Genomic DNA, 561,425 nt, shown 5'->3' on the forward strand with positions numbered 1-561,425 from the left:
ACAAACACACCAAGAAACAAAACATCATGAGTAATTGGCAATGATGTCATTTACCTAAGCGCTCTTGGCCTATCATTTCCTCCCACAGGATAACTATTTTCTTGAAGTTTGGGATAATTTTACAAATTGTTTGGCTCTACTTGATTTTAAGCTTTATGAAAAATAGTATCATATTTAAAAAAAATTATAGAAGTATTATGGAGGAGGGCAGGGCAACCCAGTCCTGTATTCTTGCCTGGAGAATCCTACAGTCCACGGGGTGGCAAAGAGTCAGACAGGATTGAGCAACGAAGCACTCATCGAAGTATAGTTGATTTACAATGTTGTATTAAAACGGCATCATATTATAATCATAAGTCTCTGCCTTTTTTTTTCACTCAAAAAATACAGTGAGTCATTTTACCAGGTTAATTACGTGGGTATAATTCTTTCATTTTCACTGTTGTTTAATGTTTCCACTGTGAAGATATACACAATTAATTCATTCTTCTCTTACTGTACATTTAGTTTGTTCTTAGTACTTTGCTGCTATAAGCAGTGCTTGAACATGCCTCTCTTTTTTGTTTTTTAAAAAAAGACTTGACTGTGCCAAGTCTTAGTTGTAACATGTGGGCCTTCAGTTTTTGTTACAACATGTGGTATCTAGTTCCCTGACCAGGGATCAAACCCAGCCCCCTGCCTTAGGAGTGGGCCGTCTTAGCTACCGGACCACAAGGGAAGTCCCTTGTACATACCTCTTCAGGCACATGTTAAGAGTGCCTTTTGGGTGAAATTATTGAATATGAAGTATGCAAAATTTCATCATTATGAGGCATTGACAAATGGCTGCACCAATTTACATTCCCAGCATTGGTGCATAAGAATCCCCAACTGATCAACCACTCGTTCAACATTTGGAATTGTCAGAACTTAAAACTTTTGCCTTTCTAGTAGCTGTGCAACATTGAACATTAATTTGCATTTTCCTGAATCCTAATGAAATTGAGGATCTTCTCGTATGTTTACTTGCCACGTGTGTTTGCTTCTCTATAAAATGTCTGCTTTATACTTTTGCCCTCTTTTCTATTGGGTTGTTTGTCTCACACATATTTTTAAGCAAAATTTTAGTCATAGTATACATACTATCTTACACTTTTCCAAGTTATGAAATATTCTTTTACATTGTGATTTTAGTGGCTGTGCTATCTTCTATCTCATGGATATCTCATAATTTAATTAATTAAAGCCCTGTTCCTTTCCCCCTCTCCCCAATTCTTATTTTTAGAATTAACTCTGGTAAGATATCTTAATGCATAAATGTAATTACACATCCACTGAAAGTTTTCATAAAATTAGTTGCAAGAATGTGAATTTCTGGCTCAAAGAATGTCAATATTTTATAAGATTTTGACATTTATTTCCAAATCATCTTCTAGAAAAGTCATATAATTTACATTTCTTAAAAAAAGCTTTAACACTGAATATTAAATTTTAAATATTTTGCTAATATAAGTAGTAAATATTAGCAATAAAGATAACCACATTATCAATTATTATTAATTAATATTAATAATTAATATTAGAATATATTTACTATCCATTGTGTTTCTTCTTTTCCTGATATTAATTTTCTCCAGTTTACTGTTTGCATTAGACTAAAACTTATATCTAAGTAGTATGTTCAAAATGCCTTGGTTTACTTCTTGACATACAGTTGGGTTCATTTTTTTCAATTTGCATTTAGTTACAGGTTTTAATTTTTCTCTACTCTTATTGATTTACTTTTATTATTTGAATGTACATAATATTAACATGGGAGAAGGCAATGGCAACCCACTCCAGTACTCTTGCCTGGAAAATCCCATGGATGGAGGAGCCTGGGAAGCTGCAGTCCATGGGGTCGCTAGGAGTCAGACACGACTGAGCGAATTCACTTTCACTTTTCACTTTCCACTTTCATACATTGGAGAAGGAAATGGCAACCCACTCCAGTGTTCTTGCCTGGAGAATCCCAGGGACGGGGGAGCCTGGTGGGCTGCCATCTATGGGGTTGTACAGAGTCGGACACGACTGAAGTGACTTAGCAGCAGCAGCAGCAGCAGCAGCAATATTAACATAGCAATGAGAAGATGGCCATACACTATATTTGCTTTTGATCTTTGTTTTTATAACTTAATAATCTACCCTGGTAATTACTTTGTATCAATTCATAAAGGTACTCTTCATTGCTTCTCAGTAGCCAATTGTGTGTAAGTATCACAGTTTGCTCAACCCGTCTTCTGTGTTTGGGCATTTAGGTAGTTTCCAATATCCTGCAAATACCATTAATGGTGCAATGAAGAAGCTTCCATAGGTAAGAGTACCTATTATTTTGAAGATATCATTTTTAGAATAAATTCCTAGAAGTGGGAGTGCTAGTTTGAAAGGTAAATGTGCAAATGTTCCAGTAGATATTGCCGAATACCCCTCCACAGGGTTTGTACTATTTTTCATGCCCTCTGGTAATATTTGTTTCCCTGTAATTTCACCAACAGAGTGAGGCTGTGTATGTCTATCCAGTGGTCCCCACACCATTATTTAAAAATTCCTTTTCACTGCTGCCATTTAACTGGTTATCATATACTGGATTTTTATATTTTTGTTGGATTGATTTCTGTTCGCCATTCAGTTACAATGGTCTTAATATTCATATGGCAGAACCACGCTATTTGCATTTAGGAGGCTCTGTAGTATGTTTTAGTATTTGCTGGGACTAACCACCTATCATAGCTCCTCATTTTCAGTGTTTTACTAGCTATTCTTGAGTGTTTTTTTCCATACGATCTTTGGTATCAATTTGTCTAGCTGCATAAAAACTTGTGTACATTTTTTGCAGAAGCATGTTAAATTCATAAATTAGCATAAGGGGAACTGTCATCTTGATGATATGAGATATTTTAACTGAAACCAAGGGATGTCTTGTTTGAGTATACTTTTGGGTCTTTCAAGATTCCTTTTTATAAAAAAATTTTTATAAAATTAATAAATTATTTTTGAAGAACTCTTTTTTTTCAAATAACTAGATTTATTGAGACGTAATTCACTTTCAATCCATCTATTTAAAGTGTGCAGTTCAGTGGGTTTTAGTATATTCATGGAGTTGTATAACTATCACCACAATCAACTTTAGAGCATTTCCATCATTTCAAAAAGTAAACCCATACCCAATACCAGTCCTTTCCCAGTACCTCAACCCCTCCAGCCTCTGGCAATCACTAATCTCCTGTCTCTATGGGCTTGCCTATTCTGGACATTTCTTGTATTCAGTTCAGTTCAGTAGCTCAGTTGTGTCTGACTCTTTGCAACCCCATTTCATACATACAGCAGCATATAATACGTGGTCTTCGGTAACTGGCTTCTTTCACTGGGCATAATGTTTTCAAGGTTCATCCATGTTATACCACATACTCCATTAATTTTTTTTATTGTTGAATAATATGCCACTGTATGGATGGATTTACTGTATTTTGTTTATCCATGTGTCAGTTGATAGACTTTTGGGGTTGTTTTCACTTTTTGGCTATTGGGAATAAGACCCAATGTATATGTATGGGTCTTTGTGTGGGCATATATATTCAAGTCTCTTGGGTATATACCTAGAAGTAGAATTGCTGGGTTAGATGATAACTTTATGTTTAACATTTTCAGGAACTGCCAAGCTGTTTTCCAGAGCAATTGCACTGTTTACATTTCTACTTACAGTGCATCAAATTTCCAATTTCTCCACACCATCACCAAACTTGTTATTGTCTGTGATTTTGGAAATGGGGTGAAGCAGCATCTCACTGTGTCTTTGGTTTATATTACACTAATAGCTAATCATGTTGAACATATGTTTTGAAGACATCCTTCCCCATTTTTCAATTGGGTTATCTGTCTTATGGTTGTTGTATTGTTCCTACATTCTGGTTATAAGCTCCTTATCATATATATTATTTAGAAATATTTACTCCCATTCTGTAGACTGCCTTTGAACTTTTTTATGGCATCCTTTGACACACAGAAGGTTTTAATTTGGGGTATATATCTGTCTTTTCTTTTGTCATTTGTGTTTGTGGCATTGTATCTAAGAAGGGTTTGCCAAACCCACGATAATAAAGATTTATATTTACGTTATCTTCTGAGTGTTTTATAGTTTTAGTTTTTATATTTAGGTTGTTGAAGTCCTAAGCAGTACCATAGAATGTGATGGTAATTGGAGATAGTCTTTTAAAAGATGATTAAGTTAAAACTAGGTCGTTAGAGTGGACCCTATTTGTATATGACAGATGTCCTTAGAAGAACAGGAGATTAGAATCAGACAGTCACAGCGCAAAGGGAAGGCCATGTGTGGACACAGGGAGAAGATGGCCATCTACACGCCGAGGAGAGAGGCCTCAGAAGAAATCAACCCTGCTGACACCTTGATCTTGGACTTCTAGCCTCCAGAACTCTGAGGAAATAAGTTGCTGTTCTTTAGGTCAGTCTGTGGTACTTTATTATGGTAATTCTTGCAAAGTAATACGAAAACCGCACTTAGTCATTTTACATTATCTTCTTAAAGCACACAGATCTTGTGCTTTTTTGAGAGAGAGAAATAACTTTCTTTCTTTTCCACTAGTATAGGAGTGGCAGCCTGCAACCTAGGGACCATATCTAGTCTGTTGCCCATTTTGGTTAATCCAGTTTATTTGGGACATAGCTGCATCCACTTATTTGCATATTACTTATGGCTGCTTTGGTGCTACAATGGCAGGGTTGAATAGTTAAGCCTGCAACTCAAAATATTTACTATCTGGGGCTTTAGAAAAAAAATTTGCTGACCCCTGCTCTAGTAGCTACTTAGGATGGGCTTATGTGGACAGTTCTTGCATTAAAAAAAATTTTTTTATAGTCTTTGATACTTTAAAAACAGCATGGATGGATGGATATAAAATCCTTAGCTGGTATTGTCTTTCCTTAAGCTTTTAGGAAATAATGAAAATACTGCATCACTATAGCCTTGCTTTGCTGTTAAGAAGTCTGATGCCAAATATTTTGGTTACCAGACTCCCTAACAAACTACCTACCTAAAAGGAAGGCATAAAGAAAGAACCATTTTGATTATAATTTCACAACCTTTGGGGTCAGGAATTCAGGTAGGATTTGACTGGGTGAATATCAGCTGATGACTGGGCTCATACAGAGAATTCATGATGACCTCACTCATCTCAGAAGGATCAGGCAAGATCTCCCTCTCCGTGTAGTCTCAGAACCTCTCCTCAGGGAGTTAGATATTTTACACAGTGAGTCAAGTCATCAAGGGCAAGTGTTCCCAAAGACCTAGGTGGCCTGTTTAAGACTTCTTATCACCTAGGCTTGGAAGTCCCATAACATCACACATGCTGTGGGTCAAGCAATTCACTAGGCCAGCCTGGTTACAGAAAATGTAGTCATCTTTAATGTACTGAAGCCTTATTTTCTTACACTTTTAAATAATTTGCACTTTTTGTATGGAAGCCACGAAGATGATTATTGTTATTTGTTTGTCTATAGTTTTAAGAGAGGAAATGGCAACCCACTCCAGCCTGGAAAATCCCATGGACGGAGGAGCCTGGTAGGCTACAGTCCATGGGGTCACAAAGAGTCGGACAGGACTGAGCAACTTCACTTTCACTTCCTGATGGCTCAGTGGTGAAGATTCTGCCTGCCAATGCAGAAAACACAGATTCGACCCCTGATCGGGGAAGATTCCACATGCCATGGAGCAACTGTGTCTGTGCGACACAACTGTTGAGCTTGTGTTGTAGAGACGGCAAGCTGCGACTACGGCGCCATTGTGCCACAACTGCGGAAGCCCGTGCACCCTAGAGCCTGTGCTCCGCAACGAGAGAAGCCACCGCAAGGAGAAGCCCGTGCACCGGAACTGGAGAGTAGCTCCTGCTCACCGCAACTAGAGAAAAGCCCTCACAGCAACGGAGGCCCGGTACGGCCTCAAATAAATAGATGAATAAAATGAATAGCTTTAAGAGACTAGCTCTCAGGATTAATCATTCTGTGGTCATTTCCCCAAGTACGTGTGAGCCCTTTCATTTTGTAAGTTAAGTATTTTCTTATTTCCAGAATGTTTCTTATAGTTTTATCATATGTGGCACTTCAGTTACATATATGTTGGACATTCTTTGATTGTATTCAAAGAATATTCCAAAGAGACAGAGAAACAAACACAGAGGTATGGAGATAGGGAAAGTAGAAATGTTTCAGGGCTTCCGATGGGGTGTATGTAGGAAGTGACAAGAGACTGAGTGGAAAACAAAGACAAAGGCTAGATAAATGGAAGGTATTATGTGCCAGCCATGACACCACAAGCAGCAAATTAAAAAAAATTTTTTTTTCTGACATGCAGTATGGAAAATGGATCAGAAGGAACAAGACTGCAGGAGGAGACACGATAAAATACTACTGCATTAGTCTAGGTAAGAGGGGCTAAGAGGGACAGATTCTAGATTTATGCATGAGGAGAGTCAACAGAATTGTTGAGTGTGGTGGTGTATGTGTGTGCTCACTCTTTGCCACCCTTTGCATTGTGGCCTGCCCAGCTCCTCTGTCTGTGGGGTTTTTCAGGCAAGAATACTGAGTGGGTTGCCATTTGCCCCTCCAGGGGATCTTGCTGACCCAAGGATAGAACTGGGGTCTCCTGCATTGGAGGGGAATTCTTTACTGCTGAGCCACTGGGGAAGCTGAGTGTGGTGGTGTTGGGGATAAAGATTCAACGATGACTCCCAGGTTCTGGGCAACTGAGTGGACAGGAAGGCTAACAGTTTTATTTATTCATTTTTATTTTTTGACCACTCTGTGCAGCAAGTGGGATCTTGCTGTAAGGATCAAACCTGCAACCCTACTCCCTCCATCCCCACCACTGGATCACCAGGGAAGTCCTGACGCTAACAGTTTTTAGAAAAGTAGAGCTTGAGGTGTCTCTAGGACATTCAGGTAGAGATGTCTGGTAGACTTGTATGTGTGTAGAACTCAGGTGAGTGGTCCGAGCTAGTTAACACAGTTGGGAGCTGCTGATATATGTGGCAGATGAAGATAGAGTGGACGCAACAGCTCAGGGAGAATGCACTGTACGGGGTGTGATGAAAGCTGAGAACAGGACCTTGGAGACTGAGGAGTAGTCAGAGGGATTAGATGAGTCTTGTTGCAAAGGCCAGGGGGGTGTTAAAAAGAATGGAATGCCCTGTGTTACCAAATGCCACCAGGAGCTCTAGTAATAGAGGACTCAAAAATGGCCTGGGGCGTTGAGGATGAAGTCAGTGCTTACTGACTGAGAGCAGTGCAGTGATGTGGTGGGGACAGAAGCTACACACTATAGGTTGGGGAGTAAGAGGGAGCTGAGTTAGCAGAAATGAGTGTAAACTACTTTTAAGACTTTTGTCAAGGAAAAGACAGGGAAGGAATAGTAACTGGAGTATGATCTAGAGTCACAGAGGTTTCTAACTTTAGGACAAGAAAAATTTCAACATGAATAAATGGTGAAAGCAAAGGACATGTAGGTAAAAGAGGCTGGTAATTTTGAGAGTGAGGGTGATGATTGCATATGTTTGAAAGATTGCAATATGTTTCTGAGGATGTGAGAATTGATGAAATACAGAACTGAGATGGAGAGATGCTAATATGAATATATTTGAAGTGGTTTAATTTCCAGGATGGCTATCCACATACTGAAATTATTTTGGTTTCAATAAGTATAGCAAACACAGCAAGCAACATTTTTACAGATTTATTTTACATCATTTACACATCTTTCCTCCAAAGGACAGAATCAATGTTTTATCCTTTCACTGCCTCCCACACAGTTGATGCTTAGTGAGTAGTAAGTGAATAAACAAAGTGTCTCTTAACCCTGAGTATCTTAACATATTCTGAACATGGTTAAGACCCTGCCTGCAAGTGAAAACGTCTTCTAAGCATGCAAAACAGTCACAAAATTCATGAGTGATAGGTGATGCCAATTTTTTTTTGAGGAATGTTTACTCTCCTTAACAAAGTTGGTTACCAGCACTTCCTTCACCTTAGGGGTTTAAAAATAGGAAGATGAGAGCAGGAGGAAAATGATGCTCTAAAGGCAGGCAGGCAGACCACAGCAGAAGGCGGCACAATCTGCTTTACTATAAGGTGCCAAAAAGCAGTGAAAAACCAGACTCAAAGCACAGGGCTGTCTTAGCTTACAGATTTACATCCGCCACCAACATATCAAAAGTCCTTAAAGAACACTGCTGTTTTCAGCCTTAAATGATGTTGACAAGAATGATCCTATGGGCAGGGAGGTAGGAAGGGAGGTTCAAGAGGGAGGGAACATATGTATACCTATGGCTGATTCATGTTAATGTTTGGCAGAAACCAACACAATTCTGTAAAGCAATTATCTTTCAATTTAAAAAGTCCTTAAAAAAAAAAAAAAGCTTTGCTGTTCCCCGTGTGGCATCATCTCCTGTTTCACGTAGTTTGGAAAGGATTCTATCAAAAACGGATATTAAAACAAAAAGCTGATGCAGAGATGGTAAACCTCCGTTGCTCTGTTCCTTTGCGCAAGCTGTTTACCTAAACTTTGATGTCCCCCCCTTTTTTTCCTCCTAGGACTCCTCTCTTTTTCTTCCTTGCAGGCTGAACACAGATGCCACCTCTTCCAGGAACCTCTCCGCATCGTCCAAGCTGAAGTAATCTCTTCCTCCTCTGAGCTCCCACAGCATCTCATAGTGGCTCTGGCTTTGCATGGGTCACCAGACCTGGTTGTTTACACGGCTGCTTTTCCACTAAGTTATGCGCTCCTGGAGACCGGGGACCGTGACCGTGACGGTGTACCCACACAGCACCTGGTTCAGCGTTACGGAGCTAGGCACGGAGTCGGTGCTCAGTAAACAGTTTGCTGAGTTGAATTAATTTGGAAATACCACTCAGGGCAGTGTCTCCTGCCCAGGCGCGGATGATGAATGATTTATGGGGGTGGTTCTTCGCATTTTTTACCTTGTAGTCACGTCGGGCCGAACATCCAGGTGGCGGGGTACATACCTGTGGAGTTGAAACGCACCTCCGCCGCCCGCCGCCGGCTCCCAGGAAAAGCCCGCAGGGGGCAAGTTTCCCCCGCCCTCCCGGAACCGGGCCGCAGGGGGCGGGGTTCGAAGGGAACCCGGCCCGCCGGCCCGCCCCTCCTCGGCGCGGCGGAAGCCCCGCCCCCAGCCGCGCGCTCGCGCAGGCGGCGCGTGCCCGCCCCCAGCCCTGCGCCCTCGCGCCCTCGCGCCCTCGCGCCCTCGCACCGGGGGCGGGCTCGCTGCGCGTGCCAGGAGGGTAAGCGGCGCGAGCCGGGTTCCTGAGACCGTTCGCCGCGGGGGCGGCTCCGGGGCCTGAGCGGGCGCCGCCACCGCCACAGCCGCGGGGGCCGGGCCGGAGGAGGCGGAGGAGGTTGCAGTCGCCGGAGACCTTCTCGACGCCCCCAGATCCGGCCGGGAAGTGAGTACGGCGGGGGTTTGCGGCCGCTGCCCCAGGCTGCGGGAGAGGAGCGCGGTGCCGGAGCCTCGCGCCCGCAAGGAGCTGGAAGGCGCCCGCGCAGCGCCCGCACCCCGGGAGCCTGCGGAGGTTTGCAGGGCCGGGAGCGGCGGAGACGGCGCGCCGGGATCCGGGGCAGCTGCACCGCGCGCGCTGTGAACGGAGACCGCGCCGCGCTCCCGGCCCTGGAGGGGCGAGTGGAGAGGATGGAGCGGACTCCCGGGCCGGCGTTGCCGGCCTCTGAGCCGCGCGGGTCGGGTAGGGGGTTCCGGTGTTCCGATCGCGCTTTGGCCGGCGGACACGGAGCCGGGGTGCGGGCACAGGGTGATGCTGCCCGAGCCCGGCTTGGTGGAAGGAGGCTCTGCATTAGGTGTTGAAGGGGGCGAAGGAGGCAGGTCCTGGCAGAGGGCAGGTGAGGCAGGCAGGCCCTGGCAGAGGGAAGGGAATTTATTTCAGATCATCCCCAAACACTGTTTCCCGAGGCGCCTAACTGTGACCCTGTGCACCGAGGTCACCCTTTTAAGGAAAGTGTCCTGAGAGGAGGAAGGATGCAACTAACGAATGCTTGCTGTTAAATTCCTGTGCCAGGCCTTGGGATTAGGAAGACCTTCCAGCAGCCTCAGCCAACAGTTTGTTGGTTAACTACCTTGGGTAGAGAACCGTAGTCAGCACTGGGGTCACAATTGTGTAAAGCAGAACCATCATTTGCTACTTAGGTGCTGGCAGTTTGGTTGTAAAGGTTTGCGTAAGAAATACAAAGCAGCTTTGAATTTTGTCTCTTTGACTTTGTCTTCTTCCCAGTAGTATTGGGAAATTGGAGCCATAAAATTGCTTGGTTTGAGGATTAAAGCAAGGAGGGTCAAGGAAGCTTGTGGGAGGTATTTGGGAGAGCTTTATAGACACTTCTGTGTAACATTTAAAGAGAGAGAAGGAAAAAAGGAAATTGGAAAGAGGAAGTTCCCTTTCTTCCCAAGCAGCAGGCACTGAATACCTGCATACTGCATGAATGAATGGAGCAAGCAAGGTTTTGCTCTATTTTATGCGGAGCACTGTTGATCAATGTGATGTTAGGGATGCTGATGGACTTCCCTTGTCCCTCAAGTTTCCTCTCTCTCTCCTGCCCTGTAAGAGGTTCTTCGGTTTGGGCTAAGAGTTGTCGTATCTTGTGGCCGTGCTGCCACTTACACAACTTTATTCTGTGTTGACTGCCAGGAGCTTACTCCTGGGGTCATTGCTTCAAACCATCCCATCCTGGCCCTTCTCTCTTCTGTCGCTGGAGGAAGGGGAGAACGTCGGTCCAGAGAGCATGCTTTCATTTTTATCTTGGCTCTTGCATCTTAGATCTGTGGTCAGAGAATGTGACTCTGCTCTTCCATGAGGGCTGGAACTCTGCGTTTTTTCCTACCTTCATTGAATTTCTGGACTCTCAAGCTCCAGGCCGCTGTTTCAGTTGCCTGGGTTGCAGTGCCTGTTGGGTTACTTTGTCTGCCAAACTAAAACTTGACCTTTTATGAGTTCTGGGAGGATTTTTATCATACATCAGTGGAATTACCTTTGAAGGCGGTTGTGTAGTCAGAGTAGTGTTGGCAGGACTTTTGAGTGTCCACTATGAGTGAGAGAGAAAATTTCTACTTAGGAAGTCAGATTTAAAACCAATGGAATTGGTTTAAAGCACTTACTTTATATCTTTAAATCTCTTAGGACCTATGTTTCCTTGTATAAAAATAAACTATTAATTCAAATTTGGCCTTGTGTGGTAAGCCTTGAAGAACTAAGTCAATTTCTCTTTAGTTTAGGACGGTGCACTTAATTAAGAGTGCAACCATCAGGTGTCTACTAGTTCTTCTTTTGGGGTGGCTCAGTGCTGTACTTTAGGATGCCTTGTTCTCCGTTTTCTCAGTAATATTGTGTTTTATTTATTTATATACTTAGTTTACATTTAGAAGTAGAAGTGTTCGTCGCTCAGTCATGTCTGACTCTTTGCGACCCCATGGATTGTAGCCTGCCAGGCTCCTCTGTCCATGGAATTCTCCAGGCAAGATTACTGGAGTGGGTTGCCATTTATTTCTAAATCACCTTTATTGATGTTTGCACAGATGTCCTGTGCAGAGTTGGTGGAGTTTGAAAAATGTATATATGCATCTTCCTCAGCTTCTGATGGGGTTATGTCTGATAAACCCACTGTAAGTTGAAAGTACAGTAGGTTAAAAATGCATTTAATACACCCCGTCTGCCAAACATCATAGCTTAAGCTAGCCTATCTTAAACATGCTCAGAACACTTACATTAACCTGCAGTTGGGCAAAATCATCTAAAACACAATGCCTGTGTTATAATAAAGTGTTGAATGTTTCATGTAGTTTACTGAAACTGTACTGAAAGTGAAAAGCAGAGTGGTTTTAAGTGTCTCAGCTGTTTATCCTGCTGATCTTGGGGCTGACCAGGAGCCTGGTGTCACGAGTATCATACTGCATATTGCTAGCCAGGGAAAGGGTCAAAATTCAGATTTGAAGTAGTTTCAATGAATGCCTATTGCTTTTGCAGCATCATGAAGTCAAAAATCATAAGTCAAATGATCATAAGTTGGGGACTGTCTACTTTGTAACCACTATGCCAACAAAGATAAAGAAGTTTACATCACTCCAGAAACTCCCTCATGCTGGTTTGCAATACCCTCATTTCCTCTTACTTTATTTATTTCTAGTTACACAAGCATCAGGGCCGTGGCATTGGTGCAGGAAGTATACTGCTGGGTTTTAGGGGTTGCCATTCACACAGGAATCCCTGTGAGTGGCAGTTCCTGGGGTTTCGTTCTGCAGCCTGGAGCTGTGTCCTGTAGCTGTGCAAATGGCTCATGAATGCACACTTTCTCATAAAAGGCTCAAACAGAACATATAGAAGAAAACCCGCCTTGACCCACTCTTTCTCCACTGAAACTGCAGTTAGCAGTTTGTTGTGATCCTTCCAGACCTTTCCCTATGTATTATCATCTACATATAGGTAATAAAAATAGGCTTCCCCCCACACCCACATTAATGACATGATACTGTACACACTGGTCTGCAACATTCTAACAGAATGCCTGAGATCTTTCCATGGTGGAACACAAAGATCTACCTGATTCTTCTTGATTCCTACACAATCCCGTATGTAGTACCTATTGTACAATAGTTTATTTAATCCTCTGCTCATTAATGGCCATTACAGCTGTTTGCCATTTTACACATTATTGTAGTGAGTGAAAAGTAGAATTGCTGGGTCAGAGGAGTATATGCTTTAAATTAGTTGATGGAGATTTAACCATGTTGCCACGTGAAGCTCTGGTTCATTTATTTTTAAATGCTGAGTAGTCTTCTGTTGTAGACTTAAGTCACTGTTTATGTGTCCTTTGCTCGCTGTGGGACAGTTAGGTTACTTTGGATACTAATTCATAGGTGTATGTGTTCCCAGTCCGTCCTTCCAGTTGGAGGCATGTTAACAATGTCTTCCGTTGTTTACAAGTTTTACATTTTAATGTGTTTATGAAAAAATTTCCATTAAATAAAAAAAAAGTTTGTTTCCCTGTCTAGTTTAAGTAATTTTCTCTGCCCCAGGGTATGAATTAGATATATCTGTATTTTCTTCTAAAATTAAAAAAGAGGTTTTGCTTTCTGTGTGGTGTTCCTATATGGAATAATGGAGTGATATGATTTTTTTTTCAATTTGGATAACCACTTTTTCAACACTTTTTCTCATTTTTATCTTTTTAAATTATTTATTTAGCTGTGCCAGGTGTTAGTTGTGACACGTGCGATCTAGTTCCCTGACCAGGGATTGAACCCAGGCCCCTTGCGTTGGGAGTGCCGAGTCTTAGCCACGGGACCACCAGGGAAGTTCCTCTCATGTTTTTTTTTTTATTGTGGTAAAATATGCATAACATAAAATTTACTATTTTAATCATTGTTAATTGTACAGTTCTGTGGCCTTAAGTACATTTTTCATTGTTGTATAACCATCACTCTCCATTTGCAGAATGGATTTCCATTTCCATTTTTATCTTTCTCAACTGAAACTCTGTATCCATTAAGCACTAACTTCCCATCCTTTTCTCCCTCCAGCCCCTGGCAACCACCATTCTGCTTTTTGTCTCTGTGAACTTGACTACTAGAGGTAGAAATCATACAACATTTTTTACTATATTTGTGACAATATTTGTGACAACTGGTGGATAAATATGATACATTATTATTAACTTAAGTTCATTTTTATACTAGAGTTCTCTTTTGTGTTGTGCAGTTCTCTGCAGTTTGACAAATGCAAAATGTTATCACATGACATTTCATGAAATATCATTGTATCACACAGAATAATTTCACTGCCCCCAAATCCCCTGTATTCCACCCATTCATTCCTCCTTCCCTTCTTCTGAGCTCCTGCTAGCCACTGATCATTTTACTGTGCCTATAGTTTTCTCTTTTCCAGAATGTCACATAGTTTGGATCATATAGTATTGTAGCCTCTCAGACTGGTCTCTTTCACTTAGCATTATGCTTTTAAGTTTCCTCTGTGTGCCTGATAGCCTAGTCTTTCTTTTTATTGCTGAATAATAATTCATTGTATGAAAAGTACCACAGTTTTGTTTATCCATTCATCTGTTGAGGGACATGTTGGTTACTTCTAGCTTTTGGCAGTTATGAATAAAGCTTCTATAAATATTCATGTGCAGGTTTTTGTGTGGACATGGTTTTCAGCTTTCTTGAGTAAATGCCTAGAAGCAGGATTGCTGGATGGTCTGTTTAGCTTTGTAAGAAACTGCCTGTCTTCCAAAGTGGCTGTCCAGTTTTGCACTCCCAATAATTTAAAAAGCATATATCCTTGCACCCTAAATGTACTTAAAAAAATAAGTCTTTGTCAGACAGTTCTGTAAAATTAAACTTCATCTGGTATGGATTTATGGATTTATATTCTCATTGTTGCTTTTATGGGCTGTCTTTCTTAGCACTATATTTCTATATGTTTTGAAGTTTTTTTTTTTTTTTTTTAATTTTTAAACTTTACAATATTGTGTTAGTTTTGCCAAATATCGAAATGAATCTGCCACAGGTATACATGTGTTCCCCATCCTGAACCCTCCTCCTCCTCCCTCCCCATACTGTCCCTCTGGGACGTCCCAGTTGTTTTGAAGTTTTGCAGACTCAAAAAAAAAAAAAAAAAAAAGGAAGAGAACTGCTGATTTTGTTTCTCTTAGTTCTGTGGTCACCCTTCTCTGGTGATATTTCAAGTGCTTCCATTGATTGACTGGACTCTGGCCAAGAAATCAGATCTGGTAATGGTCAGAGTCCTGCTCTTTGAGGTAATTTGGGCTATTTTAGATCCACTCACAGTGTGTGTAAATGTCTTGGTTCAATTCCTGGTTGCGAGGTTGTGTTTTTATCTTCTCGCCTTTCTGGGTTCTGAAAGGTGAGAAGATAAACTATGGCCATATAAGCCATAGTTCTAGGCAGAGACCGACAGTGATATTTTTTAGCTTCCTTTGAGCTCTAGCCTCATCCTTGACTTTGAACAGTGAATCTGGCTCAAGTGTCCCCTGTTTCTGCAGCTCCTTGGCTCTGTGTCACTGTGGCTTTGCAACAAGTCTACACTTGTTCCAGACTCAAGAGTCCAGCAAACCTGTAGCTTTGGTCCGGCTCACAGTTTTGTGTATCTGTTCTGTTTCTGCTCCAGGTGGAGGCTTATCTTGTTTTTGAGCCTTTTTAGTAGCTGATATTAAAAAATATCTTTTACAGTGTATTTGGAGCAAAGGGGATACAGTCAAGTGTTTATTTACTGTGCTGCTTTGACTGGAAGGCTTAACTGATGAGGCGTCTTACTAAGCTTTATGCCACTTATCTTGTTTCTTGTGTTATTGCAATGCCTAGACCCTCCAGAGCAAAGGTTGAATAGGAAAAGTTGAATGCCCAATGATAACGGGCATTTTAGTCTTTTTCCTGAATGGAAATGCTTCCAGTGTTTCACTATTAGATATGATACTTACTAAACGTTTCTGGTAGATGTCTTTTGTCAATTTAAGGAAGTTTCCTTCTAGGTTTATATTTTTATTGGGTGTTGAGTTTTATTGAGGGCTTTTTTGGCATTTGTTGAAATTATCAGTTTTGTCTTGAGTATGTTAACGTAAGACAGACCTTTCTGAGTTGTAGATAACTGAGAGAAACAGATACATTGTATGATTTACTTGTTAATGTGTTTTTAACATTAAATGAACTTTTCAAGAAAATACATTTTGATCTTGAGTTTTTATGTATTAACAATATTGTTATTGTTTCTAAGTCCAACTCTTTTGCAACCCCATGGACTGTAGGCCACCAGGCTCCTCTGTTCATGGGATTTCCCAGGCAAGAATACTGGCATGGGTTGCCATTTCCTTTTCCAGGGGATCTTCTCAACCTAGGGATCAAGCGTGTATCTCCTGCATTGGCATTCTTTACCACTGAGCCACCTGGGAAGCCTATTAATAATATTATATATAAGCTATATTGTATGTTATATTGTAGCATTTCAGCAATAATTAGGTTTGGACTAAATATTCCTATAACTAAGTCTCACTATAATCAAATAGTGTACAGTAAAAAAAAAAATTTTTTTGTGTGGGGGTAACTTTTGGGACTTTCTTTTAGCCCCTAACCATTCCAGCTTCTTCCTGGTTTCTTTTTGTAGACTAAGTTTTTTTTTTTTTTTTTTTTTTTTTATCTCTGCTTGCTCTGTCTCTACTTGCTAGAGAGAGACTTTCTTCTGCAACTAATAACAACTACTGACATACAGGCTACTGTATGTCAAGAGGTTTTCAAGATAATGGCTACACTTTAAACTTTACAACTGTGGAAACATCTGCAATGTTTGAGTGGGGAAAAAGAGCTCAGAGAAGTTACAACTTGTTTAGGGCAGCACAGCTAATTAGTGATAGGGGTCATATTTGAACCAGGTCCGACTTTAAAGCCCATGTTCTTTCTACATGCTGTCTCTAAACCAGACTTGTATGTTCCAGTTTCAACTTGGGCTTTGTTTTTGACTTACCCAAATGATCCCTGAGCTTGGTGATATGACCACTTTGTGTCTCTAATGTGGTTGCCGTGAAAGACTCTTCGTTTAGCCAGATACTTTGTTGCTTTTTTACCAGTGTGATGTTTTACATGTTCTTGAGCAGCAGCTTATAGTGATTAAACCTTTTTAAACTGCGCAAACAAAAATAGGATAAATAGTATCATGGTTAAACATGTGGTCTCCTGAGTAAATTATTTTTGGACCTTGAGTTTATTTTCCTTTAACTTTTTAAATATTGTGAAATATTGGCCCTCAAAGAGGTATAGAGAATAAAAATAGTGAATACCTGTGTACACACCACTTAAGAAAATAGGCTTCTTTTGAAGTTGAACCTCCACTCCTTCCCAGTTGTATTTTCCTCCCCTTCTGAGGGAATCACTGTTCTGTGTTTGATGCTTTTCATTCCTGTACATGTTTTCATACTTTCATTATATATGTAAATAGCCCTAAAATGTATATTACTGTTTTGCAGTAAATATACAGTAAAAAAAAATATGCAGTAAAAAAACTCTCTATATTAACAGTATTAATTATATCTTTTTGTAGCTTTTTTTCTTGCAGTATTTTGAGACCCATCCCTATGGACTATATGTAGCTCTGAAAGTGAAAGTCGCTCAGTCCTGTGCAGCTCTTTGCAACCCCATAGACTGTGTCCATGGAATTCTCCAGGCCAGAATACTGGGTAGCCTTTCCCTTCTCCAGGGGATCTTCCCAACCCAGGAATTGAACCCAGGTCTCCCACATTGCAGACGAATTCTTTACCAGCTGAGCCACAAGGAAAGCCCAAGAATACTGGAGTAGGTAGCCTATCCCTTCTCCAGCAGATCGTCCTGACCCAGGAATCAAACTGGGGTCTCCTGCATTGCAGGTGGATTCTTTACCAGCTGAACCATCAGGGAAGCCCATATGTAGCTCTGGTGGATCCATTTTCTTGGCTGTACAGGATTCTGTTATTGGGCTATATCACAGTTTATTTTTATGTTTTCCTGTGGATTGAGAATTAATGTGCTCTGGTTTTTTTTCTTGCTGTTACAGAAAATGTTGTTTTGAATATTCTTGTCATGTCTGTGTGCACAGCACATGTCTTTTATAGTGTGTACTTGGAGCAACCCGCTGGTATGCGTGCCATGCGCATCTTCAACCTTTGTGGTAATTGCTAGATTCCACTCTGAAGTGGTTTCCCAATTAACATTCACACTAGTGATGTGTGACTTCTGGCCCTTCCCTGCCTTGTCAACCCTTAGTGTCTTAGACTTTATAATTTTGCAAATCTGCTGGATATACCATGCAATCTTATTTTTATATTTTTTATACTAATCTTACATGTTTTCCTGATTACTAGTGAGTGTGAACATTGCTCTGTTTTTTTAATTGGCTCTTAGTTTTCCTCCTCTGTGATTTGCTTGTTTTCGTTATTTACCTGTTCTTCTCTTGTGCTGATTGTCTTTTTCCATATTGGTTTCTAATTTTAAAATACATTTTTGATGCTAATATTTCACATAGATGGCTTCAAATTTCTTTTTCCAGTTTGTGGCTTTTCTTTAAAAAATTAAAAAATGTGTATTTGGCTGTGCTGGGTTTTAGTTTGGGCATGCAGACTCTTAGTTGCAGCATGTGGGACTTAGATCCCTGACTCAGGATCGAACCTGGGCCTCCTGCATTGGGAGCTCAGAGTTTTAGCGATTGGACCACTAGGGATGTCCCTCTTTTAAAACTTAAAAAGTACCGTTTGGTGCATTAAAGTTTTAGATTTATGGTTTTAATTTGTCGTTTATAAATCTTCCCTACAGACCATAGGCCGAAACATTATCCTAGTGTCTTCACATCCAGAAAGGTGGTATAGTCGACCAGTAGTTAGAGGTTCTGGGTTTCTATCTCTGTGTCTTTATTGTGAAGTACAAGTATGGCCTGGGACTAGACATTTTATTTATTTGGATGTGCAAAATATGAGACCTGGGTTAGGTTATTTCTCAGCCCTCACACTCTGATTCTCTGTTGCTTTGCTTGTGTTTTTTGTAGCTGATAATTAATCATTGCTACCAACATCTTTAATGTAATTAAAAATATGAGAACTTAGAAATGAAGTTAACATCCAGGATTTTGGCGTGAAGGCTGCATACTGCATTTGTGATAAAAAAGAAATACAAATAATTTGACTTAGGTTGGAACACATTTAACTGGTCTTCCTTTTTTCACTTAATTCCAAAGTCATTTGAAAAAGTAATTCTTATATATCTTTCTAAAAAACAACAACAAACAAACCCTTTTTAGGGTTTTAAACTATAGCTATAGAAATAACTAACAAGGATACTTTTTTTTGAAGTATGAATATGAATTTGACTGTGTGGATCACAGCAAACTGTGACATATTCTTAAAGAGATGGGAATACTGGACCACCTTCCCTGCCTCCTGAGAAATCTGTATGCAGGTCAAGAAGCAACAGTTAGTACTGGACATGGAACAACAGATTGGTTCCAAATCAGGAAAGTAGTATGTCAAAGCTGTATATTGTCACCCTGCTTTTTAACTTAAATGTAGAGTTCATCATGTGAAATGCTGGGCTGGATGAAGCACAGGCTGGAATCAGGATTGCCAGGAGAAATAGCAGTAACCTCAGACACGCAGATGACACCACCCTTATGGCAGAAAGCAAAGGAGAACTAAAGAGCCTCTTGATGAGGGTGAAAGAGGAGAGTGAAAAAGTTGGCTTAAAACTCAACATTCAAAAAACTAAGATCATGGCATCTGGTCCCATCACTTCATGGCAAATAGATGGGGAAGCAATGGAAACAGTGACAGACTTTATTTTTTAGGGGCTCCAAAATCACTGCAGATGGTGACTGCAGCCATGAAGTTAAAAGACGCTTACTCCTTGGAAGAAAAGCTATGATCGACCTAGTTAGCAAAGAGACATTACTTTGCCAGCAAAGGTCCATCTAGTCAAAGCTATGGTTTTTCCAGTAGTCATGCATGGATGTGAGAGTTGGACTATAAAAAAAGCTGAGTGCTGAAGAATTGATGCTTTTGAAGTGTGGTGTTGGAGAAGACTCTTGAGAGTCCTTTGGATTGCAAGGAAATCCAACCAGTCCATCCTAAAGGAAATCAGTCCTGAATATTCATTCAAGGACTGATGCTGAAGCGAAACTCCAATACTTTCGCCACCTGATGCGAAGAACTGATTCATTTGAAAAGACCCTGATGCTGGGAAAGATCGAGGGCAGGAGGAGAAGGGGATGACAGAGGATGAGATGGTTGGATGGCATCACCGACTTGATGGACTTGAGTTTGAGTAGGCTCTGGGAGTTGGTGATGAACAGGGAGGCCTGGCGTGCTGCAGTCCATGGGGTTGCAATGAGTCGGACACAACTGAGTGATTGAACTGAACTGATGAATGTGAAAACGAAAGCTTTGTATGACATTTCAAGAATGTACCCTTTATTGGTCATACGCTTTCAGTATTTCCTTACTAGGTAAGTAGTATCTTTGCTTAGAACTAAAATTTCCTATTTATGAACTAAGCAGCCTGTGGCAGATTTTAGGAAAAATTGTGAGGTTTGTGTTTAGCAGACTAAAGGTGTCTGTTTCTATTTTTTGTGCCTTACTTTTCTCCAATTTTCTTTTTTTTCCTGGCTATGTCACTCGGCTTTCAGGATCTCAGTTCCCCAACCAGTGATTGAACCCTGGGCCAGGGCAGTAAAAGCCCCGAATTCTAACCACTGGACCACTGGGGAACTCCCTTGTCCCTGTTTTATTATATTCTATTTTCTGATGGCTTGTGCACACTGCATTTCTACCTCTTTACCTCCTTTCAGTTTTGTTAAAACCTTTTCTGTATTCCACATTTAAAATTTGCAAATGATTATGACAAAGTATGTATTCTCCTTCCAACTCTATATTTTTATATTTTTAAATAAATCAGAACTCTCAGTTAAGAAAAAGGGGTCTTATCAGTAGAATTCTAGCCTAAAGGCATCATTCAAAAGGGTAGTTACATAACATCAATAACAATCATAATGATAGTAATAGCAGCTAACATTTATTAGGCTTTTATTTTGTGCCAGGCATTGTGCTAAATGCTTTGCATTATTTATTTTAACAGTTACTGTAGGGAATTCCTGGTTAAGACCCCATACTTTCACTGGAGGGTACCAGGGTTTGGTCAGGTTGGTTCAAGTGGTAGGGAATCTGCCTGCAATGCAGGAGCCTCAGGAGACACAGATTCAAGCCCTGGTTTGGAAGATCGCCTGAAGGAAGAAATGGCAACCCATTCTAGTATTCTTGCCTGGAAAATTTTATGGACAGAAGAGCCTGGTGGGCTACAGCCCCTGGGATCACAAAGAGTCAAACAGGACTGAGTGACTGAGCACATACACAAAGCTAACTAAGATCCCACAAGCCGCTCGGCAACACCAAAAACAAACAAACAAACAGTTACCGTAGCCCTGAGAAGTTATATTTGCTATTCAGAGCTCTTTGTAGTAATGGAGTGCAGTCATTGAATATTTTTTATTGAAACTTAGAGAACTTTTTCAGATTTGTAAAATCAAACAAACAAAAAACCCCAAACCAAAACAAATCAAAAAACTGAATCTCTAGGGCTTTACAAATGTTTACTTTCCTGGCTTTTTTGGTTTTTTAAATATATATAATCTGAAAAAGAAAAGTATTTGGGGAAGAACAGTTGAGAGTTTTCCTGAAATAAGCAAGGAAGTTAATTCTCTTTTAGGGAAATTTGATTAGTTCCGGTTAAGAACTTATTAGTGACAAGCTCAGCCATCTCTGACTTCTTAGTTGAAGGAGCATCCAGGGCAAAACTGACAGGAGTTTTGCTGGGAGACATTGAACTTGCACACGAAGTTTCCATACCTAGATGCTTTGAAGTAACTGAGAACTGGAAGTTAAAACAATCCATGGAAGTGAAAGATATTTAACACTTAGGTGCAGTATAGAGACTTTCTGGAAACCTTTCTGGAGCCTGCTTTCTTTAGTTTAGTCTTTACTTGGGAGCTTATTAACTTCTGCCTGTGCGCTTAGTGTAACACATTGCTTCCCTGGCCCAGACATTTTGTTGCACTGGCCTCCAGACCCTGTTTCACTGAGACCTAAGGCCTGCCCAGCCCCAGGGTTTGGGGACATGTGTTTTTTCCTCAGTCCTGGAGTCCTCATGTTTGCCCTGGAGGGGGCAATGTGACACAGTGGGAAGAGAACTAGAAAATTACTAGCTTTGCAGTGTTAGGCCAAGCTAACTAACCACTTAGGCTGTAAATTTCCTCTTCTGATTCTACCATTCACGTTCCTTATTTACTTCTCAGGCCCAGCACAGTCTCATCTTCTCACTGTTAGTTTTTTAAGAGTAATGTTCCCAAAGTAGGTGGTATGCAAACTGATCTTCTAGGCAGGGTATAACAAGAAAAAAAATGGGCAATCAATTTTACTGATATTTAAACTATAGGTTGACACCTAACTCCGTCTGTGTATCTGATAATATACATCAGGTGCGGAAAGTGAAGTAGCCAGGGGGAGGATCGTGGGGACACTACCACCTAGGGGGGCCGACAGTGTGAACCTCCGTATTTGTTTGCTAAAATCCTGTTTGGATGTGTTACAGTTACCCTCTGTCTGGTTTAGGAGTTTTTCAGAGTGTACAGTATTATCTCCTTTGCATGATATGAACCTTGCTGATTGAATAGACAAAGGGCTTAAAAAGATTCCTGCGAAGAATCTGCAGATTGAAGTTTCAGATTCAACTGAAGATTGAAGTACCAATGCAAGGACACATGAACAGCAGGAAGCAAGCAGAGCTGGTACTTCTATTTATATTATGAGCTTGTTTTCAGTCAGATGTAAAGTACAAAACAAATGATCGAAGCAGATGGAAGAGGAATTGGTGTAAAAAAAAATACAAAAACCCTTAAAATTACTAAAAATACTCTTTGGTATATAGGTTTATATGTACCACTGAGTATATTTGTGCTTTAAGGTATTTGCTTAATGGTAGTATGAGGCTAATCTGGTCAGTTGAGATATTTTTTAAAAAAGCATTCGGAATATGAAGACAAACTTACTAAGCTTTTATGAGGCACGACTATAGTCATATGCTAATTAATATCAAAATTTTATTAAGTTGATATATTTTTATAAATTTCTTTTGGAGTTTCTTACGTTAAACGACAGGACTTCCCTGGTGGTCCAGTGATTAAGAATCTACCTGCCACTGCAAGAGTTGTGGGTTCAATCCCTGGTCTGGGAAGATCCTACATGCCACAGAGCAGCTGTGTTGCAACTAGTAAGCCAGTGCTCTAGAGCCCAGGAGCCAAACTACTGAAGCCTGTGCGCCTAGAGCCTGTGCTCTGCAGCAAGAGAAGCCACCTCAAGGAGAAGCCCATGCATTGCAACTAGAGAGTAGCCCCTGCTTGCTGCGACTGGAGAAAGCCCGTGTGCAGCAATCAAGACCCAGTGTGGCCAAAATTAATTAATTACTATTTATAAAAAAGAGTGAGAGAAGCTACCCCATGTCCAAGGTCGGGGCGGCGGCCGAGAGGAGTTACCCCATGTCCAAGGTAATGGTATGGACCTAACAGAAGCAGAAGATATTAAAAAGAGGTGGCTTATGATCCAGCAATCCCACTGCTGGGCATACACACTGAGGAAACCAGAAGGGAAAGAGACACGTGTACCCCAATGTTCATCGCAGCACTGTTTATAATAGCCAGGACATGGAAGCAACCTAGATGTCCATCAGCAGATGAATGGATAAGAAAGCTGTGGTACATATACACAATGGAGTATTACTCAGCCATTAAAAAGAATACATTTGAATCAGTTCTAATGAGGTGGATGAAACTGGAGCCTATTATACAGAGTGAAGTAAGCCAGAAGGAAAAACACCAATACAGTATACTAACGCATATATATGGAATTTAGAAAGATGGTAACAATAACCCTGTGTACAAGACAGCAAAAGAGACACTGATGTATAGAAGTCTTATGGACTCTGTGGGAGAGGGAGAGGGTGGGAAGATTTGGGAGAATGGCACTGAAACATGTAAAATGTCATGTATGAAATGAGATGCCAGTCCAGGTTCAATGCACGATACTAGATGCTTGGGGCTAGTGCACTGGGATGACCCAGAGGGATGGTACGGGGAGGGAGGAGGGAGGAGGGTTCAGGATGGGGAGCACATGTATATCTGTGATGGATTCATTTTGATATTTGGCAAAACTAATACAATTATGTAAAGTTTAAAAATAAAATAAAAAAAAAAGAGGTGGCAAGAATATACAGAAGATCTTCACGACCCAGATAGTCACGATGGTGTGATCACTCACCTAGAGCCAGACAGCCTGGAATGTGAAGTCAAGTTGGTCTTAGGCAGCATTACTACGAACAAAGCTAGTGGAGGTGATGGAATTCCAGTTGAGCTCTTTCAAATCCTAAAAGATAATGCTGTGAAAGTGCTGCACTCAATATGTCAGCAAACTTGGAAAACTCAGCAGTGGCCACAGGACTGGAAAAGGTCAGTTTTCGTTTCAGTCCCAAAGAAAGGCAATGCCAAAGAATGCTCAAACTACCGCACAATTGCATTCATCTCACACGCTAGTAAAGTAATGCTCAAGATTCTCCAAGTTAGGCTTCAGCAATACGTGAACTGTGAACCTTCAGATGTTCAAGCTGGTTTTAGAAAAGGAAGAGGAACCAGAGATCAAATTGCCAACATCCGCTGGATCATGGAAAAAGCAAGAGAGTTCCAGAAAAACATCTACTACTGCTTAATTGACTATGCCAAAGCTTTTGACTGTGTGGATCACAATAAACTGTGGAAAATTCTTCAAGAGATGGGAATACCAGATCACCTGACCTGCCTCTTAAGAAACCTGTACTCAGGTCAGGAAGCAACATTTAGAACTGGACATGGAACAACAGACTGGTTCCAAATCAAGAAAGGAGTACATCAAGGGTATATATTGTCACTGTGCTTATTTAACTTATATGCAGAGTACATCATGAGAAACGCTGGGCTGGATGAAGCACAAGCTGGAATCAGGATTGCTGGGAGAAATATCAATAACCTCAGATATGCAGATGACACCACCCTTATGGCAGAAAGTGAAGAAGAACTAAAGGGCCTCTTGAAAGGGCCTCTTGAAAGAGGAGAGTGAAGAAGTTGGCTTAAAGCTCCACATTCAGAAAACCAAGATCATGGCATCCGGTCCCATCACTTCATGGGAAATAGATGGGGAAACAGTGTCAGACTTTATTTTTTTGGGCTCCAAAATCACTGCAGATGGTGATTGCAGCCATGAAATTAAAAGACACTTACTCCTTGGAAGGAAAGTTATGATCAGCCTAGATAGCATATTCAAAAGCAGAGACATTGCTTTGTCAACAAAGGTCCGTCTAGTCAAGGCTATGGTTTTTCCAGTAGTCATGTATGGATGTGAGAGTTGGGCTATAAAAAAAGCTGAGTGCTGAAGAATTGATGCTTTTGAACTGTGGTGTTGGAGAAGACTCTTGAGAGTCCCTTGGACTGCAAGGAGATCCAACCAGTCTATCCTAAAGGAGATCAGTCCTGGGTGTTCATTGGAAGGACTGATGCTGAAGCTGAAACTCCAATACTTTGGCCACCTGATGCAAAGAGCTGACTCATTTGAAAAGACCCTGGCCCGGTGCTGGGAAAGATTGAAGGCAGAAGGAGAAGGGGACGACAGAGGATGAGATGAGTCGGTTGAGTCCACCGACTCAATGGACATGAGTTTGGGTGAACTCTGGGAGTTGGTGATGGACAGGGAGGCCTGGCATGCTGTGGTTCATGGGGTCACAAAGAGTTGGACGTGTCTGAGTGACTGAGCTGAACTATAAAAAACAGTTGGACATGTCTGAGTGACTGAGCTGAACTATTAAAAAAAAAAAAATCCATGAATTTTTCTTCTTCCTGTTTTAGTAAAACTGACTGAAATAATACATAGACAAATGAACAATTCTAATTTGGTGACAAGCTGAAAATCCATCCTTTGTTAGCAAATAATGTTTAAATACTCATAGAAGAAATTGCTGAGGATTTGAAGTAATAAATATTATACCAAATTATGTAGTTTGTGAGTACTCCTGTTGGTTTGAATACAAGTTCGGAAGTTATGGTTTTTGGTAGAGTTCATTTTCATAACATATGGAGACCTGCCTTGTTAACCTTCCAAAGCACTAAGGGAAGGAACATATACCCTACTGACTTAAAATTTTATTTTGAAACAGAACTTGTAAAGCATAAAGAAAATACACTGTACCCAAATCAAAGCTAATAGAGTTGATATCCCCCCACAGTCAATGTTATTCTACTTCCATCTCCAGAGCAATTTAGTTTTTTTGAATTTCTGATGCATGTTTTATGTGCACTTGTAAAGAATTTGATTTTGTCATTATTGGATGGATTGTTTCACAAATGTCAATTAGGTCTAGTTGACTGATAGTGAAGTTTAGTCCTGCCGTATTCATCTTGGCTTTCTACTTGTATCCATCATAGAGGAGTGCTGAAATCTCCCAAGTGAAAGTGTGGATAAGTCTGTTTTTCCTTTTCAGTTCTTTCAGTTTTTGCTTAGTGTATTTTGAGGCACTGTGGTTAGATACGTAGACATTTTGGATTATTATGTCTTATTAATGAAGTCTATATGTTATAGGCCCAACAATACAATTTTATAGATGCTGTTTTACCTATATTGCATTAAAAAGCAGTTGCTTTTTAAATCAGACAAGAGAATAAAGGAAAAGAAATAATATAATTGTACTGTCTTTATTTATTTTTTTACATGATATTATACATGTTTCAATGCCATTCTCCCAAATTTCCCCACCCTCTCCCTCTCCCACAGAGTCCATAAGACTGATCTATACATCAGTGTTTCTTTTGCTGTCTCGTACACAGGGTTATTGTTACTATTTTTCTAAATTCCATATATACGCGTTAGTATACTGTATTGGTGTTTTTCTTTCTGGCTTACTTCACTCTGTATATTAGGTTCCAGTTTCATCCACCTCATTAGAACTGATTCAAATGTATTCTTTTTAATGGCTGGGTAATACTCCATTGTGTATATGTACCACAGCTTTCTTATCCATTCATCTGCTGATGGGCATCTAGGTTGCTTCCATGTCCTGGTTATTATAAACAGTGCTGTTTATAATAACAGTTATTATAAACAGAACATTGGGGTACACGTGTCTCTTTCCTTTCTGGTTTCCTCAGTGTGTGTGCCCAGCAGCGGAATTGCTGGATCATAAGGCAGTTCTATTTCCAGTTTTTTAAGGAATCTCCACACTGTTCTCCATAGTGGCTGTACTAGTTTGCATTCCCACCAACAGTGTAAGAGGGTTCCCTTTTCTCCACACCCTCTCCAGCATTTATTGCTTGTAGACTTTTGGATCGCAGCCATTCTGACTGGTGTGAAATGGTACCTCATAGTGGTTTTGATTTGCATTTCTCTGATAATGAGTGATGTTGAGCATCTTTTCATGTGTTTGTTAGCCATCTGTATGTCTTCTTTGGAGAAATGTCTATTTAGTTCTTGGCCCATTTTTTGATTGGGTCATTTATTTTTCTGGAGTTGAGCTGTAGGAGTTGCTTGTATATTTTTGAGATTAGTTGTTTGTCTGTTGCTTCATTTGCTATTATTTTCTCCCATTCTGAAGGCTGCCTTTTCACCTTGCTAATAGTTTCCTTTGTTGTGCAGAAGCTTTTAAGTTTAATTAGGTCCCATTTGTTTATTTTTGCTTTTATTTCCAATATTCTGGGAGGTGGGTCATAGAGGATCCTGCTGTGATGTATGTCGGAGAGTGTTTTGCCTATGTTCTCCTCTAGGAGTTTTATAGTTTCTGGTCTTACATTGAGATCTTTAATCCATTTTGAGTTTATTTTTGTGTATGGTGTTAGAAAGTGCTCTAGTTTCATTCTTTTATAAGTGGTTGACCAATTTTCCCAGCACCACTTGTTATGTACTGTCTTTAAAAATAAAACTTTTTTTTTTTTTTGGCCACACTTCTTGGCTTGTGGGCTCTTAGTTCCCCCATCAGGGATTAAAGCTATGCCCTTGGCAGCAGAAGCACAGAGTCCTAACCAATGGACTGCCAGGGAAGTCCCTAAACTTTATTTTTAAGAACAGTTTTAGCTTTACTGAAAAATTGAATAATAATAGAGAGTTCCTAATGCATCCTACACCCTGTTTCCTCTGTTATTAGCATCTTACACTAGTGTGGTTCATTTGTTGCAGTTAATGAACCAATGATGGTATGTTATTTATTATTAACTAAAATCCATACTTTATTCAGATTTCCTCAGTGTTTACTTAAAGGCCTTTTTCAGTTCCAGAATCCCATCTGGGATGCCGCATTACATTTAGTTGTCATGTCTGTTTAGACTTCTCTAGGGTTGTCAGTTTCTCAGACTTTGCTGGTCAAGTTTTTGATGAAACAAGACAATTTTGAGGAGTACTGGTCAGGTATTTTGTAGATTTCCCCTCAACTGAGATTTGCCTGATGTTTTTCTCATGATTAGAAGGGGCTTATAGGTTTTGGGTAGGAAGACCATAGAGATAAAATGCCATTTTCATCACATCATGTCAAGCGTATGTATTGTCCACATGGTTTATCACTGTTGACCTTGAACTTAATCACTTGGCTGAGGTAGTGTTTCTCAGAGGTCTCCACTGTCAAATTATTTCCCTCTTCTCCATCACCTCTTTGGAAGGAATCACTGTGTGCAATTCACATTTAAGGAAGGGAGAGTTATGTTCCGCCTTCTTCAGGGCAGAGTCTCTGTGTAGGTTATTTGGAACTTTTCTGCACAGAATATTGTTGATTCTTCATTTATTAATTTATCCACTTGTTTGTGTTAGTATCAACTTAAAGATACTATTAATACTTAATTAAATTTTGTTGCTGAATTTTTCCATTGTTGGCCATTGGGAGCTGTTACAGTTGCCCTCTGTGTCCCTTTGATATACTCCTATCATATGGTTTTTTCCTCCCAGAACTTCTTTCTCTACTATCAGTACAAGACAATCCATGCTCATCTTGTATATTTCCTGCCTCAGGCATTTCTCTGAGGAGCCCTGTTTCCTTTTACTGGAGAACGGTATTATAAACAAAAATTTGGACCCTAAAGGTGCTCCTTGCTTTGTGATACTGTTTCTAGGTCCTCTCAGTTGCCAGAGCGAGGACATGTATGTGCTCAGTGCTCAGTAGCGTCCGACTCTTTGCGGCCCTGTGGACTGTAGCCCACCAGGCTCCTTTGTCCATGGGCATTCTCCAGGCAAGAATACTGGAGTGGGTTGCCATGCCCTGCTTCAGGGGATCTTCCCAACTCGGGAATTGAACCCGAATCTTCTGTGTCTCCTGCATTACAGGCAGGTTCTTTACCTAATGAGCCATCAGGGAAGGAGATATATATGTGTGTACTAATGCATATACATAAACATACCTACAAACACTTTTATTTGTTACTGTATATCTATATATCTCCAGTGTTCTTGCCTGGAGAATCCCAGGGACAGGGGAGCCTGGTGGGCTGAGTTCACCATGCACTCACCGTGATGTATCCAATTGTGGTTCATTACATTACCACCTGGATCATTCTGGCTTCTCATCTTGCTTATCTGTAACCTCACACGTCACCATCTGCCATCTGTTTACTTAATTGTTCAATTATGCATACATGCATCACAGTATTAGAATTGTTAGCTCATAACCCTGGGAATGGGCTTCCCAGGTGGCGCTAGTGGTAAAGAACCTGCCTGCCAATGCAAGAGACATAAGAGACGTAGGTTTGATCCCTGGGTTGGGAAGGTCCTCCGGAGGAGAGCATGGCAACCCACTCCAGTATTCTTGCTTGGAGAATCCCCATGGACAGAGGAGCCTGGCAGGCTAGGTCCATAGGGTCACAAAGAGTTGAACACAACTGAAGCGAGTGAACACATAGGCATGTGTGCAACCTGTGGGAAACTAGAGGACAGTACTTACGTGTATTTTATATTGCTTTTAGTTTTACAGACTCCATTCACTTCTAGAGTTACTTAGGTCACTGTACTTTTCTCCCTGTTCAGTGAGGTTGGTTCATTTCTTTGTAATACAGTTAGATTGTTTTGTCATATTCTGCATTTCATCCAGGAATCCTCTGACCTCCTAAATGATTAAAAAAAATTTTTTTACATACATTAAATTTCACTCTGTGTTGTAAATTTCTTTTGGTTTTCACCAATGTGTAGCGTCATTGTCCGTTACATGTATACCATTACAGTATCATACAGAAGTTTTATCATCCTAAAAATTTTGCTGTGTTTTGCCTATTCATTCCTCTTCCTTTGTCCCAAATCTTTGGTAACCACTGATCATTTTATCATTTGTATAGTTTTTTTTTTTTTTTCCCTAGAAGATCTTATAATTGGAACCATATAATATGTAGCCTTTTCATATTGGCTTTTTTTCACTTTGCAATATATATTTAAGCTTCATGTCTTTTCTTGACTTGATAGTTTATTTATTATTGCTGAAAAATATCCCATTTATGAAGGCAGTAGTTGGTTTATCTATTTATTCCCCATTGAAGGGCATCTTGGTTCCTTTCAGTGTTCAGCAGTTGTGAATAAAACTGGTATGAACATTTGGGTACAGGTTTTGTGTGAATACACATTTTCCACTCAGTATTTATAGTATTTATTGGTTAAATACCTAGTGCAGTCGCTGAACTGGCTGGTAAGACTGTGATGAGTTTTGTAAGCGACTGTAAATTGTCTTCCAACCAGGCATTCCGACCAGCCGTGGATGCGAGTTCCTGTTGCTTTACATTCTTGTCAGTTTTTTGGATTTTAGCCATCCGTATAGGTATCTAAGGCTTCCCTGGTGGCTCAGATGGTAAAGAGTCAGCCTGCCATGTGGGAGACCCGGGTTCGAGTCCTAGGTTGGGAAGATTCCCTGGAGAATTCCATGGACAGAAGAGCCTGGTGAGCTACAGTTCATGGGGTTGCAAAGAGTCAGACATGACTGAGCTACTAATACACGCACACACACACACAATAGTGTTTAGTGGTATCTCATTGTTGTTTTACTTTGTAATTTCCTAATGACAGATGATGCTGAACATCTTTTCATATGCTTACCATCTGTATAACTTCTTTGATAAGATATCTGTTCACATCTTTTGATTATTTTTAAGTTGGGTTGTTTTCTTACTGTTGAATTTTAAGAGTTCTTTTCATAATTTGAATACAAGTTCTCCATCAGGTATATGTTTTGAAAATCTTTCACTCTGGCTCTTTTCATTCTGTTAACAGTATCTTTTGCAGAACAATTAATTTTAGTAAGATACAATTTTTCCTTTCATGGATAGTGCTTTTGGTGTTGTATCTAAAAACTCGTTCATTCAGTTTGGCCTTGGGCTTAGGTCATTAAATAACCTTTTCTAGGAATTTAACAGTTTCAACTCCTTTCAGATTGAAGAAACTTTGCTTATATCCTCACAGCTAGGCTCTAGTCTTCTCTCATTTTGTAGACTAAAGCTGTACTATGGTTCTTCTTTTGTTTTAAATTTTGCTTCAAAGATGTTTATTATTGCACTGTTCATAATAGTAGATAGTTGGAAATATTGTCAACAGTCAAGGTACAGATGAATGATTGTGATAAATTCCATTCTCTCATTCAAAATTATGGTTTGAAGAGTATTCATTGATGTGGAAAGGTGCTCAAATATATTGTTCAGGTTTTCCCCCAGCTTTATTGAGGCATAATTGACAAATAAAATTGTATATTTAAAGTGTACAACATAATTTGATAAATGTATACATTGTGCAGTGATTACCACAATGAAGTTAATTAGCTCCTTCTTTCTTGTGTGTGTATGGTGGTGCTTTGAGATATACACTCTTAGCAAATTTCAAACATGCAATAGAGCATTATCAACTGTAGTCACCAGCCTGTGCATTTGACCCCCAACTCATCTTTTAAGTGAAAGTTTGAATCCTTTGTATCTCCCCACTTTCCCAACTCCCCAGCCCCTTGGAACTACCAATCTACTCTGCTTCTATGACAAGTTTGACTCCTTATGGATTACACATATGAGTGAGATTGTATTTATTTTTCTCTGGCTTATTTCCCTTTGTGTTCTGATTTTTTTAATTGGGTGGAATGAAGTTCCTAAGTTGAGTGATTAGGATCCGCCGAAGAGCAGGCATGTGTGCATAAATGTATCTTGTGGATTTCTCTGCGTATTCACAGGATGAACTACAGGAAGAAGGGGTTGCAGAGTCCTGAGATCATGGCGTCATCGAATTTTATTTGTGCATTCATGTGGACAAAAATTTTGGCAGTTAAAATGGGAAAAAAGGGTGGCTATGAGCATGATTATGAGGAAGGAAATGGCAGTGTTTGAAATCAAGGTTAGTATGTGAAGTGGATGATAAGGAGGTGTTGGTTACTTCTAGATTATGAGGCTCAGAAAAGGCAAAGTGCCAGGAGTCCGAGTGGAAGGAAGAAGAGAGATGTGTTTATATTCACGCAAGTGTTTATCTTTAAAGTCGTATCAGGAAGAGAAGGACACATAATCGGGTTTGGTAGTCAGATTGGGGTTCCCTGGTGGCTCAGCAGTAAAGAATCTGTCTGCTAATGCAGAAGACGTGGGTTCAATCCCTCAGTTAGGAAAATCCGCTGGAGAAGGAAATGGCAACCCACTCCAGTATTCTTGCCTGGGAAATGCCATGGACAGAGGAGCATGACTGGCTGTAGTCCATGGGATTGTGAAAGAGTGGGACATGACTTAGAGACTGAACACAGCAACAAAGTGCTGATCTTTAAAGTTGTATCAGGAGGACAAGGACATATGATCAGGCTTGGTAGGAGGATTAGATCTTTGTCAGGCGTGGACTATTAAGATTGTAATTACAAAGATAGAGATATCAGTATCCATGGAGCTCTGGAATGGAATCACCTCAAGGCTGAGGAAAGTCATTTATAGTCATCTTAATTTTTGTGTACCCCATACATTTGGATTTTATGAAATCTGAACTATAAGATTGATTGAAATGGAAAATCTTTAATATTTTAGTTTGAGTTCCACAAAAAGCTGACTCTTAGACAAGGATTTGAGTGCAAGTATGAGTTTTTGTTTTGCATCTTATGCTTGCAGATACTTGTAGGGGACCAGGAAGTGAATAGGGAAGGGAAATTAGCAAATAAAGGCTTTGTTATCAAACAAGTTCCTACTGTGGGTAACTGAAGCTTATTCCCACCAGCGAGCTCCAGGAGCTCATATAACATGTCCTCAGGGTTATACCCCTGAAGGGGCTTCCCTGGTGGCTCAATTGGTAAAGAATCCTCGCGCAGTGTGGGAGACCTGGGTTCGATCCCTGGGTTGGGAAGATCCCCTGGAGGAGGGCATGGACCCACACCAATATTCTTGCCTGGAGAATCCCCATGAACAGAGGAACCTGGGGGGCTATAATCCATGGGATCACAAAGAGTTGGACACGACTGAGTGACTTTCACATGCACAAGGGGCAAGGTAGGTAGAGTGTGTGTATACCAACTACATCGAGCATTAAGACTGTTTCTGCTGCTGCTGCTGCTAAGTCGCTTCAGTGATGTCTGACTCTGTGCAACCCCATAGATGGCAGCCAACCAGGCTCTGCCATCCCTGGGATTCTCCAGGCAAGAACACTGGAGTGGGTTGCCATTGCCTTCTCCTGTTTCTAGGAAAGGGTAAATTTATAGTATTTTATAGTATTTCAGGCCTGTTATGCAGAGTAGGAAATAGACTTTAGAGGTCAGAGAAAGCCTGGTTTCTCTATTAAAACAAAAACAAAGAGAAATAAAGAAAAGCAGATCCTATCAGTCAGGATAGAAGGATTCAATAAAGGTCAGGAGATATGGAAAATGAGAGCACTCTATAAACTCTTTCCTTAATACCCTGCCATGCAATTCCCACATCTTCAGCTCATTTACTTTGGGCCATCAAAACCCCCACACCGACTTACATGAGCTAGTCTACAGCGTGTTAGGACTGGTGCCAGGTGTCCTTTATAGAACATTAAATCCTGGGTCACGGGCCAAGTGTTGCCATGTCAGCAGACTTTGTCTTATCTTACACTTGGCTCAGGTTGAACACTTGTCAATTCCAGGTATGTTCTTCCAGTTCTTGTTGGTGCATATCGTCAGGTCCACAGCTGTTTGGATGAATCCTCACTTTTCTATCCAAAGCAGGGCCAGCCCCTTCCAATTCTATTGATGTGAATGAGGCTGGACCCTGGTTATTAGCCTGGAAACAGGGAGGAATGTAGGGACAGATTTTGAGGTGGGTCAGCATCTTTTGAGGCATGCATCTGAGATGAGGCCTTTGCGTGGGCTTTAGGCTGAGGAAACAGCCTCTGAAGCAAGAGCAGGAGAGCCACTTCTGCCCCAGAGTGTTCAGGAGAATCTTGGCTGGACTGTGAATTCAATCTTCTATAAGTTGCCTACCTTTATAATTTGAGCCTGATTTTTAGCACCGTCTGCTCTCAAGTTGTGGGAGCTGAGGGTTCCTTAGAAAATGCTGCCATGGAGATCATCTGGCTGTCATAGCTTGCTCTGAGTTGGTTCTTGACTGATTTAAGTCTTGCTATTTTCTTTCTTCTGTGCATAAGTCCTTCTTAACAAAAGCTCAACCATTTAATTGTCTTTAAAATTCCTGGTGCTCCTGTCTCTCTCTCAAATGCGAAAGCTATTGCATAAGCCAGTCATCTTCTAAGTGTATCCCTTACCAGTTTCACCTCATCAAGAGTCTTAGTACTATCCATGCAGCAGCACACCAGGGGTTCTCCGCAAGCCACTTACTGCTAGCACTGGGATCCCTGTCATCTGCTTGGCGAGTGATCCACTTACAGACTTCATCTCAGAGGTCTGTTTTACAGGATCAAATCTGTCTTATTTTGGATTACCCTAGAACAAAATGCTCTGTAAGGACTCAAGTGCAATTTTTTTTTTAAATTATTTTTTAGATCCTAGAAAATACTGGTGAAAGAGTGGAGAAGTGAGACAGAGAAGAGAAAGTAGTTAATAAAGTATTTCATATCAGTTGCCATGGGTGAGCAAAGTTAATTCCAAAGGGGAGCTCAGGAAGTCAGTGGAACACATGGCCTCAGAGTTATTCCCTCTGATAGGTAAAGAAGCTGGATTATTTATATATTAACTTCCATCAGTGGGAGGACTGCTGTCCAAGGATGTTAATCCCCTGGTACTTCTGGACTGCACTGCAAGTGTCAAAGCCTTCAATGGCCAGAAAAAGCGTCAAATAAAGAAATGCAAATGCTGGCAACCGGAAGCTGATAAGTTATGCATCAGAGTAGTAGAATGGGTAATGGAATAAAGGCAGAATATCTGCAGGTCCATTGCACCTGCTAAGTTAACAAATAAGGTCAGTATTGGGGCTTCTATTGAATAACAAGCTTTTCTTCCATGTTGGCTGGTTTTGAGAGTTTTTCTAAAAATATATTCTTCTGGATACAGGTCTTGTGTCAGACCTGTGATTTGTAGATATTTTTCTCCCAGGGTGTAGCTTTTGTTTTCTTATTGGTTTCTTTCATAGAACAGAAGTATTTAATTTGGTCATGTCCAGTTTATTATTATTATTTTCTTTTGTGCTTTGTGCTTTTAGAGTGATGTATCAAACTTGTATGCAGGTCAGGAAGCAACAGTTAGAACTGGACATGGAACAACAGACTGGTTCCAAATAGGAAAAGGAGTTCGCCAAGGCTGTATATTGTCACCCTGTTTATTTAACTTATATGCAGAGTACATCATGAGAAACGCTGGACTGGAAGAAACACAAGCTGGAATCAAGATTGCCAGGAGAAATATCAATAACCTCAGATATGCAGATGACACCACCCTTATGGCAGAAAGTGAAGAGGAACTCAAAAGCCTCTTGATGAAAGTGAAAGTGGAGAGTGAAAAAGTTGGCTTCAAGCTCAACATTCAGAAAACGAAGATCATAGCATCCGGTCCCATCACTTCATGGGAAATAGATGGGGAAACAGTGGAAACAGTGTCAGACTTTATTTTTCTGGGCTCCAAAATCACTACAGGTGGTGACTGCAGCCATGAAATTAAAAGCCGCTTACTCCTTGGAAGGAAAGTTACGACCAACCTAGATAGCATATTCAAAAGCAGAGACATTACTTTGCCAACAAAGGTCCATCTAGTCAAGGCTATGGTTTTTCCTGTGTTCATGTATGGATGTGAGAGTTGGACTGTGAAGAAGGCTGAGCGCCGAAGAATTGATGCTTTTGAACTGTGGTGTTGGAGAAGACTCTTGAGAGTCCCTTGGACTGCAAGGAGATCTAACCAGTCCATTCTGAAGATCAGCCCTGGGATTTCTTTGGAAGGAATGATGCTAAAGCTGAAACTCCAGTACTTTGGCCACCTCATGTGAAGAGTTGATTCATTGGAAAAGACTCTGATGCTGGGAGGGATTGAGGGCAGGAGGAGAAGGGGACGACAGAGGATGAGATGGCTGGATGACACGAGTGACTCGATGGACGTGAGTCTGAGTGAACTCTGGGAGTTGGTGATGGACAGGGAGGCCTGGCGTGCTGCGATTCATGGGGTCGCAAAGAGTCGGACACGACTGAGCAACTGATCTGATCTGATCTGATCAGACCACGAAGATTTTCTCTCATGGTTTCTTCTTTTACACTTTTACATTTATGTCTGTCTTCCATTTTGAATTTTTTATTTATGGTGTGAGGTATAGGTCATTTTTTTGACATAAGCATAACCAGTTTTTCTGACACCAAGACTGTCCTTTCTTCATTGAATTTCTTTTGTATCTTAAAAAAAAAATCAAGTGGCCATATTTGTGTGCCTCTGTATCGAGACTCTGTTCTATTTCGTTGATCTGTGTACTTGTCCCTTTGTCAATATCATGCTGTCTTGATTACTGTAGTTTTTTAGTAATTCTTAAAATTGAATAGTACGTGCCTCCAACGTTATTCTTCCTTTCCAAAATTTCTTATCTGGTCTGTAGCTTTAGGCTCTCCATATAAAATTTAGAACTGTCTATATTTACAAGTAATTATGCTGGGATTTTGATTAGACCATCTGATTAGATGATACATCTTTCTTCAAATTTTTGACTCCTGTAGTTTTCCAGGGTAGCTGCTTTTATTGATACTGCCACTGCTTGGCTGGAGTGGGAGAAAATGAAGAAAAAGAAGAGAGAGGAAAAAAGTGCTGGGAGAACTTGAGAATGGGAAGTCTCTCCCATTCTCTCTGGATGGGCTTTAGACTTCTTTCTTCTCTTTAAGCTGTAGCTAGAGGATTTTTCCCAGATTCCTCTGTGCTAGGTTCAGGGGTTTGTGCTTGTTGAGTTCAAGCCAGGGGTTCAAGAGGGAAAAAAGGATAAACTCACCAGCTGTTTGGTGGTATTTTGGATTCTGTTGTATTCTTTCCCAGTCCACCTGGTGATATTTACTTTCACCAACCTCAAATAACTCCAGCACACATTCCGTGCAGGTGTATAATTTGATGGGAGAGTAAGGGCTTCCCAGGTGGCTCAGTGGTTAAAAAAAAAATCACCTGCCAATGCTGGAGATACGGGTTTGATCGCTGGGTCGGGAAGATCCTCTGGAGAAGGAAATGGCAACCTGCTCCAGTATTGTTGCCTGGGACATTCCACGGACAGAGGAGCCTGGCAGGCTACAGTCCATTGGATTGCAAAGAGTCGGACATGACTGAGCACAAATGCACAAGGTCAGTTTGTGCTGACTACCTTAGTAATTTCTAAAACTTCCTGGGGGAAGATTATTAGTAAAAGTATACTGACACAGCATTTTGGAGGGCAATTTGGCATTTCTTTGGAAGGACTGATGCTAAAGCTGAAACTCCAATACTTTGGCCACCTCATGCGAAGAGTTGACTCATTGGAAAAGACTCTGATGCTGGGAGGGATTGGGGGCAGGAGGAGAAGGGGACTACAGAGGATGAGATGGCTGGATGGCATCACCTACTCGATGGACAAGAGTTTGGGTGACCTCCGGGAGTTGGTGATGGACAGGGAGGCCTGGCGTGCTGCAATTCATGGGGTTGCAAAGAGTTGGACACGACCGAGCGAACAAACTGACTGACTGATCAAAATTTTAAATGTGTACAGCAATGAAGAATGAATCTTAGAGTAATTAATAAGGCAGTTGCCAAGGATAAACTTCTAATAATGGAAGTGAAACTCAAACCCTTGTGGAATGTGAGATGATTGTTGTCATTTTGACATGGGAACATGCTAACTGAACTGAGCCAGTCATTTGTAGTAATGCAATATTAATTACTGTTGCTTTAGGTTGGGTTGGCATACTTTTTCTTAAAGGACCAGATAGTAAAGATTTTAGACTTTGCGTGCCAGATGCTTTTTGTGGAAAACACTCAACTCAGCCTTTGTAGTATGAGAGCATCCATGCTAGTCACTTCAATCGTGTCCGACTGTGTGTGATCCCATAGACGGCAGCCCACCAGGCTCCCCCATCTCTGGGATTCTCCAGGCAAGAACACTGGAGTGGGTTGCCGTTTCCTTCTCCAGTGCAGGAAAGTGAAAAGTGAAAGTGAAGTCGCTCAGTCGTGTCCGACTCTTAGCGACCCCATGGACTTCAGCCTACCAGGCTCCTCCGTCCATGGGATTTTCCAGGCAAGAGTACTGGAGTGCGATGCCATTGCCTTCTCCGGAGAGCATCCATAGACAATAGATAAATGAATAGATGTGGCTGTGTTCCAGTAAAACTTTATTTGCAAAAACAGGTGACAGGTCAGATCTGGTCCAGGGTAGTATAGTTTCTCTAGTTTAATTGTCCCTGCTTTACATGACCTCTTGCTTCCGGTGCTACCGTATTCATACATGTAGATGCGGGCTCTAAAGTGGCATTGGCAGTACAACATGTTTTTATTAATTTTTTCAAGATTAATCTGGAAATAAAGACAAAATTAGAAAATTGTCCTGAAGAATTTAGGGATCTCCAGGAATTCTTAGATTCTACTTTGAGAAAAATTAATTTAAAGAACAAAGTAGAAGAAATTTAATAAGTTATATATTTTATAAAGGATATTATGATTCTGTATTTTAATTTGTGTTTAGCATTTAAACTTTGTAATACACGGTGAGAGACCAAGTTTTTGGATAGGAGGGAGGAGGTTTTTGAATGCCCTTTTTCTTTATAATTACAGGTTACTGGTCCCAACTCTTGCTTTTTCTCTAGGACTTAGATTTCATTAGATTTTTTTTTGCTGTTTCTGGTTGCTTTTTCTTCGGCTTACTTTGCTTCTGTTTAAAACTGTTTCCTCTTGGGAGCAAATTGTTAGGTAACCATCACTTACTATTTGGTAACATTACAGTGATTTAGGAAAGGGATAGTTTTAATGATCAAAATATTAAGTGCAGAATGTTAAGGAATATATTTACATTTTAAATTTTCTTTAGGCTAAACTTTCTACTAAACTACTAAACTTTCAGTAGGCACTTGCTTTAATGGATATGTAATTTGTGTAGTCATCATTTAATTTATGATTCTAACACATTTGAGAATGTTATGTAAATAACTCCATGATCTACAGTAGTTTAATGCGCTTATGGAATTATTTAGCATATGCTATTTGTAGATACTTTTTACTTCATAGAGTAAGGCAGAGTTTAGCTGAAATTGTCACAAATTTTACATCAGTAAGGTCCATGCAGTGGGCTATTGTGTTCTAGCCTTTTAAGCATAGAGATTTGAAATGTATTTAGAAACAACAGTTGTGAAAGAAGTTTAATGAAAGGGTTGCAATTTTGCTCTATTGCTTCTGCATTCTGTGTCTTTGAGCAAGTTAGTGTTCTTTTCTAGACATCTGTTTTCTAATCTATAAAATGGGATAATAATAATGCCAACACTCAGAATTGTTGGGAGAATTAAATGAGATAATGCATGGAAAGAGTTTTATTTTTAAACAAAGTGACTGGCATAGTGTAAGTCATGTGATTAAAAACTTATGTTTAGGAGTTCTTTGAATTTGTGCATGAATTCCTCTTTCAGTACTTTTTAATATAAAAATAAAAGATTTTATTTATATCTTTTATGTATAAGCTAATTATCTTAATGTTTTTATTATTATAGCCTTTCATTATAATTATTATCTAAATTATTTTTAATAACATGTTTATCTATGTAAAACAGTAGGAATATGGGGAAATTGTCTTGACTAATCCAGGACTCTGTAGAGAAAATAAAGTTAAAAATAAGACATGGCCCCATATTGTCAGCACAGGAAGCAAGTGTATGAGCTCATTTAAGTATTGACTTTATAATATTTAGAAGCTGTCAAATAAGGGGACAGTAGTTTGTCTTTTTCTGCCTCGGGCTTCCACTTTACTTTTATTGATATCCTTTTAATGTGTGCATAGACGGCTTGGTTTCCTGTACCTCTCCACAACAGACTGATAAGCACTTGATGGAATTGTCAAATTACACATTTGTTTACACATTTGTTTACTGTATCCTTCTTTGTCTCTAGGATGATTGAGGAAAGTGGGAACAAGCGGAAGACCATGGCAGAGAAGAGGCAGCTGTTCATAGAAATGCGTGAGTCTTCTGGAATCCTTGTTTGTATTAATATGTGGGAATGTCTTTTTTCCCCCTGATCAAATCACAGCTTTAATCAGAAGTTTTATGTTACAAATTTTAGAAGGAGAGGAATGGGAGTTAAAGAATCATGCAGTTGGAGGACACCAAGCCAGAGCATTACTTTAATTGAATTAACTTGAGTTGCTTTCTTAAGCAAGGTCATAAATAATGACAAATATGTTAACTAGAATATCTGTGCATTTAAAGCATGCCAGTCAATTTAGACCTCTTGTAATAACTCCATTGTTACCATGAGCTTGCAGGTGATGATAAATAATATGTTACATAAATTACCTTACTGTAGATAAAGACTCTAATGTAGAGAGAACTAACTGTTAGAACAACACTTAGAGCTGTAGGAAGAAGTAAAAGTAGGAATGTGTACTTTGGTATGTAACTTTACTATATACCCTTTAAAATCTTCTGTTAAAACATTCTTACATATTGTTATTTATTCTTATATATTCCTATATTCTTCAGCAAAGAGGTCACCTTTTCATTGAATTTTATTTACTGAGAATCTGTTATATTCCAGGCACCATTATAGGTGCTAGGGTTGTGTTAGTCGTGTCCCAGTTGTGTCTGACTCTTTGTGACCCCATGGACCATAGCCCACCAGGCTTCTCTGTCCATGGAATTCTCTAGGCAACATTACTGGAGTGGGTTGCCATTCCTTTCTTCAGGGGATCTTCCCCACCCAGGGATCGAACCAGCATCTCCTGCATTGCAGACAGACTCTTTACCATCTGAGCCATATAGGGGAGAACAAAACACAGTCCCTGACTTCACTCATACTGTTTTCATTTTAAAGGGAAACTGACAAAAATGGAAACCAAATAAATAATAATTCTTGATATTAAGAATTATCTGGCATGCACTCTCATGGGCATGTGAGAGAGCATGATCGGGGAGATATTTAAAGTAGAAATTGGGTATTCTTCAAAGAATTGGGTTGATTGCTTAGTGAACGTTATCACTGACATAAACTTCATATAAATTACCATTCTGTGTAACAAACTCAAGAATATGGATGGTCTGGGAGATGTTTGGTGGGTGTGGCTGCAAGAGTCACCTCTATTTCTCCACAGAAAGAATTGCATTGGTGGTGATGGTATCTGCTATGGGAAGCCCCACTCTTATTTCCAACTTCACCCCAAATCTCCAGCATCATTACCTTCTAAGGATGCAGAAACCACTGTTTGCCACCCTGATGACTTGGCCCTGTCATCCAGGTGTTGAGTTGACTTTAGTATGTCGATTTTGAATCTCATGATCTTTCTCTCTGCTCTTTCATTACTCTTAATGTTAGTTTATAGACTTCTACTGACGTATCTGTCAACACTCACACCAGAGTAGACCGTTCATTACAACTGATGGGCCTACATTGGCGTATTATAACAACCCAAAGCCTATGGTTTACATTCTGGTTCATTCTTGGTGGTGTACATTCTACAGAACTGTATAATTTTTAAAGAAAGGCCTTTTGACTCTTACTTTTGCAATACTTTTACCTCTTTTTCATTATCTACTGACTATACAGATACTATAGTTAAGAGTTGGGAGGATAGCAGACATTCTTGTCTCGTTTTTGACTTGAATGGGAGTGGATGTAATATTTCACTATTAAAATGATATTTGTTATAGGTTTTGTACCTTTTATCAGGTTAAGGAACTACCTTTCTGCTCTAATTTACCAAGTGTTATTACTGTTATTTTCTTTAAATCATGAATGAGTATTGAATTTTATCATTTGTCTCTGCTTCTCTTGAGAGGAATGTATTTCTCCTTTTTAAAAAATTGAGATATAGTGACATATATTTTTCCTTTACTCTGTTAACATACATAATTCTGGAGCCAACAGTCTTTTTCTTAAACAGTCAAAGAGTAAATATTCTAGGATTTGCAGGCGATATGATTTCTTTGTCATAGCTACCTTTATTATTGTGCCACTCAGTGGTATTCTTAAGCCTTTCTGTTTTTGGACAATAGCTTTAAATTTCCTATTTTAAACAGTGATGAAATTAGTTTGTTAATTCTTTGGGTGTTATTTTTTTTTTTTGACAGCACTGCATGTCATGTGGGATTTTAGTTCCCTGATCAGAGATTGAACCTGTGCCCCCTGCTTTGGGAGCATGAAGTCTCTTTACTTAATATTTTATCTTTTAGACTTGAACCCCATGAAAGTAAGAATCACATGTATTTATCATGATAGCCCCATCAACTCAATAAATATTTATTAAAGGAGAAATTATGTAGAAATTTGATAGTTTATACTTTTTATATGATATAAAATTCTAAGAAAAATGGTAAGTGATAGTTTCTCAACTCTGGTACCAAAATAAAAGCTTCCTAGTTGAGTCTACAATATACTTCCTGCCAGGCCTTCATATTCAGAGATTCTGATTTTATTTTTCCTTTTCCAGAATTTTGTCACTTTTATTGTTTTTTTCCAAGAAACTTTTGGCTTTATTGGTCCTCTCCCTGAATCTTTGTTTTCTACCTCATTATTTCATGTTATCACATGGTTTATTATTTTCTTCTTTCTACTTTAGGCAGTTCTATATTTTTATAGGTAGAGGTTTATTTTCAGACTTTTTTTTCTTTCTTATGTAAGCACTGAATACTTTTTCTTGACTTTCTATTTTTGTAGGTATGTCTTCTGATATATACTATTATTATTATTATTATATTTCTGTGTTTTCTAATTTCTCTTATGAATTATTTAGAAGTATCCTTTTAAACTAGTAAGTGGATGTTTTTAATTATAAGAATATTTAGCTTGATTTATGGGTCAGGGAATGAGGAACACTCTAGAATCTTTGTGTTTCTTGATATTTTATGTTATTTGTTTTTCTGAATATTCCCTGAATGCTTGAAAATAATATTATCTCAATCAAGCTTGTTATATTTTATTAAAGTCTTTTTTCCTTACTCATTTGACTGCTTGATCTTAATTACTGGAGGTGTTGAAAATCTCTGCATTGATCATGGATTTAAAGTTTTCCCCCTGTAGTACTGTCAGTGTTTTGAAGCTTTTGTTCTTAGATGCATATATATTAAAATGTTCTGTCTACCTAGAAAATTGAATCTTTTATTATTAAATAGGTACATTTTTTCTAGTAATGTTTCTTTGCTTTGAGGTCTGATTTGTTGTATATTAATATAGCTATACCAGCTTTCTTTTGGTTAGCATGCCTAGTACAGAATATTTATTTTTATTCTTTAAATTTTTTTGTTATGAATGCTGTTATGAATACTGATATGTTTCATTTTTTTTCCATTATATTTTGTGCTTCAATTTTGTTGTTTCTCTGTTGTGTTTTGTTTTTTCCCTCTTTCCTTGGCTTTTCTTAGATGAATTGAGCTTCCTTCCTTCCCATTCTACTTTTTTCCTCTACTTAATTGTGGGTTGTATGTTCTCTTTCTGTTCTTTTTGTGGTTACTCCAGAAATTTTAACATCAATTGAAATGAAGTCCAAATCCTATCAATATTTATAACTTTGTTCAAAGTAGTATAAGAATATTAGAATGCTTTAGAGTACCTCCTTTATGAAATAGACGCTACTTTTTGTGTTTTTTGAAGCCCACAAATTAAACTTTATTTTTATTCTGTATAATCCACTTTTGTTTTATGCAGCCTATTTGGTTACCACTTTCCTTGCTTGCCATTATTTAAAAAAAAAAATTAAATCTTGGTGGAATCAGCCATGTGTCTCTACCATTTCCCTTTGTGGGATTTTAAAACTTTTCCCCCTAGTTCACCAACTGTGAGAGTCACCCTTCAGTGATCTTGATTTTATTTGTACCTTCCTGTCTTCTGGGACCTCTGGCTTCATCTTCGGTCCCTAGGGTTTCTAATTGGACTGCCAAGAAAAAAATGAGGAAGTCATTCATGTTCATATTTGTTACTTATTCAGACTATTTTTTTAAAATATTTTTTTTCTTAATCAGAAGTATTTGTAAAAGTTTTTGGACAGCTCTGAAATGTTACTATACATTTATTAGATTTATAATCTCTCCTCTTCTTTCTCCTTCCATGCTTCTTGTCTCCCCAGTTAGATTCCTTTCTCAGCAAAGTACATTTATTTCCTCATGCCTCTCATTGGTCTACTGAGCACCTCCACCACATCTTATGGCTTCCTGGAACATCTTTGGAATGCTTGGCCCTATTTGAAGAGGGCTAAAAGCATCAACATGTTTACACAGGAAGAGGAGTTGACTGCTCCACTACTTTTATTATCTCCCTCCGTCAGCCTTTCTTTGCTAGTGTCTACAGTTGTATAACCTTTTGACTTGACTTTATATTTTTCGGAAAAGAACAGATCAGAGTCTTTTATACCAGGCATTCCAGAACTTCCTAATTTTCAGTAGTTTATTCATTCAGTAAGTATTTAGTTGTTGTTTAGTTGCTCAGTTGTATCCGACTCTTTGTGACCCCATGGACTGCAGCATGCCAGGCTTCCCCGTCCTTCACCATCTCCTGGAGACTGCTCAAACTCGTGTCTATCGAGTTGGTGATGCCATCCAACCATCTCATCCTCTGGTGTCCCCTTCTCCTCCTGCCTTCAATGTTTCCCAGAATCAGGGTCTTTTCCAGTGAGTTGGCGTTTTGCATCGGGTGCCCAGAGTACTGGAGCTTCAGCATCAGTCTTTCCAATGAATGTTAAGGATTGATTTCCTTTAGGATGGACTGGTTTGATCTCCTGACCAGCAGTCACGTGCCTTACTTTGGGGCATATCGTAATGAATAATACAATGGTAACATGGTCTCTGCCTTCTTGGATCTTGTTTTCCTGGAAAAGGGAACCAAGAATGATGGGGCAGTAGGAGCCATGTTGAGGGAAGCCAGTGGTGTCCAGGAAGAAATCTGGGAGGAAGCGATGTCCTGGCTGAGTCAGCCCCATATGTGGTGAAGGAAGGGCTGGGACATTATCGCCTATGGAGGCTCAGAGGTGAGAGGCCCTGGCTTGTTTGGGTAATTACATGTAGTCCAGACTAATTGGAGTAGAGTGTGAGATAAAATTTGAGAGGTGCACGAGGCAGACCTTTAAATTGAGTTAGATAATCCTGTGTTGCTCTAACCTAACATTTTATTTGTTAGGAATGAAGATTCCAGCTTCCTCCTGTGGGGATTTTGATGTAGGCTTCTGATACAGACAAATACAATAAAACCCTTCCATTTGACTCTTTGCTTTCCTTGGGATTTGATTATACTCCAGAACATCCATATCCATTTCTCATTAATAAGTAGAGCCATAATGTGCAAAGAAGGGTTAATCCTTTCTGTCCTTTCCCTATCTTTCTCCTCTGCCTCTTGGGTATCCAGTGTCGCATTTGTTTCCTGTCTGTCCAGGACTTTCACTGGGCTTTCTAATTGGGGCCAGAATTCTGCCTGGATATTTAGTTAAGACTCTCTGTACCATTTCTTGATGAACTTGAAACATTGTCTGATATCAGTATAATATTAAAATGACATTTTATTGTATTTCTTATAATGAAATATTCTTGAAATGAATAATAATGAAGAGTAATTCTTTCTAAGATTATGACATCTGGTCCCACCACTTCATGGCAAATAGATGGGGAAACAGTGGAAACAGTGACAGATTTTATTTTTTGGGGTTCCAAAATCACTGCAGACAGATGGTGACTGCAGCCATGAAATTAAAAGATGCTTGCTCCTTGGAAGAAAAGCTATGACTAACCTAAACAGCATATTAAAAATCAGAGACATTACTTTGCTAACAAAGGTCCATCTAGTCAAAGCTATGGTTTTCCAGTAGTTATGTATGGATATGTATATGAAAGTTGGACTATAAAGAAAGCTGAGCACTGAAGAATTGATGCTTTTGAACTGTGGTGTTGGAGAAGACTCTTGAGAGTCCCTTGGACAGCAGGGAGATCCAACCAGTCTATCCTAAAGGAAATCAGTCCTGAATATTCATTGGAAGGACTGATGCTAAAGCTGAAACTCCAATACTTTGGCCATCTGATGCGAAGAACTAACTCATTGGAAAAGACCTGATGCTGGGAAGGATTGAGGGCGGGAGGAGAAGGGGACCACAGAGGACTCAATCACTGGACGGCATCACTGACTTGATGGGACATGAGTTTGAGCAATCTCTGGGAGTTGGTGATGGACAGGGAATCTGGTATGCTGCAGTCCATGGGATCTCAAAGAGTCAGACATGACTGAGTAACTGAACTGAATCCTTTCTAGTTCAGAATTTCCAAAGTGATATTCTCATCATTTAAATTTCTTCACTCGGGTTTTTTCTATTTTGTATTTGCCAAGCTAACGTATTTTCTGATCAGGAATTTAATTCAGGAGACCCTGGTTTGACTCCTAGGTTGGGAAGATCCACTGGAGAAGGGATGGGCTACCCACTCCAGTATTCTTGGGCTTCCCTCGTGGCTCAGCTGGTAAAGAATCTGCCTGCAATGTGGGAGACCTGGGTTCAATCCCTGGGTTGGGAAGATCCCCTGGAGAAGGGAAAGGCTACCCACTCCAGTATTCTGGTCCGGACAAGTCCATGTATAGTCCATGGGGTCGCAAAGAGTTGGACATGACTGAGCAACTTTCACTTTCACTTTACATAGGGGAAGTATTAAAAAAGCGAAGGCTATACTTAGTGGATGTGGATTCTTGTTATATAGATCAGGAAAGATTGGACTGCTCCAGAAGAAGGGAAATACATGGGAGGCTAGAGTACTTGATTTGTTGAATATTAGTATAGTGAGATTTTAGTGAAGTTCTAAGGTTATTGATAGGTTCCCTTGTGCCTATTTCCAGTTGACCCAAATGTGCCCCCTCCTAACAAGTCAGGGACAACCATTGATATGCCTTCTGACATATGGAATAGCTAGCTATCTTTCAAAGAGCATGCAGGTGGTCTCCCCAGCACACATCTCACAGTACGGCCATCCAGATGGTCCCTTCACACCCCTGAGCCTTTGTACAGCTCTGGGACACCCCTCCCCACTTTGTCTTGGCAGACAAACCCACATTCTCCTTGGCACCTAGCCTGGGTACCTATTATATCCTCATAACTACCTTCTATTTATTCTCCATAAGCACCTACCATCAATTTAATGAAATAATAGTTAATGTCTATGAACCCCTTGTAATTGTTGAGTTGTGGCTCAGACAGTAAAGAATCTGCCTGCAATGCGGGAGACCTGGGTTTGATCCCTGGGTTGAGAAGATGCCCTGGAAATGGAAATGGCAACCCACTCCAGTGTTCTTACCTGGGAAATCCCTTTTGAAATTATTTTTGGATTTGGACTGCTGTTAAATTTTAAAGAAATGATAGTCTGGCCAGAAATTCTTAAAATTTCTGAATTCTGTAATAGCCCACTGCTATCTATGAAGTGAAGTGAAAGGGTTAGTTGCTCAGTCATGTCTGACTCTTTGGGATCCTGTGGACTGTAGCCCTCCAGGCTCCTCTGTCCATGGAATTCTCCAGGCAAGAATACTGGAGTGGGTAGCCATTCCCTTCTCCAGGGGATCTTCCCAACCCAGGGATTGAACCCAAGTCTCCTACATAGGACTTCCCTGGTGGCTCAGATGGTAAAGCGTCTGTCTACAATGCGGGAGACCTGGGTTCAATCCCTGGGTCAGGAAGATTCCCTGGAGAAGGAAATGGCAACCCACTCCAGTACTCTTGCCTAGAAAATCCCATGGATGGAGGAGCCTGGTGCAGGCTACCGCCCATGAGGTTGCAAAGAGTCGGACACGACTTCACTTTCACTTTCACTCCTACATTGCAGGCAGATTCTTTACCATCTGATCCCCCAGGGAAGCCCTACTACTATTTGTACATTTTCCCCTATTGCATTTAGAGTGATGTATTTTCTTAAGGATCAGACTGGCAAAGGAAAGCAGAGTGATACTTAACTCTTGACTGGTTCCTGAAACTTTAGCATAGTGATTTCTGGCAAACTGAAGCATTTGGAGTCTTCTGTTTTCTGAAACTATTTAGCTTTGGACTTGCATGGTATCTGCTTTATTTCATCTTTTGTGGTGACTAATCTGATTCTAACTGCACTAGAGAAAGAGTTTGAAGAGAGTGAGTTATACCAGATACACTGACTTTTTTTTTTTTTTTTTTACTGTAGTTACTTCTCCACTAGCAAACATGGCCTAATAAATGCCTTGCAAAAGTCTGATCAATTAGATTAATAATCTTTTGTTTGATCAGCTGGGGATGGAACTTCCCTTTCCTAGCTGTTAACATCCTTTTTCTCAGTGTTTCTCATAAAAACATATGTTTCAGTTCAGTTCAGTCTCTCAGTTGTGTCCTACTCTTTGTGACCCCATGAACCGCAGCACGCCAGGCCTCCCTGTCCATCACCAACTCCCAGAGTCCACCCAAACCCATGTCCATTGAGTTGGTGATGCCATCCAGCCATCTCATCCTCTGTTGTCCTCTTCTCCTCCTGCCCTCAATCTTTCCCAGTATCACGGTCTTTTCAAATGAGTCAGCTCTTCGCATCAGGTGGCCAAAGTATTGGAGTTTCAGTTTCAACATCAGTCCTTCCAATGAACAAACAGGACTGATCTCCTTTAGGATGGACTGGTTGGATCTCCTTGCAGTCTAAGGGACTCTCAAGAGTCTTCTCCAACACCACAGTTCAAAAGCATCAATTCTTCAGTGCTCAGCTTTCAACTCTCACATCCATTCATGTGAGAAAAACACTGGAAAAACCATAGCCTTGACTAGATGGACCTTTGTTGACAAAGTAATGTCTCTGCTTTTTAATATGCTGTCTAGGCTGGTCATAACTTTCCTTTCAAGGAGTAAGCGTCTTTTAATTTCATGGCTGTAATCACCATCTGCAACAATCTTGGAGCCCAGAAAAATAAAGTCAGCCACTGTTTCCACTGTTCCCCCATCTATTTGCCATGAAGTGATGGGACCAGATGCCATGATCTGTTTTCTGAATATTGAGCTTTAAGCCAACTGTTTCATTCTCCTGTATCACTTTCATCAAGAGGCTCTTTAGTTCTTCACTTTCTGCCATAAGGGTGGTGTCATCTGCATATCTGAGGTTATTGATATTTCTCCCAGCAATCCTGATTCCAGCTTGTGCTTCTTCCAGCCCAGCATTTCTCATGATGTACTCTGCATAGAAGTTAAATAAGCAGCGTGACAGTATACAGCCTTAGCTACAGTGATTTAATGATGGTTTATTTCTTAAATGCCCTTGGACATTTGTCAGCATTCTTTCTTAAAATCATTGGTTTGGTTTTGAATAATTAATGTTTAATGGTTCCAACTTAAAATATTTAGACTGAGATAGTAACATAGAAGGGCTTCCCTGGTAGCTCAGCTGGTAACAAATCTGCCTGTAATGCAGGAGACCCTGGTTTGATTCCTGGGTTGGGAAGGTCCCCTGGAGAAGGGATAGTCTACTCACTCCAGGATTCCTGGACTTCCCTGGTGGCTCAGATGGTAAAGAATCTGCCTGCAATGAGGGAGACATGGATTCGATCCCTGGGTCGGGAAGGCATGGCGACCCACCTCAGTATTCTTGCCTGGAGAATCCCCACGGACAGAGGAGCTTGGTGGAGTACAGTGCATAGCGTTGCAAAGAGTCGGACACAATGAGCGGTTAAGCACGGCACAACCACAGTAACATAGAAACTAAATGAGTGAAAGAGAATCAGACTGAATAACTTCAACATAGAAGTGTAAAACTTCAATATTCCCTAAATGGATCCATGACCTCACTGTGGTTCTCATGAAAAACTGGCTTCTTTACAGAAAGGGATTCAGCTGGTCCTAAAATTCATATGGAAATTCAAGGGACCCAGAATAGCCAAAATGATTTCAAAAGAGAAGAGCACATTTTGAAGACTCACACTTCTGAATTTGAGAACTATTGTACAAAAGCCATAATAATCCAGATTGTGTGGTACTGGCATAAGGATAGATATATCATCAATGGGATAGAATTGAAAGTTCAAAATTAAACCCATACACCTGTGGTCGCTTGATTTTTCACAAGGATTCCAAGACCATTTAATGAAGAAAGAATAGTCTTTTGAACCAATAGTGGTGGGACAAGTGGGTATCTATATGTGAAAGAATGAATTTGAACTGCTGCCTCGTGCCACATAATAAATTAACTAAAAATATGTCATGTGCTTAGTCGCTCTGTCGTGTCCGATTCTTTGCAAGGGTCCGCCGGGCTCCTCTGTCCATGGGGATTCTCCAGGCAAGAATAGTGGCGTGAGTCACCATGCCCTCCTCCAGGGGATCTTCCTGACCCAGGAATTGAACTGGGGTCTTGTGCATTGCAGGTGGATTCTTTACCATCTGAGCTACCAGGGAAGTCCAGGATCCTGGAGTGGGTAGCTTATCCCTCCTCCAGGGGACCTTCCTGACCTAGGAATTGAACCGGCATCTCCTGCCCTGCAGCCGGATTCTTTACCAGCTGAGCTACCAACAAAGCCCCGAAAATATGTCATAGACCTCAATATAAGAGCTAAAACTATAAAACGGTTAGAAAAAACTTAGGTATTAATATAAATCTTCATGAACTTAGATTAGGCAACGCCTTCTCAGGTTTGACGCCAAAAGCGCGAGTGAGTAAAGAATGAGTAGATACAGTGGATTAATCAAAGTTAAAAACTTCTGTACTCTAGTGGATATGACTAAGAAAGTGAAATGACTACTCGCAGAATGGGAGGAAAAATTTGCAAATCATATGTTTCATAAGGGACTCATATCTATAACATTTAAAGGACTCTTACAACTCAGTGATGAAAGACAGACAACCCAATTAAGAAATAAGCAGAGTGACTCATAAGGGGAAGAGGTTTCTTTTTGAAATAGTGAAAAATGTCTAAAAACTGTGGTGATGGTTGTACAACTAAATTGAATACTTTAAATGGGTGAATTCTATTTCAAAAAACCTGTTATATTAAAAAAACAGGACTGAATGGTGTATGTATGCTGCTGCTGCGTCGCTTCAGTCGTGTCCAACCCTGTGCGACCCCATAGACGGCAGCCCACCAGGCTCCCCCATCCCTGGGATTCTCCAGGCAAGAACACTCGAGTGGGTTGCCATTTCCTTCTCCAATGCATGAAAGTGGAAAGTGAAAGTGAAGCCGCTCAGTCGTGTCCGACTCTCAATGACCCCATGGACTTCAGCCTACCAGGCTCCTCCGTCCATGGGATTTTCCAGGCAAGAGTACTGGAGTGGGGGTGTATGTATAGAAGGATAGAAATTTTGTGAGAGCCAGGTGATGAAGGAAATAATTTTAATCGTGACATCAAGGTAAAGGTTGATTGAAATGAGATTAAAAGAAATCTTTGCTTCAATTTTTGGTCAATAAGTATATTCACCAAAAACCTGGAAAAATCCTTCTTTTTTTTTCCTATACTGTGGAATGAGCAGAAATGAGAGATGACTGTAAATATTGGTAGAAGAAGAAAATTTATGACAGTTCCCTTTCCCTCTGTTGAGTCAAAAGTTGCTGCCAGATCTTACAAAGGCAGTATGAATGGAAAAAAAAAAAAAAACAAAACCTCACATTGGAGGTCAGAGTTCCTTGAAGTGGGCTTAACGTTCAGGGAGACTTTTACAGCAAATTTTGAAATGCAAACAAAGTTTGATTCATAGCCTCATGTAATTTAGGCTTTGTTCTAGTTACTTTGGCTATATATCACTTATCCCCGAACAGTCATTTATTTTACATCTTTTTTGGGGTCTGAAAACAGAACGTCATCCAGTGCTGATGTCTTGACTTTGCTGCATGAACCTGAGGCCTCTGCTGGAGGCTCAGACTCAAGGCTGGGTCATTTGACTTGCTCACTCACGTGTTTGGCAGTTGCTGCTGACTTTGAGCTGATGGACTCGGTTCCTCTGCCTACCAGCATCTCTGTGTGGTCTCTCCACATCCAGCTACTTTGGGCTTCTTTACAGCAATGATGTCCAGCTTCCAAGCATCCTCAGAGAGTGAGAGCAGGGCCAAGCTGTCCCAGGTTTATCACCCACCTTCAGAAATCAGGCAGTGTTCCTCTGCCACACTCTCTTTGTAGAGGCAGTCACCATGACTTCACATGCAGGTGGAGGGAAATAATCTTTAGCTCTTGCTGGGGAGGGGCAGTGTACTAGAAGCACATAAAACAGTGGTCTGGAAATACTGGCATGGCCCTTTCTCGAAAAACCCAGTCTGCCTCAGACATGGAAGGGGACCTTAGAGATCAGCTGGTCCAGTTCCCTGATTTTTCAGATGGGGCCAGTGAGGCCAAGAAGAAGGGATGTAACACGGCCACGGTCATGGTCCAAGGTTGGTGGTCAGACTGGGGCTGAAATTGAGCTTTCCTGACTCTAGGCTGAGGTCTTTCCTACTCTACCACTGATTTTCACTTTGCAGAATATTTAATTCATTCACTCATATCATGAGTGGTCCTGCCCTAGAGTTTTCCTAGACTAGCAGACAGACTGATGTAGGCAAAACTGCTGACGTCGTGCTTGGCATGGAGTGGGCACACAGAAGTGTTTCTTAACCCTTCTTCTCCACCTTGTGTTTTAGCCAAAGAAGGCCTATTTGACATGTTATGTATAGCCTGTGCCAACACAATAGAATAGTCACTTCCCCAGTGTGTGGAAATTAAATGGTAAATCTAATTGAAGGTTTTTTATTTGCCCTTTTTCAGGTGCTCAGAATTTTGATGTCATACGACTATCAACTTACAGAACAGCTTGCAAATTACGATTTGTACAAAAACGATGCAACCGTAAGTCATTTCTACTCATTTCTATGATAGAGCTCTTGATAGTGTAAAGGTTTATACTGTGTTCTAGTCATATTGTAATGTTAATTAAGTTATTTTTTATCATAAGTGTTTATTAGAATGTAAGCTTCATAATGGAAAGAACTTCTTGATTTATTCTGGGTGTCCCTCAAAATATTTAAGAAACTCAGTACGGTAACCAGCTTTGAGATTACTTAATTCTTTAAATGGGAGAATTGATTTCTCCTTGTCACTGTTTTTAGTGAAAAGTTTTATATAAAATTAATGCAATTTATCAGTTTCTGGAGGGAATGAAAAGCTAATATTTTGATAAAGGTATAATAACAATGAACTTTGTAAATCAGCCTTTTCTATAAACAGTTGCTTCCACAGTTGCTACTTATGAAATAAATATATGTATGTGTATATGTATATACACAGGCATATAAAATCCTTAATTTGTGTTCAGAGAACTAATTTAGAATTATTGTACTTTTCTCATATATGTGTTTGTGTGTGTATTAAGGAAAAACTGTTTTGTGTAATCTAAAGATCATTAGCCTTAGAGTGGGAAAATCTGTTTTAGTCTAGGTTTTGTTTGCCATTTATTATAAGTCACTTTGTATCTAAATACTTCTACACTGCTTTAAGTCCTACTCAGAAATTCTAGCTTAAAATTCTCTTTGAAGAGTTTACCATGCCATCCTAGATTAAAGTCATGTTTCTTCTCTGGATTTCCCAGAGCATTGTTTTTCAAATTATGGGTTGTGACCTGTTAATGGTTCCTGAAACCGTTTTGGTGGACTGTAGCCAGAATTTAAAGCATGTAATGGAGAGAAAGAAGAAGGGCAAAAAGCTAGAATATAACTTATATAGTAAGGCATTTTGTGGAACATGTTTTTTATATATCTAGAAGTGTGTGTGTATGTGTGTTTTGATTAAAATACATTTTTGTGGGTTGTCAAAAAGTTTGAAAACCACTGTCCTAGGGCAACTACCAGTTTTATAATTCTTCCTATAATTCTTGAAACACATTAGTCTGTGTGTGGGCTGAGCCAGGCTAATGGCATTAGTAATATAAACAAAAGATGCATGGTTTTAGAAGTTCTATGTTGTCACATATGATTCTTCAATCCACCTGAAATTTTTCTGTGGGTGGAGAGTATAAGTAGGAATCAAATTTTTTCCATATGTATGTTCAGTTGACCTTACACTGTTTATTGAAGAGACCATCCGGTTTCTACATTACTAAAAAAATCTTTCTCTCATATTCATTAGGAGAAATGCACCAGAATGTTGATAGCTGTGTCCATATATGAGAGGATCTGCTTTTGGACTCTTGTGTTCTATTGGTCTATTTGTCTATCCTTGTACCAGTCATCATTGTTACAGCTTTATAGCATGTTCTGAATATCAGGTAGAACAAGTCGCCCTACTTTGTTCTATAGAGACATATTGCTTTTTACATTTATTTTCACACAAATTTTAGAATCCGTTAATTTATACTAAAAACATAATTTAATTATAAAATTAAAAATTTAATTTACATATGGTAAAATTCATCCTTTTAATATATAGCACTTGGGATTTTCTTGGGATTGCATTGAATCTGTAGATCAAGTTGGGGAGAATTGCTATATATCCAGTGTTGAGATTTTATTCTATAAACATGGTATATCCCTCCATTTATTTAGATTTTCATTTTCTGCTAGGTATAGGTATTTTGGTAGAGATGCTACACATCCTTTATTGGACTTATTCCTAAATTCTTGATGATGTGTAATTCTGTTATACGTTTTTAAAATTTCATTACCTGTAACTGGTATGTGGAAATGCAGTGACTTTCATATCTTGATTTGTATCTAGCAGTCATTCCAGACTCACATATTAATTTTAGTGATAAATGTATAGAGTTTTTATGATTTTTAATGTATATAATTTTGTCATTTGAATGAGTTACACTTCTTTATTTCCAATGTTTGTACTGATAATTACTGCATATTTATATGGTTTAGGATCTGAAATACAATAGGAAGGATGATAGTGGGCGTTTTTATCTCATTCTCAGTATTAGAGAAACGGCTTTCAACATTTTACTGTTAAGTAATATGTTTGCTGCAGTTTTTTGTAGATCTCCTTAATCAGATTAAGGAAGTTCCTAGTAGTATGGTTCTTCATTTCTAAAGATAAGGCTTATTTTAAAAGTTTTCTTTTGATAATGATATCTGACTTAATTTTGTTTTAACCAGAGGACAATGTTTATATGACTTTAATCCTTTAACATTTATTGAGATTAGCTTTATGACTCAGGGTAAGGTCAATATTTTTTTAAGGTCAATTTTTATGCGTATTCCTTTTATTCTTGAAAGTAAAGCATATTTTCTGATCATTGGGGCAGGACTTCATATGGTGTCAATTATGCCTACTTTATTGGTTGTAAACTTTGTCTATGACTGTACTTATCTTTTTATATGTTTATTCTGTCACTTGCTAAGAGGAGTATGTTACTGTCTCCCACAAAGCTTGTGACTTTGTCTTTTTGAAGTTCTGTTACATTTTGCATTGTGTATTTTTGAAGCAGCAAAGGGGAGGCAAAAAAGAAGTGAGTAGGACTAAGTGCTTATATACTGAGTTGAACAAAGAGTAGCAGTTGTGGAAAAATAAAATATCGAGAGACTAAAGACAAGAGTTGTTTTAGTGAAGTCAGTACAGATTTCTCTGACACTCAATTCACTGCCTCTGGTGATGAGGATGTTTCTTTCCTCCTGAAATAGGGAGGGCATTGTTCACATGGGACTTTTTATTTCTGCTTTGGGGAAGAAAGGGGGAGGTCAGAGTGTCCTTTTTGGCATCTGCTGTTTTTCAAGTGTCTTTAGCTCAAACTAATCCATAGGTCAAAGTGACATATTTTGGGGTGACATATTCTGCCATTCTCACTATTCTTTTTTAAAACTTACTTATTTATGGCAGTGTTGGGTCCTCATTGCTGCGTGGGCTTTCTCTAGTTGCAGAGAGTAGGGGCTACTCCCTCATTGCAGTGCAAGGGCTTCTCCTTGCGGTGGCTTCTCTTGGTGCGGAGCACGGGCCCTCGGGCGCGTGGGCTTCAGTAACTGTAGCATGTGGGTTCAGTAGTTGGGACTCCTGGGCTCTGGAGTGCACACTCAGAAGTTGTGGTGCACTGGTTTAGTTGCTCCACAGCATGTGGGATCCTCCAGGACCAAGGATCCCACCCGTGTCTCCCGCATTGGCACTGAGCCACCAGGGAAGCCCTACCCTTCACTCTTCTATTAAATATAAATAAATGTAAAGTTCTTATAGCTTTCTGATAAATTAAAACTGTGGAGTTGTTGACAACTTCTTTTCTTTGTGTTCTAGTCCATCTTGTTGATATCTGGAACATGATTGAAGCCTTCCGAGACAATGGCCTTAATACACTGGACCATAGCACTGAGATCAGTGTGTCCCGCCTCGAGACCGTCATCTCATCCATCTACTACCAGCTGAACAAGCGCCTTCCTTCCACTCACCAAATCAGTGTGGAGCAGTCCATCAGCCTCCTTCTCAACTTTATGATTGCTGCATATGACAGGCTAGTACCTTCCCTGCTTACTCCATCTTAAGAATATTTCTCTCCTAATCATTCTTCTTTCACACTGCCTTGCCAGGGCTTGTCAACTCAGAGTCACAGTTAATAGGGAAATGAATTAGTATAAGTCCCTTCTAAAGACTGGTTCAGTGCCAGAATGACTTACTGTCCTGTGGCATGTCACATAGTAACCTCTGTAACATTAGGGAGAGTCAGAACACTTGAGACACATTGTTTGGTAAAAGCATAGATACCTTAATATTGATGTTCTGTATCCAGTGAAATATAGCCAAGTTGTACATTTGATTATGAGGCTTTCTATCTGACATCCAGGCTAACTTTTCTTTATGATGAAATAACAATTGCCCTTGGCCTATAGTATCCTGCTTTCTCTTTATTTATGTTTAGGATTCTATTTTAATTTTTTTCCATGTAGAACATTGTGCTCTAAACCTTCAAACAATAGAAGAAAACTAAAGATACTCCAAAGTAAAACAGAAATGAGTTGTTATATTGGTATTTGTGGAGAATGAAGTTTGTATGATAAAGAATAAAAAAGAATCATAAATGATGGAAGCACTGAGGTTATTTTCTCGGAACTAAGGATTTAGTTGCTGATTCCTGCTATACTGTCAGCTATCTGGGTTGGATGGGTTCATTCTCTCTCCTTCATTTTTATCTCTGTAGAAAAGCAAGTTCAGGTATTTGTAGAATGCTGTTAGTTACACTTTATAATATTGAAGGTTCTGTGAATTAATGGTAAAGCCATTCAGATGTCAAGGCCAGGTCACACAGAGGCAGTCACCAAATTCACAACATTTTTAAAGATGTTATCACATTAGATATTCCATCCATTTAATCACAGTTTTTTAAAAAGAAATTTGAATTCTTAAAATATGAGTCCCAGAATTCTAGTGCCATTTTCTTAAAGCAGTTTAGATGAATGAATTCAGTAGCTTAGTTTTACACTGTCCAAGGAATGCTTCTTCTGATTCAAAAACCTTGGTAAAAACTGTTGTTCTGTGGTGAGTAAACAGTACCTTATCATGATACTGACTTGCTGAGGGCGTCAGTTCAGGGCCGTGCAACACAATGTAAGAGACAGTATTTTAAAGTCAGAAATAACGACCATCAGTCAGTCTGTCAGTTCAGTCGCTCAGTCGTGTCCGACTCTTTGTGACCCCATGAACCGCAGCACGCCAGGCCTCCCTGTCCATCACCAAGTCCCGGAGTCCACCCAAACCCGTGTCCATTGAGTCAGTGATGCCATCCAGCCATCTCATCCTCTGTCGTCCCCTTCTCCTCCTGCCCTCGATCTTTTCCAGCATCAGGGTCTTTTCCAATGAGTCAGCTCTTCCCATCAGGTAGCCAAAGTATTGGAATAAAAATCATCTGACAACTTAAAAATGACAAAGCGGAGATTATAAACTTTGATTCTATAATTATATCAGATAAGTTAACTACTATGACTAAAGATTAGAGGAGAAGGGAGAATGAAGATATAGCAGAGGGAGAATGGGAAGACCAAAGGGAAGGGCAGAAGGCACAGAGGCGTCATAGGACATGGTAGGGGAAAGCTGGACACGCACAGCAAGAGACAAAGGAAAGCAACGGACGGGAATCAGATGAAGACACATCAGTAGAGGGCACGCTGAAGAGAGCTAGGAAAGATGAATGAGTTACGAAGAGTGAGGAGTAATAGTACGACAGTGCTGACTTTGGTAATTCTCATGTCTGATGCATGGGCATGGGCGTCAGAGTAAATCATCAAAGCTTGACTAACCTTGAAATCTTTATATGATACGAGCTTACTGAGTTAGCACTCTGGAAACTTGAAATTGGCTTTCTTGTACCAAAACAAAAAGAAAAAATCTGGTTGTCAAAATCTTATTTTTGAAAATCAGGACATTTTGTTGTTGTGAGTGAAAGTCACTCAGTTGTGTCCAACTCTTTGCGACCCCATGGACTATACAGTTCATGGAATTCTCCAGACCAGAATACTGGAGTGGGTAGCCTTCCCCTTCCCCAGGGGATCTTCCCAACCCAGGGATCAAACCCAGGTCTCCTGCCTGGCAGGTGAATTCTTTACCAGCTGAGCCACAAGGGAAGCCCCAAATACTGGAGTGGGTACCCTTGTCCAGTGGATCTTCCTGATCCAGGAATCGAACCGGGGTCTCCTGCATTGCAGGCGGATTCTTTACCAACTGAGCTATTGGGGAATCCCCTTTTATTGTTAAATAGTTCAAAAAGGAGTAGTCTCTTTATATAAGGGCCACTGTGTTACTTAGGCTGGAGAGTTCCTTTGATATGTAGAATTCATGTTATTTTAATTGATCTTTTCAGGCTTTTTTGTTGCATAAGTTCTCAGTGTTAAAATTTGCATGTACCAATTACTTAGTTATTAAATTCCCTCACCTCCAAACTCATAGTGAAAGTTTTGGTCAGGTTATTTCTGATTATTATTATAATAGATTGTGAGACCTTAAAACAACCATATGGAGCAAACAGGATCTCAGACTTTCTCCCTTAAGTGTATACTTTCTTAGGAATTAATTTTTTGAAACTTAGAATTTAAAATACTTCACATTTGACAATTATGAACATTGTAGAATGCAAAGAATAACATTATAAACTTCTGTGGGTAGGACTTTAAGCTGTGAGGAGCTAGCCAGAACATTCTGTGAGCCTCAGTTTTTCCTCCGTCAGGCCCTTGGCACCACAGTTACAGTACTGTAGTTACATGGCCTGGTCCAAAGGTACAGAGGGTGGTGCTTTAACCAACATTGTTTTTCTCTTTGTAACACGGATATCCAAATGCCCAGCATGAGGGACAGGAAGCCTTCTCGACTCTTCTTCAGTTGAGCCGATTTAGAGTTTGTGGTTTATTAACCTTGTTTCTGTTTCCAGCCCCTGTAGTAGTTCCATGTCTTCAGCTGTAAGCAGTAAGAAGCTTACTCACATGGGCTTTTCTGGTAACCGGCGCACAGGCTCACATGGCAGAGGAGCCAGAGGCAGGCCAGCCCTGGATTGTGGTTGCCCCAGGGCCCTGGCTGCATTTCTTTATAGTGGTCTTGGCTTTGCCCACCTCTTCTATCACATTTATCCTTCTGCTTCAGAAAATGCCTGCTAGCAGCTACTAAATGTTTCCGGTCAAGCCTAGGTAGGCAGAGAGAGCCAGTTTTCTTTTAACACCAAGCAGAAGTACTGGAGTCTCCCTCCAGAAATGTGCATTTGGGCCATGTATGTGTGAGTGTTAGGTGTTTAGTTTTGTTCTATTGTTTTTAGCTGGAACAAAGGATTTATGCCTTTAGGACCAAGGGCAGTTAAATTCTCACCCTCAACCCATGTTGCCTCATCGTGGGGACAGTTGCACTGGATATAAAGGTACCGACTACAGTGTTCATTACTAAATTCCTTGCAGTGCATTGGAAACTTGTTGTTCCCCTTCTTGTTAAGTAGTCCTGCTCTGCATCCAGTCCTTAACCTGAAACTGAGAGTCATTATAACTCTTCCTTCCTCTGTCAGCCCAGCGTTCAGTCAGTTACCAAGTTCTTTGATTTCTGCCTCTTGAATAGCCATCAGGTCTATGAACTCCAGTAACGCTGAAGAAGCTGAACAGTTTTATGAAGACCTACAAGACCTTTTAGAACTAACAACCAAAAAAGATATCCTTTTCATTATAGCGGACTGGAATGCAAAAGTAGGAAGTCAAGAAACACCTGGAGTAACAGGCAAATTTGGCTTTGGAGTACAGAAAGAAGCAGGGCAAAGGCTAATAGAGTTTTGCTAAGAGAACGCACTGGTCATAGCAAACACCCATTTCCAACAACACAAGAGAAGACTCTACACATGGACATCACCAGATGGTCAACACTGATATCAGATTGATTATATTCTTTGCAGCCAAAGATGGAGAAGCTCTATACAGTCAGCAAAAACAAGACGGGGAGCTGACTGTGGCTCAGATCATGAACCTAAATTGAAGAAAGTGGGGAAAACCACTAGACCATTCAGGTATGACATAATCCCTTATGACTATACAGTGGAAGTGAGAAATAGATTTAAAGGACTAGATCTGGTAGACAGAGTGTTGGATGAACTATGGACGGAGGTTCGTGACATTGTATAGGAAACAGGGATCAAGACCATCCCCAAGAAAAAGAAATGCAAAAAAGCAAAATGGCTGTCTGAGGAGGCCTTACAAATAGCTATGAAAAGAAGACAAGTGAAAAGCAAAGGAGGAAAGGAAAGATATACCCATTTGAATGCAGAGTTACAAAGAATAGCAAGGAGAGATAAGAAAGCCTTCCTCAGCGATCAGTGCAAAGAAATAGAGGAAAACAACAGAATGGGAAAGACTAGAGATCTCTTCAAGAAAATTAGAAATACTAAGGGAACATTTCATGGAAAGATGGGCTCAATACAGGACAGAAATGGTATGGACCTAACAGAAGCAGAAGATATTGAGAAGAGGTGGCAAGAATACACAGAAGAACTGTACAAAAAAGATCTTCACGACCCAGATAATCACAGTGGTGTGATTACTCACACTAACTTAGAGGCAGACATCCTGGAATGCAAACTCAAGTGGGCCTTAGGAAGCATCACACGAACAAAGCTAGTGGAGGTGATGGTATTTCAAATCCTAAGAGATGATGCTGTGAAAATGCTGCACTCAATATGCCAGCAAATTTGGAAAACTCAGCAGTGGCCACAGGACTGGAAAAGGTCAGTTTTCATTCCAGTCCCAAAGAACGGCAATGCCAAAGAATGCTCATACTACCGCACAATTGCACTCATTTCACATGTTAGTAGAGTAATGCTCAAAATTCTCTAAGTCAGGCTTCAGCAATACGTGAACCATGAACTTCCAGATGTTCAAGCTGGTTTTAGAAAAGGCAGAGGAACCAGAGATCAAATTGCCAACATTCGCTGGATCATCAAAAAAGCAAGAGACTTCCAGAAAAACATCTATTTCTGCTTAATTGACTATGCCAAAGCCTTTGACTGTGTGGATCATAATGAACTGTGGAAAATTCTGAAAGAGATGGGAATACCAGACCACCTGACCTGCCTCTTGAGAAACCTGGATGCAGGTCAGGAAGCAACAGTTAGAATTGGACATGGAACAACAGACTGGTTCCAAATAGGGAAAGGAGTACATCAAGGGTGTATATTGTCACCGTGCTTATTTAACTTATATGCAGAGTACATCATGAGAAACACTGGGCTGGATGAAGCACAGGCTGGAATCAAGATTGCTGGGAGAAATACCAATAACCTCAGATATGCAGATGACACCACCCTTATGGGAGAAAGTGAAGAAGCACTAAAGAGCCTCTTGATGAGGGTGAAAGAGGAGAGTGAAAAAGTTGGCTTCAAGCCCCACATTCAGAAAACTAAGATCATGGCATCTGGTCCCATCACTTCATGGGAAATAGATGGGGAAACAGTGGAAACAGTGTCAGACTTTATTTTTTTGGGCTCCAAAATCACTGCAGATGGTGATTGCAGCCATGAAATTAAAAGATGCTTACTCCTTAGAGGAAAGTTATTATCAACCTAGACAGCATATTAAAAAGCAGCTATGTTACTTTGTCCACAAAGGTCCATCTAGTCAAGGCTATGGTTTTTCCAGTAGTCATGTACGGATGTGAGTTGAGCTATAAAGAAAGCTGAGCATAGAAGAATTGATGCTTTTGAACTGTGGTGTTGGAGAAGACTCTTAAGAGTCCCTAGGACTACAAGGAGATCCAACCAGTCCATCCTAAAGGAGATAAGTCCTGGGTGTTCATTGGAAAGACTGATGTTGAAGCTGAAACTTCAGTACTTTAGCCACCTGATGTGAAGAGCTGACTCATTTGAAAAGACCGTGATGCTGGGAAAGATTGAGGGAAGGAGGAGAAGGGGACGACAGAGGATGAGATGGCTGGATGGCATCACTGACTCAATGGACATGGGTTTGGGTGAACTCCGGGAGTTGGTGATGGATAAGGAGCCCCGGCATACTGTGGTTCGTGGGGTTGCAAAGAATCGGACATGACTGAGCGACTGAACTGAACTGAACTCCCCGTCCCCATTACTACATCCTAGACCTCTGGCATCATCTTTTGCCTGGACCACTGCTATAGCTCCTGATTTTTTACCCCCGTATACTCTTTTTGCCCTCATCATTGAAATAACAAACACCCACCAATCCACTGTCTAACCTAAGCACTTAAACATGAACATTGACAATTATTTACGTTTATCTCTTCTAACCCATCCCATTGACCTGTACCTAACTGAGGTGAACCCTGTCCTAATTTGTGTTATCATTTCCTTGTTTCTTAAAAAAACATTGTTTTCACATATATGGACATAAAGTATTACCTAAGTTGAAATATTTTTACAATTATAAAAAGAGTGCCATGCTGATGTACTATTGTATTATTTATTTTTCATCCACTAATACGTTTTAAAGATTCATTCATGTTGCGTTTATCTATAGTTCAGTTATTTTAACTAGCATAAAATGTTCTGTTGTATTTCTACACTACCATGGTGTTTTCTAGATATTTGCTCTAGGAAACAACACTGCTTGGAATATTCTTATACATGTTTCATGGTACATTGTCCAAATGTTTTGCTTGGTTCTAAACTGAGGCATAGTATTGCTGAGCTGTAGGGTATTTGAAAGTTCAGCTTTAAATGGAATTGATATTTATTTATTTTAAATATTTATTTATTCATTTATTTGGGCACACTGGGTCTTAGTTGTAGCATGTAAACTCTTAGTTGTGGCATGTGGGATCTAGTTTCCTGACCAAGGATCAGACCCCGGCCCCCTGCATTGGGAGCTTGGAGTCTCAGCCACTGGACCATCAGGGAACTGATTTTTAGAAAGTATCATATGATTCTTCCAAACTGTACTAGTAAATAGGAGATCCCTTTGATTCACATTTTGTAAGCCTTAGAGTGCTCAGACTTCTTAGTTTGTTAGTTTTGTTGTTTTTCACACTCCTACATTTTCAAGCTTCTATCAGAAATTATTTTATTTCTGCCTGAAGAATACCCTTTGGTATTTCCTTTCTGCAAGTCAGATTGTGACACATTGTATTAATTTTTGTTTGAAATTTCCATGTTCATACTTGAAGAATATTTTCATCTGGTATACGAGTTTTGGTTGACATTTTTTTCTTTCAACATTTTAAGAATATTGTTCTAATATTTTTGTAGCTTCTGTTATTTCTGATGAGAAATTGACAGTGAATGTAATTTTAGTTGCTTTGATGGTAATCTGTCAATTTCCTTTGCAACTCTTAAGGTTTTTTTTTCTTTTTCTTTTTTCTTTTGGTCTTCAGCAATATTACCATGATGCCAAATGAATCATTCTTATATTTCTTAAATACAATAAGCAGAGCTTTTTGGTAAGATCTGGGCTTTTAATCCAATATCTAGATTCCCTATGGTTCTTTTTATACTGTTTGCTGTTTCTGGTATTCATTCTTGTTATCTTATTTCCTTTTTGCCTTATTATTTTATATTATGTGAGAAACATATTCCAAAATTTTAAAATTTGTATTATGTATCAGAGATTATATTTTAAAACATTTTGCAGAAATACTTTGAGGCCTAGGAGAATGTTTTCCTACAGAGAGGGTTTCTGTTTGCTCTTGCCAGGTGCCTGGAGACCTCAGCAGTCCGGAGGCACCTGAGTTCAGTTTCCAGCCCAGCCTGTGTGAGGCCCTGTGTCACTTCTGCACACTAGCGGTCCAGGTGCAGCCTTTGGCTTTCAACCCAGAGTGATGGGAGGAGGAGCAGGCAGTTTCATCAGGATTCAGTCTTTCACGTGTCTCTTCCAGCTCCTTAATACTTTCAGAGTTACTACTCTGTGATTCAGCCTTTCTGAGCTCTCCTCTGAGATCAGAAAATTGCTTGCATGGAAAAAGTGGTTTCAGCCATCGCCCTCAGCTCTCTGGTCATCCAGCTCCTTTACATTAGGTGACTCAGTTATTAGTCCTCATTTGCATTCAGAAAGATTAAAAATTTTTTTTCCCCATCTTTTCTACTTTTACTCAGAGCAAGAGGTGATCAGAATAAACTGATCTGTCATTGCCAAATATTTCCTCCGTTTTTATTTATTTTTTTTGGAATATTGTCATATTTACTTCTTCTGTCTCCTATTGTTTCTCATCTATGCTTCAATTCTTTGACTTTCTCTACCTCCTTTTAGAAGAGTTTTATCAGTCTGCACTTCTCCTCATTAATTTGTTCTTTGTTTAGAGCTGTTTTACTGTTTGTCCCACTTATTATGTTATTTTTCAGTTAACTGTATTTTTCAAACCTAGTATGTCTGATTCATTCTTTATGTGATTTGTAGTTCTTATTTCATTATCATTAGTTTCAGGTATACAACATAATGATTCAATATTTGTATATTGTAAAATGATCACCACAATAGGTCTATGCTGTGCTATGCTAAGTCACTTCAGAGAGTTAACATCTATCCCCATACATAGTTACACAAATTTTTTTCTTCTGATGAAAACTTTTAAGATCTCTCTTAGAAGTTTTCAGATATCCAATACAATGTTTTAAACTGTGGTTACCCTGCTGTACGCTACCTCCCCATGACTTACGTATTTTATAACTGAAAGTTTGTATCTTTGACCCCGTGTCCCATTTTGCCCACCCTCCACCCCTTGCTTCTGGCAACCTCCAGCCTATTCTCTGTATCTCTCAACTGGAAATTTCTTTTTTTTTAATCAACAGATTACACATAAGAGTGAGATCATATGATATTTGTCTTTACCCATTTCACTTAGCATACTGCCCTCAACGTCCATCCATATTGCAAATGCAAGATCACCTTTTTTTATGACTAATATTTCATTGTGTATGTATGTATGTGTATATGTATGTCTTTGTATATATATTTATATACATACATATACACCGTATTTTCTTTATTCTGTTCATATACTGATTGACTCCTAGATTGCTTCCATGTCTTGGCTGTTGTAAATAATGGTTCAGTGAACAGATAGGTGCATATATCTTTTTGAGTTAGTGTTTTCATTTTCTTCCAATAAACTCCCAGAAGTAGAATTTCTGGATCGTGTGGTAGTTCTATGTCTACATTTTTGAGGAACTTCCATACTGTTTTCCATAGTGGCTGTACCTGTTCACATTCCCACCAGCAGCATACAAGAGTTTCATTTTCTCTGCATCCTCATCAGCACTTCTTATTTACTATTTTTGACAATAGCCATTCCAACAGATGAGACATGATATCCCATTATGATTTTTATTTGCATTTCCCTGAAAATATATTTTCATATGTCTCTTTAACATATTTATTAGGTTTATTTAAAAATTCCCAGTCCATTTGCTCTAATACTTATACTTTTGAAACTGATGTAAGTTGTCTTGTTGATTTTTTTTTTTTTTAAGATAGTTGTACCCTTGAATCCAAGGAATTGTCTTGGGTTGGATATTTGCAGTAGATGTGGGCAAATTGTGGACATGTAGGCTGGAGTGTCCACATGCATATATGGTTTTTCAAAGTATGGGGTGTGCTGGAGGTGGCAGGAAAAGGGGACCAGATTCTCCCAATGTGGGAGCATCAAGTGTCTGAATCCCAGATGGTGAATTTGACTTTCCAGGTCATTTTGAAGGTATATTAGTCATTGTACAGAGATATAGCATATTTTAATGAGTAATCTATTGGTTTGATTGATAGTTTTAGTATTTAGATATATGTTTATGGGCCTCTTTTTGTAATCATGCTGCTTTAGGGGGAGGCCTGGTACCAGCTATTGATTGAACCATAATGGTTTCTTTTCTTTTTTTTTTAAAGATTTTTTTAATATGGACCATTTTTGAAGTCTTTATTGAATTTGTTACAATATTGCTTCTATTTTATGTTTTGGGTGTTTTCTTTTTTTTTGATTATGAGGCACGTGGGATCTTAGCTTACTGACCAGTGATCAAACTCACAGTCCCTGCAGTAGAACGCGAAGTCTTAACCACTAGACTGCCAGGGAAGTTCAGAGTCATTGTGATTTCTGATAGATTATTTTCTAGAAGACTTACCTCATTTTGAACTGATGGTCTAAACTTTTATAGTTTAAACCTGATAGGAGATTCTTCTTGGATAATTATTGTATTCTATGTTTTCCTCTGTAAGAAGGAAAAATGTTTTATAATGACTTCCTAAGAAATTCCTTTACACTTTACCTATTGAACCTTATCTTCCCTCCTATTTTTTTAAATCAAGATTTGTTTTGTAAATGAGTCGGTGACCTTCACCAAAACGAGATATAGTGAAATTCCACCTTTAATGGAACAAACCTGTTAAAAAAATCATATATCTAATGAAACTAGGCTTGGATAAAATCTTCAAAGCATATCTACTAAACATATCAGTGAAAGGCCCAGGGTTATTGTTTACCATCTAACATAACTATAGAAAATACTCTTTTAAATTTGAGCAATCTGAAGATTCCTTTAGGCTAAAGACTTTGATACATCTAATTTATGATGAATTTTATAGGAAAAACATTTCTGTGTAGTTTGGAAATATGGCTGAAAATCATTTTAAAATCTTGTTTTAGCAGTTTAATTTGGATACATTAAAAGTCTCCAAAGTTTCCTTTTAATACTGGATGCAAGAAAATGAAGCAATATAAAATTTAAAAAAAGCAAAACCGAACTAGTTCACTTTAAATAAAAACAAATGTATTCCTTAAGTTCTGAATGTGCCTAGCATGTTTATGGAATGGACATTGCTGAAAAAGGATATTATTAGGTTATGGTCTTCCCCATTAGTGATTTTTAAACAAAGGTACAGTTTCCTGGGAGACACAAACATTTCATTTATTTATGTACAGTATTTACTGATACCTCTGCCTGTTCTTTGATGGATTCAGGATGACAGGGAAAAGCCAAGTAAAAATAAAGAATTAGTGCTGGATGGGAAGCTTTTTATGCCCTCGATAGTAGCCTATTTAGCTCCTAGAAAAGCTAAGGTTAGTTAATTCTTCTAATTCTTAGAAGATCTGACCATAGCTTTTTCAGGAAATTTCCAGGGGATGGTGAAGAACGAGCTGGGCTTTTGAATGTTTTATAAAGGTGAAATCCTAAGGGGAAACCTGTTGCAAAATGGAGAACAGTCGCTTTGGTGGCAGAGGAGGAGTGGAGCCCGTGTGTCCACACAGCACTCTCTGCCCTGTAGGATATTGCTGTGGATGGTATGCATTGTGTGATGTGATGGGTAGTGTGACCCCCGAAGCCAGTTCACTGAGCCCTAGTCTAAGTGCTTGGTGACAGAATTACTTTGAAGTTCATTTGTTTCTCTACCCATCACTTCCTTGCTCTTTAAATTTTAAAGCTTTTGTTGTCTCCCAAGAGAATACAAGTATTTGTGCAAATTTTCAGACAGTACTCTGATTTCAGGATATGCAGACCTGCAAAAGGCTTGACCATTAGCTAAAAAAAAAAATTCAGATAAAAAAATTGTGAGGGGAGAAGTTGTTATTTTGGTCTTTATTTTATTTTTTCCTTTTCATCTTTTTTTTTTTTTTTTTAAGAAAAGGCAAGAGGAATACTTTTTCCGAGGGTTGCTTTTTCCTTGCCTTTGTTTTTCCTCTGAAAGTAAGGAGAGCGGAAATAACAGAGGAACTTCTCCAGTCCATTCAAAACTCACCTCTAAAGTAATCTGATGAAGACACTATTTTCATCATGTAACCTCCCACCTTGGAAACACTCAAAGATTCATCTGGTTTTTCAATGAAGTTTGTACTCCTCAGGTCTGATGCCGTATGTGTGTGTGCTCAGCCGTTCAGTCATGTCTGACTCTTTGCGCCCCATGAACTATAGCCCACCAGGTTCCTCTGTCCATGGCACTTTCCAAGCAAGAATACTGGCATGGGTTGCCATTTCTTTCTCCAGGGGATCTTCCTGACCCAGGGATCGAACCCGCATCTCTTGTGTCTCCTGCATTGGCAGGCAGATTCCTTACCACTAGTGCCGCCTGGCAAGCCCTACACTATCAGTCCTTAATTCCGTACTCACACCAAGCTCTAATTAAGCTCCTTGAGGCACTATTCAGTTTTCTGATATGGCATTCTCATTTCTTCTCTCTATGCATTTTGGTTGGTCTTCTGCCCACCACCCCCTCCCCATCCCTGGTTTTTCCCACCCTATAGTCTTCCCTGTTATCAGCAATTCCATTTTCATCCCTATGAGGACTTGTCATGCTTGTCTAGATCATTATTTTGAGTTTCAACTGTATAATGCTGTCAACTGCTTTATAATTATACAAATACGATTAAAAGTCCTTGAGAGCAGAGATTCTACCTTTTATTTCTGCAATGCTGGATTCTTAATAAATATTTGTAGGATTGAAATGAAAATTAACAGGCATTCTGATTGTGATAAATTTGAATAATACTCTGTGTTGATTTTACTTGATTAAGCTCTTTGACATTTGCAAATAGATTCTTGATTTGCTGTTGATTATTGCATAATACATTCACAGTGAAGTTTTGTAAATGAAGATTAATTGGAAAAATATGAGTTTTTGAAAATCCAGGAGAAATGCTGTTATTACTCTTAGTTAGCTACGTGTGATAATTGGACGGGTAATAGTGTTTCTGAAGTAGAAGTCTATTTTTATGCAAGAATACTAATTTATGGTTGGCAGCATTTACAGTTGTTTGCCAAAGATGTAAAAACAGCTTGTTTTCTTAAGTAAAAAGTGCTCCCCATAGTCCTGTTCTTGAAAGTATTAATTTGAATAACAAACTCTTATTAGATAGTGCAAAGCTATCGACAACCATTCAACTTGGGTTAGTTTAAGTATCCAAAAATTTGAGACTTTACTAAACTGAAATGAGCAAATTCCCATGCAAAAGGCACAGGTGAGGAGTGCAGAGACTTCTCAAGGTACCTGCATGTTAAAACGTAAGTGTTTATTCAGTGACTCACTGTCTGCTTAGCTTGGCGCAGAGCTCATCGCGGTGTTGTCTCAGTGTCGGATAAGAACTCTTTTTAGAAGTCACGTGCATGGTTTATTGTCAGACTGTAAAAATGATTGGTCTGTGGAGCTGAATCATCCAGGGAAGTCTGAGAACGAGAGTCATCATGTTCCTTATTGGTGGGGGCTGTTCCCCAGAGGGATTCTCTGTGGGTGGGGTTAAAATAACACGTTTCCTCTCTCCTGTCATCCTTAACACATATTACCTGTTCCACCTTTCATTTTAGCATCTTTCTATAGGGGTTCATATTCAGTATGAATTGTGTTATACCTTAAGTATTGACCTATTAATCAACTTTCCAGCTAGGCCAGATATTAAATGAGTCACATTTTTTGGGTGATGAAACCAGGTTAAAAATCTTTCCAGATCTTGTCTGAAGAGAACTGATCCTAGTATGAACTTGGACTTGACTTTGGAAGTACTGAAAACGTGGATGTTGGTGAGGTTATATGCTAAGGGCAGGGGACTGTTCAGTTTTAAATGTAACTTGACTGGGGTGTATGGATTAAATTCAGATGTCTGGTGGGAAGGATCAAGAATGAGATTTTTCCAAGAAGAAGGAATCAGTCAGATAGAGGACAGAGTCGTAAGGGATTAGGCTGCTAAGTGAGTGTGACTTCTCTCCACTGTCTCTAATTGCAGAGGAAAAATGCAGAGCTCTAACCAAATATTGCACAAGTAAAAGCGACACCTTCCCTTTGCTGGGTTTGGGGGCAGTTACAGGAAGTTGTTAGGCTTAAAGTAGGCCAAGAGATTTCAATGCCAAGAAAAGCATTCAGAGCAAAGGAGTAAATGCTAAAGTTTGGCCACAAAGCAAATAGTTGAGAGCAGGGAGCTTTTTTTCTTTTTGAGAAAAGTAAAAATAACGTGATTTGAGGAAGAATTGTGAGACTACCCCTGCATTTGTTTTATTGGATAACTATTTCTTCATGCTTTTATGCTTAGATTTTTATATGTCTCTTTATTAAGTATTTATAAAGTATATTTAAATATATCATTTATTAACTTGCTTATAGTAATACTTCCTTTTGAAGAGTGAATAAATCTTTTGGTAGTTCAAACTGTGAACCTAAAGTTGTAAGTGATGGTAAGCATTATAAGTGGGGGAGATTCATAATTTGACCCCACCCCTACCATTCCCAGGATACACAGTTACGTGCTTATAAACAGGTTCTTAAACATAAAGGCTGTGAAAAGAAAATATACAAAAAGCAAAGGAGAACAGGAAAGATATACCCATTCGAATGCAGAGTTCTAAAGAATACAGCCTGCTTGATCTGAAGCGAGCTGTTGAGACCAGTAATAACCAGAGTGGAAAAGAATACAGGTCAGTTGAGAAGTATAGCTGCTATTCTGTATTTGAATACAAGACTTTCTGAATCCAGGACTATTATTTGCAACAGAGTTGAGTTAAAGAATATTTGAATAAGGGATGCAAATTATTGTGAAAATAAATATTTCTAAAGCATTTTGAAGATTAGGAAAAAGTGCTGTTTAAGTTCTGTTGCAATAATTTTTAGAAGTAAAAATGTCATAGACCCACTAAAACCTGTTTTATGGCATTTACTGATGAGTACTTTCTTCACTAAGAGTTGATTTTGACCCGGGTCTCTTTTCAGTATGCTGGGCTCTGCCACACTCTCCTGTCTGTCTGCATAGATGGCATTATTTTCGTTTTTGTGGCAAGGAATAGATATTATTTTGTCACTTTGAAGGAAGAACATGAGATTTGGAGCCAGAAAAAGTTGTACATAAACAATATGATTAATTCTCTTTCGTCTTTCATTATGTCCTTTGATTTATCATTGCCTGTGAAATACAAGCTGAAGTCTTTGTATTGCATCACAAGCTCTGTGTTGGTAGTTCTTAGCTTTCAGTTCAGTTCAGTTGTTCAGTCATGTCCAACTCTTTGTGAAACCATGGACTACAGCACACTAGGGCTCCCTGTCCATCAACAACTCCCGGAGCTTGCTCAAGTCATGCCCATCAGGTCAGTGATGCCATCCAACCATCTCATCCTCTGTCATCCCCTTCTCCTCCTGCTTTCAATCATTCCCAGCATCAGGGTCTTTTCAAATGAGGCAGCTCTTCGCATCAGATGGCCAAAGTATTGGAGTTTCAGCTTCAGCATCAGTCCCTCCAATGAACATCCAGGACTGATCTCCTTTAGGATGGACTGGTTGGATCTCCTCACAGTCCAAGGGACTCTCAAGAGTCTTCTCCAACACCACAGTTGAAAACCATCAATTCTTTGGTGCTCAGCTTTCTTTATAGTCCAACTCTCACATCCTTACATGACCACTGGAAAAACCGTAGCTTTGACTAGATGGACCTTTGTTGGGAATGTAATGTCTCTGCTTTTTAATATGCTGTCTAGGTTAGTCATAACTTTCCTTCCAAGGAGCAAGCGTCTTTAAATTTCATGGCTGCAGTCACCATCTGCAGTGATTTTGGAGCCCCCAAAATAAAGTCTCTCACTGTTTCCATTGTTTCCCCATCTATTTGCCATGAAGTGATGGGACCAGATGCCATGATCTTAGTTTTCTGAATGTTGAGTTTTAGTCAAATTTTTCACTCTCCTGTTTCACTTTCATCAAAAGGCTCTTTAGTTCTTTTTCACTTTCTGCTGTAAGTGTGGTGTCATCTGCACATCTGAGGTCATTGATATTTCTCCTGGCAATCTTGATTCCACAGTTCATGCTTCATCCAGTCCAACATTTATCATGGTGTACTCTGCATATAAGTTAAATAAGCACAGTGACAATATACAGCCATGACGTACTCCTTCCTAATTTGGAACGAGTCTGTTGTTCCATGTCCAGTTTTAACTGTTGCTTCCTGACACACAAACATACATTCTCAGGAGGCAGGTCAGGTGGTTGAGTGTTCCCATCTCTTTAAGAATTGTCCACAGTTTGTTGTGATCCACACAGTGAAAGGCTTTGGCATAGTCAATAAAGCAGAAGTAGATGTTTTTCTGGAACTCTCTTGCTTTTTCGATGATCCAGTGGATGTTGGCATTTTCATCTCTGGTCTCTGCCTTTTCTAAATCCAGCTTGAACATCTGGAAGTTCATGGTTCACATACTGTTGAAGCCTGGCTTGGGGAATTTTGAGCGTTACTTTGCTAGTGTATGAGGTGCGTGCAACTGTGTGGTAGTTTGAGCATTCTTTGGCATTGCCTTTCTTTGGGATTGGAATGAAAACTGACCTTTTCCAGTCCTGTGGCCACTGCTGAGTTTTCCAAATTTGCTGGCATATTGAGTTCAACACTTTCACAGCGTCATCTTTTAGGATTTGAAATAGCTCAACTGGAATTCCATCACCTCTACTAGCTTTGTTCGTAGTGATGCTTCCTAAGGCCCATTTGAGTTTGCATTCCAGAATGTCTGGCTGTAGGTTAGTGATCACACCATTGTGATTATCTGGGTCATGAAGCTCTTTTTTGTACAGTTCTTCTGTGTATTCTTGCCACCTCTTCTTAATATCTTCTGCTTCTGTTAGGTCCATACTGGTTGGATGCATATTAAAATAACATGAGAACCTTTTGAAAGTACCAAGAACACGGTGGGTTTTAGGCATCTGAATAGTATCTTTATTCTCATGCCTTATTGGGGTTTGTATAGGTTTAGATAAACTGTGGAAAGTTTTGAAAGAGATGGGAATACCAGACCACCTGACCTGCCTCTTGAGAAACTATATGCAGGTCAGGAAGCAACAGTTAGAACTGAACATGGAGCAACAGACTGGTTCCAAATAGGAAAAGGAGTACGTCAAGGCTGTATATTGTCACCCTGCTTATTTAACTTATATGCAGAGTACATCATGAGAAATGCTGGGCTGGAAGAAGCACAAGCTGGAATCAAGATTGTTGGGAGAAATATCAATAACCTCAGATATGCAGATGACACCACCCTTATGGCAGAAAGTGAAGAGGAACTCAAAAGCCTCTTGATGAAAGGGAAAGTGAAAAAGTTGGCTTAAAGCTCAACATTGAGAAAACGAAGATCATGGCAACTGGTCCCATCGCTTCATGGGAAATAGGTGGGGAAACAGTGGAAACAGTGTCAGACTTTATTTTGGGGGGCTCCAAAATCACTACAGATGGTGATTGCAGCCATGAAATTAAAAGATGCTTACTCCTTGGAAGGAAAGTTATGACCAACCTAGATAGCATATTGAAAAGCAGAAACATTACTTTGCCAACAAAGGTCCGTCTAGTCAAGGCTATGGTTTTTCCTGTGGTCATGTATGGATGTGAGAGTTGGACTGTGAAGAAAGCTGAGCACCGAAGAATTGATGCTTTTGAAGTGTGGTGATGGAGAAGACTCTTGAGAGTCCTTTGGACTGCAAGGCGATCCAACCAGTCCATTCTGAAGATCAGCCCTGGGTGTTCTTTTGAAGAAATGATGCTAAAGCTGAAACTCTAGTACTTTGCCACCTCATACGAAGAGTTGACTCATTGGAAAAGACTCTGATGCTGGGAGGGATTCGGGGCAGGAGGAGAAGGGGACGACAGAGGATGAGATGGCTGGATGGCATCACTAACTCGATGGACGTGAATCTGGGTGAACTCCGGGAGTTGGTGATGGACAGGGAGGCCTGGCATGCTGTGATTCATGGAGTTGCAAAGATTCAGACACGACTGAGCGACTGAACTGAACTGACTGAGAAAGCTAAGGAAATATGAAGAAGTAGCCTGTTGATTTTTAAAAAAATATCTCTATGGTGAATTTGGGATTACATTGAATCACAATAGTATTCTGATCCGTTTATGGAGAATTAACATTTTAAAATAAGCAATGAGTCTTTTGTTTCATGAATGTGGTGTAACTGTTTACATTTTCTTTTATTTCTTTCATCAGTATTTATAGTTTTCAGCATACAAATCTTGAACATGTATTTTTTAAACATTATCTGCATTTTCATATTTTCTTGCTATTTTATTTCCAGTTATCTTTTGCTAATTTATAGAAATTTGAATTTTCTATGTTGGCCTTGTATACTGCAATCTTGCTAAAAGTCCTTTATTATAGTATTTTGGTATGTTCTATACATTTTTTTGGCGGGTTCTTTGGGAGTTTTTACACAGAAGGTCATATTGTCTGGAGAAGATGCAGTTGTATTTTTGAACTTTCAATCTCTGTGCATTTATATTTTTTCTTGCTTTATTTCAGCACCTGGGTTCTCTAATGTGGTATTGCATTCTAACAGTGAAAGCAGTCATCCATGACTTGTCTTTGATCTGAGGGAAAAAACACTTAATCTTTCATCATTAAGTATGATGTTACTAGCAGTGTTTATTTTTTGAAGATGCCCACTGAGAAAGTGCTTTTTTCCGCCTGGTTTTCTGAGAGTATTTATCAGGAATGGATGTTGAATATTATTATCTGTACCTATTTGGATGATCATAGGGCTTTTCTCTTTACATTGATTGATTTTCAAATGTCAAACTAGTGTTACATCACGGGGATAAGGCCCCCTGGATTGTGATTTTTAATTCATTTTTATTTATTGCTGAATTAAATTTGCTCACATTTTGTTGAAAGTTTTGCATTTGTGGTCACAAGAGATACTGACTTGATATTTTCTTTTGTCATGATGTATTTAAGCATTTTTGTTATCAGAAGAATGCTGGCCTCATAAAAGAATTGGGATGTGTTCTGTCCTTTTTTACTCTCTGGAAGAGAGTAGAAATACAATTATTTCTTCTTTAAATGTTTAGAATTTGCCAGCTCTCTGAATAAAGAGCTTTATTTTTTTGAAGGCTTAAAAATACAGATTCGATTTCTATAATGGATATGGGTCTATTCAGGCCACTTATTTATTCTTGAGTAAGCTTTAATAGTTTGCGTTTTTCAAGGAGTGGCTTGTATTGTCCAGTTCATCTAAGTTGTTGAATTTATGGACATAAAGTTTTTGTAATATTTCCTTATTATTTCTGTAATAGCTAGAGAGTCTCTATTAATACCCCTTCTTTCATTTTTGATATTGGTAATGTGTGTGTTCTCTCTTTTTCTTAGTCAGTCTGGCTAGAGGTTTATCAGTGTTACTGGTTTATTCAGAGAACCACCTTTTGGTTTCATTGATTTTCTTTATTGGTTTTCAGTTTTCAATTTCACTGATTTTTGCTCTTACTCATTATTTTTTTTCCTTTTGCTTGTTTTGGGTTTAATTTGCTGTTCTTTTCCTAGTGTCATTTGTTGGAAGCTTAGTTTATTGGCTTAAGAACCTCCTCTTCTAGAACAAACATGTATTATTTATAAAGTGAAAAGTGCCCACTCTTTCATTGCTTTTCTTTGGCTGCTTGCTTTTGACCCTAGAAGCAACTGTAATTTTTCAGTATCCTTTCAGACAATTTATATGTATACAGGTAGATGAGAATATTGTTTCTACTCTCTCCTTTTTAACATAATTGCTAGATTTTGTTCTAGCAATTATTTTGTTCAAAGCCTTGCTTTGCTTTTTCACTTAGTAATCTATCTTGGATATAATTCTCTATCTTTCATATGTTTTTTCATTCTTTTATAGCCTAATAGCCAGTCTTCTATTAATAGACATTTGAAGATTGGACCAGAACCTTGGGGTTTTTACTATTTTTTACATTTTGTTATGGAAATTCTCATTATGGAAAATTTTATGCATTGCAGATTAAACGTTTTAAATGTTTTTTAGCCTGTATATTTCCTTTTCATCTTTCTCTCTCTTAAACCATTAGTTTTGTCCAATAATGGTAACCCTCACTTTCCCAGGATTCATTTTTTTAAAGTTTTTATTCAGAAATTGAAAACACCTATGGAAAAATAGCCAAAACAAAGTACAGTTTAATGAATTGGTCTAAAGCAAATATCCATATAAACACTACAGAGGCCAAGAAATAGGATGTTGTCAGCACCCTGGAAGAACCCCTTGTTTCTCCTTTCTGTGTTACAATTCCTCTCTCTCCCCAGAGGTAATCAGAATCCTGATTTCTGTGGAAATCTCTTCTGAGATTCATTTTTACTTTCCCTTATGGAATTTCCTGGGTATTCTTACATCATGCAATCTGTGTCTGCAAAAAATGTTTTGAGCACATGTACCTTAAAAATGTCATCAGCTGTGCAGTAAAGCTCGACTTTTCTGTGGGGAAGCGCTTGCTTTCCATCCTTGTTCTGCGGGCCATCAGGCTTGCTTACTCTAGCTTTGAGCTTCTGGAATGTTTTGTTTCAGTCATCTTTCTGAGCCCCTTCACGATGGAGGCTAGGTTCATCAGAGTTCTTAGTTGTAACCAGTAGGAATCATCTCTGGCTAATTCATTAAAAGAATATGGGTGAGCCCTCAGCTTTCTAAGGTTGGGAAAGTAGGCTTGAAGACCACACTGCCACGAACAGAGCTCAAATCATACCACATAAGTGGTCTCAGGAAGCACCTCTGCCACCAAGCTGGGCATGGATATTGCTGCTTGTGCTCCAGACACCACAGATGATGGACTGTGGGTGCCAATATGACAGCCCCTCTCTGCTCTCAGACGCTGCGTGTGACTGCTCCTCCTGTCGCCATCCTCGCTGGGTGGATTCTTGGGAGTTCTTTCTTCTGCAGGTTGTTTTCTATTTGACGTCTGGAGCAGATGCATCTTATTAGTGGAGCTTGTGTTATGTGCCCCTGTCTTAGTTTCAAAGAAAGATGGGAAAACATACTTTTGTTTTTTTCTTTCTTTCTTCGTACTTTGGTAGTGGGAAGTATGCATGTTGCATAAGGTAGGGTGTACGTTGATGTAGACTCAGCATTTGGATGGTCAGGAACCAAAAAGAGATGTCTACTCTAGAAGTTCTGTATCAGAAATCTATCACTTTTAAGCCAGTTTATGTTCTTTCTAGCCACTAATGTTGCTTGTATAATGCAATGAATGTTTGACATGGGAATGTTCCTTATTTCCAGATGATAATATTGCCAAGTACAGTGTAAGGCATGGACCACAATCTGTATTCTGATGAACTATATATTTAAAAAACCCGTCTGCCTACAATGTTGGAGACCCAGGTTCGATCCCTGGGTCCAGAATATTCCCTGGAGAAGGAAACGGCAACCCCCTCCAGAATTCTTGCCTGGAAAATCCCATGGATGGAGGAGCCTGGTAGGCTACGGTCCATGGGGTTGCAAAGAGTCAGACACGACTGAGCGACTTCACTTTCATTCTAATTTTAGCTGGTTTTAGAGAATTCCTGTTTTATCTTATTAGATGTAATAGTTAAAATCAGACGGTAACAAGCATTTGTGTCCTGGCAGTATTTTCACTGAGAATTTTCTGGCTTATCACAACCCTTTACCTTTTTTCCAGGTATGATCTTATTGTATACAAAAAATTTTGGAAAATAAGAGACAGTATATTAGAATTGGTAAATATGATAGGTGGACATATGATTTTCAAAACCAAGATGATACAGTTCTCATTATTGCAAAGGTATTTTACTCTAAGTTACTATGACACTTTGTAAGCACAAGCTTCATAAAATTAACACAAAAATGGGACTTCCCTGGTGGCCCAGTGGCTAAGACTACATCCCCCAGGGCAGGAAGCATAGGTTTTATCCCTGGTTGCAGAACTAAAATCCCACATGCTTTATGGTGTGGCCAAAAAAGAAGAAGATGCTGTTCTTAAGTAAACTTTAAAAAAAATTAATGCAAAAGCCCGTTATATTTGTCATTTTATATATATGACCTAAAAATCCAGATAGTGAAGTTTTCATCTTCTCTGAAACCAGGGCGTAATTGAATGGTTGAAGCAGTGGCCGCAGGGGTTGGGGCCTTGCTGATACTGTCCTGGTCGCGCAGGTGGTGTACAGCCTTATTTAGAGTAGATCACTCACGTTCTACATTTCATCTTTCTAGTTCCTGCAGAAGAGTTCATGTCACTCTCCCTTCTCCTTCACTTTTCTCACATTGGTGATAGGAGAAGACGAGACACAAACGTCTCAGATGAGCTTCTTAGAATAAATACGTGGTACAAATGTCTCAGATGAGCTTCTTAGAATAAATACGTGGTAACATAAAGGCTGTTCCAGAAAAACAAATAGAGATAAATGTACTGTATAAAATCTTTATAGCAATATGCATCCTGTTTCATTAGTACAGAGAAATAAATTGTTGTTATAATATCCTGATGGGAGGACACATTTTTGAATCACTGTTCAAACCAGGTGGGGCCTCAGGTTTGAATACTCGAACACTTCAGCTGTGGATTTAATAGATTAAGGTGGTGGGATATTCATTTCAGGTTCCGTCCATTTGGCTTTTGCCTACAAATCCAATAGAAGTTGTTTTACAGGGTGTTTCTGAACTCATTTCTAAATAAACTAGTTTGAACAATTTTCACATAGCATATGTGAAGCCTTAATTCTATAAAGGAAAAACAAGAATACAAGGTTTCTAAATGTGGTAATATTGTAGCATAAGTGCAGGAATCAATTTACTGGTTGCTTGATATTTAGTGATACATTTGATTGCTTTTGTGATTCCAGATAGCAATTATTTCTAATATAATTTATTTTGCAGTGAGGGCCGAGGAAAGTTGACGGTATTTTCAGTTAAAGCTATGTTAGCAACCATGTGTGGTGGAAAAATGCTGGACAAATTGAGATGTAAGTATTTTTATATTATTTGAAAGATTGTATTTTCAAATGAGGACTTTTAAATGAATGTTTTTAGAATTTTGGATGATTATCTATTGAACGTTTTTGTTTTTTCTTACTACCATATCATTTTCTTTGCAGCTACTGGCTCAGAATATTCAAATTATGCCACCTACTGGTCAGATTAAAAAGTTGGTTGAATTGATTTGTTAGGGTTTTTTTTTTTTTTTTTTTTTTAGTTTAAAGCAAGAAAACTGAAAAGGTTCAGAATAGTAACGTTCACATTTAAAAAATTCTTTTTGAAGCTGTATGCTTTAAAAATGTTTTCTATGTTATTAAAAATTATGCTTGAAGTTAATTATGTTGGTCAGTTTTGGTTAGAAAGTAAATTTCATTACTTTTACTAGGTTTGGTCAAGTTTAGCCCTTAATCACTCCATGCTTTATCAGGTGGTATTCCTTGTGATTAAACTGTTTTTTAGTACCTTAGAGTCAAGTGTAGTTATGTAGAAATTAATAGCCTGCTTATTCAGCTATCGTTCCTTTTTTTTCTTATTGTTTTCAATTTTGGCATTGTACTGTTCAGTGGATACTATTAGAAGGTGATAAAATGTAGTGGAAGAAGGTAAAATCCACAATTACTTAATTTTTCTGCTTGTCCCTTTCATTTATTCACTCTTTAGATGGTCCCTGACTGCCTCAGATACGCCAAGCATTGTGCTGGGTGCCTTACATGTATTTTCTTACTGAATCTTTAACATGCCTTTGAGCAGCACATGATACTTTCTCTTTCACAGCTGAGTTAACTGAGGGGGTGAAACTGGGATTTCAACTCAGGCTGTAGATTCAGAGCCTGCTGTGAGCTGCTTTGTTGTACTCCAGCCTGCTTGTCCTGTAAGGGGAGACACGTGTGATCCAGGCGCCCTAATACAAGTACCTAGTATTTGTATTTCTTATTTGTATTTCTTACCTGGAGTAAGAAACTGGCAGGTTTCAGGGAGGTGAGATTGAAGCTGTGGGTTTTCACAAAGTGTTGAGATACCTTGTGAATTGGTTTGTTGAAACTGGGTCATCTGTCCCGTAGCATTTCTCATGGACTAGATTTCGTGTGATGTTCCTCTATGGCCAGTGTTTTTTTGCTTTAATTGAAAGATACGGAGGCTTCATCTGATTCAAGTACAAGCTTTTTGGCAAGATCTCTTCATAGGTACATTTGTTTTCTGTGCTTTTTCTTACATGTTACCATGACATTAAAAGTTGGAAAGTTAGGTGGCTCATTAGATCTAGATTTAGATGCCTAAAGAAAGATCTTAGATAATATATTTGGTCAGTGTTATCTGGTTATCTCTTTTCAAAATCAGCTGCAATAAAACAAAGTTTTGGTGGAAAAAATTATAGTTTTATTTAAATACTCTTCTGAGTTTTTTTCACATGGTATCTCAAGGTATTACCCTTTGGAGCTGAAATTTCTTAGTATTTTCTAAATTCTAGTGTGGTTTTTCTTAGGAAGATAATACAATATGGATGAAATTATGTTTCATTGAAACACAGACAGAAAGAAAGTTGGGCTTTTTTCTGCCTTTTAACGACGATGATACCAGATAAAGAAGTACTGGAGAAGCTGGTTGAAAATATGAAATTGATTAACTGCACATTCTAGGTGATTCTGGATTCTTAGTATCTGTGATTAAATTTGCTACATTTATATGCAGATTTTATGCTAGGTACCAGCAGCTAGGTACTTGCCTGAAAAATCCCATGGACAGAGAGCCTGGCAGGCTACAGTCCAAAAGGTCGCAGAGTTCAACACAGCTGAGCAGCATAGCACAGCGGCACAAGAAGTTCAAAAGCCACATTAAAACGAAACAAAAGCAAAAACCCGCTGTCACCTGGATCCCTTCCATACTTCACAGAGAATTAGAATTTGCACTTTTTCACTAGTAGTTACAACAGAGGACTGCAATAATTTTAGTTCTCAATCAGTAATTTACATTTGGTAAAATTTTAGCCTATCTCCACTTTTTTGTTTTAATCACCCAGGGTGGAAACTGCTTTGTATAGTCTGTGCCTCCTGTTTTAAACAGAGCTTACTGATCATAATTTAAACACTTCTCATCTCTTAGGGTTGTCATTCTGTGATACATGTAGGGCTGATGGTGAAATCTTGGGTGGTTTGTTCCTTCTCGTGTTTTCAGACTGCTGTGCTTTTTCAGCTCTTGAATTTCTGGCTATCGGTGGTGGCAGTGTCTGTTTGTGTCCTTTATCGCTGGTAAACATGATGGTATTATCAGTGCTCCAGTCTCTACAAGTCTCTCTTTGCTTCTGGTCCACTTTTCATATGCTACCGATGGAGGAAACATAACCAGCCTTCTTTGTATTCTTTTGAAGTGCAAAAGAAGTGATTGCTCATATTGAGAGAAGCACTCACTTTCGTAGTATGATTGTCAGTTTTGACTGTTGTGAGAATCCATTTTTCTTTTGCTTTCTAGTCACAGCTATGTCCTACTTAGTTGAGGTGGCTGAATAATAGTGTAGCAGAAATTAGCTGTAAGACTGTATTGTAACATCAATTGATATTTGACCATTTATTCACTTTTTCTGCCTCCTTATTCCCTGTCTTTGTTCTTGGTTCCTGCAGCCTCCTCCCACTGACTGTACTTTTGCTGTTACCTCTGTTAATGTTCCCATTAAGTTAGATTTTTCTAATTTATGGAATATGCCTTAGCATTTCTACTTTTATTTTGATCTTTCTGCATTTTACCTGTTTTAGGATTTTTTTTTTTTCTTGAATTTTCTCCCCTCCCATTTTGGGCTTCCCTGGTGGCTCAGATGGTAAAGAATCTGCCTGCAATGCAGGAGACGCAGGTTGGATCCCTGTGTTGGGAAGATCCCCTGGAGAAGGGAATGGCTACTCACTCCAGTATTCTTGCCTGGAGAATTCCATGGACAGAGAGGAGCCTGGCAGGCTACATTCCACGGGGTCACAGAGAGTTGGTCATGACTGAACGATGAACACTTTTACTTTCCCTCCACTTTACTTGATCTGTTTTTGTTTGCTTGTTTGTTTTATTGTAAAGACAGCATTTAAAATGACTTAACCAATATTTGTGTTTTTAGTTTGAGACATTTCTTAATTAGACTTCTCAGGTCTCTCTTAAGTAAGTTTCTCTTCCCAGGTATCATTCATTTATAGATAAATGGTTAACTCTTATGGCCATTAGGGACTGTATCCAAGATTCAAAGGCAACTTGACAGGATTCTAAATACCAGTGATTTATAATCAAAGAATACAGACTTTAATTATCAGCATGATGAAGACTCAATAATGTCAGGAATCCTCAGAGAAGCAAAATTTACAGACTGTAAGGCCATTATTGATTAGACCGTACTTATCAATTAATTTAACTGTGTGATTTGCTTTATCTAATTCTGCTGTTTTCTAAGAAACTTAATCTCTTATTCAAACGCCATCTGTCTTGCACTAAAAGATAAGAACAGATGATTCATGCAATTTATTTTTAAGTCTTTGAGAAAACTGGTTGCCATCATTTTGAAGGGCAGTCTGACAGTGTATATCAGAAAAGCTGTAAGAATATTTGTATCCCCTAACTCAGCCTGCTTCCTGTTTATCATGAGGAATTAAAAATCCCAGGTTTTGTATATATTTGTTGCAGCATTTTTCATAATATTCGAAGACTTGAAACAGCTTTAATGACCAAAAGTGAGAGCTCAGTTACACTTTGGGATACTGACAGGATTGAATGTACTGCCTTTAAAATTATGCTTCAGATCAAAATGCATAAGTGTAATACAGTTTTAAACAAAAATTATGTGCATAAAAAAGAAATATCCCAAAATGATAACACCCTGTTAGGCATTTTCTCTGAGTTGTGGCATAGAATGGTTTTTTAATAATAATTTCTATTACTTATTGCTTTTGTGGGTTTTGGATAGACCACATTTTGAGTAGCCGGGGGAAAGATGACCTGAGGTGGTGTTTTTGCTTAGAACTGGCAGTTCTAACATTTCAGTTGATTTGCTTCCTGGGTGTTTCATTAACAAACTATAGGGAGTCAACCTTTGACGTTATAATTAAGCAGTTTCACCTGTTCAAAATTTAGCATCCTGTGCTATAGTCTTTAACCACCTGTCACCGCTTATTTATCATGGCTGGTACTCTTAATCATTCCTTCCCTTCATTAGCAGGAAGTGACTCTTTAATCCGAGTAATTTGTTCACATTCATATTTCTCATGTAACCAAAATGTTTTAAAACTGAAAACAAGAAATGACTGCCTCATCTGCATTTTATGAAAAAGAAGAAGATAAACCAAAAGCAAGGGAGGCCTGGAGAGTTGCCTAGGGTGGTTCCTGACTGAGTCAGTACTAGAAGCCCAAGGCGTGGCTCTATCCCATCCTCCTGCCTCACTTCGACTTAGTGAATGATGTAGGAATATTCATGAGTTTGAGAATAAAATATGCACTTGGATTTAGTTACATACAGATATTTATAAATATGCAGATGTGTATACATTTTGTGTGTGTGTGTGTGTGTGTGTGTGTGGTTTAGGTTGCTCAGTTGGTAGAAAGATGGCAAGAGAAGATGAGAGTCATTTGCCAGCAAAGCTAACATAGAAAAGAAAGTGGCTTTCTTTTCAATAGACTTGAGTCCTTTTGTAAACAGTACTGTCCCCTTGCAGAAGTGTATGGTTGGTCATGCAGGGCCAAGAAGGGAATGGTTAGATGCAATGAAGAAAGCCAGGGTCATTATCTCCAGGAAAAAAAAAAATCAATACATATGTGAGGATGGTAGAATAGTAGCATTATTTTGCCACTACACAAAGGACAGAGTATTTTTGAAAGTTTGTACCCGTGTGTGTGTAAGGGTTTGATTGTGGGTTCTTCACAAGGGAGAAAGCCTATATTTTTATCTGGAGACAACTAATGGGAAATCAGCATACCTTCTTTCAGAGGTGTATAAATAGAATTACTGGGGAATTAACCAGTGATCTGGGAAGCAGTTTTTTCCTTTAATGCCAGAAGGGTTTAGGGCTTTAATTAGAGGGCTAGCTGAATTCTGGGGATATTTTTTATTACATTTAATTAGCTCTTATTTATTTCTTTGCTAAGATATTTTTATAGGTATATAGTAAATCATATTTGCTGTTATAGATTCATTGTTATATTTCATTTTGTTACAGATATGAGATGCACTTGGATTCATTGTTATATTTATTTATGATTAAAAAAATATAGCAATTATTTTCACTGTTTTTCTTTACAGATATGAGAAGCCTAGCTTAAAAGAAAAGAAAAGGAAAAACTGTTTTAAACCGCTAACTCTAGAAATAATGACTTCTAAGTAATTACTTAACTGTACGTTCAGTTTTCGTCTAGCAGTATCTCTTAAAACCAACCACCCAAAGAACTTGTTTCTGCTTGTTCTCTTACTAGTGTAATATAAACCTACTAAGTTTCTTTTTTCATGGACTAAAAAGTTTTTTTTGTTTCTTTGTTTTTTATTTAACTACTGCTTTGTATATATTATATGACCTAGTAACTAAGTATAACTGAAAATAATACTTTTTTTTTGAGGGGAGAAGTTAGCCATTTCACTATCTAATCAGTACTGCTATGATTGAGTTAGGTATAAATTTGGTGGTATGGATGTATGCAGGTATGTTTTTATGATTCGAAGCTATGTACATATGTGTATGTAGGTACTTTATAGCTAAAGTCTCTGGTCTTCACTATTTCTACCATTAGTGACTACACATTAATAATTGCTAGTGTATCAGTTATGAATACATGGAGTGGCATCAGAAAACTTGACTAGGAGTGGCATTAAAACCATCGGGATTTGTTTTTCTCATGTAAAAATAAGTCCAAAGCCTGGCAAGTTCACGGTTGGTACCGTGGCTCAGGGTATCTCATCAGCATTTGGGTTCCTCCTGTTTTCCTGCTCTGCCATATGACTTGCCTTTTAGGATTGTGAAGCTGGAAACTTAAAATAATCCTAATTTTAGAAATTCCTTTATTCTCTAACCCAGTTTGCCATCAACTTCAGTTGCCTCCAATGTGATGTCTTGGAGTTGACTACCCCTCCCCCATCTGCCACTCACTTCCTTACTTTTGCATTGCTTACAAAGTTTACAAAGTTTTCTAGCTGATGTCTCCAATCTCACTCTTCCTCTTTTATTCTGCCAATCATTAACAGTCTGATTTCTTGAAACCTAACTTTTTAAATATTTCTTCCCTACTTTTAAACCAAATCCAAATTGTTTCCTCTTTGAGTTTTCATTCATAATGTGATTACTTTTCTTACTGAATCTTTATTTATCTTTCCTTCTCAATATAAATTATCACAGAACATTCTCTTCAGTGCACTGTTTCCTGTCTGCCATCACTAACAGACACACTATAAACTCCTGCCATGAAGATTTTTATCCTACTCTTTTTTTTTCTCAATTGAAATATGGTTGATTTACAATATTATATTAGTTTCAAGTGTGCAACAGAGTGATTCAGTAATTTTAGAGATTATGCTCCACTTAAAGTCATTATAAAATGTTGGCTATATTTCTTTGTTGTACAATATATCCTTGTAGCTTATTTATTTTATATGTATTAGGTTATACCTTTTCATCCCTTAATCCCCATTCTCCCCTTCCCTCTCCCCATTGACAGCCACTAGTTTATTCTCTGTTTCTGCTTTGTTATATTCATTCATTTGTTTTATTTATCTCTGTTCTTCTCTAGTTGTGTCCCAAAGCCCCTACTCCTCCTGTTTTTACTTCGTTTCAAATCCTGGTTTTCAAGGCCAACTTTCTAAATTTCTTTCTTTACAGCCCCTGCCTATGTATTTTTCTATCTATTCTACACTATATTTTGAAGAAGTGTAGTGTGGACCCACTCCAGTGTTCTTGCCTGGAGAATCCCAGGGATGGGGGAGCCTGGTGGGCTGCCATCTATGGGGTCACACAGAGTCGGACACGACTGAAGTGACTTAGCAGCAGCAGCATAGTGTAGTGGAATGTCTTTGGAATCGGTGTGAGTTTAAATCTTGATCTAGATGTAACTTTTTGACCTTAAGAAGTTTAACTTTTCTAAGCTAGTTTCCTTAGCTATGAAATTTAAACAATTATGTGCATACACATGTGTGCGTGCGCACACACACACACACACACACACACACTGTCTTTTTGTGACAGTAAAATGGGGTAATGTTTAGTAAAGTTTAGTGGTACTTAATATTAGTCCCTTAATATTAGGGATTGCAAAATCCCAGGATAATAGTGTTAAACAAAGTTGAAGTTTATTTTTCTCTTATATTAAGGAAGTCCAGGGGTATGTAGTCCAGGATTGATATGGTAACTTTGTGTTCATGTGACACCCAGGCTTTCTGTATCCTTTTCTATCATTCTGATATATGATTTCTACATAAAGTTTGAGATTACCATATCGTCCAGGGCTTCCCTGATGGCTGAGACAGTAAAGAATCTGCCCGCAATGCAGGAGACCCAGGTTGGATCCCTGGGTTGGGAAGATCCCCTGGAGTGGGGCATGGCAATCCACTCCAGTGTTCTTGCCTGGAGAATTCCCTGGACAGAGGAGCCTGGCGGGCTATAGTCCATGGGGTTGCAAAAAATGGACACTACTGAGTGACTGACACTTTCACTTTCACTTTTCATAGTCTACTTTTCATGGCTGCATTCCAGATAGCAAGAGGAGGAAGGAAAAAGGGATCTATTTCCAGTGCAGTCAACTTTCTTTAACCAGCCTTCCAGGAAATCTCTCACAACCTTTCTGCTTATAGTCTCCAAACACCTAGTCACATGACTGAAACGTATTAAAAGAAGGCTGCAAAGTGTGATCTCTTAGCTGGGTACATTGCTCCACAAATAAAATTAGTGTTCTATTACTGATGAAGGAGGTAAGAATATTGGGTGTCTGCAGGCACAGCTGAAGCAACTTAGCATGCCACACACACAAGCAGACTCAGCCATAGCAAATGGTGAGGTTAAACTAATATCATATGCCTCCTTTCTTTCTGTTCTATTTAAGTTAGCTTAGTGTTTCATTCTTCTTTGCTTCATATGTATCTTATTTTTCCCAGTTACTTTGGAAGTGTCTTAGGGATAAGGACCATGTATCATACTTCCCTGTTGTGTTTCAAAATACACAGCAGAATGCTTGGCACTTGGACCACTCAGTGAGAACTTAGTATGTATTTGTTAATTAATTGATTTTACTTTCCACTAGGACTGTGTTTCTTTTAGCCTCTTGTTGGATTTTCCCCTCCTAATGGGTATTTAATGCTATTCCCTCAACTGCAAACTAGCAGCTATCACGAAAGGAACGTGCCAGAGATTTTCCTTTGATAATTTTCTGTTTTCTGATGCCTTAATAGTTACCCTGTGGTGCTGATGATCTAAATTTTATCTTCCTTTGATTAACATATTTTAAATGTTTCTTTTTTTTTTACCTAGTGGTTTTCGATAAAATCCCCAGATTGAACCTAAAGAGTAATGTAAAAATGTACATTGTATGTATCTATTACATACATATTTCTAATATACCTTTTTATTATGAATATATAGACTATTATTTTTCAAAATACCATGGTTGAAAAGGCCTCAGGACATTTTTTTTCTCCGCATATTTAACTCACTGATTTGTTTGTAAGAAAGCTGAATAATTTGAAAAGAAAGCGTAGGTTATAGTTGTCAAGTTGTTTTGAGCTCCAGGTTCTTTTTCTTTTTCTCCTCAACTATGGGTGAGAAGAGGAGAATTACTAACCAGAGATAGGAAGCTCTCTCTAAGAAGATAAAGAAATAGTAATACTACTAGAAACCTCTTTCTCAGCTGCTTGGGTCAGACATTATGTAAAAACAGAATCTTATAGTATCAAAGGATCTTATGATAGAAAAGATAATGTGAGTTCTTTTTTATTCTACTTTGGAACTTATTAAATGGAATGTTTTAAATGAACATGCTACATAAGAATACATTACATCATTAGTATATGAATACACATGTATAATACAGTTTCTTTCATACCCTTCACCAATATTCAACTATATTCATACACTCAAATATGTATATGTCATATAAGTACATACATAAATGTAAGAGATAAAGATGTGCTGCTACAAATTCTTCTTGGAATAAGGAAGGTGAGGTGTAAATAGGTAAAATAAAAAGTGATATATTATCCAGTTATGTACGCTCAAAAAGAGTAGGTAGATGGATGTATGTGAATGGTTGTGTGATCTTTTGGTAGAGTATTCAATGATTGGGAAAGAGGAGCCTTCTTAGCAAAGTAACCACATAGTGTGAAAGAGATTGAGAGTACATGTTAACTAAAAGTCATAGTAACTTTATGATACTTTTTAACGATGTTTTTGGACGGATATACAAATGACATACAGCTGTTTATAAAAAGTTGGTGTTTCTTTATAGTTTGACTTTATTTGGTTTTATTCTCATAGATGTTTTCTCCCAGATGTCAGATTCCAATGGCTTAATGATATTTAGCAAGTTTGACCAGTTTCTGAAGGAAGTTCTGAAGCTCCCAACAGCTGTCTTTGAAGGGCCATCTTTTGGTTACACAGAGCACTCGGTCCGCACCTGTTTTCCACAGCAGGTAAGGACGGTTTAATAGAACGTAGGACTTGAAGAGCTCTCATCTGCCCCTCTACCTTTAGTCAAATTTTGCCAGATTGCTTCACTCTACGGATATAGGTCTTGAATATGGGAGGAAAAAGAGCTTTAAATCAGAGGTGGGGGTATAAAAAAGAGGGAGGATCAAAAGTTCACCTGAGAACTCTTTTTGGGAGAGGGGAGGGAAGTCTTTTCTGAAAAAAAATGATAGGATTTGAAATATCTCAAATTACTAAGAGTTTCCAGGAAAATATTTGAGATGAAGTATTTGTATTATTGCTACTAGACATGTATTACTCTCCCTAGTGAGTTATTAACTGTGAAATATAGGAATTTTGATATAAAACTCTATACAATTCAGATCATTGTTTCCTGAGCACCAGAGACAAGCAATGCTGTACAACTCTCAACTGTCAGCTCACAGTCTCTCAAGAGTATAATGCCATTTTCATATAAAAGAAAGATAGATTTGATTTCTTCTTTATTCGTGAGTGTCCTTGTGTGGTCTTGCTCCAGAGGTTAGTGTGAGTATATTCCTGAGATCTTAAGTGTGCCTCAAAGAACTCAGAGCAGGGTGGATACTTGCTGTAGCAGCCATTTTTTTTTTCCAGGTAGAGATGAGATAACAGAGCTTCATGCTACATTTAAAAAGTTCTAGAAAGCAGAGAACTTTTTGAAATCTATGTTAAAGCTTCCCAGATGGTGCTAGTGGTAAAGAACCCTCCTGACAATGCAGAAGACGTATGAGATGCCGGTTCAGTCCCTGGTTATGGTTCGATCCCTGGGTCGGGAAGATCCCCTGGAGAAGGGCATGGCAACTGACTCCAGTATTCTTGCCTGGAGAATTTCATGAACAGAGAAGTCTGGTGGGCTATAGTCCATAGGGTTGCACAGAGTCAGACATGGTTGAAGTGACTTAGCACACATGTTAAAATTAATGGGTAAAAGATACGGAAATAGGATACTGACATAGTTTGAAGGTGTCTCACCACAGAATATTTATTAATTATAAGGGAAACATAGTAACTTGGCAGTAGAGAAACCTGTCAGATACCACTTTAACCAAGTGATCAAATCCACGTCTCCAGCAGAGGGAGAGGATGACAATCCTGTTCCCTAGTAGGATGCCCTAAGAAGTAGCCAGTATGATTGCTGTGGTTCTCTTTAGAGAAAAGTACAACCAGAGTCTCATTGAGGAAACATTCAATAATGCCAAATGCAGGATTTCTGCAACATAACTGGCCCACACACTTTAAAAGGGCAATGTCATGAAAGACAAAAAAAGATTGAGGAGCTGTTCCAGATTTTAGGAGTCTAAAGAGACATGAAAACTGAAACACAACCATGATCCGGATTTTTGTTGTTGTAGTTGTTATAAAGGACGTCATTGGGACAATAGAGAAAATCTGAATTGAAGCTTGTAGACTAGATAATAGTATTCTGTCAATAACATTGATTTCCTGATTTTGATACTTGGATTTAATCAAGAGAATGTCCTGATTTTGCAGAAATAAAAAGCTATTTACTTTTAACTACATCTCTTCTGCAGTGTTAACATTTGAGGAGTCTGAGTTAATAGCAAATGGGAATTTTTAAACAATCTTCTTATAGGCTTTCCATAAATCTGAAATTATTTAGAAGTAAAAGGTTAAAATGGCTTCCCTGATAGCTCCATTGGTAAAGAATCCGCCTGCAATGCAGGATACCCCAGTTCAATTCCTGGGTCGGGAATATCTGCTGGAGAAGGGGAAGGCTACCCACTCCAGTATTCTTGGGCTTCCCTTGTGGCTCAGCTGGTAAAGAATCCACCTGCAATGTGGGAGGCCTGGGTTCAATCCCTGGGTTAGGAAGATCCCCTGGAGAAGGGAAAGGCTACCCACTTCAGTATTCTAGCCTACAGAATTCCATGGATTGTATAGTCCATGGGATCACAAAGAGTCGGACACAACTGAGCAACTTTCACTTTCACTTTCAAAAGATTAAAATATGGGATATTTAGCCAGGCCATAGAATAACATATATCCATACATATATTCACCAAAAATTATATTACAGAACTTCCTGGAAGTTCTGACTTTGTTTTCCTGGATATTGACTAAAGTTTGGCAAGAGTTGACTGGCATATGAATATGTGTGTGTGTGTTTCATAGGTATCCTAACTAAGCAACATTTATTGTCTGTGTTAGCAAGCCTCTCATTACCGTTATAATCTCGTGTGCATTATTACCATTTTCACTTATTTGAAGACCCTTTCCACGCCTAACGTCTCTCAAAATCTCTCGTATAGCCCATGGCATCTGACCATTGCTTTTGGCGGGTGGTGGTTATGATGGGTTGTCATTTCCTGCGCATATGTAATAACTTGATCATAGTTGTTGCTGTCGGAGGCACTTCAGCTGAGTTATGTCCGCCTTTTGGTACTGCATGTGCTGTCATTTCAGATGTCCTCAGGGAGAGTATACTCTGATTCAGTATTAAAAAGTTGTTGTAAACACAGAAGATGGTGGACATAACAGAAATAAATTTTGCATTAGTGACATAAATACTCATCATTGGAAAAACTACATATTTTCTTACAAAGCAACATCAGGTGCTTTACAGAAGATTTTCTTTCTTTCTTTTTTTTTAAAGGAAGATATCCACAAATAGATGAAGCTGTGTTTTTATCATTGAGATACGACCAAAATCATTTCTTGTCAGTTGAAGCAGTGCCACTGAACCTTGCAAAATTGCCAAATCCTTCTGAATAGATGAAAGGAATTTCAGTTCATCAGGAGGCTGGTGGGACCGATTCACATGTCATGAAGGATTATAGTTAATTAAGTCATTGAGTTAGTTTAATTGGCTGAGTGTTTTTCTTTCTTAGTGGCAGGAAAAAAAAAATAATGGTGCATCTTACAAATGATGGTGTCTTAGATTGGATGAAATACAGTGTATAACATGGATTTTGATATGAACAGGTCTCTGGTAATGAGGCCTATATCGCTGGCTGTCATTAGATTGAACAAAATTGCAGAGAGTTGAAACTGAGATTTTGCCCTAGTTGGGCCTGTGGAGGAGAATGTCTTGCTAAATTATTTCTTAGGTAGAAATGACGATGGCTCCAAGATTGTTTTCTTTTTTTAAGGTTAATTTTTAATGGAGTATAGTTGACTTATGTTTTCATTTTTTAAGAGATTTTTGTCAGTTAATAGTGCTTACTGTGAACATTGCTGTAGAAAAGGCCCTGCCCTCTGCTATTACTCATGAGCTGAGAACAGGGTCTGATGGTTCCCTGGCCAGTAGGCAGGGCTGGAGGTTGCTGGGTATGCAGTGTTGGGGGCTCTTGGCTCAGCTTCTCTGCGACACAGTCTACATGTACTCCCTCCTCTGGAGTCTGTGGTTCACTAGTCTTCAGGGTAAGCAGGAAAATTCTTTGCCAAGAAAGCTCTGAGAATCGTGGACTCCTAGTCACTTTACTTCCTGCCCTAATGGCAGCCTAAAAGATGAGGACATACCTGCTCAGATGCTGCTTCTGATTCATTATTCCTTTTAAGCATAAGCAAATCTGAGTTTAAGTCATCATTTTAAAAAACATCCCTGTTGATGTCCCTATTTTGCTTTAAACAAAAACAAACCTTGCAAACTCCTCACTGTCTACTGGATTGTCAGCCACACAGGCGGTGCTATCAGTCCACCCGCAGCCTGTCTTTTCTCCTTCACTCCGGATCTCTCCTACCCCTTTGCCTCAGGATGCCCTTAGATATTGCCCCAGTGCCCTTTACATTCCCACCAGCAATGGGTAAGGCCATCTTTTTCTTTGCAGCCTTGCCAACAGCACATATTCTTTCATTTAGGATTTTTTTGCCAGTCTGAGAGATGAGAAATGTTATCTTAGCATAGTTTTGATTTGCATTTCACTTGTTTTGCATAAGCGAAAGTGATGTTCTTCTCTTCTTTATGTTCTTAGCCCTCACTGAAATGCAGCAGCCTCTGACCTTTTCTGTCTCCTCCAACAAAGGCCTCATATTTCATATCACAGCTAAATATCTCCTGGTCTTTGATGCTCTGAATCTTTCAATGTAGGATTAATTGCTTCCTGTTCTGCAATCTCTGGCCAGTTATATGTAGCTCACTAATATCCTGAAGGGATGCACCTTGGTCTTCAAATTTACATCCTCATGACTAACAGTCTAGAAAATCATCAGTGCTTACTAGTTATTTGTTGGATTAATTGAGTAGTGGTTTTAAATCAAATATGGCATGAGAAAGTATCTGGGTTTGAATTCTAATCATAAGCTTAAAGCTCATGGATATACTTACTTGCAACCTAATTGTTTTCATTGATACTTTTATTCCATCATTATCTACAATGAGATAATCTTTACAATGAGGAAAATACAGAATTTCAGATTTTTTAAAGACTTTCCATTTTTTAAAAGCTGTAATAAATAAAAGTCGCTCTGACAAAAAGCACAGCAACTTTACATTGTTGTGTCATTGCAAAGTATCCTAATTTTCAAAGTCCAAAATAAATCTGTGATATGGACAAATTCAGAGTCTTTTAATAATTGAAGGCCGATCCATAACACTGGTCCCATAACCAGTTAATGTGTGCTTGCCCTTGTCAGACAAAATATTTTTATAACTCTACACAAAAGTTTGTATAAAAACATTTTAATCTGAAAGATTTTTAAAATGATATTTTTAAGGCTTTTAGCTAAATGCTGTACATTGTTTAACTGATGACCAAGTAAGTCATAGGACAATGGATAAAAATTATTTACCTATTGCCTATAAGAAAATAAGAGTTTTTAATAAAAATGATGACATTGGAAATTGCAATTATGATGATCTAATGCTACATTATTTTACTTGTTTTCTCATATTATTTTAGTGATACTGGATTTCCCAGTTTTAAGAGATAATTTGTCCCCTCTTTTAATGCAGGAAAGTTGTAGCTCAAAGTAGAGGGAGGGACTTGAGAATGGATGGCATCTAGACTAGTAATTGTCAGTATTGAGGATTAGAATAACAAAGGGCAGGGAGGTAGGTGACAAACTGAAACACCGGATTAAAAGAAAAATATGAAAGTACGTACGAAGATAAAAACAGCCTTAGTGTTTTATTGGGGAAGGCATAAATAAATCATGGTGTTTTTGCTCAGTGGATAAGGTAGCTGTTAAAATGATTAGAAAAGAAGACGTTGTAGCAAAACAATAAAGTATTTAATAAAACAACTTAAAAAACAGATCGTATATTTTTATCTACCCTGTGTACGTAACTCTATAGAAACATGCATTTGGAGGGACATACAGAAAAGTGAGAATTGTAATAGGAATGTGCATTATATGCAGTTTTATTACAGCTTTTATTATAAATATTGTGCTGTAAAAAATAAAGAGAAATGCAAAGCATGCATTCAAGAGCAAAACCAAAATAAAACAAAAAGGTAGAGAAAGAGGCAGTCTCTTTTTCACACAGTTATTTTCTGAGACATGAAATTTTAGAGCTAGGAGTTCTGTCCCATGAGTTCTCAAACTTTCTGGTATCAGGACCATTTTACACCCCAAAAAACATTTGAGAACCCCAGAGAGCTTTTGTCTATGTGGGTTATATCTATCACTATTTCCATGTTAGAAATTAAAATTGATAAATTAAAAATATTAAATCATTTAAAAAGAATAATGGCAGCCTATTATATATTAACACAAATAATATACTTTATGAAAAATATATTCCAAAACAAAAAAATTTAATGAGAAGAATGCCATTGTTTTATATTTTTGGCAAATTTCCTTAATACTTGGCTCAGTTGAAGGCAGCTGGATTCTCATATCTGCTTATCCATTCAATCTGTTGTGATATGTTGTTTTGGAGTAAGTATGGAAAAAATAATCTGGTCTCACACAGCTGTGTAGTTGGAAAAGGGAGGAACATTTTAAAAGCTTTTGCAGATAATTATGGATATGCCATGTTGGAACACTCCACCATACCCTCTTGAGAGAGTGAACTGGAAAAGGCAGATAATATCTTAGTGTTGTTATGGAAGTAGTTTTGGCCTCATGAACTCCCTAGAAATGATTTAGGAACCTCCCAGGGGGATCTCTGGCCATCCTTGGAGAACCACTGCTCTAGCCCTTGAGAGATAAGAAAACTGAAACCAGATTATTAGGTGATTTTCCCCCAAATCACGTAGTTTATGGAAGATAGAGTCCTGGGACATGGTTCTTCTGGCTTCACTCCTCATGCTTTCAGTGGACCTCCAATTATAGTATGATTTAGGACAACTTAGGACAAGAACCGACTCATTGGAAAAGACCCTGATTCTGGGAAGGATTGAGGGTGGAAGGAGAAGGGGACGACAGAGGATGAGATGGTTGGATGGCATCACCAACGCGATGGACATGAGTTTGAGTAGACTCTGGGAGTTGGTGATGGACAGGGAAGCCTGGTGTGCTGCAGTCCATGGGGTCACAAAGAGTTGGACAAGACTGAGTGACTGAACTGAATTGAACTGAGGACAGCTTTTGGAAACTGATCCTGAGTGTATTTATAAGGGAATTCTGAGATATCAGATATATCCATTCCTCTACCTATGGACTTTTAGGTTGCTTTCATGTCCTGCAATGAGCATTGGGGTACATGTAGCCTTTCAGACCATGTTTTCCTCTGGATATATACCCATGAGTGGGATTGCAGGGTCATATGGTAGCTCTATTTTTAGTTTTTTAAGGAACTTTTTCATCTTGAACATTTTTTAAAAACCTGTAAAACTCCATGATAGGTGAGCCAAGACTTTTTAGGGAAAGTAACATTAGGATTATAAGTGGGCTTGTAAAAATGTAATTTTTAACAAATATAAGAAGATACAGATAATATTAATTTAAACATTATCATGAATGATATGTTTAATATTTGTTAACTACCTCTGACTAGTTTAAAAAAACTCCCTAGCATCTTCTTTCTCAATTTGAAGTGGATGCTTTTAATTTTATTTTGGTTTATTGCAGTTATTTACATATCCACTATATTTTCCATGTCCGAACCTCCATTCAAATGTTGGGTGACTTACTGGTTTTATTTTTCTGTTGTTCACCCATTCCTCCCAATTTCCATTGAAATCTCAGAAACAGGAGTAACTTGGATGCCTGAGATGGAAAACACTTTGGAAAAATTTAGCCTATTTGAGTAGGCATTTCTCAAACCACACCATCAGTGCACAGCTGTGTATAAAGGGCCTTTGGGTGGTGACTTCCTACTGTTATCACCCTCAGCCCTCTTGCATATATGTGAGACCCTTTCCCTCTCTCCATTCACTGCTGGCCTGTACTCTGTCTTGGATCTGAGACTTTGCTTCAGATTTCTTCAGAAGTAGTCTTTTGAAGGATACCTGAGTTGTTCTGATTCGGTTAAGACTTTTACAAGTCATGTAAATGTGTTTTTCCTTTCTTGTCTCATCTGTAAAATGAAGATAGTAATGCCGATTTATCTTTTTTCATTTCGTATCTTTATTGAAATACAGTTGACTTACAATATTTATTCCAGGTGTGTGTGTGTTAGTCCCTCAGTCCTATCTGCCTCTTTGTGACCCAATGGGCTGTGTAGCCTGCCAGACTCCTCTGTCCATGGAATTCTTTAGGCAAGAATACTGGAGTGGGCTGCCATTCCCTGCTCCAAGCTTCAGGTGTACAGCACACTAATTCCATCCTAGCCTATTTGTCTTATACAGTTGTTTTAAGACTCAAATAAAATAATATAAGTAGAAATGCATTTGAATATAGAAATAGTATTTAGGGTAGTGTGTTACAATGTCTGTAGTAATGCAAAATATTATTTATTTTGCTATAAAATTTCCCATGTAATTCATTCCACCTTGGTTGTGAGAATCCTAAGTTAGCCTAACGTTAGAGTTCAGAGAAAAATAATTTTTTTTTTCTCTTCACAGAAAAAGATAATGCTAAATATGTTTTTAGACACAATGATGGCCGATCCTCCTCCCCAGTGCCTTGTCTGGCTACCTCTCATGCATAGGCTTGCCCACGTGGAGAATGGTAAGCAGAACTTTCATCATTCAGTCCCCTGTGCTGTAGGAAGTATGTGAACTGATAATATATGTAATGTCTTAGCTATTGTCACTGAAAATTGTAATTGATATTTGTTGGCACTCCATCATTTGAATTTGTAGTTTCAGCTTTCAAAAAAGAAAATTTATTTCTCAAAAATAAAAAAAGAGGAAAGGGGACATATTACATAGGATACCAATGTAGTAATATCAGGTCAGAAAACTTTGTGTTTCAAACTCTAGGCTTTTCTCCCCAAATTCCAGATGATTGTTTTCCGTTTGATCCCACCCGACTTAGCCGTGACTTCCTTTTTTTCCCCTGTAGTTTATAAAAAGCTTAGCTCCAAAAAATTGAATATATTAAATAGCCACCATTAAAATTATAATTATTTTGGAATAGTTTAAAGGAAAGTAGCTAAGATAGAATTTGCTACTTGGTTTCACCAGTACTCAGTTTTTTTCTTTACTACTGAATTACTCTCAGTATTCTCCCCAAGTGCATGCATGCTAAGTCACTTTAGTCATGTCCAATTCATGTGACCTCACGGACTATGTAGCCTGCCAGGCTCCACTGTCCATGGAATTCTCCAGGCAAGAATACTGGAGTGGGTTTCTTCCCGACCCAGGGATCAAACCTGTGTCTCTTGCATATCCCACTTTGGGAGGCGGGTTCTTTTGGAATTGAAATGGTATTTACCTCTGAGTAACTTCTTAGGTTTTTCTAGTATTGTTACCAGCTTAACTCCTTGATTAGGCTGTTTCAGTTCATTAAAGGAAAGGCCCTGTTTTCTCTGGACCTTCCCTTCTCTCATGGCTCTTGCCTGTCTCTCCTTATTCCACAGAAGAGAAAGAATGAAAGGTGACAGGCACTAAAAGTTAGAGTCCTCTTCTTCATTTTGTAAGAATGAGAGAACATAACCATACTCTCTTATATTCTCTGCCTCCTATTCATATCTTTTATTTTTTTTAATTTCTCAGCCTTTTGCCCAATTATGACTTTAGTTCACAAGTCCTTAGATGCAAGATTATTTTCCTAAAGTTCTGGAATTTCTTGAGTAGACTAAAACAGCTAAATTTTAAACAGGATTTTTGGAAAGAGCTTTGTGCTATTAAATTATAACAATATTGCTTCCTTGGGGGAGCAATACTTTTATAGTCCTAAATGTTTTAGTAGTTTCATATCCAGCTCATTTTCGTAAAATCGTTTTATGCCTAGTCTACCAAGTAGAGGGAATCTCATTTGTCAAGATGTATTATCATTATCCATGTGAACATTTTGTTGTGACTTTCTATGTAGTATTTATTGATTACATTCTTATGTGATTAACACTTTGATTACTCTTTAGAAATATCTTGGTGACAAAAATTTAAATTTCTTAGAGGAAGTTTCAGAGAAGGCAATGGCACCCCACTCCAGTACTCTTGCCTGGAAAATCCCATGGATGGAGGAGCGTGGTGGGCTGCAGTCCATGGGGTCGCTAAGAGTCGGACACGACTGAGCGACTTCACTTTCACTTTTCACTTTCATGCATTGGAGGAGGAAATGGCACCCACTCCAGGGTTCTTGCCTGGAGAATCCCAGGGACCGGGGAGCCTGGTGGGCTGCCGTCTCTGGGGTCGCACAGAGTCGGACACGACTGAATCGACTTAGCAGCTGCAGAGGAAGTTTATACTTTCAACTTCTCATTCCAGATTTTACTCTTTCTGTTATTCTTTAGTGATCCTGTTGCATTATTTTTTTCACCAAGTGCTCAGGTTTTGTCCTTGTTTGTTTTGAGTCTTGATTCTCTAGTTAACCTACATTTTTGGAAGCAAGACTAGAAGTCCTTATAATTGAGATAAGATTGCCTTTGTATCCATAGAGCCATAAAGAGCTATTCAAATGATGATTTGACTATTACACCCCTCTTTCCTTTGACTTTGACTTCTTGTGTTCAGAATTGAATTGGCAAAGGGAACAATGTTGCTTTCAACATTTAAAAGTATAAATAACAATCTGAAATACACAGTTGTGCATTTATTGCCCACTTTCCACTCAATGAATTGGACTTTCAGGCTCCAGTAACCCTTATAAATCCTAATTGCCAGCTGGCGGTTGTCCACCAGGTAAGATGCTGTGTGAGGTGGAGAAAAGAGTGGCAGGTCACTGAGTTTCCCTTCCTCCAAATCACTGACCCTTCATTGGTTAGATTAGAGTACTTTATTTTATGTCAGTACTTAGAGCTCTTACCTAAAACTAGTACTTTTTTTTTTTTAATTAAAAAAAATTTTTTTTTTAATTGAAGGATGATTGCTTTACAGAATTGTGTTGGTTTCTGCCAAACCTCAACATGAATCAGCCATAGGCATATATATGTCCCCTCCCTCTAGAGCCTCCCTCCCACCTCCCTCCCCATCCCTACCCCTCTAGGTTGTTACAGAGCCCAGGTTTGAGTTCTCAGAGTCATACAGCAAATTCCCATTGGCTATTAAAACTAGTATTTTGATGTGGCTTGCCTTACTTTTTTTTTTTTGTTTACCAGTTCCCATTTGCTCCCCAGTATGTAATACTATTTAATTCAGCAAACATTTCAAGACCATCAGTCCAAGGGACTGTGTGAAATACCACTCGCAGGTAATAGAGACACATAGCGTGTCGTCCTGGCCCTCTCAGATTTTATGTTAGTGAAGGAGACGTGTCCACAGCCAACAATAACATCTCTTTAAAAGAAATAGGATTGGAAGAGAAATTTGGAGTGAAGGTGTCTCTCCTTACTTATGCTGCTGCTACTGCTGCTAAGTCGCTTCAGTCGTGTCTGACTCTGTGCGGCCCCATAGACAGCAGCCCACCAGGCCCCGCTGTCCCTGGGATTCTCCAGGCAAGAACACTGGAGTGGGTTGCCATTTCCTCCTCCAATGCATGAAAGTGAAAAGTGAAAGTGAAGTCGCTCAGTCGTGTCCGACTCTTATTGACCCCATGGACTGCAGCCTACCAGGCTCCTCCGTCCATGGGATTTTCCAGGCAAGAGTACTGGAGTGGGGTGCCATTGCCTTCTCCATGTATGCAAACTTTGAGACATGAGTGATGTTTTAAAGACGGAAATTGATTGGTTTCTAAGGTGAATTGTAATCGATTCTCAATGGGACATTTTGGTATTGTCTTTTTATTTCAGTGAATGGCTGGTTCAGTTCAGTTCAGTCACTCAGCCGTGTCCAACTCTTTGCGACCCTATGAACCGCAGCACGCCAGGCCTCCCTGTCCATCACCAACTCCCGGAGTTTACCCAAACTCATGTCCATTGAGTCAGTGATGCTATCTAACCATCTCATCCTCTGTCGTCCCCTACTCCTCCTGCCCTCAATCTTTCCCAACATCAGGGTCTTTTCCAATGAGTCAGCTCTTCGCATCAGGTGGCCAAAGTATTGGAGTTTCAGCTTCAACATCAGTCCTTCCAATGAACACCCAGGACTGATTTCTTTTAGGATGGAATGGCTGGTTAGATGAACTAAATAGAAGACAGTTGCAATTCTTCAGTTCTAGCTGTGTTTTCACCTTGGCTTTTATGTTACATTTGGTCTTCCACTGCACTGACCTTCTTCTCCAAATGACAATGACTTCTCTCTCTCTCTGGCCCTCTCCTCCCGCCCTAAAGTCTTCCACCCTGTGGAGTGCTCCTATTGCCGCTGCGAGAGCATGATGGGTTTCCGGTACCGGTGCCAGCAGTGCCACAACTACCAACTCTGCCAAAACTGCTTTTGGCGAGGCCATGCCAGTGGCCCTCACAGCAACCAACACCAGATGAAGGAGCATTCCTCTTGGGTAACTGCTCTGTGTCTCAATCTGTATCCCCAGCGCTTATCTGTTTCATCGGTAACAGCACTAAGGGCTTCTTTCCTGATAGATGCCTATCAGATGAGGATGTGGCGTCATCAAATATTAACCCTGACTTTTATGATGGGGTTTGCAGATACGCTGTGCTTCATCACTTGATTTGACAAGCAGAGTTGTTGTTGTTTGTTTGTTTTTTAACATTTGGCAACTTTGTATTCACATTAAATAAAATATCACCAGCATCTTCCCTTGACAAGACATTTGCTTTCACAAAATGGAGCTTTGTTTTTACATCTGTGTTGTACGTATTAAAGATGTTCCAGAGTGTATTTTGTGCTTTTCTTGAGCATTTAGGGTTAATGCTGCAGTGCACATGCTTTTGATGAAATCTTTGTGCACATTCTAAATTATCTCATTAACATAAGTTCCTACAAGAAGCTAGCTGCGTTATGTGGAAGATTTAAATTTCTTTTTTGCAAGCAAATTTTATTCATGCTCATAGGATTTAAATGTTGCAAAGAAAGCTGCATAAGATGAAGTTAGATTTTTGCCTCTTGAAAATTGGGGAAATACTGTATTTTACAGTTGCCACATTGATGTCTACTTTCAAAAGTAGTCTTTTAAATAACAATATTTAGGTGGAGGTCAGTGTTTAACTTTTCTGTGTAGTGTTTATAAATCATGTAACAAGTTTAGCATCAGTCATTTTTTTTCTTCCCTCCTTCCAGTTTATTTCTAGAGTTTTAAAAAATGCCATATTTTTATTTCCTAACAGTTGCTATAGCCTTGTTTTAAAACTTTTTCCTCTAGTTCTTGTTTGTTGATTGGTTGGTTGGTTTGCTAAAAGGTAGAAAAATATTTAGGGTCATAATTGTGGACCTAGGTTCTTTAGCCTGGGCATCGTACTAAACTTTAAGTATTAGAAAGCTTCATTTATTAGGGGCTGGGAGCAGGTCTTTTTTCTTTTAGTTAACCTTCTTAAAAATCAACCAAGAAAAAAGCAAATAAGGGATTAGTTAAAAACCAAGAGCAAACTTTAATCAAGTGTGTACTTCATTTCCTACATCTTTGATAATGTGTTAGAGATCATTTTTTTATTAGATGGCTTTTCAGTTACAATTAAACCATAAAACTTTGTTAAACTGAACCTCCTATCCTGAGTCTTGTTGTATTGTAAATTCCAATTTATTTTTTTGGTTGAGGAGACATTATTTTAAATTTTTTAAAAAGGCAAAGGGGGAAAAAAAAAACCCAATAGTTTATTCTCTTTCATTGGCTAGAAAGAATTTATAGATTTTAAAATTGTTACTTTTTCTTCAGGTTTAAGTATCCCATGCTGTTAATTGACTTTTTAGTATTTTTTGGCTGTTTCTTGTTTAGAGTCTTACTCTTTACACTGAGATAGCTCTTTGCTATCTCAGAATGATTGGATTCTCTGAGTGTATCTACTGAAAATTCTCCTTCTAGATGTCAGGGCTAGGAGGATGAGGATCTTCTTTTTCACCTTGGTTTAAACTTGCTCATTTAGCTAATTTCTAACCCTTGTAGAAATGGGAATTTTACATTTACTTAAACATCAGTGACTGTTTGAATATTGCTTTATGATTTACAAAGCAGTTTTTCATACCCAGTTGATCTATAGCATACCTAAAGTACAGAAATCACATGTGAAGTTTTAAATTTCTGTTTGATCCTCACAACACTCTTGTGAAGTAAGTCTTATACCCATTTTTTAAAAATTTTAGTTTTGTTATTTTTTTTCTAGTTTATTCATTCATTTTTGTGGTGGTGACTTAAGATTTCAAGAAAATCAAGTGTTATCAGCATACATAATTTTGATGCTGGTGTCATAAATGTATCAGTTCTGAATTTTGATGAGTATGTGCGTTACGATGGTAAATGCATCCTGGGAGGATCTTTTGGCTGTGTGTGTGTGTGTGTGTGTGTGTGTGTGTGTGTGTGTGACTTGTTTTTAAGATTAGGGCTCTGTGTGCGATGTTCTTGTTCTTTGAGGAAGATATGGGTGAATTTTGAGGCTAATTGGGTAAAGAAGTTTCCACCTAAGAAAAAATATATAATCAGTTTAGTGGTAATTTTTTTGAAGTTTGTCCACTATATTTGTATTAATATTTTGAATGAATGTTTCTCTGTATGTTTATAACAGATGAATTTAGTGTGCATGAATTCCGTTGTAGATTTGATATGTATATTGTTGGTGCTTGGAATTTTTATTTTTCCAAAAGTTCTGTTTAATGTTTTATGTAAGTAACTATGCAGTATACTTCATTATTCTTTTAGTCATCAATCCATTCTTTTACCTTTATTATAGAAAAGAAGCCATATGGTACCATACCTGTGATTCATTCTGTCCGTTTATTATTTATTCAAAAGATATTTTTTGAGCATCTGCTATGTTCCAGGCAGTGTAAAAGGCTTATGAGATCTATCTATGAACAAACCAGACAAAGACTCCTACCCTCAGTTCAGTTCAGTTGCTCAGTCGTGTCCGACTTTTTGTGACCCCCCATAGACTACAGCATGCCAGGCTTTCCTGTCCATCACTGACTCCCAAAGCTTGCTCAAACTCGTCCATTGAGTCGGTGATGCCATCTGTCTCCCCCTTCTCCTCCTGCTTCAATCTTTCCCAGCATCAGGGTCTTTTCAAATGAGTCAGTTCTTTGCATTAGGTGGCCAAAGTATTAGAGTTTCAGCTTCAGCATCAATCCTTCCAATGAATATTCAGGACTGATTTCCTTTAGGATGGACTGGTTGGATCTCCTTGCAGTCCAGGGGACTCTCAAGAGTCTTCTCCAACACCACAGTTCAAAAGCATCAATTCTTCGGTGCTCAGCTTTCTTTATAGTCCAGCTCTCACATCCATACATGACTACTAGAAAAACCATAGCTTTGACTAGATGAACCTTTGTTGGCAAAGTCATGTCTCTGCTTTTTAATATGCTGTCTAGGTTGGTCATAACTTTTCTTCCAAGGAGCAAGCATCTTTTCATTTCATGGCTGCAATCACCATCTGCAGTGATTTTGGAGCCCCCCAAAATAGTCTGTCACTGTTTCCATTGTTTCCCTATCTATTTGCCATGAAGTGATGGGACCAGATGCCATGATCTTCGTTTTTTGACTGTTGGGTTTGAAGCCAGCTTTTTCACTCTCCCCTCCCTACCCTGATGGAGCTTAAATTTTAAGGGGTGTTAAAGACACCACTAGGGCTTGCCAACATCACTGTTTTCCTGTTCTTGCTGGGCACACATCTAGACTACATTTTTCAGCCCCTCTGTATCTAAAAGGACCATGTAAATAACTCTTACCAGGAGAATGTGATTAGAGTGATACATGTCTTTCCAGAACAAGGCAGTTGATAGCTGGATGCCTTTTCTATTTTCTTTATCAGCTTAATGGAGAGAATTTCTTTAGGATCCAGAGAGGGTGAAACTATAAAATTTCTTAAGGACCCAGAGAGGGTAAAACTATAAAGAGAATTTCTTTAGGACCCAGAGAGGGTGAAAATATAAAATGAAAGGAAACTGGGTCTTTGAACAATGGGTGAGAAGAATCCTGCCAGCCTGTGTGACTCTCGTGGGAGCAAGAAAGAAACCTTGTATTAAGCCACTGAGGTTTTAGTTTTTGCTACAGTGGTTGATACTAGAAGTGGAGTTCTGTTAAAGCAAAACCTTTAAATCTGTTTCACTGACTTAGCAGTCAGGTAGCACTCTGATGAGGACGCTGCCTTTGGGGATGGGAAGGACTTGCAGGTTCCGCAGAGGTGACCAGTTTGGTAAATTTGTCATCCATGGTAACTTGGGAAACCTACCTCATGCCAGGTTAACTCTTGGTCAAACATTGGAAAAGGTCACAGTGTGTGTTGACTTATTGTTAAGGAATTATGTGAAAGAGAGGAGTTAAGGAAAGAATTGGCTAGTTTTCAACCAAAAAAACGAAAGGGAATAGAGAAAGTTCTGAGAGTTGGGGCAGAGAAAGGAAAAGCAGACTGTTTTAGAGAGCAGGAGATAAGAGTTGAGAGAGGCTTCGAGCATCAAAGACCTAGTAAACATTCTCAGTTGAAAAAAAGTAACCCAGTCCTGTGGCCAAGCTCAGATGAAGGGTGAAAGTCCATCAGAACTGCTGCTCTCACCAGAATTATCTTGCTCCCACCTGCATAGCTTCTGATTTACTGGCTCCGGGATACACAGAACCTGGACACAGGCTGCTTTTGAAAGTTTCCCCAAGTGATTCTGTTTTGCAGCCAAAGTCGGAAACCGCTGACCTATTGTTTCATCTGGCCTCCAGGTGGCTGCTGTTAGTTGAAAGCAAGAGTCATGGAGGCAAACACATAAATCAGGATTGAGAATTATGTCTGGAAAAGAACTTTGTGTGTGGTTTCTGGCACATGGAACTGACTAGAAACAAATAGATCAAAGGCCTGCTAAGTTTTTGAGGGAATTATATTGGCAACGGAACCATGAGCCTGACTATTTGAGCTGTAAATGTAAAACTATTTAAGGACCCAGAACTTGCTCTGGAAAGAGGTGGGTTGTGAAGGTTTTACAGCCCCTTAGGAGGGCATGCCAGAGCCTACTTGAACCAAGGAGGATATTGGATGAAGAAGAACCTTCTGCTCTTACCCTGCTATTTATTGTATGTTGGGACTAGGGAGGGCGGGTGCAGATAACACGCTTGTTCAGTTCATAGGATGCAGCCTCAGGAACTGCACGTGGTCTTGATGAAGAAGAGTGTGCAAGAGTCAGAGGTCCTGCACTTGTAGTTAAATGCCCTGACTGAATGGGACTTTAGGTTTGCTTTTGGGTAGTGGGGGAGGTTTGAGTGTGTTCTCTGTGTAGCAGAAGAAAGATTAGAAGTACTTACCATTATCCATGCTTTCCTTTTCTTCCTGGATCAATTCAGTTTAGTCACTCAGTTGTGTCCGACTCTTTGCAACCCCATGCACTGCAGCACGCCAGGCCTCCCTGTCCATCACCAACTCCTGGAGTCCACCCAAATCCATGTCCATTGAGTTGGTGATGCCATCCAACCATCTCATCCTCTGTCGTCCCCTTCTCCTCCTGCCTTCAATCTTTCCCAGCATCAGGGTCTTTTCCAATGAGTCACTTCTTCACATCAGGTGGCCAAAGTATTGGAGTTTCAGCTTCAGCATCAGTCCTTCCAGTGAATATTCAGGACTGATTTCCTTTAGGATTGACTGACTGGGTCTCCTTGCAATCTAAAGGACTCTCCAAAAGTCTTCTCCAACACCACAGTTCAAAAGCATTAATTCTTCTGCGCTCAGCTTTTTTTATAGTCCAACTTTCACATCCATACATGAATAGACTACTGGAAAAACCATAGCTTTGGCTAGATGGACCTTTGTTGGCAAAGTGATGTCTCCTGGATATATAACTAGATTATATAACCCATCCTCCTTGTAGCCAGATGGGCTATGGGACTAGTTCTTACCAATGGAATTTGTTTGGAAGTGATCTATATTAGGGTCAAGGTTCAGTTCAGTTCAGTTGCTCATTCGTGTCCGACTCTTTGCGACCCCATGAACCCCAGCACGCCAGGCCTCCCTGTCCATCACCAACTCCCGGAATCCACCCAAACCCATGTCTATTGAGTCGGTGATACCACCCAACCATCTCATCCTCTGTCATCCCCTTCTCCTCCCACCTTCAATCTTTCCCAGCATCAGGGTCTTTTCAAACGAGTCAGCTCCTTGCATCAGGTGACCAAAGTATTGGAGTTGCAGCTTCAGCATCAGTCCTTCCAGTGAACACCCAGGACTGATCTTTAAGATGGACTGGTTGGATCTCCTTGCAATCCAAGGGACTCTCAAGAGTCTTCTCCAACACCACAGTTCAAAAGCATCAATTCTTCTGTGCTCAGCTTTCTTTATAGTCCAACTCTCACATCCATACATGACCACAGGGTCAAGGTAGTTAGCAGCAATTGTGTCTTCTCCAGTCTCTCTCTCTTTACCCTTCCCACTCCCTCTGTACATTTGCCCAAATGAAAGGATCTCTGTTAGTTCCCAGAGGCAGAGTCCTTAGATGAAAGGAAGCTGGGTGCCTGGATCAGAATCCGTCTGCCAGTTTACACTCTCACATGAGTAAGAAATCAGAAAAAAGAATGAAGGGTAGGAGTGGGGAGAGTCTTAGAGGCCTTGTTGACAAAATGAGATTTGAGCGGTCTTAGATGTTTGCCTGCAGACACCTGGGAAGAGCAGGAGTTTTCAGTGTCATGGCTGTAGAGCAAGACTGTGCCTGAATTCAGGGAACAACAACAAAAAAAAGAGTAGACAGAATGGACAGAGCAAGGGGAGGGTTGTAGGAGAGGAGGTCAAAGAGGTAGCAAGGGCCTTGGTGGCCATCATAAAGACTTCGACTTTTACTACAAGTGAAAGAAGAAATCTTTAGAGTTTTGAGTAGAAAAATAGCTTGCATTGATTTATATTTTTAAATGATCAGTCTGGATGCCATGTAAAAAGTGCACAGTGAAAGGAAAAGATAGAAGCAGGCCACTTTGGGGAGGTAATTGCAGTAATTAAACAAGACATGATAGGATATTAGCAATAGAGATAAAAAGAATTAGTAGCAGTAAAAAGAATTGAATTAAGATATATTTTATAAATCTGTCTCATGGGTTGAATGTGGCTTGTGAGAGGAAAGGAGTCCAAGGAAATGCTAAGATTTTGTCCTTAACAGTTATAAGGATGGAATTGCCATCAGCTGAGGCAATGGCAGCCCACTCCAGTACTTTTGCCTAGAAAATCCCATGGATGGAGGAGCCTGGTAGGCTGCAGTCCATGGGGTCGCTAAGAGTCGGACACAACTGAGCGACTTCACTTTCACTTTGCACTTTCCTGCATTGGAGAAGGAAATGGCAACCCACTCCAGTATTCTTGCCTGGAGAATCCCAGGGATGGGGGAGCCTGATGGGCTGCCGTCTATGGGGTCGCACAGAGTTGGACACGGAAGAAGTGACTTAGCAGCAGCAGCAGCAGAGATGGGGAAGGTTTGGGCTAAAGATCATTTAACAGTGATAAAAAAAAAACCCAAAAACCTACAACACTACATCTAGAATACTTTAAAAGAATCTTCCTCCAAATCTGAATCATTTAAATATGGCAATAAAAATTCTACTAATATGATGAGTAGTTAATTGAATAAAGTTTTCCTTTTAAAAGTATGATTTAATAGAAAATATGATAGTCTCTGTGACTGAGTTAACCATTTAAATCCTCATTCAGATCATAAGGCTGGGATGATTGACAGGAGCCATCTCTGTGGGCCTCTGAGTGTGGCTTCATGGTGTCGATACTGTGTTTTAAGAGAGAACATCCCTGCAGGAAGCAACTGGAGTACCAGCGTGCCTGGAGCTCTGGGGAAAGCCGCAAGGCCTTGTCTGACCTGGCTGTGAAGTTATATTATAATACTCCACCATATTCTGCTAGTCACAGTTGCTAAGGCTGGAGAGAAGGGACTTCATCTCTGATGATGGTGGGGTGGTGATAAAATTCATCACAGTGGAGCCTGGGTGGCAGGAGAGATCACTGCAGTTATGTTTGGAAAATACAGTCTGCCACCCAGAGGATAAAGCCTTACAGTCTGAACAAGGATTTCCATTCAGCCAAGGAGACTATCAAGTTTTTCTACTAAATTAATACAGTTTGGCGGCATTAAGTTTATTCATATTGTTGTGCAGCCATCACTGCCATCCATCTCTGGGACTTCTTCATCTTCCCAAACTGAAACTCTAAATCCTTTCCTGATATGCAAGGAGGATGGAGATAAACAAGCCTGCTCCCACTCCTTGCCTTCCCCTGCCCCGCCTTACATTCTGATCTCTGTGCATTCTGGTCTTCACTTTACCAGGAGAAATTTGACCAATTTCCATGTGGTCGTGACCAATTCCCATGTGCTCATCAGTTCACGGTAGGGAGTATGTGTTTGTGTACAAAGTATACTTATACCGCAGTACAGTTTCTTGGTAGAATGTCTTGGTAGAGGTAGTTATGTATGGATATGGAAATTTCACCTTTCTTCCCACCAGATGGCAGACTCCACCTCAGAACAAAGTTATCCTATACTTGAAAACCTATAAATGACAAAGTATTGGATTTAACAACCTCTATTACTATGATTGCTTTTTTTTTTTGAGTAAATGTTAATGGGCAACTCATATATGTCCAGTGTAGTTGTTTGGGCAGTGATGATATTAAACCATTTACTTGAAGCGGTCAGAGAAGCTTATGTTGTTATAGACTTGAAACAATTAAGACTATTGACTTTTGTCAGAAGCAGATTTCATTTTCATGTGGTCAGTATACCCCGCCTCCCATCTCTAAAATTCTAAAAGATAGTATGTCTTCATGGAGGAGGAGGTATGTTTCTTGGCCATGCCCCTGTTTAGTTCTAAATAGTTACATGTCATAGTTCAACAGCTACTTTGTACATAGTACAAAACTAGGCAGGAAGACTATTTTTTACTTTTTTTTTGATTTTTATTATTTATTTTTTTGGTTGTACCACTTGACGTGTGGGATCCTAGATCCCTGACCAGAGATCAGACCCATGCTCTTTGCAGCGGAAGAGTAGAGCCTTAATCACTGGCCCACAGGGGACATCCCAGGAGGAGTATTTTTTAAAGGCATAAAGCAGTATCCTCACTTATAGCAAGTTATAGAAAGAGGTGAGATACACAGGTGAAGAAAACTGGTACAAAATCTAGTCCCTTCGGCCAATGCCCCCTGCTTCTCAGAGAAACTGCTGAAACTTGCACACTGTGGCTTCACTCCGTGTTGACTGCAAGGAGAGCAAACCAGTCCATCCTAAAGGAAATCAACCCTGAATATTCATCGGAAGGACTGGTACTGAAGCTCCAATCCTTTGGCCACCTGATGCGAAGAGCCGACTCATTGGAAAAGACTCTGATGCTGGGGAAGATTGAGGACAAGAGGAGAAGTGGGTGACAGAGGATGAGATGGTTGGATGTCATCACGGACTCAATGGACATGAGTTTGAGGAAACTCAGGGAGATAGTGATGGACAGGGAGGCCTGGTGCGCTGCAGTCCATGGGGTCGCAAAGAGTTGGACATGACTTAGTGACTGAACAACAACAAAATGTTAAATAGTTGCCATTGAGCTGACAATTGCACTCCTAGGTGAAACTTGAGAATTCTCTTTTGAGAATTGGAGATACTCTGTCCACACAAAAGCTTGTACATGAATGTTCATAGAGACAGCATTCAAAATACCTAAAAAGTGGAAATAGACCCAAATGTCTGCCAACTGATGAACAGATAATCAAAATGTGTTATGGCAACATAGTGGAATATTACTAGGCAACAAAAAGTAATGAAGTGCTGATGCATGCTTTCAAGGGAAGAACCCTTGAAAATATGTAAGTGAAATCAGCCAAACATAAGATGGCACACAGGGTATGATTCCATTTATATGAAATGTCCATGATAGGCAAATGTGTAGAGACAAGGTAGGTTAGTGGAGTGGGGGAAAAGAGTACTGAGTTTCATTTAAGGGTGAAAAAAAGATCTAAAATGAGATATTAGTTTTGGTTAACAACTTTTTAATATAGTTTAAAAATCACTGAATTGTGACTTTAAAAAGGTGAGTTTTATGATATGTGAAGTATGTATCTCAATAAAGCTGTTAAAAATTGGTCAGGGAAAGTTTCTCTTAAGAAGTGACATTTGAGCTGAGATTGGAATGACTAACTTGAGGTTGGTGGTTATGAATTCAAAGTCAGACCAGTTGGTGTAGTTGTGTATTTTACTTCCGCCCCCTCCAGTGTGTGAGAAGCAGAGTAGGTAGAGTTGGTGTTTTAAAAAAAGAGTATGACAAAGGAAGAGAGCTGGTGAGAGAGGTTGGAGAGTATGCAAAGAAGTTACTGTAATAATGGGCAGTGGTGTGCAGGTTGGCTAAAGAGAGAAATGAGACCGTGAGGAAGATGAGGGACGGGGTGAAGGTGGTAGGTTCAATGACGTTTAGGTCCCACTGGTGTTGAAGTTTTGCTGGAGGCAGAACACTGGAAGGAGTGAGCTAGAAAGATAGAAGTTGGCGTGAGAGCAGGGTGCTTGACTCAAGGTTTTAGATAATATATGACAATTGGTAATACAGTGTTCTAGAACAAGACTTGAAACTGGTGGCTGATGCAGAGTGGAGGACAGGTTGTTGTAGGAGAGTTCAGGGAAGACCAGTGTATAGGTTTCTTAAAGTTGCTGTAACAAATTACCACAGACATGGTGGCTTAAAACAGAAATTTATTCTGTCACAATTCTGGACACCACGATCTTTTATTTTATTTTAAAGTTTATTTTATTGAAGTGTAGTGGATTTACAATGCTGTGTTAATTTCCACTGTACATCAAAGTGATTCAGTTTTTTATATATATATATATATATATATATATATATTTACACACACACACATACACATGTACATTCTTTTTCATGATCTTTTTCACTGTGGTTTATCAGTGAATAATTGACTGATATAGAATATCAGTCAATATAGAATATTGACTATAATTAGAGCTTCCCTGGTGACATATCATTAAAGAATCTGCCTGCCAATGCAGGAGATGTGTGTTCAATCCTTGGGTTGAGAAGGAAATGGCAGAATGGAGATGGAAATGGCCACCCGCTCCAATATTCTTGCCTGGGAAATCCCCTGTCCGTGGTGGGCTACAGTCCATGGGGTCACAAGAGTCAGAAACGACTTAGTGACTAAATGACAACAACAAATTGAATATAGTTCTCTATGCCATACAGTAGGACCTTGTTGTTTATCCCTTCTGTATGTAATAGTTTGCATCTACTAACCCCAAACTCACAGTCCATCCCTCCCTCACCTCCTCCTTGGCAACCATAAGTCTGTTCTCTGTCCATTGACACCACAATTTGAAATCAAGATGTGAGCAGGGCGACACTCCCTGTGGAGGCTCCAGGGAAGAATTCATTTGTGTTAGGGTTCTCCAGAGAAATAGAATCAATCGGGTTTACATTTATATAAGAAGTGATTTATTATAAGGAATTGGCTCATGCAACAATAGAAGCTGACAAGCCCCCAAATCTGTGGGAAGAGGCAGAAAGCCAAGAACCCAGGAGAGCCAAGGATGTAGTTCCAGCTTGGGTCTGAAGATGTGAGAACCAGAACTGATAATGTAGATCTGTGTCTGAAAGGCCTGCAGGCATGAGACCCAGGAAGAACAGATGTTTCCATTCAAGTCCAAAAGCCAGAAAACCAGTGTCCCAGTTCAAAAGAATTCTCTCTTACTTGAAGGAGGGTCAGACATTTTATTCTGTTCAGGTCTTCAACCGATTGGATGAGGCCCACCCACATTAGAGAAATCTGCTTTACTCAGTATACCAATCTGTGTGTTAATCTCATCCAAAAACACCCTTTATAGGAGCACTCAAAATACTGTTTGTTTGCATGTCTTGGCACACTGTAGCATAGATGAGCTGGCACACAGAATTAACCATCATGCCATTCTTTGTCTCTTCCACTTTTGTGGCTGTTGTCATTCCTTGACTTGTAGCTGCCTCACTCCTTGGTCACATGACTGCTTCCTCTTCTCTTTCTTCTCTGTTTGTCTATCTTATAAAGATACATGTAATTGCATTTAGGGCCCACCCAGATAATCCAGGACAAATACTTCCTTCCCAGATCTTTAACTCAGTTACCTATTTTCCGTAGAAGGTAATATTTGCTCTTCTGACATATAGGGTGCTTATTCTCAGGTTCCAGAGTTTAGGATTTGGGCATATCTTTTGAGGGGTTCACCATTCAATCAACCACAGTAGTGTTTGGAAAAGGTCAACTATGTGGATGTTGAAATGAGTAAGAATTGAACTCCACTAGAGAGGGATATTTAGGGTTTTGGTGACATGAAATTCATGTCATGATCACATGAAATTCAAAAGTAGGGTTTTAAGGGAAAGGGGAGAAAATCTGAGAATAGCTATCAGGTTCTAGGAGGACATCTCCCCCACACCCCCGCTGGAGATCCAGCTGTTTGAGGGATGTGAGAGAAAAAGCGGCTGCCACTTGAATAGCTGCAGAGGAAGCCAAGCCTTCAGGGAAAGCCAGGTTTCCTAGTAGAGCAAGAAGGTGAATGTAAGACTCAGAGGAGACGATCCTCAGACAGAGAAGGGGTTTTGCTGATGGTAGACTTGCAGACAAGTTGAAGGATTTGAGAGTGGAGGGTTAGTAGGAGATGGGGTCTTGTGAGGCTGTGCAGAACCTTACGAAATCAAAGTCCAAGTGGGAGACTCGAGTCTCTTATGAAACAGGTGTAACCTGTGATAAAAGTTGTACTGAAATTAGCCCATCTCCTAGGCAGATCATGGTGCTGCTGATGAGAGTATTGTTGGGAGAGGGTCTTGCCAGGAGCACATAGACCTCTGGGTTCCCATCTTTTTTTTTTTTTTTCTTATGCAGTTTAAAAGATTTTATTTATTTTTAATTGAGGGATAATTGTTTTACAGTATTGTGTTGGTTTCTGCCAAACATCAATATGATCAGTCATAGGTACATATTGGTCCCCTCCCTTTTGAACCTTCCTTCCCCCCATCTCCCTCCCCATTCTACCTCTGCCAGTTGTTACAGAGCCCCACTTTGAGTTTCCTGAGTCATACAGCAAATTCCCATTGGCTCTCTATTTTACATATGGTTATGCGTGTTGCCGTGTTACTGTCTCCATGCATCCCACCCTGTCCTTCCTCCCCGCCATTCATAAGTCTGTTCTCTGTGTCTGTGTCTCCATTGCTGCCCTGCAAATAATTTCATCAGTACCATCTTTCTAGATTCCGTATATGTGCATTAGTATACAATATTTGGTTTTCTCTTTCTGACTTACTTCACTCTGTATAATAGGCTCAGATTCATCCACCTCATTAGAACTGATTCAAATGCATTCCTTTTATGGCTGAGTAATATTCCACTGTGTATATGTACCACAGCTTCTTTATCCATTCATCTGTTGATGTACATTTAGATTGCTTCCATGTTCTAGCTATTGCAGATAGTGCTGCAGTGAACACTGGGGTGCATGTGTCTTTTTCAATTTTGGTTTCCTCAGGGTATATGCCTAGTAGTGGAATTGCTGGGTCACATGGCCCAGCAAAAGCAGTTCCGAGAGGCAGGTTTATAGCAATTCAATCCTACATCAAGAAACAGGAAAAACACTGAATAGACAACCTAACTTTACATCTCAGACAACTGGGAAAAGAAGAACAAAAAAACCCCAGAGTTCGCAGAAAGAAGGAAATTAAAAAGATCAGAGTGGAAATAAATGAAAAAGAAATGAAAGAAACAATAGTAAAAATGAATAAAACTGAAAGCTGGTTCTTTGAGAAGGTAAACAAAAGTGACAGACCTTTAGCCAGACTTGTCAAGTAAAAAAGAGAAGAATCAAAGCAACAAAATTAGAACTGAAGAAGGAGCGGTTACAACAGACGATGCAGAAATACAAAGGATCAGAAGAGACTGTTATGGGTTTCTGGCTTTATTCCCTTTCATGGTGGTGTGAAGACCTGGGGAAATGTGACCTGAAGTTCTCCTGATGGCAGCTACACTGGCTGCTTCATTGACCATGGGCTTCCTTCTGAAATTATGAATTTCTTGGGCCCTCCAAGAGGTAAAAGGAATAGGCTAGAGGTATCCTGACAGCATGTATCAGCAATTTCAGTGGGTTGAGTGGGATGTTTTACATATTGCTCTTCGTAGCATCTGAACGTTGCCCCAATCTACTCTGATATTTGGATGCACTGTGTATCCTTAAACCCACTTACAGCTGCAGAAGTGCTGAGTTTGAACGCAGAACACGAAATGGACCCACGTGTTTAGAAAGATGGATACTTATTCAAGAAAGTATTGGTGTGTAGTTTATGAAATAATAAGGGTTTTTTTCAACTAGCCTGATTATTTTTAGAACAGAAATGACAGGGAGGTTTTCCATTGCAAAGAAATGTATGACTTAACCGAAACCAAGCAGTTCTTCAAGTGAGCAGTTTCCTCTGGCAGTCATCTCACCCGCCGCCCTTTCTCCAGCGTTAGATCTCTCTTGATTCTTACAAGTGGCCACCAGAGCCGAACTGAAGAATGTGTATCCTGCTTCCATGTGTAGAGAGAATTAGAGGAATCTGTAGGACACAACAGTGTGAATTGTTGCTCTGTTTCTGCATTAACTCAGATCGACTTAGCAGCAGCAGCAGCATCAGTGATGATTGCCAGTGTGTCTAATACATTCTGAGATCTGTAGATACAGATTTATGGTAGAACTGTTTCTCTAAATACACTTAATACATGTGTATTGTATATTTATCACCTTTTATCTCTGCTTAATGACTACAAAATGTCCAATTATGAAACTTGGACTATCTACAATAAACTCATATTTTCATGGGTTGCACCATGAAAAGGAACCCATATTCTGTGCAGCATTCTCTCCTGAGCTGCTTTTCTTTTTTTTTTTAATTGAAGTATCGTTGATTTACAGTATTATATTTGTTTCAGTTGCACAACACAGTGATTCAGTGAGCTGTCTTTTCTTCTCTTGCTGCGACCTCTGAGTGTTTTCACATAGTTCGGGGTTTTAGATGACCCTCCGCACCCACCCTCCAGCACTTACAGATTTTTGCAGTTCTGAATTCCAGCCCAGGCTTCTGGTCCAGGTTAAGACTCCTGTATTCAGTGGTCCTATAGACATTTCTGTCTTGAAGTCTCACTAGCTTTTCTGTCAACACATGATCCTAATAATTTTTTCAGTCAATTTTCTTTTTTAAAAAATTTTACGTATTTATTTTTGGCTGTGCTGGGTTTTCGTTCCTGCCCGGGCTTTTCTCTAGTTGCGGTGAGCAGGGGCTGCTCTCTCGTTGCAATAGCTTCTCTTGTTGCAGAGCATGGGCCCTTGGGTGTGCGGGCTTCAGGAGTTGCTGCGTGTGGGCTCTAGAGCACAGGCTCAGTAGTTGTAGCACACGGGCTTAGTTGCTCTGCAGCATGTGGGATCTTCCCTGACCAGGGATCAAACTCTTGTCTCTTGTATTGGCAGGCAAATTCTCTACCACTGAGCCACGAGGGAAGCCACAATTTTCTTAGACTTCTAAGTAGCTAACTATATTGCCTATGGGAAACAGTAACGTAATCATTTCCCAATAGTTATACCTTTATTTTTTTAACCTTTGTTTTGGCAAGAATTTCTGGATCGGCACTTCCCAAAATTGCCTGAAAAAGAATCAGCTGGGCAACTTGTTTTAAATATACAGAGTACTATGTCTCTGCCCTTGGGAATTTTAACTTAGTAGGTCTGGGTTGAGGCAGAGGAATCGGTTTTATTTTTAAATAAATACCATAGGAATTTTTAAATCTTCAGATAATGTTGGGAAACACCGTTTCAGAGCTAATATTTTAATAGTGGTGATAGTCCTTGGTTCTCGGCTATGGAGCATCTGTATCACGTATGATGTTAATTGACTTCTGGTTCTGTTCCTGCCTTCACCTATGGCATTGTCTGTGACACCCGTTGGAGATATTGTGTGCCCAGGTGTCAGGGGGCTGTCTCAGTCAGGCAAAGAACTTTCTGCCCTGATAATCATTCCATAAGCATTTCTAGTACCTGTTCCGCTTCAGGTTGCAGAAAGTGCTGCCATACGAAGAAGCACACGGTGGGTCTTACTGGTTTTCTGACCTTCATGCCTTCTCTAACCTCCACCCTCCCTTTCCCAGGACTCCGGATGCCTATGAAACTTTTCCCATAGTACACTTGTGTGCTGCCCCTTTTTTGTCTTAGCTGACTAGACCTTTTGTTTGCCCAAACCTGAAGTATTGGTCATAGTTCTCCTTCCTCATCCTACCCAGACATGCAGTCTATTACTGCACGCGAGTCAGAGAGCTGTCGGTTCTGTGTATGCTAGAAGCAGCATCTAAATCAGACATGATTTATAGCACACTGGGGTTTTGTCTTTTGTTAATGGAGTAATGTTCTGAAAGCTTCTTTAGTTGTGTCTTTGGACTGGGACTTTCAGCTGTAGCTCACAGATAGCACTGTGACAGTGTTGAACTATTTCCAATTCTTATTCTACCATATTTTCTTACTTTTATATCTTTGAATCTGTTGTTCTAGCTACGTTTGTCTCCTCTCTTCCTCATCCTCCCCAATTTCCCTTGCCGACTTCTGTTCAGCCTCTGAGATTCCGCTCAGCCATTGCCTCTTTTCCTGAACCCCAAGTTGATTATGTGTCTTTTCTTGCTCTGCTGTGACACACTGAATAGAAGGCACTTATGCGATTGTAATTATCTGTTCACTTGTCTGTAGATTCTATTAGCTTGTAAGTCCTTAGTATGTTGCTAGCCTGCATACCCCAAGCGTTTGTTAAAGAACTTTATAAAGTTGGCATCTCCCACTTGTTCCAGTTTTTAAACTACTTTTGATCATGAGAATGTTCATTTTGTCTTCCTTGACTTGCAGAAAGTGTGAGAGATTGATAATGTCCAATTTTGGCAAGAATGTGGAGGAGAGGACTTGGTAGAAGTATGAACTGATGCAACATGTGAAAGATAAAATTTTAAATGCATATAACCTTTGACCCAGCAATTCTCCATATAGGAATTCTCCCACGAAGACCCTTGCACCAGGTATATCAGGGTTTAGGGATGAAGAGATGACCAAAATATCCAACAGTAGTGAAATGGTGAAATTTATTATGGTGTATATATGTGTATATGTGTGTGTGTGATTATATATATATATAATTATAGCTGTGGAATTCTGTGTAGCAGTCAAAATAACTGAGCTAGATCTGTATGTTCAGATATGCAAAGAGGTCCATAATATATATTCATCTTCATCCTTCCTCAGAAATATCCTCTGCTTTGAATTTAGTGCTTAACACTTCCATTCATATTTTTGTATTTTTATTATACATGTGTGTGACCATTAAAACATATAGCATTATTTCTCATTTTTTATTTTTTATTGAAGGATAATTGCTTTAGAGAATTTTGTTGTTTTCTGTCAAACCTGAACATGAATCAGCTATAGGTATACATATATCCCCTCCCTTTTGAACCTCCCTCCCATCTCCCTCCCCATCCCACCCCTCTAGATTGATACAGAGCCCCTGTTTGAGTTTCCTGAGTCATACAGCAAATTCCCATTGGCTATCTATTTTACATATGGTAATGTAAGTTTCCATGCTACTCTTCCCATACATCTCAGCCTCTCCTCCCCTCTCCCCATGTCCGTAAGTCTGTTCTCTATGCCTGTTTCTCCACTGCTGCCCTGTAAATAAATTCTCCAGTACCATTTTTCTAGATTCTGTATATTGACTTTGTCAGAATAGCATCATCCTGTAGCTTCTTTTGTTCACCTACATTGTTTATAAAATGATCTCCATACTGATATGGTTATTTCCAATGCCATATAAAATTCAGTTCTCTTAATATTACCACATTTAATTTATTCTCTTATTGCCTGACATTCAACTTGTTTCTACTTTTCCAAACAAAGCTGTAGTAGGTTTTCTGGTACACAGGTCATCTCATGCAGCCCAGAGAGTTTTTCTATGGTATAGTTTTAATAGTGGGATTCCTGAGTCCAGAAGAGTGTTATAACTTATTTATGCGTAACATAGCAATTGTTGGTACTTCAAGGGTACCCCTCCCAGCCCCAGGGTTGATGTGTATGGAACCATAAATACTATATTGGCTGTTGTGGTGCACATAGGAATGTCAGTCTGTTGATGTTGAATGCCAGCAAATCTGTATAATTTTTTTTTCCTGAAAAGGAAACTGTTTGCTACTCAAGCCAAGTTCTCCTTTTCATTACACAACTCCAACCTCAGCTCTTATTGAGCCAGTTGAAATAGCAGTGGTTCCTTTTTTATGGGTCAAGAGGTTATAATTTATCAGCATGTTTCAGAAGCCATATGTGAACTAATTACTTTTTATTCTACCTAGATATAGTCTCATAAGTGAGAAACAAGGGCAGGAAAGTATTGCTCCTCAGGATAGGAATAGCATTTAGGGTGTTCTTGCTTGGAAATAGTTGATATGGGCAGCTGAGAGGGGCTCAGAGCAAGTGACAGAGTGACTCTGGTAGTATAGCCTGGTGATACAGGTGTCTCAGGCAAATGTAGTGTACATAGGACCTGGGGTTGGACGGGCAGAGGTGCTTGGTGACCTCTTGGAGAATAGGGATCCTGTGTTCATAAGACTAGCTACAGAGCTTTTCCACGAGGTTGGCACCTTCTGTCCCTTCCTTCACTCTCACTGAAAACAAGTCCTGCTTCTCCCTTTCAAGTAAGCATGAGCACAGATAGGATAGATGGTCTCAACAAGGAGCCTTGACTACAAAGATGAGCACTTCATTAAAAATCACCAGAAACAGCTATGCAAAGGAGATCACAGAAGCGTTTATTTTGGACATAGAATTCATAGAACAAGTGGAACTAGATTTTAAAATTGTGTAGTTGAACTCTTGGAGAGATGTGAACAGTTTTTTAAAAATTAACTATTTTTGACTGTATTGGGTCTTTGTTGCTGGAGCAGGTTTTTTCTAGTTGTGGTGAGCAGGGGCTATTCCTCACTGTGGTACTTGGGCTTCTCAGAGTGGTGGCTTCTCTCGTTAAGGAGCGTGGGCTCTACATGTGTAGGCTTTAGTAGCTGTGGCATATGGTCTCTAGCTGCAGGCTGGAGGCTCTCAGGCTCAGTTGCTCTGTGACATGTCGGATCTTCCTAGACCAGGGATTGAACCTGTGTCCCCTGCCTCAACCACTGGGCCACCAGAGAAGTTCCAAGCTATTTTATCTACCAAAAATAACTAAGTTTTGATTCTGGAATTTAAAAGTTTGATTGTCAAAATAAGAAATTCATTAAGTGGGCTGATCATCAGTGCCTGTAATGTAAGAGAAGATTTGTGAGCTGGATACTAGAGCAGAAAATTGTTCTTAAATACATGGTGGAAGGACACAGTAATAGGAAAAAAAAAAAAAAAAAAGACATGGAAGATAGATTGAGGAGTGCCATCTAATAACAGTTCCAGAAGGAGGCTAAAGAGAATGCATAGAAGTTATATGTAAAGAAGTAAGAAACCCAATTTCAAGGTGGTGACCAAACACATTTTCCCACTTACCCTCTGTACCAAGCCCATAGAAATGATAAAAAATTAAGTTTAATAAATTATCTTTGAAGATTGAAAAGAAATGTTCCTGACCTGAAGCCATAAAACATTTTTAAGTGAAGGAGTGTATGTAAAGGAGAAGTTGCAGAAAGGAACTGCTTAACAGTGCCTGTTTGAGGTCATCACTACTACTGAGACCCTGAAGCTCTCTGCTGATTTTGTCAGAAAAGATTCAACATGAGGCCCCCAGCAAGGAGGCCACTATTGGCTAAGATGGCAAGTGAACAGTCCCATGGGAGATGTTTACATGGTCGTGAAAACCCAGAGGGAGCTTAGCACAGTGAAATATAAACAGCAGACCTACACCCTGTGGGTTAGAACAGTCAGAAAGAAACTTTAAAAATAGGTCAGTCTAATTTCCTTTGAGGACCAAGGATAGACTTTCATGCTTAATACAAGAAGTAGAAGTTATGAAACTATAAATAATAACGAAAATGAAGAATACAGTTGTTGAACAAACTCACTAGATGGGCTGCAGAGCAAACTGGATATAGCTAAAGAACAGATTATTGAACTGAAAGATCAGGGCAAGAAATTTTCCTGGAACCCAGCATCAAGAGATAAGTGTCTATAGACAGCATATATGTTTTTGTTTGTTTTTATATCCATTCAGCCAGTCAGTCTTTTAGTAGGAGAGTTTAATCCATTTATATTTAAAGTAATTATTGATATATATGTTCCTGTTGGGATTTTCTTAATTGTTTTTGGTTTGTTTTTATAGGTCTTTTCCTTTTCTTATGTTTCCAGCCTATAGAAGTCATTTTAGCATTTGTTGTAAAGCTCGTTTGGTGATGCTAAATTTTCTTAACTTTTCTTTGTTTGTGCAGTTTTTGATGTCTCCATCAATTTTGAGACTCTGCTGGGCAGAGTAATCTTGGCTGTAGATTTTTCCCCTTTCTTTACTTTGAATACATCCTGCCATTCCCTCTGGTCTGCAGAGTTTCTGTTGAAAGGTCTGCTGTTAACTGTATGGGGTTTCCCTTGTATGTTACTTGTTTTTCCTTTGCTGCTCTCAGTATTTTTTTCTTTGTGTTTAATTTTTGTCAGTTTGATTAATATGTGTCTCAGTGTGGTTCTCCTTGAGTTTATTCTGTATAGGACTCTCTGCATTTCTTGGACTTGATTGACTATTTCCTTTCCCATATTAGGGAAGTTTTCAACTATAATCTCTTCAAAAATTTTCTGATTCTCTTTTGCTTTTCCTGGGACCCCTATAATTCAAATGCTGGTGCATTTAATATTGTCCCAGAGGTCTCTGAGACTATCCTCAATTCTTTTCATTCTTTTTTCTTTATTCTGCTGTTTAGCAATTATTTCCACCATTGTATCTTCCAGTTCACGTATCTGTTCTTCTACCTCAGTTATTCTGCTACTGATTCCTTCTAGAGTATTTTAAATTTCAGTAATTGCATTATTTGGCATTGTTTGTTTATTTGTTATTTCTTCTAGGTCCTTCTTAAATATGTTAAAATGGTTCTTGCATTTTCTTCATTCTATTTTCAAGATTTTGGTCATCTTTATTATCATTACTCTAAATTCTTTTGAAGGTCATTTGCCTATTTCCTCTTCATTTATTTGGTCTTGTGGGTTTTTACCTTGTTCCTTCATGTATACAATATTTCTCTGTCTTTCCATTTTATCTTACTGTGTTTGAGGTCATCCTTCCCCAGGCTGTGGGGTCTTAGTCCCTTTTGTTCTTGGTCTCTGCCCTCTGTTGGTGATGTTAGTCCAGTGGTTTGTGTAGGCTTTGTGTGGGGAGGGACTTGTGCCTGCATTCTGGTGGGAGGAGGTGAGCTTTCCTCCCCGCTGATGGGCAGGATTGTGTGAGGTGGTAGGTATTAGGGTGTCTGTGGGAAACCTGTCATTGATGGTTGGGTTTGTGTTCTTGTCTTGCTTGTTGTTTGGGTGAGGCGTCCTGCACTGGGTGCTGCTGACCATTGGGTGATGTTGGGTCTTGGATGCAGGTAGAGGCCTTCGAGGGAGTTCTCACTAATTACTACTCTAGGATCAGGGGTTCTCTGGCAGTCTAGTGTCCTGGACTCAGTGCTTCCTCAGATTCTCAGGCCTGATCTACAATCAGGGAACCAAGATCCCACAAGCCATTTATCAAGGGGATAAAGAGGATTAAAACTAACAAATAAAAAACAAAAAACTAGGGAAAAAAAAAAGAACCCTAGACAAATGGCAAATGCAATAGCAGTTGAATAGTAACAAAAGCAAAGAAATACATACACACACACAAACAAAACCAAAACAGTCCAAAGAAGAGTACAGAGAGTGACCTGGTGAACAAAGGAAATAAAAAATAATACCAACCAATGAAAAACAACACTAACTGAAACATGAAACAGAAAACAAGACCAAAGCAGAGAGCCAGCTGAGGAATAAAGCAAAGAAAGAAAACACACCAACATGGTGGGGGAAAAAAAAGAAAAAAAACAGAAATGCAGAGTTAAATAGAAGTATTTTAAAAGATTTAGATATAGTAAAGAATAACTACGCCAAGAAAAGAACAATAAGAAAAACAAAACAAAAAAAGGAAAGGGGGAAAAAAAAAAACAAATCCCACAAAATTGCAAAAAGCCAATGTAGAGGTAGACATATATAGAGAAAATACTAATAAAAAGTGTGATTAAGAAAAAAGTTCTCAAAATCTTAAAGTGCATGCTCCTCAACAAGAGAAGCCATGCCACAACTACATAAAGACCACACGCAGCAACGAAGACTCAACACAACCAAAAATAAAGAAGGAAAGAAAATTTAAAAAGAAAATGTAAAGAATCCAGGGACTTCCCTGACAGTCCAGTGGTAAGACTCTGCACTTCCAATGCAAGGGGCCTGGAAGGACTGATGCTGAAGCTGAAACTCCAATACTTTGACACCTGATGCGAAGAACTGACTCATTTGAAAAGATCCTGATGCTGGGAAAGATTGAAGGTGGGAGGAGATGGGGACAACAGAGGATGAGATCATTGGATGGTATCACTGGCTCAGTGGACATGTGTTTAAGTAAACTCCAGGAGTTGGTGATGGACAAGAAGGTGTGGCGTGCTGCAGTCCATGGGGTCGCAAAGAGTCAGACACGACTGAGCAACTGAACTGAACTGAACTGAACTGGATTTCATCCCTAGTTGGGGAACTAAAAGTCCACATAGTGCATGAAGTGGGGGGAAAAGAAATCCAAATGATACTAATCACTGGTTTTAAGAAATAACAGCAGAATGTCTTCAAGTGGCTGAGGAAAATAAATTTGAAATTAAAATTGTATTCTCATCCAAACTGTCCTTCAACAGCATGGATGCTATAATAACGTTTTCAGAATTTAAGGACTTTGAAAGCCCTTTGCTAAAAGAACTATTTAAAGATGCATTGCAGAAAGAAAATAAATGAACAAAGAAGGGAGTAATGGGATTTAAGAGAAAAAAAAAAAAGCAGAGAAATCAGAAAAACAATGCTGAATGTAGATAAATATTGGTTGTAAGATATATGATGATTTTTAGTAAGTTGTGACTTAAATCAACAAAAATAGCAACTTGGAATTTGTGGTTAAGGAGAGCAAAGAGGGAATTAGAAGCTAACTATAGCCTTCCATCCCCAGTGAAAAATATGCATGCAGGATGAAAAATAATAACAAAACTGAAATGCAGAATTCAACTTGAAGAAAAGTCAGAGAAATTCTTGGCTATCAAAAATTAAATCCCAAATTGTGATATCCCCAGGATTTATTAGATTGGATAGTGAGGCTAGTGGTTGGGGTTATTAGTGCCTCTGAGGTACAGAAAATCTACCTGGGTCTACTCAAGGTGAGTAGAACTGGTGCTTTTGTAAAGTTTAAAATTTTAGAAGGGCTTCCTCCTTGTGAAAGAGGGGCTCAAATTACTCCTCTGGCCCAGAGAGAGTACAAGTAAGATTCCCCTACAAAAAACAGTCTCCACTAAAGGTGAGCTCATTTTCAAATATCGCAAACTCTGATCTACTGTGAAGGAGAATCAGCGAGGACAACATATCGTACCTTAAGTGTGCCAAGGACTTTAGAAAATTGTACATCTTAAAAATTAAGGAAAAAAGTTTACAAATAGTGACATTTGAAAAAGGAATAAGTCTATGACAAAGGAACAAACTGAACTTCTAGAAATAAAAAATAATAAGGTTAGACTCAGTGGAGGGGTTAAATAGCTTAGCAGCAGCAACAGCAAAAATTAGGAAATGGAAAATAAGTCTGAGCAAATTAACCAGGATAGAGAATACTGAACACAGATACTGGAAAATGGAAAATGTGAAAGTCCATTGAAGAATTTGAAGGATAGAGTGAAAGATCAACCTAGAATTCCATACCTAGCAAGTCTGTTTAAGAGCAAAGAAAGAATATATATTTTCAGAAAAGTTCTCAGTGGGTTTGCTACCAATAGACTGTTGCTAAGGGAACTAACAGAAGATGTGCTTTGGGGGAAATATAAATTGAACCAATAAGAAAGAAATGGTACACAGCAGAGTTAGTAAATGTGAGTAAATTTAAGTAAGCACTGTGTGTAAAATAATAATGACTAATAATTTTATTGGTCTGAAAATAAGATGCAGCTGAAGTACTAATCAATGCTATGAATATAGTTGAAGCATGGTTAGAATTAAAGGATTTTAAGTTACAAGATGAGAGTACAGATACTGACTAAGGTTGTGTAAAATGTTCATGTTAAATTGCTTAGAGGAGGTATCTGACTTCTCTGAGGAGGCTTATGTTTCTGCCTGAATCCCCACCAGTGGTGGCTCAGGATGATGTATTCAGAGTAATTTGAAGTGAACGGACAGGAATGGCCTCCAAGACATCAATCCTGAACTTTTTCATTAGGCTGAAGTGCTCCCAAGTGTCAGGGTCTGTAGTCAAGTACCCTGAGATGAAGACTGTGCTGTGCAAGAAATTAGCTTGAGGCTGGTTGAGAATATAGTCATCTGAGCTCAAAAAATTTCAGAATATCTTAGTGCCTGGTCCACAGTTATCTATGTCCTTGCAGCTGCCCTCAGTTGGAGGTGTCCCCACCTCTACTCAGCCAAGTGCCCCCTTCCCGGTCCCCAGCGTAGTACTTGCGTCCCCAGTCTGCTTCTGACTTTTTGCAAGGAAGTCCCACTGCCCCTGGGGACCTCTCTGATCCTTTGTATGTTCTCTAAGTTTACTTGGCTGTGTTGTACTGTGAAAATAGTAAGACAGGCCTATTTATATGAACTATAGTTTCTGTACCTATCATATTGAGACTGTTAATATCTAATTCATAAAACATAGGGAGGGTTAAATGAGCCTCTGAATGTGTGCAAAGCCCCTCTTAGATAACGTGACACTAAATTCTCAGTAAACATTACTTCGTTTCAGACAAAGGAAAAAAAGCAACCACCAGAAGAGTCTGCTCGAAAAGTATATAATTGCCCAAATAAGGAAAACAAAATGAGAAAGATAAAACCTAAAAAGTAATTAAGGACAAAAATAAAAGGAAGAAACTAAAATAATAACAAGCTATAGAAACAAATCCAAATATATTAGTAGTCTGTGAACTAACTAAAATTTTCAGATAAAAGGCAACGATTGTCAAGTGGATATTTTTTAAAAATTTGGCTGTATGCTATTTACAAGAAACAGCAAAAATATAAAAAATATATACACGAAGTTGAAAGTTAAGGATAAAAAAAGCAGAAAATTAACACTGCTGCTGCTGCTAAGTCACTTAAGTCGTGTCCGACTCTGTGCAACCCCATAGATGGCAGCCCACTAGGCTCCTCTGTCCCTGGGATTCTCCAGGCAAGAATACTGGAGTGGGTTGCCATTTCCTTCTCCAGAAAATTAGCACTGCTTATGTTATATATGAAAGTTGTTAAGAGAGTAAATGCTGTACATTCACATTACAATGAAAAAACATTTTCTTTTATTTTGTATCTATATGAGGTGATAAATGTTCACTAAACTTATTGTGATAATCAATTAATGATGTATGTAAGTCAAATCATTATGCTCTACATCTTAAACTTACACAGTGCTGTATGTCTATATATCTCAGTAAGAAAGAAGAAAAAGACACACCAAGCTAAGAACTCACCAAAAAAAATGGCGAAACTTTATTAACCTCAGAAAATAGATTTCAGGGCAAAATAGATCTCATAGATTTCATTTTATGAGAGATTAAAGTGATGTATTTTATGTTATGTATATTTTATTACAGTAAAAAAATCTTCACCAGAGGTAAAATTTACAAAAGATAAAAAGATGAAATCAACATCTATATATATACAACAGCATGAATATGCAACTACTAAACAACCTTGCTTTCTAAAACTGATTCAAGATAGAATAAAAACTGTAAATATTAGTATAATCATCAAATAATTTGAATTAGTAGCTTAAAATATTTATACAAAGGAAACAACCAGGCCTGAACAACTTTACCTAAGTTTCAACTTTCAAAGAAAAGAATTCAGTGTTACAAAAATTTCCCAAAGTCTAGAAAAAAAATAATGAGCATTCTGATTTCATTTTTAAGGCTAGAATTACCTTGGTACCAAAACGTTATGAGGACAAGAAAGGAAAATTACAGGCTATCCTAATGAACACAAATGAAAGCCTAAACAAAATATGAAACTTATCTCTTTAGTGTATCCAAGAGTCATGACCACTCTTGTTTTATTACAACATTTAAAGATAGGCTTCCCAGGTGGCTCAGTGGCAAAGAATCTGCCTGCCAAGAAAGAGATGGGGGTTCGATCCCTACGTTGGGAAGATCCCCTGGAGCAGGAAATGGCAGGAAATGGCAACTCACTACAGAGGAGACTGGCAGGCTACAGCCCATAGGATCTCAAAAGATATGACTGAGCGATTAAACAACAACAAGAGATAGATTATTATAATTTAATCATTTCATAGATTGATGGATTAAATCTGTATAATCAATAAATAGTTATTAAGATCCCATATTCATTAATAATTTAAACATTTACACACATTATACCTTAGTAATCTAGGGGTAGAAGAATTCCCTTAACCTAATATAGTATATTTATAAAAACATAGTATCCATTATATTGGAGAAGGCAATGGCACCCCACTCCAGTACTCTTGCCTGGAAAAATCCCATGGATGGAGGAGCGTGGTGGGCTGCAGTCCATGGGGTCGCTAAGAGTCGGACACGACTGATCGACTTCACTTTCAGTCTTCACTTTCATGCACTGGAGAAGGAAATGGCAACCCACTCCAGTGTTCTTGCCTGGAGAATCCCAGGGACGGGGGAGCCTGGTGGGCTGCGGTCTATGGGGTCGCACAGAGTCGGACACGACTGAAGCGACTTAGCAGCAGCAGCAGCATCCATTATATTTACTGATGAAATACCAAGAGTATTTGTTTTAAGATTGAAAACAAAACAAGGAAGCTTACTATCACTTCTATTCAACATTTTCTTGGAGGTCCTAAGCAGCATAGAAAACAAGGAAAACAGATAAAAGACATTTTAATTGAAAGGAAACAAGTTACTGTTATTTAATGGTGACTGTCAATACAGAAGGACTGAAAGAATCTCCAAATAAATCATTAGAATAGAACAGGGACAATAAAAGTGAAAATAGATAAATTAGACTACATCAAAATTAAAAACTCCTGTGTATCAGAGGACACATCAACATAGTGAAAAGGCAAACTGTAGAAAGGGAGGAGATATTTATATATGATATATTTGATAAGGGGCTCATATCCAGATTGTATTAAGAACTCCTGTAACTTAAGAACAAAAAATAAAGCAAACAACCCATTAAAAAATGGGTAAAGGAATTGAATAAATATTTCTCCAAAGATGATTTATAAATGACCAGTATACTTAACACTGTTTAACCGTATATTTAAAAATGGTCAAGACGGTAAATTTTATGTATGTTTTACCAAAATTTTTAAAAATAGAGCTAGATGTGCAAAATATGCAAAATAGATATGCAAAAATCTTTCTGTAACTGGAAATAAATAACAGATACATACATCCTTTGTGAGCAAAAATCTATAACTTTATTTGAAGAAATTTAAAAAGGCTTATGGGAGTTTGCTGGCAATCCAGTGATTAGGACTCTGTGTTCTCATTGCTGAGGGCCCAAGTTCAATCCCTGGTTGGGGAACTAAGATACCACAAGCGGTTCACAGAAAGGAATGTTCAGTATGTGAGGATGTCAGTTCTCCCCAGAAATGTCTATATATTCAATCGGTTTCCATCAGAATCCCAGCAGGGTTTCGTGTGTGTGTGTGTGTGTGTGTGTGTGTGTGTGTGTGTGATAAATGACTGATGGTAAAATTTAAGTGGAAGTGTGAAGGGTCAAGAAAAATGAAGACTCTCCTAATGAGGAAGGAAAGTTTGAGGCGCTGGTACTTCATGAAAAGAGAAGTGGAAGCGTAACTGCTAAATTATCTTGAGACTGGTATAAGTTCAGAAATAGAGTATCTGTCTTGTAGGAGAAGAATGGGTTGTTTATTAAATGATCCTGAGGCAATTGATTATCCATATTGGATTATTTCCTTATACATATAAAAAAATCAGTTCTAAGAAGATTCAAATCTAAAAATGAAAGATAATAACTATAAAATAATGAAGACAATCTGGCAGGATACCTTTATGACCTCAGGGAGGGGCATATTTCATAAAATACAAAAGGCACAAAATATGAAAGAAAGATTAATAAATTGGGGCTGCTGTATATTTTAAGATGACCAATCATCAAGAACAACAGAATGAAAAAGAAACCTTACATGAAAGTTGTTTGTAAGATATACCTTCTGTAAGGTTAAAATACAAAACATATAAAAAAAACTCTTAGAAATCAGTAAGAGAAAGACTCTTAGAAATCATTAAGAGAAAGACTCTTACAAATCAGTAAGTGAAACACTATTGCAGAGACAGGAACAAGCATTTCACAGAAGAACCACAGTGGCTCATAAACATGGGAAAAGATGCTCAGTCTTTCTAGTAAGAAGGAATTGCAAATTAAAACCACAATAACATTTATCACCTACCAGATTGGTGAATGTTAGAATGTCTAACTGTAACAAGGGTTGACATTAATGTAGAGAGAATCTCTTACACAGCTGATGAGAGAGGAAATTAGCGTAACCACTTTATAAAAGCAAGTTGGCAGTGCCAAGTAAAATTGAATGTGTATAACTTATGACCCAATAATTCTTTGGAATAACTCTTAGGAAATTCTTTCACATGGTCACCAGGAGACATGGACAAGAAAGTTTTACAGCAGCATTGTGACGGAGAGGGAAAAAAATGGAAAAACCCAAATGTTCATCAACACTGGAATGGCTATATAGATTATGATGTAATTGAGCAACGTATAATCAAACAGTTAAAAAAAAGAATGAATTACAGATCAATTGTAACATAATTTTGAGTAAAAGAAGTTGCATAAAAATATATATGTAAGCCTATATAGGTTTTTAAGCATGTATTAAATCATGCATTTTTTATAATACATAATTGCTGAAATAGTAAAATCAAGCAAACAGTACAGAATCCAGGATACTGATAACCAAGAAAGGAGCAGGTGTGGTGGGAATGGGCTGTCTTAGATGAGGGCTCACAGCCAGGCTCCCAAGTGATGGTAATGGTCTGTTTTCAGACTGTAAGATAGGGGGTAGATGGGTATTTCACATTTTAGAGCATACACAGCCATTTTATATGGTTTTGATGTATTTTAAAAAAATGTAACCGGTAATATTTTTAAGAGATGATGGGAAATGTTTTGAAATTAGGTAAAGTGGATTAAAGTATTGAAAATGCACGAAGATTGAAAATCATCACCTAAGAGTGTTTGGAGGAGATTTAATTTTCTAGGTTAAGGCCTCCCCCTGTATCAGTGTTAGGGTTCAACTGAGGGAAAAGGTATAAAAAACTGTCAGAACTTCCCGGGCCTGGAGCTTAAATGAAGTGTGGGGGTCACCAGTCCCTACACCTGGATTGCTTTTCTTCCTCCCTCACCCCCTGTACTTCTATAAATATTTAGTGACTGACTGCCAAGTCCTGGACATTGTACTAGGGGCCAAGTAGTCAGAAGAGGTAATGTCTCTGTCTTGGCAATTATAGTAATGGTAGTTTTCAAACTTTTTTTTTTTTTTTCCAGTTTTCAAACTTTTGCTCACAGGCTTTGTTAATCTTAGTTTCCTAATCAGACTCCACAGGGAAATCACTTCATGGCCATATTATAATTCACTCTTTAAGATATTCTTAAGGAAGTCGTTTATTTACCTTAATTTACAATTTAATTCAAAGTGTTGGCCTTCCCAGGTAGTGTAGTGGTAGAGAGCCCACCTGCCAATGCAGGAGTCACCTGAGACATGAGTTCGATCCCTGTGTCAGGAAGATCCCCTGGAGTAGGAAATGGCAACCTACTCCAGGATTCTTGCCTGGAGAATACTCATGGACAGAGGAGCCTGGCAGGCTGCAGTCCATGGGGTCGCAAAGAGGCGAACACGACTGAGCGACTGAGAACACACACCCACCATCTCCCGGAGTTTGCTCAAATTCACGTCCATTGAATTGGTGATGCCATCCAACCATATCATCCTCTGTCTCCCCCTTCTCCTCCTGCCCTCAATCTTTGCCAGCATCAGGGTCTTTTCTGATGAGTCGGCTCTTCACATCAGGTGACCAAAGTATCGGAGTTTCAGCTTCAGCATCAGTCTTTCCAATGAATATCCAGGGTTGATTTCCTTTAGGATTGACTGATTTGATCTCCATGCTGTCCAAGGGACTCTTAAAAGTCTTCTCCAGCACCACAGTTTGAAAGCATTTGGTGCTTAGCCTTCTTTATGGTCCAGCTCTCACATCCATACATGACTATTGGAAAAACCATAGCTTTGACTATACAGACCTTTGTTGACAGAGTGATATCTTTGCTTTTTAATATATACATATATATGTTTATTTCCAGTCTTTATCTCCTTCCCATACACATCAAGCATCTCTTGATGTACTCTGTTTGGAATTGGCTTTGCTGTATTGATTTAATCTTCTATCTATATTTTTGAAACTTGAACTGGTATCTAACCTTAAACCTTGACTTGGAGCAGTGTTTTTGAAAGTACAGCAAGCACGCTGCTAGAGAATATTAAGTGGTGGGAAGGGAAACATTTTTCATTTTAGCAGTCTTATTTTAATGTTTATTGTAAAATATGCACATGAAACCTGTGGTTTCATGGCTGTTATTACTCAGGATGCAACTAACATAGGCTATGTGATATCCCATCTCACATAGAGTGCATGAATTACTGGCCCAGGGGGTTCTCAGATGTAGCAAAAAAAAAATCACAGAATAAATCCATGGATTACAGGCATAGTGTTTAGTTGTAAAGGTGAGTTAAGATATCTCTGGTGTCCTCTGATGGTCCCCTACTCATATCATAACTCTAAAAAAAAATTAAGCTTCTGTGGTTTAGTCAGGAAAAAGCAATCTAGAAAATTCATCTAAGCAAACAATTTCAGATAACATCTTCTCTTGTAGGTCGGGTTCTGGAAATACACAGATAAATAAAATGTAGATCCTGTCCTTCAAAAGCACTAGCCTAACAGATAGGCAAGTGCAGTGTAGTACTGGAACAGTGCAACAGTGGAAATGTGTACTTGTCAAATGGGTAACTTGGAAGAGTGGGCGCCGACTTAGTGAGCGGTGAGGGAGGTCTTCAGAGAGAAAGGGATACTTGCAAACAAGCAGTCTTGAGAAATGAGCTGAAAATTTACAACGAAGTAGATTGGGAAAGGGAGATCTTAGAAAGACGCGGGCCAAGGTACAGATTAACTGAACAGCTTGTTCATGCTGATGTGGGGTGAAAGGTGAGGACAGAGAGTGGAGCCAGATATGAAAGTGCCTGTGTGGGAATAGGATGGCATGTCTTTATATCTTAGTCTATAAATGACTGTTAGCCTTCGAAAGGTTTCAAGCAGAAGACTGCATGATGTCTAGGGCAGTGTAACAGATGGAGCAGAGAAGGGGGAGTCAGGATACGTATAGCTACTCATTGGGCAGAGAGAGCAGTTGTGGGGAAGTTCAGAATTTCTGCTTTGTTTAACTTCATATAATTTTCAGGAAATTTGATTGCATATAGATATTTTTCCCCAGAATTTAATGTGTTCAAGGAGGCTCAAGGAGTCTGTTATAAACAAGGTATTAAGTAACTTTCCCTATATATTCTTAAAGGTAAATAGATTTTGGCTTATTTTATGTAAATAGATTTTGGCTTATTTTATGTTAAAATACCGGCTCCCAAGGTGACTCAGCAGAAAAGAATCAGGAAGATCCCCTGGAGGAGGGCATGGCAACCCACTCTAGTATTCTTGCCTGGAGAATCGCATGGACAGAGCCTGGCGGGCTACAGTCCATGGGGTTGCAAAGAGTCAGACACGACTGAAGCAACATAGCACACATGTATGCATGTTAAAATACATTCAGGCTGGGAATTCCTTGGTAGTCTATGGATCAGGACTCTTGCACTTTCACTGCCAAGGGCAGTTTGATCCTTGTTCAGGAAACTAAGATCCTGCAGGCTGTACAGTGTGGCTAAATAAATAAATAAAAATAATGCAAGCAGGATATTAAATTAAGTGGAGATGTGCTACTGATGAGACACAGCTGCAAACAAATTCTGTTTTCCAGTTAAAGTGGTACATATGGTAACACACTGCAGAGGCAGAAGAATTAAATATTTAAACTTTTTTTGCAACTAGTATCCTGCCAGGAAAATCTCAGACAACAGTATTATTTAAAAGGAATTGAGTGGACAATAAAGTAAGTATATAAAGAGCTTCCTTTAAATATGGGTTTCATATTCTACATACCTTAGTCGTGGCATACTGTTTACTCTTGTTCGTATTTACTATCACACTTGGGCCTGCTCGTCTTCGGATTTGCTGTGTATTGCTCTGCCTTCCCAAGAAATGTATTAGTATGCCAACTTACTTCTGTACCTTCGGCATGTCATGATTTAGAGTCACGGATCTGATGCTGATTGCACTCGCTTGTGTCTGTGTCCACGGCCAGCCCCTTAACACCAAGTGTTCTGTTTCACGTTCGTTTGGAGGATAGTCTCTTAATATCTCTGGGGATATGGGTTGGTCAGCTAATTTGCTAACATTCAAGGGTTATGAGCTCAGCATTCCCATAACCTTTTAGTATTTTAGTCCAGAAAAATTTCTGACTCTGACCAGGGAATTAACTAGAGCATCTTACCAGAATAATCCAGAAGCAATAAAAGAAGCAGTTCCCACAAAGGGCACATAGACATGTTCAAAAGGAACGTTAACACTAGCGGGGTAGTGTGACTGCATAGTGGGAATGCGGGAGGCAGAAACGAAGGGCCACAAACGGGCTTGGAACAGCTGTAGATTCCTTTCTGCAAGGCTCAGGAGTGTTCACCATAATGCAGATTAGCATGTATTTGAAAAGATATTTTCAACAGCTCTTGTCATTAAGTTAACATTCTTTTTCGTTCTTTTGAAAATTCAACTCCTATTTCCTTATTTTCTGCTTTGACACAGAAATCCCCTGCAAAGAAGCTGAGCCATGCAATTAGTAAATCCTTGGGGTGTGTACCCACCAGAGAACCCCCGCATCCTGTTTTTCCTGAGCAACCAGAGAAACCACTTGACCTTGCAAATATAGTGTAAGTATATACCTGGAGTCAGATGTGCATTATACTGAAATGGATACCTTACTGAATTCTTTTGGGTCAGAACTGGATCAGCTAACATGAATGTTTAACCTTGTGTTTTTTACTTTACTTTTGGGGATCTTAATACTTCAGGCTTTCAGCACCTTAAATCACCATAATATCTACATGGAAACCTAGCTCCTGAGCCCTGAAGCCTAAGTAATACAGGAGTCTCCATCAGAAAATTAACACATTACGTGTAATTATTATACTGGGTTTAACAAGGGTACCTTTGTTGTTTGTGTTCTTTTCAGCAGTAAGGATCTTTTCTCTACAACAATTAATGACCACTGAGATTTTAAAGTTAATTTAGACAACATGAAAATGAAAATCAACCTCATTTGTTCTTTTCCTATTGAGAGAAAATTGGAAAACACAGACTGTACAGGGACCAGTTTCATGGAAGACCATTTTTCCACGGGACGAGGTGGAGGGTGGAGTGGGCATGGTTTTGAAATGATTCATGTGCATTATATTTATTGTGAACTTTATTATTACTGCATTGTGATACATAATGGAATAATTACACAGCTCCCCAACATTCGGAGTCAGTGGGAGCCCTGATCTTACTTTCCTGCACTCAGATCCCTCACACGCACAGTTCACAGAGGGTTTGTGCTCCTATGAGAATCTAATACTGCTGCTGACCTGGCAGGAGGGAGCTCAGGATGTAAGGCAAGTGATGGGGAGAGGCTGTAAATACAGATGAAGCTTTGTTGGCTCACCTGCCACGCAGCCCGGTTCCTCACAGGCCACGGACCAGAACGAGTCCTAATGGATACCTCCATAGCGCTAAATAATGTATTCAGAGCACCATTTCTTGGCTTATCCCTTTTGGACATGTTGAATTCCTTCTGTGGTATAGAGGACCAACCTCATTTATAGCTCTGCACATCAACCCGTCCCAGCTTTTCATTATTCTATCACCATTTAAAAAATTATTTACCTCTGTAATCTTGAATGTAGTTCTTAAACTTCTATTTCTTATAACTTCTTTTGACTTCCCCTATGTAACTTCTGTCCCCTTCTCCCTTCTTTTGCCTCCTAACTTCTATCATCTCTGCCATTACTTTTAATTGTCAAAGCTGGTAATGGTTCTGTTCTCCTGTGATCATGACTGAGTCTTCTGAGATTTATTAAGGGCTCAGTCTAAAAGTTGAAAACCTAATAACAGCATTTTTAGTTAATTCCATTCGTGACCGAGTGGAGCTGTGTGCTGTCACCCTGGGTACCGTTGTGTTTAGTCCAATGTCAGGGTCCCTGTGCCATTGCTCTCGTTGGAGCTCAGTGGGATCCTCTTTCTTACCACGGATTGCTCAAAAGTGTGCCTGTTGGCTTTATAGCTGGACTGACTTTCTTGTACTGTTTTTGCAGTGGTTTTTCCTTCAGTGTTCCATTGTTTTCTTCTTCCTGGGGGAAAAAAATACACTTTTCTCCCACTGTGTTTCATAGTGGATTTTACCTATTGTGTGTAATCCATTGTTTGATTAAATTTCTTAGCCTTTTCTCTTTTAGGTTAGTGTTTTTTATTTGAATTAAAAAAAGAATCTTGCCTGCTCCAACACTGTAGTGATTTTTTTTCTCTGTTTTTAAGTTTTAAAGATGTCCCTTTTATATATATCTTTAATTCATCTGGAACAGATTTTTAGTGTGTAGTGTGATGTAGAATATCCAATTCTCTTTCTCTCTTTGCATTTGAATAACTTGTCTCAAGGCCATTTGTTGGATAATCTATCATTTCCCCACGTAACTACAAGGCCATCATTGTCATAAATGAAGTTTCCAAATACGTACGTCTGATTTCTGGGCTCTTTATTCTGTTCCTTTGGTCGAAATGTCTATCACTATGCCAATATCATGCTATCTTAATTACTGTAAGGGATTAAGTCATCTTCTTTTTTAGGGATGTCTTGTCTATTCTTTGCCCTTTGCTCTTTCATATAAATTTGAGAATCAGCTTATTGAGTCCCTCATAAAATTTTGATCAGAGATTTATTGACTCTAAAGATCAAATTTGGGAGAACAGACATCTTTACAATATTGTCTTCCCATTCCATGAATGCATTATGTCTTCCCACTTATTTGAATATTCTTTTGTGCCATTTAGTAAAGCTGTATAATTTTTCCTCAGAAGGTTTTGTATATGTTTAATTCTCGGGTACTTTGCATTTGTTGTTGCTGTTGCAAATGGTGCCTTTTTTTCCTACAGTTATTTTGAGATATAATTTAGATGCAATAAAATGCTCCCACTTTAAGTGTACAATTCAGTGGTTTTTGGCAAATGTGTACAGTCGTGCACATGGTATCTTTTTTGAATTATGTTTCTTAACAGTCTGTTGCTGGTATATGGCAACGTACATTGCTTTTGTATTTTAATCCACTAGAGAGTCATCTTGCATAACTTGCTTGTAATTCTAGCAATTTGTACTCAGATTCTTTTGGATTTTTCTATAAATAATTATATCACCTGCAAATAATGATTGCTTTTTTTCTTCCCTCTCATTCTTTATACTTTCAAATATAAACATACTTTTTTCTTTTCGTTTTATTGCGCTGGCTAGTTCCTCCAGTGCAATGTTGTATAGAAGTGGTTTGATAGGCATTCTTGCATTATTAGTAATACCAAAGCTAGTGCTTTCAGCATTCACTTTAGTATGTTCTTTGATGTAGGTTTTTTGTAGAGCTGTTTATCAGATAAAAGAGGTTCCCTTTTATTCCTATTTTGCTAAGAGTGCTTTCTTTTTGTCATGAATGATGTCAAATTTTATCAAAGACTTTCTGCATTAATATGATAGCCTGAGTTTCTTTATTCTATTAATATAGTGAATTACATTAATTTTTTTTTGAATTGCATGAATTTTTTGAAAGAACCCTACGTTCCTGGATTAAACATAAGTTGACCCTCCTTTTAATACTCTGCTAGATTTCACTTACTAATATTTTGTTTAGATTTTTTTTCTATGTTTATGAGTTAAGTTGTCCTGTTATTTCTCTTGATTTTTTTGGTTTTGTTTTTAGGATAAAATTTGGTCAGTTTGTTATCTTAGAAAGTCGAGGAGCATTCTCTTTTTTTATTTTTTTGGAAGAGCTTGTTTAAGATTGGAATTATTTGCTCCTGGTTTTTGGTAAAACTTACCAGTGAAGCTTTCTGGGCTTAAACCCTTCTTTGTGGAAAGATTTTTTAACTGTTAATTCCACTTTAAAAAGCAGTTATAAGACTATTTTCATTTTGTATTCCTTTACAAGTCATTTTGGAACATTTTATAGCTGTAGGGATTTGTCAATTCCATCTAAATTTTTAAAGTTATTGTCACAAAGCTTATAATATTTTATCAGTGATATTTGTGCTAATATCTTTTTCATCCCTACTCTCACATTTTTTTTTTTTCTTGAAAAATCTTGCCATAGGTTTGTCCAATCTGGTAGGCTTCCAGAAGACCACCTTTTGGTTTTTATTATTCTTTTGTTATATGTATTACATTTAATTTTTTCATTTATTTCTTATCTTTATTATTTCTTTTGTTAAAGCTTGTTTGGGTTTATTTTGCTTCTCTTTTCCTAACTTATTTTAAGATATGGTTCGCTTACTCCTGGGCTTCCCTGGTGGCTCAGATGGTAAAGAATCTGCCTGCAGTGCAGGAGACCCAGGTTCCATCCCTCTTTCAGGAAGATCCCCTGGAGACAGGAATGGCTACCCACTCCAGTTTTCTTGCCTGGAGAATTCCAAGGACAGAGAAGCCTGGTAGGCTACAGGTCATAGGGTCGTAATGAGTCGGATACGACTGAGTGACTAACACACTAGCTTACTCATTTCAAGTCCCCCCTCTCCCGCAATGTAAGCATTTAAGACTATACATTTCTCTGAACACTCCCTGAGTAATGTCCAAATTTTGTTATGTAATTTTTTATTATTTAGTTATAAATATTTTCTAAGTTGTTAGGATTTCTTCTTTGAGAAGTATAGTGAATGTCTTAATTTCCAAATATATGAGGGTTTTCTAGTTGCCTTTTTGTTATTAATTTCTAATTTAATTTCATTTTGGTCTGAAAAATCTTTATTATTCAGTTCTGTCAAATTGTTGAGACATGCTTATTTAGTATAAGATCAAATTTTTATTATGTTCCAAGTTATATGTATGTATATGTCCCCTCTTTCTCAGATTTCCCTCCCTGCAGGTCACTGCAGAGCTCAAATCATCCCATCCCCTGTGAATAGCAATTCTTGCTGCTTGCTGAAATTTAAATTTTCCATTCATTTAGCAGATTTATTGAGGACCTTCCAGGTACTATGCAAGGTGCAAGCGGTAGTCACACAGTACTTTCCTTATATACAAATCAGTTTGAATGACAGTGAGGAAACCAGTTTTATAACATGCAGTGTTTCTAGCTGGCTTCCTGAGGAAAGAGTTACAAGTATACATAACTCAAAAGATGAGAAAGCTGTGAGGGGTGGGCTGCTATACATTTAGAATTGTGATCAGGAAAAGGAAGAGGTTGCTGTTTTGCATGAAGGCAAGCCACTCCGGTATTCTTGCCTGGAGAATCCCATGGACGGAGGAGCCTGGGGGGCTACAATCCACGGGGTCGCAAAGAGTCAGACACAACTGAGCGACTTCACTCGAGAATGAGGGTAGCTCCTGCATTTAAAAGCTTAAAGTCAGTAAAATATTTATTTGGATAAGATCATGATTATTTTAATCGTTGTTTTACTGTATTAATTTAGAAGAGTCCTGTTTTGGACGAAGAATAAGATCATTGTCTTGCACTTCAGGAGTCTTTACACATTGTAGGTATTATTTTCAGTTAGATTGTTTATATTTGTTTTACTCCTAATCAGTCATCCTGGTTTGAATGAATGCTGCCTTCCAAGGGGGTTGAGAGTTGGGAATAGGATCTAAGGGACTGGATGACCAGTATACTCCAAGTAGATTCACACTTTATAGTTATTGCTTACATAGCATGCTTATTTGCTCATAATTTTTGAAAGAGAGGGGGCATGTTAGAATGCATGTATCTCTATTTCTCCTTCTCAGAGTAGAAAATAAAGTGTCTTACTGAAGTTTTAGTTTAATGGTCAAATTTTTTTCTGTATGTTTTCTGGCTTTCATTTTATATTTAAAATTAATGTTCTCACTTCAAAATTTTAAAAATACCTGTCAATAAATTTCTTATTTCTGTATTTTTTTCCTTCTTTGATGTTGCTGCCATGAGATATTTTGCTAGGAATTTAAGTTTATTTTTTTCAAAACAGAGAGCCATTTGTTCCACCCCTATTATTTTCCTGTTGATTCTGTTGCAATTTTAATTGTGCCTTCCTTTTGACAATTGATACTCACCTTGAAATCTCGGAGAAATAAAATTTGTATAAATCACACATTAGTCCTAATATATACAGTAATTCTCTAACAGGATGTCTTTCCCTTATGGCCTGTCTTCATCTTGTTGGTAGGTTAAGAAAGGGTTTTGTGAAGAGTAACATTTCCAGTGAAGCCTGAAAGATAAATAGAGATTAGGTACATGGAAGGCAAAGGGAGGAGCATTTCCAGCAGAGCGGGGGCAGGAGAACAGCAAGCAAGAGGAAGGCTACAGAGGCAGGCAAAGGCCCCCTGAGACTTGGGACGTTACCCCAGATTGAAGGGTTTTGTTTTTTCATGGACCAGCTGAGAGATGATGCTGGTTTGGATAGTCATGGTGGTAATGGAGATGCAGAAAAGTTTGTAAACATTAAAAAAAAAAACAGCTTAGGTTTTACCATTAAATGCCGAGAAATAAAATGAAAACTCCAGTGGAAATTTGGAACAGAAATTGAGATTAAGTTTATTTTAATGTTGATTGCATATGTTTCATTGTTGGCATAGGAGAGAGATTCTCAGATGATCACAAATTTGAGATTCAAGATTGGATATTTATTGAGCACCCAGTGTTCTGAGCTCTTTGTTCACCTCTTTCGTGTATTTTTCTTCATTTAACCCTCACAGCAGCCTTTGCACTGCATATGGCATTAACCTGTTACATATAAGTAAACAGAATCAAGGAGGTTGTGTGACCTGCCCGAGATCACACGACGGCAAAGTGCTGGAGTTGGGACCAAAGTCTGGGGCTCTCAAACTCCTTGCCTACTCTTCTTTCCTAGTTTTCTAACATGCTGACTCAGTAAGAAATTGTTACTGTAGAAACATGGTAATCCAACCAGTGTTTGAACCCCGTGGTTAGGTTTAGAATCAAGAAAGAACATTGAGTAGCTGTAACTTGGTTGCTTGGAAAATAGGAGGGAGGCAGTGTAATGAAGGAAAACTAGACTAAAACTCAAGAGACATCAATTTACTTTTCTGTAAAGTGGTGATAATACAACTCATCTTAATTATCTCAGGATATTGTTTAAGGATAATGTGTCTGAAAGTGCTTCTAAGAGGTTAGGATGCTGTAAATACTGTATTCTAAACTTTCAGAATAAAGTAGGTCCTGTCATAAAAATGTACATTCCACAAAGACTGGAGCAGTCTTCTTTGTTCTTCACTGAGTTCTCAGTGCCTAAAATAGTGCCTGGAACATGGTAGGTGTTTAAAATGCATTGAATTATTGAGTGACACTAAACATCTACGCCTTGCCCCTTATGTTTTTCCTTCAGTAAATAGCTTAGGTCACATACCTGCAGTTCCCAAGACTTCCACTAGATGTCAGGCTTATTTCCTCAGTGGGGCCATTGTATTTCTTTTCTGGCGAGTTGAGAATATTAAGTAAACAAGATTTTTCAAATAAATCTCAAACAATTTATTTATCATTAGCACGGTAGCAAGTTTTCTTCTAAGTCTTTGAGAGAAATTAGTTGTTTCTTTTGGTCAGAACATTTTTGTGAAACTTCTAGTCCTTGATGTCTCTGATAAACTTGGTGCTAGCCTAATTCAAGCAGTTGGCTGATGCTTAGCATCTAATTATCTAACCACATAATTCTTATATCTAATTTCTTTAATTAGTAGTTCATCACCATTACATTTGAGTTTGTGGTTATTTGTTTCTGAGAGAAAGCAAAACTTCTGATGTTGGCTTGGTACGTTTGTTCCTCTCAATTCCAGCAGGGAAGGGCAGGACTGGTGTCCCACTGGATAACCTGTGACTAATCTATTGTCTTAAACCAGCAGTCGGCAGACTACAGCCCACAGGCTAAATCTAGCCTGTCATCTGTTTTTGTACGGCCCATGTTTTTTTAAGAATTTTTAAAAAATATTTTTGAATGAATAGTTGAAGAGAAATAAAAAGAAGAATATTTTGTGAAAGTTATATGAAATTCAAATTTCAGAGTCCATAAATAAACTTTTATTGGGACACAGCCATGCTAATTCATTTTGTTGTTGTTGTTTAGTTGTTAAATCATGTCCAGCTCTTTTCAACCCCATGAACTGTATGTAGCCTGCCAGCCTGCTCTGCCCATATGTTTCCCAAGCAAGAATACTGGAGTGGGTTGCCATTTCCTTCTCCAAGGGATCCTCCTGACCCAGGGGTCGAACCCACGTCTCCTGCGCCTTCTGGATTGGCAGGCGGATTCTTTACCACTGAGCCACCAGGGAAGCCCACTGATTCATTTACGAATTGTCTATGGCTGCTTCCAGCCTACAGTGGCAAAATCGAGTCTCTGTGACTGAAATCGTATGACCCTCAAAGCCTAAAAATACCTTTTATCTGGCTCTGCACAGAAAAAATTGCCAACCGCTACTCTTAAAGAAGTTGATAAAAACTGCAAATTTAGGGCAGTTTGTGCTTCTCGTTTTTCCTTTTTTCTGCAGGCTCATTATATTCTTTGGTTTGATGGTCCAGGTTTCTTTTTCCCACCCAAGTGTAAAGGTTAATTTGGTAATGTCTTCTGTTAAAGCATTTGGATAGTTTGTTACCTAGAAACCAGTCAACCTTTTTACTGTTTCTTGCTATCTATATATATAAATATGTAGCATGTTTGAACAGCTAAACCAACCAGTTTTCTCCACACCCTTTATCAAAACAGAATTAACCTAGACAATTAAAAAAACTGCTAGATTTTAATTAAAATAACACTTTAATGTGGCTCTTAATTGTCCTATTTTAACCCCTCTTCTGTTTAATACTGACTTAATCTATATATATGAGCATTCAGTTCAGTTCAGTCCAGTCGCTCAGTCGTGTCCAACTCTTTGCAACCCCATGAATCACAGCACACCAGGCCTCCCTGTCCATCACCAACTCCCGGAGTTCACTCAGACTCACGTCCATCGAGTCGGTGATGCCATCCAGCCATCTCATCCTCTGTTGTCCCCTTCTCCTCCTGCCCCCAATCCCTCCCAGCATCAGAGTCTTTTCCAATGACTCAACTCTTCGCATGAGGTGGCCAAAGTATTGGAGTTTCAGCTTTAGCATCATTCCTTCCAAAGAAATCCCAGGGCTGATCTCCTTCAGAATGGACTGGTTGGATCTCCTTGCAGTCCAAGGGACTCTCAAGAGTCTTCTCCAACACCACAGTTCAAAAGCATCAGTTCGGCGCTCAGCCTTCTTCACAGTCCAACTCTCACATCCATACACGACCTTGATGTAATCAAGCCTGTCCCCTCTGTTGTTTTTCTATACATAGTTTATTCTTATATTGAATCTATACTTGTATTCATATACAGGTCATAGCTTATTTTTTTGTTGTCATTTTTTGTTTCTTTGAAGTTTAGACAATTATGCATCAAACATCTGGTGCTTTCAGTGTTTGCAAACTTTTTAGTATAATGTGAAAGTTCTGCCAGTTTTGTTCTTATTCATAATGACTTTAAGTAGATTAGTAGAAATTCACCAGACCAGGGATAATGTAAGACTATCTGTAACCCTATGAAAAAAACAAGTTTAACTTCTTATTTATGTTGTTTAGTTTTAAGCACATATTTCTGACACTTCTTTTACAATGATGGATGAATTTGGAATTGAAATGACTTATGTGACAGGAGTGCTTCTGGCTAACTGTCCTGTGCCGAACCAAATGCTTCAGTCTTTGCAACTTTTTTTATGAGCCAAATTTCGTTTTTTTCAATGAGAGTTATTAACTGCCTTTGCTATATTCCAAAATAAGTTATAGAATTTATGATATTGATAAGTGATCTGGATTGAAATCACTTCCTTCCACAAGTATTTGCTGAATGTGAATTATGAGTGGGGCTCTGTGCTTGGTGCTGGGGAGAGTCTTATTTGGAGAAACTGGCAAGAGGTTGCTTTATAGATTCTTAGGTGAATCTGATGTTCTGGTCACTTGAAAGGAATATCATCAGATCATTCTGGGTATCTTGGTCTCCTGAGGCTGAACCTATTTGGAAGGTTTTAATTTTGAGCTGTTTCCAACATGCAAGTCTTATACTTTGGCTCTTAGATCATTGTTCATCTGGTATTAATTCTATCTTGCATTTTGCTGTAATGATTTGGAAAAAAATCTAGGCATGGTGATGTAATCTGCTCATAAGTGGGCCATCAGACACCTAAAATTTCAGGTCTATCTAATTTGACCTTTTCAGAAAAGAAAAAGCTGGTTTTTATTCTATTTAGATAGCCTAGAATGTGAAGGCTCTTATGGTTCTCAGGTCACAGCTCATCTGACACTAATTCTGTCTTGCATTTTGCTGGGATGAATTTGAAAGCCACGCAGCTGAGGAACACCAGATTCTCAGCCCCTTGAGCTTCGCTCAGTTCTGGTTTTGGCGTTGTCTGTTTGGCTCCATTTCAGGCTAAACGTCCCAGAGTATCCTTCTCTTCTGGGCTTTGGGTCGCTGGCCCTGGAAGTGTCTCTCTCCAGAGAAGAAAGAGGGAGCACAGAGAGCACTGGTACCGAGGGTCACGTGTCATGTAAGATAGTCCCGGAAATAAGATAAAGTGTTTGCCTGAGCCTCAGTGTGTGTGTGTTTTGGGGATGGAAGGTCTTGCATATACTCACAAACCCACACATGTGAGTATATATATGTGTACTTCCTGTGTGTGTGTGATAGACAGGGATGGTCACATGAACAGCAAATGTGGTGATTGATTATGATGCAGTAAGGAGAAATAGCTTTATTTAATACAGCAATACTCAAGGTTTAATCCTACGAGAATAATCACTTATAAGTGGTTGGGACTTTGACCTGCTCAGTGTCACCCATCCCTTGGGATTTTTCTCACTCTGTTTACCACTGTACTGCCATAAAATCCTCTGTTTTTAAACTCTAACATTGCCCAAGCACAATCCATCAGTTTTCTTTTTCTCATTATGGTAAAATATAGGTAACATAAAATTTACCATCTTAACCGCTTTTCAATGCACAGCTCAGTAGTGTTAACTATATTTATATTATTGTGAAGCAGATCTCCAGAACTTTCTCAACTTGCAAATCTGAAACAACATATCCATTAAACATCAACTCCTCTTTTATCAAGAGCCTCTGAATTCTGTGAATTTGAGTACCTTAGATATCTGGATACCTCATAGAATTAGAATCATATTTGCCTTGGTGTGACTGTCTTATTTCACATAGCATGACGTCCTCATGGTTCATCCATGTTGTAACATGTGTCAGGATTTCCTTCCTTTTTAAGGCTGAATAATGTCCCATTGTGTGTAAATATCAAATTTTGTTTGTTCATTCCTTTGCCAACAGATATTTGGGTTTCTTCTACCTTTTGGCTGTTCTGATTAATGCTGTGAAGATGGGTGTATAAATATGTCTTTGAGACCCTGCTTTCAGTTCTTTGGGTTATATATCCAGAGGTGGGATTGCCAGATGATGTGGTAATTCTGTGTTTAATTTTTGAGGAACCTCTTCATACTATTTTCCACAGTAGTTGTACCATTTTACAATCCCATGAACAAAGTATGAGGGTTCCAATTTCTCCACATCCTTATCCATACTTCTTATTTTTTGGGTAGTTTTTTTTTTTTTTTAAAGTTAGCCTATGGATGGAGGAGCCTGGTAGGCTGCAGTCCATGGGGTCGCTAAGAGTCAGACACGACTGAGCGACTTCACTTTAACTTTTCACTTTCATGCATTGGAGAAGGCAATGGCAACCCACTACAGTGTTCTTGCCTGGAGAATCCCAGGGACGGGGGAGCCTGGTGGGTTGCCGTCTATGGAGTTGCACAGAGTTGGACACGACTGAAGCGACTTAGCAGCAGCAGCAGCAGCAGCAGCAGCAGCAATGGGTATGAGGTAATAGAATATTGTGGTTTTGAATTGTTTTTTTTTTTAACAATTTTATTGAGGTATAATTTACATGTCATGAAAGTCACCCACTGTGACAGTTAAATGATTTTCAGTAAATGGATATAGTTTTGCACCCATCACCACCATCCAGTTTTAGAACATTTTCATGATCTGAAAAAGTTTCCTTACACTTGTTTGTAGTCAATCCCAGCTGCCACCTGTAGCCCCAAGGTAGCCACTGATATACTTCCTGTTTATACAGTTTTGCCTTTTCTAGAAATTTTATATGAACAGAATCATATGTGATTTTCTGTCTCTTGTTTCTTTCACTTAACATAATATTTTTGAGGCTTATCAATATTGTAGCAAGTATCAGTGTGTATACATTTTCAGTATAAACTGAAATATTCCATTATATTATGAATGTACCATGTTCATTTATCCTTTCACCTGCTGATGGATGCTTGGCTCATTTACAGTTTTTGACTCTCATGAATAATCCTGCTCTGAACATCTGTGTCTTTGTGTGGACATGTTTTCATATGTCTCTTGGGTAGGTACCTAGGAGTAGAATTGCTGGGTCATACAGGGTAAGCATATGTTTAACATTTTAAGAAACTGCTGAACTGTTTTTGAAAGTGACTGTACCTGTTACAGTCCCACCAGCATATCTGAGAGCTCCAGTGTCTCCACAGTCTTACCAGTGCACTGGGTAGATTGTCAATCTTTTGAATTTATAGCCATCCTAGGCAGTGAGTTGTGGTACCTTATTGTGGTTTTAATTTGCATTTCCCCAATGACTAAAGATGTTGAACACCTTTTCATATACTAATAAACCGTTCATATATTTTCTTTCTATAATTATCTATTTATATCTTTCACCATTTAAAAAGATGATTTAAATAATCTTTTTTTAGGGTAGTTTTAGATTTACAGAAGTGTAGCTAAGATAGGACAAGTTCCCATATACCCTGGGCACAGTTCCTGTTAGCATTTTACAAATGAACCAATATTGATATTATTATTATTAATTGAATTCCATGCTTTATTGGGATTTCATTAGTCTTTTTTTTCCTAATGACCTTTTTCTGTTCCAGGTTTCCATCCAGGGTACCATTACATTTATTCCCCATGCCTCCTTAGGCTCCTCTGGTCTGTGACAGTTTCTCTCACTCATTTAATAACTGGTTGGTTGTTATCTTCTTAGGAGTTTCAGAGTTCCTTGGAGAAGGAAATGGCAACCCACTCCAGTACTCTTGCCAGGAAAATTCCATGGATGGAGGAGCCTGGGAGGCTACAGTCCATGGGATCGCAAAGAGTCGGACACGACTGAGCAACTTTACTGGCACTATGCTGCTGCTGCTGCTAAGTCGCTTCATTTGTGTCCGACTCTGTGCAGCCCCATAGATGGCAGCCCACCAGGCTCCCCCGTCCCTGGGATTCTCCAGGCAAGAATTCACTGTCCCCAGCAAATAAGTGTATCTTGAATTAAAATAAATAAATAAATAACCAGAGTTCCTTATATATACTGGACACAAGTTCTCTGTCAGATATATAATCTGCAGGTAATTTTTTCCAGTCTGTCTTATCTTTTCATTTCCTTAACAATCTTTAGAAAAGCAAACATTTTCATTTTAAGGGAAGCCACTTTATCAATTTTTTTCTTTATGGATTATTCTTCTGTCATATCTAAGAAACCTTTGCCTAACCCAGGAACACAATGATTTTCTCATATGTTTTCATCTAGAAGTTTTGTAGTTTCAGTTCAGTTCAGTTTAGTCACTCAGTCGTGTCCAACTCCTTGCGACCCCATGAATCGCAGCGCGCCAGGCCTCCCTGTCCATCACCAACTCCCAGAGTCCACTCAAACTCATGTCCATCGAGTCGGTGATGCCATCTCATCCTCTGTCGTCCCCTTCTCCTCCTGACCCCAATCCCTCCCAGCATCAGGGTCTTTTCCAATGAGTCAACTCTTCGAATGAGGTGCCAAAGTATTGGAGTTTCAGCTTTAGCATCAGTCCTTCCAGTGAACACCCAGGACTGATCTCCTTTAGGATGGACTGGTTGGATCTCCTTGAAGTCCAAGGGACTGTCAAGAGTCTTCTCCAACACCACAGTTCAAAAGCATCAGTTCTTTGGCGCTCAGCTTTCTTCACCGTCCAACTCTCACATCCATACATGACCACTGGAAAAACCATAGTCTTGACCAGACGGACCTTTGTTGGCAAAGTTATGTCTTTGCTTTTTAATATGCTACCTAGGTTGGTCATAACTTTCCTTCCAAGGAGTAAGCATCTTTTAATTTCATGGCTGCAGTCCCCATCTGCAGTGATTTTGGAGCCCCCAAAAATAAAGTCAGCCACTGTTTCCACTGTTTCCCCATCTATTTGCCATGAAGTGATGGGACCAGATGCCATGATCTTAGTTTTCTGAATGTTGAGCTTTAAGCCAACAACCCTACATTTCAGTCTTTAATCCATTTTTGTGTTAATTTTGAAATAATTTTTGTGTATGATTTAAGGTAAATCCCGTTTTTGCATGTGAACTTAATTATCATTTAATTAGGTAATTATATGAGTGCTATTTGTGGAAAGGCTGTCCTTTGCATCTTTGTCAAAATCAGTTCATTCTAAATTTAAGGATTTATTTCTAGACCCTCAGTTCTATTTCATTATATCTGTTTTTATGCCAGTACTACTTGATCTTGAATGCTATAACTTAATAGTGAGTTTTGATTTAGGATAGTGTAAATTGTCCTCTTTTTCAAAATTATTTTGGCAATTGTTCAGTTCAGTCGCTCAGTCATGTCCGACTCTTTGCGACCCTGTGAATCACAGCACACCAGGCCTCCCTGTCCATCACCAACTCCTGGCATCCACTCAAACTCAGGTCCATCGAGTCGGTGATTCCATCCAGCCATCTCATCCTCTGTCTTCCCGTTCTCCTCCTGCCCCCAATCCCTCCCAGCATCAGGGTCTTTTCCAGTGAGTCAACTCTTCGCATGAGGTGGCCAAAGTATTGGAGTTTCAGCTTTAGCATCAGTCCTTCCAGTGAACACACAGGACTGATCGCCTTTAGGATGTACTGGTTGGACCTCCTTGAAGTCCAAGGGGCTCTCAAGAGTCTTCTCCAACACTACAGTGCAAAAGCATCAATTCTTCGGCGCTCAGCTTTCTTCACAGTCCAACTCTCACATCGGTACATGACCGCTGGAAAAACCATAGCCTTGACTAGACGGACCTTTGTTGGCAAAATAATGTCTCTGCAATTGTAGATCCTTTTAAATTTCAGGGTACAACTGTCATTTTTAACCAAAAATCCTGCTGAGATTTTGTTAAGGAGTCCATTAAATCTGTAGATCAGTTTTCTTCTTCTGTTTCCCTTCTCCCCATACTTACCCCTCTTCTCCCTGGTCCTTTATTTGTTGGTTGGTAGGTTTTTTGGGGGTTTTTTTTGTTGTCTTCTGTGTTTGCTTTTGAGTGGCTAATCTTGTCTAGAACACACTCACTTTATATGTTTAACAAATCCTTAACGGTGCCCACAACCATAGGTATAGTCCCTTTGGTTCAATTCACTTTTACCTCCTGATTTAATGCTAATGTTAATGAAAAATCCTTTTGAGATTGTTTTTTTAGATATGAGTTTTTTGTGTAAATGTTTAGTGCAAATCACCTATTTCTGAAAGGGTGTTAGGTGTTTGTAAAGGAAATTCAGAACTCTAAGTATCTATGAATTGGTTTCTTATTATACCTGTTCTATAATGTGGGCTTCCCTTGTGGCTCAGCTGGTAAAGAATCCACCTGCAATGGAGGAGACCTGGGTTTGATCCCAGGGTTGGAAAGATCCCCTGGAGAAGGGAAAGGCTACGCACTCCTGTATTGTGGCCTGGAGAATCCCATAGACTATATGTGTATCGTCCATGGGGTCACAAAGAGTTGGACATGACTGAGTGGCTTTCACTTTCACTTTGCATAGTGTAACCCAGTTCTTGTTTGTTTGTCCTTGTCTCTTCAGTGACTCCCATGACACTTAAAAGCCAAAGTCTGTCCAGTGGTCTACAAGGTCCAATAAGCTCTGGCTCCTGGCAGCCTCCTTGACTTCATTTCCAACCACTTTCCCGTTGGGCTCTGTACTTTTTTCTTACTCTGGTTTTGTTGTTGCTTGAAAATGACACGTATGTTCCTCACATACTTTGCAGCTGCTGTTTTGTTTGCTCAGAATGCTCCTCGTCCTGATGTTCACATGTCTCATTCCTTTACTTCATTCAGATCTCTCCTCAAGTGTGAGCTCCTCAGAGAGACTCATCCCGACTGTCTCTACAATAGCACCGCCATCACTCTCTCCCGTTGCCTCGTTCTAGTTTCCTCGTGGCACGGTTATGTGATATTATACGTTTTGGTATCTGTTTATAATCTGTACTCCACTAGATGGTAAGCGCTTTGAAAACAAAAGCTTTATTTTGTTTCCTGCCGTATCTCCAGGGTATAGAATGGGCCTGGCAAATAGCAGACCTTAAATAGCTATTTGTGGAATGAACAAATGCATGTGTATATGCTCACAACTTCCTAATAGCAGTGATCTTCATGAAACATTCAGGCTATACAAGAAATTATATCAGTATGTGAGGATGAGGCAGGTCTTTTTCTTGTGTTTTTACAGAGCTAGAGCTAATAATATCAATATTTTGGGGTTGGAAGCCATGATCCTCCAATTCATTATGATTACTAAGAAATCCTTGAAAAGTAATCATTCTTATTAATACTGGGGAAATCTGCTTTTCTTTGAGATTCATCTCTCCCCTAGCTAAACCTGGAGTACACTTGTAAGCATAATTTCTTGCAGATTTTGAGCCTCAGAAGTTTATTTCCCTGAGTTGAATTTCTTAATAGAATGTATATACTGTGATCTGGTTGCAGTTTAGGATAATTTGAATGTTTCTTAGGTCCTTTATAGGTCTTGTCCACTTTTGACTACTGCCTGTGTTTAGCACCTATTAAATTAGCCCTTTACCATTCTCCTTAAACCTCAATTCTGTGTACAGAGTTGATAAATCAATCTTCTTGAATATGCCTTTGTCATATTACTTCCGTATTTTAAAATCTACAAAACTCCACTGCCTATAGATTTAAGGCGGCACTCCTCAAGCTGGAATTTAAGGCCCTGTGTAATCGGGACCCACCTTACTTTTGAATCTTATCTTCTACTGTGGAATTATGCAGGATAAAACCTCCACTTTGGCCAGGCCTCCTTCCCAAGCCACAAGGGAAGTAGGCCTCCTTCCTACTCTTTAAAACTTTTATCTCTTCCCGTATCTCTGAGCTGGCTGAGGATGTCCTAGCCCAGTAACCCCTTTTCCTGAATGCCCTTCTTGCCCCTTCCAAACTGTCCACACTTTGTATATCCATGGGCCAAACTTGAATTCTGCTCCATTCATGAAACCTTTGAACCACAGAGGCAGCTAACTCATGTGAATCTCTTTCCTTACTTAGATTCTTTTTCTTTTAACATGATATTTTATTGAGGTATAGTTGATTTACAATATTAGTTTCAGGTGTATGACATGGTAACGGTTTAGTCACTGAGTCGTGTCTGCCTCTTTGTGACCCTCTGGACGGTGGCCCACCAGGCTCCTCTGTCCATGGGATTTCCCAGGCAAGAATACTGGAGTGGGTTGCCATTTCCTTCTCCAGGCTTATTTAGGGTCTTTTAGCTCTTATTTTTTTGTGTGTGTGTAATTTTGTTTTGCTTTTTTGTTTTCTATCTTTTGGGCTGTCTTAGTTTCCCGACCAAGTGTTGAACCCGTGCATTGGAAGCACGGAGTCTTAACCACTGGACCTCCAGGAAATTTCCAGCTTTTGTCATTTTATTAGTCATTTGGGCACACAGTAAAGTGCTCTCTCCTATAAGGATTTCTTGAGTATGTATTGAACCTGGATTTCTTGAAGATCATAAACACCTCCTTTACACCATCAACTTCTTAAGGTCTAGGATTGTATACCCTTAGTACCCAGCATACTCCAGTGTTGGAGGGACTAACTCTACTGATATGTTGTGCTTCTGGAGTACAGGGCCCAGTTGTGAATTAAAATTAAATTAGGTTAAATTTGAGAAGTTTCTTGTCTCTCTCTGATTCAGGGTCACATTGTCAGACCTTACTTGTTTATCTGACATGACTTTGATATGATCTTACTGAAACTTTGGAAGGCAATTAAAGTTTACTCAGATTGTAAAAATCTGTAATTTTTTATTAGCTTTTGGAGAGAGGTTTTTATTTTACCACTTAAAATAATCTTAGAGATCAAGATAAGGTTAAAGTAAGACATGATCTCTTTGGTTAAAAGGACCTTTCTTTTAACCCTCATCAAAATGTCTACAAACAATAAATGCTGGAGAGGGTGTGGAGAAAAGGAACGTGCTTGCACTGTTGGTGGGAATGTAAATTGATACAGCCACTATGGAAGACAGTATGGCGATTCCTTAAAAAACTAGGAATAAAACCACCATATGACCCAGCAATCCCACTCCTAGGCATACACCTTGAGGAAACCAAAATTGAAAGAGAAACATGTATCCCATTGTTCATTGCAGCACTATTTACAATAGCTAGAACATAGAAGCAACCTAGATGTCCATCAACAGATGAATGGATAAAGAAGTTGTGGTACATATACACAATGGAATATTATTGAGCCATAAAAAGGAATGCATTTGAGTTAGTTCTAATGAGGTGGATGAGCCTAGAACCTATTATAGAGAGTGAAGTGAGTCAGAAAGAGAAAGACAAATACCATATTCTATACACATATATACGGAATCTAAAAAAATGGTACTGAAGAATTAATTTACGGGGCAGCAATGGAGAAACAGACATAGAGAATAGACTTACGGACATGGGGAGAGGGGAGGAGAGGGTGAGATGCATGGAAAGAGTAACATGGAAACTTACGTTACCATATGTAAAATAGATAGCCATCGGGAATTTGCTGTATGTCTCAGGGAACTCAAACAGGGCCTCTGTATCAACCTAGAGGGGTGGGATGGGGAGGGAGATGGGAGGGAGTTTCAAAAGGGAGGGGATATATGTATACCTATGGCTGATTCATATTCAAAGGGGGGGGAATATATGTATACCTATGGCTGAGTCACAGAGAAGGCAGTGGCAACCCACTCCAGTACTCTTGCCTGGAAAATCCCACGGACGGAGGAGCTTGGTGGGCTGTAGTCCATGGGGTCGCTAAGAGTCGGACACGACTGAGCAACTTCACTTTCACTCTTCACTTTCTTGCCTGGAGAATCCCAGGGATGGGGGAGCCTGGTGGGCTGCTGTCTATGGGGTCGCACAGAGTAGGACACAACTGAAGCGACTTAGCAGCAGCAGCAGCATGGCTGATTCATGTTGAGGTTTGACAGAGAACAGCAAAATTCTGTAAAGGAATTATCCTTCAATAAAAAATAAATAAACTTGAAAAAAAGAATGAGAGAAGTGACCTCATTACAGATGCTACATAATTAAAAAGATATCCATAATATTTCCTTCATCACTATATAAAGAAATTCAACAGCTTAGATGAAATGGAAAAATTTTCTGAGAGACAAAAACTACCAAATTTCATTCAACCTTCATAACCCTGTATCTTTTATAGAATTGATCATTAAGAAACCATCCTTCAAAGAAAACTCCAGGCCTATATCATTTCACTGGTGAATTATACCAAAGTTTTAAGAAGAAACACCAGCTCTACACAAATTCTTAGAAATGAAAAGGAGAGACTACTTCTCAACTCATTGAGATCATCGCTACCTGATTCTATAACTAGACAAAAATATTACAGGAAAAGGAAACCACAGTCTATATGTCATTATTACATATTTAAATCCTGAGCACAATTTTAATGAAGCAAATGCAACCATACATCATGATCAAGTGGAGTTTATCCTAGGACTACCAGCTGATTTAATCTTCAAATAGCAATCAATATAATTCAGATTAATATCATTTAAAATTATATAATCATTTCAGTAAATGAAGAAAAATCACTGGAGAAAATCCATCATTCATTCCTGATAAGAATTTTCTGAAAATGAGGAATAAAAGAAAACATCTTCACCATGAATGACTTCTAGGAAAGACCTACGATAGCATTGTCCTTAACGGCAAATGTCTGAATGCTTTGCTCATTTATATAAGAAATAAGACAGATGTGTCTACATTTACCACTTAAACATTGTACTCAATGTTCTTGCTTCCAGGACAGTACAGCAAAATATAAAGCAAGAAAAAGTAAAAAAGAAAAAAAAAAAGACGTTTCTTTTTTCGTCTCACTTATTTTTTCCCTTTTGGATAATTTAATGGGATCATTTTAAGGGTAAAATTGAATCCATTGTCTCCAAACCTGAATTTAAGAAAATATTCTGTTAATTTGTATTGAAGATACTTTGTCATTGGTTTTTCGCTTTTTTAGTAGAATTCTTTTTGGAATGTAAGTGACTTCTTTATTCTCTTTAGCCATTTCTTCCAAGCTGTCACCACCTCATGTTTAATTCTGTATAAGCCCAGCTGTTATTTTTCACTCATTTCCTGTGTCCAGTTTATTACAAGAAAAACATTCTTGTTAAGAGCTTCTCCATAGGTTATTTTGAAAATGAATATTTAGTGTCTTCATTTTGAGAAATTGATTGAACTACCATTGATGTTATCTGTCTTTAAATCTAGAACTGATATAACATGTAGGGATACAATTGTTGCTGGCACATTGGATGTGGGGTGTGAGAGGAAGAGAGGAGTCAATTTGGCCTGAATGGTTAGAGGGCTGGACATGGGGATACCTATAGGTGAACAAGTTTGAATAGAATGAGAGCTCCATTTGGACATGTTGAGGTTTCTGTGACACCAAATAGGGATGTCAAATTGGCAGTTTATCTAAATCTTGAGGACATTCATGAGTTTGTTGGTTGTTTTTTTGTTGTTGTTTTTTAATATCTTTTCCTTCCCTCCCTCCCTCCTTCCCACCCTCCCTTCTTTCCAATAGAGAAGAAAAAACATGTAAGGGTCAAACCCTGTTACTAGTTTCTTACTTCTTTAGATGATTCAGTTAATTGATTTTTAAAAAATTCTTTAAAAAACATCTCCAAGTACATGAGACTTTGGGGAATATATTTTGATGCTTTCTGATATTATTGAGTTTTGGTCAGAGGTAGTATCCTATATGATATTGATCCTCAGGGAGAGTTATTTCATGTAGACATCTGAACAATTTTTCTAAACATCCTCTGTGTGCTTAAAAAAGATTCTCAGGTTAGTACTGAGTGCAGTGCTCCCCCATATTCCCATTAGATCAAGCTTATTAATTATGTGTGTAGAAAAGATTAAATTTAATTTAAAAGTAAAAATGTACTAAGTGGTGATTATAGATGAAATGCCAGCTGGCTTAATATTATGGGAGAAGCTTGTGGTGCATTTTCCATTGAGAACATTAGACAGAGGAGTTATTTATAAACACTTGGGACAGAATGACCATGATGTATTCTGGAGTATTGTGTGATGACTCAGAGAACCTTTAGTGATGATGAAAACACTGATGTCAGAGATGTATTTAAAGAGTTTGGATTAAATTGAGTCATCAAAATGAAGCAAAGTTATATTTGTAATTTATTGTGATCTTAAAATGTTAAGAGTGGCAGTGGAAGAGGGCGAGAAATAGGAAAGTAGGAGAAGTGGCAGTAAGCTTTTGATATTTTTCTCTTTTAAAAACAGGAAAAGCAATCCCATATGTAAGGTGATCTTTTTCCAAGGAGGATCTCCAAAACTAGCTTAACATGCAAACCTTTAAATGGATCAAGTCAGATGTCTTGTTGCTCTGGGTGCCCTGCAGTAAGTTACAAGTGAAAAAGTACTGGTGGGTCCAACATCTTTGAAATGAAAAATACTCTCAACCCCTTATAACACATCATCAAAGTTACTTTCAGCTCCCTGTCTACAACAGCATCCTTTAGCTTCCTGTGACTACATTTATTCGTCATTTTCCCGAACATTTGTATGGGAATAGAGGAGAAAGGCTTCCCTGGTGGCTCAGATGGCAAAGCGTCTGTCTGCAATGCAGAAGACCCAGGTTCGATCCCTGGGTTGGGAAGATCCCCTGAAGAAGAAAATGGCAGCCCACTCTGGTACTTTTGCCTGGAAAATCCCATGGATGGAGGAGCCTGGTAGGCTACAGGCCATGGAGTCACAAAGAGTCGGACATGACTGAGCATGTCCGAAAGTCACTTTGACTTTCAGAGGAGAAACAGTGAGGACCTTGAGTGGAGAAACTGTAAGAGTACCATTATCAACTGTACTTCTCCTTTGGGGATTCCAGCAAACCATGCACACAGAGGTGTGGGATGTGAAGTGGAGCTCATGGTGTTGACAGAGACACCAGTTAGAAAGCTACCTAAGAAACCTTCATGGTCTGTTGTTTAATCCTTACACAGTGTTTAAACCTAGAAACTTTTTCAAAACCAGTAATATCAGATATTAATTAGGGATTTCTGTGTAATTGGAGAGAGTAACGGATAATTTATCCATATCTCTGAACCTTCAAACATAAAGCAAACTAATCTACTTTGAAAAAGGTTTATAGTAAGTTTGAAATCAGGAAATTTGTATCCTATTTGTTCATCCAAAAGTATGTTCTTTTGGAAGGTTATTTTGGCTATTCTTTCTTGTATTTCCGTATGAACCCTGTGCACACGCATGCACTCAGTTATGTTCAATTCTTTGCGACCCATGGACTGTAGCCCGCCAGGCACCTCTGTTCTTGCCTTTTCTCAGGCAAGAACACCGGAGCAAGTTGCCATTTCCTTCTGCGAGGGATCTTCTTGACCTAGAGATCAAACCTGCATCTCTTGCATCTTCTGCATTGGCAGGCGGGTTCTTTACCAGCTGAGCCACAACTTGTCCATTTCTACAAAAAAGAGAGGTGTGGTTTTGATTTGGGGAAAATTACTATCTTCACAGTGTTAAGTCTTCCAGCCTATGAACTTGGAATGTTTTTCCATCTTCTTTAATTTCTTTCAATGATGTTTTATAGTTTTCAGTCTATAGGTTTTGCATTTCTTTGATTAAATTTATTCCTGAGTATTTTATTCTTTTGCATGCTATTATTAGTGAAATTATTTTCTTGATTTCATTTTCAGATTGTTCACTGCTAGTATATAGAAATAGAATTGACTTTTTATATTGACTTTCCTTAGAGCTGGTTTGTTAGCTCTAATAATTGTTTTAGAGAGAGAGAGCTAATAAACCATCATATCAGCTAAGTCCCATCATCACTTCATGGCAAATAGATGGGGAAACAGTGGAAACAGTGGCTGACTTTATTTTTGGGGCTCCAAAATCACTGCAGATGGTGATTGCAGCCATGAAATTAAAAGATGCTTACACTTTAGAAGGAAGTTATGACCAACCTAGACAGCATATTAAAAAGCAGAGACATTACTTTGTCCACAAAGGTCTTTCTAATCAAGGCTATGGTTTTCCCAGTGGTCATGTATGGATGTGAGAGTAGGACTATAAAGAAAGCTGAGCACAGAAGAATTGATGCTTTTGAACTGTGGTGTTGGAGAAGACTCTTGAGAGTCCCTTGGACTGGAAGGAGATCCAACCAGTCCATCCTAAAGGAGATCAGTCCTGTGTGTTCATTGGAAGGACTGATGTTGAAGCTGAAACTCCAATACTTTGGCCACCTGATGTGAAGAGCCGACTCATTTGAAAAGACCCTGATGCTGGGAAAGATTGAGGGCAGGAGGAGAAGGGAAGGACAGAGGATGAGACTGTTGGATGACATCACCGACTCAGTGGACATGAGTTTGGGTAAACTCCAGGAGTTGGTCATGGACAGGGAGGCCTGGCGTGCTGCGGTTCATGGGGTCGCAAAGAGTTGGACACGACTGAGCGACTGAACTGAACTAAACTGAATAGTTTTTGGGGGGTGTAAATTCTTTAAGGTTTTCTATATATGAGATCATGTCATCTGCAAATAGAGATAGTTTTACTTCTTTTACAGTTCAGATCTTTTCATTTCTTTTTCTCTAGTTGTTGTGGCACACCTTCACTATTGAATGATAATTTGGGTTTAAAATCTAGCCGAGGAATGTTTTCCCTTCATCCTTTGAAGATATCATTCCTCTATTGTCTTGTAACCAGTTTTGATCTCAATCTGACTCTCCTTCCTTTTTATTGAAACTCTCATATTTCTCTAGTCACTTATACAGTTTTTTTAAAATAACATGGGTAATCTGACGTTCCACTCTAATTTGCCTGGATTAAAAACTTTTTTAAGAAGTTTATTTCTATTTGTTTTACTACGCAGAGAATTCTTACTCTCTAGAGGTTCATGTCTTTCTTTGAGTCTGAAAAATTCTCAGCCATTTTCTGTGTTAGAGATTGTTGCCTCTCCTCCATTCCCTCTGATCTCTCTGGAACTCAAGAGTACAGACTTTAAAACTGGATTTAGCTCTCATGTTTCTTTCTTCTTTTTTTTTTAGTGCATTTGTTTGTGGCTGCACTGGGTCTTCGCTGCTGTGCATGGCTTTCTCTAGTTGCAGTGAGCGGGGTCTACTCCCTAGTTGAGGTCTGTGGCTTCTCTTGTTGCGGGGCATGGACTCTAGGGCACCACGGGCTCAGTAGTTGTAGCACACAGGCTTAGTTGCCTCACAGCACGTGGAATCTTCCCAGACCAGGGATCAAACCCGTGTCTTGTACATTGGCAAGCAGATTCTTTACCACTGCACCACCAGGAAAGTTCAGCTCTCATCTTTCTTGACTTGAAAAAAAAAAAGGTACTGTCAGCCTTTAGCTGTATTCAGGCTTATGTTCAGCCTATCTGTGCATTTTTTTTAATCTCAGTAATTATGATTTTCATTTTTTAAAATGAGGATATTAAACGTACTCATTTTAAAGACCTTTTTGAGATGCTGTGTTTTGTCTGTTTTTTTGGGGGGTGCAGTGTGGGAGCAGGTTTTGATTGAGTTCTTCCAGCCTCCTCAGAGGTGGCCTGCAGTCCTGTGTGTGGCTGGTGGCAGTTTAGCACAGCCTTGCTCACCACAGTGGCTTCTTGTTTATTTTCTTCCTTGGGTGATGTGTCTTCATTTTTTTTTTTTAGATTTAAGGAAAATTTCCCTTTTTAAAAAAATTTTGATTCTAGCTATGCATGCATCAATTAACTTTTATATCTTTAAATCATTTTTCTTTGGTACGGAACGGTGAGCTCCCAAAATGTGCTCAGTCTACCAATTTGAACCAGAAATCCCTACACTACACCTTCAGCTGCTTTATAATTCACTGTCATAGCACTGTCTCCAAAGGTCTCTGTATGGCCTTTTCAGCAGAGACTTTGATACACATTTAATGAGTGGCGTGTGGTTCTTTATTCCCCTGGCAAACTCCCTAATGTATTAGGGCATTTAAAATTACCTTCAGATTCTCTTGGCCCAGAAATTAAATACCAAGGCTGATTTAACAGGCAGAGTTGATCTGATGCATTTAGTACATATGAGAAAGACTCCTGTTTTCCTATACCCAGGTAAATGCCTGAGAACATTATTTACTCATCATTACTCCTCCCACTCAAGAATTTTTACCATCCCAAATGGCCTGTTAGCTATCCTTCTTTGACTTCCTTAGCTGGACATCTTTTCCATTTGAATTCAGTTCAGGTGAGCCTTTCACCAATTTGTACTTCTGGATTTAGCTAACACATTGTTTCAAGTAGATTGGAATGAAAAATAGAATCATAAAATCATAAAAATAAGTTCATTATTGACAAATGTTGGTTGTTCACCCACTATGACCTCCCTGGTGGCTCAGACGGTAAAGCGTCTGCCTACAATGCAGGAGACCTAGGTTCAATCCCTGGATTGGGAAGATCTCCTGGAGAAGGAAATGGCAACCCACTCCACTACTCTTGCCTGGAAAATCCCATGGACGGAGGAGCCTGGTAGGCTACAGTCCATGGGGTCGCAAAGAGTCAGACACGACTGCACAACTTCACTTTCACTTTCTTTTTTTCATCCACTATGTGCCAGTCATATGTGAGGTGCGCAGTGTGAACAAAGAGATGGAATAAACCCTATGAGCCCAGCTCTCAGGAAGTTTACAGCCTCTTGAGTGAGGCCAGACAAAAAATGCTGAAGAGTAATTGCGAATCGCGACAGGGACTCTACAAGAAAAGAACAGGATACTATGAGTGAGTACAGAAGAGGCTTCTCTTTTAAATTTTGTAATCAGAAAAGGGGTTTTCAATTTTTTTAGAACAACATTGAAGGCTTCCCTGGTGGCTCAGCAGTAAAGAATCCACCTGCCAATGCATTAGACCCGGGTTTGACTCCTGATCTGGGAAGATCCCACATGCCACAGAGCCTGTGCTCTAGAGCCCAGGAGCCGCGCCTACTGAGCACATCTGCCGCAGCTACTGAAAGCTTTGCATGCTAGAGCCGGTGCTCCACGGCAAGAGAAGCCACTGCAATGAGAAGCCTTCACACCGCAACTAGAGAGCAGCCCCAGCTTCCCACAGCTAGAGGAAAGCCCTCGCAGGAGTGAAGACCCAACACAGCCCAAAATACATACATAAGTAAATTTCCTAAAATTATTCTTTAAAAAAGCAAAGTCACATGAAGAGAAAATTAAAAGGAAAAAAAAAATCAACATTGGGACATTTTGTTTATATGAACTCCCATGGAGAACAGAAGTGGACCCGCTGATGTTGAAATGAGTGAGTGAGTGGAAAGTCACTCAGTCATGTCTGACTTTTTGTGACCCCATGGACTGTATAGTCCATGGAATTCTCTAGGCCAGAATACTGGAGTGGTAGACTTTCCCTTCTCCAGGGGATCTTCCCAACCCAGGGATTGAACCTGGGTCTCCCAGATTGCAGGCAGATTCTTTACCAGCTGAACCACAAGGGAACCCAAAGAATCCTGGAGTGGGTAGCCTATCCCTTCTCCAGCGAATCTTCCCGATGCAGGAATTGAACTGGTGTCTCCAGCATTGCAGGCAGATTCTTTACCAGCTGAACCACAAGGGAACCCAAAGAATCCTGGAGTGGGTAGCCTATCCCTTCTCCAGCGAATCTTCCCGATGCAGGAATTGAACTGGTGTCTCCAGCATTGCAGGAGGATTCTTTACCAACTGAGGTGTCAGGGATGAGGTTGACACCTAATCCCCGTGCTCTCCTCATTGGTTTACTGAAGCACCTCATGGAATCCTTTGATGCCCAGGGAACACATGTGAAAACCACTGTTGTAGAACCAGCCTCCTTCATTTCACAGACTGATTAGCTGAGGCCCAAAGGGCTGCATAGTCCAGAGTCAGAGGGGTCACTTCATCTGCTTAGTACCAGAACTGGATGCTGAACCCGGTTCTCCCACATTTGTGTTCTTCCCACTGTCTGCTGCCTCTTCCCCTTTGTTGTGTTTTTATTATAAAACGAAGGCATTTCCGTCTCTGGTATTCTGTAATCCCTTTTCTCCCTCCAGAAATTAATTTTATCCATTGTTGTTCACACTGCCCTTCACTTTCTGTGCTCTCATGCCCCTTGTTTGTCCTCACAACTCACAGCTTTGAAAGGTGTTTTCCATTGCTGTTTTGTTTTTATTATATTTCTATGCCAAGCATTTGAACACTTGGATTTATTTTTTTCTTTAGAATTTTATTATTGATATCAAAACGTTGATGTCAACCGGCTCATGGTCTGATTTGTTGGGTTGCCTTTTCTGGCCTCTTCATTCATCTCAAATGATAGAGTTCTTTCCGAGGCACCTAGGTTGTTAGTCTGGCTTTCATTCTGACTTACTCTGTTTTTAGTGTAAATCCTTGAGTATCTTTTACAATTTTGTCTTACTTTTGTTTTACTGTGGCAGAAAAGTTCAGGCCCTGTGTTTGAATGAAGTAGCATATTTGTCCAGAACACCTAGGAAGTTTAGGGAAGTCATGAAAATGAAGATGGGTTAGGAGACTTAGGCTGTAGTGTCTGGGTAGTGAGTGTAGAGAGGAAGGTATTTGTCCTAACTTGGGAGACTAGTAGAGGCTTGATGATCTGTGGCCGAATGGTATGAGAGCTATGCTTGGGGAAGTAATTTTAACCATGAGAAATCCAATGAGCAACAGCTTAGAAGTTCTCTGGACACTGGTGAACTAATAGGAAAACCTTTACAGTATTTGAGTTACACTAACCAAATGCATGCTGAAAGGTGATAATACCAGTGGAGATGGAGACCAGGAACAGATAGATTTATGAGCTGTTGAGTAGATGAAGTAGAAAAAGAGGCCGCAGGATGACCGTGAGTGTCAGGGACATGCTCATCACGTGAGCGCCCTGCTGGAGGTGTGCCTGACAGCCCACTGCTCAGCCCTTCTCTTTCAGCTGCCCTCTGATGATACGCCCTTATGAAGTAAAGAGCTCTTTGGATCTCAGGGGTAGGTAGACACCATGGTTCTGCTTTTTTTTTTTCTCTTTCTGCTTATGTTTCCATGAACTCCTCTTCAACAAAACAAAACAAAATTAAGCCTTGCTAGTTCTTCCTACCTCCCAATTGCTACCTACCTAGATGGCTTGGCAGACACACTACTGCCAGCTGCTTTCTTATCAAGCAGTTGGCAATTAGGAGAGGCCTTAAGAAAAGAGGTAAGGGGGTGCTCCTTAATATCCCCATCAGAATGGAATCGTCGACTGCGTTAATTAGGTCACTGGTTTGCAGCAGAACTTGGATGCTGTTGCAGGGGAGTGTATTTCATGTTGAAGCATCTAAGGAGTGGTGCCTGCTCTTGCACTGCATCTGCCTTCCTGTAACAGGCTGCATTCAACTGCTTGATGGACTTGCTGACAGAGTGCAGACGTGTGCTCGCCTTCTAATGAATTGTTCTCTTGTACCTGCTTTTTCCCAAAATGCTCTGTGGGATAAACTACCTTGTAGATAAGATTCTTCGTCATGTGATTGTTCTGTTTCCTTAGAGACAACAGCAGTGCAATGCATTAGATGCCAGATCCATAGAGAAAGAAGAAGCGTTTGCTACAGAACGTAAAGGTTTGATAGCTTTTCCTTGCCTTTATGTTTTTGCTGCTTGAGCTGCTGGGCTGATGATGATTTTGTTTATTTTAGGCAGGATGCTAAAGCCTCTGGAACTTCCCAACCAGTTATTTTAAAGAAGGGAAACCCATTGTATCTTTTCTCACCTGGTTAATTGCAAAAATATAATTAAGAGTCAGCCTTTCTTCCATAATATGTATGTTTCCATTTTTAAAAACAGGTTTCAGTAATGAGCATATGAATGGGTCAGGAAATGAGATTGCATCATGCATTTCATTGACCTCTCTGTGAACAGTAACTTGTTAAAGTATTTAAGTTGTCTTCTTTTCTCATCTTTCTAGAAATACATGAGTTGACATCTAAAAAGTACAGCCAACTTCCTAAGTTTAGTGAACAAGGAGAATAAAGAAGGAAAGATTCAGAGATTCATTGTGGAAAGGTTTTTAAATAAAATAGTATTTTTCTGAGGCTTCTCTAGTGGCTCAGATGGTAAAGAATCTGCCTGCAATGCAGGAGACCTGGGTTCGATCCCTGGGTCAGGAAGATCCCCTGAAGAAGGGAATGGCAACCCACTCCAGTATTCTTGCCTGGAGAATTCCATATACAGAGGAGCCCAGTGGGCTACAGTCTCGATGATTTAATTATCTCATTTCTAAGACCTTTTGCCTACTTTTTCAGTATAAGCATATTAAGCTAAGCAATAGTTTGCTAATTATTGCTTCATTTTATAATTCTATCCTTTCCCAGAACTAGAACAAGATACTTGGCTTCCTCTGGGTATCTCTGAAGATACCTAGCATGCTGTCTAGTGGTGAAAATTCTGTATAAGAATGTGTTTGTGGTGAACCTTTCCTTCCTGAGAAATACTTCATTCTAAGTCTTATACCACAAATGGCTGTGTTGAGCTGCCAGAAATAGGAGGCATGTGTGTCTATTGCTAGGTCTTTTTGACATTAATGGATTAGTTGCAGTGTGTTTAGATTAGAAGTTGATTTTGGAAATTTTAAGTTTTTTCTTTTGGTTAATTAATTGTCAATAACCAATAAAGTAAAATGTTCTTCCCTAGAAGTCAGAGAAACCTCACTGTAAATATGTAACATAATATCTATACTATGCTTATAGTATCATATGGTTATTTTCTAATAGTTTTCCCAAAGGTAGTTCCATTGGCTTTTTTAACCTCTTTGCTTTGGCGGATAACCTTGGGACCTAGTGGAGTAAAGGAGACGGTTGGTCTGGTGTATGTATGCTCAGTCCAAGTGTCTGACTTTGTGAACCTTTGGACAGTAGCCCGCCAAGCTCCTCTGTCCATGGGATTTTTTTCAGGCAAGAATACCCAAAGGAAGCCAAGAATCTTGTTCTAGCTCTGCCATTTCCTCTTCCAGGGGATCTTCCCGACCCAGGGATTGAACCCACATCTCCTGTGTTGTAGGTGGATTCTTTACTGCTGAGCCATCAGAGAAGCCCAGTTGGTCTGGTACATAGGCATAAATAAAGACCAAAATATCACACCCTTTAAGGAGGTTAAAAATGATCTGCACTTGTCATAAACGTTGTCTCAAGGCAGGATGCTTTTAGAGAGAGTAACAGAGGGGATTTATTCTTCCCTGAGAACTCTAATCTGAAAAATTCATGTGGGCAGTAGAGAGATGCCCGGGTTAGGATGGTGAATCTGTGGATTTGATCTGGTTGGTGGCATTCAGTTCAGTCCAGTCGCTCAGTCGTGTCCAACTCTTTGCGGTGGCATTAGAACCAGGTAAAACTGGGTTCCAGGGCTGGTACTCTCATTTCATAGGTTTGTGACCTTAAGCATGTTAATTATCCTTGTTAACCTTTCTCTTTTTATTTTTAAAATAAGAATCCATCATGAATAGTAGCATGAATTCCAATAGTGTATCTGAGGACCTAGCTCACTGCTAATGCTCGTACTTAGTAAATGTTCATAGTGCATCACCCCTTCCCTCCCAACTCTCTGTGGCGTTCTGAAAGGAAATATATGCAAAATATACAGCAAATCTTGCAACTGTTAACTTCATGGTATTTTTTAAAAATAAGTGTATTCAATAACCTTTTCTGAATTATTAATTTTTTTGCTATTTTTTTGTCCGTGCCACACAGCTTCCAGGATCTTAGTTCCCCAAGCAGGAATTGAATTGCCCATCCTCAGCAGTGAGAGTGCAGAGTCCTAAACACTGGACTGACTGGACTGCCAGGGAATCCCCCTTTGTGGGATTTTTAATATTCTTTTGCTGTCCTGATCTGTGGTGAATTATTTAAAATAATTACATTGAAGTCTTGTTATGAATTATTTTACACATTTTTTATTGCGAATGATTATCAAATTAGATTTGACCTAAAAATTGTAATATGTTAAACTAAAATATAAATGTCTATTATTGTGAAGACTAGTATGAAGACTTTCCTGGTGGCTCAGAGGGTAAAGCGTCTGCCTGCAATGCAGGAGACCTGGGTTCAATCCGTGGGTCAGGAAGATCCCCTGGAGAAGGAAATGGCAACCACTCCAGTATTCTCGCCTGGAAAATCCCATGGACAAAGAAGCCTGGAAGACTACAGTCCATGGGATCACAAAGAGTTGGACACGACTGAGCGACTTCACTTAGCATGAAGACTAATTGGAATATAAACTTCTTGTGGGCAGGGACAGTGTTCACTTGCTTTTGTTTTTTTCTCAAAGCCCCTAATATTGCTATGGATTTTTGTTTGTGTACTGATGTGACCTTTGTTTATTTAAATGGAGTTTGTAGTAATCAGAAGGGCTTTATGGAGATACTAAAATTTCAGGAGCCATTTCTCTCATTAAAAAAGTGAGAAAGAGGACTTCCTTCGTGGTTCAGAGGCAAAGACACCACAGTCCGAATGCAGGGAGTCTGGGTTCAAACCCTACTCAGGGAGCTAGGTCCCACATGCCGCAACTGAGACCTGGCACAGCCAAATCAATTCATTACATTAAAAAAAATTTTTTTTTAAGTGTGATTTTGGCAAGTCTGTGAAGAAAGACATTCCAGGGTAGGTACCTAGAGAAAATTTGAAAGCGGGGGCTTAGAAGAAGCAAATAGACAACTTGCTTGAAAGATGTAGAGGGAAGTGTAATTTGATGGAGAAAAGAATGAAGTAGTTTACAGTGTGGATTTTGAATTTGTCTTAATGTATGGTGGAATCTGCTGTATAAACTTAAAGATGAGAAGAGTATGATTACAGTGAGTAAGAAAGATAATTTCAAAAACAACACAAGTGTCCAGGGTTGAGGGCAAAATAGCTGGCTACAAAAATTATAATAAGTGATTAAATGTACTGAACTAAAAATGGTTGAGTTCCTATGTAAAGCATTGTTGTGGGAGATAGCACAATAAAATGCAGTAACAGTAATGAACAGACCAAAAAATCTGGTAAAAAGTCCCCACATGCATGGTTGGCAGTTGACTGTCAAGGCAAAGGGAATTGCGGGACCTCTGCAATTAAAAATATTCTGGGAGGAACAGCAAGATAATGAGCAAATGCTTTTAAAAGTATAGTGCAGGGATAAGTATCTGTCTGGGTGACTTCCTAAAGAAGAGGTACACAGAGGGCCTACAGAAAATGACAAGTACCCAAGGTGTCACTCGTCCTTGCAGGCTTCAGACTTGGCTTTCTTCATGTACCGCTTCGCGTGTGCACATTAAGTCACTTCAGTCCTATCCAACTCTTTGCAACCCCATAGACTATAGCCCGCCAGGCTCCACTGTCCTTGGGATTCTCCAAGGACTGGAGTGGGTTGCCATGTCCTCCTCCAGGGGATCTTCCTGACCCAGAGATGAAGCTGCAGTCTCTTACATCTCCTGCATTGGCAGGTGGGTTCTTTACCAGTAATGCCACTTGGGAAACCCACATACCCCTTGACTCACTCACGATTTTTAAGTAGAAATTGTGCTTAAACAACAGTATTGTGTTTTCACATCCTTGATTAGAGAGTATTATCTGGAAATTGTTTACCCCTGAATCTCAGTCAACTTAGAAAATAAAAGCAAGTAATCACACTCAGTTTTGGTCTGAAGCCAGGTATTAGTTTTTTGGTTTTTTTTTTTAAGTCAGTAGTCTGGCTGATATAATAAGTAACTTCTTCACTAAATGCATTTATTTTGTTAGGCTGAGACAAAGATTCCAAAAGATCTTTGAAATTAAGGTTAGATTTGAAAGTCATTTTAATAAATTAGAGATGTTTTTGAAGGAAACCGTTCATATGAGCTTACCTAGTCTTCCTTGGAACAGCCTGCTGCTGCTGCTGCTAAGTCGCTTCAGTCGTGTCCGACCCTGTGCGACCCCATAGACGGCAGCCCACCAGGCTCCCCTGTCCCTGGGATTCTCAAAGCAAGAACACTGAAACAGCCTAGAGGTGGCTAAAACTGCAACCAAATAGTTTGAGAAGCATTTGTAATGTAGAGTTCTAAGGGGAAAGAATAAATCACCCAAAACCATACCCTAGGACTATTATCATTTTATCTTTCCTATAGAAGCGACTTAACAAGAGCTATGATCTAACATCATGCTATTGGTTTTATTTTATATATATATATTTACTTTTATTTATTTGATTCTTTGACTGCACTGGGTCTTAACAGCAACACGTGGCATCTTTGATCTTTGTTGCAGCACTTGAGATCTTTTTAGCTGGGTGTGCACCCCAGTTGCAGCGTGTAGGATCTAGTTCTCCAACCAGGGATTGAACTCGGGCCCCCTGCACGGAGCGCACAGAGTCTTAACCACTGGACCACAGGAAGTCCCCATGCAGTTGGTTTTAATTTGTAGACCAAACAGTTGTAAGTTTTTCTAAAACTGGAGCAAGGGTAGTAGAGCCACTGCACCGTAATGATCAAGAACACAGACCCAAGAGCCAGGCCGCCGTGGTTTAAGACCCTGCTTCTGCCGCCTGATTTGGCTGTGACCTCAGGTGCATTACTTCTCTCTGTGCCTTCCTGTCTCCATCCGTAAAATAAAAGTAATAATAGGATCTGCCTCCTTGGTGGTTGTGAGGTTTCTATGAGCGAATCCATGGGGAATGTTAGAACTGAATCTGGCATGTATGAAGCACTCAGTATTACTATTGTTATGAAAGGCATTCTCCACTGTGTTGATTCCATTACGAAATCACAGATGAAAGCGTGCTATAGCTACAAGCATACCTACCGAATATAACAGCTAAAAATGTCGTTATTCCATTCTCGGAGAAGAGTCTCACCGCAGCTAAATATAACAGAAAGGTTACTTCTTACACATTCTGCACACGACGTCATGCTGACTCATGATCAAATATTTCCTGAAAGCCTAATCTGTGTATCACAGTATGCCAGGTGCTTGTAATACAGTGATAAAAATCCATGTACATTTCCTGCAGTTTAGTAGAGGAGATAATGTAGACGGATCTAAAATGTTTTATTTCCTTTCTTTTTTGGGAATGTGGTGGTAGGAATCTTGGGGGGTTGTGGAAGTTTGGATCAGTTCAAACGGTTTAACAGGTCTTTTTTCTACTAACAGTCTCAAAGTTCTGTCTAGGTTTGTAAAAGACTTTCCTTTGCAGTTTGCTTTCTTAGTGATAACAGAAACAGTACAACCTCACTTTAGAAAAGTTGACTTTGGTATAGTAAGTTTTCTTTCTATTTTTTTTAATATATGTATTTAAAATATTAAGCATGTTTTTCTCTGAAAATCAGAAAAAAATTAAACTTGAAAAACTGGAGGAGGACAGGAAAGTATAAATAGGCAAGAAAAATAATGCCCATAATTCTACTTTCCTTAACATTTTGACGTATTTCCTACAAATATTTAGCTTTACACATCATATTACTTAGCTAAGACCAGGTGTATATATGTATAAATAATTTTATCTTATTTTATAGGATTATTGTAAAGATAAAATAATATTTTAAAGTCCTAACCACTGTCTAATAGATGCATATCAAACGTTCAATAATTGTTAGCTAGTATAATAGTTATGTTACCCTTCTTTTTACCTCTTACATGTTAAGCTATTTCTCTTTTAACTGGAAGGCTCTTCATAAGGATTATTTTTTAATGCTAGCATAATATACTATATTTATTGATATACCGTAGTTTACTTTTCCTTTCCCTCATTTTTGAATACTTTAGATTTCTTCCAGAATTATTCTGTTATAAATATTTTACTAAATATTTTTAAATGTAAAATTATCTTTACATTTCTGATTAATTCCTTGGAATATATTCCTAGAAAGGGAATTAGGAGTCAAAATGTTTGAACTTTTTAAAAGATCTTTGATGGGCATATTGTCAAATTACTTTATAGAACTTTTGCTTAATTTTGTACTTTTACTTTTGCCTGAAATAGTCAGTTAAGGGCCTTGTTATAAAATCCTCTCTAGCTTTAAGATTACCTTCAATTTTAAAAATATTGTTATTTTTTACAAGGGAAAATGGTCTGTGATGTTAGCAAATTTCTTTGCTTTTCGTAAAGTATTATATTGTTATTTGTGTTTCTTCTTTTTAATGGTGTGTTTTCACTTTGACCATTTGTCTGATTGAAGTCTTAATAGTTTTATCAGTTTGTATGAATCCCTTGTATGTTAAGGCTGTTAATTCTTGCTCTGTCACATTTATTGAAATAGTTCCCCAAATGACTTTTTCAGTTCAGTTCAGTCACTCAGTCGTGTCCGACTCTTTGCGACCCCATGAATTGCAGCACGCCAGGCCTCCCTATCCATCACCAACTCCCGGAGTCCACTCAGACTCATGTCCATCGAGTCAGTGATGCCATCCAGCCATCTCATCCTCTGTTGTCCCCTTCTCCTCCTGCGCCCAATCCCTCCCAGCATCAGAGTCTTTTCCAATGAGTCAACTCTTCACATGAGGTGGCCAAAGTACTGGAGTTTCAGCTTTAGTGTCATTCCTTCCAAAGAAATCCCAGGGCTGATCTCCTTCAGAATGGACTGGTTGGATCTCCTTGCAGTCCAAGGGACTCTCAAGAGTCTTCTCCAACACCACAGTTCAAAAGCATCAATTCTTCGGCGCTCAGCCTTCTTCACAGTGCAACTCTCACATCGATACATGGCCACAGGAAAAACCATAGCCTTGACTAGATGAACCTTTGTTGGCAAAGTAATGTCTCTGCTTTTGAATATGCTATCTAGGTTGGTCATAACTTTCCTTCCAAGGAGTAAGCGTCTTTTAATTTCATGGCTGCAGTCACCATCTGTAGTGATTTTGGAGCCCCAAAAAATAAAGTCTGACACTGTTTCCACTGTTTCCATGATCTTCGTTTTCTGAATGTTGAGCTTTAAGCCAACTTTTTCACTCTCCACTTTCACTTTCATCAAGAGGCTTTTTAGTTCCTCTTTACTTTCTGCCATAAGGGTGGTGTCATCATCTGCATATCTGAGGTTATTGATATTTCTCCCGGCAATCTTGATTCCAGCTTGTGTTTCTTCCAGTCCAGTGTTTCTCATGATGTACTCTGCATATAAGTTAAATAAACAGGGTGACCTTATACAGCCTTGATGTACTCCTTTTCCTATTTGGAACCAGTCTAGTCATTAGAATTCATCCGTCTTTTTCTTCCTAATTTTTCCATTGCTTTTAACTTAGAAAATCCTCTCTATCCATGGACCTGTATGTTTGCCTCTGATTTATGTAAACATTTATACTTAGTTCTTTAGTACACTGAAATTTTATTTATGAGGTGAAGTGATCTCAGTATTTCCCCATAGCATGTTGCAGTTTTTCTTACTTTTATTAAATACTTATTGCATTATATTGTAATTATTTTTTCTGTATTTTTATTCTTTGTAAGACTTAAGTTTTTGTCCTTTTAATTTTTATCCCCACAGTTGGCACAGTACCTACCACTTTGTAGAGACACAACAAATATTTGATAAAGAAAGAAATACACAGTTATATATAATTTGTCCTGGAAGATTTTAAAGGCACGATGAGCTATTCTTCATCTATTCCTGGCTTTAAAAATCTTACAAGAGATTCTATAGTAATTTTAATTTCAAGCTAGTCAACATTCCACAGTATCCACCAGAATGAACTGGAGTGGTCTGGTCATAGGAGAAGTAACATAAAAAACGGACTTATACAGTAAGTTAAATTTTTACTTTCTAGTAGGAGTTTTGTCTAACCAGTAACCAGAAGCTCTATACTTGTTATCCAAGCCCCCCTATTACTGGATATTTCCCCAAACTTATCCTGTTCCACCTAAAAGAATAAAATGTACCTTTATAATGATCAGAGTACTCAAATGAACAGCTACAGTTTAAATGATGATACTCAAATGTTTTCAAACTTGACATTTTCACATGGGTTCCATTCTCCTATTTCTGACTGCTTGTAAGATATCATTTACCTATACTTAACAATGCCACTTCAGATTCAACAACTTCACCACTGAAATCTACTCATCTTTAGCTTCCTGCTCATTCTCTCTACCCCACCAGTCCAATACCAAATCCTGTTTCCTACTCTTGTGATCCCTAGTTTGGATACCACTATCCACCCAGTAGTCAAGGTAAAAATCTCAGTTATTCCTTATTCACTGACCACATGCACTTAATCTGTCACCACATCTTATCTATATTACCTCCACAATGTTTTCTCTCTGTCTCTTCTCCATCTTAACTACCAGTGTCCACCCTTGTAATCACTGATCTGGACAGTTGCCATAACCTCTTCTTTGAGGTCCCAGCTTCCATTCCTTCACCTTTCAAACCTCTTCACATAACTGATTTTTTAATGGGGGTGTGCATTAGAAAGAATGCTCTTGCCCCTGAAGATTCAGATTCACCAAACTGAAGGTACAGCTTGAGTATCTCAGCACAAAAAGCTTCCCTGATGATTCCTGTGTTCACCCAGATTAAAACCAGTATTTTACAAGCTTCTGGAATTACCATTTCAAAACCTTACTATAGCCATGTCATCCTTGGCTTAAAAACTTTTAGTGCCTCCCCCACTGCCTACAGTATAAAGTCCAAACTTCTTAGCTTGTGATAGAACAGATATCATTGAACTCTGACCCTAATCTCCCTGTCAGATGCATCTTTGGCTACTCTCCTCCCAGAGCCTTTGAGTCTAGCCAAATAAATCAGAGACCCAAGTATGCCTTGTACTTTTGGAATTTTGTACCTTTTTCCCTACCATTTCCTCTGCCTTGGTTACCCATCTTTCTATATCTGGAAAACTCTCGCCTCAATGTAACTTTACCTGAAAACTGTTAACCCATTATTCTTCCAGACAGGGATAACAGCTCTTCATTGGTTGAATTCTCAACACTTGAGAATGCCTGAATTGCTGCTCCCAATAGTTTGCATTTGTGATGATGATGTGTGTGATGACACACACATACATACGTATACATATAGTTAGGTCATTAAGATAAAGATAGTCTTACTCATGTTATATGAGTAGGTACCCAGTAGGTATGCCCCTTTCCTTTTGATTAAGAATTAACAAATTATATTGGGAATGCCCTGGTGGTCCAGTGGTTAGGACTGCGTGCTTTTCACTGCCAAGGGCCTGAGTTCAATCCTTAATCAAGGAACTAAGATCCCACAAGCCTTGTCTCATGGCCAAAAATAATAATAATAATAGTACTTAACAAATTCTCAAAAACTATACATTAAGAAAAAAGAATTAAATTCTGAGTCTTCTTGTCATATCCACCTCTTCTGACTAGCAAATTACCTTTTATCTAGATCATTCATCTATTTCTATCTCCTCATCCAAAAAATTGGCCTGTCTTGTTAACAAAGCCGGAACCCCTGAAATCACAGTACTGATAGTTGATGGTCACTTGGATATCACAGAATTTGTTAGTGTCTAAAAATCCGTGCTGATATCTTCACCAAAGGAAGATATAGAACATCTGGTGGTCTTTGTTTCAAGGTATTCAGTAAGTTTTGAAGGAAAAGATCAACGCAACTGATCTGGTGAGTTGCGTCAATTCTCTTACTTTGTAAGTAAGTTTCTATAACCGGCACCATTAATGTCTAACACCTAAAAGAAGCATTCTTTTCAGTTTTGTCTTGCAAGGACTATGACAATTTTTTTCTTTGAAACTGGGAGTAATTTTTGATTTATTACATCTCGTGAGACCACATCTAAGCTGTTGGCTTTCTCAGTGGGTCTAGTGGCAGATTCTACAGTCAAGACCCCCTTTAAGTTTTCAGATGCCTCTTTGATCTTGGGTTACAAACACATACCTATTTCCCTAGCAAAACATGTTAGGAGTTCAGAAAGGGTATGAAATTTGTGGGCAGTTCTGATTAATTTACAACTTACAATCTAATCCGTACTGTCTGGTTTTGAATATTAGAGAAGCTTTGCTGTGTGTGCTGTAAGATAATAATCGATCATGGTATCTACCAAGAGATAAAGATAATTATTAAAAACTTCTGTGGTATCAGACCAAACAGAATGCTACAAATCATGAATTGTATCATGTGGATCCATGTTTGGGGAATTAAAACAAACTTGGTTTTTTTTCCTATTGTCATTTTTCCTCAAAGAATGTCAGAAAGGAAATTGAATGCAGTAGTATCTTCAATATTGAAATATACTGGGTAACTGCATAAGTTCTGAAAGCAACATGAACATGTCCTTATCTATATTGGGAATGGGTTGCCAATAATAGTGTATTAAAGAGGCAAAGCACATTGTGTTTGCAGGACCAGAATATTTCTGATGCCTTAAGAATGAAAAGCTATCATGCTGGAGTTGTTTCTGTCACAGGAATTGTCTCCTTATCCCCTTTGGACAATGGATTTAAAAGAATCGCAAGAATATAAGTTTAGGGTAAAATGAAGCTAATTTTCGTCTTCACTTTTATTAATAACCAGCCTAAAACAATGGATTATAACTGAACACAGCACTACCATTAATAGGCTTGAAATTTGGGGGCAAAACTGGATATCTGCCTGGAAAGTAGGTAGTGAGATAAATAATGTGGAATCGAACTGCAGCCTCAAAAGGCATATTGCAGTTCTGAATGTCTTACTTTGTCACGCAAAGGAAGAAATGTGTGACAATAAGCATAGTGTTGTGGCTTAAAAATCAAGAGACCTAAATCTGTGCCCTGCAAATTACTTTCCATCTTTGATCCTCTCCATTAAATGAGAAATCATTAAAAATATTTCCCTATCCAGAAGTGAAGTTGGTTTTTAAAAAAGAAGTGCAGAGGTAGACCCACCCATCTCTCAGTACTTTGGATCTACCTGAAACTTTTCCCTTGAGCCTGTGTTTGAATGTACTATGAAACCTGCAAAAATAATAAAGGCTCTGGTCCTTTAATACTCACTAGGATAGGGGCTTTCCTGGCAGTCTGATGGTTACGACTCCGCACTTCCAATGCAGGGGACGCAGGTTCCATACCTGGTCGAGGAACTGAGATCCCACATACAACATGGTGTGGCCAAAATATACGGGGTTTCCTAGAGTGCTAATGCTAAAGAACCTGCCTGCCAATGTAATGTAGGAGATGTAAGAGACACAGGTTCGATCCCTAAGTCGGGAAGATCCCCTGGAGAAGGAAATGGCAACCCACTCCAGTATTCTTGCCTGGAAAATTCCATAGACAGAGGAGCCTGGTGGGCTACAGTCCATAAGGTCGCAAAGAGTCAAACACGAATGAAGCTTCTTAACATGCATGCATGCATATATGTATTCACTAGGACTTGCTAAATATAACCTCTAAAAAACAATTTCATAATTAACTCAGCTATTAAGAGATAAGAAGGAGCCAGGAGGTCATTCTCAAACACCTAAATATGAGAGAAGGACTTCTCTGCCTCACAGTTCTGCTGTTGATGGACAAATTTCTCTGAAAAATACTTCTTTCAGTTTAGGAGAGGAAGTGAGTGATTTCCCAGGAGGAATATTTAGCAATAGTCATGTGGTTCCAAGTGTAAGACAGAAGCCCTTTGTAACTGAACTTTGTGGGTAAGGAGAGGGGCTGAAGAATGGCTGAAAGGCAGAATCACAGATTCTTTTTGGTAAGTTTGGAATCATTCATTCAAGACTCACAGGAGGAAGAAAGAAACCTTGAGTCCAGAAAACTGACCAATAAAGACAAGTTATCAAAAATGCTTACCTTCAATTTAAATTTGGATTACAGATATGGCCTCATTGTTAACGCTCTAGTAAAGGATTGATAAAAGAACTTAATATTTAACAATTTAATTGTTTCAGTAAATTGTATACAAACTAAATCTGAGGGAAGACCGTGAACTTTAACCAAATCTCAGGAAAAGCAGGCATGTTGCTGCTGTAACCTTTGTAATACACCACAGATGCCACCCACCTAGTGTTCCTGTAAACACCTGGAATGCAGAATTCAGATTCTTGTGTGCTAAAACTGTAAAACAAGAGCCACCAGAGTTACATCCCTGATGGCTCAGATGGTAAAGAATCTGCCTACAGTGGAGAAGACCCAGGGTTTGACCCCTGGGTCAGGAAGATCCCCTGGAGAAGGGAATGGCTACCCACTCTAGTATTCTTGCCTGGGAAATCCCATGGACAGAGAAACCTGGTGGGCTACAGTCCTTGGGGTCTCAAAGAGTCAGACACAACTGAGCAACTAACACTTTAACTTTCAGCCATGTGGGTACAATTTTCTGTTCCTATTGGGTGGCTCTAGGGTCCTTTGGCTTTGACCTTCTTGCTGAGTTTACTTAGGCTGAAAGTACTGATTTCAGGCCCCATTCCTCATGGATCCCTCTGTGCATATCAGGAGCGATATTAGTAGTTGGTCCTTTGCCCTTATCACTTTTCCATTTGTTTCCCCTCATTTCACTGGTAATTATTAATATAATGTCAATGTCTTTTCTTCCAGTCCTCCTCGCCCTCCGACGAACCTGAATGACACCATGGTGAGCCACATGTCCTCTGGGGCGCCCACGCCCACCAAGAGGTATGTCATGCTTGTGCCTCGGTCCCCGCTGGGAGTTGGCTTCTGACCTCTGCCCTGAGAAGCAGAGCATTCCACAGGGCAGAAAGGACTGGCTTTCCTTCTCTTCCTCTGACTGTCTTTTTATATTATTTTCTATGTTTTACCCTCCTGTTTTGTTCCCTACTAACTTATAAATATAGCAGCTGAAGGAGCCTGCTTTTGAGTGGTGCCTGAGGTGGATACTGTCCCTTTATGACAACCAGTGAACATGGTGTCAAAGCGGATTAGGCTTGTTTGAGATCTCTTTATTTTTTTAACATTAAACAATATTTGATGAGCATGAATTTCAACAGTTTTGCATTAGAGTTCTTGGAAAGTCAAAGATCATTTCTGCTTTCTGATTGGACTGCATAAATTGAGCTGATTCCTTATGTTCTCCTACATCATTCTGTATAGAATTTATAAGCATCTAAGTTGAAAAGCCTGAGTTTCTCTCTTAATTACACAAGGACTTTCCTTAGGGTCCTTCAAGGCACTAGAACAGTATACTCCTTTCTCCTCTTTATTTCATTACTCTTCTCCAAAATTCTCTTAGGCAGGACTTGAAAGAGCTGTATGAAATGGTTGACTTCCCATCTGATTTAAGCTGTTCCCTCACCAGAGCAATGCAGAAAATTTCTCAAGGGCACACCAATAAAGAATTCTTTCTAGGAGTCATCGCTCAAAAAAAAATACAAAAAAACTCAAAGATATTCCCACCTACTCCCCAAGTCCTTCCTGAAGAAGAGCGCTTTGTACTGTAAACCTGAAGAAAACTATGTGTACTGATCGCTTTGGATTAATTTAACCAAAGAAATGTCATCTATGTAATAATACTTTGACTTTATATATATAATACTTAAGATATTAATACTTAAGAGCAATTATGTTTGTTCACATTAGGTAAAACTCCGTGAGCAGCGTTTCCCAGCCTGGAGTGATGAGAAGCATCAGCTGGGTCACTTGCTAAACATACGCATTTCTGGGATCACACATTTCTCAGACCGAGTGGACCCTGAGATCCTGGGAAGCCACATGGTTAGCAAGTATTCCAGGTGATTCTTATCATCAAGCAATTTGGGAAATAGCCTTAGAAAGAAATGAAGGAGTAAACCATAGGAATCTGCCACCCTGCAGTAGAGGATTTAGGGACTTAACAAACCAGAGTGACTTGCTAATGCAGTGTTACCCACATGGACACTCAGCACCCTGACCAGATGACAGTGCTTGTGCAGCCTTGTTGGGACGCTCCAGCAGGACAGTAGCTACACTGCTTCTTTGGGGCAAAATTGAGTGGTATGAGCAGTCTCAACTCTGCACAGATTTCTGAGCCCTTTGACTTTGTGTTTGAATCCTGGCTCTCACCTGACCTTGCACAAGATTCTTATCTTGGTTGATTTATCTGTAGAATGAGGACAATAATAGTATCTACATTATGGGGTGTGTATGCGAGGATGTAAGCTACTGTCCTTGGTATTTAGGAAGTGAACTAATGAGAGAACAGGTGGGGAGGAGGGGCTGATTTACAGAGGATGTCCTTTCTCAGAGGAACAGGAGGCTTATGAAAGAATACACGGCAGTAGAAGCTCTCCCACCTGCCTCGATTTTACAGTCACCCTTGCTGGCCTTAGCTTTTTATGGTAAACACTCGTAACATTCAGAGCCAGACCCAGAATCTAAGTATCAACTCAGGAATGTTTCTGCTTCAGAACTCAGAAGACAAGGTAGATTATTGAAAGAAGTCAGCTTGTGGGTTTTATGTTTTGTTAGTCGCTCAGTCGTATCTGGCTCTTTGCAACCCCATGAACTGTAGCCCGCCAGGCTCCTCTGTCCGTGGAATTTTCCAGACAAGAATTCTGGAGTGGGTTGCCATTCCCTACTCCAGGGAATCTTCCCCACCCAGGGATCAAACCCAGGTCTCCTATATTACAGGCAGATCCTTTATGATCTTAGCTAGCAGGAAAGTCCAGGTTTTATGTTTTAGCAACACCATTTATAAGGACTTCACTTCACCTGAGTTCTCCTCACTTACTAGTTTTGTCATCTGACTCCCTGAGGGCCCTAAGTGTGTGGTGACCAAGGGCACTGTGCATTTAGGGACCCACAGCTGAATGCAGTTGCTAGAGTCTGTTGGAGGGAGTACATTTTTCTGGATGATACTTCATTGCTTGAGCAGGCTGAAAGAAGGGAGTTGGAGTAATAATCATCACAGCTCCTCTCTAGAAGGACTGCTACCCTTAAGCTTGATGTTGCTGCATAAAGCCCCAGCTCAATAGTCAGCGGCCAGCTGCCATTGTCAGTCACAAAATATCTACGATTTCTGAAAGTTGTTTCAGATGATACTGTATAACCTGGGTGAATATTTTAAAGTCAGCAGTTCAGCTAGCATCTCTTTCTGGGTAGGCTTCGTCAGTGCTAGCGGTGGTAGTCACAGACTCTCCAGGGGCTGACCAGCAGACCAAGCGAGGCCAAAGCCCTAAGAGACTGGAGCAAAGGCAGAGCTCTGTGACTTAGCATGAAGAGTAGTTGTTAGAGAGGCTGCGTGGGAACAAGATGCCCCTGTCCAGCAATATTGTCCTTAGAACTTTAGGAGATTTCATTTCTATTCAGAATGAAATGATGATATAACATCCAGACATTAATTGCATAACTCATAGATCTGGCTCTTCCTGGCCCCAGTTACTAACCCGTATAAATTTCAGATAGTACCCTATTTACTTCCTTGAGGACTCATCCGTGTTTGTTTTCTCCTCTGAATGTCGTCAGACCTGTGTCTCCAGAGTCTGAGAAAAGCCAGGAGCCTGACACGTCATCCCAGTCATAGATCCTTCCTCTGCCAGGGCAAAGAATCCTCGGGGGGCATAAGGCTACTCTCCAGAATGAGGTTTTCTTTAGAACTCAGCATAAGACGTAAGTCACTGAGTCAAATAAGAATACACACAGTATCAAAATCGCCCCAGGAAAAAATTAAGAGTTCCAATTTCTACCTTTCTGATAGGCCATGCATATAAAAATAGTCACAGCCCCAGTGGTGAAAAAATATTTGATTAGCTCAGGAAAAGATGGTCTCAAATGTAATGGTTACTTTTTACAGAAGAAAACCTTATAAAGGGCTGAGATGCTGACAATCATGTGAGAAACTGTAAATTATGTACCTGAAAGGTTCCCCTCTAGGGATTTGCCCTCCAAATATTCTTCTAATATTCTCATATTGACATGTTTATAGTTGAAAAGAAATTTCGTCTTTGTCTGAGACTGAGTAGTTTCTAGAAATGTGCTTCTGTTAAAGAATCAGAACAGTATACTTAAAAACAAACAAACTTCCAGAACTTTAAAACAGACTTAAATTGCCCCTCTGCTAGTTAATTTCCTCTGAGGCTTGCTTCTACCCGTCTATTTCCCCAAGGTTCAGAATGTGATTACATTATTACGGTCTGCACTATTGTACTATTTTAAGTCATACCTTATATTCAAACCAATATGAAAAATGATGCTGATATTTTTAATGTATTCTAAAGCTTTGCCTTTAATTATTTATACACATAAAAATGTTTACAATTCTGTGGGCACTTCATATAACTTTGACATCAACAAAAACCTCCAGGATGAAACTTTTGACTTTGTGCATTTGTTTGGTACAGTAGTTTTAACTCTTTTAACTTCAAGTATTAAAATCTAAAAAAGCACAAACCGAGTTAAGCCAGATGAAAACATTGTAAAAGTCTTGTGTACAACCTTGTACGGACTTCCCTGGTGGTCCGGGGATTGAGGGTCCATCTTCTAATGCAGGGGATGCAGATTTGACCTCTGATCGGGGAACTAAGATCCCACATGCCGTGGGGCATCTGAGCCTGCATACAGCAAACAGAGTAGCCCTCATACTGCAGCTGGAGAAGCCCCTGGAATGCGCTGCAACAAAGACCAGCACAGCCCAACAAAAAGAAGAAAGGGAAGAGCAGAAGCTGAACTGCCACCGAGACGTCCACCTTTGGCTTCTCCATCTCTTGGCTCCTCTCAGAGGGCAGTCTTCATTCCCTCCTCCTATAGAACAGCCACTGCTCAAGGTGCCAGTGGCTTCCAACTCACATCCTCAGCCTTGTCACTCGAGAGGTTGTGCCTTTCTTCTTTCAGATTAGGAGACTCCAGGAAAGGATTCTTGTTGTCCTGGATGGCATTACTGCCTATCCTCGTGTGTGTGTGTGTGTGTGAGAGAGAGGGAGCCAAACTCTCAGACCTGTATCAGGAGAATTGAGGGAGGAGCATTTCCCCTAAAGAAGGTTGTACTGTCAAGAGCAGCAGAGATCCTGTAAATAGAAAAATACCAGAGGTTGTTGGCAGAGTGCTGTTTTGCTGCCCAGCACAGAGAGGTGTGCAGAGGTGTGCACATGTGCACGCGCGCACACACACACACACACTTCCCTCCCCACGAGCTTTTCTTCCTGACACAGTGCAGCAATATGACTATGAGTGCACACTCACCTTTCCTGGAGGTCTTATCCACCTCCTGCAGACAGCATGGGGTCCCGGATATCTGGGTAACGTCCATTCATCAGGATCAGCTCTTTTGTGATTCATTAACCTAGTCTACCGTGACCGAATGAGAAGTTTTAAGAACGCTCACATCTTTACAACTCACAGCTACAACTGCAACTCACAAGTCTGTAACAGCAGATATCTGAAAATAGGATAATTGTAATTTAGAGAAGCGGGGGAGGGGGGGAGGGGGGAGGAAAGTCACAGGAAATAGGACATATTAAGCCATATCTGCCCATTTCCTCCTGAAACACCATGAAAATGACAGTCAAGAGATTTTTTTTTTTTTAGTAGAAGCCCACAACAACAGAGAAAAATGGGCGAGGAAACAATAGCAAGAACATTTTGGAAGCAGCAAAGCAGATGGCTGAATGGTAACTGATTTTTCCAGACTGGAGAGAACTAAAACCTAAGCCAACTGAGAAACCCAGAGGAAAGCCCACCCGGGAATGGGAAGGCTCTGTGGGGGGGAAATACAGAATGATGGCTCATAGTCTGTGTAAGAAGCACTTACAGCCTCAGAATGTCTACATAACTGGGCACCTGCCCCTGCCCTACCCTGCCAGAGCTGAGATTTATGCCTGTGGTTTCTGGAACAATACAACCCCCATAAAAACCCAACTTGTCCTGATCATCTCACCTTGGTGGGCTGAGGCTACTGGCTTCCAGACAACGTGTCTCTGTCTCTTGGAACATCATATTAAAGACTTCAGGAAAGCCCCACTGTGTCCTGTTACTCCTCTCAAAGTGCTTAGGGCTCCAGCCAGAGGGGCACAAGATCCAAGTCCTAGGATCCCAGAGATTACAGTTTAACCAGTGGCTTTGCTCTGTAGCCATGTAGCAAAGATTGACGTATTCCCTCCCTGGATGGAGAGTTTTGCTACCATTGACACTTCTTGACTCAGCTAGTTCCAATCAGCGTTACACCCCACTCCCAGTATTAGTTTCTATTTTAGTCATAATTCTTGGCTACAAATAATAGAAGGTCAGTTTGAATTGGCTTAGGGAAAACAAGAAGATTTTTTTGTTTTTGTAACCAGGCTGTGGGCAGAGCAGGGGGTAGTGGCTGGGCCCCTGGGCGGACAGAGCAAGGGGAACTCTAACTGCTGTAGGTGTTTCCCCCACCCATCACCTCCTCGCTCCTCTCTACTGCACATCTGCTCCTTCTTCCCTAATGTAACTATCATTCCACGCAGCAGGGAACAAAGCCAGGAGACCCATGTGTTCACATTTCGTAACCTCATTGCTCTAGGTGGATCCAGTTTGAAAACTTTCAATGGAAGTTACATTGGATCCATCTTGGGTCGTGTTACCCACCCCGGTGTTTTCTGTTCAGTGGCCCCACCTAGAATAACATGGTTGAATGGGTAGGGGTCAATTCACAAACAAGGGTGAGTCTACTTCCCTGGAGAAGGTGGGGCTGCTGAGGAGACATGTCACTATAAACTTCTTTCTCAGGTGGTTTCTGAAAGAAGTACACGTGAAAGCATATTACATCACACCTCCACGTGCATGGATTTCTTTCAGGAGACCTTTGTTCCCTTACCCCCTTAATTTTTCTCAAGGGTTAAATAATTCTTGCTATTCTGTTCAGTTTATGGAGATGATTGCGTGGGACATAACACCCCCTTTGAGTGGTGAACAGGTAAATACAAGAGCCACAGATCCTGAGTAAGTCACCAGTTGCAAGGGACCTTAAATAAGGGCAAGATTTTATCGGAGCCTTTTTACTTTAATCCATACTTCACAAGAAGGAGAAGCAGTTTTTAAAGGCCAGGAGGTGCCACAGTTTAAGTACTACTTCTGAGCTATAGAAACGTGACCAAGTTAAGAGGTGAGTTGTCCTATATGGGTTTTAAAATGGCTTTCTGACTGGGCGGCAAGATAAAGAGCTTATCTTGTTATCTACAGAAGGCAGTGGAGTGACAGAAGCCACAGAACGCTGCCTTTTCAGACTGAAAACAAAAGAGATGTGGGGAAACTGAGAAGAGAGACAAAATGAAATTGGTCAAGGCAGATACTGTGCATGTGTGGACTCGGGCCACTGATTCTCTCTTTCTGTGAAATGAGAAAAATAGAGTTTGGTGGAAAGCAAAAACTAATGAGGTTTTCAGCAGCGCCCTGAAACAGCTACCTTGTATGAATTCTTTGTGACAACCTCTCCAAGGCAACTCAGCAATTATTTTTTCTCCAATTTTTTTTTTTTTCCTTGAAAGACAGAAAAGCAGAGTAATTGAAAATTAACACATAATCTTATGGAACTGCAGAGTTGGCACATTTCCAGAGTCTGTCTGATGGCCTGGGCAGCCTGCCAGTTTTCAGTGGCTTCTGGGTTGGGATTAAATTCCATTTCCATTCAAGCATTTAAGGTAAACCCTTCAGCAGTTCTAACTCAGGTTAGTACAGATTAAAAGCTTGAGTATTTCCAACTCCATACTTCCAAACTTTGATATGAATAGTTTCCTCCTCTCGTTGGACTGAGGCTTGAGATCCAGAATGTGAGCAAGAATTGCATCCATGATGGACTGTCAGCAGAGCAGAGGGGAAGAAGGAGCAGGTCTGGGGGAGAAATCGTGAGTTGAGTGTCCCCACATTTCGATTGAGATGCTTGAGGGATCTTGGGCTTGAAGACGGGCTTGCTACATTTTGAATGTGGGGGTGCTGAGGAAGGGAGTGGTTGGTTTTCTTTCTGGTTTGAGCTAGGTACCTTTGGTCAAAACACAGAAGGAAGATTTTGGGAGGAAGTTAGCAAGGTTATGTGAGTTAGAGGAGCCTGGGGGACGTCAGGGAACCACACCATTGCATGAATTCTTGAGATCTGACAAATGGCCAGTAGAACATATACACAGTCAGTCTCTCTCTCTCTCACACACACACACATTTTTACATATGCTTTGGAGGCTGTTGCCTTGGATACCTCATGACTGTCCCTGCTGCTAAGAAGCTGACTAGGTGCAGCACATTGCTTTCTAATAAGATGCTATTAAGATGCTCCATGAGCTTGCACACACGACGGAAACTCCTATAGTGATGCTCAAATTCCTGTGCTGGTCTGGCTTAGACGGACTTGGTTTTTCATCCCCATCAAACTATTAAAATGTTTCAATTTCTTTTAATAAGCAGACACTTAAAACAAATCAGTGCTGTAGTATAAGGTCTTAACCTTTTTCCTGGATCTCATTAGGAAAACTCTAGTCTGCTCCCCACCAATCCAATCTCGTTTTTGCGACCAAAGGGATTTTTCTGAAGTACAGGTCTGAGTATGTTATGCTCCTGGATAAAAATCTTCAGTGGCTCTTCCCTTCTGCAGTGCTGTCCAAAAGCATGGAAATGTTCTGTGCTAACCCGTCTGGTAGCCATTAGTCATGTGTGGGTACTGTACACTTGAAATATGACTGATGCAACACAGTGAATTTTTAATTTTACTTAAATTAATTTGAATTTAAACAGCCACAGGTGGCTAGTGGCAGTGCAGTTCTGCAAGATGCAAGACACATTCTTCATTTCTGAGCTGACCCTCGCCATCCTCTGCAGCCATACCTATTCCATGGTTTCTACTTGGCATTTACTCTCAGAGTTACTTAATCACTCACAGTTCCCCAAGCAGGTCGGCGCATATGCTGCTCTGCCTTGGTGCCTCCCATCCTTTTTCCTGTTATTTCCTTCTCTTTGTCATCTAATTCTGCCTTCTCAACTTAGCTTCACCACCTCCAGGAAGCCTTCCCTAGTACCCTAAAGCTAGATGAAGTGTTCGTCTTCTATGATCTGTAGCATCTTGTACATATCATAGAATTGTTATTAGCCATTTGTTTCATGCTTTTCAAGACCCTTAGCTCCTTGAAGGCAAAAATCCACCAGGCTTGATCCAGAAACTTACTCCTTTTCTCAAATCTTGCTGCTGCTTGCCCCTTGATCAGCATTTCTGCTAGGAAAGGGGTTTTCTTCATCAGTTATTTCAAGCACGTAGCATCGTATAGCAATGCCTGCTTGTTTCACTGAGGGCTGAGAGATAAAGGACAGGGATTATACTGGAATATCCGGTTCTGATGCAGTACACTCCTGCTGGCCCCTCTTGGTTAGCTGTAACTTCCACTCTTTATCAGTGAGAAACCTGGCTCCCGTCAGTCACCATCCGTTTACATATTTGGTCGGTGGCTGATAGTGTGCATAGCAGTTTCAGAATTGCTGATTTATTTTTTAAACAGATGATTGTTAAGTCATATATTATACAACTCATCCATTTAACACATACCATTTAGTGGTTTTTAGTATATTCACAGAGTTGTAAAACCATTACCACGATAGATTTGAGAACATTTTCATCACCTCCCCAAACTGATTTGTTACTAAAAAAAATCTCTGCAGTGTGGAGACTCGACTGTAGAGAACTAGAGTGGAAGAAAAGAAAACAGTCACGAGGCTCTTGGAGTAGACCAAGTGGCCCTGGGGGAGGACTTCCAGACGAGAGTATGGCAGCAGTAGGCGTGGCAGGAGTGGCTGGTTTGGGGATCTGTTCTGAAAGTAGAGCCAGCAGGACCTGGTTAAGAGATTAGATGGGCAACAGGAGGAAAAGAGAAATCAAGAAGACTTCTCAGCTTTGGGGCTTGTTGACTGGGTGAATGAGAATGCCGTTTATTAAACCAGCCAGTTGCGGGGAGTGGCAGGTGAACAAGGAACGTGTGGAGAATTGAGCTGTATTTTGAACATGTTGGGCTTGAGATGCCTGTTAGGCAGGCAAGGGCAGATGCTGAACGGGCATCAAAGTTACATGATTCTGGAGCTCTGGGGAGAGGTCAGGGCTGGAGTACGAAGCTGAGAAGATTACAGGTAATGCCTTTTATGGAAGATTGTTCTAAGAACAAACAGAAGATCTGTAAAAGTCTCTGATGGGTCACAGTACTTTGTTGGTAGTAACTGCTATGTTATGGTATTTAATCCTCCCAACACTCTCTAAAGTAAATATTTCATGAGGTAGATTTTGTATTATTGTGATTTTACAAATGAGAAGACTAAGACATAGAGAGGTTAATGTCCAAGCTCACATGGCTAACAAGTGTCAGAGTTTGGATTAAACCCAGGACTGCCTGACTCCTGTGCCCGAGTTCTCGGTTGCTATGCTCTGCTGCCTTTTACTTAGTAAATAATTCTGCTACCAGGGGTGCACACTGGCTCTAGCATGCTTGCTTGTAGTGTCTCTGACCTTGTCCCACCCCTGCTTACCCTTCATCCCAGCCACCCACCCCCTCACCACCCCCACCCACCATCAGATCCCTTCCCCATGCTACCTTGCCCATGGGTGTGTTCTTAACCTGGGCCAAAGGCGCCCTCTCTTGCTAACACTGGAGATTCTTGCTAACACTATGAGACTGTCACCTAGGATCCCAAGCCTCTGTTGTTTTGGAGAGCCATTCTCGTACTGCAGTGTGCAGCTGGAGCCCTGGAAGCTTGTTTCAAATGCATATTCCCAGGCCTCGTTCCCAGGTAATTTGATTCAGTAGAAGCTTGAGGGTTCTAAAGGAAGAAGTCTGGGGAAATGTGTTTTTAGAAATGCTGCCTTTGACCCTGCAGTCCCATCAGGACCTTCTGTCCCCAACTATGCTCATTATTACCATTGGTTTAGAGCTGGGAGATGCCTTATGAGGGAAAGAACTCTCTTTAGGTACCTGGGGAGAAATGTATTCATCTCATGGTCACTTCTCTTTTTAACTTTGGTTCATTTTAATCACCCTTGTCTTTGCTGGTCTCCCTAATTGGGTAAAATTCTACTATTACTTCCTCTCATAGGAGAACAGTGTCCTTATCGTCATAACACTCATTACACTTGGAGTTTTCCTTATTTGTGTGATCATCTCTTTTCTACTTGACTATTGCTCTCTTGATGTTAACAGTCAAGGAGAAAAATCCACGTCTGGGTTTTGCTCATGTCCTCCTGTCCTGGCACAGTGCTGACTCTAGTCAGTGCTCCAAACATTGACTCACATGCCCAATCTCCATCAGAAGTGCCATTCAAACTATTGTGTACTCAGGCGTGCAAATCACCTACTTTTATGGATTGAATTAACTTTTGATAGCTTAGAAATAGAACAGTTATTTTCATTATTTTATTTGTTATAGGATTCCAAAATATTCCAAAGGATTGACTTTGTTTTAGAAAAACAGAGTTCTAAAGCAAAATCTGTTTGTAAGTTGGGATTGTATATATGTTGCATATACACATTGCAGCACATTCAATGCATGTATGCATAATCAAAAAAGAAAGGGTTTATCAAAAAGTAAATCTGAAAAACAGGTACATTTTTGAATGTGAGTAGAATGACATAACACCCATTGTTGTTCAGTTGCTAAGTCCTGTCTGACTCTTTGCAGCCCTATTGATTGCAGCACGCCAGGCTCCTCTGTTCTCCACTATCTCCTGGAGTTTGCTCAAATTCATGTCTATTGAGTCGGTGATGCCATCTCACCATCTCAAACTCTGTCGTTCCCTTCTCCTTCTGCCTTCAGTCTTTCCAAGCATCAGGGTCTTTTCCAATGAGTTGGCTCTTCATATCAAGTGGCCAAAGTATTGGAGCTTCAGCTTTAGCATCAGTCCTTCCAATAAATATTCAAGGTTGATTTCCTTTAGGATTGACTGTTTTGATCTCCTTGCAGTCCAAGAGACTCTCAAGAGTCTGCCCCAAACAAAATTGTCAAAAGATTCATGGGCATTTAAGTTCCTCATTTGCCATAAGCAGCTACTGTTAATGCTTTTCGTTTTGGCCTAGATCCCTAATCATCTGGCAAACAACACTCGTTCTGAATAGCAGTCTTCGTATCATCCTAAAATGGAGTTTAATGGACTGTTGCTTCTAGAGTAAACGTCTCCAGTTTCTGTTCTGCCATTTCCTTTGGAACACATCATGGTCAGATTTTCATGCCCGTTACTCTGCCAAAACTACTTTTGTCAAGGGGACCAGAGACTTCCCACATGCTAAATCCAGTGGTGAATTCTCAGGACTTCCGGGCTTGACCTGTCAGTGGCATTTGATGTAGATGATTGCTGCCTTGTACTTGAAACACTTTCTGTGCTTGCCTGTAGATACTATGCTTTCTGGCTTTTCTCCTATTCCTTCTCTGCCTCCTTTGCTGATTTTTCCATACCTCTTTGACCTATAAATGTTAGCATACCAGAGGGACCACTTCTCTTTTCTGTCTGTACTCAACTCACTGTAGGTGATCCCATCCATACTCATGACTTTCGATAAAATCTGCATACTAGTTACTGTAAAACTTCTTTTTCTGACTGAGACTTTTTCCTTGAACTTTCACCTTTTCCCTCACACATCTTCCTCCTAATCAATACCTTCACTTGGGTATTTAATATATATTTCATAACTAGCATGTTTTAAACTCAGTTCTATATCTTCTCCCACCAAATCTGCTTCTCCCATATTCTTCCCCATCTCTGTGAATGGCAGTCCCATTTTCTTAGTTGCTTGGTCAGAATCGTTAATTTTTCTCCCATCTAAACTGTCAGGTTATTAAATCTATCCAAAATCACTGTCAAAGTCTATCTAATATCTTGTTATTTATTATCACTTCTACAGCTACTATTTCCTAGCCACTCTTGTCTCTCATCTGGAATGTCAAGATGCCTTCTAATTGACTGCTTATTCCCCCTGCTCTCTGGCACTTTATCCTTCCTGTAGCAAATGATCCTATTAAAATACAAGTTACACCTCACTTCTGCTCAAAACTTTCCAGTAAATTCTAATTTCAGAGTAAAAGCTAAAGCTTTTGTCCTGGTATGCAGGATTATATAACCTACTTCTTAATCTGTCTGCCATAAAGACCCAGCTTTGTTTTGAATTCTAGTTTGAAGTGAACTGATACTTTACAAAGATATGATAAAAATAAGTTACTACAGAAAGAACCTCCACTCTGGTCATGGTGGACTAACTGGTATCAAATTAGCTCTCTCACTATAAACCACTGGAAAACTGGTCTGAATGTAAAAACAACAGTTTTCAGGAATTAGACAGTAAGTAGCGTAGGACTGATTCCTGAGATGGAAAACAAGTGAGATAGCCCCATGATTGCCCAGACTTTCTGCAGGAATGCATTTGCCAAACACCAGTGCAGGATATAAGCAGAGCAAGGTGGTCTTGCTGAGAATGAGAAAGTAGAGATTGGAGTCAGGGAGCAAAATTTGCTGAGCAAAACACCAGAGAGGAATACATGTGCAGAGAAAGAGCTCCATAAATCTGAAGAGAGATCCCTTGAGTCTTCAGCTAAAAACTAAGCTGTATTTGCATGTAATGAGATTTCACATGATCTGAGAGAGAACAACCCCTGGGGATTTGAAAGTGGAACAACTACCTGAGCTCACACTGTTGAGTTCTAACCAACATATATAGTTTGAGTTCTAACCAACCAGAGTAAAGAGACAAGATTGAATGCTTGAGGCACTCAGTAAAGACCCCAGAAGGACCACATCTTAGGAGTGGGTCAAATTAGCCCTAAATAAAGTTACTCTAGATCTGCACTAACGAAGCTTCAACACAAGCCTCAAAAGGATCAAGCTGTTCACAAGGAAATTGACTGCCATTCTTAAGAGGAAGACAACAAAATCCAGACATTCAGCAACATAATACTGCGCATTTGCACCATTCAGTGGAAAATTAGAAGACATAGGAAGAGGCAGGAAAGTATGACATGTAACCAGGAGACAATTAGTCAACATAACAGAGCCAGAAATAACCCATGTGATGCAGCTAACACACATGGACTTTGAAGCATCCATGATAAGTATCGAAAGTATAAACGAGGAACTTCCGTGGTTGTGCAGTGGTTAAGACTCCGTGCTCCCAGTGCAGGGTGCCAGGGTTCCATCCCTGGTCAAGGAACCAGATCCCACATGCCACAACTGAGAAAAAAAAAAAAGATCCTCCGTGCTGCGTCTAAAGGTCCCACATGCTATAGTGAAGAGTAAAGATCCTGAGTGCCAGAACTAAGACCTGGTGCAGCCAAGTAGTAAATATTTTTAAAATATATTTATAAAAGAAAATATCAACATAATGTGGAGAAAATGTGAGAAATAAAAAAGAACCTAGTATAAATGTGATTGGAATTTTTTGCATGTATAGTCTACTTCCATTAAAACCTTTAAAATAAAAAAATTAGAGCTTACAGGGTTGAAAGCGATTATACTGAAAAATTCAGTGAATGGACTTAACAGTAGGTCAGAAATTACAAAATGAAAGTTCACTGAACTTAAAGACAAAGCAATACAAACTATCTAAAATGAAGCAGAGAGAAAAACATTTGAAAAACAGAGCCTCAGTGACCTTTGGGACAATGTCAAACAGTGTAACAGAAGGGGAGGAAAATAATTATTCATGGAAATAATTTTTTCCAAATTTCTGAATAAATTTTTACATATTTAATGAAAACTACAAACACACAGATACAAGATGATCAACAAACTAAGCAGAATGAACACAGAAAAACATAGCAACACACATCACAATCAAATTGCAAAAAAAGAAAAAAAACGCAGTGATAAAGAGAAGACATTAAAAGCAGCTAGAGAAAAAAAGACATGTTACATATGGGAACAAGGGTAAAATTTTCCAATGAGTTCTCAATGAAAATAATGCAAGTTAGAAAATAGAATGATATCTGAAAGTGGTGAAAGAACTGAGTTTTATTCTAAAATATAGAAATTTCCTAGCTTTATCCACTGAAAAACCTAGAAGTGGTGACAACCCAAGAACAGTGAGCACTCTAGTAACCTGACTGTGGCTTCTGAATGCTCTTTCTCAGTAAAAGGGACCTGAGACCCTTGGAAGAAAGGTTGATTCTAAGTGTGGAGCAGGACATATACAAGATGAGACTGAGGCATCTTACTGTACAAACAGGGAAGCTAATAAGCTCTAGTGAAGCCTGCTTCCTGGGGTTCCCACTGGCCAAAGTTAGGACGATTTGAATACCATTGTAACGGATTGAAGCACATCAGATACACCAAAGTCTGTGAGTTTATAATGATATTAAGACAAACAAAAACCCTCCTAAGGCACTAGCTCATTTTTCTGTTGCTGTTAAATAAGAAATATTAACCATTGGTTTTACCTGTCCTGAATGAGCAGTATTTTACAGTAAGCAAATAGAAGAAATGAATAAACGTGCAAAAGATGATAAAACTAGAAAGTCAACCTTTTGTAACCCCTCATGAAATACTGTATCTAGGCAGGGATCATTTTAAATGCTAAAATTATTAGGTGAAAAGTTGATGGGCATGTTTGTAATAGAGAGATGTAACCAGTAGTATCTGAATCCACTGATTGGTATTTCCATTCCATTCCATTCCATTACGTACCTTCTGTTTGATTTATAAGTACATCATATTATATATGATGGAGTCTAGCCCTGTCTCAATAACAAAACAAAAGCAAAAACTTTAGTCCAGCATCTAGATCTGACCCACAGAGGCTAGAGAAACAAGTTTAATGATGCCTCCAAAATGTAGGATATGCAGCAAGGTAACCTGTTTTCTTCATAAGTAGATGATGGGGAAGAAACAGGGAAAAGGAAGAACTGTTACAGATTAAGAACAGAAACATATAATCAAATCCCAACATAAACAAAAACAAAAAACATATCAACCAAATGCAAAGTGTGGACCATGTTTAAATCTTGACTTTAACTGTAAAAGGATATTTTTTAGGAAATGGACTAAGATATTCAAGAATTTTTGTTAATTTTTTCAGATGTGATAATGGTGTCGAGGTTGTATAAATTTTTTCTCTGATGTACAGACTCAAGTATTTGCAGGCGAAATAATAAATTGGTGTTACTCTAGCCATGCCCTCCTGCACAAAATGTTGGAAAAAGGAAGAATAAATGAAATAAGTTGACGGTGTTGATCTTTGTTGAACTTTAGTGACGGGTCCATGAAGTGTGCGTGCTCAGTCACTTAGTTGAGTCCAACTCTGCAACCCTGTGGACTGTAGCCCGCCAGGCTCCCCCGTCCACGGATTTTCCAGGCAAGAATACTGGAGTGAGTTGCCATGTCAAATGGTAGTCATTAAATAACTTTTTCTACTTTGTGCATATTTTAATACTTCTCTAGTGAAAAGTTAAAAAAAAAGAGAAAATCATGTGCTTAAGGACTTTCCAAATATCTGTAAGAGAAAGCCTCACTCAGATTGTATGCAACATTGTCCATTAAATACAATTCTAACAAGTTTTATATAAGTATCAGTTATGGGAGAAAATAGAATGATGCTAAAGGCAGTATCCTTGTAGAAATAAAAAGGTTTAATTGGTAACATGAAGTAACTGAAAACTCTGACAGGTAGACAGAAGCCACAGGAGAATTAAGGGGCCACTCAGTGATTAAATGGACCCACTCTGCCTCAGTTTTCCTGCCAGAGGGCATTCCCTACAAGATGTATCCATCACAGAGCCCAGAACCTGGGCAAGCCTGGTGGGTAAGGCTCCTCGGTGGCCCCCACACTGGTTTCTCCTTCTCACGGGCTGTAGTAGCAGCCCGCCTACCAAAGCGGTTTTCAAAGGGGTTGCTTTTGTTGAAGGGATTAATGAGATGTATTCCCTATGGTCTAACACCATATTCCGTTATGCCTTGTGGTTTTTCATTGTTTTCCTTATCATGATTTTTTTTGTTCTATTTTTCTTTGACGTTTGCCCATTTTAATCCATGTTCTTTTCTCGCTCTGTTTGTGTTTGTGTCACGCTTGCTGTCTTTGCCTCCGTTGTTCCTAGGTTACAGTATAGCCAGGATATACCCAGTCACTTGGCTGACGAGCATGCGCTGATAGCCTCCTATGTGGCCCGTCTGCAGCACTGTGCACGGTCAGTGGGAGAGCAGCAGCAGGCGGGTGGCCAGGGGCTGATCGGAGGGAGGGAGAGCTCTGTTACCCGGGGCTGCCAGCTGGAAAATACTCTGCATGTGGGGTTTTTCTTGAGAAGCTACCAGCTATGTTTGGCAGGGTTTAAATAATTGCTAAAGCATTAGCTTCTAAAAGAGAAGGAGCCTTGCCAAGCCTGGGCACTTACCTAAACACAGAGTCAGAAATTCTTCCTTAAAGTGAAGTGCCCTTCCTTCCTTCCTTCAGACTACACTTAAAAGGGTGTAAACCTCAGAGATGTGCAGTCCCAAAGCCGTGTATTCACAGAGGTATTTGATACAACCTCTTCCTGTTTATTCTTGCCTAAATAATGGAATCTTTCAATCCATGTTCAAAGTCTAGGGTTGATCAGCACACCTTGTCTAACGTTGGAGGCTTTGACACCATCACCTTGTTACATCTTTATGTGTTGCATCATCATCCATTCCCCCAAAATCTTATCATTGTTGATGATTTAAACCAGTGATTTTCAACTGTGGTATTGAGTCATTGTCACCTGAGAGACTTTTACCAAACCATATATACCTCCTCATATTATAATAATTATAGGTATTATAATTAACTAGAAACTACTGTTGATATGGGAATATGTCTGATCCCTCAGAGGGTTATGGTGGAAAAACATCTGATAACCACTAACTCTAGCAAAGTTAACCCTTTAAAAGAGTTACTAGCAGACAAAATGCCATTGCATTCAGGTAGACCCAAAGTCACCTATCCATTCCATGCCCACCCCTGCCACCATTCTGCAAGGAGAATGGCAGGTAAAGTTTAAATGATCTAAAGCCATCCCTCCCCTTTATATAGCAGCAGAGAAGAGTCTCTGTGCCAAATAGCCTGAGATTCTTACTCTGAGAGAGAAAACTAATTTATAAACTTAAACACATGGGAGAGGCTAGAGACTTAAATTTTGATCATAGCTTTGCCCTTAACATGCCTTGGCTCCACAGGAAGCGCTTATTCCCTGTGATAGCAGAAAAATAAATTAATAGTCAATTTTAAAATATGTATAATTGAAAAGGACTGTTTTAAGTATTATACTTTACAGCACTTTGCGTAGTTTTCCCAGTATGACCAAATGGTGTTTATTACTTTCAAGCATTTACCTGTCTCTAAAGCATTAGATTATAGGGTTCTCCTATCTCCCAGCTATAATTAATAAGCTTATTCTGTGGAGGGGAAGGCCTACAAATTGTGCATTGTATCATAGAGAGATGATTTCTGAGCACTCTGTCCCAGTCCCTTGATCTCTGGGAAGAGACTTGTCTCACCCTGGCAGGACAACTTATTTAGTATCAGTAAGGGCAGTTGTCCAAGTGATTAAAAGTTTCCATGGTGAATACAGCAGCAGAATATTTGACAGACACTGCTACCTGATATTTCAGCCCAGGAAGATGTATGCTAGGTTTAGCTGAGACCCTCAAGTCTCATGGCTTAGAGATGAGGCTCCCTGAGTGAGAATTGATGGCCAGGAGCCCTGGAAGAACATGAGGATTGGGTGAGTACTGCATCTCTTCTTGATTCATAGTCGAAGGAACTGAGCTTTGTACAGAAATTTCCAGGCTAACTATTGATAATTCTGAATATTGAGATTTAAAATCAGCTGAAGTAGAAGAATAAGGAACCTTTTTAATTTCCTTTGTAGTTTTCATTGACCTTAAAACCTATCATCAACAGAAAGTTCTAGTTTCTGGCTGGAAAGCATGGCCAGTTAAAGCGACCATGTCTTCCACACTCAGGTAGGAATGACAGGTCAAATCAACCCTCCTAGGAGAGGGAATGTGATGGAGAAGGAGGACCTCTTTTGCAAAGAGGAACCTATTGTGTCACAGAGGACAGCCTCTGTAAGTCCCACTTCTTAGGCTGCTGTTCCCTCCATAACAGTATCTACTTGTTTGGGTAAATGTTTATTTTGTTGTTATTTAAAAGATAAACAGAGTCCTCTTGTTTCAGACAAACATAGGCATAAGTACTATAATTCAGCCCTGACCTTGGGGCCCTAACCCTAAAGTATTAAAGGCAACCATTGGTAGCATGTTGTTATTGCAAGATCATCTTTTGAGAAATGATTATATTAATATATGCTAGAGACTGACACTTGCACACCTAAAATTATATAGTGTTGAGAAGTGTCCTTGGCAGAAGACCATGACATTGACAGTGGCAGCACCTTAAAAAAAAAAATTCATCCTAGAGGAAAGACCAAGTGAAGCTTAGAGAGTTAGTCACAGAGATAGAAATACAGGATGGTAAAAAAAAAAAATCTAAGAAAAATATAGTTGACTTTGTATATGAAAAGTCCAGATCTCTATTGATTTACCTCCATCCTTCCCAGATTCTCTGCAGTAATTATAAAAAGGTCTTTAAATTTTTTTCATATTTCATATTTTGTCATACTGTTAAATTGCAATCAGGGGTTTGGAACTCCAGGAACCTGGAGCCAAAGTAGAAACAAGCCATGACAGTCATCTCTCGTCAGATAGTCATCATCATTATTGTTGTCTTAAAGCTTCTGTCAGAACTGAAACAAAGTAGAATTATATAGCCACAGTGCTGGTTAATCTAGAAGTGCCTTATATGGATAAGTAGCAGTTGACATCACACCCTAAATTAAAGATGTCAACCATAATCAGCAGAAGATTCTATATGAGCAGAACATATACACAGAACTAGCCTCCTGCTCAAGAATCCTTTTATCCAAGGTAGTGGAGAAGGCAATGGCAAGCCACTCCAGTACTCTTGCCTAGAAAATCCCATGGATGGCGGAGCCTGGTGGGCTACAGTCCATGGGGTCACCACGAGTCGGTCGCGACTGAGCGACTTCATTTTCACTTTTCACTTTAACGCAATGGAGAAGGAAATGGCAACCCACTCCAGTGTTCTTGCCTGGAGAATCCCAGGGATGGCAGAGCCTGGTGAGCTGCTGTCTATGGGGTCACACAGAGTCGGACACGACTGCAGCGACTTAGCAGCAGCAGCAGCAGCAGTGGCACTAAGGTAGTGGCGGAAAATGAGAGTGAAAGTCTCTCGGTCGTGTCCGACTCTTTGCGACCCTGTGGACTATACAGTCCATGGAATTCTCCAGGCCAGAATACTGGAATAGGTAGCCTTTCCCTTCTCCAGGGGATCTTTCCAACCCAGGGATCGAACCCAGGTTTCCTACATTACAGGCAGATTCTCTACCAGCTGAGCCACAAGGGAAGTCCCAAGAATACAGGCGTGGGTAGCCTACCTTAATGGAGTTTAAAATTTTTAGAATGCTGGAACTCTTGTTAAGAGTAACAGACTAAATTAATTCACTCAAGTTGGGGCTACAGTTATAGAACAAGCATGGTAAAAGAAGAGAAAGAACATTGGAGGGGAATGTTTGATACCATGGAATCTTCCCCCACTTTATCATATTGTGAGCCTGCCCTAGCTTAGGTTCCTCAGTTTTGCTCAGCCAATGTTAAGAGTACTTCCCCAGCCCTCTGTTTTTCGTGATGTTTTAGTTTTCTCTTGGTCTTTTTGAATTCAAGACCTATATCTAAATGTCATGAGGTTTTCTTAAAACAATCGATTGGAAATAGCTCCCTAGGCTTTATAGATGCCCTTTTTTCAGCCTTTGCATTCAAACAGAAGTGTCCCCTCTGAAGCTGTAGGAGCAACAGGGATATACTGCCCAAAAGAGATGTTATGCATGGCCTTGTCATTTCTCTAAATCCCTTTGGTCTCAGAAGACCATTAGTATCTATGATTCAGGTCCCCATTTCTTTTGTTACCATTCTTTTTCCATCTGTTCTTTCTGAGAGAGAAGCAAGAGTAGGGGTTGTTTAATAGATACCTGTTGAATTTTTATCTCCTTGGCAGTGTCCTGGACAGTCCTAGCCGACTGGACGAGGAGCACCGGCTTATAGCCCGCTATGCTGCCCGGCTGGCTGCAGAGGCAGGAAACATGGTAAGTAAATAGAGGATTACAGGAGAGTAGCAGAAATTTACATTATTTTAATATATAGATGGAAGGGGAATGGTAACCATGAAACTCTGGAGAGTAGATACCTCAGAGACAGGAGGCGGGAAACAGGTTTAAGGAAGGGATTGCAGTGGTCTTTAATTTTATCTATAATAACCACTTTTAAAAATCAATCAGTAAAAGAAAATCAAAGAACCAAAATTTGGTTCTTTAAAAAGATTGATAAAATTAATAAAGCCCCTAGAAATCCTGATCAAACAGAAAGGGAAAAGGATGTGGAAAAAAGAGAACCTTTATACACTGTTGGTGGGAATGTAAATTGGTGAAGACTGTGAAAAACAGTATGGAGGTTCCTTAAAAACTAAAAATAGAACTACCATGTGATCCAGCAATTCCACTCCTGGGTGTATATCTGGAAAATAACGAAAACACTAATTCAAAAAGATACATGTACCCCAGTGTTCATAGCAGCACTATCTACAATAGGCAAGGCATGAAAGCAAACCGAGTACCCATCAACAGATTATTGAATTAAGATGTGGTTCACACACACAAGCTGGAGTATTACTCAGCCATACAAAAGAATGAAATATTGCCATTTGCAGCAACATGGGCGGACCTAGAGAATATTATGCTTAGTGAAATGTCAGAGAAAAGCAGATTCTAGACAATATCACTTAAATGTGGAATCTAAAAAATAATACAATAAGTATATATGCAAAACAGAATCAGACTTGGGACTTCCCTGGTGATCCAATGGCTAAGACTCCATGCTCCCAGTGCAGAGGGCCTGGGTTCGATTCCCGGTCAGGGAACTAGATCTTCTGTGCTGCAGCTAAAGATCCCACATGCCCACCACTGACTTGGTGCAGCCCAATAAATAGATAGTTAAAAAACAAAATGGGGACAGACTCACAGACATAGAAAACAAACTTGTGGTTACCAAAGGGTAGGAGGGACAAGTTTTGGATATGGAATTAGCAAACTACTATACATAAAATAAATAAGCAACAAAGATTTACCATATAACACAAAGAATTATACCTATTATCTTGTAATAACCTTAATGGAATATAACCTGCAAAACCCTGAATCATTATACTATATACTTGAGACTAACACAATATTATAAATCAACAATACTTCAGTTTAAAAAATATATAAAAAGGGAAGAAAGAAAATGCAAATTACCAATATTAGGAGTGAAAGAAAGGACATCACTACAGAGCCTATAAACATTATAAGGATGGCAAGAATATTATGAATATCTTTGATATTATGAATAAACTTGATGACTAGGTGACAAATTTCTTGAAAGATACAAATTTACATAATTGACATAATAAATAGAAAATCTAAATAGTCATGCATCTGTTAAATTGAATTCATAGTTGACTTCAAAAACTCCAAGCCCAAATGTCTTAACTGTTGAATACTATCATATGTTTAAGGAAGAAATAATAACAATCTGGCACAAACTTTCAGAAAATAGAAAAAGAAGGAACACTTTCCAAGTCATTTTATCAGGTCACCATAACTTGAATCTAAAACAATACAAGGCCATTACAAGCCAAGTTCTGTCATATGCATAGATGCAAAAATCCTTAAGAAAATATTAGCAAATTGAATCCAGCAATAAATAGAAAGGATAATATTCCATGATCAAGTGAGATTTATCCTAGGAATGCAAATTTATTTAACACATGAAAATCAGCCAGTGTCATTCACCATATTAGTGATTTAAAGAAGAAAATTATAATACTTCAATAGATGCAGAAAAGGCATTTTAACAGTCAGCAAGACTATCTAAAATTCTTAGAGGGGTTACAGGAATCACAAACCATTGGGTCCAATATTGTCCTGGAGTTCTGGAGTGAGATTAGACTGGACAGGCAGGCCAAGATCTTACAGGACAGTACTCCACAGTGTATTGTATACTAATTTATGTTTACTGCTTCCTAGGGAAATAGTTATGAAAGCTGCCAATAGAGAGTTTTGCTTCATTTCTCTCTCAAAATGTAATTTATTCCTTTGGGTTTGTTTAGACTTCAAAATCTTTTCCTTGAGAATCTAATAAGTCATACATCTGACTCTAACATTCCAACTCTAAAGGTTAGGGAAATGGAACAGAATGGGGGGTAAAAGTCTTGGAAAAAGACTAGTTTTATTTGATTAGTCAAACCAGTCAGTCACAAATATTTATTATTTTAGAAATTAAAATTGACAAATAATTTTTTTGAGATGGAGTAGTGTTGTGGTTGGAGTTTTAAAATTAAATATACTTAATACCATTATACAGTCTTACTGACTTTAGTACTTTTTAAATTTTGTAAATAAAAGCTCCAAAGCCATTTGACCCTGAAAAGGAGATCCTAGTACTCCTTTACTGCAAACAAGATAAATCTGTTTACACCTGATAGTTTCTGATGCCAATTCTCTAATTCATGTGAAAATGATCCTTGTTAGAATGGTCTTGAGACTAAATTCTGATATGGCCCCTTTCATCTTCAGTTTATTTTCCTAAGTGTAGTTATCTTATAAATATTGGGTCTCTCAGGGTGGAGTCTTCTTAACTAGATTTCTATTAAACAGACGACTTCTAATCTGCTAATCTCTCACTGATACAAGTGCTTTGCATAAAGTGGGTGTAGTGCTCAAAAGAATTTATTTATAGCCTGCCAGATAGGCTTTGTATTGATTTTTTTTTTTTTCAAAACACTTCACAAAGAAAGACCATTAAATCACTTTAGCAGCCGGCATTACACCCTATGAAGTGCTCCAACATCAGACCCTCACATCTCCCCAGGTGGCAGACATGGCCACCGAAACCTCTTCCAAACAGAGACTGATCCCAAACCGAGAATTTGTAGATTGCTTAGATGAACCAAGAGAGCAAATTTGTTTTCCTGAAGCGCCTAGACTCCTTTTTAAAGCAGAAATACAATGTCTGGAAAATCTTAAAATTTCATCACAAACATCACTAGCATTTGATGTAGTCAGATGGTTTTTTGTTTATTTGTAAAGTTTCTTTATGAGAAAATTAAAAACTCACTATGGACAACTTGGAAGAAAAGTGAAAGGAAAAGGAAACCATTATCCATTGTCATGCTATCTAACATTTACACATTTTTGAGACTTTTTTTCCACAGAGCCCAGTCCCAGACTTCACAGCCTCATCATCATGTCAGCTGCTCCACCCATACACTATTCCAGATATATCCTATGGCTTCTTAGAATTAAAGATAATGGTATTTTCATGTGTGTTTGGCACACATGTGATGGCTTTAAACCCCTACAAAATCATCATTGTCAAACCTAGCTACATATTATAATCTTGTGTGCAGCACTTAAAAAATACAGAGATTCTTGGCCTGGCCTCAGATCACTGAATGCAGAATCAATGGGTTTAGCAGGGTCTATTGATTTTCATTTAAAAAGCAAAAAGAAAACTTTCAGTCTTTTGATTTACAGTTACCTTAGGAACCACTGCCCTAAAAAACATTACTGGATTTTTGAGAGAGGGAAATACTAATAATCCATAGCCCTCCATAGTCTAGGCAAGGCTGAAGTGATGGGAGGGCTGCCCTGGGATGCAGTGAAGTCTAACTGATATCAGGCATATCTCTGTAAAACTCATTCTGCCAAGTTCATCCAGACAGAAAACTTCCAGTCTCTTTTTAGGAGGCTCCAGAAGTGCATCCCAGCAGATGACAGTTTGCTGACTATGTTGGCTTTCCTTGGTTTAATGGTTTTTGTTGTTCAGTTGCTCAGTCGTGTTTGACTCTTTGCAACCCCATGGGCTGCAGCATGCCATCCTTCCCTATCCTTCTCTATCTCCAGGAGTTCGCTCAAACTCTTTGAGTTGGTGATGCCATCCAACCATCTCATCCTCTCCCACCCTCTTCTCCTTTTGCCTCCAGTCTTTCCCAGCATCAGGGTCTTTTCCAGTTTGCCCAGTTTTGCTCAGTGAGGTTTTGTTCCTTATCCTGTATTTTTCAACTGTGTCTCCATCTCATTAAAGATGATGGAGCTCTGTAAGATTACCTAAACCTGAGAGAATACTGGAGTGAGTAGCCATTCCCTTCTCCAGAGGATCTTCCCGACCCAGGGATCAAACCCAGGTCTCCCGCATTGCAGGCTGATTCTTTATGGTCTGAGCCACCAGGGAAGTCTAAGAGAATACTAGGGTAACAGGAAGGGATCTTTTCCCATAAATATTCTAATTTTACAGACAAGAGAATAAAGGTATATAGGAAAATAAAGTAGCTCAAAGTTTACATGGCGAGTAAGTAACTGACCCTAGGATTCCTAACATTGCACAAAGTAAATCTTCCAGTTGGTAGCCAAAGTACGGTTTGTTTGTTTGTAATAAACTTCATTACAGAACAGTTTCAGATTTATAGAAAATTTCTGAAGCTAGTTCAAAGAGTTTCCATATAACCCATGTTTCTTTTCCCATATTAGTAACATCTTACTTTAGTACAGCACGTTTGCTGCAACATGTTAGTATATGATTATTAACTAAAGTCCATGCCGCCTGCAGTGCAGGAGACCTGGGTTCTCTCCCTGGGCCGGGAAGATTTCCTGGAGAAGGAAATGGCAACCCACTTAGTATTCTTACCTGGGAAATCCCATGGACAGAGGAGCTTGGCAGGCTCCAGACACTGAGGTCGCAAAAGAATCAAACTTGAGTTAGCAACCAAACAACAACAATGTGCTTTATTCAGATTTTGTTAGTTTTTGCCTAATGTCTTTTTTCTTTTCTGGGGCTCCATCCAAGGTACCACATTTCATTTAGCTGTCATCTCTCCTTAGGCTCCTCTGATCTGACGCTTTCTCTGACTTTTCTTATTGTTTTTTGTTTGTTTTATTGGAACATAGTTGATTTGCCATATTGTATTAGTTTCAGGTATAGAGCAAAGTGATTCAACTATACTTATATGTGATATATAGGATTATTTTCCATTATAGCTTATTACTGACTTTCCTTGTTTTTGATGACCTGGACAATTTTGGGGAATGCCCTTTAACTGCGACTTGTCTATTTTTCTCATGATTAGACTGGGATTGTGGGTTTTGGGGACGGAGACGTAAGTGCCAGTTTCCTCACTTCACATCTTACTTGTATAGTATCCGCGTCACTTATCTCTGTTGATGTTAACCTTGATCACTTGGCTGAGGAAGCGTTTGTCAGGTTTCTCTGACATAAAGTTCCTCTTTTTTCCCCTTTCCACACTGTCCTCTTTGGAAGGAAGTCACTGTGGACAGGCCACACTTAAGGAACAGGGAGTTAGATTCCACCTCCTTAAGAGCAGAGTATGTACCTATGTTATTTGGAATTAATTCAGTGTTTCCCTGTTCAAAATCCTGCAGTGGCTTCATGCCACATGTGGAATGGGATGGAAACTCCACCCCCTGATGAAAAGGCCCTTTGTGATCTGGCTCTCCCAGTTTATCTCCCACCCTTGCTTCACGGCTAACTCCCCTCCATCGGTACTGACTGAACACACCCATCTGGAGCACTGTGGGCCTTCACCCTTCTCTCTGCCCAGCAAGCCCGAGCCACCAACCCCCACACCTTCAGCTGGCTGGCTTCCTCGGTTCACTGAGTCTTTTAAAACTACCTAATTTAAAAAGTCTTCTATTTTAGTTTATTCTGTTTCATCACCCTGTATTTCTTCATCAAATTTATCGCTACTGATGTCCTACGTATATATATTTCTTACCTTTCTTTCCCAGTGTAATGTAAGCTACATGAGGGTAGAAGCTGTATTCAGGCATCCCCAACCTACGAGCCATGGACCAGTACCTCCTGTCAGATCAGCAGTGGCATTAAAGTGTACAATAAATATAATGCACTTGAATCATCTTGAAACCATCCCCCCCGCCTCCCCATTCCATGGAAAAATTGTCTTCCATGTAATGGTTCCTTCCGCCCGAAAAAGTTGGGGACCACTGCCTTATTCACTAATGCATCCCTAGTTTCTGGAACAGTATCTAACACATAGTAAGTGCTCAGGAAATATTTGTTGAATAAATGAATGAAATATTTAATTTTTCAAAGAAACCATCTGTAGGTCTCTTCTGGCTAAAGTATTCCATGTTTTTTAAAACTAATTTTCCATCATTTTCTCTGGAGGCATTTTAGGAAGGGATACCTGGCTTCGTTTTGTTTTTTTAAGGAATACTGTGGTGTCTAAGATGGTCAATAAATAAAATCCCTACGTTTCTCTATGATTTAATGTACCTTGACTAGGTTTGATATTTGTCTGAATGAAATAAGCCATCATTCAACTCTCTCCACTGGGGACTCTCCCCGTTGTTACATCCAGGTGAAGGAGCTAGGGTGCAAGTTGCTCCAGGTGGGACAACTAAGGGTTTGAATCTTCTTCCACCTCTACTTTTTTGTGTGTGTTTTATAAATTTTTATTTATTTAGTTATTTTTGGCCATTCTGAGTTTTCGTTGCTGTGCATAGGCTCTCTCTAGTTGCAGAGATCAGAGGCTACTCTGCATTGTGGTGCACGGGCTTTGCGTTGCAGTGGCTTCTCTTGTTTTGCAGCACAGGCTCTAGGCACTCAGGCTTCAGTAGTTGTGGCACACAGGCTTAGTTGCCCCATGGCATGTCGGATCTTCCCAGACCAGGGATCGAACCAGTGTCCCCAGCAGTTAAGGCGGACTCTTGACCATTTCACCACCAGGGAAGCCCCCACCCCTACTTCTTTATGTTTGAGTAACAGTGCTTCTTGGTGCCAAAGAATATTGACTGGTTAGGAATCACTATTTTTTTAAGTTAATTTTTGTTGGCATATATATAGTTGCTTTACAATGTTGTGTTAGTTTCTACTGTACAGCAAAGTGAATCAGCCACACATATACATATCCCCTCCCTTGTGGACTTCATTCCCATTCAGGTCACCACACTGCATTAAGTAGAGCTCCCTGTGCTGTATGGTATGTTCTCATTAGGAATCACTGTTGATAATCATTCTTGATTTGTGCATTAACTTCCTCTCTGACAGATGCTTCAGCATTGCAGTCAGACACTCAAAACTAAAAAGATTCTTTAGAAATGTCCAGTGAAATACTTTGGGGGTTTTGATTGCTTGTCATTATATGAAACCAGTTCCTTTCAGAGTTCATTTCCTCATCCATAATTTTCCTTGGTCCCACTCTGATAAGGAACCATTCATCTTAACTCCAGTCTTCAGGATTTGTAAATCTATTATTCATAGCAGGTTTAGTCTCAGGCTTGCCATTTTTCTGAGGTTCAGCTCAGGCTCTCACAAGACTATGCATAGACAATAGAGAGAACTTGCTCAGTTGGCCACTGGTCCACTCTTCCTGTAGGAAGAAAGATCACTTTTTTCCTTTTTAAAAAAGAGAAGTATCTGGTAATTTGATTTTTAAAAAAAGCCTCCTATTCAGATTTGCTATGCTGTTTTACCTGTGTTTATTTAGGAAGTTTCACATGAAAAGAATTACTGATTGCATCTTTAATCCCTAGATAGGAAACAAGGTTTCTGCTTCATCATATATCATGTGTATACATGAAGTGTAACCATACCAGAGCCTTCATTAGAGCTTCCACTGTGGCTAATCAATAAAAGGGAAATGTCACCTAGTCATCCCATTTTCATATTTTGGGTTGATTGACTTACATATTCTTAAAGGAGGTAATCAGAGTCAAAAATGTCAGTGGATTTGAAAATCAACCGTAATGATTTCTCCAAAGATATTTAGATGGCCAGTAAGCTCGTGAAAGTATGCTGAACATATTACTCATTAGGAAAATAAAAATTGAATTCACAGTGTGTGTGTGTGCTCAGTAGCTAAGTTGTATCCAACTGTTTGTGACCCTATGGACTGTAGCCTGCCAGGCTCCTCTGTCCATGGAATTTTCCAGGCAAGAATACTGGTGTGGGTTGCCATTTCCTTCTCCAGGGGATATTCCAACCCAGGGATCAAACCTGTGTCTCCTGCATTGGCAGGTGGATTCTTTACCACTGAACCACGTAGGAAGCCCGAATTCACAAGGAGATAGATTTTATACTCTCTAGGATGACTATGGTCAAAAAAAATGGACAGTAACAACTGTTGGCAAGAAAGTAGAAAAATGGATCTCTCATATATTGCTAGTGAGAATATAAATTATTTGTATATCGTTAAAAGTGCAGCCATGTAGGAAACAGCCTTGGCAGTTCCTCAAAAGACAGTTACTATATAACCCTGTAGTTTCACTCTTATATACCCACCAAAATGAAAGCATGTCTCTATACAGAAACTTGTCCACAAATGCTCATAACAGCATTATTCAAAATAGCCCACTGAAATGGAAACAACCCCAAATGCCCATCAGTTGTTGAATGGATGGACAAAATACTAGCTATCCATATGGTGGAATATTATTCAACCATAAAAAGGAATAAAATACTGATACATGCTACGACATGGATGAACCCTGAAATCATTTGCTAAGTGAAAGAAGCTATACTTAAAAGATCACATATTGCATGAATCCATTTGTATGAACTGTCTAGAATAGGCAAACCCATAGATACAGAAAGTAGATTAGCAGTTGTCACGAGATAGTGGAGAGGGATGTGGGAAGTGACTGTGGGTTTCTTTTGGGGGTGGTAAACATGTCCTGAAAGTAGATGCTGGTGATGGGCTCACAGTCTTATGAATATAGTTTCAAACCACTGAAATGTAGACTTTAAAAGGGTAAGTTTTAAAGCATGTAAATTATATCCTCATTTTTAAAAAACCCACAGTTTAGATACTTCATGTTCACTCGGATGGTTAAAACCAAAAAGACAATGACAGGTATTGGCAAGGATATGAGGAAGTTGGAACCCTCCTTCACTGTTGCTGGGATTGTAAAATGGTTCAGCCACTTTGGGAAACAGTTTGACACTTTGTCAATATGTTAAATACAGAGTTACCATGTAACTTAGGAGTTCCACTCTTAGGTATTTAATCAAAGGGGATGAAAACACACATCAACACAAAGATTTGTAAGTGAGAGTTCAGAGCAGCTTCATTTGTAATAACCAAAAGCTGAAAACAGTGGAATACTATTCAGCAGTTAAAAAAAAAAAAAAAGGAAGGAACCCTGATTCATAGAGCAACGTGGATGAACCTCAGAAACATACTAAGTGGAAGCCAGAAACCAAAGAGTACATGTTGTATCATTCCATGTATATGTTTATAGAAAAGGCAAAACTGTAGACAGAAAGCAGATCAGTGTTTGCCTGCTGTTGGGGGTGGGAGTCGTAGTTTACTACAAACTGGCATGAGGGAACTTTCCGTGGTGATGAAAAATGTTCTAAGATTGGACTGTGGTGCTTGGTTTGCATACCTTTAAATATACTAAGACTCATTGAATTGTACACTTAAAATGGGTGGATTTTATGGTATGTGGATTATACCTCAAAAATCTGTTTAAAAAAAAAAAATCAGTCCATCTGGGGCTCTGGATATATTTGAATCAAAAACCAAAAACCTTTCTTCCTCACTCTAGACCCGTCCTCCCACTGACTTGAGCTTTAACTTTGATGCCAACAAACAACAAAGACAGCTTATTGCAGAACTGGAAAATAAAAACAGGTAAGAATGCAGAGAGAGGTCAAGCCAGTCTATAAGCCCAAGATTATCATGTAAGTATCTGATTCTTGTTTTCCTTGCAGTCTAGATGGGTTTTGACCACAAAGGAAGATTCCACCTCGGTTAAGATAGGCCAGCCCAAGTCTTGCCCTGGACGCTAATTTGTGCTTGAACTCTGCATGCAGTTCATTCTGGCCGTCCACAACCCTGCTCACATGCCCTCGGGGAAATTCTTTTCCCCACCCAGTGTTCCCCTCTCACCATTCCTTTCTCTGCTCTACTCCGGGAGCCTCTGCTCTGTCTCGCCATCTCGTCCTGGCCCGTGATGCTGCATGCGACTGTTTGGTCTCTCACAGAAAAGCCATTTACAGGCTTGGAGCCCAAACAACACAACATCACGCACTGAAAAGACAGGAACCAGGATGGGGAGGTTGGACAGAACAGAACAGGCATCGTGGAGGAAGGGGCCACCATCAGCTCTCGGGGTAGGGGTTGGGGGTCAGGAGAGGAAGCGAGACGGAGGAAGACTTGAGGGAAATATGCACTAGACCTGCGTTAAGAGGCTACAAGTTTCCCCCAGAGAGGAACTGAGTATTCTAGTTGTCATTTTTCTTCTGTGGAGATTTTTCGAGTTTTTGAGGAGAAGATTTATATGACTTTTTCTACCACAAAGGGTTGTTTCATTGAGGAACTATCAAGTGTGGGTATTTTAAGATGACGTCCATTTCACGTCTTGGTTGTTCAGAAGCACTCAGAACAAGATAGAGGCAGCACTAGTGGAATAAAAACTTGTAACAGGAAAGAGAGAGAAAGAGACTGCTGTGAAGCATCACATAGCCATCTCTTTCACCCACCCTGTCTATCTAGAGAGATCCTGCAGGAGATTCAGCGCCTCCGTCTGGAGCACGAGCAGGCGTCCCAGCCCACCCCGGAGAAAGCCCAGCAGAACCCCACGCTGCTGGCCGAGCTGCGGCTCCTGAGGTAAGTGAGCATCCTGCACCGCCATCCCCGTCATAACCTGCTCTGATAGGAGTTCATGTCTCAGGAAACCAAACTAGTGGGATAGGATCCGTTCATCCTTACATCTAGTCATGTTAAAACGAATAGATGAAGCATTCCACTCATTCTGTTACTGCTTCAGATGTTTGAGTTCCTTTATTAATCATTCTGCGATCTCCTGCCTTCATTCCAGAACTAGGTAAACACCAGCCTCCAGCTCCACCCCAAGCAGAGCAGTGTTTATACTTCTGTGATTGTTTTAAGAAGCCCAGTGTGCTGCACTCCATCTTCTTATCTTGAAACTAGTCTGACTTTAGAGACCCTTGGCAAGGAATAATGCTCTCCCCGTCCTTCGAGTATGTTCTCTAGCACTTCATAGATCAGGAGTTCGTGGCGGGAAATCCCCTGAGATGTGAAACCAAGTGGGAATCCCTTACACTGTGGCTGTGGTACCTTCCAGTTCAGTTCAGTCACTCAGTTGTGTCCAACTCTTTGCGACCCCATGGACTGCAGCATGCCAGGCTTCCCTGTCCATCACCAATTCCCGGAGCTTGCTCAGAGTCATGTCCATCAAGTCGGTGACGCCATCCAACCATCTCATCCTCTGTCGTCCCCTTCTCCTCCTGCCTTCAATCTTTCCCAGCAACAGAGAAAAGGGTACCTTCCACTTCAACATAAACTCTTTCAAGGAGTGAGAGACCAAGGATGTGGGATCAGGATGGGGGTAGAGAGCAGCTTCAGCTCACACTTGGTGCTGTTTTCAGGGGAATGAAGGCATCTTCCAGAAGAGTATGACATGAGCACGATCAAGCAGTGTTGTGTGTGTGTATTAGTCGCTCCATCGTGTCTGGCTATTTGCGACCCCATGGTCTGTCCATGGAATTCTCTAGGCAAGAGTACTGGAGTGGGTTGCCCTTCTCCTGGGGATCAACATTCATAGGGTCTTATTTCCTATCAGTCCTAGAAAGATGTGTGCACCTTCTTCCGTAAGTGAAGCCATTATGGAAACTAAATGAATGACTTGATTCTCACCAGACCTGTGGATTCCCAAACAGTGGATTCTTTCTTGCATAGGTTGTAACCTTTGGCATCCCACGGTCGATTTCTAATGTGCCATCACCTGGATTTCTACAGAGTTGAAAGTCTTTCCTTAGTTCTTCCTTTGATTTAGATCATTTGGCTTCCCAGCCATGATTTTGTCTCTTAAAGAATAGAGATGATTGTTTTTTTCTAATTATCCTTCTGTTTAGATTTATGTCATTAATAGATAAGTCATCAAGAATTTAAGCTGTGAAGAAGAAAATCTGTAGAGATACAGAGATTCCCATTCTCCAAAAAAGAAATTCAGTTGAGTTTCTGAATTTAGTCGGGCTGAGATCTTGGTGGCTCTGGGTCCGCTGTCGCACATTTGGGAAATCAACACAGTTGGTGTCGTATCAGGAAGGACGGGAAAACAGAAGCTGCTGACTCGGAGCACAGCTCCGATAAGATACAGCTAGCTGCTTTCTTTCTCCACCTCAGCTCAGACACAGGTGACTATCTTGTATCTAGAAAAGCAAAAAACTGTCATACTTTAGTTTCACTGTTGCTGGGACTGGGAGTGCTGAAAGGGCTTCTTTATGCTAGAGAGATCTGAAAAAATCGTAGACCTAGAAGAATAGACAAAGGGCAGAATCCAGCGATGTGACATCAGGCAGTAAGAAGCAGGAATTCAATCTAAGTCCAAGGAAGGTCTAAATTCTGAGAAATCAGAAAGTATTTAATCTCAAAAGCTGCTTCTGTATCACTGAAAAAAAGGGACAGTTTAATAAAGTGTGCTAGAGCAATTGCTCATGCATAAGGACACACATATTGGCTTTCTTTCTCACACTTATATACAAAAAACACCGGCAGATGGATGAAACGTGGAGACAAAAATGTTAAAACTTCTAGAAGAAAACGTAGAAGAGTTTCTTTAGAATTTTGGAATAGAAACTAATTTCTCAGAATTACTAGCCATGAAAGAAGTTGGTAAATTCATCTAGATTAATATTACAAACTTTTGTTTATCACACGACGCATAAAGGTCAAGATTCATTTGTAGGTTCTGACATCCTTCTGGTTTTGATCTATGTATATGAATACAGGAACTGCCAATACCCAGTTAGTATAATAAAACAAGATAGAGAATTTTATCCTTAGGGTTAGTGGTTATGAATCCTGACTGCCAAAATTGTCTTTTCCCCCTTTATTATTTTTAGTGGTATATTTGTTATTATAATAATATATGAGACAAATGAGTAAGATATGAAACATAACGCTAAAATGAACACCCAGAAACCCACACCCTACTTGAGAATTCACATATTGCTAAAGCCATGTCATCTGTGTAAGTGCCCCCATCTTGTCTCACTTCCTTCTGCCTTCCCCACCAGAGCTAACCTCTATCCAGAATTTGCTTTATCATTCCCTTGCTTTTTATTTTTTTATTTTTTTTTTTCCCTTGCTTTTTAAACAGTATTTTCAGATATGTCTGTATGTTCACACAATAGAGTGTCTAGTTTTGCTTTCTGTTTTTTGAGCTTTATTGAAATGAAATTAATATACAGTCTTCTGGGCCATTTTTCCTACTTAATATTGTTCTTTAGGATCCTTCCATGTAGTTGTAAGAATTAATAGCTGTAGTTCATTCATTTTTGCCATTTTTTATTGTAATTATTTGATGCTGCATAGCACAGAGAAAGAATACTGCATCCAGTCTTGGGGGTTCAGGGAAGAAAGACTTTCTAGAAAATTGAATGAGTCAACTCTTTATTGAGTTTATACCTGTACTGGAAATTTAGGGAGTATGAATACAAGAAGACAATGATTCTATCTTAAAAATTTATAATCTTGTTTTGGAAACAAAACATAAAATAATTTCTAATCAACTAAGTAATACTGTACAATGTTAATGATAAGTAGTGTGGATATTAGAAGAAATTTGGAAGCAATTTGTCCCCCAAAGGTGGTGGAATTTGGGCTGAACCATGAAAGGTAGGTATGGTTTGAATGAAGTGTGGGACAAAACATTTAAGATTAGATACAGAGTTGGGCTTCAGCAAGATTCCCCAATAAATATAACACATTTCAGAGAGAGGAAAGAATCTTGAAGCTAAGAATTTGTTTTCAGCCACCCAGTGAATTAATCTTTAGAGTGCCAGTGATGGGAGATAAAATTAGTTGGATAATTGAGACCAGATTCTGAGAGCCTTAAGTGATAGGTCATTGGAAATCCTTCGAGAGCTTCAAATAATGATTTCATTAAGTTCACGATGTTAATTGAGTCCACACTGGATGCATGATATTCTCTTAATCATTCAGTTTATGCAAAGATGAGTAAGGCTCATCCCCTGACCTCAAAGATTTTGCATCATGGTATGAATGACAGCAGTACAAGGTAAAATAAATTAAGTGCCCCAGAGAAGCACCGGTTGCTATAGTGATTAAATAAGCAGGATCCGATATCCACTGAAGTAATCAGGAATAGTTTCCTGAAAAGAGTGACGTTTAGGATGGACACTAAGGAATAAATAGTATTTGGAAGAGAGCAGGGGAGTACTGAGTTGTAAAGTGATGCCATCTGCTTAGGAAAAAGTGAACCATGGCTGGACGTCCAGACACAGAAGAGAAAGGGCAGTAAGGAAGTGAGGATAAAATGTAGGTAGAGTTTGTAGCAGTATTCTCTCTGATAGAAGTATAGTGTGAGCCATCTGTGTACTAAACTTTTTCTAACCATGTTGAAAAACTAAAAGGAAATAGGTGTCATTAAAACTTCTTTTATTTAACCTGCCTAATCTAAAATATTATCTTTTCAACATTTAATCAACATTAAAAATTATTGTGATATTTTACTTTAATTCACACTAAGTTTTTAAATCCAGTGTGTAAGTTACACTTACAGTACATCTCAGTTCAGACTAGTGGCCAATGGCTATGCAGGGCAGTCAGTGATGCTAGAAATTCTACTGTTCAGATTATTACATGAGATGATGAAAGGAGTACAGCTTTCCTTTGAGTAGCATTGTAAAGGCCACAGAATGCTTTCATGTCCATCATCTTACTTGATCTTCAAGATAGTGCTGCTGTAGGGACTTCCTGGTGGTCCAGTGATTAAGACTTCAGCTTCTAATGCAGGGAGTGTGGGTGCAATCCCTGGTTGGGGAGATCAGATCCCGCAAGCCTCACCACCCAAAAATTAAAACATAAAACAGCAGCAATATTGTAACAAATTCAATAAAAACTTTAAAAATGATCCACATAAAAAAAGCTTTTTAAAATTTTACTGTTAGTAATTTATTAGTTCCATTTTAGAGAAGAGAAAACTGAGACTCAGACAGGTTAAGTGACTTGTCTAAGGTTGCATAGTGAGTAAAATGGTGGGCCTCAATCTCTTGATTTATATTCCAGTGCTTTTTCCCAGTCATCATAGATGAAATTAGGATTAGTCAAGCTAGGAGACCATTGCATGTGTGAGATGAAGCATACTTGGATAAAGTCCGAGAAGCAGGAATAGAAAGATAGACACGTGATATTCAGGAATCATCTGAATTGGGTGCCTGATGAAATCTAGGAAATGAACGGGAAAGTATCAAAGAGGATCAAGTTTTTCAGCCATAAAAGCTTAGAAGAAAAAGTAGGAGAGATGGGGAAATTGAGAAAGAGAACCATTTAAGAAGGAAAGTCTTAAGTTTGGGTTTGGACAGGTCGACCTAGACTTGATGGCATGAAATCTGTCCTCAGGGAAACCAGGTTCTCTGAGACAGAGTCATCCTCAACTCTGTCACACTTTCTGAGCCTGATGGATGGTTCTGGGAGCACTAACAACTGAATCCCATCTTATCTGAGCAGTTTTCACATATTTTTCTCCACTGTTAATTTAAATTTGAACTAATTTGTATAAAGTATTTGACTTCCTGAAGAATTTTAAAAATGACTTTAATAATATTAACAATACTCTTTTGCTCTACAGCAATGTATACTTTCAAAGGCAGTTTTACATGCTATTCTCATAGCAGTAAAGTGGGCAAAACAGATATATCACCATTTTATATGTCCAGTATCAGAGCTTCATCTCTTCATTTCTCATGAACGTTTCCTTTCTGACAGGCAGAGGAAAGATGAACTGGAGCAGAGGATGTCAGCATTGCAGGAGAGCAGGAGGGAGCTGATGGTCCAGCTGGAAGGGCTGATGAAGCTACTGAAGGTAAGACCAGCGGCTGGGCTCCTCCTCCCACCTCAGTTCTTCTTGTCCATCTTCACCCCCAGCTCAGCTTCTGCCTTCCCTGTGATGTCAGAACAGGATGAGGCTAAAGGGTTAACTATTTAAAGCCCAATTACAAAAAATCAGTAACCAGAACCAGAATGATGTGCTTTTATGAATAAATAAGAATGTTTATAAATAAGATATTAGCTATATATAAATGAGTATTTCTCAATTATATAAAGTTTCTTTTAAGACAAAGCTTCAAATAGTGTACTTGCTTACTTACCAAATATTGTGTGCTATTTTAATAAGCTATTAAAATAGCTTATTAAGAGGCTAATATAGAGGCTGCTGCTACTGGTAAGTCATTTCAGTTATGTCCAACTCTGTGTGACCCCAGAGACCGCAGCCCACCAGGCTCCCCCGTCCCTGGGATTCTCCAGGCAAGAACACTGGCGTGGGTTGCCATTTCCTTCCCCAATGCATGAAAGTGAAAAGTGAAAGGGAAGTCACTCAGTCGTGTCCAACTCTTCGTGACCCCTTGGACTGCAGCCCACCAGGCTCCTCCAACCATGGGATTTTCCAGGCAAGAGTCCTGGAGTGGGGTGCCATTGCCTTCTACATGTTTGCTGCTGCTACTGGTAAGTCATTTCAGTTATGTCCAACTCTATGTGACCCCATGACGGCAGCCCACCAGGCTCCGCCGTCCCAGGGAGTCTCCAGGCAAGAACACTAGAGTGGGTTGCCATTTCCTTCTCCAATGCATGAAAGTGAAAAGTGAAAGTAAAATCGCTCAGTCGTGTCCGACCCTTTAGCGACCCCATGGACTGCAGCCTACCAGGCTCCTCCGTCCATGGGAGTCAAACCAACCTAATCAAACCAACTCTAATTGATAATTTTGCTCTATTAGGAGCAATAAAATAGCAGATAGCTCTAGGTTTGGTATATTGGGGCTTGACAAAATATAGAATAATTTCAGTCCTCACTACTTTTTATTGAAAAAGATATTACAGCACCCATACCCTAGAGCAAAGGCATGCTTGGCATTTAAATGTCCTCACCTGGACAGCTTGCCTGGCACTGAGTGGAAATATTTACCAGCCCTGTAGCAGCAATACCAGGATACATTTGTTTATGCTGTAAATTCCTACTGTGTTTCTGTCTATACTCTGAAACCATTGTATTTCATGGTATGTCACAGTTAGAAGCCAGAATGGAAATCCCAGTGTGTAGTACCTCAGAAGCCAGGCTAACGGGGTGGATTTAATCCTGTGATAAGGTGAAGTCATTAAAGGCTTTGAAAACAATACTTTAGGAAAATGTACACAGCAGGTCAGTAAGAGGAGAAACTAAAGGATAATAGGAGGCTAGTGAAATCATTGGCTTCCCTGGTGGCTCAGACGGTAAAGCATCTGTCTACAATGTGGGAGACCCAGGTTCAATCCCTGGGTTGGGAAGATCCCATCCCCTGGAGAAGGAAATGGCAATCCACTCTAGGACTATTGCCTGGAAAATCCCATGGACAGAGGACCCTGGTAGGCTACAGGCCATGGGGTCACAAAGTGAAATCATTCAGGCCTGGAGTGACAAGGGTCTGGACTTGGAGGGGAAATCCAGGAACAGGTCAGCTGAAAGACTTTTCTTCAACTTCATCATCAGCCTGTCCTTTAATGATAAAGCTCGTGGTATTAGCAGCTTGGGTAAATGGAGTGTTTGTGTTTTGAACTGACTTTTGGCTTGCTTGAGAATCATTTCTTTTAGTCTTGAGCTAAGTTTTTTCTAGCTTTGGTCCTGGGTATTAGGGTATTTGGAGACATGTTTCTACATTAACCCTGTTAGCAGGATTTCTCCTGAGAAATTGTCTAAATGGGTCTTGTTCAAAGAAAACCTTATGCCTACAACCTGGCCCAGATCCATCAAATAGCTGTCAAGTACCCAACTAAGCAACCCAGTCACCCACTCAAGAGAGCAGGGGCGAACTTAAACACATTGGGCCGGTGCAACATCTGGAGCTACACAGGGCTGTGAAAGCTCTACCGTTGTGGGGTTAGTCCACCCAAAGGACAGGAGATTATGGGGGATTTACCTCCCTTTCAGAAAAATGTTCTCAGATATTACCCAGAACATAAATGGGAAGGTACCCCAGGGTGATTTTTGTAAAAGGCAAAAATGTTTATGCAAACTGAAGGGAAGTCAGAATGCATTTCCCCTAAGTATCACAGAAAGCTTTCCCGTCAGCTGATGGGCCTTCGTGTTCCTCGGAGTTCCTGGCCCTGGTCCCGTGTACATTACCCTGACCTTGCTATGTACCCCTAAGCAGAGGGAGCTGATACCTGCAACTCTGTTCCCAAACCCTCCGTTTCTTTGTATTTCCAGCTGTTGTCTTTTAATTACAATTTCAGTAAAATAAGCAGGACCTCACTGCTCTGTTTTGTAGGATCCCCTCCCAGGTTCTTAAATGTCTTATCATTATCCATCTGACGGGCTGTGGTCATTCAAAAAGGGAGAAAGGATTTGAAAACATAAACCAGGAATGTCATCTTTTTTAATCCGTCGATTAAAATTCACAGTTGAAAATCTCAGACCTTGTGTGTCCAGCTTCCTAAAAGGGTTATAGCATAATCTTAATTTGTGTATTATATGCACTCCTAAAAGGTTATGCATAGGAATCATTGACTTCTATTAAAATCTCAAAGATGTTTTCCTACTATGAAAACCACATTTACCAACAAATAGTAAAAGTACCCTTCAGAATTCTAATTTTAGTTTCAAAGGACTGTCTTGCTTTCATTGATGTTCAGTCCGCCCGCATTTAGTGCCCTCATAAAACAGCTGTAGGTAGTTAGTCAGATGGACAGTTGAGCCATATGATCTGGGATACTCATGAATTAAAATATACCACACAGTAAGTTTCTATTTCACATGGAATTCTTTAATTTTATTGTTCCAGGGAAATACTATATCTGTGTCTGTTTATCTGAAAATTGATAATTTGAAGAAGTGTACATGTGAAGTGTCACCATTGTTTGTTAATTCATTCAGCAAAAATCGTAAATTTGGGGGAGGGGGGATAAGGCAGGGTAAAAACCATTTATTTAGCAGAAACGTATTGAGTTCCTAAGAGTCCTGTTCAGCTATGTGGTATATAATGGTGACTAAGACTCAGTCCCTGTCTCCAGGGAGTATCAGGCACCTCCTTATTGTTGTTTTTTTTCCAAATGACGTAATACAGACTGACACTCAAGTACCCATGTTTCAGAATGTATCTTTTCTTTATGTTTTTTCCCTCGATGAATGAGTCTATATGGAGAACCTCTACCTCAAACTTCCTATTTGATCCAGAAATAGTTGGATGTTGGTGTTTGTTTCTAAATCATGTTCCCAATATTTTTCTGCCCCTTTTTCCATTTTTCCAATATTGCTTTTGAAATACATTTACCAAATGAATTCTGTAGTTTAAAATTTTAACCTCATTTGCAAATGAGATTTGGAATATGAATTTTTAAAATATAGATGGCAATGACTACAATGGCTGTGGCATTCCTCTGGCCACTGAGCCAGATATCCCCCACATGGATGGGTCTCCCATATTTTCAGGTAACTGGAGCAATCCTAGATTTGTACTTTATAATTAAGGCATTGTTACTCCCCTTTAAATCAACTTGGCTCCTATGCCTGACTTGTCATCAGTCAATCTTTACGGACCCCAACTAATTGATAACAAGAAGGTTCTAAGACTTTATATCTGACCTGTTTATTATGTTGACAGAGCCTTTATCTGATTAACTTTGGTGAATTTGGATTAAACAGCATCCTAAGTAACACTTAACCAAAGTCTCTGCCAATCCCAATGCACATGGGGGCTCTCTGAGTCCTAGAAACACTGCCCTGTCTACTCAGCCCATCCTAACCTGGCATACATCTACTGCAAATTATCACGATCTTATGTCGTTAGATAAATTTTATAGAGCAGAGTCACAAATGTGCAAACATGAAACTTTGCTTTCTGAACTTCCCTATTTTGTTGAGCCACAGTGATGTTGTCTTCAATACCCAGCCTGGAGAAAGCAGTGAGAATAAGGTATCTTAGAAGCAGTTCTAAGACATTATATACTGGTCTTTTGATCTCAGATGCAATTCCAACTTGTCAGGATTGCTCTGTCCCTCCCCTGCAAATTTCCATTTCAACATTTAATGCCAGCAGTAAAGACATTTTGAATTGTTTAATAACTCTTCTGTGGCTGTTTGCCTTGCCGGATGAATGGGAGAAAAGTGTGCTGCCTCACAGGGAAGCCTGACTAGGCAGGAAGGACGTTACCCAACTGTAAAACTCTAACCCCTTCTAACTGGAGCCATGCATACCAGATGCAAAAGCTGGAAGATGCTAACTTCTTCAGGTGAACTCAGCTAACACTCAGGCCCCTCTTTGCCTGGGTGCTTGTGGTTCTAGGTTTGGCCAGGCATCTAGCAGCTGGGGCTTTGATAACGAAGAATATCTTCCGGTGCTGAACTGGAGTTTCCTCAAGAGATTGTTGGTGCTCATATAATTTCCAGTGCATGTCTCTCCCTTGCAGGAATAAAATGACTCTCTCTAGATTCTTACTGTTCCTCTCCCTTTTATAATTCCTTGTCTTTACTGAAATCATTCTCACCATTGCTCCCAGATCTGCAGACTGAGAATCACTTATCTATTCCCAAGACTTCCTACACACATATTTAGTAAAGACAGTCTGCACGGATGGATCCAATTTAAATGGAACTATTGCAACAGCTTTTAGATTTGTGTATTTGAGCAAAGAGCAGAGGTGTCATGACCACAGTTACCCATCATGAGGCACAGAAAAAGGAAGCAAAGAGACCCATTAAAAGAGTAACTTAGAAGCACAAGACTGAAGAGAGAGGAACTCAGAAGTGTTTATCTCCTCCTCGCTGTGCTTCGTTCTTCAGTGTCTACAGCGGCCTTCTGAGAGCTAAGGGTTAGGAAAGGCCTTCTCTGAGTACCATCACTGTAAGGCTCTAAGAGACAGAGACCATACCTTACCTTCATGTTTCTAGTACTTCATGCATAGGGAGGAGTAAACGAACCTGTGTTGGAGTAATGAGACAGCCAGGTCAAGAACTCTCTTTGAAAAGCCTCTTAGCACCTTGAAGCAGTTTCCAGTTTAGAGGGGGAAGGGAAGGGGATGCATGTGCATCCTTGAGAAGGACCACAAAGTGACCAAAAGCTCCACACGTGGAAGAGAGGAGACCAAATAAAAGAGTCTGTGGTCAGATGGAATCTCTAGTGTCTGGGAAGTTCTTAAGAGCACTAGTTCTCAAACTAGCAGGATTCAGAATCCGCTGAAGGGCTCATGAAACAGTGCTGCCCTCGCCCCCAAGGATTTTGATTCTATTGGTCTAGGGGGATACGGGGCAAAGCACGCATCTCTGACAAGTTTCCAGGTGATGCCGCTGCTGCTTGGTCTGTATTCTGCACTTTGAGAACCACTGGCATAGAGATGTGTATCTAAACACATGTGAATATTGTGAATGGTGAAACAGAATGATCATTGAGCTTTTGAGTCATGGTTGAGCTGCTTCTTTCAGTTCACCTCAAATAGTGATGTAACCCTGGGCAAGTCAGGTCTTTTTTGTGTATAAAAGGGGAAGTTGGACTAGAGGCTTTATGTGGTTCTTTCCTTCTAACTCTAGAAGTTAGCATTTAAAGAACTGGATGTGGCATAAACTTGCCATTTGCACTGTCCACCTGATGACGCTCTGATGGTGGTCAGGCTCTTGGGTCTCTGAACCCAGGGGTCTGACCTGGTTTGCCCTGTTCTGTCACTTTTTTCCAGATGTTGGTGGTGATGGGCATTAATTTCTCTCCTTTTTTCCCTCTACTGTTTTTTTCATCTTCACCACCTCTAGGAGGAAGAGCAAAAACAGGCAGTAAGTGAACTTCAGAATTCTCCACCTCTTGCTTCCTTTGCATGTTCTTCTTTTTCTCATGTAACTGTTGCATACTTTCTCCTCTCCTCCCTGCATCCAGATCATTTCTGCAGTTGGTCTTGTGTACAGCCCTCATCAGTTCTCTCCCTGGTGTTGTCAAATGGCCTGAAAGCCCTCGTCATGTTTACCTAATAGTGCATGTTCTTATTTGAAACCAGAGCTTGTTGAATTTGTCTTCAGAGTACACATCTATTGTGTTTATTTAAATATGCATGATTAGCCAGGCTATAATTGCACTTACGTTCTCTGCCGCTTCATGATTAGGGTGACTTTAATTGCTTGAAAAAACTTTCAGGATGGTGGGGGTGACCTCGGGGCTGAATACTATGTTGTGAATGACTGTGCATGAAGATGTGCATCAAAGTTCCTTTGATAACTTTAGATGTTCTTTAGTCTTAAATAGTCTTCTCGGTGTTCCAGCTCCAGCAGCCTTCTTAACAAAGTTACCAATGAAAGCTAAGTGGTTGATCATGCTGTAAGTGATTTCCTGTTCAGAACTACTCCAGCGGGATCTCTGGTTTTTCTGAGCTGCTTGGTGTTTAGGGAAGGTTTATGTTTGTTTTTATTTTTCCTGATAGCCACTAACCCACATTGGAATCAACCGAGGGTATATCAACAATGGTAACACCATATGTTTATATAATATAGTCAGGTTTTCAAAGCATACATTTTTTTATACAAGCTAAACCTGATTTTTAATTTAACCTCAAGGCTTTTTTTTTTAAGTGAAATATGTCATTCAGTGTACTCATTTCTTATTCAAATATCCTCATTTCTTATTCAAAAAGCAAATTTATCCATGTTTTAAATTAAGAATATGAATATAAAACATTATATTTACTATTATTTCCAGTTAAGAGAGCAATGGAATCATAGGGAAAGGATGGAAGAGGTGAGTAATGAGGGGAGGAGGCAAGAAAAGAGAAAAGGAGACTGTCAAAAAGAGGGAAAGAAGACAAAGATGAAGTCAGAGTAGGCAACAAGCCCATACATCTCAATAGCTTTAAAGTAACAAAATCTTGTTTTTGTCTTTGCTTTATTTGTTTTGTGTTTTCCTCACTTACACATCATGCATTACTTTCATCCTATGGCACCTTTGTATCACTGGGAACATTCACATGGGCAAAGCAGTAAATGATCAGGATGGAAGGTCAAGCCCAGCCCTTAAATGCTTTTCCCAAGAAGTGACACATATCACTTCCACTCTGTTCCATTGGTCAAAGCAAGACATATGACCACACTTAATTTCAGGGAAGTATGATCCTACAATAACAAACAATAGAATGGGAAAGATTAGAGATCTCTTTAAGAAAATTAGAGATACCAAGGGAACAGTTCATGCAAAGATGGGCACAATAAATGACAGAAATGATATGGACCTAATAGAAACTGAAGATATTAAGAAGAGGTGGCAAGAATACATAAAAGAACTACACAAAAAAGATCTTCATGACCCAGATAATCATGATGGTGTGATCACTCACCTATAGCCAGACATCCTGGAATGCGAAGTCAAGGCTTTAGGAAGCATCTATGAACAAAGCTAGTGGAGGTGATGGAATTCCAGTTGAGTAATTTCAAATCCTAAAAGATGATGCTGTGTAAGTGCTGCACTCAATATGCCAGCAAATTTGGAAAACTCAGCAGTGGCCACAGGAATGGAAAAGATCGGTTTTCATTCCAATCCCTAAGAAAGGCAATGCCAAAGAATGCTCCAACTACCGCACAGTTGCACTCATCTCACACACTAGCAAAGTAATGCTCAAAATTCTCCAAGCCAGGCTTCAACAGTACGTGAACTATGAACTTCCAGATGTTCAAGCTGGATTTAGAAAAGGCAGAGGAACCAGAGATCAAATTGCCAACATCCGCTGGATCATCGAAAAAGCAAGAGAGTTCCAGAAAAACATCTACTTCTGCTTTATTGACTATGCCAAAGCCTTTGCTTGTGTGGATCAAAACAAACTGGAAAATCCTTAAAGAGTTTGCAATACCAGACCACCTGACCTGCCTCCTGAGAAATCTGTATGCATGTGAGGAAGCAATAGTTAGAACTGGACATTGAACAACAGACTGGTTTCAAATCAGGAAGGGAGTACATCAAGGCTGTATATTGTCACCCTGCTTATTTAACTTCTATGCAGAGTACATCATGAGAAATGCTGGGCTGGATGAAGCACAAGCTGGAATCAAGATTGCTGGGAGAAATATCAGTAACCTCAGATATGCAGATGACACCACCCTTATGGCAGAAAATGAAGAACTAAAGAGCCTCTTGATGAAAGTGAAAGAAGAGAGTGAAAAAGTTGGCTTAATACTCAACATTCAAATAATGGCATCCAGTCCCATCACTTCATGGCAAATAGATGGGGAAACAATGGAAACAGTGAGAGATGTTTTTTTTCTTGGTCTCCAAAATCAGTGCAGATGGTGACTGCAGCCATGAAATTTAAAGATGCTCCTTGGAAGGAAAGTTATGACCAACCTAGACAGCGTATTAAAAAGCAGAGACATTACATTGCCAACAAAGGTCCATTTAGTCAAAGCAATGGTTTTCCCAGTAGTCATGTATGGATGTGAGAGTTGGACTATAAAGAAAGCTGAGCGCCGAAGAATTGATGCTTTTGAACTGTGGCGTTGGAGAAGACTCTTAGGAGTCCCTTGGACAGCAAGGAGATCCAACCAGTCCATCCTAAAGGAAATCAATCCTGAATATTCATCAAAAGGACTGATGCTGAAGCTGAAACTCCAATATTTTGGCCACCTGATGGGAAGAGCTGACTCATTGAAAAAGACCCTGATGTTGGAAAAGACTGAAGACAAGAGGAGAAGGGGATGACAGAGGATGAGATGTTTGGATGGCATCACCAACTCAACGGACATGAGTTTGAGTAAACTCTGGGAGTTGGTGATGGACAGGGAGGCCTGGCATACTGCAGTCCATGGCATCTCAAAGAGTCAGACACAACTGAGTAACTGAATTGAACTGAACCGATGATCCTCCAGTTTGTTTAGAAGAATTAGAAAAGCAGGTGCTGGTAATGCCCAGGGATGTGCTTTATAGCTGAAACTGTTTGCTGGGAACTTCTTCCAACCGTCCACCCAGACTAGCATCTCCTGAGCCCACTCTGAATGTGCCAGCAAAGTATGTGATCAAGAACACCCCATAACTTACTGAGAACACCATTCAGAGGAGGACAAACATGGTGGATATTTATTTTAATGGCAGCAGTAAGGGCTTCCAAGAGACACTTCATTTTTAAAAAATTTTATGGATTACTGTGTAGTCCAAGAATCAGAAATGATCACTTCTGGCATATTACTTCTCAGGTCAATTTAAAGCTGACCTTGAGCCGACAGGGGATTAAATAACAACGTGTTCATTCCAGTGACCTTTGATCGTGTGTGAGATCATACTCTCCTTGAGACTGGCAAAATGAGAAGCTAGACCCAGATCTCTGGAGCCTGCCGTGAACAAGCCACTTGTGTACGTGTGTTGGGAGTTCTTGGTCGCTGAGGTCCTGAGCTCACAGTGTAGTCCTCACTGTCCCAGGGGACTGTCCAGAGCATGAATTGGTACAAATTGTTTTTCCCTCATCCTTCTCCACTGTGATGTGAGATAAGACATCCTGCTTTGTGCATACAGGTAGAAATTTCCTCTGTCTGCATCACAGGTTTAAACTGGACCCACCTAAGACTTAGCTACTGCTGCGGCTAAGTCGCTTCAGTCGTGTCCGACTCTGTGCAACCCCATAGACAGCAGCCTACCAGGCTCCTCCATCCATGGGATTTTCCAGGCAGGGGTACTGGAGTGGGTTGCCATTGCCTTCTCAGTGAGGTACAAATTTGAATGGACTGGCTTTTCCTAGTTCACCAATATTTGTAACATGTACAGCTGGGAAGACCATACAGCTTTAGAACTCAGGCATCTGCTTTAATCTGTATCATTATTGATCAAAGCACCAAAAGGTATTTACCACAGAACTAAGTCGTCAACCTTTCTTCCTCCCAGGTTCAGACTGGTAGAGCTTAATTTCTTGTCTATCAAAATGCATTACCCTGTATGGGTTGTAAAATAATTATAAGATTTTTTAAATGAAGAATTTACTAGACATCCTTCCCCACACTGGCTCTGTAAATCCATTATAGAGAACTCTTTATACTATTTACCTTCTTCCCTTTCAGGGATTATTTTAGTTTTTGGGGAATTTGAGGGAAATGGATGATAACTGACCTTAACTGTGATTTGGGGGCTGTGGTTCTACCTTCAGCGTCCTCCACTTTTCCAGTACTTTTGTGACATTAGTACCTCAGCTGATAATTCTTCTGTCTTTCCTCTCCCCCTTCCTTCCTCCTCCCCCTTCTTTTTTCTCAGATCTTAGGTTTGTAATTAAGGGTAGAACTGCCTGGCTGTTTTAGATAAGACTTCACTGAGTGACTGTTCGACCCATGATATACCCTACAGTTTAACAGACCCAGGAATTAGATTATATCAGTTGAGTCAGGGTTAATCAGGCCGATGATAATCGTCAGACCATAATTAAAGGGCCTTGTCTGCCTTTTTCACTACTGCATCCCCTAGCCACTAGCCCAGCGCCTGCCCCATGGCAGATACTCAATAAATAGTTGCTGAATGAAAGCTTGTATTAACCAAATGTATAAGATATTGACTTAAAAACTGTGTAAATTTATAGGTTTTTTTGTAAGGGACATAACTGGTTCAAGAACCTAAGCAGTAATTTTGCTCAAGGTACTTCCGTATAATAGGTAGATCTATCCAAGGGACTAAATGATGGTTCACAAATGTCCTTTATAAAAAGAATCAGAAAAACAATTTTCAGCATTACCAAAAGAATAGGAAGAACAAGCCAATACATTAGTATTTTTATTAACTCTCTTACTATTTCTCTCTAAAGAACAGATAGATTATGTGGAGTAAGAGCATCCTCTCTTTTTTAAGCACAAATAATCTTTAAAATTCAGGATACCTGTAGTTGTTTGTATCCATTGAAAATACTTTGAGCATTGCTTAGTAAGAACCCAGTGCCCATAACCAGAAGTGTGGTACAGAGGGGTACACTAAAGTAGTAGCAGACTGGTGAAAACCCTGCTTTGATAGTGGCCTTGAACTGTGGACTACTCCCTCAAGGTCAAACAGTCTCCCAGTCATACTCTGGAGGGATTTCAGTGTACAGATTTATTCTAGGGACACCTTAAGGGTCCATTTTTCTCAGCATTCCATAAAATTTCACTGCTGCATTGCTAATGCCAGATAAAATGAGCTATCCAAGGCAACAGTTCACTTTACTCATGTAGCGTGTATTCCTTTAAACATTTCTCCAGCTCCTTCTATTAGAAGATCATTACTTTTTATATACAGATCAGCATCAGAGTTAAAGACTGTAGACAGTAATGCATAAGGATAGGGGACAAGGGTGACCTTGATCCCAATTCGAAGAGTAGTGATCAGGAGAGTTATATAGGTGGTAATCTGAAAATTATGGAATTAGAGGATCTTGGGGATTTCACTAAGAGAACATGCCTCTACTTCAGACAGTTGGGATATCAATTGGATCTTGCCCCAGGCCCTTTCTGATTTCCAGAACCAGACAACCACCCCCACATAACTAAACCAGAGAAAGCATGGTGTGGGCTAGCTCTCAGAAGCCCCCTTCTCTGACCATGGCTTCACCAAATACAGCCATGGTTGACCTGTGATTCTGCCAGGACAAACCTCATGAATGTTAACTTTGTAAGTTTAAGAGAAAGTACTTACCAAAAAAAGGCTAAACAGCAACAAATAAAACCCTCCTCATTGTCCATTAAAGAGATTATTGGTGAACCCCTTGATGTGTTCGTGGGTCGGTTTCCCTCTTGGTTCACTTCATCTTTGAACGCAGTTTCACTGAAAAGTCATTCACATGCCTCTTAAAAAATTTGCTGGAATTCCTTGGCCCCACTATATTCTGCAACAGAAGCCCGAGTCTTCTGCTTCCTGACAGGCAAAGGATTGCCATTTATTTATTTAATCTTCAAGCAATGTCTTATTACATATGTTCATTTGAGCAGTGGGTGAGCTTGGCCTTTTGGAGGATCAAAAGAGAAATCCTACGCAAATACCACCCTCAAATAGTATGAACATTATTTCAGGGTTGGCATGATGCCCTATATTCAGAAACACAAGCCAGGTCAGTGATAACCAGAGCCTTAGGCACCATTGCTGCCCTCCCTTCCAAGTTGGCCAGCTGCACTAATGGATTTTGGTAAACAAAGACCAAGGTGCTGAACTCTGACCATGCCCCGAACCCTTAGCCTGGTTCCCAGTCCCACTCTTTGTACATCTTCCCATAGATGGCCTCATGAAAGTCTTCAAACATGGTCACATTCACCAGTCTTGGCTCCTGTACTTACTTTAGGCACCTGGTAGCTTGTTGGGGTTTTTTGTTTGTTTTCTCCAAAAGAAAATGTCATAGCAATATTGAAAAATAGGTACTTACATTTCATTTCCCCCAAACTCCTTAAACAGAGAGAGCTTATAGCCTGAAAATATTAGGGTAATAGCTTTGGCTCTTTGCAGCACCCCCAATATTTTTCATCACTGGCATCAATCACAAGCTGAAAGGTTGCCTTACCTACTTGGTTTATTTTCCTCCTATACTATATTTATATCTTTTGTTCTCATGATCAGAATGCATACAATATATGAAAAATATATACCAGAGCCTCTGGAAAAGGTTTCTACACACCAAGCTGGAGAAGTTCACCCTCCAGTAGCCTAGGACATAATATCTACCCCCCAGAATACTACAGTCTGGGTCTCATCAACAGAAAAGAAGGTAACTTCTAGGTTTTGAGCCCAAGAGCCTGGGAAACTGACTTAGAAAAAATTGAACCGGGAAGATGATGTGAGATACAGGAAAGGGACTTGGATCTGATGGTGTACATACCGAGCTGCAAAAAGTAGGCAGACAGTCAAGCTTTTCGTTTGGTCTATTAGAGATACTTGGGGTTACGCTGCTGGAAATTTAGTGGAGAAACAGGGCTAGCAACATAAAATTAGAGTTTAACCCATAAACACAGCAAAATCCATTGTAGACAAAAAGAATAAAGAGGAGGTAGGATTGTGGGTTCTCATGAAAAACCAGAAAGTTTCAAGGAGAAAATTAATAAGGCAATTAAGACAAGGATTTGACAATAAGGTAGCAACCTTGTAAAGGAAAATTTCAGTACGGCAGAGTGTAGACAGCTCTGAAAGATGGACTTTTGTCTTCTTGTCCAACCTGCTGAACCCCACCCCCACTGGTGTCACCTCAACAAAGGAAGGAGTTAAATAAGGAGTTTACCTTACAGAGTTGCATGTGAATAGATTGTTACAAAACCTCATGTCTTTTCTGTCTCACCATGTATGTAACCTTTACAAACCTCAATTTTCTCATCTATAGATTTCCAGTCCACAATTCTTTGATCCTTTCATCACTGATACCAATCGGTGTATTTGGAGAAAGGCTATGAACCAAGAAGGGTCTATGGAAATCCTCTTGGGTTCATTTGACTAATGTTTCCTTTTGTGACTTTGAAACCCTCTGACTTTCCATTCATTTCCTGGGCCCTCTAACCAACTCCTTCCCCAGGGTTTATCATACCAACCTTCTCCCTTCCACTTCTCTAGACAAAATAAAGCATCCTAAGAAAACAACATCAACTTCTTCCATGATCCCTCTCTTTTGGCTTAGCTCTGGGATTCTGGGATGCCTCCTGCAGAAAAAAGGTTCCCTACACTCTTATTTCCGTGAGACCTCACTCGGCATCCTCACTTGGCATGCGATTGAATCCATGACCCTCCACTTGGAGAGCATCTGTCAGCGTTTCCATGCATCCTGATGCCATACCAATCTCTAGGGTTTTATAGCTGACTTCAGGCTGGTTCTGATGTTCCAAATTAACAGCAGTGCCAAGGTAGGGAGCTTCCTGGCTTGGCATCCTTAACTGAAATGAATATCTGTTTAATTTCAGCCAAAGAATCATATTATAAAGAGTATGGGAGACTCCTTTGCACTCTTCTCCATTTGCTGCTAATCATAATTTGGCAAGTAGAATTACTCCCATTTGGCGGTGCAGTGTAGATTGCCCAATGCTTAAAAAAAGAGAAGAAAGAAATATAGAAGCATGCTTTATAAAATTATAGACAATGCAGAAAGACAGTTACCTGCAGCTAAAGTGGTACTTTTAATTCAGCCACTATGGAGAACAGTATGGAGGTTCCTTAAAAAGCTAAAAATAGAACTACTGTATGACCCTGCAGTCCCACTCCTGGGCATATATCCAGAGAAAAACATGATCCGAAAGGGTAAATGCACCCCAGTGTTCACTGCAGCACTGTTTACAATAGCCAAGACATGAAGCAAACTAAATGTCCTTTGACAGAGGAATGGGTAAAGAAGATGTGGTATATGTATACAATGGAATATTACTCAGCCATTAAAGTGGTATCTTTAATAAGAACCCATGCCAACTCATTATTGCTCTTCAAAGCTGGCTAACTCTAAATCCTTCCATGCTTTTATTACTATATATTTCATATTAACTTATATATAATATTCAATATTTATCCACTGCTTTCGTATTTCAAATTTCAGCTCCTATATTTAACCAGCTCAGATCTCAGGAAACCAAGCGAGAATCCAGGAGACTCTCAGGCCTATAGCTGCCCCCGGACAGTTCCCAAATGTGCAGAAGAGTCTCAGAGTTTATTCTTGGCCCCTTGAAGTTTCTAACCTGATCTGAAGCTAGTGGTGGCCCCCACTTCCTTCCATAGCAGCTCACCATTTGGGAAGAGAGGCCCTGGGCAGGCCACTCTCTTTAGGACCTCATAATGCTCTCACCCTCAACCACATTTTCATCCTCAGCACTATGGACATTTGGGGCAGATTACTTGTGTGTGTATATATATGTGTGTGTGTGTGTGTGTGTGTGTGTGTGTGTGTGTGTGTGTGTGTGTGTAGTGGGGGGGGGCGGTGAGGAGTGTTCTGTATATTATAGAATGTCTAGCAGCATCCTTGATCTCCACCTACTAAATCCCAGTGATATGCCCCCCACCAGGTTCCTATCAGGTACAGTTATCCCCAGTGAAAAAGCACTGCTTGGGACCTCCCTGGCTGTCCAGTGGTTAGGGCTCTGAGTTTCCACTGCAAGGGGCCCAGATTACATCCCCGGTAGGTGAACTAGGATCCGAGAACCTTTCTGTCTGATACTAGTCTGAGCCTTTGCAGCATTCTTGGCATCCCTTATTCTCAGGTTTAGATATGGGATGGATGGTGAAAGATTTCTAGTCACCTTTCCCCACGAATCACCCCTTTGTCCACATGCCCTGCTTCTGTTAATGTCATTGCCAGCAATCCCCACATGCATGCTCTCTTCCAGTCCCCTGCTTTCCCCACTCAGTTACCAAAGTCTAGTCAAGTTTTTCTCCAAAAGCTTGCTTATGTCCCTCTCCTCCCAGTTCCTGTCACCATTCTTCATTCCAGCCTCCATCATCTGTCACCTGAATCCTTGTCTGCTGCTTCTCAATCCAATCTCCACTTTGCCTCAGAGCCAGACTCCTAAATCCAGCCAGACTCCTAAATCTGACCAGACTGACCACACCAACCCCTCCTCGGAAGCCTTCACAGACTCCCTCTGCCATTGCTCATAGCAGGGGCACCCAGCTTTTTCTTAAAGAGTTAGGTAGTAAACATTTTAGGCTTTGTGAACCAAATCAAAGGCATTATGTAAGGACTTATATAACCATTTAAAATAAAACCACTTAAAAATGTGAAAACCATTCTTAGCTCACAGACTAAAAAAGCAGGTGGCGAGCTGGACTTGGCCATGGGCTGTAGTTTGCCCATCCATGGCCTAGTAAATAAACCTGATGACCATTTATTTAAGGTTCTAGACGATTGTGGCCCACACGTGTCTTTCCCACCATGTATCTTCTGTGCTCCCTGCATGCTAGTGTCCCCACATGCTCCCTACCCCCCCGCCGCCCCACCCAGCCTCCTCTCTTCGGGGAGCTCCTGTGCCCTTTCCTCACCTGGATTGCCCTTCCTCAGCCACTTCCGCCTATTGAAATTATACCATCCAAGACGCTCTCAGATGCCACCTTGCCTGTGAAACCTTACCCTGTTCTGGAAGGTCAGAGTTAAACCCTCTTGCCTCTATGTTCCTTTTCCTTTGTACCTCCGCTATTTCATCCTCCTTTGTAGGCCAGCTGCTTACATGCCAAATTGCCCAGGAGGCTGTGAACCTGTGGAGAGTGGAGACCTTGCCCCTTTATACCACTACTTTGTACCTGTCGAAATGGAATCGTGGCAGGTCGTACCCCATGTGCCAGCATGTGAAGCATCTTATGTACATCCTCACTAACCTGTGAAGATGCACTTAATCTCCACTTTACATGTGAAGAATCTTAGCCCAGAGAGGTTAAGGAAGTTGCCCAAGTTACACAGCTAGTCAGTGGCAGAGCTGGAATCCAAACTAGGTCCACCTGACTGCTAAGCCTGGATTTTAACCACCTTCTCATATAGAACAGGGACTCAACAAAGAGTGGAAGTGCTGGATCAGGTACCCCACCTCATCATACAAGTTTTACTTACTTACCCAGAAGCAGCATTTGAATTTGACTCACTGAACTTTAAAATATCTTTGATAGGTTCTGCCTGACTCATCATTGAATTCATGTCTGCATTAAGGACTCTGCTCTCTTGGAATCCTGTCGTCTTTTGGTTTCTAATACACAATCTCAGTGTTTGGTATTCATTTATAAGGATTTTTCCCTCAGTGAGGTCCCGGATCGTTTTGCTGAGAACTAGCTTTGAAATCCTATGATGAGAACTAATGGGACACCATTTTCAAATAGACCTGGGCAAACTAGGAGAAACAAACAGAAAGAGGGTAATTCTAGTCTTGGAATTTATGAGCTTCCCTATCTAAAAGTTTAAATTTCAACTCGCTTTTGATCTTTGGGTTTATGGTGAGTTTTAAGAGGTTGTTCGTCTTAGACAGTCTCAGGAACTTAATATGCTTTCTTCCTTCCACCCAGAAAGATACCTAGACACCTTGCCTCCACCCTTTTCAGCCTCGGGTAAACTTTGTCTTCTATGTAATTTAGTTCGAATTGAATAGGGGCAGAATCATGAAAACCGAGAACCATAACCTTCTCCCTGTTGCCAGCAGCGTGATCACAGAACCTACCAATCCTGCCATTGCTGTTTCCCATCCAAAGCAGTTAACCCCACAGGGGGTGACAGGTCGTGGGTAAGCCCCGAGTTTCCTGAGTGAAGTGGGAATAGACCGGTGTCTGCCCTCTGCGGAGGGACCTCAGGACAGGTGTTTTGGTGGCCCCATCCTTCCAGCAGACACACACCATAAATGTATACTAAGACACATCATCAAACTCTCTGGCCCTTCTCTCGGGAGTTTAGAAGCCAAGTTCATCCTTAAAAGCTGCACTGCCCTGACACTCAGAGGTAGACACTCTGGGGAGGGAGGAAGGTTTCCAGGTATGTTCTTTACCTGTTTCTAATTCACCCCAGAGGGAACTCTGCTTTGCTTACTGCCACGTGACTGTCTTTCTTCTCTCCTCAAACCTGTTCTCCTGTGTGCTCACCTCCATCGCTGGGCCTGACTCCCCAGAGTCTTAGCTCTTGTCATGTTAGGCAATTATTTTCAAATCTTGCAGCAGGACAGACATTGCAGCATCAGATAATCCCTCTCCTTTTACTTCCACATTCGATGAGACAGCTGCATTTTCCCAGCAGAGCCACCATCAGCACCAACTCAAAATAGTCTTGGGTTGTTTTTTTGTTTGTTTGTCTTTAACTTTTTGTTAAAGAAAAAAACATACAAAGTCCATTCTCTACACATCCCATCTCTGTATGTTCACGGTTGCCTCATCTAAATTTCAGGCTTGTATTTCCTTTCTCCCAATGTTGTTTCCTTGGGGTTTTGTTGTTGTTGTTGTTGTTGTTTTTCTGAGTGGGCCTCTGAAAATCGGCAGCAAAGAGGCCAGTTTGTTTATTTTGAATACACTGCAGCAAAATGAAGGTAATTGTCCACACAGGCCATCTGCTACCTGGCAGGTGTCCATGAGTCAGAGAGAGAAAAATGGAGACTCAAGTGTCTCCTTCTGTTACCATGATAACCGCTTAGCTCAGAGTTGTCACTGGGCGTGTGTGTGGAGGGGATGCTGTTAATAGTTGCTCTGGCGAGGGCATGAACTCTCAAGATCAGGCTTTTTGCCATGAGCCTCCCTGGGTTTGATTACCTGGTGATAACGTGTATCAGGAAGATTAAAAAAAAAATTCGTACCTATTCCATCAGGAAAAAGAAGGGAAGGAAATAGTATTTATGGAGCCCCTACTGTGTGCCAGGCACCCTGCCAGAGATGGCCAAGCGTGGCCAGGACAACACATACATCGTTTTCCTGCTGCAAAGAGAGCCTCACCCCTTTGCGGCCCCGCTCTCTGCCACAGCGTGAGTCCCTGTCTCACTCACAGTGTCCTCAAGTCACCTTCTCTGGCATTCTCTGCACCTGTTTTGGCTCCACTATTAGATTTGCACTCAAACAGAAGACTAAGTCAGAATCACCGTGTTCTCCTTTCTCACATTTTTCGGTTGTGGCGGAAATTAATTTCTGTTGCATGGCCTCTGCAGTGGGATGTCTCATCTGATGCATGTTCCATCTGAACTCAGAAACTTGGTGTTGGGATCGCAGTGTGCTTAGGAGTCTCCCTGCAGTGTAGGACAATTAGAACACCCAGGCGGGATTTCCCCGGTGGTCCAAGAGAGACTCTGCCTTCCAGTGCAGGGGGTGCGGGCTCATGGGTTCCATCCCTGGTCAGGGAACTAAGATCCCACATGTCACAGGGTGCAGCCAAAATTTTTTTTTTAGTAAATAAAACTTCTTAAAAAAAAAAAAAGATGACGACCCAGGTATCTGTCTGAATCTTGTTACTAATTTATTTGTGACCTCGTGACCTCTCAAGGCATCTCTCTCCTCAGATATAGATAAATGCTGAACTGCAACAGAGCCTATTTTCCTGGGATCATGAACCCTCTGACATGATGTGTGTAACTTCCAAGCTCTTTTCTTGGAACACGATATGTAGCTTTCTCAGGGTCTCAGAGTCTTTGCTGATTGAGAAGAAGCAAAGAGCCAGCAGAGGAGAGAGCCTCTCCGATTGTAACGTTTCTCTAGCTCTGTCTTTCCAACAGAATTGTTCTCAACTACAAGGGACCTCTGTACTCAGAGAACCTGAGTTACAGGGCGTTTCTTGTATTTAGTTCTTGGTTGGGCACGTGACTGGCCTGTGCTGTGTTCAGGCCTTTGTAATAGGTTGTATTTCAACAAGGTCCCACTGTCCTTGCCTCAGGAAACCTTAAAACCGGGGAGCGTGTCATGAAGCCTCCCCAGGCTGACCTCCGCTCTCCCAGCAACTGAAACCAGAGGCATGCAGTGGTTTTGCACCTTCGTTGGACAGCTTATTCCCACCCCTTAAGAGACATCTGAGCAGTCCCTCCACCTTCGCTGATTTCTATGAGAGTGTCAGGTTCCATGTAATCTCTAGGTTCCAACAGTGATGCTCCCCGCAACCCCCAATCATGCCGCTGCTTCTAGATCTGTTTATTCTGTGTGGAGGGAGCACTCGGCAGTCTCAGTGGGGAGGGCCTGCCTCTTGGGACCCCTCTGGGCCTTTGAGACAGGGCGCTGTCACTCACATCAGTGCTCCCGTCTGCAGTGACTTCAGTGTGTCTGTCTGGCACAAACCTGTCTCTGCGGAGGGCAGAGAATGAGCCGTCTCTACCCGGGCTGCAGGTGCCTGTCAGCGAGCTGGAGCGCTGCCATGAGCCCTGTGACTCTGCCTCCAGCTGCAAGTGCTCCAGACACTCCACTCTACTTATGGAGTTAGAAGGACCTTGTTTTGAACTGTCTCCTCGAGACAGCCCCTCCTCTGCCCCCAGCAGCCTGCTCCCTGTCCTCCCCATGGGCTTTGCATGCAGGGGTCTTGAGGGCGGCATCTCTGTTGTGGACTCTGCTCATGAGAAAGGAAAATTAGAAGCAGAACAGCCTCTGTGACCCTGAGGTGGCAGCCACGCAGCCCCAAAGGACGAGCCTTCACTGACAGGGTGGTTGTAGCCAAGGCAAAGCCTTGGTGACTCGGCATTTCTGAGATGAGGTAAACTTGGTGAAGGTCATAGCATCATTGAATTTTACATCTGAAAAATGCTTCACAGGTCACCAGTGAAGCCACTCAGTTTGCAGATTAGAAGACTGAACCCCAGAAACACTGAAATGCATATGCTGTACTATCGATAGAAAAGCCCAGGTCTCCGGGCTTCAAAGCCATTCCCTTCCCACCAAGCCTCAGTGCCTCCTTGGCGTTCACCCGGGGTGAGAGTCAGATTCCATGTTGGTGCCTGTGGCAGCTCCTCCTCTACGAATTGGTGGATTCGCAGCCAAGAATTGTCTCCAGGTCCTGTCGTCATCGACAAAGTAAAGAGGTCGAAACTTTCAGCCTGAGGACAGGCTCATACGCTGAGGGATTTACACACATTCTCAGATCAGGAAAAATTTTTCTTAAACCCTTATCCTCGCCTGTTTTCTCATCCATGGTCCTTGTTCCAGGGTCTTTGGCATTTCATGAGGGCCTGTGGGCCTGGTCGCATCCCCAGATTTTCCCTCCTATTCCCTCTCTGTCAAGTGCTCTTCAGATGTGGCTGATCTAATAATAAATAAAGAAAAAAAATCAGGCTTAGCACCTAAGTTATCTATGGCTGCACATACACTGAAAATTAATGACTTAGAAGAACAAACTTAACTCACAGCTTCTGTGGGTCCAGGGTCCAGGCGCTGTTTAGCTGGGTTCTCACAAGCTGAGGTTCAGGGTTTCTCACAAGGTTGCAAGCACCTCAGGGCTCAGCAGATCACATCGTTGTTGCCAGGACCCCTTATGGGCTGTAGGATTGAGGGTCACAGTTCAACGCCGGCCTGATGGCTGGAAGCCGGCCTCAGCTACTTGCCAGGTGAGCCTCTCCACGGGGCAGTTCACGAGATGGCAGCTGGCTTCCTCAGTGTGAGTGGGGTGAGAGGAAGAGAGAGCACATGTGGACAAGACAGAAGTCATGTCTTTCATCAACCAGTCTCAGAAATGATCTCATTGGCCTGCTTCAGTTAGAGGCAGTCACTACAGCCAGCCCATGTTCAAGAGGAGGGAATTACCTCAGACAGTGACTGCAGGGAGGGAGGGTGTCACTGGAGGCCCCCTCACGGGTCTGCCCACCACAGTCAGTTACCTAGTTAAAGCATTTCACATAAAGCTTTATTGATGGTGATAGATTTAGTCCTCCCTGGAGCTTATTGCCCGCCCTGGCTCCATTCCCGCTTTCCATTACAGAAGGAAAAGGGTCAGAAACTTGATACACCTCCTTGTCGTTTAACAAATATTTATTAAGCCTTTACATGTGGTAAGCACAATGGTAAGGAAGATAAATTTGAGAGGTGAGATTAATGCCGTGCAGGGGTCCGAGGGAGGTGACAGTGAAGCAGTCAGGCGGGAAGCCAGTGGGAGCTAGTCAGACACATGGAGGGGGGCGGTGCTCCTGGAAGAGAGAACAGCAAGTACAGAGGCCTGAAGGCAGGAGAGAGGGCTGTGCTTCCAGTATTTCAATAGATTGTTGTTCTCGAATCCGTGCAGGAGCAGAGTCAGTTGACCTCCCTTGCACCGACATGTACCTCATCCCAAATCAACCCTATTCCTGATCCCCTGCCTCGGGCCTGGCTGAAGTCCATGCATATTGGCTGCCTGTGACTTGTGCCTCTGCTGGGGCCTTGGGGATGTACTGGCCCACAAGGATGCCAAACCAGCATTGTTCTGCTGGACCCAGAATCCACAGAGGGTTCCTGACAGCTCTATCCTAGCTGTCTTTTAATCCAGCATGATCCTAAAGCCAGGAACTGAAGCTTGAGATCCATGAAGAAAATTGTGCCTTCCCAAGGGTCTGAGAAGAACTTTTCTCTTTCCACTGCTCTGAACAAAGACAACATCAGGAGTCTGGTTTCTATCTTCCTCAGAAGGCATGTCCTGGGCAGTGATCCCAGGAAGGGGGACTGATTATTTTCAAGCTGATGGTGGGCAGTAGGATTCATTTCCTGATCCTAGAGTTTTAGCCGCATGTGGCTGTCTACTCCGTCCATTCCTCTTACCTCATTCCCCATCATCATTTTCCTATTAAACTGTTTGCAGAGGTTCCGTTTCATGTTCTTAAAAAGCAACCTATTTGTTCATCTCCAGTCTTAGGGCTCTGACATTCAGTCCTCAGGCAGTGATGCTGGCTCCACTCTCCCCGAGTGAGGTTTATTGAGTCCTTGCCACATGGTTAATGCTGGATTGGCCCTTCATACGGTGAAGTTAATTTGAATTTCACAGGCCACATACTTAGGGGGAAAAATTATTTGAGTGGCTTTAGTTTCCCTCTTGAGTTCTCACTTTTTGAGCTGAGCACTTAGTCTGGGCATTTCAGGCAAACTCTGAAGTCAGTCACTTCAGAGTTCTTTCGTTTTTTTTTTTTTTCTGGCTGAGCTGGGTTATGATGCCCAGGTTTTTCTCTAGTTGTGGTGTGCAGGCTTCTCTTATTGCGGAGCACAGACTCTAGAGCTTGGGCTTAGTATTTGTAGCATGCAGGTTTAGTTGCCCTGTGGCATGTGGAATCTTAGTTCCTCAACCAGGGAACCCACGTTCCCTACATTGGAAGGTAAAGTCCTAACCACTAGACCGCCAAGGAAGTCCCAACTTCAGAGATTCTTAACCCTCTTCCTGCACCCAAATGAGTGCTGCATCCTGGAGACTTATACAGGGTGCTGTAGCATCGGTGGAGGAGTATCCACAGCTCCGAGGCGATATGTTGCTGGGGCCATCATGTCCTTTGCTTGTGTCCCGGCCAGGTTCTCTCAGGCAGCAGCCCCCATTCTGTGGCTAAGGCATCTGAGTTCAGAGAGTCCCCCAGCATTCAGGCTCCACACCTGACCTCACTGATGCTCTGACTCCTCTGTGACTGAGGGACAGCTTTGGGGTCATTGCTTCTCACAGTATCAGCCTACTGACTGCATGGGATCCTTCCTTGAGGCTGCTCAGGCAACCCAGGAAACAACTTTTATTCTGTTTCCTTCCACCCTGGGAAGGCCCAGGAAAGGCCCAGGCATTGCCAGGATCCACCACTTCTGTGATCTCCTGCGTCCTCCACTGTGCCAGCTTAGGACTTTCCTATAAAGCCAGGCCTCTGCATCAGACTTTCCTGCCTTCTCTGCAGATTCTCTCATCTTTTCCTCAGTTTCCTTATCTTGTTTGGATTGAGACTAAAACTGTTAGGTCTGGTGTTCATAAGTACCTTCAAACTAGGTTGAATCTTATGCTCTATTATTTGCCCCCCTGGCTTCCCTGGCGGTTCAGTGGTAAAGAACCCACCTACCAATGCAGGAGATGCAGGTTTGATCCCTGGGTTGGGAAGATCCCCTGGAAGAGGGCATGCAACCCACACCAGTATTCTTGCCTGGAGAATCCCATGGACAGAGGAAACTGGTGGCTACAGCCCATGGGGTTGCAAAGGGTCAGACATGACTTAGTGACTGAGCACACACACATATGCCCTCTCTCCCATAAAAATATCCAAAAAGGCAGAGGCTGATAATAGTTATAGGGTGAAAGGTGATTGTTTCCCAAAATGCAGTGATTAATAAGTGAAAATGTAATCTAGCTAAAATGGGACTCCTATGGTGTTTATAAACTAGTTAGAAAGAAAAGATATATACCCTGAAAGAATAATAATAAATGTTTTATAGCCATAGACAAAAATAGAATATTTCACAAGATAGAACATTTGAATTGTCAATGGAAGATTATTATAAAAGTTAAACGGTGGTAAAGACATCAAAAAAAGATTTTTATAGTGTTCCATTATATGAATAAGCCTCATTTTGTGAAGTCATTTGCTAGTCAGTGGACTTTGGAGTTATTTCCACTTTTGGCCTATTAAACTGTTGCTCATAAACATGTGTGGACAAGCTTTAGATGAGCATATGTCTTTATTTCTCTTGGGTACATACTCAGGAGTAAAATTGCTAGGTCTTATGGTAAGTTTGCCTTTAACATTTTAAGAAACTGCCAAACTGTCTTCCTAAGTGGTTGTACCATTTTATGATTCTGTCAGCAATGCACGAGGGCTTCCATTTCCCCACATCCTTGTTGGTCTTTTTGATTGTAGCTATTTCAGGGGGGTAAGTGGAATCTCTTTGTGATTTCATTTTTCATTTCCCTAATGAGTACTCATATTGAACATTTCTCATGTAATTTTTAGCTCATTTTATATCTTACTCCATGAAATGTATATTCAAGTCTTTGCCTGTTTTGTAATTGGGTTGTCTGTCTTCTTATTCACTTACAAGTATTCTTTATATGTTCTAGACACAAGTTCTTTCTTATAGTTTATTCTGTATTTATTTCAGCTTTAAGTAAGTAAGTTCAGTCACTCAGTCGTGTCCGACTCGTCACGACCCCATGAATCACAGCACGCCAGGCCTCCCTGTCCATCACCAACTCCCGGAGTTCACTCAGACTCATGTCCATTGAGTCAGTGATGCCATCCAGCCATCTCATCCTCTGTCGTCCCCTTCTCCTCCTGCCCCCAATCCCTCCCAGCATCAGAGTCTTTTCCAATGAGTCAACTCTTCGCATGAGGTGGCCATTGATATATAATTGACATATAAAATTATAAGATATTTAAAATAGATACATTGAAGTGACTTCAATGTATACAGGGTGGAAGGATTTCTCCATCTAGTTTATTAACACATTCATCACCTCACGTATTTATCTTTTGTGTGTGTTAGAGCCGTCAAGTTGTTCTCACTTAGCAAATTTCAGCTATACGATAGATAGTATGTTATCAACTGTAGTCACCATGTGACATTAGATCTTCAGACCTTATATTTCAGCCAAAAGTTTACACCCTTTCACCAGCCTCTCCCTATTCCTCCGGCACTCAGCCCCTGGCAGCTAGTTTGCTACTCTCAGTTTCTGAGTGTGGGGTTTTTTTGGTTTTTTTTAGGTTCCGCATAGAGAGGATACCTTGCAGTATTTGTCTTTCTCTGTCTGGTGTTTTTCACTTACCATAAATAACACAGCAGGATTTCCTTCTTTCTCGTGACTAAATAATATTCCATTGAACATACATAATACATCTTTTTTATCCATTCATCTGCTGATGGACGCTTATTGTCTGCATATCCTAGCTATCATGAGTATTGCTGCAGTGAACAAGTGTGCATGGAATTTCAGATATCCCATCAAAATCCTGTTTTCATTTTCTTTGGATATATACCCAGAAGTGGGATTATTGGATCATATGATAGTTCTGTTTTTCATTTTTTTAAATTATGGATATTTTATGTGTTTGTTGTTGCTGCTCTCGGGCTTTCCTTCTAGTTGCTGCTGGTGGGGCCTACTCTTCTTTGCAGCGTATGGACTTCTCACTCTGTTGGCTTATTCCAGGGGCTTCTCTTGTTAGGAAGCACAGGCTGTACAGCACACGGGCTTCCATAATTATGATGCATGGGCTTAGTTGCTTTGCAGCATGTGAGATCTTCCTGTCCCCTGCATTGGCAGATGGATTCTTAACCACTAGACCACCATGAAAGTCCCCTGTTTTCATCTTTTGAGGAACCTCAATACTATGACTGCACCAGTTTACATTCTCACCACTAGCGCACAAGTGTACCCTTCTCTGCACACCCTCACCAACACTTGTTATCTCTTGTCTTTTTGATGATGACCATCCTAACAGATATGAGGTAATATCTCATTATAGTTCTGTTTTGTGTTCCCCTGATGATTTGTGATGTTGCGTACCCTTTCATACATACCTGTTGGCCATTTCTGTGTCTCCTTTGGGAAAATGACTGTTCGGTTTCTGTGCACATTTTTAAATCAGATTGTTTTTTCAGGATTGTATGAGTTCTTCCTATATTTCAGATATTTACTCCTTATCACACATAGGACTTGCACATATTTTCTCCTGTTCAGTAGACTGCCTTTTCATTTTGTTGATGGTTCCCATTGCTTTGTGGAAGCTTTTTAGTTTGATGTAGTTTCGCTTGTTATTTTGCTTTTGTTGCTTTTGTTTTTGGTATCAAATCCAAAAAATCATTGTGAAGATCCACAATTCCTTTATCAGAAATAATTTACAAATATTTTCCCAGTCTGTGGCTTAGCTTTTTTATTTTTGTTAGTGTGTCTTTTTGATAGTTTTATTGAGCTATTGTACACTTCATCCTTTTAAATGGTTTTTAATATAGTCACAGAATTGTGCAGCCATGATCCATTTTAGAACATTTCCCCTCCTCCAAAAAGAACCCCAAACCCATTAGCATTCATTCCTCATTCCTCCCAGGCACCCAGTCCCAGACAACCACTAATCTACTTTCCATCTCTATGGATTTGCTTATGCTAGACACTTCATATAATGGAATCAAACAATATGTAGTCTTTTATAACTGGGTTCTTTCACTTAGCATATTTTCAAGGTTCATGCATGTTGTAGCGTGTATCAGTACTTCATTCCTTTTTATTGCCTAATCATATTCCATTGAAAGAATGTATTACATTTTATTTAAATCATTCATCAGTTGATGGACATTTGGATTTGTTTTCACTTTTTGGCTATTATGTGTAATACTGTTATGAACACTTGTGTACGAATTTTTGTGTATACATAGATTTTCATTTATGGTCAGTATATACATGTAAGAGTGGACTTGTCACAGTTTTTAAACTTTTGAGGAACTGCCAGACCATTTTCTAAAGCAGCTGCACCAGTTTTACATTCCTTCCAGCAGCTTATGAGAGTTCTGAGTTTGCCACATCCTAGCCAACACTTGTTATTATCGGTCCTTTTATTATAGCCATCTTAAGAGTAGGATTGTGAAGTTGTGTCTCATTGTGGTTTTGATTTGCATTTCCCTAATGGCTAATAATATTGAGCATATTTTCATATGCTTATTCTGTATTGGTGTATTTTCTTTAGAGAATTGTCTGTTCAGATCCTTTTCATATTTTTAAATTACCTGTCCTTTTTTTTTTTTGTTTTAATTTTTTAAGTTACTTGTCCTTTTATTATTGAGTGTAGGAGTTCTTTACATATTCTTTTTTAAAAATTAGTTGTGTTATTGAAATATAGTTGATTTACAGTGTTGTGTATGTATTCTTAATATAAATCCTTTATGGGATATGATTTGAAAAAATTTTTCCCCATCCTATGAATTCTTTTTTCACTTTCATAAAGGTGTCCTTTGAAAATAGTTTTTAATTTTAATGAAGTCCAGTTTATCAGTTTTTTCTTTTGTAATGTATACTTTTGGTGTCAAGCCTGAAAAGTCATTGTCTAATCTTTTCTTCTAAGAGTTTTACAGTTTTAGTTCTTATATTTGGTATGGTGCCTTTTGAGTTAGTTTTTGTATATAATGTGAAGTAAGGGCCTAATAAGTTCATATTTATGTGTATCATGGAAAGATCTCAAAAAGTATGCTAATTTTTCTGTATCAGTTCAATTTAGTCACTCAGTCATGTCCGACTCTTTGCGACCCCATGAACCGCAGCACGCCAGGTCTCCCTGTCCATCACCAACTGCTGGAGTCTACCCAGACCCATGTCCATTGAGTCGGTGATGCCATCCAGCCATCTCATACTCCGTCGTCCCCTTCTCCTCCTGCCCTCAATCTTTCCCAGCATCAGGGTCTTTTCCAGTGAGTCAGCTCTTTGCATCAGGTGGCCAAAGCATTGGAGTTTCAACTTTAGCATCAGTCTTTCCAATGAACACCCAGGACTGATCTCCTTCAGAATGGACTGGTTGGATCTCCTTGCAGTCCAAGGGACTCTCAAGAGTCTTCTCCCACACCACAGTTCAAAAGCATCAATTCTTTGGCACTCAGCTTTCTTTATAGTCCAACTCTCACATCCATACATGACTACTGGAAAAACCATAGCCTTGACTAGACGGCTTTGTTGACATTACTTTGTTGACAAAGTAACGTCTCTGCTTTTTAGCAGAAGTTAAACACAACATTGTAAATCAACTGCTGCTGCTGCTGCTGCTAAGTCTCTTCAATCGTGTCCGACTCTGTGCGACCCCATAGACGGCAGCCCACCAGGCCCCGCCGTCCCTGGGATTCTCTAGGCAAGAACACTGGAGTGGGTTGCCATTTCCTTCTCCAATGCATGAAAGTGAAAAGTGAAAGTGAAGTCGCTCAGTTGTGTCCGACTCTTAGCGACCCCATGGACTGCAGCCCACCAGGCTCCTCCGTGCATGGGATTTTCCAGGCAAGAGTACTGGAATGGGGTGCCATTGCCTTCTCCGGTAAATCAACTATGCTTCAATAAAAAAATTTTTAAAGCATACTAGATGATAAAAGCAGATTGCCAAATGATATGTGCAGTATGATACCCCTTCATGCAAAATTTAAAGGCATGAAATATCATATATTATTCATAACTGTTAACATATGTACACATAGGTAAAAAGTTTCACGCAAAATCTATGATAATGGCCGCCTCTGAAGGGAAGAAAAGAAGGGACTGAAAAGAATTCGTAGTCAAGGGGTCTTCAGATTTATCTGCAGTGTTAGAATAAATTTCACACAATATTAAATATCAATTTGAATGGTCCGTTACTTTGTACTTTTAAGCTTGCCTTGTATTTTTCAAGTTTCTCAGATTAAAATACACAGGTATGATTCAGAGCAAGAATGATGGAAAACAGACCGCTTCCGCTTGGTCCAGCGCTCACATTGGGTGAAGCTGAGCTGAGGCCCCCTGTCAGCCTGTTCGGGGCGGCCGATTCTACCTGTATGTGGGGTTTCTGAGCCAGCTCCCCAAAGATAATTATCTTCCTTTGAACATATTTGCACACTTTGGCTTATATTTCCCCAGTCTTGCTTCCAAAGAGAACTCTAGTCTTTATGCCACTGTCAGTTGCCCTTCCTCTAAAGAGCCGTAGAGCCCAAATCTCAGCGGACTCCCTTTAACTGGAGTTTTTAAGGTTTTATCCCATGGCTCTAAGCTTTCTCCAGAACTGCACCAGAGCCTTCCCACAGAAGGCTCGGTTTCCCAGTAAACGTGTGTCCCCACAAAATGGTTCACAGAAGACCACACTGTGTGCTTGACGAGGGCAGCATGACAGGCCAGATGACTCAGCTCCTGAGAACTGCCTGCGGCTGGGCTCCTGACCCGCGAACTCATCAGGCACATTCCCCGCAGCCCAGCAGCCGCACAGGTGCAAAGCGCATGTCATTGCCCTGGGAGTAGAAGGGCTTGTTCCAGCATCTCCCGCTGACAAGCTAGCTGTGCAGCCCTGACACAGAGCTCTTACTCTCTTCATCCTTGTCTTTCTTCTCTAAAATGGATACTACTCGAGTCATTATGAGGCTCAAATGAGATGATGCACATGAATGTGTTTGCAAACAGAAATGAAAGATGTTTGCATATTATTTCCCAGCTGTGACCCCAGCCCCTCCCAAATCCTCCACCAGCTACCCCGCTCCATCTGTCCACCTGGAAGGCCCTTCTACCCTCCCTCCCTGAGCACGCCTCCACTTTCCCTCTGCTTTTAGTTTATTCTTCAGTGTTCTCGCTGCCTCTTCTCCTCCTCCCCCTTGTTCTCTCCCCTTCTCCCTTTTTGTTTCCCCGCTCCTTTTCTTCCTCTCTCCAGTCCTGGAGGCAGCCTGACTCTTTTCTTTCAAATCTGATCATGCAGTGCATTGCACCACTGAACTGAAGTCCTAAGTTGGCTCAGGTTGACTGAGAAAAAGCACTTGCCCCTTCCTCAAAGAGGTAAGGTGCAGGAGATGACAGGCTTTCTCTGATTCTCCCAGGCTCAGGCCACAGGATCACCGCATACATCACCCACTCACGGAGGCGGACGCCCCATACCCATGCCCGTGCGCTCCACCTCCGCTGGCTCCACCCCCACCCACTGCCCGCAGGACCCGCTGAGTGGAGTCGGCGGGGACATGCAGGAGGCCTTCGCCCAAGGTGAGTTCGGGAGCAGAGGAAAATGAAGCGTTAAAGGGGTTTCGAAAAGTGGATAAGACTCCTGCTGTGGTTCTCCCTGTTTTCTTTTGTCCGCTTAGCTTTCAATGATCAGATTTTCATGTACAGTAAAAACAAGTCTCGTGCTGGCCCCTTCTTATTCGATGGGCTGGTCTGCAGCGGGAGGTCTGCAGGCTTGTATGTGTGCGAGGGCCAGGCCTCCTGGGTTTCTGTGCTCTTTTTGAGGAGGGTTGTGGGAAGTGCCTTGTCCTTTGGGCTTTGCCTCCTCCAGAGGAGTTAGATGGAATCATTCCCAAAGTCGAGTGCTCGGCCTGCAAAGTGTTTAGAGCAAGCAGGAGAAGGAGGCTAGAACTCTGAATCCAACCTTGCTGAAGGCACCTTGTCCGTGGAGTTAATGGCCTGCCGTGTTCTGTAGTGGGCAGAAGATGAGGCTGCTCAGGAAGTCTTGTCTTGTCTCGGGGCAGAGAGGAGAGCAGGGAGGTGGAGCTGAGAGTAAGTTCTGCCCAAGGGTTTGTTCTGCAGTCCACCTCTTTGACTATGGCTGAGAAGCGTGGAGGTGGCAGGGTCCTGCCTTCGCAAAGAGAAGAGGGAGGAGAACCACGGCCTTGGGCACCAGTGCCTGGGAGCAGGCGGAGCTGCTCGGCCCATCTTCCCTTAGGAGTCCAAACTAAGTCCCGGGGCTGGCCGACTGAAGCATCTGCTCAGCTCTGTCTCCCCGACCCCCATCACTACCATCCACCTACCCACCAGGCATCGCCATCTGCTCTGCCTCTCCTCAGGTACGAGGAGAAACCTCCGCAATGACCTGCTGGTGGCTGCCGACTCCATCACCAACACCATGTCGTCCCTGGTGAAGGAGCTCCACTCAGGTGACGCCCAGAGCTCCCACCCAGCCTCCCGCCTCCCCTCCTTGTCCCTGCCTTCCTTGCCACCCACCCCCCGCGTGGTAAAGCGCCTCCCTCATTTCACCACGTGGCCTCCTTGCTTTCCAGGAACTCTCTGGATGCCTTCCCCTGTGAGCCTGTCTCCCACACGTGGTCACACACTTAAAGTTTCTCTTAAGAGCACACCTTGTGGACCAGACACAGTTCTGACTTTAAAGGAATTTGGCTCCGAGGGCCCCTTCCTCACTGTGTCTTCCACCTGTACTTCCTCCACAGCTGCTCTCTCCCTAGGCCTGCTCGGCTGTCTCGCTTGGAGCTTTCCTGGACGACGGGGAACCAAATCAGCCTCAAAAGCTTCTGGACTTCCTCCCACTGCCTTTCTGCTTCTCCTGTTTGATTTGGTTTTGAAACCGTATTCTCTCCTTTTGTCCGTGACGAGGCTCTGGTTTCCCTGGAAGTTCATGACCTGAGTCTGGTGCTTCCTTCACTCCACATGTTCAGTCTTATCTCTGACTTCTTTCTCAGTCTGTCTCGCAGCTATTTCCCATGATTTTCCCGAGACCCTTACCTCATGGCATATTTCCCCCTACATGAAACCCAAGAAGGGGAGAAAAAAAAAATAGGCCATTCCCATATCATCATATCTACAAGAATCCCCATGATTGAATCAGTGTTGAAACTGCCAGATATTTTACTAATTTTTTTTATGGTGGTCAGATTCCCATATTTTATATTAAACAAACTTCCTTCCTAAGTGCTGTGGGTCACTCATACAGGTGGCCCTCTTTTGTTTCCTTTCACCTAATATCGTGCTTTTGGATACCTTGAAATAGCTTAACAAGGTTGTTCAATAAAGATATAAAGCAGTTTTTCCGTGGGCTATTCAGACGCACGTACTTACTCTAACATAATACATTGAAATTATCCATCCATGCACTTAGGGAATGCAAGCCTTGAGTAGTCCTTCAGACCTTTGTAGGCGAAACCATACACTTTTAGAGTTGTCATGAGACAGGCTGAGGTCTGGCCAATGGCTTTGCTCTCAGATCTGCTGTTTTTGTTTAGAAGAGAGTAAGGTTGGTATGTCCAGTACAGTTGATAAGATGTCAGTTCTCCTGTTGAGGGAGCATGATGGTAACACTGTCTGCATTCTGGTACCATTTCTCAATCCCTTGTAGAAGCACTTTCCCCCTCCACACACACACATAAACAGAAGAGGAGACTGCCTTTGAGATGACCTCATGGGTGATCAGAAAGTCCCTTCCCTTATATAGCTCCCCACCAATGCCAGAAATCCCACTTTTGGAGGGAATTTCTTAGGGGATTTCAGGCCATGGAAATTAACCACAGTTGTGCCTCATGGCTGCTTGTTAGGGTTTGTGCAAAATACGTGGTTCATGAGCTCATCACATGAGTTTGAGGGGTAACTGGACATCATTAAACACAAAGCACATAGAGACCACACAGCTTCATGAAAAAGTAAGTGTATGGGAATACCCAGCCATCTCTCCTGGTAGGAAAGGATGGTTTTAATAAAGCTATGTAATGTATTTGGAAGGTACCTCAGAGATCACATTGTCCCCTCCCCTTACTTTAATTTTTTAATGTGGAATCTTAGTTCCCTGAGCAGGGATCAAATCCACACCCCCTGCACTGGAAGCACGGAGTCTTAACCACTGGACTCCAGGGAGGTCCCCCACTCCCCTTACTTTAGAAGTGCAATGAGTGATTATCAATAAAGAGATTTGCCTAAAGTTATTCAGCTGGAAGGGGCCAAGCTGGTCCTAGAGCTTAGGTGTGAACGTTAAGCTGATGGTCTTAAACTGCACTGCCCTCATCCCCATGCAGGACAAGGGGTCAAATCTGCAATCCCACCAAGACCTCTTTCATGGATGCTTCATTCTCCAACGCCCTGAAGTCCATAGTAGACGTGGACTGGGTCCACATCTGGCACAGTATCTCTATCGGACACAGAAGCAAACTCCTTTATGTGCAAGGCTGCCAACTTCTCAATGAGTGCAGGAGCCTTGCCCAACACCAGCACATTTTTACTGTCACTGTTGAGGTTCTCATGAGGACAAGACTAGTTGCTCAGATTATCTTTATGTGTATCATGGACATACTGTTTATATCCATAGCTTACGCTCCTCATCTTTTTTGAAATTTTTGCACGAGTAATGGACTCTTAAAGTTGAAAGGATCTCAGAAGCTGCTTAATCCAGCTTGCTGCCCAGTGTAAAAGTCCTCTGTTTGAATATTTCCAGTGAGCTCATTCATGACCAGTTCTCCTCCTTAAAGAGTTCTTGCTTATCAGAGAGCCAGAATCTGCCTTTCTATAACGAATTTATTCTCATTCCACAACCCCCGCAGAAGCTGCCAGAGGGAGCTCAGTCCTTCCCTCATATTAGCCTTTCCAGTATTTGAAGGCAGACAGCGGGGCTCTCCCACGGCCTCTCCTCTTTAGGCAGCTGTTCATCGTTCCCTCAGCCATTCCTCACGTGACACAGGTTTCCCTTGACCATCCTGCATGTCCACACCAGGGTGTGGCCAAGTGTTTTAAGGCCCCATTTCAAAGTGAGTTCCTGGGACTGAGCACATCTCCAGATCACAAGGGGTCTTCCACCAGTGCCCCCTCCCCCTCCCCACAACAGTGAGCCGCCACCTCCCCTGTCAGGCCTCTTGGGAAAGCAGCCTCAGATGGCATTAACTTTTTGTCCACATTGCCACTTGGCACTGTTCAGTCATTTTAAGTTTGTTGTCTGCTAAAACCTTTAGTTTTTGTTTTGTTTAAACAGAAGCCAGTGTTCATCTAGTTATTCCCTGCTGTGCATTTTTATGGTGCTTTTCTTGAACCTGAGTGCAAGGTATTCACCATATTCCTAGTAGGTGTCATCCCTTAGAGAAACTAGCAACAGAGCCAGAAGCTGGGTGGGGGTGACGTCAGACTGTACTACTCCTCTGAGCCCAGGGCTTATGGGGACCTGATGCTGCAGCATGTGCCACGCGGGACACAGACCAGGTGACCGCAGCACCCTTGGAGGCCCGCAGCCATGACCCTCTAGCAAGGGTTTCATCCCTAGCCTGCTAAGCGCCTTCCTTCTCCCTCTGCCTATGCTTCTACTGGCTGAAGGGTCACTGGCCTCCTTGGACTTGTTTTCACAGCAGGGGAAGGTGCAGAGGAAGAAGAAGAGAAGATGCAGAATGGGAAGGACAGAGGTAAAGGCAGCTCCACAGGACCCCTAGTCTGATGGGGGCCAGAGCCCTAGCCCCCTCTCCCTTTTGTTCCTTCCTGCCTGCCACCACCCTTCCCCAAAGCTTTCAGACCCCTGCGGATCCTTCTCCCAGCCTTTCCCAACTGGCCACCAGGTTTTTCCCTAGAGGTGTTCTTGTCAGTGGATCAACAAAAAAAGCTTCCTGGTTTCCTGACACTATGAAAGATGGATGGGATGCAGGAAGTGGATACGAGTAAAATGCCAAACATGACCCCTTGCCTCAACTTAGGATAGAGTTAGTAGAGCAAAATTAAGATACGCAAAATAGGAGGTAAAAGGAAGTGGCAGGGAAAGTTAGTCATCAAACTTCAAGTGTAGGATTATTAGTACAGGAAGGTTTCTTAAAAGGCAGAGATTATTGTGGACAGAATAGCCAAATGGTTTTGTGGCTTCTCCGAGTAATTAAAAGCAATAGAGAAAAGGTATCAACCCAGGACAGTAAGGCTTCCTCATTTTATTGTATATAAAACCTTCTTAATAACTTGTTATGTTCAGAGAGCTGTGCTAAATGATGTCCATGTATAATCTCATTCATCCCTCAACAACTCGGTGAGATCTGTAGTATAATGATATCTCCCATTTTACCAGTGGGTAAATAGGCTCAGAGAAATTTAGATCAAACAGCTTGCATGCGTGCCAAGTCGCTTCAGTCGTGTCCAACTCTTTGTGACCCTATGGACTATAACCCGCCAGGCTCCTCTGTCCATAGGACTCTCCAGGCAAGAATACTGGAGTGGGTTGCCATGTCCTCCTCCAGGGGACCTTCCTGACCCAGGGATTGAACCCACATCTCTTACGTCTCCTGCCATCAGCAGGCAGGTTCTTTAAAACTGGCACCACATGTGGGAAGGGTTGGATTTGAACTGAGTTTTCCTAACTCTAGACTTCATGCTCTTCATGTTTCTACATTATCCTAAACAGATAATACAATTCTCTTTGGACATTTGAGAGTCAGCTGTTATTTCTGTGATTGTATTTAATACATCTATTGCTGGCTTCCTTCAAGATGTGAGCTCCCCAGGACAGAGACTTCCATTTGTTTTGCTCAGTTGTATCCCCAGCACCTAGAACAGTGGCCAGCATGTTGTAGGATGTCCGTAGATTCACAAACATAAGGAAATAGGGTGGCATGCAGGAGAGCACTGTGTCAGAGAGAGAGGCAGGTGGCTACCCTGAGGATGCTGAAAGTGGAGCCTGAGAGGGAGCTGGCCCAGCTCGCTCGGGTCCCTGTTGGAGGCTGAGCACTTAATACACTCCTCCTGTCTAATTCCATGGCTCCATGAGGAAAGGATTCCAAAGACAAGGCTAAGGGCGGTTAAACAATGTGTCCAGGTAGTAATCGCCTGAGCCTGGACTCAGCCCAGGTGTCTCTAACGCCAGCACCCATCTTTAGTCTGAACGGACTGGGAGACCAAGTGCAGTGAAAGAAGTCTTAAGGAAGAGTGGAGAGAAGTGGATACAGAAAAGGAGGCTGTGATGAGAACAAGGGAGCACCTTAGAAGGGGAAGGTCCAGAGTGCTTCCCCATAGCGGCTCGTGTGGATGAGAGAGAGGGGTCTTTGGAGTTTGTCAGCAAGGACACTGGAATCACCAAGGATGAGTCGGGGGAAGAAAAACATACTCCAGGTGCTGTTATCATCAAGTGAGTCTGAGCGAGGCCTGGGAGAAAGTGGACAACAGCTATGATGAATTAATGAGAATGATGTATTTGACATAAAGCTGTCAAAAGGTCAGCAGCAGAGGGCAGTGGTATTTGAAACGTCTAGAAATGCTGCAGAGAAAACTGACTTTTGCATGCCGATGAGGGACTAGGAAGGAGGCAGGAGGGCTGTACTGCAAGAGGTGAAGAGAAGAGGAGACACACAGAGATAGATTTACGCTTATGTAAACACACCCTGCAAACACATGCATGCGCACACACACAATCCAGGCAGATCCCGGCTTTCATGTGGAATGTTCTTGGCTGAAGACATAACAGCTGCTTCTTTGGCCTCTCTCCCCTTATACCCTCCCTTCCCCAATAGTTTTTCCCAGGGCCTCTCCTCAGTCTCCCTTGTTCCCCCAAAGCACACAGAAGACTGCCCTGATCCCTTGGGCCTTGCCCTGCCCACAGACTCTAGCCTTAGGCCTGATTTCAGTCTGGACAGAGGCTGTGTCTCACACACGGACTGGGCATGGTTTCCCTTGTCTGGTACCTGCTGGCCTCAGGGACCCTCTGTCTTTGCACCTGTGTAGCCCAGTCAACATCTCTTCTTTCTGTCTCTCTTGCTATGTGTGTCTATGTGAAATCTTGTTGTGAGAATGCCTGAATTTCCATTTCTGTGGGTTTTTTAGGTGTCATCCCCGGGGGCAGAGTGTTAAGAGTTGGGGTGAGAGATGGGTAGGGTTTAAAAAGGATGTTTGGCTGTCAACACTGTATGGGTCCCAGGATAGGCCCCTGTTGCTAACATGTGGCTGTTATGTAGGTGTAGTTGTAAAACCAGGTGTTTTTTATGGATGAAGCTTTTGTTTCTCCACCATGATCTAGGCATGAGATTTTATTAATACTGTAGACCGAGGTGGCAGCAACTACTGTCACCCAGACATTAGAGAGCAATAACTATCAACCAGAAAGAGAGAAAGATTGGCTTCTTCGGGGTCGAAATCATGCTGACATAATATAAACACAACCAGGTCAGCACCCCATGAGGCATAGTCTGCTCAGTGGAAACCATGAGCCAAATGGACACTTCTGAAGAACCCATGACCCAGCCCGACTTCCCAGCCACATTCACCCTGGCCTCTCCCTGCCCACCCTGGCTCCCTGTCCGGGTGCATCCTGGGAGACGATTCTGCTCCACTGAAGGAGTGCCTTCCCCTCACTTTGGGTGGTCAGTCCTTGTAACCAAGACTGTACAGATGAAACATAGGCTAACATAACTTCCCCATGTTACTTCAGAGCCCTCAGCTGCTACTCCACAGCCTCATCTTATGCCCCTGTGTCCTTCAGAATCACCTCTCCTAGCACCTGCCATCATGGTATTGAGAGCTATAAATCCAGTTTGCATGCTTAATGCTGGTACGTGTCTGGGAGACTGACAGCAGTGGTCCTTGGTAAGAATAGATACAGGCTTTTGACAGTCCAGATGATGGTTCAAGATTTCAGGGTGAGCAGAAGTCTGATTTAGAGTCCCCAGCAGATGTGTCTGCAGGAAGGAAATAATGAATGCTCTTTTCAAAGTGTAAGCCATTTTCACCTTGTTCATTTTCAGAACCACGTGGGCTGTGCCCTCTGATGTAACTGCTCCCTAGGTTGAAGGTGGATTCCTTTCCATTTTCATATGATTTATCTTCCTCCTGAGAGGCATGTGTATCCATGGCTGCGTTAGGTCAGTCATAGTTGCTGGTTGTAGGTCATGTGACTTCCCCCTTGTTTTCAAACCTGGTTGGGAAAAGTTGACCTAAGAAGAGACAAAGAACAAGTCCAGGAGCCCATGGGTTGGGGAGGCCCCAGGAGAACCCCCGGTGGCAAGGAGACCCCGACTGTGACTTCCGACTGTCGTTTGTGTCTGTGCTGCACAGGTTAGCGGAGGAGCCGGGCCAGAGAGGAAGCATGGGTGAGTACAGTGCTCCTTGCCCTCCCCCACGGCCCACTCCCTCCTCTCTCTCCTCCATCACAGTTCCCAAGCCAGAGCTGCCCCGGCACACGAGATGCAAGTTGAACTTTCCTTTACAAGCCCCGCTGCACCTCCTCTCTTTGTGCAGCTACACCAGTACACCTGCTCGGCCCCATTTGCAGACACTGGCCCATCCAGCACTGCTCTGAGCCTGGGCTTCAGGCAGGTGTCACCTGTGTTGGGATGCAGGTGGCAAAACTCACTTCCCCGGGCTGCCTCTCTTTCCTCCTGGCTTCTGATTTCCCTGCAGCCTCTGTCATTTTCTCCAGATGTCCAAACCACCGCCAGTGCAGGGTCACACTAATAACTCCGTAAAGTCGTTTCCCATGGTGCCTGGCCAAGCTGCACCTTCTCACTTCCTAAAAAAAAAAAAAAAGGAAAAAAAATTAATAGAAGTTCAGATTTCCTCACAGGCAAATGCCCATTGCCTTGAGAGTTAGCCTTTCACGTTTTTCCATCTTAGGACCTTAACTCTTATCTAGCTCCAGTTCCAAGGTATTGCGGCTTCTAGGTCTGCACTGAGCTAAAAGGAAGGAACAAAAATACTTGGACAACCAATCTGTTCAAGAGAAGAGTTCTTTCAAGGATAGATGCCTTTGGTGCAGCCTTGAGATGCCTCTTTGTTTTTTTAGTCTTTGCTTTCCTCCCCTCCCCCCACCTCATGTGTTTAAAAGTTAGACCATCTTCCTTGGTTACAGATCTTCCAGACAGAAAAGCCAGAGCTGCAGCCCACGGTCCAGAAAAGGACCTTCCCCAGGCACTCCTGAGTGTTCTTGTCCTAGAGCAGCTTCCAGGCTTTTCCCTGACAGCCCCACTTTTCCCCATCTGCACCAGGCCCTGGGTTCTGTCCTGCTTGCCCTCCTGGACCTGCTTTCTCTGAGTCTCCCCGGCTCAGGGATCGTGCAAGCCGAAGGCGGGCAGTGCCTGAGCTGTGGAAATTCTCTGGCCGCCCTGGAAATCACAGAGCCTCCCAGGCTGGGCAGGCTTGTCCCTGAGCTCACTGCGCATGCGGGCAAGGCCCTTCCTGAAGCAGGCTGTGGCTGCTGCAGCTAAGAGACAGTCAGGAGCTGACTTGCCCTTGGGGAGCCTGCCAGGGCCCCTCTCCCCAGGGCACACAGGAACTGGGGGACGAGGACAGGCTTGTCCACCAGCTGGCCCACCCCTCTTTGCACACAGGAGGAAACTAAGGCCCACTACCCAGGAGCCTGGTGCCAGCCCTGACTCCTCTGCTACTAGTGCTGTCCTCTGACCCTGGGAGGGGTGTGTTGTGAGAAACTCTGGAAGCGGGGAGAGTTTCGGAAAGTTAAGGAAAAGCCTAAATGCTCAGGTGGACTCTTAAGTTCTGCTCACTTTATGTGTGAGGCTGAGGCTTTCTCCCCTTCCATTCAGGGCTTCTCAGCACATCACCAGCCTCTTTGCCCTTCCCTTCAGTCACAATTCTTCACCCCATGAAACCACCACTTTCCAAGCCTTGCACTGCAAACACAGTTCTTTCTTTCCTGTAAACATTTCCTGACCCTGTGACCTAAGCAAGACTCCAAAGACCCAAGATACCCCCAGAAAGAGAACACTCGCTTCCCTAAAAGGAGGGTGTGAGTCCTGTCCCTCTTATAGTGTCCTGAGTTGACAAGGTCAGCAGCCGGACAGCACCATCCCCGTGCATTGTCCGGTCCCGGCAGATGTTAGACGCTTTTGCCTTGAGACCCTGCACCAGTGCCCGGGAATCACCGTGCATCTGTCCTGCACAGGCACAGGGGACGTGGAGCGAGCTGGCACCGACCGACTCGAAGAAGGCGAGGTGTTCTCCCAGAGGCACATTCCTGTCCATCTTTCTGCTGCACACCTGGACCAGGCTTGCAGGCTGCCAGACGTTGCCACCTGCCAGGGAGAGGGGAGCCCAGGCCGGTGGGAAGTGGGAGGGACCGCCGGTGCCGCCTCAGGCGCACCCCCCACACCCTCGCACAGTCCTGCATGAACTAGCATCTTCATCACTCTCCTCCGGGCATGGTCTCATCTCTGCAACGGGAATTTACTGGAGGTTGAAAAGAGAAAAGAAACAGCACGAATCTCGTTGTGTGTGTGTGTGTGTGTGTGAGAGAGAGAGAGCTGATGGAGTTCTTGCTAGAATTTACTGGAGGTTGAAAAGAGAAATAGCACCAATTTCGTGTGTGTGTGTGTGTGTGTGTGTGTGTGCGTGCGCGCGCGCGCGTGTGCTGATGGAGTTCTTACTGGCATCTCGCCAGCACGCGGGCTGCTTCCCGGGATGGGGGCACGAGTTTCCTGCCAACCTTTGACCTTTAAAAACCAACAGGTTTTCTTCCCTCTGTCGTGCAGAGACAGCTTCAGGCTCTGCTCGGTTCTACAGACATTCACACCCTGGCCACAGGGCTAAAAATAGCCTCCTTCCTTTCTCTCTCGCTGCTTACACTTCCGCCCGATTCGACGCCGCTGCGCTGCAGCCCAGGCGGTAAGCAGGAGCAGAGAGCGAGCGAGCTTTGCCCCTGCAACCCCGACGAGTCCTCCTCCTCTTTCTCCACCTCGTCCTCTTTCTCCTCGTTCTCTACCTCCTCCGGCCGCTGCAGGAGAGCAGGCGAGCGGGTGTCGCGGAGCCGGGGCGGCCAGGCGGGACGCGCTGACCGGTGACCGCCAGAGGGAGCGCCGTCCGGGGCGGGGGCCTCGCTCGCGCAGCCTCTCCCCTCTCCCGGTGCCATCCGGCTCCCTCACCCAGGCTAATCAATCCCGATTCCCGGTGATTTTCATTTATTCCCACCCCCCCACCCCCCACCCCCGGGCTCCAGGATGTTATTTTTAGTAGCAGAACTGCTATAAATATTTATAAAGGGCAGTGACTGGAATGAAGCGAGAGGCCTCAGTGCCGACTCTCGCCTCTCCCCACCCCCAACACGCACTCCCGCTGTAGACCCCGGCCCGCTGTCGGAGGAGGGAGGGCTGCACCGAGCCTGTCGTGGGCTCGCCCACGGCCATGATCGGAGTCACCTGGGAGCCTCGTGAGGTAGCAGTCGGGGTGAAGGAGCAGGGGTGGGGCGCTCTGCAGGACTCCCTTCGCACCCCCTTCTCCCTCCGTGGCTCCCACTCCTGAAGGAGGTCGAGGCTCGCGTGGGAACACCTTGCCCAGCAGCTAAGTGTGATAAGACCAGACGTGAGGGGCAGGAGCAGCTGGGAAGACTCCAGATGTGCCAGAGCAGCAGGGAAAACCGGAGCCAGAGCTGGTGTGAAAAAAACGCACTCCTCTGGGAGCCTCGGGAGAAACCCTGGTGCCTGGGGGAGAGCATGCGGCCGCCCGTCCCCACCCCCCAGCAGCTCCCATGCATTACAGAGCCCAGTGTGTGACCTGCAATGAGCTGAGGCCCCAGGGATGCCAAGGCAGCTTCCCTGAAAGAACATCTGTGTCAAGGTGCTCCAATGGGGGTAGGGGACGGGGGTCCCAGCCTGCCTGGAGGACCAGAGAGATGAGAGGAACCAAATGGAATGTCCTGGGGGACAGTCAGTGCCAACCAGTGGTGAGATTAGGTGTGGAAGGTCTAGGTAGGCCGGGCCTCACAGAGAACACCGATGGGTGATTCGGTGCTGCCTCTGCAATCCTGACTTCCCACACCCTGCCCCTGAGGACAGATAAGATCCCACCTCCTGATTCATGTGCATTGCTTGCTTCTTCCAAAGAGTGCAAATACTCAAAGGAACAGATTTGAAGCACTAGTGGCTTCAAATCAGCCAAGGGCTTGGGCCAGCTGAGGTGCAGGTGTGAACAGCAGTGTCTCCTGGGCCCCCGCAGGCCTGACCACCTTCCAGCTGTCTCTCTGCTTGGCCTTTGCCGAAGAGTATAGTCAGAGTCTTCAAACACAGGAAAGGCTCCAAACTTCCAGCCTCCCACTTTACCAGCACCCAGAAGATCCTAAGCAGACAGGAGAGAGCCACAGGGACTACTCACATGTCTGGGTGGTCCATTTTCATATAAATTCTCAACAGTTGATTTCTTTTCCAGCTGGAATATCTACCATTATCTAAGGCCCCTGCTGTGCCTCCTGGCTGCTTGGCATCTGCTTTTGAATACAGACCCCTACCAGAAGCTTGAAGCTGGGTCCCTGTCCTTAACCCTGACCTGTAACAGGATACATCCTGTAGTGGGCATTTCCTTCTTAATTGCTTCATGACCATTTAGGAGCTAGCCTACTTTAACCTGCCTCCCTGGTGGCTCAGATGGTAAAGAATCTGCTTGCAATGCAGGAGACCCAGGTTTGATCCCTGGGTCAGGAAGATCCCCTGGAGAAAGGAAATGGCTACCTACTCCACTATTCTTGCCTGGAGAACCCCAAGGACAGAGGAGCCTGGCGAGCTGTAGTCCATGGAGTTGCAAAGAGTCAGACACGACTGAGTGACTAAGTACACATAAAAATGACCTTTTGAGAGAACTGGCATATTCTGTCAGCATTGTGGGCCCCCTGGGCTGGTGCTGATGTGTAGCTAGGAAGACCCCTGGAGAGGTCCCAGAGGCATCCTGGGTCTCAAGGAAGTCAAGATCCCACCAGGTTCAGGTTCATAAATCCCAGCCGTGCTGAGGTTCCATTTATTGTCACAGCCCTCTCCACTGCTGGGTGTGCTGCTTCCACCAGCAGACTCCCCCTCTTCTGCATTGCTTACGCCCTGCTCCTGTAGTCCATGACAGCTTTGGAAAGGTACAGTTGCTATGGTAATGCCCAGAGCCATCTGAATTCCTGCTGCACCTTCTGGAAGACGAGGGTTTGTGAGGAGCTGTGCAGTAGATTCCAAACCTAGCCTTTCCTGAACACCTCTGTCAGGGGTCAGGTGACTGCTGGAGGTGGTGCGGGACATGGGTAGCCCACCTTCCTTGGGCAGACATTCCATCACTGCAAGCTGCATGCAACTGGACAGGTCCTCCACACGTGGATCAGAAAACCAAGTAAGTCTCTTCCTGGGGGATTTTAGGTGTAAGAGACAATGCCGGTGGCTCTCAAACTTAGTATCCCCCATGGGCTTATTAAAATAGGGAGAGCTGGGTCCCACCCCCAGAGTACCTGGGGCAGAGCCAGAGAATCTGCATTTCTAACAAGCTCCTGAGTGATGGTGGTGGTGATGGTGGTGTAGATCCAACCACAATGTGAGGAACACCATTCTAGGAGGAGAAAAGCATATCAGTGCAAGAAACCATGGCCAGTCAGGTGGAAAAGGGACAGCATCAGTTGTCTATTGTAGAGAAAGAGAGACTTCCCTTCTGGGAAGGCTCTGCTGTCCTCCCAGAAGGGAAGTCTGGGACTCTGCTGTCCTCCCACATTTCTTGGCCAGGATACCAGAAGGACTGGTGATCCTAGGCTGTTTCTTTTTGGTTCCCCACCACTCGATAAACAAAGACCTTCCCCTATGAGTGAGGGTGGGGCAGCTGTCATAGGTGAAGCCTTGAACTTGGAGAAGACCAACCTCACAGATGCCTCGTGACTGAGTGAGTCCTACATGGTCTACCATCTCAGTGTCCGGGAGACCAATGACCTGCCTGGCTCAGGAGGGAGGGAGAAGAGGGGAGAAAGGCTGTTGCTGGCACTGAGCCCCCACCATTGGAGTTTTTACAGCAAGATGCCTTCCCCAGAATGTTGTTTGGTCGTCGTGTCCTACTCTTCACAACCCCATGGGCTGAAGCACACCAGGTTTCCCTGTCCTTCGCCATCTCCCAGAGTTTGCTCAAGTTCATGTCCATCGCATCAGTGATGCTCTCCAACCATCTCATCCTCTGTCATCCTCTTCTGCCTTCAGTCTTTCCCAGCATCAGGGTCTTTTCCACTGAGTCAGCTCTTTGCATCAGGTGGCCAAAATATTGGAGCTTTAGCATCAGTCCTTCCAAAGAGTATTCAGGGTTGATTTCCTTTAAGATTGACTGGTTTGATCTCCTTGCTGTCCAGGAACTCTCAAGAGTCTTCTCCAGCACCACAGTTCAAAAGCATCAATTCTTTGGTGCTCTGCCTTTTTTATGGTCCAGCTCTCACAACCGTACGTAACTACCGTAGCCTTGACTGTATGGACCTGTGTTGGAAAAGTGATGTCTTTGTGTTTTAACACACTGTCTAGGTTTGTCATAACTTTCCTGGCAAGGAGCAGTCACCTTCTCATTCCTTTCCCTAGAATGTAAATACTGTATTCTCCACTAAATGATGTTCAGGCCCCAGCTGGGCTGCTTACCTTCAGCCTATGTGAAACTCCTATTCCCATGGCTACTGTTGTAAGAGAGAGAATGATGAGTAGAGAACCTGATTGGGCTTCCCAGGTGACGAATTGGGAAAGAATCTACCTGCCAATGCAGGAGATGCAGGGTTCAATCCCTGGGTCGGGAAGATGCCCTGGTATAGGAAATGGCAACCCGCTCCAGTATTCTTGCATGGGATATCACATGAACAGAGGAGCCTGGTGGGCTACAGCCCATAGGGTTGCAAAGAGTCGGACACAACTGAACAAGATCAGGAGAGAACCTGATTGACATTGCAGACCCTCTTCCCAGTTACAAATAGTACTAATAAGTGCCAAGGATTCTGACATCTTCTCTGCATACTTAGCCTTGCCTGGGAAGCGAGGTCTGTAGGTGGTGGGCTTGGTGACTCTCCCACTGACCGTGTTGGCAAACAGGTGGAGGGTACTCTGGCGTCATCTCCCCCACCATGGCAGGACAGTTTTGGTAGAGCCTGGTGTGAGAAAATGGACATCAAATCAGTTTCCCAATTTTAGAAAGCACTGTTAATTTCCCTGAATGTTCACTGGAAGGACTGATGCTGAAGCTCCAATATTTTTGGAAGCTCCAATATACATTGGATGTAAAGAGCTGACTCATTGGAGAAAACCCTGATGCTGGGAAAGATTGAAGGCAGGAGGAGAAGGGGATGACAAAGGATGAGTTGGTTGGACGGCATCACCAACTCAATGAACATAAGTTTCAGTAAACTACAGGAGATGGTGAAGGATAGGGAAGCCTGGCATGGTGCAGTCCATGGGGTCGCAGAGTCAAACATGACCAAGCAACTAACAACAGTTAGTGTCCCAGCTCTGTGAAGGTTTGGGTGGGTGTGACTGCTTACATTTATAACATGTAGAATCCCTAAGGAAGACCATGAGGAAAACTGGGACTTACTGGGGTGGGGGTGGGCGTCCTTTGAAGAGGCAGAGTCCAGAGAGCCACTCTTGAATGTCTGAGACCACGCTCTAAGCAGAGCCTAGCACTGATAAAGGTAGAGATTAAGAAAGAACATGTAGCCTAGCATGGGACTGTCATTCATTCTAGAAGGTACTTGATGAGCAGTCTGTGCTGGGTACCAGATGCCCTCCTCAGGTCTTCAGGCCTCACTGAATGCAGGACCTTAGAGGTTAAGGTTGAAGCCTGGTCTGAGGTCATAACTAGGGTGAGTAGGGGAGTGAGCTTAGAGGGATTACATTGCCCTCTGAAGCCCATCAGCTTTGGGATGGTGGGTGCTGCCTGAGGCCACTGCCAGGAGGAAGGGAAATGGTCACCTAGCAGTGTGCATCTCTGGGGAGAGGAAATTGGAAAAAGATTCAGAAGCTAAGGGTCATGACTAATATGTATTTTATAGCACCAGGGGCCCAGGCGTACTACCAAGGAATAAGGAGATCATTCACAAGCAGTTATAACCTGAATCCTCTGCAGCCCCAGCAAGTGTCCTCAGACACACTTCACCCAGCTTTAGTGGAAGTGCACAGAAACCTCAGGACATGGGCACACACTCCTTCACCCTTGCAACCTGACTTGCAGAGTTTAGGTGTCAAGGGCTACTGTTTTCTCTGAAAGTAGAGCCTTAGACTTGGCACCTGACTTGGGCCTGGGAGAGCATCTACCCACCAGGCCTCAAGATCACTTGTGTACCTTGGGCTTTTCATTCAGGTCCCAGCTCAGGGGTAATGCCTTCAGCACCATGCCTGATCCGAAGGCCTTAATCACTTTAGTCTCTTTCCCTCCCCACAGAGTTGGCATCCTTGCCCACCAGGCACTCAGCCCCTCACTGAAGAAGAATTGTCTGTGTCCTGAATCTAAAAACCTCTAGAAATCCTCCCTGGGAATCCCAAGCCGGGCGGTCCAGGCCCCTCCAGGCTCTTCCCTCCTCTACAGAGCCTGACCGCCACTGGGGGGCGATAGGCAGTGTGGCTTTGGTTCACCTCATCAACCCCATGGAAATGGACTTCCCTGGTGACTCAGTGGTAAGGAATCTGCCTGTAATGCAGAAGACGTGAGTTTGATCCCTGAGTCGGAAAGATCCCCTGGAGAAGGAAATGGCAACCCACTCCTGTATTCTTGCTCGGAAAATTCCATGGACACAGGAGCCTGGCGGGCTATGGTCAACAACTTAGTGAATAAACAACAACAATCAACCACCTGAGGAGCTCTGCCCTCCTAGGCATCCCCTTAAGGGGTAGGTCTTCTGGAAGAAACATCTCAGGGCTAGGGAGGCCAGGATGGAAGAGCAGCTCTGGGAAGGGCAGCAGGTGGGCACAGATGCTGCTTGGGAGGGAGTCTGGTGCGGGGTCAGCCAGCCAGCCTAAGGTTCCCCCTGGATCAGGGCCCCTAAACGGGAGTCAGGCTGAGGGTGAGAAGGAGGACTCCAGGCTTGGGATCCTCCAAGGTCCCCCTCTTCCCTGACTGTGGGCGCTGTTTGTCCTGCTCTCCTCGTTGCCTTGGCAACCACCCTGGGGTCATCCTTTGCAGCCAGCCTGTCCTGGGAGCCCAGGGCCAGGCTCTTGCCATCAGAGGAGGGGAAGGGAGAATGGGATGTACAGGCACAGCAGGGTGACCTGGGAGAGGAAAGTGCAAGAGGAAGACAGTCCAAGAGGATGGGGAGAGAGGCAGAGCCTGAGGTGAGGGGGATCAGCCAAGGAGAGGCTGGGAGGAGGTGGGGCGGCGTGATTCACCTGCTCTGAGTCATAGGCAAAGGTCAGCTCATTCCTTTGCCCTGCTGTTGCCACAGCCCACCAGACCCCTCTGTCCTTGGAACTTTCCAGGCAAGAATACTGGAGTGGGTTGCCATTTCTTACTCTAGGGGATCTTCCTGGAGTAAGGGGATCTTCCTGACCCAGGGATTTAACCCACGTCTCTTCTGTCTCCTGCATTGGCAGGGCAGATTCTTTCCTACTGCTCTACCTGGGAAGCCTCACTAGCCCCCACATTTTGCCCTAATTATCCTTACTGGCTTTCCACCCCATCTTGGGCTGGGAAAGGGACTGCCCATGCCTTTCTTGGGACCTCTACCCCTAGGGTGGCCCCTGCCGCAGGGCAGGCCTTGGCCCTGGAAGGCAGAGGCCTTATCTCCCCACCCCTCCCTCCTCCTCACATCCCAGCCCTGACCCCAGCCACTGCAGCCTCAGGAGGGGGCTATGGAATTTCCCTAGGGGTTGTCTGGTTCAAGGAGTCACTTATCTCCCCGCCTTCAGCCATCACTGAAGAGTGGAGGGAAGTTAGACTGGGGTCAGTGGGAGGCCTCTAGAGCCAAACATTACCAACCTGTGGGGTTTAATGCCAGGGTGGAGCTGGGAGAGGCCCTTGTTTAACATTTCTGTTTGCTGACCCTGACCTGCCCATGGCCCATCTCACCTAGCTGCTAACTGGTCTCTTCCTGCCCCCATTTTATGATGGAGATTGGGTCTTTCTTCCCCTGCATATTCTTTCCAGGGAGACAACTCCCTGGACAAGGTCACTGTCTAGATGTGTTGTGTACACACAGAGCTACCCTCACAAAGGCCTTTTGGCTCTGCACACACAGGCACAACCTGGAGGAACTCAGAGCCCGCCAGCCCCAGGCCCCATGTCTGGAGAGCACTGTCCAGGTCTGTGAAGCGGTTCAAACTAAGGAAATGGAACGCTTCCTTGAGAAACCAACAAACAGAGCAACTTAAAGGCATCTGGGAGGGAATAAGCGAAGAAAAACACTAGAACAGAAAACAAGACAGTTACACACATGATCAGCTGTACCTATTGTGTTAGATGCATGAATGTCCAGCTTACTGATGCTGCTGGGTGATGAACCAGGTGGGCTTCTTCAAGAGGGCTTTGCTCTAAAAGGAAGGGAAGAATCATACAGTAAGCTCTTGCTGTATGCCAGGTGTGTTCACACATGTGATCTTTAGTGTCCTAACCCAACAAAGCTGCAATGTAAGTTCATCCGTTCAGAGGAGGATGGCTCTGAGAGGCCAAGTAACATCCCAGATCACACAGGTGGGAAGTGACAAGTCCAGCCTTCTGCTTGACTGTGATGTAACTGCACTTCCCATACTATCACACTGCTGACATGGCAGAATTTCAGCAAAATTTCAAGGAAAAGGAAGAATATCCCAAGTGTGGGAGAGGAGAAAGAGGGAGATAGCCCTAGGAAGGGGCATGGTGAGTCAATTGCCTTAAGGAGAGCCTGACTTGCCTGCTTCAAAAGTCACAGTTGAGATATAATTGCCCAGATTTGCTGATATTTAAGACAAAAATTCTTAACCAAGATAGTATCTCTAATTCCTACTGCTACCTCCACCTCTGGGCATAACCCTTCCCCTAGGCTTCTCAGTTCAATCGCTCAGTTGTGTCCGACTCTTTGTGACCCCATGAATCACAGCATGCCAGGCCTCCCTGTCCATCACCAACTCCTGGAGTTCACTCAAACTCATGTCCATTGAGTCGGTGATGCCATCCAGCCATCTCATCCTCTGTCAATGCAAATAGAACCTATACATGCCATGGACAGCTGGGTTTGTTTTCCCCAAAAAACAGGCTCTGTGAGACGAAATCCGGCACAAAGAGAATGGTAGATGCCTTTCTGGGCACACTGACCTAACTGATGACTTTCCCTAAAAGGTACGGCAGCTCCACTATCCCCTGTCCACAGATGAGACAGCTGGAACAAGAGAGGCATTCTGCCACGGACACGGGACGTGGCAGGGACTAGATCTCAGGCAGGCTGTCTCCAGAGGCACCTCCTAAGCCCCATGTTCTGCCTCTCTGGCTAACAGACACTGATTGAGCCAGAGTTCTGGGCCTAGTGCCGGGCTGCGCACTTTCCACGTGTCATCTCATGCAGGCAGGGAAGGAAGAGGCGGAGTCTTGGCCTCCGGTTCAGCTGGATGGCCTTTCATCAGGCCCACTCTGCAGTTTGCAAGTAATATTTAGGGCTCCTCCATTTCCACCCTGATCTTGCAGGACAGGATTGGAAGGTCCCCCGTCCACCTATCAGATTCAGCTCTGACCAGACCTCACACTGAGGGGCTTACTGGGGGCTTCAGCAAGAGCCCTGAGTGGCATAACCCCACCCCATCTATGGAGAGGGACCTCAACAGGAACTTTTTTTTTTTGGCCAAACTGCGTGGCATGGAGGATCTTAGTTCCCTGACCTGGGATCAAATCCACGCCCTCTGCACTGGAAGCACAGAACCTTGACCACTGGACCGCCAGGAAGTCCCACCAACAGGAACTCAATTGTTAGCCCCACAGAGACACTGTGATGTTGCCACTGCTATTCACAGTCAGAGCAAGTCAGAGGGTTGAAGAGCGTGAACAAATTGTCTTGACCCAGGAAACTGACGTCAAGGAAATTGAACGGTTCAGGACCACATAGGGAGGTGATGGAGAAACTCTTGGAGGAAGTGCTGGTCCTTCCAGGCCTTTAAAAAAAAAAAAACTTTATGCTTAATTTTTAAAAAAATTCTGGTGAAGAACATTATCATTGTGTAACCTTCATTCCAGAAAGTAATTCAGAGAGATGATGTCAGGAACCATATTCCCAAGGCCAACCCTGTCATGTGGTAACCTGTGAGCCATACCACCCCTGGAGCTTTAAATATATCTCCCAAAAGGTGTCTGTGAGTGCATTTCTCACTACGCAGGCTTCCTTCTGTTAACATGCACCAAGGGAACTTGGTCCCGCTCTTCAGATCATCCTGGATGTTAGGATGGGGCGTTTAAGGATGCCCTCCATGAGAGCATACCAATCATTCCACACTTAACTTTATATCCTGTTCTTAGGTGAATCCTTGAGCATTCACCCTTCCTATCTAAGCCATGTCACAAAGCACCCTCATTAGCAGACAATGAGGTTTCTATCTAATCATCAGACTTTCCCAACCATAAGAGATAGAATCCCATATGGAGGGCAAATGACATTCACCCTCCCAGAGGAAAGTCTGCCTGGAGCCCTGTCTCCCACTGATTGACCTGAACTAACCTGGCAAAATAGAGTGGATTCCAACCCCTCACCCCTCCACCCCGCCCCCAACTTGGGCTTCCGTGGTGGCTCAGTGGTAAAGAATCTGCCTGTAATGCAGGAGATGTGGGTTTGATCCCTGGGTGGGGAAGATCCCCTAGAGAAGGAAATGGCAACCCTCTCCAACATTCTTGCCTGGAAAGTCCCACGGACAGAGGAGCCTGGCATGGACAGAGGAGCCAATGCAAGGGGCAGGGGTCCATGGGGCTGCAAAAGAGTCAGACACGACTTAGCGAATAATCAGCAACCCTCCTCTCTGCTTCTTTTAAGAATCTCCCAAGGTTAGAGGGGTAAATAGGTACATCTTACATTAAAATAGAGTTCCTAGGAATTCCCTGGCTATCCAGGCGTTAGGACTCTGCACTTCCATGGGTTCCATCCCTGGTTGGGGAACTAAGATCCTGCGTGCCACACACACTATGTGGCAAAAAAAAAAAAAAAAAAAAGTTCAGTTCCTAATTTGTCATCTACACTTGGTCATATATGTAAAATGTTGTCTCTGCCCTCAAAAGGCTACAGCTGAGGGGACTTCCCTGGCAGTCCAGGGGTTAAGACTCTGCACTTCCAATGCAAGGGTGCAGGTTCTATACCTGGTCGGGGAACTAAGATCTCAAATGCTACGCAAAGTGGGGCCAAAAAAAAAAAAAAGACTGTTTAAAAAAAAAGGTTACATCCGAAGATGGGAGGGTATACATGGGGAAAAGGCAATCATACAGAGTGATGCTGATTAATTACCAGACACCATACAGAAAAGTCTTAAGGGAACCAGAGAAGGAAGAAGAGTTCAACCATAGGTAAATAAAATGATACCCAAATATGAAATAACAGAAATAACATATTGTGTCTCATTACACGAACTCATCCCTTCACTGGCTCACACATGGCCTGGCCAAGGCTGCTTTTAGATAGAGTTCTTTTACGGTGAGTTCTTTTACTGTTTCCTACACTTGTAAGATCTTACATGTGCCTAGTCTGCTCTGTTTGCATCTTTGTTTTAAAAAAAAAACACGTACTAAAAACTACTTTTGAAGCAAAACCTTCCTCCTGGGATACAACTTTTCCTTCGCTGGCCCTTGCTTTTGAAGTGGCGCGTACCCTCCTCTGGGCCAACGTGCCTCTTTGGAGGTCTCTTTCAGGCTGGAGGCCTGTGGGGTGTCAGCGTGCCTCTCCTGTTTTCAATTAAACCCCTCAAGTCGAAGTGGAGTCAATGGCTTTAGCAAGGTGATTTTCCAAAGGGGTGATCTTATTTTGAACCAACATGTCAAAACAAAACCAACTCAACCTGCGACACACACAAAACAAATACATACACACATAAATACATCTGTTAGCAGATTTACCTGAAAAAATCACAAGGGCAAAGCAAGATGCAGAGGGCCCACAGGGCTTCCAGGGAGGGAGGGGGATCTCTTTCAGTTTCCCCCATGATGTGGGGGTGGGGGTTGGGGAGTGGTGAAGAAAGGGCAGCACGAACCTGTGTCCTGGCCTCAGGGTGCTCAAGACAAGACTCAAACCCGGGATGGTTTCTGCCTCTTCGGGCTGGGGATTGGGATGGGCTAATGAGAAGACATCCACTTCACCTGGTTCCTCATCCTCGCCCACTACAGATGCTGGCCGGCCGGGAAGGGTGTCTGGCGCCAATGGACACGGGCATTAGAGGCTGGGAAGGTGACACTCACTCCTCAACCCCACAGCAGGCTGACACCTCATGGGGTGGGAGTTAGCAGGTGACCCACATGGACCCCGGCACTTGCTCCCGCCCCAGTCTCCTCTGCTAGCTTTGTCCTCTGGGGAAGGAGAGCTCTAAGGAACACAGCACCCCAGGGGCCGAGTCCTTATCATTTGGACTCTGACAACAGAGAGACACTCTGTGGACTGAATTGGAGGGTTTAACAGAGGATGGCTTAAAGTCATTTTCTTTGGCCCCCAAGGTATTTTTAAAACAATTTAGTGGGTTGCAAATGGTGAAACAGCTGAAGATTTCATAGAAAAATCCAGATTTACAGCTTCTCTTCTCTGGAAAAGTTAGAATATCTGGCTGTACTGGACCCACCATTCCCCCATGGCAACAAGCCTGCTCAAAACCGTCTGAAGACTTAGATACCCTCCTCTCTCATGGCCACACCTGTGTGTCCTGGGGCGCTGCTCTGGGCCAGGCACAGTTCTGCTTGCCCGAGGGCGGGTTCCCACATCCTCTGTAGCCCCAGCCAGACAACTCCCTCCCCACCCCTCTGCCCACCCCTCCACCCCGCAGCAATTCCCAAGCAGCAGCCCACAGGGGGCCTTTCTCTAACTCTGAGGATTTATAAGGAAAAACTGCAGTAATGCAAAGAGATGCTTGCATGCATGCATGCGAATTCACTTCAGTTGTGTCTGACTCTTTGCAACCTTGTGGACTGTACCCTGCCAGGCTCCTCTGTCCATGGGATTCTCCAGGCAAGAATATTGGAGTGGGTTGCCATGCCCTCCTCCAGGGGATGTTCCCAACCCAGGGGTTGAACCCACATCTCTTATGTCTCCTGCATTGGCAGATAGGTTCTTTACCACTAGCACTATCTGGAAAGCCCAGTGTGATGTTTATTAACTATCAAACACAAGGCAAAAAAAAAGTGTTAAGGGAATCAGAGAAGGAAGAAGAGTTCAACCATAGGTAAATAAAATCATACCTAAAAATAAAATAACAGAAACAACATACCCTCTCTTATTACATGAACTCAATCCTTAAACTGACTCACACACGGCCTGTCGAAGGCTGCTTTTAGATGGACTTCCAGTGAGTTCTCTTACTGTTTCCTATGCTTGTAAGATCTTAAATATGCCTGGTCCACTCCATTTGCATCTTTGTTTTTAAAAAGCACATACTACAAACTATTTTTGAAGCAAAACCTAAAATCATTTGTACTTTGCTGCTCCTTTCTAGCATGTGACCTCAGGTCACATCTTATTCTCTGAATCTACAAAATGAGAAGATACTATTAACCCGTGTGGTTGCTTATAAGGATTACATTGAAATGGGAGACCATTGGAGGAGTGTTGGCACACAGCAAACAGTCAATAGCAGTTACTCTCCTTCCTTCCTCTGACACCGCAGGTGCTGCCCCTTCAGGTCCTTCAGCCTCAGGGAAAAGTTCTTGAACAACCCCCCACACCCCCACCGCCAACCAGGCCCCTCCTGGACTCACAAGTGAGAGGCTGCAGTGATGGAGATGCAGGAACCAAGTGCTGCCAGGGCCTGAGCCCCACACCTGTGGCTCAGAGTCACCCCAGGGAGTCTCCCTGGGGCTGGTGAGAGCTGTTTAGGCTTGGGGCGCTGATTCATCTCCCCTGCACAGACACGGGAAGGGCCACCTTCAGAGGTCAGAGGAGGGGTCCAGAATGCTGAGCCAAACTTCTACCCCCACTGTAGCCTTCACATCACAGAAAAACAACACTTTCAGGGGTGGAGGGCTAATATGGGAGTGCCAAGGTAGGACCAAGACAGGCTGGGGAGGGCCACCTCACCCCCTCCACCAAGTGCATCCCTCCCCGGGAACTAACTGTCGTTCCATGGGTGATGCAGTGTTTTCAAGCCTTTGAAACACCAAGTTCTTCCCCAGCCCCTTCTCTCAGGGCCAGAGGCTGGTTTGCCCTGGACGACAGAGCGCTCTTGGAAAAACTTACCCTTCGCCGGAGGTGTCAGGCTCTCACCGCTACACTGAGACTGAGGGAGGGTTCTCTGCAGACCAAGAAGAGTCTGCTTCTTTTACTCACTTAACAGATATCTGTTGAGCAACTACTGCCTGCCAGACATATTCCAGGCCCTGGGGATACAGTAAAGAAAGAGACAGGGTGCCTGCCCTCGGGAAGTTCACATTTTAGGGCAGGAGACAGACAGTGAACAATTGTGGGAGGACGGGAGATGGTAAATGCTCAAGGGGAAAAGTGTGGTGAACATTTACAGAGTGAGTCATGGGGGGAGGTCATGCATGAGCTCTTCTGGGTGTAGGTCTCTGCCCCTCCTTTTTAGGTGAACAAAGAGAAAACACACACACTACCCTTGGCAGGAAATTCCCCTGGTAGGTCTAGTTGAGAACAGACTCTCTTGTCTTCACCGCTTATGATTTTCTGGGTTATGTCCCACCATGGCCAGCCCCCTGAACCAGACTCTCCCAGCAGCTAATCCAGCCTCAGACTAACATCTTCCTGCCAACTTCCCCTCCCCCTACTCTTGCCTCTTCAGGCCACCCCTGGGTCCTGGACTCCAGGCCTTTGTTTTACTCCCTGGTGGTTTTTTATCCATTTGTTCTGCCAGTCCTTCTCTGACCATCTTCTCCAGTAACAGAGTTTCCCCATCACATCCAGTCCCAGAAGATGACTTTCTATTTTGCAGCAAGAAAAAAATATTCTGGAAATTACACACTTTCAGTGTTTTCCTCCACCTTGACCAACCACAAGGCCAGATAGCCCATCTTGGCTGCCCCTGGATATCCGCCAAACCACCTCCGAACGCCTTCTCCTCCCCAGCTTCCCCACCTTCACAAGAGAGCCCAGTGGGTCTTCTGAAATGAGACCAATTTAGCTTCAGTCTGTGGAGTGGCTCTGCAGCCGCTACACTCAGTACTACACTTCCTCAAAACTCCTGCTCCTCTCCCAAGCACCAGCCACTTCTCATTTATTGCCACAAAGGAGTTCTTCAATTTGACATGTATGTGTAATCACTGATTGGTGTCTGTGAGCTGCTTGAGCGAGGGCCCAGGTCTGTTTTGTTCACCAGTGACTGCAAAAACCCTGCTCAACATCAGACAGAAAGTGGAAGCTTAACAAACAGTTGTCAGATGTGCAAATAAAATATACCCACAGGTACAATTAAACTGGTAATATACATACAACAGTCAAAGATTAAAGAAACAAAAAAGAAGTGGGTTTTGGCTGAGTGGCAGACCCTAACCTTAGTTCGCCTATAACGATATATTTATTACAAGTGGGTCTGACCAAGAATTTTTCCTCGTGTGTCAACTTATGGGGCAACATATTAAGGGATGAAAAATTGAAACTCAGATAATCGTAAAGAAAAAATAACATTACGCACCCTCAGGTAACTGTAAAACCAAACATATCACACACACACACTTCCTCCTGCCTAGTTCAGGGGCTTTGACTGGGTGCTGTCCCTAAGACCTGCTCGGGACACGAAAAGAAAGCGAGAGCAAGACCAACCAATCAGAAGTCAGCACCTATAGAGCCCCGCCCCTTCACATGGGTGACAGACAGCAGGCTCCGCCCCAGTCCAGCGCCACCTGGAGGTCGAGGGGGATAAATGCGGCGCCTGCCGGGAGGCGGATCTATCTGTCAGGCGAAGTGCGCTGAGCTGGCCAGGGTCTTCGTGGTCTGCAGAGATAAGGCCTCCGCCCAACTCTAGTCAGGCCGCTCACGGGGCAGCTGTGGGGGGTCATTGAGGGCGGAGCCGCTGAGGCGCGGTCGACAGCTGTTAACGTGTTCACTCAAGAGACTTTTCCCACAACTTTCCGCTACTTCCTGTTGTAAATTATCCCTACTTGATCGGAAGAATGGGTGTGATGAGGAAAAGTGGCTCAGAAAAGGGACACAACAGCGGTTGTAAATGCTTCAATAACATCTCTTTTGGGCCCAATCTCCATTAAGCAGAGTGGACCCGGAGAAGGGGTGGTGCCCTCTCGCTGGTACCCAGTCAGTGGGTCAGGGGTGTGGAGGCTGTCCTTCTCCAGCTGGTTGCCTAGATGTCCCCAGAGGAGCCCAGGCTGCAGCGTTACACTCAGACCTCAAGGTCGGACAGCCAGTGTGTCTTCAGCTGCCCGGGCCTGACTAGGTGGCCATCCAGAGAAGGCGATGGCACCCCACTCCAGTACTCTTGCCTGGAAAATCCCATGGATGGAGGAGCCTGGTAGGCTGCAGTCCATGGGGTTACGAAGGGGACACGACTGAGCGACTTCACTTTCACTTTTCACTTTCATGCATTGGAGAAGGAAATGGCAACCCACTCCAGTACTCTTGCCTGGAGAATCCCAGGGACGGGGGAGCCTGATGGGCTGCCGTCTATGGGGTCGCACAGAGTCGGACACAACTGAAGCAACTTAGCAGCAGCAGCAGGTGGCCATCAGCCCTGCTCTCTCCCTCAGGGTCAGGACACAGAACTAAAATAATCGTCATTCACTTCATTTTCCTTGTTCCTAATTTGAAAGGAGGTCTGAGGTCACAGTAGAGTAGCCTGTGTTGGGGTGAACTAGGCCAAACAGTGCTGGCGCCCTTGAGAAATATTCTTTCCCTTTCCCATGTGGCCTAACACCCAATGCCTCTTATTTCCCCTCATTGTTCCAGTTTCCTCCTAATTCCCTTGTCCCCAGAAACATGCAAACCCCAGTGTTGGTCACAAAAACTGGCTCCCGTGACCCAATTTCTCCCCCACCAACACCAAGCCTTTTTGCCTCTTCTTGCTCTTCTGCCTTGTTCATGGACTCCAGTATCCCCAGGGCTACAGGTCATGTTCGGCTCCCGAGAATTCATTAGTTGTAGAATAAAAGGCTTGATCTCCAGTAAAGAGATTTCAAGACATCTGGGGGCAGGTGGGTTTTCTGAATACTCTGGATGCAAGAACTTGGGATGCTATTGGGGGAGGCTACTGTAAGGGGAGAGAAGGGTAAGACTAACAAGGACAGAGCTGTGAGCTCTAAGTCCCACACTCAGCAGGTGAGGACCCTGTGTCCATTGTTTCGGCCATCCTCATGACTTGGAGAAGCCGTGGCTCCCCTGGGAAGCTCCATGTGGACGCAGAGTGGAGCTGGGAGTCCGGGTCTGGTGCCACTTGGTCACTGAGTTGCCAAGATGCCTCTCAGGGTCTCAGTGGTCTCCTCCTTAAAAGTGGCATAACAATCACCGGCTTGAGTGCCTCTGGAATTGTAATTAGGATCCAATGAGAGCTGGTTCCAAATAGGAAAAGGAGTACGTCAACGCTGTATATTGTCACCCTGTTTATTTAACTTATATGCAGAGTACATCATGAGAAACACTGGACTGGAAGAAACACAAGCTGGAATCAAGATTGCCGGGAGAAATATCAATAACCTCAGATATGCAGATGACACCACCCTTATGGCAGAAAGTGAAGAGGAACTAAAAAGCTTCTTGATGAAAGTGAAAGAGGAGAGTGAAAAAGTTGGCTTAAAGCTCAACATTCAGAAAATGAAGATCATGCATCCAGTCCCATCACTTCATGGCAAATAGATGGGGAAACAGTGGAAACAGTGTCAGACTTTATTTTTCGGGGCTCCAAAATCACTACAGATGGTGACTGCAGCCATGAAATTAAAAGACGCTTATTCCTTGGAAGGAAAGTTATGATCAACCTAGATAGCATATTCAAAAGCAGAGACATTACTTTGCCAACAAAGGTCCGTCTAGTCAAGGCTATGGTTTTTCCTGTGGTCGTGTATGGATGTGAGAGTTGGACTATGAAGAAGGCTGAGCACCGAAGAATTGATGCTTTTGAACTGTGGTGTTGGAGAAGACTCTTGAGAGTCCCTTGGACTGCAAGGAGATCCAACCAGTCCATTCTGAAGGAGATCAGCCCTGGGATTTCTTTGGAAGGAATGACGCTAAAGCTGAAACTCCAGTACTTTGGCCACCTCATGCAAAGAGCTGACTCATTGGAAAAGACTCTGATGCTGGGAGGGATTGGGGGCAAGAGGAGAAGGGGACGACAGAGGATGAGATGGCTGGATGGCATCACTGACTCGATGGATGTGAGTCTCAGTGAACTCCGGGAGTTGGTGATGGACAGCGTGCTGCGATTCATGGGGTCGCAAAGAGTTGGACACGACTGAGCGACTGATCTGATCTGATCTGATCTGAGAGCTTGATCTAAAAGCCCATCTGAAACATTATGTCCTATTGAGGGTATTTTCTTCATTCTTCTTTCCCCTTAGGTGACAAGAAACAGAGAACTGGGGAGGCAACTAATAAAAGTACGCTGAGCTGTTTTTTTGGAGTGCAGGGGATCTCCCAGCTCCCCGCTGGATCCTTGTGGGGAGGGGGAGGGGTGGCCATTTCTATTGTCCCTGGCCCTGATCCATGTTGGGCTAGAACAGGAATTCAAGTGGGAAAGAGAGGCAGTTTTGGGGAGTTGAAGGGCTCTGGAGTTGGGTACTGTCCTTCCTCACCGCGAAGATGCTCCACTGCCTCCATGGTGAGGGCCGCTTGGTGGGATACAGATGATGAGCCAGGCTTCTGCTTCCCTTGCTCTGCTATGGGTGGGGCAAGGGATGGGAGGAGGAAACAGACCCACGCAAAGAACCAAGCTTGGACCTTCTGTACCACACTGCAGAAAAGAGGGGTGGGACTCCTTAGTCTCCCCATGTCTCCCTGAAGTGCTGGGAACAGCTGGAATTTGGGCATCACCACCTGTCTTGCTCCATTCTGTCATCTGGCTCTCACACCCTTCTAATACTGTCCTGTTAGAGCCCTCCGGGGGAGGTTCAGGTTTGTCTTTGCTCCTCTAGTAAGCTGCCTCTCAGCTGGCTTCCTGGTACGGTGGTTTAATCGCTAAGTCATGTCCAACTCTTTGTGATCCCATGGATGATAGCCCGCCAGGCTCCTCTGTCCATGGGATTCTCCAGGCAAGAATACTGGAGTGGGTTGCCTTTCCCTTCTCCAGGGGATCTTCCTGACCCAGGGATCGAACCGGGTCTCCTGCATTGCAGGCAGACTCTTTACTGACTGTGCTACTAGGGAAGCCGGCTTCCTGGTATGTAGACCCTTATATAATCCTCTCCTCTGGAGTATGGGCTGGTCCTAATGAAGAAAGAAAGTGAAAGTCCCTCAGTCGCTCAGTCGCTCTTTGCCAACCCATGGACTATACAGTCCATGGAATTCTCCAGGCCAGAATACTGGAGTGGGTAGCCTTTCCCTTCTCCAGGGGATCTTCCCAACCCAGGGATCAAATCCAGGTCTCCCACATTGCAGACGGATTCTTTACCAACTGAGCCATGGGAAGCCATGAATAGAACAGGGCAAAAGCATCTAAGAGTCAGTTATAGAAGTCTGTGATGGGACTTGCCTGGTGGTCCAGTGATTAAGATTCCAAGCTTCCAATGTAGAAGGGACAGGTTCAATCCCTGGTTGAGGAACTAAGATCCTGCATGCTGCACAGTGTGGACAAATAAAAATAATAATCATAAAATAAACATCTGTGTCCTCCATCTTGCCTGCAGACTGTAGCACTCTCCTCTCCACTCTAAGAGCGAAGCCATGGGCCATCTTGTGAGCTGCCCTCTGGGAGGACCACAAAGCAAAGAACTAAGGGCATTCTCTAGCCAACAGCCCATGTTGAACTGAATCTGAGTCCAGCAGCGTGTGAGAAACTGAATCCCATCAGCAACCACAGGAGTAAGCTTGGAAATGGACTCTTCCCTATTAAAACTTGGAATGATTGCAGTCAGACACCGTGACTGCAGCCTGTGAGTGACCCTGAGCCCAAGGACCCCACCAAGCTACCTACAGATTCCTGACACACAGAACTGTGAAATAATATAATGTTGTTTAAGCCACTAAGATTTGGGTTAATTTGTTATGCAGCATAGATAACAAATACACTCCTTTCCCTTCAACCCTGTTGCTTCGTCAGTGCTAAGTCTCTTTGTCCTTGGCCTTCATTCACTCCTCTGGTTCACTCCACCCTACCCCATTTACTCCACCCTCACCCCGCTGCCCCTGCCTCTCCGAGGCTCCTCCCTTTTGTCGTCACTTCTCTTACCCCCTAATTGTGGTCTCCCCCAGCATCTCTGTCTGTGTACTCCCGGAGAGCCCCTTGCTCATGGCTTCAGTAATGAGTAAGCTCTGTGTCTATGGAGATATTCTTCCAGTCATTTCCCCCATTCCTCCCGCTCATCTGCGTTCAGTTCCATTTCTCTTCTGGCCCCTGAATATATGTTTTATCTAGATGTTACTATAACAACTCAAATCAGTTAATATGTCCCTCCTCGTCATGTCTGTTTTCAGTCAGCAATACATGTTCCCTTCAGAAGGTGGCTCAGCGCTCTTCCCTGGATCCCCCGCCACAGCTGAGCACGAATCTCCTCTCTTTCCGTCTGTCTCTCTTCAGTTGAGACTCACTTTCTTTACATGTGACTGCCTGTATTCCCTGGTGCGACTTGGTTACTCCCCTGGCCCGACTTGGTTACTCCCCTGGCCCCAGTTTTTTAACCTGTAGCTAAAAACTAGAAATACCCCCAGATGTTTTTCAACAGGTGATACATCTCCATGCCATGGACTACTACTCAGCAATAAAAATGAAAGCATTATTGATACATTTAACAACTGGGATGGATCTCCACAGAATTATGTTGAATGAAAAAAAGCCAACCCCCAAAGGTTATATACTGTACAACTCCAATTTATATAACACTATTTACAGGTGAAAACTATGGAAATGGAGAACAGATGAGTAGCTGCCCAGGTGAGTAATTGGGGCAGAGGGGGAGGCAGGGAAGAAGTGAGCATGATTGTAAGAGAGCAACGTGCGGGGGCGGGGGGGAGAAGCAACGTGGGGAATCATGGGCTGATGGAAATGTTCTGTACCTTGACCACGTCAGTGTCAATAACCTGCTTGTGATATTACACTTAAGTTTTGAGAGATGTTATCATTGGGAAAAACTGATAGAGGGTATAGGGGATTTCTCTGTAGTAGTTCTTGTAATTGCATGTGAATCCAAATTGGCATCAAAAGAAAAAGTTTAATTAAGAAAAAACACCGCCTTGAGTTACATGGAACTCAACTTATAACCTAGAAAGTACATTACCTAGAAAGTACATTCATTCCTAGAAGGTATGAATGAAAAAAAAAAAAAAAAACACTGCTTTAAAAAAATAATTTGATCATCTATAATTCTTTATTTTTATTTTTAAATTAAAAAATTAAAAAAATTTTTTGGCCACACCCCATGGCATATGGGATCTTAGTTCCCCATCAGGGATCAAACCCATGCCCCCTGCATTGGAGGTGCAGAGTCTTAACCACTGGGCCACCTAGAAAGTCCCCATAATTCCTTTTTCCTTTTTTAAAATTGAAGTATAGTTGATGTGAGATATTATAAAAGTTACAGGTGTACGATATAATGATTCACAATTTTTAAAGGTTATACTCCATTTGTAGTTATTATAAAATGTTGGCTATGTTCCCTGTGTTGTACAATATATCCTTGCAACTTAAAAAAAAAAAATCACTGCTTTTAACCCGCTAAAATGTTTGTGTTTGAAAAGTAGTAACAGAACCCCAAGTTTCTAATCTTTTGCCTTGCCCTTGAGTCAAGAAAACTAGATGGACTGTGGCACTGCCCACCGTGCTCCCCTGAGACCGTAAGATCAGGTCCAGTATATCTGCTCTTCTCACTGATCTGCCGCTCCTGCCCTCTTCTTCTGGAGGAGCAGTGAAAAGCAGGAAGAACTTAGGGGAGCTCTTTTAGGCAGGGGAACTGAGTCTGAGGTTGGGGCAGAAAGAGAGGGATTAGGGCAAGTCACCACAGGCAGGTCAGATTCTCACCCTTACAGTGCCTTCTTTCCTCTAAGCTCAGGATGCCCTTGTTGACTGAAACCCCACCATCCTTCAGACCCCGCTCAGATCCCATTTGCTCAGGGACTCCTGCACTCCAGCCCCCATCCCTTCTTGTCTGAGCTTCACAATTTAACTCCTGATTAACTGATGAAAGTTAGTCTGGATTGTGTTGTGTGTAAACTCCTCACAGGCAGAGACCATCTGTCTCACCAGGCTCTTCTGCACAATCAGTTCAGGCACTCAGTCGTGTCCGACTCTTTGTGACCCCCATGGACTGCAGCATGCCAGGCTTCCCTGTCCATCACCAACTCCCGAGGCTTACTCAAACTCATGTCCATTGAGTCAGTGATGCCATCAACCATCTCTTCCTCAGTTGTCCCCTTCTCCTCCTGCCTTCAATCTTTCCCAGCATCAGAGTCTTTGCCAATGAGTCAGTTCTCTGATTCTGTACAATGCCAGGCACCAAATACACAGTATAGAAATATTAGTAAGTATTGGCTTATAACTCAGTCAAAGGGATCACCTCCTCAATTCATGAGGTCATTTTGATAGAAAAGTGGCCAAAAGATAAATTGACGGTTCTCAGTTTATAAATGCAAACACCCTTCAACACATGAAACAAGTTCAACCTCCTCGTGGTCAGAGAAACGTACAGCAAGAGATCACTGCTCACCCAACCAGTGGGCGGAAGTCCAAGAGTCTGATGACATACTCAGTTGGCAATATTCTCTTTCAGATGTATTCCTGGTGAGAAGGGAAAAGGGTACAATTCCTGGGGGTAGTTTTTTTAAACTTTTTATTTTAAAACTATCTCACAGGAACTACAGAAAACTACAGAAAAAATGCAAATGTCGCAAAATTATTTTTTTCTAAACTATTTGTGACAAAGTGTCAACATGGTGCCCAGTCACCCCCCCAAAAAACACCTTACTATAGGATATATTTCTTTTTATCCTATACTAGAAATATATTCTTGTAAATAAGGATGCTGTCTTCCATAACTGCAGTACAAACATCAAAATCAGGAAAGTAACACTGATCCATTACTATCGTCCATTACTATCCTCAGACCCAAGTTACAATTTTCTAATTTTTCCAATAATGCCCTTTGTACCAGAAATATCTAATCCAGAATCACACATTTACTTGTCTCTTTAGTTTCTTTCCTTCTATCTGGAATATTTCCTCAATCTTTCCCTGACTTTCATGGCCTTGACACTCTTGAAAAACACAAGTCAGATATTTTGTAGGATATCCCTTTGCAATGGTGTGATGTTTGTGTCCTTTCAAAGGTCATATATCGAAACCTACCCTGCAAGGTGATGGTATTAGGAGGTGGAGCCTTTGGGAGAAGATTAAGTCATTAGGGCAGAGCTCTTATGACTGGGATTAGTGCTCTTGTAAGAGAGACCCTAAAGAGCTAGCTTGTAGCTACCACCATGGACACAGAGAAAAGATGGCTGTCTATGCAGAAGGAAGCATCACCAGTCATCAAATCTACTGGCATCTTCAACTTGAACTTTCCAGCCCCTACTGTGAGACATAACTTTTCATTGTTTATAAACCACCCAGTCTATAGAACTTTGTTACAGCAGCCCAAATGGACTAGGAGAGGGTTTGTCTGATGTCTCCTTGAGATTAGATTCAGGCGATGCGTCTTTGGCTGGAGTATGTATGACAGAAATGATGCTGTGTCGTTCTCACTGCATCCTGTTAGGTGGTGTATCATTTCAATTTGGTCCACTACTGATGAAGTTAACTTTGATCACTTGATTAAAGGGCTTTTTCATTGTAAAGTTATTCTTTTCCTCTTTGTAATTAGTAAGTGTCTTGCTGGGAAGTACTTTGAGGCTGTGTAAATATCCCATTCCCCACTAAACTTGCAATTTGTTTATTTCTAGCACTGTGGACTCATGGATTCCTATTTTATGCAGTGGATTTATAATCTGTTGGTATCATTATTTTGGTGCTCAAACTTTCCCATATTTTCCCAGTAGAAGCCCTTTCTGTACCTCATCCTTCTTTGAATACTTCTTTAACTTTAAAGTATAGCATGTTCTGGGCTCATCTTGTTCCTTGCTTGACCCAGCTCTGGAAGCTGCCATTTCTCCAAAGAAAGTCCAGTTCTGTCTGGTAAAGAATGGTATTTAGAAACCAAGATCTGGGCATGAAGTATTCTCATCCCTGTTGAGGTTTCATTGCTTGTACGTGCTCTCAGCGGACAGAAGAGGGGAATGTGTGTATGTATATACACAAGATGTAAATATACACACATACATTTTACATCTATATTTATCTCTGGTTCTATCAATATACAGAAGTGAGGCTCAGAGTGAAGTGAGAGGCAGAGGCTAAGGTGTTTTCTGGAGGAAAAGGCTGAATCAGCATCTAGAAATAGGGGAGGGAAGTTGATGACAGTTGCTGTGGGAAATCCAATAAGAAGGTAAAAAGAACTGAATAAAAGCACTGTGTACCGGCACATGTAAAACCATACAGAACAAATTTGTGTCTTTATGATTTTCTTGGTGAATTAGGATAATGACCTCATTTATGGGTTACAAAGCATTTTTTCCCTCTTTGTCATAATGCTCACAACCTCTGTGGTGGCCATGCACTGGAGTCACTCATCAGCTTTGGGATTTTAGGGGGCGAGTTACTAGTCAGTCCATGGAGTTCCTAGGAAATGAGCTGACTGGCAGCCAGTTGAGGTTTAAAGGAAGTGATTCTGCAATCGTCAGACCTAGGGATTGCCCAGGCTCTGAAGGAATCCCTAGGAAGCCAGGACCATGCCAACAGAGTTGGCCTTCCGCAAAGGGGACTTCTTCCCTGCAGGCCCTCAGGTTGAGCCTTTGAAGACAATGAGCCTCCAGACCAGGACTACGCTCCCTTAGGGAGAAGTGAGTCCGGGCTGCCCCGCTGGCAGGGTGGACCCCTGTGTGCTTTTTCCCTTCCCCTCTCTTCCAAAGTCAGTCTTCATTGAGAATAATCTATTTTATCTCCACCATCATAGGCTTGGTGTTTTGAGGGTGGTTAAATTTATAACGTAGCCACTGTTACAGATAACGAGAAGCCACGTGTAGACCATTGAGAGGAATGCACCTTACCTGGATCCTCTTTATCCTCCTTTGGGAAGGAGAGTAAGTGGATTTTTAGTTGTAGATGGTGAGGTTCTTTATTTTAGTAGGAGCATTTAAAACTATCTTTTTATTGAGGTGAAATTCATATACTATTAAATTAACCTTTGGAAAATGTACAGTTCAGGGCATTTAGTACATTCACAACATTGTGCAACCACCGCCTCTATTAACGTTTTTTAAAAAATATTTATTTGGCTGTGCTGTGTCTTAGTTGTGGTACGTGAGATCTTTAACCTTCACTGGGGCATGCGGAATCTTTGGTTGTGCCATTTGAACTCTTAGTGGCTACCTGTGGGATCTAGTTCCCTGACCAGGGATTGAACACAAGCTCCCTGCATTGGGAGCACGGAATCTTAGCCATTGCCCACCAGGGAAGTCCTGGCAAGAGCATTTTTGATGCTTGCATGGGGAAAAGTCGGTGTACATGGGTGCTGGGCGGCCACTGCTTGAAGTGCAGTGTGTCTGCCCAGCACCCTTGCTTTGGAGAACAGCTCTGCCCCTTCTCCACCGGGTGCTGCTGGGTCTGTCAGTCTCCAAACCTCCTGCACCCACTTAAGGGGGTGGATATGTGATCCACCCCACTCCCAGGTGGTAGGACATGTTCAGAGTGGGCTTTGACCAAAGTCAGAACAACTGAAGTAACCCTCGGGACATCTCTGCTAGGGATGGCGCTGAGAGCGAGGGTGCCACTGAAATACAAAGCAGGACAATTGTGTCTCATATTCGAGGCTCAGGGGTTTGGAGGGTGTTATTTTTTATTAATTTATTTTTTATTGGGAGAGTGTTATTAAAGATATGGAGGAACTTCCCTGGTGGTCCAGTAGTTAAGACTCTGCACTTCCAGTGCAGGGAGCACAGGTTTGATCCCTGGTCAGGGAAGATTCTGTGTGTTGTGGCCAAAAATACATACATAAGTAAATAAATAAAATAAAAGACATGGAACCTCCTGCCCTGGAAGCAGGTGACTGATACTGCCCCTCACCCCAGAGGATCTAGGGTTGACCCAGATACTGGCTGGGCCACAGTGGAGCACACACAAGTGATGGGGCCGTAGGAGCCTGAAGGCTAAATCAATCAGAGCTGGACCCCATGTGATGTATGGTGAGGAGGGCCCAGTAGGGTTAGCCAGCATTGATGCGTCTCTTCTTGGCACAGCCTGGACGGCCTTCCTCATGCCAAAGACATCAGGACCAGGCGCCGGAACCAGCCCTGCAGCCACACGTTTGCTTCTTACTAGACATAAGCAAACCCCCTAACATGGTCACCTTGGGCCTTTTGACACCAGCAACACAGACATCCAAGGTCACACTTATCATGGGCTCCCAATGATTTCATCACAGATAATTCTACTGAATAGAAAGCTGCTTCTTTTCTTTTTTGGCTGAGCCACATGGCTTGCAGGGTCTTAGTACCCCGATCAGAGACTGAACTCGGCAGTGAAAGTGCCGAGTCCTAACCATGGAACCGCCAACGAATTCCCTATTGAAGAGAGACACAACTGCCCACTTGACCCAGAGAGTTTCAGTTTATTAAGAATAACTGTAAGGTTTTAAGGTAACTATCATGATTTCAGAGTCAGATGGACCATGCTTTGAACCCTGGCTCTGCTGCTTCCCAACTGTGTAGCTTTGACTGAGCCTCAGTTTCTTCATCTGTAGAGTGAGGATGACACAAATCACCAAAGAGTGTTGCTTAAGAACTACGAGAAAAGTGCCAACCTGGTGCCTGGCACACAGGAGACACTCAGTAAACTGTCACTGCTATTTGGGGTATCATTATATAAGCCCTAGGGTTTCCCTGGTGGCTCAGATGGTAAAGAATTCGCCTGCAGTGCAGGAGACCCAGGTTCGTTCCCTGGGTCAGGGAGATCCCCTGGAGAAGGGAATGATTACGTACTTGTTTTCTTGCCTGGAGAATTCCACGGACAGAGGAGCCTGGTGGGCTACAGTCCATGGGTTGCAAAGAGTCGGACACGAGTCAACAACTAACACTTTCACACTTTAAGGAACTAGAAGGTATGGCAACTATCTTTCTAAACATGGTCTTCCCTTTAGCCAAGCTTTAGCATGTCTATGGATGTCCACCTTGATGCTGAAAGCAAAGTGGCAAGGAGTCTACAATGTGCATATTCATTCAGCCAAAGCTTGTGCCAAGCTTTGTCACCAAGAGGTGACAGAGGTGGTCTCTGTCTTCAGAGACCACTTAAGATGGAAGGAACATCTTAAGTCTCTGGAACTGTCCAGGTAGAGCCCACAGATAGCAGGACCTCTCACCAGTGGCATGGGGTGACCCCTTGAATGAGGGTGACACTGAAAACTGTGTAGGGAGCGGTCTCTGACCTTGAGGCGAGGGGAGTTGGCAGACTGAAGGACTTGGATGCATTAGAGGACTTCTGGAAGGGAATCTCTTGGATGAAAGGTCAGCTCTATGTCCCAATGAGTTAGGTAACTGTTGCTGTGACCCTTGAAGGGCTGAAGCTAGTCGGGGCAGAGGGAAAAGAAGGACTGGTTTCAGCAGGGAGGGTGATGGATGCCTGGACAAGGGGGCACACTACGTCCTGGGCCAGGGAGCTCAGAGCGTTGTAATAAAGATGAAGCGCTGGGTGGAATGGGAGTACACTGTGGGAGATGACTGGTGTGGGTACAGGCAGAAGAGGCGAGGCGAGTGAGGGGGCCAAGCCTAGTGGTGGCAGTTGGGAGAGTAAGGGTTGGGAGAGTGGGAGTTGTGGTGCTGATGTAAGTAGACAGAGATGCCCCAAGTCAGAAACCTGGAGCCCTGGGAACTCTATGGGAAATGAGACCAACCCTCCTGGCAACGGGGTGAGTAAGCACGAGGGTGGAGTGTAGGTGTGTGCACGGAATCTTAGAGCTGGAAGGGATCTTCAATGTCATTTAGTTCCACCTCCCAGCCAAGGAATCTCTCAGTCTTCCACTGACCAACTGAGGGCACTCAACTCTACTTGGACACCTCAAGGTACGGGGAGCTCACTTCCTTCAAGGGAGGCTCAACCAATAGAGGTGCTCGAGCCTCCAAGACGGCCTGGATAGGCCCGGCGCCCCGACCTTGGCCCTGTTGAATGGACTGGCCTCCACTCGGCGGCGGCACCTGGCGGGGGTGGCGGGTGGCGTGGGGGTTGCGACGCGGATGGGCCGGCGCTGCTGTCCCCAGCCCCAGTGCTGAGGCAGGCAGAGTGCAGTGGGCTCTGGTGGAGGTCGGGAGAACTGCAGGGCGAAGGCCGCCGGGGGCTCCGTGGGCTGCCGGGGGGAGGCACTTGACACCGGCCGCGGGAGAGGAGGGGCCGCTGTCCCTGCGGCCAGTGCTGGATACGGGGACCCAGCGCAGAGGCAGCGCCAGGTAGCGGGGCGCCCCGCGCAGAGTCGGGGTGGTGGTGGTGAGGGCTACCGCAGGCCCCCGGCGGAGTGGCCGGGAGAGCGGCCGAGGCGGGGTGCCCGGGCCCTGCGCAGGGTCGGGGCGCTGCGGGGTCCGGCTCTCCGAACTGCAGCGTGCGGGAACCCCCAGCGGGGACGTAGGGGCCGGGAAGTCGGGCCGAGGGCGCTAGGACCGGCCGCGCGCCCAGGCCGCTCCCGCCGCGGCGCCCCGGGGCCCCCAAGTCGGCGCTTCCTCGCGGGCCGGCTCCGCAGCGCCGGGGCCCGGGCCAGCGCGGCCGCGGGGGGCGAGCAGCGGGCGGAGGCCTGGGCCCGCGGGCGGCCGGAGGGAGGGAAGGAGGAAGGCGGAGAGAAGGGGTGGGAGGGGGGGACCCGGCGGAGGAGGCGGAGAGAGGGAGCGCGACAGCGAGCGGAGGGAGGGAGCGAGCGAGCGAGGCAGGCAGGCGGGCCGGGAGGGAGGGAGGGAGGGCGCGCGGGCGGCGGCGGCGGCGGCGGCGAGAGCAGAGGACGAGCCGGGACGCGGCGCCGCGGCACTAGGGCGCGCAGCCGGGCCGGCCCGACCCCACCGGCCACACGGTAATGAGCGCCGCTGCTGGCGGCCCGGGAGGCCGGCCCGGAGGCGGGCGGGGAGGAGGGTAGCCGGGCGGGGGGCACGGTGGCGGGCAGTGCCCGGCTCGGGGCACGCTCCCGGACCCCCGCAACTCGGCGCCGGGCGCTCGCGGGGCTAGGGCTGCGGGCGGCGACGGCGGGCCGGGCTGGCCAGGGCGGCGCGGGGGATTGGAGGGTTTGTTTATGTCCCCGCGGGCGCGCCAGGCGCCCCCTCCCGTCCCGCCCGCTCCCGGCGCGGAGCCCCCTCCGCGCCCCCGCCCGGCTCCGGGCTCAAGTTCAAGTCTATACAATGCCGCCGGGGGCCCCCCTCCGCCGCCGGCCTCAGCCTCGGTGCCCGGCTAGGCGCTGCCGCAGGGGCCCCGGCCTGGCCGCCCCCGCCTTCCGGGCCGTGCCTGCCCCCGCCCCGGGGCCCAGCCTGGGGCCTGCGGCCGGGGCGCTGGAGGGCGCGGACCCCGACCCGGAATAATCGGCTCCCGCCGCGGCCCGCAGGGAGCGGGGGAGGGGGGCGGGGGCCGGGCCCCGCGCAGGCTCCGCGGCGGCGGCAGAAAATGGCAGCCTGGCACGACCCGGCCCCCCGCCCCTCCCCCCCGGCTCCCGGCCCTCCTCGGCCCGGCGGGGCGGGGGGACCCGGGAGGCCCCCGGGGGGCGGGCCGAGGGGTGATCGGGGGGCCGGGCCGGGGAGCGCTGCGCAGCGATCTTCCTCCGGCCACCTGTGGCTGGGGGTGCGGGGTGCCAGCGGATCTGGGAGGGGCGGCGGGGGTGGGGAGAGTGCCAGTTGGGGGGCACACCTCTCCGCTGAGAGTCGAGCGGCGCGCGCGCGGGGCGGGGGGGCGGACGTCGTGCCTGGCTCCTCCCTGCCCCCGCCGCGGGCCGTGGGAGCCGGGGCGGCGGCGGCGGTGGCGGTGGCGGTGGCGGTGGCGGCGCCGCAGTGTGGGGGCGGGGCGGGGGCGGGCGAAGATCCCGGACCCGGGCCGCGGGGACCGGAAAACGCAGGGGGGTGGTAGCCTCGGGGCCGGGGCCCGGGGCGTTGCGGGCGGGGGCGCCCAGGGTCGCCCCCTGCAGCAGCACCCACCCGCCTGCACACACTCACACGCACGCGGACACACTCACGCACACGCACCCCCGCTGGGCCGGTGCAGACGTGTCCTTGAAAGCTTCGCATCTGCACGGTGAAGGACGAGGCCTCGCCGAAGCTGCGGCTCGGGGTCTTCGGCCCCTACGTCCCAGTGCCCCGGGAGACCCCAAGCTTCGGAGCCGCAGGCGGCTTCGGGCCGTGTCCCGCCCTCACCCCAGCTCCCCTCCCCCAGGCCGCCCTGCCCTCCCTCCCCCTCGGCTCCGAAGGGGCTGGCCGGAGTCCAGGGCCCGCCCCCGGCCTCCCCCAGCCCCCCATCGCTGGGGCCCGCGGCCCTCGGGCTGCCAAACTGCATTTCGCTTTCCTGGAGCCTCCCTTCTTGGGGCACCCACTCCCTTCCCTCTCCCCCCACCCCCCAGCCCCTGTTATTTCCCCCTTTTCTCTCCATCCCTTCCGTCCTTCCTTCTCTATACTGCAAAGCCAGTTGAGTAGGTGTTGGCGCCTTGGGTGGGGAGTGAGGGGCTCGCTGGTTCTCAGGGGCTCTCTTCCCCCTCGGGCTCGCGAAGGGGAGCCCCCTGTGGCTGCACCTTGACCCAAGATGGCGTCCTGCACCCAGCTGGGCAGCTCTGGCCTGCGTCAGGCAGGGAGGAAGGGCCCGGAGCCCCGAAGCTACACAACTCGCCCCCTCCCAAACCAGCAGGGACAGGACGCTGCCGGAGAGGAGCCCGCCGCCCTGTGACCCAGCTTGCCCCTCGCTGCCGTGCCCAGAGACTGCCATCAGCATCCCTGGGGGACTGTTCCGTCTTCATGTTTCAGCCCGGGCTGCCAGCGGCTGAACCAGGCCTCCTGGGCTGGCGGGCTGTGAAGGGATCCTGGGATCAGGTGCTGCTACGCTGTGCCTGCTCCCTCCCGGCAGATGTGACAGCTGCAGCCGAGGGAGCTTTTCTCCTTGGGCGATGCTTGGAGTGCTAGGACTGGCCTGTGGGATTTGAGGAGCCCAGCTGTCAGGCGGACCCTCCTTGGGCCATCCCCTGTGCTGGCAGGGCCCGGTCTCCTGGTTGGTTTCCTGAGCTGCCTGGGTTAGGAGGTTTGGGTTGTTAGGAGTTCTTGTTAGGTTTCTGGGACAAGGTGGTCCCCTTCTGCCTCCAGGTCCCAGTGAGGCCCTGGTTGGGCTGTTTGACAGGCAACTCTGTGAAAAGTGTGAGTCTTGTGTGCATGTGTGTGCATGTGTGCACATGTGCCGCACGCAGGCAGGGGCCCAGGCAAACCTGTGCAGCGGGTCTGGCACCTGCCCGCCTCCCTTCCCCGGGCCCCACTCCTCTGGGCCCTGGCTTCCTTTCCAGCCTCTTGTCCAGGTCCTTGGGCCTGTCTTCAGCTCCTCATCAAATGCACAGTTCCTGGCCCGGATGGACCGAGGCTCTCCTTGTCCTCCTTCCCAGGCTCATGGACCCGCAATAGGAAACCAGCCTTCAAAAAGGTGAATTCCTTCTCGAATTCAAGGAGTGTCAGTTTCACTGTGCAAGGGCTCCTCCCCTCCTCCCCCCACCCCCTAAGCACTGGAGAAGCAGAGGACAACCACAGCCATGTGTCAGGGTGTCTGTGGACAAGATTCTTCTGTAGGGTGGGGGTTGGACTGCAGCTTGAAGGCCCATTCCAGCTTTTAAATTCTATGGCTCTGATTCCAGTGGTGTAGTTTCAGACCCAGGAAGAGGGGTGGGATGGTCTTATTTCTACCACACAGGGATAATCAGGAAGGACTTCTCAGGAGAGGAGGTCTGAGTGAGAGTGGGGCCTCCTGAAGGGTGGGCCTTTGAAGGGAGCTGGTGATGTGAAGGGTGGGGGGCCTTCAGGAAACAGGTCGGTCACATCTGACTCCACAAAGGATGTAAAAGTTTAGCCTCTGGTTAAGCCTTCACATGTGTGTGTCCTTTTGTAGGTTTACTTGGGCATTTATGTGTGTGTGCACAATTTCTGAGATTTCCTCCGAGTCCAGTTTGCAGTGAGCGTCTGAGTTCGTTGTAGATCTTCTTCAGGCTGAAACTCCAAACCTTCTCATCCTTTCTTGGTTTCTCTGGGGACCAGCCCCCATCCCAGAGCCCACCCAGAGTCACCTCATTAGAACAAGAGATGCTCCTAGTTTCATGCCAGTGGTCCTCTGAAAAAGCCTGCAAGGAAGACAGGAGAAGCTATAAAATCCTGGCCCGGGATGACCTGGCTGGGAAGAAGCAGGGCCAGAGCTGCCCTCTGGGGAGCTTAGACTGCCTCCTGCTCCAGGTCTCCTGGTCTCCTACACTCCGTGTCAGTGTCGCCTCTTGGTTCATAGTCTCCACGGGACAGGACTCTTGCCCTGGCCACCTCTGGGTCCCCTTGGTCATTTTGTGGGGCTTCCAAGGTGTCTCCTGGATAGTGAGGAAACTTGCTGCACATCTGTGTTTACATCCTCGGCCTCTCCCTAGCTGCACGGTTGGTGGCCGGGCTGTCTTCATCTTGCTTCTGCTCCGCCTTCCCCAAACAGTCACTGCCTACTTAGGCTCCTTAGGCTCAAGCCCCCCTGAAAAACAGATTCTTTTTCAGCATGAGCCAGGACTCCATCAAGGCTCCTGTTTTTTTGGGAGCCAGATAGAAAGGGGACTCTGAGAGCAGTGTTGCCAGCTCTCTAATGGGTGAGTTAAAAATAGACCACCCTCTCCCCATCCTCTGCCTGAAATGTTACCATTAGAATCCAAGCCCTAGAATTTAGGGTTGAAAGACAACTTGAAGCTCTGGGAGCACTTGGGCTGGGTTGGGGGCTATTCGGGTGTGGAGCCAGGCCCGGCTTCTTCCAGGGTTGGCAGCACTATCCAGAGCCTGAGGCCAGAAGGGCCAACTGCCTGCCCATCACATGCTCCCCTCCCTCAGCACTTCCTGCCACCTTCTGCTCTCTTGATCCTGGGGTCCCTGTCTTGGTGCCTGGGTCCCCTTGCCCGGTCCCATGCCCCACTGATAGTTAAGTGTCTCTGGCCTTCCGCTTGGAAAGAGGCAACAGTCAGGACCGAGGAATGGCCTGTAGAAATTTTTTCCATTTCCCTTTTGGTGTTTTGTGGAGAGTAGTGTGCTTGGGGGACGGGGAAGCCTGGTGGGCTACCGTCTATGGGGTTGCACAGAGTTGGACACGACTGAAGCGACTTAGCAGCAGCAGCAGTAGCAGCAGTGTGCTTGGAAGCCGGGCATCTCTGTGGGCCTGTGTGCTTTGCTGCTGCTGAGCAGGGCTTTAATAGTAAACCAAAGCTGCCAGATTCCTTTCCACTCAAATCTTAAAGGCTCATTTTCAGGCATTTCTCTCTTTGATTCTTTTCCCTTAAAAAACAAACAAACAAACAAACAACCTACTAGATCTGAGATCCATGCAGTGTCAGAGATTTGCATGTGTGTCCCTTGGCTAAGTGTGTGGGCAAGACAGGGTGTGGTGCACGTGTGTCTCTGCATATTTCTGTGTACGCGGTGTGCAGCTGCGTGGGGACAGAGACTTGCTTTGACATGAGCCTGTCTGAGGCAGCCCAAGTGAGGGCCCTGGAGTCGGAGGGAGCTGCATTCAGCTTCCAGCTGTGGGATCTGGGACAAGCGCAATTTCTTCGACCCTCCGTTTCCTCACCTGTGACGTGGAAATGAGACCAGGCTCTATGCACATGTTGTTGGAAGGATAAAACGAGTTAATGCCCATCGCCCTTGGCAGAGTGCAGGCGCTCAGCATGAGTATCGTCATCATCAGGTAGTTCGAGTGGCTTGGTGCTGCAGGAAGTGCTCTGGAAGTTTTGACCGCTGTCCCCCCTCTGTGTGCAAAATCTTGGACAGATGAGGAAAGTGCTGATTCTGATTGAAATGTCTTCAGAGGAGGGAGGCTCCGCAGCGCCATTTGGCAATCCTTCCAGAGTTTAGCAGATCACAGTCAACAGGTTGTCTTTGTGTCCACCTACAATCCCTCACGCCAGTTTCAGCTCTTTATTCGGGTTCTATACCAAGTGCAGCCTGTTTACTTCCGTATACCAGAGACTCGCTGAGCATATCCTGTGGACCAGACCCTGTGCTGAGCTTTGAGAGGGTACATGGTGAGTTTAGGGTGTGCCCAGGTAATTAATGGCCACAGATCAAGGTCGAGGGAGAGGGAGACACAAAATGCTCGAAGGACAGTGAGGTGACAACCAACTGGAGAGATCAGGGAAGACTTCTTAGAGGAGGTGGCACCTGTGGTGAGCCTGAGAGCACAGAGATGGGGCTTCCTGACCAAGGAGAGGAAGCCAGGCTGCATGGGATAAGGTGGCTGGAGTGTGGCGGAGACTCTGGGGCAGTGAGTGGGGCCTCCGTGTGCTGGAAGCCAGCCTGAGGCCCCATGCAGTTTTGAGAGGAGTGGGCCTCTGTGCCCTGTAGCTCCGGTGTGCCCCTTGGGGACTCACTTTGAATTTCCCTGCTTGTGGTGGCTCTTGGGGGTGGTAGGGGAGAAGAGAGGGAGGGAGAAGAAAGGGAGGGAGGGGAAGGGGCCAGCTGGGCTCATTTGGTGTAGGATCTTGATGATTCCTTTATGTTCTGTAGACTGAAGCTTAAGAGCTCAGACTCAGGGAAACAGAGCAGGGTTTAAATTACAGCAACCCCGGGGTGTCGCGGCAATTAAGGGGAACACCAGCGGGGCTGTGTCTCTGTCAGTGGTGGGAGCGTGATGAGAATGGGCGGCAGGAGGGTCCCTGACCTGGCCTTCCAGAGGCATCCCCTGCCCCAGGCTGAGGCATTGCAGCACCCACATCATTCTTGTCAGGGGCCGAGAGCACAGGGAAGGGGAAGGGGGTGCCGCAGACCCTGACTGCCCTGCCATCTCGCCTCCCTCCTCCACATGCAGCAGAACTGAGCCCCCACCTGGAGGAGAGATGCCCCCAGGTGTGACTGGCAGCCCCAGCAAGGACAGCCAGGGCCCACCAGGCCACATCTCCCTTGCTGATCACATCGCAGCCCTGCTTGTCTGGAGGACAGAGACAGGGGGAGGAGGTGTGGGCGCCCGGGGCTTTCCTAGCCAAATCCCAGCAGGGAATGCAAATTTTTTTTTTCAAATGCAGCTCCGCATTGCCCATTCCCATCCTGCTCTGGTCCCCCCTGATCTCCAGGATTTCCCAGCCTTATTTACATCTATAAGCAGGTTCCTATTTTCTCTTTCCTGAGGTCATGGCCCTGCTCACTGTCATCCTTATTGATCTTCCCTCTCTGTTTCTGTTTCAAATGTCAAGGTCATCTTTAATTCTGAGCCAGTTGTTGGATGCTCCTTCTGGGTGCACAGAGGGCATGGAGGACCATCTCTAACAGCTCGTAATGGGACGGCTGGAACTTGGGTGTCCTGGCCACTAATCAGGTGCTCTTCCTGCTGTGCTGCTAGGTAGATGGCTCCTGGGGTCAGTGCAGAAGGTGTTCTAGACCTAATAGATCAGCTTGATCCTGGTGTGCCTGGTGCTTCTTACTTCAGAAGGTTAAAAGATGCTCAGAAGGGTGTTACGGGGTCAGATCTGTGGTTGACTGAGCTGTGAGTTGGATGTGGGCTCTGTCATGGTGAATGCCCAGGAACACCTGAGCTGGGAGGCTGGGAGCTTGCCTTCCCTCAGAGTTTCCCCAGAGGACCCAGGGAGGGGCAGGCAAGGGTGCTTGGACCCATGCCAGGCAACTGAGATCCTCCAGCAAAGCAGAACCTGTTGGCAAAGGGCTTCTTGAAAGCATGGTCCTGTGTGATTTATTTTGTAGACTCTGAAAGGGTACCTAAGTTAATGGATAAAAGGGAATCTAGTCAGATTCTCCCAAAGCCTTTGAAATGGGATACTCAGTGTGTCTATTGTGACATGTTGGATCTCCATGATACGGTGTAAGGTCACCCCCGCAAGCAGTGTGCAGAGTCTGATCTCATTTTTGTCAAGTTCCTTTAAAACGTATACCACTATGCACATGTATAGGCTAGCGCATGCTTAGAAAAAAGTCATTCTAGAAGGATCACCCAGCAAGCGTGTCAGCATTTTGGTTATACACTTTATACACTTTTGTAACCTTTGTGACAACGTAAAGGCACATGCATTCCTTTCTTAATGACCACAGCAAAAATAAAACCACACTTCTGAAGCTTCTGGATAAGAAGTTGAAAAAAATTTGAGTCACCCTTAGGCCTGAAGGGTGGGCCCTTTTATAATGGATGTGAAACTGGCTTGGAGAGTGACAGCAAAGGGTGGAGCTACTCAGGTACTTGTATTTTCTGGAAAGGTTGCAGGGAGATTTATTGCAGACCCTGAGGTCTCCAAGCGAAGGCCTGGACTGGCTGGGGTTGGGTGAGAGCAGGAAAACAGGTAGCTGGCAGCACCCCAGTTCACGTTGGGGCTGCAGACCAAGTTCACATTAGAGGGTAGGGATGGGAAGCTCTCAGATCTGACCAGGATGACAAGTTAATCATCGAGGATCTTCAGTCTGGTTGCTCTTGTGACCCAAATGGTCCCGGTGTGGACCTCAGGTGACCCAGCCCTGGCGTAGCCTGGGGAGCCACATGCAGGGAGGACAAGATGGCGCTTCAGGAGGCCCTGCCAGGGGCAGAGGGGAGGCCTGGGAAACTCATCTGGCATGTGGGCTCAAGCTGTGTCCGACTCTGATCTGGAGGCCCAGGAGCAGGTGGCAGTGACCCAGGTGACAGGGTGGAGAGGTGAGGAGGGGCGGATACAAATTCCTCTGCTGGTTGCTTGGCAACAGCGCCCACCTCCCCCTTCCACAATCGGATCGCCTAGCCCCGGGCCATGGGTGCCAACTTGGAGCATGCTTTGCCCCCTGAGACTGGAGAAAGGGTATGTGGACTTCTCCAGCCCCGCCCCACCCCATGTCTGGAGTGAGGCTGGAAGATAAATAAAAGGACCATTAGCATCAGCATGGAAGCAAACCGGTCCCTCTGTGGACCGCCCCTTGTCCCAGGTTGCCAGGAGACAGATGTGCAGGGCACAGAAGTGACCAGAGGGTGGGCAGACCTTGATTTGCATCTCACCCTGCTACTCCTATGGTAACTGAGAGACCTAGAGGTCTCTGAGCTGGGTGCTTCATCTGTGAATCAGGGATAAGAGGAGCATCTGCCTCTTACTGGTATTGCTCGAATCTAATGAAATATTGATGATGACATCAACACTGCGCCTGGCGCATAGTAGGTACTCAGGTGGTGTGCATTCCTTTTCTGTTAGTTGGGTCATGACAGGGGTACATCTGGGGACTGGGCGAGATGACCCCTTCGAAGGCCCCCTTGTCTTCCAAGACCCCACACGTGTTGTCTGTCATCTTCATCACCCCTGCGGGGTTGCAGGGCCTCTGTCTCCTCCTCTGTAAAGCCCAGATTTAGCTGGTTGATCTCCAGCCCTGGGCATCTCATCTCTGGGCCTTTAATTTTGATGTACTTTGGTCAGTTTCTTGAGACTCTGTGCCCACCAGGAACCAAGCAGGTTCCTCAAGCCCTGGGCCCTCTCCCTTCCTGCCCTCTGCTCTCTTTGGGTCCAGAGCAGGGACTGGCCTCTGCTCTGGTTGCTGGGCCCGCTGGCAGGGCCAGCTCTGCCCCCTGGCCCACAGGCATGGGAGGGTCTAGACCTCAGCCGGGCCTGGCAGCTGGCGCACAGCACTGCTTCCTAATGGTTTTATTAGCAGCAACAATGTGGTGCTTGTTGCCATCCTTCCCAGGCCTGTGGTTCCCAGCCCAACTAGCGGTGGCCTGAGGGCCTGCCTGGTACTGGCAGCTCAGCTGGGAAGCCCAGTGGGGCAGGGCAGTCGCCTCTGCGTTTTCTTTGGTCAACACCCTCTGTGTAGCCTGGACTCTGAGATGGCATGGTGAGAGACTGGGGCCCCGACTCGACAGGCCTGGCAGCTCTTAAGTTTTCTCTCCAGAGGCTCCTTGTTTCAGATCCACAAATAACGTTTATTTATTAATTTACTAAAGACCTACTATGTGTCAGGCACTGGCTACAAAAATATAAAGAGGACTAAGCCGGTCCTCAGGGTGTCTGCAGTGGAGGCGAGAGTCTGGCAAGGTGACCATTACGTCATAGGTGGGTGGAGAGAGCTCTGCGGCATGTGCCCAGGGCATTCCATGAGCTCAGAGAAGGGACATCTCAGGCAAGTGGGGAGGGAAGATCCGAGAAAGGTTTCTTAAGGAGATGAGGCTGGAGCTCAGTCTTGAAGAGTGGGCAGCAGTTAGCCGAGTGGTTCAGGGCATTTTCTCCCCTGGTGCGGCAAGAGTGAAGGGTGATGGGAACCATGGGATGTGAGGCTGGGAGGGCTGAACAGAGCTGGACAGAAGGCTGGGATGTTACCCATCAATAAGCATTGGGCTTGGAGTACCATGCCCGTGTTTGTGTATCAGAAAGATGGTCCAGGGGCATCAGGGAGGAGAAATTGGGCAGCTGAGGCTGGGGACAGATTGCCCAGGCAGAAGGCTGGTGCAGGAGTCCAGGGGAGCAGCAGCGCAGGCGCAGAGGAGGAGGAGGGCTGTTCTGTGAGGCATTTAGGTGGGAGTGGCTGGATGATGGAGAGGGTGAGGGAGCTGGCTCAGCCAGCCTGGTGGGCGGGGCGGGGGTGCCATCCATTGAGAGGGTGCAGGTGGAGGGAGTCTAGGAGAGATCTAGGAGTGCTTCCCATGGGAGGCGGGGCTGGAGTTGGGACTTGAGGGCGGTGCTTAGGATTTTTACGCTGCTGGAGCCTGGGCTGAGCCAGGAAGGTGAGAGAGGCCTGGGTGTGGGGGGGCCCAGGGAGGTGCAGTGTCCAGCGGATGGATTAGAAAGGCAGGTGCGTTTTTCTCCGTAACTGGTAGCCATCCTTCTAGATTTTTGAGGATGGAAGAGACTTAACCAGGAGTTTGTACCACATGCACTGGGGATCCTGACGTTGGGGCCCTTGATCAGGGACTTTTGCTTCTCAGGAGCTCCCCCAAACGATGAGCCGCAAGGCCTAGACCCTGTTCTTCAACTCCCACTGCAGGACCTGGAGGGAGTTGTCATCACCCCCTGGAGTTGCAAAGTTGACATCCACCCTCCATTCAGAGGCAGGTCTGCCAAGGTAGGAGCGCAGAAGATGGTGTCTGCAGTGCTTGTAGTGTTTGCAGTGTCGGTAAGCAAACAGAAAAGAAACAAAAACTGTTTCTCTAAAATAGAAATACGAGTCTTTTGTGTATCCTAGGAAGAAGCTGTTTCTAAAGAGTGTCTAGAAAACGGCATGAGCCAGGTCAGCATCCCTGAACCTGGGCAGAGGCGAGAGGCGGCATGGCGTTGCGCCAGGGCCACCAGGGTTGGTGCTGGACAGGCAGGGGTTTGACCTCAGCCTTGCCACCTCCTAGCCGCGTCCCCCTCAGGTAGATCACTTAACTTCCCTTAGCCTCAGTTTTGCCGTCTGCAAAGTGGAAACCACCTTCCAGGCTTGTGGTGTTTGTTTCAAAAGCCCTGCTTCTTGCACTCAACTTGCATGCTTTGTTTCATGTATCTTTTAAAAGAATGCTCCTACAGTTGGCCTCACAGGTGCATAAGGATTGCAGTTCAGCCGTGCCTGGCCCCTGTCTGGCGCTCAGGAGGCACAACCCCTCGTCGCCTGTCTCACAGGCTGAGCCTCCTCTTGCTGTTCACCTCCCAAGAGGCCCAACCCCCAGTGGGTTTTGAGTTCCAGGTTCCTGGGAAGTTCCACTTAATCATGTTCCATTGACTCCCTTGTTCTGCAAACCTGGGTCACCCCAGTATATCTGAAGAGCGTCTCTTGAGCTCAGTGGGAATTAGTGGAGGGGAGGTGGAGGTCTGTGCAGAGTGGCTCCTGGCTGTGTGGAGAATAGAAGGCGAGGGTGGGAGAGGCTCTCACCCACTTGGGTCCTGGGTGGACTGTAGGGTGGGACCTTGCCCAGGACCTGGCTTCCTGTGCCTGGAAAAGGGCTGCAGGGCCTTGGGAGATGAGTTCGGGGTGACCTTGGCCTGGACAGTGAGGCCAGCTTCCCAGGAAGCAGGCACACGTGGTGGCCATTGGGCACACGTGGTGGCCTGTAACATGCAGCCACGCCCACGGGGAGAGCTTTGAAGCATCTGTGCCTTGCAGAGGAGGCTCTGGCGGCGGTGGGGGAAGGTGAGTTCTCAGCGGGGGCTCCTGTGGTGGTGATGTTGGCAAGAAGGCCAGTCAGGCTGTCTCTGGCTGGGGATGGGGTGGGTGGGGACCACTGTCAATTCGAGGGTGGAAACCAGTGTTTCTCTGGTTAGTACAGACCTGCTCTTGCTTCCTTGTCACAGGGGGAGCGGGGCTTGTGTGGACCGAGGGTGTGGTGGTGTCATCACATGAAACGTACAGCATAATTAATCTAGCATACCCTTAATGGTATGCATAATTGTGCTGCCTGGTAATTAGGTGTAAATGGTAAGCAGTTCACATAAATGTTTTTGTAATTGGTATTAATTTTGCAGAGGCAAACTAAGTTTATGTGGTTTCCCTCTTCTTGCTCTGTTAGTTTTCTAGCACAGGCAATTCCTAGCTCTTGGAGGAATTCTATTGCAAATGTTTGTTTATAGGGCCGTGTTTTGTATTTTCTCTCAGAACAATGTTATGAATGGTTATGAGGTTCCCAAGCTGGTTTCCAAATGCCTCTTTGGCCCGCACTTTAGGTGAAATGTGTGCTGCATGTGTGGGGAGGCCTCGCTGGGAATCCTCCTGCTCCAGGTTCCCGGAGCCTGTGTGTGTGTGTGTGTGTGTGTGTGTGTGTGTGTGTGTGTTGTGTGCACGCGCTCACGAGCGCGCATACGTGTCTTTCTGCATGTGTCTGTGTGTGAGTGTGTGTCTCAGTGTGTGCCTGTGACGCCTCAGGTGATGGTGGCAGGTTAAGGGTGCTGGTAAAAATGTTATTTATTCTGGTTGCAAAGGCCTTTGCACTGGGGGATTAGGGGAAGCCTTGCAGCATGAGACAGGAGAGAGGACTCTGGGTCAGGCCACAGCAGCTGTGCAGGAGCCATTCTTGGGTGTGGTGTAAAGTAGGAGTCTAGGTTTCCTAAGGACACTTCACTGGCCTTACTCCCTAATTAATAACATTTTTTTTAATGAATGTTTATTAAGTGCCTACCATGCTCCAGGTATCATGTTGAACATTCGATTCAGATTCTCTCGTATCTTAAAACAGACTTAGGAGGCAGGGACTCTTATTCACCCAACTCTGCAGGTTAGTAAAGTGAGGCCCGCGTCTGCGCGGCAGAGGTTTGAGGTGGGTTCTGGCTGAGCCCTCTTAGGGCTGAGCTGCACCAGGGGTGGCTGTGCCACCCGGAATCCTGGGCTCTTCGTCCTCCCCCTGGCTCCCCACCCCGGCCCCTCTACAATTGGTTTGGTTTGGGTTGGGGCAGAAGGTAGGAGAAAGGAAACAAGGGAGCAGTGGGTGGTTCTGACAGCCGCAGACTCTCTTTCCCCCCTGCCCTGGGTGGGAAGGGGCCGTGCCCCAGCAGAGGCTCCCAGACCCTGAAGGCCCTCTGGGGGACCTCCTGGTTGGGGCCTGGAAGGAGTGTGACAAAGTGCAGGCGGGCAGGCATCCATCACATGGGTGGTGTGGGGAGAGAGTGGTCACAGGCAAGCTGGGGACCAGCCTCCAAGGGCCTGAGTACAGGGAGGCCAGCTCTCCCTACTTCCCATGGTTCACAGACACACTGACCCAGTTGCCTCCCGACCCCAGGTGCCCTGGACATCTGGGGCCTGTGGGGCCCATAAACCCCACAGCAGGCGTACGCCCTGGCCTAGGACAGGTAGAGCAGGGGCCTTCTCGGCACAGTGCCTTGGGGAGCTCTGCCAAGCGACCCCTAGAGTGGGGGTTGTGGGGGGTCACTCTAGGCCCCGCAGCACTGTGCTGGATGTTGCAGCTGCCTAGGAGTGATTTCACACAGTCCTCTCGGCCTCAAGGGTCGCCCAGACCCGGGAGGATGGGAGGGGTGGGTGGCGGAAGCGCAAGGTGCAGGGCAGGACTCTGACCTCTTGTGCTTAGGAAAACACGCACATCCGTCTGCATGTGAGACACTAAATGACCACACAACAAACTGATTAAAGACCCCTGGGTGGATGGTTGAGGAGACGCGATAGTGGGTGGGGGTGCTGAGGGATGGAGGAAAAGGGGCCTGAGGGGGCTCTCTGGGAGGAGCCCGCCCCACCGCTCCCCTTGGAGGAGAGAACTATGTGAGTGTTGACACAAGTGTGTGGGAGCAGCGGATGTGAACCCGGGGCCTGGAATGATGGAGTCCACTAGGCAAGGTGGGGGTCAGGTCAGAGCGATAGGCTGAGGTCAAACTTGGTGAGCCAGCAGTGTGGACCAGACCCGAGTTTAGATTTTACGGTATATGAAAATCACTGGCATCAGAGAGTTTTTTAAAAATAACAGCTTTGTCAGGATATAATTCACAAATCATGTAGTTCACCTGTTTAAAGTGTGCAATTCGATGGTTTTTAGTACATTCACAGAGTTGGGCAACCATCACCACAATCAATTTCAGAACATTTTCATCAGGCATCATAGGTTTTGATTGAGGAAGCCATGTGTGGAGAATCTTTGCTGAGAGGCTGTGGTGGGAAGGAGAGACATCGCAGGTGGCGTTCCAAGATAACTGTCAAGGTCTAGACCTGTGGTTCCTAGGGGCCGGGAGGGCAGGGATGGGAATAGGCGCCTGAGGGTCAGGCACCTGAGGGTCAGGCGCCTGGTGCAGTGCGGGGATGGAAGGAGGAGGCAGGACCTCAGTTCTCCCTGGGGCGGGTTTTGGGTTTTGACAGCTGAGGGTAAGGTGCTGCCACTTCCACACAGAGAGCAGAGCCAGAGGAAACATGAAGCCTCTGGTTCTAGAAGAGTAGGATCTTAGGTAACTGCAAGTCATCTGGGTGGGGGTGTCCAGAGAATAAAGATGGAGTCCTTGCAGTAGGTCTGCGCTCACTGAAGGCCAGGGATCTCAGCAGAGGAGAATTTCAAGCACAGCTGGAGCTGAGTGTGACCTGAGGGGGTGCCCACTGTGCAGTAGTGGGAGCAAGACCCCAGCCAGCTCAGGAGACAGAGTGGAGGGGCCTGAGGGCCAAGAGCATAGAGCCAAGTTGGGAGAGAGAGCCAGAGAATCCCCTTGCTTATGAACTTGCAGAAGCAGAGGTATCCTGTTCACCCAGGGCCCAGCCTGGCAATGACACTCAATAAATGATTGCTGAGTGAGTGCTTGAAGCCGAGAATGACTAGCTGGCAAGGAGGCTGAATTGAGCTCAAAGATGCCAAGGACGGAAAAAAGGCCCTTTGAGGCCGTGGGTGACTATATCTGTCAGGGTCAATTCAGGAGACAGAAACCACATAGTGATTTGAACAGGAAAGTTTTAATATAAAAACTTATTAACCATAACGGGATTGGAATATCAAAAGATTGACCAATAAGAAGTAAAGAGAACTGCAAAGGATACAGAAGTAGCATTTATGAGAACAGCCACTACACCTAAGGTGGCCACAGAGTGCCCAAGGTAGAGGCCTCCAGGGTTGAGAGCCTGACCGTGATGGAAAGGGCATGGCCCTGGCTCCCCAGATGACAGAAAAGTCACTGTGGTGCCATGTTGGCACTATTCGCTAGAAATTTGTGCTGCCTGTACCACCACCCCCACCCCCGCCCACTTCCCCACCCCACCCCCACCCCCCATTCCCAGAACTCAATGGAAATCCATCCTTTTGGGTCCCAAGGAAAGTTGTTCATGAGGAATTATCTTGCTGGAGGTACAGTGCTGCTAAACTACCCCAGAGGAGAACTGAGTGAAGCTGCTGGCTGTTCTTGACTGTGAAACACTGCTACAGCCAAAGTGCTGGAGCAGTGCCTTGGCTGCTGGAGCCGGGCACCGGAGAAGCTGTGATGGGACAGGACTGGGCACTAGGGAAGGCCCGGGGCAATAGGATCTGGCTGCTGGAGAAGTTGTATACAGTGCAGGAGTCCTCCACGAGAGCACTCTGGCTCTGGGAGAGAAAGCACCTCCTCCTCCAGTGTTTCTGCAGTGCCCTCTGCTGTTGGGGTTTGATGTCAGGCCAGCTAGCAGAGGGGACTTATTTAAAGGGCCTTGCTGCATCTTCACAGAGCAGGCAATGAAGGGTGAATCAAGTCGCTGGCACAGTCTGCTGCTTCAGCTGCACAGCTTCCAGTGGCTTCCTTTTTACACCCATGTGACTCCCCTACAACAACAGAATAGTTGTATCTCTACTTATCAAAGCAGCTCTCCTGCTTCCTGTTCTCACCCTGTCTTCCAAACAGGGAGTCCCAGCACTAATTGTCTCAATCACTGTCCGCATGAATAATGCCTCATATTCAATCACAGTCTCCCTGAATATTCTGTTACCTAAAGACTAGACTGTAATTCGCAACTGAATTAACTAAATAAACTAAATTAACTTCCAACAACTTGTTTATAAAATAATGAAAAGATGGCTGGAAAAAAAAGAAAAATAGTTACCATGTACAAACAAACACACGTCTCTATCAAGTAAATAGAAAATATGCAAAACTGCCAGAGTTCTCATTTTTGTATTTGTTCACAAGACCACGTTTGCTATCCAGCTTCCTTCTCCCGTTTCTCATCTTCAAGTTCTCTGCACTCTGCTGGGACTTCAGCAGGGCCAGCTTTTACCTGGTGGAGTGACCCAAAACCCTTGATTCTTGAAGGAATCTGAATCCTTGGTCCTCAGTCTTCCTTGGCCCCCCACCCCCCTGCCCTTTTTTTTGGTTGGTTTTTGGTTCCTACAGTTTTTCATTAACCCTTACTTTTGGTTATGGAAGTTCTAAGAGGTACCTGAGAGAATCCGCTAGTTCCAGAGATTATCTTCCTGGCTTCTATTGTGTCCAGCAACCCAATTTCTCCTTGGTGACTGGGATTAGTCACTCCAGCCCATGAAATAACTCCTTTTTGTCTGTTGATTCAGCAATATAAGGGGCTCCCCCAAAAGTCAATGACTTGTGTTCCAGTGCAATTATTGCAGTATCCTCTTGGGGGGCAACGCTCAGAGCCCCTGGACCCTTTCAGAGATATGGGGGTGAAGTGGGGGCCAGATGCAGGGATCATGGGGAGAGTAAGTGAAGAGCCTCTGGAGCTGGCAGTTGTGAACTCTTCTATAGAGAAGGCTGGAAAAGCGGAAATCACACAGGTGTGGACTGTGGGGCACTTCGGGGTGGGGAGGGGTGGGGACAGAATCAGATCCAGGCTTGTGGCTTTCCAGACAGCAGGCCCCACCAGGGCCTCATGGGAGCTTTCAGCCTGGACCCTGTGGCCTGCCTCCCAGACGTGGGACGCCCATCGACTCCCATGTGGCCCATCGCTGCACACACATCCCCAACCCCCTAAGACAGGACTCCTCCTGAGTCACTGTGTTCGGAAATGCGTGCTCCTGTATGGAGCTCTGTATCGGCTCATTTTGGCTCCTAAGAACAACTTCAGCTCCTTACCAGTGTCTATTTTGAGTAAAAACCATTTTCCCCCCCTCCGCTTTTGGGGCTGTGTCATGGTAACCATAAAGTATGAGCAGAGGACTCTGATTCAACTCATCTCTGCCCATGTGGCCACCATAATGGCAGCACTGGGTGTGATTATAAACGCTCATGCTGGTGGTGCCCCAGCCTCGAGGGTGGTGTGACAGCCACAGGTCATCTTGCTGTGACTCCAGAGCTGGCAGATGGGCTTTGAAGTGGGGGACAGCATGGCAGGATTGTTGGCCTGTTGCCAGTGGCTTTTGGTGTTCTATGGGCAGCTGGTGGTTTGGGTGGGAATGACGTTTCTGGAAGTCAGAATGATGGTATGATGACAATCCTCTCCCTCGTGTTGAGAGAGAATAAGCAATCAGAAAGTGGCACTGGGGCCTCCCCCGCCCCCTTATCCAGCCCCAGTCTTGTGACCAAGAGAGGCTGTGGCGGGGAGGGGGAAGATGTGGCAGATAAACATCTCCCTCTGGGAGGCCATGCCGCCTCCCTTTAGCTTTCTGCTGCCCCCAGCCTACCAAGTTTATCACCACCCTGGCGGATGATTGGGTGGTGTGGGGCGCACGATACTCTCCTGTCTTCTGTCACCCACAGGACGCGTTTGCACCTCCTCCTGAGCTCAAGTGGGAAATTCAGCCTTGAGCCTGTTATCAGCAGGCTCAAGGGGCATAGACAGCTCAGCTGGGGGCCGTGCTACTCACATTCATTGCCATGTTTGCAAGGACTCCTGAGTTAGATGAACCTGAATTCAGAATCCTGCCCGGGGACTTTCCCCCTGAAGTACTCTGGACAGGTAATTAACCTCTCCAGGCCTCAGCTTATCCTTCTGTGAAATGGGAATAGTAGTAGAAACAACTTCATAGACTTTATAGGATGGTTCTGAGGATGAGATGGAGGCAGTGCATGTCCCTTAGCACAGTGCCCGACACAGTAGGTGCTCAGCAAATAGAGGGATGACTACATGAGCGAATGGCTCCCGCATTGGGCAGGGCACTGAGTGCCACGATTAGAAGGTTGCATTGCCTGTTACCACCCCTCCCCCTGCCCTCACTGCCGACCAACCTCACCAGGAAAGAGAGACGACCTGGAAACTTTGTTTTCTAATGAGTTCCTGCCCAAAGTTAATATGTGGCTCAGTGGTAAAGAATCCACCTGCCAATGCAGGAGACCAGGGTTCGATCCCTGGGTTGGGAAGATCCCCTGGAGAAGGGAAAGGCTACCCACTCCAGTATTCTGACCTGGACTGTATAGCCTGTGGGGTTGCAAAGAGTCAGACACGACTGAGCGACTTTCACTTTCACTAAGTTAAAACATGGCTCAGTGGTAAAGAATCCACCTGCCAAGGCAGGACTCCAGGGTTCAATCCCTGGGTCAGGAAGATCCAGGAAGATCTTCAATCCCTGGAAGAGGAAATGGCAACCCACTCCAGTATTCTTGCCTGGAAAATCCCTGGACAGAGGAGCCTGGTGGGCTACCTGCAGTCCGTGCATGGGGTTGCAAAAGAGTCAGACCTGACTGAGTTACTAAGCAACAAAAGTTAACAGTGCAGTTAAAAGCTTACAGTGGTCACTTGCTAACTGTAAGAGATCCTGATGGAGTGAAAAACCGGGAGCCCCAGTGGGTGACAAGCCTGGATCTGTATTGATAGCTGGCTCCCCCTACCACCCACGTGCTGTGTGACCTCGGGCAGCTTTGCTAACCTCTCCTACCTCATTCTTCTCATCTAGGAAATGGGGATAAAAATAGTCTGCACTTCAGAGGGTTGGAGTGAGGTATAAAGATGAACAGGATGTTGAAACTGTAAAGCTGTTTCCACAGGGCCTGGCGCGTTGTTAAGAATCCTAATCAGTGTGAGCTCCTGTCTAAGTGAAGTACACTCACAGGCACTCCAGGGATGTCAACAAAGGATAGAGAAAGCTGTGGGTTTGGTTAGTCAGGGACCAATAATTGTTAAAATTTATTGAGTATTTTCTTTGTGTCAGGCACTCTAGTTAGCATTTTTTTTTAAGTAATAATTTTAATGTTATTTCGTCCATTCTCTTTCGTTTTTTTTTTTTTTTGGCCATACCACCCAGCTTGCTGGATCTTAGTTCCCCCACTAGGGAATGGAACCTGGGCCCCCTGTAGTGGCAATACAGAGTCCTAACCACTGGATATCAGGGAATTCCCTGTTAACCATTTTTAATGCATCTCATTTTAAATGTCACAAGAGGCCTGTGAAGTGGCAAGTGTCATTTCCCCCATTTTACAGCTGAGAAAACTGAGGCACAGGTATGCCTCAAGTTGCAAAGTTGTTGCTAGTTAAGCCAGAATTTGAACCCACGTAGTCAGGCCTTCCAGGTAAGACTTAAGGAGGTTGAGATTAGCGTATGAGTCAGCGTATGGCCGTCAGCCACAAGGCACAGACTCACTCACACCAAAGCAGGGAAAGTCTCACATTACTTGGGGGAGGTTCAGAGATGACCAGCCTTCAGGTACAGCTGGATCCAGGGGCCCTCAGACAGTGACTTCAGTTTCCAGCCCTCTATCTCCATCCCTCAGGCAGGCTTTCCCCAACACAGCCAGCAGCCCCTGACTCACATCCTATCATTGTTAGTATCTTTCCACTGCACCAAAACGCTCCTGGGGGGCCTCTGGTTGGCCCCGCCTGGTCACATGCTCACTCTGTGACTAGGGTAGGGGGTGGGGTCAGTGCAAACACCACAAAACCCCCTGGGAAGGGGAGGAAAGAACCAGATAAGTCCACTACAAGAAGAGAAGGCTACCAGCTTGAGGGGTGAAGAAGGAACCTGGTGCCAAGATGGTTAGATATTTGTCCACAATTCAAATACAGGATTCGAGGTGGAGCAGGATGGTCTATCCTTATGGTGATCACGTTAGGATCATTTTTGATGGAGAATTTGGGTTTGTGGGCTGTTATGGTTTTGTTTCTGGAAGAGGATAATTCTGTGCTGGCCCTTGTTGAGGTGAGACTTGGGTGACGGTCTAGTTGGTGCTGGTTGGAGAAGGCGTGGAGGCGAGGCCTTCGGGTGAATGGCCCGGGGGTGCTGATGGCGTTGGGGTTGGTGAAGAGGGTAGGGATGGCACTGGGGACAGTGTGGTGGCGGAGGTGGGAGCTGAACAGCAGGATGGTGTGGGCAGGAGACGGTTGAGTTGTGGGTCTTGGGTCTGAGATGGACTGATGAGCAAGCGGCATCATGGTTAGGAATGTGGGCAGCCATGGCACATGGAGATGCAGTTTGGGAGGAATGTAAGGGAGGTGAACTGTGCCACGCATGGGCAGGACTTGGTGGAAATGATGTGCTGGGAGAATTAAACATTTCGTGAGGGGCGTGGTTGGGGGGGCGAGGAGGGAGGTACCACTTTTAGAGCTGATGATGGAACTCTGTGTGGGTGTGAGGAGCTGATGATGGTTATTCCGTGGGACGTGATGGTTTCATAGAGTAATAGAGGTGGAAGGACTTAGCTGCACTCTTATGGAGGAGGATGGAGGCCAAGCCCACCCGATGGCTGCAGCTGGGATGTAAGTCCTCGTTCCCAAACCCATTCTCTCTTTTCAAAAATTACTCTGTATTTTCTTCACAGTGGTACATGCGTATAATTTAAGAAGTCAGACAGGACTAACATCTCTTCACAAAAATGCACTTGTTCCTCGCCTACTTCCACCTTCTTCTTCTCAGAGGCAACCACTTTTAGCTGTTTCTTCTAGCAATTTTACAGCTCGTGGATCTGAGTAATGTGCGTATTTTTGACTCTTCCGTTGTAGACATTTTCCATTGATTTCCTATGTAGTAAATAAGAACTTAACTCTCTTATATGGCCAGCCATGGCTTTCTACTGTGCCATCCTCCTAAACAGCTCTCATGGTAGGCATACTATTAATAGTACCTTACCAGTGTTCTTTCAAAAATGTCTTATGCTTAAAATAATATATGTATGTGTGTAGCTGGCAAGTAATGGCCCCACAGAAATTCAGGAGATTAGGACGTGGCCGCATCCACATCTGAACCTCGTGTACATGCGTCACCTTGTGTGGCAAAGAGCCTTTGCAGAAGTGATTAAGCGAAGGATCTTGAGTTGGGGAGATTCATCCTGGATCACCTGCACGGGCCCAGTGTCACCATCGGGTCTTTGAACATGAGAGGCAGAGGCAGGCGGGTCAGAGTCGTGCGATGGGAGAAAGACCGGCCATCACTGACTTTGAGGATGGAAAGGGGCCAGGAGCCAAGGAATGTGAGCTGCCTCCCGAAGCTGAAAAAGTCAAGAAAATGGATTCTCCCCAGGGCCTCCAGGAAAGAATACTGCCTGCCAACACCTTGATTTCAGCCCAGTGACAAGAACCATTTTGGACTTTGTTTAAACTTCTGACTTCCAGAACAAATTTGTTTTTTTTTAAGCCATTGACTTTCTGGTAATTTGTAACAGGAGCAATAGGAAATTAATACACCATGTAATATGTATACATCCACATGCATACATGCAAACATGCATTCATTTGTATGTTTTATGTATATATATACACATACACACACACACACACACACACGTTAAATCAACTAATACAACTATTCACAGCTGAGCTTTATACTGTACTACCATAGTTTCCTTTTTTCCTCCTGAAGTGACTAATGACCTTGCTTCTTTATGTGCCTTATTTTCTTTATACCTTTAGCCCATACCTGCCGCACCTGCTAATAGCTATCTGTATGGCTTTCCACAAGGGCAGTCACAGCAAGTATTATGTTTCAGTTCCATTTTTTGAGTTATCTGCTCTAGAGCATACGGTACAGTGTAGCTGCTATTCAGTGACTCCTTCCTGTGGTCTTGGCATTCCCTTCACCTTCCTTCTGGTTAGAATTCCTGTCTTCTGGAGCTCATGTCTTCTTGCTCGGTTTACTCCCCTGTTTGGAGCACATTGCCCATGACAGATCTCCATTTTAATCCAAATCCATTCAGCTCCTGAATCCAGATCACAGAGTAAGAGCAGCCAGTCACACCTGTAGTTCTGTCGGGTTAAAAAGACGGCCCGGGGGTTGGGAGCACTGTGGTGACAGCACTCCAAGTTAGGAGGCTTCCGGTGGATATCTAGTGGTCCTTGGTTGTCCTTGCATGATTAATAACAGGGGACTGAAATGCAGATTAGAAGCTGGTTCACTTGCAGATCCACACTGGCTGATGTAAACAAGCCACTTGGAAACCATTTGGGTTCTGGTTGCCGGTATCTGTATTCTTAGACCTTTCTTCTAGCACCGATAAGATTCTGCTGAAAAGAAGGTAGGAATCTGGCTGCTGGTATTCTAGGAACCCAGTGAGCGACTAGCCTGAGGTATTCAACATCAGCATTGAAAATAAGCTTCATCTCCTTGGGTTTGTGATTTTGCATTTATTTGACAGCGCCAGGCCTGAGTTGCAGCACTTGGGAGGTTTGCTCTTTGTTGCTGCATGCAGGACCTTTAGTTGTAGCTTGTGAACTCTTAGCTTCAGCTTGTGGGATCTACTTCCCTGACCAGAGATAGAACCCAGGCCCCCTGCATTGGGAGTCTTAGCCACTGGACCACCAGGGAAGTCGCCGTCTCCTTGGTTTTGATTTATTATTCTTGCTCTCAGCTGTGCTGGACGACTCTGTGCAAAGACCCTCTGTTTGGTGCTCTCCAGAGAGAAAACCTTCAGACTTTATGGTGGAAGTGTATCTAGATTTTAGCTTCTTTCATTTGATCTTTTTCACACATACCTTCTCTTCGCCCCTGGTCCCACAGATGATCCGTTGTGCTGTCATCCCAAGTGTCTTTAAAGGACTCTGTCATAAATCACTTGTCATGTGCTGTCTGAAATTTGCCTGCCACAAGTCTGCTTTCCAGACCCCCACATTCTGTTGGTGGTGTTTCCTCTCTGTTCAGCCCAATCTTGTGAATTTGTGTCTTAAACAGTCTTTCTCCCACATTGGATTTAGAAGGCCACGCATTTGGACAGTTGGGTGTGTATATTCAGAATCCCAATCTTTCTCCATAACAGTTTTGTAACTGGAGCACTGATGACGGTGACCACGTCAGTTGTGATACCAAGATACTTTCCTGTAGGATTCCTCAAAACAATTGTTTAAAAGCTCTTGTAAACATTATTCATGGCCACTGTGGACTTTAGCAGTATAAAGGAGAAAATAAAAGCTGCCTATCATGGTAGTGGGCCTTCCCTGGTGGCTCAGTGATGAAGAATCTGCCTGCCAATGCAGGAGACGCCGGTTCGATCCCTGGATTGGGAGGATCCCCTGGAGAAGGAAATGGCAACCGACTCCAGGATTCTTGCCTGGGAAATCGCATGGACAGAGGAGCCTGTCAGGCCACAGTCCGTGGGGTCCCAAAAGAGTCAGACACCACTCAGTGATTAAGCAACAACAACGAATCTTGGTGGGAGGGTTCTTGGCAAGGGTCTCTGTTTGGTGGTGGTTTGGTGGTGCAGCCTTGGCACGGGTGAGGAGGATGCTTTGGAGCCAGGAGCAGCAGGGCTGTCGTGTCATGGTGGACACATGCTGCTGTGTTGGGACCGTGGGCTCAGGAGCAGGTCTCTCCCCTCAGCAGCGCTGCTTGGGAGAAGAAGGAAGCTTCTAAGGACCGGTGGGTAGCGCTGTGTCCAGGCCTGGACCTTGGCTGCCCCAGTGGGCCCCACAGCTCTGCAGCGCCTGGCCTGCCCGGCCCTGTGCTGGGTGATTTTCAATGATGCTGGCTGACTTGGAGGGACACTTACCGACAAGGCTGTTCCATTGAGTTACACAAAGGAGCCAAAAGGCTGACCCAGGTCAGCTGTGTTTGCTGTGTGGACAGAGTGTGCAGCTCAGGCGGGTGAGCAGGGGAGGGCGAGGGGGACGAGCATTTCCTTTCCGGGGTGTCTGCCCTCGGGGTCAACACCCTGTGATGTTCTGCTTTTCCCCTCCTGCTTCCTTCCTCTTGTCACCAGTGCTTTTTCTTACAGAAACCCCTGGACATTTCTAGCCCTCAGGGCAGCATTGAAACAAATTTCAGGGTTCTCTGTCCCTAATGTACTTGGTGCCCAGCTCTGCATGGAGTTCATGCTAGACCCTCGGGGCTCACGGAGACACCCAGACCCCCCCTCCCTCAGTCTGCTCCCACTCTTTGCCCTCGGGGCCTCTAGCAGCTTGGCAGGGCAGGGCTGGAAGACCTGGTTCTTGAAGATCAGCCCAATGCTTCCATTTTACAGATGAGGAAACTGAGGGCAAGAGGAGCCCGAGTCAGGATTAGAGCCACCTCTGCTGACTCTGGGATCAGTGTTCTCCCAACCAGACTCTGCCTCTCTCGGCTTCCACCTCCTTTTTGAAGCTTTTGATGTGATGGATGATTGGGGGATGTTTGTGCTAACAAACAAGGAGTGGGTTTGAGGGGGACTTGCTGGCTAATGATGGATGGAAGCCCTGTGGAGTCTGATGGGTTCCTGGGGTTGTCTCTGAGGGGTGGTATGAGCTGGGGGGATGGAGCTTTATAGAGATGCCCTGAGAGTTCTGGAGTTGGTGATCTGGGTTCAAGCCTCTGCTCTGACTCTGGAACACAGATAAGCCCTAGCCTTCTGCAACCTTAGATTCTACAGTAGACGGTAGTGATACTCCTATAGACGGTAGTAACCACTCGTGGAGATGGTAATAATACTCGTGGCTGCCCAAAGAGGAAGGCCCATTCTGGGCTTCACACAGCATGGGACACACGGACCTGCTCTTGCTTCTGCACCCACTGTGCCACCAGCTAACGGCACACATATTCTTCAGCCCAGGTGTCTGTGGTCCACCTTGGGTCGGTGGGGGGGTGGGGGGCAGGGGGCGGGGGTGGGTGGGAGCACCTTCAGCCCATCCAGGCTCTAACTTACAGAGGCCCCTCCTGTCCTGGCCCTAAGGAGGCCCCTCCTAGCGCCAGCTTCCCCTCCATACCACCTGGCCCCCCAACGCCCATCCCTGGGGAGGGGCTGCACCCGTGGGAGACCCAAGCCTGGGCCTTCTCCGGTTCCTGGTTTTCCAGGGAGCCCTGGCTGGAGGGGGATGGGAGAAGAAGCCCTGGAGGGAGGGGGAGTGGGGGAAGCAGAACCGGGAACTGGAAGGGGAAGGGTGTGGGTGGGCCTCGATCCAGCCTGCCTCCCACTTTCCTCCTCCTGCCAGTCCCCTCCCCGTCCTGGCTGGCTGGCGCACTGGAGGCAGGGGCTTGGCCCAGGAGAACTCAGTGTCTCCTCCGAGTGAAGAGGGGGTGGTGAAGCCACAGCACCACCACCCCCAGCTGAGGCCTGTGGTGGGGGTGGGGCCCAGGCTTTGTTAGTTTGCTGGCTTGAGGCCCACACCTGAAGCAGGGAGACTGAAAAGCCCCTAAAATTCAGCCGTGTGCCTTCGCAGGGCCCCTTGGAGCCCACCAGTTTCTGAGGGCAGATGGGGCCAGTTCACGGGGTGGGGGGCAGAGCAGCCTGGCCTCCTCTCTTGGCGTGGCTGCGGCCACAGCCTCTCCCGCCCACAGGGCGTCCCCACGACAGCTCTGCAGACCTAGGCCTTCAGCCCGGCCGCAGCCCCCGAGTTCAACCTCAGCTTTCTCCGGGCCCAGGCGCCCGTCCCGAAGTGAGGTGACATTCATTTCACTACATCCTGTGACTGCCGCTCACTTCCTCCACGTGGTGGGAGCAGTGTGGGGGTGGGGGTGCGGGGAGGACAGATCAGAGGAAAATGTAGCTGGGCTGGGGACCTCTGGGATTTCCCAGGGGGTGGTTGGGGGTGGGAGGGAGGCTGCGGGAAGCTTTCAAAGGAAAGAACAGACGTGAATGAAGACACGGGAGGAGGCGGGAGGCAGCTGTGAGTCCCACTGTGCCATAGCCGTGCGGAGGCCCTGGGGAGACTGTCGTCCCGTCGCCACCTCGGAGGCAGGTGGCGGGCCCCCCAAGGAAAGCCAGGCAGGGCCCCGCTGCCAACTTGGCTGCCTCGATTTCCCCTGGTCCCTAGGGTGCCGGGTCCAGCCAGCACCTGTGAAGAAGAGTCAGGTTGGAGGGGCAGGCCTCACAGGCTGGGGGGTGGGGGGTGCCCTGAAGCTGAGGGGCTGGCTCCAGGAGGGACTAGGGGTCAGGTGGGAGGGCCTGGGTGGGGGGCGGTGCCTGCCCTGCTGACCCCTCTTCTCTTCTCTTCTTCCACAGGTGGAGTCACTGGAAGCCCAACCCCACCGGCAGCCTGAGGCCGCGGTTCCCCAGGGTTTCCGCTCCACACCTGGATCTATGTCTAAGTTGTAACTCTTGCTTACCAAGACCACGATAATTCCTTCCCCAAAGCCCAGCAGCCCCCCAGCCCCGTGCAGCCCCAGCCTGCCTCCCACCGCCCAGCTGCCCGCGATGCCCGCCAGCGGCCCCGGGGACACCAGCGGCTCCGCTCTGGAGCGGGAGGAGGAGCGCAAGGTGAGCAGCTGGCTGTGTGGGGATGCAGGGAAGTGCTGGGCACTGGACCGCATTGCTCTTCTCCATATGGGGCTGTAGGGAGGAAGGAGTCTCCTTTTTTTGTGATAAGCAAACTGAGGCGTGAAGAGGTTAAATACTGCAGGCCAGGCTCCAGGAGCTGGTCTCTAAGCCCCCACCCCCGCCCCTCCGTTGTGTTTGAGCCAAACTTCAGACCCCAGGTCTGTGCGATTGTTAGGGGTTGGCCTGGCAGGGGCCCCAAACCTGGCTTCCTTTCTGAATCAGCCTCTTAATTATCTGTGTGTCCTTATGTCTAAGTCATTTTACCTGGTTTAGCGGCCTCTGTTTGCCCAAGGGGTTAGTAGCTTTGGGGAGGCCAAAGACAAGTTCAAGGAGCTCTGTAGATGGGAGGCCTGGTGAGGACTCACCCTGCTACACAGACAGCTGGCTTACCGCGGGGCATGGGGTGCGGTGAGCTCAGTGTGGCACCAGCCACGGTGGAGACACTGGTTTCCCGCCCCCACCCCACCTCGGCTCTGAGCAAGTGTCACTTCTGGCCCTAGAGCCAGTGACATGCTTGTTTTTAGGGCCCCAAGATGGGTGACCTGTTCGCCCTTCTGCTGAACTCTAGGATGGGCCCAAGTCAGTTAGAGGAGATCCCTGCAGACTAGTGGGAGTCCCGGCTAGGTCCTGACTGGCTACCTGAGGACCTCACCAAGCCATGTCCACCTGTTGGCAGAGCCACTCGAATCCCCAGGGATGGCAGGCCCCACCTCCACCCTGGCAGGGAAGCTGTGCCAGCCACGGCCTTCCTGGGGCGTCCCAGCTGGCAGGCCCGGGCCGGTCCCCGCAGTGTCCTCTGCCTGCTCTCCTTTTCCTGAGCGGGAGTGAGGGGTGGTGGTGCTAGGTGGTAGCTGGGAGTAGCAGGGTGTGCTCACGGGGCACAGTTGGTCTTTCTGGAACCAGGGGGACACCTGACACCAGGCATGGGGCCCCTGAGCCCTCTGAGGACTCAGAGCTCTGGGGACCGCAATCAGCCACAGTTCCGAGACCCGCTCCCTGCCTACTCTCCCCACCATGTGTGCTTGGCTCCTTCTGAGGCTTGCTCATTCTTAGAGCCAGTTTCTGTTTTCTGGGTAATTTCCACCCATTTGGTCCTTGAGGACAGCCCTTGAAACAAGTGGGGCAAGGACAGATGGCCCTGGTTTGTAGACGAGGAAGCTGGGCCTAGCTAATCAGTGGTGAGTCCAGATGAGAGCCTGGTCTCCTGCCCCACCTGTGTGGGTCCTGGTATGGACACACACACACATGCATGAAGCCCAGAAACTTGCCTTCCCAGCCCAGAATCCAGTAGAGTGCCTTAGGATGAGGGGCCATGTATGCCTCCAAGCTGGGGACAAAATGCATGCTGCGGCCAACCTGCTGGGGCTCCTAGGGGCTGCAGGTCAGTCCCTTTCTTTCTGATCCCATGGGCTTTCTGGGCTCCTCCTACCCAGGACTCAGACCATAGGAGACCCACACCCTGCTGTCAAAGAGCCAAGGCCACCTGCGGCCACCTGTGCTGTTGACCCACAGCTGTGGCCATGACTAATTCCCTTCCCTCCTTGGGCCTGGCTTTGCTTCTCCATTGACCCTGACCCCCTCCCCTGGCCTGGTGTCCTGGCTGGTGCTGACACTGCTTTGTGTCCACGTACCTGCAGTTGGTGGTCAGCTGCCCCCCACAGATGAAGGAGACGGGGCAGATGGGCCACATTCCTCTCGTTACTGGCCAGGGCTTCCCCGGGCAGCAGAGCCCCCAGAGAGAGCAGCAGATGGGCTCGCTATCATGACAGTTCAGGACAGAGAAAAAGCACTGGCCAGAGAGTCCCAAGTCCCAGGCCCCAGGCCTGCGGATGTCATTTCCTGGAGATGTGACTTTCAGGCTCTCTGGGCTTGCATTTGCTCAGCTGTAAAATGGGGATAGTAACTCTTACTGTGCCTGTTTTATAGGGTGGTAGTGGAAGTCAGATGAGGTCACGGGCATGGAGTACCCTGCAAACAGCAAAGTCTGGTCCAATTACGAGGGATTATGATTGCTATTATTATCTACCCATAGTAACTGCTCTGGCTCAAGAGGCAACAAACACACACACAGGCCCAGCGCCTGGTGCTGATAGAAGGAGCTGATAGACAGGGGCTGGGGCATGGCGGGCGCTCCTCCCCGGTGTGCGTGCTGGCTCACCTGGCACATCTCCCTGGCACCTCCGGGCTGGCTCTCGTGGCTCCAGGAGCCGCCCTGGGAGGGCGGGCAGAGATGCTGACAGCCACTCACGGCAGCCCATGAAAGCCAGGCCTGGGGCAGGGGTGCCGCGTGGCTGCAGAGGGGAAGATGGGTTTGGGCCAGAGCCCAAGGAACCTGGCAGAGTTTCCAGGGGCGCCTGGCACAAAGGAGCTGTTTGGTGAGCCAGAGGGCAGGGGTGTGGCTGCCCACTGGCCCCTTCACCGCCTGGCCCCACGTGCCCTTCCCGCCTCCCCCTCCCTCCCCGGCCACGCCCCCCTATACCTTTCACTCCAGTACTTCCTGGAGCTACCAGGCCTTTGTTTATGCTGCTTCCTCTGCCTGGTGTGCCCTTTCCCTAAGCTTCTCTCCTCCTTTCTGATCAAAGCCCTGGCTTCAGTCCGCCTTGAATTACAGAGAGAATCAGTGGTTCTTAAACTGTGGTCTATAAACCAGCAATACCAGCAATACCTGGAAGAGTTAGATATGCAAATATTCAGGCCCCACCCCAGACCTGCTGAATCAGAAACTCTGGGGAGAACCCAGCGATCCTTGTTTTAACCAGCCCTCTAGGGGACTTGAGAAGTACCGGTGTGGATCATATCCAGCCCTGCCGCTGTCCCTGGAGGGCAGGACCCCAATACTGTCATTGGGGTGGATCCTCAAGGCCTGACTAGCTCAGAGCAGATGCTCAGAAAATACCTTATGGATAGGACAGAGAGGAGAATGAGAGTGGATGAGACTCCTTCACTGGAGAGCAATCCCAGAGCCCAGATCAAGCAGTCAGGGTGCAGCGCTGTGGACAGTAGGCTGAGAGAGCAGAGAGGTGTGCGTTATTTGGTGTCCTTCTGGCTCCTGCCCAGTGTCCCTTCTCCCTGCAGCCTCCCTCACCTTATCATCCGTGTGCTGGGCAGGGACGGGGCTGCTTGGGGAGACTGGGAGGAGGCAGGCTTGGAAGGGGTGCTGAGCTCTCGGGCTCTGGCCAGGAAGGGTCAGCTGGGTAAATGTGGCCACAGAGAAGGGAGGAGGAGGTGAACTGTAGGAAGGCCAGGAACCTGGGTCCTGGCTCAGAGGGAATCATGGAGATGGGTTCTAGGTCCTGCGTGGAGGGGAGACGTGGGGCAGAGGAACAGGGCAGGGGACCAAGAGCGTTCCGAGCCTTGGGGCTGGAAGGGCCTCCTCGGATCCCCAAGTGTGAATCAGTGTCTCACGAGGAGTCCAGGCCCCAGGCTGGGCCCCTCATCTTCCTGCTCCCCTTCTCCTCTGGCTTCAGAAACCTAACAGATGCATTGACTGCTGACTGTCTGCCAGGTGTTCTCTTAAGCTCTGCGCTTGCCTTCTTACAACTGCTCCCCAAAATAGGCTCTGTTATTTCCATCACTATCTTATTAAAGACTAAACTGATGCTCAGAGAGGTCAGGTCACTTGTCTAAGGCCACAGAGCTAGCAAGTGGTGGTGCTGGGATTATAACCCAGGCTTCTGAGCCTTTCAGGCTGCGACCCACGGGAAGGGGGAACAGAGTGGGTGTTGCCTCCCTGCTGTGATGTTCCATGGTCCTAGCCACGTTTCTTCTGCTGCAAGTTAAAGAATGTTTATTTAGACTAAAAGTCGGGATGGTCAGAGAACGCTTTTGTCTGCGTAGCCGTGCTCTTGCCCTGGGGTGGATGTTGGGGGCACTCACCCCTAACAGGAGCTCACGTGTGCAGGCTAGTATGCATGACTGGGTACATATGCGCGCGTGTGCATGTGCATACACACACACACACACACACGCACCCAATACATGCTCTTCTGTGTAAAGACACTGCTGTATACATGTTGCTTCTTTCCCTTCTGCCTTCACTCTTTTCTTTCTCTTCAAACTTAGGTTTTTTTTCCCAGTACCTGGCACATAGTAGGGCTCCCCGAGTCTGTTGGGTGAACTGAATAGTCCTCCCTGGAGGACCTAGCAAAGGGAAGGGGATAGGAGGACACAAGGATGGGTAAGCCATGCCTGCCCTCGGAGGAGGGAGGCTCCTCCTTGGACAGTTCGCCCTCTCCTGCTGGGTAGGAGAAGCGCCAGTGGTGGTGGTGGTGGGGAGATATGTGTTTGTGCTGGGGAGCACAGCAGGTGTGCCTGTGTATGCATGTATGTGTGTGTTTACATACATGTGTATATATACACACATATGGCCAGCTCCATGAAGGGGGCTTCTCCCTCCTCACCTAAGTCTAACCCAGAGGCCTGGCAAGCACTGACTTCCTGAGCTCTGGCTTGTGAGCTTCAGGGGCATCCTTGGGGGGGTTTCTCCTGGCTCCAGGCTCAGCTGTTCTTGCTGGTCCACAGGTCCGGTGCTTGCCCCCAGGCATGCCTTCCCTTTAGTGCACTTAAATTGCACATGGTCACTCAGGGCCGGCTCTTTGCTTTATAATTGTCACCATAGGGGTAGCTGAAATAGCCTTCCCTCTTACACATTTAAACAGTTCCAGAAAAGGCAGAAATACCCTTATCTCTTTAGGAACACAGCTAATAATAACGGTCCATGGACAATAAAAAATGTCCATTTTTAGCTCAGTGGAGTTGATTAGATGCTCAAGCATGGAGAGCAGACGAGTGAAGTAAATAGTGCCCACCCCTCACAACCGCCCCAGAGCTGACCAAGACCTCCATTGTGGGGTTCAGGCTCTCTCAACTTCTCGAAGTTAGCTGCTACAACTTGTCGTGTTTAGCTTTGCAGTCAGTTCAGTCTTGAGCAGGGATCAGCTGGACTCTGGAGACAGGCATGTGTTTGAATGTGGACTCAGCTACATGACTGCTGAGCATCAAAATGAGAGTTTTCCAAGAGATAGTGTGTGTGAGCAGTTAACACAGGGCCGTGGCACAGATTGAGTCTTATCATTTATTTTGGACAGTTAACTAGCTGGCTGTCTATCTACCTTCTTACCTTTCTCCCCATTTGCCTGTCTCTCTGCCTACCGCCTTATCTGCACATTGGTGCCCAAGATCTACTGTAGCCTCAAGGACTGAGGGCCTGGGAGAAGAATGAGGATGGTGCAGTTGAGGGTGTGAGTGGTGTGGGTTTAAGCACCTAAGAGCCCCTGGGCCCTTCTCCTGTCACCCACTGAGCAGAACCAAAACCGAGGCAAGTTTCAGGATGAACCCAAGTCCTATGGCAGTGGCTCTGCTATCTTTGGAGGCTCCATGAGGGGCCATGGGCTGGGTGGGGAAGCCGAGCTCAGTTCTGTGGAGTGAAAAGGGCCGGCAGGGAGCTGAGCAGGAGAGGGTGTCCCAGGGAGAGTGTAAAGTGGGGTGAAGCCCTTCCTTTCTGGCACCTGGGCTGGGCACAAGGACTGGACCTGGCCTGCAGCTGCCCTTACGGAGAGCCACAGAGCAACGAGGGCTCTCACTTATAATCACCCTACTTAGCACATGCACAGCATGGAAAGGCAGAGTCTAGAGGAGTTACCTGTGCCTGGCAATTTCCTCACTTGATCCTCACGGTAACTGGAAGTGCCCACTGTCATTATCCCCATTTTTACGGGTGAGAAGTTGAGGCTGAGAGAGGCTGAGAAACTTGGTAAGGGTCACATGATGGTTTACCTGATTCTTTCTGTCCACGAAGTGAGGGTGGCTGGTGGGGCAGGGATGAGACGGTGGGCTGCGCAGTCCTGGGTGGGCTGCTGAAGGGGTGAGGGCAGAGGCGCTTGGGGGCTGCCGGGGTGGCAGCTAGCAGAGTGGCCGTGCTCCATCCGGCCTTCGGCACAGTGCAGGCCCTTGTGTGTTTAGGTGGTGTCTCTCCCTCTGAACTGAGTTCCCTATTTGCTTATCTTTCCAGTACACAGTAGGTGTGCAATAAATGTTTCTGAGCTCATCCACGGGCCTGGCCTCATGGAAGCTCCAGGACCACAAGGGTGGGCACGGCTGGGTTGCGGTGGGCTGGATGCATGTTGGGGGAGTTTCTCTTCTGAAGGGCAGTGAGGCCCCAGCATGGCGCACGGGGTGTGAAGGACCTGGGAGAAGCCATGGTGTGCAAGTGCCCAGGAGCTCTGAGGGTGGGAGGGCCCACAGGACATGGCCGCTGCCTGCCCAGGAACGGGGCCTTTTGGGAGCCGTGGAAGACCTTCGTCAATAATTATTACACGAAGCCCACCGAGCAGTCGGTGGATGCTTGTTGAATATTGTTGGATAGTTGGAACAGAGGACTCCTGAGCTCTGGGAGGTGACTGAGAGCAGGAGAGGAGGGGGCCCAGGAGGGCCGTGTGGAAGTGTGAGCACCAACAGTAGTGTCTGGTGTCTCTGCCCTCCCGCCCAGCCTCCTGCAGCTCGCCCTGAGGCCACCTCTCCATGGCCTGGCCTGGGCCTGCTGGGTGTGTGCGTGTGCATGAGCGTGTGTGGGGTGGCCCAGGGGTTGGGGTGGGGGGTCCTGTGCCTGTAGCTCTGCAGGCTGGGGACTCAGGTGCCTAGAACGGGCTCTGCCTGCCAGAGAAGCCAATTCGTTTCACTGAATTCCACGACCACAGACAGGTCCTGGGAGGCTGGCCAGCCAGCTGGCGAAGGCTGGTACGTGCTTCTTGTCCCGGGGGGCCCGGGCAAGTGGCTGGCTAGATCCGGCAAGTTCATCCCCTCAACTCAAACACCAACTTGAGACATCTGCTCAGTGGATGCCGTGTCGGTAGCATCCGGTGTGCGTTCCAAAGGGAGCACATGTGTCTGGCTGGCTATCTCTGGGCGAGGGCCTTGTGGGATGTGCTCTCTCTTAGGGGGAGGGGTCTCTGTCTAGGCATGAGGCCCCTGAGACAACCATGTGTGGGTGTGTGTATGTGTAAATGCTAGCACATACCTTTACCTTGGCTTGCCTGCCTGCTCATGTCACACATATGTACATGTGCCAGGGGCACACGGCAAAGGAGGGTATCGTGCCATGTTGCTGTGGAAAGATCCAGGGGCTGGGAATGAAAAGATTTAAATTTTGGTTCTTAAGGCCTCCCTTGCTGGCTCTCTGATCTCTGAAAGAACCACTCTGAGCTTCAGATTTCCCGCCTGCGTAATGGAAAAAAAAAAAAAAAAAGAACCAGCTCTACTTTCTGTAAGGCATAAGAATAAAATGAAATAACGTATGTGAAAATGCTTTGTTAATTACCACGTACTGTACAAATGCGAGAGATTATTATCGTCATGGCCCAGCTCCTCAGAATGAGAAGTTGTATGTGGCTTAAAATAATCCATCCAGTGAGCTGTGTTAAAATGTAGGTCAAATCCTAGCCTCAGAAGTTGAGAGAGCCTGATGATAACTGCCTCATCTAACAGGCCTCCAAATGCAAAGGGGCTTTGAAACCTGTAAAGGGTTATATAGATCGAAGTGACAGGATCATGTTTAAGATGAGAAGGTACATTTTAGTCACCCTGTTGCCTGATTTGCAGTTGTAATGATCAAGCAGCACTGGAGCCTCCTGCTTGGTTGTATTGGTGCAGGTTTGTGGATTTGCACACGTGTCTCTCTCTCTGTGTATGCTGACTTGTTTATTGAGCATCTACTATGTGAGAGTTACTCATCAAGTATTTTGAGTCCCTGCCCTGTGCCAGGTGCAGGGAATGGAGGCACTGGGGACAGAGGCCAAGGTGAATAAGAGAGTTCCTTCCCTGGAGGGGCTCATGGCCTGGCCAGGAGGAGAGCCAGCAGTCCATTGCAGTGTTGGAGAAGGAAAGGAGAAGGAAGGGAATCTAGGAGGTAAGGTTAGAAAAGTCAGGGTTTCTGGTCAACCTGAGAGGAAGGTAGTCGTGGCAGAAGCCAGGGTCTATGTCAAAGTCCCAGGGAGGAAGCAGCCCACATTTGCACCTGGTGTGGTGGTTTTGCAATGGCTGGAGCTGCCAGCCGGAATCCTAGGTCCTGCCTTTACCCGGGCTAAGGAGCTTGGGCTGATCCCGCAGAGCCCTGGGAGCCCCCTCCGCAAGGGCTTAAGCTCTGTGGAGTGACATAATCAGTTTTGCATTTTGGAAAGATCATGGAGCCCCAGTGTTCCTGAGGATTGCACTGCGGCGGGTACCAGCCAGATGTTGGGGTTTGTCTGAGCATGAGTGATGGCTGCATATGCAGGCCGTGAGCTGGGATTTGCATGGGGGCAGGGAGGAGGCACTTCTGGGAATAGTTCTGGTCTGTACGTGCGGAGCTAAGGAAGTTAGCAATTCTTGAGTGCCTTGCACATGTCAGCTTTCCATATATTACCTCAGTTAATTGTTCTACCATTGCTGCGAAGGAGGTATTAGTATTCCCATTTTGTAGGTGCAGAATGGTAGGCTGGAGAGGTTAACTAGCTGGAAGGGCCTAGTGAGGAAAGAGCAGAGCAGAAAGTCCAGCCTGCCCCTCCCCTGCCCACTCCCCACAAAGCCCACCTCCCTAGAATTTCTGCCCATTCCCACTGGAAGGATTGACTAATCCAGTCCCTTCACTTGACAGATGAGGAAACCAACCTGGGCTCAAAGCTTGTTCTGCTCAATTTATTACTGTTTTCCAGCTGCTCCAAGTCACTGTGGATCAGATTCTTCCCTTTCAGAGTATTAGTGACGCCTCCTAACTCAATGCTACTTGCAGATTTGATAAGCATATTTTACATTCCTTCGCTCAACCCATCAGCAGGGATACTGAATGAAACAGGCCCCCTGACAGATGCGGGAATGAACCACTTGATACGCCTCCTTGAGGGGCACGGCCCCAAGCCATCTGCTCACCCTGCTCAGTGTATTATCCCCTCTCCCTCATGGGTGTGAACGAGGGCAGGCCCAGAGCAGAAGGTATCACCGCCTCCCTCTGCCCTGCTATGTCGCTACATCACGGAAGAATGACATGACCAAAAATAGTACGCTTTTCACAAAGTTGTGTGCGGGTCCAGATGGAAAGGGTATGGGCCAGAGTCACTCAGACCTGGCTGCAACTCCTGCCAAGTCTCATGGCCACTTGGTTTCCTGAGCACACCCCAGGGTACCTGAGGCTTGAGTGTTGGACTGGGCAGCGAAGGCCTACTTGGGCCCCAGGGACGGGCTCAGGACGGGGCCCCGGGGACTCCCTGTTCTCAACATGCCAGGACTGGACAGATGGCCTGGTGTCAGGGTCCTCCACCCCTTCCTCTTGGGGGTGTTGAGTTGAATAAAATTCAACAGGGGAAGATGCGCTGAGTGCCTCTGTGCATTGGGCCGAGAGTGCGTGGCTTAAGGTGAGGAATGACAGCAAGTCTCCAGATGGCAGGGGGTTGACTATCAGGGGCCCCCAGAGGCTTTCTCCATATGCTGATGTGGGGGTGGGCCTGGCGGTCCTTAAAAGTCAGGTGTCTTTGTTTTTAGTCTGTGCAGGCGGCCTGGTGACTGTGGTTCCTGAGTGCTGTTCTGAGCCTCTGACCGGCTTTCACACCTCCGATTAATTCAGAGCAAAAGTTAGAAAATCAGATGAATCCTCCTGTAAGAAATGCAATGTGTTAAAGAAACAGTTCAGAGGCCAGAATTTCTGGGTGGTGGGAGGACCCTTTGGCTGCCCACACCGATCCCGACCCACCTCGGTACCCCACCCTGGCTGCTGCCTGTGCCTTCCAGGCCCGTCAACCCGGACACAAGGAACAGTCAGAGGCTCAGCCAGGTCTGGCCTGTATTCTGTAGGCAAGTCCAGGGGCTTGGTGGGCCCTCTTTTTTCCAGGGAAGATGTCATTCCTCTCATCTGAGGGGCATGTGGAAAACCCACCAAGGGCTGAGTCTGTTCTAGGCTCTGGGAATTGAACAAGGGGATAAACCATTTTATTCATCTGCCTTCTTAAGAACCCAAGAATCAGGCAGAATGGGCACCAGACACCTTTATGCCCCCACATTATGGATGCAGCAACTGAGGTTCAGAGAGAATGGTCCTGAAAGCAGCATACAAACAAGCCAGGCACATATTAATTTAGGTTTGCTCTAAGCGCTGCCTTTCTACGACCACCTGTTCTGGGGATGCTGAGTTACCTGGTCAGTGCAGTCAAGACGGTGCCATTTTAGCCATTGTGGAATCTGACCAAAACCACCATCTCAGATTAAGTTCACTGCATTTGGTTAGATTCAGTTGGAACCTTCACAAACGTTCAGTAGTGCTGGGAATCCTTGCTCTCTGCGTGATCCAGGTGATTGTTTCTTAAACAGGGGTGTCTGTGGGGTCTCGGAAGATCGCTCAGAACCAGCAGGTCTGGCCCACTCCCCCTAGGCACCCCCCAGAGGCCTCTCCTCCACCTGGGTGTGTCCCACCTCAGCCTTTCTGCCCTCACAGTCTCTCTGCCAGTTTTTCCTGAACAGAGCCTTTCAAGGGTCTCTGGTCCCCAAGGTAGCCTTTTCTGTCTGCCCTGGACCCTCCCCTCCTGTCCACAGCCAGCACCGTGCTCCCTGTCCTTGGCTTCTCTTCCAGACTTCTCTCAGCTGGGTTCCTCAGACGGTCTCATTGGCCCCTCTCCGGGCCCTCAGTCCTCACTGCTGTGTCATTCTGCACAGCTTCTCCAAAGGCTGGCCATTCCCATCCCTAACCAGATTGCGCTGCCCTCAACTTCTCTGTGTCTGTCAATTTTTGCCTCTTGAGTTGGCAGCTCCCTTTTTTTTTCCTGGACCCACAGTACACTGGTGTCCACTTTCTGCTCCTCTAAACACTCTCTCCACGTCTTCCAACTCTACCATAGCTTTCCCTTTGGTGCCGAGGCCTGGCGCCTCTGTCATCATCTCTTTGCATTTCTTCCGAGAACTCCCAGAACCTCAACTGTGATGCCCTCAAATCTCCTTCCTGGTTGGTCTGTCCCAGATGGGCCTTGAATGGATAGATGGACAGAGGGGCCAGGGTTGCTCTTTCCACGGGTCTAAGGTCTACGACTGGTCACAGTAGGTTTCCGTCCGCATGTCTCGCCATCACCTGAAAATTAATGTGGCAAACCACAAGCTATTTTGAAATCACAAAAAATGAAAGTTGAGTGGGACATCGAGAGCCACCTCGATGAAATCCCCTGGGAATCTGTGTGCCTCCCCTTCTCTGTGGCCCCAGCACGGTTCTGGGCCAGCGCCCTCCCCTGGGAGGACCACGAGGCCGCCCAAAGCTGCTGGTATCATCACACAGGGGCATGAAGGGCAGCCGGTGGGCCCCCCGCTGGGTCGGGGTCCCTTTCTCTCTCCTGCCCCAACACAGTCTGTGCTCGTGATTAGTCATGCTGGAGCCGCTGAGTCAGAAGCGACTTGTGGGTGGTTTGTGGCCAGGCTGGAGCAGTGAGGCAGGAGGACTTTCTAGGTTTATGCGTCTGCCCCATGAGACAAGCCCTGCAGGGCCTGGCCCTGGCACAGGTGAAGGGTGGTAACAAAACCAAGCTTCTGGTCCAACCTAATCACCGAAAGAGGGGCATCACAATGAACCAAGACACAGTCCCCGAGACACTCGTGTGGGGTGACAGTGCAATGTGGCAGGTTTTTTCAGGGCAGGCGTGTGTAGAGCGGCTGTGACAAGCCTGCTTCCAAGGGTCTAGTGCACTTCCAATAGACGTCGCTCAGTTTCGTGTGTCTCTTCAGGGGATTCTCTTCAATAAAGGTGATTCACTCAATATTGAGCTCATTTCATTTTTGCACTTGTGTTAGATTTTTTTTTTCCATATAAATAAACTCATGTCCAGAAACAACTTTTTTGTCAGAGCCTGTGTGATGAGTCTGTGGTTCAGAAAACGTGTCCACCCGAGGGAGAGCTGTGTTCTGCCGGGGCAGCGGGGCGGCCCACAGGTCCCCCCGAGGATATACTGAAATCGGCCCGCGAGAGTGGCTCAGCTCTGCCAGGCAGGAGGCGGGTGAAGACCATCCCTACCAGGGTGCCAGCGTGACACCGCCCTGGGAGTGTGGCTACCCTGTGAGTGGGATGCTGGGGAGGGCTCTGGGGGTCCAGCCCTGGCTTTACAGGCTGTGTCTGTGCCCACAGGAGGGAGAGGAGCAGGAGGAGGCTCGTGCCAAGGAGGAGCGGCAGGAGCCCAGCACAACTGCCCGGAAGGTGGGGCGGCCTGGCAGGAAGCGCAAGCACCCCCCGGTGAGTGAAGTGGCGTCCACCCCAGCCCTGTGCGCACACACACACACACGTACCCGTACGTGTAGGCTCTAAACGTCCGTGATGTGTGGCCTGCAGGGACCTTGGCACACTAAGACTGCGGGATGGGGTGCACCCCTCCAGCTGTTAAGAGCCCAATTCCATTCCCCATTCTCTGGACCCAAAAACCACTCCCACAACTTTCCTATTTTCTACATTGAACTGGATGCCCCCAGAGGCCAGGGGACTTGCATTATGGATCTTGTGGGACTTGAAGCAGGCCCCTGACTCCCACCTTCTTTCTAGAAGGGCAGCAAGAGGGTAGGACTTGTTTTTCCCTGGCCTGCCAGCATGGGCCCCTCCCTCCCCATCCAGACACCCACCTTGGGCCTCCGTCCCACCTGGAGAACTTGGATGAAGGGGACTAAAGTCTGGAAGTCTGATCAAAGTGAGTAGGGAAGACATGCAGGCTCTTGAGTCCTTTTGTCAGAGAGAAGGAGGGCTGGGCACTGTTTTAAGTCTAGTCGAAGTAGAGAACCCCAGCTTCTGGGTGCCATTGCCTCGGATTCCAGGGCGAGGCTCCTGGGTTGCCCAAGATGAGAAGTGCTCTGTGGGGCAGGGCCCGGGGGCTGCAGGAGCCTGCCTTCCTTATGCCTTAAACTCAGAGGCAGAACAGTAGTTATTTGCCAGCACCAACGACAGCTGGTTCCTTTCTTTTCGTCCCTTCCAGCTGAGAATGGGAAACTTGGAGCAAGAAGGTAAGGAGGAGCCAGGAGCCCCACGTTAATTGTAACTCAGCCCTTCAAGGACATGTTCTCAGAGGAGCAGGATTTTCTTCCGTGGGGCAGAGAGTAGAGTGAACGGTGGCTGCAATGAGGGAGGGAGGGCTACACCTACTGCAGGTGACGGGGTTTTCGGAGTCAGGAGGTTTGGGAACCTGTGGGGCATTGAAGTGCACCGCTGCCAATGCTGCTCGGAGATTTGGAGCGGAAGAGGGCAGAAGTTAAGTCATTTAACTGGTAAGTAATTTGAACACTTTTAATATTCAAGCAAACATGGATATTTTATGGCCTGGAATGAAAAATGCACAGGCAGTTGAAAGATAAAACTGGGGACTTCAAAGGGATTTCCAGCTTGCAGCAGACTCCAGGCTGCACTTCCAGATTCCTGGGTGCCCCTCCACTCCACCCCCCAGATAGACTATCTTGTCGGGGAAAGTGGAGGGGCACAGTGCCGATGGAGTCAGTACCCATCGGTCATTCCGTATCTGAGCCATGCATGTACCTGTGATCTGCAGAGCATGCTCCACCCTTACTTTCCGGCGCTAGGGGTGGGAGCCGCCACCTGTAGCAAATGGAACTGGCAGCCCTCTGACTCATCTTTGTGAGTCCCTGAACCAGAGGGAGGGCACATCACTGAGAGGTGGGGGAGGTCCTTGAACCAGCGGGTACAGGGAAGTCAGGCCCAAGTGTGTGTCCAGAGTTGGATGAAGAAAGGGAAGGGGGGTGCACAGCCCAGTGGATGAAGGGTCAGTGGGTCACACACCTTGGCCTGGAAAAGGGGCCCAGCAGGGAAGGAAAAGCACTGTCTTTAAAATCCAGCAGACCTGGGTTTGAATCTCAGCTCCACCACTGACCACCTGTGTGACCTTGAACAAGTCACCGCCTGAACCTTGGGTTCCCCTTCTGAAAAATAGAGATGATAAGGATGCATTCCCCCTAGACCCCTGGGAAAATTAAATGGGTTAAAATACCAAAGAGCCAATGGTCAGCCAAAGTCGGTCCTGTCCTTACGTGGAACGGAAGCAGCAGTGCTGGATTTATTGCTCGCCAGCTGTGTGACCTTAGCAAGTTACTGAACCTCTCTGAGCTTTTTCTTCCTTGTTGGAAAAAATATGGCTGCCAGCCCTACCTGCCCTGTCCACCTCCACGGATGCTGTGCAAACAGCAAGGTGGGCTCCAAATGCACAGTGTCACAAGCCTGCCCCTCTGGCCCCCACAGGGGCCAGTGGGCCAGGGTCTAGAAGGCCTTTCGTGTGGGAGCCTGGCATCAGCCTCTCAGAACTCCCTGGGAGGTGCACACATCCTGTGCAGGCCAGTGTTGCTGTGGTCCAGTCCTCACTGACATCTGAAGCCACCTGGACTCCCAAGAGAGGCCCTGGGAAGGGGGATGGAGCACGGGGAGGCAATGTTGGTTGGGGAGGCAGGGGATCCAAAGCAGCGTTGTGACAGGGACCCTTGCACATTGCAGGGCACAGAGAACAGCCAGCCGGTCTTTCCTGGCAGCAGCCCCATTGACCCCGAAGGGAGCCTGCATAAGGGAAGTCTGTGGTGCAGCCCAGGGCCAGTCCACGGTCTCCCGGGCCTCTTGCAGAGCCGATGCTTGCCCAGGCCTCCTCCCCTCCCCAGCCAAGGAGCACAGCAGGGTGGGTTTCTGGGGACCTGGTAAAGCTGTGATCCTGGGAACGGGTTGACCAGGGTGCTTTAAGGCAGCTGAGTGTGTGTCATCCAGCTAAGCCTGGGAACTGGGCAGGGAGTGGTGGGCTCGGCTCAAACCCTGGCAGGTGGAACAGAGCAGGCAGTGCTGGGAAGCACGAGAGGAAAACCTGGCTGCAGGCGGGCTCTTGATTTGTGCCAATGTTGCACACCCACTGCTGGACAGGAAGGGATCAGGTATATCCAGTGGTGTCCTCGCCATTCCCCACCCAGGGTCTCTAGGTTTTGCCCCCAAGACCTACCTGTCTCTGGGTACCTTCCACTTTCTCCTGCATCAGCCTCCTGGCTGTGTCCTTTCCAGACCGGGCCCCACCTGCCTGCAGCATCTCTCTAAACACCCCCAGCCCTCTCTTTTTTGGCCACAAACACATTACACCAACTGAGCACCTGCCAAATAAATAAGACTTATTTCAACCTAATGTGTTTGAGAGGAGGCCACATATAATTACAGTAAATACAGCTTGGGGCACGTTGCTGTTCAAGAATCTGCAGGGGGACTTCCCTGGTGGTCCAATGGTTAAGAATCCACCTGCCAATGCAGGGGACATGGATTTGATCCCTGGTCCAGGAAGATTCCACATGCTGTGGAGCAATTAAGCCTGAATGCTGCTACTACTGAAGCCCGTGTACCTAGAGCCCGTGCTCCGCAACAGAAGCCACTGCAGTGAGAAGCCTGAGCACCACAGTGAAGAGCAGCCCCTGTTTGCCACAAATAGAGAAAGCCTGTGTGCAGCAATGAAGACCCAGTGCAGCTAAAACTTAAATATTAAAAAAAAAAAAAATCTCCAGGGGCTCCATTTCTCATGGGATGAGACCTGGAACACTTCGTTTGGCTCCTCACCACGTGACTTCTCCTGCTTCTGCATGGGTGCTCAGCGTCCATCTCTTGCCAAAGAAACCCCGTCAGCTTGCTGCTCCCTGAGCACCCTGGGCACATTTGTTCTGATGTTCTTGGCAGCCTTACCTGCTCTCTGCCCACCCAGTGTCACAGCCCACCGAAGCCTGTCTTGCAAATGAAGCCCAGGGCAGCCATCGTGAGCCACGCTGGCCCTCCCTTTTAAACCAATTGTTAAATTAAAATGAACACAAAGAACTAAAACAAGATAACAGCCCTGCGATCCCGGACCTGGGTCCACACACCTGACGGAGAAGCACCAGTCTGAGAGCTGTTTGTTCCCTGGTCTGTACAGAAGTTGAGAATCAGTTTAGAAACCTTTATATCAACTTGATACTGTCACCACATCCACAGGCACGATTTTGTGTTTTACAGAAGTATCATTCCCTGATGGATTGGGAATCTAAGATACCTAAACCAAAGCCTGGGTTTTCGCACAGAAAAGCTGGTGGTGAGAGTGTGTCGCTTCCACCAGATCTTCCATTCAGAGGTGTACCACCCCTTCCCGTTGCACTGGGTACCTGCTCACTGAGACTGGCAACCCTGAAGAAAGGCTAAGAGCGGCACAGGGCTCGACTGCCTATGAAGGCCTTCTACCCCCATGGGCCTCATTTGATGCTGACAGCAAACCTGTATGGGGAGGTGGGGGCTGCTGTCGTGACTGTCCCCACAGTCAGAGGAAGAGACCGAGATTCAGAGAGGACGACCTAGACTTGGCCTCCAGCGTCCCAGCTGCAAAGCCCGGGGTGCTCATCCTCTCTCACCACTCCAGTCTCACCACCTGGGAGACTGGGTACCCTAAATTCACTTTAAGGTAATATACGAAGGCCGGGCTGTTTGAAAACATGTGTAGACCTGGTCTAAAAAGCATCCAGATGAAACAGAACTGAGCAGGGCGACTGACCCACATACTAGTAAGCCTGTGGCTAAGCGGAAGGGTGGTCTGAGGAGTAAGAGGTGGGCCCGTTTCAACCAGGCGGCGGCGTCGGTCTGTGGCACTGGCCTAGGAGCCAGGATGCTCAGGGCCCCCGCGGCAACAGGAAACAGGAAGCCAGCCACAGGGCTGGGCGGGGCCTCGGAGGGGAGCTGGCACCTGCGTGCAGGGCCTGCTAGCTGGCCAGTTCTCAAGACCCGCGGAGGGGACAGCACCATGCGGGGCTGGTCGCCCCTGGCCGGAGAGCGGAGGCCCGCATGTGGGTGCGAGTGTCGGGCTGGGAGGAAGAGGTATCTTCTTGTTCTCCAGCTCCGAGGACATTGAGAGTAACAAGTTAGGGTGTCTGAAGCTGGTTCCTGCCTGATCGCAGGCCCAGACGGCCCTGCGACCAACTTTGTCCCTCGGGTTGGTTACACATGGGACTCTAGGAGGGACAGTATCTGCCCTTGCCCACCAGACCCTGGTGGGGGACTGGTCCTTTGGGGCTCCCTGCCCTGTTTACTAGGTAGATACACTTATTCATTGAAGATTTATACCCATCAACTTCCTCCAAGGTTATTTTTGCTCAGTGGGAGCACTCTGAGGTCACTTCTTGCTAAGAATAACCCAGAAAGGGAGGGAGGGGGAGGGGAGGAGGGGGCTGGGAGCAGGCGCTGAGCTCAGCCAGACCGGCCCAAAGCCAGTGTTACTCACTCCTCTTTGCAGGCGGAACCTCCAACACAGTGCCCCAGTGAGTGAGCTCACAAGGGCCACACTGCCCCACTTCAGAGTGAAGGATTTGAGGGTGTAAGCTGTGTGAAGCTGGGAGTCTGTCCCATGGCAGCTTAAGCCAGCTGTTGTGTAAGTTGCTCAGTAGTGTCTGACTCTTTGCAACCCCATGGACTGTAGCCCACCACACTCCTCTGTCCATGGGATTCTCCAGGCAAGAATAGTGGAGTGGGTAGCCAGAGGATTTGCTTCTCCAGGGGATCTTCTGACCCAGAGATCGAACCTGGGTCTCCTGCATTACAAGTCAAATCTTAACAGTCTAAGCCAACAGGGAAGCTAGCTGAGAACCTTTTAACTTGGTTATTGAGAGTTTGCAGTATTGGCTCATTTTCCCACCTAATAGATCCCTTTGCTTCTGAAGACAGCGCTTTTTGTGTCCAGGTTCGAAGGGCTCCTTTACTTACCTCTGGAACCTTGACTCAGTGACTTGGCGCCCCTTGTTTTTATGCACAAAACTTTCTGAAAGGGTGTCTCCCATTCCTGGGCCCTAGCCCCTCAGGGGGTGTCCCTGCCTGTGAGCCTGCATCAGGCACACGGCTGCCCACTCCCGTCTCCTCATGCTTTTGAAGGGTTGGGGGAAAACAGGGCTGGCAGGCCTCTCAGGAGGGCAGAGACTTTTCTGGGAACTGTGCCCTGCAGACGCCTCTGCTGTTCCCACAGCTGGTCCGTCAGATCAACACTCATGGAGGCATCCGGTACCCAAGAGCCTGGTCCGAGGTCTGCGCCTGAAGTGCCAAAGAGATGTTGTGGGGAGGGGCTGGACTTTCGAAGGGAGGTGATCCCTGGAAGGGGAAAGTAGATTTTCCCACTTGGGACCCTCCTGAGCAGCATGTTCAGAGAGAGGACCCATGTGGCAGGGAGAGGATGGACTGTGAGCAGACTGGCTGGGCTGAGTGGATGGAGGTTTCATTTAAGAACACCTATCTTGGTTGGAGAGGTAGTTTGCAGGCAGCCTGAGGGTTTACATTTTATCCTCTTGAAAATACGTTGTGTTTATCTAGAGAAGTTTTGAGACGGCGTGGGGTGTGAAGTGATGGGAGTCAAGTTTTGGGAAGGTCACTCTGGCATTTGTGAGCATGACAGTTTGAGTGCACAAGAATGCAGGGAGATAGGGTGATGAGGCCAGAAAATATGTCCAGAGTCTACTGGGTTGGGGGCAGCCGTGATGGGACAGAATGGGTAGGGCCTGCACTGCTGGGCTGCAGACGAGGGAGAGAAGGGAAGGTGCTGCTGGCCTCCAGGGATGGCAACAGTGTTATTGCCAGAGACAGAGACTTCTGGAAGGTCTGGCAGGGCCCCTTTCAGAGGCCACTCTAGATAGCTGGTCTTACCGGGGAAGCATCTGAGTGAAATCCCAGAATCTCCATTTTGCTTTCCCGAAAACCCCTGCTTATTTTCATCCCTCCCTTGCCCCTTCCCTGGAGCCACACGTCCCAGGCCACCTCCAGCAAGAGGCATTCATTCCCTCGGGTCCCGAGCCCTGAGGGCTTCCTAGGACCCCGTGGGCTTCTTGGGAGCCTGAGCTACACCTGCCGCACTCCCGCAGTGGCAGGGACCTTCCGTGAACGCTTTGGGGCAGAGTTGTTGACGTCGGTCTTCTTTCATCATCCTCACCTAGAGAATTCTGTGCATTTCAGTTCTGCCACCTCAAGAAAGATGTAACGAAGCTGGAAGATCTCCAGAGAAGGGCAGCTAAAGCGATCCAGGGGAAGGCAGGGCTGCCAAGTGAGGACAGACAAGAGAGATTACGGCCCTCCAGTCTGGAGAGACAAAGGCTGAGTCGGGATGTGATTAAAGCTATGAAGTCACGGCATCGGGTGGGGCAGGATGAGCAAACCCCAGCGGGGGTGGGTGGGGGTGGGCGGGGAGACACCCAAAGAAACTTTAGAAAGGTAGGTGAAGCGGAGAAAAGAAAGCCCCATTTTCCATGGTGAGTTCCCTTCTCACCGAACCTGTCACCCAAGGCCTGACTGTAGAGGCTGAAAAACAGAAGAAACTTCAAAAGAGGTTGACTTAAATACTACGTGGGATCTTCTCCACATAATGGCTTTTTCAAGGCAGCCTCCAACTCACCCTAAAATCCTTTGAGTATGACTTCAAAGAGCCACAGCCAGGCCCTCTTCCAGGTGGACAGGTGTCGCTGGCTGAGAGCAGAACCCCGGGTGGGCCAGCACTCACCAGGTCCATGCTTACTCTCACAGCCGTGTGTCACAGCCAGCAGGGGCCCCGGCTGAGTGACCTCTGAGATGTCCGCACCCTGAAGTTCTCTCCTCCGTCCTGAGTTGCAAGTGTGCGTGCACACACACACGCACACACACTGAAGAGATCTCGGGGGGTGGGTGGGAAGGCAGCTCCCGGCCTCTGGTGAGAGGAACGGTAGGACCTAGAAGTCGCATGCAGCCTGGGGGATCAGACTTGCCAGAGTTGGCCCTCTTTGGCCTCTGGTCCTCCTGTCCCTTGACCCCACCGGTGGCCCTTTTAGCTACTCCACTGGCTAAAAGGAAATTGGAAGGGTCAAGGTCCTGCTTCCAAAGTCTTGGGGCCCAACTCCAATCACCCCAGGAAGGCTGGGCAGGGAGGCATGTAGAGCCTCTCTCGGGAGTGGGCACGGGGGACCTCTCTGGCTCTCTCTGCCTCAAGGCCACTTCCGGCCAATCAGAGCAGACAGTGGCCAGGGGAAGGGGCTGCAGGAAGGCCTGGAACAGAGGAGACTGGGGAGCCTGGGCCCAGTGCCAGCGCTTAGGGGACAGGGCCGCCCTGCTTACGTGGACAGTTCGGCTGTTTCCTGAAATTAGAGTCAAGCTGGGAAAATCCAGGGCTTGGTGGGGACCCGATGGGCCTGCAGCAGCTGAAGGACTGGATGAACAGTGGGTGTGGGTGGAGAGGGGATGCTGGTGTGTGTTTGTTGACATCGTTCTGGGGCATCTGAGCACAGCTCTGTCCTATGGCCGGTGAGCAGATGTCTCTGGGCCATGGGTGCACTCCTTGTGTGTCTGCACATATGATTGTGTGTCTGTGTGTCTTTAATCAAGAAGACGTAACTGGCGGGACGCCAGGGTTCCTGGCTGGCACAGAGCTGACTGCTGCCAAGGGCCTTAAAGGCACAATGGCCATTTGGGGGTGGGGGTAGGAGGGCAGGAAGATGGGAGGGTGAGGTGAGGCCGCCCAACATCTGCTAGCCTCAGGGCCTCCCTCCTCCGGGAGTGAAGGCCTTTTTCAGCAGCGGCTCCTGGCATGGGAAGAGAGGGTGAGTCAGGTGCCCAGAGCCAGGCCAGGACCTGGCTCCGACTTTCAGGGCCTTGCAGTGGGAGAGGCAGGATCCCTGGGTCTCCCCCCTCCACACCTGAGCTCAGGTAAGACTGCATGCCAAGGCTGTGCTGGAGAGCTGGGCCCTGGGCCCTATCTCCCATGTATTACTTCCATCACCTCTTAACTTGCCAGTGTGTGTGAGTCGTGTGTGTGTGTGTGTGTGTGAGTATTATAACTGTAAAAAGCCTCAAAAATCACTTCCCTATCTGGAGCCTCAGCGCTCTGCCCCACCTTGGGAGACAAGGCCTCACCTTCTGAAACCGGGTGGGCGTTCTGGGGTCTGGTCCAGACTTCCAGCAGAGAGGGAGGGGAGCAGGGCGTGGGGGGCGGGGCTGGGGAATTGGCTTTGGCCTGAACAGGTTCACTGCAGAAGGTTCCTTCTTGCTTCGCCTCTGGCCTTTCGTTGTGGTGGCTGCTGCCAAGGAAACAGCCGGCAGCCTTTCCCTGGCCCTGCTCAGGCACATCAAAGCCTCCTTTTCCTCCTTGCAGCCCTTGGGATTTGAGGTTGGCTTTTCCGGAGACTCAACCCAGGTGGGGAGGCCAGCTTTCGAATGCCTCTCCTGTACCTGGGTCATTCTGGAAGCTTTAGCACTTAGAAGGTGTGTGACTGGAGGGCAAACTGTGGCGCCTTTTTCTTTGGAAAAGTGAGAGCAACATAACCCATCGGGATAACTGTAATAATTACATTTATTAATTGTCTAAGCATCTTTATGCCAAGCCCTCTGCTTAGTACTGGGGAGCTGTCAGTGGAGTGGTTGGAAGGAAGAGAAATAAAAAGATAAATAAGGCAAAGCTCACAGCCTAGGAGGGAGACACACGGTAAACAAATAATTAGGTACCATGTGAGGAGTGCTTTAATGAGATAGGGTGTGAAAGTGCTTTGTAAACAAATGTGGTGTGTGGTGGACTGGGAGATGTGAGTGAATGCTGGAGTGGACTGCAGGGCCAGCCTCCACGGGGGCTCTTGGGGGGCAGAGGTTGGGAAAAGGGTGAGGCTGAGGGCCTTAAAAAGCAAGCGGGGCCTGACACAAATGCCTTCCAGGGGTGTATGTTTGTGTGTGAGAGAGAGACAGACAGACTTAAAATATTCCTTAGAAGACAGAAAGTAGAATAGTGGTTGCCAGGGGCTAGGAGGGGAAATGGGGAGATTTTTGTTTAAAGGGTACAGACTTTTAGTTTGGGATGATGAAAATGTTTTCAAGATGGATGGTGGTAATGGTTGTACGACAGTGTGAATGTACTTAATGTCACTGAATTGTACACTTGAAAATGGGTAAAATGGTAGATTCTCTGTTACATATATTTTACAACTTTTTAAAAAGTTTTGAAAAAAGGGTCCTTAGATGAGGTCCCTGTGTCCGTGCCCCTGTCCTCAGCCCAGGGCTTTTCAACAACAGCACCCGCCCCCTTTGGGGCTGCATAATTTCTGTGTTGGGGGCTGTCGTGTAGGGTATTTAGCAGCACCCCAGGCCCCTACCCACCAGAAGCCACAGTCCGTGCCTCCCCCCAACCCCCGCCACCCCCACGGTGTGGTGACCAAAAATGTCTCAGACATATTGCCACATGTCCCCTGGGGGGCAAAATCCACCCCAGCTGAGAACCACTGCCTTCACTGCTTGGAATAAGCTGCTCACAGGAGAGGTCCAAGGAGCAGATAGGCAGCAGAGAAGCAGGAGGCATTATCTTGGGATGGAGGGGTCTTGCTTGGAAGGAAGGCAAAGGCCAGCAAACTCTGAGGGGGCCTCAGGAGGTGGTAGGCCGGGCTTGAAGACCCAGAGTGAGGCATGTGGCAGGGGGTGGGGGGGCAGGTAGGTGCACAGTGGGTGCTGGAGTCTAGCTTTACTCCACTCTGTTGTGCCCACCCACCCAAAGGAAGAGAAGTGAGGGGGCCCATGGCTCCCATTCCCCTCCTGCCACCACTCCTGACCCCCTCTCCCCGCCTCCGTGGGTGAGAAGCAGAGGAAGGAGAAATTGTCACCTACAGCTGCTGGTGGCGCCTTTGAAAAGGGCCGGGCTGCTACCCCTCCCCCCACAGAAGAAATGAGTGTCTCAGAGTGTGTTGTGTCTCCTCCACTCAAGGCAGTAGTAAAGAGAAAAAGCAAACAAAACCAGACCTTTAACCAATTACGTTTGACATGCAACAAAGTTGAGACTCCCTCTAGACGTGTGGACTGGATGCTCTCACTGTAACCTGGTCTTTGGCATTAAGGAATTCATTGTGAATACTAAAGAGCTGCCAGGTGCCCTACTCCAACGTCCAGTCTAACCCAGTAAAGCGATCCCGTGCCTCCTCTGCGGCTAGTGGCCACAGAGGAGAGGAGGGGGCTGAGAGGAGGTAGAAGCAGAGGAGACGGAATCAGGAGGGCGCAGGCCGGGCTGGGGTGGCCGCTCCAGGCGGCTTCCAGGTCTGTTCTTCTCACCTGAGATGGGACATCCAGCTCCCCACTGTGGACCTCCTTCCTTCCTTCCTCTCAGTGGTTTCTTCTGGGTGGATCTGACCTGCCCAGTTTCCACGCCTCAGAGAGAGGGAGAGTGAGGGCCCACTAGTAGCTGGGGGTGAGGGGGTAGTTCTTCATGGGTTAGATGGATCTCAAGTTGACGGTGGTAGGAGTCAGCAGCTCCCCTAAGCCCAGAACTCCAGCTGACTCAGGCTGGTGGGGAAGGGGGGTGAGGGGGAATGGTGAGATCAGGGCAGATTTCAGCCCACCTGAACCCATCCTCCCGGGGCTGGAGCTGTGCAGAGCTTCCCCTGACGCCTCCTCCACCCACCTCTGGAAGGATGGCGTGTCTCACCCTCTTGCAGACTGGGGGTCCCTCCGGGGCAGGCCTGAGAGGGGTCTCCAGTCACGGTGGCTCGGGCCCCAGGGCTGGGTCGGGTCTCAGAGCAGGTAGTCCTGGGTCTCTATGCTCTGGAGCTGGCAGTCAACAGGAAGTTGAGTCCCAGGGTGAGAAGAGGCGGTGTGGCCCCCGGGCAGGAAGTAAGTGACAGCGGCATTGTCTGAGCAGTCTGCGGGGCTGGGAGCCTACCCTGACTCGAGGTGTGTGTGGTGAAGCGAGTGGGTAGAGGAAAGGAGGACACGGCTATGGTAAGAGATTGGTGCCGCTGACCCAAACTTCTCAGCCCGGCCAGCAGGACCCCGCAACTCCCTCCTCCTGGGAGCGCCATTTCTGGGGCTCCAGCGGTGGCACAGCAGGACCTGGGGGGCAGAGCCCCCCCGCAGGCTCCCCACTCCAGGCGTGCCCGGCACTCCAGTTGCCTGGGCCACGCGACTGTGTCACACACAGGAGGCTTGAGGACTGAGAGGATTCATCCGAAGAGGGGAGTTCCAGGCCAGAGAGCCCACTGGTTTGAATAGGGAGGTGGAAAAGACCTCCTGAGTCCTGGAGAGAGTGTGTGTGTGAGACACATGGGGCTGCCACCGAGGAGAGGGACAGGGCCTGCTTGCTGTCCGTGTTTGGCCTTCTAGCTCTGCTGGCTTCGGCCTCCAGTGCCCAAGCCTGGTGGAGGACTTCTGCCTTCCCCACCCCACCCCGAGGCCTACCTCTTCCTCCAGCACCGCCCCCCGACCCCACCCCACCCCACCCCCACTGCTGAGGCGCACACACATGTGTAGCCTTCCGTGGTAGGGTTTCTTCCTGGAAGCAGGCCTGCCCAAGCCGGTCCACATGCTCCCCTCCCCCGGAGAAAGCAGCCTGGCCAGGCCTCGAGGTCCCTCTGTATGCCCTCAGGCTGCTCTGTGTAGGGAACCTCCTCCAGGGCAGACTCTGGCTTTTATTTCTGTTGTTTTCTCCAAGGCCCTTGTCCCTCTTTGCTGCCTCTGGGGTTTCCTCGCCGTACAGCAGTGGGCTCACTGGTGAGAGTGTGGATCCCTGGGGCAGAAGCCGCCTTGGAAACTGCGGGGCCTGCCAGGGAGGGGCTGGGGAACCCAGCGCTCCGTCAGGCTTTGGAGTACGTTCTTCAGGGGTATAGCTATCTGGAGGGAGTTTGGCAGGATCTCTTTCCTCACACTTGGATGGGCAGACCCTCTTCCCCAGCCAGGCCACTTCTAAGACTCTGGCCTATGGAAATTCACAGGTGCAGAGAGCCGTAAGTGCAAGAGGTTCTCTGCAACAGAAAGCCCGTCAGCCCAAAGCTCACCACTAGGAGACGGTTTGAATAAATTAAGGACCATCCTTTCAATAGAATGTTGAGCAGCCAAGGCAGAGTGAGCCAGATCCATACGCGCTGGTATGGAGAGGTGCCCGCTGTGCTTGCGAAGTGAAAAAGCAAGTTGCAGAACAGGATAAGTCATATGATCCCTTCTTAGGGGGGAAAAAAAAATTCTGGATCTGGATGTGTGTGTAAATACGTGTGTATAAACACGCAACTTATGTATGACTGTAGATGCACAGGGAAAAAAGTCGAGAAAAGATACTCGCCAAACTGTTAATGATGGTTCACCTGTGGGGAGTGATTCTGGAGGCAGGGAATTGAAATAGGGGCTTTAACCTTTCAATGCTATTCATTTTTGTGTGGTTAGAATTTTTGTATGTGACTGGCTTTTATAAACAGAAAACAGGTGGGGAAACTGAGGCACACTCTTGAGCAGCACCTTCCTGAGGCTTTTGCTGAGCTTGTGCCGCGCCTGCCCTCCACCAATTCTGCAGGGGAGCCGGCAGACAGGGCTGCGGCGGGTGGTCCGGTGCCTGCGGGTGTGGCAGAGCGCCAAGCACAGGGGGACTCGTGTCTCTCCTGCCCTGAGAGGACACCTCTGTCCCTTCTGAGATGTCCTGGCCTACCTGCCCCCGGATGGCCAAGGGCCAGATGCTCGCCAGGCTCTGTCCTCACAAGGTGTGTGACCTCGAGCTAATCACAAAAGTCTCTGGGAGCCTCCCCAGGAGGCCGGGTGCTCTGAGGGGTAACGGGTGAGAGGGAGCTTCGCCCACCGTGCAGTGACACTTAGGAGGGACGGTTATGACAACTCTCAGTGTGTTTCCTGTAGCAAGCTCAGTTCTGAGACTCCTGGGGACAAAGCACGACACTTCCTCTTGGAGGGGAACATGGCACCATGTACTCCAGACTTGCTGCAGGCCACTGTGTGCTCTGGCAGGGGGGACTTGGCTCTCCTGGGGTCTGAGCACCCTCGAGAGGCTGTGGGGCCAAAGCTGAGGGAAGGAACAGTGCTCAGGTTGGGGGAGAGGAGGCCCCCCTTTCACCCTCGCACTCCACATGCCAGGCAGCAGCTCAAGAGGACAGCCAGAGGGGCGTTGACACAGGAGTCAAATCAGCCCGGGGTTACTTGGAATCCTCTGGGGAAGTGTCCTGGTTTGAAGTGGGGATAAAATGAGGAGCATTCCTTTTCAGTGGGGGCCACAGGGAAGACTTGGGGACCTCCCCATCACTTCAGTGAGTGGGGGTGCTGTGAGATGGGGTAAAGAGCTGTAAACATGTTAGTAATGAAGACAACTAGCACTTGTCAGGGCTTCACAGTTTACAAAGCACTTTCTCATACATTTTCCTGTTTTCTTCACTGGAGTCCACAGACCTTTTGACTTCAGAGGGTGAAGCCCTTGAATCTGAGAGAAAAAATTGTGAGTGTGTTTGACTGCATACACATTTATGTGAACACCATTTTCTGGACAGACGTAATTTTCACCAGAATCTCCAATGGGTCAATGAGGGGCTGAAACCACTGGTCTAACGCTCCCTTCATGTTTATCTTTGCAGGTGGAAAGCAGTGACACACCGAAGGACCCCGCCGTGACCTCCAAGTCCCTGTCCATGGCCCAAGACTCAGGCCCCTCAGAGCTGTTACCCAACGGGGACTTGGAGAAGCGGAGTGAGCCCCAGCCAGAGGAGGGGAGCCCCGCTGGAGGGCAGAAGGGCGGGGCCCCAGCAGAGGGAGAGGGTGCCACTGAGACCCCGCCCGAAGCCTCCAGAGCTGTAGAGAATGGCTGCTGCACCCCCAAGGATGGCCGGGGAGCCCCTGCAGAAGAGGGTAAGTCCCGGGCACAAGGGGGGAAGCCTCTGCAGGGCTGGCTGGGATCCCCCTGAGGGTTAGAACTCAGGGCCTGGAAGGTCCCAGGAGGCACCTGCTGGGTGGTGGCTGAAGGTCTACTTGCTAAGGCTGTGTGCCCTGGAGGCTACTGGCTGGATATAGCCCACGCACGTTTTATTTGACCCAGGCAGTATTTTAAACATTAAAAAGAAAATTAATTGCCAATATTTCAAAATCAAGAAATTTCACATAAAAATCTGGAGTTTGGGCTTCTCATGGAAAAAAAAACCAAACTAGATTTGGTACGACAGTGAGTTTGCAGAATGCTAGTGGTTGCTGAACTGGGGTGATGGCTGTCTCCCCACAGGCCGGTTGTTCTCTTTGCTTTCCATCAGCCTTGGCCGCGCCTGCTCACTCTTCTACAAGACGTGCGGCTCTTAGGGATCCACACATTGGAAGCCCCTGGCCTGGGCGCTCGAGGGCAGCAGGTGCCCTTGTGGGTGTTATAATCGCCGTCAGCCTTTCCCAGTGCAGATGTCCTAAGCCCACCACAGTTAAGCAGACGGGACTGAAGTTCAGTGGTGACAGAGTCAGGGAGGGGTAGGGCAGGTGGGGGTGGGGTGTGCACTGCCCAGCCCAGACCTCTTCCTCTAGGGACTTTTTGGCCTAGCCCTGGAGCCCTGGAGCCCTGGAAAGTTGCCCACTTTTTTCTTTCAGGTTAAGCCAGCGATTTCAGGGCCAACAGAACTGTAAACATGTTAGTAATGAGGACAACTAGCATTTGTACAGGGCTTCACAGTTTACCAAGCGCTTTCTCATACATTATCACGTTTGATCCTCCCAGGGCCCTGCCAGGTTGTTTTGCATATGTGCATTTTAATTTCAGAATGCCTTCCTTCCAAGAGTACATGATGGGGAGTGAATCAATCGATTAATTGGCGTGACTTAATTTCGCATGCTTCCAAACCTCATATTCATGCAGGGTAGAGAGCATCTCCAGAAGAGATTTCCCAATTTATTTAAAAAAAAAAAATCTTTCATTCATTTACTATTCAACTAATATTTACGATGCCCCCACCACGTGCAAAGGGCTTTCTGAGGTACTCATTCTGCATCTGTGGTTTTATTTACTCTCTCAGTCTTCTTCAAGAGGTATTATGAGCCTCATCTTAAGGTGGGAAAAAATCAAGGCTTAATGAGATGTAGTGACTTGCTCAGGGACCCCAAGCCTGTTGGCAGATTCGGAATTCATTCGTCTTGGTCTCTAGCTTCAGAGTCTGTGTGCCCTTCCCATGCCCCCTGCTGTTCTGGGGGGTGGGATTGATGTGGCGGCTGGTCCTGAACTCAGCACCTCTGGGGATGTGTCCTGACACGTAGAGGAGTGGCCATGCGGCCTGATTTGAAACAGGAAGAAAGGGAGAAAACGCCATCTCCCTTTACAAAGGCCAGATATACAAGAGCAGAACTGGGAACCCACCGGCCCTGCCCACCAAACAGGCAGCTCCTGGGACCCCACCATAGCTTGCACCCAGCTGAGGCCCAGGGCTGGGGCAGGCCTTCCTGCCTGTTGGGATGGAGCCAGCACTGTGAGGCTGCTCTTAACTCGTGAGAGTTTGCTTTCGGTTTGGGATTTCCCTGTCCTCCGTTCTCAGGAGCAACTCCTCTAGTTGGTCAATAGGGGTTTATTAAACACTTACTTGACGTGTGCCGGGATTTGGGGAAGCTATCATGAACAAAAACCTGGTTCTTGCCCTGGAGGACCTCAACGATCCACTGAAGAGATGGACATTAATGAGAAATGCACACTTACAAGTGTGTGTTTATACACAGAGATAAGTTCTCGAAGAGAAAATAAACATGATTCTCAGGAACTGTAACAGAGGAGCCCCAGACAAGCTGGGCTGTTACACCTAAGCAGAAGGATGAGCTGGGGTTTACCAGGGGAGGGGAAGCGCAGGGAGGGGGTGAGAACAGGTGGGAGGGAGCAGGGTATCCAGGGACGTGACAGAAACCCACACGTGTGTGGAATGGGGGGAGGGAGGGAGAAGGGTGTTTGACAGGGGGACAGCAGATACAGCTAGCGCAGCTTCAAGGCTGCCCTCTCGAGGGGTGACATGATCCGCTTTACGTTTTGAAAAGATCCCTTTGCCATCTGGATCCTGGGATGGAACAGAGGGGCCGGGAAGCAGGATGAGCAATCAGGCGCCGAGGGGAGGATGGCAGATCTGGAGAGCTGTGGATAAGCGCCTGGGACAGGAGGGGGCCGGGCAGAGATGATGTCAGGGTGACTCCTGGGTTTGGGACTTTTGCACATTGAGTGGATCCTTCTCAGACTCTTAGTACAAAGTGCAGTGGGTGAGAACGTCCCGTGTGTCCTTGATCTCCAAAATTTGGCCTTGGAGCACTCCTGTGTGGCCTCAGCTATTGAGGCTGTGGAGATGCTGGCAGGGATCAGAGCTGGGATCCCTGAAGGTCACGGTGAATTGCCTGGATGCGGAGACTGGTGAGCTGGTACCTAGAGGGGTGGGCAGTGGCCTACTGGAGGCTTGGCCACCAGTCCAGCAGTCAGCCCCATAGAATGCATACGCAGCTGCTTGGTTCCAAGAAGGAAGGAGACTGAGGCCCCAGGGAGAAAGTGACTTGGCCATGGTCTTTTCAGGGGCCCCATCTGTCTCTCCCGGAATCCCTCTCATTATTTCCTACACAGGAAACATGGAGGACTTTAAAGCAGTCTTGGCCTGGGCACCCTCCTGTGTGCACGTAGGAGCCCCAAATCCTGATAGTACAGCCAGGAGAAAGGAGGAACAGGGGAGATGATGAGTAATAAGGACAAGAGCCACCTGGACAGGCAGGTGGTGGCCTTGGAACTGCTCCTGCACTCCGAGCATTAAGGCCATCATGGTGATAGTAGTAATGATGGTAATGTAGCTCTCTTTTTTACTGAATATTAACCATGTGTTGAGTGTTCTATGTTCTTGCTACTCAAAATGGTCCATGGACCAGCAGCGTCTCCTGGCATCACCTGGCAGGTTACAAATACAGAGTCTCCAGCCCCACCCTAGACCTACTGAATCAGAATCTACATTTGAAAGAGATCCTCATGATTCTGAGGCATATTAAACTTTGAGAAGCCCTTCTCTTTATGTAATTCATTTAATCCTTGCCAGCATCTAAGGAAGACTTTTATTATCCCCATATTTCAGATGGGGAGACTGAGGGTTCAGACAGGTTAAGTTAGTTACTGAGATTATACAGCTTGGTGAAGGGCCAGATGAGGGTCAGCACAGAGCTTCTCTCTGCTTAGACTGACACACTAGTACTCGGCTAGTAACTACCCTCTGAGGCCAGCCTGACCTCAGTCCTGTCATTGGGATTTTGGTTCATTTTAAAGGGAATTTGGAGGTGACCCCCTGGCAGAGTATAGCCTCAGACCAGCAGGTAAGTGTTAGAAGCACTCTGGCCTCCCCTGCCCCCAGGACCTGAGATGCCCCAGGGTTATGTCCAAGCCTGCCAGGGCCATCCTGGAAGACGCACAGCCACCTGGCCCAGCCTGCGACCCTGGGTCTGGGCCGGGAGCAGATGGACGGCAGAGGGACTGTCCAGAGAGCTGCTGACCACCCCCTGACTCAGGACAAGCGCTGCATTCTGAAGCAGCCCAGTTGGTTGTTTTGCTGGGCCGGGCTGGAAAGTGTGTGTGCGATATCACTCAAGTGGGCATGCGCGGAATCTGTCAGGGAGAACATTCCAGAAAGAAGCCAGTTGGAAACCGCATGAGGAAAAGTAGTTCTGTTTCGGGGAGCATGGGGGCTGGGGAAGGAGGAAGAGGGGAGCCTCAGGGTGGTGCGATGTAAAAAGGAGACAGCCGGCTTGGGAGTCAGGAGCCCTGAAATCTCAGCTCTGGCAGTAAGTCCCTCGGCTCCCCGGCCCCCCGCCCCCCCCCCCCCCGCCGCGCCTCAGTTTCCCCCTCGAAGGGCAAGACAAGTACCCCATCATCTCGACAATTCCTTTCAGCCCCGATTCTCGGTAATTCTAGTGAACAGAGGATTCTCCACAAAGCCAAAAGCCACGGAGGGTCCCCCGGAAGAAAGGTCCCAGGCGCCGCGTGATACGAGGGTGGGCGCCCCCTCCTGGCCGGCCCAAAGCCTGGCCGGGTGGAACGCCGGGGGTCTGAGAGAAGTTGGGGGGCGGGGACCCCGGGGAAGGAGGGAGGCCCGGAGAAGGCGGGCGGGAGGGGCAGCCCTGCCCCAGAAGGCACGAGAAACAGTTGAGGGGCGTGGGGGGCGGCTGGCAGTTGTGAGGCTAGAGGGCCTAAAGGAAGCACGAGGAAGCGACAGGGAAAGTCCGGTGAGACGTACCTTAAAAGGCCGGCTGTGTACACAGCGCTGGCGAGTTAACACGCGCCCCCGCTTCCTCCCGGCGCCCTGGGCATCTGGCACCGCGGGGTCCACACCTCCCAGCAAACCCGCAGGTGCAGCCCTGCCTGCCCTGTCCCCAGGCTCCAGGTCATCGAAGCCCAGAGTGGAGCCGCAGGTCTCCCTCGGTGAGTGAGAGAGGGGGAAAGAAACAGCCTCTTCAGGGGCCTGGGGATTCAGAGACCTTCAGTGCTGTGGCTGGTTTCCGCCTCACAGCCAGGAGATGCAAGAAGGGCTGTTTTTTCCGTTTTGGGCTCTTTGTCTCCCCTTCACACCGCCCACAAACCCCCTACCCCCAGCCTCCCAAGTGACCTTGAGCCAGCCGTAGTGACCTTCCTGCTTTGGGGCCAAGCTCAGTAATCTTGGCTTCAGACAAAGGAGTTCTGGGGCCCAGGTGAGAGGAGGCTCACCGCCCCCCCACACACACACCCCAGCCTCCCTGCCTCAGCACCCCCAGTCTCCAGCAGGAAGCTGGAAGGCATAATTAACCCAACCCACAGCCAGGCAGGGCTGCAGACTCTGGAGTGTGCTAGTGAGGAACCTGAGAGGGACAGGACCAGCGTAGGAGCTCCAGGACCTTCTGGAGCTTGGAACCTGGAGAAGGACAGGAGAGGATAAGGCCTCCCTGCCCCAACCTTTAAAGGCTGTACTGCTGGGGCTTCAGCCCCCAGGGGAGCCTTCCCTTCCAGGAACTGGAGTCCAGGCCAACTGAGGAACCGTGGGGAAGAGGAGCAGGGAAATGCTGTCTGAAGCATTAGCAGGGTTATGTACCTATCCTCAACGAGGAAAAAGCTGGGAGAGATTACAGAACGACTGTGGAGAGTGGGAATCCAAGGCTTCTAGAATAAAGACAGAACTCAGGGACCTGAGAATGGGGTACAGAGGCAGATATTCATGGTAGAAGCATGGTGTTGAGAGCTGCAGGAGCACCTTAGAAACCATTTCCAGCATCTTTATTTTCCACATGAGGAAACTGAGTCTCAAAGAGACAAAGTTGCTTCAGTAGTCTTGCTCCAGTCCCCATGCGCCCCCATCCTCCCACCCCCAGAGCATCTTTGCCACACCCCACACCACGAAGTCTGGCCTCCCCTCCAGTAATTGAGCTCTCTTGACTGGGAGTAGCCAAAGGGGCTCTTTCCAGACCCTCCTGTGTGCCTGACTCACTCCATGGGCCAGAAACCACAGCCCTGGCTTTTCTGTTGTTCCTTTGGGTTTGGGCCTCCAACCCTGCCCAGGTCCTTTTTCTGCCCTGGCTGCGCTCTGAGTCCTGGGGCCAGCATGATATAATGCCTGGCACACAGTAGGCCATCAGGTTTGACATAGGCGCGACCAAATGGTTGGAGAAGCCCTATCCCCGAGGCAGGGACCCCAGGCACAAGGTGAGGCCTCTGAGCCACTCCTGTAACTCTGCCGACAGTCCCTTTGTTCTTCCCTCTCCACAGGCAAAGAACAGAAGGAGACCAACATCGAATCCATGAAAATGGAGGCAAGTGTTTTCCTCAACCCCCAGGGGCTCTATGGATCCTGATTCTAGGAGAAGAAAGCCACCGCTCTGACCGACTGTGGCGAGTGTGTGTGAGGGGAGCCCGAGGTGGCCCCTGGCCCCTTCTGTACTTGTCCCTCCGTGAGGAGCAGAGGAAGTGGGTGTGGAGGTTGGAAGGCCCCCAGCGAGGCAGCCAGCTGGTCCCCACTCGAGACCAAGCACCTCCCCTTCTGTTTTATGTCCTGCCCCACATCCCGCCCCCATCCCTCACTCCTTCCACCCAGGCAGGGGCTTGTCCCTCACTCCAGGGCCGGCATCTCTGGCCAGGAGTCAGAGCTCCTGTGTTCTGTATGAGGTGAGTGCCTCCTTGGTTTCCCCTCCAGGAGGAACGACCCTGCAGCAGGGCTGTCCACGCCCACCTTAATGCCGGTCTGTCTGTCGTCTCTCTGTCCTAGGGCTCCCGGGGCCGGCTGCGGGGTGGCCTGGGCTGGGAGTCCAGCCTCCGCCAGCGGCCCATGCCGCGGCTCACCTTCCAGGCGGGGGACCCCTACTACATCAGCAAGCGCAAGCGGGACGAGTGGCTGGCACGCTGGAAAAGGGAGGTGAGGTGCCTTCTCTGGCCTGGGCCCCAGCCTGTCCCACAGAACCGGGAAACTGGAAGTTAGCTTCAGCCACCGTCTGTGGCTGTTGTCAGGCCCTGGCTGAGCCTCAGTTTCCCCTTCCCCTTCAGGTTAACCTCTCACTCTTACAGGGAACTGCTGGCTCCCTAGGCAGTGACTGCGCGTCCTTTGTTATTTCCACAAATGTTACTGGACTCTCAGCGTGTAAGCAGGCAGTGTCTAGGCCTCATGCACGTATAATTCCTACCCTCATGGAGCTGACATTGTGATGGGGGACATGGACAGAAAACAAGTTAGAGCTCTTATTAGAGTTGAAATAGAGAGTAACAAAGGCCTGCTTTAGGTGGGGTGGTGTGGAGAGGCTTCTTGGAGAAGGCGGTATTGAAGTTGAGACCGGAAGGAATAAAAGAGCTGGCTCTGTGAGTTGTGGGGTGGGGGAGAATATTCTAGGCAGAGGAAACAGCACAAGCGAGGCCCTGACTTGTTTGGTTGTGTAAAAGACGGGTCTTCTCAGAGTGAACCAAGCAGGGGAGAGAGTGGGGCCAGACGAGAGGTGGCGAGGGGAGGTAAGCAGAGGCCGATCATACAGAGCCTTGAGATGTGGGCCGGAAGCTGGTTTAGCGCTGAGTATCCTGAGAAGCCCCTGAAGGTTTCTATGCAGAGGAGTGATTTGATGTAGATTAAAGGAGCAGCAAAAGTGAAGGAGAGGGACAGATCTGGGCTTGCTAACCAATGGGAAGGATGTGGAAGGGGGGAGGATGGACACGGCCCACAGAGGTAATGCGTGTGCAGCTGCCTCAGGTGGGAAGACTAGAGGAGGAATGGGTTTGGGGTGGGAGGGAAGCAAGTGTTTAGTCTGAGATACTAAGGTGCCCGGATCCCAGAGCAGAGGGAGGTCCAGGCTGTAGATGCAAAGGTGGGAAGGCATAGAGCCACAAACACTGATGAGCTCACCTAGGAGACTGGAGAGAACCGAGATGCATCCCGGGCTCGGTCCACAGAAACCCTGCAGTTATGGCCACATGAGGTAGGGGCAGTGGCAGCAGCGGTATTGAGAAGGGGCCTGGGAGGAAGAGCCTGGGAGAAAGGAGAGAAACTTTTCCAGAGGCAGGGGCCACCCTGCCCCATGGAGGCTGAATTGAAACAGGCTGTTTGCACCTGCCCACCTGGAGGCAGCCGGTGACTTTTCTAAGAGAGGCTTCCGTGCAGATCAGGAGGGAGGAAGCCAGGCCAGGGCTTCAGCAGTGAGAGGCGATGAGGCGGTGGAGACCAAGGGGCGAAAGCAGTCCCCCCGAGCAACCACTGGGGGACTGCCCTCCTGTGTGTCTGATGAGCAGAGAGAAAGCGTGTTGACCAGGAAGGGAAGGGACGCGCCATGAATTGCCACCACCTGGGGCCTTTCACCTTCACTCTCACTGGTCTTTACCCCAGGCCTACAAAGGAGGGTGTTATCCCTTGTACATTGTGTGAGAGCTTGCTCTAGAGAAAGTTCCAAGCCAGGTGGGAAAGAGAGAGGCTGGTGGCTACTTGATTGTTTCCATTTCCTCTGGGATCCAGGAAGGCAGAAATTTCTCTCCTGGAAGAGCTTGGAAAAGGGACAGGACAGCCTCTGCAAGGTCTCTGAGCTTTAAGTGTGGTCTTTGGGATGGAAATTTCGTTCAGGACTTGGGGCTATTCCTCTGTGGTCGGTGGGAGGGGCTTTGCTTTTTAACTACTTGTTATGTGGGAGTCTGTGCTTTTGCTCTCCTTTAGCCCTGGGGCCAGAAGCTAGATATAATGCCTTTTACACTTGAAGGGCTTCCAGAAATTTGGTGATCCTTAAACTGTACTTAAAGAACATTTATGGAGGCCTGCCCTCAGTTGCAATTAAAAAAAAAAAGGCAGTCTTTTCTTAACTCACAGGGAAAAGTAAGATAATAGATACATTTTCTCAATCTTAAAATTGCCACTAAAATTTATTAAAAAAAATTTTTTTTGGCTGCACCACGTGGCATGTGTGATCTTAGTTCCCGACCAGGGATTGAAACCGTGTCCCCTGTGGTGGAAGCACAGAGTCGTAACCCCTGGACCACCAGGGAAGTCCCCCCAACTAAAACTCAGGGTGAGGGATCCGGCACCTCAGGCAGAGCATCGCCAAGAAACATAGACTAATTCTGCCTGGGGTCACCTTTGCATCAGCAAGAGGTGGCTTTTGGCTTTTAAAGGATGAACTTGAATTTAGGGAAAGGGGAGGAAAGGCGAGGTAGAAAGAGACTTACAGTATGTGCAGAAGTTCAGAGGAACAAGACTGTGTGGTCTTTTCGGGAATGGAGGTCCATGGTGGTGGATGAAGGAGCACAGGATGCAGGCTCAGAGCAGCAGGAGGGTGGCTGGGGAGCTGGGCTTGTGTGAAGGCTGTGGGGCTTCACCTGACCCCACTCTGCCCCTGGTCCACATGCCTCACCTGTAGAGCCTTCTACCCTCAAAATATCCCCCTCGGCTTAATTTCCTTTTCCCATGACCTCCCTGATCACTCCACACTGTGAGGTCTGCTCTTTACCATCTGAGTTTACCTGCCACCTTAAGCTTTAAAAAAAAAAAAACAACTAAGAAGACTTAGAATATCTCAAAATAAATGAAATTTAAAATAATTGGATGAGAAAAATGGGGCATTTCCAACCCCTCTGCCGAGGCAGAAGTGGGGGTTCCTGCCTGAGCTGGGATGCTCATGTCTGTCTGTCCCATCTCCTATTCTCTGCACCTCTGTACTCATCCTTGTAAGGATTAAATTCTGCCTTAATCGTGACCAGGCCCTGCAACAGAGCCAGCAACAACTCTCCGTTGTCTCCCTATCATGTCAGAAATCCTCTGGCTGTTTCTCAAGACTTTGACCCTCACTGTGACCTCCACAATGGCTCCACCCCCCGAACCCTGCCACTACCATTCTCTAATAGAACAGTCCCTGTGAGAGACCGGGTCTCCCCTTTCTACTTCCTTCCTGCTTTTGTTTCTGCTATACTTTCCCCTCTTCATTCTTCAGGGTTGAGTCCGAGAGCTGTTGCCTCCTCCAAGAAGATCTCTGGATTCTCTCTAGTCCACACTGCCCTCTTCCCTTCTCTGCACTCCTGTAGTCCTTACCGTTAATATTGTGGGGTTTAGCAGTCAGTTATATTTCATAGAGTATTTTTCACTAACTCTTACATGTCTTCACCAGTTATGCCAAACCTGATAATTGGGCAGGGAGAACAGGCTCTGTGAATAGCTGTTGGTTGGCTAAGCAGTTGGGAGGTGGGTAAATATGAGACAACTTCTTGGGGAGCTCGGGCCCAGGCCATTGGTTTCTGGGGGTGCTAACAAGTGTACCTGGAGAATAGTGTGGGGCTGGGGGACTGAGGGCAGGCTCCCATGGGTAAGGCGGTGCCTGAGTCTTCTCCATCCCACATTCCTGCTGTCCCCACTGGGTCGCCACTGTTCTTGAGCCAAGGAGAACTTACCTTGGCCTGGCAGAACTAGCCCAGGGCGGGGTGTGGGGAGGAGAGACGAGAGGCACCTTCCCCCAGAGGAGGGCAGTTCCAGACTCTTCTTTCTGTTTTCAGAACAGCGTGGCCCTGAAGGAGCACTTTAGGCTTAGGAAGGGCTTTTCACAGGTGTTACCTCATTAACCCTCACGAGTGCGAGGCAGAGGCCTGGCCAAGCGGCTGGAACTGTCATCAAGCCAGAAGGCCTGAGGGCTCCCTGTGTGTGTCAGTGCTGTGGTTTTAGGACGCGGTTATAGCCGGTGATGTTATGACTCTCTTTAATGTCTTCACCCCAACCGATTCTAAATTGCTTCGGGGTCAGGAAACCATGTCCTGCTCTTCTAGAATCTTGCCTCTTTCCTGGCTTCCAACCCAAATGGAGGGACTCCTGCATCCTCAGACTTACTAGATGTTTAATACGTATTAAATACTGATAGCAAGTAATTGGGGGCTTCCCAGGTGGCGCTAGTGGTAAAGAGCCTGCCTGCCAATTCAGGAGATGTAAGAGATTTGGGTTAGATCCCTGGATCAGGAAGATCCCCTGCAGGAGGAAACGGCAGCCCACTCCAGTAGTCTTGCCTGGAGAATTCCATGGACAGAGGAGCCTGGTGGGCTGCAGTCCATGGGGTCAAAGAAGAGTCAGACACAACTAAAGCGACTTAGCGTGCACACAGGCAACAGTAATCTTCTGTCCACATACTCCAGTCTGTCCTCTCCTCCCTTCTCTCTCCTGCACTCAGAGCCCCCTTCTCTCCCCACAGGCAACACAGCCTTCGCTTTCCTGGAAGTGAGTCCAGGTGCCGACTTGTCCACTCACTGGACCTGGGACCTTCTGCATCACTTGACCACCCCATCCCCGCCCCGCTCCCCCGCCACTGCTTCTGCCCCTCAAGCTTAGGCCCCAGCACTGTTTGTAGACTTTGGTTGTACTCTGCTGTCCTGTGTGCGTCTCATCTTCATGGAACCCCACTCACCAGTTTGTTTTCTGCTTTTGCCCAACCCAAGCTTGTTCAGCACAGGCCCTCTGGGCACCTCTGCCCCCAGGGCTTGCCGTTCAGGAGGTACTCTGTAAAAGTTTGCTGAATGAATGAATGACTACTTCTAATCTCAGAGTTGTGTGGGTTAATAAGGTGTATAGAACATGTACAGCACAGGGCTAGAATATAATAGGACATGCATAATTCTTTAAAACTGATTTATATAAGTATTACACAAATACATTCTTTAAAAAAAAAAACAAAAAACAACCATCCCTCCCAGTGACTTTAATTCCCCTACCAGAGGTATCTGGTGCTGTCTTTATCCATCTATGTGTGTGTGTAAATTTATAAGTTTGCTTCACAGTTGCTTTTTTTCGCTTTTCCTTTTTTATATAAATAGAACCACACTATAGTTTCGTTTTACAGCTTGGTTTTTCACTTATGATAAGTCTGGGCAATCAAGCCACGTAATTACTGTTCTCTTCCACCGTATGGATTACCATGATTTTATTTAACCATTCTCTTATTGGTGGACATTTGTGTGGTTTACAGTATTTTACTGCATAAGCACCACAGCAGTGAACATCCTTGGTCATGTCTCTTTGTGCATCTGTTTCTCTCAGATAGATACCTAGAAAGAGAAATGCTGGGTTGAAAGGAATGTGTATTTTGCATTTTATACAGTGTGCCAAATTGTCCTCCAAAAAGGGCAGTGCCAACTTAGGCTCCCGTAAACAGGGTATGAGAAGATTTTCACCTGTGCCAACATCAATATTTTGCTAATCTAATGGGTGGGAAAAACACTATCTTGCTATGATTTTAATTGGCATTTCCCAGATAAGTGAGGTTGGACATCTTTTCATATGTTTATTGGCCATTTGTACTGCTGCTCCTGTGAGCTGAGCAAATGTTGCTTCCTTTTGCTTTATAACCCTGCAGTCTCAACAGACTTGCTTCCTGTCGGCCCTGGGAAGAACAGCCTGAGTGTCCAGCGGGTCATCTCCTGCTGTGCTATATTCCATTTAATAAGCTATCCCCAAGCACCTTCGGTGTTGGGGGGTTGAGGGTATTGTGCCGGGCACTTTGAGAAGAAGGAGATGAATTAAGTGTGATCTCCTGGGCTTTAGTACAGGAGATGTGAGAAATGGCAATGTAAAGTAGACCTTTAAGCACTAAAACCAAACTATTAGCCAAGTATGTGGGTAGCAGTTTTAGGGGATTCCAACTGGCAGACGTTCCTAGCTTATTCACCATATAGTATATAAACTAATGAAAACCCGAACCCTTACAGGATGGCCTCAGAAATAACATTGCCCTTAAAGGAGATGATGCTTTTTAGAGCCGATGTGACACGTGTACTTTACCAAAAGGCTGAACGAACACCTTTTAAAGGCACTGTTGTGACAGCCTATAATCAGTAGTGAGTTCCAGGGCTGGCCCTTAGGACAGGCTGTGAAACTGTCATCACAGAGGCACCCGTTGTCTCTTCAGTGGACCAGCTGTTCGCCCACTGGAATGTTCACTCCATCTGGTGGGGCGGGTGTGAGGTGGGCACAGAGAGAAGAGCGCTGAGAACAACCCCCACTTTTTAGTGGTGAGAAAACAGTAACGAGGTACTGGGTTCAGCAGTGCCACAGCCAAACCTGAAATAGGCCAGAGGGGTAGCTTTGTGAGCATCTCCTTCATCTCAGGTGGCTCAGCTGGTAAAGAATCCACCTGCAATGTGGGAGACCTGGGTTTGATCCCTGGGTTCCATGGACTGTACAGTCCACGTAGTCGCAGAGTCAGACGTGACTGAGCGACTTTCACTTTTCACCTCATCTCAGGGACAGTGCTGGGAGCGTTAACTTCTGCCACAATCCTAATGATAAAGTAACTTTGTATTTCAGGTTTCACAAAATAGAGACCACCGCTGTGGCCCGGCCCAGATCAGAAATCTAAACCTAGGTCAGTGGGCTAGGCCGTCCATGTGTGGTGTGTGCTCAGTCATGTCTGACTCTTTGCGACCCATGTACTGTGCCAGGCTCCTCTGTCCATGGGATTCTCCAGGCAAGAACAGTGGAGTGGGTAGCCAGGGGATTTGCTTCTCCAGGGGATCTTTCGACCCAGGGATTGAACCCCCATGTTTTGCCTCTCCTGTATTGGCAGGCAGATTCTTTACCGCTGTGCCACCTGGGAAACCCTAGGTGGTCCATGAGCTAGTCCAGCGGTTAGGAATCCATGCTTCCATAATAGGGGGCTGAGGTTTGATCCCCAGTTGGAGAACTAAGATCCCATATGCCATGCCTCAGCCAAAAAAAATTTTTTTAAATAATAAATGAAGCTAGGTCAGTGCAGGTACAGGAAACTCCTGCTAATCCTTCAGCTCGGTTTAGTGGGTTCACCTTCCCCTAGGAAACAAGACTCGCTACCTTGTAAGGAAATCCCATCCTTGCTGGCCAATCATGCCCTGTTCCTGTTCCTGATGCCTCTTCTGTCAGTGGGTGGAACTTATGCTGGTCCAGCATCCTTGGGAAGGCGCTCTTGCAGCTCTGAGCCACTGTACTCCCCCAGTCTGTGGACTGTTTTCCCTTAAATAAAGGACATCAGACTTGTTACTAAATTGTATTATTTTTGTCATTTCACAGGTATACTATTCACAATTACTATAAGAGTTAATTTTCATCCCTATTTTACCACTAGGAAGCTAAGACTCCTGTAGGTGAGGAGGTAAGAGCCATGTGGACATCCTTGTGGACAGGCCTGTGGGCTAAACCAGACTCCAGATCGCAGGCTGCTTCTGTTTCACAAACAACTCCACTAGAACTGGGTCTTCCTGGTTTTCAGTCTTGGCTTCCCCTGAAACTATAGGACGGGGTTGGAGGGAGCTCACTGGCTCAGCCCTCTGTCCCTGCCGCCTTGCCCCACCTCGGCCGCAGGTCTTCAGGCCGCAGGGTCTTGCCAGGTTTGGGTCCCTTTCACCCTGGGGACCCCTTCCCCACTTCCTTCTCTACTCCTTTGGTCCTGAGCCTTTGCCCTTGAACTGCTGTTTTTCTCATGATTGGTTTTGATGTTGTGAAATCGGATTAAGTAAATGGAATGAGATTCAGGAGGCCTGGTTTCTGAGTATAGCCTCTGCTGCTGCTGCTGCTAAGTCACTTCAGTCTTGTCCGACTCTGTGCGACCCCATAGATGGCAGCCCACCAGGCTCCCCCGTCCCTGGGATTCTCCAGGCAAGAGCACTGGAGTGGGTTGCCATTTCCTTCTCCAATACATGAAAGTGAAAAGTGAAAGTGAAGTCGCTCAGTTGTGTCCGACTCTTAGCGACCCCATGGACTGCAGCCTACGAGGCTCCTCCATCCATGGGATTTTCCAGGCAAGAGTACTAGAGTGGGGTGCTATCGCCTTCTCCGGAGTACATCCTCTACTCAGGATCAATTTGAGAAGGTTGTTCTCCTCTCTGTACTTTAGTTTCCTCGTTTGTAGCAGGGCACAAATAGACCAGATGACCCCTGAGATTCGGAAATAGCATAATTTAAGGGGAGGCGGACTGAAGTCATGAGCTGTAGCTCCCTTTGTCTCCTTGTATGGACGTCCTAAATTAAATGTTTGAGTGAATTCTCATACCTCACATACATGCTTCTTTTAGAGGCACATACATAAAGCATCTTAATAAAGATGCTTAGAAAAAACTTTCACAAAATTCATGTTTTGTGCTAGAATCTAGCTTTCCTCTTCATGGTGGACCGCTTTTATTGTGTTTGCTGCCAGGATCAGAAATGGCAGGGCTTGCTACTCACCTGGGCGAGGGAGAGTCTTGAAGCCACCACTAAAAAGGTGATGTTGCAAACACACCCCTAACAGGCACATGTTCCTGGGGCATTTCCTCAGCTCAGAAACTGCACATCCCTGTTCTGGCTTTGGTCACCATGTGCCTAGCTAGGTCTGCCCCTTACTGCTCATTTTCTCTTCTTTAGTCACACGATCACCCTCTATCATTTTGAGAGTTACAGACCTTGACTGAGCAAATACTTTGTGCTCAGGCTTTCAGAAAACTCCATATGCATCTGGGTCTCCGCCACTTTCCCACATTTTCTAGACACTAAAGAGACACGTTTAAAGGAAGGTCAGAATCCCACCCTGGCAGCGGTAGGCAGTTAAGTGCTGCAACCCAGTAAGGGTTGGGATAGAAATAGGAGGAAAGGAGCCATGGGAGCAGCTAACTAGCCCTGCCCAAGGAGGATGGGAAGGCCTGCGTAGAAGAGACATCTTGCAGGCTTGCTACTGGGATAGGAGTTTTCCTGATGGGGACAGTGGGAGAAGGGCACTGAGTGGGATCTAAAAAAAACCCTCTAGGAGTTTGGGATCTAGAGCACCTCAAGATTTCTTGCATTTTTATTTCAGCTTTCAGAAACAACCTCATAGCCCTCGCTGTGAGGCAAACAGGAGAAGATCCAGTGGTGCTATTCTCTCTTTGCTTTCATGATCAGAGCATTCGTTAAGGAGGTCCCTAGGATGCTCGAGCACGGGGGGTTCAGCTGGACTGTGTGACTCTGTTAAGGAGTAGTCTAGATGTCGTAAATGGACTTGAGTCTGTATTTACTAAATACACGCAGTACCATGCTGGCACTGGAGGAGACAGTGGACACGGTCCCTGTCCCAGGGCACACATGGTCTAGAGGAGGAGGTGGGAGTGCCCACCGTGAGCCACAACATCAGATGGAGCATGGGCCTCGGCCTGTGCTTCTGCCACCAGGAGTCTGGTGAGCATAGAGGAGGGCAAGAGAACTTCTGGGGGAACTCCTGGAAGGTTCCCTGGAGGAGGTGTCCTTTGAGAATTCCAATAAGGATAAATAAGGAAGGCGTTTCAGGAAAAAGAAACACTGAGGGCAAAGACAAAGAGGCATGAAGCTTCTGGGTTGGTCAGGGAACAGCGTGAGAGCTGGTAACTAGGTGTGGGAATTGGCAAGGAAGTGTAAGAAGAGATAAAACTGCAAAGGGAGATGGTCAGATTGTTACAGCCTCCCTGTCATAGTGAGAAACGTGGGCTTCACTGTGCAGGAGGGAGCTGGAATGTTAGAGAACCGGATGTGTATTTTGGGAAGGTAACCCTCCCTGGCTGCAATGCAAAGGGACCCAAGGAAGGTTAGAAGAAGGACCAGTTAGGAGGGCGTTTCATCTGATTTTGACGAAGGGGCCAGGCAGTGGGAGGCAGACTTGATAGAACTGATACAGTTTGCCTCTGGTTGGAGGGAAGGGAGAAACTGGGCTGGTATTTGGGGGCTGGGGTGAGTAGTCATTATATGAGCTAGGAAATCCTGAGCTAGGGAGGAAGAGCAGGTTTGGAGCAAGAAGGTGGTATGGACTTTCCATTTTCTTAAGGATTTATTTTGATGGTCAGAAGCTTTTCATTTGAACAAAATCCAGTTAACCAAATTCTTCTTTTATTGGAGTGTGTGTGTGATCTCTGAGTTCTCTGCCTACCCTAAAGTCATGAAGATAGTCTCTTAGGAGGAGTAAATTTTATTTATTTGTCTGGCTGTGTCAGATCTTAGTTGCGGCATGTGGGATCTTTCGCTGCAGCATGCAGGCTCAGTAGTTGTGGTGGGCAGGCCTTGTTGCCACGTGCCACAGGGCTCAGACCCACATCCCCTGCATTGGAAGGCGGATTCGTAACTGCTGGACCACCAGGAAGTTCCAGGAGTGGACTTTTAAGTTAGGTTTTGGACAAGCTGCTTTTGAGAAGCCAGCAGAGTGGCTGACAATGGGGAGGGGTTTAGCAGGCACTCAGGAGTCATCCTCTAGGAGGGTAAGTGCAGGCTGGCGAGCAGGGAGAGAGGACCAGGGTAGGGAGGGTCAGCTTACCTACCTGGGGCTTCTGGGAGCAACCAGCTGGCAGGAGTGCCAGAACAACTGAAGGACCACTAAAGACCCTCTTTTCACCTGTCTGTGGAGCCTTTTAAAAGAGTTGCCTTTTAAACAGTACCTAGATTCGCATAAACAGGAGACTGCACTTTTTTATTCCTACTTTTGCTTAATCTGAGTTGAAAGTGAAAAATTAAAAATACACTGCCCATTATTCCTTAACTAAAGAGTCATATAGCGTCTGTGAAGAGTTCTTATTAAGGGACGGCAAGTCAGAAAAACAGTAAAACTTGCTCACAGTGTGCAGTTGGCATGGGAGAGGGGGAGGACCCGGATGGCCAGAGACCTGACGGGTTAGAACTGAGTGACTAACACACATACATTCTGGAGCTATGAGGCGGAGACCCTGGTGTGATTCCTGGGAAATCTGATTCTCTAGTCAGGTGCCCATGGTTCTGGGGCTTGTGCAAGTTTGAGAACCACCCAGCTTCAGGTGATCGGAAGTAAACCAAACCCGACACAGAAGTGTAGTGAATAGTGTTACTTGCTCCGCCATGTCCAACTCTTTGCGACCTCATGGACTGTAGCCTGCCAGACTTCTCTGTGCATGGAATTCTCCAGGCAAGAATACTGGAGTAGGTTGCCACGTCCTTCTCCAGGGGATCTTCCCAAGCTGGGATCGAATCCAGGTCTCCTGCATTGCAGGCAGATTCGTTACCACTTGAGTAAACCGGGAAGCCACCTGACACAGAAGAGATTCCTCCAAAGATGCATTTATTGTGTCACCCACCACCTGATAGTGAAGGACAGGGAAACCTGGCATGTTGCAGTCCATAGAGTTGCAGAGTCGGGCACGACTTAGCAGCCCAACCACCACCCCCGCCCCAGTCACCCTCACAGGGTCTTCCTGCACATTCGCATTACCTGGGAGTCTGTTTTAACCATTGCTCTCTGGGCCACCCACCCTGGATTCAGTACACTTGGACTTTAGTTCTGGGCCCAGGCCCAGATCACTCCGAAAGGTGTCCAGGTGATTGTAAGGGCTTGAAACTCAGGCCGTGAACACTGAGCTGTGGAAGGAGTATGGGCTCTAACGCCGGCACAGCTAGAGAACTGTTTCCCAATAGAGGTGGGGGGAGAAGACCGGAAAGGACTTGGTGCAGGAATTCAAATGTTTCCTTTGGGATGGAGATGGTAGGCGGTCCTAGTGTTTTCAGCAACGGGTTTACCCCAAGGCTTGTCTGCTGGGCTCCTCCTGGGTCTTCTCTTTGGACCCTGAAACTTGAGAGGGTCTGCATGCCTGAATCTGAATGGTGGTCCCTGGGGTCCCTCCCTTTGACCCCTGGAGCCTGGGGTGGGGGAGGGGAGGAGAAAGCAACCCTGGCGGTTCAGGTTTACCTGGTTCCTTTGGACCCACACCCCCCAGGTATAAAATTAACAAGTCTCCCCAGAGTCTAGTTTGTAAAGCAAAGTGACTGTACACGGTCAAGCTAACTTGTCGAAAGGTTCTTTCCAAACCTCTTACACGATATGCCCTCCTGACTTCCTTTGACCTTACCTGTAATACTCAGCAGATATCTGTCCCATCAGACTGATTAAGAAACTAAGATCCAAAGAAGCTAGGCACTTACTGAAAGCTTTGTCATCAGCTGTGATCCTCTGTTCCCATCCTGCCCCTTCTATTCTTTTTCCTGGCAAGGGGCAGGTGAGACCTGGGGACCTGCAGCACCACTGCCTCCACCCTTGCTCCCTGCCCACAGCCTGCACTCGGCTCACAGGCAGGGCCGTGCTCACCTCGCAGCTCCCAGTTAGGGGCTGGAAGTGATGGGGCGGGAGAGTCAGGTTTGTGGAGAGGCCTTCGTCTTAAGGAGCAGACCTGGAGCTGTCGGGAAAGAGGGGGCAGATGGGCGAGGGCAGAAAGGAGGCTGCAGCTGAGGCTTCAGGAGCTGCTGGTAGGTCTGGCAAGTTGAGACTTCCAAGCATGTAGTGACTGGGAAGGGACGGGGGAGCCAGGAAGGAAGGGATGGGAGAACCAGGGAGAGAGGCAGAAGAGATGGAGACGTCAGGGGTCAGCGAGGAGGTGGCTCCCAGACCCTGCATTTTACTCTGGATCAGAATGTTTGTCAGCAGTGGAATGTAGAACAGGCAGGAGGCCCTCGGCGGCTCGCCTCCCTAACATGTGTGCATACAGCTGTGCTTGTGCATCTCGCTGGGAAGCTAACGCAATTGCAGATGCCCCCAAAGATCTGCTGTCTGAGAAACCTGGGAGGCTGGGCCCTGTCCTGGCTCACCGTCTCCCATCCTCCCTTGAGTCCTCCTGCCTTGACTGGTTCCGGCCGCCTCAGATTTCCTTCAGCACACAGAGAAAGCATCTCTACCACATAATTTACCATCTAATTGCATGCTGTGTTGAATGAGCGCTGTGGCTTCATGTGCGGTGGGTCCTGGGCACACAATTAGGCTGTGAGGAGTAACAGGAGGGAGGTCAGCTCTTGCACTGGCTCTGCCCCCTCCCTCCCCAACCCCCAACCCCCCTCCCCCACGCCCCCCCCCCGCACCACACCCCCACCCCCCCATCGACCCACCCTGCCCTAGCTGGTGTGGGTGCTGCTGCTGGATCCTAGGGTTTTGGTGTCATTCAGGCAGGCTCAGAGGTTGGCTCCTGGATAAAGCACAGCCTCCTTATAGTTCTAAAAGTAGACTAGACCGGCAGGGGTGAGGGGTTTTGAGGGGGTGGGCTGCCCCTGCCCCATGGCCTTTGCCTAAAGATGAGCCTCTCTTGGGTCCAGGTTTGGGGATGGCACCAAGCCCAACCAGGCCAGCACACTGCAGTTTCCATGGTGACCCTTTTGGTTTCCTTCCTAAGGAGGATAGATTTCCTCTTTCGGTCCAGGTCGTGTGCCTGGGCCGCCACCACTCTGAACACTCTGGGGACCAGGCTGCCCAGCTCCGCTCCCCTCCACTTTCTGCCAGACAGGACAGTTTGTGGAGAGGCTCAGTTTTAAGTCACAGTCCAATATCAGACATCAGCATGTTCTGGTTTGAAAGGGGAGCAAGAGAGACAGGCCCAGGAGAGGGGGCGACTCCCCTCCTTCTACCTCTCCCTCCTCAGTTTTGACCCTTTGGGTGGGCTTGGTCCCCTGCAGGCCTGTTTCCTCATTTGTAACAGCCAGGGCCCTTGGTGATCTCCATACCTGGTTGGAAGCAGAATCACTTAGGGGGAGGGGGTTTTAATAGATTCCTGAGCTCTACCCCAAGCCAGCTCATCGCCATAGGTGGGCCTAGGAATCTGTATTTTTAAAAACCTCCTTGGGTGATCCTGATACAAATGAGTTTGAGATTCTCCTGCCAAGGTGACCTCTGAGGCCCCCAGAGGAAGGAAAGGAAGCTCTGCCTTGTGCTGAGGACTGCCTGGCCTTTCTGGGGTCCCCGGAGCTTCCAAAGAGCCCATCGTAGGTCACTCTTGTCAGGAAGCCGGTGTTTCCTAGTCACGCTGGCTAAGCCAAGACTAGGCCCCCACCTTTTCCCCACAGGAGAAGCCAGGAGAGAGAGGATTGGGGGGTGGGGGGGAGGTTGCCATAACAACCAGCTCCAGGCAGAGGCCTCCCTTCCAGGGCTGGTACTTCACCCCAGCAATGGTGGTTTCCATGGAGATGGGTTACTGAGGGACAGGGGGAACATTTGCCCCACTTAGTATATTAGTCAGGAGCTGCCAGAAGGCAGAACCATCTCTAGGTGGGAGCCTTGGACCCCTGTCAACTTTGAGTCCCCCTCCCCACACCCAGCTGTGGCCTCTGCTCTCTGGGTGCAGGTCTGACGCTTTCTCCCCGCTTGGTTGCTCTCTCTGTGACTGGTCTCCCTAGCAACAAGTCCTGCTAACTCCTTGCTGTTGGCTCTGTGGCTATTTTTAGCTTCCCTGCCAGCAGCCCAGTCCTGGTCATTTGCTTGCAACCTCCATGTGGATGGCAGGGGAGCAGGAAAACAAAGATTCCCGGCCTTTTTCGGGAGCCGTGGACCCAGACCTCTTAAGCACCTATGGGAACTTTGCTGTGGAAAGTATTTGCCCTCATTTGGGAACTTGGTCAGTAGACTCCAGATGAGGCTCTGGAGACAGTGTTGGATTCAGTTCAGCAGACACTGCTTTAATCCTCTACAGTGTGCAAGAGGCTGTGGTCCACACTGCTTCCACGTGAACCTGAGTGAGAGCCAGGCCCTGCCCTCTAGGGATTTTTAATCTTGTGAAGAGGAAAGAGGAGTACACCTTAGTCCAAGCAAAGATCGGCACGTGCTAGGAGAGGATTACACGGTGCTCTGGGAGTATGGGGGAGGAGGCGAGACAAGGGAACCTTCAGGTGGGGAAGGATAAGGCTGAGGGGCCAGAGCAGCACTGTCCAGGAGAATGTTCTGCAATGACAGAAATGTTCTAAAATCTATGCCCTCCGCTACAGTAGCCTCCCTCAGCCACATGGGCTCTTGGACACTTGGGATGTGGTTAGTGCAATGAAGAACTGAATTTTCATTTTAATCTAATTTCAATGAATTTAAATGGCTTTGTGCAGCCACTGGCTCTCTCACTGGCCAATTCAGGTCTAGAGAAACCTTCATGGCGGAGGTAACTGGTGAATTGGGCTGAGAAGGATAGGTAGGCTTTTGACTGGTGGAAGGTGAAGGGGAGGAGCAAGGAACGGCATGAGCAAAGGCACGGAGGCAGGGAAATGGCATATTTGGGAAACAGCAAGTGGGTGGGCTGAGTGTAGGCTGTGTGAGGTAAGGGCTGCAGATGGTGGGGGCCTTAAGTGCCATGCAAGGAGCGCAGGCTGTAATCAGCAGGTGGTCAGAGGTCTACTGTGTAGCATGGAAGCTTCTGAGCTATGGGTGGAACGGCAGGATTGGAAGAGACATCCATCTTGACCTTGTGGTTCTTGTCTAGATAAGTTCTCATTTGTCATGGGGGCAGTGGGAATGTTTGTGTGTCAAGAAATGCACAGTGTCTCCCAATATGTGGCTTTGCAGATGGCTTCCCAGGGATCCTGGCTCCTCCGATTTTGAGTTCAGGAACTCAGGTGCTAAGTCCTGTTCAGTGGACGCCACATAACCTCCCCACCTCCCACTAGCACTGGATTTTATGACAAAGCATGCCTCAGAACGCTGAACTTAAGAGTTAAAATCAGCCAGGCAGTCCCACTTGCGCCCGTGGGAGCTGCTGCTCCTGGGGGGAGGATCACGACTTAGCATCTCATCTCCGCTCCCCAAGCTGGAAAGTCAGCTTCACAGTGCTCCCCACACTCATGCTCCCAGAGACACCCGGATGCTCAGTTTACAGATTTATAATAGGACTTGTCCTTCCAACACAGATCCATCCAAGTGGTTGTCCCCATTTTATCTGGCAACTTACCGGTATCAGAGTCACTGGAAAATGTAATTAAAGTTAGAAGTTTGCTTGATGAACACAGGATCAGTGCTGAGTCAGGTGTCCCTAAGAGGTATTTTCATCAGGCCTGTTGGAGCACTGCAATCTGCCTGCCAAACAGGAAATACGCCCTCTCTTTCAGGTTGCCCTCTCTTTTGGACCATGCTGGGTACTTCCTCTCCAACGCTTCTTTTAGCCTCTTGACATCCACCAGATCTTCTTTTCATCCAGGGGTTCCTCCTTTCAACATACTTTTAGAACACGTCCAAGAACCTGGCTCATTTTACATGGCTCTGCTATTTTAGGTTGACTATCTTTATCTTGATCAAAAGACCTATCCCAATAACCACCCTGGGCGGGTTACTTTGGAAGGTCGAGAACATATATGACCTGAGGATCCTAGAAGGCTGCCCTGGTTTTTTCCTGACCTTGGGCTAAAGTCACTTCTTAGCCTAGATCTTGGGATCTCTTCTGCTTTGAGGTCTCTGTGCCCACCAAGTACAAGGTAGACAGATCTCAGTCTGAGTGACTCACTGTATAGAAAAGGGGAACCTTTCCCCTGGGTATAGCTACAGGAGAGGGGTGGTGCTGTAAGTAATAAGAGGACACCTTTGAGTTGAGCTTCCTTTTTGCTTAAGTTGGGAGCTATGTGGAAGAGGTAAGATTTGGGCTTAATTTTACTAAGCCCAATTTTTTATTGAGGTATAGTTGATTTACAATATTATGTTTCAGGGGAACAACATAGCGATTCACAATTTTTAAAGATTATACTCCATTTATAGTTATTATGGGGTTCCCTGGTAGCTCAGCTGGTAAAGAATCCGCCTGCAATGCAGGAGACCCTGGCTCGATTCCTGGGTCGGGAAGATCCCCTGGAGAAGGGATAGGTTACCCACTCTAGTATTCTTGGGCTTCCCCTGGTGGCTCAGACAGTAAAGAATCCGCCTGCAATGCAGGAGACCTGATTTAATCACTGGGTTAGGAAGATTCCCCTGGACGAAGGGACTGGCTACTACCCACTCCAGTATTCTTGCCTGGAGAATTCCATGGACAGAGGAACCTGGCAGGCTATAGTCCATGGGGTCGCAGAGTTGCACATGACTGAGTGACATACACACACACACAGTTATTATAAAATATTAATTATATTCCTTGTGCTGTATATTCTTATAGTTTATGTTAAACAATAGTTTGTACCTCTTAATTCCCTACTTTTATCTTGCCCCTCCCCCCCCCCCCATTCGAGCTTAATTTTAGAGAATGAGAATAAGGAAGTTTGGCAGCTGGAGGGAGAAGCCACTTTTTGAGTGGGCCAAGGGAAAGCGAAACTGATGGTCCTGATCCGTTCTGACACTTTTGAGTCCTGGCTGCATACACAGGTGTCATTACTTACTGAAGACCAAGACCACGGAGTGTAGAGTCTAAATGTTTACCCACATAACAATGGAAAGAGAGATGTCATAGGTGAGATAGTGTTTTTAAAGAGCTGGCCAAGCCAGATCAGAAACTTCATTTTGAGAGGATGCCTGGGGTGAGGTCTAAAGTGGCTTGTTAACAGGGCCTGGATGCCGGGGAGGCATGAGTGAGAGAAGCCAAGCAAGTCCTATTACATTCCTCAAAGTGTGAGAGCAGGCAAGAAGTATAAACTCATGGAAACTGTACCAAGCAGGTACCTTGATTGGGTTGAAAGATGGCTAAGAGCAGACTAGGGCCTTTGTTGTGTGGAAGGGTTCCTCTTTGCTGTAGAGGTTCTGGGTCTTAGGGCTGGGAGGGGGTTTGTACTGCCTGGGTGTTCTGTGGAGAAGGCTCTCTGATGTGGGGTCCTCTTCCCTTTTCAGAGCCTCCTTGTTCTCTGATGGCCCCCAGGAGGGTGCTGAGCCCTGGCAAGGATGGTGGGTTCTCCTCACAGCACATCTTTTGACCTCATTATACCAGCACCTGTTCCAGCTGGTTTGTTCTCACTGTCTGTGGCTGAAAGCCAGGCACCTGGGGGCATTATCTCCTTGAGATGCTGGTATCCCCGGCCTGGGAGGGCAGACGTCATCACTCCTGTTTTGCAAGTGAAAAAAGACTTCTTGGAGTTAAGTGGCTTGTTCAAGGTCACAGGGACAGAACCAGAACTCCAGTCCTGATCTGTCGAGCAGTGCAGCCGGCCACACAGCCATTTCCTGCTGGGACATTTACCCTTGGTTCCCCTGCTCTGCCTTTTAATTCATCTTGCAAACTGAAACCATGCTAATCTTTTTCCAAAATACCCATTCACCTCATGTCAGAAAACCTGCGGTTATTCTTCACTGCAGTAGGATATATCCATTGACATCTCTTCTCTGCACTTTCGCTTTAGTTGTATTGAGGGGATGGGAGGTGGAGGTGGGCAAGGGTTTTCCTCCCTTTCCAGCCTAACATCTCTTATTTCCTATCTGGCCAGCCTCAATCCAGATCTGATTCATCCTCCAGGTTCAGTCTCTGCTCCACATTGATCTCATTAACCTTATTTATCACTCATACTACTTGTTTTTGGTTGGCTTCCAAGCCATCCTAGCCCATTGGACTTGGTATTGGTGGTATAGTTCTCTTTAGAGATGCTTTTCAATGACCTTTTCCAACTACTCCAAGTCTAGTTGAATTTGTTAGCTCCTTGAAGGCAGGGCCAACAGTGTCTGCTTCTGGGTTGCTGGGGAGGGGGGGTGGTGGGCAGGGTGTGGAGGGAGAGAGAGAGAGTGTGTGTGTGTACATACATATATATGTATTTATTTTCTTTGTGGGGAGGCACCTCTGCTCAGGAGGAGGGAGCATGAAATGGCTGAAAGTGCACCTGGAGGCTCCAGAGGAGGAATGGAGTCTTGACCTGCAGATGTTAGTGCTGGGAATGGAGGTGCTGCTGTACTTTTACACTCCTCCTCCCCACCCCAACCCCAACCTTGCACCTTGCAAACAGGAAAAATGAGACATCGAAGGCAGACCTAGAATGACCCAGGGGACCCAAGTACTTGGCCAGGAAGTGATTTTCTAAGCCTGAACTCCTCACACCACACTAAGGCACCACTCTATCCACTGGCTGTGTGAAGAGGAGACGCCCCCCTCTTCTCGCCCCCCCACCCCAAGTTCTATTCTGGAGCGCTCCCGGTTTTGTGCGGGCGCTTTCTGTCCCTCTGTGTGCTTTGAATTTTCCTACAGCTTCCTGGACCTCTCCGCTCATTTGTAAGCTTTTCCTTTTTTCTTTTTGGTTGCGCTGCGGAGAGACTCACTTTTAACAACTTTCTCCTGGCTGTCCCAGACGGTCCGAAAGCTCCTCTCTCCTTTCGTCTGCGCTCCCGGTTCTCGGGGCGCTTGCAGCTTACCTCCGCAGCTGGAGCGCAGCCCCTTCCCTCCCGACCCCCGTCCTTCCCTCCCCGCGCGGTTCGCGGGCTCCGCGCCGGGTTCGGGCCGAGTTCGGGGTGGGGGCAGGGGCAAGGAAGGCCGAGCGGTGGGATGGGGCCGGCGCCGCCTCCAGCCTGGCTTGGGCGGGGCCCCAGGAATGGGCGGAGGCCCAGCCGCGCCCCCAGGCCCCAGCGCCGGCCCGCGCCCCTCGGACCGGAGGAGAGGGGCTGGCCCACTGCCAGCGTCTGAGAGCCGGCCCCCTCCCCCGGCCCGCTCGCAGCCAACCAGGCACTCCAGCGGGGCCCACGTGACCTGGAGTTCTAGACAAAGAAAATGTTCAATCCCTCCCCCCCACCTTCCCCCTCCCCCTCTCTCTGGCCCCCTCCGCCCCCCAGCCCCATCGCCCCCTTCCCCTCCCCCCAGACGGGCAGCTACTTACAGAGCTTGAGGGCCGGGGCTCACACCTGAGCTGGACCACCGAGGGGCTGCACCTGGCCTTATGGGTAGGTTCCTGGACGGAGCCCTGGGGAAACTGGGGGCGGGGAGGCGGCAGGGGCCGGTGGGAGGATCTCTGGGCCTGCAGCCCTCTGGGTTGAGAAGAGTCAAGTCTGTCTCCCCGGCCCGCGGGAGCTGGCTGCCCTGCCTGGCCTGAGTTCTGGAGATGCTGAGTTACTGTCGTCCCACCCACTCTCTGCTCAGGAGCCCCAAGCCCCACTCCTCCCTGCTCTCAGGTGGGATCTGGTGGCTCCGGGGCCAGGAAGAGCAGCCCTGGCCTGAGCCTGGGGCAGTGGTCAGCGAAGGCTGGGGGGCAGACTCTGGCCCGTGGAGTTGGGCTGAAGGCAGCGGTTTTGCTGAACTGGCTGGCAGATGGGTTGTTGGGGTTTCCTGGCTGACCTGTGTTCCTGGATAATGGACCACGCTGTCCTCAGGCCGTGCCAACCTTGTGGACTCCCAAGAGGGATGGTCTCCTCTCCTGTGTGTTCCTTGGAGCCACCGTTAGGCCACCAGAAAGAAGTGGTGTTGGAGTGGGAGGGAGCAGTGCGACCCTGACACGAGGCTGTGGGGTGGCCTTATGCCGGCTTGGGATGGCAGAGGCACCATGAACAGCCCCGGGTCTGCTGCCCCAGCGGGCATCCGCCTGAGTCTCTGGACCTCTGACCTTTGGCATGGGAAGCAGCCTGAGTCCAGAGGGAGGTGGAGGCGGGACAGCTGCCCGAAGACATGGGACTGGACAGGAAGGCCTTGCCTCCACCAGAGTGGAGTTGCCAGTGGCTCTGCAGGCTGAACAAACTCCAGGCCAAGTGGCCTCCCGGGCAGCCCGTAGTGGAGCTGCAGTGGTGTCTTCATCCTGCCCAGTCTCTTGGCTACTCTGGCCTGGGACCTTCTGAACTGAGGTGGCGGGGAGGTGTGTAGGAGTTGTTAGCCCCAGAGCCCAAGCCCAGAGTTAATTAACCCTTATTTCTCCTATTGTCTGCCCGAGGAGGAGGGTTGGCACAAACGTGGAAGCCCGGCCCTCTCTCACTGCCCTAGGCAAGTCTATTCTAATGAGCCCCTCCCCCACTCAGCCACCCTCTCGCCCCTTCTTCCCCTTTCCTCTTGCCTCCTGCTGCTAACCCACCCCCCCCCCTTCTTCCTTCCCCCACTCCTGCTGGCCGGGTCCTGTTGGAGGCCCCTTCCTCCTCCTCTGCTTGCCAGACCATGCTGGATGCGTGTTCTCCTGCACCTACTGGGTTGGGGGCGCTTAACAGCCATCAGCAGCATCCTCTGACAAGCTGGGGGAAGTTGTGGGGGAAGAAGAATGTTCAGGAACTTGCTTTGGAGGGGGTGAGAAGAGAGACAAAGGGGCTGAGGGGGAGTCAGGAGGGTGGTGGCAGGCACGACTCCCTTCTAGACAAGGGGATGCGGAGGGGGGTGCCCGGCGAGCCCCCCTCAATGCTGCTGGCTGGAGATCCTCTGCCATCTGCACACCTTGTTCTGGCTGAGGGGGCCGTCACCCCTGGAAACTGGGGCTTTGGGTCATCCAAGGCAGCACCCTGGTGTAGATCAGCATCCGTGCCTGAAGTTCACAGAGGCGTGCGCGGTGGAGGGAAGGGAGCAGAGATGGCGAGGCACACTTGTATCTGAGCACATCTGGTACTGGGATAGTGCTGCTGCAGCTGACAATTCTAGAGAAGCCTTCTCCCCCCAGAACTTGAGTGCACACCTAGACACACCTTCCTGTAGGGGAGGAGGAGGTAGATAATTGATTTAGGTTGGAGTGGGGCTGGGGAGGGAGGGGCAGTAACCCTGCATTCTCCTGGCCCCTGGTCTCCAAGGGCTCATTCTTCCAGCTGTTCCTGCTTTGGGGGCAAAGGATGCTTTATCCTACTGTAGAATTAGAGTTAGAGAAAGAACTAGGACTTCCACCCTCAGGTTTTAGGAATTGCTGCAAGAAGCAGGTTTGGTTTGTGGCTGGGAGGCAAAGACTTGAAGATAGAACAAAATAAAATGAATCTAAGAGACAGTAGACCCTTGAGCTGTTCTTAACCTGGGACCTGGGGATCCATGGACAGGCTTCAGAGAGTCCTTAGAATTCCTGGTACATGCATAAATCATATTTTTAAACCAGTCAGAAAAGGTTAACAGCAATCCTTGAGTTCAAACTCCTTTTTTAGGTGGAGCAACTCAAGGGACTGCTCCAAAGTCAGCTATTAATTAGTAGCAAGGCTAAGACAGGAATGTAAATGCTGTGACTTCCAGCTTGGAGGTCTTGTACTCCAGGTAATCTTGAGGATGGGTTTGTATTCACAGCTCTGAACTCTCGGGGAAAGTGTTATTTTGATGATGGGATTTTTTCCCCCCTTGAATCTGGTTTGCTGAAAATGGGGGCAGAGCCTTGAAGTTTGAGGGCCACGTGTCCTAGATTCGATAGTTGGGCTGAGGTTAGGTGGAATGCCCCTCAGAGCTAACTGTCAGGTATTTCATCCTCTGTAGGGTGATGGGAGGGCTTCCCTGGTGGCTCAGTTTTAAAGAACCCTCCTGCCAATGCAGGAGATGCAAGAGACGTGGGTTTGATCCCTGGGTTGGGAACATCCCCATGGAGAAGGAAATGGCACCCCCACGCCATCATTCTTGCCTGGGAAAGCCCATGGAGAGAGGATTCTGGTGGGCTACAGTCCATGAGGTCGCAAAGAGTCAGACACCACTTAGCGACTAAACAACAAGGGCAGTGGGAATCCTGGAGCAGGTTTTGAAAAGGAATGGGCCTGCGGGTCACAGCTTGAGAGAGGAGCATGAAGCAGTGAAAGGATCGAGGCTGTTCAGATTGGGCGAATCCCTGGGTTTGTCAGTGGGATGGCAGAGAGGATGCCTGGCTGTACTGTGGACTCCCTAAATAACTGTTGAAAGAATGAATATATTGATGGATCGGAAAGGTGCACATAGAAAGAAGGCGTAGAACCTGGTGACCAAGTATGTTAGATATAATCCAGAGAACTCCAGGATGGCGTGTGAGCAGGAGAGCAGGCAAGCTCTTCTGGGTCTTGTGGTGGTGGTTGAGCAGATGGGAAAAGAACGGAGCACTCTGAACACAAAATAGTGATTTCATTGTTAGGCATCACAGCAAAACTAGAACTGTGTGGAAGCCAAGACCAGGAATAGAAGGGGTCGACTGCCCAGGAAAACTGTGGAGAAAAGGACAAGAGGATCTTTTTCTAGACTGGGGATTAAGAGAAGAAAGGATGGAGCCAAGGTCTGTGCCTAATCTTAGGTGCATGGTTGGTATCTAAACAGAATACTCTCTGAATATAATTGATGCATATCAGAGGGTGGGCAACTGATGATGCTGACCATTGAGGAAGATTAGTTGAGGGCGGAAGATTTCCTAAGAGGCAGAAGAGAAGGCTGGAATCGAGCCAAGTGATTGAGTTCACCTCTCAACTGCAAATCTTTCTGTTTTCCACAGTGAGCCCGTTGAGTTGATGAAGGAACTCCTGTCTCTAGCCCCTGACCTTCTGTCATGATCTCCAGACCATGGAGAGATAGCGAAGTGCCCCTTGAGTATCAGATCAAGGTAACTTCCGTTCCTTATTTCCCCAGGCTGAGAAGAAAGCCAAGGTGATCGCAGTAATGAATGCTGTTGAAGAAAACCAGGGGTCCACCGAGTCTCAGAAGGTGGAGGAGGCCAGTCCTCCCGCTGTGCAGCAGCCCACCGACCCTGCGTCCCCCACAGTGGCCACCACGCCTGAGCCCGTGGGCGCCGATGCCGGGGACAAGAATGCCACCAAAGCAGCTGACGATGAACCGGAGTACGAGGTGAGCCGCTGGCTTCTTCACCCACCTCGTCCGGCTCCTCCTGTCCTGCTCTCTCTACCTGACCCCACGTCTCTTGGTCTCTCCAGTCTTGCTCTGTCCATTCCGATGGAGCTCCCTCCCGGCTGTCGTGACCCTCAGACGTCCAGGGCTGGGGTGCTGTGGGGGGAAGCAGGGTGGCAGGGCCTTGTGACCACCCTGTAATGACTTCTGCTCCTTGGGGCTCCAGGACGGCCGGGGCTTTGGCATTGGGGAGCTGGTGTGGGGGAAACTGCGGGGCTTCTCCTGGTGGCCAGGCCGCATTGTGTCTTGGTGGATGACGGGCCGGAGCCGAGCAGCGGAAGGCACTCGTTGGGTCATGTGGTTCGGAGACGGCAAGTTCTCAGTGGTGAGTCCGGGGTTCAGTGGTGGCCTGGGAGGTGGGGATGGGAAGGGGTCTTGGTCCCAGGGTCTCTGGTTTCAGCTGGGGGCATGGTTGGAGTGGGATCATAGGAGAGGGAGCTGTGTTCATCCCCACTCTGCGAATGTGTGGTTGGAAAAGTCCCCAGAGGTAATTAGGTTGCACTTGGAGAGCTCGGCTGCCTTCCAGGACCCTTAACCCAGCATGCCCTTCCACCTGCATCAGGTCCTCCCCGCATCTGGGGCTGGACTCTTCCTTTGCATTCTGTGATTACTTACTGGTGCATCCGGTCCTCTCGAGGGCAGAGGCGGGTCTTACTGTCCCCCACCCCCACCATGCCAGGCATGTGGTGGGTGCTCGATGAGCTTGGGAAGAGGTGCAAACGAGGCGGGTTGTGCCTCCAGGTGTGTGTGGAGAAGCTGATGCCGCTGAGCTCCTTCTGCAGTGCTTTCCACCAGGCCACCTACAACAAGCAGCCCATGTACCGCAAGGCTATCTACGAGGTCCTGCAGGTGAGTGCTCTTCCAAGGGGCTCAGCGGCGGGCGGGGGCGGGGGCGGGCTCCATCTGGGGGTTAGAGCCCAGGGTTAGGCTTGGGCAGAGGGTCCACTTGCGAGGCCCTTTGGCCTCCTCTCCTCACTCGCCCCCTTTCTGCACCTTCTCCCGCCTCTTGCCTGAGCCCACCTTCGCTACTCTCCTGACAGCCTACCCCACACGTGTTGCCCCCAGGTGGCCAGCAGTCGAGCGGGGAAGCTGTTTCCAATGTGCCATGACAGCGACGAGAGCGACACTGCCAAGGCCGTGGAGGTGCAGAACAAACAGATGATCGAGTGGGCCCTGGGAGGGTTCCAGCCCTCTGGCCCCAAGGGCCTGGAGCCCCCAGAAGGTACATGCAGGTGCACCAGCAACTCTGCGCCTGGGCTGGGGGAGCCATGCTTGGAGGGAGGGGGGCCTACAAGGTCTCTCTCCCATCACAGTGGCTCATGGGAATGCTACCGTCCCCGTCTCCCTGGGGTCAGGGTAGGGACAGGGCTGCTCTGGGACTCCGAATGACCTGTTCCCCATTGGCTTGCGGGCCCCAGAGAGTTGGGAGTAGGAACAAGTTAGGGACCAGGCTGTACCCCCTTGTTGTTGTAGGCAGATGTACAGGGGAGGGAGCTGGGGTTCCTTGTCAGCGGTAACCGTGGTCTCCTCACCTGCTTCCCTGATCCAGAGGAGAAGAACCCCTACAAAGAAGTTTACACAGACATGTGGGTTGAACCCGAGGCAGCTGCCTATGCGCCGCCCCCACCAGCCAAAAAGCCCCGAAAGAGCACAACGGAGAAGCCTAAGGTCAAGGAGATCATTGATGAACGCACAAGAGGTAGTGGGCCTGCCTGTGGAGGGAGTGGCCCCTGGAGGGCGTGGTGGGGTGAGGCCGGCATTCAGAGGGGCGGGCGTGGCCCTTGAGGGCCCCTCTAATGCCGCGCTCTCCTCCCCTCCCAGAGCGGCTGGTGTACGAGGTACGGCAGAAGTGCCGGAACATCGAGGGTGAGTCCTGAGGGGCTGCCGGGTGTTGACTCTGGGAAGTCAGTTATCTGTTGTCCACGGGCCAGGCATGAGGGGCCGTGGGGTGGACATGAGGCCCACAGCGGGTGGCTGGCACAGAGCAGTAAGGTACCAGGGAACGTCCGCTGTCGTGGGCCAGGGGTACTTAGAGATGGCTCTGTCCTGTACCTCCCACCGCCTCCAGCCTGCTCGGCACACACCTGCCTTCCCAGTGCTACAATCTTCCCTGTCAGTGTTAGGGGCTAGTCATTAGGGTTGTTGGTCAGAGAAAGCGGCCTCTCTTGGATTTGCATGCGTGCTCAGTCGCTTTAGTCCTGTCCAACTCTTTGCAACCCCCTGGACTGTAGTCTGCCAAGGTCCTCTGTCCATGGGATTCTCCAGGCAAGAATACTGGAGTGGTTGCTGTGATCTCCTCCAGAGGATCTTCCCGACCCAAGAATTGAAGCCACATCTCCTGCATTGCAGGCGGATTCTTTACATGGGGCTTCCCTGGTGGCTCAGAGGGTAAAGCGTCTGCCTGCAACGCGGGAGACCCGGGTTCGATCCCTGAGTCAGGAAGATCCCCTGGAGAAGAAAATGGCAACCCACTCTAGTACTCTTGCCTGGAAAATCCCATGGACAGAGGAGCCTGGTAGGCTACAGTCCATAGGGTCACAAAGAGTCGGACACGACTGAGTGACTTCATTTACTTAAGTACTTCCGCTTTACACCTAAGCCACCAGGGAAGCCTGGATTTGAGCTTGGCCCTTTTACCTTTTCTCCACCTTCTCTCATCTGGTGGTCATTAGTGCCTCCCATGTCTGTCTCCCTTTGCCAAGTGATGGTGTGTCCAGCTCGGGGCCCTCAGGGCTGGGAAGGATGGGATCAGGGTCCCAGGCCCTAAGGACTGGCTGCTCAGGGACATCTCCAGAGTGACCTGGGGTCGGGCCTGTTCTCGCAGGCAGGCGTTTGTCCTCATAGCATGCCTTTCCTGGAAGGCAGCATCGCTGCTCTGGAAGATGAGTAGGCTCCTGGGGTGGGGCCACATGCCTCCCTGTTCCACGGGGCCCCTCCCGGACGCCTTCCTGCCTTCTTTTCTGGAGCCAGGCTTTGGCCCCAGGTGGGAGGGGGCCCCTTCAATGACACTCTGCTTCCGCTGTTCCCCAGACATCTGCATCTCTTGTGGGAGCCTCAACGTCACCTTGGAACACCCTCTCTTCATCGGAGGAATGTGCCAAAACTGCAAGGTAGGGCACGCCCAGCAGAGACGAGGCCCTGGGCTGACCACACCTGGTCTCTGGGCTATAGCACGTGTGGTAGCTATAAGGGTGACTTTGAGGTTTGCTCTTGATGCAGAGTCCTGATAAAATGGACCCTCGGGGTTCAAGTGTCTGACCTGCTGTTGCTTTTCCTCTGAGAGATCTTGCCCCACCTTCTAAGGCCTGGTCTCGTCCCCAGATGCGTGCTCACAATGTCACAGTCACTAGTGTGAAGTGGGGGCAGGACAGGTCGTTGAGTTAGGGTTAGGGTGCCTCTCCCCGCTGCGTCCATTGCAATGGGTGGGGAGACATGGCGTCCCCTTCCCAGCTCTGTGGTCTGGGCGGAACCCTGACTGGATGGGTGGCAGGGTCGTGTCTCCAGGGCTGTGTGGAGGTTCCAAGGCGAGAGCCCAGAGGCTGGGTTCACCGCCTGCCTTTGCACTGGCTGGCCTGGGTGCTGCCCATTGGTCTCTGAGCCTCCACGCTGCTCCCTAGAACTGCTTCCTGGAATGCGCGTACCAGTACGATGACGATGGCTATCAGTCCTACTGCACCATCTGCTGCGGGGGGCGCGAGGTGCTCATGTGTGGGAACAACAATTGCTGCAGGTGAGGCCCTGCCCCGAATGCGGTGCACTCCTTGCCTGGCACCCAGGCTTTCACTGCCTGTCCTGCCCAGGGCTGCAGCCACAGCCACGCTCCATCCTGACCTGGGGGTGAGCGTCCCCTCTGCTCCACTGTGCTTCCTTCCAGGTGCTTTTGCGTGGAATGTGTGGATCTCTTGGTGGGGCCAGGGGCTGCGCAGGCAGCCATCAAGGAAGATCCCTGGAACTGCTACATGTGCGGGCACAAGGGCACCTACGGGCTGCTGCGGCGGCGGGATGACTGGCCGTCTCGGCTCCAGATGTTCTTCGCCAACAACCATGACCAGGAATTCGTGAGTGCTGGGTGCTGGGTGGAGGGCGGCTCTTTTCACCCTCAACCTGCCAGAGCCAGAGGGCAGACTCTGCCAAAGCGAGAGCACTGGATTGAGGTCCTGAGCACTGTGTAGCCACGCCTGCGCTGCCAGCCAGGGGTGTGGGGGTCCGGAGGGCCCAAGTGCCCACAGTTGGCAGAGGCCTGCCCCAGGTGTGGGTCTGCAGTACATTCCTGGATGCTTACCTGGCCTGTTGTGCTGGCTGCTAGGATCCTCCGAAGGTTTACCCACCTGTCCCAGCTGAGAAGAGGAAGCCCATCCGGGTGCTGTCTCTATTCGATGGAATTGCTACAGGTGAGAGTGGTTGGCATCTTGGTCCTAGGACATGGGAGCTGAGCTCAGAGGACTGTGGATATGTCACTCTGGCAAAACAGGGTGACAGTTAATATTACAGCTGTTAAAATGTTAGCCTAAGGAGGAAACTCTTGTGTTCAGTGAGAAGTTGAAAATAAGTGGTAAACCAGCATGTTCAGTGGGCATTCCCTTAAATGGGCAGGGCTAGGGGGCTCTTCAGCAGAAAATGGAGCAGTTGTTGGTCAGCGATTATTGAAGATTTTCACAAAACCTCAAAGGACAGACTTGGCCACCAAAGTAAAAACATAGACAGTCCTGTTGTGCTTTGATTATAAGTCACAGTGAAAAACAAACTGTAAACAAAAGAGTCTAAAGAATATTTAAATTGCCCATAATCATATAATTAGTGTTTTGGTATATGTCATTTTACATTTTTAGATTTTAGATTTTTTTTTGGGCTTGTATGTTTATATAATATGTAGATATTAAAATGCATAGTGTTATAACTTGCCATTTCATTTATAGTGTTATGAGTTGTTTTTCACATAACCAATATAGGACTCTGTTATTTGTAAATGCTACATAGGATTCCTTGGAGTGGAAGTACCATAATTTAATAAACCCCTATTGGGTGGTTTACTTTTTTCCTGATTCTTCTGGGCAGTGCCGTAACAAGCATTCTCATACGTGCGTCTTTATATACTTAACCCATTAACTGTGTAGCCAGTTTTTAATTTCATGTGGTTCTTAACCTGAGTCCTGACATCCACCCCTCTGCCTTGCCCCCAGGCTGAGGCTTTTCAGTCTTTAGGAAAGAACAGTCCTCCTCAGAACTTGTCCTAGGACCAGAGGGAGATGGGAAGGCTGGGCCCAGAGACCTTGGCCAGAGGGTGGGGCTGGTCCCCCGGACGGATGTGTGTCTTCTGTACCTAGCTCAGTGCTGTTTGTGTGAACCTAGAGGAGTTCGTGTACAGCTTTGGTTTCCCAGGCTAGAATCTGGAAGCCTCCTTAAGCAGCGTTACATTGCAAGAGGCTGGGCAGGCTCCTTGTAGGGAGGTCTGCTGGGAGCAGATCTGTTGGGAGCAGTGGGGGATCACAGGGTCTCCTGAAGCTCTCAGGGTCTGTTCTGAATGGTGGTCTGTTCCAGCCAGCATTTGTGGAAGGGTCCTGGTCAGGAAGTGTGAATACTGGTTAGCTCAGGAGGAAGCACATTTAATGAGACCACCCACTCTGCCTTGAAGACCCAAGAGAAGGGCTGGATCAGGCATGCGTGGTGTTCTGAGGTGGAGAGGGTGCCCGAGTGCTGGGGGCTCACAGAGGCGGGAAGGCCATCCTGGGGGCCATGGAATGGGGTGGGCATCAGTGAAACCATTTAAGAGCAGGGGGCGTTTATGTTGAGTGTTGTTGGATGGCTGAATTGCAGCCTGATGTTAAGGGCCAGGGAAGGACACGTGTATAGAAATAGCAAAGGAAAGCCCACTCCAGAGTCAGCTGTTGTTCTCCCCTGGTTCCAGAAAGCCCTGGAATGTCCTGTCTGGAATGTTTTCTGAATAGATCCAATTAGGCATGAGACAGCCTCAACGGTAACAGCCTCAGTGTCTTTGTTACTGATAAGTCCAATTGACCCGGAAGTTTCTGGGCAGCCTTCTGGGCAGGGTGGGGCTTGGGCTTGACTCTGACTCACGTGTCTGGCTTGCCGCAGGGACCCCCTGTGAAGACCAGGGTGCCGGGCAGGTGACCCAGTGACTGCTTTTTGCTGGCTGGTACAGGGCTTCTGGTGCTGAAGGACTTGGGCATTCAGGTGGACCGCTACATCGCCTCCGAGGTGTGTGAGGACTCCATCACGGTGGGCATGGTGCGGCACCAGGGAAAGATCATGTACGTCGGGGACGTCCGCAGCGTTACACAGAAGCATGTACGTCAGCGTCGCAGTCCGCCCCTTTCTCCACGTCACTCAGCTCCTGGGCCCGCCCCTTCACGGCACTCAGCTCCTGGACCCGCCCCTTTACCTCACTCAGCCCCTGGGCTTGCCCCCTTTTCCAGTCACTCAGCTTCTGGGCCGGCGCCCACTGCTCTCATCTTCCTCTCCCCGCTTGAACTCTCCCTCCTTCTCTTCCATCTCCCTCTTTTGTCTCAAGAGGCTGGGCAGGTTCTGCTGGGACTTGGGGGGCCAGGCCTTTAGGGCTTGGGCTCCTCCCTGGCTGGTTTCTGGGCCCCTTTGAGTGAAGCGTTGTGGGTTACAGTAGGTTCCCGTCCTCCGGGTACTGTTAGCCACAGCTTCACCAGCCTGCATTTTGTCGCGGTAGTGGGGTCTGGTGGGGTCCTCTGTGAGTGGCCCCTTGCCTTTCCAGGTAAACATGTAGACCTTGAATCCCAGACCCTGAAGGGCATTGGAAGGGTTCAGAGGGCACAGGGCCCTTTTCATCTGGTACAGCCCGAACTACTGTCCCTGCGTGGCTGTTTTCCTTGCTGGCCTCCTAGATGTCAAGTTCAATCCCTTCACTTTACTATCTGGAAAACTGGGCCCAGAGAGCCTCGGTAACTTGCCCATGGGTGGAAAGAGAGAGATTGTGTATGTGTGTGTAGACAGCATACAAGCATCTGGGTCTCTTCTCTCCCAAGCGAAGTACTTTTTTTTTGCCAACTTCACAGATCATTTCTCTCTTCCTTTCCGCCTCTGTCCCCGGACATCAGGCCCATCACATTACCTTTATCCTCCCAGATCCAGGAATGGGGCCCGTTCGATCTGGTGATTGGGGGCAGTCCCTGCAATGATCTCTCCATCGTCAACCCTGCCCGCAAGGGACTCTACGGTAGGTGCATCGTCGCCCCTCTGCCTCCTGAGCTGGCGCTTCCGCACATCGGTTTCCTCTTTGGATATTTCTGCCCTGGGACGGCTACTCCCAACGACCCTGCCCTCCCCGTGCCCGAGCCACACCACTGTCTCCTGCAGACAGCCCCAGCTGATGGCTTTCTCTTCCGACCTCTCAGAGGGCACTGGCCGGCTCTTCTTTGAGTTCTACCGCCTCCTGCATGATGCGCGGCCCAAGGAGGGAGATGACCGCCCCTTCTTCTGGCTCTTTGAGAATGTGGTGGCCATGGGCGTTAGTGACAAGAGGGACATCTCGCGATTTCTCGAGGTATAGCCAGCACCCTTGGTTTGGCCAGCTCACTAATGGCTTCTACCTTGGACTGCTGCTTTATCCCTATCTCATCTGCATTGTGGAGCTGGGGACTGGGAACTTCTGCTTTGCAAGGGGCCCGTTGGGAAGCTCTGGGCTTCCCAAGTAGGCGAGGAGGAAGCCCACCCCAGTAGAAGCCGTGGTCTCACTCTTAAGAGGTGGTATATCAGCGTGGCCTCAGTGCTTGGAGGACCTGACTGTCATAAACAAGGTGGAGTGCCAGACTCCTTGGCTTGGAGGTCTATGTGGTGTTTCCCTGGGGAAACCTTTTGAGATGCCAGAATCAATTTTCCCAACTAGGATGGTTTGTCCTCACTCCCAGGCACCATGATGGGTGCTTTATGCCACCTGGGAAGAAAACATGGTTTATCTCAGTTTTTACTTAACGTAATGTGGGTCCCAACTTGGCTGAGCCCAGTTTGGGCCTGTGCAGAGGGTTTCTGGGCCAGAGCCCTTCTCTGGCTGAGCGGTCTGTGTGCCCAAGTCTTGGGGTCAGACCCCTCAAGCTGGTGTTGACTGTGTTGGAGCAGGCGTCTGTTTGGCTCACTATCTGGACATGCAGTAAAGACTTCCAAACTTGTTGGAAGGTACTTTCCCAAAGCCTCCAGGTTAGCTGGAGCTGTGTGGTCCAACGAGGTGGACATCTGCCACAAGTGGCGATTAAACTGACTTTAAGATTCCTCAGTCGCACCAGCCTCCTCAAATACCCAACCATCAGCACCTGGTGGGCCAGTGGCTACTACATGGAACAGTGCAGGTAGAACATCTCCATCTTGGCAGTGTGGACCATGTGTGGGTCTAGAATGTTCCTATGGGAGCATGTGGAATGTAGCTGAGTTTGATTCTGGCTTTTCCAGGGAGCTTCAGGCTGTCAGTGTGGCCTCCTGAGAAAGAAGTGAGAGCCTTTGAGGCTTTAAACTAACAAATTTCCTGGCACACTATAATATTTGTCTCTCTCCTGTTTTATAGTCCAACCCTGTGATGATTGATGCCAAAGAAGTGTCAGCTGCGCACAGGGCCCGCTACTTCTGGGGGAACCTTCCTGGTATGAACAGGTTGGTGAGAGCTCTGTGCCCGGGTGGCCATGGGTGGGTGTCTGCAGGCAGGATGATGGCACGAGGGGTGGCCAGCCTCCCCTGCAGACCAGCTTGCTGCTCTGCCAAGTTCTTCGTCTTTCCTTTTCCTTGAGGAAGAAGGGGAGTCAGGGTGTAGAAAATAACTTGGCTAAGAATCGAAAAACTAGTGGTCCCAGATAGGACCCTTAAAAAGCACACTCTTGACACAGAAGACCATATATCGTGCTGCTGAGTTACAGGGTTGGTTCTCCTGTACTGGTGATGAGTCAGCTGGTCCTTAGTTTCCTGAGGTAAAGCCATGGAGGATGTGTTTGGGAATGGGAAAGAGTGGTGCCCGCCGCTGGGCCATACTGGCTCCAGAGACAGCGTCTTGAAACAGCAGCCACCACACAGCTTAGAGCATCCTGCTCCACTTACTGTTCACACACATTGTTGGCATCAAGTCCTTTTTTTGGGAAGATGCTCTTTGTGTAGGTTGCACAGAGATGTTAATGTCCAGGAATGAAGAAAACTTATTTCTTCAGTGTAATAGTCATATTATAAAAAGACCTATGAGAAGAAACCACCAGGTTTCTCCCCCGGTGGCTCAGAAGGTAAAGCATCTACCTCCAACGCAGGAGACCCAGGTTCAGTCTCTGGGTCGGGAAGATCCTCTGGAGAAGGAAATGGCAACCCACTCCAGTACTCTTGCCTGGAAAATCCATGAACGGAGGATCCTGGCAGGCTACAGTCCATGGGGTTGCAAAGAGTCGGACACGACTGAGCCAACTTCACTCACTTTATGAGGGGAAAATAATTCTGGTTGAGAGTCAGCAGTTCAGAAGCAGAGGGAGACTCCCCCAGTCATGATAATATATTACAAAGAGAAGTATTTTCCAGACTGTTTTAAGTTTGGTTTTTTAAAAATGATTTTAATTGGAGGATAATCACACTATTGTGATTTTTGCCATGTATCAGCATGAATCGGCCATAGGCTTACATGTGTCCCCTCCCTCCCGAACTGCCTCCCACCCCTACCCCAAGTGTGGATTTTAAATCTCCATGGTTTCCTTATAAATTAAGATGAACCATTTAACCTGACCTCAGTCATCTACAATGCTTCTCTGCCAATAGCGGGAGGTTTTAGGAACTTCCCAGTCTCAGACCCATTTGGCAAAGCTCCTGTCTTTCTTGAGGGCTTGTGGCTCGGAAGGAGGTGGGTCAGTGGGAGCTGACCTAAAAACTGTCTTGTTGTCCCCCTCACCTTCCCAGGATGTCTGCATGTTGGATAAAGTGGATTGGCTTGTGTAGTCTAGTATTTTTATAGAGTCACTAAGTCGTCGTCTCCTGACAGACCTTGGGCCTGTGGGGTTTTTCTTACCTGCTTCTTCCAAGCCTAAAATTTTAGAACTCTGAGCTTCCAGGAGGAGCGGAGGTACTGCAGGGGACAGAGTACAAGCACAAAGGGACAAAGTACAGAGTGTGTGTGTGTGTGTGTCGGTGGGTGTGCATGCACATGTGCACATAAACAGAGTGGAGTTTGGAGGTGCAGTTTGACTGTGGGTCCTGGCTGGTGGACCACTGTGTAAAACCTCTAGTAAGTAATCCTAAATGTCAGAAAAGGCCATCACCTAAAGTGATACTTAGTGATCTGGTCTGCCTTCTGAGACGTGACACGTTGAGTGTCACGGAATTTTAGTCTTCTGGGGACTGTGCAGAATTTAAATTCTTGTTAACTGTACATGCAAGTACAGTTTGATGAGTGTCATCCACTGTACACACCTGTAACCATCACCATAGTCGAAATACAGAACATTCTGTCATACCAAAGCTTGCTTTGTGATGAGTACTTTTCAGATGCAGTCTATTTTTAGGGAACAGGTTTAAAAATAATTGGGTGTTTTCCTTTCTTGGCAGGCAGGCGTTACCTGTTTATTTGTAGTTTGGGACCACTTTTGAGTTTACCTTAAAGGATTTGGTGCTTGATGGCCCTGTGTCCGTGAGTGGCCACAGTGTCTGTGCCTGTGTTTGGGGGAGTTTGATGGGGGTTCTTTACTTTTCCATGTGAATCAGATGGCTGCTGGGTCAGTGCCGAGAGTGCATCCCTGCCATTCTCCTGGTTTCGGTCGTTACCCTCTCTCTCCTGCCTCCTAGGCCATTGGCATCCACTGTGAATGATAAGCTGGAGCTGCAGGAGTGTCTGGAGCACGGCCGAATAGCCAAGGTTAGCCCCAGCATCAAAGCCCTCTGCTAGGGGTAAGGAGAAGGGCAGGATGCGCTGGAGCAGCACCAGGGCTGTGTGCTGCCTGCGGAGGATGCAACTCAGGGGGTTGCAGTTGGTCAGAGGGGGAGGGTCCGGGGAAAAGCCTGAAGGGCAGGGGAAGAGGTTGGAATCCTTGCTGCTTGCAACCGTTCCTTGCTGAGCGTCACCCTGCTGGTCCTGTGGGAGGCAGACGCTAAGGAGTCTTGGCCAAGATTCCTGGGCTTTTGAATTACCAGGCCAGGATCATCATTGCATGAGCCTTCAGAGCAGATTCTCCTATGATGTGGCAGTTCCATTTCTCTGGAGAAATCTCCTGGGACTGCTGGCACCTCAGGGGTGTCTTTGCACCCCTGGGTAATTTGACATCCTTTTGCCTGCAAATCATTACTCCTGGGAAGAAAAACAGTTCTTAGAAGACTTGGGAAGGATGGTGACTCAAGCTGCTGTCTCTCTAGTCCTTGGCCAGCAGGACTGGAGTGAGGACGGCCCGGTGCCCTCTGTGTAGGAGGAAGAGCAGGGCAACCCTGGCCCCTGGATGGAGCAGGCCGTGTAGGCTTTGGACGTGGCAGTTGCTGTCAGCTGCAGATGAGTGCTCATCTCCCGTTTCCTCTCCCATCTTCTAGTTCAGCAAAGTGAGGACCATTACTACTAGGTCGAACTCCATAAAGCAGGGCAAAGACCAGCATTTCCCCGTCTTCATGAATGAGAAAGAGGACATCTTATGGTGCACTGAAATGGAAAGGTACCCACTCTTTGTGCTGGTGGGGGGGTGGGATCCCGGCCTCTGTGCCAGGCTCAGATCCCCTGCAGACATCGTGTGAGCAGTGGGTTTGTTTTCCCAGGCATTTCCCAACATGGCTGATGCCTGGGGAGGACTCTGCATTGTGAGGCTGGGCTAAAGTGGGGGGCATCTAGGAATCTGTCCCTGGAGCCTTGGCTCCCAGCAGTCCTGCTCAACTCCAAGGAGACACTGCAGCTGCAGAAGCTTTCCTGCTTCACACTGCTCATGTTAGGTTCTTTGTAGACCAAGACAGCATGGGAGCAGATGGGCCTTAGAGCCTCAGTGCCCTCATTTGTGCAGACTGGACTCAAGTCCTCATTCTTGGGGTAACTGCGATTTAGCCAAACAGAGACGTTTAACACACAAGCAGAGCAAGCCGGAACTCCTGACGTCAGGCATGAGTTGGGAGTCCTTGCAGAGTTTTCTGTCCTCTAGGGGTGGGCGTGGGAAGATACAGGGATGTATATTTATTACAGACTTGAGATGCCCATTGTGGATCTCAGTCTCAGGTTAAGCGTGTCCTGGATATGTTTTTCACAAACACTGACTTTGTGTCTGGACTTCCTGTGTGGGTCAGTGGTAAAGAATCCACCTGCCAATGCAGGAAACGTGGGTGATGCAGGTTTGATCCCTGAGTTGGGGTGATCCCCTGAAGGAGGAAATGGCCACCCACTCAGCCTGTGAAATCTTGCCTGTGAAAGATTCTTGCCTGTGAAATCCCATAGACAGAGGAGTCTGGTGAGCTATATACAGTCCATGGGGTTTGCAGAGTCAGACACAACTGAGTACACACACAAGTTTGTTTCTGCTGTGTGGTAAATCTCTCAGCAGTCATCATCTTAACCTGCCTTCAGACCCATAGAAAGTAGCCAGGCGCCTGAGACTTGAATTGGTTATCACAGACACAGGATCGCCCCAGGCCGGCGCTGACCCCTGCCCCTCTCTGCCTTTTCTCCCCAGGGTGTTTGGCTTCCCTGTCCACTATACCGACGTCTCCAACATGAGCCGCTTGGCGAGGCAGAGACTGCTGGGCCGGTCGTGGAGCGTGCCGGTCATCCGCCACCTCTTCGCTCCGCTGAAGGAATATTTTGCTTGTGTGTAAGGGACGTGAGGGCAAACCGAGGTAGTGACACAAGGTTAAACAAACAAACAAAAAACACAAAACACAACAAAACACCAACAACGTGAGGATGGAGAGAAGTATCAGCACCCAGAAGAGAAAAAGGAATTTAAAACAAAACAAACAAACCCCACAGAGGCGGAAATTCCGGAGGGCTTTGCCTTGCAAAAAGGGTTGGACATCATCTCCTGATTTTTCAATGTTAATCTTCAGTCCTATTTAAAAACAAAACCAAGCTCCCTCCCCACCCCCACTACCCCTTTTTTTTCTGGTCAAACCTTTTGTTTTCTACTCTTTTCAGAGGGGTTTTCTGTTTGTTTGGGTTTTTGTTTCTTGCTGTGACTGAAACAAGAGGGTTTATTGCAGCAAAAAAAAAAAAAAAAAAGTAACAAAAAATAGTAACCATACCTTGCAGAGGAAAGATGGGAGAGAAGGAAAAAAGGAAATTCTATAGAAATCTATATATTGGGTTTTGTTTTTTTTTTTACTATATATCTTTTTTTTTGTTGTCTCTAGCCTGATCAGATAGGAGCACAAGCAGGGGACAGAAAACAGACACTCAGGTGGCAGAGTCCCCTTCCAGCCACTGAGCTGTCTTGCCAGCACCATTCCTGGTCATGCAGATCACAACCCAGCTAGCAGCAGAGAGACGAGAACACCACACAAGACCCTTTTATACAGTATTCAGGTGCCTACCACACAGGAAACCTTGAAGAAAATCAGTTTCTAGAAGCCGCTGTTACCTCTTGTTTACAGTTTATATATATATGATAGAAATGAGATATATATATAAAAGGTACTGTTAACTACTGTACAACCCGAATTCATAATGGTGCTTTACAACAGCGAGATGAGTAAAAACATCAGCTTCCACGTTGCCTTATGTGCAAAGGGTTTTAACCAAGGATGGAGAAAGGGAGACAGCTTGGAGGTGAACCGTTTCCGTGGTGGGGTTTTTGATTTCCCCTTGGTGTTTAACAAGGTGTGAAGGAGCATTTGGGAACAGCGTTCTCCCGCTTCTCCCTGCCAAAAAAAGGGGGTGAGATTCGGTGGTCGGGACCGTGGAAAGCTGAGAGTGGGATCCATCCAGGCTCACGCAATAACCTTTTGATTTTTTTCAAAAAGGAGACTCCCTCAGCAAGATGGCAGAATGAGGGGTCTTCATTCCCAATTTCTCACATTAGCCGAATTGAGGGCTTCTTGCGGTGGGATCAGAAAAAAATCCAGGGTGCGGGCAGGTGACAGTTCACACCCCACCTGGAGCAAATAAAAAAACATACAAAACGTACTGGTGCTCTCCTGTCTAAGTCGCTTTTTGTGTGTTCTTTTATGAGGCCCCCGCCATCCACCCTCTGTGCACAAGGCGGCTTCCGGCCCCTGGAATGTGATGTTTTTGGTCATCTCCAAAGGCTGCAGTTTTATACTGGGAGGCTGATGACACCTTTTGTTATAATTATTCTTATGGTTCTGGTTATAATTACGTTTGTTTTCAGATTTTCTTTTAAGAAAACAAAAACCCAACCCCCCCTCCCTTTAGGTTTCAAACCAAGGTGCGGGGAGCAGGGTGCTTTGAAGTTAGTGGTGGCCCTGGTGCCCTGGCTCCCCACCCCTCGGGCCAGGTGGGCCACCAGGCGTGGCGGGCAACAGCTGATCGGCCGGGGGGTGTCCCTGAGGCCGGCCTTCCGGGCGTATCCCTCTTCTCTTCTGCTTCCCTCCTCTCAAGTCACGTGTGTCAGGGCTGGAGGGAGGACCAGGCCCCTCTCTCCTCGCGTGTGTGATCGGAGTGGTGTGTATTTTTTTTCTAGTACTTGGTCTGATGAAAGCTGTGCTCTTACCTCGAGTCGGCAGCACCTGGAGCCCCAAGTGCACGACACTTGGTTCCGCTTCCCACCGAGGCAGGCGGCCTGGCGTTGGCGGTAGGCAGGGATGGCGTGGGTGGCTCCAGGGTGAGGGCCCAACGGGCAGACGCCTGCCTGAATAGATGGGGTGTAGATATGTGGCATATAGAGATATATATTTTATAATGGGAGGGGGGAATGGCACCTCCTGGGACTGGCAGGGCTGGGAGGTGTGCTTTCAAGCACATGGTCCCATGTTCGCATCCCTAGAAAGATAGGGCCTATGGTGATAGGCGCTATATAAATACATAGATAGGGTCATGTATAAGAAATATTATGTCGTGGGGAGTGGGGGAAGGAGGCTCAGAAGGCTGAGTCTCGGGCCCCACTGCAGATAAGCCCCACACCAATCAATCAGTCCCACACGCACACACAGGAACATGTTTCTATACCGATGCATAACAAATGCACGTGCACACACACACACACACACACACAGCCAGGGAGCTCCCAGTGCTCTTCTCCCCAGGATTCAGGACTTTGCGGAGTCGGCCCTGCAGCTCTTTACCTCTGTTGCCCTGTTTGCAGGTAGACTGTCAATCCCAGAAGTTGCTAGGTGCTGAAGACAGGAAAAGGAGGAGGTTTTCTTTTAGCAGGTGCTCTCCTCTAGCAGGTAGCGTTCTATCTCTTTTGCCCCTGGTGATGTCAAAAGATTCTTCTGTTAGCAACCTGTGACACTGACCTGCAACCCTAGGCACCAGTCAAGTCAGCCCTCAGCTCCCCCTACTTATTCTCCCCCGTCCAAAGTGAATCTGACGTCCAGGGCTGTCTTGGCCAGGGGGCTTCCATTGGAAAGAAATGGGACAGCGAACCTCATCATTGGAATAAAGCAAATTAGTAATTGGTTAAAAAAAAAAAATTAACCAAGCTTTGAATCCTTTGCTCATTGCTCAGGAGTAAGCTCACAGCTGGTGGCCATGGTCTCCCACTCCTTTTAGGGGGTGCTTAGTCCCACACCCCAAGCTACTCATTTCCTTGTCAGATTGGTTTTTACAGCTCTGTGCGGTGATGGCAGGTGGTGATGGTGGGCTCCCCCGGGGCTGGAGCAGCTGGTGGCGGGGTGGGGGGTTCCCTCTGCCCCTCCCTCATTGGAGTCTGTACCCAACTGTGGTGCTCACCCTGCTCCCCTCCATCTCCAGCCAGGCTCCATCTTCCCGCCCGGAGCCCACCAGCACGACTCTGGAGGGCGGGGGAGGAGGGCTGCACAGACAGTCCAAGGTGCTCCCTCCCCTGGCGGCCGATACTAAGGTCTTCCCAGCATGTGTCCGGACTGTCTTTTCCTCTGCGGACCTTCGGGCTCTCCTAGGCCATGTGTCTGCTGCTGTGTGCAGGAGTTTGCTTTTCCCAGTGGCCCAAGTTCCATCCAGGGAGCTTGCATGGGGAAGAAACTTGGTAGCCAAGGATGTGGCAAGCCTTGAGGGGTCAGCATAGGCGAGCCAGCTTGCTTGTTGTAGCTGATCGTTGTTCCTCCTGGTCTGGCAACCTGACTTGGCTAGAGGCCCCGTTGCAGGGATGAGCATTAACAATCGCCAGCTTTTTTTCCAGCCACACCCGGGGGCTTGGTGCCACAGTAGAACTTGGCAGGTCCCAAGGGGACCTTGGGAATGTGCCAACTTGGCCAGGCTGGGGTGCTCTTCACAATCTCCTTCCAACCCCTGGGGTGCTTCTGGGGATACGTTCTAAAGGAGAGCTGTGCTTGGACAGACCTAGTCAAGGTTGTGCGTGGATTAAGGTGGGGGATCATTGGTAGACGCAGTGCAGTGGGAGAAACCAGGAAGGCCTTTGGAAAATTCTGGAGCATGTTCTTGGTGGAGTTTTGTTTCTCTTGAGCAGGCTCATTTACAAATTCTTGGAAAGGAGGGTTTCCAGGGACTTAGGGTGGTACCCCCTACTTATTGCAGGTGCCAAGGAGAGTGTGGTGCCAAAGAGATCTGTGGCTCTGGGCTGGGGGGACTGGCTGGGGTCACAGAGCTGGGGATTGCCTGCCCAAGGAGGAAGCTGGTCCTCGGCCATAAGCTGCTGTACTCGGGGGGCCTCGAGCTAGTTGGTGCTGACCCCCTTCCCTGGGGACCAGCCAAAGTGTGTAGGCTGGGCAGCTGGGGGTGAAGGCTGGTGGGGTCTTGGAGTCAGTGTACAGCCACCTGGGTGTGCCACTGTCCGTTTGTCTTTCTAGACCCCAGAACCTTCCTGCTGTTGAACTTTCTAGAAAGACTTCCCAAAAGAGTACAGGGGGCCACTTTGCATTTGAGATGGGCCTGGGAGAGGTTGGCTGGCGAAGGTGCCTGTGTGGGTTTTTGATGAGTTTGTAGGACACGGATGGGGACAGGCCAACCCAGCAGGAAGGCAGGCTAGTGGACATTGAACTAGTCTCCCCCTACTTCCCGAGCAACTGGCAATTCTGGGGAAACCCCGATGGAAATAGCCCAGCATCTCCAGCACAGGATGGTGTACGACAGGAGCAAGGAAAGGATTCTTTCAGCAGAGCCATCCAGGGAGTAGTCTTAGTCTTCATCTCACTGATGACGTAAGTTATATAAAAAGTGGGTCTCGGAGGCGGTTTTGAATTCCTGTTGTCCTGCCTGGTGCAGAGATGCTGTGGCAGTGGTGTCTTTAAGAGGTGTCATTTTCAGGGAACTTGCAGGGTTAGGGCCATGGGACCTGCCTGGCACCGCGATCTGATCTGACGAGAGCTGGTTGTTACTTGTGGTCAGCAGAGCCCACATGCTGGTGAGAACTGGGTTTCTAGCTAGGCCCTGTTTTGATCCTGGGAGATGAGGAATCTGAATTTGTCATCGGGCAGGGTCTAGTCTGGATGCTTCCAGCACTTGTGGTCAGAGATGACACTGGAGTTTTCCTGCTCTCTCTTCCTCCACCTCTGGAGGGATGGTGTGGAGCTGGAATGGCTCCCCCTCCCCGGCTGTCCCCTGCTGGGGCAAGGATTAACCATAAGTGTTTGGAGGATCTAAGAGGAAAGAGGATAGGTTTATATCAAGAATGGACTCCACTGTTCTAGCAGAAGCTCTTGGATCTTTACGTTTTGGTAAAGGAAGGCTGGGGTCTTTAGGATGTGAGGTCAGCCCCTCTTGCACTGTGTGTTCCAGAGACCCGGCTGAGCAGGCCTTTGGTTGGCCACCTCCTGTTTACTGCTGGCCCTCGATAGTGGAGTCCAGGGGAGAGGGACAGACAAGCAGGTCAGAAGCAGTGAGGACAAGGATGGAAGGTCCTTGGCTGGTCGTGACTGGCTAAATTGCCCTGGCGGAAGCCCCCAGACTCCTGTAACCCCCCTAACTGGAAAACTCCCCTGAGGGGCATGGGAGGGTGGCTTTCTCAACCTCCAGTCTCATGGCCTCCAGCCCTGGGCCCGAGAACATGAGCAGGGATCCGAAAGCATCACCTGAGTCCCATTTCACTTCACAGACTGATTTGGTAGCACAGCCCTAGAATCCAACGAACCACAAAAATACCGAAATTCCTTAGAATACGCAGAGGGAGGAGGTGACTCAACAAGGTGCTAAAACATTTTATTAAAAATATATATTGTTAAATTAAGTCTGCTGTCTGGACAATGACTGTTTGTTTTGTTTTCTTGTAGTGGAGTTTAAAAGAGACTATTATTTTACTCTGATATATTATTATTAAAAAGGCATTTTAACTTTGTACTTGAAAACTAAATGAACGATTTCATGTGTTTTAGCTGAGGCATTGAAGTAGCGGGTGCTTACTTATTTGTGGGAAATCATGTATTCATACTGAAGAATAAACTCCGTAGCTGATTTGGTAATAACTTTTACTGTTACAGACGATTTCGCTTTGACCCCGGCGGGAGAACACTTTGACTGCACATTCCACGCAGCTAAATGCAGGACTTACTCCCCGACCCTTCCCTTCCCGGTCCTCTTTCCTTTTTCTTCAGTTCTTCTTCTGACTCTCTGTTGTTGTTGTTGTTGTTTTTCTTCCTGGTTCCAGCATCCTTTCACCACTGTATTTTTTTTTTTTTTTTTTTTTTAGGGTTGCTTCTCTATTTATTGACAATAATAATGTACATTTCACAGTCTGGTTCTGGGACATCGGGGAGGGGGTGTGATAAGGCCCCGCGTGGGTCCCCACCGCCACGCCCCCGTGTCCTGTTGTATCTCTGTGTAAGTGATGCTCGTGACATAGCTGTTATGAAATAATTATAAAGAGGTCAGTGCGTACAGCAGATGTAGAAAGTCTGTCAATTCCGCCTTCATCACATTTTTTTTTTTGTGCCCAGAAGAATATAATAAAGCTCCTTTCTAATGTACTTGTGCTGGAGAACACTTGAATAAATGGACTGTTTTTGTGCAAAAAGAAAAACGGAAAAAGCACCGTAATAATGTCCTTTTGTCTTGCGTCTCCTTCCCCCTGACATGACTGTTCTCAGCCTTCCCCAGAGAGGTTTAAGTGCCCCAATCGGGAGGTCCTAGCTTTGGGTTTCGACAGTGCAGTTCCTCCCTTTAAGACATCACCTGCATGAACATTCGATAAGGATTGTAAACCAGATGCAAAAAAGGGTGGTTTGATTGACTGGAAGGTCAAAGATCAGTTAGTGAGGTGCAGTTGCTAGAAAAGCAAATTCTGTCCAAGGCTGAGCGGGGAAGACAATCATCAGAGGGGTCACAGGGCTTTGGTCATGGGCACTGTTCCCCTCTCTTTGGGTTTTTTCCCCCAAACACAGGGGCATCCAGAAGAGAGCAGCGGTGTGGCGGACAGTTTGGACTGGGCAATGGACCCTGCGAGACACAGGCGTTTGGCCTGAAAAAGGGAGAATTGAGGGATGAGTGCAGACAGTGACAGGGCGAGCCCCGGGGGTGGGGTGATGCGGGGTCGGTCTATGTGGCAGGTGGAAGAGGGGCCTGTAGGCAGAGGTTTGAGCTCAGCGTAGGGAGATCCTGTCTCACGCCTGGCCAGCAGTACTAGGGCTGCTGTGAGTGCAGCAAACCTGGTTGATGAAGAGGTGCTGAACAGCCACTGGGGCTCGTGCTGGGCTTCCCCAAGACCCCGAGTCTGGGTTCTTCTGGCTGACCCGTCTCTCCTCAGCACTGTCTTGCTAGAAGACAGTGCCTTGTGGTTGGAAGAGCCTGTCCACACACGACATCCCTTTGTCCTCATGATTCTTTGCCTGACGGTCACTAGTTCCCTATCCTCCCATCTAAGAGACTGATCTGAACACACAGAAGAATCGGGCTTTTCCCATCACATCTCCTCCCTAAGACCCCCATTTCATGCTGCACTTCCATCCTAAGCGCCAAGCAGATCCAGCCAACGGTTTCTTCTCTTAAGGGAGGGCTATTCAAGGTTTCTTTCCTACATTAGATTTTGGGGGAGGTTTAGGACGGCACCACTTTGCTGGTAGCTTTGAAAGAAATTATAAGGGGAAATTTAGAGAAAAAGAAAATAACAGGCTTCCCCCCAACCCCATGGGCACTTTTTATTTTCTTTACAAAATTGTAAATGTGTATTTAACTTCTACTTTTCTCTCATACTTTTCAGTGTTGATGTAGAATTCTTTTTTTAAAAATGGCTGCATGGCATTTTCTTGTTGGATGTTTGTTTATATATATATATATATATACATATGCATTTTATTTTAGCTATAAATAGAGCTGCAATAAATATCTTTATATGTTGGCTTTTCCCCCCTATATTTTGTATTTTTTTCTTTTAAGATACATTCCCAGAAATGAAATTTACTGGGGCAAAGTAGATGAATGTGGTGGTTGGATCCTGACATGTTTGCCTGAGTGTCCGCCCAATCCTCAGCTCTGAGACTCGGAGTTCAGAAGGAAACAAATGTAGTCTTTTGTTGGACAAACTCCGAAATGTGTTCATCTCAGTGAGAAAGACTCAAGATTCTGTGTGAGAGAGAAGCTGGAGATCTACAGCTACAAGCCAGAGATGGTAGCAATACTATTTGGTCACTAAATTTTGAAAGTGAGCTCATTTGGAGTGCGGGCCTGGAGGAAGCCTGGTAGGGGGTGGAATTCACAGAGAGTCTAGCCCCAAAGCTAAGGAGATGGGAGGTGTTTTTGGTGTCTTCCTGCTCTGAAAGCCAAGGCTGAGCACCCCAGTGTCATCCGCTGAGGGGTCTGGCCAGAGTTTATGGGAGGGAGATGCTGGGGCCATTTCATTACTAGAAACCATCCTGTGAAGTTCCTGGATTTAAATAAGATGTTATTTGATGATAGAGGGGTTGGGAGAGAGAGGGAAAGGTCAGGGCTAGGCAGGAATCAAGGTAAATGGGGGTTGACTGCTCGGGGGAGGGCAGGCTGCCCTGGGTGGGGAGAAGGTGCCACATACCACCAGGTCCAGGCTTGTTGGTTGAAGAGATCCTTCCCTGGGTGTAAAAAGGCTAACTTGGGTCTGGAGTGGAATTAGAGGAGGGAGGAGGGAAGATGCTGGCTGGGGGCTGGCTGGCTGGGGGAGCCAAAGCCGTACACAGCAGGGCCAGAGGGGCAGGCGTGGCAGCGGGTGTCATTCCTGGGGGGTGCCGGTTTTGGGGGTGAGGCTGCAGCGGGGGGAAGAAAGTGTATGTTACAGGTGGGGGCACAGGGAAGTCACATCCAAGGAGGATGAGGCTCCCTTTGGACAGTCCCCTGGTATCACCCCAAAGCTCCCTTTCTCTTTAGTTCCAACACACTTTAAAATGGGCTTTCCTGGTAGCTCAGATGTTAAAGAATGTGCCTGCAGTGCAGGGAGACTCTGGTTCCATCCCTAGGTCAGAAAGGTCCTCTGGAGAAGGGAATGGCAACCCACTCTAGTATTCTTGCCCAGAGAATTCCATGGATAGATCATGGGGTCTCAAAGAGTCAGACATGACTGAGCGACTTTCACTTTTCACACTTTAAAAGGCCATGGCCCACTGACCTCAGTGATACCTTTCCCGCCTCTCAGCTGGGATCCTAGGAGGGGCTGCGGCTAGGCTGGAAGGCTGGAGGCTTGGGGACGACAGGCTCTGAAGGGTAAACAACTCAAACAGCAATTTCCAGAGTTGGGTTCAAATGTCAAAAAGCAGCCCTGTTAAGCTCTCCCTGTTCAACCCCAAAGTCCCAGGTGCACTGAACTGTGTCAGAAGAAAGACCATCATTTAGATTGTGCTTGTCTGGATCCTGTGTGGCCTCGGGCAGGTCAGCCAGCTTTCTTGAGCCTGGGTCCTTCTCACTGGAAACTTGAGTTTTGATTTGTGGTCAAGCATGTGGCCTCTGGTGGTACCCTTGTGTAAAGGCAGGAGACTCGGAGCCTTTGGCCTTGAGGCCCTGATGGGTCACAAACCCTGCAGCCCCCCTCCCCACTGCTTCACTGGAGGAAGGAAAAATACCAGCATAGAGAAATATACCCACCTCTCCCAAGGCGTCCATCCCTTGTCTGACCCTGACTTGGCTTGTGTAACAGCGACATGAGCTTACTCTATCACCGAGGTCCTGCCTGGCCCAGTGTGAGGACTTCCGTTACCTCCCTGTCCTTCCTCCCCTAACCCACCCCTCTCGCCTGTCTTGAGAGGGGGCTGTGCTGATCCCCACTCAGATACTCTGTTTCTCTCCTCAGTTTTACAGCAAAACTTGAAGGCACTCCCAGCCCTCACTGGCTCTGCTTGCTCACTTCCTGTTTCCCTCCTCCCTCCCCCAGCAGGGCCATCACCCCCATCCCATGACCTCTCAAGAGCTGGACCGGGGGACTCCCCTCCTCCCTGGGTTGCTGACATCACACCCTGCATCTTCCTACACCCCTGGGTCCCTTCCTCTTCCTGTCCTCAGTATGTGGGAGGGTCTGGGACTCCCACATCCTCCTCCACCCCAGCTTCCCTTGGAGGCCCAGGTTCATGTATCCAGCTGTGATCGTATATCCAGCTGGCCCCCACACCTGGAGGTTACACAGGCACCTTAAATGTGACCTGAAAATCCGAATTCTTGGTCTCCTCTCAACTGGCTCCTAGTCTTCATGTCTCAGTAACTGGCGCTTGTGTGTGTGTGCTAAGTCACTCAGTTGTATCTGACTCTTTCTGACCCCCATGGACAGTAGCCTGCCAGGCTTCTCTCTCCATGGAATTTTCCAGGCAAGAATACTGGACTGGGTTGCCATTTCCTCCTCCAGGGAATCCTCCTAACACCCAGGGATCAAACCAGAGTCTCCTGCATTGGCAGGCAGGTTCTTTACCACTGAGCCACCAGGGAAGCCCTCCTGTCACCCTACAGAGAGTGAAATATCTGATAGTATGTAGCTACCTGGGAAGCCCCTTCACTGGCATCAGAACCCTGGGGCTCATCCTTGACTCCTCCCGTTCTGTCATTTCCTGTATCTGGTTCACCAGCTCGTTCTAACAGTCCTCACCTCTAAATGTATCCTTCATTCAGCCTTCCTTGCCTACCCTGCTTCTGCTGCTTTGGCCCAAGTCCCCATCATCTGTCCCCTAACTGGTCTCTCTCCCCATCTTTTTGTCTTCCTGTCCCTTCTAGCGCATTCAGTACACAGAATACTCTCATTAAAAATCAAACTCTCAAAAAAGCCCCATCAGTTGTGTGCCTGGTGGCTCAGATGGTAAAGAATCCGCCTGCGATGTGGGAGACCTGGGTTTGGAAGATCCCCTGGAGAAGGAAATGCCAATCCACTCCAGTATTCTTGCCTGGGAAACCCCATGGACAGAGGAGCCTGGCGGGCTACAGTCCATGGGGTCGCAGAGAGTCGACTGAGCGACTAAGCACAGCACAGCATATACAGCAACAAGAATAAACTTCACCTTGGACTCCGAAGTTCCACCAGCCTCAGATGACACCCAGGCAGTGCTGATCTTCTTTCCTATAACCATAGCAAGCTCTTTCCGGTCACAGGGTCTTTGCACAAGCTGCACCCTCTACCTGGAAAGCTTATTCACCCCCCTCCTCTGCCTGTTTCCCCTCATTTGGGTCTCAGGGCAGAGAGACACTCCCTGACCACCTCCTATCTCAAGAAGTCTTGTTTCTACTCCTTCCTATTTTATTCCTTATCTTTGTAGCTATCACTCTGAAATTCTGACTCATCATTTTGGCTTACCTGTTGATTAACCATCTTCCCTGCAAGAGCAAAGCCTTTTCTCTGTTTTGGCAGGATCCCCACAGAAGGCAATGGCACCGCACTCCAGTACTCTTGCCTAGAAAATTCCATGGATGGAGGAGCCTGGTGGGCTGCAGTCCATGGGGTCGCTAAGAGTCGGACACGACTGAGCGACTTCACTTTGACTTTTCACTTTCATGCATTGGAGAAGGAAATGGCAACCCACTCCAGTGTTCTTGCCTAGAGAATCCTAGGGATGGGGGAGCCTGGTGGGCTGCCGTCTATGGGGTCGCACAGAGTCAGACACGACTGAAGTGACTTAGCAGTAGCAGCAGCCACAGCCCAGACCAGGTCTGGCACATAATCTCTTTCTAGTTATTATAATCATTGTTATTACTAACACGTAATGAGTGCTTAGTATGTACCAGAAATCATTGTGTTAACATCTTCACAACCTCTGTGCCACGTACTATTATCCCATTTTGCAGATGGGATACATACTTGGTCGTGATCACTGTGTACACAGTGGCAGTGTCTGAATTTCAAAAACTGTCTGCATACTTCTAGGCTGCAGGTGGCAGCCCAAGGCATTACCTGTCCCCACTTAACCTCTCATGTGTGTTGGACTGGTCCCCTAGGGTCTCTGTGGCAACTCCCTGCTCCCTCTTCAAGGGTCTGGGTGTGCAGCCCCTCACCCTTCTCTACTTAGTCCTGGCTCCTTCTGCACCCACCACCCCAGGGGGCTCTCTTTGGAATGAGGGAAATCCAGGAGTTGGAAGCCTGGGCACAGGGGGACCTCGGTGGGAGATTTTCTATTTTATAGCTCCTAGTCTGTGCAGACAGGCTTCCCAGGTGGCACTAGTGGTAAAGAACCCACCAGCCAATGCAGGAGACAAAAGAGATGTGGATTTGATTCCTGGGTTGGGAAGATCCCCTGGGGAAGGGCGTGGCAACCCACTCCAGTGTTCTTGCCTGGAGAATCTCCATGGACAGCGTGGCGGGCTACAGTCCATGGGGTTGCAGAGTCGGACACGACTGAAGTGACTTAGCATGCACGCATTCCCCATATTAATCCTCAAGACTTGGGTTTCTAGGGGGCCTTGATGACTCCTGGGTGTGCAGCCCAAGGGGCCTCGGCTATGGTGGGGCCTCGGCTGTGGTGGGACCTTGGCTATGGTGGGACCTCTCCCTGGATGTGCGTTGGGGAGGGAGCAGGGGCCTAGGGGGTACCGCTCTCACGGTCTACCTGCCTGGGGACCAGGGCAGGAGGTGTGGGCCCTGCTGGCAGGGTGCTCACCCTTTCTGAGTGAGGATGAGGTATCGCTAGGTTCCCAGAGGAGCAGGTCTCCTGATATGGGTCAGCTTTCACCACCTCCCACCCGAATCACGTTGGTAACTAATGCAGCGGGGCATGGGCTGTTGTCCTTGAGGGCTGGGCTTTGAGGCTGCTGTGTCTGGACAGGCCTCTGGTCTCATTCCCTGCTGCTCTGAGGAGGCAGGGACCCCTGAATGCTCCTGGAGAAGGTCCAATCGGGCTCCCCGCAACTAGTTGAGTGAAGCCTATGGAGAGAGGTTCAAGACCATCCCTTATTGGTTCTGGCCCTCCACGTAGTGGACAGTGTCAGCAACCTCTCTGAACTGTGGTTTATTCACCCTCAAAATGGGTTCATGTTCTGCTTTAAATAGGTCCTCCAAGAGTAGCTGTGGGGAGTCCTCGAAAGCCAGGTCAACCTGCCCCATCTCAGGGCTGGCTTCCGCTGGAATGCAGGGCCAGAGACCTGGGGCCTCTCTCCCTCTCTCTCTTTCTTCCTCTCTGGAAATGCTTTTATCCAATTACTTAAGTCATACTTGGCCAATGAATTAAAAACATTAGAAATTTAAAAAGGCACAAAGGAGAAAATATTATGTGGTAGTTACATGGGTGTATATTTTTGTGAAAACTCATTTAACTGTGCTCTTAAATACACTGAAGTTTATTGTATGTAAATTATACCTCAATAAAGTTTTTATTTTTAAGACTTCCACATTATTGACATTTTAGTATGTTTACTTCTAGACTCTTATTGGTATATAGTGTATATTCTATTATATATACATATGTAAATGTTTTTGTCTATGTATAAATCTACGTACACAAACTCTAAACAAGTCTTGAATTCTAAATATATGTGTGAACATATACATATTTGTCTTTTAAATAAAGATGGACCACGATGTGTGTGCCCTTTGTGAAGAGAGGTTTTCCACTGAGGCAGCTGGCACTCTCCACCTTCAGGAGGTCTTACCCACCCTCATGGGACTGGGCTGTGCACACCGGGTCCCTGTCCAGTGCTGTGTGAACTAGCCTCTTGGGGCTGGGAGCCTGAGAGTAGCACTTCCTGGACTGGCTAGGCCTCTCTCATCTGAATTTCTGGAAAGGCCTCTTAGGCCCTGTGAAAAAGGAGAAAAGGAGAAAAGAGGAAAGAGGAGGTATCAAGCCTGTGGATGAACCTAGGGAGGAGGCAACCCTGACGGAGGGACGTGGAATTGAGAATGTTCAGGAACTTAAGGACGGCCTGGGCAGGGAGGGAGGCCCACGCAAGGGGTCAGGAACGGCCAGTGGCCATAGGGTGGGCTCGGTCACGAGAAGGAACACAGTCCTGCCTGACTGAGGGAAGGAGGCTTGGCAGAGCTTGGAATAGGTGTGAAGGGTTGGGAGTGGGGGGAAATGCGTGGATGGATACGGGGTCTATGAGAGAGGCAGGGCCCCAAGAACTGCCACCCAGCTTTCTGTATAGCTGGAGCCCACACTGGGAAGGTCTAATAGGTGTTCCAGTCTCTGGGTCTGGCTGTGTAGGACGTACCGTCTAGTCCAAAGGGCAGAGAATGGACAGATGGAACCATGGGGTGGTGCTACAGGGGCTGTCCTTATTTCCAGCAGGACGATACGGCAAGCTGTCACCATGACAGACACTTTCTGATCAGCTCATCCTCCACCCCTTGAACCCTACCTGATGAATCACGCTGTCTCCATCCTGGCGACATATTACAGAACCGTGTGTTTAACAAAAAGGAAACAGACCCTTTCAGTTAGGAAGGATGCAGTGTTGATTCACAGAATTGAACGGATCTCAGGACCTGCCTCCAAGTACTGGTCCTCTCTCTCTCGCTCTTTCCTTATCTCTCAACCTCGCTCCACTTCTGCCTTTTGTTTTGGCTCCCTCTGGCCTCCTTCTATAAACAGGCTGATTCTATATTGGGGGAAGAAGGCCAATGAGAGCACTGTATTTACATGCTCTCAGCTGACGGTCCCAGTGGAGCTCTCCTGATAGCCTTATATCTAGCTCAGGGAAGTATTCTGATTGGCCCTGCTTAATCCTGTACCAACTCACTACTGGGTCCAATCACTTTGTCCAAGGAAGCTAGGTACCCTGTTTGGCCAGATCAGAGTGATATGGGGGAGGGGAGGCAGCCCCTGCTTCCAGAAGGGCATGGAGTTGAAAGGGGCTGGTCAAACCTAAACAGTAGTAACCAGATGCCATCACATATGGTTTCAAGGATGAAGAAGGCAGAGGGCCTATGTTACAGAGCACACCATCTGCTCAGGGAGATGGGACTGCAAGAGAGGTTCATTAAAAATACTCATAGGTGGTTGTCTTCAGACCATGGAGAGACTGCCCAGCTTTTGGAAAAAGTAAAATAGAAATGGGGATAACCCCATCCTGCAACTGATTGGTTCACATTTCCAAGGCCATAGCAGCTTGAGGAATCGAGTCTAAAAATATGGACTTAGTAATGGTAGGAAGGCAGTGCAGCAAAGCAGAAAAGGCATACTGGCCAGAGTTTGAATCCCAGCTCTTTACTAGCTGCGTGACAATCAGCTTGACCTCTTCAACGACTCCACTTCCTCATCTGTAACACAGAATAACTGATGGCCTCCTTCCCCGGGCTGTGGTGAGGATTAAGATATGAAAGTCAGACAGACAGTTCAACAGAGCATGTGTACGCGTACTCAGTCAATGAGTTCTAACATTATGGTATGAGTCTTTGACCTAAGCTGCCACCAGTGAAACTGCCGGTATCCCAGCTCCCTCCCTTTTTTCTTGGGGAGCCTTGCTTCTCAGAAGTTGCTCCAGGGGCTTCCCTGGTGGCTCAGTGGTAAAGACTCTGCCTGCCAGTGCAGGAGACACAGATTTGGTCCCTGATTCAGGAAGATCTCACATGCCACAGAGCAACTAAGCCTGTGTGCCACAACTGTTGAGCCTGTGCTCTGGAGCCCAAGAGCTGCAACTGCTGAAGCCTGTGTGCCCCAGAGCCCTTGCTCCACAACAAGAGAAGCCATTGCAATGAGAAACCCACACACCACAGCTAAAGAGTAGCCCCGTTTCGCCACAACTAGAGAAAAGCCTGAGGAGCAACAAAGACCCAGCACTGTCGGTTCAGTTCAATCGCTTAGTTGTGTCTGACTCTTTGCGACCCAGGGACTGCAGCACACCAGGCTCCCCTGTCCATCACCATCTCCCAGAGCTTGCTCAAACTCATGTCCATTGAGTCGGTGATGCCATCCAACCAACTCATCCTCTGTCGTCCCGTCCCCTTCTCCTCCTGCCTTCAATATTTCCCAGCATCAAGGTCTTTTCCAATGAGTCAGTTCTTTGCATCAGGTAGCCAAAGGATTGGAGCTTCAGCATCAGTCCTTCCAATGAATATTCAGGACAAATAAAAATTAAAAAAACAAAACCAAAAACAACCAAGTCGCCCCAGATGCCTTCATTGGGCAGAGGTAAGGCATCCCAGCCCGAGAAGGCAGGTGGGACTCCTTCAGATGGAGAAAGGTGCTCTGAGGACCTGCTTTGGGCTGGTCTGTTCTGCCTTCCCTGTAAGCCTACTGCACGAAGGTTTGGCTTTAAACCCCCTAATCTACTTAACATCAAGAGGGGCTTGGAATCAGCAGGCAAGAGGCAGAGTAAGGTGGGACACCTGGACAGCAGCCCTCTCCAGGACTCCTTCTCTGGGGCCATGTGCACGCTGCCTGTGGCCCTTCCTGCTTCTGTTTCCTTCCCTTGCCCTGCCATGGACCCGCTAAAGGGCCAGCGTCCCAGTCCCCCTAATCTTCCACCTGGGCACCAGCCCTGGCTGACTCCATCTCTCACTCCACACCAGGTTTCTGGGACAGAGTCTGACTGCCCGGCTTGGAATGGAGCTCACTGCTAATCCAATAAGCTGGGAGGGGTGAAGCCTCTTGTGATGTTGAAGCCTTTGCTTTGGGATGGGTTATAGCCCGCTCCCTTAGGGGTCCTGGTGAAAGGCCAGGGAGCCCTCACCCCAGGTCCTCAGCTGCCTACTTGCATCCATGCCACATCCCAAGGCTGCCTTGTGTCCTAGCTTCTTCTCTACACCTAGAGAAGAAGTATTCAGTGACATGAGATTCAAATTTCAGCATTGTGTGAGTTTCCTAGGGCGGCTGTAAGAAAGTGCCACAAACTGGATAGTTTAAAACAATAGAAACGTACTGTCTCACAGCTCTGGAGGTGTAGAAGCCCCAAATCAAGGTGTTGGCAGTGCCAGGTACTCTTTCAAGCCTGCAGGAGGATCCTTCCTGGCCCCTTGAGCTTCTGGTAGCCCCGGGTGTTCCTTAGCTTGTGACAGCATCACTCCATCTTCACATGGCCATCTTTTCTCTGTCTCCAAATGGTCTTCTCTGTGTGTGCCTGTATCCAAATGTCCCTCTTTTTTTTTCTAAAAAAATATTTATTTATTTGGCTGCATTGGGTCTTCATTGTGGCACGCAGCATCTCTGTTGCGGCACATGGACTCTCCAGTTGCGGCGCATGGACTCTCTAGTTGTGTGTGCAGGCTTAATTGCCTGGCAACATGCGGGATCTTAGCTCCCTAACCAGGAATCCAACCCAAGTCCCTTGCATTGCAAGGTGGATTCTTAACCACCGGACCACCAGATTCTTAACCGCTGGACCACCAAAAGTTCCTGTCCCTCTTCTTATAAGGACGTCTAGTCATACCGTAGGATTAAGTGAAGTGAAGTCACTCAGTCATGTCCGACTCTTTGCGACCCCATGGACTATATAGCCTATCAGGCTCCTCCGTCCATGGGATTTTCCAGGCAAGAGTGCTGGAGTGGATTGCCATTTCCTTCAGGGGATCTTCCCGACCCAGGAATAGAACCCAGGACTCCCACATTGCAGGCAGACACTTTACCGTCTGAGCCACCAGGGAAGCCACCCTAGGATTAGGGCCTACCTTAATAACCTCATCATAATTTGATATCTGCAAAGACCCTATTTCTAAAGAAGGTCATAGTCTCAGGTACTGGGGAGTTAAGACTTCAGCTTATCTTTTTGGGGATACAATTCAACCCATAACAAATGTTCCTAAATAAAATGTAATGGGATCACCACCCTGCTCATTCTGTGGCTAGCTGTGACAGAGACCATGTGCGAATTGTGAAATACTTAACTATCTGGTCCTTTACAGAAAATATTTGCTGACCCCTCCTTAAAGGATTGGGTGGCGGTGGGAGGAGTTCCAGAAGGAGAAGGCTGGGGGTGTGGGGCATCCTGGGCTGAAGGGACAGCAAGGCTAACCACAGTGAAATCCAGGATGTGTCTGAGGTACCATGAGCCTGGAGCTGTCACAGACCAGGCGTTTCAGGAGCTGGAGTTAAAACACAAAGATCTCCGGTTGAAACATCTTCAGAAACGTTCCCAGGTGGAGTGGGTGTGGGAGCCCTTTGGCACAAGCAGCACGGGGCACACCTGGAAGGAGATGCCTGGGAGGAGCCGTGGCGGTCCCGCTGCAGTCGCCCCGGTCAGGCAACTTTCTCAGGTACATCATTGGGGGAGGCCAGTGGGCGCTATATCACAAGCTCCTCTCCCATCAGGCCCCATCTTTTTGCAGCTGCTCCACGAGAGTTTGCTTTTGAGGCTGACGGTCTGATTCTCGATTCTTGAGTCAGGCCCTCTTCAGCTTCAGATGTCCTGGAAGCTCTTGGGCACGTCACCTGCCAGGTGGCGAGATGGCAGGTGGTGAGATGGCAGGTGGCGAGATCTCTCGTTGTTTCTGTAGCAGCTGGGCCATGGGAGCTGCCCATCTCCCACGCCCCAACCCGAGGCTCATCTGGCTGGGCTGGTGGACTGACTGCACTCGGGGCCCGGATGATATAACCTGAGTCTGGCAAAAACGACCCCACAGCAGCCCTGTTAGAGAGTGAGTGCTGGGGCACTGCGCCCCGCTTGACTGCTAGTAACTACATTCCTCGACTTGCCCAGGATCACAGGGCTCGGCCGGGCCTGGCTGGGCAGGCACCTCAGCCTCCTGCAGCCCTGGTCCAGGTCTCCCTCCTCTTTTCATTGATAACATAGCAACACTGAAAGAGAAACAGTGAAAGGAAAATCTCTCAGATCCCACCACCTTCACACACTTCTACACATGACTGTGTGCTAAGTCGCTTCAGTCCTGTCCAACTTTTTGCAACTCTATGGACTGTTGCCTGCCAGGCTCCTCTGTCCATGGGATTCTCCAGGCAAGAATACTGGAGTGGGTTCCTATGCCCTCCTCCAGGGGATCTTCCTGACCCAGGGATCAAACTCGAGTCTCTTATGTCTCCTGAATTGGCAGGTGGGTTCTTTACTGCTAGAACCACCTGGGAAGCCCTACACCACGCACATGTTCTTTAAAAAAACATTCTGATGTGTGAAAATTGTAGGAACACACACACACAAGTATAATAAAACTGGGGAAATCTGAATGAGGTCAGTGGATCATATCACTGTCAATATCCCCACTTTGCAAAATGTTACCATTGGGGGAGACTGTAAAAGTGGCAGCTCTCTGTATTATTTCTTACAACTGCATGTGAATCTGTAATTACCCAAATAAAATGTCAGTTAAAAGAAAAGCAATTGTATGAAGCTGAAATCCATGAGTAGGCAGCATTTCATGTTAAACCGTTTTACACTAAGATGATATTGTAAACATTTCTGCAACCCCGGCAATAACCATCTCCTGGCTGCACAGCATTTCGTTGTGAAGGTGTAAAATCCTTTATTTAACCATTCTTCTTACTACATCTTATTTCTTTTTTTTCTTTTTTGACTGTGCCTTGAAGCATGTGAGATCTTAGTCCCCTGACCAGCGATGGAACACGTGCCCCCTGCACCAGAAGTTCGGAGTCCTAACTCCCGGACCACCAGCGTCCTGTTTCTAAATTTTAGGCACTGTCATTAATGCAGTAATGACCATTACTATGCATATAGCACTTCTAATTCTTTTGAACTACTTCATTAGAATAAATTCCCAGGGAGTGGGAGTACTGGGCTTAAAGAAGGCTGGAGCTCTGTGGTTGTATTGTATTTTATTAATGTTTTGATACCTTTATTATTGCCTTTTCCAACCTACAGACTGGCTTTTTCCCAAGCAAGTGAAAATTCTCTGCTGTGCCTTTCAGCATTCAGATTGTAGGAAAGAACCAAGGCCAGCCCCACCTGTTCCTACCCACACAATGTCACCTGGGATTTGAGTGGCAGAATGTAGGGGCAGCAAAGTTCAGCGAGAGGAGCTGTCACCGCCCACGGGGGCCTTGGCAGGCATCCCGGGACCTCGCCGATCCGGGTGGGGTGACACCCAAGACTTCCTCCCTGGCAAGACAAAGCGGCAGAGACTTGGCGGGGCCTGCGACTTCCCCCCAAACAGAGCGGGCACTTGCTCGGTCTTCGGGGCGCTCCTTTCCTTTCTAGAACTCTGGGATTCGGCTAGGGGCGCCAGGTGGGGAGGACAACAGGCCCACACTTGGGGCAGCAGGACGAGCCCTGGGCAGCGGCCCTTCTCCAGCTTTCTGCGGGCCTGGGCCCTGCCCCACCCTCTGGGGTGAGCCGCTGCTGCTCGGGGCGCAGGTGTGCACAAGTGTGGGGGCCACTAGCCACACAGCCTGCTGGGAGGCAGGGCCAGCCTTCGCCTGCTGGGGCTGTAGTATTTCATATTATTTTATCTTAATGAATTTGTTTTATTATTCAAAAGTTTGTTTACTTTACACTTTACTTAAAATGTTAATATTTTATTTTATATTATTAAAATAATTTTATAATTTCACTTTATTTTCATAGTGTTTTATTATTATATTTTTTATTTAATATAAAGTTTTATTAATCTAATTCAATTTGAGGGGGCAGTTAAGATGGCCAGATTAAAAACAGTTGAATTTGAATTTCAGATAAGCAGCAGATATTTTTTTCTTGTTTAGTATACCTTATTTAGTATATGTGTGCTCCAAATATTCTGTCTTGTATTTTTATTTAAATCTGGCAACCCTATGAGTGGCAGAAAGCCTTTCTTTGTAGGGATCAGACTGAGAGCCTCGATACCTGACACAGAGAAACTGAGGCAATTCATGTGAACTGGGGGTGGGCAGGAGGCAGGACTCTGTGTCCCCTAGCTCCTCCCCCGGCTGGCCTGAAGAGCCCCACTGGACTGAACTGACTGCCAGCATCCCTACAGGGGCCAGAGAACAAGATGGCAGGAGTCTGTCCCCCCAGATGTTAGAAGGGGACCAAGTGGCGCTGAAGAGGGAGCACATTGGATTTTCCCAACCATCACCAGCCCACAGCCTCTGAAAGTGTCCCTTGTATCCATCTCCTGTGAGCCTCAATCTCTGAGTGTGGGTCCAGGGTTGTTGGCAACTGTGGAATCCGGGCAAGAGATAGATACTTCAGTTTCTCCATCTGTGAAATGGGGCTATCGTCAGGGTTACACAAAGTGAGTGGTAGGAAAGTGCTTGGTAAACTGCAAAGCACAGATACTCTGCGGTTCGAATATGTTGTACTTTCTCCATCAGTTTTCGGTTAGTCGCTAGGTTGTGTCTGACTCTTGGACTATAGCCCACCAGGCTCCTCTGTCCTTGGGATTTCCCAGGCAAGAATACTGGATTGAGTTGCCATTTCCTTCTCCAGGGAATCTTCCCAACCCAGGAATTGAACCATATACCATCTCTCCTGCATTGGCAGGCAGATTCTTTACCACTGAGCCATCAGGGAAGCCCTGTCAGCTTTACTGTGGTATAACTCACAAACAGCAGCATTCACCAGTTTTAGGTCTTGACCTATGTGGATGCTTATGGTAGAAATTCAAATAGTGAAGTAGGATACAAGGTAAAATGTCCAAGACAGAACCCTCTCTCCCTCATCTGCAACCTCCAGACCTGCTTCTCAGAGGCAACCAGTTTCTTCTATGTACTTCTGGTTTTTTTAAAGCATGTAGCTGCTTTTCAGTGCATGCGCATTTGTAAGGGCATATAGGCATATATGTGTATATGTGCGCAACCTTATAGAGCACATGGCGCAGACTTCTGCACCGTGTGTTCTTCACTTGCGAGTGCATGCGGGGGCTCTTTGCCTGCAGCTGTATCCAAAGACAGCTGTCCTGTTGTTCCCAGTGATTTGCTCTTATAAATAATGCTGCAGTGCAATCAATTCCTACAAGTGGAATTGCTGGCTTAATGGAGACATGCGATTCAGAGTTGATAGCTGTTGTCCAGAGCCTCTCAGAATGGCCTCCCATTTCCTTTTCCACAGTCTGCGATTTTGCCTCACCCTCACCAACATCCCCACATTTTTGTCACTCTGATAGGTAAAAATTGGCAACTTATTTTCATTTGCATTTTAAAAATTATGAGTTAGGCTGAGCTTTTCACATATGTTACCCACACGAATCTCCTTTTCTGTTGAGTCACCTTGCCTGTTCTTTCTGCTGGGTTCTTTATCTTTATCTTTTAAGTTCCAAGCATTCTTTGGAGTTAAGGAAATTGGAACATTGTCTTTCGTATTGTAGTAAATATTTCTCCCAATTTTTCAATGGTCTGACTTTCTGTATTTTTGCCAGGAAAGAGTTTTATGCTTTTTAGAATCAAATTAATTAATCATTTCCTTCTCAGTTTATGGAATTAATACCATGCTTTTCTGCTCTGACATTACAATAGAAATATATTCATGCTTTCTTCTTATGCTTTCATGGTTCAATTTTTACATTTAAGTCTTTGACCCACCTGCAATTTATTCGATGTGAAGGAGAAAGGTATGGATCCGCATTTAATTGTTTTCCAAATGGCCAGCCATTTCCCCAGTACTATTTACTGAATAATCCATTCCCCTAATCAGGTAATGCCAGCTGTATCATATTCTAAATTCCTACCTATAGGTGAGTCTACTTCTGGACTCTATTTTGTTCTATTGATCTTTCTACCTATTCTTATATGTGTGCCAAATTGTTTTATTTACCCCAGGTTTATCGTGTATTTTTTTCCTACTTAGGTTTTCTTTTAGAAATTTGCTGGCCATTCTTCACTCATATTTTTTCCCAGATGAATTTTAGTCTTATTTTATCAATATAGTGGGTAGGCAGCCTGAAATATGTATTACACAATGGTTTAATCGCATCGTGGTATGTGATTTAGGGGAAAGGTCATAGGAATTGGGTGAGTGTAATATACTGGCCCTATAATTCAGAACATTATATTATAGGCATGTGGCAAACATACAGATAAGCCTAGGGAAACTTCATATTTTCACAATACTGTCTTTTGTTCAAGACCAAACATGTCTTTCCATTTACTTGAGTCTTCCCTTTTGTGCCTCAGTAAAGCTTTTCATTAGATTCATGTTACCTACTTCTGCTTCCCTGGTGGCTCAGACGGTAAAGAACCTACCTGCAACGCAAAAGCAAAAGACCTGGGTTTGATCCCTGGGTAGAGAAGACCCCTTGGAGAAGGCATGGCAACCCACTCCAGTATTCTCGCCTGGAGAATCCCATGGACAGAGGAGCCAGGTGGGCTACAGTCCATGTGGTCGCAAAGAGCTGGATGCGACTGAGCGGCAACATAAGTGACCGTGGAAGTGATGGTATCAGGATAAAAGGTACAGATTGATTACAGCCGGAATGTAAGTGGGACAAATACAGTAACTGGTTTCTTTTACTTGCTTGTTCACAGCCATTGCCTGGAACAGTACCTGGGTCATGGTGGGCACTCTGCAGATGCTTGATTGAATGAATGAAATGGGCATAAAATTGGCATAAGATTGGAGGTTCCAGCAGCATCAAAGGTATTAAGGTGATGTGATTAATTTTTATTCCCTTATTTTATGTCTTCCCCATTGTCTATAATAGAGTTAGGCAACTCCTGGAATGAAATTTTTTTCCCTACGTTTTTGGTCAGAGAGTTTCTGAGGTGGCATTGCACTAGGTGGCCACCAGAGGGCAGGGCTGCCCTACTGTCGAGGACAGTAACCACCAAACCAAGTTTCTTCTAAAGCCTGGAAGTCACGTGGAAGTTTAGTTACACCCTGGGGACCATCCTGGTGACAGGAATCAATCCCACTTCTCCCTCACTCAGATCTCAGCTTCCCAGATTGGAGGCAAAAGTTTTTGTGTGAGGAATACATCCTGTCCCATTGGGTCCTGCACCTTCTCTGAACCAGCTTTTAATTTATTGAGTGCCAAGCCCCTTCTGAGTATCTTCTCTGGGATCAGCAGTCAGTGGGACTTGGTTACCCTCACGAAGCTTGTCCCTTCTGATTATAACCTTCAGATTCACACGGGGAAACTCAGGCTTGGAAAGATGCCAAGCTTGGCAAAAAAAAAAAAAAGCTTGATTTAGGAACCCATCTTATTTATTTGTGTGTCTATTCCAAAAGCAAGTTGTACTGGTCCGGAAGTTAGGACTTGTGAGAGGATTCATTCATTCTCCCCAAATAGGCATCAGGTTCCTTTTCTGTCCAGGCACTGCTCAAGGCCCCGGGGAAGCAGCATACCCTACCCTCATGAAGCTCACCGTTTGGTGGTGGTGGTGATGGGGGAACAGACAAGGAAACAGAGTGTGAAAGTGGTGATGAGTCCTGTGAAGGAACACAGGTTGGATAAGCGCACTGAGAGTAATGGGCTGGTGGTGCTGTCAGGGAACTCTCCCATGAGGTTAATTTTGAGCAGAGACCTCGGTAAAGTGAAGGGGCAGAATGAGCAACCTTCTGGGAGAAAGCAGCCAGGGACAAGATGTGCAAAGGCCCTGAGGCAGGAGTGTGCTCGGGTGGGAGTGTGTGTGCGGGTGGGGAGCACAGGTCCTGGAGAGGCACACGACCCCACAGACCCTGCAGGCCATCGTAGACTTCCCCTTCCTCTCTCAGCAGTTGCATTGAGGATAGTCTGTGGAGGCGCAAGGTGGCGGCAGGGGGATTGGTTATCCAGGTGAATTGATGGTGGCTTTACACCCGGAACCCTCAGTAAACGCTCGTTGGACTAAGCTATTTTGGTCTGATTTGGCTTGAAATCATGACTTCCTGGCTCTCTGCAGGAATAGAAAAAGCATCACAGAAACAAAACCTCTAAAGGAAAAACTGCCCCAATTTTGGTGGTTGGGATAATAAAAAGGGAAAATTTTTTTTTCCCCACTATTCTCCATCAGGAACCAGAATTCTAATAGGGCAAGGCTCCTGGCTAGAAATGCCCAACCAGACCTTGAATTTGGCAGAGGAGCTGTCTGAGTCCAGGGCAGTGAGATGACTCACCCAGCATCACCGTGGCCACCTGGGACTCGGGATGAGGACTCTTGCCCCGCACTGTGTATCTCTCACTGCTTCCTTCCTTTTCCCAGGCTCCCAGATGGGCTCTTCTCTGTTCCCACAGTATGAGTCGCCCCTGGCCTGGGATCTTGCCGAGGTCTGGCTACTCGCCAGCTTGGCCAAGTTGCTCCCAGCCTCCCCAACCTTGCCCTGTTCTTCCCAGGACCCCCAGCTGGCTCTGGTCCTCTTTCCACTTGGCTGACTCCCTGGTTCTCTCACTCCTGATTCAGAGCAGAAATAGATTTGATCCATGGCTGATGCTGTCATGCAGTGCTGATGAGAGAGAGTACTTGCAGTGTCTGTCAAAATTATAAGTGCCATGTCCTTAGACCTAGAATCCCCCTGCAGGATTTATCCTGTGGGGACACATGGAGACTCTTGCCCAGGGATTGCCATAGAGGGCCCTGCATTGTGAAATAGCCCTCTCTGAAGTGACCCCTCTTGAAAGTCCCTTGGACTGCAAGGACATCCAACTAGTCCATCCTAAAGGAAATCAGTCCTGAATATTCATTGAAAGGACTGATGTTGAAGCTGAAGCTCCAATACTTTGGTCACCTGATGCAAAGAACTGACTCACTGGAAAAGACCCTGATGCTGGGAAAGATTGAAGACGGGAGGAAAAGGGGACAACAGAGGATGAGATGGTTGGATGGCATCACTGACGTGATGGACATGAGTTTGAGTGAGCTCTGGGAGTTGGCAATGGATAGGGAGGCCTGGCGTGCTGCAGTCCATGGGGTCACAAAAAGTCACACATGACTGAGTGACTGTACTGACTAACTGAAGTGACCCCTGCATCCTGTGGCTCTGCCACCCAAGCCCTGAATGTGGCTGTTGCTCTGGGCACAAGGTCTCCTCCCTCTCTCCCTTTCTGGGTGGGTCTCATTCAACCAACTGCCTTTCTTGTTGTTGCTGGCTCTGCTGGGTCTTTGTTGCTGTGTGTGGGCTTTCTCTAGTTGCGGTGAGTGGGGACTGCTCTTTGTTGAGCTGTGCGGGCTTCTCTTTTTGCAGAACACAGACTCTAGGCACACAGGCTTAGTTGCTCCTTGGCATGTGGGATCTTCTCAGACCAGGGATCCATCCCATGTCCCCTGTGTGGGTGTGCTCAGTTGCTCAATCGTGTCCCGCTCTTTGTCACCCAATGGACTGTAGCCCGACAGATTCCTCACCAAGTTCCTCTGTCCATGGGATTTCCCAGGCAAGAACACTGGAGTGGGTTGCCATTTCTTCCTGCAGGGGATCTTCCCAACACAGAGGTCAAACCCATGTCTCCTGCATTGGCAGGCAGATGCTTTACCACTGAGCCACCTGGGAAGCCCCTTCCCTGCATGGGCACTGATGCACTTATGCACTGATAAGAATCAGGGAATTTCCACCCAACTGTCCTTTTATTTTTTATTTTTCAGATGTAACTCACATACCATAACATTTGCCATTCTGAAGTGTGTGTTTCAGTGGTTTTCAGTGTATTCGCCAGGTTGTGTGGCTGTCACCACTGTATCATTCCAGGACGTTTTCGTTACCTGCAAAAGGAGTCCTGCACCCATGAACGGTCAGCCACCCCTGTTACCCTCTCCCCTCAGCCTTGGGCAGCTGCTAATCTGTTTTCTGTCTCCGTGAATATGCCTGTTGTGTACATTTCCTGTAAATGGAATCTTATGACAGAGGGCCTCTGTGTCTGACTCCGTTCACGTAGCGTATCGTTTTTGAGGTTCACCCGTGTTGTAGCGTGTGTACTTCATTCTTTTTTTGTGTCCAAATAAAGTGTCCTTGTATACCATAAATGTAAATCATGTTTTGTTTACCCATTCATCGGTGGATGGGTATTTGGATTCTTCATTTTTTTAGCTATCAACGTTATCATGAATAACATTGCTGTGAACGTTTGTGTACAAGTGTTTGTTTGAATATGTTTTCAGTTCTCCTGGGTCTATACTTAGGGATGGATTGAATGGGTCATTTGATAACTCCCTGTTTCACTTTAAAAAAAAATATTTGGCTGCACAGGGTCTTAGCTGTGGCATGTGGGATCTATTAATAGTTCCCTGACCAGAGCTGGAACCCGGGCCCCCTACCTTGAGAGCATGAATTCTTAGTCACTGGACCACCAAGGAAGTCCCTGTGCTTCACTTCTTGAGGAACTGATGAACTGTTTTCCAACCAGCCACACCGTTTTACATCCCCACCCACAGTGCGTGCGGCTTTCAACCCCCGGCCTCTTAAAGGTCCCCACCGGGATGAGTGACAAGCAACTGTGCAAGCCAGACGCTTGGGAACCATTCTTCAAACCGCCTGCATTCTTGACCCCTTCAGCCAATAAGTTCTCTCAATTCTACCTCAGCAAATAAGCCTCAAGCCTGTCAGTCCCTCCATCTCCAGGCACACACCCTGTCCACCAACATGACTCACTCTCCACCAACATGACTCACTCAAACAGCCTATGTCATCTCCTCTTGGGATCCTCACCTCCAGCTTGCTCCCTCCAATCTATTCTCTAGCAGAGTCACTTCTTTTTTTTTTTTTTAGAGTCACTTCTTTAAAATAAAATTTTGCATATTTTGTCTTTAACTGTAGGATAATTACTTTACAATATTGTGATGTTTTTTGCCATACATCAACATGAAACGGCCACAGGTATACATAAGTCCTTTCCATCTTATATCTGCTGCCACCTCCCTCTGCCTCTTATACACCCCTCACACCTCTGCCTCCCACCACTAAAGTAAATTTTTAAACGTTTAAGTAAGAGAATCCCCTGGCAGTTTAGTGATTAGGACTTTGCACTTTTACTGTCGAGACAGCATTCAACCCCTGGTTGGGGAACTAAGATTCCACAAGCTTCAAGGTGAGGTCAAACATAAAAAAATAAAAATAAATTTTAAAAATAGAAGATTTAAGTAAAATACACTGTGCTTCTGCTCTGTCACATCTGACACTTTTCGACCTTATAGACTGTAGCCCACCAGGCTCTTCTGTCCATGGGAATTTTCCCAGCAAGAATATGGGAGTAGGTTGCCATTTCCTCCTCTAGGGGATCTTCCCGACCCAGGAATCAAACCTATGTCTCCTGCGTCTCCTGCATTGGCAGGCAGATTCTTTACCACCGAGCCACCTGGGAATCCCAAAAGGTATACATACACATGGTAAAAAGAATCAACTATTATCAGATAATACAATGGCCCACAAGGCCCTCTCTGCTCTGACTGCCAGTTACCTGCCTGGCCTCAACTCCTTCTTTTCTCCCTGGCTCACTACAGTTCAGCCTCCCAAGTCTCCTCACTGTCCCTTAAACCCATCAGGAGTGCTCCTACTGCAGGGCCTTTCCACGTGTGGTTCCCTTTGCTTGGTATGGTACACTCTCTCTGCCTCCTTCACCTCTTTATTTAAACGTCACTAAGCGATACCATCTCTGGCCCACCTTCTAAAACTGTAACCCTCCTTCTCTTATTTCATCTTTCTGTCCTGTTTTTTTTTTTTGTTTTGTTTTTTACCCCCCATAGCGCTTACCACCCTGTATCCTACATTTTTTGGTGGGGGTGTTCGTGCGCCTGCTAAGTCACTTCAATTGTGTCCTACTCTTTGTGACCTTATGGACTGTACCCCAACCAGGCTCCTCTGTCTATGGGATTCTCTGGGCAGGAATACTGGAGTGCGTTGCCATGCCCTTCTCCAGGGGGTCTTCCCCACCCAGGGACTGAACCCATATCTCTTAGTCTCCTGCATTGGGAGGCGAGTTCTTTACCACTAGTGTCGGGGTGCTGCTCCTTAACTTCTTGTAGGATCTTAGTTCGCTGACCAGGGATGAAACCCATGTCTTTGGCAGGGGAAGTGCAGAGTCCAAACCACTGAAGAACCAGGGAATTCCCCTGTATCCTACTCTGGATTTTTCTTATTTATTATCTCTGTTTCTAGAAGATAAACTCCATTTTTTGGCTGTTTTGTTTACTTCCGTATCCCTAGTGCCTTGAACAAGACCTGTCAGCCAAGTAGCTCAGTAGATACCTGTTGAATGAATAAATGAATGACGGAAACTCAACTGTTCTGCCTCTTATCTCTTTCCCCTCTTCCAGTTCTCTACCTCAGGGGTAACCATTCTCCATTGTTCACCTGTTTCTCTAAATAACGTGCAGCTGCTGCTATTTCTGACTTACCGATTTTAAACATCTATCAACTTCCTCTGACCCTGCTACCTCTTTCCATGATCCCCAAACTGATATTTTACATTTAGTTAAATCATTAGGACTATGGAAATATCGTTCACTGCAAAGACTAATTTGCCCCCTTGTTATGTTTCCTTAGTACTCTTGCCTGGAAAATCCCATGGACGGATGAGCCTGGTGGGCTGAAGTCCATGGGGTCGCTAAGAGTCAGACACAACTGAGAGACTTCACTTTCACTTTTCACTTTCATGCATTGGAGAAGGAAATGGCAACCCACTCCAGTGTTCTTGCCTGGAGAATCCCAGGGATGGAGGAGCCTGGTGGGTTGCCGTCTATGGGGTCGCACAGAGTCTGACATGACTGAAGTGACTTAGCAGCAGCAGCGGTATGTTTCCTTCCTTAAACAGCTTTTTCTTTTCCTAGAGCTTCTATTTGCCTGTGTCATTCCCTGCGATGTTTATTATTATCACCATTCTAATCCTGATCATTTTTGAGTGTGGCACTGTATTAGAGATTCTAAGTTTTTATTCCCCCCTCCATGATGTTTATCACAATTTGTAATTATGTATTTACTTGATTCCAAATAGGAAAAGGAGTTCGTCAAGGCTGTATATTGTCACCCTGTTTATTTAACTTACATGCAGAGTACATCATGAGAAACGCTGGACTGGAAGAAACACAAGCTGGAATCAAGATTGCCGGGAGAAATATCAATAACCTCAGATATGCAGATGACACCATCCTTATGGCAGAAAGTGAAGAGGAACTAAAAAGCCTCTTGATGAAAGTCAAAGAGGAGAGTGAAAAAGTTGACTTAAAGCTCAACATTCAGAAAATGAAGATCATGGCATCCGGTCCCACCACTTCATGGGAAATAGATGGGGAAACAGTGGAAACAATGTCAGACTTTATTTTTCGGGGCTCCAAAATCACTACAGATGGTGACTGCAGCCATGAAATTAAAAGACGCTTACTCCTTGGAAGGAAAGTTATGACCAAACTAGATAGCATATTAAAAAGCAGAGACATTACTTTGCCAACAAAGGTCCGTCTAGTCAAGGCTATGGTTTTTCCTGTGGTCATGTATGGATGTGAGAGTTGGACTGTGAAGAAGGCTGAGCACTGAAGAATTGATGCTTTTGAACTGTGGTGTTGGAGAAGACTCTTGAGAGTCCCTTGGACTGCAAGGAGATCCAACCAGTCCATTCTGAAGGAGATCAGCCCTGGGATTTCTTTGGAAGGAATGATGCTGAAGCTGAAACTCCAGTACTTTGGCCACCTCATGCGAAGAGTTGACTCATTGGAAAAGACTCTGATGCTGGGAGGGATTGGGAGCAGGAGAAGGGGACGACAGAGGATGAGATGGCTGGATGGCATCACTGACTTGATGGACGTGAGTCTCAGTGAACTCTGGGAGTTGGTGATGGACAGGAAGGCCTGGCGTGCTGCGATTCACGGGGTCGCAAAGAGTCAGACACAACTGAGCGACTGATCTGATCTGATCTGATCTGATTTACTTGATTGTTTACTTTCTTAAATATCTGTCTCTGTTTGGAACATAAGCTTCTAGAACAAAGCCTGTTTTGTTTACTAGGGTATTCCCCGCACCCAGTACTAATAGATCCTCAGTATGTATTTACTGAGTAAACGAACAGCAAAAACTGGCAACATATATGGCCACCAGTGACTGGTTGGTTAGGCAAATTGTAGCATCTATCTCTAATGGATGGTATTCAGTATTTAGAAACAAGGAACTATGAAGGCTGCATATTCTTTCAGATCATCACTGTTTTGGTTCTAATCGCTGCTAAATCTCCTAAATTTTGCAGCTTCAAAGTAACTACTTTATTACCCTCAAGGATTCTGCGTGTCAGGAACCGACCTCTGCATTGCTTTCAAAACGTAACCTAACTGTGTTTTGTCTTATAAGACTGAAATATGGTTATTGCAGAAAAGCCAGAAAATGTAAACAAAAGATCAAATAGAAAAGACTTGATCGTCTCCCTCCTCTAGCAATGAGCGCTGTTAGTGTCTCCAGTGTGTCTGCTCCGGCCTCTCTGTGTTTGTTTTCTCGTAATTCCTCCAGGCTTAAACAAACGTATATACAAATCCATGGTGCTGGGTTGTGATCCGTATTTTCTACTCAGTAACACACTGTGGCTGTCTTTTTGTATCAGTAGAACCAACCCCAGCTTCTTTCCTCTAAAACACTTCAAAACATCATTTTATGTTTGTTCATTTGTTCTTGCTTTTTGGCTGTGCCAAGTCTTAGTTGCAGCATATGGGATCTAGTTCCCTGACGGAGGTTTGAACCCAGGCCCTCTGCATTAAGAGTGTGGAGTCCTAGCCACCGGACCACCAGGGAAGCCCCTGTCCTTTTCTTCATTGAACAAATGCCTGCTGTGTGCCAGACCCAGTTCTATGTGTTCAGTGTATTGTGTTGATGGAGCGGATGTCTGCTCTGTCCTTGTGGGGCTTACAGTCCATCCAACATGTGGAAGCACCGTGGCTTATCAAGCCAGTCCCCAGTTGATGAGTATTTAGGTGGTTTTTATTTTTTCCTCTTACAAACACAAAAGCCCTCCTTTTTATATCTTCATGTACATTTTCATGCCTTTTCTTTTTTAAAATGTAAAAAAATTATTTTATTTTTAATTGAAGGATGATTGCTTGACAATGATGTGTTTGTTTCTGCCATGCAACAGCTTGAATCAGTCTTAAGCATTTTTGTATCCTGCTTCCCATGAGCCTTCCTCCCCACCCCCTCCCCATCCCACTCATCTGACTTGTCGCTGGGCTGGACTCCCTGTGCTATAAAGCCACTTCCCACTAGCTGTCTATTTCACACATGGTGGTGTGTATATGTCGATGCCACTCTCTGAATTTATCCCACTCTTTCCTTCCCTCACTGTGTCCACAAGCCCATTCTCTACATCTGCATCTCTATTCCTGCCCTGCAAAGAGGTTCATTGTACCATTTTTCTAGATTCCATATATCTGCATTAATATATGATATTTGTTTTTCTCTCTCTGACTTTCTTCACTATGTGTAACAGGTTCTATGTTCCTCCACCTCACTACAACTGACTCACATTCATTCCTCTGTATGGCCGAGCAATATTCCATTGTGTATATGTACCACAACTTCTTTACCCATTCATCTGTCGATGGACATCTAGGTTGCTTCCATGTCCTGGCTATTTCCTTAGCATAGAATCCTAGAAGTGAGACCTCTATGGTAAGGGGCAGGCACATTGGCAATATGGACATGCAAAACCAGGTTGATGTTCAGCCAAGTTGCTTCAATTTACTGACTCCCCCACCCATGCCCAGTCATGAATGCAGTTGTTATTCAGTCACTAAGTTGTGTCATGAACGGGAGTCCACTTTTTGCCTCTCCCCTAGCCCCGGGTATCAGCACACGTGGACATTTCCGTGGATCTGAAAAGCGGGAAATAACTGTCGCTGACTTACCTTCCCGTTGTGTCCTGTGTGGACGCTGTGGCTGGGACTCCGGAGGCATCTTGGATATGGTGGCTGCACCTTGATCTGTTTTGTGTTTCTGGTGACCTTCTTCTTCACACCCACTGGTGCTTTGGTCTCTCTGAACATACTGTCAGCCCTCTTAGGGAACAGGCTGTCTTTCTGACCCCCTTCCTGGTCTTTACAGAGAGCCCAGCTGCGTTAAACACACAGCTCCTGCTTTGCTTTAGACTCCCCCAACCCCTCCATCCTCCTTGCTCTGCATTTGTCCCCAGCGGCTCAGAACCTCACTCTCCTGTCACCTGTAGCCTTGAAAGACTGCTGTCAGTTGAAGCCCTCTCTTCAAGGTCATGGATGAGAGTATTTCCAGAGACCAAACAGACTTTGCCCAGACCCCCTGAGCCCCACCGTTGAGGCTGGGCCCTTCTTACTGTCACACCAGGGTCCGGCTTGTGACTACACGCTCCCTCCCAGATGGTGTCACACCTTTACTGAGGCGCCCCTGGGGGAGAAGACACATGACAGAGGCCTCACATGTGATGAGATGGGACTCAGCTGCACCAACACCGACCCTTCAAGGCCCTGTCCTTCACTCCTTAAGATGAGGCCTTGAACTGAAGGATCATTATGGGGTGGGGGGGCTTCAGACGCTGCAGCAGGAGGTGAAAGAGAGAGCATTGCATTCGTTTTGTGTGTCCTTCATTTAAAATTTATTATTGATAAAATTGCTTTCTTACAAAAGGACTATATGCTTCTTTTAGAGAATTTGGAAAATTTAGAGACAAGTGAAAGGAAGAAAACAAAATTTCCCAGTAGTCCCTGAGTAAGCACCGTTAGCCTGGGGTGCATGTCCTCTGGAGCATCTAGTTCTCTTCTGTACACTATCGAAACGGTGAAAATGGAGTCAAAACACCATAGATACTGATTTATCACTTGCTGTTTATTACTTAATAACAGCTTGAATGTCTTGCCACGTCATTACAGGGTTTTCTATTGTGGGAGGGACTTCTGGACCCTCAGGCCTGCAGCAACCTTCTCATCCACTTAGATTGCTGGCCCTGCCCTCTGGCCCCAGGTTCCCCCCGCCCCCCCCCCAATCCTCTGGTCCGTACATATGGCCAGTCTCAGGACTGGGGGAGGGTGCATGTTCCTTGCCCTCCCCTCAAAACCTCGAGGTTGAGTCTGTCCTTCCAGGTGGCCAAGCAGACTCCCAAGTCGGGGGAGCAGGGGAGGTGGGTTGCAGAGGAGAGACCCCAGGGTCTCTGAGAACTTCTGAGAGGCACCCCCATCCCAGCCTCCGCCTCCCTTCCTTTACCCCCACCTGCAGCCCTCTGCTCTTCACATCCCATTACCCTGGTCTGGCCATCATTAACGTCTAAAACATTCACAGGGCCATGAGTCACCGGGCTCCCAGGCCTTTGTCATCCATCCACTTGAGTGGAGCGCAGTGGGCTGAAGGCCGCGGACACAATGGCAAATGGCTCCCCGCCTGTGCTGATGCAGCCCCTGAAAGCCTCTCCCCTCCTCGAACTCACCGCCCCTCCAGCTCCATCTGGGAAACCTGCCTCTTTAACTCAGGGCCCAGCACACCACTTCCCCTCTCAGCTCCTGAGCTTTTTAAAAGCAGCAGAAGACAATGTACCCCTTTTGTGCCCCCCCCACCCCCAACGCCCCACTGCTGCTGCCCTCCCTCCACCCCCTCCCCATTTAGGCCTGTGGAACGGAGGCAGCAGTCGCCCAACGAGAGGCCACGTCTTTGTCAGGGGGAGGAGGCAGGGCCTGGTGGATGCTCTCTCTCCCTCTGGCTTCAACTGAGAAGCCAGGGCCCTTTGATGACATTTGTTTCCTCTCAGTGATGGTCCCAGGGCCAGGGTCTTCAAGGCCTGGATGGCAAATGGTCCCCAGAAAGACCAAGTCGTGATGAGAGCTTGGAATTTTCAACCCCACTCTTCACCCTTGAGAGAAGGGAGAGGGGCTGGAAATGAAGTTTCCTGCCTACATGAGGAAACCTCCATAAAATCCCAACAGTGCAAGGTTTGGGAAGCTTCTAAGTGGATGAACCATCCACACTGGGAGTGGGCTGCACCCCGACTCCACAGGGACAGAAGCACCTGTGCTTGGGACCCTCCCAGACTTCACCGTGTGTATCCCTTCATCTGGTTGTTCATCTGTGTCCTTTACCATACCCTTTAATCAGCTGGTAAATGTGTTTCCCTGAGTTCCGTGAGTGGCTCTAGCAAATGAATCAAACCTGAAGAGGGAGTCACCAGAATTTTCGTTTTTTAGCCAAACTGGACAGAAGTTGTGGGGAACTTGGGGACCGACTACTTATAATCAGCATCTGAAGTCGGGTGGCAGCAGGCCTGTGGGTGGGACTGAGCCTTTAGCCTGTGGGATCTGACACTATCTCCAGGTGTTGAATTGAGTGAAATTGTAGGATGCTCTGCTGTTGTAGAGAACAACACCAGCCACGTGTGGGGAAAACCCCACCCCCCCCACGTATTTGGTGACCGGAAGTGTTAGCAGTGAAGTGTTCAGTGTGAGTAATAAAGGAAACACACAGGAAAGAGCAACAGGAGGGGAAAACTGGGTGGTTTTTCTTGCACAAAGGGGTGAAAGGTCCCATCTTTGTATCTGGAGGATTCCCTCCTCTTTAGCTATGTTGAAAGATAATACATGGCTTTCTCTGTAGTCACTTCTCTGTCTTTCAAAAAATCACCCCTCTTTTAGGAACAGTTTACACTGGGATATAATTCACATCCCATACAATTCATACACTTAACGTGTACAATAAAGTGACATTTATAATATTCAGAGCTGTGCAACCATTACCACAATCAATTTTAGAACATCTTCATCACTTTACAAAGAAATCTCATACCCATTAGTAAACACTCCTTATTTTTCCCAGCATCCCCAACCCCTGGCAACTATGAATCTACTTTCTGTCTCTACGGATTTGCCTCTTCTGGGCATTTCATATAAATGGGATCTCACAGTATGTAGCTTTTACTATCGTGTCTCTTCCAATTAGCATAATGTTTTAAAATATTCATCCATGTTGTAACATCTATTTTTACTTCATTTCTTTCTGTTGCTAAATAATATTCCATTGTGTAGATATACCACATTTTGCTTATTCACCAACTGATGGACTTTTGGGTTATTTCCACTTTTAGATACTATGAATAACACAGCTATGGATATTCATGTATAAGTTTGGGGGTATATATCTGGGGGTGGATTTGCTGGGACATATGGTAACTCTATATTGTTAAAAGATAAACCAAGGCATGTTAAAAATTTTAAGAGTGTACTTAAGCAAAAATTGATTCAATTAGGCACATCCAAATCTAGCAGCTAAAGAGGACGTCTGAGGAACTGTCCCAAATAAAAGACATTCAGACTTCCTTGGTGGTCCAGTGGTTAAGAATCCAATTGCCACTGCAGGGGACGTGGGTTCGATTCCTGATCTGGGAAGATTCTACTTGCCGTGCAGCATCCAAGCTGTGTAGCAAGAAAGCTGTGTACTGTAACTACTGAGCCTGTGCTCTAGACCCCATGTTCTGCAACAAGAGAAGCCACCACAAGGAGAAGCCTGCAAATGGCAAAGAAGACTCAACGCAGCCATAAATAAATAAATAAGCAAAATATAAGGCTTTTATGTCAGAAGGGATTGGGAACAAAGAGATTACACTAGCAAAAAGCAGGTTGGTTACTGCAAAGTTACTTCCCTTTAGGGGATGGCCAGGGTCCATCAGGCAAATGACCTAATTAGTGCTGGTCAGGTGATTTCTGAATTCTTGATTGACTGGTTTAAGATCCCATTTCCGGGAAAGCTGAAACTAATTCAGTCTTGGTTTGGTGACATGGAGCTTAGCATAAGCAACTCCATCTTGGGCCTATTGTCTTGTTTTTAACAAATGTTTAACTTTTGGAAGAACTGCAAACTATTTTCCAAAGCAGCTACATTATTTTGGTATGGTATGGACCTAACAGATGCAGAAGATATTAAGAAGAGGTGGCAAGAATATATAGAAGAACTGTACAAAAAAAGATCTTCATGACCCAGATTATGACGATGGTGTGATCATTCACCTAGAGCCAGACATCCTGGAATGTGAAGTCAAGTGGGCTTTAGGAAGCATCACTACGAACAAAGCTAGTAGAGGTGATGGAATTCCAGTTGAGCTATTTCAGATCTTAAAAGATGATGCTGTGAAACTGCTGCACTCAATATGAATACGCCAACAAATTTGGAAAATGCAGCAGTGGCCACAGGACTGGAAAAGGTCACTTTTCATTCCAATCCCAAAGAAAGGCAATGCCAAAGAATGCTCAAACTACCGCACAATTGCACTCATCTCACACGCTAGTAAAATGATGCTCAAAACTCTCCAAGCCAGGCTTCAACAGTACGTGCACTGTGAATTTCCAGATGTTCAAGCTGGATTTAGAAAAGGCAGAGGAATCAGAGATCAAATTGCCAACTTCCGCTGGATCATTGAAAAAGCAAGAGGGTTCCAGAAAAACATCTACTTCTGCTTTATTGACTATGCCAAAGCCTTTGACTGGGTGGATCACCACAAACTGTGGAAAATTCTTAAAGAGATGGGAATGCAGACCACCTGACCTGCCTCTTGAGAAATCTATATGCAGGTCAGGAAGCAACAATTAGAACTGGACATGGAACAACAGACTGGTTCCAAATAGGAAAAGGAGTATGTCAAGGCTGTATACTGTCACCCTGCTTATTTAACTTATATGCAGAGTATATCATGAGAAACGCTGGGCTGGATGAAGTGCAATCTGGAATTCAGATTGCCAGGAGAAATATCAATAACCTCAGATATGCAGATGACACCACCCTTTTGGTAGAAAATGAAGAAGAACTAAAGAGCCTCTTGATGAAAGTGAAAGAGGAGAGTGAAAAAGTTGGCTTAAAGCTCAACATTCAGAAAACTAAGATCATGGCTTCTGGTCCCATCACTTCATGGGAAATAGATGGGGAAACAGTGGAAACAGTGGCTGGCTTTATTTTTGGGGGCTCCAAAATCACTGCAGATGGTGATTGCAGCCATGAAATTAAAAGATACCTACTCCTTGGAAGAAAAGTTATGACAAACCTAGACAGCATATTAAAAAGCAGAGACATTACTTTGCCAACAAAGGTCTGTCTAGTCAAGGCTATGGTTTTCCCAGTAGTCATGTATGGATGTGAGAGTTGGACTATAAAGAAAGCTGAGAGCCTAAGAATTGATGCTTTTAAACTGTGGTGTTGGAGAAGACTCTTGAGAGTCCCTTGGACTGCAAGGAGATCCAACCAGTCCATCCTAGAGGAAAGTATTCCTGAATATTCATTGGAAGGACTGATGCTAAAGCTGAAACTCCAATCGTTTGGCCACCTGATGTGAAGAACTGACTCACTGGAAAAGACCCTGATGCTGGGAAAGATTGAAGGCAGGAGGAGAAGGGGACAACAGAGGATGAGATGCTTGGATGGCATCACTGACTCAATGGACATGAATTTGAGTAAACTTTGGGAGTTGGTGATGGATAGGGATGCCTGGTATGCTGCAGTCCATGGGGTTGCAAAGAGTTGGACATGACTGAGTGACTGAACTGATACTGATACATTATTTTACATTCCAACCAGTCACAAAACTCCCATTTAAGAGTAAATCTACTATAAGATCTTATTTACTATCTTGAAATTTATACATAAAATAACCTTCCCACACCCATCATGAATAGAAAATATTTCAATATAAAGACCCAACTACAGTGTAAAGGAGAAATAAAAGGAACATAATAGATACATTAAAGAAATGTGATCCTGGACTCAAAGACAGGCTTTCTTGGGTGACTTAGAAACTGGCCTTGGAGGTGGCTCCCCCAGAGGGTTTGCTGAAAGCTGAAACCCCAGCCCCATATCTCTGGCATCAAAGACACTGGCCCAAGGGATGTTTTGAAGGAAACTACTTTCGTCTGATGTAAAGGTTTTGGCCAATTTGTTAAAAAAAAAAAAAAAAACCGCCTTTCAGACATCCTTGCACGACTCAGATCACATGCTCACACGCGTGTGCAGGCGCAGATGCAGAGTCACGGACTTGTGGCCATGGCAGGGCAGGTCACGATGCACCAGCTCTGTGTGGGCCTGGCGTCACTCCCCCAGGGCAACCAGACATGGGGGCTCTCTGGGGCTCAGGCTGGCTGCTTGAGGATTTGCTGTCCAGGTTGCTTTGAGGAGAGCGTGGAAATGGAAGTCAGGCCCCCAGTAGGCAGGGCTCAGAGATGGCACTGAGCTGAGTGCCTGTTAAAAAGGCCACTTCAGCCCCTTCCATGCAGCCTTTGTTGGCTCGAGAGGAAGGAGGATGGTTCCGGGGGCTCTGAATGCACTAATGGATGTGCATTATCAGCATCCTTCCTGGCCACGCGGCACTCTCCCCACCTCCACCCCTGGCTGGAGAACTCTGCATTCTTCTGGAAAAGTGGCTGTCATTCTGGAGGCCCTAACAAAGGCATTTCCCCACAAAAGGACCATTACGACCACCACTGCATCAGGCGGTGGCTGCTGGTGCCTGGGTTCTGGAGTCTGTTGTGTTCTCAATGTCCACGACATCTTCAGCCAAGACCCCACCTTCAGGAAGTCTGCTCTGATTGCAGAGGAACAACTCCTCCGTTTGAAAAAAAGGAATGAGGGTAGGGAGCAGTTCTTTTTTTTTAAAAAATTAGTTTATTTTTCGCTGTGCTGGATCTTCATTGCTGCACGCAGGCTTTCTCAAGTTGTGGTGAGCAGAGGCTACTCTCTAATTGCAGTGCGTGGACTTCTCATCGTGGTGTTTTCTCTTGTGGAACACAGGCTCTAGAAGTTTGGACTCAGTAGTTGTGATCCATAGGCTTACTTGCTCCGCGGAATGTGGAATCTTCCCAGACCAGGGATGGAGCCCGTGTTCCCTGCATTGGCAGGTGGATTCTTATCCAGTGGACCACCAGGGAAGTCCCAGGGAGCTGTTCTAAAGGAACACACACATGGTTCCATGTGGCCATACACTCATGGATAGTGCCGGGAGGAGAGCCTGACGTTTCTAACCCAGGACTGTGAATCCAAACTCACAGGCCCCTCTCCTGGAGGTGTTACAGGGTATAGAGAAGCAATTGCAGGGTGCTCTTTGCCTGGGGCTGGCCACCTGCAGGCTGCTGGACCCCCAAGGTAGCTCTGACCAGGAAAAGAGTGGATAATCCGTCAAGGGACTCCAGGGGCTTCCTTTGGAATTTGGAGAGGAGAGAACAGAGAATTGACTGGCCCCTGCAAGGGGATTCTAGTAGAAATTTAGAGAAAAATAAGGCATAAGGGAGACCCAAGGGACTGATGAACAGAAAGGGCTCAGCTCCTTGGCCCGGGGGGCTCTGCTGTCTCCAATCTAGGCCATGTTCTGTGAGACTAATTATCATCCACTACAGAGTTTGGCTCTAGATCTGAGCTTAAAACCATAGAACATCAGGGACTTCCCTGGTGGTCCAGTGGTTAAGACTCCCTGCTCCCAGTGCAGGAGGCCCTGGATCAATCCCTGGTCATGGAACTAGATCCCACATGCCTCAGCTGTGAGTTCTTAGGCCACAACTAAGACCCGGTGCAGTCAAACAAATAAATAAGTGTAAATATTAAAACAAACAAACATAGACCGTCAGGCCTGGAAGGGATTGAGGGGCCCTCTTGTCCACATCCCTAGTCCCGGGCTCTGTTCAGATAAAGAGCCTGAGACCCAGAGGGGAGGCATCGTCCAGCGACAGGGCTGGGGCTGGAACCCGGGTGGGCTGCCCTCCTGCTGCCCCTGCCTGCACCCTTGACTCCACTTTGGGCCTGAAGGGAGCTGCAGACCAGTTCCCTGGAGGGTCATGGACACCCGTTTCCCAGCGCCTCTGACCCTGCCCCCCTGCCCCCAGCAACCAGGGCATCTAGACGGAGGCCCAGGAGGTTGCAAGGGTGCAGGCATTAGCAGATAAAAGCAGTCTCAAGAGTCTCTTCATGAGGCTCCTTTGGCTGTAATAAAGCAAATTAAAACCCCATTCAAAGGTCAATTGAAATCGCTTCCATTCCCATTCTTTGCACAAATTGATTCCTCTTTGCCCCCTTGGGGTCAGACTGAAAGCTGTTGAAATGGTCCAGCCACAGTGCTGAATGGGGGCGTGCAGTGAGTGAAAGGGCCTCTGAGTGGGAGTGTGTTGCTGGGGATAAAGGGGGCTGGTGGGACCCTCCCCCAGTCCCTGGGCCATCTGGGGCCCGGGAGACCTTCTCCTCCATGGTGCTCCAGACTTCAGGGTCCTTTGTTGGAGACTAGCCCTACCTCTGCTCCCTGACTCCCATCAGGCTCCCCTCGGAAGAATTCATAATTAGTGTTTCTAGTGACAAGAATCTAATGGTATTATAATAATAGTTTTAATTTCTTGCATTTGCTTATGAGTCTATTTACTTATAGCTGTGTCAGGTCTTAGTTGCGGCATGCAGGATATTTAACTGTGGCATGCGGGCTCTCTAGTTGAGGCACACTGGCTCAGCAGTTGTGGCAGGCAGGCTTAGATGCCTTGTGGCAAATGGGATCTTAGTTCCCCAACCAGGAATTGAACTTTCGTCCCCCGCATTGGATGATAGATTCTTAACCACCTGACCACCAGGAAAGTCCCTGCTCATGAGTCTTAAGCACTGTGGGCTGAAGCTTTGGAGGTGCCCATGACTGAGCGACTTCACTTTCACTTTTCACTTTCCTGCATTGGAGAAGGAAATAGCAACCCAGTCCAGTGTTCTTGCTGGAGAATCCCAGGGACGGCGGAGCCTGGTGGGCTGCCATCTATGGGGTCGTACAGAGTCGGACACGACTGAAGCAACTTAGCAGCAGCAGCAGCAGAGAAACTCAAAGAATTTGAATAACTTGCCCAAGGTCACAGAGCTCATGGTTTCTCCCTCCAAACCAAACTGCCCCTTTAGGCTTCTCCAGATCACTGAATGGCCCCACACCTCATCTAGCTGCTCAAGCCAGAAATCTTTGAACCATGTTTAACCCCACCCCCTCCTTTGCTTCATTTCCACATCTGCTCCAAGTACTATTGATTCTGACCGCCCCCCCCCAAAGACGCCATTGGTTGCTTGCTCTCTGATTGGTTCTCGATCCCTAAAAGCTGTCTTTTCAAGAAATTGTACTGGATCCTGTCATTCCGTTGTTTAAAACCCAGAAATGGTTGTCCTCTGTGCTTGGCATAAAATCTAAGTTGTCATCTGACCACCTTCACAGCCTCCAAGGCCTCGCCCCTTGTGTCCCTCATTCCAGGGATTGCTCCCTTTCCCTGCTTCCTCTCCAGCAGTACCAGGAACCCCTTCTCTTCTCTGCCGCAGGGACTTTGCACAGGCTTCCTTCTGCTACGAAGGCTTTCCCCTCCCCTTCCTTCATAGTCTTTATCATTGTTGTTGTTGTTTAGTTACTAAGTCATGTCCCACTCTTTTGTGACCCCATGGACTGTAGCCTGCCAGGCTTATTTGTCTATGGGTTTCCAGACAAGAATATGTATTTATCACAACTTGAAATTATTTGTGGACTACTTCATTACTGACTTCCCTTTAGAACTGAAGTCTTCTTGGGAACATAAGCCGGATCTCTCCTGGTACACAGAGGGGTCCATAAACATTCCTTAAATGAATGAGGCCCCCAGCTTGACTCTCCAAGCCCCACCTCCCGGGAAACCCCGTGTGAGCGCCCACTGGGGGCCTGGCACTGGGCAGAGGGCATGTTGAACAGCAGCTGCTTCACAGTCATGGTGTCTCAGCCATTCCCCACCTGACCCCACCCTCTTCTGGTCCTCCTGGTCCACTCCCCCAGCGCCATGCCTAAATCCTGCCTGACTTCCTCCTCTCATCCTCTGCCCAGCATCCAGTCAGATCCAAGGCCCGGGCTTGGCCCTTTTCTGACCCTTCCTCCCTGGGGCCCTTCAGCTTGTCTCTTCCTCTCCAGGCTCTCTCCGCAGTGTGTCCTCCCTTCCCTCCTCCACAGCTGGAGGGCAGAGAGCCCCTGCCCAAAGCCTGCTCACCACCACTCCCCACCCCCACCCCCACCCTACTGTGTGCTTCCCATGGGCCCTCCTCTCTGCAGGGCCGGGTTGGGCCGGATCCTGTTTCCTGCCCCCATTCATCACCTCTCCCATCCCCGTTTCCCTCACTGAGGATCCAGCTCTGCTTTGCTGTCTCACTAGGAGGCCCCCCTCCCTGGCACCCATAACACACTTGGTGTCCTCTCTTCTTAGCTCTGAAAGAGGAGTCATGGGGCACCAGAGTCACTCCAAAGCGGTCCGTGTGCCCTGAGCTGCTATAGCCAGGGAGGGTTGAGCTTCTTCCTGCTGTCCCCACCAGACATGTCCATGAAGGGGCAGGTGCGGGGCTATTTCTAATCCAGACACATTGTGAGGAGGGAGACCACCACTCAGGTTCAGGTTCGCGTAGCCTACAGAAGAGGTCTGGAGAGTGCTTTGGAGGATTGTGAGCTTCTGCAAACTTAGGCTTCAGAGGGACTCCCTTCCTCAGGCACTGCTTCCAGCCTTCTCTCTGCAAATAACTCTTGAGCACCAGTTCTGACCAGGCACACTTGCCAGGAACTTCTCATACACTGGTTTGGGAACTGTCTCCTTGCAGGCCAGAGGCACTAGCTGAGTGGTCCTGAGGCCCACCCCCACCCCCACCCCGTGACCCAGACTATAGCAGGAATGAAGTGCTCCCTCCGGCAGAGACCCCAGATGGGCCCAAGGAGCCCTGAGAAGGCAGAGTGGTTCTGACTCGAGATGGGACTGGCAGCCTCCTTGGCTTGCTCACTGCGACTTGGAGCATAGACTTGGAGTGAAAGTGAAGAAGGGCAGCCAGGATGGAGGTGGGAGTCACTCTGACCCTCCAGGCTTGAGTTGGTGCTTGCCCCAGAGTTTTCGAAATGCAAGCCTTGTCCCAGAGTCTTCTTTTCCCCAGTGAAATGGTCCCTATTGCCTGGCCCCGGGGGCCTGGAGGCTGGGGGGACCAGGCCACCCTCCTCGTGCCCCCTCCCATGACGGGCTCTTGGCACCCGGAGCTTGCTGCCTTCCGTCCAGCCCTTCCTCTCCCCGCGGAGGCTGCCTCCACACCTGTCTCTGTTACGCACTCACACCCTGGTGACATCGCTTTTCCAATTAAACCCTCAGAGGTGAGAAGCTGGGGTGACGAGAGGAGCCCTGGCCCTATGCCCACAGCCAGGTGTAGACGCATCATCCCGCCCCAGGAATCCTCACCGCAAGCCCTCTGAACAACACATCTGCTCTCCACCAAAGACTCATGTCGGCTCCGGTCTCCTTCCATCTTTCGCTCCTTCCCTTCTTCCTTCCCTCTTCCCCTCTCTCCCTCCCTCCCGCCTCCTCCCTCCTTCCTCCCACCCAGGCAGTTTCTCTTGTCACCAGCGCTTCCATGATAATAAGGATAAGGGCTAACTAATGCCAGGCCCTGCTCTATCATCTTTACATGTATCACCTCTTTTCAGCCACATGACAGCCACATGGGCGGAAGCAGTCATTTCTCTCATTTTGCAGATAGGACACCTAATACAGAGAAGCTGGGAATTTGCTCCGAGCCACCCACAGCTAGGCAGTGGGTGAACAGAATTAGGACCAGTCGTTCTGGCTTCAGAGCTGTGCTCTTTTTTTTTTTTTTCTTTTTCTTTTTTGGCACCACACACACACACACAAATCTATATTTTTATATTTGTTGGGGGAGTAGAAAAGAAAGTAGCCCCTATACTGGGTCCTATTCAGTGGCAGCTTCTTGTTCCATAGGGTTAAGGAAGACTTTCAGGAAATAAAAGTTGTTTGGAAAAATCCAGGTGGAGTTGCTCTGTATGTTGTGATGGGTAGAAGGGATGAAGTGAAGTGTGAAGGCCCCTCACACCCTCCCATCTTGCCTCAGACTATGTCCTGGAACCCTGGGGGCAGAGAAAGCGCCACTTTCATTCCTGCTTCTTGGGATTGTTGACGGCCACGTGGTGATAGAGAACGACAAGCAGGAAGAGCGACACACCCAGCATTTGGCGAAGATGGCGAGCTGCACATCTGTGATCAAGTTGATCAGCTGGGCTCAGCTCTCCAGAGCTGTGTTCTTAACCTTGACACCACATTGTGCCATCCATGTGACCTCAGATGGGGAGAGTGTCCATGACTTCTCACCTGACACTGATGCCACCTCTTAAGTATTTCATGAAGCTGCCTCTGTTGATTCTTCTGCCCCACTGCTCCCACTGCCGGCTGGACTGGTCCCCAGGCCCTGGAGCAGAGCACTGGACTCTGGATCACCCCCTGCTGGCTCCAGGCTCCCACTCCTCTGATCATCCTCCTCACTGCCACAGAAAGCTGGTCCTGCAGCTCCTTTGACCCAGTCGCTGAATGGTCCCCAGCTCCTTGCCTCTGGCCTCTGTTTCCAGTCTTTTCCCTCTCTCCCTCTACCACCTGTACCAGCATTCTGTGAACATGAGGCTTTTCCTGCCTTGAGGCCTTTGCACATGCTGTTCCTTCTGCCTGGAATGACTTTCCTGTCTTCATCCCGGTGACAGACTGTATCAAGACTCAACCCACCTCAGCATCCCCTTCTTGGGGAAGCCCTTGCTAACTCCCTCTAGCCAGCAGAGCAAGTCACCTCCTGATGCATGCTTGGGAGCTTGAGGCTCTGTGGAAGCAGTCTAGCTCCCCTAAGGCATGCTGAAGAGGTCACATGGCCAGACTGCATGGAGATAGAAATGTCTGAGGATCCCCAGCTCTCCTTGCCCCGAGCTGAGTCTTCCCAGTCAGGAACCAGTTATGTGAGTGAGTGGCTTCAGATGATTTATAGAAGCCAGGCTTTGAGCTGCCCAAGCTGATGCCAAGTAGAGCAGGGATGTGTTGGCCCTGCCAAACCTTGGCCATAGTGCAGATTTGTGAGCAAAATAAATGTTGTTTAAAGCCATCACATTGGACTTCCTTGGAGGTTCAGTCATTAAGACTCTGCACTTCCAATGCAGGGCATGAGGGTTCAATCCCTGGTCAGGGAAGGTCCCACGTGCCATGTGGCCAAAATGTTAAAACCAAATAAATAAATAAAATTGGGCCTTAGCAAAAACAAACAAACAAACAAACAAACAAACAAACAAAAACCATCAAGTTTTGGGGGTAGGTTGTGATCTAGTATTAAATAATCAGAACAATCATTATTAACACTCTGGTATCTTTTAATTTTTTTCTCTATTTCTATGTCTCTGTATTTACAATCATTCCCTCCATTTCCCTGGACAATTGGTTCCAGGACCCACTCAGATACCAAAATCCACAGATGTTCAAGTTCCACAGTTAGCTACCCCTATCTGCTGTCCCACTGCCATGGTCTAACCATGATCATGTAGGACAGTAGTACATATTTACTTAAAAAAATAGGAGTATAAGGGGACCTGTGCAGCAAAGGGTCAACTGTATATTTATGCTTTATCATGTTTCCTCCCCTCAACATACAGTAGTTATTTTTTTGTCTAAACATCTACTTTGTTTTGAATAACTGCAAAGTACTCCATTGCATAGCTTTACTATAATTTTTATAAGTATATGCTACTGTTTTTATAATTACACCCTAGATGTTTAGTGTATTTCATTTCATTGCTATTATGAACGTTGTGTGAATAGTCTTAGACAGCATTTAGGACAACTGTCAGATACTTCCTCATGAAATTCTGGGTTAAAAGGTAAAGTCTTTGGTACAGAATCACTCATCTTCCCATGGCTTTTCTTACAAGTCTCCTGTGTCTATATTCTATTTTGGAAGAGGAAAGCATTCCACTGTTGGGAGGCCAGGTTCTTCCTCTGAAACTCACTCTACTTAAGACTTGGATCACTTGGTTTTTCTGACTCTCATCTGCAGCATCAGTTTTCCCTTCTCTACTATTATTCCCATCGGCATGCAACCATGTTCTAGTAACTCTCTGCCATCTCTACCCTAGGTCCTATATTACCCTCCACCACTGCTCCTATTCACCATTACATTTCTGGAAAGAGTTTTTTTTTAAAGCCAGGATCAAAAGTAGAAGTAGTTAAATTCACAAGATTAATGGGGAGACTTAAAAAACATATATCTATTAGTAACTAATGAATTAAGATGATAAATAATCAGAAAGAATATAGGTATAGAAAGGATATAGAATATTTGAGCCATCATATAATACATATTCTTTTGAAGTTTACACAAAGCATTAATCAAAACGGACCATATGTTCATCCATTAAGCAGCTCCCTGAATTTCAAGGGACTAGAAGCAAAGTATGTTCTTTGACCACAGAGGAATTATGCTAAAATGTAGTTTCAAAACAGATCTAAAAAACCCCCAATGTTTGAAAGTTAAACAGAGCACTTCTCAATAATCTACAGGTCAATTAAGATATTTCAATGAAAACAAAATATTTTAAACTAAATGGTAATAAAAATATGATATATCAAAACTTGTGAGATGCAACTGGAGCTATACTTAGAAATTTATAGCCATGAATACACATGTCAAAAAGAATAGGAAGGTTGAATATCAATTATCTAAGTAAAAACATTTATTTATAATATCCAACTCAAGAGAATAGAAAGAGTAGTTAATTAGAAATTAGAAGGTAAGAAATTATAATAAAGTAGAAATTTTGAAAATAGAAAAAAGTAAATGTAACAGAATATCATCAACATTGAAATTCATTCTTTAAAAATACTAATAAAATTGTAAGCCTTAATAAAATAAATATAAAAGAGAGAAGACATATTAATAAATTACCAGTATTAGAGATAAAAGAGGACCTAGAGATTCCATAGATACTAAGATGATAATAAGAAGATATAATAAAAATTTCAAGCCAACATATTTTAAAAATTTAAGTGAAATGGACAAATACCTAGAAGTACTAAACTTACACAAAGAGAAATAGACAATTGGAATAGTGTTATTTAAATAATTGAATCTGTAGTTTAAAACCATTCAACAAACAAGCAACCTTAAAGACCTAGATGGGACCACTAACAAAACAAATGTTTGGGAAAACATTTAAGGAAGAGATAAACACCATTGTATACAAAGTCTTCTATTAAATTAGAAAAAATGGGAGTCAGTGGAGGGATTTCCAACTTGTTTTAGAAAGACAGCATAATTTTGACACCAAAATCTAACAGGAATCTTACAAGAAAGGAAAATTACAGGTTGATCTCATAAACATAGATGCAAAAATATTAGATAAAATATTAGTAAACTGAACCCAATGCTACATAATGATAGCACATCATAATCAAATTGGGCTCATAGAACAGGAATGCATGGTAGGTACAACACTAAAAATCAACAATGTGATTTACCACCTTATCGGGAAAGAGAGGGGTAAATCATATTATCATCTCAGATAATCAGAAGCACCTGCTCCAGGCTTTCAAAGAGGAGCTAGTGATACAATGAAGCAAGGGCGGTGACATCCTTTCTGGTGACATCAGTCAAAATGGGAATAGCAATGGCACCCCACTCTAGTACTCTTGCCTGGAAAATCCCACGGACGGAGGAGCCTGGTAGGCCGCAGTCCATGGGGTCTCTAAGAGTCGAACATGACTGAGCGACTTCCCTTTCACTTTTCACTTTCATGCATTGAAGAAGGAAATGGCAACCCACTCCAGTGTTCTTGCCTGGAGAATCCCAGGGATGGCGGAGCCTGGTGGGCTGCAATCTATGGGGTCGCACAGAATCGGAAACGACTGAAGCGACTTAGCAGCAGCAGCAGCAGCAGCAGCAACCGGGTGGCTCAGACAGTAAAGCGTCTGTCTACAATGTGAGAGACCTGGGTTTGATCCCTGGGTTGGGAAGATTCCCTGGAGAAGGAAATGGCAACCCACTCCAGTACTCTTGCCTTGAAAATCCCATGGATGGAAGAGCTTGGTGCAGGCTACTATCCATGGGGTCACAAAGAGTCGGGCACGACTGAGCGACTTCACATTACATCACATCACATCAACCTGGACATAGAAGTGACATCTGTATCCAATGCCTGACTTGTGCCCTCTTGTTCCCAGTAGTGGTCTGTTTGTCTTTCTCATTGGATCCGACCAGTGGCCATGATTCCAGCCACCCTTTTTCTCTGCCCATTTTTGGATCCTGGTTGCCCAGCCTTCCCAGTGATTCTAAATGTGATTCAATGGTCTGTCAGTTTACATCCCCTGAAGTTGGTTCTGCTGCATGTAATTAAGAACCCAACTGACAGAGCAGGACAGAAGCTGGGTCAATCTGAACTTTTCCCGGTCTGGCTCTTTTTCTACCATCAGCTGCCTCTTAAAGTTATAAAAATAGTACAGAGAAAAATGAGAATCTCTAATTGAGAGGGCTCATAAGCCTGGCAGTGGCAGGGGTGGGGCAGGAGTGGCTGGAAGAGGAAAGATGGAAAACAGAGTGGAATTTGTTCCAGCTGTGCAAGCTACATACACAGATGAGATGAGTGTGGGCTTCTCTGGAAAACAGACATGATCATGTTTCATGCCTTGGAGGGACAACTGACCAAGGAGACCTTTAGGGAACTGGTGATGATGGATAAGCTAAATCTTAATGCAAGAGTCTAATTTTCCCAGGTGGTTGGAAGGAGAAAGGGTGTTTTAGGAGGGAATACCATAGATAAAGAGGTGATGGCTTGAGAAAATAGTGTTTATGGGAATGGGAATGTTGTGAATGGTCAAAGTGCCAGGATACAAGAGGTAAGAGATGACCCTGGAAAGAGGCCAAGGCCAGGTAATAATACCTTATTTAACTGTTAAGGAGCGTGAATCTCTCTTGTGACCCCAAAGAAAAGGATTCCTAGTATAAAGCCAATGTTGCCAACCAGAAATTCTCAAGGGTGTCCTGGAGTCCAAAAAGAGCATCTGGGAATAAAGAAATGTCCTGCAAATGACACATTAAGCAAGAACCTTTCTGAAGTTCAGTTTAGTTCCAGCACTCCTGCTCACCCCCACTGCTTCCCACAATTTGCTTTTGGTTCTTTACTCCAGGTTAAGGTAGAGACTCTTCCATTGCAGGTTTGAGTGCCATTCTTTCCTCCTTGGCTTGACATTGGGGCCCTCCAACCTGTAACAGAGGGATTGTGACGGCTCCTGACATTTTCTCATCACAGTTTCCAAACGTTGGGGAAATCAGAGGCATCACAGACGCACTCCCTGGGTGGTGATATTTACCTCCAAATGCGAAAGAGGCAGATGCCAGCCCAAGCAGGCACACAGGTAACTTTGCCCTCTCGTTAATGATCTCAGCCAGCCCGGCCAGGCCAGCCCCACACCGGGGTGCTAAGCCTCCCGCTCACCCTAACTGGAGACCCAAAACCATCCTTAATTAAGTTCTTTCCTGACGGCTGCCAGGTGTGTCCTTCAGCAAGAGAGTGTTAATTCCAGCCTCCAGGGGACAGAGATCCAGACCCCTTTCCGGGCACGTCTGCTCTCCAGCCCAGCCCCTACCTGGAAACCCCCTCCCGCGCCCCCACGGCTCCCCGCTTCCTATGGACGGGGGAGTTGCCTGTTACGTTGCAGCTGCCGGGAAGTCCACTCAACGTCTAGCGCCCACCCGGGCGGGCCCCGCAAGTATATAAAGACGGCGGAGAGCGAGTGGGACAAGACGGCGCGACGGAAGAGAACGAAGGGAAGAAAAGTGACCGAGAGGCCGCTGAACATCCTCGCCCCGGCGCAGCGGGAGCCGCCCGAGGCAGCTTCCCCGTGACAGGTAAGGGCGCAGCGGCGGGGAACCTCAATCTTATCCCCGGATCCCCTGCTCCGGGGGCCTCGGGATGCTGTCGCCCAGCTCCGATCTCAAAGGCATCTTTTGTCTTGCCGCCGTCCTGAATTCTTTGAAAACTTTCTGTGCTGGGCGCGGCGTGGGAAGCCGCTGGCAGCGGAGCGGCGAGGACCGGCCTCTCTGGACGGCCGGAGAGCCGCAGCGACGCTGAAAGTGGTGCCTTTCAGGAGCTGGCGGCCGCGTCTGTCCCGGGGAGAGGGACTCCTGAGGAGTCCTACCCGTATTCTGGGGAGATTCCAGGAGACCCAGTCTTTTGGGACTTCTGATTTGCCGGGTAGGTGTCACTTCTTAAAAGATACCATATACTCTAGCGTAAATTGATGTTGGAAACGGGGGCAGAAGAGAAGAGGCTAAAAGTGACAACAAACTCCCTGCGTTCCAGACTTCTTTGAATTCAGATTTCTGAAACATCGTTTCCCTGCCCACCTTAGCGCCCCCGACGTGGCTGCGCTTAAGAGAATGACACCGTCTGCTCTACATGAGCTGCTGGTGTTAAAAAGAGGTGGCCCGGATGGGAACTGTCCACGGTCCTGAACCACCCTGCTCTCAATAGGACCGCAGAACGGACCTCCAATCCCGCAGACCTTAGAGCGCAGGGCAGCAGCAGCAGCCGTAGGAGGCGATGGAAGCTCAGACAAGACGCAGGCTCAGGCAAGGTGGGTTCCCAGTGAGGGAGGGAGAGTCTGCAGAGCATTTGGATCCCCCAAATTCTTCGTGTATAAAGGGGAGCTGATGGTTCTCACAGAAGTGCTGGAAGAAGCACTTGTCTTGTGTTAAGATCTATAGATCATGGCTTATTTAATGATGTAATATTCCTTTGACATTGTTTTAGGACTTGATGGGTGTGTATCATGGTGCCAGGACAAAACTCTGCATCTCTGTTCCTCTAATCTTTACAGACTGGCATGGCCAGTGTGCAATTTTAGAGGGGGGTGGGGGACAGAAGGACTGGGAGTGTGGGATTAGCAGAGGCAAACTATTATATATAGGATGGATTAAATAACAAGGTCCTACTGTATTCAATATCATGTGATAAACCATAATGGAAAAGAATATTAAAAATGAAATTAAATAAAACAAAATGTTTTGTTTAGCTCATAGAGAATTCATCAACACATACGAATTCCTAATGAGTGTAATTCTATTATAAAGTTAATGTCAAGATTAGCAAATTACAAGTTTATATTTATTTTTCCAAGCTTTCAATTATTCGACACTCCTTACTTACAAAAAGCACATTTGACATCTACCTATTACTTTATTGCTTTAAAAACATGACAATGTAATATTTGTTTATTATAGAAAAATACAAAATATACATGAGCAGAAAGAAGATAAGTTGCTTTCAGGAAGCTACCTAATTTTTTAGCAGAAGATTGCAGCTCTGAGAGGTGGGGAGTGAGGATGTTATCGTGTTGTATTATATAGCCCATGGGGCAAGAGAGGAAACACTGTCTGAGACTTTTCAGGAAGGTCTGATATCATGAGGTAGGTTTTTAGAAAATCGAAGTCATCCCAGAATGGCCAATTTTGAGAAGAATTGAAATATAGTTGAGGGGATTGTCAGACCTGTATGACTTTACTTTCTTCTCTGCTGCTGCTGCTAAGTTGCTTCAGTCATGTCTGACTCTGTGCGACCCCATAGATGGCAGCCCACCAGGCTCCCCCGTCCCTGGGATTTTCCAGGCAAGAGTAATGGAGTGGGGCGCCATTGCCTTCTCCTTACTTTCTTCTCTACTAAGATGCTATTTTACACTTGTCCATAGTATATAAGGCTTCCTAGATGGCTGCTGCTGCTGCTGCTAAGTCACTTCAGTCGTGTCCAACTCGGTGCGACCCCATAGACGGCAGCCCACCAGGCTCCCCCATCCCTGGGATTCTCCAGCCAAGAATACTGGAGTGGGTTGCCATTTCCTTCTCCAATGCATGAAAGTGAAAAGCGAAAGTGAAGTCGCTCAGTCGTGTCTGACTCTTAGCGACCCCATGGACTGCAGCCTACCAGGCTCCTCTGTCCATGGGATTTACCAGGCAAGAGTACTGGAGTGGGTTGCCATTGCCTTGGTTTAAAAAAAAAAAAAACAACCCCAATTGCCAATGCAGGAGATGCAGGAGACTTGGGTTGGATCCCTGGATTGGGAAGATTCCCTGGAGGAGGGCATGGCAACCCACTTTAGTTATTCTTGCCTGGAGAATTCTATAGACAGAGGAGCCTGAGGGGCTATAGTCCATGAGTTTGCAAGAGTTGGACACAACTTAGTGACTAAACAATAACAACAACAACAACATAGTAATATAAAACTACCACTTTTCTGCTTCTCTTTTAAACTTGGGCATTTTTTTCTGACCAAAATGTGCTGTGTGGTCTCAGAGATTTAACATAAATTACCTTGTCCATCAAATTCAGGCTTTGTACTTGAACTGGAGCACCAAAAGTCTACAACAGGAGCATCCTGTCCTCGGTCACAACAGGACACCAGGTTGACCAATGTTCTCCTAGTTACCCTGTGATGCAGATAGGCCAGCTCACTGGCTACCAGCACCATCTAATGGCTGCTCTGAAAACACTCGGGCTGTGCTTGGCAACCATTCAGAAGGGAGCCCTTTCAGCTCAGCTTTTGGGAAAAGGAGTGGGGTGGGACAGAGAGAAGGAAGTGGCTTCCTGAAGCAGACAATGAGAGCCAGGGGGAAATTTCACTTCCAAAGCTGTCCCTATTAAAAAAGATTTGGCCCATGCCTTCACAGATAGGAGATTCCTTTGGGCAAATATTTTTAAATCAGGAGAGACAATTAGTCATCTACACCTTAATATAAATTTCTTTTCTTATCTAATTAGATTTCTTCCATAACTGCTGGGTTGAAAAGATCTGCATTTGACTGTGGAGTGCATGGTAACAGAGCTTAGGGGCATTTTGGAGGGGAGACCTTGTGAGGGGTGGCAGGGCAGTATGAAAGCTAGAGGGATGGGGAAAATGTTGGGCACAGCGGGCAAAAGGCAGCATTGATTCTCCCTTTTACTGCATCTGGACCTCTTTAATTAAGCATCTGCCCAGTGGTGTTTTCTGATTTCTCTGAGAAAGTGTCTTTGGCAGGAGTTCATGATGTGATGTAGTTCCCTTCTGCTCTGTGTGATCATGTCCTTCCTTTCCACACCAACAGCATCTTCAAGTCCAGCTATTTCAGGCTACATGTGAGAGACTCAGAGAACAAGACGAGGTCTGACATATACCACACTCAGGAGATGAACTAGTTTTAAATGGGGGTCTACTTTAAAAATAAATCTCCAAAGTCACAGGGGTCTGGGAAATAGTGATTCCCTGAGTGATTTATGTACAGGACATCAAACGGGGTTGGCTGAGGTTTTGGCTCAGTTGGACAGAGGTTTCATTTGCCATTATGCAAACCTACTATTCATAGGAAGTAGAGTTTCTGAGGAATAATAGAATCCTGGTGGACAGGAGTAGACCATCTTGAGCAGGAGTTTCACAGTCCTTTGTCTTTCCCAAGTTACTCCTTGCATCTGGAGTGTTAGAACTTTAGTTTCCTGAAGATGGGGAAATAGAAAAGCTCAGAACTTGGCCATACCCCATTGTGAAAAACCCAAGTCATTGTCTCTCTCTGTCTCAGTTTCCTCATCTCTCAAATAAGGGGTCATACCAAATGATCCCTAAAATATCTTCCAGCCCTAACATCCTTTGGGGTTTAATTTTTAATAGGAGATAAAGGGAAAATTGTGCAGTTTACCCAGGTCCCACTGCCCTCCTCTCTATTACAACTCACACGACCACCCTGCACACCAACCTGCTCCTTGAGCTGCTCTTGTCCTCAAAAAGCCTTGAGCTCCACAAATAAGAGTATTGTTAATGTTGGCTCATGGTCCTTCCTGATGAGTGGCCAACATTGTTCTGCTCCTTGCAGGGGTCCCACTCATCTTGTTTGCCTCTGCAGAGCCTCAGCCTGCCTGGAAGATGCCGAGACTGTGCAGCAGTCGTTCGGGCGCCCTGCTGCTGGCCTTGCTGCTTCAGGCCTCCATGGAAGTGCGTGGTTGGTGCCTGGAGAGCAGCCAGTGTCAGGACCTCACCACGGAAAGTAACCTGCTGGTACGTGGGCTGTGGCCGCCATCTTGATTTGGGTATCAGATGGTACTGGGGTGGGGACAGCACAAAGAAAGGAGCATGCAAAAGGGGAGATTCATTTTCAGAGATATGGCTAACTCAATCAAGCACAGGAATAGACCTCTAGGGTGAAGTAAGAATTGGGCCAAGGAAGGGAGGAAGCAGCTTCAGGGAGATGGGTCTGGTCCATAATGTCTTCTTGATTTTCTTTACTTCCTGCCCTGTCTTCTTGTATAGAGATCCACTCCTTTTAAACTATTTAGAGATAGTGCTATTAAAATAAACAATACTAATCATAGTAATAACCATAATTGCTCCCTTGACTGACCTTACCTATTCTTTCAATCTTTTAGCCTTGAAATTATTCCTTTTTAGATAACTTCATATCACTTTCCATTTCCATTCCATTTTTCTTTCCTTATATCTGCTACCAGTTACAAAGTCAGGAAGATACCACAAACCGGCTCTAGAAGGAAAAACTCAGGTGCTATTTTCCACTAACTGGTGCCAAATACCTCCTGCTTCTCGAGGACTGACCTTCTGCAGCCTTTCCATAGCATCTCAAAGCCCTTTGTGCCAGGCTGGAACTCCCTCTAGGTCATCATAGCTTGCGTGTGTATTTGTTATTATTTATTTGTATTGGGAAGTATAAATGAGGAACAATACCAACTCAAGGCTACAAGAAACACTTCTGGTGGCCATGACTGAGTTCCAGCCTACTGCCTGTACCTGCCTGGCGAGGGTGGAATGCACATCACTGCATTCTGTGTGTTTTGTCAGTAGAGAAGCTGAGTTAACATGGAGAAAGACTTTCTCAAAAACAGAGCAGGTTACATGTAGAATATAAAATAGAAGTAAAGAGCCCAGGAATCCTGTGAGCTCTGTTTCAGAGAGACCCAAGACACTCTTGTTTGGAGACACCCACTGCACAGTCTTGCCTGTTGAGAGCTCACCAGGGAAGAAGCACTGGCTGTGGTCAGAGTCTGTGGGTTCTAGTCCCAGTCCCAGTTCTGTCAATGGGCTGTGGAACCTTACCAACTTCCTTTCTCCTCTCTGAGAAATTGTGTATCATTATGTGTCCAGGGGAGAGAAGTATGAGATAATTTTTGTTTTCCACTGTTACTATTCTGCAGTGTTATAATTCTAAATTCCTGGAGTATGAAGTTCCCAACTCAACAGAGTGGGTGGGATCCTTCTTTTTCCTCTTTTGTTGTCCCGAATAACTGAAAACTCAAGGCTGCAGCCTCAAGGTCGTTTTCCTAAGCAAATGTGTGCCACAGTTGTCTAGTCACAGAAAGAAGACAGGGCTCCATGTACAGGACTCCATGACCTCTGTGATAGAAATAATCCTGACTTCCTATCCTTCCATTCAGTTAGAAAGTCACAGGGAAGTGAGTCGCCTCCTCCCTAAGCTCATTGAGTAAAAGACAGGATCAGCTCACAAGACCTGAAAGAACAAGGGAAAATTCCAGATGGGTGTGGGCAAGTTTGGAGGGAGATGGCTAGCGGAGGGCATGAGGTAAGTTTGCAGACCACTGGGGTACAGCTGACGCATTATTGAAACTACAAGCCCTGGAAGCCAGACTTCTCCCAAATTTCAACCCAATGCCCTTCCCAGACTCAAACTGAACCATATTTATTTACTCACTATTCATTAAGTGCTGACAACTCCCACCCACCTGTCATTTATTGACGAATTCCTATATATCTGGCTTATAAAGTTTAGGGTGGTTACCCTACCCACAAAGTGAAGTTACTCAGTCGTGTCCGACTCTTTGCGACCCCGTGAACCGTCCATGGGATTTTCCAGGCAAGAATACTGGAGTGGGTTGCCATTTCCTTCCCCAGGGGATCTTCCCGACCCAGGGATCGGACCCAGGTCTCCCGCGTTGTAGGCATATGCTTTACCGTCTGAGCCATGTCACTCCAAAGCAGAGATGGGGACTTCCCTGGTCATCCAGTGGTTAAGAATCCGCCTGCCAATTCAGGGAACAGGGCCTCCATCCCTGGTCTGGGAAGATCCCACATGCTGACAAGCGACTAAGCCCATGAGCCACGACTACTGAATAGACTACCCACAAAGCTACAACGCAAGTACACCATCGAGTGGGACGGGGATTTTGTTATAGCTGCCGGGCAGGGGTACCAGGAGCCCAGCGGACAAAAAAGGCGCTGTCCGAGCTGAGTCTTCAGACGTCTGGGTATCCTCAGCGGTGGGAGTGGGCAGATATCCTCCGCAGTTAGCCCAGTGGGCCACCCCGCACGTGCGGAGGGAGGGGAAGGCTCAGGCGGCGCGCTTGAGGGGCGGGGGAACGCCGCGGCCTGGAGTGGGCGGGGCCTGACGCGCTCGCCGCTCTCCCGCAGGCGTGCATCCGGGCCTGCAAGCCCGACCTCTCCGCCGAGACGCCGGTGTTCCCCGGCAACGGCGACGAGCAGCCGCTGACTGAGAACCCCCGGAAGTACGTCATGGGCCATTTCCGCTGGGACCGCTTTGGCCGTCGGAATGGTAGCAGCAGCAGCAGCGGAGTTGGGGGCGCGGCCCAGAAGCGCGAGGAGGAAGTGGCGGTGGGCGAAGGCCCCGGGCCCCGCGGCGATGACGCCGAGACGGGTCCGCGCGAGGACAAGCGTTCTTACTCCATGGAACACTTCCGCTGGGGCAAGCCGGTGGGCAAGAAGCGGCGCCCGGTGAAGGTGTACCCCAACGGCGCCGAGGACGAGTCGGCCCAGGCCTTTCCCCTCGAATTCAAGAGGGAGCTGACCGGGGAGAGGCTCGAGCAGGCGCGCGGCCCCGAGGCCCAGGCTGAGAGTGCGGCCGCCCGGGCTGAGCTGGAGTATGGCCTGGTGGCGGAGGCGGAGGCTGAGGCGGCCGAGAAGAAGGACTCGGGGCCCTATAAGATGGAACACTTCCGCTGGGGCAGCCCGCCCAAGGACAAGCGCTACGGTGGGTTCATGACCTCCGAGAAGAGCCAAACGCCCCTTGTCACGCTGTTCAAAAACGCCATCATCAAGAACGCCCACAAGAAGGGCCAGTGAGGGCGCAGCGGGCAGGGGTCTCTCTCCGCGGAAAGTTGACCCCGAAGGCCTCTCTTCTGCCCTCCTGCCGCCTCGCAGCCTGGGTGAGGATTCGCCCAGGCAGTGATGGCGCCAGGTATCCCGACTCTTAAAGCTGTCTGTAGTTAAGAAATAAAACCTTTCAAGTTTCACGAATATTGACTGGGTGAATTAAAAACGCATTTCCATCAAGTAAAGGGCAGTACATATTGGAGGGGCGATAGTGGTTTCCATGTGACTACGTGTTGGTATGTTTAACAGGATATACTGAGAATCAAAGGAAAGGGTACTTCCTCCCCGCCCCTAGCAAATGGGTCTTCTAGAGGTCAAATAAGGTGATGGCTCAGTGTGCTGCATTTCCCACTCTCCATTGAGTGCGAAAAGACTGATCAGCCAGCTGATGATTCCTCCAAAAGACAGGATTCCTCCTATTACCCTGGTTCCCACCGAAGTCCAAGAGCCAGTGGGACACAGATGAACCCCCACGGAAACTGGGAGGTGTCTGGGCTCCGAGGTAGGACGCTGTGGTTAATGCCTACGTGGATCTAGCAGTCTGTGAGAACTTAGGCAAGTCTCTGAACGTCTCCAAAGTTTAGTTCTCTCATTCCTTCCTATTATGAGTACTGTGTGAGGGTTAATGAGAAACTGGAGAGGTCATCTTTTCATCACTGAGAGGCTGAATGTGAGACCTGAGGGTTGGTATGGTTCAGATTTGACTGCTCTCCCAGGCTACCCTCAGATACTCTCAAACTTACAGGGTCTCACCCACATAGACATATACCCATGGAAACACATCTGTAGAAATACAGTATGCACAGATGCTTCTTCCAGCCTCTGGGGCTCAAGACTGAAGTCTGTCTTGACCTGCTTGTCATGCCCAAGCTCTCTCCTCCCTAGGTTGCCCAGCGTCAGCCTTCTCTTCATGCTCAGTGCCCTCACTCAGGCCTCAACTAGCCTAATAGCTTCCTAACCAACTGGTATCCTGGTCTCCAGTTGCTTTTTCCCCAATCCATTGTACACATTCTTCATATTAATGTATATATACAAAATCTTGCTTTCTCCACAGTAGTTGGCTCAAGATACAATCACCCCACCCCCACTCTTCCATCAATTCCAAACAACTGGGCATGACACATACAAGAGCTCTTCTCTTGTATGAGTTTCACTCTCCTTACCAAACTCCACTTCCCTGGTTTTATCACTTCTTCCATCCTCCTCCATCCTCTGCCTGGAATTCTCCACCATTCCCCTCTATTTTGAATGTTACACTGTTTTCAACATGAATCCAGGCTCAGGTCCACTTCTACTGGGAAAGATGGGGTGTTTTGCAGCCAAGCCTGTTCATTTTCAGGGTTTCTGCAGTCAGCCCCTCTGCACTGGAGAGCGTGCCGTCCAGCTCGGATGGCAAGTTTCTTACTGCACACACATATTGTGCTCTTTTCTTTCAAGGAAACGAAGCTCCATGAGGGCAGAGGCCAGGGGTTGTGTTTCTTATGTCCCCAAGATGTTTTCACAAAGTTGGGGCCACTGGTTTGTAGTCACACGTTCACAGAGTGCATACACAGAGATGCACGTCGCCGTGTCAACTGCATCAATGGATGATACAGATCAAAACCGGCTGGGCAATATTTCTGTATGGCACTTCCATATTTACCTCCATATTTTGATATGGACATTCACAATTAAAACTGGATTGCACCTGGGAAGTCCTGATATAAAGGGAACAAGAAAGCCAGACTCAAGATAAAGTCTCCCTCAATGTGGGTTCTATGAAATGGGGTTGTATCCTAGTCGCTGTAATGAAGCAATGTCCCAGGCCTTCCCATCTGAGGATGCTCCCATGCTGGGAATCCTGGGCCTCCTGTTTACATCTTGGTAGCATGCTTTCACTTACTCCCCTTCTGTTCAAGGCAAGTAAAGTAATGGTAGGTGGGGGTGGCTAAATGTCAGTGGTTAATGCTGGTGGTATTTTCAGATCCTGTTTGCATCTCAAAAAACCATTTACTTTAAAGAAATCAAACACACATCTGTGCAGTGACAACATTAACATTTATTTGAAAAGGTCACTAGGAATTCACAACTAATAGTCCTAAAGAATAATCTTGCTAGGAGTCCTTCTTCCTACATACCGAACGCCCCCCACCCCAATCCTCCTTCCCCTTCCTTCAAATTTGATTCAATGAGTTCAAAATACAGAAAACTTCCACAGGCACTAATTCTGCACTCACATATAAATACATCAGCAATTATATACAAACATTGTCAACTATGAACTACATTATACACACATGCACACGCATGGGCACACACACACTCAACCAGGTCATGAAGGTCTTAAGTGGACACAGACATGTTATAATGTAAGAGTAACGCTGCAGCATTTGTGGATTTACAGCTCTGCACTCCATACGCCAGAATCAACAGCCATGGAGGAAGAGCTCAAAAGGGGACGGTGTTGGGCTGGGGCCCCAAGGTCCCCTGAAGGAGAAAAGACTTGGTCAACCTGGTGGTGATAAAAGACAGAATGGAAAATAGACCACAGAGCCCTCTCACAGGCCTGTGTCCCCTTCCCCGCTCCCCCAGCTGGCAGGCCGCACCACCACCGTTCTTCTGCAGACTTCCGTCCTAGGCCAGATTTGGGATAAAGGGCATTTTAACTAGAAGATTTCTAGGGTCATGAGATGAAGAAGTAACACGCTGCCCTAAGCCTTCTCCCCAGACATAAGACAGATATCTTGTTTCACCACAAGCTGTCTTCCAGGGTCTGTGGGTCCAGAGAATTGGATGTGGCCTGCCTTGAGGAGCCTCCCTCCCTCTCTACCGTCAAACTTAATATTCAGTCTAACAGCTCAGGTCTAGTCTTTTCCCATAAGCCCCAACTGGCCAGCTGCCACTTCATGGTCATGAAAAGGAATTGGGAGAATTAGCCTCACTTCTCAATGAGACACTTTCTACCCAGGGACAATGGAATAGTATCTGGAAGGTTTCCTGACCCAGGGGCCCAAGGTGAAGCCAAGAGGTCTGGCCTTTTAGGCATCAAAGCAACTGCAAGGCTGTCCTGATCCTTAAGCCAGTTGAAACATACCCTTTGGGACTGAGAACACCAGGGCAAAGGGCAGCGCCTCCATGACCCCTGCACTTCAGGCACTGTAGATGGTCCCAGCCCTGCCATTTCACTGCTCATTCGTCTATACTGATGCTTGAGGTGGAGGGCTGGACAGAGGAGAATGTCTGAGGACTCTTCTATTTCTTCTTCTGATCCACCCAGGCTCCTCCTCTGGGGAGGAGACGTTCAGAAGTCAAGAAATCACTTATTTATACTTTTCAGAAAGAGGAAAATGGGAACAGGCACAGGCCATGGTGGATCCCTTTGCAAGGAAAACCAGAAGGAGCCTCCAGGGTCACACTGGGGCTCTCCTCCCAGCTGCTTCTGACACACTCATGTGACTCAACCAAGTTCAGTGAACTTCCAAATCCCCAGTATATCCGTGCTACTGGGTTCTGTCAGTATTCGAGCCAATGGGCCCTACTCCTTGCCCATGAAGATGAGTCTTCAGTGGTTTGGGGGGGCAACTGGTTTGGATGGCTTTGTTAACTCAAAATCGTAACACAGAAGGGTAGCAAAGAGGGCTGGTCACTTGACACAGTGTCACTAGATCCCATAGGGTTTGGAAGGCAGGAAGAGTGGCCTGGCCTGAAGGCCTGGCTACCCACCATTCTCTGCTTGGCTTCTCTCCCTGGGCTTGGGAGGGCCAGGAGAAGGTGAAGGAGACTGCTTAATTTATCATTGAATTGTTTGAATTAATGTTCATCTTAAACTTTCTGATTCCGAGGCATCTTTAGCCAGAAGCCAGATTCTACAGCACGTCAGCAGGCAAGACAGTATTTCACTGAGTGTGACTAAATTGAAACTGAGAAGAGGGCCGCTCAAGATGCAGCCAGGTCTCCAAAAGCAGCACATCTCTGCTAGGCAGCGATGGCATAAAGAGAAAGCTGTTTCAGACAGGAAACAGCAGTGGAGTGTATGAAGACGGACATCCTGCACCTTTTCCTTCACTCTGTTCCCAGGGTGGGGATGAGGGAGAGACAGTAGACGGACCTGGAGGTCTCTGGTTCTGGGGCTGGTACTAGAAGGAGGCTCTAAGAATGACTCCCAAGTCCCAGAGCCAGGACCCCCAGGCGGGGCTCAGAGTACAGACGGCATGGGGTGGACCCCACAGTCAGAGAATCATGAAAGAGAAATAGGGCCTCATGTCAAAGCTGAGCAGGGGAAGAGCCAGTGAAGACATGATTGTGTTTCAAGATTTAGATTTTCTCCAACATGTCTTCCAAAGGTTACTTGTCTTCAGGTTTGTTTCTAGTTATTTTAATCTTGGTTTCTTAATGAAGAGATATTAAAGAGAGATCTCAGTCCATGCTTGTAAAGTTGGGTTGAGCATTAGCCAAAAGCCATATCGCAGAGCCAAAGGCCATGGTGGGAGCAGGGGCCAGCCCCCCTTGGCCCCAGAGTCGTGTAGACCCTCTGGAAGTTGCAGGCTTGCAGCACAGAGACAGCGATCAAGGCAGGAAACTACAGGAATGAGGGTCAGACAGCCCCCCTATCCAACAAGTTTACTGCACATGCAGTGAGAAAGTACCTAGGTTCAGAGTCTCCTGGTTTGGGCAAATACACCTCTCTGTTCTGATAACCAGGCTCTCACAGTGCACCTGTGCTGGGCCACACACAGGGGTGTGATCCGAGGGGGTCTCGAGAAGACTGCCCTCTCCTTAGCAGAAATGGCCTGCTTCTGACCCCACCGCATGCTGTCTAAAGCTGTCAAAAGGGGTTCCTTTGGGTCAAGAAATCTACTCACTCTCCCTCTTTTCAAAAGCAGTTTCTCCAGGGAGGAATCATTTGACCATTCTCCCCTTCCTATGAGTCATATCAGCTCAAAAGTTATAGGAGGGTAGACTGGAAAAGAAGCAAAGTGCTCCCCTGGGCCAGAGGGTGCTTCCCCAGGAAGAGGCCCAGGGGAGGTTCCGCCAGAGGTGGCTCACATTGGGATCTTCAGGAAGAAAGGCATCAAAGAGAGAGAATCAACTCGGGAGAACATCCCTCTGGACGAAGGAGGGGAGACGCTACAGAGGGGGACAGACTTGCCCACTTCTGCCTGCTGCTCCCCTACAGGAGGCCAGCAGTTGGGGAGCAGGAGCCCCCTCTATCAGCAGCTTCATCCTCTGCTGCCCCCCACCCCCGCCATGGGGTATCTACCCCAACTCCTGTTATAAGGGCTCAATATTAACCAACGTTAGAAAGAACCAAGGAGAGGTGCAGGGTGAGCCAGGGAGTGGAAGAGACATTAAAGATTTGGAGGCCTTTGGTCCCTCAAATGGGGGAGGAGGAGGGGATGCTCTGGAGGAGATCAGTGCCCTGTTTTCCAGCTCCCACATGCCACTGCTTTGCAGGAGGAGCCGGCCTCGCTTCCTCCTTATCACATCTTCAGCTTCCTGTGTCTCCATCTAGTTTCCTCCTGGGGAAATGGGAACTGTGCTGCTCCCTGCCCAGGACCACCCCCTCACCTCACCCCCCAAACTCCACGTGAAAGCCATCAGTCACTACGTTAAGCACAGCTTCCTAGGACCTCAGCCTCTCTCTGGAGAACCTTCCCTCCGCCCCCTCACTTTTGGCCCCAGGCTGACACAGAGGAGACAAAGGGCACAGGTGGTATGCTTATTGGCCCCAGAGGGGCAGGTGGCCGGATCTCCCTCAGGGAAGACAAGGAGGAAGCAGGGAGGGGAGGGGCCCGTAGGAGATGAGGGGGCCCGGGGCTCCACCTTGCTTCACACGGGAGGTGCTGCTGTCCAAGGTGCTTATTCTCTGAGATCCCAGTTAGATTTCCATGTCATAGGGATGGGCGTGAAGGCAAGCTCCTCCCTCAGACCCTGCCCCTCGGAGAAGCTGTGTCTTGAATTCAGTATACGCAGAGATCGGGAAACTTCATCTCATAGACAGGGATCGAGTGGTTCTGAGGCTGGCCATAGGCTGCCGTGATGGTTCCTGATGGGCTTGGAGGGGGCCTGGGGCAGAAACACATGGAAGAGAAAGACATGAGGAAGGGGTCCAAGGGTCCCACCTTGTGCCACAGAGCAGCTGATTGATTTCTCTTTGAATAGGGACCAGAGATTTTGTCACTCTGTGGGTTCCAAGGTTTCAAGCTGTTCTAGAATCTTCAGCTTGAAGTCAAGCTTCATTGCTGGTTCTATAGTGACTGTTGCTTTAGAAAGTAAAAGTACTAGCTTGGGACACTAAGACCCCTGGCTCTTTTCCAGGGTTCACTGAGCTGTCTCTTTCTCCCTTCAGTCTCTGTTTCCTTACCTGGGGAGAGCTGGTGGCCGAGCCCTGGAGACAGAGGCTGGGGGCAGGGAGGGCTAAAGACAGGTGTGAAAGGAGGACTTGGGGGGAGGGGTACCTACAACTGGGCCACAGAGGTGGGCACCCCCTGCCCAGGGATGCCACTTACCGGATAGTGATTTCAAAGATCTGATTGAGTTTGCTCTGCAGCAGTGATGCCTAGAAACAAACAGAGAAGAAAGTGAACTGGGGGCTCCCCACACCTTGACTCCCAAGCCTACCGGTCCAGCATGCACTGTAGGTACGGGGCAGCTGCAATCTTAGGAAAGAAACTGCTGTGAGCTTGTTTCCAGCGCTTATCAGTGGACCCTAACAGTGAGTTCAGATCAGACAGAGGGGCCCAGCAAAGGCCTGCCGGGGACAGCACAGGGGCTAGGCAACCCCAGAAAGGACTTCAGCAGCAGTTCTGGAAGGGCCCTTAGCTCCTCCAGGTGAGGCAACAGGGCCTGTTGGGCAGAGTCTGGAGGTTCGGAGCTGGTTCCAGCTCTTTCCTTAACTCCCAAGGAGCAGCTGTGCAAAGCTGGTGTGTTAGGGAAGACACTCTCTCTGGTCCCCTCTGGCTCCAACTAAGCCCATAGACACAAAGAGTGAGACTGCACTCAACTCTGAGCTTACAAAATAGGCACCTCTTGAGATAGGACAAGAACTTAGTATAATATAGACCCAGAAAAATCTGTATTATACTTACTTATATTTGTATATACCATAATGCATATTACTATAACTATTAAAACATATGAGAGGTTTGAATATATGGATATATATTAGAAATACATATATTAGAAAGTTACATGTATTTTTATGGGGAGGAAAATGTACAATAAAGTATGTTATCTGTAGACTTCAGATATTTACACTTATGTTTCATTGTTACTAAGATGGATCCTGGGTCTAACAAATCCTGGTCTATCATTGCCAAGAAATGTTTGCACTCCTCCCTTACCCAGAGACATCAGACTGTCCTTTTACTTGTCTGGTGCCCTCTCATTTAAATTTCTTTTCCACGGCCAGGCTGTTCCTTTCTACCCACCAGTGTCCCCCAGTTGGAAGTGGCCCAGTAGCTAATGCTGGCCTTCTTTCCTGTGCCACAGCCCCTCCTGTCATCACTCCATAATGTGACAGTCCTAATGGCAACCTCACAGAGTTATCATGAGAAGGAGATAAGCTGATCAATGGAAGAAGCTCTGGTGAAGAGTGAGTGCTATTTATGTTCTTCCTCTGATGATGATTATTATTATAATCTGTTCAGTACAGGAGGCGCTGAGGTCAGGATTTCTCCCTTATATGAAAATTGTGACGTCTGAAGGGGTGTATGACTGATAGGCTTTTGGTTCGTGGGGAATCAATGCAGTGTTAGGCTCTAAACCCTAGTGTCTGGTGATCTCCTAGAAACTCAGTCCTGCCCTGGACACACATCCTGTGTCCAGTTGGTCCTGGGATGGGCCCTGTTCCACCTCACTTACCCGGGCCCCGCAGTGCGCTGCGATCTCCTCAAAGGGCGCCTTCTGGAACTTCTCCACCACCTGTCGCCGCCGTTCCCGCTCCTGCTCCTCAACGGCCACGCTGTCCACTGTGGTGGAGAGTCGGGTCAGCATGCGGGTCCTGCCCGCTGTTGCGGCCCCAGATGGCCACCAGCTTTCCCCTCTGCTGACAAGGGGCAGGGTGGCACAGAGGGTGCGGTGCCATCACTTGGCCCCAGGAGGGCTGGACCCTTTCCTGATTCTGCCCGAGTGCTCAGCCCCCTTCCCTAAGAGTCTGAGCACTAGTTAAGTAGACCCTTAATCGGGGTTAAAGCTCCATGTAGTTGCACTTGCTACGGGGACTTTTTCTCTCTCTCTCCTTTTTTTTTTGGTTTGTCCTATTCAGAATTTTATTTTTCAAAATGATGATTCACTTCCCCACTCATGTAAATGTATTGTACATTCCCCCTCCTTTGAGACTTTAAATAAAATGTTTCCATCTTTGTCAAGAGTTAACTGATATATAGCATGGTATAATTTTAAAGCACCAGACGTTATGATTTGATACAGATATGTATTGTGAAATTATTACAATAACATTAACTAACATATCTGCCACTGGGACTCTTAAACTAGGCTTCTGGAGCAGGAAGTATTTTAGGGGTAGCATGAAAAGGGACATCAACAATGGAAAAGCCAGTGAAAAACCCCTGTGGCAGAGCAGTCTGAGGCCATTTAGTTTAAGGCTTCTACGTATTCCTCGTGGCCTCAAAAATGAAAAAAGAGAGAGAGAGAAAGGTATGAAATATGTTCATCATGCCCAGCTTAAAAAGACAGAGCAGTGAAACATTCAGAAAGAATACCATGAATGATGAGAAAATAAACATTTGTTATCAGCAGAAAAATTCTCTAATTCAGGATACTTCGCGATCCAATAATTCAGATGAGGTAATAATACTGCATTTTAAAATCCACTGCCATTATTAAATATTAATAGGATTTGGTCTTAATAGCTTTCATTGATCAACTTGCTCTTTTGTATCATACGCCACCAAAAAAATTCTCAAAGTATTTATACTTTGACATTAAAATTCCTTTTTCACCTGTCTGATTGGCCATAACCCTCAACCAGCTACTTTTAATGGCAACCGTCAGTAGAAAAAGGGTTCCTGGCATAGGACACTGACCCCTGTTAAGAGACAGGGACTTTTAATTGCAGCTTCGGTAGCTGTGAAGAGTTTAGAGGAAACTGCCAGCCTCTTCCCTGACATCCGTGTGAACCATGCTTGGGAGGGCAGCAGACAGGTCCAAGCACACCCACACACACCTCAGAACCCAGCCCCACATGCCTCTCCCTGGGGGCCTCCCACTCACCAATGGCCTTCTTCAGTGTCTCGTAGGTGATCTCCTCGGCAGGCACTCGCTGGGGGAGAAGGGACAGAAGTGCACAGAACGCTCAGGAAGGTGGAGGGGGGGAGGAAGGAGGCAGTGAAGGTAGCCCCTTCACTTCTCAGAAGACTGTCCCAACGGGCAGAAACTCCCTTAGGACACCCGCATTCTTACCAGGGTCTCTGGAAGCTCTGTGCCTCTGAGCATGCACAGACCTGCTAACTAAAGGGGAGCAGTGAGCGATGGAGGCTAGTTCCTCAAGAGCCACAAGTCTTACCTGAAAGAACTCACTGTCCCTTCCCTCTCCCCTCCCTCCTCCCAGAGGGTCTGCTTAAGTCCCCTGGGAAGAAAACTGTAATTCAAACAAGTCTTCAGAAAAACGTCACAGAAAATATTCGATACAAGAGAAAGCGGTTAGCAAATATAATCTCATATGAAAATTTCAAAAACTAACATTTTTGTTCCCTTGTGGCTCAGCTGGTAAAGAATCATCTGCAATGCAGGAGACCTGGGTTCAATTCCTGGATTGGGAAGATGCCCTGGAGTAGGGAAAGGCTACCCACGCCAGTATTCTGGCCTGGAGAATTCCATGGACTGTATAGTCCACGGGGTCGCAAAGTCGGACACGACTGAGTGACTTTCACAACGACATATGTGTAGGATTCTCGGCGAGTCACTCAATTGCAACTGCAAAATATGTTATCATAGAGAGCAATCGTTTTACTTTGAAGACTCATTCACTCTGAAGGTTTATTCTTTGTATGTACATTCATCCATCCATTCACCCATCCATCCACTGTCATTGCTGACCAACATCAGGTGGTGACAGGGAACCATGCGGTAGTGGGAGAGAAAATGAAGACAGATCACAGGGTAAGGGCGGGTAGAGAGAAGCTGATGGAGGAGGTGGACCACAAGCTGGTACTGAAGAAAGGGAGATTCATGACTGTGGAGGTGGAGAGGAAGGGTGATTGCAACATGGGATTCCATACTAGCGAAGACATGGAGATGAGTGAGATAGCATGGGGGAGACTGAATATAGACCAGCCAGACGGGAGGGGAGACGAAACGGCCAGGCACTCCTGACTCCAAATGGCTCTGAATGCCAGGCACTGGGTTGGGAATTTGACCAAACCAGCATCTGTTGATCACCTCCTATGAGCCTGGTATTTGAGGGTTACAGAAAGTCACTGAGGGACTCTGGAGGCATGGGGAAGGGGCATGGTGGGCTGGCTTGTAGACCTGGCTTGTGGCCCACCTCCTCCATCAGCTTCTCTCTACCTGTCCTTACCCAGTGATCGGTCTTCCTTTACTCTCTCACTACCGCATGGTTCCCTACCACCTCACCTGTGAATATCTGATGTTGGTCAGTACTGGCAGCGGATGGATGGGTGGATGGAGAGACAAAGAATAAACCTTCAGAGTGAATGAGTCTTCAGAGTAAAAATGGAAAAGGAAGTGGAAAAGCATGGCAGAGGGTGGGGGCCCCCACACCCCTGCTCTAGCTACTTAGCCATCTCTGGACTGAGCTGACTCTCAAAGAGGGGGAGGAACCCGTGTCAATGACAAGGAGGCCAGCAGGGAGCAGGTGGCTGTGTACCCAGGGGAGCATTTCTCTTCCTTCTGCTGATTTACTTTATTTATCCATTTCTAAGGGTCTATTGACTCTCAGGAAGGAAGAATTATAACTACGGAGGGGACAGCAGCCAACTACACTGTGGTCCTAACATGTGTGAGGCTTCCTGCCCTGCAGAACCGGAAGGGCCTTGGAGGACACCTGGCTCAACCTTATTCCACTTCTTCAATTAGCCTGAGTCAGAGCTTGCTTCCTTCCAGGGGAAGCTTCCAGACAAGCCTCGAAAAGCCCAGTCCTGGAGGTCTGCCCTGGTAACTGAGGAGTTGAAGGAATGGCTGAGGGCATGGTTGGGGGAGGCTTGATCTTGACCCCATTGATTTGTCTTTGCCCCAAGCCCACTGGGGAGAGGCTGGGTGTCCAAGCTGCCCTCCATGGCTCTGCCAGGCTGTTCGTGCTGAAGGACCCTGTGCATCTTCTGGTCCCAATTCCATCCAGATGTGTGTCCTCCTCACTTCTTGCTAAGTTCCCTCATCTCTATTAATTCCCTTAATTGGCAGTGAAGTGTGAGAGCCACTCAGTCGTGTCCAATTCTTTGTCGCCCCATGATTATACAGTCCATGGAATTCTCCAGGCCAGAATACTGGAGTGGGTAACCTTTCCCTTCTCCAGGAGATCTTCCCAACTCAGGGATTGAACCCAGGTCTCCTGCATTGCAGGTGGATTCTTTACCAGCTGAGCCACAGGGGAGCCCTTAATTGACAGTCGCCATTAAGAGCATCTGTACTGTGGGGAGGGGATAAATTGGGAGATTGGAACTGACATATACACACCACTATATATGAAATAGAAAATAGTGTAGCATGGGAACTACACTCAATTCTCTGTAAAGGCCTGTATGGGAAAAGAATCTAAAAAAGAGTGGATGTATGCATATGCACAACTGATTAACTTTGCTGTACAGCAGAAACAAATACAACATTGTAAATCAACTACACCCCAACAAAAAAAATATAAGAAAAACAAGTATACTGTGTCCTGCAGCTTCTGCTCCCTTGAGAGGCCTTTCTCCCTCCTCTCTGCTCTGCCCCTGTTTCTTTCTCATTTGAGGGAATAAATTTGGTATTTCCACTATGACTCCTTATTCTTTCTTACTTGTGGGTACATCTGCTTTATTTTATGAGGCAGAAGTAATAATGGCAGCAGAGATACATGTTAATTTAAACAGAAATTAGATATTCACAGCCCTTAAGAGATGATAGAAGAAAGAGCGATCTTTAAGCTACACCTTTCTCTTCAAAAGCACTTTTCTTGACATATCTGGAAGAGACATTGTGAAAGCTATTTTTGCCTTCATCCTCTCTGTGAGGCCTTCCAATTTCCAACACAGATCAGGTTCACCTCCATCGTGAATGGGGGATGACAACCAGCAAACCTTTCAAGACTGGTTTTTAGAACGTCCTAATGGGAGTGTATGGAGGTTCAATTACTTTTTCCAGATGGATGGAAATGTCTAGGACATATATGATGAGAGTCAGAAAGAAAACAGGGCTTACTTGAGAAATTTACCTTCCCTTAAATACGTAGTGCAGTTAAGGGTGCCTGAATCATGGAGTGTCTGACCACCTGCCAAAGAGGCAGAACCGGTCCCCTCCCCCAGGGATGCTGAGCTTCTCCAGGACAGCAGATCAAGAAGGAGATACTCACCTCCTCCTTCTCTGGGCTGTTCCTCGATTCCACCTCCACCTGCAGGGAAATGGTCTCTCCAATGCTCTTCCTCTTGGATAAGCGATCCTCATCTGGGAAAAGAGAAGCCTGGAAGCTAGAGTCCCCCAGCCCTGGAGAGGGAGCCAGAAGCACGCCTCCAGCACCATCTCCCACCTTGCCGCCCTCCTCCAACCCCTCCTGGCTTGGCCGGGTCCTTGGAGGGCTCAAAGGGATTTATACCCTGGGGGCTACAGCTGGAGTTTATAGAGGGCTGCGAGACTTCTCTGCCCCTCTTAGGTTGGTGAGTTTTGCTCTTTAGGGCTAAGATTTTGCAATCATTGATGAGCACAAAGAAGCTGCTTATGACCAGAAAGCATGGGCATCGCCTGCTAACAGCTCCAGCAACTGTCATTTGCGTAGCATTTGCTCCTATGGACATTTGCCTCTTCCCTCTAAGGCAGGTATTGTTAACATTCCTATTTTACAGCCAAGGCAACTGAGACTCAGAGATGCCAAGGGACTCAGTTAAGAATTTTCAGGAGGGAAGTTGCAGAGAACTGGGTCTCTGACTCTGTAGTCCATGGGCGCTCTTTACAGCACAGTGGGGCCGTCTCCCACGCACAAGCCAGGCTATCTCGTGCGCCAGTTATTCTCAAGGACTCTGCACTGAGGGGCAGAGGTGGGGATGATGAGGATCTCACCATGGATTCCCAGTGTGACATCCAAGTCACCGTGGAAGGTGACAGAAGGGCTCACAGGCCCCTTCCATTCCGGCCCTTACCTGGCCAAGAAAAGCCAGAGGCAGGCTTGAAAGTGCTTGAGCAGAGCTCCTACCTGTCAGCTGAGGGATGTAGGGCACGCAGAGCCTGTCGGCATTGTAACCGCTGCCGCCCAGGACTTCACTGATCTTGCTCTGGCGGAAGAGCAGCTCAATCACCACTCCGTCAAGGTTGTGAGTCAGCCTGGGAGACAGAGAGCGGGGAGAGGCACCTGAAAGCCCTGGGCGACCAGGCCGATTTCCGGGGCCCTTCCTTATTATAAATGTAATGCTCAAGGGAGTGCCCTTGGGGCCCAGTGGCTGGGATTCCAGGCTTTCACTGCTGTGGCCTGGGTTCAATCCCTGGTCAGGGAACTGAGATCCTGCAAGCTGTAGCAAGGTAACACTTATTATACAAAATGACAGAGGAGAGAAAGGAAAAAAAAAAAAACCACCTGCTGTCCCACTTCCCAGAGAGAACCATATCCACATTTTGTGTAGGTTCCCTCAGTCATACACATTTATGCACACATGCAAACATTCCCCTACCCTCCACAGTCCTGTTCCAGGACTTATTTTACTCACCTATTATGCAGTGACTATTTCACACGAACTACTCTTCCAAAACATTGTGGGTGGGCTACCAGTTGTCTAATGGTATGGACAGGCCATAATTTATAAAGCCATCCTCTATTGTGGGATATTTTGCTTTTTCAGAATATCTTTTCCTTGAGTTCCCCTGATATTGAAGTGACACTGGCCCACAGACTACAGTCTGAGAAGGCCGCTTGGATTGGTGGAGCGGCTTCTCCAGGATGTGTTCCCCTGGGCTTGGCCAAAGTACCCAGAGGCTCTATCCCATACTCGATCGTACAGCACGCTGAGATTGCGCAAGGCGGGGATCACGGTCACGTGAGGGGGATTAAATTTGACCCAGGACTTCTGCGTCACAGGCAGGGTCCATTTTCTGCCTGTGAGCCCACAGAAGCCCAAGTCCCTGGCCTCAGATCACCCACTTTCTTCCTCAGATGCCCTGGGTGTTTCCTTGACCATGTCCCCGCTGTGATCCTTACCTAGGCCTCTCCACAAACACGTCCTCCGGAAGCATGTATGGGGCCTCTTTCTTCCTGGTCTCTATCACCTGAGGTTTGGGAGGAATGGAGAAAAGAACTGAGTTCAGTGGGGAGAGGGAGATGCAAATGGGCCAAGGAAAGAGCTCCCGCCCCAACAGAGCACTTCCTTCCTCCCACGCAGTCCCTGGCAGAGCACCCAGAGCTGGGGGAGAAACAGACCAACCAGGACCTCGGGGCAGCTCAGGAAGCCCAGGAGGACTGCTCAAGCTGTCTCCAGTGACACACACGCACTAAATGTCCGCCAAAGGCAGGGGACTTTGCTCCCAGGAGAGTCCAGTGTCTTGCTCCCATGACCTATTCCTGTTTTCTGTTTACACACGAGAGAGGAAGCACAGATCGCACTGTTCCCCAAACCCAGAGGCACCGCAAAGCATCCTGATGGAAAGTGACACAGTGAGTTTCCCTCATCATCCTTTGCAAATTTTTGACAAGAAAAGTGACAGCTATTAAGATGGTGAGAAGTGGGAGGACAGTTGGCATCAAAGTACACGCAGGAGGTGAGGAAGCCATGAGGCGACTGTTTGTACTGAAGAGGACGTCAGCGTTGCTCTTCCAGTCCTCCTGGATCAGCCCACGGCTGGCAAGGTCCTGCTTCGTTCAGGCTGGTCTTTGGCTCAGCAAAGCTGCTGTAGCACCTTCCTCCTTGCCCCCCAGCCGGTCAGGTTAGCCGAGACCTAGGCTTTCTGGTTTACTTTTGTTCTGCTGGTGTATTTTAAAGTTAATCCTACATATGATATCATTCTACCTATACACAGTTCAGTATGTTTTTAAATGTCTTTTTGCAATAACTGAGCACACTGGATTGTAGACTGGCTATAAGATAATACCAAGGCATAATCAGTCATTTAATTAATACTTTCATTATGTAAATAGCATAGCAATTGAGCAAGAAGGTGTCCATATTTTTTTAGATATGAATACTGATATATTTAGAGGTGAAATGATGTGATAACCAAGTTCTGTTTAAGCATATTTCAGCAAAGGAAAAGAAAAAGAGACAGATGAAGCAAATGTGGAAAAACCTTCATAAGTGTTTAATCTGTGTGATAGCTGTGTGGATGTACACTGGCTACTCACACTGCTTTTTTGATATTTGAAAACTTTCACAACAAAAACGTTTCTTAAAAGTAGTTTCAGTCCCAGATGACCCGAGAGGTGTGTACATGTGTGCTTCTGGGAGTGAGGGGGGCATAGAGGGGCAGGAAGTACAGGGGGCGCAGGTAGCAGGCTGCGAAGAGGTACAGGACACTGACTATGTCTGATCCCACCCTGCTATGTCATGTCCTGCAGCAGGAGATGCTCTGCTGGGAATTTCTCATCATTAGTTCTCATGCCTGGACTAAGCACAGAGCTCACACAATTCAGCAAAAGGTTTTCTGGGGAAACCCCAAGTCAAGGGCTTCCTGAGCTCTTGGGGTCATAAGGACACCAACCTCATGGATGTGCTGGCAGAAGGCAGGCACTGTCGTGAGTTGGCTGATAAGGTTCAGGTAGGCGGCGCCCAGTGCGTAGAGGGCACAGCGGTTGTAAACAGGCAGGTTCTCTTCATTGACCTGGGCCACATCCTGGGACAAGACAGGGAACAACCCATATGGGTGCCCACTCTCCACCAACCTCTCCCAACCTCCCTTAGAGATGACCCACCACTCTAGATGAAGTCTCTCCCTGCATTTGTCCCTTAACCTTCTGGAGGACAGAAGTCACTGAAGCAAACGGTCCCTAGAACAATCCATGAGCTGGATGCCCATAAATACTCGAGTGGAGAGGCGATAACCTCAATGCCCGACTTCGCAGTTCCAGCTGTAGCAATCTTGACTGTCCAAACCCTCGTGAATCTCCACTTCAAGGATGCTGTTTCCTTCACTACAGACCTCTGATAATTCTTGGAGGACTGGATTGGTTTGCTATGCTGGATTCACACGTTAAATTGACAAAGCTATGAAAATTACTAAGGGCTGGGACACAGAGGAATCTCACATTCTAGAATGAAGACTATCATAGCATCTGGGTTGGTCTTGCAGGATTTAGCACATCAAGCAGGTAGCTAAGGAGTCTCCCTGACAGAATTCCCAGGTTCACCACCATTCAGAATATGATGCCCACTTAGCTCAGGACCCTGCAGACCCTGGCCTTTGAGGTCTTAAGAATCTGCTCCCGTTCTTAGCATCCTGGGGAGTGTACTTTTACCTGGGCAGACCTTGGAAGTCTAAACCCTATCTGGTGCCACAATGGCTGCCTGAGAGTCATGACGGGGGCTTGTTGAATCTCTAGGTCCCCGAGCTTGGGTACAGTACGGGGATTATATATTTTTAATAAGTGTTTAAGGCAATTCTGAAAGCACAGCCAATTTTGGGAACCAGGTGACATTTAGACAAACAAGTTTGTTTGGGGATCACTGCTTCCCTGGTAGCTCAGCTGGTAAAGAATCCACTGGCAATGCAGGAGACCCCAGTTCAATTCCTGGGTTGGGAAGATCCTCTGGAAAAGGGATAGGCTACCCACTCCAGTATTCTTGGGCTTCCCTGGTGACTAAGATGGTAAAGAATCTGCCTACAATGAGGGAGACCTGGGTTTGAAACCTGGGTTGGGAAGATCGCCTGGAGGAGAGCATGGCAACCCACTCCAGTATTCTTGCCTAGAGAATCTCCATGGACAGAGGAGTCTGGCGGGCTACAGTCCATAGCGTCACGAGAGTTGGACTGAGCGACTAAGCACAGCACCAGGCTCTCGTGGTAATCCATGAAGTCTCATTCAGACCTTGCAAGAGACCTGAAATACTAGGGGTGAGTGATGTTTTTGAAAGATCCTGTTCCCTGGATCTCCTTTAGTCTGAGGATGGGTCAAAGCCATGAATTCAGCATTCTTTGGTGGTTACCCTGGCAGGACCATGGTTTATGTTCTTCAGAGGAATGACCAACTAAGGGCGCAACATACCTGGGCTCCAAAACACAGTAGTTAAAACAGCGGCCACTCGGCACTCTCATTAGAGCTTGGCCCAGACAGGTCCCCCCCCGACCCTAACCTCTGTGTCCTGCCCACACCAGGCCCCACCTGGACGGCCAGCACCAGGCGGATGAGGTCCACCACCACCTCCTCGTTGGCCAGCTCGATGCTGATGAGTGCCAGCAGGCCGTAGAGCGCCTCGTAGTGCTTATGTATGTTCGTTTCCTCCTTACAGCTCAGGTAGATGTGTCTGTAGAGCTGCTGGGAGTGCTGGAGAAGTGGGTGAGGGTGGGAGCAAGGCCATGGTGGATGGCCACAGGAGGGGCCGGGGCATGGAAGAGCAGTCTGAAGTGGGTGATGTAGCTCCACCTCCTTCCTCCTGTACCCCTCTCTCTGCCCTCAGGGACAGGATACCTTTAAAGCAGACCCCAGCGGAATGGAGTACAGGCAGGAATATGTGCTTAGGGAAGGTGGGGCCAGTGAAACTAACAACAAAAGCTGCTGCCCAAACACAGGGGAAGACGGTCAAGCGATGGTCCTCCTCTGGCTTGGGATGAGTATGACCTGGGGGCTTGATCCCCTAGAGGGGTCGGCTGGTCATCCTGACTAATCATAGTCAGAGAGGAGGAAGTGGGCTTTTTAGGCATGGCCAGTGGTGACTTGGGGGCTGGAAGGCTGGGGTCCACAGGGCCTGACCCACCCAGGTTTCACTGTGTCTTGAGGTCACGCTTGCTAACCTTCTTCATGAAGATGGTGTCCTGCCGGGAGCACTTGTCCACTTTCAGCTTCAGGACAGAGATGTCACTGAGGGTGCTGCGAGGGGAAGTGAGGGGTCACCTGAGCCCTGGTGTGAGGCCAGCAGGGCTCGCGTGGTATCACTGGGCCCTGCCCCCGTCCTTAGTTGTATCAATGTCTCCCTGTGTCCTCCCACCCTGGTTCTTAGCCTGATCGCCACTTTCTCTCAAGTTCTCAAGCTCCTGTCTCATTTTTTCTTAAATACTGATCCAGATTACCTTCTTCATCACTTTCTTTCCTCCCTTTCAGCCCCCACTCTACTGATAACCCTGCATCCTCTTCTTCCCTTCCTACCAAAGAGCTCCTGTGAGTACCTGCTCTTTATCTCCCAAATCTCCACTCCCTCCCTTGCTCCCTTAGACATAAGCCCCCTTTCAGTCTCCTTCCCTCGAAAGAACCCTGGGTCCATGTCCATGGTCAACTCCCTGGTGAGGGGTCCCCACTGAAGGTCTGCATTGTCCTCCCACCTGAGGGTGAGACCCTAATGGGAGCCTTCTCCCCCATCACATATCAAATTGCGGGGGTGGGGAGACCCTAAGTTCACCTGATGGTAGAGAACTTGTGACGGTTGCCATGACGATCAATGAAACTGATGAGAATCTCTAGAACGAAGAGACGGATCTCTGCGTCCTCCATGAGGGCGGTAGAGAGAAGGCGGTCAAGGAAGTTGCTGGGCAAAGCTGACATCATGTTGTTGCTCTGGAAGCCAGTGGATACCTGCAAGGGAGCCTGGGATCGCACGCCTAGGAACACTGGTCCTGCTGGCAGCAGTGAGGAGATGGAGGAGCAGACAGCAGGAGCTGCGTCCCGAGCATCCATCTTCTCTAAACATCTCCCAGTCCAGCTCCCCCCTGTCCTTCACCGTAGGCACCGTAGGCACCTTCAACATCTACTGAGGCGACCTGCTCAGATCAGTGTAGCTGAGCAGATGGGGACAGTATCCAGGGACATTAAGCTGCTAAAAGCAAGCCAGAGGATGAGCACTGGAGGGGAGCAAGAAGCCAGAGAGTATCTGAACCTAAAGTTCCAACCCATTAAGGCACACACGGTGAACGTTCACCATAAACACACTTCATCAGGAGCATGGACAGCCACAAAGAAAAGGAGAGATAGTGGAAGAACTTACAGCTGGGCTGACGAATTAGAACCCACAGACATAGTCACAGTCAGAGAACACACATAGAGTTTGTTTACACCTCTTCTAGCTAGGCCATGATGGTGGTCTTTGGATTAAAGCCTGTTGGCACACTGAGATATCTCATCCCTGATGTTGTCAAAAAGCAGCCAAACAGATTTATTGTTAAGTCCATATTGCAAAACAATGCCTTTGATGATTCAGCAGGCCCTTGAGGCTCTGGTAAAGCCTGGTGGCATCAGTGTTCACTGAAGGGGGATGTATTTAAGGTGTGTCCCCAACCATCACCTTGGTAAGATGCTGGGTACAAATTAACGAGGGTAAACTCAGCAAAGAAATGGCAGGAATACATAGACCAAGGAGGCAGCCAGATGTGGGTGTCAGTAGGAAAAGCCTTTATAATAAGGGGTGACATGAAAGGTGTGGGCTGGGAAGGGGGCATGGAAGCGAGGGGATCAGGAGCAAGGGGGCTGTGCCGGCTAGCATGGTTAGCACAGAGACAGGTTGAGGGGTGACATGGAGGTTCTAGGGAGGGAATAGGTACGGAGGGCCTTCCAATTTCAATCTGAGAAGTTTGACATCTGGATGTACATCAATTGGAAACTGAGATCGACTCTTTAACAAGGAGCAATCCATGAGGAACAACATTTCTAGAAAATTCTTCTTGGTTGAATTTAAGATAGGTAAGGAGGGAGGGGGAGAAGGCAATGGCAACCCGCTCCAGTACTCTTGCCTGGCAAATGCCATGGGTGGAGGAGCCTGGTAGGCTGCAGTCCATGGGGTCACTAGGAGTCGGACACGACTGAGTGACTTCACTTTCATTTTTCACTTTCATGCTTTGGAGAAGGAAATGGCAACCCACTCCAGTGTTCTTGCCTGGAGAATCTCAGGGATGGGGAAGCCTGGTGGGCTGCTGTCTATGGGGTCGCACAGAGTCGGACACGACTGAAGTGACTTAGCAGCAGCAGCAGCAGCAGCAAGGAGGGAGGGAGAAACCAAGAGAGTAATCTAGTTGTGAAATGTCCAGAATTTAGGCCAGGGCTGTTCACAAAAATACCTGAGGCACTTGTTAACAAATACACATTCTAGGACCTCACTCAAACTGATGGTTCAAAGTCTCTAGGGACTCTCTATATTAAACAAGTTGGTCACGGGAATGGCATTTGAGAACAATAAATCTAGGCTCCAGTGATGGCTGCAAAGATGGAAAGAAGACAAATGCAAAAATATTGCTAAGTGGAGGGTGGGGGTGGAGATTCCCTGGCGGTCCAGTGGTTAGTTAGCACTTGGCACTTTCACTTTTGGGTCCCGGGTTCAATCCCTGGTGAGGGAACTAAAATCTTGCAAGCCACATTGCATGGCCAAAAAATTTTTTAAAAATAATTTTAAAATTAAATTACCTAAAATAATTATAGTTATTATTTTCAAAAAACTGATAAAGGGAAAGATGGTGACTGGGAGACTGAGGTGGGCATAAATGCCAAGGGAGAAACAGGTGGAGGGGACCTGGTGAGTTACTTGGAAGGAGAAAGGGCAGGGACCAGTAGATTCCATCTCAATACAGAGATAAGGCTTGAGTGACAAGACCATCAGTAGCTGAGAAGGTACCTTTGTGAAAGTTAGAAACAGGTGTCCTGCCTGCTCTGGATAACCCCATCTTGTGGGTTCCCAGCCTGCCTAGTGAGTGGTACACAGGTTAGATTCAGTCCCCCACTCACCCCTTTGGCTGGGCATGTTTGTGCAGTGTGCAACCTGCACAACAGAAAGTAGTAGCCTTATCTTGGTCCCTTGGAAGGAGCTGCCTCCTGCAGAGGCAGAGCAGGAACAGGGACAAGAGAGGCTTACCTGAAGGAGGGATTTCAGCAGCATAATCTGGGTCAGTCGGTTCCTGTTCTCCCTATAGATCAGAAATACAGATGATCACCAGGATGGTGGTACAGATACAGAAAACCCCACACTTGTGTGCCCAGTTCTTTCTTGTGATTAGATTCTCCATGAGGCTAAACTTGTTGGGCTACCCAGGACAGTGACTTCCAGAGGAAGGACGCTGACCAGCTAGTGGTAAAGAACCAGCCTGTCAGCGCAGGAGACATAAAGAGATGCAGGTTCAATCCCTGGGTTGGGAAGATCCCCTGGAGAAGAGCATGGCAACCCACTCCAGTATTCTTGCCTGGAGAATCTCCATGGACAGAGAAGCCTGGTGGGCTACAGTCCATGGGGTCACAAAGAGTAGCACATGACGGAAGCGACTTAGCGCACACACACCCCTCAAGGTGGGCGATTGTTACTGATGGGACAGTCAGTGGAGTTACTTAGGATCCAAAGGCCCACGAGAGGCTGTGGAGGGATCTGAGAGCAGAATGAGAGAATATATGTAAGGGCAGAACTAGGAAAGTTGAGGTGGAGAAGGGAGAGAGCCCAGAAACGTGGGAAGGGGAGTCGGTGGAATCCAAGAAGGGAGAAGAAGGCAGGGTAGACTCACCCAGTCCTCCCCGTCTCCATGGGGTGGTGCAGGGAAGGCAGCGGAACCTTGCTCATGATGAAGAGGATCACCTCGGAGCGCTGGTAAGTAGGCAATGTGCTGGCAAAGGAGCCTGCGGGGAAATGACAGAGGAGAGGGTTGGCTCTGGTAAGGCTGGCAGCCTCGGGGGGTCCCTGCTCAGCCTTTCAGCCTAACAGACAACTGTGAGGAGTGCCAGCTGACTCTTCCAGGCTCCTATCCCTTGACCTGTTATTCCCGTGGCTGTGGTGAAGGTGTGGGACCTAGAGGGGACGCTCCAGTGGCACTGGAACAGGGAGACTCTGAGCCCTTACAATCACGTGTGGACTTCAGAGTATCCATGTGCATACCCATAGCTTTCTCCCTGTCCTCTTTCCTTCCTTTTGTCTTTCTTTCTGTCACCTCCCCTCCAATACTTTGGCCACCTCATGCGAAGAGCTGACTCATTTGAAAAGACCCTGATGCTGGGGAAGATTGAGAGCAGGAGGAGAAGGGGACAACAGAAGATGAGATGGTTGGATGGTATCACCGACTCAATGGACACGAGTTTGGGTGAACTCCAGGAGTTGGTGATGGACAGCGAGGCCTGGTGTGCTGTGGTTCATGGGGTCACAAAGAGTCGGACACGACTGAGGAACTGAACTGAACTGAACTGAACCCCTCCAATCGCTCAAACGTGGAAGGATCAGGCAGGCCTAATGGGGACTGGGGTGCAAGAAGAGTTCGCCTCTCTTAGCCTCTGATCTGAACTCCAGGCTGAGAAACCCAGGGACATTGTTCTGTGATCTAACTCAGGCCTGGCCCCAGGGACGCTGTGAGCTGCGTGCACTGTGGGCTAACTCCACTTCTTCCAGTGTCCGTGCATTAACACGAAGTTCGAGCATGCGTGCTTAGTCGCTCAGCTGTGTCCGACTCTTTTCGACCCCGTGGACAGCAGCCCTCCAGGCTCCTCTGTCCATGGGGATTCTCCAGGCAAGAATACTGGAATGGGCTGCCATGACCTTCTCCAGGGGATCTTCCCCAACCCAGGGATCGAACCCAGGTCTCCTGCACTGTAGGCGGATTCTTTACCAGCTGAGCTACCAGGGAAGCCGTAACGCGACGTTGAGTGGATGACAAACCTACAACGCCAGGGACTAACATCCTTGGGGGAATGGGGACCGCCCATCTGCCCCTCCTTCAGCAGGTCTGGCCCGGGAGCCCTCCCGGGCCCCACCTCTCCCGGGGCCCTCCCGGGCCCCACCTCTCCCGGGGCCCACCTATGGTCTTGATGACTGCCTCCTGGAACATGCGCTCTTCGTGTTCCTTGATGATCTTGGTGCCGAGGCTGATGGCCCCGTCGTAGCTCCCGGTCAGAACGTAGTCGATACTGAGCCGCAGCTGCCTCAGCAGAGTGTTGAACATCTCCAGCACCGTGGGCCCTGAGCGCAGCAGGTGGGAGACCTGACATCTGGGGCTGGCACTCCTGGCTCACTGTCCCCTGCCCAGGCTTACCGGGCAAGCCCAGGCCCACTTCCAGCCAGGGGCTTCCTGTGCCCCGCCACCTTCCCCGGCTGATTTCTCCTCCTGAGGATAACCGCTCTGACACCTCTCTACCCTTGCGCTTTTCTGGAAGGAGGGACAGCTCACCGCTAAGGGCAGTTCTTCGTCCTTGAGGGGGTTTCCAGCCCCCATTCCGCTCAAGATCCCCCCTTACCCACAGAGCCGGTGGCAGCGATGACGGCAGCTTCTGACAGGACCTCCACGATGCCCGCTCGCACCGTGGCCGCGCTGCGGCTGTTGGCATCCAGGTGGCTCAGGAGCTGCTGGATAACCAGGTGGGAGTGCTGCGGCTGGGGGGGAGGAAGACGTGCTGGTCCCCAAACAGCAACCCCCCACGTGGCCTCTGAGCCCTCCAGGAGGACCCAAAGTTGTGTGGACAAAAAGTGAGGTCCCAAAGCTAGCGGGCACTAGAGGTGGCGCCCAGATACCCTGGCTCCTCTTCCTGAATCTCTCCCCACTTCTTGGTCCAAGAAGGAGCTGAGTCAAATCCCAATGAAGACTTGGATTTCCACGTATTTCCTGGGCCCTTGCACTTCAAGTGGGTCAAAAGTCAGTTTAAAAATACTGTCTTCCTTTTCATTTCCCCCAGGTGCCAGATCTTAAAGTAAGTGCCACAAGCAGTCACATGGTTTAGTCCAGTGCTGCTCAAAGTGTGGCCCATGGTCTGGTACCAATTCAAGATCTGTCTGATGCCCATTTACATTGAGCTAAGGACAGAAATTGAGAGTAAGTGTTGAGTAAGCAATCTGACAAAGCCATGGCAGCCAGTTACGGTCTGTGGGCTTGTATTTAGCATGAGGTTTTCACTTACTTTTTCCAGGAATTCTTTTTGTGTTTTATAAAGTATAAGTCTGTGACATATTAGAAATAAAATGTTTTAAACCAGTCCTTCTCCACGACTAGGTCAAGCAGCACCAGTTCAGACGACTAGGGGCTGGTTTTCTCCAGGTGTGCACCATCCTGCTCCCAGGGATACCCTTGGCCAAGGGGACAAGATGAACCTGGAGAACCATCATACCTGAATTGAGTACATGATGATTTTAAAGCAACGGATGGCGAACACCTTGGGTTCCCAAAGAGAATGGTTATCCAGATGGCTGTGAGGGAGAAAACGTGGAGAGTAACTATGAAATGCAGGTGATGCAAAGGAGGAGGAGAAGCTTGGTGGGAACATAACCCGTCCTGAGAGACCCAGTCCCTCTCGAAGCTTCCAGGTAAGTAGCAAGGGCTTTCAGGTGCCGGTGAGAGAAGCACGAGAAGCTGAGAACAGGGGCTGTGGCTGTGGACTCAGGAATGAAGCCGAGCGCCTTCCTTTAGCCTTGGGACTCCTCCTGCCAACTCGTCTCCCCAAAACTGTGCTTGGCCACTACGTGGTAGCTTTTGATGCCACAGTGCAGAAGAACGTGGGCACAGAGAAGGGACCAACTTGGCCGCAGCCCCTCAACTGTGACAGGCCCCTCCTCCCGAGTTAGCAAGGAGGTGCCGGACCTGAAACGGTTCAAAGCTGGAGGCCGGGGGGCGAGGGAGGGGAACACTCACATGAGAACAGGCTTGATGGCGTTTTTGATGTTGCCAAAGGCAGCCCGGCCCAGCAGTTCCCGGAGGCACCTCTCGGCGAGCTCTGCCGGGTTCTCTTTCTCCTTCTCTGGTGCTTGGAGAGGGGAGGGGGACCGGCTGCGGAAACACACAGCCCGTGGGTGAAGAAGGATGGAATGCACAGGCTGAGAGTCAGCTTTGTGCAGGCTTTCTGTGCTTCCCTCATGCAAACAGACCCAGGAGGACAAGTAGGAACTTGATGTAGGCTGTGCGAGGTCACAGGGAGATGGCTAGGCTCTCAGAAGTTAAATGGGGTAAGGAAGCCCAGAGTGGAGGAAGATGGTGGGAAGACGGATAAAGTTCTTTTTCTGGACACCCTAGGGACAGGCCTGATGGGTCTCTGTGGGAAGGAAGGTGCTTTGAGCACCATGGACCTGGGGAGGTGCAGACCACACGTATCTCCACTCCCCCAAGGCTTTGGAAGGGACAAGAGATGAGATAAGAAGAGAGGGATGCAAGCAGAGTTGGACAAAGCAAAAGCAAAGGGGAGAGAGGAGCGTGGGCAAAAAGCAGGAGGGAAAAAAAGAAAGGCTCAGGAGGGAAAAACGGGTGCTGGCTTGGGTGTGACTCGTGGTACCCGAGTCACAGGGAGTGAGCTCAGATCTGGACAGGAGTCCCAGGATTCCTCATCCTGAGACCACCAAGGAGCTTGTCAGAGATAATGCTATTCCAGGAACCACCACCAGAGGGCATACTAAATTTCCCAACCAGTTCTATTTACGCAGTATCAATGGAAAGAAAGTGGGGAACTCAGATCATCTTCACTTGGTTGTCATGCACAGCGGAGGTGGACAGCACCAGGAACCTTTCTCTCTATCCCATTTCACAGAGGGGAAGAGCAAGTGGCATGAGCAGGATGAATTCATGTCTGGGGGTTCCCAGATTAAAATCTAATATCTGGAGTTCATGTCAAGTGGCTGCTGGCTGGTGGGCATTTTTTAAGGACCTGAAACACCATTAGGAAGTGAGGGAGAAGAAGGGCCCTCCTCAGCAAATTGAATCGTGTTGTTCAGTTGCTAAGCCCAGTCTGACTCTTTGCAACACCATCAACTGCAGCACACTAGGCTCCTCTGTCCTTCACTATCTCCCGGAGTTTGCTCAAACTCACGTCCATTGAGTCAGTGATGCTATCTAACCATCTCATCCTCGGCCACCTGCTTCTCCTCTTGCCCTAACTCCCACCATCGGGTTCTTTTGGCATTTAAAAACCTCCTTGTTCTGCTGCTTCTTGAAAGACCAAGGAAACCCAACTCTTGGTTCTTTATGTTTAGCACACACTCACCCCAGGGAGCCCAGCACCATCCCTGCTTTTCCTTCAGGAACGCAGACCTTAAGGGGTACAGAGGGCTGGCAGAAGGCCAGAGCCAATGTTCCCAAGGAACCAGCTTTGGATGCGCTATGGAACAGGCCACAAACGCCAAGATCCCTGGCCTTGGAGCTGGGTTTTACCAACCGGCCCCAGGTGTATGGTTGCCGAGCACCCTGAGAGGGCTGCAGAGTGGCCATGCAAGCCGCTCCCTTGCCTGCTCACCTCTCTGCCTCCTCCACGTGTTGCAGGTTGAAAAGCAGCGACGGCACGATCTTGTCCATGTGCTGTGGGTCCCAGATATTGGCCTGCAGCTCGTCATTCACCGTCTTCCTCACCACCCCTTGTAGACCTTTGATGCCCGACATTCGGATTCTGTAAAGAAAAGGGAAACAGGGGCCATGACATCTGCAAACCTTGGTAAGTCCAGCTTCTGTGACAAGGAGGGGAGCACAGCGAGGGGTTTACAGATGCCCATAAAGGCAGAGGGGAGCCCACCTTCTACTCTTTGTGTGACTGGGCCTCCTGGCTGGCTGCCTGAAAGCCATGTCTTCCAGCTTGTCTTGGAGATTCCTAGACTGCCCTTGCCCTGTACCACCCAGGTTTCATCTCTAGGGTGCCAGTTTTCTCCAGGCTTCTTAGTACCCAGCTGGGTTTTCTCCACCTTGAGACTAAGATATAAGAGCCCAAAGGGCTGCCAAGAACTGACAAGGCAGAAAATAGGGCTGAGGGCAACTTACAGGGGGAAGGGATCTGGAGGAGGAGGCACAGAGCTGTCAGGCTCTCGGGCACAAGGGGGTCTTGGCTGGGACTAAGCTGGCTGAGAAATCAGAGGACACATGAGTAACAGCATACAGGGGACCCCTTTTGCACAGATCCAGTCTCCGATGAAAGTGAAAGTCACTCAGTCAAGTCCCACTCTTTGTGACCCCATGGAATTCTCCAGGCCAGAATACTGAAGTGAGTAGCCTTTCCCTTCTTCAGGGGATCTTCCCAACCCAGGGATCAAACCCAGGTCTCCATTGTAGGCGAATTCCTTACCAGCTGAGCCACAAGGGAAGCAATGGAGTAGCCATCATAGTCAATAAGAGTCCGAAATTCAGTACTTGGATGCAATCTCAAAAACAACAGAATGATCTCTGTTCGTTTCCAAGGCAAACCACTCAATATCACAGTAATCCAAGTTTATGCCCCGACCAGTAATGCTGAAGAAACTGAAGTTGAACAGTTCTATGAAGACCTACAAGACTAGAACTAACACCAAAAAAAGATATCCTTTTCATTATAGGGGACTGGAATGCAAAAGTTATAAAAAGATATCCTTTTCATTATAGGGGACTGGAATGCAAAAGTTATAAAAAGATATCCTTTTCATTATAGGGGACTGGAATGCAAAAAACTGAAAGAGATGGGAATACCAGACCACCTGATCTGCCTCTTGAGAAATTTGTATGCAGGTCAGGAAGCAACAGTTAGAACTGGACATGGAACAACAGACTGGTTCCAAATAGGAAAAGGAGTACATCAAGGCTGTATATTGTCACCCTGTTTATTTAACTTATATGCAGAGTACATCATGAGAAACGCTGGACTGGAAGAAACACAAGCTGGAATCAAGATTGCCGGGAGAAATATCAATCACCTCAGATATGCAGATGACACCACCCTTATGGCAGAAAGTGAAGAAGAACTAAAAAGCCTCTTGATGAAAGTGAAAGTGGAGAGTGAAAAAGTTGGCTTCAAGTTCAACATTCAGAAAACGAAGATCATGGCATCCGGTCCCATCACGTCATGGGAAATAGATGGGGAAACAGTGGAAACAGTGTCAGACTTTATTTTTTGGGGCTCCAAAATCACTGCAGGTGGTGATTGCAGCCATGAAATTAAAAGACACTCCTTGGGAGGAAAGTTATGACCAACCTAGATAGCATATTAAAAAGCAGAGACATTACTTTGCTAGATGAACAAAAGTTCGTCTAGTCAAGGCTATGGTTTTTCCTGTGGTCATGTATGGATGTGAGAGTTGGACTGTGAAGAAGGCTGAGTGCACAGAAGAATTGATGCTTTTAAACTGTGGTGTTGGAGAAGATTCTTGAGAGTCCCTTGGACTGCAAGGAGATCCAACCAGTCCATTCTGAAGGAGATCAGCCCTGGGATTTCTTTGGAAGGAATGATGCTGAAGCTGAAACTCCAGTACTTTGGCCACCTCATGCGAAGAATTGACTCATTGGAAAAGACTCTGATGCTGGGAGGGATTGGGGGCAGGAGGAGAAGGGGATGACAGAGGATGAGATGGCTGGATGGCATCACCAACTCGATGGACATGAGTTTGAGTGAACTCTGGGACTTGATGATGGACAGGGAGGCCTGGCGTGCTGTGATTCATGGGGTCACAAAGAGTCAAACACAACTGAGCAACTGAACTGAACTGAACTGGAATGCAAAAGTAGGAAATCAAGAGATACCTGGAGTCACAGGCAAATTTGGCCTTGGAGTACAAAATGAAGCAGGGCAATATTAAGAGGTGGTAATAATACACAGAAGAACTGTACAAAAAAGATCTTCATGACCCAGATAACCACAATGGTGTGATCATGCACCTAGAGCCAGACATCCTGGAATGTGAAGTCAAGTGGGCCTTAGGAAGCATCACTATGAACAAAGCTAGTGGAGGTGATGGAATTCCAGTTGAGCTATTTCAAATCCTAAAAGATGATGCTGTGAAAGTGCTGCACTCAACATGCCAGCAAATTTATAAAACTCAGCAGTGGCCACAGGACTGGAAAAGGTCAGTTTTCATTCCAATGCCAAAGAAGGGCAATGCTAAAAAATGTTCAAACTACCACACAATTGCACTCCTCTCACACACTATCAAAGTAATGCTCAAAATTCTCCAAGCCAGGATTCAACAGTACGTGAACTGTGAAATTCCAGATGTTCAAGCTGGATTTAGAAAAGGCAGAGGAACCAGAGATCAAATTGCCAACATCCGCTGGATCATGGAAAAAGTAAGAGAGTTCCAGAAAAACATCTATTTCTGCTTTATTTACTGTGCCAAAGCCTTTGACTGTTTGGATCACAACAAACTGTGGAAAATTCTTCAAGAGATGGGAATACCAGACCACCTTACCTGCCTCCTGAGAAATCTGTGTGCAGGTCAAGAAGCAACAGTTAGAACCAGACATGGAACAATGGACTGGTTCCAAATTGAGAAAGGAGTATATCAAGGCTGCATATTGTCACCCTTCTTATTTAACTTATATTCAGAGTACATCATGCGAAATGCTGGGCTGCATGAAGCACAAGCTGGATCAAGACTGCTGGGAGACATATCAATAACCTCAGACATGCAGATGACACCACCCTTATGGCAAAAAGTGAAAAAGAACTAAAGAGCCTCTTGATGAAAGTGAAAGAGGAGAGTGAAAAAGTTGGCTTAAAACCCAACATTCAGAAGACTAAGATCATGGCATCCAGTCCCATCACTTCATGGCAAATAGATGAGGAAACGATGGAAACAGTGAAGGACTATTTTTTTTGGCTCCAAATTCACTGCAGATGGTGACTGCAGCCATGAAATTAAAAGATGCTTGCTTCTTGGGAGAAAAGCTATGACCAACCTAGGCAACATATTAAAAAGCAGAGATATTACTTTGCTGACAAAGGTCCATCTAGTCAAAGCTATGGTTTTCCCAGTAGTCATGTATGGATGTGAAGAGTTGGACTATAAAGAAAGCTGAGAGCCAAAGAATTGATGCTTTTGAACTGTGGCGTTGGAGAAAACTCTTGAGAGTCCCTTGGACTGCAAGGAGATCAAACTGGTCAATCCTAAAGGATATCAGTCCTAAATATTCACTGGAAGGACTGATGCTAAAGCTGAAACTCCAATACTTTGGTCACCTGATTCGAAGAACTGACTCACTGGAAAAGACCCTGATGCTGGAAAAGATTGAAGGCAGGAGGAGAAGGGGATGACAGAGGATAGATGGTTGGATGGCATCACTGACTCAATGGACATGAGTTTGAGCAAGCTCCGGGAGGTGGTGATGAACAGGGAAGCCTGGTGTGCTGCAGTCCATGGGATTGCTAAGAGTTGGACACGACTGAGTGACTGAACTGCACTGAACTGAGTATCCACTGTGCTGACCCAGGTGACAGGATGGCTCTGCAAGGGGGGCCCTCTTTCCTGGCTGTTTATTTCATCCTGAGGTTCCTTTTTTTAACCAAACCTTTTTCTGATTATAACATGCTTCTGCTGCTGCTGCTAAGTCACTTCAGTCATGTCAGACTCTGTGCGACCCCATAGACGGCAGCCAACCAGGCTCTCCCATCCCTGGGATTCTCCAGGCAAGAACACTGGAGTGGGTTGCCATTTCCTTCTCCAATGCATGAAAGTGAAAAGTGAAAGTCAAGTTGCTCAGTCGTGTCTGACTCTTTGCGACCCCATGGACTGCAGCCTACCAGGCTCCTCCACCCATGGGATTTTCCAGGCAAGAGTACTGGAGTGGGGTGCCATTGACTTCTCCAGATTATAACATAATACATGCTAATTATAGAAAAGTGCAAAGATGATTTATCCCCCGCCATCACCACTTAAAGATAATTATCACTGGCATTTTGGTGTCCTGCTTTTCTTCTGTGTATAATATGTAATAGAATAAAGAACCTGCTGCATATCTAATTTGTATTGGCTTTTTTCACCCATAGCTTTCTATTACAAGCATTTTCCTGTATCATAAACTCACAAACATGTTGAATGGTTACTTGATACACTGTTATAAGAACTTTCTAAACTAGTCTCCTATTGGTCATTGGTTGTTTGTAAATTTGCTTCTGTAATAATGCTACAGTGGACATCCTTGTATAAAGTACTTTGTTGTTGTTGAATTGCACAGTTGGAGTTGCTAAGCCAAGTCCGACTTTACTACATTCCAAATCATCGCTGTGAATGGAATTACTGAGTCGAAAGATAAGAAATAAAAGGCTCCCAGTTTTGCCAGATTCCTCCCCCACCCCCATCGCACAAGCTGCAGGAGATGGCTGTCCTCACCGTTTCTGCCTCAGCACTGGGGATTTCATTTTAAACAACTGCTCTAACTTTGTAGCTCAGAAAAATCCTCACATCTTGTAGCCATTTCAACTCCTGTACCCCTTATTGGACTTGAGCCATTTTTCTAAACATTTAGTTGCCATTTGTAACTTCAACTTCGGTTTTAAGTGCTGTTGCCAAGGTTCAATCCCTGGGTCGGGAAGATGCCCTGGAGAAGGGAATGGCTACCCACTCCAGTATTCTTGCCTGGAGAATCCCACGGACAGAGGAGCCTGGCGGGCTATAGTCCATGGGGTTGCAAAGAGTCGGACACAACTGAGAGGCTGAGCACATGTGCACCAGGGTGCTATGCTGAGCTTTTTAACCCAGAGAACATAAATGGGTAGTGGGATTTGCCTAATGCACCAAGATGCCTTGGCCCAGGACCAGTTAGGCTGCTGGCAATGGACACAGATTCCCTGGGCAAACACTCAGCTACTCTCATCCTGACCCCCAGTCAGCACTCTGAGCTGAGGCTTTCAGGAGAAAAAATTAACTGGAATACAGTTCTGTTAAACTATTGTTGGCTTCAGGTTAAAGGTTCTCCCTCGTGCAGTACAGAAATAAATCCCAGACATGCTGGACTCCTGTCCCACCCAAGAGAGTCTGGCTGGCAGGGAAACCAGGCCTGGGAGGTGGAAAATTTTCTACTCAGGGTTTCGTTCTTCATGACTATGAATTAATTTTTATTCACTCTTTCAATTTCCCCAGAATCCCTTACACACATGAACACATTTCATTCCATGGCACCCGGTGCTGACTGACTGGGCCTGAAGGAGAAGCAGCTTCTTAACTGCTCCTTGTCATGGGCTCAGTGGAGGTCTGCCTGCATGCAGGGGACCTAGAGAGTGTGAACCCAAGGGGATTACACACACACACACACACACACACACACACCCCACACCCCTATTTACAAGACCTAAGGATAGTTCTTAGAAGGGAGCTCTGCGCTCTGCAAAGGCTGCAAAGGACCAGGAGTGAGCTCCTGGAGAAGGGATGCAGGGAGGTTATGGATGGGAGACAAGAGGAAGGGAGAATCACTTCTCACCCCTCAGCCTCCCTTCCATGGGTGGCAGGTGCCAGGCTGTGGGTGCTGAGGGCACTACCCAGCTGTCAGGAGCAAACCTCAGCGCCCTTCTCCCAGTGTTCCTTTGCTGTCCACGCCATCAGGACATGGTGTGACTGCGCCTTCTCCCCTCCTCCTGTGGATTGTGTATATGTGCACGGTTGTACGTGTGTGGGTGTGTAATTGTGTGTGGGCTTCCCTGGTGGCTCACACAGTAAAGAATCTGCCTGCCATGCAGGAGACCCAGGTTCAATCCCTGGGTCAGGAAGATCCCCTAGAGATGGGCATGGAAACCCACCTCAGTATTCTTGCCTGGAGAATTCCATGGACAGAGGAGCCTGGAGGGCTACAGTCCATGGGGTCGCAAAGAGTCCAACATGACTGCGTGACTAACACAAAATGACTCGTGGGTTTGTGTTGTGTGTGTGGATGTCATTGTATGTATGTGTGTGGTTGTGTATGCAATTGTGTATAGTGTAATGGTGTGCATGTATGTGATTGTGTGTGTGTGTGTGTGTGTGTGTGTGTGTAGAGCGGCATGAGAAGTGTCCCCTCCCCTCCCTTTCCCAAAGCAGGGCTCTGCCTGTGTGATCAGCATCCCTTACAGTCACACCTGGTTACCGCTCTGCCTCTTTCTCACCTGCTTCTGTCTCTTCACAGCCATCTGGAGTGAGCTGGCTGCTGTGGGAACAGGGGGACTCCTTCCTCCCCTGACCCCCACCGGCCTCACAGAGGCACTGCAGCAGCACAGCCCCAGGGACCTCCTGGCTGGTTCCAGAGAGGGGAGACTGGGAAGCCGGGATATTGCCAGCCAGTCACACGGGTCCTGCCCCAGAGCAGTCCTGAGGCTCAGAAGCTTTGGGAACTGGCAGCCTGGGGGATGGAGGGGTTTGCGTTCTGATGTTCCTCCATCCCAGAACATCAGCCATGGTTTGCAAGCTGTCATTAAGGGCACACGGGGCTCCCTGACCCTGCCATCACACATCATCTGGCACTCCGGGTCCCTTGGGGTGCTGACATGATGCAGGAAGGAGCCAGCAGCTGAGTTCCGGAAAAAAGCCATGGAGAACTGGTCTCCTGTGGGTGTGTTGGCCACCCAGCCTCAGCCTCCCAGCCCCTGCCTCCTCCGACTCCTGAAGCTTTGTCAGATGAATGGCTCAGCCCTTTTCCTTCCTCCCTTTTCCTTTTCCTTGGTTTCATATCACCTCCCAGACGTGATACGTACTCTTCATAGGCAGGGGTTTACTTTTCATCCTTTGCACCTCTCAGTTCCAAGGACGATGCTTGGCACAAAGCACCAGCGTACTGCTTCATCAGCCTGATGCTGTGTCGTGATTTGTCTATCTGTGTCAGCCTATATTTGTGTGAATTTCTCTGTGATGTTATTTAAGGGATTTAATTTCTATGTCAACGAGTCTATTTCTGTGAGTGAAGTATTTTTGTGTGAGTGTGTGTGCGTGTGTGTGTGTAAAAGTGTGCTCTGTCATTTAAGATGTTCATCTGAGAAGCACTTACTCCTTCATTCACTTACTCAACAAGTATTTCTTGAGTGCCTTCTGCTCTCCGGGCACTTGGCATGCTTCAGTGAATGAAACTGATTCCTGACCTCACAGAGCTGACATTCTAGTGGGGAGAGATAGACAATGAATGAGAGACATATGCAAATGATGAAACATGTTTGAAGGGAAAATAAAAACAGAGCAGGGTGAGGGAGAAAGGGATGGGGTACGTGGGAATTTTCAGGGGAAGGCGTTGTTGACAAGGGGATATTTGAGCAAAGCCTGGAAGAGGTGAAGGAGTGAGCTGTACAGATCCACACAAGAAGCATTTCAGGCAGAAGAACAGACAGTGCAAAGGCCCTGTGGCAGGAATGTCCCTGGTGTGTTTCCAAGGCAGCAGGGAAGCCTGTGTGGCTGAAGGGGAATGTGCAGTAGGAGAGGGGATGAGATGAAGTCAGGAGGGCAGCAGGGATCAGCCAATGTGAGGACTTTGGCTTTTTATTTTTGGGTGTATATTTGTGGGCTACCCTAGTGGCTCAGACAGTAAAGAATCCGCCTGCATTGCAGGATACCCAGATTCAATCCCTGGGTCAGGAAGATCCCCTGAAAAAAGGAATGGCAACCCATTTCAGTATTCTTGCTTGGAGAATCCAACGGACAGAGGAACCTGGCAGGTTACAATCCATAGGGTTGCAAAGAGTCAGACACTACTGAGCGACGAACACTAACACACTATTTTGATGGAGAGTGGTAAGTGGGAATATTTCTGGGGTGTGTAAGTGCATGCACTTCTGAACAAAAGAGAGCATGGGTGTTTGTGTGTGTGTGTGTGTGTGTGTGTGTGTGTGTGAGTGGCTGGCTCTCAGATTGGGCTCAGAGGACCATGACCTTACACCTCACTCTGTATTCTGTCCCTTGAGGCTATTCCTTTAGAAAGCAGGTACTGGGAGCACAACTCTGCCCATGCACTCGCCTAAGTCCCGCTGGGAACCTTTTCCCTGCCAACAACACCAGAGCTGTGGTAAATGCAGTAAAATTAGACACGCAGTCCGGGCTGGGAGCTCTGGGGACCCACTGATGCTCCTGCCTCATACTCACTTAGTCTTGATCTCCAAGTCCTCGTGGCTGGAGTGGCACATCTCACTGAAGCGAGACACGAAGAAATCGTAGCTCCGATGGTAGGACGGGGTGTCCTCCTCAATGTTGGCGAACTTCACAAACTGTGTGTGGGAGGGGAGAGGGAGAAATGACAGGAAGGTGACCAGCCATGCTCCCCACCTTTGGGTTCTGGCACTTGGTGTCCCCAAACCCTTTGCCATAGGAAAGCCACAGGATAACACATCTCAGGAAACACACACACCCCTGGATCCAGCTCTAGTCTGCTTCCCAGAGCACACTGTGAGATTTGAGAACCAGATTCTGGAGATCTGAGTGCCAAATTCTGCTCCCCTTTCTTGTCTACATGAGACAGGAATCCCTGGCCCTTTCCTGCTAGGTGAGCAGGGAATGGAAGAGAAAAGGGGCGCTCCGTCACTTAAACTCCTGTTCCCATTAACGTCCAGAGCTGCCCGAAACACACAGGCTGAGAGGCTTTGTGGAGCAAAGCTGCAACTGAGCAAAAGCCAATCCTAAAGCTTATAGAGCACCACTCTAGAAGACATTCTGGGAAACCAGGGCAAATCTGAACTTTGATTAGAAACCGTAACTACGTTTTATTATGAAAATTTTGAGTGCGTGTCAAAGGTGTGCCATTTCAGTTCATTAAATCTTGCTCAGCATTCTCAGCTGCTAGATCCCTTCTGCCATCGCCATGCTGCGAATTTGCAGTTCTAAATAGGGACTTGATTTCTACTGAGCCCCGGAGAGAAGCGAGAGTCACAGACTGAGTGGAGTTAAATTACCCAAAATGAAATATAATTCTTACAGCTTATTTTGCTAAGTACCACAAACAACTCTAAACAGATTTGATTTAGACTATATTCTCCATTATTCTGCCTTGTACTATTATTCAATTTTTACAAACCTTTGTTGGTTCAAAAAGGACATACTGTTATTACTAAAATTATCTAGTTAGTACATTCTCACAATATTCAGTATCGTCAACCTGTTTTCCCCATTTAAATACTTAAAAGTTGTTAATAACTTTTTTGGGGATGAAAATTAGCAACGCACAAGCATTCTTAATTATTATGGTGTTTTGTTCTTGCAATAATAAATACGCATTTATTTTCTGCTGACTCAAATATCTCAACATGCAAAGCAAATAAGGAAATCTTTCCTTCAAAGATACATCTAAAATGTATATATGTATTTGGAAGTGATTATTCTGCTATTAGCAATAAATCCAAATGACATTGCTTGATTTATTGATGTGGTAATGCAGAAGAAGTGTAGTGGTAATCCATGTGATCACAAGATCATCGATTCAACATAAGTTTGGGAGTTCCAGAAACAACGATAAAGCTGCTGTTTGGCTAAGTGATCTTCCTAAACCCTGCAGGCTAGAACACAAAGTCAGGCTGATACAGAGTGAGGGAAAGTCGCTCAGTTATGTCTGACTTTTTGTGACTGTATGGTCCACGGCATTCTCCAGGCCAGAATACTGGAGTGGGTAGCCAATTCCTTCTCCAGGGGATCTTCCCAACCCAGGGATGCAACCCAGGTCTCCGACATTGTGGGCAGATTCTTTACCAGCTGAGCTACCAGGGAAGCACAAGAATACTGGAGTGGGTAGCCTATCCCTTCTCTAGTGGATCTTCCTGACCCAGGAATTGAACCGGGTCCTGGTGGCTCAGAGGGTAAACTGTCTGCCTGTAATGCGGGAGACCTGGGTTCAGTCCCTGGGTTGAGAAGATCCCCTAGAGAAGGAAATGGCAACCCACTCCGGTATTCTTGCCTGGAGAATCCTTTGGTCGGAGGAGTCTGGTAGGCTACAGTCCATGGAGTCGCAAAGAGTTGGACACGACTGAGCCACTTTACTTTCTTTCTTTCTCCTGCATTGCAGGCAGATTCTTTGCCAGCTGAGCTACCAGAGTTGATACAGAGGTTGGAGCTAAATACGAGTGCATCGCTGCTCTTAACCACCATGGAGATGGTCCCAGGCTTCACTCCCCAAATCAGAAGCCTGGCTTGGTCCATCAAGTGAGAGGAGGCATGCAGCTATGTGGTTCTAATTACAGATCTGCCTCTAACTGGTAGGAGGACCTCTGAGTGAGACATTTGTCTCCTCTTATGTCTTGGTCTTTCCATGTGAGGAATAAGCAGCCCAGTCTTCATTTATTATGGTTCTTTCTTTTACTGATCCTCCATCTACTTCAAATATGATAAGGCAGTTTAAGATAAGACTGTGTATGCAAGAGTGTGTGCCTTTGAAAATAATTAAGACTGAAGAAGAAAAGAGGCCAGTAATAAAGAAGGAGAAATTGTTAAAGGAAGACTAGGTCCCTGAGACTTCCCTGGTGGTCCAGTGGTTAAGAATTCGGCTTCCAGTGCAGGGGACACTGGTTTGCTCCCTGGTTGGGGAACTAAGATCCCACATGCCCTGGAGCAACTAGCCCACCTGCAAGCAACCACTGAGCCTGTGCACTTCAGAGCCCGAGCTCCGCAACAGGAAAACCCTGAGCAGCGCAATGAAGACCCAGCACAGCCAAAATTTAAAAAAATAATAATAACTTAAAAAAAAAAGACCTGGTCCTAAATATATATTGATTGTGTAGATCCAAATATATATCAGGAGAATGAATAACCAGACTTCATGGTCACTGGTGTGGGAGTCGGTGCGCTAATAGCAATGATGTTTAGAACATACATGTATCAGGTACTACCCTAAGCATTTTATATGCATCAGCTATTTCATTTCGTAAAATGACTCTAATTTAGAGAGAGATTATTATTCTCACTTTGAAGACAAAGAGACCGAGACCCACAAATGTTACATAACTGCCCAGGGTCCTGCAGGAAAAACCCGGGTATCAACACAGAGGCCTCACTGCAGGTCTCTCCAGCAGAGCTCTGCCCAGAAAACCTCCAGCTTTGCTCTTGATCCTGGCTTCCTCTAGTGCCTCAGACCAAATGACCCAGGAGTGTTGCTTTGGGGATGGGGGCAGCTGTCAGGGGGAACGGGCAGAGAATGAAGACACCGCTGGAGAGGACCTTGTGTAAACCAAGTCACTTCAGTCGTGTCCAACTCTGCGACCCCATGGGCTGTAGTACACCAGGCTCCTCTGTCCACAGGGATTCTCCAGGCAAGAATACTGGAGCGGGTTGTCACTACCTTCTCCAGGGGATCCTCCCAACCCAGGTATCAGGCTCCCATTTCTTGTGTCTCCTGCGTTGGCAGGTGGGTTCTTTACCACTAGCACCACCTGGGAAGCCCAGGTGGGGGACCTTTGTTGTTCAGTTGCTCAGTCATGTCTGACTCTCTGCGACCCCGTGGACTGCAGCACGCCAGGCTTCCCTGTCCTTCACTATCTCCTGGAGTTTGCTCAACTCATGTCCACTGAGTTGGTGATGCCATCCAACATTCTCATCCGCTGTCGTCCCCTTCTCCTCATGCTCTCAATCTTTCCCAGCATCAGGGTCTTTTCTAATGAGTCGGTTCTTTGCATCAGGTGGCCAAAGTATTGGAGCCTCAGCTTCAGCATCAGTCCTCTCAATGAATATTCAGGGTTGATTTCCTTTAGGATAGACTGGTTGGATCTCCTTACAGTCCAAGGGACTCTCAAGAATCTTCTCCAGCATCACAGTTCAAAAGCATCAATTCTTCGGTGCTCAGCTTTCTTTATGGTCCAACTCTCACATCCGTACATGACTACTGGGAAAACTTTGACTATATGGACCTTTGTTGGCAAAGTGATGTCTCTGCTCTTTAATACACTGTCTATGTTTGTCATAGCTTTTCTTCCAAGGAGCAAGTGTCTCTGTCTCTGAGGCCCAGAACTTCCCAGGAGGCTACAGCCTCCCAGCTCAGGCTGATTATTCCATTGCCTCAGTCTCTAAGATTCTTGCTCTGTTACAAGATCTGGGGACGAGACTGTACTTGATGCCATCCACAGGGTGTGAGCCCCATTTATTATATTTTGAGTGGCACGAGGGCTAATAAAACAGCCACTTTTTGGTACCAGGATCTCTGAGCATCCTTGGGAACCTTTGGTTTGGTAGCCTGATAGGAGGAGCTTCCCTTACCTGAGTCTGAAAGTTGGACAACAGAGATGACGTGGTCAGGGAATGCTGGCCTGAGTATCCCCATGGGTACTGCTCCAAGAGAGCCCACCTTAAGCTGCTCCTGAGTCCTCCAGGGCTGATGAGAGGAGGCCAAAATGGAAACTTTGGTAATCGTGGTTCACCGGGCCCCTGTACTTGTGTGACCCACTAATGTTTTTAAATGCCTGAAACAGCCAGAACTTCCTGTCTACTTCACACTGATCACCGCTAGTTCATACCTTAAGAATGGCTTACATTAAAATGCTACTTATCTAATGCATAAGATTGTGAAGTAATAATGTAGGGTTTTTTGTTTTATTTTTTAAAGACATTGTCATGATGAGGAAGGTCTCCATAGCAACAAACTGGAGACTGTGAAGATGTGACACTTTAAAGGCCATGGGCACTGCTAGAGCCACCCTTTCATGATCAAAGTTTCAGCTCTTCATACACAACAAAGGGTGCTATGCTTGCAGGAGTTGCTCACCCACCCTCTGGCACAGGCAGGAAAGAGCCACAGTTGAATGAAAACTGAGAGTTACTAAGGGGTTGGGTCAATAGAGAGAAAGCAAACTCCAAATATTGACATTGCAAAACCAGCCCTCCCTGGGACTGTAAAATGGAAGCTGAGCTAGCTGCTGGTTGGCCTTACTTCGGCGCTAGCCAAGTCTCTCCAAGCACAAGCCAGTCTCCTCTCTTCTGTAGTTGGCTATTCTGAGCCACACAATTTCCTGCTGTCAACAACAGAACCATGGTTTAAAATACTGGGTATAGAGAAACCCCAACTCTTTGGTGGATCTAGGACTGCAGGCCTTTTCCTCTGTTCACCTTCATAAGAAGAAAGTTGTTCTGCTGCACTAAGATGAACCCTAGTTGGAAAAGATCGCATAAACCTCACTTTCCTTTTTTTAAATTAGAGGCTAATTACTTTACAATATTGTGATGGTTTCAGCCATACGTCAATATGAATTGGCCATAGGTATATATATGTCCCATCCCTCTTGAACCCCCTACCAATCTCCCCCTGCATCCCACCCCTCTAGGTTGTCAGAGAGCACCAGCTTTGGGTTCCCTGCGTCATATAGCGAACTCCCACTGGCTATCTATTTTACACATGGTGATGCGTATGTTTCAGTGCTATTTTCTCAAATCATCCCACACTCTTCTCCTACTGTGTCCAAAAGTCTGTTCTTTATGTCTGTGTTTCCTTTGCTGCCCTGTGAGTAGGATCATCAGTACTATCTTTCTAGATTCCATATATATATATATATATACATATTAATATATAATATTTGTCTTTCTCTTTCTGACTTCCTTCACTCTGTAGAATAGGCTCCAGGTTCATCCCCCTCATTAGAACTGACTCAAATGCATTCCTTTTTATAGCTGAGTAATATTCCACTGTGTATATGTACTACAACTTCCTTACCCATTCATCTGTCAATGGACATCTAGGTTGCTTCCATGTCCTAGCTATTGCAAATAGTGCTTCATTGAACATTGAGGTAGATGGGTCTTTTTCAATTATGGTTTCCTCAGGGTATATACCCAGTAGAACCACACAGTTTGATTTTAACATCCCCTATCCATTCTCCCATTTGCTTTTTTTTATAGCTAGTCCTGGGAGAAGTTTTCCTTAAAGCCAAAGGAACAGTCCTACTGTGAAATGTTGGTGCCCTGCAAATTGCCTGACTGCCGGCCAAGGTGAGTCCCTCCACCTAGGACACCCTCTCCTGTGTGCATGTGTGCTAAGTCACTGCATTCGTGTCTGACTCTTTGTGACCCTGTGGACTGTCCCACCAGGCTCCTCTGTTCATGGGATTCTTCAGGCAAGAATACTGGAGTGGGTAGCCATTTCCTTCTCCAGGGGATCTTCCCGACCCAGGGATTGAACTCATGTCTCTTACATCTCCTGAATTGGCAGGTAGGTTCTTTACCACTAACACCACTTGGGAAGCCCTAGGACACCCTCCCCTGTCTACCCATAGTACAGCTTTCCTCCTTCAAGATTCTTTGCAAAACTGACGGTAGTTTTAAAAACTCCTGGGAAAGCCCAGTGTTGCTGCCCGAAAAGGTGACCTCTCTGGTCCCAAGTTGCCCATGTGCTAGCCAGCCTCCAAGGCCTACACTCGGGAAGTACAGACCCAGGGAAGCCCAGGCTGCTTCTGCTCTGAAACCCCCATCATTTGCTTGGGCTGACCCCTGTGACCTGAGCCGTTCCCCCAGCATCACAGTTCTGCCCCCACCTCCCTTCATGGAACCCACTACTAGCCTGCTGGTTTTTAGCAGTGCTGATTTCTACCCTGGTGTGGGAGACAAGAGAATTTCTAGTCTATAGGTGACAGTTAAAACCACAAGAATTGATTACATTGTCCAGAGGGAGCACACAGAGAAGAGGATATAGCAGTAACCTTGGAGACCACAGACATTTCAGGACGACGTGGAAGAAAAGAATCACTGAAGGAAACTGTATTAGTTTCCTATTGCTGCCGTAATAATTTAGTGCTGTAATAAATACCACAATTTAGTGGCCTAATGCAACACAAATTTATTACTTTACAGTTCTGGAGGTCAGAAGTCTAAAATGGGGGCTTCCCTAGTGGTCCAGTGTTTAAGAATCCACCTTAACCCAGGTTAGATCCCTGCCAGGAAGATCCCACATGCCACAGGGCAACTACGCCAGTGTGCAATGACTACTGAGCCAGTGCGCCTTAGAGCCTGTGCTCTGCAACCAGGGGAGCCGACACAGTGAGAAGCCCGAGCACAGCAACTAGAGAGTAGGCCCCACTTGCCGCAACTAGAGAGAGCCTGCACGCAGCACTGAAGACCCAATACAGCCAAAAATAAAAATAAATTAAAAAAAAAAGTCTCAAATGGGTCTGCAGGGTTTCATTCCTTCTGGACGCTTCCAGGAGAGCATCTGTTTCCTTGACTTTCCTGGCTTCCAGAAGCCACCCACATTCTTTGGCTCATAGTCCCCTTCCACCATCTTCATGGGCAGCAGAGGAGCATCTTCAAATTTCTTTCTCTCTATTCCTGATCTACTGTCTGACTCTGATCCTCCTGCCTCCCTCTTAGAAAGATGGGAGCACATGGAGAATCTCCTTATCACAAGATCCTTAACTTGATCAAACCTGCCAAGTCCCTTCTGTCATCTAAGGTACATTCGTGGGTGTCAGTGATTAGGATGTGGATACAGGTAGGGGACCATTATTCAGCCAACCATAGAAACTAAGAAAGATGGGCCAGGTGGGAAGAGCTGGGGTGACAGGGCCAGGAAGTCAAGGGAGTTTGAAGAAGGTGCAATCAACGGGGAGAAATGCCACCGGAGATAGAAACATCAGCTGGAAGTTGAGTGAAGAATGGGTTGTTTGCATGGTTTCCAGAGATTTCTAAGTGCAAAGACACACACACACACAAACTTTTACAACTGGGAGAGCTGGCTGTAACCACCCTAACTTGGAATGGCACTTCGCATCCATAAAAGTGGGCTCCCGGACACTCCTGCCTCTTTTAGATGCTCGGTGCCCAGCACTCTCCATGAAGCGTTATGCCCCAAAGTATTTAACTGCATCCAATCAAGCATTCAGACCAAATTCTAGTCTGTGGGAAGTATAGGAGACAAGAGAGCAAAAGGAAGAACACCACAAGGAGATAATCAGACAAATCCAGAATGTGGGACGTTCTACAAAGTGATGACCTGGCCAATACCATGAAAAATAAAGAGGGACGGGAGAGGGGTTGGGACAGGTTGAGAGACATAAGAGACACAGAAAACAAAATAAACACGTGATCTATACTGAATCCTGATCTGACAGACAGCAATACAAGACAATGTGGGGACTATGAGGGAAATTTTAATTTGAATCAAAGAATTTTTTAAAATCAGGGAATGATGGCAAGTTTTGTCAGGCGAGCTAAAGGTACTCTGTGGTTATGCAGAATGTGAATTGTTTCAGTTTTCTTTCCCGTGTTTGTTTTGTTTCTTTCGTTTTATAATGGAAGAGACTTGAACTTATATTTAGACTAAGGGAAGGAATGAGAAAAAGGGGAAGAGTGGAGACATGGAGAGAAAAATAATGGATGTAGGGAGATTCCTGAGGAGAAGGGAGCCTTTGGGGAAGAAAAAGATGGATACAAGTTGAGGGACCCCCAGCAGATAGTTTTCTCAGTGAACAGAAGAAGGCAAGACCATCTCTGAGACTGAGGAAGCAGATTCAGGATGGTGCTTGAGGAGACAACAGAAGGTCTCTAGTGACCACTGAGAAGATGAGAGAAGGCGGTGGTCAAAGAATGGATAAGGAGCTGCCCTGAAAGCCAAGTCAAAATTTAAAGCATGCTTCTGTAGATGCCCCAATCCTCACATCAGGTGGTTTTCTGAGGGCGGTTCTCTGAGTGGGGCATTTGGGTGCAGAAGGCAGAGCATGGCTGCAGCAGGTGGACAGGAGCCTGGTTCCTGCTGGGTCTGGCGGGGAGGCCAAGAAAGGGAGCCTCAGAAGGAGCTGACCCTCGGTAGAGGGAAGGGAAGGCGTCTGAGAGGTGAGGTCTTGAAGCAGGGAGGGTGGTATCTTAGTGGCTCAGATGGTAAAGAATCTGCCTGCGATGCAGGAGACCCGGGTTCAATCCCTGAGTTGGGAAGATACCCTGGAGAAGGGAATGGCAACCCACTCTAGTCTTCTTGCCTGGAGAATTCCATGGACAGAGAAGCCTGGTGGGCTACAGTCCATGGGGTTGCAAAGAGTCGGACATGACTGAGCGACTTTCACATTCACAGAGCCTCCAGGCAAGTCACAGCCCCTCTGCTTTACCGGAAAGAGAGACTCCCCCGCCCCCCACCGCAACCGGCTCCCACATCACCCCGACATGCTTCAAGAGCTTCCCTCCCCTCCCAAGGGACTCGCTTCTGTGTTGCCTCTGAGTGTGCTTGCCTTCAGGCTGGGGTGCAGTGTGAACACAAAGGGCTGTATGCCACAATCTGAGATGAAAGCACAATTTTTAAAAATTTGGGTAAAATTCACAAAACAAAAAGTGAACCCTTTTAAAGTGCAAAATTCAGTAGCGCTCAATACATTCACAATGTTTTGCAACTAAAGCAGAACCCCAAAGGAAACCCACATCCTGGTCATCAATCAGTCACTTTCTATTCCTGTCCCCCCACCCACCCCAGCCCCCGGCAAACACTAATCTGCTTTCTGTCTCTATGGAGTCACCTATTCTGGTATCTCATTGAAATGGAAATACAATATGTGACCTTCTGGTTGTGTCCACCCTCTGGCTACTATGAACTGTGCTGCCAGAAACATTGGTAATCAAGTATTTGTTTGAGTGTCTGTTTTCTGTTCTCTTTGGTACATATCTAGGGAGAAATGCTGAGTCAGATGGTAATCCTATATGTTTAACTTTTGGAGGAACCACTAAACTGTTTTCCACAGGGTCTACACTGTTTTACAGCTCGGCCAGCAAGGTACAAGGGTTCCGATTTCTACATATCCTCACCAACACGGCTTTTTATAGGATTTTAAAAATATATAAACAACCTAGTGGGTGTGAAGAAGTATCTCTCTATGATTTCTGACTTGCATTTCTGTCATAATTAGTGATGCTGAGCATCAGTTCATGTGCTTTCTGGACATTTGTATATCTTCTTTGGAGAAATGTCTATTCAAGTCCTTTGCCCAATTTTTAATTGGGTTTTCTTTTTGTTGTTGAGTTGTAAGAGTTTTTCATATATTCTGGTTACTGAGCCCTTATTGTATATGAGAATCACAAACATTTTCTCTCATTCTGTAGTTGTCTTTTGTTCTGTAGTGTCCTTTGATGCACAAAAGTTTTTAATTTTGAAGAAGTCAAATTCATTTATTTTTTCTTTTGTTGCTTTTGTTTTTACTATCATATCTAAGAATCCATTGCAAAATTCAAGACCATAAAGATAGACCCATATATTTCTTCTAAGAGTTCTATAAGTTTAACTCTTATATTTAGGTCTTTGATCTATTTTGAGTTAATTTTTAAAAAAAAATTTTATTTGTTTATTTGGCTGCATTGGGTCTTAGTTGTGACCAGAGGGCATTTGGAATCTTCCCGGACCCAGGACTGAACCTACATCTCCTGCATTGCAAGGCGGACTCCCCACCACTGGGCCACCAGGGAAGTTCTTGAGTTAATTTTTATATATGCTGTGAGGTAGGGATGAAAGTACAAACTTTAAATCCATGATCCTTCATCAGTTCAGTTCAGTTCAGTTCAGTTCAGTCGCTCAGTCGTGTTTGACTCTTTGTGACCCAATGAATCACAGCACGTCAGGCCTCCCTGTCCATCACCAACTCCCGGAGTTCACTCAAACTCATGTTCATCGAGTCGGTGATGCCATCCAGCCATCTCATCCTCTGTCGTCCCCTTCTCCTCCTGCCCCCAATCCCTCCCAGCAACAGAGTCTTTTCCAATGAGTCAACTCTTTGCATGAGGTGGCCAAAGTATTGGAGTTTCAGCTTCAGCATCAGTCCTTCCAATGAACACCCAGGACTGATCTCCTTTAGAATGGACTGGTTGGATCTCCTTGCAGTCCAAGGGACTCTCAAGACCCGTGGCAGATTCATGTTGATGTATGGCAAAACCAATACAATATTGTAAAGTAATTAGCCTCTAATTAAAATAAATAAATTTAAATTAAAAAAAATACAAAAAAAAAAAGAGTCTTCTCCAACACCACAGTTCAAAAGCATCAATTCTTTGGCGCTCAGCTTTCTTCACAGTCCAACTTTCACATCCATACATGACTACTGGAAAAACCATAGCCTTGACTAGATGGACCTTTGTGATCCTTCATAGTATTTTGTTATTTATACGAGGTTCATATATTAGATCGTTTATGTAAATAACCTCGGCATTTTCATATTTAATATTTTCAGTTTATCCTTAGAGTGACCTCAAAAGTCAGGGCACATGATCAGTGCACTGTTCCCAGAACTTACATTTGGACCCACCAGGCAATAAGGCAGGTGCACAGAAGTAAATCTCTAAGCAAATAGTTGAGCTTAGTTGGCTCCATCATCTCCTGTCACCTGTCCCTCAACATCACCTCAAGTTCAGATATTCTCATTAAAGACTTAAAGGTATCAAATAAACTTAAAAAACTATACTGCGTATGATATGCAGGAATAGTATTAGCAAAATCAGATTTTTTTTGGTGACTAATGTCAGCACAGCTTCAACCCTTGGGGTAGTCAAGCACAGGCTGGATAAATATCCATTAAGAAAGAAGGAAGAAACAGAGAAGTCTCAGGCTTGGAAAGCTGGAAAGAGCATCTTTCTGCTAGCAAAGGCTGCCTCTGAAGCTGAACTCTGAACCTCCTGCAATTATCTGACTTACTTATAATCATCTGTCCTTATATAATCTCCACTGTCTGCAGTACACTAATCATTAGTCAACTGCTCTCTTGCTAATGCAGTGATTCACTGTGATGAGGAATCGAGGAATTTGCAGGACCTGGAATTTTCAAGGCTGTTGCTAATAAAATGCCTACCAGGGGCCAGGATGTGCTTCAGGGAACTCTGGGGCTGGCAGCCACCTGCTTCTATATCTCCCCCTGGGGAGATGCCCTGTGGACGCATCGATGACTGGTTTATCTTCCATTTAGATGTTCTTTTCCAGACTATAGTTATCTTAAACAGGGCAAGTGAAACGGTATCTGAAGCTGTTGCCAGGGTAACGTGACAAAAGACTTTACCCTTGCTGCTGTATATGTAATTTGTCAAAGGCAGCTGGTTCACAGAGAGAGGAAAGAGGGGAATAGGTGATTAGTTTTGGTCTTTGAAAGAAGAGTTGAAAGACTATCTTCTGGTTAAATCAATTTTAGAAGAGGAAAGCAGTTGTGACCTGTGCAATAAAAACTCAGAAAAGTCAGGTTGGGAAGGCTAAGACCACAAACCTTAAACTTTCCTTTTTTTTCCTGGTGATATCTGTAAAATAGTTGCATGTTAGGGCTTTCAACACCAAGCTGCTTGAAGGCTTAGAGCTGAAAGTATTCCCTGAAGGGAGAGGAACTGAGAGAGAGAGCAAGAAGTTGAAGAAAGCAACTGGGATATTCAAGGAGGACAGATGCTTAGGAAGTTGGGAGCTCTTTTTGGTTGTTGTTTTAAACTTTTAATTTTGTATCAGGGTATAGCTGATTAACAGTGTTTCAGGTGAACAGCAAAGGGACTCAGCCATACGTATACCTGTATCCATTCTCTCCCAAATTCCCCTCCCATCCAGGCTGCCACATAACATCAAGCAGAGTTCCACATGCCATATAGTAGGTCCTTCTTGGTTACCTATTTTAAACACAGCAGTGTGTACATGCCCATTCCAAACTCTCAAACTATCCCTTCAAAGTTAGGAATTCTTGACACAACTGATAGTTCTTCTCTCCACACGCCAGAAGCAGATAGCAGCCACTTGTTTAGGGATAAGTTATGTTACAAAGCTTGGACTGAGTTCAATCCGCTCATGGTATCAGTGAAAAGCCAGGCTCATGAAAGATAACCTTCTCGAGGTTACCCAGCTAGGAAAGGGCAGAACTAAGCCAGAAGCCCTGCTTCCTGCTTCCCCGTGATCTTTCCACTTATCTGATGCCTCTGTCCTGTGAACATCAATTTATTTTATCTTTGAAAGAAGCACAACCTGGACAGCTTTCAAAGTATGCCCTGTACAGTCAGGGGCCAAGCTTCGAGGGCGCTGGCCACCGCCTGCTCTCAAAGGAATACCCCCCCTTTCTACTTTAATATCTATTGGGGCCCCACCTATAATTATTTAAGGGAAAAATCATTTTTAAAAATCAGAAAACAAATAGGAATGGATCATAACAAAGCTGACCCAGAAGTTCTGCCCCGCTCTCCCCACCATGCCCACTCTCCAGGGCCCCTCGGACCTCCTTACCGAGTTGGTGCCGAGGATCTGCAGATTGGGTTTCTCCGACTCAAGCAGCTTGGCCACCATCTTGAGGAAACTCTCCACGAAGAGGTTGATGCTCTGGCAGTGACAGGCCATGAGCAGTTGGTCCAGCGCCTCCATGGCGATGCACACGTATCTGGGGAAAGCAGCACCACCGCCATTGCTCAGCCTCATGCTGAGTACTCAGTACTCATCACAAAGTACTCAGCCTCGTCACTCAATCACCCGCACCACATGTCTGGGACAACCTCGATGGCAGTGCAGTGACCACCTGGGCAGCATCCAGCTAATAGAGCTCTTCCCAGGTTGCCATGTCTGGACGGCTGTTCCATCAAGCGCCCACTCCAGCCCAGCACTGAGAAGCAGAATGAAGCAGAGCTGCAAGGGAGCCTAGAGATGGATTCATCAAGCCCCTTATTTTACACACAAAGAATATGAGAGACAAGGCATACCATTTCACGAGGAAATTTGAGCAGAAAGAAAAGCAAGCAAGCCCTAATAACCTCCATCCTTTATTTACAATTCTACTTTCAGAAGCAGCAAAAAAGAGGACTGAACCTTCTGCTACCTGCCAGCCCTTTAACCACTTGATAACAACAATCTATTTTACGATGTTCTTCTCTTCTCTGTGCTAAAAATACCCAGTCCTGGGAATTCCCTGGCAGTCCAGGGGTTAGGACTCTGCACTTTCACTTCTCAGGGCCTAGGTTCAATCTCTGGTCAGGGAACTAAGATTCCCACAAGCAGCATGGCATGACCAAAAAAATAATAATAATAATTAAATTACATTGAAAAAGTAAAAATACCCAATCCTTTCCAGGCTAGCCTTTGTAGGACAACCCCTAATTGTTATCTTCTTCAATGCCTCTCTTAAATCCCAAGAAAAATGCCACAAATCAAATTCCTATTGAGAATGAGGGATGCATGCCTAAACTCAAACCCAGCATTTATTCCATGATAGTGACATAACGAGCATACGGTCAGGTAAGGCACGTCAGGAAAGATACATCCCCCACTTACAAAGCATTTGCATTCTAAAGAAAGCAAGGCAGACATACACAGAAAAAGGTTATTTTTAACTTCTAATAAGGGAGCCTCAGCAAAACTAACCTGGTTAAAAATGTTATAGTTTTCATTAAGGACTTAGGTGTCTGGGGCAGAAGGCTAGATGTCTCCCCTGGAAACTATTTTTGCCCTTCTCACTGGTTATTTAGAAGTGTATCTGAACTGCGGCTGCTCACTGGGAACATTTCCCAGCCTCTCCTGCTGCTAGGTGAGGCCACATGACTTAAACATTGCCCTTATAATGAGGGGGAGTGATGCAAGCAGTGTCGAGCATCACTTGCTTGAAAAACAGGCTTGCCCTGTCCTCTGAGTCCTCTCTTCTCTCTTCCTGCTGGTTGTGAAGTGGGAGCAACTGGATGGCAAGAGGTGAAAGCCCCAGATGACCTTGTGGAGCACAGCCCACTGGCCCAGACTGGATTATTGCTTGAGAGAGAGAAAAAAATACTTCTTTACTGCTGGTTGTTTTTCAGTCGCTCTGTCGTGTCCGATTCTTTGCAATCCCATGGACTGCAGCACGCCAGGCATCTCTGTCCTTCACCATCTCCTGGAGCTTGCTCATACTCATGTCCATTGAGTTGATGATGCCTTCCAACCATCTCATCTTCTGTCACCCCCTTCTCCTCCTGCCCTTAATCTTTCCTAGCATCAGGGTCTTTTCTGAGTCAGCTGTTCGCATCAGGTGGCCAAAGTATTGGGGCTTCAGCTTCAGCATCAGTCCTTCCAATGAATATTCAGGGTTGATTTCTTCTACTGCTGGAGCCAGTATATTTAAGTCTCTTTATATCTAAATAACACAAGTATCTGATAATCAGATTTAGGAGTGCTTTAGAAACCTGAGGGCACAAATAAAAGCGAATCCTGAGCAATCCAAAGCAACTCACAGGCAAGAGAAGTAAGGGCTGAACCTGACCCCATCCTGCAGGAGGGGGAGTCACTTGAGACTCCATGGATGAGGAGCGTGGCTCACGTGCCTATTACAGGGCGGTGATCCCTCTACCCACAGAGCCAAACCACATGGAACAGAAAAGTACTTCCTGATATAAACAAAATGCAGGCCAGACAGGGAGAGTGGACAACTCCAAACCTACCGGGGTGCTGAGGAGTCAGGCTGAGGCCTGTAAGTTAAAGCAAGTAGGAAAAGGCCTCTCTTCAAGAAGCTGCCCAGCGTCAAGTTTATAGGCCGTGTGTATAATAGGGAACGAATTAAAAGATTTATTCTGAGGCCCTCCCTGGCAGCCCAGTGGTTAAGACTCCAGAGTTCACTGCAGGGGGCGCAGGCTCAATCCCTGGTGGGAGAACTAAGATCCTACCCATGCCAAAATAAACACATAAGTAAAAGTTGAAAAGAGCTTAAGATACTAGTATCTTAAGTTATTAAAATCTTAAGATCTTGCAGACCCAAGCCTGGCACACGCTGGGTCCACTGTGTAGGTCATGAAGCAGGCTGACTCTTGCAGGGTTGAGGCAGCAGCCTGGGGTGGGGCCCTTCCAAAGAGCTGGCAGGGAAACATGGACACATTCTGGCAGTGAAACACGGCAGCTGGGAAATGGGAGCAGGCAGCAGCATGGAATTCTCTTCTTCTATGAATCATCCCAGAACATGCCAGGTGACACAGTGGTAAAGAATCCGCCTGCCAATGCAGGAGATGCAAGAGGTGCAGGTTCAATTCCTGGGTTGGGAGGATTCCCTGGAGTAGGAAATGGCAACCCACTCCAGTATTCTTGCTTAAAAATTCCAGAAGAGCCTGGCGGGCTATGGTCCATGGGAGTCACAAAGAGTCAGACATAACATGAATCATCCCAGCGTCCTTCAATATGAAGGGTTTCGCCATTATTTTACAGAGTTTAAATGAGTGAAAGGAAGGGATGGGGTGGGGTTTGGCAAGAGAAGAAACTAGAAGGCCTCCCAAACCCCAAAGCTTAGATTGCTGCTTTTCCTTTTCCTGTAAAAAATTCCCAGAAAATCCTGATAAGGAAGACGGTCCTTTGCTAGCCAGGAAAAAGAAAAAAAAAAAATTGTCTAATTACCAGGAGTGGAAATTTTGATGGAAAGTGAAAATTATGGTAGAAGTGAAACTGAAAAGTAAATGAAGTTTAAGGCCCCTTCTTTTTCTTGAAGATTTTTGTTTTCTTTTGACGTGGATCATTTTTGAAGTCTTTATTGAATTTGTTACAATATTGCTTCTGTTTCATGTTTTGGCTTTTTGGCCAAGAGGTATGTGGGATCTTAGCTCCCCGACCAGGGGTTAAACTTGAACTCTTTGCTTTGGAAGACAGAGCCTTAATCACTGGACCACTAGGGAAGTTCTAAAGCCTTGTTATTTGAATATGTACATGCTGTGTGCTAAGTCACTTCAGTTGTGTCTGACTCTGTGTGACCCCATGGATTGTAGCCCACCAGGCTCCTCTGTCCATGGAATTCTCCAGGCAAGAATATTGGAGCAGGTTGCCATTTCTTTCTCCAGGGGTCTTCCCAACCCAGGGATTGAACCAGAGAAGTTCTCCTGGGTCTCCTGCATTGGCAGGCAGGTTCTTCACCACTAGCACCACCTGGGAAGCCCAGGTGGGGGACCTCTGTTGTTCAGTTGCTCAGTCGTGTCTGACTCTCTGCGACCCCGTGGACTGCAGCACGCCAGGCTTCCCTGTCCTTCACTATGTCCTGGAGTTTGCTCAAACTCATGTCCACTGAGTCGGTGATGCCATCCAACATTCTCATCCACTGTCGTCCCCTTCTCCTCATGCTCTCAATCTTTCCCAGCATCAGGGTCTTTTCTAATGAGTCGGTTCTTTGCATCAGGTGGCCAAAGTATTGGAGCCTCAGCTTCAGCATCAGTCCTCTCAATGAATATTCAGGGTTGATTTCCTTTAGGATAGACTGGTTGGATCTCCTTACAGTCCAAGGGACTCTCAAGAGTCTTCTCCAGCATCACAGTTCAAAAGCATCAATTCTTCGGTGCTCAGCTTTCTTTATGGTCCAACTCTCACATTCGTACATGACTACTGGGAAAACTTTGACTATATGGACCTTTGTTGGCAAAGTGATGTCTCTGCTCTTTAATACACTGTCTAGGTTTGTCATAGCTTTTCTTCCAAGGAGCAAGTGTCTCTGCCTCTGAGGCCCAGAACTTCCCAGGAGGCTATAGCCTCCCAGCTCAGGCTGATTATTCCATTGCCTCAGTCTCTAAGATTCTTGCTCTGTTACAAGATCTGGGGACGAGACTGTACTTGATGCCATCCACGGGGTGTGAGCCCCATTTATTATATTTTGAGTGGCATGAGGGCTAATAAAAGCGATTTAGCATGCAGGGATGGAAGGACTGTAATTGAGAACTTAAACTTTTCAAAGTATCTTAGAAGACTAGAAGTTAGTGGGATCTTGGAACCTCCTAGTCTAATGCTCACTGCTTTGGTCCTATCTGACAGTAACCTTCCTGGGTACATCCTATGCTTTAAATCCATATTCTCAAAGGGAGAGAGCACAGTCTTCTCAGGGTGATGTTCACTGAGCAGGACAGTCTTAGCAGAGATCTAATCTGAACTTGGGATCCTGAAAGGGGTCTGAGAAATGGACCTGACTGGGTTGTTGGAGCAGGGTGGGGAAGGTCGAAGGTGGTGAAGACTAATCTACTGCAGGGGCCTAGGGGCGAAGGCAAGAACAGGGCACAGACCACAGCAGCAGGGCATGACCAAGGGTCTTGGATCCACTAGTAGGGCTTCCCAGCAGAAATCAAGGAATCTGGGATGGACTGGAGTTCATGGGCAGTAACCGAGGTCAGGAGTGGCCAGTTAGTAGGTTACAACAACAGGAACTCAGGGTCATGGGCCAACCAAAGCAGAAGGTGAGTTATAACAACTGAGAAAAAGACGCAGGGGGCCTGGTGCTTGGGGAGAGGCAGGAAATTCCTTGAATTGAGTTCTAGAATAGGCAGCTGCTTCTGCTTCTCTGGTGGCTGGGATGGCAAAGAATCTGCCTGCAATGCAGGAGCCCCAGGTTCACTCCCTGGGGGAGGATCCCTGGGAGCAGAAAATGGCAACCCACTCCAGTATTCTTTCCTGGAGAATTCCATGGAAAAGGAGCCTGGTGGGCTACAGTCCATGGGGTTGAAAAGAGTCGGATACAACTGAGCTACTAACACTCTCACACTTGCTGCTTGAACACCTCTTTTCAGCAAGGAGTGGCCTTAGGACTCTCTGGGAAAGGAGGAGCCAGCATGCAAGGTCTGGGAACCAGACTTGGTTGGAAAGGAGTGCAGATCCAGGGTCAGAGATGGGGACCAGCCAGCAGAGAGAGGGGGCAACTTTAGCTGGGCCAGTCGTCAACTGAGAATTACTCAGAGGGTGGCAGCCTTGACAAAGAACCTCTCATTCTCGGCAGTCTGAATGTATGCAGTCAAGTTCTCCCTACCGAACAGAAACTTCCTGGTTTTAGGAGCCCAGAAGCAGGGGTTGACATCAGACAAGGGAGGGAAGGATGAACCTTCCTGTCTGGTAGGAATCTGCAAAATCTCTGTCTGCAGGGTCAGCTCCACTCTCTAACAGGGTTCAGAGTCCCTCTGGGGACTGTGTATCTCTTGGGAGCCCCACTAAGTCAGTACCAGGCCCAGGCTCCTGGGGAAGTAGCCCAACTCTTTTGGCATAGGGGTCTCCATCCTCCAGTCACTGGGGAACCTGATGATTCATTTTTTAAAATAATTTTTAAAAAATTGATTTATTTGGCTGCACCAGGTCTGAGTTGTAGCACACAGGATCTTGGATCCTCACTGTGACATTTGGGATTTTTTTTTAGTTATGGTGCTCAAACTCTTAGTTGCAGCATGTGGGATGTAGTTCCCTGACCAGGGATCAAACCCTGGGCCCCCTGCACTGGGAGCTTGGAGTCTTAGCCACTGGACCACCAGGGAAGTCCCAACCCGACAGATTCTAATGTGGCCTTCTACACATGGTCATTGCTCTGGGGACACTGTCAGTCAATCCCGAGTCTTACCCACAACTGCTGTTACCTCCCTTGCTCTTCAGTTTCTAGGGGTGTTCTAGCAATTGGGCTGAACTGAAAGGAGGAAAATAGGAGGAATTCTTGCTTTTAGTTGCTCTGCATCTCACTGTTCATTGTAGACCCCACCAAGGAGAAATACCTTGAAATTCTTATCTTATTCTCTCTCCGCCCACATTGAGTTATCACCCCTGACGCTAAACACATGCCTGTCGAGGAGGGTGTTTCTACCACTCGGTCCAACACCCAAAGTTCTCATGTATATGAGAACACAAACACCTGGATGATGGTAGGGAGACAGCTCCTCACACCATCTCACCTGTCTGTAGGTGAATATTTTGCTACTCCAAAGCTGCCATCAGTGGTTAGGACAATGGTGATGAGTGTGGAGCTGGGTAAGGAAACTCGGGGAAGAGGCAGAAAGAGACCCAGAGAACAGATCTAACAGATTTCTCTTCTCCCAGTGTTTATGATTAAAGCCCCCAGTGAGGCCATCAAGGCTTTAAATACTTAGACGCTGCAATGGCTATTTTTAACAGAATGATGCCAATTTTGAGTGATAGTTCTGAGGGCAGTGGAATGCTTCTAAGTGGCTCTGCTGGCTACAGGACATTTTTTACTGAGAGAACCATCAGTGCAGAGAGGGCAGGCAAAATTAGTATTAAATGTTTAATGTCAGCGCTTGCATATTAGTTTCAGGTTCAATCTAGGATAAAGATATTTTTATTGTACTTGCTTGAGACTGCTTTATAATATGTCAAGGCGATTTATATAATCAGCATGTTCAGTATATTCATGCCCTTTTTATTGAGCATGTTAACCTAATTTTATTATATTAATAGAAAGGGATCATAGAAATGAATTGTTTTCAGTCTTGTTTTTCTATCAGGGATAGCTTGATGTAAGGGTGGCTGGTGGGTCCTGTGGAGGGTGGACCTCTATACACTGTCAGCACAGTGCAGACTTTCACCCTCTGGTTCTCACTCCACCTTCCTCATCAGGAGGAAGGGGCCTTGGAGGGTGGTGGGGGTGACAGGTGTAGCTGGGGGGCAGGACAGAGAGGGTCCAGGGAGGTGATCGCTGCAAAAGCACAGAGGCCAGAGAGTGAGGTGGGGGGGTCATGAGCTAGTCCATCTGGAGTAGGTGTAGAGCAGCTATGGCAGTTGCGGTGGGTTTGGCTGGGGTTAAAGGCAGTTTGGGGCTTCCTTGGTGGCTCAGTGGTAAAAAATATCCACCTGCAATTCAGGAAACATAGGAGATGCAGGTTCGATCCCTGGGTCAGGAAGATCCCCTGGAGGAGGGTGTGGCAATGCACTGTAGTATTCTTGCCTGGAGAATCCCATGGACAGAGGAGCCTGGCGTGCTGTCGTCCATAGGGTCGCAAACAGTCGGACATGACTGAAGTGACTGAGGATGCATGCAAAGGCAATATGGGGGCAGGTAGAGGAAGGCCTTAGAAGTCAGGCTGAGGAGCTTGGATTGGAAGCTAAAGGAGCCAGGAAAGTATAGCTTTGGGTCTGTGTTTTAAAGATCATAGCTAGCAGTATTGATCTGAAGGGCCAGAACAGGAAAGATGGGAAGCAGGGAGACTATTTCCAAGGCCACTGCAGTAACCCGGAGTCTGCACCAGGAAAAAGGTAGGAGCAGAGGAAAGTAGAGGATGGATATAAAAGGCTTCGTGGAGAATAGAACCAATGGGACGCATGAACAACTGCCCTGGATCTGCTTTTCCCTCTGTCCCACCAACAGTGTCACCAGAAACATCTTAGTGTTCCCTTTACATCCACCCCACTCCAGATCATGACATTAGGTAACAGACATGTCTCTCCTGCAGTTGACTTTTTTCATTCAGTTCAGTTCAGTTCAGTCACTCAGTTGTGTCCGACTCTTTGCGACCCCATGAATTGCAGCACGCCAGGCCTCCCTGTCCATCACCAACTCCCGGAGTTCACTCAAACTCATGTCCATGAGGACCCCAAGTATTGCCCTAAAAATATAATATTATATAATTTCTGAAAATCTCTCTCCCCCTCTCATACTACTTACCCATATCGATGACGACCCACGTCACGGATGAGCCTCTCGGAGAGGTAGGCGCCAATGCGATCAAGCTTTTCAGGAGCTGAGAGGGCATAGAAGGTCAGCTTCTCCATGTTGGTCTTCACCAGGCCATCCTGTAAAAGACAGGTCATCCTCACTGTGGCCATGTGATGGCTAGAAGAGTTCAAGTCCAAAGGTATGTGATCATTCAATTTAATCAATGTTTAACAGAGTGCCCATCATGTATGTGACAGGTACCATGTGGATTTTGGGGATACAAAAATGATTAAAACATAGACCCTGCTCTCTAGGAGCTCACAACTTAGCCCAAAGTGTGCTAGCTATAAATAAAAATAGTAAGTGATAGAAATGTACATATATGTGTGCATGTGTATATGATATGGGTTTACATACTTATATGTATATGTTCATGAATGTATATATATGTATGTGAATGCATGTGTATATGAATGGATGACAAGCTTCAATGAAAGCAACCCAGAATTAAAACGTTTTGGATCTCCAAAATCAAGAAGTGAACAGAAAGAAGGCAGCTCTATAGCTTTCAGGGAATTGTCCGGAGGATGCTAGAAATGTGACCACCCCCCCACCCCTGCCCATCAAGAAAAGGCCATCGATTTCCAGAGAGCAAGTCAAGTACATCAAACCTTGACATTTCTGAAACCACATGACCCACATTGCAGTCTGACAGTTGAGTGGCGGCTGGGGAAACCAAGAAACCAGGCATCTTGTGTGCCCACCTGACACCTGACAGATACCAGAGGTAGCACACAGAAGACCATGAGCTCCAGAGCCAAAACCCAGGAAAGGAAATGCTCACACCTGATGTCAGGGAAATAGTACCCTCCAGAGAGTTAGTGGCTCCAGGAACTATCACCCAGAGAGAGACGAGTGAGCAAGATGCTCAGCAGCAGCCGGAAGCACCAAGACAAACTTCCGAGCCCTCTGCAGATCTTGCCTTCAGAGGGGTCCGAAGATCCTCAGCTTTCAGGTTTCCAACTGCCTCTGGTCACTGACAGGGCTGTGGCTGTGGTTTCAGAGTGTCTGAGTGATCTTGGGGGGCTCGCCTCTCCTTGTGGCAGCCCCTAGGGCCCTGGATCGGGTGAGACGGTGAGAGGCACACTGGTGGCAGGAGATGCGACCCACCTCGGGATCCTCAGGGAAGATGTTGTCCACCAGCCTTTTGTACCTGGGGCGCAGGGCACCGCAGCAGCCGCACACACCTGGAACAGCAACGAGAATGCCCTGTGAGCTAAGCCTCCCGGGGCCAGGCTGGGTGGCTTCTGAGAAACCAAATCCAGGCTGGAAACAGAAGGGTCCCTCCCTTAGAGCGCCAGAGCCTGGGTCCTTCCTGCTGTTTCCCCACCCCGCCCCCACTCTAAGACATTGCCTTCCTTGTTAGGTGTCTTTCGCTTGGGGATCAGGCATAAGTGCCAGCAGATCAGAATTTGTTCAGGAAGCCAGGCCATTGAGCACACATGTGTGCGTGCATGTGCACATGCGTGTGCACTCACACACACACACACACACACACACACTGTGTGCCAAGACTATATAAAACTGCCTCCTGCAGCCCAAGACTCTTCTCCAGGTCCTGGGAGATCATCCAGCTGGGAAGAGCAGTTACTCCACCTACCCTACCCTCTCGCTTTCTGTCCACTTCTTCTCCACTCTGGTCCTCAATCTCCTTTACCATCCTCTCTCCTGGGGCCATTTCTATTATAGAATGTTATGTGAAACTATGATAAATTAACATTGCCATTAATTATTAACCTTTGAAAATGCATCTTTAATACAGCGAGACCACGGTGTTTGAAAGCCGTGGTCTTTGAGAGCTGGAGGGTTTCCGGGGGCCACCTGGTCGATGGTTCCCAATACCAGCCCTCTCCCACCACAGGAGATTCTCACCAGTCTGGGGCAAAACAAAAACCTAAGATAACGTGGCCTTCCCTGGTGGCTCAGTGGTAAAGATTCCTGCTGTGCAGGAGCCAAAGGAGACTCAGGTTTGATTCCTGGGTTGGGAAGATCCGCTGAAAAAGGAAATGGCAACCCACTCCAGTATTCTTGCTTAGGAAATCCCATAGACAGAGGAGCCTGGTGGACTGCAGTCCACGGGGTCACAAAGAATTGGGCACGACCGAAGTGACTGAGCGAAAGAATAATGTACGTTGTCAGAAAGCTACAGACTGACGTGAGCTCCTTTGTGAGACAGTGTTAAGAAATCAGTGATAATAGAACAAACCTTGGGAAAATAAAAAGTTGATGATTCTAGAGGTCCCACCGTAAAAAGTTTTCAATTAGAACCACTGCTCTTTTCCTCCCTTTCATCCTCAGCAGACACCTCCCTTGGCATATCCCAACTGCACCCTCCCAGAATTGGGAAGGAAGGCAGTGACCCCTGAGGGAGTGGAGGGGACGGCGGGGAAGGGCCTAGGAAAGTCCACCCCCTTCCAAAATAATTGCCTTCTCACTCTACCAATTAACGCTTAATTTTGTTTGTACAAATGCTCTACTTGAAATGCAAAGGTGCCCTGGAATAATCAAGCCTACGGGTCATTCAGAGAAGAATGAATTACTTTAGTGGGAATTACTTTAATCACACAGAGAGCCACAAAGAGCTTTACAGTGGAGAGAAAAGCGGTTGGGGGGCGGAGTTGGGGGACCTGGACTGGGAGGGGATGGGGGTGGGCAGCACCACCAGGAGGAGGAAGGAACGGGGCAATCTGGGCTCCCAGATTGTTAGGGGATGGGCGTGTCCCTGGGGAAACGGGGCACTCCAAAGGCAGGATATCAGATTTCTGATACCAAAGGACCACCAGGGTCCCAGTGTGTCCCCCAGTCCCTCACCCACCCCAGGCACAGGGAGGATGGTAGAACCAGTCCACAGCTGCACACTGGCCTCTGGGTTCCATCTTTCTGTGCTGAACCGGCACTGGCGTCGCCTCATCTCCTCCCTGCCCACCGAGGAGAAGGTGTGAGGGCTCCAGCTGGCTGGCATCCAGGGCTATCCCTTGGGATGGGGCAGCTCCCTGGGGGGACCCTGACCCCGGGGCTCAGGATTGAAACCTGCCCTTGGGCCCTCTGCCCAGTGCGGCCATCAGTGCACTTCTTCTAGGATGCCCCGGAGCACGGGCCCTGCGTGCTAAAACAGCAACATGGATCTGTGTGCATCTTCAAGGGAGTCAGAACTAGAGACAAGGAGAAATTAGAGCCCCCAAGCCCTCCAATGTCAGTCCATTTTCAAACTTTTCTCACTGAGGCCAAGCTCACGGTTGTTAGAAACCCAGACTTGTCTGAGAAAGCACAAGCCTATTTTGGGTACTCAGGGTATAAACCTCCGTGCAGGGGTCCCTCTTCCAGCACAGAGGCCCCCAGAAGCCATAAGGCAGGGGAAATCCATCACATGGAGGCCCGGGCATTTCCCTCCTTGGGGGAGAGATGAGAAGACTGTAGAACAAGAGAGGCGAGCAGGTGCCTGGTCAGCAGAGCTGCTCTGCTTCTGGTGCTTCCGGACCTACAGGCTTCCGCAGTGGCTCAGACGGTAAACAATCCGCCTGTAGTGCAGGAGACCGGAGTTCAATCCCTGGGTCAGGAAGATCTCCTGGAGAAGGAAATGACAACCCAATCCAGTATTCTTGCCTGGAGAATCCCATCGACAGAGGCTACAGTCCATGGGATTGCAGAGTCGGACACGACTGAGCAACTAACTGGACCTACGCCCTAGTTATTTCTTCTTGTACACTCTTTCATTCCAGCCTCTGACTCCTGGAGGGCAGGGGCTAGTTGAGGCCAAGTGGGCAACAGCATAAGTTTCAAATCAAATCCTGGCACTGCCACTTCCTAGATGTGATGTTGCACAAGGAGTGGCATTCTGTGGGTACGGGTGTCCTGGTTTAGCGCTTGGGGCTGCTGTGAGACCGAAGCGAGTTTATGCTGCAAAGCACTCAGGGCAGATCACCACCAGCCGCCCTTCCCTCCGCGTTCCCCAGCCCTGGGCGGCAGAGCCCTTCCCAGACTGCCAGCTGGTCCATGCTGGCTGGTACATCTTAGTGCAGCTTCCCCACCATTCACTTACTCAGTAATGGTGACCAAGGCCAAGGGACAACTGGAGGCCTAAGAAGTGAGAGTCCCAGAACATTGCTTCAGAAGACCTAACCTCACTGGCCTATGGGTCTGCAGTGATAACTTGATCTGAACCTCCAGTCACTGCCCGCCAGCTTCTCAAAGTCAGCATTCCCGAATTTTCCTACCTCAGCATCAGCTCCACAAACCTCAACGCAAATATGACATATTTCCAGCGTACACAACAGACCAGAGTCAAATGCTGTTGAAAGATAAAGCAAGAGGCTCACTGGAGAGAGCCCATGGGACTGGCTGGCTGTTGGAGGGTCACGAGGAGAGCAGCTGTGGTGGGAAACTAACAAGCACTCTTCAGAAAAAGGGTCTGAGGACAAATAAATCTATGAAACCATGCACACCAAATCCCCCATTTTAGATTCGCAGGCAAATAAGCTTACTAAAGCCTCTGAAAAATCATAAGGCAAAGAAATCTATTTAAAATTTCAAATCAACATCTCCCCATTTTTCACTGTTATAAATAGCAACATGATGAATACTTTTAATATTCTTTTTTCAAGGCATATGTATTGCCTCCTATGTGGGAGGGCTTCCCAAGTGGCGCTAGTGGTAAAGAACCCGCTTGCCAATGCAGGAGATGCAAGGGACACGGGTTCGACCCCCTGCGTCAGGAAGATCCCCCAGTAGAGGGCACGGCAACCCACTCCAGTATTCTTGCCTGGGAAATCCCATGGACATAGGAGCCTGGCAGGCTACAGTCCATAGGGTTGCAAAGAGTCAGACACAAGCAACTTCACATGCATGCACTAGATGGAAACAGAAAGCTATACGCTACTGTAAATAGAGTACATTGGAAACAGTGCTTTTTTTTTTAAGGTCTTATATAGGATTTTATTTTAGAATATAAAAAATAATTAAAATAAGTGGATTAAGTTTGAAACGTAACAAAATGAAAAGAGAAACTCAGAGTTAAAATATGAGCAGATGTTAAGGAAACAGAAAACAAATAGCAAAATAATCACAAAATACGACCTCATTATTTGAAAATACTCATAGGCAAACACCAAAAGATACACATTGTCAGTTATCAAAGAAAAAGAGATACACCAAATAATAAGTTTAGGAACAAAAATGGAACATACAAGGGGAGAAAGATGTTGAAAAAGGAACACCTTACTATCAGATGAAATGCACGCTTTTTTAAAAGTGTAAAATCAGTGAAATTGGCCCAGTAGTATACTTGAATAGACCAAGACCAGAAAAGAAATCCAAATGGTATTACTAATCTGTCTCTACAGAAGGTACCAAGGTGACTGTTGTCAACTCTTCAAAAAACAGGGGTTATTGGTGGCAGTTATGCTCCACAGAGTCACTATTAACAGGAACAGTGCTAATTTTGGAGTTTAAAAGGTTCTGCCATTTGATCTTTGAGACTCAGTTTTCTCATTAATATAATAAGAGAAGATTTTCCCCTAAGGTACAATCCTATGACTGAAGTCCCAGACCATTTGCAATAGAATCTAGAAAGGGAGAAAACACCTTGAGCTCTGCTGGTTGGAGAAGGCTTCTCAGGAGAGGACAGGCGATGAGGGGCGGGAGTCACAGGGCAGTGGCTGCTTTACTTCTTATGTGTCAGTTCAGTTCAGTTCAGTCGCTCAGTCGTGCCTGACTCTTTGTGACCCCATGGACTTCAGCATGCCAGGCTTCCCCCTCCATCACCAACTCCCAGAGCTTGCTCAAACTCATGTCCATTGACTCAGGGATGCTATCCAACCATCTCATCCTCTGTCGTCCCCTTCTCATCCTGCCTTCAATCTTTCCCAGCATCAGGGTCTTTTCCAATGAGTCAGTTCTTTGCATCAGGTGGCCAAAATATTGGAGCTTCAGCTTCAGCATCAGTCTTTCCAATTAATATTTAGGACTGATTTCCTTCAGGATACTGGTTGGATCTCCTTGCAGTCCAAGGGACTCTCAAGAGTCTTCTCCAACACCATAGTTCAAAAGCATCAATTCTTTGGTGCTCAGCTTTCTTTATGGTCAAACTCTCACATCCATACATGATACTGGAAAAACCATCGCTTTGACTAGATGGACCTTTATTGGCACACTAGATGGACCTATGCGTCAGACACAGTGCTGAAATACTTTACAAGCATCAACTCATTAAGCCTACAACCCCATGGGGTAGGTATTGTTTTTATTCCCATTTTTACAGATGTGGAAGTTGAGGCACCAAAAGGTTAAGTTACCTGCCTAGAGCCTCACAGTTAATAAGTGGCAGGATTTGAAACCCCAAAATCTACCTCTAGAGACACTGATGTTCTTAGGCACTATTTCAGGGAAGGGATGCATTAGCTAGGGAGCTAGACCAGGCTTGTACAGAAAGGCAAGGACCACTTGGGCAGTGCATCTTGAAGGAAACCAGAGGATGTCATCCCAAATATGCCTCTTCGACATAAAAAACTGTCTTGAGCTGAAAGCGATTAAGTGGCAGCAAACGGCAGAAAAAGCTCCCCTCTTTTTGCCTAAAGACAGGAAATAAGTGTTTCTCTTACTTTAGCGACTAAACAACAACGACAAACTGGAGGCAGATTCTTAAGAAGTCACCAGAGAAATCTGCAAACAAACCTTGTTAAACTAACCCTATCCTCCCACTTATCTCTTCACCCTTCACTACCCACAGGTCAGTTCTTTACAAATGCATTGTTTCTTTGCCTAAAAGGTATAAAATCTCTTCGCTCCGGTCACTTTTTTGGGTTTTCATTCTCTTGCGAAGGCTTCCATGTACATGTGAAAATTCAATCACATTTGTCTGTGTCTCTCCTGTTAATCTATCTCTCTGTCAGCTTCCTTCTCAGACCCAGCCAGGGACCCTAAGAGGGTCAAAGAAAACTTTTTCCTCCTCTACAGCTGCAAACTGTAAAGAGCAGACTCATCATCTGGGGTTCTTATTAAAATGCAGATTCTGCTTCAGCAGACCAGGGCTGGGGCCTGAGGCTCTGCACTCCCACCAGGCTCCAGGTGATGCTGATGGCCCTGGTCCAGGGACCACACTTTGAGATTGCAAGGCACCAGAGCACAGTGGCTAAGAATTTGGGCTCTGGAGTCAGGCAGGCTCAGGTTGAAACCTCAGCTCTCCTAACTTCTTACTTGTTTCATCTTGAGTAAGTTACTTAACCTAAATCCAAGTTTCCTCATATGAAAAATGAAGATGATGTGGTTCCTTCTTAGAGGCAAGTGAAAGAAAGTGAAAGTGAAGTCACTCAGTTCTGTCCAGCTCTTTGCGACCCCATGGACTGTAGCCTATCAGGCTCCTCCATCCATGGGATTTTCCAGGCAAGAGTACTGGAATGGGTTGCCATTTTCTTCTCCCACCTTCTTAGAGGGCTGGAGATTAAATGATAACATCTTCCTGGCTTCTCTCTTTTTCTTTTTTTCCTCTAAATTTCTAGAAGGAAAAATACAGAAGACCAGACTGGGGCCAGACTGAGCACAGCCTTGAACAACAGGATGAAGCGGTTAGATTTTGCCTAGATGAACCGTGAGCTCTGGGAACTTCATGAATCGCCCCAGGTGAGGGGCAGATACCTGAACTGGGTGATATCAGAGGAATCAGCAAGACGTGAGGGGTTCTGCGGGAAAGAAGAAGAGGAAGGTACGAAACATGACTGCGGGCTTTCTGTTCCAGTGACTGGAGATCACAACCCCCTTAACTGAAATGGAGGAGACGGAGGTGGCTGGGACTAGGCGAGCGGCGTCAACTAGTTCGGATCATCCAGTTAGTCGTGGGGAGCGCTGAGACTCATGGGAGAGACCAGACTGAAGATCTGAGGGTCACTGGCGCTCAGTGAGCACTGGCGCATCAGACAGAACCTGATTGCTCAGGGGAGGAGGAGCAGGATGGAGGAGCAGATCCCCAAGGATGGCTGCCTTGTCCACTTCATCTGTCAGTTCCTTCCTGTTTTCCCCACCCACTACTTTCCTATAAAGCCTTTCACCTTTCTTTTGCTCATTTCTCTGCCTGTTCCCCAAGGTCCTCCAAGCTAAGGCATTTGGGGACTTCAAGCTGCTCACACTGACCCCAGATTACTCCCTTATTAGCCCCCACTCCATCAAAATCCCTGTCTGATTATCTAATTCAAGAGATGCTGGTAGCTGATCAATAGTCTTTCAGAGGGTTTATGCATTTTTCCTCATATGCATTTATGAAGGCTTGAAGCCAAGTAAAATAACGTCTAATAGTTGAACTTTGTAAAATGTAGGTAGTGGAGAGCATTTACATGAGGAAATCAGCATACAAGTGTCTGAAAACTGTTCTGCTATGTTGGGCTCTAAAGTTTGTTTTTTAACCATTTACATACCCAGTTTTAAGAAAAGTAAGAAGCAAAGTTAATAGCATTGTTTTGGCCAGGGGTTGGGGTGGGGGGAGTATGGAAAATGTTGATCACTTTTTGTTTGTTTTTAAGTAATCACAGTAACTTTCAAAAGAGTATGGGGTAGACAACTATGAAGCCATCAGATCAGATCAGTTGCTCAGTCGTGTCCGACTCTTTGCGACCCCACGAATTGCAGCACGCCAGGCCTCCCTGTCCATCACCAACTCCCGGAGTTCACTCAAACTCACGTCCATCGAGTCGGTGATGCCATCCAGCCATCTCATCCTCTGTCGTCCCCTTCTCCTCTTGCCCTCAATCCCTCCCAGCATCAGAGTCTTTTCCAATGAGTCAACTCTTTGCATGAGGTGGCCAAAGTACTGGAGTTTCAGCTTTAGCATCATTCCTTCCAAAGAAATCCCAGGGCTGATCTCCTTCAGAATGGACTGGTTGGATCTCCTTGCAGTCCAAGGTACTCTCAAGAATCTTCTCCAACACCACAGTTCAAAAGCATCAATTCTTCAGTGCTTAGCCTTCTGCACAGTCCAATTCTCACATCCATACATAACCATAGGAAAAACCATGGCCTTGACTAGACGAAACTTTGTTGGCAAAGTAATGTCTCTGCTTTTGAATATGCTATCTAGGTTGGTCATAACTTTCCTTGCTGACCATATCCTAATTCAAGGAAAGAAACACAAGAAAGGATCATTGAGGGAAATAAACCCAAAGCTATTTACAATTTAAATCTGCTCTACTTAGAAAGTAGATGATCAGTTATATAAGAAAAGAGATTTGGAATCTCAGTCAGAAGGCAGAAAACCCTGAGTGGCACCGAAAGCTTCCTGGGTAGGTAATCAAAGCAGCAGATAGAGATCTCCTCTCTGATAAGGCAAAGAGACAGAGGGCTCGGTCAGGAACCCCTGGCCTCTGCATGCCACAGCAGCTCAGGAGGTGACCGGAACCCACAGGCACCCCTCGAAAGCTTCCCACCAGGAGAAAGTCATTTCAAAGTAGCCACAACCAGGCCAAGGGGAAAAAAGCCCAAAGAATAGAAGATATTTTAAAAGAAATTGAAAACAGTTCTTTGTTATGAGAGATTGTGATACATATTTCTTTAGTCCGGCTTCTAATGGTATTTATTCTTCATGTTCATACATAGAAGTATATGGAGTTCAACTCACAGCCAAGTGCCTATTAAAAGAATCTTTTAGGTTCTGAGCCATTTTATTTCTAAGGGAGAAGCACTCTCTACTAGGGCCTTCTCCCCCTTTCTGGGGATCAGGTCTGGCAGATTAAACCATGGAGGCCAAAGGTAAATTTAATAAGGATGCTTTTCTGTCACTAGGACTTATCTTACCTAATATTTTTATACTTACTTTTTAAGAAAGAGAGGGAAACATGATGTGGCCAGTTCCACTAGTAAATATACAGCTGGTTGTACTGAAAAATCAAATCAGTGAGATTAACAGAGTGTCTAATGACACTCAGTGGCTTCATTTCAGTGGCTTCCTCCAACTTTGCAAACTCTAAGAATCTTTAGACCTGCCCCAGTCATCTCCCTATAGTTCATCCTGCCCCACCTCAGGGGCCTCCTTGCACACCATCCTGCTTCAGGGCCCTTGACTTACTATTACCTACCTGGAGGGTTTCTCTGTATTTCCTCCAGGCTCCCACGCTCATTTCCCTCAAGGGTTTGCCCTAGTGTCACCTAACTAGAGAATTTCCCATTCTCCTTTAATTTTCTATCCCTATTTTCCTTCATAGCATTTTTTACCAATCAACATCCTTTGTTTGTGTCCACACTCTGTCCACCCCGCTTCGAAGGTAAGTTCCTGGAGAGCAGGAGACATGCCTATTTGACCCTGTGCATCCCAGAGTCTGAACAGGGAGTAACCTGTGGCGGGGAGGTGGTGGGGAATGGTCACATACGTCTGTTGAATGAAGAAAAGAGTGTGTGATTGGGAGAAAAGCAATCATGGATTTCAAAGTCAGTAAGGGAAAGGAATGGCAATCTACTCCAGTATTCTTGCCTGGGAAATCCAATGGAGGGGGGAGCCCGGTGGGCTATAGTCCAGGGGGTTGCAAAGTCAGACATGACTGAGCGACTAACACTTTCACTCACTTTAAGGGAACGACAGGGCATTTAGCAAAAGATCCCCGGGTGCTCACAAGACCTTGTCCTGGGAGGGCTAGGGGAATGTTTCTATTGAGACCTGTTGGCCTCAACTCCTGAATCCTGCCCAGCTTGTCTTCTGGGGTTAGCACCTGAGGCTCAGAGCCAGGCTCGCTGGGGCCAAACTCCCTCCAGGTGTGTGAGTGGGGGAAGGGAGTCTTTGGGTTCCATTACTCTGCCCCTACCTCCCGCTGGCCCTCTGCCTGCCGGCCCCCAAGCCCCCCAGCCCTGCTTGCTGGCTCCAGTCCAGCCTGCTATCAGAATCTCCTCCTGTCTCCGAGGAGGGGCCCGAGGTGATCCTCTGTGACTCTGGCGCATGGCCAGAGCAAGAAGCCCTGGCCCAGCTCTCTGCCTGACAGCATGCGACGGCAGATCTCACGGTTGCTGGCAGCGTCTGTGGACTCTGACCTCTCACTGGCAGCAGCTGTGTGCTCACACCTCCCGCATGCCATTGCCCTGGCCTCCTTTGCTCTGCTTGCCTGATTCTGTTTTTTTGACTCAACTGACCCCTTGATCAGAGCTTACTCACTACCTAGGGTGACGGGAGGCATGAAACAAGCAAACGCTCTCAAAACACCAAGCACATCATGCTTCTAAACATCCAGGCCACTTTCCCTCCAATTCCCTATTTCTAACCCAGCATTGTCTGCCAGGCCCCCTGAGATATAATATTAGATTCTTTAGATTGATTCATCGCCAATCCAGCCTCTGTCATGCTGATCTTTAATACCTAAAAAATACCACGGTTTACCACCTCTGTGCAAAGCACTAGGCCAAACACTGCACAAACATTTTCGTATGTATAATACTCATAACAAAGCACTAAGGTATGTACTATTATTCTCATTTTATCAAAAAAGAAGCAGGATCAGAGAGGTCAGATGCCCTGCTCAAAGTCACACAGCATGTGCTCTTCTGCAATGTGTGTGTGTGTGTGTGTGCACTCATGTGTATGTGTGCACTCCATCATGCCTGACTCTTTGCAAACCCGTGGACTGTCCCATGGACCCCCACCAGGGTCCTCTGTCCATGGGATTTCCCAAGCAAGAATACTGCAGTGGGTTGCCATTTCCTTCTCCATTTCTGCAACAAGGCTCCCCTAATTTTTTTTTTTCCCCATCACTTTCCCTCAAAATAAATCCTCAACAGTTTCTCAGTTCCACCTTGCGCTCTCCTTTGCCCCAGCTGCCGTGCTAGGTCAGCTCCTTGACACCTGATATCCAGTCCTTGTGAATGCCACTGGGCCCATTTCCTTGCTTCCATTCATTCTCTGGGTAGTTTTGAGGTAAATCTTCACTTGATTTAGTTTGCTGCACAGCCAAGCCGTGAACGTGACTCACCATTCCATTATAGTCAACCCTGCCACTTAGCATTCAACAAGGGATGCCCTGCAAAGGTGGGGGTTGTTCCGCCTTCACGTCCTTCCTCTTGGCACAGCTCTTGTCCAGCAGCCAGAAGTCATGGCAGAGTCCAGCTGTGAGAAGGACGGGGTAGTTTGCGGAGCAGACAGAGGGGGGCCATGCAACCATGGTGAGGCCCACAACTGTGGAGGAGAGGATGTTCAGGTGATAGGGACCAGGCAAAAACTGGAGAGTCAGAGCCCCAAGAGTGTCCTGGGGGCCTAGAAGTCATCACACTGGGTGGGGCTGAGGGGCTGGCAGACCCCAGCTCCTGCTGAGTCCTCCTTAGAAGACCTTCATTAATAACATCCCCAACTCTAGGCTTTATTTCCCCTCTGCCAGCTAACTTCTGAATGCCCCTTGTACCATATTATCTTTCTTTAGAAATTAATTAATTAATTATTTTTGGCTGTGCTGGATCTTCACTTCTCAGCATGGCTTTCTCTAGTTGTGGAAAGTGGGAGCTACTCTTCGTGTGGTGTGCCAGCTTCTCACTGCGGTGGCTTCTCTTGCTGCAGAGCATGGGCTCTAGAGCAGGGCTCTGCAGTTGTGGCACATAGGACTTGTTGCTTCCCAGCATGCAGAATCTTCCCAGACCAGGAATCAAACATGTGTCGCCTGCAATGGCAGGAGGATTGATTCTTAATCACCATGCCACCAGGGAAGTCCAGTTCCATGTTATACTACACAATCTTCTACTTGCTTCCTGCTTGCTCAAGCTGTTTTTCAGTGAATCGTATTTTCTACCCCGAGATAAACTGTAAATTCCTCAGGTCTCATTTCCTCCCAACCTCAGTACAGTATGTGGAGCCCAGCAGGACTTGAGGAAAGCTGGCATGACGCGTGGTGCCTTTGATCAGCGTGAGATCCAGGGAAGTCACCTCCTCTCCTAGACCTTGGTTTCCTTTTTATAAACATCAATGCCATTATCCCCATTCACCAAGAAAAATGCCTTTTTGCTCAAAATAGTTCATATTTATTTTCTTAGCTTCACAATCCCCTTGTAAAGGCAAGGGCTGGACTTGCTCGTCCTTACCAAAGAAAACTGAATTCTTTTTAAACAATTTACAATAAAACTTAACCCACGGCTAATGGCACAGACACTCCTTTGAAATGAATTGGAGGAAACAGAACAAAGTTCAGACAGAAAGGGGTGTTAGATTCAAGTACCTCCCATGAGGACCAGGTCTTGTGTCCAGCTGATGTGAACTGAACTTTAGCACTTTGTACAGTATTCTTGCTGGGTGGGGTGGGGAAGAGGAAAAAGTTTGAAATAGATAGGTTCTGCCATCAAAGAACTTAAGCTCTAGTTTGGGACATAAAACCCACTCACATTTAAAGTCGATGATATTTCACAATGAGACTAAGAAGCCCCAAAACTGAAGAAATCTCTGGGAGTTTGATGAGTCCAGGAAGGCTTCCTGAAAGAGGCAAGATCTGAGGCAGAGAGAGCTGGTAAGTACTGGTGAACCCATGAAAGGAAAAGTCAACAGGTCTTCAAAGGGAAAAACTTTAAGAAAATAATAAAGGTTCTCTTTTCTCTTTTCCCCTTTTCCCTTATTTCAGATTTTCAAATGAATACATGCTCATGCATATAAAAGTGTAAAATAGGAAAAAAAATTAAAGTGAATGCAAACATCACTTATAATTGCACTGTTTGTGATTATTAACATTTTAATGTATTTGTTCTAGTTTCTGTGTTTATGCATATTTTGAAAATATGCACATAAAATTGGGATCATACAGTATAGCATTAAAACCTATGTTCTTATACTGTACCTGTCATCTCACTAAATTTTTTCAGAACCTCATTTTAGAGGTTACTTATTATTCCATCTTTTGACCAGATCCTCATGGCTGTTTCCAATTTTTCATTATTCTGAATGATACAGTGATTTGCCTTCAATAATTAAAGCCAGAAATTGTACAGGGAGAGCCTGATCTGGTTTTATTGGTGATAAGGAACTCAAGCGGCGCCAGGTGGCTGAGAGGCCAGCAGTGCCGTGGAGGGGACATCTCTAGGCACCAGGACCTGGTTGTCTTGCCCAAGGATGATTCAGGATCGAAAGACCAAGAGGAGGTGCTGACGCAAACGTGTTTGGGGAATGAGGCAGAGTCCGAGTTTCCAGACAGATTTTATTGGAAGTGGAATTAAACAGCAGCTGAATTCTCCCTGGGGAGACAGTTTGGACCAGGCTGTGTCTGAATTCACAGACAACCAGTAGCTGTCCGTAGCCTGACTTTTTCGAACTCCATCACTTCCAATACGCTCACTGCTTTCTGGCCAATCTTGGCTAATCTGATTGCCATCTTAATTGAGGATGGGCATTTAAAAACAGAGAAATATGTCCAGCTGGGCTTCTATTCTTTACTAAATGTAAGCTTCCCTGGGCTTGGGTATCACACTTCAAGCAAATAATAGATAAAAATAAACAGAATGTTTTTCCATTCCTTGTCTCTTGGAAACACTAACAGCAGGAAAAATGTATCCCAACTATTTTCAGGAACCAAGCAGCCTAATTTATAACCATAGTTTTGGCTCTCACAAGCTGTGCAAATTTAGGCAGGGTTTCAAGCTTTCTGTGCCTCAGGCTACTCATCTGCAAAATGGGAACAATAGAACCTACTTCATAGGTTTGTGGTGAAGCCTAGATAAGGTGCTGGAGAAAGGATAGGCTACCTACTCCAGTGTTCTTGGGCTTCCCTGGTGGCTCAGCTGGTAAAGAATCTGCCTTCAATGCAGGAGACCTAGGTTCTATCCCTGGGTTGGGAAGATCTCCTGGAGAAAGAAATGGCTACCCACTCCAGTATTCTGGCCTGGTGAATTCCATAGACTGTATGGTCCATGGGGTCACAAAGAGTTGGACACTACTGAGCGACTTGCACTCACTCAACTCTCACTAGATAAGGTAACACAAGTGAAGTTATTAGAACTGTTCCTGGCATATAATAAGCATTAAAAAAAATAGTAGCTGTTATCATCATCAATACCAATATGGTAATTATTATTAAAATCTTTTCCCTAACTTAGGAGAGAGAAGGTGTGCTAAGTCGCTTCTGACTCTTTGTGACCCTATGGACTGTAGCCCACCAGGGTCCTCTGTCCATGGGATTCTCCAGGAAATAATACTAGAGCGGGTTGCCATTTCCTCCTCCAGGGGATCTTCCTGACCCAAGGATCGAACCCTGGTCTCCTGTGTCTCCTGCATTGGTAGGTGGGTTCTTTACCACTAGCGCCACCTACTTAGGAGAGAGAAGGCAGGATAGAATAAAATGGAATTTTAGGGCAAGAACGGCCCTTAAAACCTTTTGTTTTCATTTTATACTTGGAGTGCACAAACAGCTATTAAGAAATCTAAATCCAAATCCACATAGACAAACATGACCTCTGGGATGCCCAGGGACAAATCTCTGAGCAGAAGAACAACTGATTGGGGGTTATTCTGACCAACGGCAGCAGCTACTGTGTTTTCAGATGGTCTGTGCCAGGTACCACCCTACTTGTCTCGCTTGCTTCCATTCATTTACTCTTTACAAAAGTCTATGCAGTTGATACAAGTATCCTTGTTCTGTAGATGGTACCAAACCAAGGCTCTTTCAATGTATTGACTTGTAGAAAATAAAGCACCGAGGTCTTAGGCCTCAAATACCATATACTGTTGATAGGTAAAAACAGAAATGAAAATACAATCAACAGAAATGCGGGCCAAACAATCAGGATCACTCTAATTAAGTGTTACACATCCACAGAGTAGGATTGCTAAGAAATGGAATTGGAACATGTCAGAGGAGGCTAATTTTGAACATTATTTATAAGAGAAGGATCCCATTTAATTGTGACAAAAAGAGGGCTTTCCATGAAGCAAGAGGGTAGAAAGAAAACACTGACAGTTCCTGAGTGCTTATTATATTATGCGCCTAACTTAAACACTTTCCAGTTGTTTTTTTTAAATCCCATGAAGTATTATCATTTTTCAGGGGAGAAAAAGCAGAGCTCAGAGAGGTTAATTAATTTGCCCAAGATCACTCAGGGAGCAACGAACAGGGCCAGGAACAGAACAAGGAAGGCCCTTTGATTTCAGAGCAATACAATTTGAAGGGAGAGTGAATATGTTAGGCATGGATATGAAGAAAAAGTACTTGAGCAGAAAATGATAAAATTTATGTATAACTGATGATGGGGGAAATCTTAGCCAGCTCTGTGGACTGTACCCACACCAGTTTCCTCGTATTGATACTGAACTATCCTTGTGCAAGATGCTAACATTGGAGGAGGCTGGGTAGAAGGTATGGGGGCCCTTCCTGTACATTTCTTTGCAATTACTTAGGAATCTATATTTCAAAATAATAAGTTTTTTTAAACTTATTTATGGCTGAGCTGGGTCTTCGTTGGGGTCTTTGTTGCCATGCTCTGGCTTTCTCTAGTTGCAGGGCGTGGGCTTCTCACTGCGGTGGCTTCTCTTGTGGGGAGCATGGGCTCTAGGGTGTGCAGGATTCAGTAGTTGTGGCCCGGGGACTCAGTTGCCCTGCAGCATGTGGGATCTTAGTTCTTGGATCAGGGATTGAACCCGTGCAAGGCAGATTCTTAACCACTGGACCACCAGGGAAGCCCTCAAAATAAGAAGTTTTTTTTTTAGAGGGTGGCATATAGGACTTCCCTGGTAGTGCAGTGGGTAAGAATCCACCTGCCAATGCAGGGCACACCAATTTGATCCCTGGTCGGGGAAGATTCCACATACTGCAAAGCAGCTAAGCCCATTGCCACAAATACTGAGCCTGCCCACCTAGATCCTGTGTGCTACAACAGGAGAAGCCCAGGTACTACAATCAAGAATAGCCCCCGCTTACTGCAACTACAGAAAGTCTGTCAAAAAAAAAAAAAAGGCTGGCACATAAAAAAGGCAGAGTTCACCTCCTTTGAGTGGAGACAGTAACTAGTAGAGGGACTTGACACAGGACTGATCTGCTCGTGGGGTGGGGAGCACGGTGTCACACCGTGAGACAAGGCAAGAGCCTCTCTCACAAGTCCTTTGGGTGGCCAGCCAGCCTCACACTCAGTTGCCTACAATGGAGGGAGAATTAAGGTTTGCCAACACATATACAGAGCACCTATCACAGGCACCTGTTGTGCCAAAGGCTTCCTGGGGATGTGAAGTGTTCCCAAGACACAAGTCTGGCTTTCGGGGCTCTTACAGTCTAGCTGGAGAGAAAAGGAGCAGTCAGTCAATAAAATCTAAGCCAGCCTGGGTGTACTTTTCTTGACGTTTCTCAAGGAAAGTTTCATGTGTTACAGCAGTGACTCAAAGGTAAAGGCATGCTCCCTAGGCTGGGTTGGTTAAGGAAGACTTCTCAGGGATGGTAGAATTTCAACAGAGTCTTAAAGGAAGTGCAGGGGAGGGGCAGCCCAGGCAAGAGAAAGTGTTAAGTAAAGGATTACATGGGGCTTTTCAGGTGGTTCCAGTGGTAAAGAATCCACCTGCCAATGCAGGAGACATAAGAGACGTGGGTTTGATATCTGGGGCCCCTGGAGGAGGGCATGGTAACCCACTCCAGTATTCTTGCCTGGAGAATCCAGTGGACAGAGGAGCCTGGTGGGCTGCAGTGCACAGGGTCACACAGAGTCAGACACGACTGAAGTGACTTAGCACGGGACTATGAGCTGTGTGACCTCAGACAGGTCATCCAAGCTCTCTGCTGATTTCTTCATCTGTGGGAGATGAGCAAGGCACCTAGCATGAGCTGGTACACAGTGGAAAGTGGAAAGTGAAGTCGCTCGGTCGTGTCCGACTCTTTGCGATGCCATGGACTGTAGCCTACCAGGCTCCTCCGTCCATGGGATTTTTCAGAGTATTGGAATGGGTTGCCATTTCCTTTTCCAGGGGATCTTCCCGACCTAGGGATCGAACCTGGGTCTCCCGCATTACAGGCAGACACTTTATCCGCTAAGCCACCAGGGAAGCCATCCCACAGTAGGCACTCCATAAAGGTGAGCTCTCTGGTCCCTTCATCCTATTTCATAAGCATTTTTCCTGTTGCTAAATTGTCATCAGAACTATCATTGTTAGTGTGGCTTAAATTTCCAGGGAGAAGATCTATAACCATTTACTGAACTGTTTCCATATTATTTGACATTTATCTCATTTATATTTTCATGCTATTAAAAAATAAGGTTGACTATGACTGATTCATGTTGATGTTTGGCAAAAATCAACAGGATTCTGTAAAGCAATTATCTTTCAATTAAAAAATAAATAAACTTAAAATTAAAAAAATAAAAATATAAGGTTGAAATGAGGGTGTGTACCTTACAGATTGTTTCACTTTCTGGATTATGTTCAGAATTTGAGTCAAGAGATATGGATATTTTTAAGACTTGAGACTTTGAACTGCCTCTTCAGGGACAGAAAATGGCCAAGACTAGATCGAGAGGTTTCAAGCAGAAGCCTCTCAAGTCCTTAGTATACAAGAAGCTCTGACTGCCCAGGTAAGGACTCCAGATTTGATCTTCTAGGTAAGGGGGAATTATTTGAAGGTTTGTTGAAAAGGAGGCGTAAGAGGATGAGACTAGTGTACTCTAGGAAGACCAATCAAGAGTAATATGACCACTGGAGTTTGAGTTTAGAGACAGCAGAAGAAGGAAGGCCATCAAGAGAAGAAGCTGGAACCAAGACATAGCGAAATACAGGTGGTGCGGAAAAGAAAGAGAAAGAGCCAGATGATGCCGAATCTGGGACTTCCCTGGTGGTCCAGTGGCTAAGACTCTGTGCTCCCAATGCAGGGGGCCCGGGTTTGATCCTTGGTCAGGAACTAGATCCTTCAAGCCACAACTAAGACCCAGGGCAGCCACATAAATAATTCTTCTTTTAAAGGAGCTGGAATGAAGACATAGGGAAATATGGGTAGTGGCAAAAGAGAAAGGAAGAGCCAGATGGGCCAAACCTGAGTGAGAACAACCCACAGCCGTAACTGACAGCACAAAGGTGGGGGGAGGGGTCCGGAACTTGGAATTAATGATAGAAATGGGGATGTCTCACCCCCAGCGGTGGCTTCCTGCCCACACTGGTCTTGGAAATGGGCTTAGAAACTCTTCCTGCCACTGTGGAATGACAATGTCAGTAATATCACATCACCACAGTGACATGAGAGGTTGGGGACCAACCATAAGAAAGAAGGTAGATTAGGGCCAGAACACCACCCAGTAAAATCAACGCACCGAAAGCCAATTACAAATCTGGAAGGCAAACAACAGAGAGAAGCCTGTAGCACTGCACTCTGTTTTCTGATGTCTATTAATCATAGGCATACACTACCATCATGATGTTTGCAAATGAAGGAACCCAGTGTAACTTAGCCAGCTGGCTGCCAACGCATTTGAATAAATAATTTAAGTGCAAACCTTATTGGCATACTTTGGAAGACCAGGTGACAGCATGGAAAAATGCCTAGAGTGGAGTGTTGGATGAGAAAGGTGTATATGCACAAAACTATATCCACAGTATGGGCCAACCTATGAAAATTAAGGGCTTCCCTGATAGCTCAGCTGGTAAAGAATCCACCCACAATGCAGGAGACCTGGGTTCCATCCCTGGGTTGGGAAGATCCCCTGGAGAGGGGAAAGGCTACCCACTCCAGTATTCTGGCCTGGAGAATTCCATGCACTGTATGGTCCATGGGGTCGCAAAGAGTCGGACATGACTGAGAGACTCACTTTCATATACTTCATATACTTTCACATGAAAACTATGATTAAATTAGGACAGGGGATTTGGAGAAAAGAAAAACAGCTTGACCTGCTGGTGTATCAAACCACAGGGAATTTTCTCCTTGATTTTCATTTCCATGAACACTGTATGGATATTTGCAATTCCCTCTTGCCTCAATTTTGCTTGTCTATAAGCCTGGAGAAGGAAACGGCAACCCACTCCAGTATTGCTGCCTGGGAAATCCCATGGACAGAGGAGCCTGGCAGGCTACAGTCCATGGGGTCACAAAGAGTCGGACACGACTGAGTGACTGACAACAACAACAGAGTCTGGTGAGCAGGGTCTGCTTTCTCTGAGCCTCTGCTCCCTTTTCTGGGCTCACTTCACTCCTCTCTCCTTTCCCCAGCTCTTTGTTGCACAGGGAATCACTCCCACTCCTGGCTGTGATGGGACATTTCTAATTTAAAGGATGCTATGGGCTGCTCACCCTTTTCCTCCTCCATTTTTCATTTCAGCTCAGCCATCACTAACCCCTCCAGGGTTGAATTTTAAATCACTACTGGGAGAGGAAAAACTTGCTGTGGAATCTTTAATAACTTTTATTTCAGCACACTTTGAAAAGGGGGGTGGGGTGGGGGGAAGTATGGCATGAGATAAACGGTGGCCGCCACAAGTGTGCGATGGCTTCTCTTCTCACTTTAATGTCACTGACTCCCAGCCATCCCTAGGGCCTGGACCTCCTTTCCCTCATTTAGAAAGTGACTCTGGTACAGATCAGACAATGAGTCTTTGTTTTACCCATTGCTCAACACCCAGTATCAAATGCTAGCAAATACACAGATCTTTAAACCAAGTTATCTTATCAGTATATTTGTGTCCCAAGATGGGTCTAGCGAACACGGTTCAGGAAATCTAACTGAATATGAGGCACTCAACATTCCAGATTGTCCAAGTCTGCACCGAACTCACTTGTAGATGGATGCTGTCTGTGCCTGTCATCTTCAAACTGTTATTAATATCTCAGTATTTTCAGAGCTCATCACAGCCTGTTTGATAAAATCTAGGTTTCAGCTTCTCGGCATGGGGAGTGAAAACAAAGATCAGACTAGAACACAGCTGCCAGCTTCCTACAAAAAAGTAATAATAATAACAAGGGCTCCCCAACACAGTCTCAGATATGGGGGTTGGTAGGTCATATCAACCCTGACCCTGTACGATCAGCCCAGGAGAACCAGAGCTAGGAGGTTCACAGATGGAATATCAGCACTTTTCCTCTCCTTGGCTCAGAAATCCCATTCTTAGTACTGGCACCTGCTCATATGTACAAGGAAGCAGATATGAATGAATTGGTGGCTTTGTTTGGAATAACCTAAATGTACCTCAATAGGGAAATGACTAAATAGACCAAGGAGCATTCATGCAATGGACACTGTGCAGCAGTTGAGATGAATAGAGCAGAGCTGAGAGCGCCACTATGATAGATCTCCCTGATGTCATGTGCAAAACCCTCACTGGCCAAACCCTCACTGGTGCATGTGTAAATATGTGCGTGAAATATGCTGTGGATACACAAAGAAAGACCTGTAAGGTCACACAGAGCAGGGTCATCAGGTTACCTCCAGCGTGGAATGAGGAGATGAGGGAGACACCAGTCACTCGTGGTTATTTAAATCAAACAAAACTTAAAATTCAGTTCCTCAGACACACTAGCCACACTGTATGTGTCCAATAGCCACAGCTGGCTAGTGGCTACCTCATTGGACAGTGTAGATAAAGAACATTTGCATCATCGCACAAAGGTCCTTGAGAAGCTCTGATTTCAAGCTTTACTTTTTATTTGAATTTCCTTCCCCAACAAAAAGATTTTATATTACTCCCCACCTAATTTAAAATAAATATAAAAAAAAATAAAATAAATATAATTTTTAATGTTTCTCCCATTTTTTTCTTTGGGATGAAACTCCTCACAAAATCTGATTGGAATCACTTTCTGTTCAAAGATATGGAATCCAAGAGTTCAAAACACACATACACACACACACGGACCGTTTTCTGTACTTGCTCAGCTTGGTTCTCACTGCAGCTGACTAAAGACCTGGCGTCATCTCATTTATTCATGCACACACCAGGCAAACAACACAAATGAACCAAGTCCATTAGACATAGATAGGAAAAAAAAAAGACAAAACAGGATGCACAAGTCCTCATCCCCTTGGGCATGCTCTCAAGCAGCCATAACAAAAGGACAAGTATCACTTGAGTCAGAGAGCCAGTGTGCTGGGACATCAGAGGATGGAAGTGTCATTTCAGCTTAGGTGCTGCCCAACAGAAATGAGGAACAGATAAGGTGGTGACAAAGAGAAGGGAGGGCCTTCCAGACAGGGGGAACAGCATCTGCAAAAGCTCAGAGGAGCCAAGTCCAAGTCCAGGAGAGCCTTTGAGAGAAGTCAGTCTGTCCAGGGCTGTGTGATGGAAGCTGGGGTGTGAGGCAAGGGTCAGGTGGTGAGATGCCCCTGGATGCAGGGAAGCTGGGGTGTCAGGGAAGGGCCAGGTGGTAAGATTACCGCGGATGCCAGGCCAAGGGGGAGGACTGTCATTACACTAAATAACAACCAGGTCACCTTTTATTGTGCTTTACAATGCATAAGGAATCTACTTCCAGTGTCTAGATGGTTGGGGCATGGCCAGGAAGTCACGAAGATTGTGACGGCCCTGGCAGAGGATTAAGACAAGACCCTGAACTAGGTATGTAGGGGAGTCACACAGGGTGAGCCTGCAGTGCAGGCGGGCGGCACATATTCAGTCTCTGGCCTGTGGTGAAGCAGAAATAAGTGGAAAGGGGAATCAGGAGGAAGCAGAGGCTTCTGACGGGGGTCTCACCAGCCCCAGAGCCGAGGGACGACATTTGGGAGCAGGACCAGAGATGGGGTGGGCGGAACACAGGCTAACCTCAGCCTCTCTCCCTTCCTTTACACAAGAGGGCCACCAAACAGAGCTGACAGCTGAAGCGGGAGTGGAGGGGCTTCCTAGGAGCCACGTTAGAGACAGAAATGGCCGGGCCTCTTGGCTTTGGCACAGCATCCGCCATCACAGAGGGAGGTGAGGAACCCGGAGGGCACCGGGCCACTGCAGTTTGGGGCAGGGAGTGAGTTTCGAAAAGTGAAAAAAGTCCAGAGAGGAAACAAAACAGTGGGAACTGAGAAGGCAAAGGCAAACGACCCAGCAATCAGGCCTCAACTGGTGATCTTCCAGACAGGTTTTCAGTAGAGTTGACCTCAGAATCTCAAATAAAATGAGCCAAGTGGGGAATGACTTTTCTTTTTAATATTTGTTTGTTTGGTTGTTCTGGGTCTTAGTTGAGGCATGCAGGATCTAATTTCCTGAACAGGGATCGAACCCAGGCTCTGTTGCATTGAGAGCCCGGAGTCTAAGCCATTGGACCACCAGGGAATTCCCTAAATGACTATTAAGGGAAGAGAAGAGGTAATCTCAGCTTCCATGACTGCTGGTTTAGAAGCATCGGGAAATATTACATGAAACATTGATTTAAAAACACCACCACTGACAGTGCTTGGTCTGCCTCTATGTGGTTCATGGGAACACAGGGCTTTGGAGGCTCAGCCCTTACCAGGTGTGAATAATTGAAGAAGTCCAGGCTGCCTCCAAGATCAGCAGCAGCACAGGCCCCGGGGCTGAGGGTGAACTTCTGAGGTGGCTTTGAGACCTGCTTCCACTGTGGCCTTAGGACCCTGGAGCTATTTTTATAGCTTTGATGATAGAATTACCGCTAACAGAGCATTGTTGGCATTTTATAATTTAATTGGTACTTACTTTATAAACTTCATCAGTATAAGCAGTGTATTGGTTACATATATGGAAGGAAGTACTTTGTGGGCCTTTAAAACTGAGTGAATCCAAATAAATGAGATCAAGGCGGGTGGGGTGGGGTGGAGGTTAATAACGCTTTTGTACATAGCTGTCTGTAAGGTGTTCTGAGCTCACGATAAGAATTTGTTCATCTGAAATTTATCCATCTGGATATCTACAACTCAGCACATTGAGGCATTCATTTTTTTTTTTTTTTTCCTAAGAACACAGAAACTATGGGGTTAAGAAGCCTTCTGATGGATAACTCGTGCCCTCAAAGGGTCTACAGCTCAGGGAGTAGAATCCATTACATGAAAACAATACGGTGTTAGAAATTTCACTGCTGATTTAGTTTAAGTTTGGAGCTAAGAACCATACACCAGGACTTGGGATTTACCATTTATGCTTTCCCCATTCCCATGATATTTATATGTCCAGTTTCCTACTATGGTCACCAGGCAGCCTATAAAAAGTAAGGTTACTCACCTCTATCTTTCCAACTGAACACACCGTATCAAATATAGAAACCGGAGGAAGCTTCATTGTTACGGAGCCAAAATGATTGAGAGCAAGAGTGAATGCCTTAAATATACAGATGAACTAACAGATTTAAGACGCAGACTCTTAAAGGCTAAGATTCCAAGATCAATCATTCAAAGGTCCAAATATATAATCAGAGAGTCTGTCACAGCATGAGCAGTGGTGCTGGAACACAAAACAGGCACTGTGCCTGGAGCTGCTAAAAGATAAAGCCGGACCACGGGGTGACCCTGGCGCCAGAGGGGAGTTTCAGAAGCAACACTTCTGAAATGCAAAACAGAATTAGGAGCAAGCACCAGAATTCTGCAAAAACCAAACCAAACCCAAACAAGTGCCAGGTTGAGCCACACTAAAACTGCCATGTAAGCAGCAGTCCAATCACAGCCAAGACCCATTTTTAATGACGCAGTTTGAGTGCACACGGGCTTACTGGGTATATACCTGCATGAAGAAGAGTGTCCCTCCAGCAGGGCCTGCCCACATTGCAAGAAGCAAAAAGCAGACAGTGTGAAAAAGCAGCTGAGCAGGCTGGGTCCTGAAAGCAGAAACCCAGCTGGCCAGGGACAGCTTCTTAAAAAGTTCTAAATGAGGGGTGGCGATTACATTCTCTAAATCAGACCCTCAGCCTCTGGAGGGGTGGCTCTGTTACTGCTATGTTGTCATTAAAAAGGATCTGTTGATAGTAAAATATGTATTATGACCTCTCCTATTAACATCTACATCAGCTAACATTAAGCTCGCTCTTTGCATCTGGAACTGTTAAGAGGGTTGAATGAATTATTTTATTCAATCCTCCCAACAACACTGAGGTGGGATCTATGTCCCCATTTTACAGATGAGCAAAACAAATCGTAGCATAGTTGAAAAACTTACCCAAAATCACACAACTGTTATCTGAGATAGTGGGATTCAAATCCAGGCCTATCTGACTATAGTGTTTTCACACTTCACCCCAGGGCTATAAAGGAGATACTGAGTTTTATCCACTTTCATGTGCCATTAGAAAAAAAAAATCCAATTTTAGCTAGGGAGATGTAGATCTTTGTGCAAAGACGTCACAAGCCAGCACATTATTAAGAAACAGGTGAATAATAAGGCTATTAAAAGGCTATGCATTTTTAGGAGAATGACATCCCTGGGAGGTCACAGAAGCCTCAAGGAAGAAATGGAAAAATCAGTCCTGCACAAACACCCAGCCCTGCTTAGCCATTGGCCGTGTCTGTGCTGATGCTGAGACAGGGCTGCAGGCCTGGTCAAGCTGGCCTGTGTTCTGTCTTTAAGGTCCAGTGAGATTCAGTGATGCCATTGGCAATGCTCAAAAGGCCTTGCACCAGATGGCTCTTTTTTATAGGCTCTCTGCCCACTGCCCAGCCGGCTCCATCAGCCTCCAAGCTGCCAACGCCAGGCTGGACTTCCTGGGTCAGCTTCTTCTACTCTCTTCTCAGTATGTGAGTTTTCCAGCAGTGTGAGCCCTGACTAGCAGCTCTCAATGAGCACTTTCACTGGGGTGCTGGGGACCCTGCTGGGCTTCGGGTAAGAGCTCGGTGCTGGCTGGCACAGATCCCTGGCTGTCTTCTGGCACACCAACTGCCAGCGATGCAAAACAGACCCGCGATTGTTTGCATGTCTGTTTTCTTCCTTCCCCGGCTTTCCTGCTGTCTTATTGCAACATAATTCACATGCAGTAGATGCACAGATCTTCCCAGTTCAGTGCTGAGAGTCTCCACAACTGTTTGTACACTTGTGTAACCACCGCCCAAATAAGAGACAAAACTTTGGGATGTCCCCAGAGAGTTCTCTTTTTCAGCCAACCCCTGCACCCAACCACTATCTAATTTCTAACTTCTATCAGCATTGATTTGTTTTTGCATGTATTCTTGCCTAATCAGAGATCCAACTGCCAACATCCATTGGATCGTAGGAAAGGCAAGAGAACTCCAGAAAAACATCTACTTCTGCTTCATTGACTACCCTAAATCCTTTGACTATGTGGATCACAACAAACTGTGGAAAATTCTTAAAGAGACGGGAATACCAGACCACTTTACCTGCCTCCTGAGAAATCTGTATGCAGGTCAAGAAGAAATAGTTAGAACTGGACATGGAACAATGGACTGGTTCTAAATTGGGAAAGGAGTACATCAAGTCTGTATATTGTCACCTTGCTTATTTAACTTATGTAAAGAGTACATCACACGAAATGCTGGAATGGATGAAGCACAAGCTGGAATGAAGATTGTGGGGAGAAATATCAATAACCTCAGACATACAGATGACACCACACTTACGGCAGAAAGCGAAGAACTGAAGAGCCTCTTGATGAAAGTGAAAGAGGAGAGTGAAAGAGTTGGTTTAAAACTCAACATTCAAAAACTAAGATCATGGCATCTGGTCCCATCACTTCATGGCAAATAGATGGGGAAACAATGAAAATAGTGACAGACTTTATTTTCTTGGGCTCCAAAATCAGTGCAGATGGTGACTGCAGCCATGAAATTAAAAGATGCTTGCTCCTTGGAAGAAAAGCTATGACCAACCTAGGCAGTGTATTAAAAAGCACAGACATCACTTGCTGACAAAGGACTGTCTAGTCACAGCTATGGTTTATCCAGTAGTCATGTATGGATGTGCAAGTTGGACTATAAAGAAATCTGAGTGCCGAAGAATTGATGCTTTGAACTGTGGTTTTGGAGAAGACTCTTGAGAGTCCCTTGGACAGTGAGGAGATCCAACCAGTCCATCCTAAAGGAAATCAGTCCTGAATATTCACTAGAAGGACTGATGCTGAAGCTCCAATCCTTTGGCCACCTGATGCGAAAAACTGACACATTGGAAAAGACCCTGATGCTGGGAAAGATTGAAGGCAGGAGGAGAAAGGGATGACAGAGGATGAGATGGTTGGATGGTATCACTGACTCGATGGATATGAGTGTGAGTAAGCTCTGGGAGATGGTGATGGACAGGGAAGCCTGGCATGCTGCAGTCCATGGGGTTGCAAAGAGTCAGACATGACTGAGTGACTGAATTGAACTTGCCTAATTATATCTAAAACATAATTAGAAGATGTTCGATAACCATCCACAGGCCTTTGATGATGAAAAACACTTTGGATCATATCTATGTTCTGCCATTAAAAGACATGCTTACTATACAACATGTGAAAAATATGAAATAAGGGGGTTTGTATGTGTATGTGTTATTTTATTTAAAAAAAATTTTAATGGAGCATAGTTGACTTACAATTTTGTATTAGCTTCAGGTATACAGGAAAGTGAATCAGTTACACATTTACATATATCCACTCTTTTTTTAGATTCTTTTCCCATATGGACCATTACAAAGTATTGAGCAGAGTTCCCTGTGCTCTACAGTAGGTCCTTATTAGGTATCTATTTTAAATAGTTTGCATATGTCAATCCCAATCTCTCAATTTATTCCTCCCCCCCATTTATTCCCTGGTAGCCTAAGTTTGCTTTCTATATCTGTGACTCTTTTAAAAACTCTTATAAACTCTTTTAAAAACTTTCAAAAAATTAAAAACAGAGCTACCATATGATCCAGTAATTCCATCCCTAGATATATACCAAAAGTTTTTAAAAGAGTTTAAAAATCACCTGGGATCCTATCACCCAGAAATAACCACTATTAGTATTCTAGTGGGTTTCTTTCAGGGCTAGTACACATGCATGGATGACAGGTTCTCTAGCATGGCATTAGCTTTTTTTTGTAAATAAATAAAGCTTGTTGCTGCTGACCTCAGAGCAGGTCATTTGGTGTTGCCTGTGTAAGAGACAGCTCCACCAAATATCAATCTGCAATTTCAAGCACCAACTTTTGTGGTTCATTTGGGGCCAATATCTGAATTCACTGCTTGTTTTCTTTGGTGGGATATGTCTGACACTCTTTTTTCCACTGGCAGTCATATGACCTCTCCTGGTACCTCAGTTTTACTTCTCAAAAGACAGTGGCTAGCTCCTTGAGACATACCTTGAGCTATACCTCCACAATGTGGATAACACATTTGCCATTAAATCAGACCATCTGTGGGCTTCCCAGGTGGCACTGTTGGTAAAGAACTCACCTGCCAATGCAGGAGACAGAGGAGATGCAGGTTCGATCCCTAGGTCGGGAAGATCCCCTAGAGGAGGAAATGGCAACCCACTCCAGTATTCTTGCCTGGAGAATCCCATGGATAGAGCAGCCTGGTGGGCTACAGTCCATAGGGTCACACTGACTCGGATACGACTGAAGCGACATAGCACACACACAGATCATCTGCAACAAAATCTCCAAACTGGACAATCATTTCTCTAGCTACTTTCATAAGAATGCAGCCATAGACATGCCCTTGATATTATATAGATTTTCTTTGAAAGATGGCACTTTAATAACATCCTTAAGTTGGAGGAGTTTTTTCTAAGGATCCCAAGAATATGATGGTGTTAGTTGCTGAGTCTTCTTTTATATACATCCCAAGCAACAAGGTAACCAATGCTAGGTCATCTTCCCAGCATGAATTGTGCTCCAGAACTCTTTTCAGCTTGCAAAACTCTGTACCCATTAAACAACTCTCCACACCCCATCCCCTCAGCCCCTAGTGACCTCTGTCCTACCTCCTGTCCATGAAGCTGACTGCTGTAGGTATCTCACATGAATGAAATCACGCAGAGTGTGTCATTTTGTGACTGGTTTACTTCACTTAGCACAACATCCTTGGGGTTCATCCCTTTCATGGCACGTGTCAGGATTCCCTTCCTTTTCAAGGCTAAATAATATTCCACTGAATGTGCATACTACATTTTGTTTATCCATTCATCTGTCTAGATATATTTAGCTAGTTTCCACTTTTGGCTGTTTCTCCTGATGCTGCTGTGGGCATGGGTGTACTGTATCTTTTTGAGGCCCTGCTTTTGCTTTTTTTGATACATATCTAGGGATGGAATTACTGGATCATATGGTAGCTCTGTTTTTTATTTTTTTCAAAAACTGTCATACCATTTTCCATTGTGGAAATTATTTTCATTTTACATTCCCACTGGCAGTGAACAGGGTTCCGATTTCTGTACACACTCATCAACACTTGTTATTTCCCGCTTTTTAAAAATATATATAATAGCCATCTTAATCAGTGTGGAGTGGCATCTCATTGTGGTTTTGATTTGCATTTCCCTAATAATTAGTGATATGGAGCATCTTTTCATGTATTTGTTGGCCATTTATATATTGTCTTTGAAGAAATGTCTGCTGCTGCTGCTGCTAAGTTGCTTCAGTCGTGTCTGACTCTGTGCGACCCCAGAGATGGCAGCCCACCAGGCTCCTCTGTCCCTGGGATTCTCCAGGCAAGAATACTGGAGTGGGTTGCCATTTCCTTCTCCAATGCATGAAAGTGAAGTTGCTCAGTTGTGTCCGGCTTGTCGATTCAAGTCCTATTCCCATTTTTAACCAAGTTGTTTTTCTGTTGCTGAGTTGTAGGCAGTCTTTATATATTCTGGATAGAATTCCCTTATCAGATACAGGATTTGCAAATATTTTCTGGGTTGCCATTCCATGGGCTTCCTTATCACTCTGTTGATGGTGTCCTTTGGTACATCAAAGTTTTAAATTTTTATGTAGTCCAATTAATAATGGTGTTTTAAATAAGAATACATTTGGACTAGAAGTAAAAAGTGTTGGAAAAAAATCCAGCCTTGGGTTTTTTCTTAGTTATGCTACTCAATGAGCTGGATGACCCTGGACAAGGTATTTAATTTCTCTGAACTTCATTATCCTTATTTGAAGATTGAATGTGTTAGTCGTTCAGTCATGTCCGACTCTTTGTGACCCCATGGACTGTAGCCTGCCAGGCTCCTCTGTCCATGGGATTTTCCAGGCAAGAATACTGGAGTGGATTGCCATTTCCTTCTCTAAGGAATCTTCCCAACCCAGAGACTGAACCTGGTCTCCTGCATTGCAGGCAAACTCTACCATCTGAGCCACCAGGGAAGCCCTATATGAAGATGGGAGAGGGGAAAAGAATATCTACCACGTAAGGCTTTTGTGAAATGTGAATGCACACAGAGCAAGAATCAGAGTGCCCAGCACTTGGAAGACACACGCCTCTTCTCCACGCCTACCCCAGCATACTTGTCAGCAAGTATCAGTTCATTCAACAGGACCCCAGGACAGGCACTGTTTGAATTAACAAAGGGATCATTATCCTGGTCTTATCAATGAGGAAACGGGTGCATGGCCAGGTTACATAAAGAACCCAAGACCACAGCGCCTACACAGTTACCACTTAGATCTTCTGCTATGGGTGTGCCCCTCACCCCCGGTCCCTGCTGTCTCACTCATAGGACAGACCAGTCGCCTCAACCCCAGTGCAGACATAAGAACTGGGAAACCCTTAAAGACCATCCAGTCCAGCTCTCCCAACTTACAGATGAGAGAATATGAGGGAGGTTGAGAATTTTGCCCAGATTCACACAGCAACATTGCCTGAGTCACCCTGCCGGCCAACCCTCCCTCCCAATGCGGCAACGAATGCCCTTGAGAGAGCAGAAGGGAGGCCTTGTTCCAGGTCCAGCACCACCCACTCCTCCCCGGAACGCTCAGGCCTGTTCTCCTCTGACAGTGTTGTCTGGGGGAGAATAGGACATTCTCAGCAGTGCTGGGGAACAGTATAGCTTTGGGGGTGAAATTTCTCAAGACAGACAGACAACTGGACATGTTTATTTAGCAGCCCCTGGGTCCAGGCCTGCTAGAAGGGCCAGGCCTCTCACGGGGGTTGAGGAAAACAGTGGGATGATGCTGGTATTTTTTCCCCTTCCTACCCTGCTGTATAAGCCCCCCAGCCAAGGTCAGCATACCAATTATTGCAGGTGCCCTTGCGCTCCAGCCCTGAGACGGAAGGAGCACAAGGGAGCAGAGTGCTTTATCTGGGAACGTTCTGGCCAGTGCTTCCAAGCAATGAGAAACAGACATTTCATTGCTTTTGCTTCAAAAGGCCTTTTCATCTTTCATGTTTTGTGAAGGAATAATGCACAGATGATATGAATGGAAATCAAAATAAAGATTTGCCCATAATTATGCCACTAAGTAACCTTGCTTTTTGAAGAAAATGATTGTACCATTTATTCTGAGATCCACAAACCAAGAAAGAAATGTGTAGGAATGACACTCTAACTGCCTTAACCATCTCATCAGTAGGCCAAGTGGCTATTTCTCATGACTAACACCATTAAAATCTGGAGGAAAAGCCAAGTGGTTATATTCTGGCATATTCTTTATTCTATAAAGAATATTTTATTCTATACAAAATTATAATATATGCAGGAAGGCAAAGTGAGATGATAAAATATTATTGTCTCCGACCTTGGGGAGATTCCTCAGCCCACCAGCACTGGTTTCTTAGAAACCTGGATTGCCACATGTGTATGTATAGTTGGATGAATGATACATATAACTATTTTATAGTTTAATGCAAATATCTGAGCTCTTACTATATACCAGAGATTTCCCCTAGGTGCCAGGAAAAACAAAGATTAAGATAGAGGTTGTGTCCTCAAGAGGTTCACAGATCTACTGTGTAAAGAAATAAATGACATTTAGTGTGACAAATACATGATAAAAATAACAGCAAAGTATAAGATACAGTTGGGGACACAAAGAGGGCTTGGCGGAGGCTGCAGAGCTCTGAATTTTTTCAGCATCCATCCTGTATGATTCAGCTCCAGGAGCACCTCCCGCACAAATAGTGAGAGGCTAGGAGTGAGGCTAGGAATGCATCACTTTATTACAAGCAGGGCCTTTCTACAGATCTTCACTCAAGATCTTTATAAATGTGCTTGTACCTTAGAGGTTCTAATTTATAAATGCTATTTCACATACCATTCACCTAAAAACAAAGTTGGGACATGGAGAGAAGTCTTTCTGAATAGTTATGATAAAGCTTGGAGTCCTACCAAGCTACGAATCTCCTGGTTCCAGGTGCTTGAATTTACCTGAGTCGTTCTGTAGGGTAAGGAAAAAGTTGGCATTTGAGCCCAGAAATCTTAATTCTCAGATTTATAGGCAGATTCAGGATGTGCATTAGGGCACTGAGCTTCCAAGTCCTCACCAGGCACCCGTATTCCTAGATGTAAAGGCACAGCTAAACTACATACAAGCTACTGAAATATTCTGTTTGGAATTCTCTTGTGGGAAAATGTACTGTTTGGCATAAGACACTCGTCAACGCCATCAGGTACAAAAGCAGTGTTTTAATCTCGCATGCAGTTCTGTGAACACTTGCTCAGGAGACAGTGGAGAGAATGAACTTCACCCAGCTGCGTGACCTTGGCCAGATGATTGGTCTTCCGAATTTCTGTGTCCCCAGCTTAGCCACCGATGTAACGACGTCCATCACCATACCGGTTGTTCTGAGTGCATATACTGCACAAAATGACTAAACATCACTACAGTTTTGTAACGCATAAGGATTTAGCATATTCTAAGGACTTAGATGAAGATGTCATTCCTGTCCTCTTTGTGGTCTAAGAGATTTTCTCATCTTTCTGGTACAGAGATGAGAGGGACACAGTCATGGCCCACCAATCTGCAGATGGTCCTCTAGGAGACAAACAAGTGCTCAACAGAATAGGTGTTATGTCCCCTCTCAGGGCTCCCATCTGGCAAGCAGACTTCCCAGAGTCAGGGGCTCAGCTTGCCAATTCTGCAGCAGCTCTCAGGTTTGTATTCTTATTACCCAAAACTTCTGTCTAAGGGTTTTAACAAATACAGTCGAAGTACGACATAAGTATCCTCGTAAGCAGGGATTATCACTGTTTCTGGAGAGGGCATGGCCATGCCCCAGAAGCATCCACAAGAATTACTCAGATGGTGATAATATCCCCCTTCATAGGTATCATGTTTTGTAAAGTAAATACATGTACAGCGACATTTTCTCATTTGACCCCTCTCTCAGGTGTTGCTACTGGTAAAGAACCTGCCTGTCAATGCAGGAGACGTAAGAGATGAGGGTTCCACTCCTGGGTCAGGAAGATCCCCTGGAGGAGGGCATGGCAACCCACTCCAGAATTCTTGCCTGGAGAATCCCATGGACAGAGGCACCTGGTGGGCTACAGTCAATGGGGCCGCAAAGGGTTGGACATGGACATGACTGAAGTGACTGAGCATGCAGCATGCACATACAAAGCAAATTAATTATCCCCATTGTTATCAGGGAGGAATATGCTCAGAGAGAGGAACTAGGGACCTATGGCTTGCAGGTGGCCACTGGGGACTTGGACCACCATCCCTCTCTCACACACACAGCCAAGTTCCAACCCCACCTCTCAGAGGCAACAATCGCTGGTTCTAGACTGGATGGACCTGAAGATGTAGGGAAGGAGTTCTAAATTCAAGGTCAAACTATCAGAAAAGCAGAAGCTCCTCCCATGAATGAATGTCTCAATCTCCAGAGTCTTTCTCAGTTCTCCAAGCCCTGACCATGGACCATGTTGTTAAGAACACTGCAAAGCAGGCATATGTGTGACTCAGTGCTGGCTGACAGCCCCACCCTGTCTGCCCATCTCTCTCTCTTTCTTTTTTTTTCGTATCATTAATTTTATTTTTTTAATTGAAGGATAATTGCTTTACAGAATTTTGTTGTTTTCTGTCAAACCTCAATGTGAATAAGACTGCAAGGAGATCCAACCAGTCCATTCTGAAGATCAGCCCTGGGATTTCTTTGGAAGGAATGACGGTAAAGCTGAAACTCCAGTACTTTGGCCACCTCATGCGAAGAGTTGACTCATTGGAAAAGACTGATGCTGGGAGAGACTGGGGGCAGGAGGAGAAGGGGACGACAGAGGATGAGATGGTTGGATGGCATCACTGACTCGATGGACATGAGTCTGAGTGAACTCCGGGAGTTGGTGATGGACAGGGAGGCCTGGCGTGCTGTGATTCATGGGGTCGAAAAGAGTCGGACACGACTGAGCGACTGATCTGATCTGATCTGATCTGATACATGTATCCCCTTCTCTCTCTCTTTCGAGAGGCAGCCCATGCTCCCGTTTTTCATGACGTCCCTGGCACCTGCCTTCTGTCTTCCACTCTCACCAACCTACTCTCCTGACTCCTCTCTTACTTGCCCTTTCCTCATCCAGGTCCCCAGACTCTTCCTGGGGCCCTTTCTCTCTCCAACAAAGTAAACAGTCATAAAGCAGGTGGGCAGGCTGCCAAGAAGCAGAGGCTCCAACCAGAAGCGACAGCTCCCAGCTTCTCTGCTGACTGGCCTGTAACCAACCAGAAGGCATATCCCCTCAGGAGTTCATGTCTGTTATGTGCACTCTCCTCGCTCCCCAGATTAACATGTACCACTCTCTGTGGTACAGGGAGCTCTGCAAAGGAAAGACCCATATTCTCTAAAACATTTGGAATATTCGAGGGACAGCAGTGTAGGAGTTGGGGCGGGGGTGAGCCCACAGTCTGGAGTTGGAATGCCGAGGTTCCAATCCCAGTGCAGTCTCCTAAGTGTGCAGCCACAGGTGGGTCACTAAAACTCTCAGCATCTCAATTTTCTCATTTCTAAAATGAGAATAATAATTCCCAATCCCCAGAATTTGGGGAGGATTACTCTGATGCTCGGAGGGATTGGGGGCAGGAGGAGAAGGGGATGACAGAGGATGAGATGGCTGGATGGCATCACCACCTCGACGGACATGAGTTTGAGTGAACTCCGGGAGTTGGTGATGGACAGGGAGGCCTGGCGTGCTGCAATTCATGGGGTCGCAAAGAGTTGGACACGACTGAGCGACTGAATTGAACTGAACTAAAAATCAATAAGTGCTTTCAAATTCTGATGCTAGAGAAGATTACTGAAAGTCCTTCAGATTGCAAGGAGATCAAACCAGTCAATCCTAAAGGAAATCAACTCTGAATATCTGGAAATCAACCCTGGAAGGACTTATGCTGAAGCTGAAGCTCCAATACTTTGGCCATCTGGTGAGAAGAGCTGACTCATTGGAAAAGACCCTGATTCTGGGAAAGACTGAAGGAAAAGGAGAAGGGTACAGCAGAGGATGAGGTGGTTAGATAACATCACCAACTCAATGGACATGTATTTGAGCAAACTCCGGGAGATAGTGGAGTACAGAGGAGCCTGGCGTGCTGCAGTCCACGGGGTCAGAAAAAGTCGGAAATGACTTATCCACTGAACAACAAAAAAAAATCAGTAAATACTCAAAAAGTGCTTAGACTACTGCTTGGCACATAGTGGTGCCCAATGAATGGAAACAAAGTTATAAAGAGATAAATTTTAGAAAAGACCTCTAGCTCAGGGTTCATTCATTCAACAAGGATGAAAGAGTAGGTTTTTGAGCATCTGCTCTTTACCAGGCAGTGCTCTGTGCCCTAAAGATGCAGTAGAGAACAAGAGAAGTGGACTGTGGGAAACACAGACAAGAGGAATATTAGATTGTGCTCAATGGCTGTGCAGTGAATTAAAATACAGTAAGTCCCCTACATACAAGTGAGTTTGGTTCGAAGAGCAAGTTCATAAGTCCTACAAAGTTAGCCTGGGCACCCAACTAACACAATTGGCTATGTAATACTGTATTGTAATAGGTTTCTAATAATTCTCACATAAATAATACATACATAAAAAACAAACACAAAAAATAAATATTTTAAATCTTAGAGTATAGAACCTTGAAAAGTACAGTAGTATAGTACAACGGCTGGCATCCAGGAGCTGGCTTCAAGTGAACAGGCAAGAAGAGTTACTGACTGGAGGAGGGAGACAAGGTGGGAGATGCTACTAGAGCTGAAGGATCTTCAGCAAAAGGAGATGGAGGGAAAGCTGCAATTTAACTCATGCCATGATGGCACAGGTTCAGGTTCCTTGCTGGAACCAGATACACGTTTGCATCTTTGAAAGTTTGCAACTTGAAGGTTCGTATGTAGGGGACTTACTGTAAGGCAAGCGAATGAGAGGGATAGACAGCTTCCATGGACTCTAGAGGCAAGAATAGCTTCTCCAGGGAGCAAATTCTCAAAAGACACGTGGAGTGACATTCATCCATGGAGGGAGAAAATAATATCCACCGCTTCCAAGGTGGGCAAGAGCCTCGGCAAGTCCTGGCTTATCGGAACTAGGAAGGAAGCCATGAGCAGAGTCTGCGGCTATTTCTGAGGGAGGAGTCAGAACCCACAACTCCAATTTGGACCAGTCTTCATACTCTACAAAGGGCTCCCCTTGTGGCTCAGCAGGTAAAGAATCTGCCTGCAATATGGGAGACCTGGGTTCAACCCTTGGGTTGGGAAGAGCCCCTGGAGAAGGGAAAGGCTACCCACTCCAGTATTCTGGCCTGGAGAATTCCATGGACTGTATAGTCTATGGAGTTGCAAAGACTGAGTGACTTTCTTTTTCTTTCTTTTCTTTCATATTTTACGAACTGGGATACAGCCAATGAGGGGAACTATATTTTCAAAAGAATTTAGGCCAATACTTTTGAAATATCTCCTCTTAAGGAGGAACTCGGGGAGGAATTTATCTTAGCATCTCAAAAAGCTGTATTTGTCCTAGGCAACTGCATTTTAAAAAGTTTTATAGATGCCATGAGTTTTGCAAATGACTTTTCTCTTGTGAGCTACAGGAAGCTCAAAACTGAATTTGCAACAGGGCTAGGTGGTAGGTACTTTTTCCCTGATATGACTTTATTTCTGGCTTTTTCCCCTCTGTTTTACTCTTAGATTTTCTTTGAGTTGATCTCTTTATTTATCGTAGCACAGGTGTGTGTGTGTGTGCGCATGTGTAAAATATATGCTCCAAATCCTCTTTAGTACTAGCTAGATTATAATAAATGTACTGTTTGAGGTAATTTAGCACCTATTTCAAAATAAACAAACTATTTTTTATATCTTCGTATATAACCCACATTTTATGTACCATGGGAATTTTTTAAGTTTCAGTTCACCTTATCCCTACCTGCGCCCACTCCCACCCACCCACTCCCATCACTACTTTTTTTAAGGGGCAAACATCTTCTATTACATATGCACAGTTTTAACTGGTCCAAAACTTTCTCACTCCTGCAGCTGTAGCATCTATCTCCCTCTTTTCTTCATCTTCCCATCATCGCCCCCCTCCCCGCCCACATACATTCTGCACAGTGCCCCCTAGTTTTCATTTCTTTAAAGCATCAGTTGAGCAAAATCAGCCATTTGACAGTTTCAAACTCTTCCCTGGCTCCTACTGCTCATAGGGATAAGTGAAAACTCCTTATCCTGACAAAATCTCCTTCTCATCACACACTTTATCACCTAAACTCTGCCCAATCCCAGGTAGCTCCCCTAACTGTCCCTGGATATGTCTTTTCTTTCCCCGGCTCTGTGCACTGACACTGCTGTGTCTGCCTGGCACGCCTGCCCCACCCCCGGGGACCCATCCTCACAGCCCTCAAAACCTCACACAAATGCTTGCTGTCCTCTGAAGCTCTCCTAATGGCTCCACCTCCCAGGGGTCTCTTCCAAATCAAAATATTGCTGGCTGACTATTTGAAGAGTAACTCCATTCCACCTTGCAAAACTGTGTAATTTTACTGAAACTGTCTCTGTATTGTTCAATATTTTGCAGATCTTTACAACTCATTTGCCCACTGGAATTGGCATCTTTTTGATGCTCTGTGTAGTATCATATAAAGTTGATACTCCACAAATACTTGACAGTTCATGTCTCTTTCCCTTCAAAATACAAAGCATAAAGCAAATGACAGACAAAAGGTTAAATCCTCAATAAATAAACTAGTCATACTCATACGATAATTCACTAAAACGCAAAAGGTTAGAAAACATAGGAAGTGTTTAACTTCACTAGTAATAAAGAATACAAGTTAAAATGTTGTCTGCTATCAAATTAACAAAGATAAGGAAAAAATCTCAATCTTTAAAGCTTTTGAGAGTGAAAGGAGATAGGTACTCTCATAACTGCTGGTGTAATCAATACAAATTGAAAACAATTTGACAATATATAAAAGCTTTAAAATTCCTATACACATCGGTGTGTGTGTTCATGCATGCATGCTAAGTCGCTTCAGCCGTGTCTGACTCTTTGCGACCCCATGGACTATAGCCTGCCAGGCTCCTCTGTCCATGGGATTCTCCAGGCAAGGATACTGGAATGGGTTGCCATGCCCTCCTCCAGGGGATCTTCTCAGCCCAGGGATCTAACTCACATCTCCTGCAGTTTTTGCATTGCAGGCAGATTCTTTACTGCTGAACCAGGCGGGAAGCCCCAACTCACTGGAGTGTTAGGGACATATTCCAAAGTCCAGAGAAAGCCCTGGGCACCAGGGACTCCTCCCAGGGTTATAATACTGAATCTTTATGAATAACTTAAATGTACAATAAGAAATTATATGTCCATTAAGTGGACTATTACAGGACATTAAAAATGGCAGCCAATGATTCTGTGTTAACTTGGGGCTGGGGGAATGCTTATATGTAAAGTTAAGTAGAAAAAAATAAAATACAAGATTATAGGAAATGAATAATTCTAGCCACATAAACAAATGCATGAAAGAAAATATATCAAAACAGTAAAAGCAGTTATACTTGCTTATAGTTTATTGTGCATTCCAGGTTTTCTAGAAATATTGGATGACTACCGGAGGAGGGTGCAGAAAAGATGCTTTTCTTTCTTTTTTGGCAGTGTGCCGTGGCTTGCAGGATCTTAGTTTACTGATCAGGGATCAAATCTGTCCCTACCCCCACCCCCACATCCTCCAGTGAAGTGCAGAGTCCAAACCACTGGATTACCAGGGAATTCCCAAAAGATGCTTTTCAAGTAGATTTTTTCCTTTTCTTTATACCAGGAACAGCACCGTTATTGAGCTTTGAGACATAAGTTTTCATTTATTTTATTTTTGCACCTGTTTCAAAACTAAGAAACAGAGAGACAAGAGAAAGCTGAAGAAAGGGAAGGAGAGAGAGAGTGAGGGCAGCTCTCTGACCCTGATTAATCCCTGCCATGAAACAAGCATTGTCACTTTGTAGAGCCAGGAGACAGGCTCAGAAAGTCAAGTTCAAGGTTACCTGAGGGGCAGAGGCGCCATCACAACCAGGCTACTATGCCAGGATCAGGCAGAGAAAGAGAAAAGAAAGGGCATGGCAGGTGAGCACAAAATCTCAGGGGTAATTTATAGAACAGTATAAACGGGTGGTTCTAGTGGGTAAGATTGCGGGTGGTTTTTTCCCCTCCTCACTTTTCCAGGTTTTCCATAATGTGATGTGAACTTTTTGTTTTTATTTATGTGCAAGAAGAAAACTGCAACCATTTGAAATCACTGAACTGTGAGCAACAAGAGAGAAAATAGGCTCTACTCATCCTGAATCCATTCCTAAGGGGAATACAGGGGTCGGAGGGAAAGGGGGGAGCAGTCTCACAACCCCGACTTGAACCATATGCTGCATCATGGGGCCACCTCAGGATTCAGGGGACGAGAGTGGAGCATGTGTGCCTGTGTGCATGTTGTGGGAGTCTCCTGTGATGAGGAGCAGCAGGATCCATGGAGCTGTCTGCAAAGGTGAGCCGTTGTGCTGCAGGTGGAGTCAGCCCCTCTTTGCAGGTCTCCCCACCATCCACAAGTCACACACAAGTGCTCTGTAAGGCACATTTACAGGAAACTGTGTGTCATGGCTGTTTTCCCCACAGTCAGCTTTCTGGATCACAAAGCTTGAAGAAAGGCATGTGTTGGGGATGGGGCAGCACCTAAAGGTGAGGAGAGGTTCGTTAGGGCAGATTTAGTTTTAGAGGGATGGGGCCACCCAGACAGGGGTTCTGGGAAAAGCCATCCCAATCGTCTTCATATCCAGCTGCCCTGATTCCGAGGGCAGTATTTCTTAGAGAGCTTGGACTCACCTCGGGGGGTCAGTGGGGGGGCTTCCAGGTAAGACCACTGTGGCTTCATCCCCGGGGAAAGGGTTAGTGAAACTTTTAATTACATAATTCTAACATATAACACACACACAGAAAAAGCTAATGGGAATCCATTTTTTGCAGAGAATTTGCCCACAGTCTTCCCACCCAAGTATAAAGTGCTTTTTATTTACACAGGTCCCTTGTCAATCTATGTTCATAGGTATAAACAAGATTGTGGGGAGTCACCTGTGACCTCTTGGAGAGCCATTTCCAAAAAGTGACTGGGGTTTAGGAATGAGTGATGGTTCAGAGCGGCATGGGTAAGTCTGGTGAAGGGAAGCAGAAGCGGTTCAGTGGCTTGAGTGGTTAGCTAGGTCAAGGTGACTTGTGTGCTAAAGTGGGAGGTGGGGGAGATGCTGCAAACACGCATCTTCAGGAGCCTCAAAGAGGAAGAGAGACGGGCAAAGGCCCAGGAGGACCTGAAGGGCACAGGCTCTTGAGTGATTTGCCTTGTGAGTGCAGAACCTCCTATAATGCACTGTCACATCCAGGTGCCAGCCCTGAGGTTTGCACAGAACTGGGAGATACATGAGTATCTTGTCATTTAATACAGAGATGTGATTCCAAGAGACAAACCCACCTGTCTAAGGTGAAATGGCCATGATCTGACTGTGGGTTGAGATGGGCTGATGCCAGGTCTAGGATCCTTTCTGTCCCAGATGATACCGTGTCCTTTAGCAAAGACAAGGGACCCTTATTCTCCCATAGATGGGAGGAAGAAGATGGGAGAAACTGAGGACCCAGAGAGACTGAGATGTCGAGGACAGAGGGAAGTGAGGAGGAGACAAGAGGGGAGATGAAGATCTCCAGCATCACCATGCAGCTGAAAGGCGGCAATGGGAGTGAGGTTATGCACGTTGATAATGGATCCCGTAACCAGGTGCATGGTCAAGGGACACCTTTACCTAAAGCTATTAGGTGACTGTTGGCTCCACACAGGGGCCTCACTGCCCATCAGTTAATGAAATCCCTGGTGGCATTTTCCTAACGAGCACTTACCTAGGGCATTAGGGGAGGGAAGGGGTACTGGGCTTGGAAGCCCCCATTTTCATTTTGCCCCTTTCTATATAACTGTGTCACCCTGGATAAATCACTAGAAAAATAAGAACCAAATATAAGAAGTCTATTATTCTACACCTTCCCAATCTCCCTATTCACTTCTTATTTCATCATTCGACTGCCTCTGAGGACAGAATGATTGAAAGTATGACGTGGACCTTTTCTTTTCATAAGCATCAAGAAAATACTAAAATCCAGGCCAACAAGCCCTCCCCTTGGAGACTGGGTGCCTCTCACAACTCCTGAGACAAGGCTTTGCCCTAAAACTCAGTAATCATCTCCCTACCAGCGCTGGCAAGACTGCTGCAGGCAACTGCCCAGAGGATTCCTTCATTATAATCTTTCTATGAATGATTCAGGGGTGAGGACCATCGCTGTTTGTGTCTGGAGGAATAAGAACATATTATAAAAGAGACCTGAAAATCCGTGATATATCCAAAAATAGCACCCAGATAAGCCAGCTTCCCAGCTCACCTTTCTGTACCATCCAACTCTTCCTTGACTTGCTTCACGCAACAGGGGTAAATTGGGACCCCCACCGCTCAGGTATCCTGGGATCAGTCATCAAACAGTCTTGGACTGAATGCTGCCAGGCGACCCAGCAGAACTAGCATTCCTAATTCTTACTCACTCTGTTGGGCCTTGTCCTAACTCCTTCCCCACTGCAGGTGCCCCTGCAGTCACATGCTTTTGTCAAGTGATCTGCAGCCTTAGGCTGCTCACTCTGCAGAAAAGAATGGGGAAGGGGGGGAACAGAGAGTAAGAAAATATAGCTCTCTCCTGGGAACCTCACAAGCTTCTAGCTTATAAAACATAACTGCCTTGCTACCATTTCTGCAGAGTCCCCACTGGCCAGCAGCACACGCTCTGAAGTCAATCCCCTCCCACTCTACTCCCCAACCTCGGCCCATTGGGAGAGAAAGGATACTTGCTGATGTTCCCCAAGGTTCAGAAATGCACGTGTGACCAAAGTGGGCAGGAGAGGAGGCTGATCATAAGGTGAAGTATCTCTAAATAACGAGGCTGCTGAGCATCTCTGCACTCCACTCTCAGCTTCCTGTGCCTCCAACAAACTTTGTGACTCAGTGTTTGCACAGTGAGGCAGCCAAGCAGACTCGGTGATGGATTAAATTCAGAATGTGCTTTTCTTCCAACTCACCCCTCAGGTGCCACCTGAGCCCCTACCTGGCTGCGGGGATGGGAGCTGAGCATAGCTGCAGCTCTTCTGCTGGCCCTAAATAGCTACCAGAGCCTGAGTTCTGACGACTTTGGTCCACGGGTATCCTTTCTCTCTTCTCTGTCTCTGTCTGTCTGTCTCTGACACATACACAGCAGCTGGAGGCTCTATAACGCAGTTGATTTCTAAACTGGTCTGGGTCTCCCGTGCTCCATTCCTCCAGGCTGCAATTTGGACCCCGTGTGCTCTTTTCTTCACCCACACTGCCGCCAAACCCAGAGGAATTCCTGGAAAATTTTAAGGCAGAACAGGGCATCATGAGGGTCTGGCTAACTGTTGCACGTCAGTTGAGGGGATGGCCGTGGAAGGGGGCAAGAGAGATCGGGTGACAGACAGAGGTGGCCAGCCAGAGCTGCTTGGCACCCTCGGCAGCGTCTCTCCCCTTCAGCACTGCCGAGGGCATACCCGGAAGTTCGGGAGCTTGGGTCCCACGGGCGGCAGGGGCGGGCAGAGGCCAGGTCCATCCAGGGGCGGCGAGACCTGTCTCCCAGAACTGGCTCTCTGGCCAGCTCTCTGCACCGCGGGCGCCGCCTCCCACATCCTTGAAGCCGGCACAAGGCAGCCAGTGAGCGTCTCCCCGCAATTCCGTACCGGCTTCCCACATAAAACTCCCCAGTACAACCTGCTTTTGTTAATTCTGCAAATGCTGTCACACGACCACCTCCACCAACACCTCCTGTCTCCTCGGCACCAAGGGAGACTCGCTTTCCCCAAAACCCAGCTGCTTCGGATCCCCGGAGCCCCGCCGCACCCCGACGGACCACCGCCCACTCGCCCCAGAGCCCTCAAACAAGCGGCCCGAAGGACCATAAAGACCCCTGGGTCTCCGGTCCTGAGCATCTTTGTCCTCCCAACGCAGGCGCGCGCACACGGAGCGACAGAAAGAGCCCAGCCGGGCACCGGGTCCGCACACTCTGGCCTCGCTGGGGCCCCGCAGAGGGACAATGGTCCGCGTCCTGCAAGTTTGCCAGCCCGGAGGCAGAGAGCCCTCCTTACCGTACATCTTGGCGGGGCGAGCGCCTCCCCGGAGGCCGCGTCGCTTGCAGCCAGCCCCCGGCGGCGCCGGCCTTTCATTCACAGCCGGGTTGGCGGATGTCGGCGGGCGGCGGAGGCCCGGGCGGGGCGAGAGCCGGACCGGGTTCGGGAGCGAGAGCAGGGGCCCGACGCGCGAGGGCAGGGGACTGGAGCCGCGCGCCCATTCAGCAGCCCGGGCTGAGCGCGGCCGGCCTCCGCTCGGGTTTCTGGGCTGGGCTGCGCCGAGAGGGGCGGGGGCTATGCTAATATTGCCCCTCCCCCCGGGCTCAGTCACTGCCTGGCTGCCCCGCCCACACCCCACCCCGCCCCGCCCCCTGCAATTCCCACCCTCCTAGAAACCCAGATCCCTAGAAGCACCTTTCCTAGGCTGTCGCCCCCAGGTGCTGGGTGGAGCGTTTTCCAGCGGCAGCGTCCCCTACGGGAAGTGACCCGCCCTGCTCCGGTTGGAATGCTTAGGCCGAAAGCTAAGATCTGTCGTAACGTGCGGGGGCCCCGAGGGTCAGTAGGGGTGCTGGAAACTGCAGATGTAGCCCCTCCCCCAAATTTATCCAGAATGCATTGGCTAAGCCAGGGGGCGCCAGGAAGAGGAATTAGGGGGGAGTATCACCCCCTCCCTTGGCCCCCTTAATAAACCCCCGTTCCCTAATCAAGCCCTTAGCTATTACCCTCCCAGCCACTCTCTGGTCAAGTGCTCACTACCAAATCGCGTCCTTCCTGGGCCAGGAATGCAAGAAATGCACCCCGTCCTACCCCTCAAGCGCTGCAGGAAGTCACTTGCTCTTCCTCTCCCGGATTCACATGGTTAATTCACATGCTCCGTGTCCAGGATACTCTCTACCTGTGCCCCAGGGATCACTCTCTGGACTCAGACACAGAGGGGCAGAAGGCTCATGCCAATAGCCTGAAGACAAATTCTAGCCTAACTCAGGGCTTCCCTAAGGCTTCTCACCCAGCCTCCATTTCACATCTACCGCATGGTTGAAGGGGCTTGTCCTCAAAATTCTGCTAGTAGAAGTTCCCCTGATGCTGGGAAAGATTGAAGGCAGGAGGAGAAGGGGATGACGGAGATGGCGTCACCGACTCAATGGACATGAATTTGAGGAAGCTCAGGCAGTTGGTGAAGGACAGGGAAGTCTGGTGTGCTGCTGTTCATGGGGTCCCAAAGAATCGGACACTACTGAGCGACTGAACAGTAACAACAGAAGTTAAGGAGGAGAGACCCTTAAAGATCCGTTGGATCATTGAAAGAGCAAGAGAGTTCCAGAAAAACATCTACTTCTGCTTTATTGACTATGCCAAAGCCTTTGACTGTGTGGATCACAACAAACCGTGGAAAATTCTTAAAGAGATGGGAATACCAGACCACCTCATCTGCCTCCTGAAAAATCTGTATGCAAGTCAAGAACCAATAGTTAGAACTGGACATGAAACGACAGACTGATTCCAAATCAGGAAAGGAGTATGTCAAGGCTGTATATTGTCACCGGCTTATTTAGCTTATATGCAGAGTACATCATGCAAAATGCCAGCCTGGATGAAGCACAAACTGGAATCAAGATTGCCAGGAGAGATATCAATAACCTCAGATACACAGATGACACCACCCTTATAACAGAGAATGAAGAAGAACTAAAGAGCCTCTTGATGAAAGTGAAAGAGAAGAGTGAAAAAGTTGGCTTAAAACTCAATATTCAGAAAACTAAGATCATGGCATCCAGTCCCATCTCTTCATGGCAAATAGATAGGAAAACAATGGAAACAGTGACAGACTTTCTTTTTTTGGGCTCTAAAATCACTGCAGATGGTGACCACAGCCATGAAATTAAAAGACGCTTACTCCTTGGAAGAAAAGTTTTGATCAACCTAGACAGCATATTAAAAAGCAGAGACATTACTTTGCCAGCAAAGGTCCATCTAGTCAAGGCTATGGTTGTTTCAGTAGTCATGTATGGATGTGAGAGTTGAACTACAAAGAAAGCTGAGCACTGAAGAATTGATGCTTTTGAACTGTGGTGCTGCAAGATTCTTGAGAGTCCCTTGGACTGCAAGGAGATCCAACCAGTTCACCCTAAAGGAAATCAGTCCTGAATATTCATTGGAAGGACTGATGTTGAAGCTGAAAGTCCAATACTTTGGCCACCTGATGTGAAGAACTGACTCATTTGAAAAGCCCCTGATGCTGGGAGATTGAAGGAAGGAGGAGAAGGGGACAACAGAGGATGAAATGGTTGGATGGCATCACTTACTCAATGGACATGAGTTTAAGTAAACTTTGGGAGTTGGTGATGGACAGGGAGGCCTGGTGTACTGCGGCTCACGGAGTTGCAAAGAGTCAGACACGACTGAGTGACTGAACTGAACTGAACTGAGATAGCATGTTGAAAAGCAGAGACATTACTTTGCTGACAAATGTCTGTGTAGTCAAAGCTATGGTTTTTCCAGTAGTCATGTATGGATGTGAGAGTTGGATTCTAAAGAAAGCTGAGCACCAAAGAATTGATGCTTTTGAATTGCGGTGGAGAAGACTCTTGAGAGCCCCTTAGACTGCAAGGAGATCAAACCACTCCATCCTAAAGGAAATCAGTCCTGAGTATTCATTGGAAGGACTGATGCTGAAGCTGAAACTCCAATATTTCGGCCATCTGATGCGAAGAACTGATTCATTGGAAAAGACCCTGATGCTGGGAAAGATTGAAGGCAGGAGGTGAAGGGGATGACAGAGGATGAGATGGTTGGATGGCATCACCGACTTGATGGACATGAGTTTGAGTAGGCTCGCTGGTGATGGACAGGGAAGCCTGGCATGTGCCATCCATGGGGTCGCAAAGAGTTGGACATGACTGAGTGACTGAACTGAACTGACCCTTAAAGATGATAGCATGTCTCTAATTTTAGTGAAGAGGAACCTGAGGCTGTGAGAGGTTAATTGTGTTCTTTTCCTTGGTACACTGAGCTATGTGTCCATAGGCCAGTTATCTCCCTCTCTGAGCCTCAGCTTCCTACAGGGCTGTTAGAAATTTAATATAAAACCTACATAAGTACACACTGGCACTCATGTATACCTTTTCTTTCCTTTTTCACCCAAGGCAGAGACAGAGCCAGGGAGAGAATCCAGGTCACTGGACTCTTGGAACAGTGCTCTCTGTTGTATCCCAAACCCATGCTTCCCATTCCTCTATGGCCTCACCACCCTCTCCCACTCCCTTGATATTTCCAAGTTTTGTACCTGTCCCTTTGTCTCTTTACCTCTCTTAGCAGCACATGCAAGTTTTAGGGGCCCCATGGGAAATTCTGAGAAGGTTCCTGGAGCTCACATTTAACGGAGACCCTCAGGTGGCTCAAAGAAGCTCATCTTCTGTTGTTCAGTTCTAGGATCAGGTCAGGTGACTTTGAGATTTACTGAGAGTCACTTATGCCCTTGAACCAGGGCAGAAGCAAGAGAATGGAGTCTAGCTTGGTCTGAACACACAGAGAGACTCCTGCCCCTGCAATCTGTGCAGCACAAAATATATTCATTAAACACTGGTGTCCGCATCACAGTGGGAAACGCAGTGTCTGCCTTTAGAGTGAAATCTCTAGCAGAGATGACAAGACAAATGCTGATACAATATTACATGACAAGGAAGAACATGGTAAATTGTGCATAAGAAGCACAGATCTCATTTAGACATATAGCACAGACCTTATTTAGACTTTACAATATAGACCCTATTTAGGCCTTCAGGCTAATTCATTCTTTTAATCAAATATTTACTGATAACTCTGTTTTATCTGTTTTATACAGTGGAAAGTGCTTAGGAGAGGGGAGACATGCAAAAATAATAACAAAATGTAATAATTACTATGGTGAAGATCCATAGAGGAAGCAGAGTAGAGCTTCAGGAAGGAAAAAACATTCACGATGGGCTTTGAGGAATGGGTAGGATATTAGATGTGGAGATAATGTAAACATTAATAATTTCAGCCAGAGGGACAACAGTTTGCAAAGGTCAAGATGGTAGAGGGGAGAGAGAATGTGAGACACAGCCTGGAGTTTCATCTGATTGGAACAGAGTTAAGGATGAGGAACAGAAGTAGGAAAGGAGGGGAATTCCCTAGCTGTCTAGTGGTTAGGGCTCTGCACTCTCACTGCTCTCACTGTTCAAGTTCAATCCCTGGTCTGAGAACTAAATACCCACAAGCTGCTAAGTAGGAAGGGAGGCAAGAAAGGTGGTCTGGGGCCTTAAGCACCCAATCCAAAGGTTTCCCTGTTAGATCAAAGGCTGGCAGACTTAGCAATTAAATTTGAATATTGAATAAATAAGGAATAATTTTTAGTGTATGTCTCATGAAATATGGGAGACATGTTATATTAAAAAAATTTTTTATCTGAAATTTAGATTCAACCTATAATTTATCTGGCAACTTTAGTTGGTACCATCCTTTGCAAAAGTGATTCTGGATTCTTATAACTGAACCAGGCCTGGAGTGGTCCTCACCCTCCCCTCAACCTGTATTCCCAATTAGATCCCATTGGTATGTGGCCCCTAAGGGCCCAGGGATAGAGTCACTCTGGCCAGCCTGCACCCTTTGCCGGGGTGCTTTGGCCTGAGCACTCAGGTCCCTCTGGGTCCATACATTCAGTGGTGAAGGAATCTGGCCCATACCCAGCTTCTCTGAAGTATAATCAAGATGTTTAGATAAAATATGTGCAAAAGATGGTGGTGTAGAAGGCTAGGGTAGTGATGTTACATCCAAGGAAGCTGGAACGCAATCTTCCAGCTCACAGGTCAAAACAGAAGAGCAAGGACTTCCCTGGCGGTCCAGTGGTTAAGAATCCACCTTCCATTGCAGGGGATGCAGGTTCAATCCTGTGCCCCCTCTCCTCCATTTAACTGGCATTTGCTCCTCCTCTTCATCTGTATTTCCCTCCCTCATTACTTGCGTTTGGACTGGAGAAGGTCTTGGGCTGAACAGACCAAAGCAGTTGCTCTACTTTCCACCCCATTCCTGGGCCAACAGCAGTGCACCTGCTGTGGCAGCCACTGCCTTCAGAGCCCAGGGCCCTCCTGGGACTGGTTGGGTCAGGCCAGAGGAACTTGCCTTAGAAAAGCTTATTATTCTTTGGTCAAACTTGCCCTGATTAGCACAGTCACTCTGAACAATGTCCTTTGTTGCAGCAGCTCAAAGGATCCCCTCTGCCGTGAGCAAGCACCACAATTCCCAGTTTCCTTTTGAACCAGAGACTAAATTGCCCTGCGTAACAGAGAAAGGCAGGCTTAGAAGCAGGAAGCAGTCTCCCACCATCACACAAAACACAGGTCCCTCACTTGTACCCAGGATTCCATGCCAACAGGCCGATTCTTTAGTCCAAGCTTCAGCTTCCTGAATCTCCAGCCTCCCTCCCCACCCCCACTCCTCAACTCATCCAAGTCTGCGCAGAAGCTTCTCATCTCCCCATCAGTCACACAACTGCAGCAGATCTTGCTCGGGTACCAGCCTTGAGCGGCCAACAGCTTTAAAGGGCCTTCCAGAGGGATGCAAGAGGGAAGAAAGTGACAGCTCCAGGGAATTCATCTTCAGGGAAAATATGTCAGGAGACCCAGTGAAGGGCTGAAGGAGAACCGGAGGGGAGAATGGGTCCCTGAGACACCAGGTAGCTGATTTGCTATGAGGCTTGAAATAGTCAGGATTCCTGACTCCAGGCCTGGTGACTTGAACCCCTGGCACCTCTCCCTTAAAGCGGGTACCTTGACCTACTTCTCAGAAGCCGCTGGGAAAGAGCAGCCTATAAAAACTATAGCCAAATACAGTAGCAGATAAGTATCCGAGGGCTGAGACGGCATCTCCACAACATAGGACATCTCAGGAGCTGGTTCAGGGGAACATGTTCTTGGCCAGATCCCTGAGAGCTGCTTTGGCTTGAAGAGGGGTCTAGAGGGGGCACAGAGCTGCCTGCTGCTGGGAGAGCAAGTAAAGACACCTGCTACTGGGTGTCTAGGGTGGAGAAGGCTACTGCAGACAGATTTTTACCTCCTCTAAACCAGAGTTCACCAGAGAGTTTGTGAAGTTTGAGATATTGATTATTGACAAGCTGAGGTTTAAAAGTACTGAGTCAGATCTCCGGCCACCATCCTCCTCTCTGCCTTTTGTTTACCCTGTGTTTACTCTCCAGACAGGTCAGGCTCCCTTCATTGGCTGCGACTCCCTATGGTCCCTGGAGAAGAGTTTCCTCTTCTACTTGAAGCTCAAATCCATGTCCATGTTGCTTCCAGTTAAGAAGTTCAAGCTTTATCACGCCCTTAGCCTGACTCTTCATCCTTGCACTCTCTCCTTGGTCCCAGCTGTCGGGAGGCACCTACTCCCCACTAATTACCTCCCATCTCCAAGTGTGATCCTTGCCCTCAAAGGGAGACCCAAGCCCACCCACACTCTGAATGACTTGAAAGCCCATTTTGTGTCATTTTCATTTATTGATAGATGTGACTTAGAAAAGAAAACACAGGAAAATGCACAGCTGGGGAAAGGAAAAAACATATAGTTGGCCAGATAGATGATCTCAGAAGATCAAATCTGGCTTTCCAGGCCATGGCTAAGGAGAACTGCATCAAACAAACCACAGCCAGAAGGAACAGGCTTGACCAGAGGCTGGCCAACCTGAGATATTGAGCTGGCTAAAGAGTGGTTTAAATGAAATTGGGTGAGAGGAAGAAAAACACCTCCAGAAAGTTACAAACCTGGCTACTGGGGAAGAAAATAGAAGATGATGCTGAACTCTAAGACCTGAAAAGTGGCACTGGGGGAGGAAGAGCCCTAGGACCTCAATGGAGCCAGATGCCAACACTCCGAGGAAGTTACCCTGGCCAGTCTGAGCCAAACCCTGGCTCCTTGGCCGTGTCTTTTCACTGCCTCGCAGTGGCTGTGGACCTTGAAACCACCCCTCATTCTCCCCCAAATGATGCTGGTTTACTTGCTTAGCTTTTGCCAGCCCTGAAGTTAGAAATCCCTGGCTCCTTTTCCACTCCCTGGACTCGAGGCCACAAGACTCCTCTGATAATCAGTCCAATTATCAGCTTCTAAATCTCTAGCCCAGTTTTCTCTTTGCTGGCTCAGGGATGACAGCTCATTTTAGTCTCATGATAGGATGCTTAGCAATTCTCAGGCGAAAATAATGGAGAAGCTCAGATATCTATTAATATATACCAACACGCATGTAACCAAAAAAGTCGATTTGATTTTGAACCTGTTAATATCTGATGCCTGTTAGGTCAGGATGACTTGTGTTCTAATTTACAGAACATACATTTATCGAGAGCCTATTACATGCAAGAGATTCTGTAAGATGTGGTGAGGAGAGAGAACTAAGAACATCCTTGCCATCCAGAAAAGTGACAGTCTAGGAGAGTAGGTAAGTGAAGACAGAAAAATGACATGTCAGAGGAGAGATAAAAATAGTCCTAGGATGTAGACTCTGAAAACTACGGAATGCAGCTTTAAAAAATTAAAGAAAACACAAATAAATAGACATCCATATTCATGGATTGGAAGATTGAATATTGTTAAGATGTCCAGGGACTTCCTTGGTGGTGCAGTGGCTAAGACTCTGCACTCCCAATGCAGGGGGTCTGGGTTCAATTCATGGTCAGGGAACTGGATCCCACAGGCTACAACTAATAGTTTGCATGCGGCAACCCAAGATCCCACATGTAGGATCCCAAGATCCTACAATGAAGATAGAAGAACCAGTGTGCCACAACTAAGACCCAGTACAGTTAAATAAGTTTAAAAACAGAAAAAATGTCCATAGTATCTAAAATGACCTTCAGATGCAATGCAATCCCTATTAAAATTCCAATGGCATTTTTCTCAGAGGGAAAAAAAAACCCTAAAATTCTTGAGATGTGTGTGCTAAGTCGCATTCAGTCATGTCTAACTCTTTGCAACCTCATGGACTGTAGCCCGCCAAGCTCCTCTGTCCATGGGACTCTCCAGACAAAAATACTGGAGTGTGTAGCCTTGCCCTTCTCCAGGGGATCTTCCTGACCTAGGGATCAAACTCAAATCTACCTGAATTGCAGGCACATTCTTTATTGTCTGAGCCACCTGGGAAGCTCAAATAAATATTACAAAAAAAAAAAAAATATATATATATATATATATATAGAGTGAAAAGCTGGATCCACCACCTGAAGGCTGCGGAGGCTGCAAAACCCAGGAGCTATTCCTCCTGCTGAGGTTGATGCCCTTGAAGGTGGTGGTAGAGGTCATGGCACTGAGAAGCAATGCAGGCTGGCATGGGAGCCAGGCACTGGAAGGGTCTGATCGAAGGGTAGAGAACAGTTTCATACCCCAGAGCCAGTGACCACTGCAGGAGCCTCTGCCTGAATCAAATGTTTTCGACTCGAGTCTGGTTTTTAAATTTTTGAATTTTATTTTTAAAAATATATTTTAAGTCAAATGAGATCCCACTAGTTAATTATTTATTTTGGTACTGAGGACCCATGGTTAAAAACAAAACAAAACAAAACCATGAAGGTGTGAAACTTCTGATTATCATGCTGACCTTGCTGCCCTAGATGGAAATTATGTCCCGTATCACTAGCAATTAAGCATCAACATACATCCTCTGCTGAGCCAGGATCTGTCCATTGTAATTGAAATAAGGGGGGAGGGAGCTTTGCCATAGATATCACAGGCATTCCTGGCTTACGTAGAATAGCCACTAAAGCACTCTCTAAGGCTTCCTTCATGAGCATTCTCTGGGCTACCTTAGAGACACAGAAAGAGGACATGATAAATGCACTCTGATATTTCTGTCTTTCAAGGTCTTTGAATTTCGTTCTCAACTTTATACCCTACTGCACCTCAGCTTTGTTTAGTGTTTTCTACTGTGACTAGGTTTTAGGCAACCCACCAAGAAAATATTTAGAAACACTTCCAACTACTCAAGCCAACAAGTTAAATTCAAATTTCTAGCAAATACATTCTTGTCGATAAATTCAGCCTGAATCTAAAATTTTGGGTTTTTTCCTCTTTAGAAAATCCATCCCCATGTGTGTTTCCCCTGTTTTCTTGTAAATTAGCACGTCTCGGTGTGTGGATGCTTGTGTGTGTGTGCACCTTGTCTACAGTATGTGCTGATCAGTAATCCCAGGTTATCCTTTATAATTGGCCTCCCTGAGCGTGCTGGTACCTAATTTTAGTCAAATGTTTGGAGTTAATGAGGAGGGAAGGGAGTAGAGAATAAGGATAATCGGCTTCCTTCTGCTCAATAACTCCCTTTGGTGACGCTTCACATAAAGCAATAATAGCCTCATTAAAAAAGGGGCAGATTGTGCTTGGACTGGTGATGTGCCCAGTGAGGTTTAGGGGCACAAGGGTCCATGAGTTCTTCAAACATTCACATGGATCCCCACTGTAGTTCTTGAGGGGCAGCACTTTCTTGATCAGTGCCCATTCACATAAGTGACCTGATGAGGCTGTGGACTCAGTGGACTTGGTCATTTGACAACTCATGGAGTTTGGCTTTCAGTTACCTCTGTTCTGTGAGAAATGAGTTTCTTTTTTGGCACAGTCTTAGAAAATGTTACCATTTCTATTATGATCTGAAAATCTAAGAATTTGAGCTTGTCATTTATTTTTATTTAAGTAAACTAGATCCAACAGAAAAAGTGACACCATCCACGATCCTTTAATTCTTTCTGACTTTCCTGTAGTTTGGCAGGAGCAAATAGTTGCTTCTAAATGAGCAACAATCAAAGACTTTATTTATCTTTTAATTTTTCTACCACGGTATGTCATGGACATATCATCTCTATGCTGTATACTAACATAACGTTTATTGCTCTCGGTCTTAAGTAACCAGCCAGCATAGTCCCTTTCCCACCCATTTCCCCAAGGTCCTGTTGCCTACAACCGTCTTCCAGCACCAATTTCTCTGTGTTAGTCAAGGCTCTTGGTCCAAATAGCATATACTAACTCTGGCTAATTAGGCAGAAAAGAAATTCATTGGAATGGTATAGGATCACAGAGTCAATGGGAAGCTCAAGATAAAAATCTAGCCAGGAACCAAGAGAGATGGAGCGTCCAAATACAGTCAAGGTTATGCCACCAGAATAAGGCCACCGTCATTGGCACCACCACCGCTGGCTGCTGTCACTGTTGGTGTCACAAAGGATGCCCCCTCCCCATATTAATACTCTACACTTCTCTACTATTGCAACAATAGAAGTCTCTCCTTTCCTGTCTTCACATCCCTCCCTCAATATTAAAAATCCTGTGCAGTAGCATCTGACTCATCAAACTGAGATCACATGCTAATACCTTTGGTAGAGAACAAGAGCTGTCTCCTTTGGTTTCTACAGTGGGAGGTGGAGTTCTGTCTCCCACATCTTTTGGTTTTTTTTTCAGCTGTATCGTGAAGCATGTAGAATTTTATTCCCTAACTAGGGATTGAACTTGTGCCCCCTGCACTGCGAGCATTGTGTCCTAACCACTGGACCACCAGGGAAGCCCTCTCACATCTTTTGGATTCCTTTAAATGAGAAAGGTGTTTGAATGCTAGTGGTCCCACTGCATTCATCCCAGAAAAAGTCTACTGTAATCCTTAAACAGAAAGGATTTAGAACAAACATTGCAAAGAAAGAATTAAAGCAACATAATTGATTAAAGCTATTTATTTTAATATATTTAATTTTTTTAAATTTATTCAAAACTGATAATTAAAACTTCCCATGTCTAGACAAATTTCTTCCTAAGATGTTAAGAAGACAGACTTGGAAAGTGGATTGCAGAGTAACTATTGATAAACCTTAAAAATTCATGAGAAACTAGAGAGGACTTGAAACAGGGTTGACCTTGTATGAAAGGAAAGAGTAAGTTCTGCTAATTACCAGCTTGGTGGTGAATATTGACAATTAATAGAATCCCCTGGTTAAACAGAGTTGCTTGCTGTGAACACCTAGAAAGTAATTAAATGAACAGTTGGAGCCAGTATGAGTTTGTTAAGGACAAATCAGAGTAAATGTTTTTCTTTCCTTTTTGAATCAATTAACAGATTTGTAGACCATTGGTGGAAATAGGAGGTTGTTATAAAGATTGTTAACTTTAGAGTTAAAAATACCTTTAATTTGCTTTTAGTATAGAAGTAAAATATGAACATTATAGAAAAGGTAGATAGAGTTTTCTAGTTTAATAACCCCAACTATTATGTGCTTCCTTCCCACTGAAAAACACTAAAATTACAATAAAGGAACAAGAAAGATGAAAATTCATAAAGATAAAGTGATTAGGAGAGAAGATAAAAAGAGCAGTAATGACAACAAATGCTTGGAAGGTGAAAAATAAATGGATGAGTGGTAACTGATTTGGCAGAGAAAAAAAAAAGCTGAAAGCAGGTGCATACTGAAGGTGCCAAAGGAAGAAAGACGATTTGGGCAGCAGAACCCCAGAAAGGCTCAGGAAAAGGCAATATGAACCTCAGACGTAAGTAGTAGAGTTAAAAACAGAAGAACCAGCTATAAGCCCCGCCTGTTTACATTTCTAATAATCATCTTAGTGAGTTGCTTTTAAATATAAACTAAACAGTCAATCAGACCTTTAAGAAAAGCATCTAACATGAAGGACAGAGAACAAAACACAAAGCAAATAAACAGTAAAAAGGACTTGTAGGATATAGAGACAGAAGAAAACTTTACATTTTGTATCACCAAAGAGAGAAGATTCTATATCCATGAAAGATGACTTATTTTACACGGCATTTGTAGAACCATATGAATTTACTATACAGGCAAGAAGCAGCCAACTGGGAAGCTCCCACATGTAAGAGCACTGTTGTTTTATTTTGTTTTACGTATTGGCATTTTTAAAGTGTCTTTAACTTTTTTAAGGATTTTAGAGTTAGATTATTTTTTAATTACAAGCAACAGAAACTAACCCTGGATAACATAAGCAAAAACGCAGTTCATTAGAAGGTAACAGGTAGTTCACGACATCAAAAGCGTAGGTGACAAATCAGAATCAGAAAGGGCAGAAGCCAAGGGTGCTCTGGGCTCCTGGCAGCAGAAATTAAGAGCCGTTTGGATCAGGGCATGCCTGCTATGATGCATCTGTTCCAACTTTTCTTTGGTGCTAGAAGACAGAGCCAGCTCCCCTGTCCTAAGTTAGGCCAGGTATACACCCTCTGGCTAGGGAAGCAAAAGATACTGTATTAGATAGTTTCACCAAAGGTACCCCAGTGAGAAAGGAAAATTTCCCCCTAAGAAAGTCAGTGATATAATCAGAAGAGGGAATAAAAATCAGAGTGGAAACCACACCAGATTTCTACAATATCTATGGCTAAAAATAAGTTTGGAAACTATGAATCTGCAGAATTCTATTTTTTTGTTTTGCAATAGTAAAGAGTAGTCCATTGAAAGTATGTACAAAAAAAATGTATTTATCAATGACCTCTTATTGGACTTTAAGGTTGTTTTCTATTTTTTGCTTTATAAACAGTGCCTCAGCAAACTTCCTTAGAGCCCAATTTTTGCAGACATCTTTATTAAGGAGTGGTCATTTTGGTCATCTTTATAGAACATTTATAGACAAGTTGGGAACTTGTAGGCTGAGTGGATTACATATGAAAAATGCTGCTGTTCATTGATACTGATTCACAGAGACTTTACTAAAGTTATGTTGATTTTGCCTTGGCCTTTTTCTATTCAATAACTTATAAAAATAATTTTAAAGAGGAGAAGTATTAATATTTATTTATTTATCTGATTGCATTGGGTCTGAGTTGCAGCACATGGGAACTTTGCTGTGTCATGCCAGATCTTTCGTTGCAGTGCTTGGGGTCAATGGTTGTGACATTCAGCAGTTGTGGCACACCGGCTTAGTTGCTCTGTGGCATAGTGGGGATCTTAGTTCCCCTACCAGGGATCAAACTCACATCCTCTGCATTGCAAGGTGGATTCTTAACTACTGGACCACCAGGAAAGTCTCTTCTGTTCAACAGCTTTCTGGATGATTTAAATATAACATTAAAAGACATACTTAACTTACAGATGAGGTAGATCTAAGAATAATAACAAATATAGTAGAATGTTATCAAACTTCAAAATTATCTGTATGAGCTAAAACACTTGGTCCAAACAAACAAAATTAAAACTTACAGGAACAATTTAAAAGTTCTGTATTTGCTTAAAAGAAAATCAACTGTCCAGAGACAGAAAGGGTAAGTGCTATTTGGACAGAAATTCACACAGAAAGGTCTGAAGGTTTTGTCAAATGCAAAGTCAATATAACTCAACAGTATGGTATAGCTGCTAAAAAACAAAAACTATCCAAGTGTAATCTTAGATTATATTGAAATTAGTAAAAATCTAGATCTTGTATGGTATTAGCCCCTTGTAACTTTTGCCATGTCAGACTAAATAGAGTTTGGGGTTTAATTTTGACTGGTTGCATCTCAGAAGACTGCATTGACTGGTTTGATACAAGATCAAACCAGTCAATCCTAAAGGAAATCAATCCTGAATATTCATTGGAGGGACTGAGGCTAAGGCTGAAGCTCCAGTACTTTGGCCACCTGATGCAAAGAGCTGACTCATTGGGAAAAAACCCTGATGCTGGAAAAGATTGAAGGCAGGAGGAGACGAGGATGACAGAGAATGAGATGGTTGGATGACATTGCCGACTCAATGGATGTGAGTTTGAGCAAGCTCCAGGAGATGGTGAAGGACAGAGAAGCTTGGTGTGCTGCAGTCCATGAGGTCACAAAGAGTCTGGCATGACTGAGCAACTGAAAAGAACACACCTCAGAAGAGATATTAACAAAATGGAGTGCATTCAGAGAAAGGCATCTGAAAACTATAACTTGCTGGGTGTTTACTATGTACTAGGTGCCACGCTGAAAACATTTAAAAACTTATGAAACAGGCGTAAATGTATACCTATTTTACAGATGGGAAAACTGAGTCATAGGAAGTTAAATATCTTCCTCAAGTTTACACAACTGAAAACTGGGACTGAAACCCAGTAGTACAACCCTAGAGACATCTGTCAACCACCCCACTCACTTCTCTATTTTGTAAAGCAAAATAAACACCCCCACCATGTAAGTGTGATTTGAGAGACTCTGGGCTGATCCTCTGCAGAGAAACATTTCACTGGTTAGTTGGACAGTACAAACAGACTGATGCACTTGACTTTTATAGTTCTTTTACGTCTAAATTTAAATATCTAAATATTTCACAAATTGAAAGTCAGCTGAGAAAAGATTTTGATAAAAGGGAGAATTGCCCATGGGTGCTAGACAGAATTGATTCATTCAACAACTGTTTATTGAGTACTGCAATGTACTTGACAACGTGGTAGGCCCTGGTAACAGAATGTTGAAAAAGGCTATTATTTCTTTGCCCTGGAAGAGGTAACCTCCAATAAACGACTGAAAAATAGAATAAGTGATATTAACAAGTGTAGCTGATGAATAAGGAAAGAAGAGGAACTATGGGATCATATAGTAGGGAAACCTTCCCCAGTCTAGTGGGGTCGAAGTTTGGGGGTGGGTGTGTATTTCCTTGGGAAGTGAAGGCCAAGTTGAAACTTGAAGAATTAATCAAGATTTTTCCCAGAGAAAGGGATGGAAAATGAAAGAATTTTCCAGCAAGCAGAGCTGTTCAGATAATTCCAGTAAGAGACAATGATGGCTGCAGGGTGAAAAGAGAATGGATTTTCTAAAGAATGTCATGCATACCATCGATCAATACTTGAGATTATTTCAAGTGCTTCAGAGATATATACATCCCTTTTACTAGTTGTGTGTTTATTTTAATATATATTATAAAAATATATACGGGCTTCTCAGGTGGGGCTAGTGGTAAAGAACCCGCCTGCCAATGACTGGAGAATATGCATGGACAGAGGAGCCTGGAGGGCTACAGTTCACGGGGTCTCAAAGACTTGAACACCACTGAATTGACTTAGCACACACGCACAGAAAAATATATAAGTAGCATATCAAGCCTGTGATTACCCAGATAGGATTGTTTAAGATGAAACTTAGGATGGTTAAGACACTTGAATTTTAAAAAGAAAGTGAATTAAAATTATTAAACAAGGAGTGGTACTTGTGGCATTGTATTTAGAGAGCACTTGGTGGGGAGCTAGGCGGCAGAGTTAGCTGGGTGTACCACATGGCCCGGGGTCAGCCCCGCCAGTAACAGTCCTGTCCTGCCTCCCCTTCCCCCACCTCCTGGACTCTCTCTTCGCAATGTTTGCCCCAGGTCTTGCCCTCCTTTGTCTTGTTCCTGCTATTTCTCTCTCTGCTCCTGTGTGAAGAGCTTTCTCTCACCATCTCCTTATCATTGGGTTTTACAACCCTCTAATTCAGACTGTTAATATGAGTTTCTCCTTTTTTATATAAAAAATTTTACCCCTTTATCTTAAAGTTTTATAGATGTGTTTATATAAATACAGCGGTAAACAATTGTCTGGTAGTTTCCACACTCCTCCCACCACCCCCGACTCCTGTTCTCAAGCCCACCTGTACCTCCCAGTCCTTCCAGCATCATTGTGAATTCTCATCCCAGGATGTGCTATCGACACCTTAGCAGAATTAGACCTCAGTTCCAGCAGTGATAACCTACTGCATTCAGATGGAGCACAGCTGAGCAGGATGACTGGGTCTGTGAATAAGGTTCAGTGTTTGAACACACTCTTTGCCCACTGCTGCTGGGACAAAGCATTCATCCAAATGCCACAACTCCATACTCCAACAAGGATGTAGAAGAGGGGCTGTGACACAAGCATGACATGCAACAGGGAATACTTAACATGCAAGAGACAGGCGACACACACAGAGTCACACTCCAGTGACCACAAAGATAACCTTCTGTGTGGAACCAGGATCTATCTCACGGCTCTAGCCTCAAGCCCGGGGAAATGTGCAATGCCTGGTTCAGGTTCAACATCAGGCAAGGGAGACAAGTGTGTCATTGCCATGGTCTGGAGCAAGCAGGTCTGAGTCCCAGAAACACGCTTCCCTTTCTCCTTTCTCCCTTCTCCCTGTGACCCACAGGCAGCTCTGGGAATAACCAGTTGTGGCCCCTAGGCACATGGTTTAAAGGACAGCCAGAGATTTATTCGGAGATATCATGGTGACTATTTTGGAACAAAGAAGGAAATGGGAAAGCAGAGGGCTGGTAGCAATATCCCTGGACACTGACCACCCACTCTCAGCCACACTCCTTATGGTGGAGGCCACATTCCTGGGATGTCCCAGGTTCCACTTCAACCTTGAACCAATGCTGTTTTGCTAATATCAGAGGATACAGTGGTAGGACTTAGAGGGGTGATATGGAGGTTTCCAAGAGCAATAGAAATCACTGGGAAAGAGTCCATGAGTAAATTCTGTTACAATCCCTTTTTAAAAATTTATTTAGTTTTTAATTGAAGGATAATTGCTTTACTGAATTTTGTTTTTTTGTCACACCTCGACATGAATCAGCCATAGGTATTCACATATCCCTTCCCTCTTGAGCCTCCCTCCTATCTCCCTCCCCATCTCACCCCTCTAGGTTGATACAGAGTCCCTGTTTGAGTTTCCTGAGACACACAGCAAGTTCTCATTGGCTATATATTTTACATATAGCTATTAACATCTAAAAATATATCAGATAGGGAATTCCCTGGCTGTCCAGTGGTTAGGACTCTATGCTTTTACTGCTGAGCGCCTGGTTCAATCCCTCATTGGAGAACTAAAATTCTACAAGCTAAGAAGAGCAGCAAAAAAATAAAATAAAATAATAATAATATAAAATATTGTAACTGAACAAAGTTTAAAAAAAGGAAGACCACAGAATGTGAAAATGATTCATGGAAAATACAATTCATTGAAGTTTACATTTCTAAAAAAGTCTAGATCTATGAAAATTTATATGGCTAATCCTTAGCTTCTATTGGGCAATTGGTCAGAGTAGAAAAGAAAAAGAATAGACTTTTATACACAGAAAAATAGATAGAGACCACTGATAGAAACTAGATAAACTATCTAACTCTAAACTATTGATAGAAATTAGGTAAATACCAAAAGCTTAGAGAATCTATTATATATTTATAGTATAGCAAAAGTGAAATAATAAAAGCCAGCATCAGTGAGATTCAAGTAAAGAATACAAAGGGAAAAAGTATTTGCACAATGATGTATTGATAGTATTACTTATGATACTTTAATAATTCAGAAACAACTCCTAAAGCTCTCACAATAAAGATATGGTTGAATAAGTGATGACATGTCAATAAAATGGAATATTATGTAGCCATTAAAAGAGTAAGGGTGAGGTCATTGAAATGGGTATATTTGGAAAAAACACAGGAAAACAAGGAATATGTAGGCAATAATTTCAAGTGAATGTGCACATTCTAAGGTGGGTTAGAAGTGATTTTAGACAGGTGTGCTTGGTTTATGAGTTTCCTTTTCTGTAAAGATAAGTGCATAATAGAAAGTGTATATAGACATACATCATGTAAAAGATGAGGTGGGAATAATTTCTTTTTTCTCCTTGCTTCCCAGGGGAGCCATAAGGATGAATTAAGTGGTTTGAACTTCTTGGATGAAAATATTAAATGCTTGAATTGGTGAATGATTCAGGTACTTTCTTGGAGACATCAGAGAATATCCATCTGTCAACTGTTATGATGTTTTAATTTAATGACATTAAAAAACACATGATTAATTATATTGTTGTTTTTTAAAGATTCTAGAATGTATCCGCCCACATGACTCCCCCACCCCCTCCATCATATATACACATCCACAGTACATTAAAATTAGAACTTATTATTTGGCATTAGTAAGAAAGGAAGAGATGGAATCTCCAAAGTAGTTACCATATGTGCCTCCACACCTATCATATTTAATTCATTTCCTTACTCCTCCCACTTGGCTCTTCCCTGCTGTACACGCTCCACACACACACACATCCTACGAATTCCACGAACACCACCCAGAAGTGGGTTCTGTGGATCTGTTACCAACCAGGGTTCTTGAACTCCTTAATCAATAGAAACTGGTAAGAGGCCAGATGAGAAATTCAGGCAAGTCTTTACTGGGACTCGTGCTAGAGCATGAGGAAGCAAAAACAGGAAATAGGTGCCCTTGCCTGCTCCCTGAGTTGGGCAGGGTAGGGGAAAGCTCCTCCCTTAAATGGGCTGCAGATAGGAGAAGAACCATGGGCTGGGCCAGAGGGTTGGCTTCGAAGGTCTGCCCACCCCTTCGGTAGTCCTGTATGCAGGTATGGTGCACAGTACCCTGTTCTGGCTCGCCGTACTTCAGAGTTGGTAGTTGGGTTTTTAGTCTTTTTGTATCTTGTTCATAATTTGCCCCAACTGTGTATGGACACAGTTACTTTTAGTCCCTTACACTTTTTTTGTAGTCTATTGCTTGAGGAGACATTTGTCCAGGTATAAGAACTGCAGCAAAGGGTCCCAGGTTCCAGTTTCCAGCCTATTTCAGCTCTGCCATTAATGATATGATACCGAAAACTGAGAAATTCCAAGTCTCTTTCTTTCTTTGTCCTTTCCCTATCTGGGGTTTTCCCAATACCAGTGGTAATGTAACAGGCCAGCCTTGCCTCAGAATCAGAAAATAATGGGCAGAGTTGCAAAATCATTCAGAAAACACTTTGTATGAAAACAGTGAATCTTTAATTATAGAGAAGATAATTATATCATTATCATATAATGATAAAAACATATTTAAACATTGAGTTTTAACATTATATTTCTCAAAAACATAATGTGTTTCATTATATTGAAAGCTGTGAAAAATGAGGCTCCAAAATGACATCTGTAAAATGATGCTTGTAAAATTCTGCAAAAGAAACTACAGAATGGTGATCTGATCCATTCCCCGCTGAGAGAGTACTCAAGATACATTATTAAGAAATCAGAATACGAAATAATGTGTATGATAAGAGATCAATTTTGCAACATACATAGATATTCGTGCATTCAGAAAATTTAATAGTGACTGTCAGTGAAATGGTAGAATTGTAATTTAGATTTTCTTCTATAAAATTTCCCAGACTATAGAAGGAGATTTCTACTTTTCTCTCATAAGTGTGTGCTAGCTTTATCACAAGAAAAAAATAAGAAAAGTTATTAATAGAAAGCAATACCAAGAGTCTGGGAAGGAGCCTTGCCATTAGGTCAAGGGGCAGCCGGGTCAGGAGCCGGCAGCTATCACAGCTCCTCTTAATGGAGCAGAGGTCAAAGAGGACCTCATCTGGGGTGGGACAGACTCTCAAGAGAGGGTGGTCAGAAAGGGCTGGAGAAATCAATCAGGACTGAGAAGGTAAAATGGCAGATGAGACAAAAGCTCTTTAAGGCTTAGCTCAGATGGCTTCGCGGAGCATCAGCAAGGAAGCTTAACTGTGACTTTGCATTTGGAGGACTTCTGCTGCAATCTCCTCATTGTCAGAAAAGAGCCTCAGAAAAGCTCACCTCATTCCCTCAAAGCTACTCCATGGCTCCCTGCCTCCCAGGGTGGTGACTTAAGTGCTCTTGTTACTGTGGTTGCTGCCGCTGTTCTCATGATGGAAGGATATCACATAATCTTTGACCAGGACTGGAAATCCTGACAGGGGCTGCTTCCCTGACTTCACTGCAGGTGGACCCCCAATGTTATTCCAGACTGGGATGGATTCACGGTATTTCTGTAGTTCTCTTGGCTCTAAACTTGCTCCCCCAAACCTACTGCTTGGGTCTTGGGACAAGCTCTCAGCTTGTCTCCTTTTCCTGCTTTTTCTACTCCTTTTTTAAAATAAAAATTAATTTGCCTTTGTTTTTATCAAAGATAAATTCTCCTTTTAATTCCCATAATGTTTAAATCTACAAATAAAGCTGAAAAAATAGTGTAAGAACTCTCGTGTATCCCTCTTCTAAACAGAAAAATTGTTAATATTCTTAGAACCTAATCCTCCACTTGGCTTTCTGCAAATTCTCAAAATGTGTTAGTTGAATGACTTTCCAGCGATGAGCAAAGGTTTTTTGGAAAGAAGGTGTTTATGCCAGACATTGATGGATGGGTTGGATTTTGGTGAATATTTTTTTTTATTTTGTACATGCCTTGCATATATATGTAAGAGCATCCATGTTTAACACACACACACACACACACATATATTACATATTTTCTGTCACCATTTGAAATTAGGTTGGAGACTGCAAGACACATCACTCCTCAGTTCTTCAGCGTCACCTAAGAAGAAGGCATTCTCTTGTATAGCTATGATATAATTACAAATCAAATATTATTGCTCAGTCATGTCCAACTTTGCAAGCCTGTGAACAGTAGTCTGCCAGGATCCTCTGTCCATGGGACAAGAATACTGAAGTGGGTTACCATTTCCTCCTCCAGGGGATCTTCCTGACCCAGGGATCGAACTCACGTCCCTGTCTCCCAGCACTGAAGGAAGTTTCGTTACCCACTGAGCCATAGAGGAAGTCCTATCACACCTTAAAAAACTACTATCTAACATTTGGTTCGTATTCAGATTTCCCCAATTGTCCCCAGAAATCTCTTTTATAGCCATTTCAAGTTTTTGATTAAACATCTCATCAAGGGTCACATATACATGTGGCTGTTGAGTCTCCTTACTCTCTTTTGATTTAGACCAGAACCTTCACATTTTGTTTTTATGTTTTTCATGATGCTGACGTTTTAAAGAATTCCAGCCAGTTTTCTTAGCTAATCTCCCATATTCTGGATTTGTCTGATTATTTCCTTATGATTAGATTCAGATTAAACACCTTTAGAAAGGATACTTTTGATGCATAGGCGATGTTCTGTGCTTCTTAACACATCACATCAGAAGGCACAAAACATCGAGTTGTCCCCCTTTGCTGAATTTGACCTCCAGGTTAAGGTGATGGCCACCAGATCTTTCTATTGCAAGGGTACGGTTTCCTCTTTGTAATTAATAATCAGTGGAGAGATTCTTTGAGACCATATGAATATCTTAGCATCTGTTGATGATAATAATCCTTGCCTGAACTGGGGTTGCAAAATGGTGCTTTTGCTAATTGTCTTCTCTTATTAGCTGGCATTCTCTGTCAAGCAGAAGTCTTCAACGAGTCTCATGTGCTCTCCCACAGCCATCTTCTGACTACTCCTCCTGCCTCCAGTCTGGCTCACTTCACTCCATCTGCTGCCAGAAGCAGCATGCTTAATTGCAGATCTGGACACATTCATACCCTGTTTAAAATCCTTCAGGGATAAGCTCAAATCTGTGATCTGGCCCCTCTTAACTCTTTGGATTCATCTCCCTCTGCAGCCCCTCGTGTTCTCCACTCAAACTATCTACACTTCTCAACCACAGCACTTACTTAACACCTGGGCCTCTGCACTCCCCTAGTCCCTTGACCTGCGAGACCCTTCCCCACCCTCCAACTTCATCGGACCCCTCTCTTGTGTTTCTAGCTCTGGCTCATGCACCAGCCCCTCTGAGCCTAAAGTGGAACAGGTGCCTTTTGTGGGGAGCTCTCATGACACCTGTGCACACATCTATCATTGCATGGGTGACCTCAAGTTGAAAATGCTTGCTTGTCTTTCCCACCTGATTGATGCTTTTTGTGGAAGAGGTTTGTCTTTCATTTCTGGAAGACGAGAATCCAGCATGATGTCTAGCATTAAGTAAGGACTCAGAAAATATTTTCCAATGAAGAAACTCACACTGACTCAAATTCTTAAGTAAAGAATGTGACCAGCTTCCAGAATAACTAGAATATACGCTCTTTTAAGGGCCAAATTCTAGTCTTACAAATTTTCATTTTGTGCACCCCTTTCACCCTATTGCTTGCTCATTAGAATTAGCTTTGAAGCAAGTAGGCTGACACTTATTTTTTTAAAAATATGGCTGTATTATTTTTTATCTGCTCAGTATATTTTCCTTTTGAGAATTGCTCCTCTTCTGCCTGACAGGAGAGCCAATCCCTTGCCTGGTCTTCGCACACAATTGGACTCGTAACATGAACTAAATGTTAGAGGACTTATTTCATCCTCCTGGCCACAGTGGTTGATTCAAGTAAGGACAGTTGGTCTAAGACAGGCCCATTAGAGCCGTCCTGGGACTTTTGAAGGAGCTAGTGAGAAAGACAAGCAAGGAAAACAATATAAGAGTCATTGCTGGCAGAGTCCCCTTTGTCACAATGAGAAGAGGCTACATGAGAATGGAGCCACTGCAAGGGCAAACAAGTCAACAAAAGGGAGATAGAACTAGTGACATTATTTAAACCCCTAAACCCAGTCACCTCTGAAGAGTCATGTTTTGTGTTTTTTTAAACCATACTGTTGCACATATTAATTTTCCATATAATTGCTATATAATATTCCATTGAACACTATTTCTATCACTATTTTTACACAACATACATTAAAAAAATTCAAATTTGGCAATTTTCAACTCTGCCCTAGCTGTTACTTTTAAAAACTTATTTTTATTGAAATATATTTGATTTACAATGTTGTGTTAGTTTCAGATGTACAGCAAAGTGATTCAGTTATGTGTGGGTATATATATATGTATAGTTTCAGATTATTTTCCCTTATAGGTTATTACAAAATATTAAGTGTAGCTACCTGTGCTATATGGTAGGTCCTTGTTGGTTATCTATTTTATCTATAGTAGTGTGTATATGTTAGTCCCAAACTCCTAATTTATCGCTCTCTCTCCTTTTCCCCTTTGGTACCCATAAGTTTGTTTTCTATGTTCATGGGTCTGTTTTTGTTTTGTATATAATTTTATTTGCATCATTTTTTTAGGTTCCACATATAAGTGATATCATATGTATTTGTCATTCTCCTTGTGGCTTACTTCACTTAGTATGATAATCTCTAGGTCCATCCATGTTATTGCAAATGGCATGATTTCATTCTTTTTTATGGCTGTGTAATGTTCCATTGTATAAATATACCACATCTTCTTCATTCATCTGTCGATGGACATCTAGGTTGCTTCCATGTCTTGGCTATTGTAAATAGTGCTGCAGTGAACATTGGGGTATATGTATCTTTTCCAAGAATGGTTTCCTCTAGATATATTACCAAGCGTGGGATTGCTGGATCTTACGGTAGTAAAGCGTCATGTTTTAGACTTCCTGATACATGATTAAACACTTCCCTTCCCTCTTACCCTGTAAGTTGACAAAATTCTGACAAACATATAAGATCTGATTCCATGACATTTCGTATTTAGTTAGCAAGTAAATAGAGATGAAGAATTTCACCTTCGTTTAGTTCTTTATTGATGTTTGAGAAATTATGTAGAGGTGGAATCTTAAGTAAGTTGAAAACCCGGACTTTCATTTTTCTGACCCTTGCTGCCAAATTCCTTCCATAGGGAAGAAGCAGAAACCTGGCTCAGAACAGTGAAGTGAGACAGAGAAGAGCAGCGTCTCTCCCTTCCAGCCTATGTCCGTGGTTCCCCGTGCGCAAGCGGGTATATCTCTGTCAGGCAGGAAGCCACAGCCTTCCAGCCGTTCTCAGCTTTTGTGTCCCCCTTCAGGTAACAAAGCACGGATCCCAGTTCTGCCCTGAACTCTAAATCTAAGTTAAAGAAGACACACAAGAGCGATGATCATAAGTTTCAAAAGAACAGCTTGGTGAGCTTAGGGAAAGGAAGGAAAAGAGACTTAGCTTCTTTGTTGCCCGTAGGATGGGATGGTGAGAGCAATTTACTTCCTCTGAGTCCCCTGGTTTATGTAATTAAGTACCTGGGGATTCCAGAGCATTACCTCATAGCAAAGATTAACAAGTACCAGGGGCACTGATCCCCAGAGGGCCTGGGGGAGGGGTGTGAAAGAGGCGTCAGCAGAGAGAGGGAGGGTTAAGGGCCAGGCATCGCTGGGGGTGGCCTCTCCCTCCTTCTCTTGGCTGTCATGGGGACTAGCAACACCACAGGCTTAATAATTAGCTTAGTATCTGCGCTGTGGGTCGTGTTCAGAGGTTTCTCCGGGCAGGCAGATTCCTGCTCGGTTGTTCCACCTGTGCACCTGCCTGGCCTCCACGCAGCCCAGCCCCTCCTGCCTGCCCGGCAGAGCCACAGTCTGCTTCCAGCACTAATTCTCCTGCTGTCACTGGTGCCACCATCATCGCCACAACTCCAGGAGAGCCAGGCTGTGAGGAGCGGGCTCTGCAGTCTCTCCAGGTGCCCACAGAGAGCCAGGGCCGCCTGCACACAGCTCTCCGCAGCCAGGGAAAAGCAGGGGAGGGCTGGCCCTGCATCCCTGACTAATGATCACGCCTTCGAGACGGATGCAGCCTGTGACTCAAACTGTGGAGGCACTGCAAATGGAAAAGAGTGGGAGGGAGTAGAGGGACACAGAGGAAAACACAGATGGGGGGAGGGAAGAAGGAGAGAAAAAAACAAAGGAACCAAGCTCTCTGAACTTTGAGTCTAGAAAGGGCTTTCATGCCCATGGCCTCTGCAGTCATTAAAGTACAACATGATGGCACGAAATGCCTTCATACAGCAGCCTAGCAGTCCAGTTTGATGTCTGGACTTTGGAAGAAAAAGGGAACTGAAGCTATTAGAAGATGCTACTATAATTGCAACTACTGTAACATAGCACAATGTAATGTATACTGTTTTATGTAAATTCAGTGTTATGTAGACTATGAGATCTTCAGGACAAGAGCCATGATTCCTTTTAAGTTAGGAAACTAATAATACATATCAAAACAGTTTTAGTTTGGTCCCATTCCAAAAATTCAAGTCTGGCCAGGAAGAATATTTATAGACAAGTTAGGTTCAATTTTTCCACAGGAAGTTGTTATGTCTTGGGGTATATCATTTGATGTATGTTATACCTGATTGCTTGCAATAACAAGCTATGTTATAAGAGGGGATTTGCTTTGTATGTGCAGTGTGTATGGACACATAAGTATCTATGTGTATGTGTATGTGTGTGTGTGTGTGTGTGTGTAGACTATAATTCTATAGTTGTATTTAAAAGTTCATTTAATATTTTAAGACAGTTGTTTCAATCCTGTAAGACTAACATTAACTTTTTATTAAAAATATTTGTAACATACTGAAATGAAATTCATAAACAATGTAGCCTACATAATCCCATGATTTCCTAAAATTGATGTATATTTGTGACTTAAAAAGGGCTTCCCTGGTGGCACAGATGGTAAACTGTCTGCCTGCAATGTGGGAGGCCTGGGTTCGATCCCTGGGTTGGGAAGATTCCCTGGAGAAGGAAATGGCAACCCACTCTAGTACTCTTGCCTCGAAAATCCAATGGAAGAGGAACCCTGTAGGCTACAGTCCATGGGGTCACAGAGAGTCGGACACAACTGAGTGACTTCAATAACAATAGTGTATGACTTTAAACAGCAATAAATAAAAGTAATTTATAATAAAACAAATTACATTTTAATACATAAATACTCAGGCATAGCTTAACTAAAGATATAGTAAAACAGGCAGATGTTTGTGCCTACATGTAATGAATAAGTTTGCATTTAAGAAGAGGAAGATAATACTCATCTGAATACTGTTGATCTTTCATCTTTGTAGTTAACATTTAGAAAGAAAGGTTAAACAAATATGCTTCTGCATATGCTTCTACATATGAATCAGACAGACACAAACATAGGCTGATACAGGTGTGTTGACTCAAATACCACGAGCAACGTCGCCACCAGTGACATGATATTCTGAAACTCTGAACAGCTCTTGGTAAAACTCCCAACAAAACAATACGCAGTCTTCTCTCAATCTAACTAGCAGTTGTATTTGAGGAAAATTCAGTATATGGTAAACCATGTAAATGTCTTGTGCCTGTTTACGAGATGGTTGTATGGCATCACTGACTCAATGGACATGAGTTTGAGCAAGCTCCAAGAGATGGTGAAGGACAGGGAAGCCTGGCGTGCTGCAGTCCATGAGGTCGCAAAGAGTCAGACACGACTGAGCGACCGAACAACAGCAATGTGTAAAATAGAGTTCACAGCTAGGCTTAGATAAGCACAGAAGGGTTTGTGCCTATGTGAATTTCTGACAGGCTTGGAAAATTGCGTGGGAGGTGGGACAACTCTCCATGTGCAGGCTGTCCACACACTGTGGGGTGCCCAGCATCTCTGGCCATCCAAGCCAGTGGGGCTTCTCAGTCATTGTGGCAACCAAAACACACCCACGGGCCCAAATACCTCCCAGGGAGACTGTTCTTTTTCAAAAGTGTTTTGGCTATTCAGGGCTCCTTGAGATTCCATATGAATTTGAGGATGGATGTATCTATTTCTGCAAAAAAAAAAAAAGTGTCACAGGGATTACACTGACTCTGTAGATTGCTTTGGGTAGTATTGACATCTTAACAGCATTAAGTCTCCCAGTCCATGAACATGCATTCTTTACACTTATTTTTCCTGAGCCCTTTTTGAATTTTTAACTATTAAAACAAATTTTCTTTTCTTTGTATCTGATTTTCTAAAATCTAGGACATTGGTCTGTGCCCCAGATACACCCTCTTTCCCTCTATTTTCTCACCACATCTACATTAGGAATCTATTTTCTCTATTTCCTGATAAACTGTTGGCAGGAAGGTCAAGAGTCCACCAGATATCCTTTCAGCAAACTAAGACTTCCAGCAGGGATGCTAGTAAGGAGATTTCAGAATTAAATGAGATGTTAACTAACTTGCTGATAACTAACTTCTCCAACTCTAAGATCCTAAAATGTATTTTATTTTTCCTTTAGACCACGAGTCACAGACTTTTTTGATAGTACTTAAAATAAATATTAGTAAATATTTTGGGCTTCCCAGGGGGCCCTAGTGATAAAGAGTCTGCCTGCAATGCAGCAGACTCGAGACCTGGGTTCAATCCCTGGATTGGGAAGATCCCCTGGAGAAGAGCATGGCAACCCACTCCAGTATTCTTGCCTGGAAAAATTCCATACACAGAGGAGGCTGGTGGGCTGCAGTCCATAGGTCAAAACAGGACTTGCAAAGAGTCAGACAGGACTGAGCACTTGGCAGCAGCAGTAAATATTTTAGACTTCGCTGGCCATATAGTCTCTGTTGCAACTATGTAACTTGGCCAATGTAGCATAAAAGCTGCCATCAGTTCAGTTCAGTTCAGTTCAGTCACTCAGTCGTGTACGACTCTGCGACCCCATGAATCGCAGCACGCCAGGCCTCCCTGTTCATCACCAACTCCCGGAGTCCACCCAAACTCATGTGCATCGAGTCAGTGATGCCATCCAGCCATCTCATCCTCTGTCATCCCCTTCTCCTCCTGCCCCCAATCCCTCCCAGCATCAGAGTCTTTTCCAATGAGTCAACTCTTCACATCAGGTGGCCGAAGTACTGGAGTTTCAGCTTTAGCATCATTCCTTCCAAAGAAATCCCAGGGCTGATCTCCTTCAGAATGGACTGGTTGGATCTCCTTGCAGTCCAAGGGACTCTCAAGAGTCTTCTCCAACACCACACTTCAAAAGCATCAATTCTTCGGTGCTCAGCTTTCTTCACAGTCCAACTCTCACATCCATACATGACCACAGGAAAAACCATAGCCTTGACTAGATGGACCTTTGTTGGCAAAGTAATGTCTCTGCTTTTTAATATGCTCTCTAGGTTGGTCATAACTTTCCTTCCAAGGAGTAAGCGTCTTTTAATTTCAAGGCGCAGTCACCATCTACGGTGATTTTGGAGCCCCCAGAAATAAAGTCTGACACTGTTTCCACTGTTTCCCCATCTATTTCCCATGAAGTGATGGGACCAGATGCCATGATCTTCGTTTTCTGAATGTTGAGCTTTAAGCCAACTTTTTCACTTTCCTCTTTCACTTTCATCAAGAGGCTTTTTAGTTCCTCTTCACTTTCTGTGGTAAAGGGTGGTGTCATCTGCATATCTGAGGTTATTGATATTTCTCCATAGAGCCATGTAAAGAAGTATGAATACACGCTAAGTGAAACAAAAAATAAAGCCAGGCACAAAAGGCTGTACATTGTATGATTTCATTTGAAATGTGAAGAAAGGGCAAAGCAAATAGAGACAGAGGGTAGATCAGTTGTTTCTAGACTCTGCATGAGAGGGGAGAATGGGAAGTGATGATGAGTATCTTTTGAGTGTAATGGAAATATTTTCAAATTAGATAAAGGTGCTGTGTGCATAACTCTGAATATTAAAAAAAACACACTGAATTGTAAATCTTATTTTTTAAATAAATTTTTATTGGAATATAGTTGCTTTACAATGTTGTGTTAGTTTCTGCTGTACAGCAAAGTGAATCAGCTCTACGTATACATACATCCCCTCTTTTTTGGATTGCCTTTCCAGTCAGGCCACCACAGAGCACTGAGTAGAATTCCCTGTGCTGCCCAGCAGGTTCTCATTAGTTATCTATTTTATACATAATAGTGTATATAAGTCAATCCCAATCTCCCAGTTCATCCTACCACCACTCCCATTCCCCGTATGGTATCTATACATTTGTTCTCTATGTCTGTGTCTTTATTTCTGCTTTGCAAATAAGTTTATCAACTTCATTTTTCTAGATTCCACATATGTGGCAATATTATATGATATTTGTTTTTCTCTTTCTAAGTTATTTCACTCTGTATGATGGTTTCTAGGTCCATCCATGTCTCTGCATGTGGCACAATTTCATTCCTTTTTATGGTTGAGTAATATTTCAAAGAGTCAGACATGACTGAGCAACTGAGCACACACACAAACACACACAAAAAACTCCATTGAATATATGTGCCATATCTTCTTTATCCATTCCTCTGTTGATGGACATTTAGGTTGCTTCCATGTCATGGCTATTGTAAATAGTGCTGCAATGAATATTGGGGTGCATGTGTCTTTTTGAATTATGGTTTTATTCAGGTATATGCCCAGGAATGGGATTTCTGGGTTATCTGGCAGTTCTATTTTTAGTTTTTAAGGAGGCTCCATACTGTTCTCCATAATGGCTATATCAATTTACATTCCCACCATCAGTGTAAGAGGGTTCCCTTTTCTCCACACCATCTCCATCATTTGTTGTTCATAAATTTTTTGATGATGGTCATTCTGACTGGTGTGAGATGATACACCTTATTGTAGCTTTAATTTGCATTTCTCTAATAATTAGTGATGTTGAGCATCTTTTCATGTGCCTCTTGGCCATCTGTATATCTTTGGAGAAATGTCTATTTAGTTCTTCTGCCCATTTTTTTATTTGGTTGTTTGTTTTTTTGATATTGAGCTGCATGTGCTGCTTGTATATTTTAGAGATTAATCTCATGTCTGTTGCTTCAAGTATTTTCTCCCACTCTGAGGGTTGTCTTTTCATTTTGTTTAAGGTTCACTGTGCAAAAGTTTTA

At 45.3% G+C, this 561,425-nt stretch overlaps 4 protein-coding genes, 2 long non-coding RNA genes and 1 pseudogene across 39 annotated transcripts; 3 read left to right on the forward strand and 4 right to left on the reverse strand.

Moving 5' to 3' along the window:
* Positions 1-9,264: 9,264 nt before the first annotated feature.
* On the forward strand, positions 9,265-251,062 carry DTNB (dystrobrevin beta). 12 transcript variants are annotated; one of them, XM_070799010.1, is made up of 21 exons: positions 9,270-9,486; positions 40,143-40,210; positions 52,924-53,004; positions 56,377-56,590; positions 79,140-79,225; positions 88,706-88,860; positions 96,805-96,910; positions 100,554-100,720; positions 133,488-133,612; positions 174,749-174,826; positions 191,138-191,227; positions 195,133-195,220; positions 204,758-204,843; positions 205,708-205,821; positions 210,967-211,063; positions 216,971-216,991; positions 241,008-241,167; positions 241,965-242,054; positions 245,232-245,285; positions 248,902-248,936; positions 250,745-251,062. In XM_070799010.1, exons 2-20 carry the CDS (start codon positions 40,144-40,146, stop codon positions 248,904-248,906), a joined length of 1,884 nt encoding a protein of 627 aa, XP_070655111.1. In that variant the 5' UTR covers positions 9,270-9,486; position 40,143; the 3' UTR covers positions 248,907-248,936; positions 250,745-251,062. The 12 variants fall into 12 exon arrangements, 11 of the variants coding, with proteins under 11 accessions (XP_070655117.1, XP_070655109.1, XP_070655108.1 ...); XM_070799013.1 differs by lacking the exon at positions 191,138-191,227 and having other exon boundaries at positions 9,269-9,486; XM_070799012.1 differs by lacking the exon at positions 245,232-245,285 and having other exon boundaries at positions 9,271-9,486.
* LOC109566323 (uncharacterized) lies at positions 178,471-180,141 on the reverse strand. Its single transcript, XR_002181780.2, has 3 exons — positions 180,018-180,141; positions 179,324-179,519; positions 178,471-179,148 (listed from the first exon to the last, which is right to left on the reverse strand). It is a non-coding gene; the product is annotated as an uncharacterized lncRNA (long non-coding RNA).
* Positions 247,844-265,292, reverse strand: LOC109566322 (uncharacterized). 11 transcript variants are annotated; one of them, XR_011569361.1, is made up of 7 exons: positions 264,917-265,292; positions 264,439-264,580; positions 258,988-259,070; positions 256,144-256,231; positions 251,994-255,700; positions 250,725-251,572; positions 247,844-249,355 (listed from the first exon to the last, which is right to left on the reverse strand). It is a non-coding gene; the product is annotated as an uncharacterized lncRNA (long non-coding RNA). The 11 variants fall into 11 exon arrangements; XR_011569356.1 differs by lacking the exon at positions 256,144-256,231 and adding an exon at positions 262,731-262,887; XR_011569362.1 differs by lacking the exons at positions 256,144-256,231; positions 264,439-264,580 and having other exon boundaries at positions 251,994-253,947; positions 254,051-254,148; positions 255,571-255,700; positions 264,917-265,283.
* A 13,862-nt stretch (positions 265,293-279,154) lies between these two features.
* DNMT3A (DNA methyltransferase 3 alpha) lies at positions 279,155-381,597 on the forward strand. Of its 9 annotated transcripts, XR_011569365.1 has the most exons (26): positions 279,803-279,915; positions 305,671-305,925; positions 318,110-318,214; positions 332,320-332,590; positions 338,445-338,488; positions 338,941-339,087; positions 362,274-362,489; positions 362,716-362,874; positions 363,291-363,398; positions 363,615-363,771; positions 364,099-364,248; positions 364,371-364,415; positions 365,580-365,659; positions 366,167-366,279; positions 366,424-366,607; positions 366,856-366,940; positions 368,710-368,855; positions 369,663-369,753; positions 369,932-370,080; positions 371,092-371,177; positions 373,332-373,401; positions 374,064-374,182; positions 375,182-375,319; positions 377,147-377,257; positions 377,768-377,852; positions 381,039-381,597. XR_011569365.1 is itself a non-coding variant. In XM_070799019.1 (25 exons), the coding sequence occupies exons 2-25, from the start codon at positions 305,863-305,865 to the stop codon at positions 381,073-381,075; spliced, it is 2,874 nt and encodes a 957-aa protein (XP_070655120.1). In that variant the 5' UTR covers positions 279,155-279,307; positions 305,671-305,862; the 3' UTR covers positions 381,076-381,597. The 9 variants fall into 9 exon arrangements, 7 of the variants coding, with proteins under 7 accessions (XP_070655120.1, XP_070655121.1, XP_070655118.1 ...); XM_070799019.1 differs by lacking the exons at positions 279,803-279,915; positions 377,768-377,852 and adding an exon at positions 279,155-279,307; XR_011569364.1 differs by having other exon boundaries at positions 377,147-380,747.
* A 37,683-nt stretch (positions 381,598-419,280) lies between these two features.
* Positions 419,281-420,482, reverse strand: LOC139185953 (dolichyl-diphosphooligosaccharide--protein glycosyltransferase subunit 4-like; annotated as a pseudogene).
* Positions 420,483-425,185: 4,703 nt separating this feature from the next.
* Positions 425,186-432,701, forward strand: POMC (proopiomelanocortin). 2 transcript variants are annotated; one of them, XM_070799026.1, is made up of 3 exons: positions 425,186-425,310; positions 429,298-429,479; positions 431,859-432,701. In XM_070799026.1, the coding sequence occupies exons 2-3, from the start codon at positions 429,348-429,350 to the stop codon at positions 432,525-432,527; spliced, it is 801 nt and encodes a 266-aa protein (XP_070655127.1). In that variant the 5' UTR covers positions 425,186-425,310; positions 429,298-429,347; the 3' UTR covers positions 432,528-432,701. The 2 variants fall into 2 exon arrangements, with proteins under 2 accessions (XP_070655127.1, XP_019826166.2); XM_019970607.2 differs by having other exon boundaries at positions 425,188-425,310; positions 429,328-429,479.
* Positions 432,702-434,575: 1,874 nt separating this feature from the next.
* EFR3B (EFR3 homolog B) lies at positions 434,576-532,304 on the reverse strand. 4 transcript variants are annotated; one of them, XM_070799024.1, is made up of 23 exons: positions 532,048-532,303; positions 489,823-489,899; positions 488,662-488,789; positions 480,546-480,696; positions 467,525-467,646; positions 458,998-459,147; positions 457,410-457,544; positions 456,889-456,967; positions 456,025-456,130; positions 455,588-455,749; positions 454,311-454,422; positions 453,674-453,725; positions 451,238-451,410; positions 450,636-450,711; positions 450,007-450,168; positions 448,389-448,520; positions 446,896-446,963; positions 445,900-446,027; positions 445,066-445,157; positions 441,771-441,819; positions 440,400-440,506; positions 439,046-439,095; positions 434,576-438,602 (listed from the first exon to the last, which is right to left on the reverse strand). In XM_070799024.1, the coding sequence occupies exons 1-23, from the start codon at positions 532,052-532,054 to the stop codon at positions 438,497-438,499; spliced, it is 2,424 nt and encodes an 807-aa protein (XP_070655125.1). In that variant the 5' UTR covers positions 532,055-532,303; the 3' UTR covers positions 434,576-438,496. The 4 variants fall into 4 exon arrangements, with proteins under 4 accessions (XP_070655125.1, XP_019826168.2, XP_019826167.2 ...); XM_019970609.2 differs by having other exon boundaries at positions 456,025-456,133; XM_019970608.2 differs by having other exon boundaries at positions 456,025-456,160.
* Between the last annotated feature and the right edge of the window lie 29,121 nt (positions 532,305-561,425).

This window comes from Bos indicus, chromosome 11 (assembly GCF_029378745.1).
Source record: "Bos indicus isolate NIAB-ARS_2022 breed Sahiwal x Tharparkar chromosome 11, NIAB-ARS_B.indTharparkar_mat_pri_1.0, whole genome shotgun sequence".
Lineage (NCBI taxonomy): Eukaryota > Metazoa > Chordata > Mammalia > Artiodactyla > Bovidae > Bos > Bos indicus.

Bases quoted from the DNA above. Each gene is read 5' to 3' on its own strand.
- DTNB (XM_070799007.1), top strand. From the start codon at position 40,144: ATGATTGAGGAAAGTGGGAACAAGCGGAAGACCATGGCAGAGAAGAGG. The intron at 40,211-52,923 runs GTGAGTCTTCTG...GCCCTTTTTCAG, and splicing joins GCAGCTGTTCATAGAAATGC to GTGCTCAGAATTTTGATGTC. The intron at 100,721-133,487 runs GTAACTGCTCTG...GCTTTGACACAG, and splicing joins TGAAGGAGCATTCCTCTTGG to AAATCCCCTGCAAAGAAGCT.
- DNMT3A (XM_070799019.1), top strand. From the start codon at position 305,863: ATGCCCGCCAGCGGCCCCGGGGACACCAGCGGCTCCGCTCTGGAGCGG. The intron at 305,926-318,109 runs GTGAGCAGCTGG...CTGTGCCCACAG, and splicing joins AGCGGGAGGAGGAGCGCAAG to GAGGGAGAGGAGCAGGAGGA. The intron at 332,591-338,444 runs GTAAGTCCCGGG...CCCTCTCCACAG, and splicing joins GGGAGCCCCTGCAGAAGAGG to GCAAAGAACAGAAGGAGACC.
- POMC (XM_070799026.1), top strand. From the start codon at position 429,348: ATGCCGAGACTGTGCAGCAGTCGTTCGGGCGCCCTGCTGCTGGCCTTG. The intron at 429,480-431,858 runs GTACGTGGGCTG...GCTCTCCCGCAG, and splicing joins CCACGGAAAGTAACCTGCTG to GCGTGCATCCGGGCCTGCAA.
- EFR3B (XM_019970608.2), bottom strand. The intron at 450,169-450,635 runs GTTAGCAAGCGT...CCACTTCTCCAG, and splicing joins ACACCATCTTCATGAAGAAG to CACTCCCAGCAGCTCTACAG. The intron at 446,964-448,388 runs GTTGGTGTCCTT...CCCAAACCTCAG, and splicing joins TCTGCCAGCACATCCATGAG to GTGATAGAGACCAGGAAGAA.